Source organism: Nyctereutes procyonoides, unplaced genomic scaffold (assembly GCF_905146905.1).
Source record: "Nyctereutes procyonoides isolate TBG_1078 unplaced genomic scaffold, NYPRO_anot_genome, whole genome shotgun sequence".
NCBI classification, from domain to species: Eukaryota; Metazoa; Chordata; class Mammalia; order Carnivora; family Canidae; genus Nyctereutes; species Nyctereutes procyonoides.
The window spans coordinates 7853495-8414889 of record NW_026575142.1 but is presented as its reverse complement, the minus strand read 5'-3'; the positions used below and the strand labels follow the sequence as shown (position 1 = coordinate 8414889).

General features: G+C 38.8%; 1 protein-coding gene and 1 long non-coding RNA gene across 9 annotated transcripts; one reads left to right on the top strand and one right to left on the bottom strand.

The window, feature by feature from the left end:
* Window positions 1-122648: 122648 nt before the first annotated feature.
* On the bottom strand, window positions 122649-491204 carry ZNF385B (zinc finger protein 385B). 7 transcript variants are annotated; one of them, XM_055308553.1, is made up of 12 exons: window positions 491101-491193; window positions 485880-485955; window positions 411575-411726; window positions 410573-410890; window positions 202866-203008; window positions 182125-182163; window positions 178301-178411; window positions 150602-150764; window positions 127078-127323; window positions 126025-126203; window positions 125336-125437; window positions 122649-124086 (listed from the first exon to the last, which is right to left on the bottom strand). In XM_055308553.1, the coding sequence occupies exons 4-12, from the start codon at window positions 410886-410888 to the stop codon at window positions 123871-123873; spliced, it is 1515 nt and encodes a 504-aa protein (XP_055164528.1). In that variant the 5' UTR covers window positions 410889-410890; window positions 411575-411726; window positions 485880-485955; window positions 491101-491193; the 3' UTR covers window positions 122649-123870. The 7 variants fall into 7 exon arrangements, with proteins under 7 accessions (XP_055164528.1, XP_055164530.1, XP_055164529.1 ...); XM_055308555.1 differs by having other exon boundaries at window positions 127078-127320; XM_055308554.1 differs by lacking the exon at window positions 485880-485955 and having other exon boundaries at window positions 491101-491204.
* Window positions 423038-429781, top strand: LOC129498942 (uncharacterized). Of its 2 annotated transcripts, none has more exons than XR_008662241.1 (3): window positions 423038-423138; window positions 428098-428303; window positions 429589-429781. It is a non-coding gene; the product is annotated as an uncharacterized LOC129498942 (long non-coding RNA). The 2 variants fall into 2 exon arrangements; XR_008662240.1 differs by having other exon boundaries at window positions 429222-429781.
* Window positions 491205-561395: the final 70191 nt, after the last annotated feature.

Sequence of the window (561395 nt, the reverse complement as noted above, 5' to 3'; positions counted from 1 at the left end):
AGAGTATTAGTGAAGTTACAGAGAAGGTTCTTTAGTTTCTGTTACTTGGTATTTCAATATGGGGCTAGGTCCTAGTTATTAGTAAGACAGAAAAGAATGTTAAAAACAAGCTCGGTCCAAGTCATAAGGTTTACTTTGTTTTTCTAATGTGTTCCAGTCATCAGCCTGAATACAAAGGTCAAGAACATTTACCTCAGCCGATCAAGCAATGTGTTCAGCTCTAGACTCTAAAATCTGAGGCCAGAGACAAAGTCGTCCCTCCTAGCTTCAATTCTCTTGTGGTCAGAAACGGCTCTCTTGTTTATCTACATGTTTTTTTTAATCCTATGTTCTTGAACAAAACAGGGACAAACCACATTGAAAAATAATCTCCACCCATTGTCACGCTCCTTCCACCGGGTCACTGTGTCCAGCTACTCTGGAGAGGGGTGTGAAACTTGTCTGTGACTCCAGCGCCTGAATGGAAGCTCAGTAGAAGTCCCATTGCATCCAGTCCAAGGCGGCCCTAACCACACAAAAGCAAAGAATTGATCTGGTCGTGGGATAGAGTGGAAAATGGAAAGAATTGCCTTTTGTATCAGTCCAACTTTTCCTCTCCTTCTGAATAAAACATGATTATGTAACAAAGAGCCTTTAAACAATTTCTTTCTTTTTTTAAATTGGCAATTGGACAAATACAGATTGTGTCATCCTGGGTTAGAGCCACTTCTTAGGGTGTGGAGTTACTTGATTCCGGCACTGTGGATCAGTGTCCTCAAAACATGTGACACAGCTAGCTAGGTCCATGGCCCGCTGATAGTATCTGAAATTTATGGGGGAAAAAGGAAGGCTTGTTTCTCTTTGGAAACTTGAAGAAAGGAAATCACAGAGGCGGCCCTAGTTGATCCTTTTATTTCCAAAAGCTTAACTTCTGTGTAAAACTTATGCAAATAAACCAACAAATATATTCTATCGTCATTCTTAAAGGTGGAAAAAATTATAGTCTAGACTTCTCCATTTAAATGATGGCAGATTTGGGGCAAGAGCTGTTGCTGCTGCTCAATTCACCCTCCTGAAAGACTGTCTTACATGTCACATCGATGCAGGTATTGTGCCTACAATCCTCCTGAGGGAGTGTCCTGCTCTGGAACAGTATTTGGAGACTGTGTTCCTGGTTATATCCAGCTGTGTCATTTTAATATCATATGGCCAACTTTTAAGCATTTTACTTGGAAAAAAGGTGAGAGTGAAAAGAAAAGTGGGAAAAGATGTTCAATGATTAATTTGTTCATAAAGCAAGAAAGTAGTGCCAACACTACTTTGGGGGCCTCAACAATGATGAGGACACTGTGAGTTTGCTCTTGGTCTGATTGGTGCATACTCTAGTAGGTACCAAAGCAACATGGTAGTTACTGGAGTTGTCATTAAATTCTCTGCAAAAATGCTACCAAGACCCAGAGGAGTCATTGTCAAGGTTTCTAGTGAAGGCTTTGTGGGGGCCTTGATGATTAAATTGAGTCTAGTAGAATCAGCACTGTCTAGGCTGGGAGGAGGGAGAGACAGAAGAGTGTATATAGTGGCTGCGAGGCTCTGCCATGCTAATTGGCAGAGAATTTCAAATATTCTTGCTGTGGCTGCATGAGCAGAGAGAGGATGGTTTAAGGCATGGAAATGTGGGCTGTGGGTGGAAAATTCAATAGCCTGCAAGGCCTGGCAGGTAATGTAAATGTGAAGAAGGCTAGTGGGTCTAGCTGCAAATGCATTTGCTATGAGTGCCTGGACGGCTCACTAGAGGACACAAAACTTCTAAAAAATATTGCATGGAATTATACTTACCTCCCCAAATGTTAGAGGTTGTCTCTTCCCATAGCCTTGTCAAGATGGGGATTTAGAGATGTTTTTCATTCATTAAACGAATATTTACTAAGTGCCTTCTAGTGTGAGCTATTTGTCTTCAGATTGAGGATACAGAAGTGAATAAAACAATAATTCCTTTCCTCATGGAACTTACATTCTAGTGAGGGGAACACGGACAAAACAGATAAAGAAGTAAAAGATGTAGCTGTCAGACAAATGCAATGGAGAAAAATAAAAGAGAGGCAATCTGTAGAAAATGGGAGATAGTTGGAATTTTAGATACAAAAATCAGGAAAACCTCACCAAGAAGGTAGCCATTCGACCAAGACTAGAGGATGTGAAAGAGGGAGCTATGCAGACATCTATAGCAAGAGCATTTCAAGCAAAAGGAACCAACTAATCAAAGGCCCTGAAGTGAGATCACACCTGCCTGGGAAGTGTGGTTAAGGGGAATGTGGAGAAGGGAAAGAGATTATGTAGGATCTTTTAGAGAATTGTAAATGCTAAGGCTTTTGTTCTGAGCAAATTGAAAAAGCTTTTAGTGGTTTTGAGCAGAGGAGTGATAGGTAGGCTTTGTATTTTTAAAGACTGGCTGCTGTGTGCAAAGCTGAATGCCTTGGGGGAAGGGTAGAAGCAGAGACCAGGTGCGAGGTGGAGGTGAGAGCTGCTGCTGGGGACAGAGAGGGGCTAGGCCCAGGGGGAGGACAGCAAGAGTGGGAGGAGTGGTTGGATTCTGGTTATATGGTAAAGGTAGGGCACCAGGACTTTCTGACAGATTGGATGCGGGGTGTCAGAAAAAGAGGCATCCATGGATAATTGGGGTTTTTGGTCTAAGCGATTAGAACAATAATATTCCACATACTTTGGGGGAAACTGTGAGGGTAAGCAGTTTGGCTGAGGGGATGGGAAGAAAGGCTTAATGATTTAGTTTTGGAAATGCTAGTTTTAGATACTTCTCAGATGATAAACATAGGTTTAGAATAAGCAGCTGGATATGAGTCTGGAGCTAAAGAAGAGGTCTGAATTAGAAATATACATTTGGAGGACAGCCCGGGTGGCTCAGCGTTTTAGCGCCGCCTTCAGCCCAGGGCGTGATCCTGGAGACCCGGGATCGAGTCCCACGTCAGGCTCCCTGCATGGAGCCTGCTTCTCCCTCTGCCTGTGTCTCTGCCTCTCTCTCTCTCTCTGTCTCTCTCTCTCTGTGTGTGTGTGTGTGTCTGTCATGAATAAATAAATAAAATCCTTAAAAAAAAAAGAAATATACATTTGGAATTTGTTGGTGTAACCTCTCCCCCCAATGAGGTTGGAGAAAAAACAAATAAAAGTATTTTTAAAAGGAGGGAGTGATAGGGCACTTGGGTGGTGTAGTCAGTTAAGTGTCCAACTTTTGGTTTTGGGGCAGATCCTGATCTCAGGGTCATGAGATAGGGCCCGGCATCAGGCTCTGTGCTGAGTGCAGAATCTGCTTGAGTTTCTCTCTCCCTCTCCCTTTGCCCTCTCCTCTCTCTCTCTCTCTCTTTCTCTCTCTCAAATGAATACATCTTAAAAAAAAAAAAAGAGGGAGTGATGATTTTGTCAAATGCTACTAATAGGGCAAGTTTATTAGTTAGGATTCTCTGATAAATAGAACCAGTGGGATGGGTGGATATATAGATAGATATTATATTACATACAATGTTGGAGAAAATGTCAGTCCTTTGTTCTATTCAGGCCTTTAACTAAATGGATGAGACCCATGCACATTATGGAGGGCAATATGCTTTATTCAAAGTCTATCTATCTATCTATCTATCTATCTATCTATCTATCTATCTATGTAGGCTCCATGCCCAATGTGGGAGTCAAGTTCATAACCCTGAGATCAAGCATCGCATGCTCTATGACTGAACCAGCCAGGCACCCCCAAAGTCCACCAGCTTAAATGTAAATTTCATCCAAAAACACTTTCACCAAACATTCAGAAAAATGTTTGACCAAATAGCTGGGCACTGTAGCCCAGCAAAGTTGACACATAAAATTAACTATCACACAAGTGAGATAAATCTGAAAAGTGGCTGTTGTATTGAGCAACATGGAGGTTATGTGCAACCTTAGGAAGCAGTTTTGATGGAATGGTGGAGGAGAAATCTGGATTGAAAGGAGTTCACAAGAAAATGAGAGGAGGTCCTCTTCTGGTATAAACCAAAAATGCCATGTACTTCTGGACCATAGCATCTGGGGGAAAGAAAATATAAGCCCCCACACCCTTCCCCGCAGACTTGACTTGATTCTGGTCACCAACACCCAGATAAAGAGCTAGGTGCAAGATGGACAACTGATGGAAAGCAGCTTTCTTATGAAGCCAGAGATCTAAAAGGGATAACAGTGGTCTCAGGTCACTAGTGGGATATTTGGCTCCACACGGAAGAGAAATTTGGGAAAAACACATCCTCAATTTATTAATATCAACTAAATGAGAGTTATTAATCACTGGATATAAAAAACATAAGCAAATTTTGAGCATATCAGAGAAAACACACATCAGATCTACCCACAGGGGTTTCAGATATTGGACTTACCAAAGAATATGAAAATAATACCCATTATGAAATGTTTAATGAAATAAAAGATGAGCAAGTAATAAGAAGCTCTCCTATAAGACCAGGCATATTTGAAAACAAACCAATAAGGCTTTTAGAAATAAAAAATAGAACTGTTAAAAAAAAATTTCGACTGGTTAAAACATGTATTAGGCCCAGCCGAATAATAGTGTTGATAAACTAGATGCCAGATCTAAGAAATGATATAGAACGCAATACAGGAGATAAGCAGATGGCAAATATGAAAGATTAACAGCTACGGAAATAGTCATATGAGGTTACTAGGGAAGGAGAAAGAGGAAGCCCATTTACTCCCCATGCCTAGCACCAAGCAGGCAAGCAGAAGATAAAACCCATGTAGTTCATATACACCAGCACTGATCCACCAAATTTTAGATTGATCTGATTTCTATTTCCATTTTGGAGGGAAGTTGGGAGAGAATTGAGAAAAAGGCAGGGCCAACAGAAGTATCTCATGTGAGTTACCAGTGATGAATGTAATGTGTAAACAGTGGAACCACTGACAATTCACAGGTTTTAAGAAAGGACAAGAGGGATGCCTGAATGGCTCAGTGGTTGGATCAGGTGGTGATCCCAGAGTCCTGGAATTGAGTTCCACATCTGGCTCCCCATGGAAGCCTACTTCTTCCTCCGCCTGTGTCTCTGCCTCTCTCTCTCTCTCTGTGTTTCTCGTGAATAAATAAATAAAATCTTAAAAAAAGGGGGGGGGGGGCTAGAGTTTTCCTGTACATCTAATCTTGCCATGTGACATCAGGATTGTCTTCTGGGTAGTTTTTTCTTCTGTGCCTACAAATATACTTAAGTTTCTATCTATTTATAAAACCCAAATTCAAAGAATCCTTTCAAGCTATTAACTTCTCTTTCCCCTTCCAGTCAGTGGCAACTTTCTTGGGGAAAAAGAATCAACTAGACTTGAAATGATTATTTGTTCGCTATCCATTCATCACTTTCTGCCTCCCCACTTACCCAACTGAAACAGTTCTTTCAAAGTTAACAATGACTACTTATCATATGCAATGAATTTTCTTCCTCTCTTTCCTTTTTATGGGACTTGATACCCTTACACACTCATTTCCTTCTTCTTCGTTTTTGCATTTCCTTCTTTCAGTCAACAAACATTTACTCAGTTTTTACTAATCTCTAACCTAGGCCCTGGAGACAAACAGATCAGATGGTCCTCCGATGTCAAGTGATTTACTGCCTGTTTATCAAAGAAGACAAGGGCACAATGAAGTGAAATAAAACACTAAAAGAAAAAGCACAATCACAAATAAGGAGTATTCACTTCCCAAGGGGGGAGGAGGGTAGTCAGGATAGGCTTTACAGCTGAGTCTTCTTGAAAGAATGTGTGTTGTTAGGTGGATGGGCAAAGATTATGGCATCATTTGAGGCAGAGGTAGCACATGAGCAAAGATAGAGAGGAGTGGAGCATATCTGTATCAAAGATACAGACCAAAGATACTGACCAAAGAATCAAAATTGCCATTAAAGCTAAAATGACAGGAGATGAAAAATCATGGAAGGTGGGGCACTTGGGTGGCTCAGTGGTTGAGCCTCTCCCTTCAGCTGGGGTTATGATCCCGGGATCCTGGAATCGAGTCTCATATCCAGCTCCCCATGGGGAGACTGCTTCTCTCTCTGCGTCTCATGAATAAATAAAATCTGAGAAAAAAAAAAAGATAATGGAATGCTTTGAACCCATTCACAGGAGCATGGACTCTTATCTTAGGGGCACTTAGCAGGGTGCAAAAGGGATTCTGTTTTTTCCTTCCTCTTACTGTATGTGCAGTTTAGAAATAACCCTCTTACAGGAGGCGGGCTTGAAAGGTTATAAAGGAAGGAGGCTACTTAGGAAAACTTTCAGCTCTGAGTGAGAGAGGGTGAGAGTCTGAACTAGAGGTGGGTCAGGCAGGTGTGAGAGATGGTGAACTGAGTGAATGACAAGTCGCATCAGGAGAGAGAGGAGCAGGTTTTAAGATGTTCTCAGAGATGAGGAGTGTTGGCTGGTTGGGCATCACAAAAGGTGTCTACTTCAATTGATGACTATGTATCACTTTTTGGCCCTCTTGTTTTTGTTATTTTTATAATACTGATTATTTTCCTCATTATACAATACACAACTTCCACTGCAGTTAAGAAAAGCCACCAGAGCTGATATAATATCGACATCTGATGATCTGGATATTATAAAACATTTTTTAAAATATTATAAAACATTTTCATATATGAGCTATGCATATATGCACATCCCTCAAAAACTGTTTAAAATCTATATAGAATTTACATCCTGATTTTAAAATGTGATTATATACTAAGAGTGCTGCTCTGCATGAGATGATCTTTGAATATATCACTTTAATGCCTGCACAGCATTTAATCCTATTAATGAACTATATTTACCTATTGATGAACATTAAGAATGACTTCTGTTTTGCTATCAGATATAGATGAACATCCTTGCATATCACATTAGATTACTCTGATTTATTTTCTTGGTAGAAATTCCTGGAATTTTGTCACATATTGACAAACTATTTTTTGAATACACTGTCCCAGGTGATGTTCCCATCAGCATTGAGAATTGCACTAAAGGTTTCTTTTCTTTTTTCTAGGCATATAGGCATAGGTTGCTTCTTTTAATTTGCATTTCCAGAATCACAAGTTAATAATACATTCATTGGAAATTTGTATTTTCTTGTTTTGTACATTTTTCCTTCATGTTCTTTGATTATTTTTCTTTTAGAATTTTTTTCTTGGGTTGTATTCGTTCTTTTTTTTTAAGATTTTATTTACTTATTTATTTGAGAGAGAGAGAGAGAGAGCGAGTGGAGGGAGGTGTGAGGAGCAGAGAGTGAAGCAGACTCCTTGCTGAGCACAGAGCCTGACATGGGGCTCAATCCCACAACCCTGAGATTGTGACTTGAGACAAAATCAAGAGTTGGACACTTAACCTCCCAAGCCAATCAGGTGCTCCTAGTTCTTTATATATTAAGTATATTGATCTTTTTTGTCTGACATGCTTTTTTGCAAATATTGATATATATAGCTTTGGAATTATTTTATAGCTAAATGTATTTATTTTTTCCTTTGGAACCTTTGCTTTCCTCTCAAACCCTTCTCTTTCGGTGTCTGTGATATTGTTTTACCCTGCTTCCTACTCGTTGGTCCATTTCTCTATGGTGTCTAGCTGGCCCTTCTTCCTTCTTCAAATAGAGGCATCTGTCATGGTCTTTGGCCTTTCTCACTCACTGTCCTTACACTCAGAAAGCTCATCTATTCCAAATGTTTCAGTCTTTATAAATATCAACTCTTTTTTTTTTAAGATTTTATTTATTTACTCATGAGAGACACAGAGAGAAAGAGAGGCAGAGACACAGGCAGAGGGAAAAGCAGGCCCCATGCAGGGAGCCCGATGTGGGACTCAATCCCAGGTCTTCAGGATCATGCCTTGGACCAAAGGCAGGTGCTGAACCGCTGAGCCACACGGGCTGCCCAATATCGACTCTCTTAATCTAAACAGTTTTTCTGAATAATATATGTACATCGTATCAACTTCTAAAGTATAAAATCGTATACAGTGAAAAATAAGTCTCTTTTTCTCCCTGATCGTTAGCCTCTTTATTTCTCTCCTAGGAGGCAGCCAATACGACAGCCTCTTGTGGAGCTACCTAAGAATATTCTATGCATTTACAAATATTCATGCAAATATTAGCAAGCTATATACATTCTACATATTACTATTTTCACTTCACAGTAGATTTTGGAAATCTTTTCCTGCCAGTACACATGAGACAGCATTGTATTTCATTATGTGACTATTGCAAAACATTTTAAACCAGTCTTCTAATGCTAAATAAACATTTAGTCTGCTTCATATCTATTACGATCTATTATAAACATTATTTTGTGCTTATAGGATAAGTACTTAGGACTAGAATTGCCAGATAAAAAAACATGTTCATTTGTTATTTTAATTAATTGTTGTAAAATTTCCTTTTATTAAGGTTGTACCAATTTATAGCCCCTCTATCAATGCTTGGTAATTGTGTTATAAAATTTGGAGAGTTTTGCCAATCTGACAGGTGAAAGCCTCTCATTGCAGTGTTTAATTAGGTAAGGATTGTTGTCTTTTCATACATCTAAGAGAGATCTGTATTTTCTTTTTAGTAAACTATTTTTTATATTCTTTTCCCTTTTCATTTCCTATTTTGCATTGAATAGTTGGTATTTTTTCTTACTAATTTATAGGAACTGGCTTCTGATATATGTTGCATAATTATGCCTCAATTTTTACATAGGATGATTTTGTGTCTTATTTTCTGCAGAATTTCTGTAGTTATTGTGTAAATAAATATACCATTTCTTATGGCTTCTGAGTTTGTGTTATATCTGGAAAGGTCTTCCCATGCTGTTATTATTTAAGACAAAAATTTCCAGTGTTTTATTCTTATATGGAGTTATTTTTATATCTCGGTCTTTGATCTCCTGGAATTTATTTGCATGCGAAGTGAAAAGTAAGAATAAAAAAAAAACCAAACTTTTTTTTTTACTAAGTGCTATCCACTCTCTGCAATACCTTTTGTCAAATAATTTTACTTTCCTTCCCAATTTGAAGTGCTATTTTTATCACCTTCTTAAGTTTTGCAGTCCATTTCTGGATATTTTATTATGTTATACTGATGAATATGCTCCAATCTATTTTAATTTCCATAGTTTTATATTATATTGTAGGGAGTCCCTTTTCATTTCTCTGTTCTGAATTTTTCCTGGCTATCATTGTTTATATATTTTTACATACAAACTTTAGAATCATCTTGGCTAGTCCTAACATTTAGGAATTCTTACTGTTATGTTGATTGCAGTCAGCTTAAATTTACAGATTAATTTGGGAAGAATCAACATCTGAGCAATGTACAGGTCTTCTTTGTATCCCCCAGTAGTGCTTTTCTTGTATAAATGATGAACATTTATTTTAAAGTTTATTTTCATATTTCATCTTTTTATTCTAACATCTAGTATATCTGTGCAAATCGCTTTCAAATTGATATCTCTACTTAAAGCTTTTAGAAGCACCACGTGTATGTGTCCAGCTATATTTTAGATATTTCCACTTAAACGTTCTACTGTTATTTTATTTTATTAGTTTTTGAAGTAGACTCCATGCCTAGCATGGAGCCCAGTGCGGGGCTTGAACTCATGACCCTGAGATCAAGACATGAGTTGAAATGAAGAATTGAATGCTTAACCAACTGAGCCACCCAGGAACCCCTGCTGTTATTTTAAACTCAACAAGTTCCAAATTTGAAGCATCATTCTCCACAGCCAAAGTGCAATCTGTCTACTTCTGTTTTGTTACCAGTGCCTGGTACGTAGTAGGTTTTTATATGTCTTCTGAGTTGAAACACTTGGATGTGTGCCTCCTCTCTTTGCCTCTACTTCTCTCTCTCTGCTACACACACACACACACACACACACACACACACACACACACTGAGGATCAGATACATCACTTGTGGAGCCTAGTGCAAAAAGAAGTTGGAGGAGGAGGAGGTGGAGGGGAAGGGTCCCTGGTTGAAAAAGCAGGAAAAAGTGTTATTAAAGGTACTAAAAATAAAGCTTCTTCCTTATGGGTTGTACTTTGACACCTGGTGAATATCCTCTTCCTTGACAACTTCATATCTGATGATTTTAGTTTTTTTTTTTTAATTTTTATTTATTTACGATAGTCACAGAGAGAGAGAGGCAGAGACACAGGCAGAGGGAGAAGCAGGCTCCATGCACCGGGAGCCCGATGTGGGATTCGATCCCGGGTCTCCAGGATCGCGCCCTGGGCCAAAGGCAGGCGCCAAACCACTGCGCCACCCAGGGATCCCTGATTTTAGTTTTTTAACGATCATTTCCTGAATCATTATTACATTTGAGGTAACAAAATGGTATTTTTTCACCTTTAGACAACAAAATTTTTTTAAAAAATGAATCTTTTAGGAGCTCCAATAACAAGAACATATTTTTTCTGAAGAGAATGAGAATATGGCACTCAGGGCTTTAAACCCAGGACTGAGATTTCAGCAGAAAAGCAAAGAAAAGGCTATAAAGTAAGAAAAACACCAAGAAGGTGTCTCTTTCTTCTAAGAGCTGTCTTGCATCCCAGCATGAATAGTAGCCATTTCTTGCTAAATCAAAGCTGTACTCTTGAAGAATTGGAAGTCCTTGGGTGAATAAAAAACAGTAAGGATTTAGGACAAGCGTCAGCAAACTATGACCTATGGGCCAAGTGTGGCCCACATCCTGCTTTTATAAATAAAGTTTTATTGAAATAAAGTCATGATCAATTTTTTACATTGTTTATGCTGCTTTCTCACTACAACACCACATTTGAGTAGTTACAACAGAGACTGAATATCCCACAAAGCCTAAAATATTTATTATCTGCTCCTTTACAGGAAAAGTTTGCAGACCTCTGGTAAAGACTATTTGCAAGTGTGTGTTTGGTATGATGTAATACTTTTCCAGGCTTGTAGGGAGAGGTCCCAAGCAAATAAAGATTGACACAATTGAGAAGATGAAGCCCTGTCAGTGAGATGCAGTAAAATCTATTGCTTAGCACTGGCTTTGGAGCCAGTCTGCCTGGGTTCAAATCATGAGTTTATCACTTATTAGCTGTGTGACCTTAGGCAATATTCTGTGCCTTTGCTTATTGTATAATGAGGATAACAATCATACCTACCTGATAGGATTGTTGTGAAGATTAAGTTAGCACTTATAGACCTCCTGGACTACCATCTGGTACATAGTAAAGTTCATTAACAGTTATTATTATGATAAGCAATGATGACAAATTTTGTATTTCTTAAAGCATTTAAGAGAATAAAATGGAGAAATGTTTATTGAATTAGTGCTCTGATAATCAAGATAAAATGGAATATGTCTGATGATGGCCCAGGTGTAAGGAGAAATTGTGATGTATTTGGAAGACCATAGGCAGAGATCTGAATGGTTCTGGATAGGTAAAAGGACAACAAACATAAAATGTGACTTAACCTCTGAAGTAGAAGGAAAACTACTAATCCCATAATTGAGTACTTGTTTGTATTGCTAAGGCAATGTGCCACGGTAATACTTTTGATCTTTTTTAAAGAATTATCATTTGCTTATTTAAACAGTATCTGATATTTGGTTGAAATCACTGGAGGAGCCCAGGTTTCTCTTTATAAAGCTAACTTTGTGAAATTTAAATCGAATTATAATAATTAAAATCCACTCATTGTTTGTGGATATTACTGGCTTTAAAACTGGAAAAATATCTCCCATGGTTTAACATGATGGGTGTGCTGATTCTCTGTTGCTTTTCAGCCTTACTCATTAACTTAAAATGTGCTACACTCTGCACATTACAGGATTCTGTTAATTGATTTATTTATGTGTGTGAGTGTGTAATTGCATTTGACCTTTTATGAATATAAAATGTTTTTTAGAGAGCTGAAAGCACTTTACATACATATAGCATCCGTTAATTTGAAAACTACGTTCTAATGTGGGGAGAGAATTCGTGACTTTTATTTCCATTTAAAAATTTTAAAAGTGAAAAATAACACCTTGTTCTTCTTTCTAGCTTTCAAATCATGCTTGAAGCTATTAATGCATGTAAATTAATGCATGTAATTAGTTCTGAGATAGAATAGGTACCAATCCTATCTAACTGATAAGGAAGCCAAGGCTCTGAAGGATTTAAGGGGTTTACTGGAGGTTGTGAAACTGGGTCCAGAGCTGGGTCCCAGTGCCCACTGTCCACTGTCTACTTTTTAAGTCAAATTTGTGTAGAATTCTCTTTTTGAATCTCATCATCTTATACAATCTTTCCTTCCAAGGTCTGTCCCTCCGGTCCACATGTGAATTGGTTTTAGAGTCAGGAATAAGATCTGCTTACTTTCAAACGACTGTACATGCATGGCCTTATAAATATGTTATCAAGCAAAAAGATGTTTTTTTTTTCCATTTTCAAATCTGAACAGCTAAGACTGTACACACAAACCAAATGCACAATTAACTATATTATTCCCTAGGAGTTTTTAATCCTGGAGAAAACTCGTGGATACTCAGAAAAAACTCATATGTCAAGGAGATGTTTATACTGAAAAAGTTTGTTAAAAACAAAATTTTGAACTGGGAGACAAAGGGCCTCTTCATGAGTATAATAAAGAATGGAATTGCCACCTACTTAGTATTTTCCTGTTCATCGTTTTCCTAAGTAATATGAATCTGGAGTCCACTGTTTACCTAGAAACTCTTCAGTGAAGCCCAAAAGTTGAAAATGCTGGACATTTTAAATGCAGTTGAAACATGTCCATGGTAGCTGGATATTAAGGTTGGTGTGTGTGACTACAAAGGAGGTAGTTGTTTTCCCATGGACATTGCTGCATCCTGCTTACCACTCCTACAAATGCTGGTTTCACAGAAAATTAAGGTCCTGAGGTCTGCTGTGGTAAGCCACTCATTATTGCACATTTTTAATAAAATATCTCATGAAAGAGTACAATAAAATCCTCCAGGGCAAGGACTTCCTTTGTGTTGGTTGCACTTTGATATATCTACTTTATTTATTTACCTGTCTTATGTAAAACAATGAGATCCCCAAAACAATAGAATTCAATATGGGATGCAATCCCATCCAGGAACATACAAACTCCTCTGCCTCAGCTGAAGAGTTGGTCTACTCACCAACCACATTGGAAGACACCAGGAAAATTCCAGCTATTCTGCAGACATACCAGCTAGGTTATAACCCAGTTCTCCCATCCTCTGCAATCATTGCAGTGAAGTTCAGAAGAATAATCTGAACTAAACAACTTAGCAAGTTCTGTATTTTTCTATGCCTCAGAAGAGAGAGAGAGAGAGAAACTATTTTAGGGTTCAGTTTCTTTCAAAATGCTTTGAAGGCTTCACATCCCTCTCAAAATCTCCTTCAAGGCCTCTCTTACTTTGGGCTCCCTAGATACAGATACTAAGGTGAAGAGTTGCATCTGGAAAGTTTATTGGGGAGTTATCTCAGGAAATATACCTGTAAAAAAGAAAGGCAGAGGAAAAAGCTGAACTGCAGTTGGTTACAGATGAGGTCTCAGCCCATTTGAAGGGGAGGTCTGAGCCGGGTGGACCACATTGACAGAAGGGGCCTTGGCCTAGCCAGTCATTAGTCATGTATTCCCACATTAGCCAGTCATTAGTCACGGGCTGGTCCCTCAAAGGGATGCAATTTTGAGGGAGATGGTTCTCTGTAGCCTAGGGCAAGGAGCATGAAAAACCACAGGATGAGCTCACTGGTGGCAGCTAGGGATGGTGCATGAACTCTGAAAGGAAGGGTTGGGTAGAGGGCCATTGTGCTCACTCTGAGGCCTACATGACATGACCTCTTCATATTACTGACTGCATGCCATCTCAAGCTGCACTGGCCTCCTGAAACTCCCAGGCATGCTCCCCTCTCAGGGTCTTTGTTCCCCTTCTTCCTGTTCCCTGTGTCTGGAACACATTTAAGGTGATCAGTTGTTTTGGTTTGCCTGGGCTGGGACCACCCTGGTTTTAGCACGGAAAGGCCTGCAACCTGAGAATCCTCTTAGTCTCAGACACGCTAGGACGGTGGGTCACCTAATCAATCCTCTTTCGGATATCTACATGTTTTACTCCTTCATCTCCTTCAACTCTTTGCTTGGATTGCATCTTACCCAACCATTCTATGTAAAATTGTACCCTCTTACCCTCACTCACATAACCTTCAGTTCCCTTTCCTTGCATGCATTTTTCCCTGGGGCATTTAGTATCTTCTAATATGCTATATCACTTATTGGTTTTATTTAGTTTAGGAATACAAAGTCCACAATGATGCTTTCTGGCATATAACAGGCACTTGATGGAATAAGTAAATATTTCTAATATTTTATGGAAAGCATATAGCTCCTGGTTTGTCTGCAACGCATGCTGCCCTTTAATGATTCGTTAAAAATATTTCAGATTGTAATCATTTATCCTTGTTAATTATTTGGCAATTATGCTGGTAAAAGGTCAAATTGATCATGGAATCATTTCTTTGGTAAACGAATGGAGAAAGGATTTTAAATTAAATCATTTTACTTGGTGGTTGATGGTAATGACATGCTATTTTTAAATTTTGTGAAAAGACTTAACAGATTACTTATTTAGAATTTGCAACTTGAAAAAAATAGGTCAGAAAAAAAATGGGGCAATGTGACTGACAGGATTGCCCACTGTGAAAAGCAAGCCTGGTAGGAGCCATTTCCTACACACATCTGTATAAGCAAAAGTTTACACGGGACACAGGACAGCTTGAGACTAGAATTCCAGCAGCTACAAAGCCAAAGCATTAGCTTTTGCTTTCTCCTCAGTGATTCTTATTTTCTTCAACAAGAAGGGCAGAAGAAGAAATATGGGCATCATTTTACTTGCAACTGAAAGAAAGATTTTTACAAAATACAATACTCAAACATTTCCAAAAGTGACTCCTATTTTTGAGAACTTTGCCCAACTATATACAGTGCCCTCTGCTCCACAAAGAATGAAATATGATAAGAAACATGAAGTGGCCTCTCATAATATTTTAAATGAACTTTATTGCTTTCTTGTTTTAGATTTTTTTTAAGAATTTATTTATTCATGACAGAGACACAGGCAGAGGGAGAAGCACTCGATCCTAGGACCCCGGAATCATGCCCTGAGCCAAAGGCAGACACTCAACCACTAGCCACCCACGCATCCCTTGCTTTTGGTTTTAGTAGAGAATTAACATCCCTCCAAACTCCTCTAGAAGCCAACTTTGAATATGGGCAAATAACTATTATTCTCAAGCTCATGGAGAATTTCTAAAACCAAAACGTAGGAAGTTATCCTTTAATTTTATTTTTGAAATATTTTACCCTAAGAAAACACAATAAATGAAACCCAACTGAACATGCTGCCTTATGATAGGAGTTATGCATTTAGCTTTCCATTATTTATATAAGGAGTCATATACACTATCGTTGAGTTAAAATAGACCCTGCATCTTCATTGAGTTAAAATAGATCCTGCATCTTTGTTCTGTTTACAAAACAATAGGAGTTAGTTAACCTAGGTTCTTTACCTGAAAAAGTCTGTGCATGTTCATATAGCCAGAAAGCTCATTTTGCTAACCAAAATTTTGTGTCCTCATATTGAAAAGGCAGTAAATTCAAATCAGGTGTATTGCATCTTTATTGCCATTCTAATAAATCGCAATTCTTTGCTGCAGATCTACTAAAGATGTTCCATTAATAAGTCTACATTCTCTAAAGCTCTAAGGTAAACTCCACCTTGGACTCAAGGAACATGTGAAGATTTTTTTTTTTAATGTAATGAAATTGGTTAAGTACTGTTACGCACTCCATTGTGTCTCTGCCCACCCCCAGGCCCCAAATTCTTATTTTGAAGCCCTAACTTCCAGAATGTGACTGTCTTTGGAGATGAGGCCTTTAGAGAGGTGATTACATTCAAATGAGGCCTTTAGAATAAGCCCTAATCCAACCTGACCGGTGTCCTTATAGGAAAAGGAGATATGGACAAGCAGAGGGACACCAGGGATGTACGAGACCAGAAGAAACACTATGTGAGGACTCACTGAAGGTGACCATTTGCAAGCCAACATCCCCGTCTTGGAGTTCCAGCCTCCAGGACAGTGAGAAAATAAATTGCTGATGTTTAAGTCAGCAGTCCATGGTATTTTGTTATGGCAGCCCTAGCTGACTGATACAGTATATTTTCAAGCTTAGTAGCTGTTAACTGGAACAGGTAGGCCACTTTCCATTCATTCATTCATTCATTTACTTATTTATTTTGGAGTCCAGCATATGGCTTGAATTCACCCACGATCTTGAGACCAAGACCTGAGCTAAGATCAAGAGTCAGACAGTTAACTGTTTAACAGACTGAGCCACCCCGGGGCCCCTACTATCCTTTTAGCTGTTGGTTAAATACAATTTAAAGTTGTTTGTTTGTTTTGTGGGCACTGGTGTGGGGGCTGGAAACCTTTTGTTTGCCTCTCACCCTCATCAAACACCCTTTGTTCCTTCCTTTCCTCTAAGGTTCCCTCCTTTAAGTCTCACTCTTTGTTCCCCTTCAGCTTTTCCCCTCCCAGGGCTTTCAACCCACATGCTGCATCCAGATGTCTTTAAATATATGGAAAGGGAAAAAAACGTCAAGTTTAATTTTAAAATGGGATAAATGGAGAAACTGAATGTTAAGGGGCAATGGATGGTACCAGAGCTCTTGAAAATAATTGGGATGGCATCCTTCCTTGTCAAATTTTATATTTCAATAGACTTCTAGTTAAATTATTGCTTTTTCCTAACCAGGTGATTTTACATTTCACCACCTTTGTAAAACTTTCTCTCATTTTCCTCTCTCTGAAGAAAACATTTCTCCCAGTTTCTCTTTTTTTCTATAACCTTCCTTTTCTTAGGTTGAATCTTTCCATTCACATTCTTGACTGGTTTTTCTCCATTAGGAATCATGACTTGACAAGTAGCAGGTACATAAGAAGTGCTTCCTTGATGAATATATAAATATCAGAATGCAACCTGCTGTTCTCCCCTCTCACCATCCCACCAGCTGTGGCCCTGCTGTGAGCCTCTTCATCTTCTCCTGGGTCCTGGCAGAGACTCTGTTGGTCTCTCTGAAGGTCTAGTCCCCACAAAGCAGCCAGTGACTTTCATTTTACTTACGTATTTTTTTTCAAGTGGGCTCTATGCTGGGCTTGAACTCACCACCCTGAGATCAAGACCTGAGCTGAGATCAAGAGCCAGTCACTCAACCGAGTGAGCCACCCAGGTGCCCCAGTGGCTTTTAAAATAGAAGGTAAATATGTCACTGGCCCACTGAAAGCATGCTCATGATTCACCATTTTACTCAGAATAATACATTGAAATCTTATGATGATCTACAAGGCCCTATGTGATCTGCCCTTGCCTTGCAATCTCATCCATCCCTTCCATGCTGGCACCTATTGTTCCTCAAATAGCCGTAGAAAATTCTTGTTTTAGGACCTCTCCCTGTTTTCCACCAACTCGAGTTGCACCTTTTCCCCTTATATTTCCTCAATCTCCATTTTCCTCTCCTGTTCATTACTTGCCTCCTGAGGTACCAGTTAATAAATCCCACAGACATGTCGGCTCTCACCTTCCTTTACTTGTACGTCTTGGACCATTCTTGGGTCTTCTTGGTTGGCTCCTCTCCTTTTCCTGACCTCAATATTCTAGGTCTTGAGCCTTCTCTTTTCTTCTGTGCATGTTCTCCAGAGAGAGAATCTCATCCATTTCATGACTGTAAATACAACATCTGTGTTATGCACTGAAGATTCCCAGATTAACATCTCCTCTGCACTCAACACTTGGATATCCACTTGTGAACCTGTCATTCTCTGAATATCCCCCTTACAATGTACAAAACATGTTTTATCCCCATCCTGCTGGTTTCCTAGCTCTGCAGCTCAGAACAGGGCACCATCATCTACCTAGATGTTCATGCCAAGGACTTGGAAATCCTTCTTTAATCCATCCTCTCCCTGTCTGTATCCATCCCATCTAGTCTAATAGTAGGCCCTGTAATATTACCTCCTTAATAAATCCTAAACCAAACCACTCTCCACTCTTGCTTTCTTCTCTTGCTTCTAGGCCACATCTGTCTCTCTCTGGATGAGAGGTCCTGGTTTCTATTCTTCCTCATGTCATGTTCCAGACCTCATCACTTTCCCTTGGACTACTGCCATGGCCTCCTGCCTTCTGGCACAATCTAATCCCTTCCCCACATTGCCGCCAGTTGGGTCTTTTTAACATGTGAGATCCAGGATCTCTAGTACTGCATACAAGGCCTTTTGTAATCTGGTGTTTCTCTGTGTCTCCACATTTATGTCTGTGTCACCTGTCATATACACTACACCCTCCCCTGCTTCTAGGCTTTTGCTGTATATGATAACCCCCATTATTCATCTGCCTTACCCCTACATGCCCTTCAGACACTCTGTTCAGATTTTGTCCCTTCTAGAAAACCTCCCTTGGTTTCTCACAATTCAAGCAGTGTGGCCCTTGGTTTCCTTATCTCTCTCCTGCTGTGGCACTTATCACAGATTATTCTCTCTCTCCCACAAGACTGAGAGGTCTGATGGCCGGGACTCAAACTATGTACACCCAGAGTCAGGACTCACTTAACATTTGTTGAATAAATTAACAGACACAGTTTTGAATCAAGTTAGAGAAGTATAGCTATCTGGGCACAAAATAAAAAGGCAGCAAAACTATTAACTCTGGAGAGAATTGTGAGATGGAAGGTTAACTAAGGAAGAATTTTAGTTTTCCTCTTTATGTATTTAATTAAAAAATATAATAAAATAACTGATCTGTTGTATAGGAGTTAGGAGACCAAGAGAGTCTGACATGAGAGTTGTTGAAACAGGAGCCTTGCCTTTCTCTCAACTCCCAACAAAGTGAATAACCCTGGGCAAAAACCTCTTAACTGATCTGGGCCTCCCTGTCTCCACGTGAAATCAGGATTGACTAAACTAGCTGTTCTTTCGAAATCTTTCCCAAAACTAAAATTCTACAATTGTACAAATGGAACAAATTAACAAGTTCATAACAGAAGTTTGAGCCCCTTCTTCGGTTTTAAGACAATTTTTATATGCTCTTTGGAGGTTAAAAAGCTATTCCACAATTCCCTAGGGCCCATTTAATATCTCAGGGTGGCACCACAGCAGATTCCCTGAGTTTTCTGTCTGCAGGATATCAAAGAAAGTGTTCATTTGCTCCCTTGGCATGTCTGATTTTCTGAGGGAGAAAGAGCTCTGAACAACAACATGTTTCCTCTGAGCTGTATTCTCCAAACCAGTATTCCAGGAGATGGAAATAGGTCACCTCAGTGGAGGTCAAGTAAATTCGGGAACTCGCTGCATTCGAAAGCCCTTTTTGGAAACATGCAACCTATTTTGGTCTATCCAAGGCTCAGAGAAGTCTAGTGGTGTAGGGACGTGCTTCATCCAGCATTTCCCTAACCAAGGTGAGTGTGGAGCACTTTTAGCATGGTGCACGTATTCCTATTCTGTGGCACTTTGTTAACATGTCATCAACTCGGAAAACACTGATGGAGAGCAACCTTTCTACTCTTCCCTTTAGTTTTCATTCATTCATAAAGTTCCTTGTATAAAGCAGCTTGACCTAAGCTAGGACTATTTCATGGCTTGATAAGTGCCCTAGACGATTCCTTTCCAGTCGGGTCATTATCTCCACTTAATCCATTTTTCTGTTTTAGACTGCCCCAATGTAAGAATTACATTTCTATGGCATTTCTTAAAACTATCTACACATCACCCTGTAAGACTGCCGTTTTACTTTCTTGCTACTGATTACAGTGGCTAAACATTTTCTTTATAACATTTTAAGACATGTTTGTATAGATACATAATTATAGAAATTCTCCAGCTGATCTGGTTGGCACTTAAGCCTTTCTCAAAAATATATTGCCTTAGAAATTGCTTGAGTGTCTTGTCCTATCACACCTGAACCATACATTTTTGGTAGTTAGACCACTTAAAGTGCGGAAGAGGATATTCTTTCCATAACCTTTTGCACATAATAGATGCTATTCCGAGAGGTCAGTTGATCCCTGAGCGTGGTATGTCATCCTGTTGTGAACAGTACAAACTGAAAATCTGTAAAATGTCTCTCTCATGTTTTATTATTCAGGCAGCAGCTTCTCACCCATCTTCTAAGCAGATCTACTAATGCTTCATCAACTTAAGATCAGAGTTGAGGCCTCAAGCCAAAAAATTACAAAGCTTCAATTACTTGTCCTACTTTATAGGGGTTTATTTTTAAAGCAGGTGGAGAACAGTGTGTGGATGGTCTGTGCTGCTGGACCTCACATCCTCAGTATGACTGCAGACTGCGGCAACCAAAGTTGGCAAGAGGCTAACAGGCCCTGACCTGACTTCAGAATGCCATCAATAACCTGCAGCAAATGCTGGGGGCTGGCGTCGAAAGAGTTGACAGCTGTCTCCTTAGAAGCATTTCAGAACAATCCAGTGAGCCTGATTGTAACCCCCTTTTTAAAAATCTCCTGGTTTCAAAATTTGGAGACCCAGTAGTTAAATGATGCTAATCTGAATAATGTCATAATAGCTCCATTTAGAACTCAAACAAAACAATACATTTAAAGGAACTGTGAAATGAATACATGTTTAGAAAGAAAACAAAGTATCATTATTATTGGCATTGTTTTTAAATAACAGACCCAGGTCTAAAAAGGAAATTGTGGTTATAAGGCATATGGTTATAAGTCCATAAAATGGACTGACCCAAGGGGGGAAAAAGTTGTAATTATTTTAACATATAATTTATAGTTAGGTCATTTTATAGGTATGATAATTTAAAAAAAATAGATTATTGGCCTAAGTATAGATCTAGTAATGGAAGAGAATAAGTAAACCAGAAGTTAATGGTATAAGAATTTAATATCAGATAATAGTAGTAGTAAAAATCGAAAGAGGATGAGAACATTACTGGATAGTGTCATGGTAACTGGATAGCCACAAAAATAATTATCCCCATCTTGTGCTGTATACTAGAGTTTCCAGGAGGGATCTGTATTTTTAAAAGAGTGCTTTTAGTGCTAAATAAATATATAAATAAATGCCAACTTAAACAGTCAATAATAGGGAAATGCTTATGCAAATTATGGCACATTTATGAGATGAAATTGTAAACAGCTATTAAAAATTATGATTACTGCTTTAATCTGTTCAGGCTACAATGGGAGAATATGATACATTGAGTGGGTTATAAACGACTGGGATTTATTTCTCACAAATCTGGATGCTGCCAAGATTAAGGCGCTGTTAGTGCCTGTGTGTCTAGTGAGGGTTCACTTCCTGGTTCATAAAAGCCTGTTTTCTCACGGTGTTCTCACGTAGGGAAGGGCTGTGGGAGCCCTCTGGAGTCTCTTATAAAGGTACTAGTTCTATTCATGAGGCTCCTTAATCACCTCCCAAAGGCCCTCTCTCTTAATACCATCACATTAGGGGGTTAGGATTGCAACAGATGAGTCCTGGGGAACACAAGCAGCCTATAGCAGTTATAAAGAGTATCTGGCAGTAAAAAATATATATGACATAGTGTTAAGTGAAAAGGGTGGACTACAGCAAAATTCCTGCACCTGTTTCACTTCAGAAACTCATTGAAGAAAATCCTAACAGTGGCCTAAAGTAGATAGAAGCTTATTTATCAGTTAAGTTAACTCCCTTTGGCTGTCAAGCGCTCATATGGCAATAGCACAGTAATAATCTTGTGGTTCCACCTTGTGTGGACTCGACCTCAAAGCTGAATATGAAAACATCTGTTTCAGGCAGCAGCAGGAAAGGAGATGAAGGAAGAAAGGCAAAGGGTATTTATGTCGTTTTTAAAAGATGATTCCCAGACATTGCTACATGATCATTCCACCTTGCGCTCTCTGACCTGCACTTAGTCAAATGTCCACTCCTAGTTGGAAGGGAAGCTGGGAAACGTAGTCTTCAATCTGGAGGGCCATCTGCGAAGCTGACAGTCAGGGGCTCTGATATCACCGAAGGGAGAAGAGATTTTGGAGGACAACCAAAAGTCTCTGTTTTAACACCATTTTACAACCACGTGAAAAAGAAAAGAGGGAAGACAGTGAAGGAAATAAACCTGTGGAAGAGACTAGGTCACTGGAAGGAAAGATACCCAATTCCTGTTTTTGCTTTTTTGTTTGTTGATTTTAACAACAAACCCTTCCTGTGTCGTATCGCCAAGAAGAATTCCTTTTTTCCTGGTCTTTCCTCCTCACGTTGTCCTCACTTTCCCTAGCTCCCTGTTTCCTGGGTTTCCCTCTGCAAAGACCTTTATCCCATATGTCTTCTCCTCTCTTTATTATGCAGAGCAGTTCAGCTCTGCCTCAGTTTATACAGGTGCTGAAACAACAAAAAAGTCTTTAAAGGGTAAGGAGATGTACTCTTCACAAGGCAATGATATTTTGTTATTTTGGCTCACAGGCCGTAAGAGGAAGCTGTGGCAAGTCACAGAGATAGTAGGACACCAGTTAATCACCTACAGCTTGCCTACAAACTGAGGCAAAGCGGCTCTACTCCTAACCTGGAGCTGAGGCAGCAGCCCTCAGGTCTTTGGCCCCATGTTGTCCAAACCATTGCTGATTGGACTGGAGATAAGCATCTGATTCAAGAATAGTGTGGAGAAAGTAGCACAGTCTAAAGATGGAATAGTGGAGGTGAGCTGGGCCACTTGGAGAATATGTTCTGAAGGTAAGGAGAGTGCTGTGAGGTGTTAGGAGGCCCAATAAGTCCTAAGCAAAATGAATCCTTAAATGGCAATTTTCACTCAGTCTATGAAATGTTATCAACCTCGCTAGGAGAACTGAATGTTAAATTATTTGAATTATTGGCTAACAATGTTTACTGGTGTTTCAGTGTTTAAATATTCAGTATAAGCTACAGATCTTTGTAAACACTGTAACAGGAAAACACAGAGAGAAAAAGATGTGTGTGTCATGGAACACTATCATATGAGATCAGAAAAAAGATCCAAGATCTGAGTTATCCAAAGCAATATTGATTTCAACAGCAAAACCACTATCAGATCAAGCAGGCAAATTATTTTCCCAAAGATCAACTTTTAGACCTACTTTCAGCAATGTGACCAATATCGATACAAAATGCAAGAATATTTTCTATGTCAAACTGGCAATTAATTATAGGTAACTTTTGAAGTTTTACTTTAAGAATGATAATTTTAAGGGATGCCTTGGTGGCTCAGTGGTTGAGCATCTGCCTTTGGCTCAGGTTGTGATCTAGGGATCCTGGGATCCAGTCTTGTGTCAGGCTCCCCACGGGGAACCCACTTCTCCCCCTGCCTATGTCTCTCCTCTCTTTCTGTGTCTTTCATAAATTAAAAAAAAAAATAAATAAATGATAATTTTAAATATTAAATATTTGTGGCATTCTATTTTTATTTTTAGAGTTTTTTTGACATTTATTTTATGTTGTTCTTGCCTTTGAGTGTTTTTTTATGATCAACTAGAGATTATTTTTACATTTTATATATTTATGTGTTAATACATACTTTTTAGATATTATACATATTTACATGTTAATATATTAAGGCCATAATAATAACCTTAGGGGCATCTGGCTGGCTCAGTCTATAGAGCATTAGACTGTTAATCTCAGGGTCATGAGTTCAAACCACACACTGGGTGTGTAGCCTACTTAAAAAAAAGAAAAGAAAAGAAATAATAACCTTAATTTACTATTATATCATTTTTATACAAAAACCTCTGAAAATTTTTGTATGGCACAGAAAAATGATTCCTTGCGTATTATTAGTTAATATAATAAATAAAGCATTATGGTCACTATAGACAACTGATGATTTCAGAATTCCTGGGACTCTCAAGGAATTTTGATTTCTTGTTTCTGAATCCTAAAGTTGAATAATTGTTGGGGATTCAGCAGATCATGGCAAGAGCCATAGAAACGATGACGAAAGGCAACAAGCCACCATGGAGGTGGGAGGTGGTGTAGTTCCTGCCGCCCATATAGCAAATCTTGCTTCTTACCTAGAGTTGTGGGTCAGTCGTGTAGCTCTCCTGTGTCCTTGAGGCCCACACCGCATGTAATGAACTTCCTGTTGCTTCCCTAAGAATCCTCATATCTTTATTGCGACAGGTCACCTTACTTTAAATTACTGGAGGTAATCTGAGGGTGTCTAAAGGCCCTAATGCACACAGAAATTTAGAATTAAAAGATCATTCGGGGTGTGATTGAAGAGCATTAGCACTGATTTTCAAGTAGGTATAATCGATGAACAAGAAATGATCTTGTTTCCCCCTCCTGAATGAACATCTTTATTTACATTAAAGTATGGTGTGATCCTGGGCTCTGTTAGTCACAACAGGACATATCTTAGAAGCCCGGTTCTGGCCTCTGCATTGCTCAACAGGCTGCGGGACTGACTGCACTGATTTTCCAGGTAGCACGGTAAAATGACAACCACTTGTATACCACCAAGTGCAATACAAAATTGTGTCTCTGGTGTGTAGTCATTGCCGTACAGAATGCCAACACTTGCAAATCAGAGCTAAATATTTAAAAAGCTTGCAGTGTCTGGAACTCACAAAGGGTTTGACAACGTCACCAAGTGTGTTTCTTCTATTACAATTCACATGTTGCATTATTATTTGTGTTATTGTGCATCTCCCCATAATCTGAATGAATTCTTTTTTTTTTTAAGATTTTATTTATTTATTCATGAGAGACACTGAGAGAGAAAGAGAAAGAGAGGCAGAGACACAGGCAGAGGGAGAAGCAGGCTCCATGCAGGGAGCCCGACATGGGACTCGATCTTGGGCCCAGGATCAGGCCCTGGGCTGAAGGCAGGTGCTAAACCGCTGAGCTACCCGGGCTGCCCTAAATTATTTCTTTACTCATTTTTTCAGTCCCTGCTCTTTTGAGATATGGCCAAAAGAAATTTTGTATCATAGATTGAAAACGATGTATTCATTTCCACACCTATTTATAATTATTTTTTTTCTTTTATTGAAAGGGCAATGAGCTTCATTTTAAAAATCACCTCTGAGCAAAAAATAAATAAATAAATAAAATAAAAAATAAAAATCACCTCTGTCTCAACATGACTATTTTCTCTTTGGAATATGAGACCCTACATGTCCACAAAATTTGTATGTATGTTAATCTCAGACAACTGGATTATCTTTTAGCATTTCGTTTTAATTAAATATGAATACTATTCTTCATTTTAAGGCTATTTACTGTTGGGATATAAAATTACCTCATACATTAAAAGTAAGGTTTCACCAAACTTTTTCTGTAGAGGGTCACCTGGTAAATATTTTAGGTTTGACAGGTCATATGGTTTCTGTCCGAATTAATCCGCTCTGCCTTTGTAGTATGAAAACAGCCACAGATAATATTTAAATGAAAGAGTGTGGCTATATTCTAATAAAACTTTGCTCGTGGACACTGAAATTTAAACTTCATGTCATTTTTATGTGCCACAAAATATTTTTCTGTTGAATTTTTTCAAGTATTTAAAAATGTGAAAACTACATATGTGGGCCACATAAAAATAAATCGCGGTCTGGATTTGACCCACAGGTCATAGTTTGACACCCTAGGTACTGTGGCAGATTCATAAATACTATAAATACTTTCAACATGATGGTTTCTATCCACTTTTACTGGTAAAGAACAATTATTACAGTGTTAGTAGTAACAGAAATCCAGTTTCATAGATAAATCTCTGGCATTTTTGAACTCACTTATTTATATATTCAACTACTGTGTATGAAGATGATAGGGTGATAATAACTAGCTTTCATTTGAGTCAAAGTGGCTTACTTAATCAGATACAGAAATAAAATTGGATTAATAATGCTTTTCTCTCATTCTCAAAGGAGAATTGAAAGAAGTAATTAGTGATTTTACATCATATGAGAAGTAAAATTGCTATATAAATATGGAATTTAATAAGGCATGTGGACCTGGCTTTAATCAAACCCAATTATGAATGTCTAGATTCACACAAAGGAGACTGCAGGGTGATTGCTTACTTTACCGAAAGGACATGCATGTATCCCTTTATTCAACAGGCTCAATGAGTACATTTAAAATATAATTTGGCTTGCACACAGCTTTCCTATAATTTATCACATAAAATGAAGAACTTTAAAATGATACAAAAATATCTATAAAATTTTCACCCACCCACTCTCTACCATGCACATGCAAAAGCACAAATTAAAGTCTAAAAAAAAAAAATCTATCATCTGGTTCCTACTTCAAAATGATCAGTGAAGCCCTGGAAGGCCTCTAGCTGTCACCCTACAAAGATGTTTTTCCATGCATCAAAGGAGCCATGTGGTACACATGATGCAGAGTTTATTTGCATACTGAATTCTTACATTTAGAAAATCTATGAAAATGCCAGAAAACAATGCTGTTAGCCTCATGACTTCCCAAGTCTGCCTCCTGGACCAGCCTTCCTCTCTTTTGTTCTCCACTTCAGCCATTGTTGAACTCAAAAACCTTTCCAGCATGGTGTGAACCACAAACCAGGACTGAAATTCAGCCATGGATGATTTGCTCCCTTGGCCTTTGGAGACATTAGGTTTGCAGCAGCCTCTAGACACCATATGTCGGTGCTTGCTGTGAACTGGATGCTTTCATGGTAGCAGCAAAACCTTTGCCTCTCCTTTATGTTTTTAACATGAACTGTAAAGTGGAAACTCCGACACGTATCAAGTGAGCATAAAGTGACTAGTCTAAATTTGGGCTGGGCTCCACTTGCTCCTTGGTGGTAGTGGAGCCGTTAGGTATGACTTGGGGGTTTTGGAGTCAAACCCTGCCACATATCTTGAGGGTTTAATTCTGGTAGAAAAATCTCAATCTTCATAAATCTCTTTCCATGCTTCCAATTAGATATTTCGTATTTGCTCTGTTGAGTCTAACCCTTTCAATTCTCTTCATTTCTGGCTTAGCTAGAACTGGATCGTGCCAACACAAAACTGACCCCGTCTCAAGTGGGATATTAATTTACTTTCTAGAGGAAAACTAAACTTTAAAATTCCAGATTTCCATACTTTTCCACAGAGCACTTTATCTGACATTAAAGCTTACCCTTATGAAAGTCTTTACTGGCAAATAATTTTACAGATGTGGAAAGTAGCGCAGAGAAGTAATTTTGGAAAAATTGTCAGAGAATCCTGGATTCCTTGAATTTGAGTATCTTGCTTATCCCTTTGAGTTGCTTCTCATCTTAGATTTTTTAAAAAATCACCTTAAATTGTAAAGTTAAATAGATTTTCCTTAAGGCTGACAAATCTCTTTGGACATTACAGAACATTCCAAAAAAACACTTCTTGAAATAGTACAGCCTTTTTTTCTTCCTCTTGAAATTTCTATACTGAGTTTTCATTTTTTACCTTAAAACATAAAATAGTCTCTTTTGTATAATTTCTCTACCTGGAATTTGACTTTTTTTCTTATCTTCTATTTAAAGTGATTATTTTGGATTCTTTCACAAAAGTTCTCTTTTATATCAACTATTTAACAGGACTCACTTTTCATTTTCCAAATGAAGCCACTTCTACAGAGTGAGCCTCAGAAGCAGATCTTATCTTCAAGGCTTCAGCCATTGAACCACACAATCTCTGAAAAGTGTATAGGAAATGATGTACACAATAATATTTCCTTTAGGTAAATACTTCTGTTTCTATCAATGCCCACAGAAAATTTTAATATATAATATTAACACTATATATATATATCTCCAGATTCATAAAATGATTAAATGTTAAGATTCTTACTAGACAGAACAGAGAGGGTAATAAACAGATACCTAGCTTTACAAATTCTTAGGGAAGAAAGGAAACTGTTATAAATAGAGCTGAACAGAAACGTGGAGATGAAAGATATAACCTAGAATATTAAGTGATAATTGTTCATCAGAAGTCTAAACTATCACTGAACTCTACCTCTGAAACTAATAATAGAGTATATGTTAATTAATTGAATTTAAATAAAAATTAAGAAATAAATAAAAAAAAGAAGACTAAACTAGAGAAAGGCAGGCAAGAACCAGAATTGTGAGTCCTAATTACAGTGACATTTTCTAAGAAGTAGACTGAGCAGCCACTATCCTGTTCATGCTTTCCATCAATAAATAAGAAATTCTTAGACATCTACTATGATCAAGGCATCATATCATGCACTGGAAATTCACTCAGATCTCTGCCTTCTCTGAAGTCAAGATCTAATGAGAGCTCCTAATCCGTAAGAACAAGGTATCTCCTACCATTTGTAATAAAGTACTTCTCATTGCCCAGTTCAAAATTTCAAAGGATGTCTTCAATATATTAGTAAAGGTATATCAACTGTTCATAGAAATTGCACTGGATATGGGATGAAATGGTTTAACCTTCACGTCTCAGTGGTTAAGGGTAAGGTGCTTTATTGCATTCAGATGCACAGGTTGCTACATCTGGGATTAGAAAGTGTTCAGACATATTGAGGTAAATTCGAGAGCAGAAATGTGTCTTGTCAGATGCATAAACCAATAAAAATATCGGGTATATTTCTGGATCCATAACTGACACATTGTGTTTTCTTGTGCTTCAGTTTTCTCATCTATAAAGTAAGATACTCAAATTAAATCTCTAAAATCCCTTCTAGAATTTAATTCAGTGTATTTTGAGGATTTAAAGATAGGAAGAGTTGGTTTATTCATCAGGTGTCAGGGCCAGTATGAATTGAACAACTGCAGGTTCTACAGTTAAAATGACCAAGAAACTATGGCAAGTATAAGGAAAGGAAGCATAGAAAGAAAGAGTGTTTGTTTCCAAGCATTAGGAGCCAGGCAGTAAACATTAATAGCAATCTGGAACAACTTGGCTAGAGTGTGCTTGGCCTGAGTTTGTAGGACAGGCCTCTTAACAGAACTTTTTTGACAACCTATCCCCTTCCTGCCTCAAGCCCATTTCCTTGCTTCTCATTCACAGCAAATAAACTGAAAAGAGAGGTCTTTATTTGCTAGCTTCATAATCTTATTGCCATTTCTGCTCATGGTGATCATTCCAATAGGTCTACTTCTAAGCATCCACAGAACTCACGTCAACCCAGCCCCAATATGGAGAGCATCTTCCTTTCCTTACAGCCATTAATTAATTTTTTTAAAGATTTTATTTATTTACTCATGAGAGACACACAGAGGAGGCAGAGACACAGGCAGAGGGAGAAGCAGGCTCCCCCTGGGGAGCCCGATGTGGGACTTGATCCCAGGACTCTGGAATCATGCCCTGAGCCAAAGGCAGACACTCAACAAATGAGCCACCCAGTCATCCCAAAAACTTATTTTGAAATAATTTTTGATTTGCAGATGAGTTGCAGAGGGAGTACAGAGTTCCCACATACCTTCTGTTTCCCCTAAGGCTGGCATCTGACACATAACCCTAGTGCATCATCAAAACTAAGAAATTAACATTGGTGTGGGTACTGACTCTGCTGCGTGCTTTACTTGGATCTCACCAGTTTTCCCCCTAATGTCTTTTTTTTTTTTCTGTTCCAGGATCACACTCAGAATATCACCTTGCACTTAGTCCCTTGTCTCTTTAGTCTCCTCAAATCTATCTTATCTTCTCAGTTTTGCCTTATTTTTGATGACTCTGGCTGGCACTTTTGAAGAGTACTTTCAATGTTTGGAATAATGTCCTATGTCCCTCCGTTTGGGTTTGTTTCATGTTTTCTCATGATGCGACTGGAATTACAGTTTTGGGGGAAAACGCCATAGAGATGAAGTACTATTGTCATTGCAGCCTACATTATCCTTTTATTTTTTATTCTATTTTTATAAGATTTTATTTATTTGAGAGAGAGAATGAGCATTGGAGGAAGGCAGACGGACAGAGAGAGAGAGAGAGAGAGAGAAAGAGAGAGAGAAGCAGGCTTCCCACTGATCAGGAAGCCCGATGTGGGACTCGATCCCAGTTCCCTGGGGTCATGACCTGAGCCAAGGCAGACACTTAACCGACTGAGCCACCCACGTGCCCCTCAGTTATCCTTTTAAACATATAAATAACGCAGGCTTCTTGCTTTCAGCCTTACCTCGGCTTCCCATCACACTGAAAACCCAGGCTCCTTATCGCAGCCTGTGGGGCTCTGCTCTCAGGATGTGGCTCCTGCCTGCTTCATGAGCTCCTCTTGCACGATTCTCCTCCAGTCACTCTGGCCCAGCCGCAGTGACCTTCTTGTTCTGCAAACACACCAAGCTCAGTCCTACCTCAGGGCTTTCGAACCAGCTGTCTCTTCAGCCTGCTATGCTTGTTCCTTAAATCTTTGCATGGCTGACTCTTGCTTGTCATTCACATAACAGCTCAAGTGCCATCCCCTAAGAGACTTCTTTCCTCGACTCACTGTTTAAGACTACCTCCTTTTTTGTCCCTCCCTATCACATTATTATTTTTTTCTTTATCTCACTTGTGACTACTTGAAAAAAATATGTTTTAAGGATTTTATTTATTTATTCATAAGAGACACAGAGAAAGGCAGAGACAAAGGGAGAGGGAGAGGCAGGCTCCATGCAAGGAGCCCGATGTGGGACTCGATCCCTGGACCCCAGGCTCACGCCCTGAGCCAAAGGCAGATGCTCAACTGCTGAGCCACCCAGGCATCCCCAAAAAATATATATTTGTGTTTAAGTTGTTTATTGTTGGTTCTCCCTCTAGAATGCAGAAGAGAAACTCACCTTAGTTCTCTGTTACTCTAACTCTAGTGTTTTAAGCAGTGCTTGGGGCATATTGATAATTAAATACTTGTTAAATAAATACATGAATATCACAAAGCAAGAATCTTAGGCCTCAGATTTGAGAGCTCTAAGTTTTTAAGATAAACCATTTCTACTTTCTCATTTTAGAGATGGATTGAGTTCTAGACAGGTAAAGGACAGGGAAGCTCATTATTTAATTTTTAAAATTTTATTTAAATTCAACTTACCAACATACAGTATAACACCCAGTGCTCATCTCATCATGTGCCCTCCTTAATGTAAGCTGGTCATATAAACTAGTTAGTGGCAGAGCCAGTGACTAGAACCCACGTCATTTGACTCCTACTTCGAGCTTTAAAATATATTCCACACTTCTTTGACACTTTTGAATAGGATTTCAGGTATGACTTTGGCTATCATTAGTTTCTGATAAATCTTTTAAAGCCATTGTGTTGTAAGTAATGAAGAATTCATCCTAATGTTTCCCTGCTGCTACGCGCACCTGGGCTGCTAGAGGAACTTGTATAGTGACATAAATTGGTGCCATTACAATTTGTACTTTCCAGCCTCACCTGGGTTCTCAAAGCCCTCTGAAATAATCCTGCTTATTCCTACTTGCTTCTCTTCTCCATCTGCACAGCAGCTGCCTCAAACTTTCATAATTCACCTCATTTATATTTATTAAGGGACTTTACCTTCAATGTCTCATGAAAAGAGAAGTGACTTAGTAAACAATTTCCTCACCTTCCCACAATTCTAACTATAAACTCCCCTTTCCTTTCCGTGATACATCTTTTCTTTGTAGTCTCGATTTGAACCTGCTATAAATTAAATTTTCTATCTAAAAATTGCTTCGATAGGGTGGACCCCCTTCTTCCTTCTTGAAAATCTGTTTCCCCTTGAGTTCCATCCATTCCATATCTTTGCATAACACCCATAGATATGATCTATATTTCCAGTAGGGATGTGAAGGTGCCCCAGGTGTATTTTCAACTCTCATATTTTATCTGAACTTCATATTTATATTTCCAACCAGACATAGTTATGGGAGGGATTTGCTCACCACATAGGGATGGGGCGCCCCAAGCACTATTTTCATACATCTTACTGAGATTTTACCTGGAGATAATAATTTTCAATTACTGCCATCAAACTAATCAGCTGATGCTTATTAAGAATCAACCATAGTCAAGGCATTGTGGCAGGCCCTTTGTTTTCTGCTTTGAACAATTCCAGCAAGGTCTGTTTGACTTTGCCCAAACTAATAAAATTAGTCAGAATTCTGGTGAAGTTGATCCAGAGGAAAAAATCAGATAGATCTTTTAATTAAATGTTAGAAATATTTGTCTTTTTTCCATCAGGATTTATTATGCTTGAAAATTGACATGCTCTGCATTGTTGCTAAACAAACTCCAGAAAGGTTTCTGTGTTGAGGCAAGCAAGCGCCATAGAAAAAATACCACCAGGACAATACTATTGTAGGAATCCAAAATCCGTATTTTGCCTGCAGAAACTGATCACTGCTGACTGGTTGAGTCTATTTTAGGCAATATGGGAGAGAGTGTGTATATTCTGGACATTAATGATCAATATTGCAGTACTGATTTGATTGATTTAAAAATGTTCTAAGAGGAACGCCTGGATGCTCAGTAGATTAAGCATTCAACTCTTGATTTCGACTCTGGTCATGATCTCAGGTTCATAAGATCAAGTCCCACACCCAGTGCGGAGCCTGCTTGGGATAATTTCTCTCCCTCTCCCTCTGCCCCTCCCGCTGGCATGCTCTCTCTCTTTCTCTCAATCTCTAAAAAAAAAAAAAAATAGTTTCTAGGAAAGCAAGAAAGGTACAGAGATAAAAAAAATTATGTATTTACCTTGTGATTCCAATTCCTAGGGTACTTGGCTAGCTCAGTTGGTGGAGCAGGCAACTTTTGATCTCAGGGTTGTGAATTCAAGTCCCATATTGGGCCTAGAGCTTATTTAAAATAAAATAAAAAGATTAGAATTCTTGTTGGGAGGATTTCTTCCTCCATGAAGGATCCCTCCTTGTCCTAGTGAATGCATATCATGTTGTAATTCAAAAGAAGAATATATTAAGGATATATGTAGATTATGCCTAGTGTGGATTGGCAAAAAAGTTTTATGCTGAGATAGCTTTAGCAGCAGAGGTCTGGGGTGTGGCGTTGCATCCCAAGTTTAAGTAAAGGTTAAACAGGGAAGATCAATGAGTATGATATTTGCCTTGGGTATGGTGTTGGGACATGATGGCACTCCACAGTGTATTTGCCTACCTGAGCCTAATGATATTTCCATTATGCCAAAAAAGTGTCTGGAGTCTAAGATGAAAACATGATTCCTAAAAACAAAATGAAAACCTGAACTTTTTTTTACAGATTTTATTTATTTATTCATGAGAGACACACATAGAAAGAGAGGCAGAGACACAGGCAGAGGGAGAAGCAGGCTCCATGCAGGGGGCCTGATGCGGGACTCGATCCCAGGACCCCGGGATTATGACCTGAGCCAAAGAGGGAAGCTCAACCACTGAGCCACCCATGTGCCCCAGAAAACCTGATCTTATAGCCCCCATAAAGTATATAAAACATTGGTTAGACAAAAGATGAGGTCTCTTTTAGAAAGAGATAATAGCTCTTTTTTTTTAAATAATAGATTTATTTTTATTGGTGTTCAATTTGCCAACATACAGAATAACACCCAGTGCTCATCCCGTCAAGTGCCCCCTCAGTGCTCGTCACCCAGTCACCCCCACCCCCCGCCCTCCTCCCCTTCCACCACCCCTAGTTCATTTCCCAGAGTTAGGAGTCTTCATGTTCTGTCTCCCTTTCTGATATTTCCTACCCATTTCTTCTCCCTTCCCTTCTATTCCCTTTCACTATTATTTATATTCCCCAAATGAATGAGACCATATAATGTTTGTCCTTCTCCGATTGACTTACTTCACTCAGCATAATACCCCCCAGTTCCATCCACGTTGAAGCAAATGGTGGGTATTTGTCATTTCTAATGGCTGAGTAATATCCCATTGTATACATAGACCACATCTTCTTTATCCATTCATCTTTTGATGGACACCGAGGCTCCTTCCACAGTTTGGCTATTGTGGACATTGCTGCTAGAAACATCGGGGTGCAGGTGTCCCGGCGTTTCATTGCATCTGCATCTTTGGGGTAAATCCCCAGCAGTGCAATTGCTGGGTCATAGGGCAGGTCTATTTTTAACTCTTTGAGGAACCTCCACACGGTTTTCCAGAGTGGCTCTACCAGTTCACATTCCCACCAACAGTGTAAGAGGGTTCCCTTTTCTCCGCATCCTCTCCAACATTTGTTGTTTCCTGCCTTGTTAATTTTCCCCATTCTCACTGGTGTGAGGTGGTATCTCATTGTGGTTTTGATTTGTATTTCCCTGATGGCCAGTGATGTGGAGCATTTTCTCATGTGATTGTTGGCCATGTCTGTGTCTTCCTCTGTGAGATTTCTCTTCATGTCTTTTGCCCATTTCATGATTGGGTTGTTTCTTTACTGTTGAGTTTAATAAGTTCTTTATAGATCTTGGAAAGTAGCCCTTTATCTGATATGTCATTTACAAATGTCTTCTCCCATTCTGTAGGTTGTCTTTTAGTTTTGTTGACTGTATCCTTTGCTGTGCAAAAGCTTCTTATCTTGATGAAGTCCCAATAGTTCATTTTTGCTTTTGTTTATTTTGCCTTCGTGGATGTATCTTGCAAGAAGTTACTGTGGCCAAGTTCAAAAAGGGTGTTGCCTGTGTTATTCTCTAGGATTTTGATGGAATCTTGTCTCACATTTAGATCTTTCATCCATTTTGAGTTGATCTTTGTGTATGGTGCAAGAGAGTGGTCTAGTTTCATTCTTCTGCATGTGGATGTCCAATTTTCCCAGCACCATTTATTGAAGAGACTGTCTTTCTTCCAGTGGATAGTCTTTCCTCCTTTATCGAATATTAGTCGACCATAAAGTTCAGGGTCCACTTCTGGGTTCTCTATTCTGTTCCATTGATCTATGTGTCTGTTTTTGTGCCAGGACCACACTGTCTTGATGACCACAGCTTTGTAGTACAACCTGAAATCTGGCATTGTGATGCCCCCAGATATGGTTTTCTTTTTTAAAATTCCCCTGGCTATTCGGAGTCTTTTCTGATTCCACACAAATCTTAAAATAATTTGTTCCAACCCTCTGAAGAGAGTCCATGGTATTTTGATAGGGATTGCATTAAACGTGTAAATTGCCCTGGGTAACATTGACATTTTCACAATATTAATTCTGCCAATCCATGAGCATGGAATATTTTTCCATCTCTTTGTGTCTTCCTCAATTTCTTTCAGAAGTGTTCTGTAGTTTTTAGGGTATAGATCCTTTACCTCTTTGGTTAGGTTTATTCCTAGGTATCTTATGGTTTTGGGTGCAACTGTAAATGGGATTGACTCCTTAATTTCTCTTTCTTCAGTCTCATTGTTAGTGTATAGAAATGCCACTGACTTCCGGGCATTGATTTTGTATCCTGCCATGCTACCAAATTGCTGTATGAGTTCTAGCAATCTTGGGGTGGAGTCTTTTGGGTTTTCTATGTAGAGTATCATGTCATCGGCGAAGAGGGAGAGTTTGACTTCTTCTTTGCCAATTTGAATGCCTTTAATGTCTTTTTGTCGTCTGATTGCTTAGGCTAGGACTTCCAGTACTATGTTGAATAGCAGTGGTGAGAGTGGACATCCCTATCTTGTTCCTGATGAGATAATAGCTCTTGAAGGAAATTCTACACTCTAGTAATATTTAAAATTTGTCAACTTTGAGGTAGTTGAAATAGCATGATACAAGAGGCTAATCATCAAATAGGTAATGAGATACGCATAAATCAAAACAGGGAAAGTGTACATTCCTATTTCCCAGGTATGTGTAAACCAAATACCTCTGATTAGTTCTGCTAAATCCAAGGTTCAAAATCTTGAACGCCAACACCGTATAAGCCTAAAGTTTGAACAAATACCTGATGTTCAGGCTCTTTCCCCAATTTGTCTTTTGTTTTCATGCTGATTCCAAATTGAGCTTTTTCTATAACTTACCAGTCAGGAAATCTCTCTACCTCTCTCTATCAGCTTAATTTTTTTCTTTTATAAAACAATTCTGAGATGAGATGCAGTAGGAAACAAAGAGATGGTAAATGAAATTAAACGACTAATCCCCTAACTAAATTAGACCCTATCTCCCTGACTGGGTGAATCTATTTTAGGCAACATTCCCTTCTAGTTGGCTAATACCTGTGCATTTATGAGGAGTTCAGTGTGTTTTGCAAAAACAATAGTGCCACAATTAAACTTAGTCTCATTGCTTCACATCTAGCTAAGTAAAAACATTTAGGAAAATAGAGGTCCTCTACCCTATTTTATGCCTTACTTTACGTGCTTAAACTGGCTATTTTCTTAAGAGTGAGAGATTATAAATGTGTATGCATATAACGCAATGTATGATGAATAACATTTCAAACCATCTCTAGGACTTAGACAAACTTTGTTCTATTTGTTTTGTGAAATTTTTTTAAAAAGTAGACTTACTAAAGATGACAAGATACCCAAGCCTAGTACTTCTGGGCTCAATCTTCTCTCTGCATCATTCATTTCTTTTTTTTTTTAATTTTTTTTTTTAATTTATGATAGTCACAGAGAGAGGGCGGGGGCAGAGACACAGGCAGAGGGAGAAGCAGGCTCCATGCACCGGGAGCCCAACGTGGGATTCGATCCCGGGTCTCCAGGATCGCGCCCTGGGTCAAAGGCAGGCGCCAAACCGCTGCGCCACCCAGGGATCCCTGCATCATTCATTTCTTGAAGGGAGAAGGCACACATCCAACTTTTGTGAAGCTATGGTTTTGTTGTGGAAAGTATGGTATTTCAGCCTCCTGAGGCAAAGAAAGCCTCAAGGAACAAGTGAAAGCACAACTCTGAGAGGTTGTTTCTTAGGGAAGAGATGGAAATGAGTCCTCCTCAAATTACTTGATTACTTCTCATAACACTGTAGCTAATTTGGGGAAAAATGTATTAATGAGTTTGATTAAATAAATATTTATTGAATATCTGCCTCAACATGTTCAAGGTACCAGGCTAAGTACAGTAGAGGAATATTGGGATAAACAAAAGGCAGACTTTGCCATCCAAGAAGTCACAGGCTGGTGGGGGACTTAGACATTACCTGTCGTAGACAGGGGCTTAGACATAAACCTGTCTCTCTGCCAAAAATGTGACTAGGGTAAACAAAATATAACTAGAGAAGGAGGATCAGAGAATCATCGTACTCAAGATAAAGTCATCTAGCAAGAGGGGGAGGTGGACTTTGACTCCAAGTTTTCAATTTCAGGGGTACATTTTTCACAAATCAGAAAATACTCTTCAGGCATGTATTAGTTCTGATACGAGCCCCATTAAATCAGAGTGGGGAGATGATTGGTAAGCTGTGGAGGAGGGAAACCCTGGAATGGGAAGACATTATTCCAGTTCCACCCTTTACTGGGAACTATAATTAGAGAAGAATTCCAATGCAGTTTTTACATATTGGGAAGCCTGGGTGGCTCAGTCAGTTGTCTGACTTTGACTCAGGTCGTGCTCCTGGGGTCCTGGGATGGAGCCCTGTGTCAGACTCCACCCTCAGTGAGGAGTCTGTTTATCCCTCTCCCTCTGTCCGTCCCCTGCTCATGCTCTCTCTCAAATAAATCTTTTTTTGAGTTTATTTTTAAGTAATCTCTACCCTCAACATGGGGCTCCAGCTCATGACTCCCAGATCAAGAGTCACATGCTCTTCAGGTGGAGCCAACCAGGCATCCAGGAAATAATTCCAATTTATAAGCAATTTATAGTAGGCTATGTACCTATAGTATTTTGTTGGTCCTAAGGTATATATTTTTGCACAGTTTAATACTTCTGAATTCAAGATGTGTCTTACAATTAACATTTATATTTAATGTAAAGTTATTATTAAATTGATGTTATCTAATTGATATTAAATTGTTATTAAATTGATGTTGCTTCTTAGAATCAATGACATCTTCTTTTAAAGATTTATTTATTCATCTTAGAAAGAGAGAGAGAGAGCATGTGTGAGCAAACTCAGGGAGGAGCAAAGGAAGAGGGAGCACCCCAAAGCAGACTCCACGCTGAGGGGGGCGGGTTCGATGTGGGGCCTCTGCTCATGACCTGAGCCAAAACCAAGAGCTGGCTGTCCATCCGACTTGCACCACTTAAGTGCCCTATACTCACTGACATCTTCAGTGAAGAAACCTTCATAACATGGGAGATTTGAGCCTTGCCTCAACTTCATCAACCATAAAATGAGAGTGAGACTACCGCAGAGTTTATGGAGATGAAATGAGATGATGGAAATCACTTAGCAGTACCTGGCGTATGCAAGACCCACGACTAACTGTAATCACAATTTTTGTCATTTTTATTGCTGTTGACGTTTACCTGTTCACAGGCTGAGCATCTTTCATGGCAAAGCACCTGCAACTTTACCCTCTGTCAGAATTTCATCATCATACACAAACCACAACCGTATTTTAGTCACAAGCCTACTTCTTGAGAGAAAGGGATTTTGAAGGGGGTTGGAAAGATGAGGCAAATTAGAGGGGAGGGTTTCCAAATGTTGAAAACCGTCCTTGGGACTGTAACCTCTGGGAGAGGAGCTACTCTGAAAGCACACAGATGCATCATGAAAACACATCAATTTTCTCTTCTGTGGAAGGGGGAGCAAATTGTGGCTTCTCGTCACTGAATTCAATAATGACAATAATATGATGACAGTTCTCTGATGACAATGGCAGCCATGAATGGGGAGAAAGTCTTCAGAAGAAAAACAATTATAATTAGACCACAAGAAGGAGGGCTGAAGAATGCAGAAAGTAGAGGGCTGCATACGGTATTGTTGAGGTTACCTAGCAACAGGGTAACATTTTTTTTTTGGTTGTTTTGTTAGAAAATGGCAAAATGGAATATCAAGCATAGGCTACAACACTGAGCTCAGGAGGGCTAAAATGCAGGACTGTTATCCGTGAGCTTATAATTACATTCATAGCAACATCAATATAAAATGATGACTTGTGGCACATGCTTCAGGGGATTGTTGCATAAATAGGTGTGTGTGTGTGTGTGTGTGTGTGTGTGTGACAATTTTATACATGTCTATGGCAAGGAGGAAGAACCCAAATATAAAGAATTCAGATGGCATGGGGGAAAATTTCAGGTACCACCCCCGAGTGGAATGTGCAAGACAAAAACTTTAACTCAAGGGGACATTCTATCAAAACCAGATGTGAGTTGGCTAAATATAAGGCTTTTCCCAGTAATATTTACATTTTAGGAGGCGACTTCTGAAATGAATCCTGCAAAGCTGTAAGGTGGAGGCGTAGGGGGTTCAGCACCTGCAGGACACCTATTTTTGAAGTGGGGTCTCTGCAGCAGCCCAGCCGAGTTTACAGCGTGCAGACCACCCGGTGGCCCGGCCAAGGGCAGTGACACAGAGGAAAACCCGGCCACCTTCAGGGAGGCTGCAGCAGCATGAGCAGGGCCGGGACAGCCCCGCTCTCGGTCACCCCGAGCCCGCCCCCACACCCCCCCAATTATTCACATCCATCACTTGAAGGCAAACTTACACGATGCATTTGCCACCTGGCTCTGGTCTGCTGTTTCCCCTGGCCGGGCTGTAATCCAGGGAGTTCGCACCCTTTAAAGTGCAAGTAAGTATTCAGTTCCTGATCTTTGAAGACCTTGCTGCGTCCCGGAGGAGAGCGTGCAGGTGTCAACGGCAGGTTCTACCAGGGGCAGGTCACGAAAGCTTTCAGAAGGGAAACGGGTGGGTTTCAGGGTAAGTCACAGGGAGGCCCCGGGCCCAGGAGGCCCGGCCTCCAGGCGCACCCAGATCCCCGAAGGGGCCAAAGCTCCCGTGTTAGGGCACAGTGCACCTAAGCAAATGGCCCGAGGACTCGGGAGCAAGTGGCCTGTGTGCCCGCAGTTCCAGCCTGTGCTGAGTTCCGGGTCCCCTGAGTCTCCAGACCTTCGCCTTCATCAGTCTTTGGTCCTTTCTCCTCTGTGTTAAAGCCACACTGTGTCGCCTAAGGCTGGTCTGGAGGCAGGTAGCCACACGCCCCCCGGGCCGCTCCCCTTGCCCGCACCTGCAGGGGGTGTCCGCATCTGGAGGGGGTGTCCACACCTGGAGGGTCGTGTCTGCCTCTGGAGGGCCGTGTAAGCTTCTGCAGGGCCGTGTCCGCATCTGGAGGGCCGTGTCCATACCTGGAGGGGGGCTGTTTGCATCTGGAGGGCCATGCCCACAACTGGAGGGTGGTGTCTGCATCTGGAGGGAGGTGTCCACCTCTGGAGGGCCGTGTCCGAATCCGGAGGGCCGTACCCACCTCTGGAGGGCCGTGTCTACCTCTGGAGGGGGGGTATCTGCATCTGGAGGGCCATGTCCTCATCTGGAGGGCTATGTCCACATCTGGAGGACCGTGTCCGCATCTGGAGGATGGTGCCCTCCTCTGGAGGGGGGTTTCCGCCTCTGGAGGGCCGTGTCCACCTCTGGAGGGCCGTGTCTACATCTGGAGGGCTGTGTCCAGGCCCGCAGCTGCCTCCAGCTGTGCGCCGCTGGTGGGACTCCTGCCGTGGCCTTTCCTGGGCGAGCCGGCAGGAGGCAGGTGCAGCAATGGCCCGGGAGTCCTTTGGGGCCCCGCCACTGGCCTCCTCTGTGGGTCTTATCCCCCTGTTGTCGGGGTGGAGAAGCCAGCTCCCCTGCGCTACCTTCCCAGCTCCCTCCGTTCCTTTTAATACTGAGCCTCTGCCTTCATGAGAAGAATCCTTGAGTTGACTCATTCCTAAAAGCCTTCAGATTGCTATCAGTTCATTAATGCCCAGTCCCAAGGACGGTGGGTTTCACACACACACACACACACTTATGGATTAAATGGGTATTGCCTAGCTCTGAGAAAGTAGCATTGTTAAATTTAAAATAATTTTGTTTGTAGGAGCCATGGGACGAAAATTAAAATTGGATGTTTTTTTGAATATTTACCTGGAACTTTAGTGGACCTTGAACTCATTCCTTAAACTCTTCCTGATGTCAAAGTTCAGAAGGATCAGTTAGGGGATCCCTGGGTTGCTCGGCAGTTTAGCACCTGCCTTCGGCCCAGGGCGTCATCCTGGAGTCTCAGGATCGAGTCCTACCTCGGGATCCCTGCATGGAGCCTGTTTCTCCCTCTGCCTGTGTCTCTGCCTCTCTCTCTCTCTCTCTGTGTGTGTCTCTCATGAATAAATAAATAAAGTCTTTCAAAAAGAAGGATCAGTTAGATTCGGGAAGGGACAGCAAAGCGTCTTCCAAACACCCTCCTTGACTCCCTTATGCTATTGTGCTGCGTGCTCTTGTGTTTCCAGGCCCAGGGCTCAGCCGTGACCGAGCTAAGCCAGTCAGGGTGGACTCACAGCCTTCACACCTGTAGTAGTTCAGGTGACTCAGGCCTAAGTCATCAGCACACGGAGGCTTCCTTGTTTAAAGGTCTTTTTTTTTTTTAAATTTATGATAGTCACACAGAGAGAGAGAGAGAGAGAGAGAGAGAGAGAGAGGCAGAGACATAGGCAGAGGGAGAAGCAGGCTCCATGCACCGGGAGCCCGACGTGGGATTTGATCCCGGGTCTCCAGGATCACGCCCTGGGCCAAAGGCAGGCGCAAAACCGCTGCGCCACCCAGGGATCCCCGGAGGCTTCCTTGTTAAGGGGTTGAGGGAAGTGTGTCTCTTCTCTAGTTCTAGACGTGAACGTGGAGCAGGTGGCTCTGTTGATGTTGGCAGCAACATGGGAAGCTGACCTGGGGGCAAAGCTGACAGCTGAGGCAAGGTAGACTCAGGCTCCCTTCTCACAGAGCACGTATCCTGACTGTCACCTCAACGCCCACACCATGGCTGAACTTTTTGAGTCAAAAATCTCCACTTCTTGCTTAACTCAGTTTGGGTTGAAGTTTTTGATCCTTGCATCCAAAAGAATTCCAGCTGACATAGATTAAGCTGAGAGTATCCACAGATTTCTTTGGCCTTCTGGGGTAATTCTTTTTAGTACCACCATTTAGGCTCCCATCCTGGAGACGGACGGCGTAGAAGTAGCACGCACTTTCCAACTGCTCTGAGGATGGCCGGGGTGTGATTCTTTCCGTGGTTCTCTTGTCACCTTTCCTTTTGTGGCGGGGGCCACTCCCATAATCTGAGTTTTCTTTCTCTTTTCCTCTTTAGTTTCAGGATGATGACTCTGCTGTCTCTTACAACTACAATCCCAACTAGGAAGTTCCCAAATTAGTTATTATAATAACCTCTACATTTGGGAAAGACAGACTTTTATTTAATTATGGAGAGAATTGTTTTCTCTCCATAACACCTCATTACCTGAATATCCTCTCAGTCCACCCAGACATTATTCTAGCACCAAGTTTTGGGCCTTAGCTTGCCCAAGCAGAAGTTCATTAATATATTTTTCCAATGAAATGGACAATTTTCCCCAAAGAAGTTGTAGTCCCCCCCTCCACTAATATAGAACACACTTCAGTTTTCTATGTTTTCATATATAGATACTAGACAAGAAATAATGATTATGGCTGAAATTTTTCTAATGCCTAAAACTGCTTTCTTCATTTTAAATAATCATGAATAAAATTTGGGAAAACTAGTAGAAGGTATGGACTATGTCTTGTTGCCTAATTTATACCACAGTGCAATGAATACTTGGAGATTTAATAAATAGTATTTACTGGTTAGCTATAAAGACAGTAAAACAAATTTCTTATTTTATTGGGATCCTCTTTTGGATATAATTTAGCAGACAATTTTTTCTATACTTTCTATTACATTATTTTTTTCATTAAGAAAGGCTTTAGTTAAATCTCCCTACTCATCAAAAGTGCCTTCATTTGATTTATTTTGCATTTCATCAGTGAAGGTCTAGGCAAGTAAACATCATTGGGGAAGTATTTGAGTGTGGAAGATGTGATTAATAATATGCTTTAATTAAGTTACATTGACATTCATAATAGATCTCTATCTGGCTAATAAGAACTAATATTTTCTTGGATAAAGAGCAATATAAACTATAGACAGACAGTGATCAACTACTAGTGCTTGGATTTTGCACTTCAGATAAAATGGATCATATTCTATGGGGAAATTATAGAACTAATTGTGAAGAGTAATGATGCTCTGGGAAAAAAAAGATTCTCAACAGGCAGTAATTATAACAGTTATTGATAGATCTATAATTTTTAAAATCTAAAACTTTCCATGAGTGGGTTGCATTTTTACGTTGTGATTTTCTCCTCAAGAGCCACCATGATTAAGCAGCTTCCAAAAATAATTCAATGTATAACATACCACATAAAGTGAGAGGATCAGACACCATTTCTGCTCATGGTGATCATTCCAATAGGTCTACTTCTAAGCATCCACAGACCTCAAGTCAACCCAGCCCCAATATGCAGAGCATCTTCCTTTCCTTACAGCCATTAATTATTTTTTTAAAAAGATTTTATTTATTTATTCATGACAGACACACAGAGAGAGGCAGAGACACAGGCAGAGGGAGAAGCAGGCTCCATGCAAGGAGCCCGACGTGGGACTCAATCCTGGGTCTCCAGGATCACACCCTGGGCTGAAAGCAGGCTCTAAACCACTGAGGCACCCAGGCGTCCCAGCCATTAATTAATTATAGGCGGGACAAACAAGTGGAATTGCAGTAGAGTGTGGAGTCTTCAGGCCCATTACAGTGTGCTCTCACGTCATGTCTACCTTTTCCATACCCCCCATCACACACAACTATATCCATTCATTGAATCTTTGCTAACGTATTTTGACACACTCTCTACCTTGATCAATTACAGACCCAAGGCTTTTTTCGTTCCTCAAACATACCAAACTTGATCTAGCTTCAGGGCCTTTTTGTAGCTGTCCACCACTGGGAAGTCTTCCTGCAAGACTTGCAAGGCCAACTCCTATTCGGGTCTTGGAGCAAAGATTACATTGTAAGAGAGCCTTCTCCTGATAATTCATTCTAAGGTTACTCATTTTCCCCACTGACAATAACGTTATCCTCTTTTTTCTTTTTCTATAATTAACCAAAATCGTCTTTGCCTGTTGAGTTGTAGATGGTCTCCTCTCTTTACATTCTAGAAGGCAGTTTCCCCAAAGCAGAGGCTTATTTGTTCTTTTTCCTTCTATATACCTACCCTCTAGAAGGTACTGAAAAATATTTGGTGAATGAATAAAAAAATGAATGAACGAATGAAGGTATAAAGGAGAGAAAAATCACAAAAGTACATCTTCAGAAAGGAGGAAAGGGCATCCCAGCACTTAGTGCTTGGTGATAGTGAAAACTTTATCAATTGATTTTATGTCAGGGATTATAAGAACCTCCTGCTCCCTCAATGCTGCTTTCTTTTTCCCTCCTTCCTACACTACTGCTTCCCCACCCCCCATCCCCCAGACCCCCCCACTTACTGGCCTGATACCTTGTTGTGAGGATGGAGCCTGGGAGATTCACCTCAGCCCAGGAAAACCCCCATCAATTAGATTTCTTTTTCCCTCAATATATTCTGGCATCAGAACAAATGGAGAACTACTCAACCATAGATCCATTTGTAGTGGGCAAATGATCGGAAAACACACAAAGCTTACAGAGCAGTAGGCTCACTTTTAAGACTTTTGGAGCATTCCACTGCTTTTTCAATCTCCTGTACTTGTACTTTTAAACAAAGAATATATCAGAGTATTAATTTTGGCCGTTAACTCCAGTCCTTGAAGTATGTAAGTCATTTTTAATATTTGTCTAAAATACCTACTGATTTTTAGGCAAGGAAACATAAGTGCGTTTTGCTCTTTTAGCTTGATTTCCTTAAATCCTAGATGTAAAACCAAAGAAATGATCAGATGTGAATACTTGCTTGCACAGATTTCTTCTCTCTACCTGTACATGCTTTGCACACTCAGGGTTTATATAGTAGGAACAGGCACCAGAATAGGGGGGAAGCCCCAGGAAAGCTCACCTGAATATGGCAGGAATATTTGAACATGTATGTATATAAGTAGGAATATTTATTTTCTGACCTATTACAAAAAGATTTAAAGCAGTTGATACTAAAAGGCAAGAACAAACTCTCATTTTCTATGATACCACCAAAATAAAGGATGGCGGGAACATAGAATGTTGTCAGGAAATGTTATTTCTCTTGTTGAATGATTCATTCATTTATCCATCCATTTATTGAGCATCTGTTTATCAAAGCAAAGTTCAAAGTTCTAAGCATTGGAAATGCAGTTTCTTGCCCACACCATACTTTTGGAGGAGGAACTGGGAATGAAAAAAAAAAAAAAACCTAATCAGTGTGACTATAGCATCCACTAACAAAGATACTTCTTTAAAACTGTCAGCCCAGTTCACAAAGAGGACCTCAAAAGTAGCCAGAGAGAACCACAGGGCTCTGAGTCTACATTGGTGCTTCTCAAACTTTAATGCACCTAGGAATTCCTGAGGGAAAATTTCTAGACCTTGGATTCTGATTCAGTACTTAGGATGGGGTCTGAGATGCTGCCTTTTTAAAAAAAAAATAAAATTATTTATTTATTTATCTGACAGAGAGAGAGTGAGAGAGCACAAGCAGGGGGAGCAGCAGGCAGAGGGAGAGAGAGAAGCAGGCTCCTGATCTAGCAGAAAGCCCAATGTGGGGTTTGATCCCAGAACCCTGGGATCATGACCTGACCAGAAGGCAGACTCTTAGCTGACTGAGCCACCCAAGGGCCCCCAGACACTGCCTTTCTAACATGCTCCCAGTGATGCTGACACTGCTTCTCTGTGCACACTTTGAGGAACAAGGGCTTCTGTAAAGAAGACCTGCTTTGACCAAATTCACTTTGTAGTCCCTGATAAGCTGTCCTCTTGTGGCTCCTGAAGTAATCGTCCCCCTGTACTTGCATTTTTTTTAAATTAAATTAAAACTTTTTTTTTTTACATTTCATTTATTTATTCATGAAAGACACAGAGAGAGAAGCGGAGACATAGGCAGAGGGAAGAAGCAGGCTCCCTTCAGGGAGCCCGATGTGGCACTTGATCCCAGGACCCCGAGATCAGGACCTGAGCCAAAGGCAGACGCTCAACCACTGAGCCACCCAGAAGCCCATAAATAGATTTGTTTTCAAAGGGAACTTTACATCATCACCTCATATGGAAAGACCAGTATTGCTTACCACAAATGCATGGTAGAAATAACTGAAAGGAAAACAAATCAAAACAAAACAATGTTTACAAGTCCAGATAGATGTCCTTCAAAGCTCCAAGCCTAAGTCTTTGTTAAAGGGAGACTATAAGAAGCATTAGAGAGTGTCAAAGACTCAAGGCACTAAACTGGCATTTGCTTTGATAGTACCACAGGGATTGAAAAGGACCTGAATAGAGATTAAGTCCTATGTAATTCAATGTGGATTCACACCACCTAAATAATTTCTTAGGGAACTTGCTGTAGATAATGTGTGAGAGTCTTGTTTTTTTTCCTGCACATTCATGTCATTTGTACTTGGGAAGTGCGTTTATAGATTTGTGTTAACCGGTGTCACAACAGGATTGGTCTAAGGCAAAGTAAAGTATGCATGTGTGAGCTACTTTTACCAACCTTTTCTGCACAACCAAAGGGGTGAAGGCATTGTGGGCTCTGACGTCAGAAAGACAAGGTTTATTTCTGTGCCAATTCACTGTCAATTTTCTGGATGTTACTAGAATTTCCACCTGTAGTCATAAATAAGCTTGTTCCATTTCAGAAGTAGTAATTGAGGTCTCCAGTATAAAGCTTTGAAGCAGACGAACTATTCCCCTTCAGATGATTAATCAAATTAACTCTGAAAATGTTTCCCTTGACCAGGAAAGGGTTCAGGGTGGGCAATGAGATGCAAGGAGAGGCTAGCTGATAGTAAAGGAAAAGCTTTTTGTCCTTAATAGAACAATAGGAGGAAGCTTTCCTCTCCTTTCAGACATAAATGAAGTGTGATTGTGATGGTAGTGTGACCATAGTGTGAGGAGAAACAGATCCTGTAGATGGTAGAGCAGAGAGAAAGAATCTGGGTCCTTAAGGATACTGTTGACTGCTGAACCAACCGCTCTTCAAGCCTATTGTGAGAGAATTGATTTCCTTGCGGTTTAACCCAGTATAAATCTGATTTTCAGAATAGGTAATCAATAGCATTCAAATTGACACAGGAGGATACCGTAAAAGTATGAGCCATAGGCTTTTAAATCTAGCTAGGCAACTGTACCCATAAAAAAAGAGTAAAGACCAGTCATTTCTGTATAGGTAAATGACGGTATAATCATGTTCTGATACTTATTAAACACGTAGTATGAGCCAGGCATTGTGCTCATATTTTATAGACATTATTTTATTTAATGGTTTTAACACATTAGGAGTTGGACGCTGCTATACCAATTTTAGAGCCGAGACAATTAAGGCTAGGACAACTGCGTACGGTGACCAGTGACACATGAGGGAATAGAGAATGCGATTCTAAATTTTATGCCTTTTGCATAATGTAGCTGAGAGAAGGAACCTAGGCAGAAGTTGATTTATCAACTTGGTTGGCCAAACAATGGAAATGGAGTGGCTGTGAGATCAGATAGGCCAGGCATCTACTTCTCACGTGGTATAATCTTGGGTGAATCACCTAATTGTCGAGCCTCAGTTTTCTTATTTGAAATATGGGATAATTCTTTGTACCTCCCATGGTTCTTGCTAATATATTTTTTAGATAATATATTTATAATGAGACCTTTTGAATAGTAGCTGGCATATGATTGAGATATGGGAAGGGTTTAAAGAAGAGGCTATCCAAAGACCACACTTACATATATGTTATTTCATGGGAGCCTGTTTATGTTTATGTGGGACTGATACCCATTTAAAATTGTTTTTATTTCGAATATTGTTGATTCGTAAGACATTGGCGCCAAAACCCATTTTTTTTTTAGAACAGGGGAGGGACAGAGACACAGGGAGAGAATATTAAGCAGACTCCATGCCTAGCACAGCACCTGACTTGGAGCTCAATCCCACAACCCTGAGATCATGAACTGAGTGAAATCAAGAGCTGGACGCTTACCTGACTGAGCCACCCAGGTGCCCCCTGACAACACCCATTTTTAAGGTGTATAATGTCAAGCTTTACCTTTATATCCTGCTACATGTCATTCTTCTGCTCAAAAACTTTACTTTTAATTGAATGACCTTTGTAAAATAGAAATGGAAAATGGAAAGTTCAAATGTCCCTAGACTTTGATTTTGAAACAGTAGATCAAGGTGGCCAAACCTCAGAACTCTCATACATTTATGCTCTCAGTACTCTCCTAATTTTAAATATTTATTTATTTATTATTATTATTTATTATTATTATTTTAAATATTTTATTATTAATATATATACGTTTAGTAATCTGTATACTCATTGTGGAGCTCTAACTCATGACCCCGAGGTCAAGGGTCACATGCTCTTCTGACTGAGCCAGCCCCATGCCCCTTTGTCCTCCTCGACTACGGGCAGAGCAGAGGTCTTCTCCTTGAACTGGTCAGAAAGCTCAAGGCTGAGGCCAGGAGGACAGGATGCGGACTCAATAGAACTCTCTGCCGTCCCAGCCCAGAGCAGATGCACTACCTCCCCGCTGCTCAATAAAGAAATTTTCCACTCCTACCATTTTCATCTATGAAATAGAATCTTCCACAAACTGTATAAAGCGGACTTTGTCCCTTTTTCCCTTCATGAACTTCTCACCCACTCTCCCGATACTCCTGAATTTGCCCGCTCTCGGGAAATGGTGGTTTTCTCAGTTGGTGACTGTGGCCCACGGAAGGTCTGTGGCTCCTTCAGTGACTCAGCACCTTAGGGAGAAAAACTTCTGGAGGGAGTGTCAAGACAGGCCACGCTGCTGTTTGCAGGAAAAAAAGAGATCAGACACCGACTACAGGGAAGCTTAAGGCACTGAACTTAACAGGAAAAACAACAGATGATGGAAATCCTGTGAGGTCAAGGTGAAGGAGAAGGAATTCCCTCAGGGATGCACGAGGCAGGCTGTGCGACCTGCTTGTAAACCTCCTGGTACCAAGAGCCCTGATCGAGGGATCACACTGCTCTGGGGCAACGAGCAGAGCCTATACTCTTTGTTCTGATTTTTGGCTATGTTGTCACTTTTCCGAAGTTGAGGGTTTGTGAGTGGTCTGTGTAAAGACTGGATGCAGTGTGGAATCTGAACTTGGAAAATTGCAGAGAAATAAAGAAAAAAATGTCATTCTTCCCAGCCTCTCTGATTTATCCACTTGAAACCAAAGCCGCTGGCCTGTTCCCTGAGAAAATAGTCCATTTTAGGGTGTTTGTAGTGTCACAGCGGATCTTGTCAGAGCTGTATGTGTACCTGGGACTTGGCCTCTGTCATTCATCTTGAAAACAAGTTGGGGGGGGGGATCTTCCATTTGTCGTATTTTCATCATGTCAAGCAACTCTTGAATCACTGTAGATTGTTCTAGAAAAACAGATGAAGCAATAAAACTCTCCTCCTTATTGTCTTAATTTGAAATCATAGCCATAAGTTCCCAACACAAAATTGCTTTAATTTATTTGTCCATTCATTCATTCATTCATTCCTCCTTTCCCCTCCCCAGCACACCAAACACACATCTGGACGTTTGCAGATTTGGCCTGGAGCTTTACAGCAGCCTAAGACAGAGGGGTGTGTGCGACCTGTAATTTTTAAGTTGGTAATATGAATTACAGCGTCCGTACAATTAAAACAGACCTGTTGCTTAGAAAGATCATGGTGATTTTTGACTTGGGAGAAATTTCCTCCTAAAGCCTACTAATGTGGTAACTGTTCCAACAACACTTCTACATTGACCGCGATGATGGGTTTCATAGCCTTGTTGCTGATAAGGTTTCTCAAATGCAAGCTGATGCTTTTGTAGCCAAATTTAGCTCGGTAAGGGCAAGTCTGCAAAGAGCTCAACACTACGGTTGAAGGATCTGGTACTTACCAGCTGTAAGATGTGCTGGTAAAACGTCAAGCCCCAGAGAACCAGATAAACTCCACGGTCATCCGGGATTTTTACCTGAGCATTTTGTCTTTTTACAGTCAAGCTTTTTAACCGTTTTGGACAGCAGAGTTCAAGGTTATGCTCTCTGGAGAGATGCTCGAGTATAGATAATCCATGATGACGGTGAAGGATACATCTATCAGAGTCAGTTGAGCCGGCGGTAGGATCGACATTTTCTTATGAAAACTAAGGAGTCTCATCCAGAAAAGGACCGGATAGGTGGAGGTGGCAGTGATCGTCTCAGACAAAAACAAAAACAAACTCCCTCCTTTTCAGTGCTAGAAATGAGGAGACATTTATTTCAATAGGAGTTTTAATGTTTTACTATGCCTTAATTTTCGGAATTTAAAGGCTAGTTACAGCTGCTTCAAAAAATTTAGGAAATACAGAGAAGCATAAAGGAGAGAATCAAAATCACTTTTCATCCAATCTCTAGAGACAGTTAGCACTGACATTCTATTTTTTTTAAAGTACAGAAGTCTAATTTTTCTGTGTAGCACTTTTTCATTTGATATTATAAGCATTACCTCATGCCATTAAATTTTATAAAATCATTATTATATTTTAATATTGCTCGATATTTCATTGCATGGATAAAACATAACTTATTTAGTCATTCCACTATTTGAGGCTTTTTTTTTTTTTTGGTAGACATTCTGGTTGGTCAGGGGACCACACCCCACTTGACTTCTGCAAAGATGCAGTCTCTGCATTCAGACTACTTGGGTTCAAATCTCAGTTCAATCACCTTGTGACCTTGAGAAAGTTACATAACCTCTCTGATTCTTAGTTTCTTCATCCATATAGTGGGGATAATATTAGGACCTATCTCATAGAGCTTTTTTGACAGATAATATCTGTCACATATCACATAGAATATGGGCTGGTCAAGGTATTAATAGGTATTACTATGATTACCAATACCAATAATAGGTATTATTATGATTATCTTTCAGAGGAGTCCTTCCAGAGTTGTGACATCAAAAATCTAAGTCCAGGTCTTGGGTACTAGACCCCATGCATCACAGCCAATCCTAAGAGAGTTAGCATCTTACGCTGAAACTTTGTTAAGAAAGACAAAAACCTCTAATTTTTCCCACTCATTCCCCTCCTTTCCCTTATAATCCCTTTCACTATTTCTTATATTCCACATATATGAGTAAAGCCATATGATGACTGTTCTTTTCTGATTGACTTACTTCACTCAGCATAATACACTCCAGTTCCATCCACGTTGAGGCAAGACTCCTAACTCTGGGAAACAAAGGGTTGTGGAAGGGGAGGTGGGTGGGGGGTTGGGGTAAGTGGGTGATGGGCACTGAGGGGGGCACCTGATGGGATGAGCATACTATATGTTGGCAAATTGAATTTAAATTAAAAAATTAAAAATGTGAAAAAACATAAAGAAAGACAAGAACCACACCTGTTCTAACTTTTAAACTAGCCCACACAGCATCAAAGGCGTGTGTGCACAATGTGAACTTTCTATGAGAGCCAGGGTAACTGGCGAAGGAGCGGGTGTGGAAGAAAAGACCTAGATAAGATAATAGAGAGGTCTGCAGGGCTACTTTCTCAAATTTTATGGTTTAGATAGTCTGTCTTTTCATTAAGCAGTTCTTTGATGGGTCCTTGGATGTTCGTTATATTCTGAAGTTAGCTACATGAACATTTTACAAGACATGCAAAATCCCGTAGGCTGAAGCCTGATACAGTTTCAGGTCTAAAGGGACCTCACTGCCTTGATAACAATCAGAGAATAAAACTGAACTAATGTGACCCAGCAATGGCTGAAAGAGGAGAAAAATGAGAAAACAGTGGCAAATATATTTTATAAAATCATTATGTTTTATTAGTGCTTGATATTCCATTGCATGGATAAAACATAACTTATTTAGTCATTCCACTATTTGGGACTTTTTTTTTTTTTTTTTTGCATACATTCTGGTTGGTCAAGGGACCACACCCCACTTGACTTCTGCAAAGATTCATAGTCTCTGCATCCAGACTACTTGGGTTCAAATCTTAGTTCAATCACCGTGTGACTATATTTTCTTTCTTATATTTTAAAACTGAAACAATAAGCTACTATGTAACTGTAAATTTAATTGAATTGGCTTAAGGAAGTAAGCATTCTAAAATAGGTCATATAAAGGACTCGAGGATTTTAGGAATATATAGAACTGGGGATTTGGGGTAATGGAAGCCCAATGGATCAACAAAAACTGAGAACAGATATCCTTGGGAGGGGAAATGGAGAGTCAACATTACTGAGCATATCCTATCCCTTGGCCGTGCCCCTCTGCTACCGAGTAATAGAATGATGACTCAAGTGGAGTCATTCAAGGATTTACGGAACTGCAGCACTTGAAGAGGCGTTAAACGTGAAAGTAGCAAGCAAAGAAGTACTGACAAAATTATAACTCAGTTGAGTTCTCATGTCTTTGAAGATGGTTCTAAAGTTTGAAACGGATACAAGGCAATGAATCAAGTCCTGGTGTTCTTGCTTTAATGCCAATCTAAGGGCTCAGAGCCGAGCCTGTGGAGGCCAGGAGCAAGGCAGATCTAAGGACTCCTCCTGAAGAGTAGATTTCCAAGTTGGCCTGGAGCAAGTTTTCAGAGGATGGTGTCTCAGGTCTGCCCAGATGTGTAGGCGGTCCCTGTGAAGCAACCATTACCTGGAGAACCATTTTCCCTGGAACTCTGGCCAGCATTCCTTAGAGGCAGAGGTGAGGACTGAAGAATGTCCAGAAAGGAGAGGTGACTGAAAGTGAAACAGTGCTCGGGAGCCCATCTGTCCTGATGGCTTTTGATCTGTAGTCAGATGTTGTAGAAATTTCCAGTTGGAGGAGATTTAATGTTTCCGGCCTTTCTAGCAGTATTTTGGTTTCCTCCTTTCCCAAGCATCAAAGCACGATGTCATGGGCTTCTAGGCCTTTTAAAGAGCAAAGCAAAGAAGTTGATTTTTGGTGATGTTTTCACCCTGAGTGAGATTGAATTGGACAGCAGCAAATCATAGCTCTTCTTAAAAAATGTTTGCTTTTGGGTTTTGTGTCCAAATTGACATCTATTCTGATGCGTGCAAGCACCGAGGCTGTTCGGGAATCTTGTTGCCTCCAAGGCAACCTTCTTTTCAGTTTAGTAATAAGCCAAATGCATAGACATAATTTCCTGGCCTTTGAAATGATGATATTTATAAATACCTCGTGATTTATTTCGGATGCACTCAATTTAGTTGATGGGTAATTTTAATCTCCTCACCAGAAGATGCAAATACAGAAGTATCTACCCCAATTTTAGTTTTACAGTTGTGATAGAAACACACACAGAAGGGTCTATAAATAAAGAGCCATGAGTGACTCCCTGTCATAAATATTTTAGTCTCAAGTTTGTATTTCTCCCTGTCACATGGACCTGTGATATGTGGCTGAAATGTGCATCTGTAACAAACCTTTCCAATAGATACCTGAGATGAGTAGTGAAAATGGTTTAGTGACTCGGTTTTGTTTTGTTTTGTTTTGTAAGGTAACAAGGACTTTGATACTTGAAAAATTAGTTCACTGCCTTCTTAATATATTTAAGAATAAGAACGAGGTAACTATTGCCTCCTGCTTGACAATCAAAATTAGAATGTCTTTCCCCCAGTAATTTGTACCATGCTATAAATAGCATTTGCTAATAATAACAAGGAACTGACCTAGTTCCTCTTTTTAGCCAAGAGATAAAAGGTAACTGACTTTCCAATTACTGGGCACTGCTCTTGCTATCAACTTGTCTTATTTCATAAATATATTGAAATAATTTAAATTTTCAAACCTAGGGAAAAAATTGGTAGAATTAGAATTCCCTGGCTTCCTTATCAGGACAAACAGGGAAGTATGCTAATACTGTATCTGGCTCCTTGGCATCATAGCTCCAGAGGAAATATTTGGATGTTTTCAATTAAAACCCAACAAAAGATAAATTGCAATGTGAATGACAGAGAAAAATCAAATGCCGATTTTATTAGAAAGAATCCATTAAGGAGAGCCTTTAAAACCAGGAACTGATGGCCTCTTATGGCTCTGGGAGACAGAAAGCGGATCTACTGTCGCTCAGGAAATGTTTCTCAGCAATAGAAAATAAATTCAAGTACAGATAATGCAATTACACATCTTAGTTCTTCAGATGGCTGGGGGCAAGCCGTGCTGATCGGCTGGATCACACCACAGTCCTGACACCCCGACTTTATTCACTGTGCATTCCCCAAGGGCTGGGGGTGCATCTCCATCACTGTGAAGTCCCAGAGATGCTTAGTGTAACAATTCAAAAGTCATTGAAAAAAGAAAAAAAACTACTGGAGAAAATGAAAGTAAGCTATCATCTATTCCCTTAGAGATTATTTATCTATTTATTAAATTTTATTTTTATTTTTTTTAATTTTTTTTTATTTATTTACGATAGTCATACAGATAGAGAGGCAGAGACACAGGCAGAGGGAGAAGCAGGCTCCATGCACCGGGAGCCCGACGTGGGACTCGATTCCGGGTCTCCAGGATCGCGCCCTGGGCCAAAGGCAGGCGCCAGACCGCTGCGCCACCCAGGGATCCCTATTTATTAATTTTTAAATGTTTATTTAAGTGATCTCTACACCCAACGTGGAGCTCAAACTCAAGATCCTGAGGTCAAGAGCCGTGTGCTCTACCTACTACTGAGCCAGCCAGGTGCCCCAGAGATCATTTATTTTTGACAGTTCAGTCAATTGTCTCCTAGTCTTTTAAGGGGTTCTCCATACCTACTATGTATCTATACTAGACAGTAAGGGGAAAAGATTTTTGTTCCCTTAACTGCTGACCTAAATATTCATCATTGATTGAAGCTGGAAAAACACACCTTAATAAGTGTTTGAGTTAAAACGTGTTGACCACACTCTAGGTTGATGCCCAAACTTGAGAGAACAGGACAGGAGGGGAGTTCTTATTTTTCTTCCCGAAAGGGTCAGAATGCAGAGCTAAGAAGAAATAATCAGGGGGAAAGAAATGAGGACAGGGAGAGGAGCCCAAGAGAAAGACTGAGGTAGTGCATGGAGGAGGAGTGAGGAGAATTCATGGCACTGGCAATGCCGGAGGCATTTGGGGACCAGCATTCTCTCTTGCAGGTTCCACGCCATTTGCTTTGTGGTAGTTGCACCATCTCTCCCCTGGCCCCCAGTGGTTAAGTAAACACTGTCCTATCTAGAAAATGCTTGGTGTGTGTCAGCTTTTCTTGTGGGAGTATGTATACTCAAGTGGCTGAGGGTCAAAACCATACTGAGGCTATAGGAAGGGAGACCACCCTCGAGGCTGTGGGCCATGGGTCCCTTCCTCCTTAGCTGCCTGTTCCCTCTGGATTCACAGAACACTTAGGGGAAGTTTTGGAATCCACTTGATGATGAATTTCTTCCTAGGATGATTGACAGTGGAGAATATCCATCTCATAGGGACACCCAACACCTGTGTACAGAGGTCAGACTCAACTCTGCGTCCTCGGAAGGAAAACCACGAGGAGGATGTTGTTTCCATCATCTGAGTTAGATGGCTTTACCTTTGCTTAACTTTTTTTTTTTAAGATTTTATTTATTTATTTATTCATGAGAGACACAGAGAAAGAGAAAGAGACAGAGACACAGGCAGAGGGAGAAGCAGACTCCATGCCAGGAGCCTGACGTGGGACTCGATCCTGGCACTCGATCCCGGGTCTCCAGGATCAGGCCCTGGGCCAAAGGTGGCACTAAACTGCTGAGCCACCAGGGCTACCCTCCTTTGCTTAACTTGAAGTAATATTAACTCCCCATTCTCCCTTTCTCCCAGCCCCCAGCAACCACCATTCTACTTCCTGTCTCTATATATTGACTATTCTTCGAACCTTATGTAAGTGGATTCATATAATATTTGTCCTTTTTGTTCCTGGCTTAGTTCTCTTAGCATAATGTTTTCAAGATTCATCTATGTTGTAGTATGTATCAGAATTTCATTGTTCAAAGCTGAATAACATTCCATTGTGTATATATAGATACACACACACACACACACACACACACACATATACTGTTGATCCATTCATCTGCTGATGGACACTAGGGTTTCTTCCACCTTTGGTTATTGTGAATAATGCTTCTGCGAACATGAGTGTCCAGGTATCTGCTCATGTTCCTGCTTTCACTTCCTTGGGGAATATGCTCAGAAGTGGAATTGCTGGATCATATGGAATTACCTACCATGTATGATTACATCATTGTGTTTAATTTTTTTGAAGAATGCCATACTGTTTTCTGCAATGGCATTTGGACCATTGTTAATAATAGAATAGAGGCTCCTGGGAGGCTCAGTTGATTAAGCGTCTGCCTTTGGCTCAGGTCTGGATCTCAGGGTCCTGGGATGGAGCCCTCATTGGCTCCCTGCTAAGGGGGGAGCCTGCTTCTCCTTCTCCCTTTGCCTGCTGCTCTGCCTGCTTGTGGCTTGCTCTCTGACTCTCTCTGTCAAGTGAATAAAATCTTAAAAAGAAAAAAAATAGAACAGCTTTATACATATGTGTCTGCACATTCATGCAAAGAATTTCTGTGTGATAAAATTCTGAAGTGTAGAAAGGGAATTTCTGAGTAAAAACATTTTAATAAACATTGCCAAATTTACCTTCCAGAAGACTGTATTAATTTACATTCCTATCAATAGTACTGACATTCTCTGCTTCATCACACTCTTACAAATTTTGGATTATCACATCTTTTAATCTTTGCCAAGATGATCAGTGAAATTTGTAAGCTTGCTTAGATTTGTGTTTTTGTAATTATTAGTGAGGATAAGCATCTTTTTGTTTTCTGCCCATTTATATTTGTTCATCTGTGGTTTGCCTATTTATGTCCTTTGTCAATTTTTCTTTTAGGTTGTCTTTTTTTTTTTTTTAAGTGGTTAAGAGAGCTCTTTTAAATTAGAAAATTAGCACTTTGTCTTCACAAATATTATAAATATTTTTCGAGTTTTTACCTTCTGACTGCAATTATGGAAGGATTTATAAATACTTTTAAAGTTCGAATATGTGTCGTGTTATATTTGTAGATATTTTTATGACCTTTGGGTTTCATTTCACATTTATAAATGTTTTCCTCACTCTAAGATTTATTGAAATACTAAATCTTTTTTTATTTTCAGTATTTTATTGTCTTTTCAAATTGAATTCATGAATCTAACTGGAATACATTTTGGTGTGAGGAGACAAGTAGGACTTTGTATTTCTCTCCAAATTAGTTGTTCGAGTCCCTTATTCCTCACTAATTCAAAATCCCAATATTGGCACTTTGAAAATACCACATACTGTTTGTTTGTTCTATTAATAGACCTCTCTTAGACTGTGCTGACAACATACTGTTTATTTACTATGGCTTCATATCTCCAAAAACACATATTATATCTAATCTATCCCCGTATTACTCATATTTTAATTTTAATGTTGTTGTTCTTGGCATTTTCACTTGCATGTTCTTTCAGATAAACTTTAGAAGCATTTGGTCAATTTTATTAAAATTCTATTGGGATGTTATTGAATTTAAGGATTAGCTTAGGGAATTTGATCTTAAAAAATACTGAGTCTTTTTATCCAGAAACAAGACATTTTCATTTATTTATTAAAGTCATTTTAATTTATGGTTATCTCTTGATTACTCTCAGTTGAAAACAAGTCCTAATTTCAAGGTTTTGTTGAGAACCACCTGTTCTGCTTGATTATCTCCTTTGTTTTTCTTAACTGCTTTTATGTTCCTCATCTATATACAAAATGTAACTCATTAGGAGTTTGGAACTAAGAACTTTAAAATATATATATCAAATTAAATTTCAACCTGGGAAGAATGGAGACAAAGAGGTAGCAATGCTTTAAGCAGAGGCTCTTCCAAAGTGTATGCTTCCTTCCGGTTTATAGATGAGCCTTGGCCCATTTTAAGGTAGGAAGAATATGAAGTGTGGGGAAGGGAAAAAAAAAAAAGAGAGAAAGGAATACGGGATAAATTTCGGGTTCCTGTAGAGACAGAAGTTCTATGTGTGGCTTCTTTATATTATATCAAATGTTGTGAACTTTTAGAAAATGAGAGGTACTCATGACCAAACATGAGTAAAAAGTACCTCTAAACTCAAATATAAATGATATCTTGTGGTATGTAGAGTGCTATATATACTTCCTGCCTCCGACAATATTCCAAAATGTAAGAAAGAGGAAATAGAACATTTTTTTTAAAAGTGGAATAAAATTTGGGTTAATAAACGTGAAGAAAATAAGTGACTCTCCTGTGAAACTTTTAATGCATTTATCAACACGATCATTTTCATTATTTGTAGCTCTTTAGAAATAAAATGTTCTTATACTGTATAATTTATAGCACGAGTCCAAAGAATTAAATAAATTTTTTTTATAGTGAACCTACAGTGAGTTTACAGCAAAAAGGTCAAAAAATTAAGTATATTTTTAAAAAGAATGTCACAATCACCACTAGAGGGTACAATAAGCAATCTTTTTTTCTAGGTGTTGAGCAGAAGAATATCACAGAGAAATAAAAGGCAATTTAGCATCGCAGTACTTGAAACAACACCCCCACAGGTCATCTGGAAGAGGAATGGCTTTTAGAAATATTCATCAGATTTGACATGTAACCAAGGACAGATGCTATCAAGTGGTTTTCAAGGGCACTGTTTGTCTTGGGTAAAAGTGAGTTTATCAAGAAACACAGAAATGTTTCTGAAGTAATTAAACAGGAAAACAAATAAGCCTTTCAGACTTCCATGAAACTGTGCATGCATCTCACTCAGCAAGCCTGTTGATTAAAGCTTCTCCTGGAGTGACTTTACTCTGGAAAGATAAACTCCACGAGGGCATAGAAAACAAAATGATGACACTGGCTTTAGAACCTCAGCAAGAAGCGGGAAATGAAAGAGGCAGGAAAACAGAGACAACATTCTCAAACCAGCTAGTGACGATGGTGTGACCCAGATGCGGAGCTTAGACTCCCTCACTTGGGATGTTTCTCCAGAGGAATGGAGCCCCTGTTGTGAAAAGTTAACATATTTCTCATTAGGATTCGAAGAGCAGGCTTTTGTTTGTTAAAGTTGGATCATCTCACCCAATGTACCACTTAATCTCCTGTAATGGTTCTTCGGGGGAAAAAAAAATCTTTTCTTTAATACAGGATGTCCTCTATTTCCCATTATAAACATGCTTTCGGCCTTTCACTTTTGAATACTGTTCTCTGTTCCAGAATATCTGTGCTTCTTAAAAGAAACACATCAAGGGGCACCGGCGTGGCTCAGCGGTTGAGCAGCTGCCTTTGGCTCAGGGCGTGATCCCTGGGGTCCTGGGATCGAGTCTTGTGTCCGCTCCCTGCATGGAGCCTGCTTCTCCCTCTGCCTGTGTCTCTGTCTCTCTCTTTCTGTGTCTCTCATGAATAAATAAATAAAATCTCAAAAAAAAAAAAAAAGAAAAAGAAAAACACATCAAGCTTTGCAACATAAGAGAAAATAAGGCAAGGCAAGCATACCTCATTATAATGGCAATTTAAACCTTCTCTTACTATTTTTTTAAGCATAATATTGCTTAACAGGTGCACTTTACAATGTATAATGTACCTTTACATCTTTTGATCTAGCCAGGGAGATATTTTTATTCACGATTTCTGAGTGACAAAACAGAGCTTAGGGCCTGGGATAGGCCTTACCGACGTCTCTCAGAAGAGGACGGTGCTGGGAGAATGGAGCATTGGACCCCTTCTTCATCCAGTCCTATGGGTGTCATCCTCTGGTCCCCACTTGTCAGCAATGACTCAAGGTCAGAAATCTCTTTTGTGGCACATTTACATTATATTTCTCTGAAGAACTTTAGACTTAATATGAGAAGGGTTTTCTATTTGTGAATGTGCTTGTGTTTGTGTCCAGAGTGTCAGTCATGAGTAGTTCCGATTTCACAGCCATTTGCGTTCCCCAGGCCCGTTTCACCCCCTGGGTAGGGCACCCCAAGCCTTATATCACTGAAGGATCATTACATTTCTCCAGGGCTTGAAGTCACTTGGCCTACGTTCCAACATTATCCAGTCTTGTCTCACTGGGTATCTGGAAAAACATTCTCAGGGTATATAAAGTTGTTGAACATATGCTCAAATCTCTTCAGCATTTGTTAAAGCATTGGAATAGTTGACCATGTTTACTTCTGTTATTACTCAGCAACTTTAACGCACGTGTATTAGATATAGAAAAACGTTTATCATTTTTTATATTTTACTATATTGAACAGCAATGACACTAGATGTGGATTATAGAGAAACAAAAATGCAATTATGACTTCTACACACTATCAACCCGTTCTTTCCAAAAAATATTTGATTCACATCCAAATCTTGAACTTAATATGGCCACTGGACCACTGCTGAACAGATTTTCAAGATGTTGTTTATATTGTCACATGAACTTGGTGTGGTAAGGGTTTCAAACTTCAATAATTTCAAGATTTTTGCCATATCTATATGCCACCTGTACTATTACTTACTATATATGCATATATATATTCAGAAATAAAATTTGATACAAGTTATTTTTCTAAAATGTGTTAAAATCGTGTAACTTTAAACTTTTAAAATAAAAAAAATAATCTATTTAAAGTAATCTTGGATACCAAGATTGATATGTATACCATATTTTGTGAGGCAGTGGTTTAGCAGAAAGAGTTCTGAACTAGTAGTACGAACTTGGATTATGGCATAAACATTACCATTTTCTAACTTTGATCATTGAGCAAATCAATTTCCCTGAGCCTGAACCTTAAAAAAGTCCTGAGGATTAAAGAGCTAAATGACCTAAAGATCTTTACATACACAATATACTCAAATGCTAGTTTTTGTCTCTTAAAGGAATTTAGCTGATTGAAAACCGCATCTACCTCAGTCAAGATGGTATGACTTGAGCCCAATACCTTTCTCTGTGTAATTTTTATCCACACGATGTGCAACAAAGCACTGCGGAAAAAGTGCTGCTTTCAGAGAGGTCAGGCTACTGATGAAACCAAGTGAGGAGGTGGGTCCCCATTGTGTATTTGTATGGAAGTTCACACAATTATTTATCATGTTCTCTTTGGAACCCCATTGGTTTTTTCCCCCCAAGGTTGCAAGAATAGAGGCCCACTAAAGAGCCCACATCAAAGGGGAATAGGGCTATTGTAGCACTCAGAGATCTCATCCAACGTGATGACAGCTAATGGCATTCAGTGAGGTGGTGCCAACTAGAACTGGAAAACCAACCTCAGTCTTTCAGAGGCTTGGTGTCTCTTTTCCTATGTCTATGTCTTATTTCTGCTTCCTTGAGCTTTTTCTCTGCTCACAGTTTCTTCTGCTCACTCATCTTTCTCATGACTCCAAAATGGCAGTGAGAGGCATCCTGTCCAGCTTATACATTTCCATGAAACCAAAGGTCTTAGTTAACCAGTGGATTGGCTTCTCTGGGAATCCACTTCAGGGACAATCAGGGAGGGAAGATCTACTTAATCTATTCAGTCATGAATATATAAATCCTTCCACTGTCCAAGCCTTCCTCCCAAGGTATTAATAACATTTTGCTAGGAGTCATGGGGCATACTGAAGACCTATAGCTATGCCATGATTTGAAGACTGATGTGTGTTTTGTTTTTTTAAGATTTTATCTATTTCTCTCACAGAGAGAGAGGCAGAGAGACAGGCAGAGGGAGAAGCAGGCTCCTCACAGGGAGCCTGTTGTGAGACTCAATCCCAGGACCCTGGGATCACAAGCTGAGCCAATGGCAGATACTCAACCACTGAGCCGCTCAGGTGCCCCTGATGTTTTTATATGATACATCATATGTTTGAAAAATATCCTGTAAATGCAACATACTTTACTCTTTTTAACACCACTGTTACCCAGGTTGTCTTGACTCTCAAGTTAAATCAATAATCCTTTCCTGGATCAGGCCATATTCATTCTTTAAATTTTAAGAAACTATATTTTTTAGAGAAATTGGATTTGTGAATCAGACTCCTCTATCTGGAGAAACACAGCCCCATCAAACGCTTCTGATACTGAGGAACAGTGGTAACACTTAAAATGACTCACAGCCTTTGACAAGTGTGATGAAATATGTTATTTCTCAAGCAAAGAATCAGTAGTTATTCCCCTTCTACCCCCAAATGTTGATATCCCGTTATGTAGACCTGGGCTAATAACACTCAATATCATTAATTAAGGAAGTGAAAATTTATATTTTCAGTGCTATTTTACATACTGAGGAGTTCAACACAAAATAGGTAACTTTCCCATGCAGAATTTTGCTGGACCCTTGACATAGAGACATAGTCTTAAACTCTAGCGCGCTTAAGAATCAAATTAAAGAGTCCCAGCCACAAGGTCTGAGCGACCATCAAGAAAACTGCCTTTGTAATAAGCACCCCAGATTTTATTGATGTGAGTGGTCCGAGAACCACATTTTAAGACACGTTTTAGAGAAAGCTGCTATGCATGGATGAGAACCATCTCAACAAACTCCTCTGGGGCTGATCTGGTTTCTGCTTTTTTGCAAAGGGATCATCACATCATGTGCTTTATATTTGGGACACTTAAGTGCTAGTTATACTAGCATAAGTCCCACTTACCTACTTTGAAAGCGTTATATAACAACTTTTTAGAAAACAGGCTTTCTCGGTGCCCTAGGAGAGAGCCTGGGCCCTACCTAGTTAGGTATAATCAGGGCAATCCCACAGCGGGATTCTGGTGTTGGTTTCCTGTGAGTCTATAACCCTTTAGCAAACGTCGCTTCCGTGATGTTTCATACTTTGGGAGTATGCTGTGAAGCAAGCAGCTTTGTTCCACTCTGAGATAGGTGTTAGCCAAAGGAAATGTGTCTTTCGAGGTCAGGTACATTTTTCTTGGTTGTTAGAATACATCATTGTAGCAAATGATTATAGAAATACTATGGTAATCTTTGGGGTTATTTTAAAATGTGATACCATATGATTTTTTAATCTAAAAACTTACAAGTGATACCAGTTCAAATTGAATATTGTATGGCTAACGTACTTAACGTATTCTGAAGCCCACAGGGATTATTTTCACATCTCTAAAGGGAAAATGTGGGAAAATTGAAGGCATGAGATAGCATAAGAGACTTTAGGCTGTTTATCATAAAGATCCTCTGGGTTTTAAACTGGGTTTTAAATGGAATTTCAAAAAACAATTGTTCCAACCTGTAAAAGAGTTTAGAAAACAACAAAGGCAAACTTATTTCCAAAGTTTGACTTGTGTTTTCACGTGTAATGCTTCCTGTATGCTTGTTATAATGCCCCTTTATTATTTACCCCTATGTTTAATGCTGGCCATGGGTCCTTAAGAAGCTTTTTTTTTCTGCTTTAATTCTTCTCTTCTTGGAAGCTGTGGCAAAACCTGTTTTTGTGGTTCTTTAAAAAAAATTTAATAGTTTAAATCTCTGGACCATGAAGAAAGTTAGATTCTGGAAACTTGTTTATTTTTCTTGATTTTCCCTTGGAGATTCACATTATCGGCCATTATGCTTTTTTCAATCAAGTTTTTAGAAGCCACTAATGATTTTAGATCTGATTTAACTCCTAATTGCTCCACATACTACTAATGGAAAGCATCATTTATTTTCCATAACTAATTAGACTTGTAAGCCAGGTATAGTTTTTCAGAGTGTCCCTGCTATAAAGTTTGTTTTTTTTCCACCCATCTGTCTAAAATATGTCTACTTATCCATATAGTTTCAGCCCAGAGATCATTCCTATTGAAGCCTTTCCTGAGAACCTCCTGCCTACTTAGGTGTTCTTTGTCTTATTTTTCAAACTCTAGCCCTACAACTATCCTGTGTAATGTGATTGCTGACCTATCGCCACATCAGATAGTACTGCATAGCAGGTATGGATTTATTTTGAAATCCATAGTGTCTAGTGCATTGTCTACTGCAAATAAAATGCCAAATAAATATGTGAAGAAATATATCTTTGTATATTAGACTCAAACTTACATGTTTTGATCCATATAAACATTAAAATTTTTACTTTGGACAAGCAAATTTTAACAAAGAAAGCTTCTCTTCAAATGTAAGAGGTTATACATTTGCTTTCTGAAATGGATTACCAAAGGCTTTATTCAAATATAGTGGCTTCTGGTGTCCTAGAACACTTTGGCACTGTTGACAATTTGGGCCACATAATGCTGTGTTGTGCGGGGGACTGTCCACTGCATCCTAAGCTATTTAGCAACATCCTTGGCTTCTACCCACTAGAAACGACTAGTCCCTAACCCCAAATGGGACAACCAAATGTGTCTTTAGACATAGCCAAATGCACTCCGAAAATAAAATCGCCCTTGGTTGAGATCTACTATCCTAGAATGAAAACTTTACCAACTTTAGGTCAATTGACCAGTTTTCCTGAAAGGGTTTTCAAGCATCATTAGAAATTTAATGCTATTGGAACACCTGGGTGGCTCAGCGGTTGAACGCCTGCCTTCCACCCAGGGTGTGATCCTGGAGTCTAGGGATCGAGTTCCGCATCGGGCTCCCGGCATGGAGTCTGCTTCTCTTTCTGCCTATGTCTCTGCCTCTCTCTCTCTCTGCATCTCTCATGAATAAATGAATAAAAAAATCTTTTTTTAAAAAAGAAATTTAATGCTATTAACTCTGTAAAACATTTCAGTTTTAAATTTTTTTAAAGATTTATTTATTTATTTATTATAGACAGAGAGAGAGAGAGATAGAGAGAGGCAGAGACACAGGAGGAAGGAGAAGCAGGCTCCATGCTGGGAGCCTGATGTGGGACTTGATCCCAGGACTCCAGGATCACACCCTGAGCCAAAGGCAGGCACTAAACCACTGAGCCACCCAGGGATCCCTCAGTTTTAAATTTTAATTGCCCTTTTATACTTCCAATTAGCTTACAATGCAACCTTACAATTAAATATTTACCTTAAATCTTTTTAAACTAGTCTTTCAACATATATTTCTATTATACCTATTGTTGTAGTGGTCTATTGCTTCTTAAACTATCTCAAAGCTTTTTGGCATAAAACAAAAATGGTTTTGTTATATACATGATTTTGTGAGTCAGGGATATGAATGGGGCATAGTACTAGTGGCTAAAGATGCCTAGGATAACTCAACTGGGCCATATGTGTGGTTTTGCCCATTGGTTGAGTTTCTCCATTTTTCTCTATATTGCTTCTCCTGGACTAGAATCCCCAAGATGCTTTCTTAGCTTATGTGACTGGTGTATATGGGCCAGAGTGGCTGGAAAAATGGGGCTGGATGGACATCTCTCTCTCCATGAAACCAGCTGTGCCTCCTCACAGCATGGCAGGCTTAGGATACTCAGACTTTTTACACTGTCCCAAGAGCAGGTATTTCAAGAGACCTGGACAGATGTCAGGGATCTAGCATAGCAGGGACACCTGATCATAATGCTTCTTATGATCTAGTCTTAAAAGACAGGGAAGGCCACGTTTATTTTATTGTTTGAGGAATTCATTAAGTCCATCCCAGATTTAAGGGGAGAGGGAGTGGAGAGAGGGGACAAATAGACATTACTTTTCTTGAAAGGAATAAAATATTTAGAGAGGAAGGGAAGAAATTGATGGTGGCCATCTTGCAAAGAAGCTGGAAATGGGAACAGAAGACAAATAATCCTTCACTTTGGACAGTAGCTTTCTTTCCTCTCAGTCTTTGGTTGACAATTAGAATTTGGGGTCCTATTGCAAAGACCCCCCATTTTGGAGGAGGCATGTTAAGCCACTTGTTTATAAAGTTTTGCTTTAGTTCTTCTGGGTATCTTTCAAGAAATAACATTTGTCATCCTGGGGGGCATAGGGGTCTCCAGAGTGGTTTGGAAGTAGATAGGCCCAGATGTAAACACCAACTGCATCACTATAGGGCGTATAATGAGTTCCTTAATGTTTCTTACCCTCATTGCCTTCTCTGAAAAGTGAGTGAAATATGACTATCTTGAAGGTTTTTATTAGGTATTATTGGGACACAATTATCCACAGGTCCTTGTTTTTGCACATTTTTGAGGCTCTGACTGGCTTTCCTCTAGACTATTATTATTTTTTTTTAAGATTTAAAAAATTTATTCATGAGAGAGGCAGAGACATAGGCAGGGGGAAAGCAGGCTCTCTCTGGGGACCTGAGGTGGGACTTGATCCCAGGACACTGGGATCATGACCTGAGCCAAAAGCAGATGCTCAACCACTGAGCCACCCAGGATTCCTCTCTAGACCATCTTTTAAGGATTGATTGTAAGGCAAACAAACTGGAAGGATAGTGACTCTCTCTGGGACAGAAGGCAGGTTAGTTTCCTGACCAGGATAATAAGCCTATGTCTACCTCCTGGGTAGAAGTCAGATAAATTCATTGTTCATCATAAAAGATTTAGATTTAGGGACACCTGGTTGGTGCAGTGATTGAGTGACAGACTCTTGGTTTCAGCTTGGATTGTGATTTCAGGGTTGCAAGATTGAGTCTCAAGGCAGGCTCCATGACCAGTGCAGAGTCTGCTTGAGTTTCTTTCTCCATTTCCCTCTGCTCCTCCCCACTGCACTCTCTCTCTCAAATAAATAAATAAATCTTAAAAAAAAAAAGAAAGAAAGATTTATATTTCATCTACATGGTTTAGTCAGTTAAATGACTTGATTTGGGCTCAGGTCATGATCTCAGGGTTGTGAGATGGAGCTCTGAGCTGGGTGTGGAGCTGCTTAAGATTCCCTCTCCCTATACCCTTCTCCCCTCCCTCTCTCTTAGAAAAAAAAATGACTCAGATTTCCTAAGTTTGAAGTTTCTTAGTTACTCAACTCCACATGCAGGAGTGAGCTGGCCTTGGTGTGGACATTCAGGCTTAAGGAATTTATGCAATGATTTGTTTCTGACTGTGCTTTGAGGTTGAATCCTAGACAGGGAGTGGATCAGCAGAGCCTTGATATTTCTCCCACTCACTCTGCTCTCTCACTCTTGCCTCCTGCAATTTCTAATCAACCTGACCTAGAATGGGGTCAGTTTTCTTGGACTTCCACTTCTTCTGTTGATGGGATCTCCCTTATATAAGACATCATGATGAGGATTACTAATCTGGTCTCTCTAGAGGAGATCAAGGAATTTAAACAATCCTTTGGTTAAGTTTGGTGGTACCCTCTTTGCTCAGAATGTTTCTTGGTGGTAGTTGGCTATTTTAAATCCTACATTTCTATTTCTTTAAAGAATTTAGTGTTCAGTAAAGGAACTGAACCATAGAAACTTACTGAGCATTCACCAACACATTCCTGTATGTATTCCTACATACACGGCTCCCTCCAGCCATATCTGAGAGCCGGAAGATAAATCTTACTCAGATTCTCAATGCCACAGTCAGTTCCTCTAAGCACAGCTTAGACTGGTTGAAAAGCAACTGAAAGAGAGAGCACTCTGTCTGGCAATGTGAAATAGTACATTTTATTTCTATTTTGAGAAGTGTGTCACTTCAGATATTTACCAGGATGAAGTTGGATTAATTCTCCCCATTTATGTGTGGTATTCAAATTAGGATTCACATTATGTGGAGGTGAAACTTTCTTTATGGACTCCAAACTACATTCTTTCTCTGGGCCTACAGCAAATCAATTCATTTTTTTCACAGGGTGGAGATGGGGGTAGGTCAGGCAGTCCATCCACCAATAACACTGAATCACCTCCCTTCTCTTCTCTGGTACCTACAGAAAGTCATTTGAGTACTTATTATTGTTCTCAATTTATCTCAGTTCAAAGTATTGATCATTTACCAAGCAATTGGCATGGGCTGAACATTGTGTGGAATATTAAATAAATACCTGAAGCCTATAACCTTGTTGGGTCAATTTGACACTTTAATGGAAACCACATAAGGCAAAATAAAAATTGTGCCCAAATATGCAGTAAGCCAAAAGAAATGAAAATGTGTATCTATACAAATACTTGTATCCAAAGTTCATAGCTCCTTTACTCGCAATACCCCCAAACCTAGAACAACCTATATTAGTTACCGATTGCCCTGTAACACATTTCTCCAAAGTGTAGTGACTTAGACAACAAACATTAGTTATCTCATAGTTTCTGAGGATCAGGAGTTTGGGAGCCACTTAGCGGGATGGTTCTGGCTCTGTGTCTCCTATGAGGTTGTAGTGAAGCTATAAAGGGGCTGCGGTCATCTGAAGTCATGGACTGAACTTGGAAGATTTTCTTCCAACATGGTTCCCTCGCATGGCTATTGACAGGAAACTAGTTTCCCATCACATGGGCTTTTCCATAGTGCTGTTTGAGTTTCCTCACAGCCTGACAGCTGGCTTTCCCCAGAGAAGATGATCCACTAGAGAGTGTAAGGAGGAAGTCCAAACTCCTTACATGACTAGTTTCAAAAGTTGCATACCATCACTTCTGCTTTATTCTATTAATGAGAATTGAGTTGCTAAGTCCAGTCCATATTAGAAAGGAGAGGGAAATTAGACTCCACTTCCTGAAAAAAGTAGTAGCAAAGAATTTATGGACTTGTTTTAAAGATACCACACAACCTTCATGTCCTTCATGTCCATCAACAGGAGAATCCCTAAAGAATTTGTTTGCCTATCACCCAATGGAACACTACAATAAAAAGGAATGAAGTTTTGAAACATGTAACAACATGGATGAATGTCAAAATAATTGTGCTAAGTGATAGAATGTAGACACAAAAGAAGACATACTGTAGGATTTCATTTATATAAGCTTCTAAAAACTGCACACACTAAGCTATCTGGAGGTAATAGATCGGTGGTTGCCTAGGGATGGAGTTTGGTGGGGATAGAGTGATGGAAAGAGAAGGGGTTTCAAAAGAACACAAAAATACTTTTGCAGATGATGGATATACTCATTGAGTATGGTGAGAATTTTAGAGATACGTCAATATGTCAAAGGTATCAAATTGTAGGCTTTAATATGTGCAATTTATTGATGTCAATTATACTTTAATAAAGCTGCAAAAAATTATGGTAAAGAGAGAAAAATTTTTAAGTTCACATCCCAATTATATTTTCCAGAACTTAATTTTTTTTAGCTCTGTCTCTTTAGTCACCAACTATAATTAATAAGTCTGGGACTTTCCTCCATTGCAAGATATTTTTTTGGCATGGAAGGAACTTTTTAACCTCTCTCACATCTGTGTATTCTTGTAACAGCATTTATCAAGGCATAGTAAAACTGAATATTGAGGAAGGAAAAAAAAAACAGCCTTAGATTCCAGCTAGACCACGTTATTTTCTTGCAGAACGTAACATTTTCACCCAAATCACAAGAGATGACCCTGTGGCTAATCCACTTAATGGATTAAAACAAAAACAGTGACCCTCCATCATCACATTTGAACACAGACAAAATCAAGAACACCGTGCTAACCATAAACATGCCCACGCATCCCCCTTTCCTGCTGATGTGAATGACTGCTGCTTCTTTACCAACGATCAATTTCATGCCTCCTTCCTCCTAGGTAAAAATTAGTAAAATATCCAATCATAGAATTGCTCCCAACTTTCTGATGGCACTGAATCCAGAACAAATCCCTATCCTTCCCTTAAATTATCTAACATGGACTCAAATCTTACATGTCCTCCAAATACCCTTTGAGATTTCCTTTTGTTCTCCATAGTATAAAGTTTTTTCCTGGCTGCAGCAAATAAGAAACCCAGGTTGGTTTGAATGCAGGTATATTCCTGGTGGTGTTTCACTGTTGGGCATCAAAGCATTTATATATTTGATGTTTCTCCTAGACACTGAAGATTTAGAGATCTGGGACTTTTATCTATCTATCTATCTATCTATCTATCTATCTATCTATCATCTATCTTTCTACCTACCTATTTGGGCATATGCAAGACCAAGCATAGTACCTGACTATGTGCCAAGTACATGTTTGTAGGACAAATGAATGAATGTGTATTTTATGATTGAAACGAAGCCCTTTAACAAATAGAAGAAGCTGCTTTACTAAAACATGTTATTTTTCACCAGAGTGCTGTGTCAGTCTGCTACTGACCGAGTTTGCTTTTACATGTGAAGGTGCCCTGTGGTTTTCATGTTATTGCCTTTGGCCAGTTCCCACCATCGGCAGAGCTTATGTCTTGTTTTTGAAGTGACAGTGGCTTGTATTGTGCCTCCACAGTTCCTCATGATCCTTACCATTCCCAGCGTGCACAGCTACACAGCCCACCAGGTGTGAAGATGCTGTTATCCCAACTATACGTTACCAGAAATAAGTCACAGTGGGAAAGCAGATTAGGACAGTTTAAAGTGTAGGAAAGAGAAGCTACAAAAAACTGGAAAGAAAATTGATTTCTAACTACAGTTGGACCTCATACTTGTTTTGATTTCATGGATGACTCAAAGTATAGTGTAGTTGTCTTTTCTCTCCAGGATTTATTGCTATCTGTAGATTTCCAGAGCCCTCTCAAATGTAATCTTATGGATCTTCCTGTTTTGTGCTTTAGTAACATACTATTCAAAGTGGAATAAAGAGTGATAGTTCTATTCAAGGCACTTATCTCGATTTTGTCCAGTATAGCAGAGTGGTTAGGAACTCAGGTTTTTGCATCAGAAACACATGGATTGAAATCCTGAATCATCAACTTCCTGAATATACAGCTTTCATATCATTTCACCTTCTTCAACCTTAGTTTTCTCACCTGTGAAATAGGGATATTAATAGCAAATACGCTGTAGAGTTGTGACAATGACATGAGATAGTATATAAAAATCTACCCTGGCATGTAAGTTATAAAATTATAGCTATTCTTAATGCAATTAGCTCATTATTTTTCATTAGCATAAACTGCATTTATAAACCTAGGGTGAAAATTGGATACTATATACTGTGTAATTTTATGTTATATAATATACTATTATTTTATATATTGTAGCATATAAAGCATACTAACTAAAATATAATGGTTTCTATTACAGGATTCTCGTTATTTTAGTAATAAAAACATTGCAAAACTAATTTGTGTATATTGTATCTTGCCTGAAATAACTTCTAAATCTAGAAAAATAAACTCTTTGTAATGCCTATCACTGGGGAAGTTTTAGTGATTAAACTGGAAGACTTTCAAAGTTGTCTGTTGTCAGAAAGAATAGAGTGAACTTGATAAGCTGGAGCCAAACAACCCAGCCAAGCTGCTCTCAAATTCCTGATCCACAGAAACTACAAGACATTTAAACCTAAACAAAAAAAAAACAAGAAGGAATTCTGCTTCCAGTTGGATTTATCCTCTGCCTGAGGCAACCAAAAAGGAAAGAAAGAAGAAAAGAAGGAAAGAAAAGAAGAAATTAGAGAAAAATAGGCAAACAGAATGTATTAAAAAACAAAACAGTTTTTAAGATGCTGGACATCAGGCTCTGAAAGTCAGGGGCTGCTGAGAGGCAAGAAAGAAAAGTGCACGGGTTTAGTGCCCGGAAGTTTCCAGGCTGTGGCAGCGACAGGTAAATCTGGCAGACAGACTCCCTAAGTGGAGAAGGTGCATCGGAGCCAGGAGACCAAGGCAGCTAGGGTTTCCAGGCCAAGAGTCCTCGAGAGGGGAGCACCGAACAGAAAGAAAACTTCTGAGTGGCTCAGTTGGTCCAGGGGTGATTCTTGATTTCAGCTCAGGTCATGATCTCAGGGATCATGGGATCCAGCCCAGCCTGGGGCTTGTGCTCTGCGCTGAGTCTGCTTAGGATCCTCTCTCTCTCCCTGCTCCTCCTGCTACCCCCATCCCTCTCTTCCTCTGTGTCTCTGAAACAAACAAATAAATAAATAAAATCTTTAAGAAAAAAAAAAGAGAGAACCTCAGAGATCTACTGCATGTTCACCACCCATATCCTGCGAGTACTGATTGAGGCACACACCTAATAATGGCTGAAAAATAATGAAATAAAACGTAATAGAACTGTGAGAAGAAATGGACAAATCCAGAATTTTAGTCAGAGATTTCAACGCTTTTTCAATAAGTGATAGAACACATAAGCATACAGTCAATAAGGATATGGAATTTTGAATAATACTACCAAATTGACCTGAAAATTGTAGAAGGCATCACCCAACAACAATGTGATACACGTTATTTTAAACTTCACATACTCATTTGCCAAGATAGAACATATTCTGGGCCTAAACCGAGTCTTAGTAAGTTTAAAATTATTAGACTCATACAAAGTCTGCTCTTTGACCACAATTAAATTGGAGATAAAAGACCTAAAGAGCAGGATCCCTGGGTGGCGCAGTGGTTTAGCACCTGCCTTTGGCCCAGGGCGCGATCCTGGAGACCTGGGATCGAATCCCACGTCGGGCTCCCTGCGTGGAGCCTGCTTCTCCCTCTGCCTGTGTCTCTGCCTCTCTCTCTCTCTCTCTCTGTGACTATCATAAATAAATAAAAAAAAATTAAAAAAAGACCTAAAGAGCTCTAGAAAAATACTCAAATGACTGATAACTAAATAAAACTTTTAAATGACATATGGATAAAGTTTTTATTTTGTTTTAAGTAGGCTCTATGCCCAATGCGGGGCCTGAACTCACCGCCCTGAGATCAACAGTCGGATGCTCTACTGACTGAGCCAGCCAGGCGCTCCCAGATAAAGTTTTAAAAATGAAGAAAAAATATAAAGCATTTGAATTGAATGAGGATGTTAATATCAGAATTTGGTAAAGCAGGTTATGCATGCAAACAAATCAACGACCTCTGCTTCCTTCTTAAGAAACTAGAGAAAGAAGCACAAATCAAATCTGAAGTAAGAGAAGAAAGGAAATAAATGATATAGAAAGATCAAAATGAAAACAATAGAGAACATCAATGAAATAAAAAACTAGTTCTTTGACAAGATCAATAAACTTGATAAAACTCCTGCCAGACTGATCAGGAAAACAGAGAGAAGACACAGGTGATCGATCTCCAGGAAGGAGAAAAGTGACATCACCATAGATTTTACAGATAATAAAAGGATAATAAAGGAATATTATGAACAGCATTATACCTATAAATTCTACTACTCAGATGAAATAGACAAATTCCTTGAAAGGTACAAACCACCAAAACTTATTCAAGAAGAAACAAACAAATAGCTTTTAATTTACTGAAGAAATTGAATTTGCAGTTAAAATCTCACCTAAGAAAGAAAAAAAAAAAAAAAAAACCCCAAACAACAAAACTTCAGGCCAAGATGGTTTTGTTGTGAATTTTTCCAAACATTCAGAGAAAATACAATGCCAACTCTACCCAAACTCTTCCAGAACATTGAAGAAGAGGCAATACTTTCCAATTCGTTCAGTAAAATTGCCCTGAGATCAAAAGTAGACAAAGATATTACATGAAAACAATTATAGACCATTATCCCTCATCAGCATAGCTATAAAAATTCTAAAGAAATATTTAGAAATGAAATGTACCAATTTATAGAAAGGGTAATACATCAGTACCATGTGGGGTTTAGTCCCTGGAATGAAAATTTGGTTTAACATTAAAAAAATCAATGTAAATTATCCCATTAATAAACTTAAAAAAAAAGAAAAAAAAAAACTGTGGGATCATCTGACTATAGCAAAAACACTTGGCATGTTAGTTACTGCTCATACACACAATGATATAAATTGTGAGATGTTGTCAAGATAATATACACTTGGCAGGATTGTGTGTGTGTGTGTGTGCATGCACACGTGTGCACATACTTCATTTGTGTGTGTGTGTGTGTAAGATGCCTATATCGTGTCCTTTGCCTTCAAATACTTCAGACTGAATTTCCGAAGAATGCAGGTGTCCTTTTACATAACCATGGTGCTGTTATCAACTTCAGTAAATTTAACATTGGTATAATACTTTTACCTAATATAGCATCCATATTCCAATTTTGTCACTTGACTCAATAATGTCCTTTATAGCATTTTTTTCCTCCTCCAGAACAAAATCCCATATATCAGCAATTGCATTTAGTTATACTGTGTCTCTTTAGCCTTCTGTTACCTGGAGCATTTCCACATCCTTTCATTGTCTTTTATGATATGAACATAAAAAAAATATATAGTCACCCCCATCTACCTTTTCTAAATGGAACATCCTCATTGGGGGTTGACTGGTATTTCCTCAGTTTCTGATTCAGGCTATTCTTTACTCCTAGATGGTGTTGCATCCTTCTCTGTGTATCACAAATGCAGGCACACGATGTCCATCTGTCTCTCAGAGTTGAGGTTAATTTTGATCACTGTCTCAAGGTTCTGGATTTCTCTGATAGGTAATTGCTGCTTTTTACTCTTTATAATTAATAAGCAGTCTGTGGGAATACATTTTAAGACCAACCATGTAAATGTCTTCTTTTTTCTTTTGTTTTTTTTCAAATTTCCCTAGATTTAATATTCATTGATGATTCTTGCCTGATGCAATCTTTATTCTAATATAATGATTTCAACTCCAGGATCCTGCATCTACCAGCTGGCATTCTGCTTTCTACTATATGCAACAGCTTTCCTTTCTCCTGTTCATTTATATTGGTAAGAACTAATAAATTTCTATTTCTTCATTGGTTTATAATTCATTACTTAATTGTTTGATAGCTATTCCCCACCCACCCCCAACCCCCAGATTGACCCCTCAATTTGGCACCTGTGTCTGTGTGATGCACCACATCATTTTTACTTTCTAGCAATATATTCCAGGCTCATCTTGAACCTGTCCTGCCCCAGCCCTGGAATCAGTCATTTCTTCAAAAAACATTTCTTTTAATGGAGAATGGCACTAGGGACCAAAATTTGGGTTCTAGATGACAGTCACTATATTTTGATACCTTCTCTATTAAGTAAAAACATTATTTTAGCACTATTAGAGCTAGGTTATCTGGATCTAAGGTTACTATTTGCTACTTCCCCTCTATTCTTTAATATTTAAAAAAATCAGTTGTATTTACAACATAATACACATTCATTGTAAAAAGGAAGTGAAACAACTGAAACAGATATGAGGAAGCAACACAACTAAAATAAAACCCCAAAACACTTTAATTCTTACCAATCAGCACTTAATTCCTGTTATCATTTTGGCTCATCTGCATCATAACTGGGTGCTGTGCTAAAGATTTAGTGGGAGTAATCTACTGACTAGGTAAAGAATTGTCTTTTTTATTCTAACAAGAAAGTTCCTTCATCTGATCTTCGGGTTGGGGAATGGGTACATGGAATGGTGGGAATGATTTACCAGTAAGAAACTGATGGCAGTTAATGCCCCCAACCCTAACCCTAGTTAAGTAGGGGTTTGTGTTTCTAAGCTATGGACCTATCCTGATACACAATTATTGGAGAAAGGGACTAAATAAGTATTTTGTATTCCAAAGAATGACAGGACGGATGACATAACTCTCAGGGCTCTAAGGGGTGAAAGGAAGGTGGTATGCTTTAACTCTATTAGACAGTGATTAATAGACTGTCAAGTTCCTCAGAGATGTACAGTCTTGGTCTCATGTTGAGGAGTCGTAAGTGATCCAAGAAGACACTGGGGCACAACAAGGTATGAACGGGGAGATGGCCGGTGCCCCTGTGCCGCGCTGACCATTGATCCCTCTGTACTGATTTTCTGCTTACCATGTACTAAGGATTCTTCTTGGTTTTGAGCCTCAGAGAGAGCACCACCAGGTCATCTGGTCACTCTCATGAGGGGGCCTCTAGCGGCTTTTATACAACTTATAGAAGTCTCTCTCTCTCTATGGCATTTGATAATTTCTATCATTAAAAGAAAATAAAAAACAGTTGAACTCATACAACCATAAGTTTTCACCACTTACTAAGTACCAGTCACTGTGCACTATACTAAGGATTCAAATACGGAAAAAGTCTACCTTAGCATGCTTTATTAGTATCATTGGCCTCACAGGGTTGGCACAAAGTGCCTTTGGAATAGAGGAAAAGATTCATCTAAGTCAAGGATGACAGGAGACACAAATTGGGGTGAATGAACCCTTCCTAGTTCTCATAGTGACTGAGCTTGATCTACCTGCCATCCTAATTAGTTGTATAATTTCTGACTGGAATTTGAAATGAGAACATGGATAGAAAACTACTGGTCATAAGTCATCGTGAGGCAATAGAGAGAGGATCCAAAAGCTCCTGTTGAGAGGTCCTTGGAACTATCCTGCTTTCTGTTCTCCCCAAGGAAAATCTTCAGGTCCTTCCCAAGGAGAATCTTCAGGTCCTCCTGAGATTTCTGGAAGGCATCCAGTATCCTTCCAATATGTCTTCTGTTTCCATATCTCAGCCACAATCCATTTCTGTCCCTGCAACCCATGAAATTTGCCAGGCACTGGAGGTTTCAGAATAAAGGAAGCATTTGAATTGAGACTTGAAGGATAAACATACATTATTATACATTATTATATATTAAAAATACCTCTTTTCTTCAGCAATCCACCTACTTCAAGTTCTTGAGCAGATGAAAGTAGAGATGTATGTTCATGGCATTGCCAGTTTAATACTATTTCTTTCTTGACAAGAGAAGTTTATATACACAAATTATATAATTTTTTAAACGATTTTATTTATTTATTCATGAAAGAGAGAGAGAGAGAGAGAGAGGCAGAGACACAGGCAGAGAGAGAAACAGGCCCCATGCAGGTAGCCCGATGTGGGATTCGATCCCAGGTCTCCAGGATCAAGCCCTGGGCTGAAGTCAGCGCTAAACCACTGAGCCACCAGGCTGCCCAAATTATATAATTTTTAAAAACTATACTCTACATATCTAAAACCGGGAAAATTTAAATAATTTAACTGGAATACTCAAAACTGATCCTTTATTTGCAAAACATAACATAGAAACTCAATAGAATAATAGTCTATTAAATACAATTATTGTAGAATGCTTAAGGCTAAAATTTTGACTCTAGCAAAGCTTATAAAAAATGATTATGTTAAGGTCTTACTTGTTTATTACAGAGATCAGGTAAGTGCGGAACCAAATCAATCAGTTGATTTATTTACCTTAATCAAATAAAAAGTCAATTAAGTTGAAGGGAAAAAAAGTCAATCACTTTAGATAAAAATAAATAAAATCAGTGTTGAATTGAAGGTTCCTTTTTGAGAGTAACTAGGTTGGCATAGCCAGAAAGAGCTGCGGAGTTGAAGATAAGATGGAAAGTTTTGATCTTAGAAAGTTTTTAGTGAAATCCTTTCAGTCTGGTCATTCTACTCAGAAGGCAATGAATATTTCTGCAGAGAATTCCAGGGATTGAGAAGTAGAAGAGATCAGGATAGTGGAAAGGAATCTGCAATTTTATGTTTTCTCGGGGATATAATGGAGCATGTGTGAACTTGCTCTCCTTAGGAATATAACATCATGGTAGGAATTTGCCAAGCTAATCTAATTTTGCCATGTAATTCACAGATTTAAACCCGTCATCTCTCTTCAGACTCTCCGAAGGAATCTAAGGATTTACAGCTTTTCCTATATGAAGGATTGGAGGATTTTCTGACCTAAATTCTTGGTCTATTGGAGATTACTTTGGCAATTTCTTAAATTTGGGATTCGTGTGTCTAAAAACCCACAAGGCTTCAAGGTGCTGACAAATTCTCAGGAGCCTCTTAACTGTGGGGTGACCAAGTGCTTTGCTAACCGAGCAAGCAACTGTATAAGTCTCTCACATCCGAATCCCATCCTGGAAATACAGCAGAGGACGAGACGAAATTGGGACATCAGCTATTCATACACCAAGTAGGTTACATTGATGGAATCAAGAAAAGCATTTGTCTTTAAATATTTAGAATTTTTGTCTGTATAGACACAAACCAAAGGAGTCTATCAACATGGCTTGTCTTCAAAGCTCTCATAAATAAATAAAACCCAGGTTAGTGAGGTAGATATCTAAAGATTTGGATATCACTTTGTTTTCAAATTTTGTTGCTTTTAAAATTTACTTAGGAAGTCAAAAATTGACAATATATGCAGATGGTTGAAAATCCAGAAGTACCAATAAGCTTAACTTTAAAAATAAGTCTCTGGCCAATCTTTATTTCTTGCTGCTCAAATACAATCTCTTGACTTGTTAAACTGTTTCTATTCTTTTTTTTTTAAGTTTATTTAGTTAAATAATCTCTGCACCCAATGTGGGGCTTGAACTCACAACCCTGAGATCAAAAGTCTCATGCTCTTCCGACCGAGCTAGCCAGATGCCCCCGTTTCTTCTATTCTTAAGTCTGTATTTCTAAATGATAAACTGTACTATTTCTTCATGTTATTAATTTTAGGCATCCTGTTATGACAGATGCTGGCTACCTTGCCCGTCCTCTTACCCATCTCCTATTCCATGCTACTGCTTTAATTAAATCAACATAGTGTGAGATCATTATAACCTTGTAAATACTGTTTACTGTAAATATGCCATGACTCATTTCTCTTTTCTGCAGCAATTTTTTTGTTATTGTTTCTCACTTGTAACACTTGCTATTCATATGTCCTCAACCAAGGTACTCCATTATATAAACTGAACTACTGAATAGCTTTTTCTGGAAAACATGATTGAAGTCTCTTATTCTCTCCAACAGAGGCTGCATGGCCCATTTCCTGGGAATCCTCTTTGACACTTTATTAGATTGACTCCATTTCCTCTCACATTTCATATTTTCTTCTTTTTCATTTTACTCCCTGATTTTGCTGGAGCCCATTCTTCAGTGGCTCCTTTCGAAAGATTGCACAGGAAGTGAAGTATCTAACCCTCTTTGTATCCGAATATGTCTTTATTCTGTGCTCCTCTTTGAATGATGAGTTGAGACTGAAAATTATTTTGCTTCATCATTTTGAAGTTGTTCCACTGTCTTTGGACTTACAACATCATTTCTTGAGAAGTCAATACCATTCTCAGCCCCAATCTGTTTTATGTGACCTAAGGTTTTTACATTGGAAATTTTTAGTATCTTTCCTAGTCTTGATGCATTATTGTGAGTCTTTTTCCATTTAATATGTCATGCATTTGGTGGATTCTTTCAGTCTGGAGACTTGTACTTTCATTTTGGGAAATACACAAATATTGTTTCTTTGACTATTTCTCTTCCATATTTTTTAAAGATTTTTAATTTATTTATTCATGAGAGAGAGAGAGAGAGGCAGAGACACAAGGCAGAGGGAGGAGCAGGCTCCATGCAGGGAGCCCGACGTGGGACTTGATCTCAGGTCTCCAGAATCATGCGCTGGGCTGAAGGCAGGCAGTAAACCGCTGAGCAAACTGGGCTGTCCTGTCTTCCATAATTTCCTCTAATCTCTCTTTCTAGAATTCATCTTGATTAGATATTGGGCTTCCCAGCTTGAATCTCTAGACTTGATTTATTTTAATGTTTTCCACCTTTTTATTTTCTTGTTTAACTGAGAGTTTTCAATAACTGTCTTCTGCTGCTTTGAATTTTGACATTTGAATTTGACTATTTTTAAAAAGATTTTATTTATTTATTTATTTGAGAGAGAGTGCATGTACACAAGAGGAGGACGGACAGAAAGATAGGGAAAAGCAGATTCCCCACTGAGCAGGGGGCCAGACAGGGGCTAAGGATGGAGCTCCATCCCAGGACTTTGAGATCATGATGATCTGAGCTGAAGGCAGTCCCTTAACTGACTGAGCCACCCAGGAGTCCCGAATTTGAGTATTTTTAATTTCCAATATTCTTTGGCTTTCTTTTTTATAGAATTCTTTCCTTGCTTATGCATATATTGTTTCTTATCTTTTTGAGGATTCTAATTATCAGTTTTGTTTTCTTTTTCAAAGTTCTCTTTTTTTACCTGCACACTGTTTTCCTTATATTATTTTTTTAAATGTTTGTTTTTAAATATATATGTATTTTACATTTTGGAGACGTCTTAATTTGTAATGTTCTAGTGTCCCTTTATATTAAGCATGAGGCACTTACAAAATCTGATTAAAACATTCTAAAAATGTTTATTTTACTGGGTTTGGGTAGAGATCCACCCCTCTTAACCTTCAAGTGCCTGTTCTCTGGGTCTATGTATATAGTCTCTCATAGAAACCCCTAATCTCCCTCTTGGGACCAGGTATTTAAATTGCCAGTGTTCTGTATAAACACGTAATGGGAAGGGGAGTTGAGAAATCCTTATACAACCTGTCAACGAATTCCATACTATCAGCTTCATATCCTATCCCTGCCTCTACCACTCTGACTGTCATGAGTCAAGTGTTTTTCATCTACATTCTATAGAGAAAGAACCTTTAGGCTCCAGATTGAGTATTTTTAGGGTTGACTATGTGGGGGTGAAAGATTTCTGGAATTCTGCTTGTGAGCAATGGGGTGATTGACCACTCTGTATATTGACTTCAACTCTTATCTTCTTTCATAGTTTTTCACCCCCACCCTTATTCATACCAGCTAATTTCGAGTCCTTCCAGATATTATCACTTCCTGCTCACTCTTTAGACTTTGACTTTCCCCAACCAGATCATCAGTGTCCACTTCTTCATTTGTTTTTGCCTTCCAAAATTGCATTGAGCTCTTTGATCCACTAATATTATTTTCCCCATTCTTGTGATTTTGATCAGTTTATTTTTGTATCTTAGTGGGGTCTTGGGTGGGAGAAGAGATAAACATGGGTGGTAAACCCTGGGTCTTTAAATAAAACCTTACTTCTTTTGTTTTCCATTTGGAAACTGCTTCCCACTCTTTCCATCTGCCCCAATTTCATGTGGTTTTATTGGGTTCACCAATTGTAAGAGGCTTCCTCCTGACCATGGAAAGCAGGTAACTTGAGTGTGGTGAATTACAGATCTTATGCATTTGCCATGTGATTTTTTTTTTCAGGCATAGAAATGACACAAGAAGGGATAATTAGATAAGTTGGAGTTGGAGGAAAGATAGTCTTCCTTCTAAAGACTACAGAAACTTGATCTGGATGCAGTTATGGAACTGCCAGTAGTCACATTATCTCCACATTAAGAAAAACTATCTGAGGCAAGAGAAAATGATGTCAAACTGAAACAAAGGATTGACGAGGAACAAGAGTGGTAAAAACAGTGTTTGAGTTCTGGGACCCAGTCATCCGTAAGTTTGCTTCACCTCTGAAACTTTACTGAGAAAGTCCCCTCTCACATAGACAAGATTGAAATTGGTTTCTATTCCTTATAATCTAATGTGTCCCAGTGAATGCATTGTTGTTCTATGGGGTATTTGTAGGATTTGGGCAGCAATAACTTGCCTTTTTCCAAATGGAAATAAAATATTTTGAAACAAAATAAGGTATTGGAACTTTTGTTTTCATACAAAAGAAACATGATTCAAATTGGTCAAACAAATCATTACTTTCATAGAAATAAAAAAGTTAAGGGATTAATCATGTGCAACTAAACCTAAGTGTTTAAAAAAAAATCTTTAGCATCTGTCTCACTGTTTGCCCTCTTCTCTGTGACTACGTTGTCCTTAGGCAATCTCCTTCTATGTGATGTTAAGATTCCATCAGCCCTAATCTTAAATCCTATCAGTTTAAAAAGTCCTGAAAGAAGAGAACTCTTTGGGGGGTTGACTCAGCGTGGATCTTATATCCATCCCTAAACTAAATGCTGGGACCCAGATGAGGGGTAGTGATGGAGCCAGCCCTGCCCCCACCACAGGGACACAGTCAGAGTATGATTTTGAATGAAGTTGGAAAAAAGTACAAGTCGATTTGGCATAAGAGGATTAGACATGGAAAAAAATCTTAATAAGGGTAAACTAGTAAATGAACTTATAGAAAGGACATAAAGAAAGTAATGACAAAGTAGTAGAATGAACAAAGTAATGGCAAAAAAAAATAGGGAAAGGCAAAAATGCTGAGCTGAGCACGTCCTATGTTGAAGTTGTAAAGAAAACAAAATGAATTTTGTGTTGTAAAGATTGGCTATCCTTTCTTGGACATGTGTTGAGGCCATATGTTGACTGTAGACAGTGTTTTGATTGAGGTTAATTTCTCCTAGAAGATGTTTCTCTCATCTACCCAGAAATGGACAGTGAAGGAAATTTACACATTTACTGATCTATTCAAGAGGCATGCCTATGAATAATGGCCGACTGCAGAAATTGTGAACTAAATCACAATTTATTTGTAATAGTGGGAAAATATATTCATTGAAAGAAAGGGGTGAATATTTTCAGTGCTCTGGAAATAAAGTTCTGATTAATTTATAGATTTAAAAGGCCACTCTGACTCAGCCTCATAATTTGAGTAATAAAACTCTTCTAATGGCTTTACAACAGATTTATAAAATAAATGAGCAAACTTAATCAAACCATAGTGCTTGGCCAATACAAACGTTTCTGTTGTCAGCAATTTATTCCACCAATTGAGAGATTTAGCCGTGAATTTGGGTGGCTACATGCCTCATATTCCATGAATATATTAGCTTGACCTTCATAAATGCATTCTCTGTAGTAAATTAGGAAGGGCATATCCTTAACAATCAGCTGAAGAAAAAAATTCTTCTCTCTTCTTTTTTATAATAATGAACAACAATTTTTTGAAGTTCCATAAAGATATATATTAAATAAAATTTTAAAGAATCTCTGGGATATTATATTTAAAATAGTTAATGTTTTGCCATTTACTATCTATCATTTCAGTTGACTGGAACAAATATACGGAAGTGTCCATTAGATGTTTTATGTATCTGTGGTGTTAACTTGGAAACTCTTACAGAGGCAGATGAGGTTACTGATTTATAATTTATCTTTAAAAAATTATAGACCAGAAAGATAATTTAATCATAGTCCATAGCCTATAGTGATTTTCTAGAAGAAACAGGCCCAGACTGTGCAAAGGAGCTGACTATGATAAGGAAGAGGTGCCCTTTCTGCTCATCAGGTTCCAGTAGGGCTGACCTCAATTATATTCACCTTAAATTCATTCCATAAGTAAAAAGTTGCTCATATACTCCTAGTGTATATAATTTATTATTTTTTATTGAAGTATAAGTGATACACATTATCTTTCAGGTGTACGTCATAGTGATTAGATATTTTTATACATTACAAATATCCCTCTAAGTCTAGTTACTGCCACTGTAAAGTTATTATAATATTATTGACCATATTCCCTATGTTGTACATGCAAATCTGTGACTTATTTATTTTATAAATGGAAATTTGTCCCTCGTAATCCCTTTATCTATTCTGTGCCCTCTTGTCCTTAGTCCTTCTTTTCTGGTAACCATTAGTTTGTTACCTGTACCTATGAGTCTGTTTCTGTTTCGTTTGTTCACTTGTTCTGCTTTTTAGATTCCACATATAACTGAAATCATATGGTATTTATCTTTCTCTATCTCATTTTACTTAGCATAGTACCCTCTCTTTTAAAAAATTAAGAATAGAAATATCATGCAATCCAGTAATTTCACTATCTGAAGAAAGTGAAACAACAATCCAAAAAGATATGTGCACCCTTATGTTCATTGCAGCATTATTTACAATAGCCAAGATATGGAAACAACCTAAGTGTCCATCTCTAGATGAATGGATAAAGAATATGTGATATATATTTTATTTGATATATATCAATGAATATTATATATATTTCATTCTTTTTTATGGCTGAAACATTATATATATTATCATTTCAGGAAAATTCTCACTATTTAATGTGTTGTGCTTTTTAAATTCTATTCTCCATTTCTCTTACTTTCCATTTAGTGTTTTTCTTGTGATGCATGATATTTCTATTCTTTTTAAGAGATTTTATTTATTTACTCAGCATGGAGCCTGACACAGGGCTTGAACCCATGACTACAAAATCATGACCTGAACCAAAACCAAGAGTCAGACGCTTACCCAACTGAGTCACCCAGGTGCTCCTCTATTTTTAATTTTTGGAGGAAACTCCATACTGTTTTGCAGAGTGGCTGTGCCAACTTACATTCCCATCAACAACATATGAGGATTTCCTTATCTCCGCATACTCAACAAGACTTGTTATGTTTTGACTTTTTGGTAATAGCCAACTGTGAAGTAATACCTTATTGTGGTTCTGATTTGCACTTCCCTGATGATTAGTGATATTGAGCATCTTTTCAAGTACCTGTTTGCCATCTGTATGTCTTCTTTGAAAAAATAGGAATTCTTAGCCCATTTTTGAATCCAGTTATTTCTTTTTTTGACATTAGGTTGCATAAGTCCTTTAGGTACTTCAGATATTGGCCACTTTTTGGATGTATGATTTGCAAATACCTTCTCTGATTCAGTAAGTTGCCTTTTCATTTTGTTGAATGTTTCTTTCATTGTACAAAAGCTTTTTAGTTTGATGTAGTCCTGTTTGTTTATTTTAGCTTTTTTTTTTTTTTTTTTGCCTTTGCCTGAGGTGTTTGCTAAATACTTTTTTCTTAAGATGAATAGTGGGCACATATGTTTTTGCTTAATTAGTCTTTTTAATGCATTAATTATTTTATAAGAAGAATTAAATATAAACTAGCAGTACCCATTAGACTGAATAATTAAAATGTAAAAAAAAAAAAGAATTTATTGATGAAACTTCTACCAATATTGTGGACTAAGTTTGCATAGACTTAATAATATAACACATAAAAATGTTGGATAAAAAATGCACTTAAGAAATTGTGAATATCTAATGAAGTTCAAAATAAGAAAGGAAATCTTCAGGTGCCAGACATGAAGAGAAAAATCAAAGCGAAAGCAATGAGCAAAGACTGAAGTCAAACTGGGGCTGCCAGCTGAGATCTAATGCTCTGCTAGAATTGGAAAAGTCACCTAAATCTTGAGAAGATATAGAAAATGAACTGAAATCACCAAAGGCTGGACCTTATATGAACTGCCCCCTTTGTTAATCCTGCTTATTGACTGAGGAGAGATAGCAAAGGTGTGTTTATTTGTCCTGTGCCTTATGTTGGAAAGAAAAGACATACATTAGGAATTATAATTCTAACCTAGCACTACACTCAGACATGAGATATAAATTTGTATACTTCATGATTCAGGACTCACCAGCTGAGACACTTTCACCATAAAAGAAACTCAATAGTAATAATAATAATAATAATAATAATAATAATAATAAATATTTTTTCTAGATATGGGCTCACAATAAAAAATATACATCACACACACACACACTCAACAAAATCAGTTGAGTAAACATGAACAAATGGAACAAACAAAATAATTACTACCTTGAGAATTGCAGACAATAAAACATGAAAAAAATTAGAACAGGATTGTTCAAATTGTTTAAAAGACTTTTTAGGGCTGCCTGGGTGGCTCAGGCAGTTAACCAACTGACTGTTGACTTCAGCTCAGGTTATGTTCTCAGGGTTGAGAGACTGAGTCTCACGTTGGGCTCCCCACTGGGCGTAGAGAGTCTGCTTGGGATTCCCTTTCCTCCCTCTCCCTTTGCCCTTCCCCTTTGCTCTCTCTCTCTTTAAAAAAAGAAAAAGCTTTTTTTAAAAAAAGGGAATTGGAATTATTATGAAAATGTATATCATAACAAAGAGAAGAGATTGATTTTTTTAAAGAACCATGAAGGGGGTACCTGGGTGGCCCAATCTGTTGAGTGTCTGCCCTCAGCTCAGGTTATGATCTAGGTGTTCTGGGATCGAGCCCCATGTCCGGCTCCTGGCTCAGTAGGGGAATCTGCTTCTCCTTCTGCCCCTCTCCCATGTTTTCTCTCTTTCTCTCTCAAAAATAAATAATCTTTTTTTTAAAAAAAGTACCAAGAAGGATGCCTAGAAATTAAAAATATACTCACACAAATGAAAAAATTCAAAATATAAACAGCAGATTAGACACAAGTGAAGAGATAATAGTTATCTGGAGATGAAAAACAAGGAAAGTATTCAAATGCAGCACAATGGAAGAAAAACACTAAATGGAAAGTAAGAGAAATGGAGAATAGAATTTAAAAGGCACAACACATTGAATAGTGAGAATTTTCCTGACATGATAAAAACACATGAACTCACAGTTGAAGAAACCCAAGCTGTGACCAGAGTAAACAGAACAAATTAATCTAGACATGTGGTGAAACTATAGAATATGAAGAGAAAATTGACCTCAGAGAAAATCCAGATTACATGTAAAGGGATAAAAATTTGACAGATGTCTTCTCATCAAAAGATGCTATAAGAAATTGGAACAATATTTTCAGTTTTTAGTAAAATTTTCAGCCAACCTAGAACTCTGTACTCAGCTAAACTATCAATCAAGATAAATAAACACATGCTCATGGATTGGCAGAATTAATATTGTGAAAATGTCAATGTTACCCAGGGCAATTTACACGTTTAATGCAATCCCTATCAAAATACCATGGACTTTTTTCAGAGACTTAGAACAAATTATTTTAAGATTTGTGTGGAATCAGAAAAGACCCCAAACAGCCAGGGGAATTTTAAAAAAAGAAAACCATATCTGGGGGCATCACAATGCCAGATTTCAGGTTGTACTACAAAGCTGTGTTCATCAAGACAGTGTGGTACTGGCACAAAAACAGACATATAGATCAATGGAACAGAACAGAGAACCCAGAAGTGGACCCTGAACTTTATGCTCAACTAATATACGATAAAGGAGGAAAGACGATCCACTGGAAGAAAGACAGTCTCTTCAATAAATGGTGCTGGGAAAATTGGACATCCACATGCAGAAGAATGAAACTGGACCACTCTCTTGCACCATACACAAAGATAAACTCAAAATAGATGAAAGATCTAAATGTGAGACAAGATTCCATCAAAATCCCAGAGGAGAACTCAGGCAACACCCTTTTTGAACTTGGCCACAGTAACCGGAGAAGGACAAACAGTGTATGTTCTCATTCATTTGGGGAATATGAATAATAGTGAAAGGGAATATAAGGGAAGGGAGAAGAAATGTGTGAGAAATATCAGAAAGGGAGACAGAACATAAAGACTTCTAACTCTGGGAAATGAACTAGGGGTGGTGGAAGGGGAGGAGGGCGGGGGGTGGGGGTGAATGGGTGACGGGCACGGAGGGGGACACTTGACGGGATGAGCACTGGGTGTTATTCTGTATGTTGGTAAATTGAACACCAATAAAAATTAATTTATAAAAAAAAAATGAACTAGGGGTGGTGGAGGGGGAGGAGGGCGGGGGGTGGGGGTGAATGGGTGACGGGCACTGAGGGGTACACTTAACGGGATGAGCACTGGGTGTTATTCTGTATGTTGGTAAATTGAACACCAATAAAAATTAATTTATTAAAAAAATAAAATAAAAAAAAAGATAAATAAACACATAGAAAGTGTATTTCAGGAAGAAAGAAATGAAACCCAAAAGGAAGGGATGGAGTGAAGAAGCAATAGTTAGCAATTGCAGCAGTAAGTCTAAAGGATCTTCAACTAAAAAAAAATAATAATAAAAATGAATCACTTGGGCTAAAATCCTAGATAACAATAAGGAAAAGGGAAGTTGTCAGTGTCACAGTTATCCAAGGTCCTTGTACCATATGGAAGGAAGACAGAGGCCTTGAACATGTTAACCAAAAAAGCAAAATAAAATGAAACAAAAACAAAAGGCATAGACATAAAATGTATTCCTTCTCAGCCAGTGAAGTAAAAAATAGAAATAAAATGTCATCAATTCAATAGAAAGATGCAAAGAAAACACATGATTAACAGAAAACATAAGATGGCAGAAATAAGTTCATCTATTAAGGCAACAAATGTAAAACATGCCTTCAAAAAATAGAGCTCCTTACTTGGTTTTAACTTTTAGCAATTTGCTTCTCTAAGACAAAGTATTTCTAAGACAAAGTAAAACATGGAAGCTGAAAGTAAACCGGGAAGAGACATCCAATTTCAATGACCGGAGTAAGGTTAATATCACACTAAGTAGACTTTAAGAACAAAGGCTTGGGGGGGGGGGCGCAAAAAGGGTTATTTGTTTTCTAAAAAGCAATTTTATTTATGTACTTATTTGGTTGCATAACATAATTTTCTTTAGGGTGTGCACTGCGAGGACTTAATATACATGTACATCGTGAACCGATCACCACAGTCAGGGTAATTAACACAAGTATCGCTAGAGTAGGCAGTTAGTTAGGTTCTAACAGGTCCCCTGGAGGCCAGCCAGGAGGGAGTCTGAGGCGGGTCCCCAAGAAACTAAACCACAAGAAACTGGACGGAACCGGATAGGCCGAAGAGGGCCCACAGGGTAGGCTGGAGTTCACACTATTCTTTCATTATACCACATTAACACTTTCAAATCTTCTCCCTGAGGGTGCCCAGATAGGAAAACCCGGACCCAATAAGGAAGAAAAGGCAGGTTAACCTACATCCCTGGAAGAGACTACCAGCTTCCAAGAACTCCTGCCTCAAGTAATGAACGTTCCACTCCTTTGTTAATGATTGTTAAGAAAGTTAATAAAAGACAGAGGCGCAGCTCTCCTTTGAGCTCACCTGCTCTCCATCTCAGGAGGGTACTTTTTTTTTTTTTTTTTAAAGGGTTTTTTATTTTTTTATTTACGATAGTCACAGAGAGAGAGAGAGGCAGAGACACAGGCAGAGGGAGAAGCAGGCTCCATGCACCGGGAGCCCGACGTGGGATTCGATCCCGGGTCCCCAGGATCGCGCCCTGGGCCAAAGGCAGGCGCCAAACCGCTGCGCCACCCAGGGATCCCCAGGAGGGTACTTTTTAATAAACTTTCCGGCTGCTACTGTTCATCCACTGTGTTGTGTCTATCCTTGAATTCTTTCTCCTGGTGAGACCAAGCGCCTCCAGTGACATCGTTTGGACAGGATGGGGTGAGGCCTCAGGGTCTGAGATCCCAGCAACGTCATTACCTCACATGGTTACCATTTTTGTGTGTGTGGTGAGAACAATCTACTAACGAGGGTTACTCTTTAACGATAAAGGAAACATTTTGATTAGAAGTTGTAAGATGTCTGAGACTGTATGCCCCCAGGACTACCTCTCTAACTTGGGATAATTCTTACAGGCTTAATGAAAAATTCCTAAACTTGATTTCTATTTACTTGCTGACTAGTTATTTGGACAAGACATTGCACCATGGCTGCTTTTCATTGGTCTTCTTGATTTATTTGTACTACAGTTTACAAGGTCTTATCTGAGATTTTGGACCGAGAGCTGCTCTTTGGATTAAAATCATCATCTAGCCCCAAACCAAGAATAATATTTCCTCCATGTCTAGTTTAATTACCTTTCACATTCATGCCTTTAATTCATTTTAATAGGTTTTTGTGTGCACTGTGAGATAGAAAATTTCTTTTATTTTAAAATGAATCTCATCATCCCAGTACCATTTACTGAATGGTTTATTCTTTTCCCAACCATCTGCAACACTAAGTCTGTCACTTCAGTTCCAAATATATTATAGGTCTGTTTCTGAGCTCTCTTCTCTGTTCCATTGCCAATTTGCCGATCATCCTCTGGCTGTGTAATAAATCTTAATAAAACAAGTCTTCTCCTCCTTCCTCCTTCCTCCTTCCTCCCTCCTCCCCCTCCCTTGGAACATCATGTCAATCCTTAGCTTTAGTTTTTCCATGGGAATTTTAATATTTGTAAAATTCCTAGAAAAATTCTTAGGGAAATTTCAGTGTAATGCATGCGATCTATACATTAATTTAGAAGGAGTTGGGATTTCTAAGATTTGAGTTTTCTTACCTACTAGGATATCCTTTCTATTTATTTAGATATTTTTTAGTGGCTTGCCATAAAGTTTTACAATTTTCTCCATAAACGTTTTAAACATGTTTTATTAGATTAATTCCCAGGTACTTAATGTTTTTTTGTTGCTATGGGAATTGGACTCATCTTAAAAAGTATGCTTTCTAACTTTTTGATTTTTGCTGGTGTACAGAAATACAACTGAATTATGAATATTGATTTTATATCATCACTTTTCTGTATTCTCTTATTAATTTGAATAATTAAAAAACTTTGTATCTTAATATCTATGAATAAATAGAATTGGGTATCCTCCTTTCCAATCCTTATATCTTTTAAAATTTATTTTCTTTGTTTAATGTACCGGCTAGACAGGTAAATATAGATGGGTTAGAATGGGGTATTCCAGTGTGCAAGGAAAAAAGTACCACGTTGTATACACGTAGTTTTTTTCTCAGTACTGATTTTTAAATGAAAAATTTCTAAAATCCCTACATTAAAAACAAGAGTGCAGTAGTTTTTGCTAGATACCTCTTATCAGAGAAGGGAATACATTTTTTTAAACATGAATTTTCTAGTATCTAGTTGAATTCTATCTGGGGAAGAGGTATTGTAGGGGAAAGATTTTAGCCATAATGCTCGAACATTTTTTACTTTTTTTTTTTTTTTATCCTAACACCACACCTGCCTATTTCTTAGAAATAGATGTCATCCCATGAAGGCAATAGGAGGTCAGTGACTGAATTGCTCTTATAATTTGAAGTTTCTGACCAGCTCCCCTACTAGGGACTGAATCTCCTAGATGCTAAATGGCTGAATAATTGCTACCCAGGACATTTTTTTTTTTTTTTTTTTTGCAAGAAGCAGCATGCCAGGGATAGAGAAATGGACTTTCAGCAGGCAATAGAAATGTCAATAAATGACACAGTGGTGGAAAAGGCTGGTGATTGAGAAATACTGTCAACTAAATGAGAATCACCACTGCCCAGAGCCTACAGCGAAATGCTTCCCTGCTCTAGAGAAGACATATATTGGGTGGTGAGTTACTAGGATTCATATATTGAATTAATAAACAACTTGGGAGAAATACTCCACCTAGGTGTGGAGCATGAAAAACCTACTACATTGCGTCATCCACCAGGGGGCAATCATGCGATGCCTGGAGGATCCAGTTTCTGAACGCTCCTGGCTGAGAAGTTGAATTGGGATCCAAGTACCAGGGCCATCTTGGAGCTCAAGGGAGGCCAGTTTTCTTCCTCTCCGCTTGACCTGGGGCTTCCAGGTGAGAGGATCAGTCCTGATCCGGGGCAGGGTGTGTTACAGTGGGACCGTGAATTTTATCACCAATCTTTACTGGTCATCTTTCAAACCCTTGTCTGGGTGGAACAGACTCATTCATCACTCAGGCTGCCCAGAGACAATCCCAAGTTTGTCTCAGGTGTGAAGGGAAGCATGCCCTGCACCTGTAAGAGTACAGCTAGAGCACTTTCTAGACAGGACTCGTAGGACATGGCATTAGGTCCTTGTGATTGTTTCCTGGGGAGTTAGTCCCTTTCTTCCAGCTGCAAAAGTTTGTGGGTAGGGTGAGCGTCCCTGAGAAGAATCCTGCTCCCTCAGAGGGGAGAAAAGGACAGGAGAACAAACAGAGAGAGTGAACTTTCTTCTCTGAAAAGGACCAGGAAGGTTTAACTGGGACACAGAGCACTTAATGGACTAGATGTTAGAGTTTTAGGCTGGGAGTGAAGGTTGGCTCTCGTAATCCCTACAAAATGCATGCAGCAGGACAGGGAGGGAGAGAGAGACGGTGAGGTGGAGTGTCCCAATGTGCAGAAACAGAAGCATCGTGAGGATTTTGTTCCCTTTTCTAGAACGTGGTGGGTAAGAGATCAAAGGGTCCGTTCACATCGTGGTTAGAATAATCCTAAAATGTAAAGGCATTTAACCTACTTAGGCTTTAAAACAAGTCGATTACTTTAGCATTTCAGCATTAGTTTGTGTTCTAATGCTTACCTATCTCCCTTGGCTGTTTCTACTCTTTTCAGTTCCTCAGTAACAGGTTGAAACTAATTGTGGGAGGATTTTTTTTAAAAAGCTTTAGGTTGGTAAATGAATAGGGAACAAGCTTTTGTTGCAATTGGATAGATAAGGAACTGCATGATTTGTGAGGCTTAGAACAACATGAAAATGCAGGCTTCTCATTAAAAAAAAAAAAGCCAGAAAAATATTGGTGTTAAAAGTACGTATTAGTATAAAGCTTTTCCTTTTAAAACTACTTCATATCTTAAAAGACACAATAGAGATAATCATCATTTTCAGTAAAATTAAAAATTTGAATTTCACCATTCATCTTTATATTGTGCAGTGCCAATTTTAATAAGTATCTAATTCATATGTGGAATCCCCAGTATTTCACAGATCATACGTACATGTGCATTTCATTCTTGCCTGAATAATTGAAATCACAAAACTGTTTGATTCACTTCTTGTCACCCACACATCCTACCGACACTCTACCTTTGGCTTTCTGATAAGTGAGGAAGAACTAAAAGGAAAGGAGTCCAGGGCTTGTCCTCTCTTTCCCTTTTCTTTTATGTCATCAATTTATCATATTTTTAGCCAAGTGGTATGAATAAGAAAGAATATAATAGAGTTCTTTGGATATTTGTGTTTCTTAGAATACTATTGCTTGCTTTCTTCATTGGAAGCAAGTTCTGGTACAATTTTAGTATATGTGCTACTGAAGTGAGCCCACAAGCTCTGGTTCAAATGAAAAGCATGACTTCTTGGAGCTGTCAGGGTCCCCACTTACTTAGTCTGAAATAAATTGCTATAGAATGAGCACAGGGGCACCTGGGTGGCTCAGTGGTTGAGCGTCTGCCTTTGGCTCAGTTTATGATCCTGGGGTCCTGGGATCGAGTCCCACATCTGGCTCCCCGCAGGGAGCCTGCCTCTCTCTCTGTGTCTCTCCTGAATAAATAAATAAAATCTTTAAAAAAAAAATGAGCACAGATTCATGATGTGTGAGAGTTCAGCGAGACCCAAAGCTAGCACAAGTTAAATTTGCTTTGGAAACTACACAGCAACTACTGGTCCTACGTGTAAATGACTGGCAAGGTAGTGTGGACACGTGCACATGCATCTCCTCTACTCCACTAGCTCATTGAACTTCACTTACAAAACACAACTTCAAAGATGAAATTTTAAGAACCAGAGGTGGCAACCGCGGAGCTTTTGACCTACTGCAGCACTTCTGAGTAGTGGGTTTTGTGCAACTGCACCTATGGCTCTTGAGGCTGGCCCTGGTGCTTCCAGATTCCAGCCCGGCTACTACTTGCTCTCTGGACTAGCTACAAATTGAGCTGCTTTCAGAGCTGCCCCTTGGCCTGGATCTGCCTGGGGACAGCACAGAAATCGAGGCAGCCGCGCAGCAGGTTCTGTGTGGGATTGGGAGGATGCTTCTCTTAGGGATGTCATGTCCTCTCTCAGACCAGGAAAAGGTCTGAGGCACAGAAGAGGTCACGTAAATGACCTGGAATATGACACTTGACACCTCTGCACTGCTGATGTCCCTCACAGAATCAGGAACTGCTCTTGTCAACGAGAAAATGCTCAACCCTGCTGGAATATTGTACACATCTTGCCAAAGGTCTGGAACATCCATGGCCTCACTCTCACTTTTATGATGACCCCTGATTCTGCAGCTCTAGCACAGGAACCTTTCCTGTGAACTTTTAATTCCAGCCACCCACCCACACCACTTGCCCCTGGAACACTTCCCTGGCACCTCCAATTCAAAAGAGCCAACTCTGACCTCGTCGCATTCTTAGCCATGTCTTCAATCTGGGCGCCTCTCTCCATCCCTCCTGCCCCTGCGTACTTCACTTCTTCGTTAGCTCTCTCCTGTACTTGTCCCCTGTCTCCAGACTCCTCCTTTCCCAAATATCCCCCAGACTGCCAGGAGACTGACTTTTTTTTTTTTATCTTGAAAATACAAGACTTATAAAACATTTTAAGCATTGATGAAGTCTAAACCTCTAGTTGATAGTAAAATTTCTACGCCTACCACCAAGCTTTGCTAAATTTTAATTTGCCGAATTTGCTTCATTATTATTTTTTTAGATTATTTATTCATGAGAGACACAGAGAGAGGCAGAGACACAGGCAGAGGGAGAAGCAGGATCCCTGTGGGGAGCCCGATGTGGGACCCGATCCCGGGTCTCCAGGATCACGCCCTGAGCCGAAGGCAGACACTCCACCACCAAACCATCCAGGTGCCCTGCTTCGTTACTTTTTAAAGAAATAAAACATTATTAATATAGCGAGAGCCCCCTGTACACACCCTTCTGTCTCATAGCCCCCCTTTCCCCCAGAGATAACTATATTCAGTGTCTATCCTTCCTGTTTTGGTTATCATACATTTACTATACATGAATTTTTATATGTAACACATGTATTATTATGAATTTTAAAATTTTCACATAAGTGGTATCACAGTGTGCTTATTCATCTGCAACTTTCTCATTTTACTGAACATCGTATTTTTAGAGTTTAATCATGACAAGACTTGCCATTTCAGTAATTTCTTTTTTTATTTTTTAAGATTTTATTTATATTCATGAGAGACACACAGAGAAAGGCAGAGACACAGGCAGAGGGAGAAGCAGGCTCCATGCAGGGAGCCTGATGCAGGACTCGATCCCAGGACCCCAGGATCATGCCCTGGGCTGAAGGCAGGCACTCAACCACTGAGCCACCCAGGCGCCCCTCAGTAATTTATTTCAATATTTTGATTTTAGTTTCAGTCGTTTAGTATTTCATCTTTTGAATGTGCCTAATTTGGTTGTCTAGACTTTGTGATCATATCGGTTTTCACCTTTCACTACTACAAATGATATGACAATATTTTGACCCATATTTCCTTGTACGAATTTAAGAGCTTTTCTAGAGTATAGCCCTGAAAATGGGATTGGTGGGGCACGTCTCACTTAATCGCACATTGCCACATTGCTATGTAAAGTGGTTGCACTGATACACATTTTCTCTAGCAGTTTTCACTTTCTTGTTCAACAGCTCTGTTTATGCTCAGAACTGTCAGTATTTACATTTCTTTTTGCACAGTGTTGGGCCTGTAATAGTATATGCTTGTCACTTTAATTATTTCCCCTGATTATTAGGGAATATATATTACCTTTCCATATGCTATTGGCCAGCCAAGCGTTATTTTCTCTGAATTGCCTGTTCATATCATTTACTCACTTTTTCGGTTGTTGTTACATTGTTTGTTTTTTACTTATTGGTTATAGAAATTTGTAAAAAAAAATTTGTAACTTTGATAGATTTAGGTATTATTTCCTAATTACATATGCATTAATGCTTGCAATATTCTGACTCCTAGTTATGCTGTAGGCACGGGTTATGTGTGCTTCTATTTCCTTTTCTTGTTGAGTTTTAGAGAGTATGGGGAGAGATTTGGATTTAGATGTCTCTTATAATTCAATATTCTGTAGAATTAGTTTGTCTAATCCAACCACCACCCCTCCAAAAAGAAAAACTACTCCTTTTTGTGTGTGTGTGTGTGTGTGTGTGTTTTAGGATTTTACTTATTTGTTTGAGAGAGAGAAAAAGAGAGAGAGAGAGAGAGTATGAGCAGGGGGAGGGGCAGATGAAAAGAGAGAAGCAGACTTCCCACTGAGCAGGGAGCCTGATGCACACTTTATCCTAAGACCCGGGGATCATGACCTGAGCCAAAGGCAGATGCTTAACCAACTGAGCCATCCAGGCGCCCCTTATCTTATTCTTTCCTTTTGGATTCTTTGTCTGCTTTATTCAAGGCTCCTGGGTCAGTTGGGGTCGGCAAGGTTATGGTGAAGTAATTCCCATATGGACTTAATATAACAAAGCTTTATTTCTTGGCCACCGCCATATTCCACAGGAGTTGGTGGGGGCTCTGCTCCTTGTAGTCACTCAGAGACAAAGGCTCCATCTCACATGCTCTTCCATGATCACGGGGGCAAGAGAGTTATACACAAGCTCCTAAAAGTTCTAGGAAATGAAACAACTTTTATTCATAATTTATTGGTTGAAGCCATCCATGACTAATCTCAAAAGTGAACAAGGATATTTGAAAACAGTCCTAGTGACAATGACTACCTGTATTTCAGTGTGTATAGCATTAACTAGAGTTTGATATTTGTTTGTAGTTTTAAAGTACAATGTATACACAGTGAAATAAAAAAAAGTCATCCTCTGATGAGTTTTGACAAATGTGTAAACCTTGTAACCCAAACTCTTATCAAAATATAAAACATAACCATTGCCCCAGAAAGTTTTGTTGTGTCCCTTCCTAACCCATTCTGACACTAACGTACATAGATAACCCCATCCTGACATTTTTATCAGTACAGATTGGTTTTGCTGATTCTGGAAAGTTATAAAAATAGAATCATATCATATTTACTCTTTTGTATCTAGTGCCTTTCACAACGATAATGTTTTTTATATTCATCTCTGTTGTTGAGAATATGAGTAGTTTGCTTCTTTTTATTTTTTTTTATTTTTTAGTTTATTTATGATAGAGAGAGAGAGAGAGAGAGAGGCAGAGACACAGGCAGAGGGAGAAGCAGGCTCCATGTACCGGGAGCCCGACGTGGGATTCGATCCCGGGTCTCCAGGATCGCGCCCTGGGCCAAAGGCAGGCGCTAAACCACTGCGCCACCCAGAGATCCCAGTTTGCTTCTTTTTAATACTGAGTACAATTCTGTTGTATGGATAAACCATAATTTGCTTATCTCTTGTCCTATTGATGAACCTAGGCTTCTCTAGTTTGACTCTTATAAAATTTCTGCAAACATTCCTGTAAAGATATCTTGTGGACAAGTGCTTTTATTTCTCTTCATTAAGTATTCTGGGATGAGATTGCTGGGTCATAGGGTAGACATGTTTAAAGTCAATGGCATTTCCAGACTTTTCCCAAAGATATCACACCATTTTACACCCTATCAACAATGTATGAGACTTTGAGTTGTTCCATATCATTGCCAATGTTTGATATTATCTTTTAAATATCATGATAAATGATATTCTAAATATCATGATAAAATAAATCCTTTAAATTTGAACCATTCTGGGAGTTTTGACAAAGTGGGATTTTATATTTATTTCATTCTATCTAGAACTTGCTGTACTTTTTCAATCTGAAAACAAGCTTTTCATCAATTCCACAAATTCTATCATTAGCGCTCAAAATGGTGTGCTTCTCTCCCATTTTCCATAGCTTTCCTTTAGAACTCCTATTAGATGTACGTTACAAATTTTCATTCTATTCCACATATGTTCTTTCACATTTTCCAACTTCTTATATCTTTTTATTGAATTCCAGGAAATGTCCTGAGATTTCTTCCTTTTTACTAATTTTTTAAAATTCAATTGTGTCTAATTTGTTATTTAGCACATCTATTGAGACTTCTCGTTTTGACTCCTTTTCCTCTGACTTTTTCTACTTCATAATTTATCTTTTAAAAATGTATTTGTTATTAAGTCTATTTGTCCTCCCATTTGTTTTTTTTTTTTTTTGATGAATCTTACTCAGAGTCTATTGCTTTTGTGTTTATAAACTTGGATCTTGATTTCAACATTAGCAAAACCTTATCTGTAGGAATTCTATATAGCTTTTTATTTTTGCTTTCATAGAGGTTTTATAATTTTTATGCTAGATTCCCCAGGATGTCACTGGTAGGGACCTTTTTTGTTTGTTTGTTTGTTTGTGTTTTGGCTCCCTGACTTCGGGTCTCTGGACATTGAAGACAATATGTATTTGACTCCATATTCACATTAGGGCTGCCCTAAAGTTAAAATTTCTTAGGAGAGATTTTATTCCTTGCAGAGCCTATAAACCAGCTTTGTCATCTTCTTGGATTGGCACTTCCTGGTCTGTCCCTTTGAGGTTGCAGTTCTTTCAGAACCACGGCGGTATGTGGCATCTCAGTTGCAACCCCCTACCTTGTTGGAACACCCTCCTCTATGTCCCTGTCATCATTAGATCCAAGTTCCATGTTGCTAGGATTTATTATTCCCTGTCCCCTATGGCATAATCATCGTGTGAGATTTCAATTCCTTCCTCATTTTTGGCCTCTGGGGGTTTTAATACTTTGTTGAGAGTACAGATCTTCATTTAAATAGATATTTATTATGTCTTACTCTGTATTTCTAGGCATTTATGGTAATTAGAAAGGCTTAGAAAAAGGTTATTATGGTATATAACCTCCAAATATAGCAATGATTTTTCCCATTTTTATATGCTTACACTGTTCCTTCCATCAGTAAGCTGAATATGTTTTGCCTCCTTCTGCATTTTAGCCAATAGGATGTGGTAGGAATAATATTCTGGGATTTCTGAGCCAGGATCCTAAGAGTTCCATCAACTTCTGCTTTCTTTCCCTTGGATCCTGGCTACCATGCCAAAAGAAAATGCAGGCTAGACTAATGACTGATTAGTGCCCACAGGGAGAGAAGTGCTGGGGGACAAGAGGGCGTCTTTGGACATACCGACTCCACCCAGCCCAACTCTCAGCTAAATGAAGGTACGTTATAACCCTGAGTGATTCATGTGAAGTGTAATGAACCAGCTGAGCCATGCTAAATTCTTGACTGACAAGATCATGAGAAATAAATTGTTGCTTTAAGCCTTTACATTTTTAAGGTGATTTGTTTCACAACAGATAATGAGTACCTGCCAGAAAACGTGAAGGATCTTTCTAACATGCAAATCTAATATATTATCTTTGATGCCTCTCATACCCATGGTGTAGTGGAAAAAACAGACATGAACACATATAATTTAAATATGATTTAATAAATACTCTAATAAAAGGATACACACAATGCTAGGAGGGTCACCCAAGCCAGCCCTGTGGAAGGGGCAAAAGGGGCCAGTCACATAGAGTTAGTTATTCATAATTCTGTGTTTGACTAACTCTCCTGTTCCTTTTAGACAAGTGACTATGTCTCATCATTTTTGAATGTCTATGGCCTAGAATGGTTTTGGGTACATAGTTGGCATAGGATTAGTGAATGAACTTAATGTGGCCTATTTTGGAAAAACATGTCAATCACATTGTTCCTAATCTCAACATACTAAAGGTATACAATTGATACAGCATTAAAATAGATTTTCCATGACTCAGGGTTTTGGCACCCATAACTGAATAGTGACATGGTGTGATTTCAAGTGCCTTATGAAATAAAACCTCTAGCATTCTTTCTCATCTTCTGGCTGGAGTCTCAGATTTCAATGTAAGTATGCTATTCCTTTAGCTAAGGGCTTTGAGGCTGGCCCAAATATCTCTCTCCATTCCCAGGGGAAAAGTATCTCTTTAAGCTGTGATGAGTTACTTCACTGGTGTATAGACAGGTTTCATATCTTTCTTGTTTAAGTGGAAAAAAAGAGGAATAGGAAAACTTAGATTGTGACGGGAGCTGCTAAAGACGGTCATTCCCTAACTACAGTTTAGCTGAGGGACTGGTCCTGGTCGTCATGTTAAACATGAAAAAGAGAAAAGTAAATAGAAAGACAGTATATATTGTTACACTCCACATGTGCCCATGCACTTACCCAACAAGGGACAGAGTATTCATTTCTCTGAGAGTTTAAAATCTGTTATTTTATTAAAAGGGACTTGGTATACTTGTTCCATAAGGACATATAGTTGTTCTTGGTATGTTGGTTTTCTTTAGAACATTATTTAAGATAACTGATTTTTAGAAATCGTAGTAAAATATGTAAAATTTACTATTGTAATCATTTTTAAGTGTACAGTGCAGTGGCACTAAGTACATTGACATTATTGTGCAACCATCAACACCTTCCATCTCCAGAACTTTTTTCATTTTGCAAAACTGAAATTCTGTACCCATTATACAATTCCCCATGTGCCCTCTACCCAGCCCCTCTAAACCGCTATTCTACTTTCTGTATCTCTGAATTTGACCAGTCTAAGTACCTCAAACAAATGGAATGATATAGTATTTTTCCTTTTGTGACTGGCTAATGTCTTCAGGTCCATCCGTGTAACATATCAGAATTTCCTTCATTTTTAAGGCTCTATAATATTCCATCGTGTGTCATACCACATTTCATTTATCCACCCATTTATTGATGGGTGCTTGAGTTGTTTCCACCTTTGACTGTTGTGAATAATGCTGCTGTGAACCTGGGTGTACAAATATCTTTTCAACTCCTTGCTTTCAACTCTTTGGATACATACCCAGAATTGTAGTCGCTGGGTCATATGGTAATTCTATTTTTAATTTTTGGAGGAACAGCTAAACTATTTTCCATAGCGTTGACACCATTTCACATTCCTACCAGCAATGCGCAAGAGTTCCAGTTTTACCACATCCTTGCTAACACTTGTTATTTTCTCTTATTTTGGTAGTAGCCATCCTAACAATGTGGAGTGGTAGCTCATTGTGGTTTTGATTTGCATTTCCCTGGTATTTTGGTTTTTATGACTTTCTTTCCAATGTTTGTTATTACTTCTTCTAAAGGAGCCAGACATCCCAAGACATAGAAAGGTAATGACATTGGAAAAAAAGATAATCCCTCCATAGTAGAAAATCAAAATGGATTTTGGTGTCTGATGGTGAAAACTTGATATATATCATATATATATATACACATGTGATATATGATATATATAAAATTATATATATAATTTTAATACATGTAAATATTAAATATATATACATATATATGATATATAAAATTATATAATTTTAATACATGTAAATATTAAATATATATACAAATATTAAATATATACATATATGATATATTATATATATAATTATATATGATATATTATATATATATATAATTTTCATACATGTAAAAGAGAGGCTCCGAATTTCCTTTCATGGTCCTTTAAAGACTGAAGTCCTGGGGCTTCTGGGTGGCTCAGTGGTTGAGCGTCTGCCTTCGACTCAGGCCATGATCCTGAGGTCCTGGGATCAAGTCCTGCTCAGGCTCCTTTCAAGGAGCCTGCTTTTCCCTCTGCCTACATCTCTGCCTCTCTCTCTTTCTCTCTCTCTCTCTCTCTCTGTCTCTCGTGAATGAATAAATAAATAAAATCTTAAAAAAAAAAAAAGAGACGAGTCCCTTGCATGGTGCTGGTGGCCTCTAGGCTGTCCCAGAAGGCTGTGTATTCACTTGCCTTAGTCCCTGGCCTATAGCATTTTGAGAAGGTTTAAGAATAACTGGTTACCTGGGTTCTGTTTTCAGTCCCATGGAGTCTCATGACTACATAGAATTCCTAGCTGGAGAATTTGAGCAATAAAACAGTTTCAGGGGTTCCTGTTGATTCTACTAGGAGGCCCGGGAAGCAGCAGCACAAATCACAAGTCTCTCATATCCTGTGAATTCAGTTTAACCGTCAAGAGAATGCCCTTGAAAAACTGAGGGCTCTAGGATTTCATTGAACTTTAGACACTTTTATTACAGGCCCAGAAAAAAGGAAATATTTATTATGTGTTAAGTCTTTAGGTTAGATATGTTTCTCATAGAAGCTTATAAGTTATGTATTACTTTGTCTTATTAAAAAAAAAAAGGTTAGTAATTTTTCAAGGTCACATAACTAATTAGTGCTAGAAACAGAACTAACATCCAGGTTCGATTCTAAACCATGGTACCTCTGGAAATGTCTATTACGCACTGGGCATAATTATGCTATTTTTATTATACTCCCTTTAATGACTGAAAAGAGATCATCTTTGCAATTCATAGATTACTTCGGTATCCTTGGAAGTATTATGGAATTTTGAAAGCTCTAAAAAGAACCCAGTTGAGCAAGGGTGCTGATTCTGGCTTGCTGCGTATTAAAAAATGAATAGCTGGATGTTCTATGATTTACTTACAAATGCTTGGTCTTCTCCAAATCACAGAAGTAGAGTTGGCATGACCTTGTGTATCAGAATCAGAGTCCAGAAAATGTAAACCCCAGAAAAATTAGGATTTTTATCTTTCAAGCTCTTTGTGCAGTGCGTTGACTATACCAAGACAGTGCAAGCCAAGAGGTAATTACACCGCTGTGTATGAGTTTCTGTCCTAATACCATTTTGTTTACTTCATGCACACGTTGACCAAAGAAACATTTAGAATATATGAAAAATATAAAACCTGCCCTATAATAACACTCAATTGCCTGTCATATGATGACAGTGCTCAGGGGCACCTTTTATCTAAGGATTTCACAGTGCTTTATATGCTCGTTAACTCACAACCCATCTGTTTTGTTCCATTTTATAGCAGAGAAACGGAGGTACCACGGAAATCACACAATATGTTGGTGCAGTAGCTGAATAGAGGACTTTTCAGATTCTGAGCATTCAGCGTGTTCATTCCTGACTTAATATGAATTCACCAGGCGTGGTGAGCAAGGAACATGGTGGCTGTACTAAATGCTCCTTAAGTGTTAACTCATTTATACCTTTAGGAATTCTTTGAGACGGAAGCTTTTATTATCAGCTGCAACAACTGAAGACCAGAGAAGGTAAGGGATTTGCTGTTAATTTACAGTAAGTGTGGAGCTAGGATTCAAACCAGGCGGAGCCCATGTTATTACTCATTGCCTCACACTGCCTCTCAAGATAGTGGAAGGCCTTATACTTTTAAACATATTGGAACAGTGATTCTAGAGAAAGCAGTCACTTTGCTCTGACATGTGTAAAACTCTGTATCAGTGAATTAATCAGCGTTCTCCAGAGAAACAGTAGAGGACATGTATGAATACAAATACATAAATAGATTGAGAGAGAGAGATTGATGGGTTTTAATGAACTACCTTATATGATTGTGGTAGAAATCGTAGTAAAATACGTAAAATTTACTATTGTAATCATTTTTAAGTGTACAGTGCAGTGGCACTAAGTACATTGACATTATTGTGCAACCATCAACACCTTCCATCTCCAGAACTTCCATCTCCAGAAACTGAAAGCTTCAGTTTCTGGTAAGTTCAAAACTTCAGGGTAGGTGGGGAGGCTGGAGACCCAGGGGAGAGCTACAGTCTGATCCCAAGGCAGTCTTTTGGCAGAATTTCTTCTTGCTTGGAGGAGGTTAAGTCTTTGTCTTGGTAAGACCTTCAATGGATTGGGTAGGACCCACCTGTATGAGGAAGAGTAATCTGCTTTACTAAAAGTCTATCGATTTAAATTGTCTCATATAAAAAGCACAGTCATGGACACATCCAGAATGACATTTGACTACATAGTTGAATGCTATGACTCAGCCAGATTGACCCATAAAATTAACCACCATAATCAGACAATATCAGGGGGCAGTTTTCCTGATGATCACTACACCCTCATCTGACCCTCCAGTCAGAATGGGGCCAAAGCTTCAGTTTCTGGGTGTGAATTAGCCCTTAGAGCCTTGCCTTTATAATCTCATGGGCTGTGTGAGGTAGAGGGCTATCCCCAGGACTGTCTATTGTTGGCTTTACTTATCTTGAGCATACTGTTGGGGATCTGACCCTGCAGTCAGGGTCCATCTTTCCTCCACTAGTCATTTGTCCCAGCTCTGGGTTATGAACGACCTTCACTGTGGATTTTCTCCGTGGTCTGATCCTGCATTGATGCTCTCCTCCATTTGACCTTCCCTCGGACACACACCTGATTTTGCTTTCCTGCCCTGTGTGGCTGGTTCTCTCTGCTTCTCAGGGTGACTAATCCAAGAAATCTAGAAATTCTAAACATAATTCCTAACTTCCATGGGCACAAAGGAAGCAAAGCTAAATTATCAACTCTTTTAAATTTAGGTCTCCTAGTTTAAGCCTCCCAGGGGATCATGCTGGGCACTTATTAGTTGTTCAATAAACTGATGAATCTATTTATAACTTTGGCTGACTCCTTTGGCTTTTCTGTTTTCTCATCTATAAAATTGTGATAATATTACTCGACTTTTCAGGTGTGTTAGTAGGTACACATGAGAACATTCACATTAAAATGCCTTTAAAAGTAAACTTATCATGTGTCTGTAACATCTGTACTTTCTAGAAGTACTTCTTTCTCTATGGTTCCAGAGCAGTGACTAATACCTTGGTCCCCAGAACAGTGACAGGGATACTTCAGGCCACATAGAAGAAGGAAATTATGAAACTAGTAGGAAGATGAGGGGGTCAGAGGGAGCTATTTACAGTGGGGGTGTGGGATGGGGGCAGCTCTTGGCGCCCCTTAGATGGTGCCCACATTTTGCCTCCACAGAAGATGCTCTGTTCCATGTATATGTGGATGTACTGCCTGGATTCTATTTAGGAATGAAATAAGCTAGTTAAGAAATTATGGACATTTGACTGGTACAAATGGGACAAAAGAACACTTAAAAATGATGCTGCAAGAGTATCAACTTCAAAAATATTTCTCAGCCCACAGCGAAAGGATGTGTTTAAGTTGGTCACGACAAACTCGAATTTATTAACCATATTAAATGGTTCCATAAAAGATAAAATAGAGCCCAAAAGTATATAGCAAAATAGCATGGGAGAAAAATCAAATGAAAAAATTAAAGGCAGGTGCTGACCCAGATATGAATTAAATTAAAAAATAAATACAATTAATATTTGTATTTATTGAGCAATCAGTGCTATACCAAATATGGTTCTAAGCTCACTTTATGTGACAATTCATTCAATTGTCATAGCAATCATATGTGGAAGATGAGGAAACTGAGGCACAGAGAAAGATGAAGCCTTTGCCCTATGTCACATGGTTAGCATGAGGTAAAGCTGGATCTTGAACCCAGTCAGGCAGTTGGACTCCAGAGCCTATGCTCTTAACCAGTAGGCTAGATTGAGGAATGTGCTCTTTGAATATGAATATCGATCCATACAAAATCAAGGTATTATGGTCATGATTATGACTGGAAGGTACAGTAGAGATAATCTATCTGAACTCTTCATCTTCCAAGGCACCGGGGGGCTCAGTGGTTGAGCATCTGCCTTCAGCCCAGGGTGTGATCCTGGGGTCCTGGGATCAAGTCCCGCATCGGGCTCCCTGCATGGAGCCTGCTTCTCCCTCTGCTTGTGTCTCTGCCTCTCTCTCTCTCTCTCTCTGTATCTCATGAATAAATAAATAAAATCTTAAAAAAAAGAACTCTCCATCTTCTACCTAAGGGAATGGGACAGGTTAACTGACCTGCTCAAGCTCACAGGTGAGCTTATTTGCTGTATTTGAGGCATGACGATTGTCAGCCCCCCTGCATCACCTTCACCTCTTATATTGAGAGCACAGATCCTAATAACCATCGTGTTGCAGTTCTGTTTCTTGCCATCGTAAAAGTGTTCAGTGCGTTGAAAGAAAGAGAATGATAGTAAACCAGAGAAAGGAGCTAGAGAAATAAATAGTGACAAAAGGACAACAATCCCTCCATTAGTGAGCCTGTTTCTTGGAGTAGCTTTAGCCCTAGGACGGCCTGGTGGGTGTAGCTTCCCGACAGTGCGGGCTTGGATGAACACCTGTACATGGAGAGTCTGCCTCCCTCCCCCACCTCACTCACCTCCTTTCCAAGAGGTGTCCTTCAAGGACTGCTCTTGGTATTTATTTTAACCACCATGATAATGTTAAATGGAGAGATGCTGAAAACATTAGTTTTTTTGAAAGCCTCCGTTCTTTACTCCAGAAATGCCTCCATATCTTAGACTAACTCCAGTTCCAAATCACAAATAGTAATTTAAAGGTACAATGGTTGGGTGTAACTTGGATGTCCCTGGCTCTCCCCAGCTGTGGGAATAAATGAGATCACTGAAGCGTTTGCATCCACTTTTTACTGACTTTTGACCAAGCTGGTGGCCTTGCTTGCTTGGTCAGTTCTCCAGCTCCTGAGGCCTTGGTGGGCCTCCGCCAAGTGTTCTACACGTGTGGCACCTCTGTGACATCTGTGTTCTGCTGGGCACAGCTGTCCAGGGCTGATGGCTGTCCTGCAAGTATCTGGGCGAAGATGAGACTATCTTTTTCTCACAATGAACTCCAGACACAGGAGATCGCGAAGCAGTGTCATTTGGTGGCCACAGAGTTACAGGGTTGGGTACAGCAGCCTCCTCTAAGAAATGGAGGGTTGTGGGTGCCTATGCACGTTTTTCGTGGAGAGGGTCCAGTACTTCCAGCAGATTCTCAGGGCCTCCCCGCCTCCAAGCGGTGCCTCTGCAGCTGCTGATCCCTGGTGGCTCCAGTGCCACCCCCTCCTCCAGGTTAGGGCAGCGGGAGGAGGCTGTTGGCGCAGCTCTGCAGAGAGGTTTTTCTTGGAGTCCTCTTCCCCCAGCTGCAAGCTGGTTAGATACGCCTGACCCAGAAGAAGACGGTGTCTCCATCGGCCATCGTTGCTACAGGAGTTTAATTAAATTTAGAAAAGGTAAGTTTGCACATTTTATTGCCAGTCCTCCTGCATTTGTAGCAGAGGTTGTATTACCATTTTAAAACAGCCTTGGGGGAAAAAATCCTCTTTCTGAGAGCGAGCGACAACTTATTCTGGGGAAATAGGAGTGGTAATGGAGAGTGTTGATTTAATTAATTTTACTGCCTATCTACATCGCCTGGGAACAGGTAAAATAACCAAATGAAACGGTAACATTTCATCTTCATGATCCCCACAATCAAGTCAGGAGGAATTTACTAAATTGTGGAGGTCACCGCATAAGGCATCGTTCAAGAATACTAATGAGATTTCGAGGTCCCAGGCTTCGGGGCTCGCCTGCCATGGGCTCCCCGAATCCCAGCTCCAGTGGGCCCGCGGGCATTGGTAAGGCCACAGGCGGAGCATGGTCCTCAACTTGAGGACACACCCCCTAATTGGGGGGAGGGGGTACAGGGACTTGGAAAGAGGCATTAATTAACTCTGTAGGAGCCTCAATACTTCTTTAATTCCCATTGGTTCATGCTGAATTCCATCCTTTTCCTATTTTTTTTCCCCTCCGAAGTGGTTCCCCTCATCAACATGTGGCCTGTTTATCCTTTCCCAGGACACCCCATTTCCTTTAAAGAGTCTTTGGGGAACGCAGGAAATGGCCTCCCACCTAGTTGTAGGGCAGCAAGCCCACAGGCCATCCTCCTCCTTGGGCAGCCAGGGTTGCAATGGTTCCCGTCTGCCCACCCCCCCACACACACACCCCAGAAGGATGTGAAAAGGGCACTGCATTCAACAGGCACTCCATGCAGGTTTCCTGCACCTGTTGTGAAGACAACCAGGGACATTGCAGTCTCTCCAGGCCCTTCGTTCACCTGCAGGAAAGCAGTGTCCCCACCTGTCCACAGTGGCTTCTGACCTCCTTACCTGCCGGGTCCCCCACCCCCTCAACCCCATCCCTGCGACAGCCAGCCCTTGACGTCCCAGCCGTGACTGCTGGGTGCAAACCCTGCTCGGCCCTCCTGTGCCCTCGCTCGCAGGTGACGGGGCTTGGCTTTCAGGTGTAAGGGGATGGAAGCATACGTGGGAGGCGTGTCTCCCGTGGCCCAGGCCGTGCACAGCTGCGTGGCAGGAGGGCCAAGACCTGGCCAAGCCCTGGCCGCCAAGGCTCTGGGCCTGGAACACAGGTTTCTCAGCCTTGCTGTAGTACGTGTTGTCACGGATGCAGAACCTGGAGGCCCCCTACTTTTCTCAGAGATGCTGGTGGTTGGGGCACAGGGTGATCAGTCATCAGGGCACCCCTAAATGAGAAAGCCCTATGCCAGAGGATTTGTGCCAGGCAAGCAAAACGGGGCAAAATTCAAAAGCTGCAAGGAGAAAGTAGGGCGAGCACCCCCTCCTTCTCAATATCCCTAAATATGACCTCTCAGTTTCGCTGACTCCGCCTGGGCCCTGCGCTGGGCCCAGCGCCAGCGGGTGTGCAGGGCTGGTGAGGAGCCCGGGGCTCACTTCACAGCACCTGCTCACAGGGGCGTGGGGCCCAGTGCAGAAATCGGGTAACACCAACACACCGGGGCTGGTAACTTGCACACTCAGGGCAGATCATTCACCACCGACTTGAGACTGTGCAACATATGCCATGGTTCGGAAGCTTCCATGACTTCTTAGAAGTAGGATCTCCGGTCATTATTATTTATTAAGTATGTGGGTTCACATTTCCCCGCCGTCGTTATCACCAGGATACGGCAGTAAGTGGCTCAGTGCACCCAGATACTGCTTTTTGCTCTGAAACCCTCCTGACCCGAATACATTGACCATTTCCTATGGCGATTTTGGGGGTCACAATCTACACAGGAATTTGTGTAGATTGTGGGCATTTGCATAATTAAGATCACTCTGCTCCAGCGTCAATGCTCTAACAGATTACTCTGTGCTGCTTCGGGAATTTCATATTTAGATAAGGCGTTTTAGGATCGTGGCCTCCAGAGTTCACACTTTTCTTTTTTTTTTTTATATATAAATTAATTTTTATTGGTGTTCAATTTACCAACATACAGAATAACACCCAGTGCTCATCCCGTCAAGTGTCCCCCTCAGTGCCCGTCACCCATTCACCCCCACCCCCCGCCCTCCTCCCCCTCCACCACCCCTAGTTCATTTCCCAGAGTTAGAAGTCTTTATGTTTTGTCTCCCTTTCTGATATTTCTCACACATTTCTTCTCCCTTCCCTTATATTCCCTTTCACTATTATTCATATTCCCCAAATGAATGAGAACATACACTGTTTGTCCTTCTCCGGTTACTGTGGCCAAGTTCAAAAAGGGTGTTGCCTGAGTTCTCCTCTGGGATTTTGATGGAATCTTGTCTCACATTTAGATCTTTCATCTATTTTGAGTTTATCTTTGTGTATGGTGCAAGAGAGTGGTCCAGTTTCATTCTTCTGCATGTGGATGTCCAATTTTCCCAGCACCATTTATTGAAGAGACTGTCTTTCTTCCAGTGGATCGTCTTTCCTCCTTTATCGTATATTAGTTGACCATAAAGTTCAGGGTCCACTTCTGGGTTCTCTGTTCTGTTCCATTGATCTATGTGTCTGTTTTTGTGCCAGTACCACACTGTCTTGATGAACACAGCTTTGTAGTACAACCTGAAATCTGGCATTGTGATGCCCCCAGATATGGTTTTCTTTTTTAAAATTCCCCTGGCTGTTCGGGGTCTTTTCTGATTCCACACAAATCTTAAAATAACTTGTTCTAAGTCTCTGAAGAAAGTCCATGGTATTTTGATAGGGATTGCATTATACGTGTAAATTGCCCTGGGTAAAATTGACATTTTCACAATATTAATGCTGCCAATCCATGAGCATGGAATATTTTTCCATCTCTTTGTGTCTTCCTCAATTTCTTTCAGAAGTGTTCTATAGTTTTTAGGATATATTTTGAGAACCATTTGAATGGTAAATGGTTCTCCAACCTTTTATTTTCAGGTTGTAGGTGTCTTTCTGTCTAAAATGAGTCTCTTGTAGACAGCAAATAGATGGGTCCTGCTTTTTTATCCAGTCTGAAACCCTGCGCCTTTTGATGGGGTCATTAAGCCCATTCACGTTCAGAGTTACTATTGACAGATATGAGTTTAGTGTCATCATGATATCTATTTAGTCCTTGTTTTTGTGGATTGTTCCACTGAACTTCTTCTTAAAGGGGGATTTTAAGAGTCCCCCTTAAAATTTCTTGCAGAGTTGGTTTGGAGGTCACATATTCTTTCAGTTCCTGCCTGTCTTGGAAGCTCTTTATCTCTCCTTCCATTTTGAATGAGAGCCTTGCTGGATAAAGTATTCTTGGTTGCATGTTCTTCTCATTTAGGACCCTGAATATATCCTGCCAGCCCTTTCTGGCCTGCCAGGTCTCTGTGGAGAGGTCTGCTGTTACCCTAATATTCCTCCCCATGAAAGTCAGGGACTTCTTGTCTCTTGCTGCTTTAAGGATCTTCTCTTTATCTTTGGAATTTGCAAGCTTCACTATTAAATGTCGAGGTGTTGAACGGTTTTTATTGATTTTAGGGGGGGATCTCTCTATTTCCTGGATCTGAATGCCTGTTTCCCTTCCCAGATTGGGAAAGTTTTCAGCTAGGATTTGTTCAAATACATATTCTGGCCCTCTGTCCCTTTCGGCGCCCTTGGGAACCCCAATTAAACGTAGGTTTTTCTTCCTTAGAGTGTCATTTATTTCCCTTAATCTGTCTTCATGGTTCTTTAATTGTTTATCTCTTTTTTCCTCAGTTTCCCTCTTTGCCATTAACTTGTCTTCTATGTCACTCACTCGTTCTTCCACCTCGTTAACCCTCGTCGTTAGGACTTCTAGTTTGGATTGCATCTCATTCAATTGATTTTTAATTTCTGCCTGATTGGATCTAAATTCTGCAGTCATGAAGTCTCGTGAGGCCTTAATGCTTTTTTCTAGAGCCACCAGTAGCTGTAGAATAGTGCTTCTGAATTGGCTTTCTGACATTGAAGTGTAATCCAGATTTTGTAACTCTGTGGGAGCGAGGGCTGTTTCTGATTCTTTCTTTTGAGGTGAGGTTTTCCTTCTAGTCATTTTGCTCAGTGCTGAGTGGCCAAAAACAAGTTGTATTGGAACACGGGGAGTATCACTGGTCCGTCCAGCTGGTCTTCTGGGGGAGGGGCCTGCTGCGCTGATTTTCAGGTGTCAGCACTTGGGGGAGCTGCTCTGCCCCTGCCTGCTGCAGGGCTCAGCGGGGGTTGTTTACCCCGTGGGACCCAGGAGGAACAGTCGCAGTTGCTATGGCAACTCTGGAAGCCTGGATTCAGCCTCCGCAGGAACTACGGGGCTCGGGGCTCTCGGTTCTCCGTCTGCAGGGCCTGGAGGCTCCGGGTCGGGCCGCTGATCTGCTCAGCTCGGGGCAGGAGCGTCCTCGCTGTCCTGGGCCCTCCCGGCCTCTGCCTGTCCCGGGGGAGGCCGGATCCTGGGCTGTGTCCCGGCGCCCTGTGCTCCGGGGCCTGCGCTGTGGGATTCGCGCTCCCGCCCCGCAGCCCCCTCCGCGGAGCCGCCGCCCGAGCCCCTCCGAGCTGCTCCGGCCCCGCCGTGCGCGCTGCAGCCCTTAGGGAGCTCGGCGCACTCTCCCGGGGTGCAGGTGTCTGTTAGTGTCCCCGGGAGCCCGAGGGCATCCCCGCTCTCCTGGGTCCTGCTCCAACTCCCTGCGAGCCCCTTTCCCCCGGGAAGGTTGGTGCAGCTCCTGCTCCTCCGGGACGGGGCTCTCCTGTCCTGGGGACACTCGCCCCGGCCTCAGCCCGGCTCCTCGCGGGCCCCTCCCCCTCGGAGGCCTTTTGTTCCTTTATTTCTTTTTCCCCGTCTTCCTACCTGGACAGAAGCGCGGACTCTTCTCACTGTAGCGTTCCAGCTGGTCTCTCTTTACATCTCAGGCCGAATTTGTAGATTTTCAGGATGGTTTGAAGGTCATCTAGGTAATTTGGTGGGGACAGGTGACTTGGGGACCCTTCTCTTCCGGCATCTTGCCCCTCCTCCCCGAGTTCACACTTTTCGACCCGAAGTTTAGCAATAGATTGGTAACATTGTCTCCTCAGATTTCAGGTGCCGAGGACACTTCCAAAGGTCTGGACATCATTGAACTAAAACCCCTCTCCTCCCCCACCACTCACATGCCTCGAGGCTGGTCGTTCACTCTGTCCTCGGGCTTGGAAGATGTATTTTGGTCACGAGGAACAATGATGGGAGGCGCCGGGCTCTCCTGCCTTCATGGATGTGCTCCCCCTTCAGCCCCAGATCATCAGTTATCTTCAACCTGGCTCCTACTGAGGTCACCTGGAGGGTTTGTTTGCTTTCCCATCAATGCCCCGGGCTCCCCACCGGAGATCCTGGTTCAGCAGGTGCTGAGACCATGGCTCCAATGGTGTTTCAAAATTAATTAGTTAATTAATTTAAAAAGATTTTATTTATTTGAGAGGGAGAGTGCAGGAGTAGGGAGAGGGGCAGAAGGCGCCCCGCTGAGCAGGGACACGGGATGGGGGGGGCAATCCCAGGACCCCAAGATCCTGACCTGAGGGGCGGAAGGCAGACACCGAGGTCAGGAAGCCTGACCGAGCCCCCAGGTGCCCTAACTCCGGTACCGGTGATGCTGAGTCAGGATGATATTCTGTGGATTAAACTCATCCGAGGGATCCCTGGGTGGCATAGCGGTTTAGCACCTGCCTTTGGCCCAGGGCGCGATCCTGGAGACCCGGGATCGAGTCCCACGTCGGGCTCCCGGTGCATGGAGCCTGCTTCTCCCTCTGCCTGTGTCTCTGCCCACCCCCCTCTCTCTGTGACTATCATAAAAAAAAAATCATCTGGGCAGTATCAGAAATAAAATCAATTCCCGTTTATGCAGACACGTGTAAAAACAAACCGAGTACCTGAGCCTTGGCTCTCTCTCTCTTTTTTTTTTTTAAAGATTTTATTCATTCATACATGAGAGACATAGAGAGAGAGAGAGGGAGGCAGAGACACAGGCAGAGGGAGAAGCAGGCTCCATGCAGGGAGCCAGGCGTGGGACCCGATCCAGGGACCCCAGGATCACGCCCTGGGCTGAAGGGAGATGCTCAACCGCTGAGCCACCCAGGGATCCCCTCTCTTTGAAGATCCTAGTGGGCGGCCTCGGTGCCAGGTGGGAATCTCACTGACTTTAGTGATTTTCCACAGAGTCTGGCACCTCATGGTTTGTAGAATGAATTAAGAAGAGGATTGTTTGTTTATTGTAAGCATTTTATTTTATTAAAGATTTATTTATTTATTTATTTATTTATTTGAGAGCGTGGGGGGGGGCAGTGTTCAGCAGGTCCCGTGTGCAGCACAGAGCCTGATGCAGGGGTCAATGTCGCGGAGCTGAGGTCACAACCCGAGCTGAACCCGGGTCCCAAACTCCCCCGAGTGCACCAGGCGCCCCAAGAACAAGATGATTTTTTAGAAAGCTGGTGTGCTCGCGGGGTCCGGCCGTGGGGCCGCCGCTGCGCAACCCCGACGGGCAGACAGGCCCGAGCCACCCGCCGCCCGCCGCCGCCGCCGCCCTGGGCTCCGAGCTCTCCTGCCGCCCGCTCTCCCCTCGCCGCTGGGGGGGCCCTGGGGGGCTGCTGTGCGCCGTGACCCCACAGGAGGGACGCAGCGGGAAAATAAGCAGGGGAACGCCGGGAATTCCGTGGCCTGCGACCGTTTAGGATGGGGGCACAGCCCGCTCCGGGCGGGCCTGGGGGGGCGCTGCCGGCGCGGGGGGGGGGGGGTCGGCGGGCGCGGAGGGCGCCTCGGCCTGGGCTCAGCCCCGCGGGGCTGCTCCTGAGCGCGCAGGGCACGGGCACGCGCACGGACACGCCCAGGGGCACACGCAGGGGCAGGACACGAGCAGGGGCACGGGCACGCCCAGGGGCATGGAGACACGCACGCTCACGGACAGGACACGTGCATATGGCACGTGCATGCGCAGGGCACGGGCACGCACAGGACACACGCAGATGGCACGGACACGGACGAGCAGGGCACGGGCAGATGGCACGGACAGGACAGGACACGCGCAGGGCACGGGCATGGACATGTGCAGGGGCACCGACACCCGCAGGGGAGGACACGCGCAGTCGGCACGGGCATGGGCCCGGGCATGCGCAGATGGCACGGACGCGGCCAGGGGCACGCGCAAGCGCAGGACACGGGGCTGCCGCTGCCGCCGCCTCCCGTTCTGGTTTCCGCCGCTCGCGGGGCGGGCTCGGGGCGGGCTCCGGGGGCCTGGTCGGTCGCGCCTGGGCCCCATCACTGTCTCGGGCCGCAGAGCCCACCCCAGTCCGCCGTCTTCTTTTCCACCACAGGATCTGCCCGCGCGCAAACCTGATCATGTGGCCCCAAGTAGAAATCCTGGAAGGAGGGCGCAGGCCCCAGGACTGGGGCCCAGGTCTCCCCGGGGCTCCTCCCGCCCGCGCCGGCCCCTCCCTGGCCGCTGGCACGTCCTGGGAGCCGCTCACAGTTTCCTGCACACCCCGTATTTCACACGCCTGCGCTTTGGCACCGGCTGTTCCCTCTTTTCGCGCTGCCCTTCCTGCCCTTTGAGCGATCCTGGCCTCCTGGACGGCCTGCTGGCACTTGCTGATGCGCGCGCCCTGCGCCCTGAGGCCTAGGTGTCCGCGCCCTGCGCCCCCAGGCCTAGGTGTGTCTGCATCCCTGCGCCCCAAGGCCTAGGTGTGTCTGCATCCCTGCGCCCCAAGGCCTAGGTGTGTCTGCATCCCTGCGCCCCAAGGCCTAGGTGTGTCTGCATCCCTGCGCCCCAAGGCCTAGGTGTGTCTGCATCCCTGCGCCCCAGGCCTAGGTGTGTCTGCATCCTGCGCCCCAAGGCCTAGGTGTGTCTGCATCCCTGCGCCCAAGGCCTAGGTGTGTCTGCATCCCTGCGCCCCGAGGCCTGGGTGTCTCTGCATCCTGTGTCCCGAGGCCTGATTGTCTCTGCATCCCTGCGCCCCGAGGCCTAGGTGTCCGCGTCCCTGCGCCCCGAGGCCTAGGTGTCACTGCATCCCTGCGCCCCGAGGCCTGGGTGTCTCTCCATCCCTGTGCCCCGAGGCCTAGGTGTCCGCGTCCCTGCGCCCCAAGGCCTAGGTGTCCGCGTCCCTGCGCCCAGAGGCCTAGGTGTCACTGCATCCCTGCGCCCCGAGGCCTGGGTGTCTCTGCATCCCTGTGCCCCGAGGCCTGATTGTCTCTGCATCCCTGCGCCCCGAGGCCTAGGTGTCCGCGTCCCTGCGCCCCGAGGCCTAGGTGTCCGCGTCCCTGCGCCCCGAGGCCTAGGTGTCACTGCATCCCTGCGCCCCGAGGCCTGGGTGTCTCTCCATCCCTGTGCCCCGAGGCCTAGGTGTCCGCGTCCCTGCGCCCCAAGGCCTAGGTGTCCGCGTCCCTGCGCCCAGAGGCCTAGGTGTCACTGCATCCCTGCGCCCCGAGGCCTGGGTGTCTCTGCATCCCTGCACCCCGAGGCCTAGGTGTCCGCGTCCCTGCACCCCGAGGCCTAGGTGTCACTGCATCCCTGCGCGCCAAGGCCTGGGTGTCTCTGCATCCCTGCGCCCCGAGGCCTAGGTGTCCGCGTCCCTGCACCCCAAGGCCTAGGTGTCACTGCATCCCTGTGCCCCGAGGCCTGGGTGTCTTTCCTTTGCTCGTATCTCATATCTGTACATGTGTCTGTGTCCCACGACATACGGGAGTACTGCTTACCTGCTGTCTCCGCGGCCCTTCCCGGAGGGCCCTTCCCGGTGGCCCTGGGGTCCTTCCCGGCTGCCGGCGACGGGTGGGCAGCACGGAGAGCGGGGTCGGGGGGCTTGCTGTCCCCCCGCAGCAGGAAGCCCGGCGCGCCCTTGGCAAGGCGGGGGCCTAGGACCCGTCCCCAGGGCAGCGGGCCCGGAGCTGGCGGGGGGCGGCCTGGGTCACTCTGCGGGGTGGCGGGGAAGGGCCTCGCCCTCCGGGTCGCGGCCGCCTGGGCCCGGTGCCCCCGATCCCTGGTGCGCGCGGCACGGGGAGGTCACCCGGGTCGATGAGGGAAGGACACTGTGCCTCAGATTTGCTTCGGGGCCTGTGCCTGGGCGGAGTCCGGGGACAGTGTCCTGCGAATTCTTATTTTTAGCCCCTTGTTCTTCGCACAGCTAGGTGACATCGTCTGCACACGTGTCACAAATGAGGGCGCTAACCATTTAGTGGACTTGAATCATTAAGAAAGGGTTGTGGCCAGTATATGAGGCTCAAGAAGGTGGGGCGCTTGGTAATAACGTCTAGAAAGGGTTCTATCCAAAGATTTAAATAAAACTGAGAGGGACGCCTGGGGGCTCAGCGGTTGAGCCTCTGCCTTAGGCTTAGGTCGTGACCCCGGGGTCCTGGGATCGAGTCCTGAGTCAGGCTCCCTGCAGGGAGCATGCTTCTCCCTCTGACTGTGGCTCTGCCTCTCTCTGTGTGTCTCTCATGAATAAATAAAATAAAATAAAATAAACTCACCTATATCTTTCATAAGCACCCAGAACCTTTTTTTCTTTTATTTCTCTTCTTGAATTTGAGGTATTCTGATTCCTCTATTTGTCTTGAATCACTAGAAGCACCTGCTACAAATGATTTTTGGTTTGGTTTTGCTTTTGAGTGAGGCTTATATGCAGGATTTTGCTTATAACAGAAAAAAAAAAACAAGCAGATTCATTTCTAGGGCATTTGAAAATCTTTACTGTTTGCCTACAAGAATTTGGTTGTTTGGAGATGGGGTTCCTCGGAGTTTTAGCCTAAAGTTTGCTTCACTCAGTGTAGACTTTGGAAGTGTTCACTGCTTTTAATGTGGACTCGATGCGCGGCACTGCGTGGACCAGGAGTCTTGGCATCCTGAGGCCAACAGGCTTCCTTTGATTTCATGAGCCAGACTACTCTGTGTCTTCTCTGTTTTACCCTGGATGGGGGTGTTGGGGGAGGGCTGGGCCTGGTAGGATGCAGATTTCAGGGCATCACTCCGGCCTTCTTCAGTAATCCTCTCGGGGGATGGGGCCCAGGAATGGACCTTTAACAAACCCTCCAGGTGGTTCTTCTCCACACACCCTTTCAGAATCTGTAGTCCAGGTTGTACTTTGTACCTCAATGAAGACTCAGCAGTTGTTCAAGGATCTTTTTGCCTGTAGACAAAGCAAAGGAACCACCCTAATAAAAAGCCTTGCTTTCTGGTCTGAGATCAGAGGCACTTTTCCACCCTGCGTGGTGTCCATCGAGATGAAAACCTTTCGCACAGCAAAGGAAACAGCCCGACCAAAGCTCCCAAGCTCATTGCGGGGCTTAACTGCTCAGTAAATGGGTTGAAAAATGGGCTCGGCCACGTGAGGCAGTGTAAGCGAGAGAGTTAATGCGCGCCTGTTGTAGCAAAGGTATGAGCCTTGACTTGCAGCTGGCTGGAGGGACCAGGAGCTGCCTCCTGACCTTTGTCCTGGAGAGCCAGAGGTCAAAGTGCAGATGTCTAGTCCCTGGAGCCTTGTCCTAGTCATCGGGTAAGCTTCCAGGTTCACATGGTCTCACGCGCCACCTGTTTACATTTCCTGGAAAGTGGAACGGTTATTGGCATCCAAAGAGTGAATTCTCTTAGGGAGAGCATCTGGCTAGCAGCATTCTGACCTCTTGTCAGGGAAGGGAGGCTGTGTTTTGCATTGTCCTTTTATCATTTGAAACTTTGGGGCTTTGTATAGGTTAAATGCTGTCAGGAGGTCTTCAAGGGAATTTTCCTAACTATTCACACTCATATAGTCTTTCTTCCTTTAACAAGCAATTCTTCCCCACGGCCTGCACTGCAGAGAACAAAACAGCAGATAAATAGGCCTGGGCTGCTGGTCCTCTGATGGAGGGAGAAAGGAGGCCTGCCTTTCCTATGGACCAAACTCTATGCCATAGTAAGAATGCATTTCCGATCAGCAGGCAGAGAGTGTATTTTGATCTTAGAATAATGTCGTTACTGGAATAACCAGGCATGATCTGTCATAATCAAAAACCAAATGGGGCTATGTGAATCTATACACTGGTTATGGGATTCCCAAAGGATTGGTTAAGTAACAGAAGAGCCCAGAACGTGGGAGAGAGGTGGCAAGAATCTGTGTGAGAGGCATGGAGAATCATTAAACCTTAAGATGCTATTTACAGTAGCGTGTGGGTGGCTCAGTCGGTTAGGTGTCCAACTCCTGGTTTCAGGTCAAGTCATGATCTTAAGGTCATGAGACCAGCCCACCTTGGAGGCTCATGTTGGGCTTCATGCAGAGTCTGCTTGACCCTCTCCCTCCCCCTCTGCCCCGCCACCTGCTATCTCTCAAATGAATGAATGAATAAATGAATGAATAAAATCAATTTTTTTAAAAAGGAGCTGTTTATATTATTTAAGTAACTGGGTGTTTCCTTTCTCAAAGTAACCTAATTGCAGTTTTCAACATGCCAGGAAAACAGTTTTTCTCAAGGCAGGAAAAAAAAAATAAATCTGAGATAACATTAAAGCTCTTTTCTGGCTTTTTATTTTTATGATGAACTATTCTTATTTGATATTTATTATTTATTTTTCAGTTATAATTTCTTGGATTCTTCTGAAATTGTGTGTCATTGTGTAGTGGAGGCCATTTGCTTTGGTCATAATGGGACAACCAATTATATTTACATGATTCTGAAATAGCAACATGTGTTCTTTATAGAAATTCAAGTTATACCAAAAATTAAAAATAAGATGTGGAGCCATATGGAAATCTACAACTCAGGAGTAACTTCTATCAGTCTAGATAACCACTTTTATCAGACATAGTTTTAAAATTTAATACAAGTGTGATCATACTCAACATGTTCCATAACCTTTTATTTCTCCCACCTGGACACATATCATAGGCAACTTTTCATGTCGGTAATTACAGAATTGTGTCATCATTTTTGTTTCTTTGAGTAGGCTCCATGCCCATGGTGGAGCCCAACACGGGGCCTGAACTCATGACCCTGAGATCAAGACCCATGCTGAGATCAAGAGTTGGATGGATGCTTAACTGACTGAGCCACCCAGGTGCCCCATGTCATCATCTTAAATGGTTCTGCCATTTCCTGCTTCATATGGATTCCATCATTTATTTACTCATTCTCAGTGGATGAATATTTTTTCACTATTTTGAAGCATAAATCTTTCAAATTTATAGGACTATTATCAGGATAAAGTCTTGAACACAGGATTCCTGGGCCAAATGTTGTGGATAATTGACATGATGCTACATATTGACCGACCATCCTTCCAGAAAAGCTGAAGCAATTGTATTACCAACAGTGCATGAATGTGTCCATTTCCCTGTTCTTGTTGATATAGGTTTAGAAAATTTATATCTTTTTTGTCGATATGCCAGATTTAAAAAAATGTTGATTTCATTTGTATTAAGTGATAACAAACATCTTTTCCATTTATTAAGCATTTGTATGTATTTTGTTTTTTTCTGAATTGCCTTTTTTGCCTGTTTTTCCATTGGATTGTCTTTCTTTTCTGGAAGAGTTCCCCCATCCCATTTTATGGGTTCTCTGAATAATAAAGATATGAAGCTATATATTTCATATGGGTTGTAAATATTTTTCTTAGTTTTTCTTCTATATTTAATTCCCTTTATATAGTGATTTTTAGTTTTTTACATCAGAAAGAAATTTTTTATAACAGTAGTAATTTTTTTATAACATAAAGAAATTTTTGACTTTTTACAACTTGGGATTCTTTTTTTTGTTATATAGAATACAAGACTTATAAAATTCCAACATAGTTGTGATATGTGAACATTTTGCATTTACTCTGGTTCTGTTATCTTAGCGTTACTTTTATTTGAATTACACCCTCGTGAATAGGAACCTAAACTTACGACTAATGAATTTACTATTTCTCTTCCATCACAGATGTATTTTTCTCCAAGTCCAGATTAATGCTAAAGACTCAAAATTGGCTAATTTGAGAGAATTTACTTAAAATTTAAAATTAAAAATAAGGAAAACTGATTTCATTTATCCACATATGAAAATTTGTATAGCAAGCTATGACTGGCATTTTACATGCTTAGTTTTATTTGCTTCTCAGAACCACGCAGTGAGTTGGGGACCATTATATATGTTTTACATGTGTGAGAAACTGGGACTCTGGGAAAATAACATAAAATCATTTTCTGACATCAAATCACAGAACTAAGAAACAGATGATGTGATAGGATTTGAATTCCTGAGGCACCTGTGTGGCTCAGTGGTTGAGCATCTGTCTTTGGCTCGGGACGGGTTCCCGGGATCGAGTCCCACATCGGGTTCCCCACGGGGAGCCTGCTTCTCCCTCTGCCTGTGTCTCTGCCTCTTTGTGTCTCTCATGAATAAATAAATAAAATCTTAAAAGATTTGAATTCACGTCTTTTGAGTGCAAGTTGTATATTGTTCTTATTTCTCTTCCATCTTAATTTTACTTTTTTACTCTAATAAAAATGAAAGGAGGTGCTTAAGGACTAGCTTGTCCAATCATCTGTAGATAAGTGGCTTCTCAAAATGAATATGACATGAAGATATTGTCCCTGTGTCCACAGAAGGGAGCTGACAACCAGAGGCTGATGCAGTTTGAGCACTTAGTGAGTAGAAGAATACATTGTGTTGTCACTCTGGCTTTAGAAATTTCAGCCAAAGAAATCAGAGCAATTCCCTAGAGTCACTCTCCATTGCTGCTGAGGGCCTGCACCAGGTCCCTGATGAATTCCCTCAAGGAGCTAATTACTTGGAGAAAGGAAGGAGGCAAAGATGAGCATCCCCTGCGGAATTTGCTCTTGTGCTACACAGTTCCTCCGCAACCCCCCAAAGTATCAAAAGTGGTATTTTCCTACAGGTCAACTCTGATGTTGAGGACCATCGTATTAACCAAACCAGAATCCAACAGGACCACTGAAGAGAGGCCAGGATCCACACAGAAGGCCTACTGAGTGAAGAGAAATCCTCTGTTACCAGAAGATGCTCGTGCTTGTCAAGGGTGTATGTCCTGATGCTGACTATCCATCAACGAGTTCCTGGTCATCTCTCCCGTCAAACAGAACCATTTCTGCTCTAGGATACAAGAATTCTCTTAGGGCCGAGAAGGAGCAAAGCAGGGTCAGTTTGTGTGATGCATAATACAAATGAAAATTTTGCTTTTTGCTCTTATAATAGTTTAGTTTTGTTAAGAAGCTGTCAGTGTGGCTTTCACGAAGGGGCATCTGCTTCTGCATCTGCACATTTTCCGTGCCCTGGTGCGATCCCGTGCCAATATATCACTGACTTTTATTTACTGCAACTTCCTTCCCCTAATTTGTGAGTGCATCTCACAGTGTGCCTTTAAAATCTTGTTATTGAGTTGTGAATACCCAAGAGGTCACTTCTTTCCTGGAGAATCATGGTACTTGAGATGAATCTCAGGAATGCTCCTGAGACAAGGGTTGCCAGATTTAGCAAGTAAAAATACAGGCTTAAGTTTGAATATCAGATAAACAACAAATATTTCTTAGTATAAGTACAGATATTACACACTTATTTCTGGGACGTACTCAGACTATGTCCAATATCTTACTATAATTATTAAAGTATTCTATTAAAAATTATTCATTGTTGACCTGAAATCAAATTTGTGTTTTATATTTCATCTGGCAAGCCTCTTGAGATCAATTTCCATATTCTACAGAGACCTGTGCTGAACTATGTCAGAGTAAATAGCACATTTTTAAACTTTCCCAATAAGTGGAGGGGTAGAGTAAAATAAAATAAAAAAAATGTCATGGGAATAAAATAAAATGATAAAAATTTTGGGAAATGTCATGGGAAGAGATATTAGTTTGAAAATACACATCAGCTTAGGATTGACCCACTCTGCTACTTCAGAATCAGGGTGGATAAGTTATATCTGTTTGATAGTGTTGTACATATCATGACTTGAAGCTACCCACAGCTACTCTTGGAGGCATGCATTTTAATTAACTGCTATTCTTTTATGCTCCTTCCCTCAGGTGATGCTTCAAAATCCTAAACCATAAATCGAATCAGCAGATTCCTGGGTCGATTTAAATACTGACATTTAAAAATTTTTGAGGATGGCAGTGAACATTAATGAGATGCAGGATATATAAGAGAAATGAAATAAAATTGTTCCTGGAGATGATAATAATAATAATAATAATAATAATAATAATCTCCAAAGTGTTAAAACAGAAAACACATTTCCTTCGGAGCATGATTGATGTTCCTAAGCCATGTCTGAAGGTCCAACCAAAGTTTAGTGTAACTAGTACAGAGTTGAAATGAGTCATATTAAAACAAATTCTGAATGTCAAACTGGAATTTTAGTGGACTCTAAAGCTAATAAGCCTAGAATATCAAGGACAACAATTTTCAAACAGTTGGATAAACTCTTTGATAAAGGAAGCCCATTGCCATTTATCACAGCTGCACTGCCATCCACTGGCCTTAATATTTTAGAAATGGGGATTTAGATGCCACCCCACCCCAATTCTTCTCATTTTAAAGAATTGGCATGGTTTGGGCTTGAAGTGGGGGGAAAAGGAGCTCTCTCATAGCTTTGTTAGAACTCCCCTCAAAGTTCTGGAACGGAGTGGTAGATTAAAGGTGGCCACAATTCTTTGCTCTTTTTCACATTGAAAAGTGAATACTTTCCTTTGCCTCAAATCTGGATTGGCCTTAGTAACTTGCTTGATCAACTGAATGCAGCCTAAGTGACATGCTGGGAATTTTGAGACAATTTTATAAGAAGCTTTTTGGCTTCCACCAGGGCCTCTTGAAGTGTGCTCTCTCTCTGGGAGCCCCAAGTTACCAATGTCATTGCCCAAGACCACGGAGCTGGAGAGGGCATGTGTAGGTTTCTGGTAACTGTTCCAATAGAGTTCCACCTTCCAGCCATCTCCACCCAGGCACACACATGAGTGAGGCCATCTTGAGCCTCCAGACACCCCCCTCCCTCCCCACCCAAGTATTACAAAGGACTTCATACGATGCCTCTCAGAATAGAAGAACAGCCCAGCCCAGCCTGGTTGGAATTCTTGACTCCTGAAATCATGATATAATAAGATGAGTCGTTATTTTAAGCCACTACGTTTTGAAGTGGTTCGTTAAGCAGATAACCAGAACAAATAGTGATGTATTGATCTTTACACTTAAAAAGAGAATGAGGTGGAAGAAAAAAGGGTGGGCTGGTTAGAGAAGGTAAAAGGGGGGAGGCATGAGATAGAAGGAGGTCATAAATGCCTTGGACACAAATGAAAGATGGGCTAGGGATTTAGAAGACCTAGAGCAAATTAAGAAAATCATAGTCACAAAGTTTTATCAGGCTCCTACTGTGATTTAGGGCTACACTCACAACTTGGCCCTACTTCTTAGGGAATCAGAGGGAAAAGAGCAGTAAAGTCTTACCTCATGCAGATGCTGTGAAGAGTAATGAATAAACATGACAAATAAAAATGCTTCAAGAGCTGAAAATGCTACATACATAAGGAGCAATCTCTGCACCTACTGAAAATCGTTCATCAGATGATTTCAAATTGGAGGTGTCTCAGGAGAAAATAACTTTGAAAACACAAACAGATTTTTACTTTTTGTATTTTTATTGAAAAGGTACATTTAAAAAAATACACAGACATTTTACCATTTACAGATTGCAGATATAGATGCTCTAAAAGAGTTCACTCTATTTTGTTGTTTTATGATACCTCTTGCCCCTGATACCACAAACATTCCAGTCTTGTTGATATCAGTTTAGAAAGGGGGGCATGGGAGCGTGACCTGCAACATATCCAGTGAACAGAAAGACAAATTGTTCAATTATAAATTTTTTTTAATCTTCTGTACATTATTGCATTAGGGAGCCACAAAATTATGTAGCATCATTACAAATGAAAACAGGTTAAAAATGAAGATTATTACGTAGAAATACATGGATTCATTGTCTCCTTGCAGAATGCACAAGAGGTGCAAAAGTGTGCAACAACTTAGGAAGCGCTTTTTCTGGTTGTCTACATTTGCTTAGCAACTCAAACTAGTGAGGAAGCTACAAAATAAGTTAAACAAAAATAGCAAACAGGTAGTAATTATAGCTATGTTATATGGCTTTCTAGTTCTTTTAAATATCACCAAATAAAACGTGAAAGAAAGAAAATACATTGCTTTATCTTTTTTGTTCTCTTAGAGAGAAAATTCAAAGCTACTTTGCTTCCTAACATTTACACAGCAACTAAAAAAAGTTGAGTTCAGACAAGAGATACAGAACTAGTACTACACAGGGTACAACAGTACTAGGCCTAAAACAGTACACGATCCCCGTGGACAAGGGTACACCGTAAAAGAAAACATTGTGATCCGTTGGGTTAAGATGGTGTCCACAAGCGAGCACTTGTGTTCATCTGTTTTTGTTCCACACTAGAATGTGCCCAGTTGGATTCCAGAGCTATTTACAGACGTGTGAGGAAGACCCCCTAGTTTTCAAGTCTGTCAGGAAACAGCTATTCCTTATCGTTTCTCAGCCAGGTCACACCCATGGAAACTGAGTCAGAGGGTGGTAGAGAGATGCGTTTTGTGTTGTTTTGTTTTCTGACCGATACATGTGCAAGAAACCAGTGATCTGGGATACATGAACGGGGGTGGGGGGTGGGGAGGGCAGAGGGTGTGCTGCTGGGTCCCTAGGGCGGGCGCGCTCCCTAGAGGCCCTCCTGGAGCCTAGTGACTCCTCGGTGTGGAGGCGGGCGGGGGGCTGCAGGCTGACGGCGCGGCCCCCCCACCCGGCCCCGGCCCCGGCCCTCCGGCTCGGTCCGGCGCGGTCAGTAGGGCGCGAAGAGGATGGAGGCGGGCGTGGCGCGGATGGGCCCGTGGCCGGGCCGCAGCAGGGCGGGCGGGAGGGCCGCGGCCTGGAAGAGCGACGCGGACGGCCGGGGGGGCAGCGACAGGGCCGACGACACGGCCGCCGCCGCCAGCGGCGAGGACAGGAAGGCCGGGGCCAGAGGCTTCATCAGGTCCTTCTGGAAGGCGAGCTTGGCCTGGCGAGGCAGAGAGCGGCGGCGGGGCGGGCTCGGTCAGCACCGCGGACAGCTCCCCGCCCTCCGCGCCCCCCCCCCCCCCCCCGGGCCCGGCCCGGGTCCTTCCGCGCACCCCCCCCCGCCCCCGCACCCACTCGTGCATCTGGCCGCCCCGCACCCAGGGCGCTGCTGGGCGCCGCTGCTTCGCCCAGGCACGAGCCGCACACGCACGGCCAGGAGGTCTCCCGCCGGGCACCCCGGAAACCACAGGGCAGCCTTGAGACCGATGGGGGCCGGGGGCGTGCCTGACCCTTCCCTCTCTTTGGAGAAGAGCCCACTGGGTGAGCGGCTGGGTTCCAGACTCAGGGGCCTGCTGAGCGTCAGGAAGACCCGGCGCACCCCTCTCCCTGCCACGCACACAGTCGTAGGCCCTGAAAAACTGCCACGAACTCGAAGTTCGGTCGTGTAAGCCAACTAGAAACGCTCTCTTTTTAAAGGAATCCCAACGTGCAATCTTCCCCAGAAGTAAATCAGTCCTTAATTTCTCTCTTTTGCAATCAGGAGAAGCTCTGAGCGCTGGGTGTGGGGGAGGCACGGAACACCTGCTGGCAGCGTGGCATGGAGGCTCTGCAGAGGCCGGGAGCACCAGCTGGCCAGTCCCCCCTCGACCTCCAACGGAAGGCCCACTGGGCTAAGTCCCAGGGAGAGCCTGGAATGCAGCCATCTGGGGATTTCTAGGGCATCTAGTGCAGGCGCCCCTGGGTATTTTTGCAAAGGAACTGAAAACAGCACCTACTGACAGCAGGTAGGACAGGCTGACACCAACGTGGCTGCTGGACAAGGAAGGAGACAGTAATTCCGCCCCCCCCTGGACTTTCTGGAGAGAGGGAACGGAGGGGGAGCCCCCCGGGAACGGGGGAGGGCATCAAATGGATGCGTTTTGTTTTAGGAAAGCAAGCCCGCTTCCCAGATTCAACGCAGTCCAGGGCTCCTCAGGATTACTTGTCTGTGTTCCTGGGCCTTAATTTTTCTTTATATGCTAAAGAAAGTTGGCTTTTGAAAAGATTCTGGTAAACAGTAAGGTGTTAGCTCTTAAAGCGGGGCCTGCAGGTGTCCTACAGCAGGGACTAAGGGGTTCCGTCTACACTTCCATCTAAGGGGGCTACTGCAATTCAAAACTCCCCAGGACCGCTTGGTCCCGAGGCTCTCCTGAGGGCCTGAGCCAGCAAGGTGGACCCACAAAACAGGTGAGCAGGTGAGGTGAACTTACCGCTAAAATGCTCGGGCTCCGCTGGAGTTTGTTGTAAGGGCTGTATTTAGGCTTCAGTGGTTTCCCGGCAACCCGATCCTTATGCCTTCGGCTAGAAATGTGCTGAAAAAAAGTTTGACGCATTAGCTGAATCTAAATGTGAGCTTAATTCCATGTAAAATCTATTTCCTAGATAGAGGTAGCGGGTCACGCCATCCTCAGCTCCGGGCCCGCCGGCCCACGGTGGTGGCGGTGAGATCACCAGGCTCTCAAAACGAAGACTTGCTCCTCACTCAGTTGCAATGTCTCTCTTTCCTTCTCTTTCTCTGGCATACTTACCCTGCTTTGCCTGTTGTGACCATCGTTACCCATGAGTCTGTCTCCCAAACCAGATTTTGGTCTTTGAAAGATGGGCTGAACATCTTGCCTTCCAGAAGTTCCTGCTCGACTGACCACGAGCTCCAGGGTGAACGCTTTTATTCGTCTGTCTGTCCCTGAGGCCTAGCCTGGATCTGACGTATAATAGAAGTAGGTGCACAAGTATTCAGTACTAACTTTTTCTTCCACTAGCACTTGCATGTTGTATACCGTATGCATCGTGAAAAGGTTAGTAAATGTATCTGTGAGCACAGTGGGAACCATTATGCAGGTTAGATACACAAGCAAGTGGCGACCCAAACAACAGAGAATACTAATTCAGGACACATTACCTGCTTGAGTTGAATTTCTGAATTAACATGAACGTCACAGATTTCACAATGAAATGTCTTGTTCTGTAGTCCGGAGCCCTTACTGCCATTCTGCATCTTTAATCTTGATCCAGGTCTAGGATAGGACTTAATTGGACCAGCCCCATTACGAGCTTCAACCATGGTCTTGTGTTTAGATCCTAAGACAGAAGGAGACATAGTGTAAAATAGCTACTTAAGACCCAAATAGATACACGAATAGCTCTTTGTTTTCTTATCCTTGAGAAGTTTATCTTCGGGCTGAATTTCTCATTGCTTTTTTGTTTTTGATGATCATTTTAATGCTTATTATAGACACTTTTTATTTATGATAAACAGTAACGCTGATCATTCAATACGTTTTGTAAAAAAATGGGAAAACAGGAGTATATTACAAAGAAAATATGGAAAATATAGAGAAGCATAAGAAAATAAAGATTACCCTGTATTTTCACCTCTCAGAGATAACCACTGTGATGATTTTAGTTTTTTTTTCCTTCAGGTTTTGTTTTGTTTATATACCAAAAGAAAATATCTATTTTCAAAATTGGGACCATGCTAGTTAAATATCCTGACAATTTCGCATGGCAAATCGTGTATTTTTTTAAAAATAATTACATTTTAATGCCTTAGTAATATATTCTTTCATGTTGGGTTACTATAATGTATTTGACATTTCCCTACTGAGGGACTTTTAAATTGTTTCTCCTTTTTTCTAAGTGTGTTGCAGTGAACATTGTGCATAGATATTTGTCTTTATCTCTGTCACTTCATCGTAATGAGTTTGGGGAAATATTAGATGCCTTTGAGAAAATAAAGAACAGAATAAGTTTTATCTCCAATTTGCTTTAAACTTTTGCCTTGCTGTTTCCAAAGTTATTATATCATATTTTCTTAAAATCACTCCTTTGAATCAAAAAAACAGAGAAGACACTGAACAAATCTAACGTTTGAACAACAAAAGATATGGTATTCTGATGGGAGAAGTTGGGTTTTGTTATAAACGCTATTTAAATTCAAATGATAGCTGCTAACCTGTGTTGTGTGCCTCTAGCTGTGACAGGGAGTTCACAGCCACTTTGCATAGTGAACAATACAGTAATTTTTTGGCTTTTTCTTCTTCTGATTCAGAAACAGTACCCGGAGCTCCATTTGTGCTCTTCGAGGGAGAAGTGGCTGCTCCAGGTGGCAAGGGTGTTGTGCCAGATTTGAGGAGAAACGAGCCCCCTTCAGAGCTTGATGGCTGAATGCAACTGTTGGCTTTTAACTTTCCTTTATCTTCTATGAGAGACACAGAGAAATCATATTAAAGCTTCATATAGCATTATCAACACAGGCAAATTGACATAAAGGAATTAAAGATGGAAATTTGATTTCTATATGTAGCTTTAATCTCCAGCACAGATTTTAGTTCATTGAACTTCACTGAAAAAGAACTCCATGCCATTGATATCCAATGTCAGCTCACTCCAAGATGATGACTTATGGAAAATGACCTTTTTCTCCCACTGGTAGCAGGTAAGTTTCTGATACCCTTGAGTTGTAAACTGTGCTCCAGGGAAGTCTTTAATGGATAGGAAAACCCACTACTTGCCAATATGAGTACATGATATGATGATAACATGAAATAAGTCATTAGCTAGCTTCATTTGACTATTCGTGCTTTAATTATGACATGAATAAACAGTTAGCATTCAATTTTTATGCCAAGTTAGCATTTTAACTTTGGGATGTTGTGGTAGTGGTGAAGGAAGAAACATGGTTGATTTTGGTTATATTTAGTTAAGTTTTGCTGCTCTTTGAATGGCAGAGAAATTTACCTAAAATCCAAGATGCAAAGATTTCATTCATGATATTTATTACTGCCAGTCTATATTATAAGCTTTTTTTTTTTTAAAGTAAACTCTATCCCCAGCATTGGGCTCAAACTCACAACCCTGAGATCAAGAGTGGCATGTTCTACTGGTTGAGCCAGCCAGGCACCCCCCAAATGTTAAGTTTTGAGTAATGACATTAACCATAAGCAAAATATGAGGATTAGCCAAATAATTTATAGACATCTTGGCATTTTGATCATGTAGCTCTGAAATGCTTCCAATTGTCAAGGCCCATGGTGCAAGCTCTAAGAAGGGTCAGAGTGACTTTAACACAATTGAACTCTTTGGGGCTCATGTGCTATTCAAGACAGGTTCTGTTCAGCGGCATCTTTGGGAAAGAAATGGGAAATGCTCAGGCAACAGCCCAACCCATCACACATTTAAGCTGGGTAGAGCTGGTGCTCTTGGAAAATGTCTACTGATGTGCTGATAAACTCTTATTAAGAGAGGAAAGAAATTAAAACTGAAACTTATTTGTTAATTTTCCTAGCTAATTTGGAGCTGTATGCCATGGGCCTGGATCACCAACAGGGAAGGAGTGACTAGGGGAATAGCAACATGATAGTGTGTCCGTTCTGCATCTGGGGTAACACCAAAGCTTTCATATGCCTCAAAAATAATGGGAGATCATATTTCTACTTGTTTGATTTCGGGATCAACACTTGATTTCCATCCTTTTTTCCTGCATTAGGTCCATCCAGGTCAAGACCAGCAGGGATTCTACAGATGAATTCTTGGACTTCACAATTTATATTCTTTTTTTCAGCAAGTTTATTAAAACTTCAGGATGCCATAAAGTATGATGGACAAGATCTTAGACTTTTACTAAACTGACCTCCATAGTATGAGAGAAGGAAATAAAATCAATCTTCCTAAGTAGTATTAGTAAGTACATTAGATTGAAGATTATTTCAGGCTTGGAACTCTCTCATCCATAAGGATCCCTCAGAGTGATTTTAGGATTTCATAGAACTCACAAAACAGTGAATTAATCCGGTAATCTTAACATTTGCTCCTACGGAATTACTCAGTTTCTTGTCGAAGGAAACTCAAGATATTGCATAGCAAAATCTTTGCTTCAAGCATATCACATTTCATATAAATTTCACCTCAAGAAACTGACCTGTTTTAGTTATTTACTCATTCTCTCTTATGCACATTTATTTTATTGTACTTTATACTGATCTCTCTCATTTACTCTTACATTTATACAGAATGTTACAATTTACAAAGTGTCATCACTTACATTGTCTTATTATCTCTCACAACAAACTTGTGAAATAGGTAAGGCTGAAAATAATTATTTCTAGCTTAAAGATGAGAAAACTAAGGACCATCAAAATTGAATAATATCCCACAGATTAGCAGGTGGCATAAATGAGCATGATACTTTCTCTAACTATTCACTGGGTAGTGTATTATTTCTCTTGCACAAAAGGTGGACTTCGTATGCCATTAACAACATAAATGGCATACGGTAGTCACTGGAGATGTGATAAAACCGTGGTTTTGTTTAGTTTGAAAGCATATTTGCCTTAAATGAAAATATCTATCCTGTTCAACAAGCATCTGATTCAGGTTGCATTGAGAAGATGGACAAAATTATCTTTTTCTCTCTATTCCTATTTCTTTAAGAAAAACTAAACAGATTTCCTTTCATCTCTCCTTTTCAAAAGAGGTCTTTTATTCATTAGCAAATAAATCTTAACAAAATGCTAATTGCTGACAATGTGCTAGACACTGAAGAGAATAATAAATAAAGTAGGTATAGGCTTTAAGAAAATAAAAGTTTAGCAGGGGAAATGAGATATTCAGAGATCTCTGATTTATGATAGAAACTAGTAAGAGGCATGACAGCATGGAGCAGGAAATGATTTCTTCTGGTTGGGAAGAAAGAGACATTCTTCATAAAGGAAGTGATATTTTGGCCAGGATTTGAAGGTCAGATTTAGAGAAGCATAAGGTGAGGTGAGAAGTAGGAAGTGACGAGTTAGAGGCAAAAACATGAGGAAATGCTTAGGTGTTAGAATGCTTGGGGTTTGCTTGCCGAGAGCTGCTAGCTCAGCATAGATGATGGCAACAAGTGGGAAGAATTATTATTATAAAGGAAAATTTAACCAGAAGATAGAGAATATCTTAAAACTAGTAAAATGGATACTAAGGGAGGCCATTTACCTTTAAAAATATTAAGAGATATGGTATATTTACCACTTACATAAAATAGGTCTTACGTTTTATCCTCTGGATAGGCCAGAGCCTTAATGTTTGTGAATGCAGGGATAAATCTTGACTCTGAAAACGTGTAAATGGTTCCATCAGATTCAGGACATTCTGTCTACGTTCATACTAGCTGCTCGATAAAGCAGATCCTAAAATCACCAACGCAATAATATATTTAGATTTGGGCATTTTCTTTCCTGGATGTACACATTTATAAGCTTCAAAGCCTAACTTTATTATTTCTCATTTTAATGGCTTTGTATTTTTATGAAAATCCATTATGTTATTTTTCTTTTCTTGTAGGCATTTTTTAAAGCTTCTTTACTTTGTGTATTTGAAAGTTTAATGAATGTACTGTTTATTTCTGCTTCTTTTAATAAAGATGCATGTCATCTGGAACTTCTGGTTAATGTGAATTCCGTTTTCAAGTATTCCCTCACCTAGTGTTAATTAGTGGGTCTTCTGACTGTCTTCATTATTTTCTGAATACTCAACTGCCTTTTTTAAGGTTTTACCCTATAAGTCTTTGAAGCAAAATTTGCTTAGCTACATCAGAATTGCCCTCTGTAACAAATATCTGTAATTTATGCATCCAAGCGAATTTAATTCTTCAAAGTAGCTGTCTTGGAAGGTTCCACATTGATTTACTTATTTTCCAAAGTTCTAAGCATTTTGGAAACCTCTCATTTTGGAACTGTTTTCATATCTAGTCAATAAACCACGTGAAGGAAATCAGTCTTCAATATTTATTTGTCACGGTTATTTTTGACTCCACAATGTTACTCCGGTTAACCCACCTGTTCATCAAACTTTGTGTTATATTATTCAAACAGCTTCAGAGGACTAATAAGCTAACACAGATGAAAAGAACAGGCCAGAAGTTCTGGAAGCAGTTTTCAGAAACTAATCCTGTGGGCAACTGGAAGACTCATGTCCATATATAAGTCTTAATTTAAAATACAATCAAAATAATATTCTAACTACATTGTAGATCTTATATTCTGAAGTAGAATTTTGGGAGCTATAACCCAATTTTTATGATTCCACTTACAAGTTTTACGCTTCAGTTTAATGTTACTCACATAAATTTCTTCTAACTGGGTTTCAATGGTTTAATAACATACATATTTTATATAATAAATTTGTGTTCAATGTAGAAAGTAAAGTCAGACAAAAATTTTTAAAAATTACCCATGATTCTATCACCTAAAATAAAAATCAGGAAACTTTTTCTGTAAAGCACCAGATGGTAAAATATATTAAGCTTTGTAGGCCATACTGTTTCGGTTGTAGCTACTAAGCTTTGCTATTCTAGTAGGAAAGCAGCCACCAGCGTGGCTGTGATCTAATCAAACTTTATTTACAAAATAGGCAGCAGGCTAGATTTAGCCCACAGGTAGTAGTTTGCCAACACTTGACCTAGATTATTAGAATTATAAGTGTTATTTCACACTGTTTACACAGTAATATATGTGAAAAGACAAACCACCATTGCTAACATTTTTCAATTAGCAATAAATCAAGAATATCTTTCCATATCAGTAAATGTAGAATTGGATCATGATTTATAACAAATTATATTCACTTATATGCATGTACTATAATTTATTCAACCAACCTTAGATATTTGGGTTATTTGTGGTTTGCACTTTTACGGTGTTAAGAAGATATTGAAATAGGAGTTTGGTGGCCTCAGAACAAAGGAAACCTGCCCAAACCGCAAGCAATTGGCATCAAGTATCTCAGCATCTTAGAGTAAGTCCCCAAGGAACCCCCAGACACAAACATGTGGCATTTATAAGAGGACACAGAATGTAGCCTGCTACCAACATCCTACCATGCACATTCCTGGAGCATCTAAGGACTGGAGGGCTCAGAGGTATCATTCTGCCTGGGTTGGATGCTTCTGAATCCAGCCCAAGTTGTACAACTAGACGGGCATGTAAGAAAGGACACTGGCATTTCATTTTTCAGTCTGCTAGCTCCTGATCTTGGTGACCTGCCCCTCATGCCAGGTAGGGGAGAGGAAGGTTGGGGACAGATGATCTGGACCAAGAAAGGTCAGAAGTCGAAGGACCTGTAACCTCAGTCTGGCATGTCAAGGTTGAATGAACTGGACATCCTGAAAGGTGGTCAGGCTTGAGCCCTGTTGTTGGTAACTGGCAGGAAGGCTGATCACCAGGACCCTGGAAGCAGGAGGCTGAGGAGCAGACTTCTCTGGTGGCAGGAGCTGAGGAAGGACTGGAAGAACCACATGAAGCCCTTACCCATGGTCCTCGAGAGACAGACAGCATCTGGACACCTGCCATGCAGCGGGCATCAGTGACTGTCATTAAGTACAAAAACATTTGGCGTGATTTCTTCTCTCATTCCTCCTCCTAACCCTAACAGTTGGGAAGGGCAAGAACTAGAAATTCTAGGCTGGGGCAGCAGGGAGGAGCAGACTATGCCCTTTCCCATGGTCCAACCTGAGCCGGGAAGAAGGAAGTGTTCAGTTGCGTAAGAGCCTGAAGTTTGAATAAGGCCAGACCTTCTGATCTCTGATAATGTCTTGGAGGAGTGAGAAAGGGCTATTCCCAGAGTAACAGGCCATCATGCTCATGCTCCACTGAAGTCACATAGTCAATAAACCAGTTTGATAAACAGCATTGTGTGTAGACATCTCTGTATACCTGCCTAATGATTTCCTCAGGACCTAACCTTTGAAGAGGAGCTGCTGGCACAAAACACACAAAGAGGAGCATGTGCGTTTTTGGACGTGTGCTGCGCATTGCCAGACTGCGCCCCAGAGGGGTTCACAGATTAATACTTCCGAGCTCTGTAGGAGAGTGCCAGCTTCCCTGTACCTTCACCAGCCTACCTACCCATTGCCTGGGCCAATCTGACAGATGAAACAGAGTGCCTCATTGTTAATTTGATTTGCATTTTTTTTATATCAAAGGGGCTGAATATCTTCTTGTAGGATTAATGATTTGTGTTTCAAAGTAATTTTTAAAAAATCCTGAATTCTGAAGGGGAGCAAACTCTTGAACTAAATGCACTTTCGAGAGTTAAAAACACTTTACCCGTAGTAAGAAGTAAACTTTACAATAATCACAGGCTTTTTCTCGCTCTCTCTTTTCAGAAGATTTTATTTATTTATTTATTTGTCTGACAGAGAGCAAGCATGGGGGGGCAGCTGCAGAGGGAGAGGGAAAAGCAGAGGGAGGCTGCTTCTCCCTCTGCCTTCCCCCCGCTTGTGTGTGTGTGTGCACGCTCTATGTTTCTTGCTTTATCTCAAATAAATAAATAAAATCTTTAAAAATATAAAGACAGTTTTCCACAATGGTGGTTGTGATTTGTTTTCCTCCCAGCAATGCATGAGAATTCCAATTGTGGTACAGCCTCCCTAACACATGGTATCAATACTGTCACTCCTTTCGGTTTTAGCCACTCGGGTGGAGGTGTGGTGGCGTCTCACTGAGATTTTCATTTCTATGTCCCTACTGACTAATGGTATCGAACACCTTTGCCTATTTTTGTTGGCCAATTATATAACCTTCTTTTGTGAAATTCTTGGTCAAATCTTGTGCTCCCCCCCCTTTTTTACCTCGAGAAAAGTGCTCAGCAAACCAAGGCCACAACTTTAACAGAATTGTTCTTTATACTTTCTGAGGTCACTGAAATATACTGCTTGTCACTTCTTGGTACAATTAAGTTTTCCTTTTTATACTTAATAAACTTAATATTTCACTAAAGAGAACTAGTAGCAGAGGCATGCAGTGAAAGGGCTGCTGCTCGTATTCTTTCCTGCATTCACAAGCACCTTGTCCAACACCTCATTATTATTCCAAAAAAACAAAGCAATGCCCCCATTACCGCTTAACACTCATTAAACCAAGTTAGTTCACTTTGATAAGGAATTCTGAAATCATTCTCCTCTGTCTTATCTTCCCACTTTTGAATAATGAGAAATTAATGGGTGTCAGTCACAGTACATACTCCCTTGCCAGTTGTGCAGTCTTGTGAGAAATGAAACTAAAAAGCCCACAGGGCTCTGTATCAGGCCAGAACCCCCCCTCCCCCACAAAACCCCCCAAAACACTGCAAACGTGTATGTTTGTTGATTGGTGTGCTGTAGAAGATTTCCTAACCCTTTGCTTCATTTATCCCCTCCTTATCTACACATTTGACACAGTAAAAGTGATGGAAACCACCAACTGACGACAGATAATTTAAAGTTTAAAGTGGAATTGCATTAAGACAGTTAATGGATTTGGCGGGTGGGGGGAAGGGGCAGCAGCACATAAGCTGCCAGATGAATAAGCCAATTTAGTACCTTGGCGTTCTTTGCAAAACAAAATGTAATAAGCGATGTACAGATGCTAGAGCATCACTATATTGGTGGGTGCAAAGGAAAGGGGCTTCATTAGTAGCATAACAGGTGTGCACCTGCCTAAAGGAGCAGCAAGAAAAGACCAACATCACATATAATGATCAGATACAACAGTCAGTTACCTCCTTTTATTTATTGGCTGTTTTCCTGAAAGGTATGTGCAAAAAAAACCTTGAAAAATTTGGCAATAATTTGAATGCACTATTTAAAAGTGTTGGTTTTTTTTTTTCAAATTTAAAAATTTTTTAATTAACCTACAGTGTGATATTGGTTTCTGGAATAAAATTTAGCGATCCATCACTTAAAACAACACCCAGTGCTCATCACACCAAGTGCCCTCTTTAATCCCCATGACCCATCTGGCCCATCCCCCACCCACCTCCTTCCATCAACCCTCAGTCTGTTCTCTATCATTAACAGTCTCTTTTGGTTGCTTCTCTCTTTTTAAGAGTTTTCTTTTCTTTTCTTTCTTTCTTTCTTTCTTTCTTTCTTTCTTTCTTTCTTTCTTTCTTTTTTTTGAAAGCATAGCTGTCTTGGCAAGGCAATAACTACACATCCTTATTTTAAAATTTTATAATCTTACAGATTAGATTTGCTTAAATTAGAAACATAATAATGAAAACTTCCATACCTGAAGAACAGGTCAATAAATCAGACCAACAAATGGGAAAAAAGTGATCTTATAATGGGAATAAACACAGTCAGCTTCCCCATGGAAACCACATCTTTCTTTTTAAGTTCCCTACCAATATCACGAACTTCTCATTAGCAAACATCTGGTTTCCTGTTTCTCACAGAAACGAGGAAGTTGGATGAGTTTGCCCCTGATATTACATTTTCTTCCATTTGCCCCTATTTTCTTTATACCTCTGATGAAAAGCTTTATGGTATCTTTTATGTTTCTTCTCTCCTTCCTACAGTTCTGGCTACTTTCTTTCTATTGGGTTCTTTCTGTTTACAAAATGCTGAGACTTCCATGTTCCAAAAGCCATTCCCTGACTTGGTTGACTCCTGGAATCTTCCACCTATCTTCCCTTTGGTGCAGAACATAAAGTGGTCATGTGAAGTGGCTCATCTACGTCCTTTCTTCCCGTCTATCTTTACCCTCCTGCAAAACCAATCAATGGTCTCTCTTTGGTCTTCTCTCGTATTGGGCCCAAGTTCCTTCTTGAAATGCTTCTCCCCCTTGATCTTGACAAACATGGGCCTTGCCTGCTTCTCCCTCAAACTCCACAACAGCTCACTCTAGGTCCCCTTCGCCAGCTCCTATTCTTCCGCCTGCCCCTATGTTGGCATTCCTCAAGACCATACTCTTGTCCTCTTTTGGAGATTATATGATCTAATTCACTCTAATAACTTCTTCTACCACATTAAATCCATAGGTGAAATCTCTACCTTTCTCATAAGTTCAAGATCCTTTTCCGCTGATAGTCTTTGGAACTTCTATTTCTAGATGGTTCATGGATGTTTCAAACTCAACATGCCTGGTACTGAATGAATGAGCCCCACATAGGGGCCCTTCCAAGTAGTCCCCCTATCAATCAATGACCTTGCTCCCTGTCCAGCAGAACTGTCGGCAAGAACTCCTGAATTCTTCCTTCTTTTATCTTCTCTGTTTAATGAATGACCTATGTTTATTGATATTATCTTCTAAATATTTCTTCTATTGGCCTTACTCACTTTTTATCCAGCAGACATTTCCTCAGCATTTACTATGTGCCACTGCCTCATTTCAGGCCCTCATTATTCTCCCTGGATCAGCCATAAAACTTCTTTCTAGATCTTGCTGCCTCTAGTTCCTGAGCTCATCTCCTCCCTCCTTTCCTTGCCTATGCTCTCATAATCATATAATTGTATTTTGGTTTTGCATAATTTTTTCACAATTAAAATCGTTACCAAGGTGGAGAGATCCTCGAGTCCTGCAACAATATCCTAATTCACCTGTGTGCCCAGGGTACGGAAAGCCATAGGTGGGCAACCAATATGTTGAAATAAGGAATGCTCATTTCAACGCAGTGCATTTTAGCCTCACAAGTATTAATACTAGGAATTCACTGTTAATGGCTAAATAATAAAGTGAAATAAATATAGATAGAACAGACATTTCTGCTATTATGTAAAATACTTGTATCATTGTTGTTAAAGATATATATTATATATACAATCAATATTTAATGTCATTTGAGGTTGGAACAATTCGTTTAAGAATGGGTCACCTTGACATGTACTAGGACAGAGTCATAACAAGTACATTGTGCCAGGTCCAATATTCTGATTTAATTAAATGAACAAATCCATAGATTTTATTATCTTCTTTATTTGGAATCCTACATAAACTTATATATAAACAGTAAGCATGTACCTATGCCAGAAAAGCACATGTGAAAACAAAATATCAAAGCATAGCCCATCCTCTTTGTGACTAAATGGATATCCTGTTGTCATGGCAAGGTTTCAGTCATAGCAACACTGTGGGTCTTATGTTTGGAGACTCATCAGAGATTTGTAGCTCGACAGCCCATTTTGGCAATGTTGTAAGCAGTCATAAACGAATAACATCACAGTATATTCATCTGCGCTATCAATCATTACGTGATGGAGATATATTCACGCAATAATGTTCTTTAAGAAATTCCAAGTACTAGGACCTATGCCATTATTTAATTTTCTCTACTCTTTTAGGTAATAGATACCCGTTCCTGAAAGTGTCATTTTGCAGACTTTGTATCTTAGTGATGATACCACTTATGGCCTGCCCAGATCCCCAAGGCACATAATCTTTATGCCACGTGGCCCGAGATGGACCTGGTAGACTTGGAGTCTTCTCTAACTAGATTCCTCATTTAGATTTGATCTAATTCCAGATGTCCTCAAGCATTACCCAGCATAGTATAGGCTGGTTAATCTTACAACACCTAGCAGGTTAGTCTGTTTGCTTTATTAGTCACAGGACTTCTTGTTGGACAATGTCTGATCTCAATGCCTCACTTGAGGGTGAACGGTTAAACAACCTTTGGAAACAGAGAGTTTTCTATATGGCTTATGCCATTTTGCAGATGTGGAAAACACAACAGGGTACTCATATGACAAGCCCAGAGACACAAGAAGCCAAGGACAGACATGAAAATTAAAGCTAGTCTTTAAAATTCTCAGAGCACTCAAATATTATACATTGGGTCAACTGATGCTGGTGAGGCCCTTCACACGGCTCCAGCTAAATCCCAGAAATCCTGCCTCTTCAAGCACGGTTGATCACTGTTAAGCTTGTTAATTCCTTTTTTTTTTTTTTAAAGCTTGTTAATTCCTAATCAACTATGTTTATGTCTTATTTTCACACCTTGGCCTTTAGACTAATCCTGGAAGGAGGGAAAATGATCTATAAACTAAAGTGACTCTTCACTGAATCAGAAGCTATATATTCTTATTTAAAACAACAACAACAACAAAAAAAAAACAACAAAAAATAAGCTTACTTATTTGAAGTAACTTAGGGCTTGTGAAAGTTTGGTGACCAATTTTGTAAGTTCAGAACAGGTGCTGTACTTCCATTTTCTGCCAGACTTGCAATCCTGAGTTAGGATATCCTGCTCTTTCCATTTGAAAGCCCAGGTCAGTTGGGTTCTGGCCACTGGGCTACACCCTGCAGGATGCTGTGGTCCATCTGCAGGAGATGATGGTCCCTGCCTACCTCTGCACGACAACTGCCCTGTTGTCCTTCAGGCCACTTTGTTGGGGAGCAGAAGCTGCCAGTCCCTCACTCAGATAAAACAGTGACATCTCCAAGTATGTCCATGCCAACAGCTGGCAGCCCAGCTCCGTATCAATGAGCCAGCGCCAGTACTAGTGAACATGTCACCTTCCTAAGGGAGCACAAAAGAGGGCTTGTGTGCTAGAGTTTGAATCTAATGAACAGCTTTCTCCTATTTTGTGTGGTTTTCCAGCTATTTGACTTGTACAATAGAGAAATCATATTTCAACCTCTTCAGGTTGAAAAAGTTGCCCCTTTTCCGATTTGCCACCCTGAGATGTGAAACAGTTATTTCTGAGGCAGCTTTATTATGGAAAATAGAATAAGTAACTCACATCACTCAAATCAAGTCCCTCAGGGAACAGGTCCAGAAACGATTCAAAAGCCAGGACTAAGATTAAAAACTGATTTTCTAGGTGGAATGAGGAGCAGGTTCTTTTCTCCTAAATGAATGGCTTTTGCAGGGGTAACATCGATTCACAAGGTATAAGGGAAAACATCTGAATTCTGCTCCTCCCACATCTATCCTTTCTCGATGCAGAATTTAGGGGTTAGCTTTGAAACTCCAGGTAATGTGACAAGGGAAAGGTTAGCCTGAGAGGTACTGAGGAAACTGTCTTTCTTCATCTAAGAAATGTACTTTTATTTATTAGGGAAAATTCAAAAAAAAAATTTACTTTCAGCAAACAATCCCATTGCCTCCGGCTGTTCCAGGGAGCTAGGTGTGGGCTGTCTCTCTTTATGGACCTAACTGGGGCAGGCCCAGTTGTGCAAGTGCAAGAGATTGCACTTTCAGTGGCTGGGCGGTCCAACTGTGGGAAAGCTAGTAATCCTTTTAAAAATATGTTGCTAAAGGCCAATCATACTTTTACATCTTGAGTCTAGCATTTCTGCCTGAATTCAATCTGATGCTTTCTTATGAAACTGTCAAAGCTGGCTTTATATTTAGGGCTATGGGTTGCAGAAGAAAATCAGTTGATCATAGAAAGTCTCCTTTAAAAAGTGATGTTAATTCAAGAGGCCTGGACAGCTAAAGGGGTCTGTGTAGAGTTTCTCATTACCTAGATTCTTTAGGAATACTGTGACAGGGGGCCCTAAGGCTATAAGTTTCTTTCCCATCCTCCCTGTGCCCTGAGATATATTAACTCATCAAGACATTGGCAGTTATCATGCAAAGAACACAGTATATAGAAATAGAGAAAAAAACCCTATAAACCTCCCACACGAAACAGGAGTTGTTGTTGTTTTAAAGATTTTACTTATTTGAGTATTAGAGAGAGAGAGAGAGAGAGAGAGAGGGCACAAGCAGGAGAGAGTTTAGAGAAGAGGCTCTCTGCTGAGTGGGCAGCCCAACATGTGGCTTGATCCTAGATCCCAAAATATCACGACCTGAGTCGAAGGCAGACATCCAACCAACTGAGCTGCCCTGGTGCCCCTAAACAGGAGTTTTTAACCCGCGGGGGTGGGGGGGTGGGGAAGGGTGATCTACAGACTCCCAAGGGGCCCATGAGTTCACAGAATCCATGAACTTGGGGGCAAAACCCCCCATATCTTCACTTATATCTTCACTTTCATTTATCTCTGATTGAAATTTAGCATTTTCTTCAACGATAAATGAAGGCAAAAATAGCCATCTTGATGGCACCTGCAACTTTGTCCGCAAAGACAAAAATAAGATATTTTCCTCATATACTACAGTTGTCATAAAAATCTTGAAATGTTTATGCCTCACATTACTTCAAAATTATCGTAGCTATTGGACCCATCGCTAGATCTTATTTAAAGCATCATTGCTATGTCACTATATCATAATAAAAATTTGGCCACTGTATTCAGTGTAATTGGTTTTCTTTGTAAAAGTATGTTTCCTTTTACGGCTTTAAAAACATCATTCTGACGGGCGTCTGGCTAGCTCAGTCAGTGGAGCATGTGACTCTTGATCTTGGGGTGGTGAGTTTGTGCCCCACGCTGGTTGCAGAGATTACTTAAAAATAACAATGAAAACAAATAAAAACGTCACTCTGAGACTAGGCCACAGGAATCCCTAGCACCAAAAGAGGTTCAGGACCTCTGTGTTTATGCCCATCACTTCATGCTGCCTTCTTTCCATTCCATCATTTTCAACCACTTTTTTTACCAACATCCTGAAATCCCTTCCTTATCCCCAAGTGTCCTCTCAGTGCTTCAATTCTATACACCACGCAGTCTTTCACATCTCGAGTCCTGTGGAGTACTGGTTCCCCTGGGGGGAATCCTCTTCCCTTCCACCTTCCGAACCGGGGCCCCCATTTCCATGGCCAACTTCTTTCCCACCAGGCAGAGAGAGCTTAAATCCTCTGCCTGGGACTTCCTTTCCTTCTCAGACAAGGTCAGCCTCCCTCTCTTTTCATTTAGCTTGTCATCACTTGTTCAGCATTTATCCTGGATGCTCTCACGAGGGCAAAGCCCAAGTCTGCTGATTCACCATCACACAGCCCGGGCCTAGCAGGATGCAGAGTATTCAGTAAGCACTTAATAAATACCTGCAAACACATGCATGGACAAACCATTTTGTAGCTTTCTATTTAGTGTATTACATGCATTTTTCATGTTGCTTCTATGTACTGTAAGGCTGCCTAATAGATTATTGGGTATAAGTAATTTACTGTAATAACTACCCTAGTCCTCATCATCTTGTTTCCACTTTTCTTTAATACAAATACTGCCATAGTAGGCATTTTCGTACATTTTATTTTATTTTTTTTGCTTTGTATTTAGGATTATTACTTTAGTATAAATTATAAGAAGAGGAATTAACTGGTCAACGGAATGAACTTTTATATGGTTTTTTTATTTATTCTAGGACGTTGCTTTCCAAAAGAGTTCTCTCAATTTAAGATGCCATAAATAACTTAAACAGAACATCTACTAGTGGTTCTTCAAAATACTTAAAAAAACTTTTACTGGATATTAATCATTATGTCTTATGGATTAATCAAATGATTGGATAAAATTGTTGTTGAAAAGAATAAAATAAAAAACATTTTCCTTCACTCAAAATGATGGTACCCTAATTAATTTCCACTGAGTAAAAATAACAGAACTAAGAACAAAGATATTGTTCTAGGAAAGACAAATTGCTTTGACTTAAATATGGCTATTTTGCTAGTTAAATGAGTACAAATCATCATGAAACTGTGACAGAAGTTCAAATATTTGCAAGCAAGGAATAAAATAATCTCTGTTATGACAAGAAATTCTAGTATTTATGTCATTTCCTATTTGAAAGAAAACAAAACACACATTTTCTAGAGGCTAACTAGTTAATAGCATACAAAAATTATTAAAAAATTGCAAACTAAGAAAATTCTTTTACAAGAAGCCAGAAATAAAATGTATGGGCTGACAAGTTTCTCATTTACTGACACAAATGCCAGCAGGCACTTGTCAGGCAGGAGCGTGTTTCCTATTCTGATTACACCCTCTGCTCGCCTCCTCAGTAACCCACTCTGGCTCCAGGCAGGGCTGCTTCTCCACAGAGAGCACCTGGCTTTCCCCCTCAATGAATGGAGATGTGTTGGGATATCGTTGCTTTTAGTACTGTAACTGTGTATAGAACAGACTGCTGACCTATGAGGTGGGGTATCCACCTTACAGGAGACAAAGGTGGAGTTTACCAGGGTCCTCTTGCCCTGTCCATAAACTAAAGAAGGTGCCACGGCTTCCCCATGAAATTCTTCTTACTGTCACTAATGTAACATGGGCAGGACCTGAAGCTGCAGAGGCCATAACATCTGAGATACATTAACCGGTGGGAGAAGGAGTAGAAAGACATTCCCTCCACTTACAGCAATGTGAAGAAGACCAAGAAGGTCCTTCCACATCTTTTTTTTTTAATTTCTTTTTTTAAAAAATTTCTTTTTATTGGAGTTCAATTTGCCAACATATAGCATAACACCCAGTGCTCATCCCATCAAGTGCCCCCCTCAGTGCCCATCACCACATGTTCCACGGGGAGAGTCAGGCTAATCAAACCTTAACGTCTGGAAGGGAAACGCAAATGTAAATAGTTAGTATGAGATAATAAAAGAAGCACAGAAAGAGGAAGGTAAGTACGGGTCCTGTTGCATGGCAGCATGGCATGAAATGATCATAGAGTCAAAAGGACAGGGTTGGGAAATTTCTTTGAACAACGGTTGCTTTATATGGCTAGCATCTGTTGACTTTCTGTTAGGTGATAGGAACTGAGGCTGGCGCTGGCATCGTTGGTTCATCGATCCTGCCAACTCCGGGAGGTAGGTATTAGCCCTCCCATCTAACAGATGGACAAACAGGTCAGTGAACATGATTTGATTAAGGTTATCTGGTCAGTGAGAAGTGGAGCGAATCTCTCTGATTTCAAGCTCGTGCTCTTTTTACTACATTTGTATGCAAGGTAGGTAAATGACGCTCAAAAAAATCATGTTCTTATGTTCAAAGACACTCAAAACTTGATTTTTCAAAAATAAAACTAGTTGTAGAACAGGGTGGGAATAGAAATAACACATCTTTCTGAAGTGACAGACATCTTGAAGTGTCACTTAGTGAAAGAAGTCTCAAATAACTTTCAGAAAGCATGTGTCGTTAAAGTTCATGCACCCTCATCCAAAGTGGCATATTGTGGTAGTGAATTTGGGCGAGAATCTGGGCTTGAAGCTACTTTCTCTCTGACGCAAAGCCGTCATTTCCCCTCACCAGATCTCACTCTCTAGTATCCATCAGAGGACATTAAATAAGATAGTATATATAAGACATTTAGCATATTAGCATTGGGCACACGGTAAGCATTCAGTGACACATTAATTATTAGTAGCACAGCTCTTACAATTACTTTTTGCATCCAAGTCTAATAAGCTTGGATCTGGTTTTCTAGAATAAACTATAATAGGTGCAACATAATGGAAGATGATGATAGCTGGCCAACACAAGGGGCATCCATCACCTTTCACGGACGGTAGCAAGAAGAGACAGCTCCATAAAAGAAAAGAAACCCAAAACTGTAAGAATATCAATAATGGGCCTTTTTGTTATGTTTTACATTTTGCCAAGCACTCACAAAATCATTTCACTTGATTCATAAAACACCATCATGATGCAGGGAGGGCATTATTCCCAATTTACAGATAAGAAAATAGAGACTGAGGGAATTTAATGCCTTCTCTGGAGTCTTGGCTAGTTAAAAGAGCAAAGAGTACCACAGTCTACAGATGCGCTGTCCAAGTCACTAGCCATGTTAGTACTTAAAATTAAATAAAATTAAATACTCAGTTCCTCAGTAGTATAGGCCACATTTCAAGTGCTGAATAGCTAGTTAGTTGGACAACACAGGTTACAGACAGTTTTTTTTTTTATCACCCCAGGGTATTTTACTGAATAGAGCTGGCCTATAAAAAAGAGAGCACTAAACTATAAGTGTGTGATACCATGCCCGGTATCCACTATAGCGAACCTGATTCTCAGAGCAAGAAATCAGGGAAGTGGAAAATATTTTATAGATGTTTCTATGAAAAACACTTTAAGTTTTATACTGTAAAGCTAAATTTGTGTGGTACCATCAGAATTGGGCCTAGAATCCCCCAGAGTGCCTAGTACCAGTGCTTTGAACACAGAATCTACGAATATTTATTGACTGATTCTATTTGATCGCCCACCCATCTCAAAAAATATATTTCATTGTAAGAGAGTTCTTCCTGAAGCAAATAAGTGGAATGTCATCAAATGTATGTAATAACCTTGGTTAAAGTTTCAGGGGGGAATTTTTGGTTGTGCATTTATAAAATTATTTCATATACATACAAAGTCCTCTTATATTCCAATTTCTTTTCAATGCAGAATGGTTGTAAATAAGTATAATAAAAAGAGACAAATAAAGTTTGTCTGTGATTGTGATAGTGATATAAGCCTAAATGAGGGGATAGCCAAGGTTTTGTTTTGGGGAATGGTTTATAACATATCCCTAGTCAATTATAAGTTAGTAGGTCCTTAGTACATCATAAGTGAGTCTCAACTTTTGGTTCACTTTCTTAGGGTGGTGCTAGGAAATAGCTCTCAGAAGTGGAGACTAACAATAAGTGCTCAGTCTTATTTCGAAGCAATATAAAGTGCTCAGGAGTTTTGGAAGTTAGTTTCCAGAGTGTGACAAACAACTACTTAGGAACCTTCGGCCTTGCCTGCCAGGATGTTGTTGTCAGATTCAAGGTGGACGGACAAGGATGGAGGCGGTTTCATTTTTTAAATTGACTTTGAAAGTCTTAATGATATATGTACATTTCATGAAAATATGAGCCTTAGTATAATGGTCTGTTCTCTTTAGACAGATGGGACTCAATTTATGTTCTACACGATTGTACCCCAGAATTTCAGACTTAGGATGTTTGTCATAAATATAGCTAATCTATTATTTTATGAGGGACACTAAATCTTGGCCTCCCGGATTTGGATAGATGTATGCCAAATTTACGATGGCACTTGTCTATAAATGACAGATACTGCCAAAGCAGAAAACTATCATTTTCTTGAACTCAACAGCACAAGGTTCTGTTGCTAGAGACAGAAAGAGGGGCAGAGGCAGTTACGAAGACCTTGCTGGCTAATCGATGGAGTCCTGTGGCAGTCAGCGGAAATGAGAAGTTGTCATTTGGAAAACTTGGCCCCATTTGTAACAACACATAAAAACTATGAAACACACAAGGGAACCCATAAAAATGACGAGGCGAGGGTCTCTCCATTTGTATCATTGGCAGAAAGATTCTTCGACAAAATTGAAAATACACTTTTGTAAAGCAATAGGGTAACCATAAAAAGCTGAACTATAGCCTCTCCAGGTAAATCATACTGATCTACTGGCTGATAACTACTTTGGGTTCATACCCGAGGAATTGCCACAATGCAAAAACATAGCATGCTGAAAAGTCAAATGAGCTGTTTGAGGTACTCTATCCTGTCTCCTTCTTTTGTCTTTTCTGACACCGTCATCTCACAGTTCCCCTGGTATGATCATGAGGATGGGCTAAACAAAACCATCCACTTAACCCCAGTAGGAATATTTTCAATGGAATGATTCAAAATGCTCTTGCACCTCACATGAGCTATTTCACGTTTCCCAGACTCAGGTTCCTCAGCATTACTATATTTTGGGGAGCAGCCTGAAGGTGGTAACTATATATTATTTTTCTTTTGTAGCCTTAATATCCCACACATTAAATAAACCACAATAGGTTGGAAGCTCTTTGAGGGCAAAAGACATCTTTGTGTTTATTGTTGCACCTCTAGTATCTGGCAAAATATACATATATACTACACCATTTAGTATAGATAATAAATATTTCTTGAGTAAATAAATAGATACAAAGTTTATTGCATGAATGAATGAAAGATGGCTACAAATCTCCCCTAGCAGTCACAGGGAAAAGGAGAGGGTCATACAAAAATGTACAGGTGACTAGATTTTATAAATTGAACAAATTTTATGTGTTCCTATTGTTATATTTCAAGCAGAACATGCTCGCTTCATTATCTTTGCTCTTAAACTGCATTTACAAATATATCTATAGCATTTTGAATCATTCCATCTGCTTTCATCTGTTTAGACAGCAACTGATTAAAGACTGTTTAGTTCTAAATAGCTTTATATATTTTAAACTAGAAATGGATTTTCCCCATTTGATCTCTAATTAATTAATTAAAAAAAATCCAGTGCCAAAGACTAGACATATGGACCATTAGGTTGACTACCACAACATTTTATCATTAGGTTGATTATAAAAACATTTCATTATTTTCAGGAAATAAGGCTTTTTGAAGGCTCTAGGTTTTTTCAGACCTGTTATGAGGGGTTAAATGCTGTCACAAAGAGCATTCAACTTGATGTATAGGGCATATTATCACAGGGAAGTGTACTGTCATATGGCATTATGACACTTGAACTCCAGGGAGAAATTTGGGTCGAGTGTTTGGCTAATATGTTCTAGCCATCTTCCTGAAGCTGCTTAATGCTTGCTGTGTTTTGACCCTAATTCTCCTAAAGCACATTTCTCCTCCCTCCTACCATGTTTTGAACTCCCATTGATGCATTCGTTAAAAGTTGGGATAGATCCTGGGAGACTATGAAATCATTTCTTTGGATTTTACATCTAATTCTACCCCAACTTCTAAAGACTGAATGGAACAACTATTTCTAACTGACTTTAATGAAACATATTTAGTTTTTTTCAATAATGTGGTCAGAACTTCTTACAATAAATGAAATACAAGCTATTATACTTTAAACTCATTTTGTTTACTGACCTGAGAGAAAGAAAAGAAGGTTTGCCATGATACCCTGAAGTGTTTATATCTGAGAGCACCATTATAACAAATCTCTTTGGATTGCATAGATCCGGCCACAAGGTGAGCCGCATTATATCTCCAAATGTATCATAAAATTTAAAAGAATGGTTATCCCAAGTGCCAAAATGGCAGGTAATAAAGCTTTTCTAACTCTCATAAGATTGTTAGGTCACTTCTTAGAATGAATAATCTGTGCTCTTGAGGAACAGATAGAGGGCATCTGTGAGTCCCATGCTCCTTGTTAGATACTCTGAAAGAACACTTTTGCTTGGCTGATATTTGGTGAATTCCAAGATGCTGTTCTCCCAGAGGCTCCCTCCCTTAACATCTGGCTATTTCCCCTCCCTCAAGATTTGCCCTTATTGGACAAGATTTGCCCTCTCCTGCTAAGTTACTGATGCTAAAAGAGGAGAATGGAAATTGAATTAGTCAATCATATGGATGTTGGGAACCTGGATTTTGAAATTTGATAGCTGAGACATCAAGTAACTAACGCCTTTACTTTTGATTTAAATATCTAAGAATTATGTAGAACCTGCTTAAGTCCATTTGATAGGAACTCTTCATTCGTAAGAGAAAGACCAATGTTAGGCAACTTCAGTCTCATAAGAATTGGCCGTCATCTATAATTTTTCACTGTCATTGTTACTCTAATTTTTGGCTGACTCCTTAGAGATAGTGTTGTCTGAAATAAAATATTTGGCCAGTTAAGTGCCACAGTCACTATTCCTCTTCCCTTCCCCTTACTCTTCCTCCCTACATTCTACTTGCTTTTTTGTGTCTTCTATTCTTCTAAGACAGGATTTTTGTTGTTGTTTTTGTTTGTTTTAAGTGGGCCCCCCATGCTGGGCTTGAACTCATGACCTTGAGATCAGACTGAGATCAAGAGTCAGATGCTTAACCAACTGAGCCACCTAGGAGCCCTCTAACATGGATTTAAAATGGAATAAAAAACCAGTTGACAAAAAAAATTGATAACTCTGACAAAGATGTGGGAGCTTTCTAAGGATTTAGAAATGGGTAGTTAGTAACAGGTTACATATCACATTGTTTAGACCAGATTTCCCATCTGGACAAAATTTCTAATTTTCCAACTTGAAAACTCAACTACATATATGTGGGAATTCTTGCTTAGAAGCTGATACTCATTTGAAGGTGACAAAATAATATATATCTATTTAGCAAATACAACCCACTTTATTTTTAAATAATGCCATCCTTAACAATTTTGGTATTGCCTTTGTTATGGATCTGATAGAACAAATAAAGTATTTCATCAGTATGAATATTTATAGAAAACATGAGGAAATGAATATTTATTTTTAAGATTTTATTTATTTGTTTGAAAGAGAAAGGGAGAGAGCATGAGCTGAGGAAGGGGTAGCAGGAAAGGGAGAAGCAGACTCTCGGCTGAGCAGGGAGCCTGATGTGGGGCTCAATCCCAGGAACCTAAGATCATGATCTGAGCCGAAGGCAGCCATTTAACCAACTCAGTCCTAATGAAGAAATAATTTGAATGAATCAACTAAATGAATTACCAAATCATTTATACAGATTTTGAATAAGGAAGCATGGAAACTGAAGTAATCCCAAAATACAGGTGGTTACCATTATTTCTAGTCCAAGTCTGGACAGTGACACAGTGAGTAAAACCAATAGTATTAGACCAAGTACTTTGGGGTGGATAAGCAGAGGATGCAGGATTAGAGACCACCACATGGCCACTGAAGAAGAGATTCTGTGCTTGAGATTGGTTTTCCTCTCTCCCTACTCTCATCCCCTAGGGTGATTCTAGATCTCAGTTCTCTTTCTTTGTTTATACCACTGTTATACTTGACCTTGGTGTGCTCCTACGGCTTACTAGGCAAACACAAGTGCTCAGGCAGTCTCTTACATTGAGACCTCACTAGTATTTGATGGTAGGAATAAATGCCTTGAATTACAACTCTAACATATGCTCATTGGGTACCTTGTAGGTATAAGAAATGCTGTGATTGTGACCCAGGCCCCTGGTTTTCTATTTTCTATATTGTTCTTTCCCTGAGTCTATCCCTTAGTCTTTGACTTTTTTTTTTTTGTTTTCTTTGTACTCCCTTTCCCCTTCTTCCATATTTTTCCTTCTCTTTGTCTTCTATACTTTTATTGATCCTTCTTTCATTGATCCTTCCCAATTTCCATTTTTAACTTTTTTTTCTGCTTAATACTTTTACTACTATCCGTAGACAAACCCAATTCCCAAATAATAGTATAACTAAGGGGAGCACTGAGCACACACAGCAGCAATGCTGAAACATTTGCAATACCTACCAACTGTGCTATTAGCTCAAGACACAAAATAAGCTGAGAGGATGGAGTGACACTAACCTCTATTGTTTCATCATTTTGTGTATGAGTTCTGCTATGCTTAAAGAGCGTAATTCAGGTAATAAGAACTTTGCCAGGATATTGTTTCAGAGATACAACAATATCCTGTAGAAAATGAAACCAGTCAGGCAGTCAGGAGATGATAGATCCAGTTCTTCCAAACACTGGGTAACCTCCAGTCAATGACTGCTAAACTATGGACCCTAGCTCGGTCTGCTTTTTTGTAAACTCTAATATCTGATAGGACTGCATCAAGGATTAATTAGATAATATATACAAAAAGACTTTGTTCTTTAGGAGAAGTGTGATGTAATAATCTAGTATCAATCATCTGTTCATCAGATAACACGATTTAGTGATTCTATCACACAAAGAACAAAAGTTTTTATTATCAGATTTGGGTTAAACTCACTCCTAGGCTCCAGAGCTTTTGGAACCAGCATTCCTGGGACCTAACCAATAATTGTCCCTTCCTAAATAGGCTTTTTGTCTTACCAAGCTTTCTGAAACTTCCCCTGATAGTAGATTTGCTCTTCTCCAAAGCCCTAAGCAGCCACAAGAAGGCATTCTTAGGCTCTCCTAAAATTCTACAATGATTTGACAAGCAGAAGAGAATAGAAGTGTGTGTGTGTGTGTGTGTGTGTGTGTGTGTGTGTGATTGCATGTGCTTCCAACAACAGAGAGGTTCCTGAAGAGAGAGCCAAACATTGAAAAAGGGATACATTCTCTTAGTCTCCTTTCATAGACACTGTTCTTCAGTTAGTCACTGGAACAGGATTACTTATCCATGTTGGGCCTCGAGGGGGCACTTGTGAGTGTGTGAAAACCTTTCAAACATCCAATTTCATGGTATACATGCTAGAAAAATGAATTTTTTCTCTTCTTTCTGAATCATTCAGTTTGAACCTACTCAGAAAAACTGCGGATTCACTGGACTATGAAATACAGACTCTTCTTAAGAGGCATTTCCTCTGGTAGGCCATTTCCAATTACGTAAAGTTGTTCTGCTAGTCAATTCATAACTGTTTAAATAGCTTCCCTAAAATCCTCAAGTTCATTTGTAACTCTGAGGGGAACTCTACGTAGATCTTCAAAAATCAAAATCTTTTATTACTGAACACATTTCCAGATTCATTTAATAATGCCACTCTCAGTAAACTTCACCTTTTTGCCCTTCCCCTCCTGTTTACTGTGATAAAAGGATATAAAAATGTCTATTAATAAACAACTTTAATCATTCCTTCACTGAAAAAGTCTATAGCAAAAACCAAACATAAAATGAATAAAAAGGTAATAAACTCAGTGTTTTAGGTCCATTTCTTGATTTTTTGTCTAAACACATTGCCACCAAGTAGCCTCTACTTACTTTCATGCATGTATACATATAATATATATATTTACACACACACACACATATATATACTTAAATGTATATATTTAACATGGAATGGTAACATCAAATGCTTAGGTTCCGTGCAAACACATAACCTTTCCTGTGAAGGAAACATATTAATATTTAAGAACAAACCATGGAGAGTAACATGCAGCAGCTGAGGGGAGGGAGGATGGGGTTGGGGCAGGGGACCCAGAGAAACACAAAGAATGTAAAGAACAAAAAGTGTCATTGACCTGATTTGTCAGAGCTGTTGCCTGTGATTGGAGTGATGGAGCAGCTGGGATTAGCCTTTGCGCTGTCCTTGGAAGAAACCATTTTGGGTTTATTTTTCGTTGCCTCTAGTGCTTTGACCTTCTTGGCATGTTTACTTCCTTTGTAGTGGGCCTCGGCCTGGCTCTACAAAGGAGAACAAATCAGGCTCATTTTTTTGCTACTTACAAACACCACAATGGATGATCATGCAGGAAAATATACATTCAATCCTAGGCACCACGGACAGTTACAACTCACTATGCTTTTGGCATTTTTGCACTCAACTATGCTTTTGGCATTTAATGAAGTGGTAGACCAGGTGCTAAGGAGGGTTTGCGTATTGAAACCTTCTCTACAGCACAGAGGACCTGTGTCTTTAAAAACCAGACATCATTGTGAGTGGACAATAGGGCCAGGGCACAATCGCGAGGAAGGTGAGTTTTGTCATCAGCCACTGCCCGTTGGGGTTACTTTTCAAACATCAGCTGGCAGCAAGATGCTTTGAGTGTCCTTCCACAAACATTCCATTTTGGTTCCTTTCAGCTAAAAACCTGTTTGCTCTGCATCTACTTTCTTCTGGGCTCTGCCTTGAGAGCTACTGATAGGACAAAGCAACCTACTGGTGAGTGGAAATGGAGCTACATTTTACAGTCGTCTACATGTGCTTGATGCATCATTTTGAAGATTCGAGTTCCGAGAACAGATAATTTAAGCCACAAAGGAGAGACAGTCCTTGTTTCTAATCTCAGATGTGATTCTGAAGTCAAAGCAGTTAGTGTTGCGTTCACTTATACACAAAGCATAGGTGGAACTGTGACTTCAATACTCGATCAAGACGAGTGACTACTAAAAATCTTTAAAAGACAAAAACAAATTACAGCAAAACAAGGAAACATTTAATCAATTCATTAGCATTTGGAAAATTTTTCTCTGCCTATACAATAAAGATTGTATATTTTGGGCACCTACACTAATACACAGATTAACAAAAGCATCTAAATATATTCACTTCAATTTCATTTTGAATAGACCCTGAAAGTAAAAACATGCAGTTGGTGAAAACAAAACAACAACAACAAAAAAAAAACCCAAATTAAAACATTTGTTATATGGTATATTAACTTAGTTATAAAGGTGAAATGGATAATAAACTTGTGAGTTTTCATTACAGAATTTCTAAAATAATAACGTTAATGTCAGTTTTCCTTATATAACTGTATATATTTGAAGATGAGTATATTAATGTTTTCATTCATTTTCCCGAGCAAGCAGAATGCAGGTGGGGTGTGTGTGTGTGTGCGCACATGTGTAAGTAGGTGGGTGGAAGTGACGATGGACAGAACGAGCCAGGTTTCAATTCTATATTTCAACTCAAGATACATTAGTGATTTTCTTAGCATCGAACACTGATCGCCTGAGGTCGGTAGCCTTATGTGGACTGTATACAGTACCTAACTTCCTGAGTATCTTCTCATGAATATCATTTTAGATCATCACCGGTTTATAATTGCTCTTAGGTGCTTTGCTCAAGGACTTCTCATCTTGTTCTCTGTCCATTTGGAAAAAAATAACGATCCCAAGGGAGGAGAAAAGTGGAACATAAGTTCTTTATTTATTACGAACCGGGAATGCTTAAATCCAGCTAATATAGATGCAGAGGCCGTTTTGCCGAGCTTGAGGGCCCGCACAGGGCCTCGCGCTGGGCTACAGCACAATTTTTATTTATTTATGATAGTCACACAGAGAGAGAGAGAGAGAGAGAGAGAGAAAGGCAGAGACACAGGCAGAGGGAGAAGCAGGCTCCATGCACCGGGAGCCCGACGTAGGATTCGATCCCGGGACTCCAGGATCGCGCCCTGGGCCAAAGGCAGGCGCCAAACCACTGCGCCACCCAGGGATCCCTACAGCACAATTTTAATCAAAGGAGAGAGTCACATGCAGAGAAAGCTCCTGCTTCTAATGACCTGGTGACAGTCATGTCTTCACGGAGGTTCCCGTGAGGAGTGCGACCCTCCTTCACTCGGGGAGAGCATGCGGGGAGTACGACGGTGGGCCCGTCCTCCCCGAGGAGCTAGGGCAGTCTGCCTGGGAGGCGGAGAACAATCCCGAAGCGGCATCAGGCGGCCCAAGAACTCAGCCTCCCAAGTTTACTGAAGGGCCAGTGTCGCCTGCTGCCCTCCGGCCAAAGCAGCACGGGGTTCTCTGCTAGAGCCTCCCTGCCCAAGGCAAGCAGTGCCGTTTCCTCGTTGCAGGTTCCTGGCATCAGGGCACAAAGTTAACAGCCTCAGTTAGCACTGAGGTCCAGCTCCAGCAGCGACACCTGGCTGGGTGCCAAGCTAGAGACCCCGCCGTCGCCGCGATCGGGGGTCCTGGGGCTTCCGGGGCTGTCACCCGGGAGGGCCGGTGGCAGCCCCGCTCGTGTGGCATTCTCGGCGGCAGCGCTTTGCTAGCCTCACGACTGCATCTGGGGCCGTGTCAACAGCTTCTAAATCCCGGGCAAGTCTTCAAGTGAAACTGAGACACTGTTAATAGCGCCACGATTAACCTGACTTCATCATCTAGGGCTCTTCTGGGTCGGGAGTGAAAGCAGCAGGGACAAGAGCCAGCACACCCGTGAACGAGGACGCAATCAAGCCCAACCAGCAGTGGCTCTTGTGCCCCTTGAGGGACCCGCCTGCCCGACTGACTTGCTTTCCCCTCAGCGACTAAGGGGCAGACCCTGTCTGGCTGGCTCCACGGCCCCCTCGCTGCCCGCCGGCCGGGCCGCTGTGCCCCTGACCGCAGCGATCAAAGACGCCCCTGGCCGAGAACTGGCGGAAGCAGAGCTGCTCAACCGCCACACCGACCTGCAGCACAAGAATTCCTCGGTGTCCAGGTTCTCCTCTCACGGGTCACCCCAGCAGCAACCAGACTACCTAGTGGCAGAGGAGGAGCTGCGACAGGACACGGCATCCTGGAACCTCCTCTTCTGTTCACCTCCAGTTTTGTCACTAAAGCCTTTTGCTTTCCCAGATCCTCTCCATCTCTCAGGACCCCACCGGTCCAAACAAAAAGATAAACAATCAGATGATGGATTGCTTTAAAAATAAAAACTGCTCTGAAATTCACCTGTGCTCGCATTTCTGGTTTTTCTTTTTTAAAAGACTTTATTTACTTATTCATGAGAGACACACAGAGAGAGGCAGAGACACAGGCCGAGGGAGAAGCAGGCTCCCTGCGGGGAGCTGGATGTGGGACTCGATCCCAGGACCCCGGGGTCACCACCTGAGCTGAAGGCAGACGCTCAACCCCTGAGCCACCCAGGTGCCCCCTATTTCTGGTTTTCACCTTACTTCTAATTTGTTTTTTAATATTTTATTTATTTATTTGACAGAGAGAGAGATAGAGCCAGAGAGCAGGGAGAGTGGCAGGCAGAGGGAGAGGGAGTAACAGGCTCCCCACTGTGCAGGGAGCCCGATGTGGGCTCCTCCCCAGGACCCCAGGATCATGACCTGAGCCAAAAGCAGGTACTTAACTGACTGAGCCACCCAGGTGCCCCACCTTATTTCTAACTTGGACTTCAAAGACCTGCCTGGGATCCTGAAACATGATGGTAAACTGTGTTCACCTTTTACAGGAAAAAAAAAAAAACCACACTCCAAACAGAAACTTACAAAGTGCCTGGGGAAAAGCTATGTTACTAGAGAAATTCCTTAATGATTTATTTACCTGTAGAACTTACCTTGTTGCATTTTCAAAAGTAATTAGAACTCTTCCCTTCATTAAAGAAAGTGCATCATTAAAACTATCGGTGCCTATTTTTCTGAGACCTGAGATTTCAGGATGTTAAGCAATGTTACATGGGAAATAGCAGAGGTCAGTTAATTTGCAAAAAAACTCTATATACTAAATTAAAAAGATGCCAAATGAACTTCCATAAAAAGAGGTTACTCCAACAAGGAAAAACATTATTATTATTGCATAAAAAATTATTTAGTGCTTGCCATGTGCTAGACATGGAGAAAGATTAATAACAAAGGACCCTACTCACAATAGTGGTTGAAGGAAAAGACATACACACAAATAACTGCAACTCAAAGCCCAGAGTGGAATTGTAAAAAGCAACAAAGAAGTACAGAAGTTAGGAGAGGCAAATCTCTTTAGATTGGAGGCATCATGGAAGCTTCATGAAAAAGAAGCATCGCAGCAGGTGGGGCCTGCTGTGGGGGGGGGGGGGCGTGTTCTAAAGTGGCAGGAGGGAGGAAGGGGAGGTATTTCAGACTAAGGGAACAGCATGTGGAGGGTTGTGAAGTCCTGTCAACTATGCAGTGTTCCCTGGGCACGTCCACTTTTCAGCACCACTAGAACACAGACATGTGAAAGGAACAACAGGGAAAGGCTGCTGCATTGTGCTGCCCTGAAAATTATTATCCCCTGTAAAACGGGAAATGTATAATAATGGTGTTCTGCGATTAAAAAAACAAATATTCTTTTTGTAGGCATCTTATAGAGAAAATGGGTATAAAGTAAGATGTGGCTTTTGCATCACAGATTTTATCCTCTGCCCCAAACTATAATCCTACATTAAAACAACAACTAAATTATTTATATTAAAGCTTTTAGTAATAGTTTGAGATAAAGAGAATGACACTTTAAATACCATAGTTAAACATATTAGGAAACAAACTAAAGATTACTGAGTATTAGCTAAATAATTATTTGAATTTTTGCTTTAACATAGACTGTTATTAACTATCAAAAGGCTTCTTGCATGTACTTGCTGCGTTGACAAAGTCACACACTCTCAGAGACAAAGCTACTACATATGAAACATAAGATGCACCCAAGAACAAGGCTTACTCAATCCAGAGATGGCTGGTAAGTCTTTCCACTGATATTTGTGATTTTAAGGCCTACAGTAATGACATGCTACTGGCTTTGATGCGCATTTCATTCAATCCTCAATCCATTAGGATCCTTTGAAAACAAAGTCTACCCAAAATTATGACCAATATGGGATTTTTAGCTTGGAAGGACATAATGCTTTTGCTGATTTCTAGTCTATAGCTAAGTGAAACACTGCAGGTTGCTAAAAAGCCTGTTGAGAGTCGTCACATTGCATAACTCCAGGAGGGAGCGAGTGGTGTCTCCTGGATGCCTGCAAGACCAGGATTCTGGCCACAGCATTTCACATTTAATGGCTTTACGGTACCTATGTAGGAAAACCCATCAAGTCCAAATATTTCTATATTACTGACTCTCTAGAAATGTGGCTCTCTAGAAAGAAATGGTGTGCATTCTAGACTGCTAACTCTTTGGGGCCTAATTTAGATTCTATCAAATATCATTAGACAAAAGTGAAGTTCTTGGGCTGCTGCTGCTTTAAAATGCCCTATATGAATACATGAGCATCACATATATACTTGTTCACATTATCAAAATCTCCCCATGTAGGCAGATTAACTCATTTCTTAAAATGCTAAGATCTTTAAAGTGGGCTTCAAGTTTTCAAGTTAATTTTTCAAATGCAGCCAGCTACAAGTCTTGATGCTAGTGTTTCTGGTGCATGATTCACTGGTGGAATTACTTTACACATTAAAACATGGAGAAGCTATAAATGGACCTAACAACTATGACAGAATTTATATAATGAATTAAGAAAACACTACAGTTTGAGTTTAAAATCATATAGAATACAGCAAAAAGTGACTTTTTTTTAAAGAAAAAGTGTTTTAAAAAATTTGTTTCTTGTAGAGTTCCAAGTGAACAAAATTTTGCGTCATTTTCCCAGTGAGTTTTATATTTCAATTAGGTGAAGATGGATTATTAATTTTAGATGATTCGCAGCAATCTAAGATTCTTTCCTTCAATATCCAATTATACCCTGTGCTTCCCGTTTAGGATTAAGTACAACAGGCCATTAAAGAGATAGTTATATGAGCTTCACTATGTCAACTGTGATCTGAGCCTCAAACTTCTTTCAGATAAAACCGAATCATTTCATTTCATTGAATTTTGTTCTCTCCATCTGTCCTCTCTCTTTTTTCAAATTAGGCCATAGTTTAAAAACAACTCAACCAAAAATATGTGTCAAGGTAAAGTTTGTCCCAGAATATTAATTTCCAAATTCTATTCATGTATTGCAAATTATAGAGATTATATTTTGAAAAATATTTTTCCCCCATCAACTTCAGGGAAGGGGGTTTATGAGAATTTTTTCAACATAAATAATGGATAAGAAAATGAGGCTTATTTAATGCCACAATTTCTTTAATATCATCAGAATTTAGTTAGGAATTCCACAAAAAGTATCTGAAATGCTTACCCTAAGAAAATAAGACTGCTTACTTCTCCATTTCATATTACATTACAATTTTGAAAGGTATATTTACTTGGTCTTCTGAGCTGGGAGTCAATATCTGAGTCAATTTAATGATAAATGTATGTGTAAACTCCTAGTATTTGCTCTGGAGTTCAGCTGAAGCAAGATGAAGTGTAAATAAACCCTGGTAAAATATGCCCTTAACTTCTCTCTCAAACCATGAGGGGAGCAAATCATGAACTCCACACAGAATGCATTTAGAAACCAGATTCTCTAAGTTACTATGCTGAAAAAGGGAAAATTAGTGTTCTGTACACTAACATAATCTTGAATATGAAATAATGAGAACATTTATAATTTATAAGAATACCTAATTTTCTCAAAGAATTATGCATATGGGGACCTAATGTGTTAAGAACTTTTAAATCTTAGAATTTTTATGAAACACATGGATACCATCTTTTATTTTTTTTAACCCATCTTTTATTTTTATATAATATACTACTAAACATTAAGGATTTAGTAATAATTACTTAATATTCTTAAGTCATTTATTTTATGATTTTCCCCAAAGTATTCCAAGTGGAAATTGTCTGCCTCTCCCTAATTATTTTCACGTTTTATACTAAACTGGGAAATTCCAGTTAATAATTCTCAGCTACCTTGAAATATAAAGAAGGGTATCTCAGAGTTTATAGTGATTTCCCAGTTACACCCTAAGTATCTAACATGTGTGAGTGCTATCTTTCAGTGGGGAAATGGATTGCCATTATGTGCTTTATAAGAGAGATTTTTGATACTCAATGATAAGTAATGCAATATAATTCAAACCTACGCATTAAAGCTGTGACTCTCCAGCTAACTAATTCAAGTCTTCTGATGGTCTTTTAAATTAGGCTCCCAGGCTTCCACACATTAATTTTTAATCAGTCTAGAAGGTATTACATTTACTTCCATTTCCATATTAAAGAAATTTACATAAATGATGGAAAAATCTAAAATTAGAATTTGCTTTATGTCTCCTTATATTTGATATATAATATCCCTAAAGTGGACAAAAGTGGCAAAGTAACTTTACAAGTGCAATGACTAGAAAATTGGCTGAAGAATGGCTTTAGTAGTATTTCATATATGTTTAATATGTTATTTATTTATCATTACTCTTTAGAAAGTCTCTTTTACAGAATGGTTTGTTGTAAAACTCATACAACAGAGCCCTAAACCAATTTTTAAAACCAAGCAGATAGTTTATAATTCAAAATTAAGTGAATATGCAAATGTAAGGATTAATACCATATCCTTTCAAAACATACAGATAAAACTAAGAATAATGAAACTGTACATATTTAGTGGTCACTTAGCCAATCTGAGTCATATTAAGGTTGTCTCTACTCTAAAAATACCAGCTTAAACTAGAAATTTTCATTCCATATTAATCTGGTCAAACTTCTCACATATGTGATACTGGTCTCCTGGAGGCAAAACTAAAATAAAACCGCCTTTAGCTTTGATTTACCCATAAATACAAAATATTTCACTATAATCAGCCAAGTGGACCTCTCATTTCTGATTCTGTGTGATATTCTCTAGAAGTTCTATTCACCAATAGATAAATAAACTCTGACTTACTCATCTTGGATTCTTCTAAAGTGCCTATTATATGGTACAGACTCAATAAAAAGTTTTTGAATTGAATATAATATATATTAAGTAATTATTACTAAATCTTTAATGTTTAGTAGTATATTATATAAAAACTTATATAAACTTACATATATGTATATATATTTAGGTGATTAAATTAAGTAATAAATGATACATTTATGAGTATGTTAGGTCATGCTATAAAAAGTAAAGAAAGGTAAGAAGGATAGACTCTGATGGGATGGGGTATCATTTTAGGTGTCAAGATAAGTCTTTGTATTGAGGGGACATTTTCAGAGAGACCTAAATGAAGTGAGGGAGTTAACCACGTAGATGGATGGTGGAAAAGCATCTCAGGTCCAGGAAACAGCAAATGGCCATTGTAAGGATTTTGACTTTAATCTGAGGAGCTGGGGAATCTCTGCAGTGGTTTGGGCAAATAAGTAACCTTGTCTGACTTCTGTTTATAAAATGGTAACTCTGGTTATTGTGTGGAGTACAAGCTGTGTGTATATGGTGAGGGGGCGGAGGTTGAGGCAAAGTTTAAAAGGAGGGTGTTACAATCATTCAGGCAAGAGATAAATAGGGTTCAAAATTAAATCCCACTGAAGGATCAGAAATGCTTCAAAAAAATGACTTTCTTAACTAATAGTTTTATTATTGGGCAGATTTGTAATCTTTGAACTTGAATCAACCGTGATTTCTATAGAAGTTTGTGACCGATCAGCTAACCATTACTTTTGTCACTTTAAAATTTAAATTGTGTTTATTTTTTGTGTAGGTGATAGGACCAACATACTTCAAAAGTGTATTAAAAGCATATGCAGTGAAAAGACTACCTCTTAGACTCAGCAACTAGTTGTCACTTTCTGTGTGTCCTGCCCCAGATGATTTACATGCCTGTCAAGCAAATATATACGTATGTTTATATTTTTAATTCTTCCATTTGCTGTTTTGTATTTTGTTTTTTCTTCTTAGCAATCAATGTTAGAGATTTTTTAATGATTAACAAGTTTCCTAACTTTTTGAGTGGTGGGGATATTTATTCCAATATATGAATGAACCGTAATTTATTTCAACAGCATCTTCTTGATGGTTATTTAGGTTGTTTCCAAAGTCGTGCTATCACCTATGATGCTAAAATAGGCATTAGATGCTTCAAATGAATCTTCTCCTTCTTTTACAACTAGACATGATTCTGTATTTTTTAAAGTACTTTAATTGAATTAGAGATACAGGATTTTCTTAATTAGTTTCCATACCCTAATTTGTGATTATGGATATACTATAGTTGTATATTTTCCTAAATATGTTACTGGTAATCAGGTAACAAAATTAGCAGTCCTACCTCAAGATTAATAAAACAGTATGAAAATTACAGAAAAGAAAGGGCCTTGAGATGGGCCTTCAATAATGGAAAGGGATTTGAAGGCAACAGATCACGCTCCCAATAACACCATGACAAGAAAATATATCTGGAAAAAACAATTTATGTCTCTGGGAAATGTGAATAATCAGTTTGAAATGTGGGCTTGGGTAGAGTAGGAGTGGAAGAGCAGGTTAGGAAGGGAAGTGCCCTATTATTTAGGCCTGATGAAGTACTGGGAAGGTAGTTAACAAATAGCATACTTAATAAGGGGTAATGAGAAGCCACTGAAGGCTTATGTTCAGCAGTCTGATAGCAACAAAGACCTATTATAAGGAAAGGAAAGACAGGAGAGTAAGACCTAGGAAGTTCTTACAGCAGCAAGACAGGGAGTAATGGTGTTCAATACATAGATTTCAAATTTCAGGGGCAGTATAAACCAAAAGCCAGAGCTTTTTATAGAAATAGGAGCTATTCCTCCTATTAAGGCAAGTCTCTCAACTCAGAGACGGTGTTCCTTTTTTCCCTTCCCTAAGCCTATCATGTGTGTTTTTTTTGTTTTGTTTTGTTTTTTTTACATTTATATTCAATCCTTCTCTCCCAAATAAATCCTTATGATCTGTCTAATCTCCCCAAGCTCTAATCTCCCCAACCCAAAATGAATCATCTTTCAACTCACATTCACTGCTAACTTTTCACCCTATCACGCTGCTCCCTTTCACAGAGTAATTTAAATTGTATGCACATCTTCATTTTCTCTACTTGAATCTGGTTCATCTTAATTCCCTGAAACTGATATTACCGAGACACTGATGCCCTACAGGCTAAAACCAAGAACATTTTTCATTCCTCATCTTGCTTGAGCAATAGGGCGCACCTGACCCTGCTGACCTCTTGCCTCTTCTTTGGAAGGCATTCCATAAATACAAAATATTGGCTAAGTGACCACTAAATATGTACAGTTTCATTATTTTTTCTCTTTCTTAGGTCGTTGCACAGTTTCATTATTTTTTCTCTTTCTTAGGTCGCTGTTCCCCTACCTTCCTTTCACAAGCATTTGCAGGCTTGTCCTGCAACCCCTTGAACACCACCCCCCAGCCCCTGTCCAGTCACTGAGTCCAAAATTCAGTTGTTGGCCTTCTTGTCTTCTTACACAAAACCTTCCAATCAAGAGATCAGTCTTATTCCCTATCTGCCTCTACACTAATAATTTCCTGGTTTCTATCTCTCCAGTCTACATCTCTTCTGAGCTCCAGACCTAGCCTATCCTTTTGGATAACTCAAAGCACTTCAAACATTAAGTTCAAAACCAAACTCCTGTGATACCAGACAAGCGATTCACTCAAAGGCCCCTCTTGCTCCCTTGCAGTCTGTTCTCCACATGGCAGGCAGCCAGAGTGATATTTTCAAAATGCAAATCTGATCATGTCATTCCTCTGCTTAAGATCCTCAACACCTTTTCACTATTCGTGGTTTAAAGTCTAAAATAATCATATGCAAGACCTGCATGGCCTACTTGTACCTCTACCTCTAGTTTCATTTGGTAGTAGCTCTCTATTATTCCCTGAGGAACTGAAATATAATTATAGTACCATCCTTTTGTACATGCCTCAAACACTATCCCTTTTCTCTCTTCCTAATTAATTCCTATTCATCCTACAGAACCCAGCCCAAATATTTCTTCCTTAGGAAGCCTTCCATGATCCCTCAGACCGGGCCACATCTTAACTCTTTAAATTCCTTTCTTCATAGCATATCTCACAACTAAAAGTAAATTATGAATTTTTATAATTTGATTAAAGAATGTCTCCCCCCATCAGACAATAACCTTCATTAGGCTTGTACTTCTAAGACTTTTGCTTTTCATTGTATCTCTTGTACTTAACACGCTGCCTGAGACATTCTGGGCGTTTCATAGATACTGATTTCATGGACAGATGAATGAATGAATGAATGAATGGAGAAAGAATCTTTATTACTTGGCAAAGTATTATAGTAAGGATTGAAGAAAAGTAATTTCACTCTAAAATTTTCAGGCCCAAATGACTGGGAAAATGGTGAAATGATTAACAAAAAAAAAAAAATGCAGTGGTAGTGCATATAGTGCATGAGGAACTGTGTGGAGGAAAATGAAAACTCAGTTGGGGGATCTTCTATTTAGGCTGCTAATGGGTGCAGGGCCGAGGTCCAACAAAGAAATGCAAATGCAAATGCAAATGCTCAACCCCCTGAGCAGAGGGGCTGGGGCTAGAGACACACATCTGAGAACCACTTGGTAAGATGATGATGCAACTCTCTGGGAATGGATGAGATTCCTGAGGAATTAAGTACAGAGGTGAGAAAAACCTACCTGAGGAGAGAATTTTGTAAAACAGTTCTATTTAATAGATAAGATGAGGGAGAGAAGTCTGTACCAGGTACAGAAAAGCCACCAGAAAAGCTGGATATACAAGAAAGTAGTAAAACACAGAAGTCAAGGGAAGTAAAAAGTAAAGATAAAGAAAGGAACAAAGAAAAAAAAATACATACATACACACAACTATCAAAGACAAACTATAGTCTTACTGAAGTACAGTAACATCTTAAATGTTAAAATATTTTTCTATGATTTCAAAATAATCTCATAAAATAACTGGAAAATATGGCATATGAGGTCTTTATGTCCTAGACGAATATTTGATATAATGTGCACAGAAAAGTAGTAGCCATGTTAGTGTGAAATAAAGGATCTATTTATAGCTACTGCCCCAAGGAAATCATAGTGCCTCACCCATCACTTCAAAGAAGTGAGGAATGCAGAGCCATAGACGGAACACAGCAGCCTGAACACCCGAACACAATGTCAGGTTACAAAAGTCACTCTGAATTCAATAATAAAAATAGTGACAAATAGTTTTTTCTTTAAAATTTTTATTTATTTATTTGAGAGGGAGAGAGAGAACATGAGCGGGGGAGGAGCAGAGGGAGAAGCAAGCTCCTGCTGAGCAGGGAGCCCAACATGGCATGGGACCCTGAGACCATGACCTGAGCCCAAGCAGATACTTAGCTGACTGAGCCACCCAGGCGCCCCAGGATAGTGACAAATAGTTAACATTTATTGTTTGCTGTGTACCAGACACTGTGCTAAGTACTTTATGGACAGGATCTCATTTAATCCTCATAAAACCATGTGAAGCAAGTATTGTTAGCCCAAGAGACTCTGAAAAGTCAGTAACTGTCCAGTATTACACTGCCAGGAATGACAGACCCTGGATTCAAACCCAGGATTAAAAGATTAGAGTCTTAATCAGTACATCATTGAAGCAAGCCCCAAACCCAGAATCAAAAGGGCCTTCACAGGAGAAGATCCAAAACAAAACAGAATAGACTCTCCCTTAGTCACTCTGGGAAAGATGACCTTCATTTCCTTAGGATAATCTAGAGGTGAAAATAGGTCTGGGGATGTGCCCTTAAAGGTCATTGAAGGTAAAGTTTTCATTGTAGAGAATGGATTCAATAATTCTCAACCAACCCTAGGGTGTCATAAATTATAGATTTAAAAAAATCCCCTTTAGTACCACTTATTAATTCAAGAAATATCTATACACACTTCCTGCCAGGCACCAAGGAGACAGCAATACACAAAGCACGCTCCCTGTCCTTTAGATCCAACCAGAGTGTGTGTGTATGTGCTAGAAACAGATATTTAAACAAATGGTCACATAAATAAAGATCTCTTTACCAATTGTGATACATTTCATAAAGAAAAAATAGTGGGTGTTATAAAATTATTACTGGGAATGAGTCTAGCTTAGATCAGGGATCTGAGAAAAACTTCTGTGAGGAGGAGACATTTAGGTGACACCTGAAAGAGGAGAATGGACTAGACCAAAGTGGGAGGGGCTTCTAGCCGTTGTGGCTGCAGCCTTAGGAGCAAAGGGGCAAGTGGTCTAGAGTAGACTAGAAATGTGTGTAACTGGTTAGAAGCCTGAATGTTAAGAATTCTAGGTGACTAACAGAGTGAAGATTTTGGTGTCAAGAGGGGCCATAATAATCTGAGTACTTTGTGCTTCCTCCAGATTGCTGACCGACTTCCGCCTACGATTCAAAGCAGTGGATTGAGGAAGGGGTCACCAGCTGGTATGATTCTGGGGGTCTGACTGCTTGATCAGTCTCAATGTGGAATGAGCAAACTCCTAACAGCCCAATCACTAGGTTATTGGTAAAATGATTCTTAAATACGGTGGTTTTCTCATTTGTCTATCAAGATAACAAGATAACCCCAGGTCAGAACACAGAATCAGTGATTTATTGATAATTCAGTGAATCTGGTCAGTGCAGATAACTAAATTGGATAAACATCCCTCAAAGCAATGTGTCTATGGCCTGAAACATAAAATGGAGATAATATCTAAGTTAAGACACTCAACTCAGAAGATTTTCAGAGAGAGGTGCCTGAGTGGTTCAGTGGCTTAGGTGTGTCTGACTCTTGATTTCAGCTCAGGTCATGATCTCAGGGTGGCGAGACTGAGCCCTGCCTTGGGCTTGTGCTCAGCCCAGAGTCTGCTTGAGATTGTCTCCCTCTGCCCCTCCACATCCTCCTCCCCAACCACAAGCTCACTCTTTTTCTAAAAAAAAAAAAAAAAAAAAAAAAAAAAAAATACTTTCAGAGAAATGTTAATCAAGTCACAAATACATTCATTTACTTTAAAAAAGAGAATAGTATTAGATATTATGAAGTGGTTTAATTTCAGAAAAACCTCAATAATGTAGACTAATTTGGGTGAAGGGTATAATGAAATGGTAAAAAGAAAAAGTTAAAAAGGTAGAACATTTTTAACATTTTTGAAGAAATACTGTTAGTTGATAACTATTAGGTACCAGAGACTCTTAGGTGACTTGTTAAAATATATAAGAATTATTTTAGATGATATCATTCCTTATATTTTAATGAGTGCCCATAAAATGTTTAAGCCTGAAAAAAAATCGGTTCCATCTGTATTCTAAACCTCTATGCTTCAATCTTCTTTGCAACACTCATTTGCATTATCTTTGAAGAAAGAATTTGGACCAAACAAAAGTACAATTCAGCCTATACCTGAATGATCACAAATTCTTAATTAATGTAGTCCAAATTAATAAGAATTTATTGCACCTATAAAAATGGAAATTTATGCAAAAGACAATTACCTAATATTTAGATCTTTAGAAAACTAGCTTGAAGAGATTGTCTTTCAGATATTCAAATTTTGCATTTTTTTATCTACATCTGCAAACTCAGTAATTCTATTCTGGCATTTTACAAATATAGATACTCATCATTTTCTCAGCATTTACAGATGTTAATGAATACCCCCTTCTATGACCATCTGTGTAAAGTGTATAAATTAAATCATAAAAAGATTGTTGGTAGTTTAGTTTAAAAATGCATAAAGGGCATTTTGTTGCCTTAAACAATTTAAATCACAAAACTATAACAGGCAGCCCAATTAGTGAATCTATCCTTTTCTATTCCTCGTGAATGATATAAGAAAGGTCAATAAAAAATCATGATATAAACAAATAAATCATCACATAAAAGGATTCCATAGGTGTCTCTCAAATAATATAGAGTGGTTATTTTCTTTCCAGAGCAAAAACCAGATAATCACCTCAAGCTCCCGGGTCGGGGATAATGAAAGCTACATTTCAGAGAATACTCAGTGGGCAGTATCAAAGATAAAAAGAAAACTGCTGATTGTAAGTCAGTACTACATATTTTGCATGTTGAGTGTAGCATGCATTTAAAGCAGAACTAGAATTCCTAAAAATTGAATAACAAATGTCAGTGGTATGCTGAGAGTGAGGCTATCTACCTCAGATCCAGGAAATAAGGGGTTGTACTGTCTATAAATAATTTAAAGGTAATAATAAAACTTTCAGACTAAGTGACTAATACAGTGGAAGCTGTAGGTATCAAGAGCAGCTGTAATCAAATGATTCCAGAAGGCCTCCTCCTTCTGACTACATATCAATACACGCTGGCAATTCTAAATGTAGTTATAAAATAATCTTCCTGAAAATAAAAATTGTTCATCTACATTCTAGACCATTGCTGTGGTTATAGCTGAATTTTAACAATAAATATGCAACTTAAAATCAGCACATTTTTGTCACTTCTCTTTTAATTAACTTCATGGAAGTTGAGATAGAGAACTTGCTGTTATATAATTGAACTTCCAATGCACAATGACTCTGCTAACCTATCATTTTGAAAGTAAGACCCTAACGATTAAAAATCATTTAAGTTCGTTTCAGATGTAGTTCAAGTTTGTAAACTCTGTGCAGCTCACACCCTGGCATTTCAATAGTCAATTGGCACTAAACAAGGCTAGCACAGTGATTGTAAAGACAACGAAATAGAACTTGACATACTTCAGTTCTCTGATTTTACATGACTGCTTAGAATTTTTATTTGTGTTTAAAATTTCAGAGTGAGATAGTACCACCTGTGAGGTGCATTATTCTTGCTTGGTGAATATGAATTTTAGCTTCTACATGACATATTTTACTAATTTTATTGGCTAATATCTTTACAATTGAACAACTGAAACTTCTGCCTTTTTTAAAGTTATGTGCTTTAAAGCTAAGCAATGAAGAACAAACTATCAGCAGTGCGATTTAGCACATATGAAATTGCATCTTTCGTGTAACTCTGATTTTACTATAATTCACTTATTCCTTACTATAATATTATTCATCATTGTGACAGAATAATAGGTAGGTTTGAAATTTTGTCTCTTTAAAAAATACATTAATATAAATAAAAAGGATCAATCCTTTACTTTTTTCCCTTTTTGTACTATAATATTAAGTGGTCTAGTCATATATTAAAACTTTATTACAAGTCTCTGAGCTTTTTATTCTGGCTTTTATTATTATTAATGTAAATTTATATTTTTTTCTGAAAGTGACTATTCTATAGAGGGGATGTTAACATTATCTGCTTCTGGCATCAGCTATGTTTAGGTATACCTCTGATAAAGTGCTACGGTTTTATTTACAAGAGCTAAGTACACTTCTATATGAAGGGAACACAAATTAGTAAGAGTCAAACCATATTCTCTGCCCCCCAAAGTCATAACCTGAACAGAGTGACTTATTCTTGGTAGTTCTTGCTCATCAGAATTGTCCTCTGAGAGGGAATACATTTGCTCTCCCTGTGCACCAGAAGGCAAAACAGGAGAGAGAGAGAGAGAGAGAGAGAGAGAGAGAGAGAGAGAAAGACTAAGGTTTCATTTCATTTCAGTTTTCTTTCCTTTCCTTTCCGTTCCTTTTCCTTCCCCTCTTCTTTCCTTCCTTCCTATTCTTTCTTCTTCTTTTCAAGATTTAGGTAAGACAAAATGGTAGCCACTAAAAATCTTTAAAGCCTGGAACATGTTGCCAAAGGAAGCTGTGAAACATTCATTCTGTGAGAATGGAAATAAATCACTTTAATCATCATCTTAAATAATTGTGGTTTCAAGTATGCAGATAGGTAAAATCTTGCATAATTTTACAGGGTTCATGGACCCCCAGGACCCTATATGAAGACTACATCTTAAAAAGCTCCATCTGTTTTAGCGCTAGTATTTTATAACTCTTCAATTCTCTCTCCTTCATCCTGTTTCTCAAGCTTTTCCTTCTTTCTTTTTTTAAAAAGATTTTATTTATTTATTTATTTATTTATTTATTTATTTATTTATTTATTTATTTGAGAAAGAGAGAGAGGGAGAGAGAAAGAGAGCATAAGCAGGGGGAGGGATGGAGGGAGAAGGAGAAGCAGACTCCCCACTAAGCATGGCTTATCCCAAGACCCTGAGATCATGACTTGAGCCAAAGGCAGATATTTAATGGACGGAGCCACCCAGGTGCCCCTCTCTCAAGCTTTTCATAGTTTCATCTCCTCCATGAACCTCTGTGCAAATACAGAGATAATATACGTGGAGAGTATCTATTATAGAGCCTGGCAGAAAAACAGGCGTCCATCAAATGCTAGTTTTCTGACTGTGGTTATTTCAGCCCACGTGCTGACTCCTTTTCTAAATTTTTAAAAAAGATTTTATTCATTTATTCATGAGAGACAGAGAGAGAGAGAGAGAGAGAGAGACAGGCAGAGGGAGAAGCAGGCTCCCCTTGGGGAGCCTGATGTGGGACCCGATCCAGGGACCCCGGGATTATGACCAGAGCCGAAGGCAGATGCTCAACCATTGAGCCACCCAGGTGCCCCCTCCTTTACTAAATTTACATTACTCTACAGTTAACAGTATACAGTTTAGTGGTGTTTCTAAGTGTATTCGTTTTGTTTCCCTTGCAAGATAATTAGGTCCATGAGGATGGGGAAACTGTCTTCTATTCCTTGACTCCTCCTTCCCAGGCTGGAACTATTTTGACACTCTTCTGTCTCTGGCTAAGTTCACTGCTTCTTTACTGTCCTTGAAGAAGTCACATTAACCAGCAACACTGTTTGTCTAACAAAGATTACTACCTTGAAATTTCAGAAATTGGCTAAAGCAATGCTTCCTCATATGCTATTATCCCCTGCCCTTAACCTGAGTCATGAATCATAAAATTCCAGTCAGGTTTCCCCCCCAAAATTGATCTTTATGATGACCCACCATATCTAAAGTTCCCTGGCCTCTAGAACAAATGATGTCACATTTTATTCAAATTTTCTCCTTGAGAGATGAAAGTAGTTAAAAGTTACCTCTTTCGCAGATGTTCTGAACTGTATTAAATCAGCCATTGCTTGAAAGCAATGGAGTAGACAAAATTACTTTTTTTTTTTTGCATCCAGCTTGTTCTGTTTTTGTCTTACATAAGTAATATTTTTTTTCTTGTTGTAGAGGTTATGAAAGTTATAGCCAGTTGCCCATGCAGGCATACAGAATAGAAGACAAGCTTTAGGGAAGCAAACATGTCCTACATAAAGTCTGAATATAAACTTTAAACCAGCAGCTAATTATTTAGGAAACCTACAGTTGGTCAGCCTCAAAATTCTACCTGATTTCTAATTATATGTTTTTTTTTTCTAATTATATGTTGAATAAATTTTTAACTGAAGAATACCAAACCAGAAAAATTGAGTGAGACACTATCTTACTGCTAAGGATTCCTGAACCAATCTTAACTGAAGAAATCCATACCAAGCAAAGAAGGAAGATACACAAGCCTTCAACAATCTTCCTCAACCTCCAAGTGGCAAGAGAACTCTTAGATGACAAAGATCACTCACAAAGTGACTTGAAAATGCCTCAAGACTAAAAGAGTTAAAGGCAGATGCTTAACCACTGAGCATGCCTACTTTTGCCTATGAGAGTTACTAACACAGGGATTTTACACAGGAAAAAAGAAGTCCCACAGTGTTTTTTAAAGGTGTTCTTAATATTTGCTCAGGAGAGGAGCCTGGGTGGTTCAGTTGGTTGAGTGTCCAACTCTTGGTTTTTGGCTCAGAGTCATGATCTCAGGGTGACGGGATCAAGCTCCTTGTAGGTTCTGTGCTCAGCTCAGAGTCTGCTTGGGTTTCTCTCCCTCTCTCTCTGCTCCTACCCCTGTTCTCTCTCTCCCCCCACCTCAAATAAATAAGTAAAATCTTGAAAATGTATAAACTTCTTTGAAAAAATGTGCTCAGCAAATCTGTATTTATTTATTTATTTATTTTATTTATTTTTAGCAAGCCTGTATTTAGTGGAAATGTACCAAAGCTTGTAGTGCTGGTAGAGAATTGTAGATACCACATGGTTTCCGTTGAGAATATATTCTGATATGTGAGGGCAGTTTTCAGTGCTTTCCTTGTAACATTCTTATTACCTATTATTCTTCACAGCACCATATTGGCCAATCAATCTAACTTCGAATACTATTGAACACATATGAATACCTATAGTAGCATGTCATGTAAGGCATCTATGTATTTTAAGAAAAACCAGAATAATATTGAATTATTTGTGTTGCATAATTTTGTCATTAGTTAAATGTAGGATCTGATGAGTCTTTTTAAAGTCAAAATGCTCACTTTTTTGGAAAAAGAAAAAAAACCCAAGTATTTATTTATTTGTTTATTTGAGAGAGAAAGAGAGTGTGTGAGAGTGCAAGTTGGTGGGGAGGGAGAGGGACAAGCAGACTCTCCCAACTCAGGACTCCATCCCAGGACCCTGAAATCATGACCTGAGCTGAAATTAAGAGTTGGGTACTTAACTGACTGAACCATCCAGGTGCCCCTAATGCTCTTTTTACAAAAAAATTCACTTTTATCCTAGTCTGTATGACATTATCCTAGACTGTATGACATTTTTGTAATATCATTTGACTACTTTGGAGGCAAGTTTTTTTTTAATTTAATAAGTAACTACTATATGCTCCAAAAAGTTGACTACACTTGTTAAGAGCTTTGTTAAACAGAGTTATTGAAGAAAACTTTGAGCTTGGCATGTTCCTTTCCCTAGAACCACGCTATATTTCTGTCAAGTTGGAGCAAAAAATGTTCATCATTTTGTCAGCTCTGTCTGCAAAGCAGAGAATTACCTTCCCAAGCTCCTGAGATTTATGCTTTTAATTACCTCCTATCTGCTTCACTACCCTCCACACCTAAGAATCAATATAAATAGTCTTATTTATGGGAAAAATGTAAAATATTTGACGAAAGCAGGCTATCATTTTCTAGATTTCCATTTGATACTATTGATTCCTTCTATCTTCAGTGACTTTTTCTTGACAGAATCAGTTGGTTTTTCAAACTTACAAAATTATTCATTTATCTAATAATTTGTACTGCTTTATAGCAGATAGTTGTAAACTTTGCAACTAGCTTTTAGGTTCCCAACCCAGCAACGAGATTATTATCACTTTGGCATCTCTTTACTCATCAGCCGCAAAATTCAGTTTAAGTATGGTTTTCTCCAAACTCCTTCACCATAAATTTACTTCTCAGTGAAGATTAACTTCCATGGCCTGTTTCATTTCTGAATGGGAGGCCACTATTAACCCAGATGAAACCTAGCCACCAAGGCATCAGTGCTTTTTAAACTCTGCCCTCGCGTTTTATCAGCATTAATTCTTTAAAACAGAACCCCAACAAATTACAGATATATATCATTATACATAATTGTATTTACACTATTTATATATGACTATATAAATATAAACATAGAATAGGTGAATAGACTGAGCCACTCAGGCATTCCCAAACTACTTTTTTTTTTTTTTTTTTTTTTTTTTACATAGCATGCTGGTTAGAGTTTCAAATAATATGCTCAATGTGTTTGTTTTGTTTTATTTTGTTTTTACTACCTGGAGAATTTTTCAAGTGAAGTACCTCTGAATTTAAAGCAATGAATCCAGTAATAAACCTCAAGCTTCATGAAGGCACCACAGATGTCCAAGAACGGGAGGAAAAACTGTATTTAGGGTACTTTTGTGCCCCAGGAAGAGAAAGAAGAGGAGGAAGGGAAGAGGTTGAAGGGTGGTGGGGAAAAAGGAGACAGAGAACGAAGGAAGGAGGAATGCAGTTGTTTAGTGGAAGAGAACATGTTTTGACAGGCAAAGAGACACACTGATAACCAACTCATGGACAGAATTTCTGGAGTTAAAAGCAAGTGCTAGGCAGTCAACGGCAGAATGTGGAATCCCCTGGAAGAACGTCACATGGCAACTCATAAAAAGCTTGGTCCTCCGGAAACAGAAAGTGGCTGCCCTTGCCGCCGAGCGCCTCTTTGGCCTTTGCTGCAAGGACCATCTTCGATCGCAGGGTGGAAAGTCCCTGTTTGCAGGCCGCTCGCACCTCCCAGGGAAGGCCGGGCAGCTGCTGCGGGGACTCACCAACCCACGGCAGCTGGCAGAGAGGTGGAGTCGGGCCTGGTGGCCAACGGGGAGGGAGGGTCAGCCAAGAGCGCGTGCAAAGGGCGTTTATATGGGACCCGGGGCCCGGCTTTCTCCCTAATCTCCTGCCTGCTGAAATCTCTGCTGGATGACAGAGGACGCCAGGGCTTCTAGCAGAACTGGCACTAAAGCCTCTTAAGTGGCAGGTGGTGGATGGGGGCAGTTTGTTCATGCAGGACAGTGAATGTGTATCATCTCTGTGGACTGCTGAAGAGATTGGGAAGTGGGCATGAGAGAGAGAGAGAGAGAGGTAGAAGGTAGAGAGAAGTAGAAAGGTAGAGAGAGGTAGAAAGAGCCAGGAGGGCCTATTTAAATAATCTTATCCAAATGAAAATTGCTAAGACAAGGATGCAGAATGCAGAGGGGAGGTCCTGCCTGTGAACCTGGCGCACAGTGAGTGCCCTCGTGGAGGAACTGACGGGATGGCTGAAGGATGGCACTTCCTGAAATTTCAGAGAGATTTATAGTCCAGAATAGGAGAGTCAGGTCACTCAACCCATTCACACAAATGGTTGGTCAACTTGACATTTTACCTTCAGAAGCAAACCCTTCATTTCCTGTCCATTTGTACTTAGTCCAACTTAAATCAATGAGATGACATGAGGTCATTTGTTTAGGCCTTCAGATATGGGGAAATGTAACACACAGCAACAGGAAGAGTGGGCTAAAATGAGAGAGAGAGCTATTTGAATAACCAAAGTCCAAAAGCCAAAAACAAAGAAAAAGGCAACAAAATTAAAAACCTAGAGAGACCACAAAGTAAGATGAAATAAAGAAATGCCAACTAAAAGTGATTCCAAGTTTGTAGTGCTCTTCAAAGGTAGTACTGTAAATTTGAAACACCAAGTGCGTTAACACCAAATGCGTAATGAAAGCCTGTGGGGTCAGCAATTAGGGACACTGCATCTCATGCTTAATCAATTGTGGTATTAATGCTGAGTATCAAAATTTCAGGGTCAATTCCTAAATTAGAGTACATAAAACTTGATTAAAAAGATCATTATGCTCTCGTTTCGATTTGCCTATGAAGCATAACGGACCCAGTGGTATGTTATTAAGGGTATTTATGATTAACCGTGTTCTAAGATAATGATAATAGAAGGAGATCATCTCTATTTTTAAGTCAAGTTGCCCTGATTTTGTATAAGATCTGTTTAAGAGTCAGTTCCCTTTATCCTTCCGCTCCTACCATCCAAAGAATTGAAATTAATATGCAAATCAGATAATATTTGGGATCTGCCAACTTCCAACCTAGCCAAAAGGAGAATCATTAGCCTCAAAAATATTTTAAAAGTCTATGTTAGCTCTTGTTTCTGGTCTTTCCGTGTGAAAACCAAAAACCCAATAATTTTGAGAGTCTTTTTTAAAACTAAGTACAGGACAGGATATACGCCTATTTCCCTGGCAAGGCTTAACTCTAGAAATGCATTTCCCAGCCAAAGGGTAAAGATTCAGATTTAGGCTTATCAGTTTATGCCCCGTTATAGCTGCGGTGCACTCATTTGTTGGAGAAGAAAGGGGCATTCAGGCTTAGGAAAACCTCACTCAGGGCTGAGGTTAAACCATGTTAGGAAAAAGAAGGTGGCCAAGAAGAAACTAGGGATTTGGGTGCTGCACACAAATTTGTGCAAGTGTCTGGGACTCCGCTGGAAAGACATATTATTCCTGGACTGCAGCGCCTGCCCCTGGCAAAGTTAATGGTGTTAATTTGTAAAGGTTCATTTGGGAAATGTTTGTGATTAATGCTTGCTCATTTACATAACAGTATATCGTGTAAATAAAGCTGTAGCCTTTTGCTGTCCGACAGTGGAGTTCTACTGAGACGATAAAAGCCGGACAAAGGGGGCTACGGGACACTGAAACTAGGTCACATTGCATTTTAATGCACGAAGCCTGCCCTGGTACATTTTACGTGGGTAATGGAGAACTGCGGAACGCAGTCTGTTTACTGTGCAAATCTGCCTTCCAGATTTTTCAATAAACATATTTTCTACACTGAGGAGTGAAGCCAATTCAGTCTCAGGCTGATTTAGAAATGTTATTAAAGAAAATAAGGATGAGCATCTTCTTAATTCTTACATTAAAATGTAAATGGGGTAATTATAAAATAATAAACTCTCCCCCAAGTAAAAAATGCTCAGTTTCAGAGCTCAGTTATGCAGATTATAGCACCATTACTAAACACTGAGAACATGTATATGTCACATTTGTGAATTTGCCATCCAGACTTTGTGGCTTTACTGCCCAGAGTCTAAGTATGACTCAGAATTTAATTTCTTTCTCCATTATCAACAGAACATTTGGGCGGTGACAGGGAAGCTGGTGGTCACGTGCTCACCTGTGTACATTTGTCCATGTCCCTTTCAGTAAATATAAAAGAAAATGACTGACATCAAATGAAAACTCAAGTCAAAGGTGAACCTACTCCCAGAGCAATTCCGGGGCACATACAGAAGGCCGGCACACCTCCCCGAAACCCCCCCATGACTTGAATGAAAAACAAACCTCTTCGTCACTTTCTGGGTCTTAGTTGTTCTCTCCGAAAGGAGGAGATGTTTACATCCTGTCCTTCTGACAGAAATGCCATGGGAATGATTTTTAATCACAGAGCTGGAATGGTCCTCAAAGATCATGTAGTCCATTTTAGGTAATAACAGAAGAGGAAACTGAGGCCTGTGGTGGTGAAGTGACTTATCAAGTTCAGAATTAGGATTTAAATCACCTTCAAAGACTCTTAATCCAGGATTCTATACTGCATGGCCTCTCAATGTATGGACTCATGAAAATTTAGAGCAGAAGACTAATGTTCTAAGAGGATCTAATAAAGTTTATCCTTAGATACTTTCATTCATACTATTTGCTATAAAAGTTGCTCCTGGTCCCTGGAGCCTAGTATGGTGGTTGCCATAAGATAGGAGAGCAATAAACGCTAAGAAAATGAGTCAGGTTGTCAGGTGGGACAGTATAATGCAATAGGAAGAGCTATGGCTTTCAAGGCAAGAGACCAGAATTCATGTTCTATCTGTCATTTATTGGCTATGAAAATCTACGGAATTCCAAAGGATCAGAAACAACCTAAGTGTCCACTAATAGGGACTATTTAAATCAACTCTAGAACATCCACACACAGACTACTCTATTAGCTCTCTATTGCTATTACAGTAAATTACCACGAACTTAGTGGCTTAAAACAATATGTTTATTATCTTCCAGTCCTGGAGGTCAGAAGTTAAATATGGGCTTTGTGGAGCCAAAACCAAGGTGTAAGACTGTGTTCTTTTATAGAGGCTATGGGGTAAAATCAATTTTCTTGATTGTCGAGCTTCTAGAGGCTGCCCACATCCCTTGGCTTGTGGCCCCTTCTTTCACCTTCAAAGCCAACAGTTGCCTGTCGAGTTGTTCTCATACCACAGCATGCTAACCTTCTCTCTCTTTTATTTTTAAGATTTTATTTATTTATTCATAGAGATGCAGAGAGAGAGAGAGAGGGAGAGAGAGAGGCAGAGACAAAGGCAGAGGGAGAAGCAGGTTCCACGCAGAGAGCCCGACGTGGGACTCGATCCAGGGTCCTCAGGATCATGCCCTGGGCTGCAGGCGGTGCTAAACTGCTGCGCCACCGGGGCTGCCCTAACCTTCTCTTTTGTCTCCCACTTCTACTTTATAAGGACCTTTGGGCCATTTAATTATCCAGAATAATCTATTTTCAGGTCAGCTGATTGGCACCCTTAATTCCATTAACTATCTTACTTTCCCTTTGCCATATAAGGTAATATAGTAAAAGGTTTCAGAGATTAGGATGTGGACATCTTTGCCTACCACATCTGAGGGAGCTGTCTATGTTCTGATAGGGACAATACTCTAGGATATATTGTTTTTTTAAATATTTATTTATTTTTAGAAAGAGAGCATATGAGCAGTGAGCAGAGGGAGGGGCAGAGGAAGATGGAGGGAGAGAATGAATCCCAAGCAGACTGCCTACTGAGCGCAGAGCAGAACATGAGGCTCCATCTCAGGACCCTGAGATCACGACCTGAGCCGAAGTCAAGAGTAGGATGCTTAACTGACTGAGCCCCCCACGTGCTCCACTCTAGGATATACTGTTATGTAAAAAATGCATGGCAAAGAAAAGTGTAAACAGCACATTGCCTTTTATGTAGAAAGGGGATGAAACAGGAATAAATATTTATATTCCTGGTTGTATTTGCATAAACGAACTTGGGAAAGGTTTGCAAGAAATATTAAAGTGGTTATAGATAGGGAATGGCATGGAAGGTGGGAGGATGGGGAATGGGACAGAACAAGATTTTTAATGTATCGTTTAAAATTAATTTGCTTTTTGAACCATGTAAATATGTTTTTTTAAAAATTCAAGGGATTCATAAGTGCTCCAAAGTCTCTATTATTCACTTGATAGTCAAAACCCTTTTTTTTTGAAGAGCCTGTCAATCATCGAACATTGTTACTTTTTTCTTCTCAATTTTTCTAATAGGCAGATCTTCCTTTGTCAGTGACTTTATATCAACAGTTCTCTATGTCCCTCAGTCCATCTTAACTACTGATCTGATTTCTGTTACCACAGTTTTGTCTTTTGCAAAAAGTTATATAGGTGCAATCACATAATATAGTCTTTGTGTCCAATTTCTTACATTTAGCATACTGCCTCTGAAATTCTCCCATGTTGTGGGGTGTTATCTATCAGTACATCATTTCTTTTATTATTTTTAAAAAAATTTTTTTACATCATTTCTTTTATTGCTAAGTAGTATTCCATCGTTTGACCATACTTTTGTTTGTTAATCCATTCATCAGTTGATAGACATTTGGGTCAATTCCAGTTTGGGGCAATTATGCATAAAGCTACTACAAGTGACACACATATGTTTGAACATTAAGTTTTCACTTCTCTTAGATAAATACCTAAAAGTTGGATTGCTGGATTGTATGGAAAATATATCTATAACTTCTTTAAAATTTCTTATAAATAACTATTAAACTATTTTCCAAAGTCTCTGCACCGTTTTGTATAGCTACCAACAATGAAAGTGAGAGGTTGGGTTGCTAATCATCCACCTTGTTTAATTTTCATCATTTTAATAGGTGGAGGACTATCTGATTGTGGTTTGCACTTTCTTAATGGCTAATGATATTGAACATTGTTTTCCATACTTAATTGTCATTCATTTTTCTTCTTTGGTAAAGTGTTCAAATCTTTTGCCCATTTATGATTAATTATTGAGTTGTAGGTTATTTAATATTTTGTATACAAGCCATATGTTTTTACATTATTTTCTCCCAGTCTATAGCTTTTCTTTCCATTTCCTTTTTTTTTTTTTAAAGATTTTATTTATTTGAGAGAGAAGAGTGAGAGAGAGAGCATGAGCTGCATGAGGAACAAAGGGAGAAGCAGCCTCCCCACTGAGCAAGGAGCCTGGTGTAGGGCTCAAATCCAGGACTCCAGGATCATGACCTGAGTTGAAGGCAGACTTTTACCTTGACTAAGCCACCCAAGCATCCCTTTTCTTAACAGTATAACAATGTCACTTGAAGGGTAGAAGTTTTTACTTTTGATAATCTAATACAACAATATTTTCATAGTTCATACTTTTCCAATGACTATAAATTTTTATTATGTTTCCTATGTAGAATTATCAAAACATCATTTATATACATATGCCAACAAGAGTATTTGTTGTTTTAGTATTTGCAAAAAAACATGACTCCTACAATATGTTCTTTGGAAAATAGCTTCTGGGGTGGTGTAACTCAGGAAGTAACTCAGATAATACACAGTTCCAGATTCAGATTTGCATTGGTCACTGGCTTTACTTGGTAATTGAGCAGTATAAACATTCTAATATTATTTATTTTAATTTCATGTTATCTTACACCTACATTTTAAGATCTGCTTTAATAAATGACAATACCTTTTTCTTGTTACTTTTTTTTTTTTTTTTAGCATGATAGCTATGTTGGCCAGATAAAATACTTTACAAATATTTCCCTGCATTTCCATGTTCTGGGAAAATATAAATTGTGTAATAAATTATTCTCTCAGATATTTAATATGGGCATGCACAGATGAAATGTGACACTTTTTATTAAGAGTAATAGCAATAGTTTTCTTCAGTATCCATTGCATTTTAAACTTTAAAAAAATATCATCTGCTATTTGGGAATTTTTCAAAAGCAAATATAATTGGTAAGATTAAGCATAAAATGATTTGGGTAAGACTGATTACGTGGAGGAATTCTTGAATTTTTATATATTGGCCACTCTATTGCTCATGTTTCTTTCTTTCTTTTTTTTTTTTTTTTTTTGCTCACGTTTCTAATGTTGAATCCGAATCCCTGGGAAATCTGGCACACTGAAGTAAGTGGGCCACCAATGGGAGTAGCTTCTAGAGGCTATATAAATACGAAGAGATGTACATATTCAGAACAATCAGCCTTTCAGCTTGACAGACTTACAGAGAGCAATGAAAAGGTGATACTCACATCTGAATTAAAGCGAAGCTGACAGACATTACAAGAAATAACTTGTTTCTTCTTTGGGGGAATGGACACTCCAAAAGTGTGGTTAATGACTGCTTTTTGCACAGGATCCATCTGAAGAGCAAATGATAAAATAGTCAATGTATATCTTCAAAGATAGACAATAATATGAACAAGTAAAAGTAGCTGTATTATGCCTTAAAGTTTTAACTTTTAGCTCCCAGACAGGGATAATAAAGAATCTCATTCAATAGTAATGTACTTGTTTCCAGGAATTAAAAACAAGAACAAAAAGTCTTCTTTGAAATAAGAATCCCCCCAAATCACAGGAAAATCACAATATTTCAAGAAATCTTAAATCCTATATAAGGGACCTTGAAAAACCTTAAAAAAATCATAAAACGAGAAAACTTAAGATCTAAAGGTCAGAATCAAATTCACTTGTTAATGTTTTCCCAGTATGAGGTGATGATAGGTAACATGGTCTGAAATGACCTCAGTGACGATTACTACACATATTTCAGTTTCTCAAGTTTTGAGAAAAAAGTTATAAATGACAGACTCATATCACAAGAGAGAAACTACTGATCTTTTTTTTTAAACTACTGATCTTTATTTAAAAATAATTTATTACACCTCATGTACTATAGATTGAAATCCATCTTACTTGAAATGCTTGTCACATTTGTACACTCAAATACTCATAGCCGATTGATTACCATCCAACCTTTGTCTAGATATTGATCAAGTAAAGTTTTGACTTATAACCCATGACTTTCCTTTCTTTGGTTTGAATGTTCCATACATATTCAGAGAAATAAATGGTGACGAAAGTATTCAAGCACAGAAAAACTACGGCATAACACCATGAAAATACTTGGAGAAATAAAGAACACTATCTGCAGAGCCTATAAAAAGAGAAACACAGCAGCAATTGTCTCATGTACTCCAGATAATCTCCAGCATTAGTATCAGACAACTGGCAGTTCACAAAACAATGCGGATGATGAACAAAGCATTACTTATAAACACATGTAACATGAACAAGGACAGATCCACTGACACCATCATGTAGGAAATCTCCTGAGGTTAGAGTTTGGGATTGGATTAGTTGATGATATTTGGTAGAGAGAACAAATGAATACAATGCTTGATCAGGAATATAAATCAACAAAATATAAAATTCACAATTAGAAGAATTTAGGTACATTGGAAAAAAGGGTGGATTACAGAATTATTGAACAGTAGTGTAGCCTATTTTTTTTTGCTACTAGTTTAAGAGAGATGACAGGACAATGTATTCCCACTATACAGGACAAAAAATTTGGAGAGGTGAATGTTCTGGACTGACAGGACTACTCTATATCCTGATGTTAGTGGCGGTTATACAAATTTACACGTTAGAATTTTTAGAACTATATGTACTCCCCCAAAGTCAATTTTATATGTGATAATTTAAAACATAAAGAAGAAAAGGCTGTTAAGAGTATTATGTTTAACTACCACATGTAAAAATATCATTACTGGAAAATTTGGGGATTTCTTTTGTACAAAGTCATAATTGATGTAGTAAGTGCGGTTAATGAGAATTTTAAAAACACTCCATGGGCAAAGAAAATGTCAAAAGTTCAGAAAACAAAATTTTAGTTCACTTTTTTAGTTTATTCACAAATGCATACACTTAAATCTCATTCATCCCTTTGCAAAACACAAAACTATACTTTCTCATTGTCACTAGCGATGGCAAAGCAGTTTGAACAGGCTTAAAAACAGGATAGCCTAACTATATTGGCAGGATGAAAAAAGTATGTTGTTCTGCAAAGTTAAAAAATGAGAGCATTTTATTGAGACATTTTCTGTTCTTGGGCTCTGAAAAATACTTATTGGTAATATGTGAACTACATGGGATAAAACTATATGAATATTTCTCAAACAACAGTTTTCTGCATACTACTTTCATTATTTTTGCTATATCCATATATTATGGTATCATTATTTACTTATTTTTTCTTTAATTCAAACTCAAATTGACTTTGTAAAACGTAGCAATAATATTCAGGAAATTATTGGTTTAATGTATTCTTTCCTGTTACTAATTTTTAAAAAAGATTGAAAATTAACATTAAAAATTAAAACTTTAATTATCTACAATAAATGCATATATTCTTCTTGTTCCCATACCACAATATAGAAACATAGGCAAAAGGCACAACTAAAATAATCTAGTTTCAGGTTTTTAGTAAGCCAGAACATCTGCTGACAGCTCCAACATGACCTGGAAAATAAACATTCTTCTCACATCTTTAAAATTGTTAGCTGCCTATATAATTTTTAAAATAACTCCTAATATACAACTTTATTCTACCTAAATCTCGCATTTGCACCACATCAGCCTGAAAATATCTTCTAGTGCTCCCAAGGCTGGGGACAATCTGTCCTAAAAGGTAAATTGTGGATGAGCACCCCTGATAGAAAGACAGGCGAGGTCCCAGCCATCTGCTCCCTGAAAAGTAAACTAAAGAGGTTCCTTCAAGAAACTTTTACCAGAGTTGGCTTCTCTACTTTATATACATAATCCTACTCATCCTTATAAAATCAACTAAATAAACACAACCATTTTACCCCATTCCTTGTCACCTGTCATTAACACCTGCTGCCTTTTATCCTTTGAACGACTTACTACTAATCATGGAAAAATTTTATCCTCTACATTTCTCACTTTGTGCATGGATTTTATTTATTTTCCTTCTGATTCTTTTTCTTTCTTTCTTTCTTTCTTTCTTTCTTTCTTTCTTTCTTTCTTTCTTTCTTTCTTTCTTTCTTTTTTCTTTTTTACAGCTATTTCAAGAGAAGATCCACTCCACTCTCCACCCCCTGCCCCCTTCCACGCAGTCTAAATCTCTTTTGTCTTTCACTGTTGTTTATCACAGAATTCTGTAATTACATTTCTTATTCAAATATCATTTTGGGGAACAAGGTTTAGTTGAAAGGGAACTTTAAGTTGTCTAAAAAAGATTGTTCCACTTGCCAATGCAGCTGTTACCTTGAAACAGATACCATCTAGCTGATATTTTGACTGTTTGTGATCTGACACAGTAACTACCAGTACCTGAGTCATTTCAGGGGGAACCACACTGAAGAATATAGAGAAGGTTTTCAGATCTCTCCCTTTCCTTTTCTAAAGTATTAAGTGATAAAATCCTGAATATTTTCCTTAGCAGTCCTACAATACAAGTTAGATGAAAATAATGACTATGATGTTAATTTATACTAACTTATATTGTTTTCTTCCACTAATGAATGTCAGTCGTCTGTAATCATAATGAGGTATGTAGAACTAAACCAATGGTAATTCTTTTATTCAATTGCCAGTTTTTAGGATGAATAAAATACTCAGGGTGAATGAAAACATTCTCAAAAATCCTAAAATGTGATATATACAAGTGATTCAATTTCATATAGTCAAAATTATATATACATGATCTCATATGCTGACTGCTTAGAAAATTACTGGAGATATTACAATTAGCGACAGTTAAGAGTTTTCTTTTAAAGAGTCAACTGGTTTTCTCATAGACATTTATTTGGTTATTAAAAATAAACAAATGTTTTCAAACATCTCTATTAAAATGTTTACATCACTTTTAAAGGAACAAATGCCTTGTTAAATACTAATATTAAATTAGTTCCTGTTCATTCAGAGTGCACAAGAATGCAATGTATGGACTGAGAAAATTGTGATTCATTGTAAATAAAGCCAGAGAAGTGCTTGTTTGTTTAAGGGAAAAAAAAAAACCCACATAGTTCTAGCTACCAATATTCCTTACCTGATAGAATTTATTGGTCCCAAATAAGCCTCTTCTTTTCTAAAAAAGTAAAAGTTAGAAGTAGTCATCTGGAATTTTGAGGCTAGCAAGCACATTTACATGAAAATTTTTAAAATTCCTTTTCCTTCTTCACCTCTGATTAAAAAGCCTGCAAAGCTTACTACCTAAGAAGCAGCGAGAGTTAACACTTGCCACTTTTTCTAATGAAAATCATGTAGAAATGAAAAGCAAAACTATTAGTGCAATTAACTGGTAGGTAATAAAAATGAAAGATGGGGTTGTGGCTATTAGCAGGAATTGAGAAAATTGGAGGGTATGTATGGACAAATTAACTATTATATTATAGTACTTATAAATGAATTAATGAAGCTGGCCTTATCACACCATCTACTGTATTTTCAACATCAAAATAAGAACAACCAGGTATCTTTGGTGTAGGCACCAAGATTATGGAACCACAAATCTGTGTCAATTTTTAACAAGTGTTTTTTTCATTGAGCATGCCCAAAACTAATTTACATCTTCGCCGTGTAAATAATCACATAAAAATATGCAGCCGCAAATAAAACTTAGCCACAGGGAAATGCAGCACCTCACTAAAGGCAGGGGTGATGCTACGTGTGGGGAGAGGATGGAAGGTAGGAGCTACAGGACCAAATGGCTTCATCCTAGATGATATTTAGATTCGAGGCAAAGAACTTGGAAATACGAACTTCCTACTGTCTCAGTAATTTTCAAGAGGCCTGAAATGTGATTTGTATTCTTGTAAGAGTCTTCAAATGATTTCACTAGGCATCCCGTGTGGCTGGGTATTGGAGCGAACCGAGCACCACCCAATTAAAAACCAAGGGAGACTGCTCAAGAATGATAATACGAGCTCTTCTTCTGTGTGGTGAAATGGCTAGGAACCTGCACTCTTCTTAAAGACAGGGATGTCCTCTTCGACTTAGCCATCTATTTTAACCAATGTTCCGAAAGGCATTTGGTAAGCACGTGCTATACAACAACGGGCAACTCTAGCTTTCCTATTAAACAGAAGTAGAGGGGCGCTTGGGTGGCTCAATTGGTTAAGCATCTGCCTTCAGCTCAGGTCACGATCTCAGGACCCTGGGATCGGGCCCTGCGTCCGGCTCCCTGCTCAGTGGGGAGCCTGCTTCTCCCTCTCCGGAGGCTGCTCCCCCTGCTTATGCGCGCTCTCTCGCTTGCTGTCAAATAAATAAATAAAATCTTTAAAAACAAAACAGAAGTAATAATACCAAGTATTTGACTTTATAAGTTTAAAAGTCAGCCAACCAACAAACATTTCTGGAGGCCTAATATATCAGATATTGTTTCAGACTAAATGAGGCAGGATGAGTCCAACATAAGGACATACTTACTTATAATTGCAAAAGTTAAAAACTGAAAAAGCAGTTTAAACTTTATTTAACTTGGGGCTGGGAAAAGCAGTGACCTTTAAGCAAAGTAAAGAGGCCTGAGAAAGCACAGAAAGGTCTGTCTCCTTTGCCCCACCTCTACTTTGGCCTTTCTCTCCCTTTTCTGATTTTCTCACATTTTAAGCACCCAGGATCCTCCCTTTACCAGTGACGTCAATGCGTCATCCTCCCAGGATTATTTGCCATTCAATTCCTTTTTTAGCTGTGGACTAACAATAATAAACATCATAATAAGAGCAGCTTAGATTTACAGAGCTCTTACCATGTGCCAGGAATTATACCAAGGGATTATTTTGTGTGGTCTCCACCATCACCCAAGGAGGCAGCTATGATCATTATCCTCTTTTACCAGTGAGGACTCCAAGGCTTTGAGAGGTTTAATAACTTGTCACCTCTGATTCCAAAGGTCTGAAGCCAGGGTTCAAACTCAGGTGGGAATCTCTCTGCACACTGGTCCCTGCAGGGAACACCGAGCAGAGATGGCAGGTGGAGCATGTGGCACTACTCACGGGGGTGAGATTTGAAGAAAGGATGGTTCTAGCACCTCTTTTGCCTGGAGGGCAGCTGCCTTGTTCAACTACACCTAAGGCCTGCTTGATGCTTCAGTAAGTTTCCTGGGGAGGTGAGTCTGGGTTTTTCTCTTTCGGATCCATCTTGGTCATTCTGAGAATAAGCCCATTTCTTCTTGAATAACTTCAGGAGAGCCAGAAATAATAACTAGGTCCCCTTTCCTCATTGTTACTTTTGGGCTTGCATCCAGAACAAAACAGTTAGAGAGGGAATACTTAGAGATTACACAGCCAGGGATGGTCATCATTTACACCTGCCCTTCCTTCATTTACTACCAAGAGGATCTCAGCTACTAAACCCTTGTGACTTCGGTCTATCTGGAAGTTTGGCAAAGCATTGCTTTTTAAAGTGCAATATGACCGAATTACAGTAGTCCGAAACAAATGGCTATTTTTCATCCCTTCCTTCTTCAATATTGGATTTATGAAAGAGAATGTGACAATAGGGTCTCATTAAAACTTCAAATATTCGTGAAGTGACACATTTAAAAGTGATAGCTACATCATTGAGGAGTAATATCTGCCTGAGTTACTTCAAAAAAGGTTTTGCCTTTTATATTTAAGTGCTCTGACCATATGCCTTAATATTATTGTTTACTTTTTTCAAATCCTCTAAAACTTAAAATAGAAACAAAACAGACACAGCTATCACAAAGACCCAATTCTCAAAGATCAAGAATTAGAAACAATTGCACATTATTGGCAACATCACCTCAACCACACAGCTTTGTACTGTTTTGGATTTCAAATCAGAAGGCTCAATAAAAGTAAACCACATGGAACATTACACTGGAATTGCACGCTACCATGAGACCTGCATTTTTGCATCTGGAATGTGTAAAAAAGCACAGACTTGCCATACTGACACTGCTTCTCCTACCCACAGCACCCTGACAGGGGTCCACATGGATGCCATCATTATCACTGAAAGGAAGACAAATGGCATGCCACACTCTCCACAGACTGTTGATTCAGCCAGGAGCCATATGTCTGAAAAGGTGCTTCCCTCACGTATCTCCAGCTCCTTGCTAGAACCACAGATTGGCTGTGCCTTACAAATCAAATCAGTTGTGTCCCTATAGCCATGGGATACCATTCCTCCCCATAAGTGGTATAGAGGCTAAAATAATACAACACACACTTAAGAAAATAATAGGCAATAGGCTACATTATATCTTTGTCTCAGATCCAATAAAGCTCCCCCCCTCCTCCTCTTCTTCCTCCTCCTACTGCTATTTTGTCAAAATACATTAAGCATTTTGGGACTGGTTAACAATTAGCAGTGTGTGATTGCTGCAGAAATGAAATGGGATCCCAGGATCTCTTTCCAGAGTCTCCCTAGGGGTGGTCCATATAGTCTCTATAGAAAATATGAGTGGGGGCAGCCCAGAGAATTGAAGCAGCCAGCCAGAGGAGAGCACAGATTAGAATTTCATCCACCCTCCCCCCCTTTTTTTTGTTTAAATAAATTTAGAAGGCTCAATATCTTTCACTCAGATTCCATATTGTCAGAACCTCTTTGAAAAGTCTTGAGACTCATCAAACAAGATTGTATACTCCATTGACAAAAAAGGATGACTAAGTAAGGAAAAACACACGTTGGTCTATTTTGAAGATCTCTTTGGAAAGAAAAACTAAACCGCATTTTCCAGTAGTTTTTGGAGAAATTTCATCTTGGTTTTATTTTTGGAAGAATAAAAAGAAACACAGAATTGCTGAGAGCTGCGCGTTTCTGCCATAGAATATTGTCCCCTTCCTAGATCACTCTGATGGTAAAAGATGCAACATTTTTAGAGGTTAAGTGTTTCATCTTAATGTAGTTCAGTATTCGGAAATTTGTGCTCCTTTTCCAACACATCACACTTTTTTAAATACGTGATTTTCAGTTTGCACAAACACTATGTTTTCTTGAAAATTCATGATTTAACAAAAGTTTATTAAGCGGCTATCATTCACTGTTTTAGAAACTGGACATAATGAAGAAGAAGCCTTCAAAAACAGAGCATGGTAGCTTTAGAGACCTAGATATTTATTTATTTTTTATTTTTTTTGAGACCTAGATATTTAAAGTAATATGGTATTTCTGGAGTGTTTAAGTACTTTAAAAAAAAGCAGATAGGAGAATAGGGAAAAAACACAGCATTTTACCACAGAAAACTCCTAAAGACATTTTGGTTGTCTTGATACAACTGGGATTCAGATACTTTTACATGTCAAACCATACCAAATATGTAAAAATAATGACACCATTCCATGATTTAGGAAAGTTGATACAGAATTCTGAATCAGACAACTGGTAAAAGTAAGGGGCATGTTCTTCAACTTTCAAAGCGGTCTGTGAGATTTCGACAGAGGATGCTCTTCAACTACCAAGTACCAAGATAACAAGTGGATGTCAGAACTACTACCATCAGCACAACCTCAAGGAGAAAGTGGTCCGCATTTTGGAATTTTTCTAAAGATGAGTCCTAAATGCTAGATGCCTCTCACATGGAAACCTGCCTAGTGGGTTTCTGCGCAGTGTGGTTGGCCTGGAGCCTAGTGAATAGCAAAAAGGGCGTGAGTTACTTCTTCTGTTTTTTAAATAAGTAGACATTTGGCCCATGATCTAACAGTTATGAAGATACTACAAGAAAGTAATATTTTTCATTTTTTAACACTTTTAGGATTTTAAAGTTACCAAATGGTAAAAGCAAAAAAGTTAAATAAGTAAATAAAAGCAAATGAATGGGTGGTTTCACCATTTCCCTCTCTTCAGTGGAAAACCAGTTTACAGTTAAGAAAGATGATTTTAAAACTACACTGAGTAAAAGGAAGACATTTTCAGTTCTTTTTTAGACAGTAGTTATTTTGTTAATGGGAGATGCCACAAGATTAGAACTGTGTACCTTACTGAAGCTGCACGTCTAATTCTGACAGTGGATCCTTGTATGTAACAAATACGGTCAGTACAAATGTAAAATGTTCCATTTTCCTGGCTCTCCCCATGCCTGGTGATTTTCCATGCTGCCAGGGATTAAGAGTGATGCAGCAAAGCTGTAGTTATGCCGCTGGGTAATTTAAGAAGCCACATCAAAGAGCATTTCAGAAAGTTCAGTTTAACAAATAAGACTTTCAATTTATGTCCGCAACGGGTATGAGACTTAATTGAAGGTTCCCTCAAGACCCCACTGCACGGACAGACACACACATGCAACGTTTTGGGTGCTGATGTTCCTATTCAAATAATAGATGCATAAGGTAAAAAAATTCAGTTGCATATTATCCATATTCAGGTTAAACAATGCATTTCGAAATGTCTAATTGGTTAATGTGATGTATTAAGGAAGACCACACCACTCTTAACTCCAATTCCAACTGCTCTTTTCAACATGGGGGAAGAGCAGTAAGGTAATGAGCTGAATTATATCTCCTAAGAAAACACAGTGCTTTTCTTCGTTTGTTTCCATTCTTAAACAAGCAAAGTTTAGATGGGACTAGAAACCATTGAGAGAGAGAGGTGTTTTTCCATCAGGATGTGAAGAGAGTTCTTGAGAACTCTTTGTCTTATCTTTAAGATTTGATGTTCCTATAACTATAATATTTTTTTTTGGTCAATGGATGCCTACAGATATGAAAGATCTGTAACACCTCTGTCAAAGATAAGGTAAAAAATTCTTATGAAATTGTTAAATGTCCTTATAAGAGAACACAAAAAAAAATTTAGAAAAATTTTTAAAAAACTGAAAACTATGTGGAATCTTTTAGGAAATTAATAAGACTTTAGTTCTCCGGGATCCCTGGGTGGCTCAGTGGTTTAGCGTTGCCTTCAGTCCAGGGCGTGGTCCTGGAGACCTGGGATCGAGTCCCACGTTGGGCTTCCTGCATGGAGCCTGCTTCTCCCTCTGCCTGTGTCTCTGACCCTCTCTCTCTCTCTGTGTGTGTGTCTATCATGAATATATAAATTTAAAAAAATCTTTAAAAAAAGAATTTAGTTCTGTGAATTTTAATAACAAAGAAGAAATAAAATATTATTTTTTTGTCTGTGGAAAAATTACTACCTCCAAAATGTTTATATATCTCAATAAGGTATATTCGTATTTCAAAAACAAACAGCCTAAGATATGCATAGCTGACAATGAACTATGTCACCCCCCAAAAAAACTCCCATTAACAAAGCTAGAGTACATGTTTCAAGTGACGGGAACAGGAACTGCACTCACCAAGAGAATCTAAACTAAATAGGTCAGTTGTTTCCTGTGTTATTTAGTAGTGTGCCTTCTCAGGGTGAAATAAAAGAAGAAATAAAGTATTTCAGGAATATGGACTAAAGAATAGTTTTTCTTTTCTTTTTATAAATATTTTATTTATTTGACACAGAGAGAGTGTGTGTGCACAGCAGGCAGAGAGAGAAAGAAGTAAAAGCAGATTACCAGCTGAGCAGGGAGCCTGATGTGGGGCCCTATCCCAGGACCCTGGGATCATGATCGAGCCAAAGGCAGATGCTTAATGAACAGAGCCACCCAGGCACCCCTAAAGAATAATTTTTCAATAAATGTACAAAATACTCAAGAAAATATTCATTTGAGGAGAGATCATGAGAAGCAATTATTCTAGAATATATTGGTAGGAGACATCCATCCTGCATTCTGGATGGACTGGCTAATATCTGAGATAGAAGATTGGTACTCGGTTCTTGACCTTCCCTTGTTTTTAAAACATTGACTTAAAAACAGACCCCAAAACTTTGTCTCCAAGATTAAATTTCCAGAACATAAAATTCAGTGCCAAAAGTAAGTCTGAGAAATAACTTAAAAAAAAAAAAAAGAATTCTTTATACTTTAGGAGAAAAAAAAGTGCCATACTAAGTCACCAAAGACCACTTACAGATGTAGCTTTAAAAGTTATTGGTGCTAAGTCTCCAAATAGAAGTAAGTAAGAATGTGTCTGCCTGTGTTCTCTGGTAAACAGGCCAAAAAGAAAAAAAAAAAAGAAAAAGAAAAGAAAAGAAAAAAAAGTTACGAAGGCTAAGTGATTAGGGAAGCAATGAGCTTTCTTGATTTAAAAATCAATATGCCTCCCAAACAGCCAAATGCATTAACTGACATCCTCTCAAAACCATTCTGTCAAAGCTAAGTTTGAAAGGCTGTTCGGTAAGTAATCAGATATGTCCTGATGGTGAAGCAGAACAGGTCCGTGACACAAATTAAAAAGGTATAAGATGAGAAGAAAACCCCACAAGGCAGGAGGAGGTGCAAACGAGGAAACCCACACCCTGTTTGGATGTATTCTTTATTCTGCAAAGCAACATGGAAATGAAATGTTTTTTTCCCCAAATGCAGGACAACACATTTCTTGCCCTCGCACTTCGAAGAATCCTGACAGCTGAGGACTGACAAGGCTCAAGGCAAGGGAACAAATGTGCAGTGCTCCAATCCTGAGCATCTGGGGCTCTTACTCTCCATGCCATACTCTCATCACCAAGGGGTAAAATGGCAGAGATCATCTACGTTTTCAAACCAGTTTTTAAATTTGTTTTAGTTGGAGGTCCAGAACCCCACCACCCCCCAAATGGAATCCTAACTGGAAATTCTGTACAATAAACACTACAAACAGTGCTGGTGACAACGGGTAGGCCAGGTCCCATTTCCACCAGCCTGATTCTAGTCCAACTCCCTTGCTTGAAAATGAGAAAAGATTTGGAGAATTTTAGTGACTTGCTCTAATCTCTTTAGCTAAGACCAGGACCCAGATCACTTGTTATAGTTGTCAGCTTTGCAAATAAAAGTACAAGATGCCCAGTTTAAGTTGAATTTCAGATAAACAACAGACCATTTAAGTAGAAATATGTGCCAAAAATTGTATAGGATATTCTCCTACTAAAAATAATTTGCTGTTTATCTGAAATTTAACTGGGCATCCTATATTTTATTTGTCCCTATTTCCTTGTTATTGTTGTTGTTTTAAAATTAATTGATTTAAGTAATCCCTTACCCAATATGGGGCTCAAAATCATAAGCCTGGATCAGGAGTTGCATACTCTTCCAACTAAGCCAGCCAGGCACCCTTCTGTCCCTGTTTCGTGATTCCCGCCCAAGGATGTCGTAACTACATCAATGTTGATTTTACTAGTCCTTCTTTTTGCAAACTTACTTTGTCACACATAACATTTTAGGGTTCTTTATTAGGAAAGTGGTCCCTGAATGGTTTTGTGGACAAGTGACGTCAAAAATATTTTACATCATATAATTATCTTATTGCCTTTCTGTATGGATGTATATGTGTATTCATATTAACTCTTTTCACCAAAAAAAAAAGGTTTTTGGTTTGACCTTGCATTTATATTATACAAAATATACCATACTTGTGAAGTGAAATAAAGAGCTTCAGGATTGTGCCTTAACTCTGTTCCCTGCAGTGATAATTGCTGTATTGAATAAGGCTCTGTTCATGGTACAGCTGGACATTTAGCATTTAGCTATTTGATTTATAATTATTTTTAGGTGATTGCAAGGAGGCTACAGTTCAAACTTAGAGTAGTCCAAATTGAACTCTTTCTTTTCTTCTGGATTTGTAAGGACATGTAGTCACTGATAGGTAAAACTATTTATCTACCAAATTTGTTTCAAATATACACAAAGCCCTTTCTGTCTCTATATATTCTAAAAAAAGCAACTTATAGAAGAGAAAAATGAATACAGCCAATGAAATCACATTAAAATGTGTCTAGCTTGCTTATATTTTGGCCATGGATATCACATCAAGACTCCCTAGTCAAGCAATGGAGAAAGACCTACATACATGTACCACCGAGTGCAGCATCAGGAAATACAGAATCACTCAGGAACATTCATGAAAAGTTTTAATGTTATGAAGCAAAAACCATTTGCATTTATCTAACTACTCCTTATGAAGATTTTCAGAAATTTCCCTAAGTTTTTCGTTTCCCATTCTGATCTTCAACCTATCAACATGCTTGGCACCTTCAAAGTCTTCCTAACACCCATCTGAAATTTTTATTCACCCTTTCTGTCTCCCCTAACCTTTAACGCTTTTACTAAAATTGGGCAAATACCTATATCTAACAACACAAGAAATTTAGATGTCATTTTATTGAAAAGATTTTGTATAATTAGTCAGGAATCACCAAATGTCTGCCTCACAACAGACAATATCACAGTAACACTTGCTGGCAGTCACCCAGCCACTGCCGTGCAACTGGCCTCCTGAAGCTGGGGTTAAAAGCTGGCCTCTGGAAATCAATCATGCTCTCGGCACAGAAGAATATTTCAGTGATATGAAAGCTGAAATGGAGACTATAATCTTTTGTGATTACCCTTGAGGCCGAAGCAAATGCAGAAAGGAAAGTCCATGAATTGCTGATAATTTCCGGTGATGACCAATTCCCAGGAAATTCTGATATAACTCTTGCTCTGTAACAAAATGATGCTTCCCCAGAACTGTAACTTCAAAGAACTCCACCTCTGGATGTCACAATGCTTCTTCAGAAGCTACTCACCCATTAACGGGGCCAGGCCGGTGAGGCAGCAGCTCTCCCTCTGAAGACAATGGAATGTCTGATTGCACAGGAGTGATGAGCTATGTGCTACAGGCTGTTTTTCTAGAGTCCTTTTTTAAAGGAATCGGTTGAAAATATATTTGTTTTAGACCTTTCTTTCTCCTCATATAAGTTTAAATTTGATGTGTTTCTCTGCTGTCCCTAATAATTATGTAGCTGTGATTATCTTGGTTTATATCATTTTTAAAGTTTTATTTGGTCGGCTATTTGCTTTCTGAGAAAAAGTAGTTTACAGACATGTGCATACTGTTAATGTCTATTTAATATTTTGGGACAGAATATAAAACTACTCATCTCTTTTGGGTGAGTATTAAACTTACAGTTAGATGTCACTGCTCAGAACACAGGTTAAGTGGGTCCTTCTTATATGATTGGCAATAGAAATTCAGGAGAAAAGGAGGAGACAGGGTAAATGGAGGTCTCTAACAGTCAAAAGTCCAAAGAATTTTTAGAATAAATCTCCATTATCAATACACGAAGGATAATTTAATATGTTGGCTTCTATGACTGGGTTTAAAATCTTTTTAAAATTGGTATGTTAACCACAGCTAGTTTAATAAATAATGTGAGAATAAAGGTTCTATGTTTGGAAGTCAACTGTATGTTATTTTATTTTTTAAAGATTTTATTTTTTTGAGAGGGAGAGAGTACACGAGCACAAGCAAGGGGAGAGAGAAAGGGAGAAACAGACTCGCCACTGAGCATAGACTGGGGCTCTATCTCAGGCTCCTGGGATCATGACCTGAGCTGAAGACAGATAACTGATTGAGCCACCAAGGCGCCTCAAAGTCAACTGTAGTTTAAAAGTATAACAGAAAACGTTAGGAGTCAACGACAATATATCACAAGTGCACAGCTCTCAGGTTCAAAATACCTTTATCCATAGCCTTTTAAAATCTAATTATTATTGAAGGTAAACAGGCAAAATGGAATACAACCAAACTGGTGTGGTTATTCCCCACCTCTGCTCTATACCCTCTCCCCAGGCCTGCTCCAAATTCAGTTGTAGCCTCTCTTCATTGCTTTTAGAAAGTCAGGTGATTCTGTTCTTTAAGTAGGCTCCAGTACTATCTCATTCAGCTAACTTAAAGTGAGTACCTACTTAGTAGCAGGCAGAGCTACTTTAAATTGAGTATAAATGTCTTAAACTCAAGAACCAGCTCTTAGTCATGTATCTGCCTTAATTAGGATTGCTCTAATGCAAAAAAGCAGCCCCCATGATAAATATAACTTGGTTTATTTAAGGTAATTGGTTAGGAAAGATGAGATGAAGGGAATAGACATATTAATAAGAATATTAATATTATTTGTAAGAATAGAGCTTTGCTATTTTAAGAGTCCTTTCATAAACAACATCTCATTTGATATTCATGGAAATTTTACATTGTTCAAAATAACAATACGGTGATACCCTGGTGTGCCTGGTTGGCTCAGCCCATAGGGTTTGAGACTCTTAATCTAGGGGTTGTGAGTCCTAGCCCCAGGTTGAGTGCAGACTTCAAAATAAAATCTTTAAAGAAATAATTCGGCTATATGTTATATAGTTATGATTTTTTCACACTCTCACTAAATTTCAGAAGTTTTCTAAATATTCAGTGATATCCTCAATCCTCCATAAAACATATGAAGCTCAAATTTTCATGATATAATGATAAATATTAAGAACATATTATCACCTCTAGTTGTAAAATGAGGAAAAGTAGAACTAAGGGACTTTCTTTAGATCAAAGAAAATGAATCCCAGACACAGGTGCTCTGGCTCTGAGGCCAATGAAGTAGATCACTCTCCCCTCTTCCCTCCTCCACTTTGACTCCTGCTTCTCCAGGTGGCATGAAGCAGCGTCGAAGCTGGGTAGGATTGTTAGAAGCTTACTTTGGAACAAGGCACGCAGAATTATTTCTCTGAGATCAGAGAGAATGTTCCAACTGGCTTTGGGGAGGAGGTGGGATAGGACAGACGAATGAATGACTAGGTCAATGGCACCACCTCTTTAGAAGGTAAATACTTCAAAAGTTGAAAATTAAGTATATATCAGATGATAGTGGCTTGTTGCTAATCACTTCAGCATCTAATAGCTTCAGCTCATTTTTGGGAAATCAAAGTTTTGTGGGTTTGATAATATTATTGTGACACTGAATCAAGTTACATATTATGGATGTTTGGTGTCTACATAAAAAAAATAAGACCAGAAATAAGACCCAGACATATATTTTTAAATATTGGAGAATTTATGTACACCTCTGATTATTGTAAATCGTAAACCTGTGAAAGAGATCAGCTATATTTCCTACTCCAACACTCAGATCTTTATTTGGTTGCAGAGACTTGACAATAAGAAAAAAAGTATGACACTGACAAGACAAATCTATCTTCTAAATAGAATACACCGCAGGGGTGCCAGCTGGCTCAGTTAGTGGAATGTGTGGCTCGTGATCTTGGGGTTGTGGGTTGGAACCCCACATTGTGGAGAGATTACTTAAAAATAAAATGGTAAAAAAAATAATTAAAAAATAAATAGAATACACTGCAAAAGAGTTCTTCAATCTGACTTTAGGAGCCACAAGGATTTATTGGGCATTTAAAAAAAATACATAAAAAAATAAAAATAAAAAAAATTTAAAAATGCATCCTACTTGAATAACCTGTTAGATATACACACATTTAAATTCAAGATATGTTAGGGTGGAGACCAGCTCTTGTTTGTCAGATATTTAGCTTTTTTCCCTTTCAGTGGCAGAGCTGTCTACTGGAGGAAATGTGAAGACTGCTTTATATTCTTCAATCTTCCATTTTTGCAAAAAAGGGTGCAACAATGACACATATAGCCTATTTTCATATGTGGGTGTGTTAAAAGAATTAATTGTAGAATGTCTTTAAAATATGCTAAATCCCTCTGATACTAGAATTCCATGAAAATAAGGTGTTGTACATGTGATTTAAGTTTTTCCCATCTTATTTCAGGCATCAGAACATAAAAAGGAAGGTAAAAAAAAAACTAAATTGACAGCTAGATCTGTGAAAAAAGTATTTTTCCAAGATTCCTACATGGTTCCGCAAAGATGTTGAAACTTCACAGATTGCTCAATAGCACTCCAATTCTTCTTTAGCACCCTCAATGACAACAATTCTAAAAGTAAAGGAATTGGAATATTCCAAAACATGTTTTTCCTTCCCCAAAAGAGATTTGAGACCTAATTCTGAATACAAGAATCTAGAGGGAGGGGGGGAAAACAGTCTGTGCTATTGGATGGATTCCCAAATTTTTGATAAAAGTTTCTCAGAAAACACCACCATCAATTAATGTTTATAGAGCAACCAATTTAGAACTAACTTTTTGGGCTGGAGGGAATGTTTTGCACAATAATATTTTGCTACTTTTTATATCTATTAAGCTCCCTTACTTGACCACTGGCATATGAAGACTTGGTCATGGAAAGAAGTTAACAACAGGTTGTTGTTGGTTTCTTCTTTTAATTAACTAGAGATTTGTTAAGAATCAGATAAATTATTTTAAGAAGATGGCCTGACATAGGCACTTTTTCCAAGTTGACTCTACTCTTGAAAAATGCTGACCTGGGACAGCGCCAAGACTGAAGACCTGTCTTGCCAGAAAATCTGATGTGTCCTCCAAGTACACATAATCCTTGAAACTCTAGCACTGAAGGTGAGGCTCCAGAGCCATGTGAGGTTGAGACTAGGATAATGAAAGAGACATACAAGAGGACATAGTGTGTGGGACTACAGATGTCTCTTTTCACAGGCTTCTGAACTTGTGTTTCCTTACTGCATAAGGGCCCATCAAGTCTTAGTTTGATGTTTCTTGGCAGCTTCATCAACCGAATTGACTATTGACTATAAACAGTATCCTCTATTATGTTATGGTGAATTATACAAGAGGAGGAAGTAATGTCAGACAGTAAGCAGTTTCTGTCTTATTCACTATAACCCTTTCTTAGCACAATGATTGGCATGTGCAGACATTCAGTAAGTGATTATGAATGAATGCCTTTTCCTAGATGCCCTGCACAAATAATTTATTTAGGGAGAGGGAAGGCATATGATCACACATTATATAAATATGCATGCATGCATACATACATACATACCATATAAATAATATCTACATATTCGAAAGGTATTCCAACAGTTTGTAGAGAAAAGAGATTTGAGCATAAAGTCTGTAATAGGTGAATCTTGAGACTTTTGAGTAAGGCAAAGGACATGACTTACATTTTAAAAAGATATGTTTGTAGTTTGAAGAGAAGAGGGAGACAATAGGACAGATGGTCACTATGTAGGGTTCTTTTTCCTTCCAGGTCGTGTTTACATAATTTCTCTCTGTCATACTGAGTAGGGATATAAAAAATTTCAGGCAGGAATCTATGCTTAAATATTTGTACAAAATCTTCATTAGTTTTATACTACATTTCAAAGGCTTCCCATACATACTTTTTTTTTCTAATGATCTAGGGGGTTGCTATTGACTTTTTAAAGTCCAATAACAGGCCATCATCTTCCCTCTCTCCAAGTGAATTTCAGTAACCATGGAAAATTTCAACTTGGCCTATCTTATTATGCATTTATTTAAGATACACAGAAGACTAGGATCCTTCATTATATTTTAAGCATATCATGAAAATAAAAATTCAACCCTATTCTCTTATTTATTTATTTAAAGATTTTATTTATTTATTCATGAGAGGCACAGAGAGAGACAGAGGCAGAGACACAGACAGAGGGAGAAGCAGGCTCCATGCAGGTAGCCTGACGTGGGACTGGATCCCAGGTCTCCAGGATCAGGCCCTGGGCTGAAGGTGGCACTAGACCGCTGAGCCACCTGGGCTGCCCTTTTTTATTTATTTTATTCTCTTTTATTTATATCTATTTTATCTCTATTTTGCTTTTTCAAATTTGGATAAATATATCATTAGTATGTTCAAGTAGCTGAACATACTAATATCCTAAGAAATAGGGAATACATAGCTTTTTAATGACAACAAAGCATTATAAGAGCAAAAAAGAAGCCTCAAATGGCAAAAAAATCACAATTGGTTGCATTAGCAGAGGTAAAGTATTTAATTTAAATTAAATTAAAGAAAAAATCAAATAGAAGAGGAATATGTATCCAAATGCTTAAAGACTTCGTTAGGTAATGAAGGTATTAAAAATAGATTAAAAAGTTAAATGTTTTGGCTCACGTCAGGTTTCCTTATAGTACCCCCTCATGAGAAACATGGCATGAATTAATAGCAAAGTAAATATGATTTTGATCCCCAATTTCTTTATTTCGTACCTCCTTGATAAATATATCACTTCTAGTTCAAGAAAGAAAAATTTTAAATATTCATTGATAGTGCCAAACAATAAATAACCCAGAATCTCAAATTGTTTAGAATGATAAATAGTAGTCATACAGATCATTTCACAGATTGTCATGGATGATTCAAAGAGTCATGCAGTGATTTGGGATTTTATACTAGAAATAATTTTTATTCTGTTCCACATATTTGTTCATGAGTCAGGAAAATTAATTTCAAGGTATATAGTAAAAATCAGATTATTTTTCACAAAAATAAGATTGCTGAGCCTCTTGCAATAAAACAGCAGTGATCTCTACTGGACTTGTGCCTTCCTGGAGCAACTGCAAAAACAAGGTAGAACTCAAAAAGACATCTGAAAGAGTAGGCATGGGAAGTACCTCCCATTGGCAGAGAGACTGACAGGTGACTGTGGTCTCAAGGTGGCTCTGGATCATATCTACAGCTCTGGAGAGTCACACAAATAATGTGTGTACCCCACATGTGGCTATTAAAAAGAAATACTTGATCTATTTGTCATCATATACAATATATAGCTTGGATATGTATGTCTTAGTCTGTTTGGGCTGCCATAACTAAATACCACAGACTGGGTGGGTTATACAGTAGAAATAGATTTTATCACAATTGTGGAAGCTAAGATCAGGGTCCCAGTATCATCAGGTTCTGGTGAGAGCTCTCTTCCTGGCTGGCGGATGGCTGCTTTCTCACTGCGTCCTCACATGATGGAGAGGAACAGCTTTCTGTGGTCTCTTCTTATAAGTACACTAATGCCATTAGGAGGGCCTCACACTCATGACCTCATCTAACCCTAAATACCTCTCAAAGACCCCATCTCTATGTACCATCTGCAGATGTTAGGGCTTCAAACATGAATTTGGGGGAAGAGGACATGAACATTCACTCCATAAGAGTATGTGTGTGGGTATAACTTCTAAATGGACTTATTTTATCATATTAAGTTAATACTATCCATCCTGCTAAGTATGCAATTTATTTCAGTTCTGAAGCCGTCTCTTCTTACAGTTAATTAAGCACCAGACATTACCCTGGTTGTTAAACACCAAATATTAAACACCAAGTATTATCTGGATTGAATGATGATAAAAATTGGATCCATAGTAAAGGAAATGAGAAATTCTAACTCTAATAGGAGAAATGATTGCCTGTATCTCGGGAGCTACCAAAACATTATATACAGTAATTAAAGGATGACCATGAGGCACTTGGAAGATTTAAATAAAGTGAAAAATAAAATAGTTAAAATAGCTGTGCTGGGATACAAAACAACATTCTTTCTGGCTTTTAACACTATAAAGTTCAGTAACTATTGTCACTTTGCCTATATTTCATGGCTTTTGTTATCTTGCCTTTTCCAGTCTTTTTATTCAATTTCTTAATAAGTTTCTTGGGCACTACGGTATTTTTGTTTTGTTTATTTTTTCTTCTTCCTCAAACCCAGTATTCTTCAGTGCATATGTTTTCAATAAAATCCAGTAATGAATAACTCTCCCTTTAGACTGACCGCACTTAAGAATAGGACCTAGGACAAGAAATGAAGTAGGCACTTGCAAAACTTCCACACCATCCACACAGAGAAAGCCAGAACTATAGCCACAGATAAGTCTGTAACTAAGTATTACCCTCAAATTAAAAAAAGATGCCAGTTCTCAGGAAAATAAAAATAAAAGTAAACACCTAGACTTATCTCCTCATGCTTAGGAAGGGCTCAGAGACGTGTATTTCCTTTGCTGGGTGGAGAAACATATACATTGAAAAGCAAAGAACTGGGGCCGTTTCCTCCCTCCTTTTCTCCTTCCCTTCGGAAAAGTTTTATTGAGCTCCTGTGCCCGATGCCAGGCAGATGAAGATGAACAAGCTACAGGCCCTGTTCTCAAGGACCTGGCATTCTAGTGAGTATAAATAATCAGATAACCAGATTATGGTGTGAGGACTGCTATAATGGAGGTAATGCGGGGGGTGGGGGTTACTTTGGAAAATACAGAGGATGGGCACTTAATTCAGACTCAAAGATCACAGAACACTTCCGGTGTGGGAGGTGATACCGAAGTTGGGCCATGAACGACAAATAGTGGAAGGTGGGGTGAAGCCTTAGTGGATAGCCAGGCAAAGAAGCCTACTAGGCTTTTTTTTTTTTTTTTTTTTGGCCTATTCGGCTTTAGATACAAAGGTTGAGACCTTTAAAATTTTGTGTTTTGGTTTGCAGAGTCTTTTACCTGCAAGTGGCTCGAAACAGCCCCTCTGTAAAGTACAACTGCTGAAGGGCAGAGTTAACATCACCATTCTCCAGACATGCATCCTTGACATATAGCCCATCATAAATTATCAGTGATCCAAACTCCATCTTCCCTAGCATGTCTCTTCATAATTCTGCTTGGACAGTGTCTTGAATGATTTGTTTATTCTTCACATATAAACACTGTGAGAGATTTTTGTCAGTTGTGGAGTAGAAGGCAAGACAGCCAGTAAATGAATGCTGTGAGGCGCATCTCTTCACTGTACACAATTTTGTATAGAACAGGCACGTATTCTATTTTGGAATAGACCAGAATCTCATTTCATTCTTGCTATAATTCTCATGTAACCTTATCATACTCCACTATAAAAACAGGAGGAAACCACTACTTCATATGTATTTTTTAAATCCACTTAAAACAGCAAACTTCCAAACTCCAAAACTTTCAGCTATGGCATCAGAATGTTTCTATTCTTCTGATAATAATTATGAGTTAAAAGATATTTCTTATATTTATGAATACTATTCTTGGTTAAAAATAAAGCAATTATAATGGCATTCATCTACCTTGCTTTTCAAAGAACGAGTAGATTGTTGAATATACTTTTAAAATTTGCTAACAAGAAATTTTAACTTTTTAAAGTATGTCCTGCTTCGAAGATATGTTTGTAGAGGTCCAATTTTACACATTCAAAAAATTATTTCCTCTCCCTACTTAATACTTCTGCTGAAAATTGCCTACTATGCTTCCAGAAAAGAGCACAAAAGATTTCTCATTGAGCTTTGTTAATTAACACTGAATGATGTGGGAGGTAATATGGACCAAAAGAGCCAATGACATGGATGCGCCAGAACAGGAGTTTGTAAGTCAGTAGATTTTTTTAAAAGATTTTGTTCTTAAGTAATCTCTCCCAATGGGGGGGGTGGGCGGGAAGCTCACACTTATAAGCCTGAGATCAAGAGTAGTAATGCTCAATGAACTGAGTCAGCTGGGTGCCCCTGAAGTTAAGGAGGTTCTAATTCAAGTCTCAGTTCTTCCTTTACTAACACTTTCTCTTCCTCTAGACAATAGGAATTTTAATCAAAGTCTACTAAAATGTTCTAAGGTTTGAGTTCTTTGAGGGATACAAAACATCATAAGTATATAATGATCTAGTATAATTAGTGATACAAAAATGTTTTCCTAGAAAAATGTGGACAATGACTTTTATGAAATTGTCCTAGGAAATCTACTAGATAAGTTGGACACTAGGATGGAAAAGTCTGCAGGAAAAGGATTAGGGCAACTGAAACTGTAACTCAGTAAAAAAATCAAAGGTAACGCAATGATCCTAAAAATTCACTTATTTACTAGATGACAGAGGGTCCCACTTGCAATGACTTAATTTTTAATATACTACCAGAAATGCTCTCTGTCCACCAAATGACTTGGATATAAAATGTATGTAACGTAATGTGATATGATGTGATGTAATATGAGAGTAAAATGATTATTTCATGTAGTTCTTTGCTATATTCTTAACCTTAGCTAGAAGTATTTTCATTTGAAAATTACAAGTTTATGTAAAAATTACAAGTTTATGTAAGAAAATGAACTTCTATTAGAATTATTCTTTGGGTTTTCTCAAGTATTTCATAAAGTTAGTTGCTATATGGAACAAACAAACGAAAAGGCAAGTTAGTGTGTCTGTCAGTCTACACAACATTAGTAAACCATTATGAAGCTGTATTTTTACCTAACAAAACCTTATGAAGGCACTCTGCATTTTTTATAGCTCTTAAAAACAGAGAGGTATATGTAGGACATTTTGATAGTTGAAAAAAGTAACTTAGCAAAAAAAAAAAAAAGAAAAAGGTAACTTAGAGATCAGTGCTGACCATCTGAGCAGTTGTAGAAAGGTAACTGGGATCAGCTTCCTGTTAGGTATGTTCATAGCAATACTTCTAGACAAGAATGCATACGGGGGTACTTTCCTCTAACGAAGGGAATACACATGGACACAGGGGCAGGGAATGGTGACTCACATTTTGCTTTGAATGTTCATGTTTCATCTGAATCTTTGAAATAAGTATCCACGTATTATTTGTGTTAAAAAGATATGAACTACAGTAAGGAGCCTTTCATGTCTACCCACCTCATCAGGCTGCTTCCTGACAGTGGCTGGACTTCTGCAGTGGCCACAAATGCTGTCTTCTAAATACACATTAATCAAAATACAAATAGCTAGTATGCGTTTTAAGAAGTATAGCTTAATTCAACTATGTCTGGAATGCATCACCCAAGTTTTGGTAGAGGATACAAGAGGCAAGCCCGAGTTCAAGTTCTCTGAAATGGCATGTCATGTTTTGGGTGGTTACTCCTGATAGATTAATGTGATCAGGGCAGGCATGGTTTCCCTCTCTGAGCTGCTCCACTGCACTAGAAGCAATGCTCACCTGTTTATGACTTTCTGGTTTTTTTTCTTTTTTTTTTAATATACTTTTTGACTTGTCTTTGAAAAGCCCAGAAAAGACAAGAACATTCAACTGTTTATTCGTTAAGTCAAAGCCAGTGCTCCTTAAAAAGTTGGCTGATCCCCTGCCCCCTAATTACCTTATAACACTAAGCCATGACAGAAAGCCTGTCAGCAGATTTTATTTACAACCCTTGAGGAAAAACCCTCTGTTTCACTTCATGCAGAAGATAAGTTTGCAAAAGGAAACACTTGGCAGTACTTCAGATGTTCTCTGTCTGGTGGTGTTGATAATGCAATTCTTTTTCTTGATTGTGGCAGCTTCTATAATGCTCTATCATTCATGTAGACCATCATGCCCCAACTGACTGCATTTATAGACTAAACAAATAATTCATACAATCACCTGAACTGTTTAACCTTTTCTCTTCTTCCTACAAGCTTAGCATTTTTCTATGGGCAGATTTTATGCTAAATTCTATTGTTGAAAGGTGTCATGCTCCACTTGGCATGCCTACAAAATGTCTTTCATTTGGATAAACAGTCACCTGACCTGAATGAAGAACATTGGTAATTATAGGTGATTCACCAATATTTTTCGTATGTTTTAAAGGGAATGCTAAAGTATCACACAGACAATTAATATGTAGATTTAAAATGTTTTTTTTTTTTTAAATAAGAGAGTCACATTCACACAGTCCACAACTTCCCAATCAAAATTCTTTTGGTATAAGACCTAAAATATGTCCTAAATAAAAATGTATCCAGGTAGTCAAAGAATATGCTTTCTTTCTCTCCAGTAGTAGGGGAAAAATCACAATTCGGAGCTTGGTAGTTCCGAATTGTGTTCTTGAGCATGTGAACAGCACTGCAGAAATAATATGGGTTCTCAAGCCATCAAAGTCTATCAAAATTGCTCGAAGCTACAGGTGAAAAGTCACTTGGGGAAATATTTGTAAAATAAATATGCCAGCTATTGTTTGGACTAATTCCCATGGGAGGAGGATTACCTTCCATAATACAGCTGATCAGTGTAACCAGAAGAAGGTCTAAAATTACACACTTTGGAAACAGACTACATCTGTTGCCTATTCATAACTGTAACGAAAGAGACTGAGGAGGACACAAAATAAAAGTACATTTACTCACTGTGTTAAAATTTGGAAAGAGCCCAACAGCAGAACTACTGTCCACTGGAAAAGACATAAATGGTTTGATATCCAGTGACGGCTGCATCATCAGGGTAGGTGTGCGCACAAGAGCAGGAAGTGTAGTAGTGTGGCATGTACTGCCTGCCAAGAACAAAACAAAAACGAATTCAATCTCTTGCTCACATCCATCTCCCTCCCCAACCTACCGTGCTAAAACAGGACTGCTGAGCTGCAACCTGAGAGCAAGAGAGTTATGCTGAAAGTAAGCAAATGGAACAGGAGGAGAAAATACAGTTAAAAGGGGTCTTCTTGCTCATCCTGTCCGACAGTGATGCAGAACACTTGCGTTATGGCAAGGGGCAAGGGCTGCTCAGACCCGGCAGAGATACACAGTGCACAGATCCTGCTGGCCGGTGGGCAGAATGAGATCATCCTGTTGTTCAACCATTGTCTCTGACTAGCCAAAAATGTAGGAGAGAGGAGGGGAGGAGCCTCTTGCAGCCAGATGCTCTTTACTATTCAGAGTTATTGAATGGCTGGTAGGCATGTTTTATGCAAATCAGGGATAATTATAGGGTTTTTACAAGGGGGAAAAAACCTTGGACTCCTAGTCACTGCCTGCTCCCGAGAAAATTATGACTCAAACAATTTTATCTCTAAAAAAACCAAACTGAAAGTTGCCCTTACTTTGAGGGAAACAAGTAGTCTAGACATTGGATAGTTAGAGAACTTAAAAGGAGTGATTATTGCCAAAAGGGGTGATTACTGTCCAGGGGGGGGCAGGGTATTGGGGGACGGGGAGAAGTTAGGACAGAAACTCAAATACTTGTCTCCAACTTTAATTCTAACGAGTCCTGTATTATTGTTGCAACTACCCCTTTTTAACAATTATATTAGCTGTCATCTTTTTAGGAATCTGGGCTAAACCATGTGTGGAGGATCTAAAGCACTCTTTGCCAGCAACAAGCATTCTTCTGTGGCCCTCTGGGAGACAGGCTCTAGGGTGCCTTTTTAAAAAAATTTTTTTTTAAATAAAATAACTTTATGGAAATATAATTCACATACCAGACAACTCTCCCACTTAAAGTGCACAATTCAACAGTTTTTAGCATATTCACAGAGTTGTGTGCATCACCACAATCGATTTAGAACATTTCCACAATCCCTAAAAGAAATCCCATACCCATTAGCAGTCTTTCCCCATTTCCTCTCAACACCCCTAGCTCCTGGCAATCACTAATCCATTTTGTTTCTAGGTTTGTCTATTATGGATATTTCTTTTTTTTCCCCTCGTTTTTAAAGATTTCATCTATTTACTTGAGAGACAGAGTACATGCTCCTGCACGAGTACGGGAGGGGCTGAGGGGGAAGCAGAGGGAGAGAGAATCTGAAGCACACTCCGGGGAGCCCGATACAGGGCTTATCTCACTACTGCAAGAATATGACCGAAGCTGAAACCAAGAGTCAAGGGACTGAGTCAACCAGAAGCCCCTAATATGGATATTTCATTTAAATGAAGGAAAACAATACGAGTTCTTTTGTGATAGGCTTCTTTCACTTGGCATAAAGTTTTTAAGGTTCATCCATGTGGAAGTATGTATGAGAATTTCATTTCTTTTTAAGGCTGAATAATATTCCATTGTAGATGTAACACTTTTTTCTTTATTCATTCATCAGTTGATGGGCATTTGGGTTGTTTCCATGCTTGTGCTATTATGAATAACGCTGCTATGAACATTTGTCATAAATTTTTGTGTGGAGATATATTTTCAGTTATCTTAGGTACATACCCAAGAGTAGAATTGGGGATTGTTGGGTTATATGGTTAATCATAAATCATATAGTTTAACCTTTTGAGAATTTTCAGGCTGTTTTCCAAAATGGCCTGACCATTTTATAGTACCACAAGCAGTGTATGAGGGTTCCAACTTCTCCCAGTGTGTCTGTATAGGACCACAAATAATCATAAGCCAAAAATCTCCTACTGACTTCAAGGAGGAATAAACAGTACAGGAAAATACTCCAGCTATTAAAATTTCCTCTAATATTCTCACACAGCGTTCCAGAATAATTAAAATTTCTATTTCAATGATATATTTTTGATAATGGATTTCCTTAATAAACTCTGCATTATATTTTAAGTCATTCCAGAACATTATTAGTAATAGAGTTTAATGGACTATCATGCCTCATTTACATTGATCCTCAAAACAGAAAAAAAGAAAAAGGCATCTGAAACATTTATCTGTAATGGCAAGTCTTTAGGTCAGCCCCATCCATTAGCGAATATAGAGTAGGACTCAGCAAAAATAGAATCAACCAAAAGTATAGATCAAACAGTAATGGTTATTTCTGATGCCAAAGTAAATACTCTGATCTCAGTCGGGCATTCACATAACTACTCTGTATTTAATTACACATTTTTCTTGTAATTAGGTAATGTTACACTCATGGCTAACTTCAGAGCTTGTAGATCCAAGATGATATATTATGTCAGTATTTCAATGTTGCAGAAGCACTTATTAAAATCTTTATTTTAAAAGCTTTGCTTTAAAATCTTAGCTAAATTGAAAAAAAAGATATTTCTTATTTTAGACCAATGGCCTTTTACAATTCACAATCATTATAATTGTCAGAAGTCAAAAGTCTAAAACATATACAGAATTATTCTACTTAAAGTTGCCTGATGAACAAATTATTTTGCCATCATGGGTCCCCCTCCTCTGCCCCCCGCCATAAGCAAAATTCTTTCTCTAAGTCCATGTAGTACAAGATATCGGAGGGACTGGCAAGAGTCATTTTGTACTAACAAACTCAAATCAAACATAATGCAACATGGAACTTGACAAACAGATTGCTCCATCAACAAAGGTCAGAATGCACAATGATCCCCTTTACCCAATCAAATATCTATGCTAATAAAGACAAGGCTTGAGAACTACTTAGCTGCCACCGTTCATTAGCATGAAAACTTAGCAGCTGTTTACCATTCATTAGCATTTTAATGACAGACAATTTGCCATGTTAAACACAGATTGTTTTAAAGTACTGGTAGATCTCCTGAATAAATATAAACTGCTTTCATCAATTCCCCTCACCTCAACCTTGCTGTTTTCACTTTTAAAACCTGCTTTTTCATATTGCTTTACCTAAACCATTGTTTCAAAGGAAGTTTTTGCAAGTGGGAAATCAATGGGGATAAAGTGCTCCCCCTCACCCCCCACAAGTTAGGTTAGGCTTTAATCCTGCTGTCACCTTATTCTAGATTTTGCTGCTGCTCCTGCTGCTGGAAAGCATTTCTCCTCACCTTGGGATGCCCAACAGTTGGTGGGAGATAAAGCAGAAATTTCGCCAGAATACATTGTACCCTGAAAAAAAATGCTTAGTTATCTCTAAAATTTGCTGAGAAAAAAGAAAGGGTTGAAAATATAATGAGCATAAAACATGGTATAATGTATCTTTTACATTGCTATGCTCATGAGACAGGACTTACCTTTGTCTTTTGTATGAACTATTTGGCAATATTATTTAAGACATCTCCTATATGTAGTTCTATTTCAAAGCATAGGATGTAATCTTGTATATATCATAATGAATCAAGTCATGATACGGCTTCACCTTATTTGGCAATAGAGATTTTTATTCTATTTTTTGAAAGTTTTATTTACTCAGGGAGAAAGCAGGGGTGGGGGTGGGTAGAGGGAGAGAGAGAATCTCAAGCATATTCTCCCAAGTGTGGAGCCAAACTGGGGCTTGATCCCAGGACCGTGAGATCATGACCTGAGCCGAAATCACAAGTCAGATGCTCAACCAACTGAGCCACCTATGTGTCCCAATAAAGATTTTTAAATCACTGAATTTTACTGTGTATATACATCAGACTCTGACCTAAAATGAAATATGCACAAGCATGCATGCATACCTAAAAGATCTAATAGTCACTGCTCTCACATGGAAATTCCACATGTTCATACACTTTCCCATAAGAATGCAATTACCCCACTTCCCCAAATTTCATTTTCATTGCAAAATCCAAGTTGTATTCATCTACAACCATGAGACCCATAATACGCAAAAGACAACTCACCACCATGATCATAAAACTATTATTCAGCCAACTGCTTCTCTAACATAATAGGTGCTTTATTATGTCAATAGATTATGTCATAATCCATCACAATAAAACCTCATTTGAGGGTTAGGTGACATGTGAAATTACTGCCTTAGTCTTTGACTTTTAGAAATATAACCTTGAAGATTTAGGTGAGAGCTCTGAGGCTTCCTAGTGGTTCTCTATGTACCATAACACGAGCAAACAAAACACCTCAGTGTTAGAAGGAGGTAATGCCAAAGTCACAGAAAAACTGTAAGGAGAAACATTTACAGAATGAAACCAAATCTTTCCTATATTCCATTGAAGTAGTTTTTTTTTTATGCCATTATTATGTATGTCTGCCAGAGTGAGTACTGAAATAAAAAGCTTAACATAGTATAAAAGGCTATCGGGTGGAGGCAATGCCAATTGCAGAACTCCCAAAGATATCTTTAAAGAAATTAAAATGAGTGGCATTTCAGAGGCTCTACCAAACCCAGGTTTCTCTCTTTTGACTGCTTTCTCAGCTTTGTTGCTTCTTACCCTGAGTAACTTTCCAACTTTCCCTCTTACAGCAACAATCACCAACCAGCATCTCCTCTCCACTCCCCTCATCATTTCCACTCTTTCATCAGTCTGCCATGTGAGGAAAACAAATTTATCAAGAGATCAAGTGTGTCACAAGAAGATGACTATGTGAATAGGAGATGTGACTGATAAAGGGTTTTGTTTCTGAAAAGGCCACCTAATAATAATAACAGAGATAACATTTTTATAGTGCATACTATATGCCTGGCACTACCCGAAGCACATTACATATGTGTGTACATAAGTATATGTATACCCATATATACTCGCTTATATATAGTAAATCATATATTTCTATCATTTATGCCATTATACATGATAGTGTATTATATATTCATGTATGCATATATTAAAAGAGTATATGCATAAATATGTATAATATATACATAAATGTTCACCATAACCAAATAAGATACTATCACTAGTCCCATTTTACAAGTGGGTAACTGAGTCACAAAGAAGATAAGCTCAATGACATACATCTTGTACATGGAAAAGACAATAGTGAAACCAGGAAATTTGACTACTGAATTCTGTTCTTTAGTGCTATGCTATGGTCACCAAATTACACACCTGAAAACACTTCATTTATATAGACACATTCTCCAGAGGCAGATAGTATTTTACCATCGAATTAAGATATTTAAAATGTTGGATCTTCTTCAAAGCTGGGAATTAGTTGAAACTTTTAATTGACCCTAATGTAATATATGTTACTGAAATAACTAAAATACATAAGATTTAAAAAAAAATACCGTATAAGAGAGCTTCTAGAATATATTTATCTAGAAATAACATTCCCAAATAATAGTATTATTTAATTCCATAAATACTTATGGAGGAGCAGTTGTAAAGGCATAGTGCTGACAGATATAGGGGTTATAAATGGAGTCAGAATTTTACTTTTTAAAAGAGGATAAAATAACAATTACTATCATTTAATGAGATTTTACTCTATGTGAGGTATTGCTAAATGACTTGTGTCTCTTATTTTATTAAATTATAATATAATTCTATGAAGTTTGTATTATTACCTATATAATATATGTGAGAAAGATAAGGTTTAAAGAGATTGAGATTACCTAGTATGTGGTAGGGCGTGGGTCTAAACTCTTGCTTGTCTGGCTCTAAAGCCCGGCCATCACTCCATAAAGTAGGTTATATGTAAAGTTCTTAGGTGAAAAAGATTCTGTCCTCAAATACATTTAGAAAATGCTGGCCTTAACAAAGTTTAAAGTGGTTCTTTTTTGCAAGACATCCTGGAGCTTATAATATACTAATGGGCACTGTGAATGTCTAGGCAGATATAATTTCTGCTTTCCATTTCTTGAGCATGAAACAATCCTCTTTCTCTTTCTTTCATTCCTTTTTTCTTTCATTCTTTTCTTTCTTTCTTTCTTTCTTTTTCTTTCTCTCTTTCTCTTTTCTTTCTTTCTTCTTTCTTTCTCTCTTTCTCTTTCTTTCTTTCTTCTTTCTTTCTTTCTTTCTTTCTCTTTCTTCTACAGAGCTTCTGGAATGATTATAATGCTTGGCATGTCCTTTAGGCAATGCTCTTCTACAGAAGTGAAATGTACCAATTCAGAAGAAAGTTGATGACTTTCAGGTCTACCACGTTCTTGTGCAAACTTGTGATGAAAGATAGTTGGAAGAAAGGGACAAGGGGCCCCTGCCCTAAGAGGAAACCACCCTTAAAGGATTTTACATGACCCTAGAAGAAGCCCTCCACCCCTTCCCATGTGATAGATAGAGGACTACAACCTGATTGGATGACAGGTGCATGCATGGTTAATCAGATTAAAACAGCCTACCAACAAGCCCATAAAAAACCCTAGACTGGGATCCCTGGGTGGCGCAGCGGTTTGGCGCCTGCCTTTGGCTCAGGGCGCGATCCTGGAGACCCGGGATCGAATCCCATATCGGGCTCCCGGTGCATGGAGCCTGCTTCTCCCTCTGCCTGTGTCTCTGCCTTTCTCTCTCTCTGTATGACTATCGTAAAAAAAAAAAAATAAAATAAAATAAAAAACCCTAGACTTAAAAACTCCTGGGGCCCTCTTGAGTCCCTTCCCTCTTGGGGAGCTTTGTACTTATCACTTTGCTATCACTCAGTAAACTTGGCTTTACTGCCCATCCCTCTGTCTGGTCTACCTCTTCATTCTTGGAAGAGGCATGACCAAGAACAGTGGGCACTGAAGGAGAAAGAAATCCTGTGACACGTGGACAAGTAGTTCTATTTCTTTATTCCACTATATTCTTTTTTATACACTGGGGAAAATAAGAGTAGCTACAGCATAGGACTCATAGGAGTACTAATTCAGATTTTTCCATGCAAAATGCTTAATCCTATGCTGACACACAGCAAGTATTCAATAAGCTTTGGTTACTGTGTTATGAACCGTTCCTACTCTTCTCACACTATGCCATATCCCAGAAAAGCATAAATACTTAAATTCATTAATAGTAAAAGGTAGGATATGTAAGAGATCATAAATTATCAACAAAATGTTAAAGAGTTTCATGAAAGAAATTACATCTGGTTAGGAGTTAGGTTCATAAATGTTTTCATAGATGAGTTATCTCTTAAGATAAGCCTTGAGGAATGATTGGTATTTTGAGAGGTGGATATGGGATAATAGTGGGGGAAAGGCATAAGCAAAAAACATGGAGAAAATTGAATGTATTAAAATGAAAATTCTTAAGGATTCAAGGTATTCTTAGCATATCAGGTTAAGAACGTAAAACAAGAAAGAAAAAAGCAGAACCTTGGAGTAAGCAGAGATTAATGACCTTGGAGTAGGCAAAGATTTCTTTTTTCTAAAGATTTATTTATTCATTCTAGAGAGAGAAAGAGCACTTGTGTGTGCACTAGCAGGAGGTGGGGTGGGGCAGGGCAGCATGGGGACAGCAGGAGAGAATCCCTAGTGGGCTCCCCACTGAGTGTGGAGCCCCAAGTGGGGCTCAATCCCATGACCCATGAAATCATGCTCTAAGCCAAAATCAACAGCTGCTCAGCCTCCTGAACCACCTAGGCACCCAGCAAGGATTTCTTAAATAGGAAACAAAAGATATTAATCATAGGGGCACCTGCGTGGCCTAGTCAGTTAAGCATCTCATTCTTGATTTTGGCTCAGGTCATGATCTCAAGGTAGTGAAATGGAGCCAGGCGATGGGCTATGTGCTCAGCAGGGAGTCTGCTGGAGATTCTCTCTCTTCCTCTGCCACCCCCTCAAATAAATAAATAAATCTTGAAAAAAATATGTCAATCATAAGAGAAAAAAATTGACAATATACTCTATGAAGAATAAAGCTGTGGGACTGATATATTAAGGAAATGAAAAGGCAATCCAGAGTGGGAGATAATAATAAAACATGCATTTGGACAAGGTCTTTAATCTAGAATACTGAACTAAAGATCAATGAGAAAATGAAAACACGATAGAAAAAAATGAGTAGATTAATCACTTCATGAAAATATATACAAAAATGGCCAGTAAACATGAAAAAATACTTAACTTCATTAGTCATTAGGGAAATGCAAATTAAAACTGCAATGAGCTATCACTATATACCCATAAGAATGGCTACAATGAAGAAAGATAGAGATTATCTAGTGTTGATAAGGATATGGAGCAACTAAAAAAAAAAGGATATGGAGCAACTATAACTTTTTTTTTCACTTTTTATTTAAATTCCAGTTAGTGAGCATACAGCATAAGACTAGTTTCAGGTGTATGATATAGTGATTCATCACTTCCATACATCACCTAGTATTCACCACAAGTGTACTCCTTAATCCCCATCACCTATTCAAACCATCCCCCCACCAACCTCCCATCTGGTGTCAATTGTTACAACTACTTTGTATGGGTTTTAAAAAATGTTTTTTTTATTTAAATTCAATTTAATTAAACATATTGTATTATGAGTCTCAGAGGCAGAGGTCAGTGATTCATTAGTTGCATGCAACATCCAGTGCTCATTTCATCATGTGCCCTCCTTAACGCCCATCACCCAGTGGTAACCCCCATCCCCCTCCACCCACCTCTCCTCCAGCAACCCTCAGCTTGTTCTCTAGAGCTAAGAGTCTCTTAGGATTGCCTCCCTCTGTTTTCCTTTTATTTTATTTTCCTTCCTTTCCCCTATGTTCATCTATTTCATTTCTCAAATTCCAACATATGGTATTTGTCTTTCTCTGACTTATTTCGCTTAGCATAATACCCTCTAGTTCCATCCACATCATTGCAAATGACAAGATTTTATTCTTTTTGATAGCTGAGTAATTTTCCATTGTATATAGATACCTCATCTTCTTTATCCATTTCATGTGTTGATGGGCATCTGGACTCTTCCCGTATTTTGGCAGTTGTGGACATTGCTGCTATAAACGTTGGGTTGCAGGTGCCCCTTCATATTACTATCAGTGTTAGAACTACTTTGAAAAACTAAATAGCAATATCTACTAAAACTTAATATATACATATCCTATGACTCAGCAATTCTACCTCTAGGTATTTCCTCAATAGGAAGGATATGTACTAGATCGCTCACTGCAATACTATTTATAATAGCCCCAAACTGGAAATTAGCTGATTAACTCATCAAGAGTAGAAATAAATAATTTTGGTTCTTCATGCAGTAAAACATTCACATAATGAAATATAGAAATGAGAATAAATGATTTATAATTATATGCAACAACAAACAGAACTTTTAAGTATAATGTTGAGAAAAAAACTAAAATGAAGGAGTATATCAACATGCTGTATGACACCAATTTACACAAAGTACAAAATCATGCAAAACTAATGTATAGTATTAGGATAGGGCTATCCTTTAGGAAGGGTGGGGGGAGCGACAGAGGGGCTTGCAGGGTGCTGTAAATTCTCTTTTGTCTTTGTGCCAGTTATGCAGGTATGTTTAGTTCAACTGTACACTTTGCACATTTCTGCATGTTTTCTGTAACAGAAACTTTTTAAAAGTAATGTGTTCCACGATAATAATTTTAGTAAACTAGGCAAATACAGGCAAAATTCTCCAATAAGAAGAACATCTTCAAACACTGTCAAGTTTGTATACTTTTAGGATGAATATGATGTTTTTTTTTCCACTGCCAGCTTGATTCTGCTCAAAATGATTTGTGAGAAAATAAAAGTTCCCTTTCATGCTAATGCTTCCTTGCTGAATTTCATAAGTGGATGGAAGAGAATGACACAGAATCCACTGATGCCAAAGAGAAAAACATGTATCTAGAACTGAGTCTATAAAATCCTAACAATTGGCGGTTCTGCTCCGGAGTCTCCCTTGGGGGCACCTCAGGGTTCCCTCCAAAGAGCTCCGACAGCAGCAGCCAGGAAGAATGTTGCATTTAAAATAAATCCTTCTGAGTACCACACTGAAGTTTATAGGCAATAATGAAGTGCTGCATCAAAAAACAGCAGTGAAGCCACATCATGATAGATTTTAAGCCACAACGTCCTTTGGGTTTAGTAGTAATATGCCAACTTTTACACAAAACGATGAATCCTTTCCTAAGATGCAAAGGATGACTTTTAGAATGTGTGGCAATAGAATACTTAGAGCCAGGTGGTGATTCATTTATACCTGAATATTTTGTCCATGTACTGACTTTCTTATATTGCAAAAAGGGTAAGATTTTCTTCTTCTTCTTTTTTTTTACTCTATAATACAAAATACAGTTTGATTAAACATGTGGCATACTGCATTCATTGTCATCCTTTTGGAAGCAGAATTGAAAAATCTGAGAATTTCAGAATTTAAATAAAAAAGATAACTGGTTTTCAAAAAAGGTCTTGAGGACCAATTGTCTTCTTTGGAGCTGAGTTTACAACATTTTTGCTTTGTTACCATTTTTCCACCTGCAAGCTGATATGATTAAGCATGACCATGCGAGAAACTCAAAGAAGGAAAAACAGGGTTCTGGCAAGTGCTTTGTCATTTTTTTTTTTTTGCTTTGTCATTTTTTGAAATAGTTTTTAATACACCTGACTTATCAAAAGGGAATGTCATGTGCTTAGTTCCTAAATTACTAAGTCTTTAGAGAAGCCAAAATTATCTCCAGACAGGGCTTTACTAAAATTGTCTGAGGTCAAGAGTGGATTGGGAGGTCATGGTAGCCTGACGAAACTTTCTGGCAAAAAGACGAGGGAGATGGTCCTGAGCTACATTTGCCCAGTGACTCCTTTCTATGGCATCAAGATGCTTTCATAAAGTCGAGCCTCTTTCTGTTACAGAGGAACCTTTTTGTTCTCCCTTCATGGCATGTGAAGGACCTAATGGCTACATAGAACCACGGCTTATTTTAGAAACCTTCTAACTAATACAGTCTCTCATAGGAAAAGCAACAACTATGTTTTCAAACTGTTGAATACTTCTAGAGGAATTCTATTTCGTAAAATTTGGGGGGTAAACATAATTTAAGAATCTACCCTTTGTTTTACATGAGATAAATGATTAAGAGAATTTAATGCAGCATGATACCTGACTGATGGTATAATCACATTTAGAGTTCCCATTGCCCAGAGACACTGCTTTGAATATTTAAGTCTATATAAAGATGTACAAGAATCATATGTTGAAGTCTTGATCTTCTTTAAAAATTTAAAGAGATTTGTATTTGATCTGTTTTCTTTTCATGTTTTGACTGAAACTTAGAGGTATTCATTTTTCACTGAGATTTTAATTTTAATGTTTTATTAATATGAATAAAGAAATTAAATCAAAGAGAAAAGCACTGCAGCCAAGTGCCAACATCTCCATCTATTTTAATGAACAGCAGATTGATCACAACACCTCATTTTAAATAATTCTCTCAATATTTCCAATGGAATAAAAAAGAGAACAACAAACCCCATTAAAACTCTGCTTTCAACTATACTGTTTAGGTCAACATAACTAATTCAAATAGCTTCATAGCAGGAGGCATGCATACATTTGATGGTGATTTTTACACTGAAGTTTTCATCAGTAACTGCAATAAACACACTATCTAAAAAGACACATTTTTTTCCAAGCTATGGCAAACTGACCTTCCACTGGAGCAGATCAAAGCAGCAAGACCATTGAGGCCTCTGGGTCTGTCCTTAGGCCTCTCTTCTGCAGCTCACAAAAGGGCCAGGCTGAGCGGGATGCATGCAGCAAATCAGGAGGTCAACATATAAATTCTAGCTCCAGGATACAAAATGTTTTGCCCCCCTAGTTTCAGAGAATTTCAGTTCTTGGATTCAGTGACTTGGCTATTTGCATTTAAGAACCAAATGGGTGGGAAAAGGAAGAGTGGTTTACTTAATGGTCCTTTAAAAAGATACGTTTTTTCCTCCAGAAGCTTGCTCAATTTAAAGAAACAGAGTTAATATTTACTCTGCCAGTTTTCTCTACTCCCACCTTGGTAGAGAAGAGAGATTTCCTTAGCTTAAATATTAACCAAACCTTTTAAAGCTATTCAAAATTTGTTGCTCAAGTTAAAAAAAAAAAAGTAATAGGCTCCCAGAAAGCACAATTTGGGAAGAAACAGGGCAGCAACAAGTGTGCTATACAAACCATTTCCCTTTGCCTACATAGTCCACAATTTCCATATTATAATGCACTCACTATAGAGAATTCAAGACAAATTCTATTGGATTATAATCCTGGTGACTGTCATAGATGAGGCTATATTTCGTCCTCCATCAGTCAAGAAGCCATTTCCATCCAGAAAATGCAGAGATGGCTCCCCCTTGGCAGTCAGGATGCATGAAAACTACCATTTCATCCCCGTGGAAACCTGGTATGGGGTGACTAATCTGGCCATGCCAGGAACAGAGTGAGCAAATATTGTAAGTAATGGGGAGATAGTGAGGTTCACTTCGGGCAGAAGTTGAGAGTGATTTGAGAAGGGAAGGAAGAGTGGTTAAGTTTGGCTTACTTTTACAGAGAAGACTAGAATTAGCACTAAATTTGGAAGTTCCTAACATCTCACTCCGAAAATGAGTTTCTTCCCTTTTATCTTTAATCATGTTGTAGAATGAAGTAGAGCAGAGCAAAAACTATGTAAGCAGGAACAACTTAGTTAAGCAAGACATCTAATTTCCTCAAACCAAGGAGCTGGGCAACTGGGAGACAAGGTGACATCGCCCTTATCCTGAGAAACACGGAGTCCGGTGACCTATGAGATGCTCACACACCAAAGGGTCTTTAGTGGGTATTACGTGGAATGAACAACCCTTGACCTGGCTTCTTGGAAATCTGCCATTGTCCTGACATCTTAGAAATTGAGGTGACTTGCTTTAAGTCATTCAGGCAGTGATATGCAAAACAGCGTCAGATAAGGCCCTCCAGTGAATGCCCAAGGACTGTCTGCGTTGGAAGTGATTCATCATAAATGATCACCCCGTCCGTGCGTGTCATGTTTATTCTTATACCATTATACTGACTTTGTACCAGTTTTTCTTCTATGGAATTTCTTTTTGGCTTCTCGAATGACTTGGTCCCACTTCCCCAGTGAACACCAAAAGTCAAAGACATGGTGATTTTTTTAATAAGGTGTCTCATGGAAAGTAGAGAATTTAATCATAGCACACATCATTTTCCTTGTCAATGATTTGCTTTATAAGACAAGAAAGGGATGGAAATACTTTTTTTTTAGAAGAACATTTGTTTTGACTCTTGGTCTCTTCTGAACTTCAAACAGCCTTTTAAGCTCCCTGTGCTATAAAGGACACAAATGGAAAAGTAACAGACCTAGGGCTCAATGTATTTAATTTGACAAAGCGTGTTTCCAGTTAAAGAAAATGCAAAAAAGAACCCAAAGTTCCAAAATTGCACAATCTCTATTTCCAACCTTTGATTGACTTATATGTCTTTTTTTTCCCTCTAACACCTTCTTTCTCTGTGTCTCTCTCAGCCCCCGCAGTCTCCCTAGACTCCCTCCCTCTCACCTGTTTATCTGTTCTGCTTCTCTTCTCTCTCTTATGTCTCTGTTTCCATCTGTTCCTACCTCTGCATGTGTATGGACCTGTCTGTCTCTCTTGACTCTTTGTCTCTGTTGCTCTCTCTCACCATAATACTGCCAGGGAACTGGAAAGCACTCAAACTTTATTTGCCTTTTTTCACAGCATTCATTTTGTTTTCAATATTTGCTTCTATAAATCAAAAGATGAATAGCAAGATTTTACTAGTATCAGGACAAGTTTGTCCCTGTGACAAGATAAAACAATGAGATGAAGGTCACATCTCTGCTTATGTCTCAAGTAGTCATGTCAGTTGCAATCACTGAGGATTGTTTTTATATACACTCACATGATTGTATCTGCCATACTCAAGACAGAGTAGAGCAAGTTAAGAACTTAAATTCACCACAGAATTGAAGGGTACATTTAGAAATTTGTCATCAGTGTCTTGGGTCATACAAATACTATAGCTTTTTGTTGAGGAACACAAGGTGCTTAAACACATACTAAGTCAACTTCTAACCTGTTACATGGCTCATGTTCGATCCTCCCAACATTTTTCTAATGAAGAAAATGGTGTTCGGGGAGAAATGATTCCATGACAAAGCAAATATCAGAATGAAGCCAACAATAGGCCCGGGGCTAGAAAACTATTTTCTTCCAAAATCAGGTACGAGTCTAATTGTGATAACTACACCGAGCAACAACATCTACTAAGAAGTCCCACATCACAGAGTGTGTAGGACCTCGGAAAAATTAAGGCTCCTGGGCTTTAATTTATTATTTTTTGCAAGAGTCTACTGAATCCTCAGTGTTTACAGCTCTTATTCACCAATGAGGTAGAATAAAAGAAGTTGATATTCTTTCCATATTTTCCAAACCACCTAAAATCCTACTGGGGACCATGAGATAAAAACATCTACCTAGTGCCAAGACTTCTTAAGTTTTTTCCTAACAATAACTTTTATTCATGTTTAAAAAATGGCAAAATTGAAAAAAAAAAGGAATTTCAGGTGGGGAAACCCAAAGTGATAACATTAAAACAGAAATGAGAATTTCACAAGCATCTATTGTATACATACAAACTACATCTATCCTCATAACAAACAATACTCCCACTTGAGGAGCTAAACTTACCTGGTTTCCAGAGAGATTTCTATGCCCAAGGGTCTAAATAAACAATGAAACTCTTGAATTTTGACTTGAACTAGACGAAACATTAAAAAGACTCGAAACGTGCTTATCATAAAAATCAGGTGACAAGAGTGCAAACCACCCACGTCACCTAATTTGGGGACAGGCTACCAGCCACTATCCTGTCCGTTTGGATGCGAATTCCTGAATAGGTACAATCATCAGCTTAAATATACTTTCGCAAGAGAAAAGTGAGAGAGGGTTCTAAACACTTGGATTAAACCTGATTTTCATTTTTACCTCCTAGTTATTCTGAGACACACTTCAAAAAGAAAAAAGATAAAGGAACTGTGGACAAGCAGTCACATCTTCATTCTATTTAGCAAAGTGAACCAGTATTACAATCTAAATAAAAACAAGTTAGGAAAACCGGGACGTTATTGGGCAGGGGAGTTGTGAAATTAGCAAATTCTATTTGCTCCAATTCTGCTACTTTTCTCTTCTTCTGAAATTGATTTTAACTGTTTTACATTTTTGTCACATCCTTCACGAAAAAGTTCCCTGAGGTGTAAATGCTGATCACCCAGCAATGCTTACCTTCGTAGTTAAGATTACAGTCCACGTTCACTTCTGCATTCGAGCACTGTACGAAGCATTACATTGAGAGAGAAATAATTCCATCATTTCAACCTGGTGCTTCTGTGAAATGTGGTGCTAGGAAACAGCCGCTGGCCAGTGCGTCTGAACAAATCATACGTCCTGTAATTGCCGCTTAGCTCTAATTACTATTGAGGATAGTGTTTGCAACTTGATTCCAGGGAGAGGGCAGACTGCCTTCTGACGACACTGAACCAAATATATCCTAAAAGGCTGACAATTACTTTCTTTCATGTAATTTTTCTCAGAGCTCTCAGCTACTCAGAAACTACTACTTGGCCAAGGTAAAAATGAAATCGAATTGTCTGACACCCACCTCTCCTGCCTAGCAAAGCAATGCAACTCTCTCAAAATACTTATTTATCATAACAATTTGGAGTTTAAAAACTTTTTTTAAAATAGATTTTATTTCTGTATTTGAGAGAGAGAGACAGAGCAAGAGCAGGAGCAAAGGGTAAGGGGCAGAGGGAGAAGCAGACTCCCTGCTGAGCAAGGGGCGCAGTGTGGACTTGATCCCAGGACCCTAAGATCATGACCTGAGCTGAAGGCAGATGCTTAACCAACTAAGTCATCCAGGCACCCAACAGTTTGGAGTTTTTGGTATTACTTAGACTTAAAGGGATTTTTTTCTTTTTTTCTTTTTTTTAGGTAGGCAACTAAATCTTTATTTTGAAATTGCTTTTTATTTCAAAAAGGAATGTGTTCTCAAAATATGAACTGTGTGTATATTCTGTTAGTCCAGAATAGTTTATTTGCATACCATTAGGCCTGAAGAATTTCTTTCTTTCCTTTCTTACGCATTTTTTGGTTTTAAATAAAGATTCACAGCAGGTGACAATTTGAGGTTGATAACATTAACAGGGATGTTTATGCTTTTCAATACCAAAAACCTAATTTTTCAGTCATTTGGGAGGATTATCATGGTGAAATGAGCTTGGACCCAAAATGATACATCATGTACTCATACATCTAATCTCACTTTGCATCTAGTGGCATCTGATCATGTGATCATAATAAGGCTTCTGATATATCCATGTTGCACAGTGTGGCTATGACTGATTGGCTGTTTCCCTTATGCTAGGCTGATGGTCACTGATGAGTTAGCTTAGTGAGCATTTGACTGAATGAAAGAAACTTGAAATGGCTGATGTTTTAAATGTCAGAAAGGATTTTGGACCTTTGGTTGTGCAACTTAGCACATTTGCCAACCACAGCCAACACTTTAGTGACGTACAGAGCATATTGCGCTCACCCAAATTCAGAGATTTGATATATCTGCTTATGTCAGATTTGCATGGTAACTATCAGGGACAGGTAAACCTAAGGGAATAATTAGATGCAGCAATCAAAATGGTAATTACCATACCAGCTCTTAGAACTGTGCATATGTCAGGCCCCATGATCTCGGTTGTTACGAATAATAACAAAATAGCGCTCAAAATGGAACTGTGGCATGCTAGCTCTATACTTATTTTCCCCCAAATAGCAATTGTGCACTTCTGGCTCACATAATATTTAATTCATGATTAGAATAAACTCGTATTGGGCACCTGGGTGGCTCAGTTGGTTAAGCATCAGATTCTTGATTCCTGCTCAGGTCATGGTATCAGGGTCTTGAGATCAAGCCCCACATAGGGCTCCACACAGGGAGTGGAGCCTGCTTAAGATTCTCTCTCCCTCTGCCCTTACCACCGCCACCCCCAATTAAAATAAACTTATAGTCATTGCTGTGGTTTTCACTTTTAATTTTTATTTCATTTTTTAAAATCTATACCTAAATTTAAAAATCTAGACCTCAGAAAACTTTGTGTTCAGTAGGGATTATGCTATTACTTTCTTTGAAGTATTTTTCTTTCAAAGGAGCTAGGCAAATTACTCCATTCTTTTTTTGCATGCCTGATTCCTGGAGTATTTTCCAGACCATATCCAGGCCTGGCATACTAGGCTATCCTCAAACTCCCAAACCTTTTATTTGTACCTCCCACAGGTCCTTCATTTAGTTCGGTGGTATACAAAGTGTGGTACCCAGAAGCATCTGCATCATCTACTAACTTGTTAGTGAAGCAAATTCCCAAGCTCCATCCCGGACCGCAGAATTATAAACTCTGGGAGTGGGACCGAGAAGTCTGTGTTTTAACCAACCCTCCAAGTGATTGGAAACACACTGATGGTTGAGGACTACTGGCCCATGGTGCATGTATGTACCAAGAGTGGTAGAAGAATGTGATAAAGAACGTTTAAGCTTCTATGAGGGAAACCATGGGAGAGCATAAGTCCTAGCAGAGAGGTTGCATTTAAGTGGTCATTAAAGGGGTGGCAAGAGACTGAATGAATCTGAAGGAGGCATCAGCCATCCCTCACCTGGCTAACCCGGCACGTGTGCCCTTGAGTTAATGCAGCCCCACCAATTCCAAGACCTTACTCTATAAGTTACCATCTTTCTTCAGTCAGTTCATTCTTAAAGAAAACAAAGAAAACTTCCCTGATTTTGTTAGTTTCTTAGTCTATAAACTACTCTGTATTTTCCTTTAATTCCTTTTAGCATAGCCTACACTTCCTTGCTCAGCTTTTTTACTATCACTTCATAAATCTGGCTTCTGATTTCTCCATCTTAATAAAACTACAGTTTTGAAGTCCTTTATCAGTCCTTGGCCTCTGTATCATTGGAAGAATTTGAATTTATTCCATGTCTAAATACCTTTTCTCCAAGCTCAGCTTTTGTATTTCTGAACAACTGCTGGACTCCTCTCACCTGTATAATCCCTTTGGCATCTCAACTTCAACTTGTACAAAATGCAACTGGTCATCCCAGCCCACCTCCCAACCCTAGAAGGGACATTCCTCTTCTTGTGGTCTTTATTTTGCTGCCTGGTACCACTAGTTTTCTGGTTATATAGACTCTAAAATTTGAATCTGCATTTGACCTTTCCCCCTTCCTTGCCCCTGAACCAAGTTAGTCACCTTTATGACATTTTTCATCTCCTTAACCTTTTCATACCCACTACTGTTACCTTCACTTAGGTCCTCATTAGCTGTTCACTAGCATAATTCTTTATTCACTATATTCCCCCCTGTGGTTAAATGAATCTTGAGGATAGCTTGAATCAATCACTTTCCTGTTCAAATATCTTCCATTTGCTCACCTTAGTGAGATACAGGCTCTGAAATCCCATACCATACACCTGTCCAATCCCATACTGTACATCTGTTCAATCTCATATCGTACACCTGTTCAAATCTCTACTCTGCTACTTACCAGCTGGGCAGCATTCAATGATTTAATTGACTTGTTAAGCCCATTTTCTCAGCTGACAAGTAGGAATAAACACACTTATGAGGAGACCAGAAGGAACTAATGCATGTAAATTCTTACTAAAGTGCACAGAATGCTGAAGGATTTAGTATATGATAAGCAATAGTATCTCCATCACCAAAACCATCGCCATAGAATACAATCCCAAAATCTCGGTTCAGCATCCATCACAGTTCTTAAACTTAACTGAAAATCCTTTAAGATGTGCTAAACTGAACTATTTCCCAGGGATGAGGACAAAATGCTTTTCTTTCTGACTCTGGCTTCTTAGGCAGTGCCTTACACCTAGTGGTCACTCTAGAAATTTTACTACACAAAGCACTGGTTGGTTCTTATACATACACACTTTATATTATTTTATTTATTTATTTTTTTAGTTCTATCACCTTGCTTACACTTCCTAGGATGCCCTTGCCTTTCTGTCTCCTTTCAAATTCTATCTTCAAGTGGCATTTTAAATGCCATCTCTTCCAGGCAGCCTTTCCATTTCCATCAGAAGAAAGTATCTTGCTCTCTTTTGAACCTGCGATACGTTTCACTAGTAAGTCTTTTACAGTATTTAAGACATTCTATTGTGTATCTGTCTTTTCCCCCCAAGAAGCTATAAGCTCTTCTGAGTTAGAGAACACACTGACTTGCTGCTTTTGCCTAGTGACTTGCCCAGAGAAAGCACTGAACAAATGTATTGAATGAATGAATGAGTGAATGAAGGAAAGAGAATAGCATCTACACTCTCACATGAACTGTGCTATGGCATACTACCTGATGAAAGGCTTTCTTTTCCATTGATAATTATGATGGTCTTCAAAGAGGAAACATGATGAGAAATATAGAAACAAGTTTTAAGGGCCCCTTATAAAGGGGATGTTTTCTTTAAACCTTGGGTTTAAAGTTATTCTAGAACTCGGAAGCATGTTCCACATAAATAAAGTCATAAACATTCATTGAATTCCTTGGATTGTGCTCAAAAGCTTAATTAACCCATAGGACAGGTGTTGTGGCGGAACACTACACTAGTAAGAGCACCTCAATGCCAACATGACTACAAGGGGGCATGAAAAGGGTCGATATTCTAGGAGTGTTTATGAAGTGTTCAATCTTCCTTATAAAACATCAAACCATGAATTTTGTTTTCTTCTTCATATTTTAAGATATACTCTAAAAGCCGTAACCAGAAGCCAATTTTCTTGTATATTAGAATGATTACTTTTCATTGCCAGGATGAATGTGCTCTGGTTAAAGAACGAATTTAATTGTCGCTTATATTGTTAAGTTTAGAAAATGAAAATCTTCTATCAAGTTGTTCGTATGTTTAAATTTTCAGAAATCAGAAATTATTTTCTTTTTTAGTTACAATTCTAATTTTCAACTCCTTTGTCTTCATTTTGGATTAATTTTAAATTTACTGGGTGGCCCCTGATACTCTAGCTTCATCTCCTCTACCCACATCCCCTGACAAATACATAATAGCCTGTTAACAAACTTTTAATTACATTCGTTAGGGGAGTCTGTTATTTTAAAGTAACTCTTCAGTGAGTAAATAATCCCTTTTTAATGGAAAAATGATTGCCTTTCCAATTATCTGAATTGCAATTTTGGATTTTCACAAATTTACTTAAGGCAGGCAAGCCTATAAACAAGAAATTATCAATGAAAAAGATATATTTTCACTGTTACTTTTGTTCCCACAGTACTGAGCTAGACATCATGACAAACTGAAAGCAGGGGTCTTTGGTCCTTGAGAAGGTGACTATTTGGAGAACAAAAAGAATATATCTGAAACACTTAGAGACTAGAATACAAAGACACGCACAATTTAGTGTGAATTACAGGCCCAGAGAGAGAAGTAGTACAGGAGAGAACATAACCTCAGAAGGGCAGGGATCTTTCTTTTGTTCACTAGCGTATCCTAAATACTTCGAACTGTGCCTTAGGATATGAGCTCAAAAAACAATTGCTCCACCTAAAGGAAAGAGAAGTGAGTTAGAACGGCTGGAGAAGTTTCACTGTGAAGGCAGGACTTAAGACCTTAAAATATGGGATTCCTTGGTTTTTCCTTTTGCTTACCACCTACATCCAGACTATGACCAAATCCTGTCTGTACTCCAGCATAAATTGCAAGTCTTTCTGCTTCTCTCCACGTCACTGCCACTTTCTAGTCCAAGCCATCAACGTCCATCTGGGCTACAGTTAATGGCTCTGAATGGATCTCCCTGGGAGTGTTTATGTTCCCCTATACTTGGTCTCCACATAGCAGCCAAACTGTTTAAAAATACAAATCTTACGTGTTACTCCTAGGCATAATGGCTTCCCACCACGCTCTGAATAAAATCCATCTTCTTACCATGGCCTACAGTTGCCACATGATTAAGTCTCTGCTTACTTCCAAAACCTCACCTTGCATCACCTCCACTTGCTGACCCCTCCCTCTTCCAAGACCTAAGTTTCTTTTCTTTTTCTTGAACATATCAAATTCATTCTTATCTCAAAGGTTTTGTCTTTGCTATTCCCTCAGTGTGGAACTCTCAACCCTAAATTCAGTTGAGTCTCAGCTGAGATCTTTAACAAGGCTTTTCCTCTATTATGTGGTTCTATTTTATTTACTCCATTCACTTATTTGTCTCTAAAATTATCTTGTTTTATTTACTTGTTCCCTGTCTCCTTTGACTACAATGTAGTCTCCATGACAGCAACAGCTGTATTCTAGGTGCTTTATTCCCAGCTTCTAGAACAATGCTAGGCCTCTGACAGGCACGCAATACAGATTTTGAATGAATGAACGGCTTTATTTCCCCAGCCTTTTCAGGTATGAAGACACTTTTCACACATGGAATGATTTGAAGGGCTCATTACATATTATTATTCTTTTCTTTCCCATGAGTATTCACTGATTATACACGACGCTCTTATGAAGTCAGGGACATTTAAAATAAAGATATCATTATCACAATAGGGCTGACATACATTTGGCACGGGTATGATATGTGAAATATGGTATTTATTCAATCTACCAAATATGTGGTGCACATTTCCATTTACGGGGACATGAGGATCCTTTGGCCACAGATGTTATGGGATCACTGACTCATAGGCAGACAATATAAGAGAACAGAGGGATGGAAGCCATCCTAGTTAGTGCTTTCTCAATACAGAAGTAAAAACAAACTCAGGTGAAGCCTTATCCTAAACTAAGGATAAACAGTCTTGTTTTTTGAACCCCCTCACCTCGACTGTAGAGCTTACTGGTCATTTTCGCAGGTTTGTATACCAACGGCTAACACATTACATTTGTTTATACCAACACTGTTCTTTTTTTTTTTAATAATTTTTTTTATTTGCTTATTATAGTCACAGAGAGAGAGAGAGAGAGAGAGGCACAGAGACACAGGCAGAGGGAGAAGCAGGCTCCATGCACCGGGAGCCCGATGTGGGATTCGATCCCGGGTCTCCAGGATCGCACCCTGGGCCAAAGGCAGGCGCCAAACCGCTGCGCCACCCAGGGATCCCTACCAACACTGTTCTAAGCACTTTATGCCTATATTAATTTACTCAATCTTGCAAATTAACACAGTCAGGGAGGAACTTACTATTACCTGCATGTTGTAGATATGAAAACAGGGCACATGAAAATTAAGTATTTTGCTCAAGATCACAAAGCCGGTAAGTGGCAGAGCTGGCAGGCAAAGCCACACTGTCCAGCTCTAGGGTCCATACTTTAACCACTCTGCTGGGCTGCCTTCCTGATATAAAAAGAAGGCACTGCCCTCGCGTTAGGTGGAGAATGTCTTGCATCATACATAGCACATAAGAAAAATTACGTATCAAATGTCGGCTACTTCTAAATATGCATGGTTCCCCCCTAAAGACTTCCAAGCAGTGGTGTTCTCTTTATGCCATATAAAGGTCTGAAATGCCTAGCAGCAAGTGACTTCATGAAGCAAGTTCTGTATCATGTGGGAAATCATGAGGATAATCTAAATCAAATACCAAATCTCACTGTGCCTTTAGTATCACGGTGAAAACAGCACGCTCTCCAGGACACACTGTGAAGTCTGAGGTGATAAGATAGCATATCTTAAAATGACTTGAAACCAAAAATGGATTTGTGGTTGTTATTCCCAACTCACCAAGAATGTTCTATTTTGACAGGTCAGAACATGGGGATACAGACCTCACCTTAATATATAAGGTCTTAAAGTATACAAACCTCAGTGATTTCTGCACAGTATCTGGCCAGGCTATTTATGAAGCAAGTTCAATGTTAGCTTACAGAACCAAGACGGAACTCCAGCAAGACTCTGGCTGTACTGCCATTCACACAAGGCCCTCATTTATTCCCCTCCATAATATCCCCCCCTTTTAAAAGAGATTAATTAGCTACCTTGCAAAATATGAATGAATCAAGGAGGAGTCGAGTCTACTGGGCAGAGCACATGTTATGCAACATGACCCTTATGTAATAAATCTTTTGGAAAGCAGGTCTTCTTTCCCAGTGGGACCTGTCTTCACTTTTCTCATGTGAGACTTGGCAAATGGGACATTAGGAGTTTGACAGGCCACTTCTCTGCTCCTCAGCTGACAACTATTTTACACAGATGTCAGCTGAAACCCTTACTGGGGCACGTAGGGGATCAGAACTTCTGACTCCCATCCAGTGCAGAGAATCCCTCCTCCCTCGGATCTCTGCCTGCCCCCACCCCATCGCACCGGCAGCCCAGCGCTCCTGCAAGGCCGCCCAGCGCCAGGGAGAGGCACTGGCAAGGGGAAGGGATTGGCCGTCAACGTGAAGCTGGCTTCAGGTGTTCCTTTGTAAGAAGTTCACTCAGGAAGACAAATCTCCGGATTTCTGTGATTATTCTTTTATAAAGATTTGGGAGCTTGAGAAAAGATGTGAAGGAATTTAGGGCTTTTTCTGATGGTGTGATAGTTTTAGAGTCAGACTCCAGAATCAGGTTTTGCTTGTACTATTTGTTAACTAGCGATGTCACTTTGGGGAATTTCTATCTGACCCTCAGTTTTCTCATCAGAAATACCTGCCTTTTTTTAGGTTTGCAAGGGAAAGAACATCATAACACATAAAAATGCTTACTTAGTGCAGTGGCTGGCGCCGAGTATGCCTTCAATAAATGTTACTTCTCTCTTTGTTTCTCTAAAACTGAAAAGGCCCAGGTGCTTGGAAGTCGGCTTTTAGAAATGCCTCCAATATCCTCAGCACATCCCACTTTCATTGGCTTTGTTTTTGTTTTGGCTTTACATTTTTGTTTTGGGTTCTTAAAATCCATGGACTCCCTCCTCCAAGAATTCTATGCAATATTTGCAACCATGCTCATTTTGGGGAAAGAGGAGTCAGATTTAATCAATTCTCAAAGGATTCTATGACTCACAGAAAAGTTGTAGGCAAAGTGAATACCTTTTTGTAAATCAAACTTGACTTTTAATGTATTAGAAGAACCAGTAAGCAAAGGAACCCTACGATGAGTCTTTCTGTAAAGCAAATATATATATATACTTGTTTCCTAAACTGCATGTTCAATCCAGAGTTTTTTAGTTTTTACAAAAGATTTAAGATTTTCAATATCAGGTTTGCTTAAACTAGAACTTCAGTGACATTATATGCATAGTAGTAACTTCCATTAATGATTTACAATGTAGACTGGGGTCAAGTTCAGGTTTAGTGTAAACTGAAAAAGAAGAATTCCAAAAGTCCCTACTCTTAACTGGACTTATCCTCTGCTCCAAAGACCTCATTTTATGGATGAAGAAACTGAGGTTCTTAGGGGTTACATGACTTGCCCAAGGTCATTGCAATAGTCACAGACAATAAGACATAACAGCTCTAAAAATAATGACAGTGATTATGATGATGATGACAGCACTATGATCTGTTAAGCATTTACTTGAGCTAAGCCTTTTAAAGGCTTTAACCTCATGTACTTTAGCTACAACCCTAGAGGAAGATTTTATTACCTCCACTCATCAGATGAAACACTCTGCCCAGGGCTCCACAGCCAGTAAATGGACAACTCAGAACTTAAACTGACTCACAATTCAGAACCTGTTTTGGCTTGAAAGACTCTGATTTTAGGCTGCTTCCTGGAATACAAGAGAACAGAGAGTCACATGGTCTCGAAGGAGAAATGAGAGGTTAGTCAGGAAAAATGTATCTACAACCTTCGGATTTTTAAAAAATACGGTATTAGATAGTCCTTGACAATGCTATACCCTCACAGATAGACACCTGTAGTATACCAGGAGTATAAGCTCCCAATATACTCAGATCAACTGCTTGCAATATCACCCTTAGGCACAACTGTCTATGACCAGGCCTCTCCCCAGGCTGCAGGCCAAGGGGATTGGTCCCCATGGAGTCTATGCTCTCCTCCCCCACATTCTAAGCCACATTTTGGGTATCTGGGATTTCATATGTTCATTCCCAAATGGCTCTAGAACTACTGCCAGGTCCTACATAGGTCTCTTTTCTAGATCTCTGACCCTTGAGGCAGATAATACCCATGTGGGACCAGCATGGCTATTTTTAGGGAATGTAGATGGAGCTTGGCAGCCAGGATTGGGTGTCCATACTCCTGCAGTATGGGACTGGACCAGGGGAAAAAAAAAAAAAAAAGAGGCTGGGACAGGGGCCGCTCTGTGCTTCCATGATCTGGCACAAACTTTGATGTGTCTGGGAATTCTAAAATAATACATGGCCTTCTCAGGTTTTTATGAACATATATTTGTAAAGTATGTATTTGTCAAAGTATAGGAAATATACTTTACCTAGCATGTTAGTGGCTTGATTTTAAACCAGAATAGTTTGTAATAGATATATATGGGCATCAATTTTTTTCCTTGTCTCAGGCCTCACATATTGTGGGACAGGACAAGACAGGCCTGCTGCTTTTCCGTTTCCCAGCACTGTTCTTTCTCAGCTTTCTTGGTCTCTAGAGCCCTTGGTATGGCTCCATATCTGCTTTGATTTCTACTTTCCTCCCTCTACTTCTACTGATGACTTGGTATGAACTCCATCTTTGTAAACATCATCTGACATTTAATGTGGGCTGATTATAAGCCACTAGGTATTATATATATAACCATGGACAAGAAACCCTCAGTCCCTGCCCTCATGGAGCTAACTGCCTGTGAAAGCTCCTTTTGAAAATAAAGGCATTTAAAATACAGCATGACAAGTGTGATGACAGAGTAGTATTGGCTATGCTAAGGGGATGTAACTCTTTCACAGGTGTCCAGTAAGGTTTCCTTGAAAAAGTAAGGTCCAAACAGGAAACCTAGAATAGGATTTACCTAGGCAAAAGGTAGGAATGGGGTAGGAGAAGAGGAGGAGCTGGTTCCTTGTTTGTTTTAAGTAAAGGGGATTACACATAAGGCCAGGCCTACAGCCAGAGCAAGCGTCATACCCTGACCTGAAAGAATTTCACCACTGACTGAAGTATTTCTCTAGGGTGAGAAATGTTCCTAGAGAGGTAAACTGGAACAACACCAATATAGGTCTTATAAGTCATGTTAATGTGTTCAGACTCGACCCAAAGGTGATGGGGAGTCAAAGGCAGATTTTAAAAAGAGCATGACACGATGAGACTTCTATGTTAGGAGCATCAGTGGTTGAAATGCAGATTATGTGTATGTGCCAGAGGAGCTGCTAGGGAAGAGGTCGGTGGGAACAAGCAGGGCTGAAGGTGCTAAGAAGTTCAAGTAGGAGACATTATACCAACCCAGGTGGGAGACAATTTTACCATAAATCGCAAGTTAGGCTATAGTGAGAAGACTGAGGAAAGAGGCAGAATCAATAGGGCATGATCCCTGATTAGATGTGAGGCTAACATCCAGTGGACTAAAGTGAAGCTCCCAGCCTGGGTAGATGGAGGGATCAATCACAGAGAAGAATGCAGAGGGAGGTGAAAGCTTGAAGGGAAATTTGGTTTCTGAGTGTTGACCTCAGCACCACTCCAAGTCACAGTTCTTGATTTTTACCTTTTAATACCACACACTGAGACTGAGTCCAGGGCCTAAGTTTTAGACTTTGGAGGTCGCCTCCTCCCACTGTGTCTCACTTGTTTTCTCCGATTAAGAAGGGGGGGGGGGGGACAAGCAACAGCCAGGAGAACGGAAATTCTTAGATGACACTCTCACTTATGATTCCCCTGTTAAAGATCATCATTTGTTTTAAATACTTTGCTTTCATAAAAATTACCAGGATTATTCATTCAATAAATGAAAATGTTTCTGAATTTTCAGTTATGTTTGATATTACAGCAAGGATTCAGATTTAGTCAATATGTCAAGATTTTGCTCTCAAATTTTTTTTAAAGATTTATTTATTTATTTATGATAGACATAGAGTGGGGTTGGGGGGGAGGCAGAGACACAGGCAGAAGGAGAAGCAGGCTCCATGCCGGGAGCCCGACGTGGGACTCGATCCCAGGACTCCAGGATCGCGCCTTGGGCCAAAGGCAGGCGCTAAACCGCTGGGCCACCCAGGGATCCCCCTTGCTCTCAAATATTTAAAGTTAACCTAATAAATGCTGATCCTTTAAAGATGAAGAAAGTTACTTAGAGAATGGCTAAGACCTATCCCTCCCTAACAAATCTTTGCAGACTTTACACATGCATTTCATAGTACATCTATTACAGAAATTAATATTTATCCACATGAGTTACAGTCTTTTCTCAATCTCCTAGAATTTCATATGGGCTATTAATGCCAGAAGAAAAATTTTAAGGAATAGCACTTAATTTTGGATAAAAGGAATAATGCAATTTTATTTTTTTATTTTGCCAGACTAAACATAAACTAATATTCTAACAATCCTTTATGAAGTTAGTAGCTCTCAGGAAAAGGGAAAAACAAAAACAAAAAACAAGCAAAAAAACCCCTAAAGGATGGGTTCAGTTTTTTGAAAACAAACTTTTCAAAGCTAAATGTATCTTCTTCTGCTCAATATTGATGAACATCATCTGCATTATTTATTAGCCATATCATATGCAGTACACTTAGATCTTTTTTAAAAAAAGTCTAAAATTTAGGTGAAAAGCCAAATTTAAGAAAGTTACTTTGGAACTTCTTAACAATTGTGCTATGTGAATTTTTAAAGTTAAAGAAATAGAAATCAATACTATAAGGAGAAAAAGAAAAATGGATGAGAAAGCTTTCAAGGGCCCTATCAATATTTTAAGCAACTGTAGAGGAAAAAGTCAAGTTGTTGCAGCAGCACTACTGACGTTATTCACATCTAATGCCTATGTGGCTTCCGATAAATATCTTTACTTCTTTATATCTTAATTTTTCATAAATAGAAGAGAGAATCAAAACAAACTCACCAAAAGGCCATGGAAAATAAAGTATATGATGAGTTTTGACATGCACTTGATAAAAAAAATAGCATTATTAGACCCATCTTATTTTATCTTTACACAGACCTGTATTCCTGTGAACCAAAAGGAACGATTTTTAAAATCATTTCTTCATTGTAATGATCTTTAAGATTGATAACAAAATCTTTCCCCAGGAGAAATGGGAAAATGTAAATTAACACAATGAGAATGCTTCGATAAGTACCACTCGTGTCTACATTAAGAGGTTTGAATCCTGTACATAAACTTCATTTTACAGTGGGTAAACCTATCTACACTCCCATCTATTCAGGGAACAACAGAACCGCATCATCTGTGGATAAAATACAGATCTGAACTGATATGAATCAGACAGGTAGCATCATCCTTATTCAAAGCGCTGTACAATAAAATAGACTTTTCTGTTTATTCTTCTCAAAACTGTTAGGAGTTCACTTAATACAACAAAGTAGAAAGTCCATGGAAGAAGAATCTAAATTATTTCTGTTTGGCTCTGAGCAAGGTATTTTATCTATTACATCCTGAACAAGGAGGGTGAACTAAAAAATATCCCTGAGTGAACAATGGTAAAATTGGCTGAGTAACCCTGAAAATAATGACTATTGAAACACTCGCATTATAGTCAAATTACTTGTAGCTCTTTGCAGGAGAAGACTATTAAAAGCCACGAAGCCCATAAACAAACTGGATGGAAGTGATGCTAAAAGAAGCTAATCTAATGGGATACTTGCACACGGAGGAAATGACACTCTTCACATGGCATAAACCATTAACCTAAGAACAGAAACAATGGTGGGCTACCATCTTCCTGTGGTTCAGGAGAGTTGGGTGAGAGGAGGACTGTGACTGTAGGGCTGGCAGGTTAAAGAGGCCAGGCTAATGAGAGAGAAGTGGGCTTGCTTGCCGTTTCCTTTGTTCTCAGCGCCCTTCCTTCTGGAACTCTCTTTAGCCCTGCCTCCTGGGATATGTCTCTCCAGGCCCCCCTCTGGCCTCTCCTATCAGGTTGCTCTGTCCCTGCAAAGCCTGTTCTTCCTCTTAGGTGTATGTCATTGTTCAGGTTTTAGCAGTGGCTTTCTGCTGGTGGTCCTCTCCACCTTCTCCCCAGATGACCCCTGTCTCTCAGGGCGCTGTCTCTGCTAAAGTCTGCCACTCGGAGCCCCAGCCTCTGCCCCAAGCCTCAGGTATGCATATCCAGTTGCCAACTGGATCCCCCGTAAGCGTGTCTAGAACCAAACTTATTTGGCCTGAAAGATTTTACTCTGAAATGTGGGAGAATGAAGTTACTCATTCTAAAGGAATATTCTGAGATAATAAAAGATATATTTAGAAGAGGAAGAGAGCCAGTGCCAAGGAGTGAGAAAGAACATTAACCATATTTCTTATAAATCTTCAGTGTACAAGAATTACATATTTTAACAATATTTTTAACCATCTGAGTACAAATTAAATTTAATATTATTTGAACACCAGGTTCGAATGAAGGGTGGCCCTTTGTTCTGTTGGATTTGTTTTCACCCCTCACCAAATGTTAAAAGCAGATTGAGAGACAGAAGTAGAAATGCTGTTTATTTAGAATTCTCCTTGGCCTCTACGCATTGCTCCTTTCCCGTGCAAAGCGGAGAAGCTTTCAAAGGCCACTCAGAGTGAGGCTCCACGTGGGAGCTGATGCCGCCCCCTCTTCACTGCAAAATGCTCGACTTAGAGGAAGAATACTGGAAAAAGAAAGAAAAAAAAGGGAAAGCAAAAGGGAAGAACAAACTGTTAACACATTTCTCTTTCTTCCCAAATTTGTGTGTGAAGAATAAGTGGTAATTAATTATGCCAAAATGTTTTGGTGTTATCAAAATTTTTTAAAGAGTGGGGTGCTCATGTTTTTAGATTATGTTCCCACCTAATGCTAATAACAATACCCATAGGATATTTGAAAAATTTGAAGTTCTAGAGGATTAGAATTTCTCCACGGGTTCATTTTTAAAGCAAAAATTGAAAGAAATTTAAATTCTAAAATGACTTCAGAAACACTTGAACTTGATCCTCCCCCTAGACAACTCTTCTCCTCATATTCTTTAAATTAAATGATGGCAACCACCATAACACATGCCTCCTCCCTCTCCTTTTCTTCTCACAACCACAACAGCCACACAAACACCAGGTCCTACAGGTTTAAGTGTCCAATATGTCTCAGATTCTCACTCTGACTGACCACTGCCCTACTTCAGATCCTCATCTTTTCCCATCATTATTGGTTTCCTTTATTCCACTTCTATTCTCCTTGGATCCAACTCTCAGACTGCTGTTAGGACAATTTATCAAAAATTCAAATTAACTCTGCTTAAATCCCTTTTTTCGTTCTATTTCATTCCATCTACGCATAAAATATCTACTGAGGACCAGGACCCGTGTGTCAGATCAATGTACGATGTTGGGAATGTGGCATGAAAGAGACCGACAGGGTCTCCATGCCCACAGAGCTTTGCCTTCACTATCAAATTTACATTAATATGGTTTACATGGCCCTCCAAGATGTTAGACCCCTAACTACCATCCGAGTTTCATTTCTCACCATCCCTGTCTCAAATACTACATCAGCAACACACATCTGTTTATAGTTCCCTGTATACTTCATACTCTTCCTATTTTTCTCCTACTGACCCTTTTCTCTCCACTCTCGCTTTATCTGCCTCTTACCATGCATTCTCTAAAAGAGAAAGTCTCTCTCTGACCAACTCAGACTGGGTGAAGTATTCCTCTGCTGTGGTCCTATATAATACCTACATTCCATATCACCATACCTATTACATTGTAAATACCTGTATACACATATGAACACAACTCATTTTAGGTACAGCTAGTTCTAGACAAACATTTATTCAACAACTACCAAACTCAAACATAATGGCTCATATATTCTATAATAAATTTAGAAAAAAAAATTAGAGGCAAAGAGGTGGATATTAATAGAGTTATAATTCAGGGAAGAGGGCAGGAGGCAGGAGGTGTTTGGATCCCAGTTCTAATTCCACATCCATGATGGGTTTTAAAAACTCAGGCAGTTCAATAAATATAGAGCAAATTCAACTGACTGTCTTGTTCTAGTAATCTCTGCTGCACTAGTGTGTTTGCCTTCCTGATTGAGGTATTAATAATTAAGTGTGTTGTGATAAAGTCAGTCCTTTTGCTAGAGGAGAGGGTTTGAGGAAAAACTTAACAGATGGCTTCAAGCATTCTTCATATGAGAATAAAGAACCCAGGAGAAAATCGTGGAAGTAGAGAGTAGTCATTACCTGCAAATACCCCAATTATGACATGGAAAAGTCCTATACCATTGGGCTACTACTGTAAAAACTAAGACTTTCTTTGAGCCCTTCAGAACACTCCATGAGACAAAAAGCAGGGTACCCAGGCCCAGTTGGACTGAAGGGATCTTGTTTTTTGAGGACAATATTAGTGGGGAAGTAAGCCAAAGCTGCCTCCTCAGATGAGATCTTGGAATAATTTATTTTTTCCACTTTAAGCTGCTTCTAGTTCTAATTAGAGCAGATAATATGAAGTTGATTATATATCAGACACAAAATCTCATAGTGAAACATAAAGTTTCTCTAATAACCAGTGCCCAAAGTGTCCATAAATATAGACCTTTTACATCTGTAAGACCATTTACTATAATTCTCTAATTATACAGAGCTGGTATCTACTTTAAATAGAAACTTTGCCTGTGTATGTCAGTATATTTCTAGTAGAAATTGTGGCAACTAGACCTGTGCTGTTTTATAATTACTGATCTTGAGGGAAAAAAAAATCAGGTTAATGTAAGGGTTTATACAAACCTTGTAAGTTGTATAACTTCTCATTAGAAAAAAAACTATAATTGATTTTTAACAAAATTTTAGATAACTATTTTTCAGTGACCTTAGTAAATGAGTAAGATGAATGCTAGTTATGTCCACAGTAAGGAAAATAATGAATAAAATAATTGCTTTGTGGTCTGTACTGTCTTTGTTAGAAACAAAAAACATAAAACAAAAAGAAGAACCCTAAACAACAAAAACAAACACACACACCAAACTACTCGTGGCTATGAATATTAGTGTGCTTGGATTTCTGTAAGTTTCCTCAGACTGGTATATTTAATTCTCGTAATGTTTGTAAACTGACAGATGTCCATTTTTCATATTAATAAATTATTAATTTTTTTCTGCTTTGGCAATTACTCATTATTTAATTACATACTTATGTGGTGTTACCATTGGCTAGACACCGTAGACATTACTTTCCTTACTAGTGACTCTACCCTGAATATGGGATGTGTGTGTGTATGTGTGTGTGCATATGTGTGTCTGTGCATGTATCCATATATGCCAAGAGATTCTTCATACATGTTTATGTGTTGCACATTTCAGTACTATAGATTCACTCATTAGCTTAAATCCATTTATGCATTCATTCAAGTTATTTCTCTTTTTTTTTTTCATTCAAGTTATTTCTTAATCATCTACCATGAGCCAGGCCCTGTGTTTATCATGAGGGAGACGTGGTCCCTGCTCTCCAGAATCGAACAGAGAAAACAAAATGAACATATGGGACAAAGGCAAGAATGAGTTATACATACAGAATAATGTGTAACTCTTCTTTCTGAGTACATACTACAACTTAAACCAAATCTTAAGACTATAATAAGTATACACAAAGTAAGCTGTTATAGTAAGTATAGTCATCTTGCCTTCTCAAATCAAAATCATCAGAGGGTATGTGTGGGTATCTTGCCCATATGAGTAGTCACACTGACACCATCTATGAAGCATAGAAAGAAAATGATTTTATGTTATTTTACACCTTATTTATCTATATATTCATAATTGCTCTGCCCAGATGCTGAGAACTATTTAGGATCAACTCAAGTCATTAGTATTATTAATTCCCAATCAAGACAGGCCAGAATTTACTAACTCATGCACCTAATGGGAAGCATTCCTTTTACCCTTCAGTCACTAGACTGTGTTCCTGAAGCCTGAAAGTCATATTGGGCCTTCACTGTTTGTTCAGCTGATCACAAATCAGAGGAAATGGCATTTACATTGGTAGTAGACTTTGCTCCAAAGTATTTTTAACTCCAGGTTTGGTGTAGTTTCTTCTATCTGAGAAAAGTTCATTTGATCTCCTGCATGAAACTAATCAGAACTAATTATCTGAATAGGAATATTCCCATACTCATATACCCGCAAAAATGTACACCTATTAAATCTAGAAATGTATGAAATTCTCTAATTAGTTACTTCATATGAGAATGAGGACTAGTGTGCACAACAAATTAAGGTATGTTTTATTAATTTATCCTGACATACACATTAGATGACCCGACAAATCTGGGTTCATTAGGAGAGAACCTCCTAGTCATTCATTACGGTTGACAGCCTATGTAACAATGACCTCTTATGTTAGGCTTTTAGAATCAGACTAATAGAAAAATATTTATTTTGGTAGAGATTAAGTCCTGCATAATGTGGAGAACAACTGCAAATAATTGGACTTTTCTGTAGAGCAAATTTCAAGCAGTTAAATCTTTGCTTTTTTTTCATGTTCCTTTGATCACAATTATGAGCATATTATTGGCTTACTGGTGTGAAATGGAAAACAAGAATTCCAAACTCAGTTAACTTTATTAATGAGCACTAAATGACCTCATGCCAAAGCCAGATAAAAAAATTGTATTGGCTTACTTAAAGTATAACTGGTAGAGTTTAAAATATCTGCTACTTGACCAGGCAAGAATAAATATACACACACAGAGACAGATATTCAGGTGACAATTAAGGTGCTCATGTCTCATATGATGAATTTTATAATACTTAAAAACATGTAAAGTGTCCTGAGATCAGTCAGTAGTGTACATAATTTTGAATATTTTATCAAGTCCAATAAAATGTATAAATTTGGTTTCACAGTTAAACTCAATGCAATAGGATTTGATATGTCCTTAGAAATAATAACCAACAATTTTTAACAATTTTCTGTGCAGTAAGTGTTATGCTGATTTCTATGCACTACATAATTTAATTTTCATTAGAATCCTATGAGGTGGACTCTATTATTTCCATGTCACAGAGAAGATTGAGAAATTTTAGTGAGTTAAGTAACTTGCCCACTTGCTGTTAATAAGTGACAGAACTTGGATTGAAACCAAACTTTAGTGACTCCAGAGCCAAATTCCAGCTCATATATGGTGCTCTGTGAATTAGAAATTGGAAGGCCTGGAATAGAGTCTCAGTGTCAATCAATTATTAGCCCTGAGCCCTTAGGGAAATTACTAAACTTCTCCAAACTTCAATTTTCTAATGTATAAAGTAGAGCCAATAACATATCCCAACCATTCCTTCAGAGCTGCCATGAGGATTCAAGACATAATGTAAGCAAGGAAACTGTAGAGCACTCTACAAATATCACTTCATTATATTGTAATATCTTAACATTTTGCAACTCCCAAGGCATTATGTAGGGCTAAATAATGACATTAGACCAAATACCTCCTTAGAGTAAGAAACTTTAGGAAGCTATCAGAGCAATCTCCCACCATAGGAAATTTTATGGAGGTTGCCCAGGGTGGCACAGGATAATCAGAAAAAAAGTCACCCTTTGTGGATGCCATGATAAATGAAAGGGAGGTCAGTGCTAAGGACTGAATGTTTTTATTCTCCCAAAATTCATATGTCGGCACCCTAACCCCAATGTAAAAATAGATTGGAGATTGGGTCTGATACTTAGAGTGCTAGTTAAATGAGGTCAAAAGGGTGGGGCCCTAATCCAAGACGGCTAATACCCTATAAGAAGGGGAAGAGAGTGGCCCCTGCCCGGGTGGCTCAGTCAACTGGGCATCTGCCTTTGGCTCAGGTCATGATCTCAGGGTCCTAGGATCAAGCTCCAAGTCGGGCTCTCTGCTCAGTGGGGAGTCTGCTTCTGTCTCTCCCTTTGCCCTTCTCCCCACTGATGCTCTTTCTTTTTTTCTCTCTCTCTCAAATAAATAAATAAATAAAATCTTAAAAAAAAAAAGAAGAAGAAGAAGAAGGGGAAGAGATACCAGAATACTCCCTCTGCCATGTAAGGACACAGAAAGAAGGCAACTACTTGCAAACCAGGAAGCCAGTTCCCACCGAAAACTTGATATTGGACTTCATGGTCTCCAGAACTGTGAGAAATAAATATTTACTCTTTCAGTGACCTGGTCTATGGTATTTTCCTATGGCCGCTCAAGCCAGCTAATACAACCAATATTGTGCTCACCCCTCATGCTACCAACACTACCAGAAGGCAGAACCACCTGAACCCCGGCCAGCTGTCAGCTGGAGGACAGCGTGGTCTGCTAGATTACATGAGAGGCTGACCCTCTGCAGTTAGGACCCATGGAATGTAAGAATGTTCTAGGCAAGCTTAGCGTGAATGGAGCTCAGAATAAACTGCTTTGCCTAGAACAAAACTGTTCAAGTTTAGCAGATCACAGTAAATATCCTCAGGAAAACAACCAAACCGATGGAAAAAAATGAAAAAAAAAAAAAAAAAAAAAAGCTCTGAAGATGCAGCCCCATGTCTGTAAACATAAATTATTGCCAAAAGCTGAAAACTGAATCCGTGAAAAGAGTGGAAAAGTCCTGATTAAGAAAATTACAGCCAAGCAAACAAAAGAATTTCTACGTTAAAAATAAGCGGTATAGTGCACTCCGGATCTTTCCTTTTTCACAAGAAGAGCACAGCTACTTCTTCATTAATCTACCGGAGTTTCCTCAGCTAGGAGGGTGGTGGGCTGAAGTCATTACATACAGAAACAAGTACAAATGGAAATATTACTCCTGCAGCTTCTTTTTCCTTGGGATGATAGAAACCTTATGTCTTGGGAGTTGTGTTTTAATTTGCAAGAAGATAGGCAAGTTTTCAAGTCAAAACTGAGCTTCTGGGCAGCCCTAGGTGGCTCAGGGGTTGAGCATCTGCCTTCGGCCCAGGGCATGACCCTGGAGACCCTGGGGTCAAGTTCCACGTCGGGCTCCCCGCAGGGAGCCTGTTTCTCCCTCTGCCTGTGTCCCTGCCTCTCTCTGTGTGTCTCATGAATAAATAAATTAAATCTTAAAAAACAAAAACTGAGCATCCCAGGAAGACCTGTCCTAAAATCTGAGTAATGCAAAGCAGAGTTGATACCATGTTTCTACTCACCCTCTCCTTTTACACTAATCACCTTCCAGATGATTTGGTTCTAGAGGAACATTTATTCCATGGGAGGCACTATTCCCGGGGCTTATGGCAGCCTCTGCTAGTTTTCCTGCCAATCTCCAGGATACCAGGAGTTATCAGTGTAGCAGAAGCTTAAATGCTCAGATAGGGAGGGCATTTCCCGACTTCCCTTGCAGCTATAGGCGGGACCACGTGACTAAGTTCTGGCCAATGAGGTGTGAGTGGAAGTGAGAACTTCCGGGTCATTCGGTTAGAAGGAAAGGTGTGCTTCCGGTAGCTTTCCTTCCCTCTGGTGGCCTGGAGTGTGGAAGTGGTGGTGAGTTGGGCGTGCAAAACCAAAAAAACAAAAACAAACAAACAAACAAAAAAACGAAAACACACGCAGACCAGAGGTGGCTAAGCAGCAAGACAGAGGAGCCCCGCCTGCCCAGGAGCTGTTAAACCGTTTCTGGATTGTTAGGTGAGACCGTAGCAAGCTTTTGTGTCTTGGGAAAGCCACTGCATTCTTTTTTTTTTTTTTTTTTTTTTTTAAAGCCACTGCATTCTTGAGCCCTTGTTTCAGTAAATCTATTCTGCACGGTCACTGAGGCATTACTGTCCCAGTCTTACTGGGGAATCGAGGTTTAGGAGGTTAAAGAACTTTCTTACAGTCACAGGCAGGTGCTTACAGGTAGGGCTGGGATTTTAATCAAGTGTCTCCCCCATTAGGTCTCTTTTATAGGAATAGAAAATCACTAATTTATAGAAAATCAGTATCATGCGGCTTTCTGATCCCTCACGAGTTAATCTGATAGGATTGATTATAAAGAGGCTCCAGTTTCCTTGAATTAGAAGCAGTGCTACAAGCCCCTATATTTCTTCTTCTTTCTTCTTCTTCTTCTTCTTCTTCTTCTTCTTCTTCTTCTTCTTCTTCTTCTTCTTCTTCTTCTTTTCAGGATTTTTTTTTTATTGATTCATGAGAGACACAGAGAGGAGAGAGAGACGCAGAGACACAGGCAGAGGGAGAAGCAGGCTCCATGCAGGGAGCCTGACATGGGACTCGACCCCGGGTCTCCAGGGTCATGCCCTGGGCTGAAGGCAGGCGCTCAACCGCTGAGCCACCCGGGCGTCCCAAGCCCCTATTTTTCTAATAAAGTGCTTGATTATTACCTACTCCTCCAGGACCTACCCCTCAAAAAAATGATCCACTAGAAAAAATTATAAAGGGGCGCCTGGGTGGCTGAGCGTCTGCCTTCGTCTCAGGTCATGATCCCAGATTCCTAGGATCAAGTCCCGCATTGGGCTCCCCGCAGGGAGCCTGCTTCTCCCTCTGCCTGTGTCTCTGCCTCTCTCTGTCTCTCATGAATGAATAAATGAATGAATGAATAAATTAATTAATTAATAAAATCTTTAAAAAAATAAAAATTATAAAGAACAAGTATGTTGATTCTCCTGGAATATGAAGTGGAGGGCTAGTCAGAGTGCTGTGATTATTTATAAAATAACATACTGAAAACTCACAATAACTCAGAAACAGAGTGGAGGTCTTTCTGGTATACATTTTCTTCCCTAACGTCATCCCTATGTTAACACATGAATTTGTTCTCGGAAAGAACCGTAATAAGTACATTCACTCACCATTCAACAGACATTTACTGAGTGCCTGGTCTATGTCAGGTACTCCTTTAGGTTCTGAGGAAACAACAGGAAACAACCTGGACAAAGTCCCCGCACGCCTGGAGATCACACTCAAATGCACCTACTGTAGGTAATGAATATCCTACACAAACGAACACAACAGGCTTTCAGCGTGCATCAGTGATTCATGTTTTTAAAATAAACTTTGGCAATAATTTTAAGTTTATAGAAAAATTACAAAGATGATACAGAGAGTTCCCATATACCCCTCACTCAGTTTCCTCTAGTGTTAACATCTTATATTATTACTGTGGTACATTTATGAAAAGGAAGAAGCCAGTATCGGTACATTTCTATTAACTAGGTCCAGAATATATTCAGATTTAACGAGTTTGTTTATTTTTTTTTAAACTAAGGTCCTTTCTCTGTCCAGGCAGGATCTAGTCCTAGCCTACCACATTACAGTTACACCTCAAGTTTCCTTAGTTGTCCCTGGTCTGTGTCAGATTCTCAGTTATTCCTCTTGTCGTGGCCTGGACAAGTTTGAGGAGGTGTTTTGTGAATGTCCCTCAATTTGGGGTTGTCTAATCTTTTTTTTTTTCATAATTGAATTGGAAGTTTGGTTTTTTCTTTTTCTTCTTTTTGAAGAATATCACGGAGGTAGAGTGCCCTTTTCATCACTTCTTACCAAGGGATAACAATATGACATTACTGGTGATGTTAATACTGATTTCTACGGATTCCTGGTTCTGTCTGTTGGAAAATACTGGGTGTGCTTCTTGCTACTGAGATAAGTTCCATTTCTGTAAGCCTGTATTAAAATATAGTAAATTTATTTGGGGATACATTCATACACATAGGCACATGACATTAAGGCAGTAAAATAATGTTAAGTATAGAGTGGTAAAATGAATTCTTAAGTGCTACATTTCTATTCTTTATATTCAAGATGTTAGGTCTTAAAGAATTTACATATAAGCACACTCACTATATCAGAATGCATTTTGGAAGGCTCCTTAAAAGAGAGGAATCATCACCATCTTCATTCTGTCCCCAAATCTGCTGCTTGGCACACACAAGTGGTGATTGGTGCTCTAGTGGCATTTTGAATATCAGGGCCATATTTCAGCATTGATACAGTATGGAGCCCAAAAGAACCTGGATTCCTTAATGACTCTGTGGAGGCATCAGGATTGCAGACCTCCAGCCTTATTTTGTGTAGGAAAAAATAAACTGTTTAAGCCATTATTATCAGGGCTCTTTTTCTGAGTCAAATGCAATTCCTAATATAGGTAGTTTGGAGAAGAGGCAGAGAAGTAAAGATTTACTGAGAACACTGGGTACCAAGTACTTTATATGCTTTAGTTCATGTCATCATCAAAACAAAACAAAATGAAAGATCAAAGACACTAAAACTCATGTATAGGTTTATAGGATTACAAAGCTCAATATTAAAACTAAACCAGAATTTAAACTGGGGCACCTGAGTGGCTCAGTGGTTGAGCATCTGCCTTTAGCTCAGGTGATCCTGGGGTCCTGGAATCAAGTCCCGCATAGGACTCCCTGCAGGGAGCCTGCTTCTCCCTCTGCCTGTGTCTCTGCCTCTCTCTCTCTGTGTCTCTCATTAATAAATAAATAAAATCTTAAAAAAAAACATAAGCCAAACTATGTTTTCCCATCATAGCATGCTAAAATGTCTTGTTTATTGTAAGTATCGGGACCTATGTTGATTACCAGCAATGGGTATAAACGCATATATTATTTTACTTCACTCAACAATAGAAGACAATATTTAAATAAATAAAATGGCATATATTTAAATACGCAACAAAACAGAAACATGCATCCATAGTTTGAGTCTTCCCATTTCCCTCCATGGGAAATGCTAATCAGTACCTCAAACAGTACAAGAGGCATCAGGGCGACTTCAGGAGTGAAACCTCAAACTTCTTGTCCTCAGCCCATAGGTAACTATAGATTTTCTCTCTGGGCTAGGAAGGGAAACCAATCAAACCACTGCATCAATCTATCCACCTACTTATGCATTCATACGTAGTGAGCACCTACTACATGTTGAACAACCTGTTACTTCCTGCATACACAATGTTGAGTAAGACACACAGTCCCTGTTCTCCAAAAGCTTATAGTTCAGTGGAAGAAACAGAAAAATAAATATACAATTAGATCAGAACAGGGTTTTTCAAGTTCAGCACTAATGACATTTTGTACTAGGTGATCTTTGTGTGGAAATCTGTGCATCGTAGGATATTTAGCAGTACCCTGGCCTCTACTTACTGGATGTCGGTAACACCTCAACCCTTTGTTATAACTGAAAGTGTCTCTAGACACTTTCAAATGTCAAATATCACTTGTCAAATGTTCCCTGGGGGTAGAAATCACCCTTCTAACCCTCTCCCATACTTTAGAGATAACTACTGCAATAAAATACATGCTACCATAAAATCACAAAAGATGGGCATCTAACCATAGAGGCCTGGGTCAGAAAAGTTTTCTGGAGAAAGTAAATCCTTAATAGTGGCTTGAAAGTTCTGTAAAGTGCTGCCAGATGAAGCAAATGATTATATGTGTTTTTATATGTGTATCAAGAAGGCCTGCTAAGCATGTGCAAAGACTCAGAGTTTATAAGGAGCATAGCACATCTGGGGGAATAAAGGTAGTTTAGCACACTTAGAATGGGAGGTATGTATAAAAGGGAGTTATGAGAAGTTGCTTATACCTACAGAGGAATATAGGGGTCTAATCATGAGAAGGTAAGAGACTGTAATCACAACAGGCAAATATTTGAGGAGAGAAGGAATTCAGTTTTAGATGTATTGAATTTGAGTTACTTGAGGGACAACCAGGTGAAGATGTCCAACAGGAAGTTAAATTTTCATTTCTGGAACATATGCCATGACTCAGGCCAGAGAATGAACACCATCTACATATAGAAGCCATATGTGTGGATGAAATGACCTAGAAAGAGTACAGAGTGGAAGGAAGAGACCACATGCCTGACAGTGGCCAAGTGGACAGGAGTGAGGGAAAAACAAGAGTGATCATGATGTCACAGGGAGAGTTTCATAAACACGGCATAAAGGTCAAATCAGATGAGGGGTGAGAAATGTCCAGTGGAGCTGGCAATTAGGAAGACATGATGGCCTTTGGAAGAGCCACCGTATTGGTATGTTCCGGGCTGGAGTGGATAGGATGGGACCAAAGAGAGACACTTTTAAGAAATTTGTAGAAAGTACTGGAATGATATAAAGAAGGATATGCATAGTAGAATAAGTGACACGTACACCCAGCGTCAAAAGGTGCGTGGGGATGGATAAGAAGAATTTTAAGCAAGAGTTCTGACGCCAGGTTAGCTGTGGATATTGCTTATAGGCTCTGTTCTTATTTTTGGCTCTCGGAGTCTCCTGGGTATTTATATTAAGCTACCTCATAGAATTTCTGAATGTAAGCACAACTGGATTGTTTTTGCTTCTTCACAGCATGTCACATGATTCAGGGTGACTTTACAGTATCTATTTATTTGTCTGTGGTATGTCCTCCGAACAAAGAATCAATAACACCCGACTAACTGTGCACTAACTATATAGAGTTCCCTTTAAAAATACAATATTCCAATAGTCTAAAAGCAAGAACTCAGAACAATAAACCATTTTAGAGCTTTTTTAAAGCTCTAAAAATATTTTTTTTCATTAAGGTTTTGATCTAGCTGTCTTGGAATAACTGACTCATGGAAGACAAAAGGTGAAATGGGGTTTAGAGAGCTCCCACCTCCTTCCTTACCCCTCACCCATTCAGTGATTTTAGAGGAATCACTTTCCTCATGTCTTACAGTTCTTGCCCTTCCACCCCATAGCTACTGCTGTCACCTTTGTCATCTCTCCTGTGTGCCCCTATATGGCTTCCTGACTGCCTTCCTCATCTCTAATCTGTGCCCTCTTCAAACCTTTGTCATACCTTTCTAGAGTGATCTTTCAAGAGCACATATTTGGATGGTTCCTAAGTTCTACCTGGAACTACTTGCGTCATGGGTTCTCACAAAATTCAGAACCTTTACATCATATAAAGCCTTTTCCATTTGTCCCAGCCATTCTTTGCATATTTCATCTCATCATGCTTATATCCCATCCATACAGGACATCTGTTAGATCCTGAGGCTTTATACTGACTTCCTCCCACAGGCCTGTGTTCTTATACTTCCATCCACTGTTCATCTAGAGAACAATATTCAGACATCTTCTTTCTAAAGTCTTTGTCAATCTTCTTTCCCTCACCTAAACCCAAACAAGGTTGACCACTCCTCTTTTGGTGCTCCCCTAAATATATAAGGTATCACTGTATACCTTATACAAATTTGTGTAATAGTATCAAACTGCTTTACTGCCTGCATTAGTTTTTATAAGTCTATCTTCTATTGAGCTCTCAGCTCCTTAAAGATAAAGGCTGCTTTTTATTATTATTTTTTTTATGTCTCACTGAAACATGGTATTTACCAGGAGCTAAGTAATTATCTGTTGAATGAATCTACTCCAAGCCTCTATTAATACCAATAAGGGAACATGGCCCAGAGAAAAGTTAAATGACTTACCCAAGGCTACCCATCGAATGAGTGTCAGGGTGGGGAACAGAAGCCATAGATATGGCCTGACTTTATTTTTTTTTAAGATTTATTTATTTATTTGTGAGAGAGAGAGAGAGAGAGAGAGAGAGAGAGAGGGAGAAGCAGGCTCCATGCCAGGAGCCCGACGTGGGACTTGATCCCGGGACTCCAGGATCGCGCCCTGAGCCAAAGGCAGGCGCTAAACCACTGAGCCACCCAGGGATCTCTTGGCCTGACTTTAAACTAGGGCTCTTCTCTGGGAAACAAATAAAGGGTAGTAGAAGGGGAGGTGGGCTGGGGGATGGGGTGACTGGGTGATGGGCACGAGGAGGCACTTGACGGGATGAGCACCGGGTGTTATATGATATGTTGGTAAATTGAACTCCAATAAAATATATACAAGAACCCCCCCCCAAAAAAAACAATAAACTAGGGCTCTTAAATATTTTCCCAGATGCTACTTCATCTGTTTGAAAAGAGAGAGCCCAGGGCCTAAATTTGTGGCTTGCTAACTTGATTGAACAAAGTTTTGACATAGAATATTTAAGTGACTATTTGATGGGAACATTTTTTTTTCTGATTGAGAGAAAACAGGTAGATAATTTTAAAATGATGTGTTATTTGATTTTATTCTCACCTTCTTCCCTACTATTTGCTCCTTCTACCTGATTGACTTCACCAATTAACATCTAGTTAATTTCAAAATCATACACTCAAAAATTTCAAAATCCGTAAGTAGATACTAGCTAAAGACAAACTAAGTGCTACCACATTCTTCTTGTTGACAGAAGGAAAAAAAAAAACCTGTCTTGGATGAAGAATTTACTGTATGTATTTGATACAACAATAATCACTAGTAGATTGAAATTGGTTTTGTTTGTTTTTGCTGTTTAAAGATATGAATAAAAAAAAAGAGAGTAATAAATTCTAGCCTCCCTTGGAATTAGGTTGCCAGACATGAGGAGAGTAAATTTGCATTAGGTTACTTTTCTTTTTTCCCTAAATGACCATGAAGATAACTAGCTCATCCTTTTCATTCATTCATTCACAAATAAAACAGAACATTTAACTGGTAAATATGTTTTATTTGGAATGCTTTAATAGTTCTTAGTATATAACATTAATATGTAAAGGCCCTAAAGAGTCCATTAAAACTCTGCACAACAAGCTGTATTTTAATAATGCAGAGACTATGCGAGATGGAGGCCAATTTCTGCCGTTTAGATAACATAAGCAAAAACAATTTGCCTGAAAGAGCTGAAGCTTATAAGTAAAGAGGTTTAAAATGCACAGGTCCTACAGATGGCAGAACTTAACATCAGCCTCAAGAGTACAGAAAAAGAAAAGATAAAACAAATCCCCTCCAAACCCAGGCTTCTTTCAAGTCTTCTACTCAAAAGAGGATCTAGGATGCTAATGAATATTCAACTTTCAGTTTCTTCTAATAATAAATTCCATTTCTAAATCTATGAAGTAAAACAAACTTGCACTATGTTTAGTTTTTCTCAAAAATATAAAGTGGTCTTTCAGATTCCTTTAGGAGTTGATGGTACTTGACTATAAAAAGACTTGACACACCAAGTTGAGGTGAAACACTGCGTGCCATTTTGTCAATGGCAGTTCCTAACCTCCACTGGAAAGGTGAGCATTTTGCAGGCTCTTTTCTCTGGATCAGCAAAACTCACAATATAAAGAAATCCTCTTCTTCTGGGGCAGAGTTTCATTTCAAAGAGGAGGAATGAATGAGAAAGATGAGTTTTTCTCATCTTTATATTGAACATCCCACAAGTCAAGACCGAGTCCTGCCATCATTCCTCATGCAAGCAGAGAGGTAGGGGGTGGTTCGTTGAGTTCCATCAGACTTACCTACCATAGTTGCTAAAATCATCTTCCAACTTAGTCTCTCTCTCTCTCTCTCTCTCTCTCTCTCTGTGTCAGGAAGTTGCCTGAGGCCATGAAAGCCACTCATTCATCACCTGCCACACCACAATGATTCTCTGAGCAGACATCTTGGGCTGGCATAATTTGCTTGGCAGCCCTGAGGTCAGCCTGCCTAGTGACTGAAAATCTTTTCCATCTTGAAATGTTACAAGGCATTGTCCTTTGTATACATGGATGATGTTCCTGACTCACCATCCATGGTGGTGAATCTGAGGGGCAAAATGTGACGATACAGTAGGGCTGAGCATGAAGGCTGTACATGGAAGGAAAATTTCACAAAATGACAGGAATTCTTGAAAAACCCTGCACTGTAGGAAGAGCTCTGCATTAGTCTGTACCTTAGGCTTTTAGAAGCCTGTTCCCATCCAACCCAATACCTCCAGCCTCTCTGATATTTTTCATATATTGGTCTTAGTTTCTAGGCAGATTTCTGTTATCTGGAACAATTCCATACGTTGACTCGTACCTCATATATTTACAGGGATAAAGGAGCATTAAATAATAATCATACTCAAGCATCTTGGGAAAAATTAAGAAAGGTATGCCAATTTTAATTTTGAATTTTCTTTTTACTTGTCAGTTCGCCTCTCAGACTTCATGCCAGCAGGGAATAAAATCATCATTACCCTCTAGTTGCTCAATGGCATACATAAAACAAAGAGGGGGCTTAACTCTGATCTAAGTGGCCTGATTTCTGCTCTGAAGGATCCAGCTTCCTGTCCATTCTCCTATCAAATTCAAACCAGATAGAGCTGCCCAGACACATACATTCCGTAGGGAAAGGAGAGCAGCGAAGAAGAAAACAAAAGGAGGTCAGGGAAAGGGAGACCATCTATTTATTTCTGAAGTGGGCAAACTGGTAAGTTGTATTGGCATTTCTTTAATTCACAGCAATTACCTGCCCCCCAACCCCCCGAGAGGGGGAAGAAAACAGTCTCTCCCACTCCAGTCAAAGCCCAGACTATATAACTATTTCCTATTTATATATATCTATCGACATTGGACCTGATACATGAAGAGTGTTTTACTCTGGGGTCTGAGAATTTAGAGATGATTAACCAAGCTTTACTTTACCATACTAGCTCCATGAATAAAAAAGGAAGAATGTTATGAAGACACCATTTGTTTCTAGAATACAAGCAGGTTTAAATCTGTGAAACTGGCCCACTTTGGTAACAAGAACTGATGCTGATGGAAAGCTATGCAACTGGCCAATTTGAAAAAAAAAAAAAAAGGATGTTACTGTGATGTGAATACTTATTGGTAGCATGAGACTTAGTGTTGATCTGCTGATTTTCCTTTTGTTAGGTAGATCTAATTATAATTAGATATTTAATTCAACATTCATTAAACTGTCACCGCAAGGACAAAAGTTACAAAGGGAGAAAACTTAGCATAGTATAGAAGAAAGTATATATTTAGATAGGGCAGGGTTAACATCCTTGCTGTTGTGTAGAATCTGTGTCTAACCCTACAGTGGTCCCCTAACCTCCCCCTGACACTATTATCTCCATCAGCAGATGATGTCCATCGGACAGGGTGGTCAGAATTGAGTGAGAGAGGGAGCAGATCCTGTAGTCAGCCTCCTGGGGTGCAAACGCATTTTCTACAACCTCAGTAGACCTTGCGTAAGTGAGTGAACCTGTCTTTGTCTCAGATTTCTCATTTTAAGATAGGGATTATGTTAAAACTTATTTCACAGGATTGTGTGAGACAATGTATGCTTGAGGTCTCAGCCCAAAGCCTGGCATCTGAGACTTTACCTGTACCCGTTTTACCTGTGACTGCTTATTATTATTATTATTATTATTTTCCTTATTATACCATCCAGAATGTGGTAGTGTATAATAAATAGTAGCTTTATTCCTCTCTTTTAAATCCCCTGTTTGTCTCTCTTCTAAGAATTTTACATGTTTAATAGGATGTGCTTTGGGGATATGACTCCCAAGCAGACTCAGAACCCAGTGGGAGGCAGGCTTTGCCTATATACCTTCTTAAAAGACTTGACATAATAATCATCCCTGAAAAGGGCTAATTGCAGAAGCATCTCAAGACTGTTCTACTTAGATGGTGCCTCAGCACCCGGTGGGGCTTTAGGGTGAAAAGTAAAGCAACTGGCCCTTTTCTTTTTTTCTTTGGCTTATACTTTGCTCTGCCTACTTACACTCCAAGGATGGGTTCTCCTTGGAAGTTCACAAGAGAAATATTGTCTACTACCTCTCTCGTGTCCTCATAAATTGGTTTATCACGGAATATGTGTGTTGTTGTCATTAATAGGTAGATTGAGGCAGAGGCAGAGCCTTTGAGTGATTTACCAAGTGTTAGAGCTCTAGGCTGAATCTCCGGTCTCTCTCCAGGGTCCACTCTATAAGGTCATGTGGGCCCTTAGGTCCCTTCTGCTCCAGGGACTCTGAATATCAGCTTATTTTCTTTTTCCTTAGTGGAAAATAGGACCCAAAGCCTGCCCAACAGTCCATAATGAGAAAATGTAGTGGTGTTAGCAGCAGTGTGATTAGGTGCCTTGCGATTACATAGTGGGCAGGAACAATATCATTCCCAAAATTAAACCACTGAAACTTATATATATGCCATTTATATTATGCCTCTATTCACACAGGCAAATGTAATGTCTATTTGGGGGGAGAGGGACCTGATTCTTTAAATAACTGCCATTTTTATTAACTCATAGGTGTAGCATTGACCACTGTAATTTGATCGTCTCAGTAAGCTGGATGGCTAAAACACAAATTCAGTTGTTAAAATCATAACATGGACTCTACTCTTTTCATAGAATGCTCTCCTTCGGCAGTAAGTTCACCTCATTAAAAAACTGAGAATGAAAGCATGACATTGTGATTAACCCCATGTTATCTTTACAGTAGCAGAACCAAGCCCACAGTAAATTTCACCCCATAAAAGTGCTAATATTTAGTAACTGGGGAAAAAAGTACAGAACAAAAGTACACCATAAGGTCTTTGGACAATGTTTTTTACAGAAAAAAAAAAGTGTACCATAAAAAGTCTTTTGGAATTACAATCTATTATTTCATGGTCCAGATGGAGTTGTTGCATTATGTTAATTATTAACAAAGTAACAAAATATTAAACTGAAAATGCGTTAGCTCTAATTGCAAGTTGTATGTCTAAAGTGCTTATGGAAGGTTTCTGGCAACCCAAATCATTAGATATTTTACTCCTCAGTGTCTTTTTTAATTGATAGCAGGCTCTAATGGCTTCCCAAAAATCCCTACAACCTTATATTAAGCATATTATAAGTGAACACTGAGAATTTTCACATGGGAAAACCGTCTATTCCAGTCTAGTTGGGGATTCTAAAACCTAGGTCTTTGCAGTGAGCTTTATTTATTCAACACACCATAAAAAGTTACTGTTAGAAGGGAAGACAAAGGAAATAACTTGTCTGGGATTCAATTAAACTTCTCTAAAATATTAGTATTGCTTTCAATTATGATAAAAATGAATTACTTGCTATCAGTGGGAATGAAAACCTGGTTTGAGGCAAGAAACATTTTCTTTAAACTATAATAAACACTGAAATATAACAAAATCGCCTTCGGAAATTATATATGAAAGAGAATGTTAACGTACCTGAAAAAGACACCATTCTATTAATTTTATTCTGTTTGCTGAACATTTCAAATATTTTTTATTTAAATATTTTTTCTTTACCCAAAGCTACCAGCAACAATAGTATCCTTGAAATTTCTTTTTTACAAATCCATCATGAATACATTTTATTAAATATCCACATATATTTCTGAACTATAATTCCATAAGAATTTTTATCAGGAATCCTTTTTTTTTTAAGATTATCAAATGGAAAGTATCCTGTTAACATTGATGATGATTCTACATGAATCTGGGTGGTTCAGTTTTCATGCATATAAACAAGAACAATCGCTAAAAATATTTGAAAACACTCCCAAAGGTAACATAGTCTGGAGAGTGCACAGACACCCCAGTGTCAGAAAAGGCAATTCTGTTCTTGCTATTTTTAACAAGACATTAAGTTTAACTGGTTCTCTCCAAATTTCAACTACCATGAATATATTTTTCAAGAGTTCCTACATTTTTCTATAGCATCTGTTAGCCCATCTTAGGTATTACTAGGGTGACCACGTAATTTGGTATCTAAAAACGAGGACAGTTTTGAGAATGAAAGGGGAGGCTATTAATAGGCATAGCTTGGGACCGTCCCAAGCAAACGGGATAAATGGTCACCTTAGTTACACCTATCTTCCTTTGTAACCTTCCTGCTTCCATGAAGTTAAAAATGTGCATGCCTAGCAGTTCCCTTCTCCAAACTACAATGTCTACTTCCAGGACCATAAGTAATGATGGCAAAGAGAAGAGTGGGAGCAAAACAACCAGACAGATTTCTTCCAACTTTGAAAAGGAAAAGCAGGCAAAAAGAAAAGACCAAAAGAAAATAAGATCAGTTACCAGAATAGAGCATAAATGAAAAACATTCCACCCTGCTGTTCCAGTAACTTGCTTTTTCTTGCTTTCCTTTGAGCCCTTAGCCTACTAATACAGGTTAGTAGTTTGTTGGAATTAATTTGTTATTGTTATTAGGCAGCTCTAATTTCAGCTTAATTTGGCAGTCACACAAATAAACTAAATAAATATTAGAATAAGCAGTGGTTAATTCCATCAGGTTTCATTTGTGAGCAGTACTCAAAGCTGTTGTAAAGGGTCCAGTGCTCTCAAATGGCAGCTATGCTCATTAAGTCATCGTTAACTCACCCACATACACTATAGAGTACCTACTTTTTTTGCGTATGTTACAGCAGGGAAGAGATTATTCACCACTGCTGGTTTCTAGTCTTCTTTGTGTCTGCCTATATCTAATGTTCTAAGCATAAGTCACAGAAAATAATATGCTGACATATGACTCGGGCCAGCTATGGCACTTGGCCTAAGGTTGACTCAGTTACTAAAACCACCATCACTGCTGTAAGCCCATTGTGAGCTGGTGTTATTTTTGACAATAGTATTTTTGAAGCTAGTTCAGATAATGGGGAGGCATAATGCCAAAAGAAAAAAAAAAAAAAAGCTTGTGTTAAGTAGGATTCTCATTTCAGGACAGCAGTATCTTATACAAACCATGAAACGAAGCCACTCTCTCAGGTGACATAGGTGAACTCTTGTTATAAGTAAGACATGACTAGCAGACTTTGTAGATCTCAATGTGATAAAGTATATTTCATTAAGCATAAAATAAATGTCAGTGAGAAATAATAACACAATTTTTTTCTTCATTTAATATTAATCATTGAGACCTCACACTGTCAAAAATGAAAACTATGATTTAAAACATGTTACTAAAACCGAAAAAATATATATATTTCACTAAAACTTGAGTGTAGGAGGATTCAGAGGAAAAATGATCCTTTAAGTATCTTATCTTTTTATCACTGCCTCCAAAATAGAGAATTTGGCTTCCTATGTGAAATGGCTTTTCTAGGCCTTCTTAATTTAAATCTTAGGGCCTCAAGGGGGATTCTGTGGTTGTTCAACAGCAATAGCAACCTTCCCCTCTTATTTCTTCCCCCCAAAATCTTAATAACTACATTTCCTGTATGCTCTTGTTGCTAGGGTTCTAGATATGATTGTGGTTCCACCAATTATGAATGTTAAATTAGGTCACATGCAAAGAGACCCAGGGCTTAAGGCATCTGGTTGTGATGCTACACGTGATCACAGAGGGGCAAGTTGGTAATGCTTCTCAATTGTGGCTGTAACAGCAGCTCCTTGTCAAAGCCACATTCTGTGGTAGGGCTTAGAGTCATATTCGGAAAGTCAAGCTGAAGGTAATTTGATTTCTCAGCTATCCCAAATATTCTGGAAGTCTTTCAATGCTCTAATAGACCCCTTTCTTATTGAATTAGCTAATATGAATTTATTCCCTGCAGTTGACCCCTGAGCAAGGCATCATCCCTTAAAGTGAGAACTCAAAATTAAAAAAAAATTATGGAACATAAATTTTTCCTAAGAAATAGAATTTTCGTCTTCCCACCATGGCCTTTTTATTTTTCTCCAGTAGTATAGCAAATTCTTAGCATACCAGGCAACTCCCTCTCCTACCTCTCTATACCTTCTATTGCTGCTATATGGAAAACAAAAGGATTCAAGTTGGTATGTTCTGGAAGGGTGATCTGGCCATTCTTCCAACATAGGCCATACAATTTACCTTCATTTGGAGACTTGGTTATGGTCTTGTGTGATGAAAACAAAAATTTCCCACCTGGATTTTTACTTTGAAGTGATACTTAAGGTTCAGGTTGATATGTGAAGTTTCTATACAGAGTAAACAATTCAAGGAATGATGTCAATGTGTACGCAAGAAAGGTAAGAGATTCCATAGTGTACAACTAAGGCTGTGAAGGAGAGCGTTAAAATCTACTTCTCTAAGGGCACATTGATGAGTTTGAAGTAGAAAATAACCAGTGAGTTCCTAGGATCAGAAATACATGCATTTGTGACTTAATAGAAACTATACAGAACATAAAACATTTGAACAACTGTTTTTAGAGCAAAGATTTATGAGTTTAGAAGTGAATTTATTATAAAGACCTCATGGAACCACTTTATTTGCTTTTAATTTGCATAAACCAAATTCTTTAAATCTCTTAGTGATTCAAGTTATTAATATCTGTATTAAATTTCTATTGCTGCATAACAAATTACCAAATAAACTTACTGGCTTAGAACGGCATCCATTTAATATTACATCATTCTGTAGGTCAGAAGTCTGAGTGGGCTTTACTAGGCTCTCTGCTTAGGGTCTGATAAGGCTGAAATTAGGGTGTTGAACAGGCTGGACTTTGATCCAGGGGATCTCAGTTCTGCTCTCTGGACCTCTGGTTCTACTCCCTGAGTCATCCTTCCTTTTATACAATAGTAACATATGTTTGCAGCCATCCAGTTTTATTAGCCTGCTTCCTATAAATAGAATTTTGGGGTCCATGAGCCTCCTTTCACCTTGTACACTTTTTGCTCCTTTCAGTCCTAACTGGTAGTGTTTCTGTTGATATAATTTTCTTAAAAATTTTGTCCTTTTTCTTTTTTAAGATTTTATTTACTTATTTGAGAGAAAGAGGGTGAGCATGAACAGGAGGAGGGGCAGAGGGAGAGAAAGAGTCAGAGGGAGAGAAGCAGACTCCGCACTGAGTTCAGAGTCAAAGCAGAGCTGTGTATAGGCCATGCGGGTCCTGACACGGGGCTCGATCTCAGGACCCTGAGATCATAACCTGAGCCAAAGTCAGATGCTTAACCAACTGAGCCACGCAGGCATCCCCAAATTTTTGTGTCTTTTATGGATAATACAACAGTGGCTCTGCATTAGACAGAGCCATATCCACAAATCTTCTTGAGATAATTCCTTTTTTGTCTTTGGCTCCTGTTGAGATGGGTGAGGGCAACACAAATTCCTGGAAGCTCTCTAATTTAATTGTGAAGAGCTATGAGGCACAATTTTACATTTTTATGACGGAGCACTGATCATTTGATCTTTTAAAGGTTTCATCAAAAAGTTATACAGCCACCCTTGGCTTTTTTCTTCTCTCCCTTTTCTTTCTAGTTCTTTTCTTTCAGAGGTCTCTTAGTTTTTTTGTCATCTGAATAGATTGAGAATTTCCCAAATTTTCATTTCTGTTTCCTTTTTGTTTAACAGTTCTTCCTTCAATTTATATCTCTCCTCTTGCCCTTGACTCTAAGTAGCAAGAAACAGGTCATATGTTTAACACTTGACTTGAAAACCCCCTTAGCTAGATATCCCAGCTCATCTTTCCCAAGTTCAGTATTCCACATAACTAAAAGATAAATTCCACTGAGTTTTGCCACTGTGTCACAAAGCTTCCCATTCTTCTGTTTCTTAGGAAAATGCTTCTTACTTTCTACTAAGCCCCAACCAGCAGCATCTTTAATGTTCATATTTCTGAGAGTTTGTTCAAGGCGATCTAAGATTTTTCTATTATACTCCTCAATTTTCTTCCAGCCTCTATCCACTCCCTTCTCTACAGCTGTTCTTATTTAATTACTTGTTGTGACAGCACCCCACATCCAGGCACCTAATCTATCTCTTTAGAAAGACCCAATTTCCCTTGGTTCTTGTTCTTTTCTTGCTTCTTATGTTTTTAACACCACAAGTCTTATATTTTTATTGTGGATTTATAGTGCACCATCTTAAAAGGCATCGTAACACTTTACCACAATTCAGTAGTGGCCAATATCTACTATATAGATGTAGGTATTGCTTTGAGTGTATTTTACAAATAAGATGCACTCACTGCCTTAGCACCTATGATTGAATATGCATATAGCTTAATATGATGTCAATGACTGCAAATGCAAAGTTATCTGTACCCTTCACAGTTATCTCCCAAAAGTCAGTAAATTCACTCTTGAAATTAAGCGTCTATTAGTCTTTTGGGTTCTTCCCATCCATCTCTCCTCAGTCACTCCATCTGAGCTTCTCATACAACTGATGCATAGATATCTTTGTGCCAGTCATTCATAAGCCCTATGGATAGAAGCTACACCCCAATATCATTTTATTTTACATTTTAATGTAGTTTGGGAACATTGGAATATTTCATAAGATAGATATGAAGCATATGTGATGTTCATGTCTTACAGTTAAGGAAAAAAATAGTATTTTTGCCTCAGAGGCCCTTTTCTTTCTTGGTTTGAACTTCAAGATCTAAGTTGAAGTGTTCTGATACAAAAAATTCAATATACACAAAAGTCTTTGAAAAGATTAATTCAACTTTTCACAATATGAAAAAGTAAAAATAATCTTCACTAGAGTTCAAGCATTGAAAATGTCAGTCCAAAGAAAGAATCTTGACAAACTTCCAACTTAGTGAAAAGAAAGATTTATAACATAGTTGCCATGGTAACTGCAGTGTACCCTATTGCATGCTAGTTTATGGTTAGTAAAGTGGTTCTGTCTTAGGTTCTTTAGGATGAAAGACATTCTCTAAATACAAAGTTTTGAGAACTCAAAAATAATATTAGTAAATCTTGAGATGCTTTCAGGAAGATATATTAAAAACATAGCCAAAACTAAAATCCATATAAATGAGTTTGTTTTCTTGATATGCCTGAAATTACTCAACTGCCTCTTCAGCCATGGGTCTTTCTGGAGCTTTAGATCATGTCTGTATAGTCTGCATCCTTCTTCACCATGGTGAGAGATACCGGCTTAGGCAGGATATGGATTGGGTTTTCCTATGAATGAGGCTAGTAGATCTTAGGTTATGGAGCTCATCATGGAATTTTTCTTATTCCCATCATGGAATAGTTCAAATGTACTTTGGTTTTAAGTGTCCCAAACATGGTAAGGCCTGTGCTTGATATATGTATCAGTACATGTGTTTGAATATGTCAAAAATTAAGTCCATTTACAAGATACATAATCCACAATATTCTAGTATGTGTTTATTAAAAGATAAAATCTATATGTCTGAGGGTGTGTGGGACTGTGCACATGATGAATCAAAAGCATGAATCATATACATTATTACGGTTTTAAATTTGGATTCTGAAAAAAAACATAAAGTTATAATAACTACCATAAGTTCCTTGTAATTAAGGCTTTGTCTACATAACAACAAATTCTTTTTTTTTTTCATAACAACAAATTCTGACATCTTCTAAGACCTATTTGGCACTTTGAAACATTAAAATGCATTAAAATAAATGCACATCCTTTTCAGAAGAATTTACTAAAATTCCTGTGGTTTAGAAAATTTATTTATTTATTTATAACTTAAATTCAATTTAGTTAACATATATTGTATTATAAAAAACTGCATTAGTTTCAGGGATAGAATTTAGTGATTCATCAGTTGCATATAACACCTGGAAAATTTATTTTTTAAAAAAGCATTTTGTACTCATTCTTTTTAATTAATTAGGGGGACAGCTTGCTATAAGTAATAGATTTTTATATTAAGTGCTTTAGATATATGCAGTGTAAAGAAGAAAATGAGTCCTGAGGACACTTATTGTAAAGAGTTCGAAAATACGTGAGGAATCATTGCTCAGTCCCTATACAGGGAAAGCATCCTATTTGACAAAAGGTAGAAAAATAAATGAGTAAATGAACATTTTAATAATTGTATTGATAAACGTGTGTGTGTGTGTGTGTGTGTGTGTCTGCTATCTGTAGCAGAACACTTCTGCAGGAATGAATAAGTATTTAGACCTTTTTGAGTAACAGATGGTATTTGACTTTTTCAACAGACGGCCTTGTTGTTATACCTCTATCTTCTACAGAATCTCTTGAGTGATCTAATTATTGGTACACTTTTTGGTTCAAATTTTTGGTTCAAAACATACCCACTGTATGGGTTTAGAAACGGAAGTTCCAGGAAGGCTAAGGGACTTGCTCAAAACTAGGCTGTTTGAGTTTCAAAGCTGAGATTCACCCAGATTTTCTGATTCAAAAACCTGAGATATTCACTCCCTTATAAAATTTAGTGCCAAACTCATGTAGATGGAAAGTATTTGACCATGAGAATTAACAGAAACAAAGTAAGAATACCTCATAAACCTGTATCACATATTGTCATATCAAAGAAAGAACAGCCAAATGTTTCATTTCAACTAATTGCCAAAGTTTCTCAGTCACAGCTAAATTAATGGACAAAACTTAGAGAAACTCTCTTCAAATTTCCTTACTTAATATTTTTCCCAAATAATTTAAACACAAATACTCTTTATAGTTTTATATGGAACTATTTTTCTCCCTGAGTTTTATGTCTGTCAAAATACCTCTATTAAAGGAGACTCTACATTATATAATGCTAAAAATGTTAAATGCAAACCTAAGTCAAAACAACTCTAAATGGGAGCTGAGTCTTCATCTGTGTCAGTCTTCTAGCTCAGACTAGATTTAGGGGTCTGCCTTGCTGTATGGCCCAACCATCATCGCTAGTGAATGTTTACAAATAAAAGAGTTGTAGAATAACAAACCCAATTTGAATTCTAATAAAAGAAACTAACTCCAGTATATTGGGAACTAAAGATACCATTCAAAAACTATACAACAGTTTTTTAAAATATCATTTTAATATGCAATTAAATAAGAGGGGGGTTAGCATTTCAACTGAAAAACTCTGAAGTGTAAATTGGACACTGACAAGTTTGACAGTATTAAATTGTTTCTGCAAGCAAGTCAACCAGAGGAAATCTAATAATATTCTCATCAAAAGAGAGTATTGCTTACTTTCCTAAGGTGGCTACTCCAAATGAGAAAATGTTTATCTAAATATGTAAGTCCAGGGAGCTTATCATGTATCCATTTCTATATTTTTTGGATCAAATATTTTATCTCTCAAATCTTTGAGGAGGTATGTACCTTTATATTGAAAGAATAATGTAATCCCTTCTGGTGGATCTACAGAAGAGCATAGCCATTTAAACTGCTTAACAAAATTAAAGTAATTGTTTTGCATTTCTTGTTCTGTATAATGCCACTTGTTTCCACTGCAGTCTTGCCTACTACATTGTGAGATCCTTAAAGTCAAGAACCAATCCTATATTATTTATTTTTCTTCCTCCATCACAGAAACCAGCACATGGTGAGTGCCTACCCAAAGTTCCCAGAATTATATTACTCTCACAGAAAGACCCACATTCCTTTTAGGAAAAAATCTTTCCACCTCCCACCTTCCCTACACAACAGCAACATTAAACTCCCACTGGAGAAGGACATGGTGAAGTCCAGCCAAGTTTCCCAAAAGTTTTGTTAATATATGTGGATAGAAGAAAAAAAAAAAAAGACAAGATTTAAGTGGCATTATAAATACATAGGCCATTTCACTCTTGGATGCATGAAGGTGCATAACACACTTGGTATCCCAGTCAGCACCATCTTGTTTGAATATACAAGACAAAACTGCACATTCTTACAATCCTTTGAAAGCATTACAGACTCTGGGCATATTTCTTCAGCAACATCTAGAAACTGCTTTTAGGTTTGGGGCTATTGCCAGCTCATTTGATAGCTTTATGCTAAGAGGAGGAGGAGTAAGTGTTTAGGGCTGGGTGAAGCAAGAATAAGAGATTTTGAAGTTCATGGAGCATATTCGGAAAATATCCCAAAGCAATAATAAAATATTCATTTTGTGTGTAGAATTCTTGGTTATAATCTAGGAATATCATTTTTATGCTTTATGAAAACTAGATAACAGGTGTGGAATAAACAACTTTTCTTACTTTTAACATAATAATAATGAACATATGAAGTTTCCAAATCTAAGCATGATAATAATTTTGCAGTTTTGTGTTGTGGATTTTATTTTTCTTTTATAGCTCTTGTATATATATAAAAAAATAGAACTTGATATAAAAAACCTAATTTTAGCTTGTGCCCAAGTTATTTGAAGAACCTTTTACTTTCAAACTCACATTTACCACTTGAATTAGGACACAGCTATGATACATGTATGTACGTGTTTCTGAGTTACTTGAAATTCTGTATTAATTACAACATACCTATTACAAATATCCTTGCAGTCAACAGCTACAAGAGCCCTTAAAATCAACAGAGCCAGTTACACTAAAACATTATACTAAAATTTCATTGTCAAAAGGAAAGATTTAAGTTTTTAAACATCTTTCCCCCCAAATACGCCATTAGGATAATTTGCTTTTTTATTATCTATTTCTCCATTTACAACTATGATCTGCTGAACCTTTTATTACAACAATATCCAAAGAGTCAACCAGAAAGTGATTTCAAGGGCAGGGTCAAAATGACTGCATTTTTACTACTTAGTGACTAACCTACAATTCTCATCACAATGGTGGGAGATGTATGAAAGATCTGTGGCATCAAGTGAAATTGAATGTCTTTCTATAGTAGATTCTACCAAAAAAAAGGAATATAACAAGTGTGATGTATTAGGATTTTCAGGATTATTGAGCACTGGCATACTGCTAGATGTGGTTATTTTATTCTATAAAATGTCTGAGACTTCATCAGAAGATACCCTGAGAAGATCTTTACACAGTACTTAAAACTGCCCACTAATAAAATGTGTAATTGGGATCAGACTATTTTTGTGAGCTTACTTTTAAGACACTAAACAAAGGTTCAGAGTTTTATTATCCAAAATACGACATGCAGGCTTTCCTTTTTTAAAACACTGTTACAATAATCATAAACGCTGTATTCAGCAAATCACATAAGACTGCCAAATTGGGATATACTTTGAACATTATGTCAGAGTTTGTTTCTACTAGCCCATCTAGCTATAAATCACTTTTTTTTTGCCTTCTATAATGATCACTACTCTGCAATTTTTCAAAGGAAATATCATACATATTGCCAACAAATGAGAGTCTGAAAAGCCAGAATGATTCTGCCACTAGACTATCATTTTTTTAATGGAAGTTATTATAAATCGAATGTTACATTAGAGAACAAAATCCTGACATTATAACATAAATTACCTATTTGGAAAATTCACCCATTGCTGACAAACATGTTGTAAGCAACATGTAAGAAACGTATCTTGATATTTAGTTTTCATTGATTAGTATTTTAAAAACTCTTCATGTACAAAGATGCTAAAATTTTTCTTAGCTACCTCAAAAGATCAATGTGATTCCCCAGGCATCTTCAAACCAATTTGAGATTAAACAATCTGATTTTTACCTCCTATTTAACTTTCTTCCTCATGGATTTGGATCACTACAAAACTGATTGGGCTTTAGCTCATAGTATTGCCAGGGCAGAGCAGAAGAAACATGCATTGGTGCTGGAGGAGACGAATGTGGAGTCAAGTCTAGCTCTGCCCCTTTTGATCTGTAAGGTCTTTGACACATTACCCTATCCAAGCCACAGTTTTCTCACCTACAAAGTACCTGCCTTTATAGGAAAGTATTGAGGATTAAAAGGGACAGCACACCTAGCACTTAGCAAAGTACACACACTCAATATATGTCAGCTGGTGTTACCACTCTTCCAAGACAGCCTCAAATAATAATTGGTTATACTGGGATCTAGCTCAGAGTACAAGCATTGGTGAAGCATGGATCTTTTAAAACAGGGTTTCTAGGATCTCAGTTTTTCAAAGGCAATTTATTTTCGATGACAACAACAATGCAATGGCCAAGGACCTTCGAACAACATTATGACATACAGGGTATTATGGCAAGGGCAACGCTTTCAGGTGTGCGTTTTTACTGTAAGTCATAGAACTCAAGAGTGCTATCTCATACCTGTGACTAGTAGCAATTCTAAGAAGCGAGCCAAGTCCATGGTACCCCCAGCTGACCCTTGATAAAGGCAGCTTGACAGCATTTGGTTGCTTGGAAAAGCTCTCAGGGTTAGTCACCAAAGTAGCTGTGATGAAAATTTAGTTCTTTTCACTCTGGTACTTCCTCCACATTCCCTTTCCACACAAAATACGGTACTTCTCTTTTTGTGGGAAAGAGGAGAAAAAGGCTATGGTAGACACTGATATTTATCAGAAGTTGAATGCAAGTCTCCCTTCAGAAAATGCCTCTGTGGTAATTTGCGATTAGTTTTAAAGCTGAGTCCATTTAGAACACTTTTATGGAAAGCCTCCTCTAAGGGTTGGCGCTGTGGGAAACATCAGAGTGAGCCCACGGAGACTCTGCCCTCAATAAGTTGAAAAGCCAACTGGAAAAGCTATCAAAAGATTAAAAAAATAGTAAAAAGCCCCAAACCCTAAAAGTATAGGACTATAAAAAGTAATGTAAATGTATCTTAAAAAGTGGATTCCTAAGACAGGGCTAATGAGGATTAGAAAAAAGGAGTGATCACAAGAAGAGACGGAACTGAAGAGAAATAATGATAAAAATAATTCTAGCCCATTAAAAGAATGGTCATATTTTCTAGAACTTCTGAGTTAACTGGCCAGAGAAGACTGCAGTTGGAACTTGGAACTTCCATCAACCCTTCCTACAATTTAAAAATGTTTATGTTGGTAATCTTTATTAAACTCTGCTCATCATATAAATTCAAATGCAAATGATATTATCAGTAGGCCTTAATACCTGGAGAAGCTTTTCCAAAGTCAATATTTTTGTACGTTGTAAGTATTCATAACTATATCATAGAGCTTACTCCATACAGATTTTAATTTGTTGCAAAGGAAAACAGCAAGTTTGTTTTGGAGGAAATTTCCTCGCCTGCTTATAAATGCTATCTTTGTCAACGTGGTTTCTGGAGGGAATTTCTCAAACTGTATTTCCAAAAAGTACTATATAACCTTTAAAATTGTAAAATGTCACTATGCCTAAACACACCTTTTAACTGAATCCAAAAACACTTTATATTCAGTAGCACAAGGGAATAGTATTTTCTTTTCATACAAAGTACGTAATTGTGAAGTGATTTCGTTTTCCACATTGCGCATTTTAAGAAGTGCTCGTCTGATGTTATTTTGTTTCTGGCTTCATATTTGTTGAAACAGTGTATCTTCTATCTTTAATGTAAGGAAGTCCTTTTCCACATGTCAAGGATTTTGAGTACCTAATAGACGCATGTTTAAAATACACACACTGATTTTTTAAAATGCATGTAGCAATATATCTTGACATGCTAATGTTAGGTAATCATTTTTTTAGAATATATAAGTCTTAATTCCAGTACATGCTACTTATCATTCTACCTGACTGGAAACATTTTCTGATTAAATATAGGACATCAAGACATACCGCTTCCTGTGCTATTTCATCCGGGTCATATTCTCCAGTTTATAAACCAACCCAAGTCATCTACCACTTGAAGAATTGTTTTCTAAGCATGAAACAAATGAAAATTAATTTCACTAGAATAATCAGTTGTAAGTAGATTTATTTATTTATGTATTTATTTTTATTTTTTTTAAGAAAGAGACAAACACATGGTCTTGGATTTAGAGTGTACTTATGGGTCGTGAAGGTGGGACCCAATAGCAGTCATTCATGCTGGATCCCCAAAGTAAGTATCACATACCGCTGTTTAACAAGTAGGGTGACAATAGACCCTAACTCGTAAAATGTGCGTCCTGGCAGGAACTATATGAATACTTATTGAGTGATTTGGTTCAATGTGAAAAGTGAACAGTCAGGAATCCTTACACCTTAAGATGCATTTATTTTCATACATTATCAAATGAGCTTAATAATTACAGGGAGCCCAAATGGCCATTATTAATTCACTTCCTTATATATAGCGTTCCCAGGTGAATTAACCGGTTCTACCCGGCAAATGCCAGTGGTATTAGAGGCTTGAGGCCTCCACCATCCCAGTAAATCTGGACAGCAAATAACAAGAAAGTCACCTTTTCTTTTTCTACACAGGGATTTAGCCTGAAACCTATGAACTCTTCTGAAGAAAACATGACTATCTGGGCGAGGAGGGTTTCTCAGCACCAGTGAGTTCTTTTTTAAAAAGATTTTATTTATTTATTCATGAGAGACACAGAGAGGCAGAGACACAGGCAGAGGGAGAAACAGGCTCCATGCAGGGACCCCAATGTGGGACTCGATCCTGGGACTCCATGATCATGCCTTGGGCCAAAGGAAGGCACTAAACCACTGAGCCACCCAGGGATCCCAACATTAGTGAGTTCTGAACTGATCATAAACCACCTTTGGAAAATAAGAACCCATTATTTTATAAATCTGAATAGAGATTATTATTATTATTTTTTGTAATAATTTGAGTACATGTAGTAGTTGGCCATCAACAAATGTGTAGAAATATACTAACCATATCTGTTGTTGTTGTTGCTGTTAATATTTATGAGAGACATAGGCAGACGGAGAAGCAGGCTCCATGCAGGGAGCCCAATGGGGGACTCGATCCCAGAACTCCGGGATCATGACCTGAGCCCAAGACAGATGCTCAACCACTGAGCCACCCAGGTGCCCCACTAACATGTCTGTGAAAATTTATAGAAGATTACCTCTAATGTGCAGATCAGAGTTGATCAAACGATTACTGGTGGGAAACATGATTCTGCTACTTGTGTAGTAGTAAATTGAGATTAGAATTTGAAGTAGAGTTTGAAAAGGGCTCTCCTTGATCATAGAAAAATTTAAAAGGTTAAGAGTATGTGACACTGAGCGACTCCTGGACAGGTGTCTAGAGTTTAGGCCTGACACATGCTGTCATTTTTAGCTCTCATTACTCTAGGGCTGGGCGGTAGAGGATCTGCGTTTCACCAGCACATGGGAGTCACAGACATTCTTGAAATGCCTTATTAGACATTGGGCAGTACAGCGTTGCCTTCAGAAAGCACCATTTCTGCTTTCTGAGTCTGAATCTTTTTCTTCTCTTTTGCTCTGACAAAAAAGATTATCTCCTTTATGTTTTGGGAGCTGTGGAAATCTAGAGTTTTCTAAATTCTAGACTGGAGTTTAGGCAGATTTACTGAGTATCTATAAAATATGCAAATAAGTTAAAATTTAATGACTGACATGTCATTCCAGTTTTTCTGTATTCTGTGTTTAAAAGAGTTTCCTTGACAAAACATACCACTCTAAAAATAATAATTGATGAGTTTCTCATTATAAAAGCAGTAAAGCTGTATCACAGAAATTTTGAAAAGCATAAGACATGATAAAAATGAAAATGAAAATCTCTATTTCCATCACTTGGGGATAACTACTTTTGACACTTAGATATTGGTCACATTTTCCTAATTTCCATAGATTCCAGACAGAGTGAAATCTGGATGACCTGAATAAGAATTTCTCAGTCGGGGAACACACTGGGAGGGCACACTTCTGGGAGAGAATGAGCAACAGTGTTTGCAGGGTCTTGGATCTGCTTCACTCTGGGATCTGTGGTTTCTCCTTTGATACCTCTTACTATTTGCTTATCTGGATTTAGTAACCCAGACTGTTTGGTTCTATCTGGACTTGGTTTTTGGCTGGTCTAAGGCTGAAGATACGGGCATGATGACATTAAAGCAGATGTGTGTATGACGTGCACAGGTATATACTGGGTGAGTAGAGATGGGCCTGAATATTTGAGACTCACACATACTGGTCAATGCACCACAGGGTATTCATAAGCGTGGAGAAGAGAGGCTAGGAATCTAGGGGTGGGAGGAGCCAACAGAATGGCAGTTACGCGGAAATCCCGCGAGCTGTCAAGAGTAGGTCATAAGTCAGGGAGTGACAGAGTGACTAGCGAACGTTAAAAAGACTTTAATAACTCCTAGTCACGATGACAAAATTTAACATTCAAAATTCTAGGGTGAATTCCCTTGTCCGGCAGAGGGGTTTGTGTTTCTGGGGGCTGACAAATCAGTGCCATTTCTATTCACTTCTGCTGACTTACTGGATGGAATTTTCCATATACGTTGTTTTGACACAGGAGCTTTGTGTGTCTTCACAGAAGCCCTTAGCTGCTCCCTGCTTTTTCTCTTTCCTGGTCTGCACCCACCCCTCCACTTCGGATTTGGACGCTGTCACTCAGAAGTGCAGGGGTGGCACCTCCCACTGGTGTGAACCTCAGGCAGCAGAAAGCAGGAGTCAGGAGGGGGCCAGGTGTGAACCTTCCTTGCAAACTGTCTGGAGAAGCAGTTCCCCATGCCCAGTAAATGCACCTGCTGCCTGAGCTGCTGTGCCCTTTCCAGATTCATTGTGACATAGGAGCCAGCACAGTATCCCATTGCGCTGCAGCTTCCCTTGCCTGACTAACTCCTTTTCCTTTATTTGTACTGTCCTGGGCTTGCACTCTCAAATAAAATCAGAACTTTAATCTTTGCCTCAGGCTCTGTTTTTTGTTTTTTGTTTTTTTGGTTTTTTTTGAGCAGTGATTCTCAAAATGTAACGTGGATACGAATCAGGTAGGGATTTTGTAAAATAAAATACAGATTCTGTGTCAGGAGATCTGGGATGAAGCCTGAGATGCTGCATTTCTAACAGCTTCCCAAGTGACATCCACACTGTTGGCCCTTTACATAGTAAGGTTCTAGAAGACATAAAAGAAGACAAAACTCAACACCGCTATAGTGTAAGCTCCTTGAAGGGTCAAGACTGTATGGGTTTCTTTCTATATAGAGAATTCTATATAGAACTCTCACTGTTAAAGCCTTTGACCCTACAACAATGCCTGGAATGGGGGAAAGTACATAATTGATATATGTTGACTGAATAATAAATGAATAAATTCCCCTAGATGACTTCAGTAATCTCTACTCATGGTAAAAAAAGATTTTTAATTTTAGCATTCAAAATTCTAGGATAAACTGCACTGGCTGGCAGTGGGTTTTTCTGTATTTCTGGTGACTGACAAATAAATGTTTGCAATGGACTGAATGTTTATGTCCTCCCCTCTTCAGAATGCATATGTTGATACCCTACCCCCCAAAATAATGCTATTAGGATGTGAGGCTTTTGGGACCTAATTAGGTTATGAGGGTGGAGCTCTCACGAATAGGATTAGTGCCCTTATAAAAGGACCTCAGAAACATCCCCTGCTCATTCTGTGAGATCATACAAAAAGACAGCTGTCAAGGAAGCAAGGCCCTCAACCAAATCTGTGGGTGCCTTAATCTTGGCCTTTCCAGCCTCCAGAACTGTGAGAAATAAATTTCTGTTATAACCCACCCAGTCTGTGGTATTCTGTTATAGCAGCCCAAACAGACCAGGACGATGTTGAATAAGAAATGTAGCTACACAGTCATATTACCCCAGCATCAAGGGGTTAAGGCCAAAAGCTAATTAAATGTAAGAGTTAACATTTTAGAAATTGGTTTCTGGTTCAGAAGCACAGACAAACAGTACTGAGGTATCAAGTACAGGAAGATTTCCACAGGCCAACTTTCCTTTCAAAAGCCTGGTTATCTTTTGTCAGGGGCTAGAGAACAAAGAGAAGCATGCTTAAGATCCATTACATTGGTAGCATCTTATGTTTACTCACCCAGCACTTCACTTTTCATATAATACCTTTTACAAGGGAGGGTAAATGGCAGTTTTCCACTGAATTTTAAAATAGTGCATCATGTATAATTCATAAAAACTGCCAGTAGCATCAACATCCTCTTCTGGTATTTGTCCTACTTAAGAAATGTCACACATTAGACTTCTGTGATAGGTCTTATCCCTATTATTGGATGTAACCGACCTTGTCCCACTATCCCTTCTGTTGCTACCAACAACCATTTGGACATTAAAGATTTTTTTTTTTTTTTTTTGCTGACAACATCAGCAGCTATTCTTTTCTTGTTACACTTTTACTGTTGTCATAGAGACACAGAAACAGCTGAATAGAGATTTTACATATGGAATTCCTGATGGAGGGGTGATATTAACCATGCTACTATCTGTCACTGAATTTGTTTCTAAATGATTGCAACAAGGACAGATTCGTGCCCTTGAATTTTAAGGAATTTTCAAAGACAAGAATAGTTTCTACCAGGAAATTTCATCTGGAAGACCATTACAGTAGTTCTCAAAGTGTGGTCCCTATACCAGTTGCATTGGCATCTCCCATCAACTTATTAGAAATGCAAATTCTTGTGCCCTGTGATGGTTTACCGGTCTATTTAGATGGTAAAAGACTAATTCTGGGTGTGTCTGTGAGGGTGTTTCTGGAAGAGATTAGCATTTGAATCAGTAGACTGTGTAAAGAAGATCTGCCCTCACCAGTGTGGGGGGCATCATCCAATCCGTTGAGGACCCACATAGGACAAAAGATGGAAGAAGAATGAATTCTCTCTTCTGGAGCCGGGTTGTCCATCTTTTGCCCTTGGACATCGGAGCTTCTGGTTCTCAGGCCTTCAGACTTGGACTGAATTGTATCACCAGCTTTCCTAGTTCTCCAGCTTGCAGGCAGTGGATCATGGTACTTCTCAGCCTTCATGACCATGTGGGCCAATTCCTATCATAAACCTCTTCATAGCTATCTGTCTTTCTATATACTATTGGTTCCGTTTCTCTGGAAGAAGATCCTAATAGAGGCCCCATTCCGGGCCCATGGAACCAGAAACTCTGTAGTCTATATTTTAACATTTAAGCATTCCAGATGATGACAAGGCATGCGAAAGTATGAGAAGCAACTTCTTCTCTCTTCAACATCTTCCTGTCTGATGGTATTGATGAGAAATAGGAAGATACTCAAGAATCCAGAGATAAACTGAATATGAGATGTTCTACATACAAGTATTTGAAAATCTAAGGTATATAGAACAGCATTTTTAGAACTGGGCTTGAACACAGGAGAGGTACTTATTAAAAATACATAAGCCTCGGCCCCACCCAGACCTAGTGAATTAGAGTGTCGGAGTCCGGGCTGATTGCCTCCTTCCAGATAGTTCTGAGGCACCAAGTATTGCAGCCATAGAATAAAGTATAGCTTATGGGTAACATCAGTTATCTCTGGGCAATGGGACCGAGAATGATCTTTACTTCCTATACATTTTTTTTGCATTTTTTTGAGTTGGATGGCAATAATCCTACATTACTTTTATAATCAGAAAATAACAACAAGGCAATTGTGAGAATAAAAGTGGCATCAGAATAGCATCAAATCATCCTGGAGCCCTAGGAACTCGAGGGGCTGGCCTATTTTGTTGACATCATTCATACCAGAGGGGTGCCAAGCTTAGATTCTGGCATAGGACTGGCGGGTCCCAATCCTAGAGGCACTGAGGAGCTATGTAAATCTCGCCCAAGCCTCAATTTCCTCATCTCTCAAACAGAGACAGTAATACTAGAATCTGTTTCACAGTGTTGCTGTGGGAATCATGAGTACTTAGTACAGTGCTTAGCACATAATGAGAATTCCAAATGTCAGCTCTTAGCAGTACAAGGATAACTATGTTTTCTGATTATCTATGGCCCTAGGTTTTACACCTATTCTTAGCTCTATTTTCTACGAGTCATGTATTGATCAATCTCTCCATTTTTTTATAATGCTTAAAAAAATTGGCCATGTCTCTAAGTGGAAGATGTCCCTCTTCGTGGATAATAACTCTTGTGCATCACCCTGGACTTCCACCATTTCATCTGATTCTGGTCCCCTGCCATGATTCTCACTCTCCTTCCTCTTGACAAAAAGCCTCATTCTAGCTCTTTCTCCATCCAGTGCCCAGCATCTTCATGCTTCCACTTTTCCCCTTTCAGTTTGGTGTCTGTTACCTTTGCCATATTTATGTGACTCCCCAAAGGCTGAAACTGCAGGTTATCACTGTGCATTTAATACATTTTTTTTCTTTGCTAAATTCTCTTAGGATTAAAGTTCAGCATCACCAACTATTCTTTTTCCATCTTGGACATAATTCATGATTTGAGTTTCTGAAGCTCCATCAAGCAGAATATTCCTGAGTCTCAGATTAAGAACTGATTAAAAAAAATCCTTCCCAGGTTTGTGTATCAAGGGCAGGGACAGATGCTGTGCCCCATGCAGTCTTGCTTGCAGGTGCTTCCTGTCAGGTCCAGAACCGAGCTACACTTCCCTTTTTCAAAGAGAGATTTCATATGTGCCAAAGGCTTAGCACCTGATTGGGACCTTTTTTTTTCTACCAGATTTAATCAGGCACTTGTAAAAACACGGAGGAAAGGGGTTTAGGAGAGAAACTGATCAACTTTCTACTTTCTAAAGCACTTTTATATGGAAAACAACTACTTTAAGGCAATGGTTTTCAGATTTTAGCTGGCATGAGAATCACCTAGGGGGTTACTGTAGATCGAATGTTCTGTCCTCCACAAATTCCTATTTTGAAATCCTAGCACCTCAGGGGATGTCATTGGGAGGTGGGGCTTTGGGGGGGGGTGAACAGGTCCTGAGGGTGGAGCCCTCATGAATGGGATTAGTGCCCCTATAGAAGAGAACTCACAGAGCTCCCTTGGCCCTTCTGTCTTGGGAGGTGAGTCTATGAGGAAGTGGGTCCTCACCAGACACCAAATCTACCAGTGATTTGGGACTTCCCATCCTCTAAAACCGAGAGAAATAAATTTCTGTTACTTATAAGCCACCCAGGTTATGATACTTCTCATAGTTAAAGCAGCCCAGATGGACTAAGACAAGGGCTTATTAAAACCCACGTTACTGGTCCCACCTCAGTTGCTGATTTAGTAGACCTACAATGAGGTCTGAGAATTACCATATCTAACAAGTTCCTGTGGGGGTGCTGACACCCTAGCTCAGGAAATTCACTCTGAGAACTACTCTTTAAAAGAGTCTATCCTAAGAATCTTGAGAACTTGGTCCACCCTAAAAGGGGAGGAGAGTTAGTACTAACTGTGCTAGGAAACTTCTAGTCATACCCTGTTTCTCTCTTTTCTTCCTCCTACTCATTGACTAGGACTCAGATTTGCCAATTTCAGCCCAAGAAAGTGACCCTTCCCATGCTCACTAAATTCAGAGAAACTTTTCTACAAGAACCAAAGAAATCTCTAACCCTTGCCTTAGAAAAATTCATCACCACTTTACCGATGATTATAATTTTAACAGCAAAATGTAAAATGTAGCTCTACAGGTGTGAGCCTCGGTAACTCTGCTGACGGACTTGTCACTCAGCAGACCTTCTCATGGCCCCTAAGGCAAGTCTGTACTCTCAGCTGGTGCACTTTCAGTTTCCCTGCCCTGAATGTCACTCCATCCTGTCTATCTACATCCATCACCACTTTGAAAATAGTTTCCTAAGATTTAGTGCCTCCGTAATACCTGTCTTTAGAAATGGACTCGCAGATAATTCACTTGTTTTGCTTTCCAGTGGGTAAACACAGTTCATAGTTCCTATATCTCATTTTCTATTATTTTCTAGTATCTTCTGGCTGATTTATCTTCCTTTTTTTTTTTTAAGATTTTATTTATTTGAGAGAGAAACTGAGAGACAGAGCACGAGCAGGGGGAGGGGCAGGGGCAGAGGGAGAGGAAGAAGCAGACTCCCTGCTGAGCATGGAGCCCAATGTGCTGGATCCCAGGACTTTGATCATCATGACCTGGGCCGAAGGCAAGATGCTTAACCGACTGAGTCACCCAGGCACTGTTGATTTGTCTTCCTGCTTTTAATTTTGCTATCTTCTGACCACAGCACTCTTCCCCTAACACTGGGAGATACAGGGAATAAAAACTAATGATAGTATCTCCTTTCACCGCCTGAGCTTCTCTGTAAATGATGCATGGGGCAGGACACAGCCAGGTTATCTCTGAATGAGAGGCCAAGGAGAAGCAGGAAAGCACTGAACTTGGCTTTCCTGCCTCTAAAAAATCCACACTGTCCGGGCCAACGATGACAAAGCTCCCATGCATATCTTGGCTTCAGTGGCCCCCAGAGGCTAATTGTAATCTGCTTATTTTTCTCTCTCATTTAGAGCAGATACAATTACCATGCTTAGGAAGGTAGCCCAGCCAGAAGGTTAGAGGGTTTTGTTTTGTGCTAAATTTTTGCTTCCATGCTCAGAGAATGTGTTACACAACTACTGTGAAATAGCACCTGCTCTGTTTACTAACACAATATTATAAAAGTAAAACATAATTAAAAAGAAAAAAAAAAGAACTGGATGACCGGGGTCCCAGAACAAAACTCAACCACAAATTGTCACCTCATACCTATAATTACCACAATAATTTGAGTGTGGAACAGATGCCAAATGATTCAGACCAGCCAGGTTAGATTCCCCTGCTGTGTGGCTGAACTTTTTCAGGTGCATCTTAACATTGCATTGCTGTGAATATCAAAAGCACAGCAAGGGTCCCCCAAAGCTGGCAAAGCCAATAAATTCAGGGACTCACAGGCTTCCAGGAGCAAAACATATTCAGCATTTGTTCTACAGAAATGATTTATTCTATTAGATCAATGGTTTTCACTCTTGCCTTCCTTCTTTAGGTGACCCTTTTTCTACTTTGATGTTCAACATGTATATCCAAAAGTTCTGGCAGAAGCTGAGTAACCAGCTTCCCGTGACCCAGCCAAGAAACACTGTAAGGATCTCAAAGCATCTCCTGCAGACCTCTACAGCCCCACGGAACACAGGTGAAATAGCAACAGTGATATTGTACCGATTCCCAGAAAGAACAATAACTATAAAGACACTAGGATATAATTCCAAATTTTTCTCTATTCGTTCAAATGAAAGTTAGATTTATTTATATGGAAGGAGGCAAACTCTTGTTATAAACCAGCCTGCCGGGGCACCTGGGGTGGCTCAGTTGGTTAGGCATCTGCCTTCGGCTCAGGTCATGATCTCAGGGTCCTGGACTGAGCCCCACATCGGGGTGGAGGGTGTCTCTGTTCAGTGGGGGAGTCTGCTTTTCCTTCTCCCTCTCCTTGCCCTCACCTCATCTCATGCCCACTTGTGCCCTCTCTCTTAAGTAAGTAAGTAAGTAAATAAATAAATAAATAAAATCTTAAAAAATAAAAACAAACCAGCCTGCAAACAGATTTCTGCCAATTCTAAATATTATACATGGTTCTCTGAAGGCAATCTCTCCAAACGAGGTAGTGTGTATGAAAATATACACACAGAAAATAAATGAAAGTTTAATTAACCTTAAAAATTATTATTAAGCATTCCATTCAGTATAATGTGACATACTATGACATAACGAAAAGATACTAAAGCCAGAAGATATGGGGTAAAATTCCAATTCTGTTATTTCCTAGCTATGTGGCCTTGGCAAGTCTCTCAACCTCTCTGAATGTTAGGTTCTGATTTTTTAAAAAGAGCTTAAAAAACAATGCGGATAGTAAAATTTGGTAATTGTAAGGTTTACCTACTGACTAGTCAGCTTCTTTTTATTAGCAAAGTCTCATGAGTGATTAGCAAAGATTAGAACTGTTTTCCCCTTGAAACTAGCTAGACACAGAGATAAACATCTCTTGTTCAACCTAACCAACCGAGATTTTCCCTGGTTGCAAAATCCCAACTGTAAATCCTCCCACTTGTAACTTGTCTACTCCTTATAAAAGACTAAAGCAAAACCACTCTGTAAAGACACACTCTGATCTTTGGGTCTAGGCTGTTCTCCCTATTGTAATAGCCTGAATAAAACTGATTTCCTTATTTTTTAGTTTTTGTCTTTGATGATATCATACATGTAAACGTGCCTGAATCGTACTTGGTTCTCATTAATTGGAAGCTTTTATTAAGGATCTTCTATAAATAGTGCTCTGAGTATAAACTATGAGGTGTACAAAGATGAGCAGAACGCATCTTCTGCACTGGCATCTGCTGAATCTAGCAGCAATTCCATATATTTATGATGCTAAAATCTTACTTTTCTTAAGTTTTCCCGACTTCCATGATGATGAGCTAATTTTGGCACATCAGTAAACAATGTGAATTAACTCAAACTACTTTAATGGGAACTTTATAGTCATCTATTCATAAAAACTATAAATAGAGTTGAACTTTAATATGCATACCAATTCTGCAGGACTTAGCTGAGATGGCTCCATTTTCATGAAGCCTTCTCTAATTTCTGCAGTCAGAAATAACCTCCAGTCTCTGTGGTCCAGCTTGCATCTTTACTTTTTTTTAATACTACCTTTCACATTATGTTCTATATTATTCTTAGTCATGTACATGTCTGATTTTCTCTCTAGATTTTATATTGATTGAGACTAGGTACAGTGCCTTATTTTCTCTGGCATGATGTCTTATGCAAAGGATATATTCAATTACTGTTTGCTGAATTGAGTCTATAATACTCTTTGATGCCTTAGATCATACTAATCAGGCAGTGTATATATGAATATCTCTTCATAAAATGTCACAGTCTACACTGAGAAGACTAAGGAATCAAGAAAGGATCACAGAGAACAGGATAGAAAAAGAAGAGGGGAGTGTGAAAAGAAAACTAACAATACATTGAGAAATCTAAGAAGGCAAAATTACACAGGAAAAAATGCATCATAAGTAACTTAAATACAGAGCATATTATTCCAACTCTATATATCTTTGGGTAAAGGCAGATTACAGTCAAGGTCTTTAGAAATTTTACCTATACTAACAAGTCATAATCAGAAAGTGGTAAGGGTAACGTTGTGATATACAATGTCCCTTTCAACAGAGGTCATCAGTGGAATGCTAGTAAATCTTAGCAACCTACTGTCCAGGGTGGGAAAAGGGAGCCCTGATTTGTAGCAACACCAATTTCTACAGTGTAAATATTTCCAACATGGCTGATTTTAAGGTATCAATAAATTACTTAATACAAGTTTGGAAAGAGGTGCACACGGTTGGCTCACTCAACTCAGTGAAGCTAGTTCCATCACACTACTGCCAATTCCCTTTCCCCTACCTTCCTTCTTTTACTTTCTTCCAAGGAAGAGGAATGGAGTAGAGTAGATCTAGGGAAAGGGCAGTAAAAGAATAGGGCTTCACATAAAGTTTTCCTTCTCAGTTTCCCGTTTGGTATTATGTTTTGGAGACAATGGATCACCTCCAATTCATACTTTCCACCTCACTTTTCAGAGCAACTTGAAAATCCAAGAATCACTTTGGAAATAAAATGAAATGAAACCTACTATCTTCTTTTAGGCTACTGATGAAAATGTTAGGAAGACTTGAATCATGATAAATATTACTCTCAATCTGACAAAATGATGAGAGTTTAGCTCCTCTGAATCTTAAACTATAAACTTATATATGAGAAAGGCTGAAACTACTGAATTATTGGCATTTTTAGCTTCTCCACTGTTACATACTAAGAGGTAACTTTCTAGCTACAGGGTGCACTTCATCAGTTGAGCCAATATTTACTTATCAAAAATCTATGTGCTTATTTTCTCTTAATACAAAATATACTGAAATAAGTTGAAAAAATTTTTGCATGGTTCTGAGTATTTATGCAAATTAGTAAGGGCTCAAAGACCCATAAGTAGCATGAATCAGACCTCAAGATATGTGACTATTAACAAAAATGTAATACAATAGCCCATCTTCTGAACTTGTTCAGGATCATCACTACCAGATGCCTCATCACTCTAACATCTTCCAGCCACCCTTGGGCTGGTGTAAACAATAAGTTCATGGAGTTTCCTGGATTTATCTTCAAGGATACGCAGAAGAAATCTAGCTTTTTGAAAACGTATACTTTGTGGCATCTAATGACATTGGAAAATCCCTAAGAAAATCTTCCTGGAATAACTCAGAAAGGTACCAAATTAAAAATAAACCTTATTTTCTAAGTGTGGGCTAGAATGACGTGGGAGGGCATCTTCCCAGGAATAGTTATAAAAGTTATTTTGGCTCCAACTCTGTATTTTAGAACCTTAGAGAAGTTATTTATATTCTTGTTCTGCATTTTCAGAACTTGTATCATTTTAAGCTACAAATATAAGAATTTTTAATCACAACTAGTTGGATATCTATTTTCCCACTTGTATAACTGCCACACTGGTGTGTGGTCTGGTGTGATTCTCTATAACTGGCATTGTCAACTAACAAGAGACAGAAAGAAGACTGGCCTACACTCTGGAAGAACACAGCTGTAGCAAGGATTTGGTGGCTGGCACATAGCCAGCACCTGCAAGAGCACTACCATCATTATTGGGGGCTTCTCTGAGAGCCTTCATGGTAAAATCCCAAACATTTAGATTTATTTTAAATTACTCTGGTTAAAATATAAGCACCAAAACCAGAATAAATTTGATGTCAAAACTTAAAATGTTTAGGGCACCTGCATGGCTCAGTCGATTGACTCTTGATTTCTGCTCAGGTCCTGATCTTAGGGTCATGGGATTGAGCCCTGTGTCAAGGCTCTGTACTCAGCATGGAGTCTACTTGGGATTCTCTCTCTCCCCCTCTCTCTCTGCTTCTTCCCTCTATATCTTTCTCTCACTCTCTCTCTAAAATAAATAAATAAAAATATTTAAATATAAATAAGTAAATAAATAGGAACTCAAGATTAAGACTCATTAGATAGCCTTTTCTAGGGTGTCCTGAAAAGTTATCTTTAAAAACTATCCAAGAACTCAAGAACATTTGAAGGTTTGAAAGAAAATTTAGTGGGCAGTTGCCTGTTTGGGGGGACAAGGAATGCCCAGAATCTGGACCTTATGTCTCTCTGAGGAATTCATATCTTTTTAGTTTTGGTGGGAGGCAAGCCCACACCTCACTATGAGAGCCTATTATGGACTGAATATTTATGTTCCTCCAAAACCTTATCCCACCTGAGCTGAAACTGAGAGTCAGATGCTTAACCAACTGTGCCACCCAGGTGCCCCAACTTCTATTTCTTTCTAAATGGGTTTTCATATGCAATCATATTTTAAAATAGAATGGCAGTTGTTTTTGTTTTTGTTTTTCTTTTCTGAAAGTGGAATCTCTTTAGGTTCACTAGAACAAGCCCAAGGATCTTCTATTTCATCCTCTCTTCCTTGCTCTCCCATCTCTCATTTGTCAGAGTAAATTGGAGGTAAAAGTTATCTGATCATTCCTCATTCCTGTATATCTCCCTTTATCTCTCTCTCTCCTAGGTACTTGCCATTCTTCTGCTGACACCCCCTAATCTGAGGCCCCAGTGTACCTACCCCTGCTATCCTATCACCTGGGTTTCATCACGGGCTTCTTACAGTGATTCTTATCACAGCTGTCCAGATGCTCCCTTGTTATTCTCAATTCTGGGGCCCATTTCTGCCTTGGATTAATGCTTACTGTGAAGTTTCAAATTGTGGAAGTGCTTCTTCCACTGCAACATGTAGTAGATAGCTCATAAATGCCTGAACATTCCAGCGATTTGGTGCCCCAAATACGAGGTGCTCTATCTTTCCAGTTCACTTGCAAATAGCTTGTCAATTTTTGTTTGAACACTAATATGACCCCCTGACATACATGAAGGCTAACAAAATGAAAACAGTACTACCAGAGGGAACAAAAGCCAGTGGTTGGCAGTGTGGTACAGAGAAAAAACAAAGTTCAGCAAAAATTATTCCCACACATTTTGAAACTGCTCTGGAATGATACTATGGGTTCCAGCCTTTGAAACATCTGTCTTGGAATGGCCCATCTTGGTGAGGAGGTGGAGTGATTCATCAGATGGGAACCTTGGTGAAGTTGCCAATTTCCACCAAAGAATATTGACCTTATCTCCTAATCATAACTTTTTCTAAAGTAGATGGATTTATTTCCCACCAACAATCCTGAGTGCCTATCCATCTAGGCCCTAGCCAAGGGATGTAATCTTAGACTGTCATCCAGTTTAGTTAAAAATCTGGTCGAGATAGGCGATATTTGGGGGATGATTGATTAAACAATTTCTTCTGCATGTTCTCAGTGATAGTTTAGAACAGGCCAAAGATTACCTAACTGGATCATAATTTTCTGTCTCCTTACAGATGTACTTTCACCAGGTTTTGTCAGAAAGCCTTCAGCCTTCATGGAAGAGAAGTAGTAACAGAAATAACAGAAATAAAATCCATTACAGTTTCTTCAGGAGTGATGGTACAGATATTTTCGAGTTTCAGACACTGTCTCCCACATGAAACTCCATGTGAGAAATGCCTTTTAGTCATATTTCTCACGTATACAAGGAAGCCTCTGCCTTTCCTGAGGGTGTCTCTCTTCTTCAATAGTAAGAATTATGTAACTGATAATATATTCCCCTTTACTTGTCTAATGGGGAGTTCAGATGCAAGAATGAGCCTCAAAGAAAGAACCAAGATGGAACCTAATGCTTGATTATTCATATTTTTCCTCTGACCTTACTTATCTTTGTGATATATAAGGGTGTGTGTGCATATATGTGTGTGTATAAAAGTCTCTTTAAATGTGTGTATTTGTGTGTGTGTGTGTGTATATATATATATATACATACATAAAATGGTTCTTTGTTATGTGTAATTCAGCCATTATTTTCTTACATATTCACGTTAGCAGCAGCAATAAATCCTTTGTGGCAGATAGTATATGAATAAATATATAAACATATGAACAAATGTGGCCAAATAGCATATTAGGGTAAACTTTAGCTGTGCTCATTACTAACAGGAATGACTAATAACAGTGGTATCATTACTCCTACCAGGAATGGTAAGCACATACTACTGTATGTGGGAGGCATGTGACGGGTGAGAACTTAAGAAAGCATACATGAGCAGGTAAGAGAGCATAAGGCAAAACTTCTGCCCTCAAGTCCTGAAAGCTAACTGAGATGTTTGTGTTTATGCAGGCAAGCCAAGTAGCAGTATCCATCCTACATAAGAAAGGAAGAAATTCCAACAGACAGAAGGAACATCGTTATAACCATGTCCCTTCAAGAGTATAAGTCCCCTCCCTCTGCTGTCCCCAGGGAGGCCTAGGTGGACTCACCATCCTCTCAAAATCCAGAATGCTTTTGTCTACAACAGCTTTGAAGGAGACTTCTTAATCTAAAAATACTGATTTGATACGTACCACAGGAGGGAGAGTTGCTTTATTTTCAGGGACTTTTTTATTGTATATTTTAAAACACTTGAAAATTTTCCATTTTTTTATTGTGACTCAGCAAGAAATAAATTTTACTTCATAGCTTAGGATGTATACATATACATAACTAAAACATAAGTTTTACAAGACGCTATTGATCCTTTCTCTTTGTGACACTATTTTTAAACTTATTTCATTCCTTAAAGCATTCTTATTATGACCCGTTGAATTAAGTTTAGTATAAATAGCATTGCTTTAAGAAAATAGGAAATTCAAATTTCTAAGGGGCAAGTGTTTGAATTTACTGAAGGAAAACTATTCTTTTTAAAGATCAAAGGAGATTGGAACAACTTTAGATGGATGATGCAGGATACTGCTTCTTAGCTCATTAAGTATTTGCTCAGAAATCCAAAATATGTAGAGTTGAGTCATGCAACTCTTCCTGAGAGGAGAAAATACATCCCCAAGTTGTATTCCCAATAGGAACATATCAACCCACACACGTAAATCAAATTTCAAGTGCCTCTAGTATTAGTGTCTCCAGATTCTAAATATGGGCTTGACTTCTAATTTCCTTTCTCTCTAGCTTTGACTTTAATGAACTTAAAAGATATTTTTATAAATGCAAATATTTCAGTAATTCTGAAAACTGCATCACTATCGACTAATCAATGATGACCTTAATCTTAGATTTCTATACAGAAAAAGTAAATTGTTCAGGAAACAAAAGGGGAAAATAAAACCCCTTCTTTCATTAACTGATACCATGGTTAATCACCAAACTTTGAATTTGAAAAGTACAATGCTACTATTATTAATAACTCCTCAATCAATCAAAACTGGGAATGGAAACATTTCAAATTTGCCAACATAACCTTTAGGCTTATTCATGCCAGAAACATCTTAGCTGAGTCCTAGCATTCCCCGGGAAAATACTAAGTAAGTTATAGGGTTGTGTTTTTTGTTTTTGTTTTTGTTTTACCATGTCAACTCTAAGATAACACTTAATTCTTACTGGGTGTTTTTAGTGCCAGATCACATTGGACAGAAACCATACCTTTAACAGATGGTTCTATTCTAGCCACAATCATATCACATTAACTTCCCAGCCTACCTATTAATATCCAACCAAATTAGAGCTTGGTGAACTTCTGGCAGGTTTGTGACAGTCCCTAAAACCTGCAATTTTAAGTAATTACAGAAATTCTGGGCAGGAAGCCCTCTAAGAAGATGATCAGCTTCATTACTTTCCTTTAAAAGTTTAAGACCATCCCAAAGCAAGAGTTCTTTCTTCTCTTTTAACTTGGAGGGAAGAAAGGATATTAGCATGAAGGATCACTCACTACGTCAGTGGAACCATGCTAGGTCTACTACACATTTGATCTCATTTAGGCCTCGTATCTTAATGTACTAGGAATTACTATCTGTAGTTTACAGAAGGGGAAGTCAGGCTCAGAGAAACTAAGTAAGTTGATCAAGGACAAAGAGTGCATGTGAGTTGGGGTCTGACCAGCAATCTGCAATAACTAACGCTCCTCTGTCAGCTTTCCCAGTAGTGGGCTAGGGCTGGCCACGCAGACGCATGAGAGCCAGTGGTGCGCAGCTCTTTCCAACTCCACATTTGGTGAGGTCATACCAGTAGCTTGAAATTGGCTGTGGTGGGAGTATTTAGACCATGCAAACTGGTAAACACTATAAATCAGGGCTTTCTTCTTCAGATAGTCATTTACCAGCACACCACTACCTATAGCATTCATATATATTTTTAAATGATTTATTTATTTTCGAGAGAGAGAGAGAGAGAGATTGTGTATGCGTGAGTAGGGGAGGGGGAAGAGGGAAGGAATCTTTGAGCAGACTGCCTGCTGAGCATGGTGCCCAATCCAGGGCTTTATCTCATCACCCATGAGATCATGACCTGAGCCGAAATCAAAAGTCAGACGCTTAACTGATGAATCACCCAGGCACCCCTAACACACGTATTTAATATTTCACAAATGTCATGATTGGATGTTTCTATTCATAATTTCTTTTTCATTTTCAAAAACAAATAACAATGAGAATACAGGCATACTATCTCTCAGTATGTACTTCTCAAATTTACTTTCTATGTATTTTTGCCTACTGTGAAGAAAAACTTCAGTTATCTAAGTAGCTGCAATAATATAATAAATCTCCATATCTGGGGTACTTGGGTGGCTCAGTGGTTGAGTGTCTGCCTTTGGCTCAGGGCGTGATCCTGGATCCTGGCATCGAGTCCCTTATCAGGCTCCCTGCATGGAGCCTGCTTCTCCCTCTGCCTGGGTCTCTGCCTCTCTCTCATTCTCTGTCTGCCATGAATAAATAAATAAAAATCTAATAATAAATAATAAATAAATCTCCATGTCTTCATTATCCAGACTTAGTGATTATCAAAATATAGCCAACCTTAGTTTATTTATACTCCCTAACACCTTTTTCTCCCCAGCCAGATTATTTTTAAACACATTTCAGATATTTTATCATTTTATTTGTAAATAATCAGTTTGTATTCCTAATAGATCAGCTATTTTAAAACATTATAATAACATCATACTTCTACTTTAAAATTACCAGTAATTCCTTAACATCATCTCATACCCCATCCCCTCTATTTTCAGTTTTCCTTGATAGCATCAATGCTGTTTTTACAAAGTTTGCGTTGCTCAAATCAAAAGCCAAAGTTCACACATAATGCTTGAACAAAATGTCTCTTAAATATTAATTTATCTTACTCATTTATTTAATTTTTAAATTGTTTTACCAACTCCTCTCTTCCCTTTTTTTTTCTCATTTATTTGTAGAAGAAACTCAGTCATCTATCCTATAGAATATCTTAACTTTTGGGTTTTGTTGACTGGATTCCATGGTATCATATAACATGTTCCTTTTTCTTCTATATTTTTGAAAATTAATAGCTAAACCTAGGGGTTTGAACACATTTATGTTCTATTTTTTGGCAAGTATATTTCATGAATAGGATTATGCACCTGCTACTTGTATAATACTTGTTGTTTCTCTCTCTATATATATAATTAATGAGTTTTGGTGTTCCCACCCTAACTCATTTCTTCTAAAGATTCCTCATCAACTTTCACCCAATGATTTGGGCAGCGATTGATGATCATTTCTCAAATTATTTCAAAAGGAGTTGCAAAATAATGATGGCTTAGTTTTTGTATTCCTTCTGCAATTATTGCCTAGAATTCTTTTACAAAGCAGACATTTTTTTCTTACCAACTCTTTGGTTAACCTGATTTACAGTTTGTCAGAAAAGGTAAGATAAATATTTTTTCTTTCACTTTATCAACCAATTTTTAGAATAAATTTATGCCCTCATTTCCTTGGATCAAGGAGGTTTTTGGTTTTTACTTTTCAGTATCATTATACACTCGTAAGTTTTTAACATATTTGATGTATTTCAATACATTTCAGTCAGCTTTTTAGAAATTCTTTCAATTTGGTTCCTATGTCTTTCTGACACGACTCCAGTAATTTTTGATAGCTTCTTTGCTTTCTAGTACATTTCAAGCTCTTGACATTTCCTGCCCCAGTCCCAGAAACAGGTATTTTTTTCTGAGGAGCTTGATTTCTTGCAGTGGGAAATTGTTCTGTGCACTATTTGAACTGATTCTGTCTCAACTCAGGAGAGATTCTCAACTGGAACACTCTGAGCACTCACAGACTACAGATGAAGGACAAAGTACTGGCAGCCAGTGTCTGAACTTCTATTTCTTAGAGCAAAAATTGCCATCTTATTACAGGATCTGTCAGGTTCAATGTATACAATATAATCTTTACCATATCCTAACTCATTACTGATTGCCTCAAGCATATGAATGAGTGATTGTTCACAAGATGACACACCCTTTATATATTAGTAGAGGATGGGGAAGATCCAGGTTTTGTGGAAACTGAAGCCTAAATAGTTGGAAGGGGCCTCTCCTTTAGAAAATGAATATAAAATTACAAATACAAAATTAAACAAGAAAGTGGGTGTTTAGTTGACCAAAAATACCAATGCAAATTACAAGTGTAAAAAGGCTAAAAAAATCACAAAATATAAAAAATAACATGTTTTTATTAAGTTATTCCTACATTTTTTTGTTGTGTATGCTTTGAACACCTTTCCACATGATAATGATTTTGTGATATCATTCTATAGAGGGATAAGAAAGATAGTTCAGTCTTTTCTCTTGTGTAGTTGACCAGATTTTCTTTTAATTTTTGATAGAATGTATAAAAGCTTGTGACTTAAACAAATAGACTCTTATCTGTAGCACTACTATGCTTTGTGCCTTACTCAGAAATTTTGATAAATCCTATCTTAACCAATTCCCATCAAAAGAGGGAAAAATATATGACATATTTATAATTATACACACCAGTATGTTTTCTAGTATAGTACATTTTGATAGGAAAGAACTTGCATTGTGACCAAGTATCAATTAGACCTCAATCATCCAGTTACATCTTCACATGCCTCGTGATTGAAGGAAATTTTACACAGATTAGCTTTGGGTTCTGTACGTTTCAATCATTATTTCTCCTGCACTGCCTATATACTTCCGTGGCTGTACTGCAGGATACATTAGCAATACAACACAGCCTCTGGCCCTGCTGGGTGAGTTGGCCAAATACGTGATAGGACCCAGAAGCCATTCCTTTGCTGGGATGGCCGGCAATAACTTAATTACACACAGAAGCAATTGCAGATCCTATACAGAGCCAACTATACTCTAAGTAAATATATCTCCCTCCCTTTGTCTTCCATGCACACAGCTACCTCTAATTCCACTCAGTACGAAGAAAAGTGAGATGGAGGGGAAGTTCTAGTGGAAGGAAACAGTGGTTTTAACCAATTGTGGTTAAAATACTTTACTTCAGCAAATATTACAAAGGCATACAACCACATGAACATACAGTTCAGGTTCCTCCCAGGGCCTTGGGAGGGCCCGTACAAGTGAGGGACCCTGAAATGTAAACTTTGCGGTATTTCCCTGTCTTGAGAGAATCTCACCTCACCACTCACTCAGTCTTTTCTTTCCCAGTGGTTAATCACAACACTTTAATCTTTCTGTCTGGAATCTTTTCCCAGTTCCTTGAACATTTATGGAGCATCCTCTGACTCTTTGGCACTACCCTCAGGTGACCCTAGGGCACACAAACAGAAGTCTGTGCTTTTCACGTTCATCACACATTCTTCACAAACCCTCCATGTGGATGCAAACATCATAATTTTGCATCTTGAAAGCAATCCCTGTGTGTATTGAGAGAGTAATAGTGTCAGATATAATTTTTTTCTTATCTGAACCCTTCACTGGTGGCATCAATAGTTTATATGAATCTATAGCTTATAAGACACTGTTTGTGGATTAAAAATACAGGACATCTATATAAATATATCTCGCTATACTTGGCAGTAACCCAAGAGTACTACAAGTGAAAACATAAAGAAGTCATAGCAAATGATTTCTAGCTATTATTTTGGTTTGTGTGTTTGTGTTGTAGCACACTCACTAGTAAGAGTAGCAACAACATGCTAGCTTTAGTTATAGAATGCTGTGCCTGTCGAGCCTGGGGGTTGCCAGCAAGCATTTCAGGAAAATTTCCAAAGCTATTATTAGGTATAATGCAGACTTTCCTACCTAGTTTTCAGCCCTGAGATCTCTAGCAGATGCTTTGGTGATTACAGCAGCTGTAATGCTCGGCATCCCGGTAGACAGCCTGCCCCAGGACCAGCAGCAGCAACTGACTGGTGTTTCACAGGAGGAATTTTTATTTTTATTTTTCAGATGCTTCAAAACAAGGACAAGGTCATTCTCAATATCAGAACTTTTAGCTAAGCCATAACTTTCCCTTGTGCATCAAAAGTTGTGAGGGAAAGAAAAAAATACAAAATAATAAAACCCACAAAAAATCCAGTTGCCAAGAAAATAAACCATTAAATTTAGTGTTAGTAACTCTGCATATCTGGAATACACCATTTCAAATTTGACACTAGCATCACTGTCAGCACCGCCAAAGTCACAGGTAATACTTATTTTGTACTTACTACTCATTGGGCACTGAACTAATTAAACTTTGCAGTATCCTCATTTTACATGGGAGGAGGACAAGATAGCTGATTGACCTGGTTGTAATCAGCAAATGTGGTGTGGGGATAAGGACAAGGGTTTGCCCTCAGGCAATCTAATTCCAGAGACAATTTGTTAACTTCTGCTCTATACTGCCTTGCAATTTTGCTATGTTGCAAAAACTTCTCTTGATCCTGAACTTGGAATAGTAATAATAATAATATAAATTATTAGTACAAGAAAGAAAAACATTTATGCTTTCCCTCTCCTAGTTTCTAAACAGGTCTTGCATATGATGATGACCATGGCACCAGATTTTGCATACAGTTTGTTAATGTTTAGGTTTCTTAGCATTTAAAAAACAGCAGTTTTTACATATTCAAAAGTGGATTAAATCAACAATACTGGAAAATAAACTCTTAAATATTACAAGCCAAGTAAATGTAAACCTACATTAAGCTGTTGAGAAAAAAAGAGAATTAATCCACAGATTAACTGTTTTAAAAATATTCTGACTATATCTAGAGAGACATATTCCGAGGACAAAAAAGAATCGTAGGAGAAACTAATGTAACTAATGTAACATTGTGTGTCAACTATACTTAAAAAAAAAAAAGAATAAAGGAATTAATCAGAAATCTTGAACCTGACAGAGTAAGTTTATTGTTGGTCACAATATTGGTGTAGCAGATATGAAACTATTGCAGGACTGAGGAAATAAGTAAATATATTGTACTGTAGGTACAAGGATTGGGAGAAGAGAAGTATGGAATGGGGAAAGGGGAGGAACGACCCCGTGATGCCAGAATAAAATTGATGGTAGTAGCATAGCAGTAGAATATTATAAAGCTACAATAGTACAATATATATATTGTATAGGTATGTGTACATGCGTGCATGTGAGCTTCTAGTAGCCTTTTGCAAGGACCTGGAAGTAATTACGTTCAAACTATAATGAGCAAATCTCTTGTCCAGATCTAAGTTTTAGACGTAGGCCTAATTCTAAAAGGAATGAGCCCTCTCTGGACAGGAAAGTACAAGTTAAGCCTAAAGTACCCAGATGTGCCATGGAGAATGTGCTCAAACTGATGAGGGCACATCAAAAAGGAACAGAAGCCAACTCTGAAGGGCCCCCCCACACTGGTAAAATTTGGTACAATGTAAACAGTAATGGATAATAAAAAGAATAGATTACGATAATATTGAACAGAAAAAGTATAGTCATCGGTACATAGTGATACTAAAAATACCTTTTTTAAGGAGAAAGAACAAAGAATACCAACTAATAAATTTAAAAGTAAGGAGAGAAATAGAGGGATGCCTGGGTGGCTCAGATGGTTAAGTGTCTGCCTTTAGCTCAGGTCCTGATCTCCTGGTCCTGGGATTGAGCCCCACATCAGGCTCCCAGCTCAGAGGGGAGTCCACCTCTCCTCCCTTTTCCTCTCCCCCTGCTCATGCCTTCTCTCTCTCTCTCTCTCTCTGTATCCCTCTGTCTCAAATAAATAAATAAATAAATGAATAAATAAATAAATAAAATCTTTTAAAAATGATGGAAATAGAAAAACAGAACTTGACAAGCACATAGCAGTAAGCAAATCAGTATAAATGGATACCAAAACCACTATGTTTAAAAAAAAAAAAGTGTGGAGAACTGGAAATTCATATAATCTCAAAGTTATCACTGTACATATTATACTTGAGTTAAAAAGGGGAAAAAAGTTTCTTTTAAATTAAAAATCATGTAGATACTACTTTTACCTTAACATCACCACAAATGGACACACACTGACATTCTACGTTTCCTGAGAAGGACACGGCGTTACCTATGTAGATATCCTGTCAAAAATGCTTAATAAGGAAACAATAAAAAATATCCAAAATGAAGAACATTCTGTAAAACTAGACCAGTCTTTTCAGTAATATCAATATTATATAGAACAGCAATACCATCAAAAAAGGCTGGAGACCTGTTTGATTTAAAGGAAACTAAAAGAATATGATGACTAACACAGCATCCTTGACTGGATCCTCTAATGAAAAAAGAAGGAAATGACCAAAACAGTATTATTGGGATAACTGGGGGAAATGAGCAGACTGTTATATAATAGTACTCTTATCAAGATTGCTCTATCAGTACTCCCAGGTATTTTGCAGAGAATGTTCTGGTTCTTAGAATATCCATGCTAAAGCATTTAGAGGTGAAGAGTCTTGATGTCCGCAATAATTTTCAAATGGTTCAGCATGAGAATATATATATCCATATGTATGCATATTAATGATATAAATGTAAGAACATAAATACATGAAACATAAATCCATATTCTAGAAAGTAAGAGAGCTCATGTGTGTGTGGAAAAGTGAATATTTAGCAAAGTTAGGTGAGAGAGTATATGGATGTTCCTTGTACTATTTTTGCAGTTTGCTATGGTTTTGAGATTGGTCAGAGTTAAAAGTTGGAGGTTTTACAATGAAAGATCTTTAGGTTCAATTTGAAAATAAAGATCAGCAAATTGCTAAGAGGGAGAATATGGCGATGATGGAAGAGTAGACAATCCCCTCTGTGAAACTGCTTCAGGTGAGCAGTAGAATAGACCAAGTGAACTCAGGAGGTTCTATTTAGCGTTATAATTTGTAAACTATGAAAAAATAGAAATAGAAAAAACAAAATAATGTTAGTTTGATTTAACTTTTTAACTTTTTTATTTTTGAACACAGTGGTATGATCGCTACCACCTTAGGTCAAACTCATTTGGTTGATTATTTGGTTCAAAATTCTCTAATTTCTAGTTTATAAGTTATGTATGCATTTTATCCATCAAAAGATATAAGTTGAGGGAAATATTATATTTTTATTATAGCTCTATTAACTATGAGTTTTCCTAAATCCTCTTTGAATCTTTTTTTTTTTTTAGAGATCTATACCTCCTACTGCATCAGTGATTTCCATAATGTGACTACTGCATGTGAAAGTGATTCTTTTTATTTATTATATTTTATTTGCCTCCTTAGAACTCCAAAGATTTCCTTTTGTGGTATTTTTCAGGGATTTGATGAACAAGTATGTTTGGTCCTATCCATATGCTACAACATTTCATAGTTTTCAATCATATTCCTTTGGGTTTCCAGCTTGAAGAAATGACATTCTAATCCTTTTGATGGGTCTTGATATTGCCATTTCAATATCACCTCAGTCACTTTTTTTAAAAAAGATTTATTTATTTGAGAGAGAGCAAAGGGAGGAACAGATGAAGGGGGTGGGGAAAGAATGCCAAGCAGATTCCCCATTGAGTGGGGAGCCCAATGTGGGGTTCAATCCCATAACCCTGAGATCAAGACCTGAGCCAAAATAGGAATCACTCTACCAACTGAACTATCCAGGCGCCCCTCACCTCACTCACTTTTAATTGCCCTTCTTTGATCTTCCCCATGAGTTAGTTATATTCTCTAGCAGGAAAACAACTAGAAGAGAAAATAATTCTCCAAATATTTAGTTTAATTCCTGAGGCCTTGATTTCCAGTAGTTATTTATTTTTTTTAATGAAAGATAAACTTTGTTTGTAACTGTAACTTAGTTTAAAACTTCAAGGGACAAATTATCTTTTCTTGAAGTAGAAACAGACTCTTGGAAATTACCTTTGTACAGATACAGTTTAGATTTCATCCCCTTTCGGGGATATGTTACACATGCATACAGCAATATTGAACTTCTGTAGTCTCTAAGCATTCAAAATTTATTTCTGATACTTTTAGTTCTATAATACAATCTTCAGATACAAAGGTTGAGAGGAGTCAAGAAATCGATTTATAGTCTGCTTATCTTTATAGAGAACTATTGCCAACCAGAGCAAATCTTGTCCAACCCTAGCAGTTGGTGAGCCAAATGAAGGTCAAGCTCCTTCATTTCAGGACCCACAGTGTAGAACAAACAGTGATCAGAGGCTCTCATGGCCCGAGATGCTTTCAATGTAGGTGGGAAGAAGGCCTAAAGTGTCAAAGATTATCTGTCCCCATTAATCCTTGGCATGTGTGTGAGCAACACATAGCTCCCTTAGCAGCACTGACAGTTTCAAAGAATTTGATTCACTTCTAACCTGCAGGTTATTGAGAACAGCACCTTTGAGAGGCTCTAAGAAACTATATAAAACTAAAGACTGATTTAGAATGAAATCTTGTTTTCAAAGATATTGAAAATCAGTCTGAAGAAAATATTTGACACAAAGACAACTCTACTTAGAGATATCATAAGCCACAAATGTGCTCCTTTGGGAGCACAAAATCATAGTATTAGAATGTGGAGTAACGTCAACAGATTTTTTTTTAATATTTTATTTATTCACGAGAGAGAGACACACACACACACACACACACACAGAGAGAGGGGCAGAGATACAGGCACAGGGAGAAGCAGGGTCCATGCAGGGAGACTGATGTGGGACTTTATCCTGGGTCTCCAGGATCATGCCCTGGGCTGAAGGCAGTGCTAAACCACTGAGCCACCTGGGCTGCCCCTCAACAGATTATTTGTTTTGGTTTTCTACCTTCAACCATTTGTAACAGGAAATGTTTTAAGACAGTAAATAGGATTCTGTTTTGAAGATCTCTAAGGGTTAAGACTCATCTTCCTCACTTCTAATGGTCAATAATTTTCTTCTCCTTCACCTATGTCTTCTCATGCCTTAACTTCCTTATCCTTTTATTCTCCTTCTCATAGGGCCTCTATTCCATAATGATCTTATTCTTCTTTGAATCAATATCCAGCATAATCTATCAGGCAGTTGTCAAGTGTAGTTTTTAGACCACTAAGGGTCAGGGGTCTGTGAGGTCAAAACTATTTTCAAAATCCTAAAACACTTGCATCTGTGCCTTTTTTACCTTGTTGACATTTGCACTGATGGTGCAAAAACAATAGTGTATGGATTTGTTGATGCCTTAGAGGAGTAAAGGCAGTGGCACCATGCTACACTAGCAGTTCTTGTCTTTATTGCTATTATTCACAGTTCAAAAAAAATTTTAATCATAAGAATGTCTTTTAAAAAACAATAAAAATGTTTAATTTCATGAATTCAACCCTTCCATAAACATCTGTTGAATATTCTATGCAACAAAACTGAAAGTACACATAAAGCACATTTTCTGTAAACAGCAGTATCATGACCGTCTCAAAACAAAAACCAACCTCTGTGTGATTGAACTGTGAATTGAAATAGCCACTTTTTTTTTTCTGAAACACCATCTTTATTTAAGAGAGTGACTGGCAGGCAAACTATAGTTTCAGACTTGGCAATTTGGCAGACTTAGGGAAAAAAAGAACCAGAAGAAATGAATCTTCAAGGGAAATTGACATTTTGGGGGCCAATAATAAAATCCAAGATTTCAGGTAAAAAAATTAATCTTTTGGAAAACTAATATTAACCACTGGAAGCTTGACAGCTTTGCAAGACTTTTCTGATGAGATTGATTGATATTAACATCAATGAATGTGCATTTGGGGTATTTTATAAGGAAATGTATCAATATCTGAAAGATTTGCTTATCTCAGGAAACCAGTATTTTTCAAATGACTAATGTGGGATGTTACAGCCTCATGAAGAGTTATAAGATCCATTCAAAGTATAGGCAGATCAATGCATTTCTTATAACATAGTATGAAAAGTTCACTGATACGGTTTCAGACTCCATCATTCCACAAAGGATTTGTTTTTTTTTTTTTTTTTTTATAAATTAATTTTTATTGGTGTTCAATTTAAACCAACATACAAATAACACCCATCTCATCCCGTCAAGTTCCCCCTCAGTGCCCGTCACCGCCCATTCACCCCCCCCCACCCCCTCCTTCCCCCTCCACCAACCCTATTCATCATTCCCAGATAGAAGATCTTTTATGGTTCCTGTCTCCCTTTCAGATATTTCTCACACATTCTTCTCCTTCCCGTATAGGCCCCTTCAACTATTATTCATATTCCTCCTAATTAAATAGAACACACACTTCCTTCTCCGGTCTGTGGCCAATGCAAAAAGGTGTAGCCTGAGTTCTCCTCTGGATTTTGATGGAATCCTTGTCGCTCACATTTAGATCTTTCAATGCTATTTTGAGTTTTTCTTTGTGTATGGTGCAAGAAGTGGATCCATTTCATTCTTCTGCAAGTGTGATTCCAATTTTCCCACACCATTTATTGAAGAGACTGTCTTTCTTCCATTGATCGTCTTTTCCTCCTTTTCGAATATTAGTTGACCAATAAGTTTCAGGTCCCACTTCTGTGTCTCTATTCTGTATCCATTTGGAGCTTATTGTTCTTTTTTGTGCCATAACCACACTTCCTTGATGAAACACACTTTGTATTACACCTAAACTGGCATTGTATCCCCCAATACGTTTTCTTTTTAAATCCACTCTGGTTGGTTTTTTCTGATTCCACACAATCTTTAAAATAATTGTTCTAAATCTCTAATACTCCATGGTATTTTGATAGGGATTGCATTATAAGTGTAAATTGCCCTGGGTAACATTGACATTTTCACAATATTACTTCTGCAATTCCATGAGCAAGAGAATATTTTTTCTTCTCTTTGTGTCTTCCTCAAATTTCATTCAGAAGTGGTCTAATATTTATTAGGTATTTTTTTGAGAACCATTTGAATGGTAAATGGTTCTCTAACCTTTTATTTTCAGGTTGTATGTCCTTACTGTCAAAATGAGTCTCTTGTAAGACACAAATAATGGGATTCCTGCCTTTTTATCCCAGTCTGAAACCCTGCGCCTTTTGAGGGGGTCTTAAGCCCATTCACTTCAAGTTACTATTGTCAGATATAGTTTAGTGTCTCATGATATCTATTTATCCTTGTTTGTGGATTGTTCCACTGAACTTCTTCTTAAAGGATTAAAAGTCCCCCTTAAAATTTCTTGCAAAGCTGTTGAGGTCACATATTCTTCAGGTTTCCTGCCTGTCTTGAACTCTTAATCTGCTCCTTCCCATTTGAATGAGAGCCTTGCAGATTAAAAGTATTCTGGTTGCAGGTTCTTCTCATTTAGACCCCTGAATATATCCTTCCATCCCTTTCTGCCTGCCAGTCCTGAGGAGAGGTCCTGCTGTTACCCTAATTATTCCTCCCCATAAAGTCAGACTTCTTGTCTCTGGCTGCTTTAAGGATCTGCTCTTACTTTGGAATTTGCAAGCTTCACTATTAGATGAGTCGAGGTGTGAACGGTTTTATTGATTTTAAGGGGGATCTCTCTAATTCTATCTGAATCCTTTTTCCGCGTCCCAGGTTTGGAAAGTTATTCCAGCTAGATTTGTTCAAATACATGATTCCTGGCCCTCTGGTGCCCTTCGGGGCGCCCTCGAACCGCCCATTAAACGTAGGTTTTTCCTCTTAAGTGTCATTATTTGCCTTAATCTGGCTTCATGTTCGTTATTATGTTTATCGCTTGTTTCCTCTCATTTCCCCGTCTTCCATCAACTGGTCTTCTATGTCCCTCACTCCCGTTCTTCTTACCACCTCGTTAACCCTCTCGGTTTACTTCTAGTTGATTGCATCTCAGTCAATTATTGTTTAATTTCCGGCCGATTGGATCTAAATTCTGCAGTCATGAATCTCGGAGCCTTAATCTTTCCTAGAGCCACCCAGTACTGTAGAATAGTGCTTCTGAATTGGCTTTCTGACATTGAAGTGTAATCCAATCGTAACTCTGTGGGATAAGGGCTGTTTCTGATTCTTTCTCTTCTTTTGAGGTGAGGTTTTCCTTCGAGTCAATTTGCCCTCCCAGTGGCAGAGATGGCCAAAAACAATTGAAATGGAACACGGAGAGTATCACTGTCCGCTAGCTGGTCCTTCTGGTGAGGGACTGCTGTGCTGATTCTCAGGTGTTAGCACTTGTGGACTGCTCTCCCCTACCTGCAGCAGCGTCTCAGCGTGGGGTGTTCAGCCCCGCCATCCCCAGGAGGAACAGCAGCAGTTTGCTGATGGCAGCTCTGGAAGCCTGGAATTCTACCTCCACGCAGTACTACGAGGGCTCGGGCTCACGCTCTCCGTCGCGCACAGGCCTGGAGACTCCGGGCGGGCCGCTGAGTCTGCTCACTCGGCAGGAGCGCCTCGCTGTCCTGCCTCTCCCCTCTGCTGTCCCGGGAATCCGATCCTGGGCTGTTGTCCGCGTGCGCCCTGTGCTCCGGGGCCTGCGCTGTTGGATTCCGCTCTCCGCCCCCAACCCCCTCAGCAACCGCCGCCCGATCCCCTCCAGCTGCACCGTCGTCTCCCGCCGTCGCGCGCTGCCAGCCCTTAGGGAGTCTCGCGCACTCTCCCAAACCTCTCCAAGCGCTCGCAGTGTACTGTTATGTCCCCGAGCCCGAGGCATCCCCCCCTCCTGGGTTCCTGCTCCACCTCCCTGCGAGGCCCCTTTCCCGCCCGGGAAGTATGTGGCAGCTCCTGCTCCTCCGGACGGGGCGCTCCTCTCCTGGGACACATCCGCTACCCGGCCTCAGCCGCCGGCTCCTCGCGGCCCTCCCCCGTCGTGGCCTTTTGATCCTTATTTCTTTTTCCGCCCGTCTCCTACCTTGATAGAAGCGCGGACATCCTTTTCACTGTAGCGTTCCAGCTGGTCTCTCTTAAATCTCATGCCGAATTCCGAGATTTTCAGAGGAGGAGTGAAGGTTACTAGGGAATTTTGGGTGGGAACAGTGATTGGGACCCTGCCTTCCTCCATCTTGCCCATCCCTCCCCCCCACGAATATTTTTGAAACACAACACCTTACCAAATTTCGAAATGATATCAAAGGTAAACTGCACAGCAATAAAGAGGAACAAATTATTGATGCATGCAACAACAAGAATAAATCTCAAAGACTTTATGCCTTGAGAGAGTGAAAGAGGCCAGTTTTAAAAGGCTATGTATTATATTTATGGTTCTACTTATGTAAAAGTCTGGAGAAGGCAAACTACAGTGATGGAGAAGAGCTCACTGGTCACCAAGGGTTAGGGACACCCAGAGGGTGTGACTACAAGGGTTTAGCACAAAAGAAACTTTTAGGGTGATGCAACTGAATTGTGATTGTACTTATGTAAATCTACATGTATATTAACATATCTAGAACAAAAAGGTCCATTTTACTCTATGTTAAAAATAAACGAAAAAAATCTCATAGCACCATGTTAGCTCACAGAAGATACTCAATAAATATCAGCTATATATATGTAGAAAATTCAAAATTCTGAGCACCATTTTCAAGGCACTTACTTAAGATTCTTTGATTAGATTACACACTTAGAGATAAAACAAATTCCCAAATATTTCCTCTGATGACATTTGGGAATCGTTTGTGAGTCGTGTGAAAATAATGTGAAAGCTCAAATCCTGAGGTTTGCTTCTAGACCTGCTTCTAACTGGAGGAAAGCAGATATAACCCATTCTCTCATGGCCATCCTAGATACCATGAAGTTCTGTTTGTTAGTACTGCCAGAGTTTGATGAAGGTACTGAGAGCTGTGAACTTTTACTGAGTGAGTGCTATCTCCAGGCCTTGTGCCAAGACCTATCTATGCCCAGTTCTCTCATTTAAATCTCAGAACAATCCTACCAGTGAGATCATGTGATTCCAAGATCACACAGCTCAGTCAGACCAAAAGATGCATGCATGCGGCCACTGTGTGAAACAAGCTCTCCATCTCTGTTACCAAGGCCCAATATTTACCAAAAATAGATGCGACAGGAAAACTGACTTTTATCCTATATCCTGTAAGTCACAAATCTTTTTAAACTCACTTTCAGAGAATTTTCTATTCCAAACAATTTCTGGTCAAAGATTTACTCTCGTTGTGAAAATTTAAGTCAAGATGTCAAATTCTCCAAAGATAATTTTGGCAACTTTGTATTCTTATCATTTCTTGGATTGTGGGTGATAGGATTGGGACATTAGACTTAAATAAAACCTGAAGGAAGTCTAAGCCCATCAGATGATGGGCTTATGATTCACGAATTCTATAATACCCCAGCTCTCCTCCTATTTTCCCCAAAATCATCCCTTTTGGCATCTTCCCTCTCCTAATGTGTTTGAAATGGTAACAGGATCTCACTATATCTAAACTTCCTGACTTAAAAGTCCCATTTTTGTATACTCTGTTACATTTTACAGACCACATAAATTTGCTTAAAGTTTGTTATGAACTTTTTTAAAGGTGTAAAAAAATGTACTATAGGTTCTCATTATTATTTACTGACAAGGGGATGGCTTCATTTGAGGCAGGGTCACCCTTGTGTGTAATTCCTGTCAGAGAATGAGATGTCAGAATTTTAATGGTAGAAAAATTGGTGAAAAACATTAAAATACTATGGTTGCACTCCACATTAGCACTTCATTAGATTTACAGAGCAAATGAGAGAACCATCTGATATCACTGTGGCTCAGCATAGCAGCTGGGACAACTTCTAGGAGACGTGTATTGTGACACCCAATCTTACAAAGGAGAAACTCTGACAACACGGTTGGGAAATGCTAAATTTTTTCAGGGCTTGTTCTTACCTGGTTTTCCTAATTCTTGGGCTAAATTTTTTCAGGGCTTGTTCTTACCTGGTTTTCCTAATTCTTGGGCTGCTGATACAGGAAAGCCATCACTGTCAAATAACCCTCTATCAATATGGGGAAACACGAGCACGAATCATCGTCTTTAGACTATTTTGATGTATCTAATAATAACAAGAACTGAGGTTTGTGTATCAGGCAAAATGCACCATCACACGAGAGGAGGACTTTTACGATAGTCCCTGAGTAGCAGTTACTCTTAAAACTCAAGCTTTATGGCTCCTCAAACAATCCACGAAGATCCACAAAGTGCCAAAAGCCTGGAAGACTTGCTTAGGCCACCTGAAACGGCTTCCCCACCCGGACCTGTTGAAACCCCCTCTTCCTGTAAGTCCTACCTCAAGTCACACCTCTTCTATAGATCTTCCTTATCAGCCCAGCTTGACTGGTGCTCTCTCGCCTTGAAGTCCAGCAGCTCAGGACTCCTGGACATGTGTCCCTGGAGACCTGTAGGGCCAGGCCTGGGGCCCACCTTCCTAAAGGGGACCTTGTGAAACTGTACTTGTATACATGCTCACCTGCATGCATTTTCTCTCTGTAGAGGAGACCATAGGTTTTCATTTGATTATCAAAGGGAATCACAACCCTTGGAGTTTAAGAACCACTTTGGGTCCAATCTATTCCATCTGGTCTGTCCCACTGCCTTCACCTCACATCAGGATCTTGCTCCTCAACACTGCATTTTTTCCAGCCTGCTCTCCTACGTTTGCCGCCTCTCCTGTATTCCATCCTCCACAGGCTACTAGAGTGGTCCTTTAAACACATAAACCCGATGTTATAGTCCACTCTGTGTCCTGTTACACACTACACAGTGTGTTGAGCACAAGAAGTGCTCCATAAATATCCACTGAAGAAATGGATGGATAAGTGAACAGCTGCTTATAGTCTGAGTCCTCAACCCAGGACCCAATAATAAATCTCCCTGACTTGCTCCCTGTGACACCCCAAGACACTTGAACCTGGGGGCTTGGCACTGGAGCAAGTGTAATGAAATCTACACTACTGTGCCAGAAGAAAATCACAATCTGCAATTTGTGACATGAATGCATGCAAAATATGCTCCTCGTTCAAATGTCACACATAAACAGATTATAATAAGGTTGGTTAGTAGGTAAAACGTGTTGAGTTCACTTGTTATCATTCTAACATTTTATTAGGATAGCCAGGAATGTCTTCCTTTGGGGAGAAGATTTCAAAGAGGAGTGCCAAAAATGTATATACTATTTTAACATATAACCATAGATATAAGCAGAGCTATAATCTAGAAGCAGAAAACTTTTAGGGATTAAAATTTCATACAAACATTTTTTTTTTTCAGTTGCCAGTGTCAGATGTCATAGCTTTGACTTTTAGACAGAGACAGACTGCCTGCCCTCCAGGTCAGGCTGACACGAACTCATCCTAGCATCCAGAAATTCAAATTTCCCTTATTACATTTTATCTATATGTGAATAGAACACTAAACAGCTGTGAATTTCTACTATAGTTGGAATCCCCAGAGAAAACTGACTAGGTTTCCCAATTATCACACAAAAGCCCAGGACACTGTAATATGGCTGAAGTTGTCAATGTAAATAGCCTAGAATCCTCAAATTCCCTGGGCCCCAAAGTGCTTTTCTTTCTTTCCCTGTGTGTGTGTGTGTGTGTGTGTGTATGAAAACACCTTTTTGTTTTCTCGATTCTTAGAATCTGTATTTATTGGTTTCTCCCCAGATGACTTTATGTATATTTTTCTCAACAGAATGCATTTATTTTAAAGAACCCTCAAGTATATTTCCATCATAGATGCTGTTACCTTATCTTCTCCCCAGTTTTGTTGAGAGATAGCTGACATACATCACTGTATAAGTTTAAGCTGTATAGCATGATGGCTTGATTTACATATTGTGAAATGATTGCCACAGTAGTTCAGCTCACATCAATCTTATACAAATACAATGAAAAGAAAAGAAAAAAGGAAAAAAGTTTTCTCCTTGTGATGAGAACTCAGAGGATTTACTCTCTTAACAACTTTCCTGTAGATCATACAGCAATGTTAGCCCTAGTCGTCATGCTGTACATTATCTCTCTAGTCTCATGTATCTTATAGCTGGAAGTTTGTACCTTTTTTAAAAAAGATTTTATTTATTTATCCATGAGAGACACAGAGAGAAGCAGAGACACAGGCAGAGGGAGAAGCAGGCTCCATGCAAGGAGCCCGATGTGGGACTCAATCCCGGGACTCCAGGATCACGCCCTGGGCTGAAGGCAGGCACCAAACCACTGAGCCATCCAGGGATCCCCAAATTTGTACCTTTTGACGTCTTGTTTCTGTGTTTGGTCTACCCTAAATGATGTTGCTATAAATGTGGGGATGGGGTGCAGATACCTTTTTGAGTATGTTTTGTTTGGATATATTCCCAAAAGTGAAATTACTGGATATGGTAATTCTATTTTTAATTTTTTGAGGGTCCTCCATACTGTTTTCCATAGTGGCTGCACCAATATACAATCCCATCAAAATGCACAAGGGTTCACTTTTCTCCTCATCCATGCTAGTACTTATCTCTTGTCTTTTTGATGATGGCCATTCTAACAGGTGTGGAGGGACAGCTCATTGAGGCTTTAATATATATTTCCTTAATGAGTAGTGATGTTGAGCATCTTTTCATGTACCTGTTGGCTTTGTATATCTTCTTTGAAGAAATGTCTGTGCAGGACCCTAAAGCTCCTTTAATCTTAAAGCCAAGTCAAACCATGTCCAACCTGAAGCTCCCAGCCTGGAGATACCCAGAGCTGTGTAGAGCCCTCTGGCTCCGGGCCTTCATACCATATAGTTAAGTCTTAAGACTTAGAGATCACGGAGGTCCAAATTAGCAAAAGGTGATCAGAGAGCCACAATCTCCTGTTTTAGTGGCTGTAGTATTGAAGTAAGGCTTCCTTCCATTAGCAGCTCTCCCAGACACAAGAAAGAGTAGGTATATAACTGAGGAGATCCCAGAGATAGAGGAAACCAGATGAGGATGTTTAGGTATATAGAGTGTTCATATAAACCTCATAACTTAGAAACTATCTACATTAAAGAGCCAAAATGATTGCTAACAGCAGCATTGATCACAGCTGGGATGTGTGTGGGGGTGGGAAGGGTGAAGGCAGAGACTCGAAAAGAGAAGTGGTCTAAGCTATGCTATTAATTAAAACAATTAGTGATCATATTTTTATTTCTGCTCTATAGTCATTCAAGTTAAAATACTGGCAGATAATAATTTTGTAAAATTCACTCTTCACCTTGAATAATTTTTTTCTAAAGTTATTAGATTGGGTAAAACAAGGTGTAGTCTGCATGAGTGAGAAGCAGGAAACTTGGTGATTCAGAACAGGGTGTCAGAAGAGAATAGGTTAGCAAGGTGTCCTTGGCAGAGGATTGTCCAGTATGGGGAGTCAGAGCCCCAGTAGGGTAATGAAAGTGATCCCATATGGGAGCAGCCCAGAACCTAGTTTCGCAGCCTGGGTGGGGCAAACAGTGCCACTACAATGGGGAATGGGGCTCAGTCTGCAAACGGGCTCTTGGGGAATGGGTGGGGTGAGGAGGACTTTCACGTGGTGGAGCAGACTGGGGGCAAGGCTGCTTGCAGCCCCGTGGTGTATCAGAGCCTAGGTGGGGTGAGGGAAGCATTTGTATAGGGAAAAGGTGGTTAGTAGCAATGGGAGGTTGGTCACAACAGAATTGATCAAATATGTAGATATATTAAGAAATAATTGGATCACCTGGGTGGCACAGTTGGTTAAATGCCTTACTCAGTTCCAGCTCCAGTTGTGGTCTCAGGGTGGTGAGACAGAGCCCAAATGGGGCTCTGAGCTCAGCAGGGAGTCAGCTTGAGACTCTCTTTCCCTCTTCCCTCCCCTCCCCATTCTCTCTTTCTCTCTCTCTGTGTGTGTCTCTCTCTCTCAAATAAACAAATAAATCCTAAAAAAATTAATAATAATAATAATAATAACAGCCAGTTTCTTACTGTGGAGAAGTGAGTTACAAACAGTGAAAGGGAGATATAAAAATAAATGTAAACATGTATGTGTTTGTATGCATGTGCATGTACAGCCATATATATGCTCTGTCCACTGAGAGGGCTTGATAGCAACAACATCCCCAGACACAGTGAGCATATCTGCCACGCAGGTCTTGATTTCTAAATACCATCCACCTAAAGAACCGGGACTCGGGGAGAAAAAGCTGAAATCAGGGCTGATGTAAGGCAAGGACAAGATAAACCTGAAATATCTTACGGTGCCACAGAGCAAGGAGGTATTCACAAAGTAGGGAGTCTCCTGGGTCATAAGGACACATGAGTCAGCTTGAGAGTCCTTGTGGCCTAGACTGGGACAATTTACACATCAAAATAAATGATGACTACTATAGGGACTATAAGTCAATACACAAAATAGGAACTGTGATCTATACAGATAGAAGTAAACCAATGGGGAATCTTATGAAGAATAGGATAGTTTAATGGTTTCAAAGTGCCACCCTACAAAATCCTTCCTAGCTGTAAAGGGGAAAGAAAAGAGTCACTCCATGGTAGGAAAGCTGGGAAAACACTAACTTTATAAAGAGATCGAAGTGAACATCATCACTAATAAGGGAAATTAAAACCACCTGATACCTGGAGGCACTCAATCAGAGGAACATAGCATTGATTCCCTATTACTCCTGTCTGAGATTCATGACCTAAAGTTAATCAAGAGGGAGCATTAAAAAAATCCAAATTGGCCTGTAATTTTCAAGAGTCAAGATTATGAAAATTAAACCAAAACCAAAACCGAAACCACCAACAAGCCTTTCCAAGTACTACATAGACATAACTAAATGAAATGAAAGATTTTGAAGTGAATAGCTTTACTAAAAATAGATCCCTTAACTATTGAGACAACTGCTAAAACCCCAATGGTGTCTGAAAAGGAGAGGTAGAAATGCATCTATGTTAATTCCCAATTCTGATCATTGTATTCTAAGGATACTGCTTGTTCGTAAAAAATAAATAGCAAGATATTCCTAGCCAATAGGATAACTCACTCAGAAAAATAAATGTTCTTGATATTATATCACACATTTTCTATACCTTTGATTCTGTTTACATTTTTTAAAAATGTCTCTTAAAAAAGAAGAATATAAATATGTAAGTCCTTCTATGGAAAAGTCCCAAGATACACCCAATAAAGTACTGAGTGAAAATATTAAGGTACAGAATATATCATACATACAATACTACTTGTGTGCCTGCAAATACATATACATATGTGTATTTGGTTTTAGTTTTTGTTTTGTTCTGCTCTACTCAGAAACAAAGCACAAGATCTAACTAGCAAAGGTTTTCAGCTTTTTGTTTTGTTTTGTTTTGAGGAATGAGGGGTAAGGGTTTGGGAGAGAGGAAAGAAAAATTTTGCTTTCCATTACATATCTTTCTAGATTTTTAAGTTCTCCCATGGTATGTTTTAGTTTGAAAAGTTTAAGGCTCAGCTTAATAAAATAAAATCAGTACTATGTAAAAATGTGCAACTTAATTCTGATCATAATATCTATTTGCATTTCCCAGTACTAGTATCCTTCCTCTCCACCCTGCTAAGGTAGAAGAAAAGAAATACCACCCCTGGAGACCCAGGGCTTGGCACGGAGCCTGGTACATAGGAGGCAACAATTACATATGGTTGAATAAATGCATGAGCCAGTAACTCATACACACAAACCATTTCACAACTGTATCATTTCATCCTTTTTTTCTTTTTGAGAAATAGAAGACCTGTGTATATTGTCATGTCTGTCATATACAGACTATACTCAAAGAAACAAGGTTTCTCTGAAGATTCTAGAAGACTAAAAAAGTAGAGTGAGAAATTTCACTTGGAAAGACTGTGTGTACGTAATATGTTTTTGAGGAAGAGAGTGTGTTTGAAGTATGAGAGAAAGAAATAAATTGTGATTCCCATTTAGCTCCATTATACCAATGCCCCATGTTTAGGACACTGGTCTAAGAGAATTTTTGCTTGATACATAGGGTTTCTATATTCAGGGACAAACACCAAAAATGAGCAGATGTGAGAGAAGGTAACAGATGTTATTCAAGATAAGGGGTGCCTGAAGATAAATAAATGCCCAAGGAATAGATAGTATTGAATGCTGAAAGGATAACATGATATCTTTCATGCTTGGACTTGGTACACAGGCTGTGGGGTTTATTGTTGAAAAAGGAATCCTGTAACAAGCCGTCATTTCGACAGTGGCACCGTGCCTTTTTCAGTCATTTGGCTATATCAGTAACTCACGGCGATTCCAAACACAGTGGATAATTCATTGCCTTTATCAGAAGTAGAAGAAAAGCCAATCAATAAGGTGGGAAGGTGAGAAACCAAGACACAAAAGTCTTTTGTGGTTATCTACACAACATTATGAATTTTCTTTGGATCAATGTGTCACAGCACAAGACTTGGCTGACTGATAGCTAACCCTTTCCCTGACTTATTAGACAGCTAAGGGGCATTAAATCTACTAGACAATTGATACAGTCATACCCTGATACAAGGTAAGAATTGATTAAGGCAAAAAAGCAGCATAATAGTTATCATCAGTATCAAAATGGCAAACATTTGGAAACAATGCCCATTGATTCCCCTTTGTCATTAACATTACTCAAGGATGAAAACACAAAGACATGCGTTAATTTACTTGAAAATATAGAATAAAGACATTGACTTGTTTAAATAATTCTGACTTTAATATCTTCAGAGGGATCCCTGGGTGGCGCAGTGGTTTGGCGCCTGCCTTTGGCCCAGGGCGCGATCCTGGAGACCCGGGATCGAATCCCACGTCGGGCTCCCGGTGCATGGAGCCTGCTTCTCCCTCTGCCTGTGTCTCTGCCTCTCTCTCTCTCTCTCTTTCTCTCTCTCTCTCTGTGACTATCATAAATAAAAAAAAAAATATCTTCAGAGTGCGTGTTTTCTCCCAAGATTTTTTTTTACTATTTGAAGACAATCTGGCAAAAGGGTCAAATGATACAAGTTGTCTGAAAATTTAGATAACTAACATAGGATAAGCTATTTTTACTGATATATAATTGACATACAATATATTATATCAGTTTCAGGTATACAATATAACGATTTGGCATTTGTAGGGATAAACAGTTCCTTAATGAGTTTTCAGATAAAGAATCTCTAAATGTAAAGCAATTCATTTAATGGTTAGTCTGGAAAAAAAAAAGTTACTGAATAAATATAATAACAGTGTCCAAAAAAGTCTTGAAAAAAAAGAGAAAGTAAGATATTTGTTTTTTTTTTCGATTAATAATTGGACATATTGCTTTGCATTTTGAAGTACTTTACCTAGAATGTGTCTGGAGGCTGAATAAAAAGTATACCAAACAGAATATTATAAAATATAGCTAACAAACAGTATAAAAATAAGTTTATACTTTTTCCAGCCTCATAGACACACTCTATTATACAGCACATAAACGCCTCAACCTCTTTTACCACAATAAATAATAAATAAATAACTCAAATTCTAATAAGACAGTCTCTTAAGACTGTTTTTTTTTTTTAAATGAGAACTGCAAATATGACCTGTAAGTTGGCATGAGAGGATGCAAATATTGCTCTGTAGAGGCCTCCTAGGTCCCTGAGTGCTAACCTTACAGCATGAAACCACACATATGGGCTGGGGGTAAAACAGGGGCTGTGAACCCTATCACTGGGAATATTGTGGAGAAACCTAAAGATTATCTGCCTCATGGAAAGTAGCGAATATTAGTTTCCCTTTTCTTTATCAGGGACACCTCTTCTCGGAAAAAAAAAAATAGGGAAAAGAGAGCCAGGAAGAAATAAAAAATACATTCCATAGGAGTGTTTCTTTTCATTGTTTAGAAAAATAAAGCCTCATTGGGCATGCCAAAACTGTAATGCCAGAGAAAAGTCTCAATCTTAGATTAAAACTAAGGTTATTGAGCTTCCCTTTCAACATGTCAGGGATCAGCCAACTCTGGCCTACACAAAGCATTTGAAGGCATAGATTTGGAAATAGGACAAGGGCTGTGACTTTCTAAGTAGTTACAGAGTCCATAGTTATAGCTGTTCAAATATATAAATAATGCCAATCACAATTAGGACAACTTTTTCATGATTATGTGGTTTCAATTTTCATCGTTCTGGTATTTTTCCAGAGTCCAGGTCTACAGTATTGGTATAAAGTACCTGTTCAATGATCTCTAAAACCATAGTTCCTACTGAATCCCCTAATTGAGAATCATGTCGTTCATCCTCAGGGCTAACACTGAGCCTGGAACTGTTTCATGTGTGTTTGAAAGAGTTGAAGAGTCTGTGCCAGTGGATTCTGGGAAACGCTACTTTTACGAGTCAGTGCTTATGGGATACCTTTTAAATAAAAACAACACATTACATTAGTAACAGTGAGGCTTTAAGCGGCTCGCCTGAGCAGCCAGGAAATTCGGTGTTATGGTTATTACTGTAACTCTTATAGTCACCCTCACCCAGAACAACGGAATCATTTGCTAGATCTATAGCCCTTGACACTCAGCCATTGTTATTATTTGCATATCTGCGTCTGAACTAAGTATGCAGTACCCTAAACACTAAGATATTTTATTAATTTCTCAATTGCTTCATGTACAAGTATACCGTAAATACTCAGGAATAATTTTTTGAATGACTGACAACAATGATGCTACGTAGAATACCATAAATACCTCACATATTAATTTGGTAACCTTGACAGTTCAGAATTCAGCTAAGCACCAGAAAATGTACCTCTTCCCACCCTCACCCCTACCCCTCAAAAAAGCATCAGAAGAGTAAAGATTCATTTTTTTTTTAAAGATTTATTTACCTTCTTGAGAGTATGTGGAGGAGTAGGGACGGAGGGAGAGGGAGAGAGAGTCCCAAGTAGACTCTGTGCTGGATGCGGAGTCTGACTCGGGGTTCGATCGATGACCTCAAGATCATCATCTGAGCCAAGACCAAGAGTCAGGTGCTCAACCATGTGCAATACCCAGGTGCCCCTAAATATTCTTAAGAGAATCCCTGAGGTCTCAAAGAGTTAGAAAAAACGTGAGACATAGAGCAGGAGGCTTTCCTGCTTTGCTCACCTCAATATCCTTAGGGCCTTTACTGAGCAGAATAGATGCTCAATACAAAATGTGTCGCACAAATGACTACGGTGATGTAGTTTTGTCTTTTCTAAATGAACAGAAAAATGAAAATAGTTGAATCCAAGACTAGAAGCCAGAGTTGCTATAGACATGGAGGGCTGTGTCATCTGCCAGCCGAGACAGAATAGCAGAAGACCATAAAAAAGCATGGTCAAAAATGCAGAAGCATGACAAGTTGGAATCATTTCTTTTAGGAGCAAACAGATCCCAATCCTTCACTAGACTGTGTGCATTACCACTACACAGTTCAACAATTCACATTTGCATAAAAGATTCCAAGTTAATATAAAATTTTAAAAGCCAATCAATATCCAGTTAATATAAAATTTTAAAAGCCAATCAATATCCAGAACAGTATCTAGAACATTAGAACAACATCTAGAACCTACCAAGGGATATGATGCACTAAAGGAACACTTCCCATCCGTTATTGTTCAAATTAAATACCTCATTTGAAATGAGGTCAGGAGACCCTGTATGCTGGTTCTTCTCTGTTTGCTTCTAGATCCTTGCTCTACTTTTTGCCCCTTCTGTATGGGAAGAACAGAGAAATTGGAATATTTCTTTCAGTCTCCCTCATTGCCTGCATCTGTCAATGACATCTTTTTAGGGTAACAACTTCTGTTGAGTAGTCTCCCTTTCAGCCTCCAATTTCAGCTCTCACCAAACTTAGACACCTCTATTAACTGCCACCCTCTTCTCCCTCAGGAACGGGAGAGTTTATGGTTGGTCAATAAGAACCTTGACATCTATTGCTGACTCCCTTTAACCTTACTACATCTCTGCAAACAGGTCCCTTATTTAATTCTTTGGAAAACCCAGCTGATTATGCTTTCAATCAAACTGTTTGATCCACCATAGAACAGTCAGGTCCTTCTTACTTTGTATGAGACTTAAAAACAATATGTCAGGCACAAGTTAATTATCAAACCAATCCATTTCTATTTCTTCCTACTACATGAAAGTGCCCAACAAGGCTCAAGAGAGTGCGTGGTAAAAAAGTGCTAACAAAGATAATATGGGACCAGCACCATCAAGTGTTTTCTTGTTTCAATAATACCCAGGGTGGTGAACAAATACAGACTGGCTAGTGACTTCCCCACATGAGTCAAGGCCACTTTAATCTTTCTAAACAGATGAAAATTAATTGGTGATGCTTCTCTAAATTATGTTGAAACATTTCTGTAAAATGAAACAGAGAAATGCACATGAGTGATAGGAAGCAAAAAAAGTTTTAACAGAAAAAGATCATGGGTCTAACTCCACCGATTTTCAAGTAGACTACATAGGAAGATCTTATACTTCATGACCTCGAGATGCAAACAAAATTAAGGGATGGAGTAAGGGGCATTACATGACTTCCTAGCACAGGTCTATAGCAGCCAAGCTCCTGCGCCAGACCTCTTGCTCACCCTATCTGGAACAGAGGGAAGCATAGTGAACGAACAGAAAGAAATAATGGATTGGGTTCTAATTCCAACTTTTCTAGATGAGACATTTTGTGTAAGTCACTTTGGCTGTCCTGAGTGAAATAGAGAGGATGAAAAAATACCATATTAATTCCGTCTCATGCTGTGGTTAGAAGTTATGTGAAGATTATTCTAACCTTTTAGGGATGATACTTTTAGACTTCTAGGTTTGGGGAAATTGTTTCACTGGTCAGTCCTCAAAGGGGCTGTCTTACAAATCCTGCCATTTTTGCTGAAACATTTGCCTCCTACTGTCTTGAAAGCCCTCAGATTCTTCCGCTGGAATGGCAGCAAGTAGATGTGAGACGATTCCGTATGGGTTAGAGAATACCTCGTGTGCACCAGAACTTCTAGGGTGTCATTTAGTACGTATGTATTCTTAATCCAACTTTGCAGTCTAATGACTTTTTAAAGTCAAAACTTCTTCCAAAACCCTCTTGGAGTATGATGTTTGAAGCATATGGAGACAGAATCTGAGCCAATATATTTTATTCCAAATGAGGTTCTTTGATTTCTCATATGTTTTTGAAATGTGATATCTGTCTACCTTGTGAAATTGTGTTCTCTCAGCTCCCTGGAGAGCTAGGACAAGTCATAAATAACTGCCATCTTTGGTGCTTTCTGAATTCTACTATTTGGGGACAATTTATGCTGGATAAACATGTTGCCTTCTATAGCATTCTCTTAATCCTGCTCCTCAAACTCTTATTTTCTGCTGTCAAAGCCAACAATTATAAAGCCAGACTCTGGTGTGGAGAACACTACTACATGTTATTTGTTATTAAAGGACTTCTAGCACATAAAAATGGAAACATTGCTGACAAGACAAATTAAGAAGAAGATAAGCTGAAAAGGCAAGGAGGGATACCATGCATTTCAGAGTTCGTCATTCTGCTTTGCACATTCCAATCCTTACAATGAAAGCACTCTTCCTTCTCCATTGGATTTTCATCTGTAGAATATTAATCTCACAAAGTGAAAGAAATAAAAATAACCAGGGAATAGGTTAGTAGGTTAGAGTTTTAATAGTTATCACAAAAGCAGAATAATCACTTGTGGAGAAGTAAGGAGAGAGAGAGAATTGTAGATACTTCTTCCAAGAAAACAAGGATAATCTTCCACAAAGTCATCTCAATACTGAAACTCACTCCATTTTACATGAATTCTCAAGAGCTGTATCAATACTGAATTTCACTCAACTTCACCTGAATTCTCAAATTTGAAATACTGGCTGACTCTCACTACTTCCTTTCAATTAATTTCTCTAGCCTACAATTCCATACATGTTGGTGAATATCTAAAAGCAAATAGTATCTGTACAGACAGGAAAATGATGGCATTTCAGGCAAAAGTGATATCACAAACAGACCTCAACTCCAAAGGATACAGAGTTTGCACGGTACTAGGGAAAGTAAAACAATGACTTATGGCTGAATAGTATGTAAAGAAACACATTTCAACAAAACTTCCAGGAAAATTAATAATTCTACATTTAACAGACTACATTAGCAACTATAGATGTTAAGTGTTTAATTTAGCAGAGGATTGCCTCTGACCAAAAAAAAAAAAAGTTTAATTTAGATTTTATCTTTTTGTAAAATTTAAGTTTTTTAAAATTTTTTTCTTTAGCAACCTCTACACTCAACATGGGGCTCCCAAGATGAAGACTCACATGCTCTTTCAACTGAGCTAGCCAGGCACCCCATAGATTTTATCTGCTTGTGATTTATGTCAATAGGTATCATCACTGGCTTAAAGGAAAACTAGAAATTTATCTTTCTTTTTATGGATAACATTAATATTTTTCTCAGAGGGACTTCTGTATTTTATGAATAATAATATTCACCTCCCAAATTTAAATCTTTTTTCTATAATAATTTTAAGACAGTAAGTGACACAAAAAGGAACAACACAGAGAATTATAGCTAGTAATTGGCTTGCATTTACTATGTACTAGGCAATGTACAGAAGGTTTTATGTACATTATTTTGATTAATACCTATGATACCGGAATTCCACAATGTAGACATTATGACCCCTCTCCAAGTAAACTAAAGACAAAAGGACTGAAGCTTAAAGAGGGTAAGTGATCTACCAAGGGTCACAAAACAAATAAGAGAGGAAGTGGAATTCAGGTTCAAGTATCTCTTGTTCTCAAGTCTTTCTTCTTTATTTATTCTTATAACTAAAAAGAGTAAAAGGTACAAGTGAACATATTTGACTTCTTAGAACATAAATACTGATTTTCAATGTAAATACTAAGTTGGACAAAAGTTACTTCATACTGAAAACATTCAGCAACAGTTCAGTAGAATTTGGACTCTACAGGCTTAAGAGAGTCCTTTAAAATTCTCATCTAGAGCAGCATTTCTCAACACATTTTTTTTCTTTATCTCCCACCGCCCCACCCCACGGGGTCTTCTTGACATTTTTTTTACCCCTCCCACAAAATTCTAATAACACAGATATACTATCTATGTACATAGATATCTATGTACATAGCTATCTATGTACTATCTGTACCTCTGTGCTTTACATATAAGAAGAGTTAAGATTTTTTTTTGCCTTTTAGAAGGCAAAATGAATTTTTGCCCCTTGGAGGACAATGAGAATGTAGAATCTAGAGGATGTATCTCTCTGTTTTTCTTTGTTACTTCAACACCTTCCAACCCACTGGCTATGACTTAAAATTATATGAGGTTAGGACTTTAGATTTTTAGCTTGAAGTTTTTCATTACGTTAAAATGTAAATACATAGAAAATGTTGGTGAAACACTATAAACCATTTACATTTTAGTGTGGCTAGAAGATAGGAAAACCAGTTTGAAGGAAAAAAAGAAGAATGTGCAGGCACTCCCTACTAGAGCAGGGGAGGGAGAACAGAGAGCCTCTGGTGCCGGGATGCCTGTGGCACAACCCTGCTTCAGTCTAGTCCCGTTGAACGCATTAACATGAAGTACTTCAAAATGCCAGCTCCCATTCATGATGAACAAGAAATCTTAGTCATAAGCCATCGTAGTGACCATCACCCTATTGATTAATGTGTAAATATTGGGTTTCCTGCCTGTGAAGAATTTGCTGTTTGGTTCCTTTGAGGCCTGTTTGTACATTCCCAACTGCTACGTGGCCAAGAACAAGTAAGTTTATGTAATGTTCCAAAGAAATGGCTCAACACCGTGGCTCATTTTAACCCAGGTATGAATAGAAGACAGAGATGAATTCACAAATACTTCTTTCACATGCAGTGTAAAATATAACTTTTCACTCCCAGAGGCCAAAATGGTCTTAACCATTGGAGTAATTATAGCTCACAACTATAATTTAGAGTTCGCTCTGGTTGACTCTAAATCCACACAGGAAAATAATTCACTCATCTCATTGGAACACTGAGTGAATAATTTCATAAAACCTATATGGTTTCAGCAATCCTAGAAAGTAGGGTGAATTCTAATAGAAATCAACAGTTGATAATTCAATAAGACAATCATAGTAATTGTCTACCATTTATTGGTCACCAATTTAAAGACTCAAGTACCACAGTTTACATTTATAAATATCACCTGTACAGTCCTTAGAGCAATCCTATGAGATGTACATGTGTATTCATATTTATGGAGGAAATGAGTTTATAAAGGATGGGCAATTTTCCTGAAACCACTGGAAGTGAAGGAAGAAGTAGAACAATTCAAACTGTCATCTGAAGCTCATGCTCTCCAACCTCAGCCACATTGAAATGATCTCAGTGAAATGATAGAAAGGATCAAGTCTAACATTTTAGTTTCCAATCAGATGGAAACGTCTTGGGTAAATGGAGAGGTAATGGATATGGTATGCAACATATTTTTTTCTGTTTTTGTTTTTTTGCAATTTTGCATGTGAGAAGCTACTGTTTAGATGTTTCAAGTGAAGGACCATTTTTTTTTTGTAAATGTTTTCAAGATGGGTATTAGTAAGGATTTTCTCACTTTGAAGGTTGTAAAAAACATACATATATATCAGGACCTTGATAGATGATAAATAAAATGGTGGCTACTTCACCAAAGCACAGGTGTGCTTTCCAGAGGCCAGGGCCACTATAGTAAATTGTTTCCATCACTCATTCTCCATCAATGGCATTGAACCTTATAATATGAAGGGAGGCCCCATATAAAAGAATGGCCCTTCTAAAATAAAAAATACAAGAAACAACAAGTGTTGGTGAGGGTGAGGACAAAAAGGAACCGTCTTGCTCTATTGGTGGGAATGCAAACTGCTGCAGCCACTGTGGAACACAGGATGGAGGTTCCTCAAAAAGTTAAAAATAGAACTACTCTACAATCTAGTAATTGCACTACTGGTTTTTACTCAAAGAACACTAAAATACTAATTTAAAGGGATGCATCCACCCCTATGTTTACTGTAGCATTAAATACAATGGTTAAATTATGGAAGCAGCCCAAGTGTCCATTGATAGATGAATGGATAAGGATAATGTGGTATGAATTTATAATGGAATATTACTCAGCCATCAAAAAGAATGAAATCTTGCCATTTTCAGGGACATGGATAGAGCTAGAGTGTATTATGCTAACTGAAATAAGTCAGTCAGAGAAAGAGAAATACCATATGATTTCACTCCTATGTGGAATTTAAGAAACAAATGAGCAAAGGAAAAAAAAACAGAGAGAGAGAGAGAGAGAGAGACAAACCAAGAAACACTGCAAACTATAGACAACAAACTGATGGTTACCAGAAGGGAGTTGGGGGGGGATGGGTTAAATGGGTGATGGGGACTAAGGAGTGTCATGGTAAGTACTGGGTGATACAAAGAATTGTTGAATCACTATGTTGTATACTTGAAACTAATATAACCCTGTATGCTAATTAGCTGGAATTAAAATAAAATAAATAAAAAGCCCTGATTTAAAATTTCCTGTTTGTTTTATACATGTATATACCACCACCAAAATGACAGGACAATAAAACTAAGAGGGCAGAAATGGAATAGCAAAAATAAAGTAAAAGTCTAAGAAATAATTTTATGGATTTACACAGAGGAGCTAACCCAATATTTAGGGGCTGTGTTGAGGACTCAGGACCCAAACTTGGTCACCTAATTCCTGGGCCAGTTTCTTCATAACAGTATACTGTTACCAAGTAAAACAATAAATAGGCTTGAAATTACAGCAAAAATTGACCTCCGAAATACATCATCAATTTTAGGCTTTCTCTGTGGAGACTGACCTAATATTTAAATTATTTAAACATGCTGACAATGAAATACAAATATAATTTATCTTTTAAACTACCAACACAGTTATGTTTACTATCTCCCAAATGGGATATCAAACATCCCTAAATAGTGACATAACAAGTAACTCCAAATAAAGGCTAAAATTGTTCTCACATGTGAAATCATGTGTACAATTGGTCAAAGTATAACCATTGCAATAAAAGATGTTTTCGCTTAATTTCCTAGAAATTTCAGATGTTTGTTTAGCCCTTATTAACTGGAAAATTCTTTAATGCATTGTGCACTTACTGACATATTCTAGTAGGAAAATGTTTGTTTTCCAAATAAATAATCCAAGGCATAAAATTCAGCCAGTGTTTCACAATATTAACTTGACAATAAATGAAGCGTTTTATCTATGAGGCATTTTTAAAGTGTTTATGTAGCTCCCAGTGAAATTCTAATTTAATTATGTTCTTCTATAAAGTGAGAAAGCTTCCCATATAGGATCTTCTTTGAAAGGTTTTGTCAGATTTCTATTAAGACGAATGCATGCAAATGCTATCTTTAAAAATACTTTGTAACATATGAGTTATAATTGTGATTATTACTAAAATATGCTTAACACTTCACTTTTTCCATGTTCTACTTGAAACTAATTTTAAAACTGACAATCTAGGCATTTCCATGTATTTTAAATATTAATAAAATAATCATGCAGAAATGGTTCTCTTTTAGAGGACACATCATAGCACTTTAACAACATATGGAAGTACAATATATTTTTAAACCCCAGAGTCATGTTAACATTTAGACTGCACAGACTCTGTTGTCTATAACAACTACTGATTAACCCCCCAAATGTTATGCTCATCTTAACGGAAGGAGAAAAAGTATAGCAATGCTGGTCATGCTGCCCTTTTAATTTACATTTACATGTCCAAGATCATGCTAAGTTGTCACACCTCATCAACTAAAATCCTAGTAGGACACATACTACTGATCATGGTATTGCCCAACACCGTACAAAATCTGCAGAAACCTTGGAAAATTACAGCCTAAGCCAAGTACATATCCATATATATATATATATATATGTTTTTTTCCTGCCACTTTAGAACAAATCTACCATTTGTAAGTTATGTTACTTACCGAGAAGCATGTTTCTTAGCAATCGTCAATTGAGCCAGTCTGTAATTTCTGTCCGATAAAGGTATGAAGAGCTGAGAAGTATGTTAACCTGCTGCACGTTTTGTGACAGATAGTGTGAGCCCTCACCAACTCCTCCTGTGTCCCCCGCCTGCTGGAGTACTGGACGGACTCCACTCACTCACCCACTGTGCACCTCGGTGGAAACTAACCAACAATACAGGGACTGTCAGTTGCTGCCTCCTCAGCCGACAGAGCCAAAAAAAATGATGGAAAACTAGGTTACTTCACTGGGGTTGCAGATGTAAATTCTGAATCGATTATGCTGTTTCTTTAAAATTCCAGTAATATTTTCTACTGAATTCACAAGGAAACAAAATTTAAACTTATGCAAATAAGCTTGTGAAATCCTGTTTAGAAAATGTAAGTGTCCTCTTTTCTCCCCCTTTTTTTTTCCTCTCAAGAATTTAAAATACGTCTTGCTTCGAACTAACAAGAAATTCTTCTAGAAAATAAACTCTGTATAATATGCACGTTTTTAGGGAAGACTGATGATTAAAGTTATATCACCCATCAAGGATCACAGAATGCAAATATATTTATTATTTGATGTTATGAGCTTGAGCCTCCAAAATGATTTCTGTTTCACAATGGATTATTTGTTTGACTCCAATACAAAGATAATTATTTCGGAAATCAGTTTCTCCTGAGGGAATAAATCTCGCAGTTTTAAACCAATAAGGATATTGCAATGAACACTTAACAAAGGAATATCTCGTTTCTTTTTATTTTTCTGCTAGATGTGTATTAACAATTTAAAAAGAGAAAAATCTATATCTGAGCCCCAAAGAAGGATACACAGCATGTCAGATAACACTAGAGTCAATAAGTTGAATATGATTTTTGAGACGTTTTCTAAAATAGAAAGTAAAATGACATGTCCAAATATTACATATTCTAGCAACTGTTTTTCAGTTATCCTACAACACATATTACCATTTACATATTATAACAACAGAGGACAGCAGTTAAACTGTACCTTCCTTGAATCCAAATACTTGAAGTGACGTTTTACAGATGTTTTTGTTCAAACATATTTCTCTATCCCTTATTTTGGGGATTCAACTGTTACAGGATTAGCTATTATTATTGTTAAGGGTGAAAGTTAAAAACAGGAAAAGGAGAGGAAGAAGAGTTTGAGGAAAGTGTAAAAGGGAAAATTTTGAACTATCTTGGTATTGCAGATTTTTCCGAATCTATGTGATACAGGGAAGGTGGGAAAAGACTAGAGCTAGGATAGTTTGGAGCTAAGAGGAAAAAAGGGAGGGCGATAGCTAAGGATAATAATAATAATAAAATATACCAAGGACTGTTGTTGTTGTTTTTCTTGGCCATTATAAAACGAAGGCCTTTTGTGTATCAAATATATCTATTTGAATGTAGTCATCTGAAGGATTGCACATATAAATTCTTACATTGAGTAAACCAAGTTTCAAGAAGAGGTGTGTGTGTTTAAATTAATAAATATTTCTCTATAAATGTGAAGGGAGGCCTCCCTCCCTGCCTTTGACTTCCATTCATTCTTATCTAGTAGTTCTCACACTTAAGCATGCTTCAGAGATCCCTGGAGGTCTTGTTAGAACAGGCTGCTGGGCCCAATTCCCAGAGTTTCTGATTCAGACTCTCTAGGGTGGAACCTGAGAATTTACAACAAATTCCCAGGTGATGCTCTGCTGATGCCGCTAGTCCCAGGACTACACTTTGAGAACTGCTGCTCTAGCTCATTATGTTACCCTAGCATCTAGTATGAGCATAGTCTCCGTTGCAAATTGTTGTATTACCATATTACATGGATTCTGAGATCTCTCCCACCCCTACCACCACATCTTCACAGCTCTGAGTCGAGATCCGTGTCTAATTAATCACATCTTATGATAAGTATACACAAGGCAGCACTCACAACTTGTAGTTGTCAATGTCAGAGTGTGCATGGACTTGGTCATAGCTGTTAATAAGGTCTCTTCAGCAGAGTGACATAATTTTTGACTGATATCATGTATTGAGTTTAACTGCCATTTAAATGTTCTTTTTAAACCTATATTTTTTAAGAGCCACAGTATGATTTGACATAGAAGTTGTTGCATACAAAGATGGCATATAAACAGGTGTCAAGTATGTATTTGTTATTAGTGAAGCAGATGTTCATTATTGCAGGAATGACAGCAACTGCAGATTTTTTCTTGGAAAGTAACATTCTATTGCATTACAGGATGTAAGAAAGGTCACCTCAAGTGGAAGATGTAGTATATGTAAAAGTTTTGCCTATCACAGGCCTAGTAATGCAACTGAAGGTGAAAGAAATTGCCAGATCCCTCTGAACAGAAATTTCAATGTGATGAGTTGCTGGTGTGAATAATTCACGGAAGTCCAGAGTAACTCTCTTTAAGGCTTTGTGTCAAAGTTTATTGACACTTTTTTTCTTTCTTAGTGACACATGGAATAATGATGTGAGTTACATAAAAACCCTTAGGTTTGATAAAATATGATGTTATTGGGAAATGAAGCAATCATTCCTAATAGTAGCTCTATAAAAACTGATGATTAATGTGTTAACTTAAAGTGGGTTTTTTTTTTGGTGTTTTCAAAGTGTGGTGTTAAAATTACCTAAAGAATCACCAAGATTCCCTGCTAAAAATGTGGGTGTCTGGGACTCCTTGAGAGCTATTGAATCAAAAGCTTTGGTTGGAGAATGACCATTTCACCTTCAAGTAAATAGCAATTTAATAAGAATGGCTCCACTGGAGGACTCCTCAATGTTAGTGGTAATAATATATTCCTTAAGAAAACTATCTTTGATTCCAAACCAATTACAATAAATCTTTGGTATTGCCTAATGATTGAAACTATACAAGGACAACTCCGTTTATCCCCACGGGAATTTTTATAAACCCAAACACCAAACTGCATAAATATTCCAAAGGACCTATGTGAAGGCAGAGAAGTCACCAGAGGCAATGGTTGGATGCGCTCATCTGACTAGGCCCAAAGCAAGTCATGCTTAATATGAAGGTATGATAGTAGGAAGAACAAGTACATAGGAGGAATACCACATCACCAAGTCAAAGACTCCAACACCAGCCCTGGACTGGAGATTCCGTGTAGCCCTCCAGGGGTGTGAAAAATTTGGAAAAGGTCATACCAGAAAACCAGATATAATTGACTGACTGGAAAGTCACCCAATATCTCTCAGCCTGTTTAGTCTGTAATAGAATAAAGGTATTGTTAGATTAGATTTCTATAGCCCATTCCAGCTCCAAAATTATGTAATTTGTTTAAAAATGTTCATAAAAATGTTCATACAAAAATGTATGGCCTCTTTCAAAGTTTTTTAAGGAAAACTTCATGAAAGCAAATCACCAAGTAATCAAAGACAAAGGGCATATGGGATGGTTTGAATTATGTACCCCCACGACTTCAAATGTTGAGGACATGAAACCCCCCAATATCTCAGAATATGACTTTATTTGGTGGTAGGGCCTTTAAAAGAGGTGATCGAGCTACATTGAAGACATCAGAGTGGGCCCTAATCCAATATGACTGGTGTCTTTATAAAAATGAGAAATCTGGATATAGATAGGTACAGAGGGAACAGGATGTGGAACGACACAGGGAGAAGACAGCCATCTACAGACCAAAGAGAGGCAAGGAACAGATCCTTCCCTCACAGTCCTCAGAAGGAACCTACCCTGCCAACACCTTGAATTCAGAATTCTAGTTTCACAAACCGTGAGACAATACGTTTTTGTCGTTTGCACCACTCAGTCTGTGGTGCTTGTTACAGTGGCCTTAGCAGAGCATCTTTACCAGGTGTGTGATATTTAAATACCTGCTAACTTCATACAAAGACTGGAGAGCAGATCACCACTCTCTCTTTCTTGTTTTTTTTTTTTTTAATTTTTATTTATTTATGATAGTCACACAGAGAGAGAGAGAGGCAGAGACACAGGCAGAGGGAGAAACAGGCTCCATGCACCGGGAGCCCGACGTGGGATTCGATCCTGGGTCTCCAGGATCGTGCCGTGGGCCAAAGGCAGGCGCCAAACCGCTGCGCCACCCAGGGATCCCTAAACTCAGATTTTTATATTTGTCCTTCGATTAATTTGTCCTTAATCAGGTTGGTCATGCATGTGTCTATTCAAGTAGATTTTCCCCTCAAAAATGATACTAGCTGTTGATTTTTTTTCATACTTGCTTTTGTCTTTATTAATGTCTGCTTCCTAACTTTCTTTGATTAATTTTGATTCATTTTTCCTAGTTTCTAAGATACATACATGGCTCATTTATTTTTAATTTTTATTTTTTTAACACTAAAAACCATTTAAGAACAGTTTTGATAAGTTTTCCCTTCCATTAACTTTTATATAATCTATCATCTTAGTTTTGGTTTTCCTTTTCTCTTTTTACTTAATGGATAATAGAACTGAAAGTAGAAATAACATTATCTTTTATTCTGTCTTTAGTATTGATTTAGTTTGGCCTTGGGCCAATCACTTACCTTCCATGAACCTCTAGGATGTTGTTTGTGTGAGGATCAAACCAACTCAATGACAATATTTGAAACCATAAATTGTTACATAAATTTAAGTCATTATTTTAATTATTTTTGAGCAATTAATTATATGTAAAGAAACAGGGTAAACCTGGGGACATCAGAATGGCTTAATTTTGGAGTTTTAACATCTCATATCTGTTTGATATATTATTGTTTCTCAAATTGTTTGTAGGTTTATAATTTTATAGCAAAATGGCAATCATTCACCTACTAGTACAGCTTTAGTTGATGACTTTCATTCAAGGAAAGAGATTATTTTAAAAATCCACATCTTGAAACATTCTACATTATCATTTAAAAACAGGAGAGAAAAACAGGAGCGAAATGAGCTAGCGTTTCCTGAGAGTCAGCTATGTGTCAGGCACTCTTTTAGGTAATTTACATTAAATTCTCATAACAGCTATTGCACAGATGTAGACACTGAGATTAAGAGTATAAGTAAATTGCCCAAGGTCACAAATCTTCCAATCCAGTGCTCCTCCCTAGCTCCCTCCTTATAGAAACCAGTGAATTGAGACAGCAAGGTTAAACTCAATTTTTTCTAGTGATTGCCAGAGCATATAAAATATTTTATATTTTGGGGGGAATTTAAAATATAAATCTTTTTTTAAAATAGGCTCCATACCCAGTGTGGAGCCCACAGCAAGCCTTCAATCCATGATCCTGAGATCAAACCTGATCCGAGATCAAGAGACACCTAACCAACTGAAGCCCCCAGGTGCCCCTGAAAATTATAAATCATTTTTAAATAAACGTGTTTCAAAAGAACACAAAAAACAAGTGGTCCTTTTGTGGGTTTTTAAATTTTTTCTTTAGAAGAAAATTTAGTTTTTCCTTTTTTTGTTTTCCTTCAGGGGAAAATGAAAATATCTGTGAGTAATTATTTTGCTTTGAATTATACTATTATTTTTCTCTCATGATTAATTTTAAGTTCTAGCACATCTTATGTATTAATTTAAGAGTTCTTACAGTGTCTAAAATGTATGTAAAATTTTTTAGTGACATCCATTTTTAATACTTAGTGCTGAGTTTTTGTTGAAGACCACCTGAAGGCATTAATTACTATTATTTCTGGTGAGATTATGCGAAGAAAAAATTGTAGCCTAATCAGCTTTTCAATTATCTACAAGTACAGCTCTCTGTAGATGAAAGATCATTACTATTAACTAGGCTGCCACATATTTGAATAAAGCAAACATTTAGGGAGTTATATGAGTTCTGAGTTTGAGAATCCAGAATGGACCCAGAAAAGACAAATTGTAAGAATTAAAATTGTATTAGTGAAGATGCTCATTACATTATGTGAAATCACACACATATAGAAACATCCTAAATGCTCAATAGCAGAGGAATGTGTGCATCAATATTATGAAATATTATAAAATATATTAAGTGACAGGAAAATGTTTACTATCTAACAAGTAGGGGAAACCCTGTAGAATTGATCATATATGTAAGAAAAGCGTGTTCTATATCTATACAAATGTTTGTCTATGTGCATATCTACAGAAATATGTTTAGAAGAAAATACTCCAAAATAAGTTAATATTGCAGGTTTACAGAAAATTTTATTTTGGTTTATTTTTTTTTCTGTATCCTTACATTTTTTGGTACTAAACTGAAAAAAAAAATCCATCTCAAAAATGGCAGTGAGAGGGATTTGGCTCTTTAAAAGAACATGTATATAGTTTATAAAAATCTGGATGTAGGATTAGCTAATGTAGATAATCCCACTTAAAAACCTTATCGTAGGTAAATATTGAGAACATGCTAAATCCTTAAGTTTTCTTAGAGTCTCAGTGATCCTCTGATACAACTGGTAAGGTTACAGACATGAGCAAGTGTACAGACTAAACACACACGGGAGGCTCGCATTGATCATGGTCACAGTGCAAGTGTATATAAGTGGTGTGAAATAAACAAGATAAAAAGGAATGAGGATAATGGTAATACAATATTTATAGGGAACTTCAGCCATCAATTCCCACAACTCCTCAGTGAGTAAATCTCCTCACCTGTACTATCTGCATCCATAGAGATGAGCCCAGACAACCTGCAGGGAGGAGATGGGAGAAAATCCAGCCCACAAATAGGCTTATATACCTAGTGACTTCTTTCAAGGTGTTAAATCTTTTTAACCACTGTCATTTTTATGCAACTGTTTAAATTATATAAAGGAAATGATTTACAGGCTGGAAAGATATGGCTCCCAGAAACCTTTTATAACATGGCCCAAATAAAACTATTCCTTATTAATGTCATCAGAATAAATTTCCACAACAACATCATGACACATAACTAACATGGTTCAGACACATTAGATCCCTGAACAACTGGACACATCAAGGAATTGTTATGTCATCAATGAGTCTAGCAGACCACCTGCTCCCCTCCTACACTGGAGAGCAGATGTTCCAATAATACCATGTAGGTTTTCTTAAGATAGATTCTCAGATGTGTTAAGATTTTCAGTAGGGTTAAACTGGAAATGCTATCATTTTTGTTCTTTTCATTAAAAAAAAAAATCTCTATCTACCTAAATGGCACCCACTCTACCTTGCTTATTTTAATGTAAAGCCAGCTTGTCCTCTGAGGCTGAGTTTGCTTAGGGCAACACAATGCTCTGCAACTGTTAATCCCCTGAGAGTGATCGTCAGCTGGGAGAAATGTGCTCTGTTTAGTTTGCCTGTGGCATATATTTGGAGAGAGATGGACGAGACCCTATAACTTGGGACCAGTTAGACAATTTTGAAGTGTGATGATACTCTGCAAAAAAAAATGTTTAGGTACATCTATCTCTGGGAGATGAAACCCAAAGAGATTTTAAGGTTTCCTCTCCATTAGCACAGAATCTAAAAACAACAACAACAAAACCAGCAAACAAAAAACCATTTAAAAAAATCTCCAATAGGCTTTGTTTCCCTTCAAGAGCTGATTACACACAGTAGGTGTTGAAAACAAGACCGAAAATCATCTAAAATACTCTGTAAAAGGTAAATTCACTGGAGTCAAAAGTGTTGAAATAGGGTTTTAGAAGCACATGGGTACCTTCTCTGCAACTGATCTGTATAGTTAAATTAGCTATAAAAAATGTTTATCAATAATATACTTTTCTAAGACAACACATATATATAAACGCTAAACCATATGAATAAGGAAAAGATGACTCCTTTGTTTTGGGGAATGAGTTTACTTGCTTAAAATGAAGTTTTAAGGAAACATTTAACAAATAGGGTTTTTTAAATTTTGAATATATGTCATATAATTATAGAACCTAAATTAAGTCATCATATTTTACTAACAAAGAAACAGAACCAGAGGGACAAGTTACCTTGCTTATTGTCATCCAGTTGGTGGAGGGAAAAATCATAGGAATATTTATCAGTTGTTTATGGAGTTCTGTTCTATGTCAGGCACTATTCTGAGTGCTGAAACCATAGGAGACCCTGCTCTCCTGGAACTTACATTAATGTTTTCTGAATCTCATCAGTAAGCTCCTTGCTTACATACTTCTCTCACCAAAAGGGCTAATCCATACAATTGATGAGGGCACTCCAACATTTGATAAAAATGCCTATTGTTTTTTGTTGTGTTTTTCTGCCTAGGTTCATCTAAAATGGTTTCCTTGGAGGTGATCACATTTATCCATATTAATCAGAAAACCCCCAGATCTATACGTTATGTATACTTTAACGAGCAACTTGCATAAGACCTGTGTTATATTTTTTGCTATATCAAGGTAACTTATTTGGGATATAATGGCATAATACAATTGGAAAAGATCTCTCTCTCCCTCTTTTGTTTTAATTTCTATACCCCTCAGAAGGGGAAAAAAAAAAATCTGAGATTCAGAGAGAATGATTTGCTATTTCCTTCCCAGTTTAATCATAGCATTCAGCAGCCATTACATTATGATTTGAGTGAATGATTTAGAAACATACCTATATAATATCCAGCGATGTTGTAACAGTCTAGAACTGCAGCAGTTAATCAGGAAAAATTTTAGCTTGTGGTCTTAACATTCACTAGTAACCTTGTGCTGAGCATGTACTACAACTTTTAGCCTTAGGCAATTCCATTTTGTAATTAAAACAGAATACAATGCATGTTTGCAGGGCTTGTTTTTGACTTAGTGGCGCTTAATACGTTAATTTTTACAACCTTCTAAATATAAAATTATAGGAGGGTTACTAAAGACCATAGTACTGTATTAATCTTTTCCAATTTTCAAGTTTCAAACAGTTATTGGTGTTGCTCATAATATCTGCTTTTTTCATCTCTTTGCTGTTCTCTATCATAGGTGTTAGAAAACAGGAACTCAGAGAAACTTATAAGTAGCAGTCTTCTGGTTTGCCATGACCCCGACATTCTCCTTTATCAAAGTGCTTTCTGGCTATTTTTCCCAATAAATTTTGTACCTAAAGTACAAAAGGACTTTCTCCTTTATTCTTCGTCTAATTAGTCATCAATCCTCCTCAAACTGAATGGATGAGAAAATATTTTCTCCTTTGTTTTGCTTTTAAAGATTTGATTGAAGTATTTTTGCTACTTGTTTATCACACAGTTCCTGTAGCAAACAGATTTTTCTTCTGCTTCTGTGTTTGTTTTGCTCCTACCGGGAACAGAGTCTACAAAAATTTTATTGCTGCCACCTCATATACCACAAAGAAGGCTTTATTCTTTATAATGTAAAGAAAATATCAATCTCAGTCAATATAAAGGCTTTAATTAGAAAGATCTATTACAATGACAATGCAGATATCATTCAGCTATGGCTTTGAGCCATCTGAAGCACTTAACGCTGGGGTTTTCCAACCTAAGGGAACGTAAAAAAAAATGGGGGACGGTTGAAAGGAGAAACATCCATATGATTAAAGGCTAGAAAACAGTAGGAAAGACAAAAAGTATAGCAAAAAGGACATTAAGATGTGGCCTTCAAGTACATAAATGGCTCTAAGTTACCAAATATGGAGATGACATGTTTAACTACCAAGAGAGTGTCCTTAGTGGTAATAATACTAGGAACAAACGCTTCAGTGCTAGATCCTTCTCTAAATGTTTGCCTGCATTCACTAATGTAGTATTGTTATTCTAAAATTATACATCAGGAAACTGACCCATGGAGACAGTATGTAACTTAGAGGCTATACACCCAGGAAGTTGAAGAATGAGGATTTGAAAGCAGTTCTGGTCCTGCAACTGGAGCCCTTAACCAGAGGCTGACCACCCCTCTACGTAAATATTCTGACCAGTAGTTTTCAAATCAGTTGAATGTTAGAATCATCTCAAGAATATTTCAAAGGATACTCCCACCTGGGTTCCACCTCCACGGATTTAATGGATTTGGGTGGGACCGGTCATTAGTAAATCTAAAGACATGCAAAGGTGATATTAAAGCTCAGAGAGACAAGAGCACCAAGCCTAAGTCACCTGGCTGTTTAGTAGTTCAAACAGGAGCAAAATCTAGGGATCTTGACTTTTTCCTGTAGGATCTAGTAGCTCCTACTTTCAGCAAATTGAAGGAGAAGATAAAACACATTGTTACTCTGGAGTGATGAATTTGAATTTCTTAAACCAAAAAGTGTCAGTTCACTGAGGATCATGAAAGATAGGATTTCTTTTGGTGGTTATTAAAATGAAGATGGATTATCAATTTTCTGAAATAATTAGGTATATTAATGAGAAACTGATGAACATTTCCAAATTCCCTTTCTTAAATGTTGTAGCACTAATATAATTTAGACACCAGAGGTCTCTGCTAAACAATTTGAACTCTCTGTGTGATAAAGAGCCCTCCTGAGAATCAGCTTAAGGCAAAATTTTATAAAGAATAAAGGGGGTACTGTGGTAAATGTTGAACAGCCAGCTCCCTGGGGGAAAGCCCTGATTTGTAGTGTTTACCAAATCATAGTATAAATATGAGTCTAACTTCAAGATACCAAACTGATGGCCACTACTGAATGCCGAGCTTAGTGGCACACCATTACATAGTATTTCCACACAAACATGTATATATAAAATTGGCATAGAAAACCTCAAAAGCATAGATAATAATAAATTATAAATAATTAGGAAGTAATGGGTTTTGAGTACTTATCACCTTTGTTTTAAATATAATTCCTTTAACATACATTTATACAATTTAATTTTCAACAACACTATGTTTAATAACTGGCTTGCAAAATTCCTGAAAATTTAATAATCAGCTCTTGCAAAACCTGTCCAACATACCACTGAAAAGGTGTCCCTTCTATCATGCATTTTTTTCTTGGAGAAGAACAATATTTATTCAAATAAAGTAAATAACAATAAGTCAATTTTTATGGTGACTACAGTCTATAGGGGAGAAAATAATCTTTCTCCATTTATTGAGCTTTCTCAAGAATGAGAACTTCTGATTAAATCCTTCAAGATAACTCAGCCTTCATTGTGAGCTACAGAACATAAAGGTTAAGAGTATGGGTTCTGGGGTCAGAACACCCAGATCTGAGTCCTGCCTTGCCCACTTATAACCCTATAACTCTAGGAAAGTTATTTTAAAAATTTGACCATTTGTAAAATGAGATAATAATAGGACCCACCTCAAACAATTGTTGCCAGAACAAAATATTATTATACGTAAAGCATGTACAACCAAGCATGTGGTGTCTGATGCACCACAAATATTCAGCAAATGTTACCTACCGCTACCATAGGAAAGTGCTTTCAAATACATAAACCACATATATTTGAGATAGTTACTTAAAGTTCTCTGAACACACCAAGAAGTTTCAAGTATCCTTGCCTTTTCTCATGCTCTTCCTTTCACCTAGTATAATAAACTTTTGCTGTGTCTTTTTAAGTTCAGCTAGAAAATACTATTTCTCTTAGGCATTCTCTGATTGGCTTGCACCATGGATGATGATTCAAAAGCCTTGTATAAGAATATTTTTAATTTATTCTTAAAACGTAGTTAACAGGTTCCCGAAAACATATTTTAAGGTCAAGCATTTGAAGGCTGAACAGAGGTACGTACATCGTGAGGTAGGGTAAATGTGTCTGTTTGCTGGCATCCTCATTCCTCAGGGGCTAATCACTCTTTATCAGAACTTGCACACACATGAACAGCTTCCTCAGGTAACAGCTCAAATCCTCCTTGACTATCCATATTAAAAAAACAAAACAAAACAAAAACAAAAACAAAACCTATTCTGTGCCTGAAAGTCTGATTCCTAAAGTTTTGGGGCATCTAAGCATTGCACAAGTGAAGTTTGTATTAAATGGAAATTATTAATTTTTTTTAATTTTTTTATTTATTTATGATAGAGAGAGAGAGAGAGAGAGAGAGAGAGAGGCAGAGACACAGGCAGAGGGAGAAGCAGGCTCCATGCACCGGGAGCCCGATGTGGGATTCGATCCTGGGTCTCCAGGATCACGCCTTGGGCCAAAGGCAGGTGCTAAACCGCTGCGCCACCCAGGGATCCCGGAAATTATTAAATTTAAGGGCCACCCATAACTCCATGATATCTATGCCTTCCTTCTGTTTTCCTTCTGGTAGAGTCTTAAAGGCACTGTATTTCAATCTATTTGTATCTACATAGCACAGTTTCAAGTCTATGCTAGGTAATCAATAAATGATGGCTGTATTTAATGTCATTTAATCTGTTGCTATAATCATTTAAAAACCCCAAAGTTCAGGAAAAAAAAATAGCTTTGCTCTCTCCTGTTAATTGAATATCATTTGTATACTAAAGGAAGCTATATAACTATAAATTTCCTTTTCCTTCCTAGAGTAGCTCTACAATTTTATTTAAATGATCAATTATCTTGTATAGATAGATGTAAGGGAACGAAGAAGGAAGAAAGGAAAGGACCAAGGGATAAAAAAAAGGAAGGAAGGGAAAGAGGGAAGGCCAATTGGCCTTTTTTTTCCTTAAAAGAAGTAGCTCTTTAAATATAGAATCATTTTGCATTCTATTTCCATCAATATAATGAATTGAACAAATATTCTAAAAAAAAAATCCCTTCCATTGCAAAATGGATAAAATTATGTTAAGAATCCTTTTAGATACATAGGAGATTTAGAAAGAAATCAAGGAAAGTTTTCAAAGGCCAATAATGGAAAGCCAGTTTTGTAAGATGATACTATTGCCATGACTGCCCTGAGGGCATTTGCCAGCATGTTATCCTAGTATCCTGGGTTCTCTAACTACTGAATGGGAGCTGAAATCAAGGCTTTGCTTCTTCACCAGGTAGGAAGTTGAAAATGAAACTCAAAGCCAAGTCCTTTGAAGAGCAAACCTGCAAAAAGCCTGCTCACTAGTAAAGGGGGAAGCAAGGAAAATTGCCTGTTGGCCAAAAATTGAGGACAGAGGGTAGCTTTCTTGGAGTTTATAACCATAGTCCTATCCTTGCATGGTTCAGAATTTAGATATTCACTATGTGTCTGGTCCAGGAAACCCCAAAACAAGAAAACTAACAGATATGGTATAGGGTTGGTTCTATCCCAGAGCACCTAGAAGAAGCTAAAAGAATTTTTTCTAGATGAGTGCACCTTCAATCCAAGTGTTACAGAATTCCCTGAGAGAAATCCCAGTAAAACATGAGCTAACAATCTGAAATTACAAAATACACAAAGAAATAAACCACCATGAACAAGAGAAAGACACAAACAGCATACTTTAAACTTTTTCACAGATCTCTTTTAATTATTAAATACAAAAATATAAAACACACCTGAAATATTTGAAAGACTGTGGGTTGTGGATCATATAATGGTCATTAAATGATTCAAATAAGTGGCATTTACATTCTATATGGAGGTGAAATGTAGAGGGAACTTGGGAACATGTGTTTGGAATAATAAAAATTTTGAAATAAGACCCCGAATAGAATTGAAAAGGCAATTTTTCCTTCAAGTCCCCCTGCTACATCCTTCTCTTACCTTCCCTTTTCTTTATCCCCCTTTTGAGGGCCTAGAATATTCACTCTGAGTAACCATAGATTAAAGCCAACTCTAACCATATTAACATCACTGCCAATGATTACCTGGAATCTTTACTATCCAGAGTTAATATTCGTGTTCTAGTTTTATTTGAAGATATTGTTTTATAACATTGATTTTAAAACACTCTCATGCCATATTACTTAAATTTGATAAAGAGCCATGCTATTTCATTTGAATATGGTAGTAAATAAAATTTACACATTTTCTTTTTATGCAACTTAAAACCACACAGACTTCTATCTGAAAAATGAGATCTTGTTTAGTGTACTACCAAAAGACTGAGCAAAATATCTTGATCTTAGAAAAAGCACAGTGTTTCAATAAATGCTTCAGCTAAGTCTGTTATATCTTTTTAACATTTTTACAGACTTAGGTTGGGAATTATTAACAGCTTTCGTAAGGCTAGGAACTATTGGCAATGCCACTATTACATGCTAGGAGGCTAATACTGCATTTTTAAAAGTAACATATCTATTTATTCAACAACATTTGAATGGGTATCTGCTCTGCAACTGATACCATGATATGCTCTGTGAATAATCACTGAGCAAAACTGGGCACAGTTCCTGCTCTCATGGAGTCTACAACTGAGTGAGGTGCACAGATAATTATTGGAGTAATCATCAAACAAATGTAGAACTGCAACCGGGCAACTATGACATATTCTTCTTGACTGTAGTCAACAAATACATTGATCCTAAAGGCCTTTTTAAAAAAGATATTTATTTATTTATTTATTTAATTTATGGGAGAGAGAGAACAGTGTGAGAGTGTTGGGGGTGGGGGAAGAAGGGGGAGGCAGAGGGATGAGCAGACTTCATACCGGAGCTTGTAGCTAACACAAGACGCGTGATTCCACAACCTGGAGATGGTGACCTGAGCTGAAATCGAGTCTGATGCTCAACTGGCTGAGCCACCGAGGTGTCCCTTAAAACCCTTTTAAAGAATATTTAGTTTGTCAAAAGTTAAGAGGCAACAAGTTACTCTGGTCTTATTGTAGATACATTCATCTTATAAATATAACCCAAATTTCCTATTGGAGATATCTGCTTGATGCTGAAACTTATTTAACCTTTTTAAAGTCATTACCAATTTTGTCAATTTTTAGGAATTTTAGAAACTGTTCATTATAATCCCAAATAAGAAACAGTGAATTTATTAATTTCAACATTTCACCAAATTTTGTTTCTTTACTTACAAACTTTGAAGCAATACAGATCGTATGGGATACTTTCCTAGATTTGGAAGATTTCCACTTTTAATGTGTTGTCGTGACTGCAGTTTAAGAAATGTTTAATTCAATTCTGACTCCAACTGCCTACTTGAGGAAAGATGGAGACACAGGCCAGCACACTGGTGGGCTGGTCTGCTAGTCCCAGGGAGGAAAATCTTAACTGAAAGGGCTCATAGGGACAGAGAGAGAGTCTGAAGACCCCAGAATCCACAAATACTGATTCTTTACAGCCCTCACAGCTCTCTAAACCCAACCCATGTGAAACTAATAGTAGAAAACTATAAATCATAAAAACGAAAAACAACGGTTTCTTAAATCTGTATTTTAGTGACTAAGTTTAGTAATTTGGCTCCTTGGTAAACTGGCTTTTGGGTGATTGACATTAGTCCAATTGGCCTAGAATTAACTATAGCAGGTCAATCTGACTTGGTCCTTAGTCATCAGATAAGAATACCCTGGCAGCATGAAGCTAGACTGGAGCCAGACCTGAAGAGTGAGTGCAAGCTGGTCAGGTGGACCGAGAGGCGTAGAGCAAGGCAACAGCAGGAGGAGGAAGGGCACACAGAAAAGCCTGAACTGGCAAGAGAAATTGGGTTGAGATGAAGCCAAGGCATACTCCAGGTCCAACTAGGATGAATGCTAGAGGCTATTTTTAAGAGTTCTATCTTTGTCCTAGGTCACTGGGAGCAACATGACGAGGTCTCGGTTTTGGAAAGCACTCTGGCTACAACGTGGATAATGAACTGGAGAGCAGCTGGGGCGTATGCAGGGCGATGCAGCAGAAAACTCTTGCAGTGGTTTGCTGCGAGATGACAGCAGCCCGGACTAGGGCTGGAGTGAAGGAGTGAGTGGTGGACAGATCAGAGTAGTTGTCTTCAACTGAGGGTGATTTTGCTCAACAGGTGGCATTCAAATAAGACATTTTTGATTGTTACAACTGGGATAGAGGGAAGGGCTATAGGCATCTAATGCATAGAGGCCGGGGGCGCTGCTACGCTCCTACAACGCACATCAGGATAGCCCCTCATAACAAAGAACTGTCTGACCCCAAATGCCATAGTACCAGGCTGAGAAACCGTGGTCTGGAGAAATACTCAGGGAGTAACACAGACTTCCTATCAGAAATTACTAGCATAAGTATAATGTCAGGTTTATGAAGATAATGTAACGATCCGTAAGAAAAACAACACAGTGTCAGTAACTGCTTTAGGGACAACAAAATTTAAATAAACAGGTGCAATTCAGAGCAATTATTAAGTACGCACATAGAGTTACTAAATGCTTAGAAGGGATGAGAGCTGTAAACTGCACTCCCAGTTTGACAGAAATACATAGCGACTAAATCTAGCATTGTCTGCAAAAGAGGCACGCACTTCTCTCTGGTAACAGTCAGCAGGATCTAATTTTAGTTTATACTCAGTGCATTAAAATAGCATCAAGAAGCTCAGGAAGTCTAAAACCATCACACTCCAAGTTTCTGTCTATACTGTTAATAGCTACTTGCCAAGATCCCTGTTGCCCATGTGATGATTATAGCCTATTAAAAACATGTCCTCTGCAAAGTGCTCTTGAAAAAAAAAAAACAGGAAATGGAGTTAAGGGAACGATTCTAGATAAAATAATTGGCAACACAAATATCACAATGCAGACATTCATAAGGAATAGATCTTAACTCCTGAAGTTTTGTGAGAGCTTTATGAGGATTTTTTTACTGTTTACTATAAAAGTTAAAATGCTTTCAATCAGAGTTCCAGTGTCACAATGGTAAATTAGAAAAGCAAATAAACATTTTTATTTGAATAGAAAATCTACTAATTGCCTACATGTGACTTGGATAAAAGTTGAATGGGGGAAGAGCTGAGCAGGCCTATTACTGCAAATGGGGAGCAATCCACAGTGTGCTTGGTACCTTAATTTATCTATTAAGCCTCTCTTCTAGTCAAACAAAATCCAGATGGACTGACCCAATGAGATTCATTTTTTTCCACTTCAGTTCATAGGACCTTCTAAATGCAGTTTGAGATTTTAAAAAAATTGCTTTATTTTCTGAAATTTTAGTTCAAGACGTATTCCTCCCAGTAAAGTATGCTCAATTGTTGCATTCTGCAATCATCTAACCAGATACATATCACTGGAACGAACCTAGAAAGAGTTCAAAATTAATATCCTACAGTATGGACAGTTTGTTTGCTTTTTTTTTTCTATCAAGAAGTCATAAGCAAAAAAGGAAACAACAATCAGCAGTTTCATAGTTGAAGTCAAATTAAGTCTTATTAGTGTTTTCTTTTAACAGCAATAAATATATACATTCCTCCACTCGTGGGCAGATTCTTTTCCAGTGTTAGATACCTGAGATACAAAAAGCATCTATTTTAGTCCCTCCTTCTCCTCATGCTTATGCTGCACTCCTCATGCCTATATTCCTGTGCCTAGGACTATAAATACACAGCTACCTGGAATAAAGTCTACATTTTCCAGTTTCTCTTGCAGCTACGAGTAGCCATGAGATAAAATTAAGGCCAAGTGAAACTTCTGGGTATTTCCTTAAAGGGAGAGGAAGCCACCTGACTTCTATCTTCCTGATGCCTGGGAAGTAGATGTAATGACATGCCCAAGAAGCCGCACAGGACGTGGAGGTGCAAGCCACATGATACGGATGTCAGAGCAAAAGAGAGTGGAAGCCTGGTTCCCTGACACCATGGAATACCACACCAAGCATGGATTGTCAACAAAATATGTTTACATGAGCAAGAAAAGCATTTCTATTTTTCTTAAGCCACTGTTTTGTTTTGTTTTCCTGTCATTGTAGGTGACATTAATCCCAACTGATACATGTCTTTGCAAACTACTTTATTTTTTAAAGATTTTATTTATTGAGAAAGAGAGAGAGTGAGTGAGCAAGTACGCACAGACACAAGCAGTGGGGAGATGGAACGGGGGAGGGATAAGGGGCAGAGGGAGAGGGAAAAGCAGGCCCCCCCGCTGAGCAGGGAGCCTAATATGGGGATCAATCCCAGGACCCACAGATCATGACCTGAGCCAAAGGCAGATGCTGAACCAAGGGAATCACCCAGGTGCCCCTAGGATTCTCATTTATATACAGTCTTCATGTAGTTCAGGTTATGGGTGGCATTTTTTGTTTGTTTGTTTGTTTGTTTAGGAACTCTCAACTTCCACAGAGATTTTTCCTTATATTGAACTAGGACTTATTGTCTATACATTTCCACCTAATTTTGAACTTTGACAGCATTGTATATAAATATTTATTAATTTGAATTTACCCTATGCCCCCACAACTAGATGATAAATTCCTTATGGCTTGGAAATATGCTTTCCACTTCCTCGTATTCCCAATACTTTGCTACAGTTAACAGGTGCTCACATATCTGCTAAGGGGAAGTAAAAGAAAAAAAGGAAGGAGAGAGTGAAGAAGGGAGAGACAGAAGAGGAGAAAGGAAGAGAGGGACAATCCAATAAATGATTAAAAGCAACAGAGCAATGTGTTTTGCCCCCAAAGATGCTTACTAATAACTTCTGCATGTTTACACCTGTGGGCATTAATGGGCCATTATAGGATCAATTTAAGCACCTATTGGTTAAACATTCCTGTATTCAATAGCACTTTTGAATGCATAACTGAGTGGAAATCTTTGCAGGTGGGAGATGACTCAACTTGAAACAATAACTCTCCAAGAGTCTAGAGAATAAGAATCTCCCGTAAGCCATTCTGCGGTTCTTCTTTGCTGAAACAATAATAATAACAACAACAGCAACTGCTAACAAGAAATGAAATTGAAGAAGGCTTAAAAGTTTGCTAGAAGCTCAGAATGATTATCTGAAACCGTGCCCTGTGCCTGAAGAAAAGCCAGAAACCAATCCAAGGATGTCTGTGAGCCAGGGTCAAGTTAGGACAGGGTTTCTCACTGTTGCTGACAGAAAATAAGGAACTCAGTCTTCTTACTGAGTTTGCCAGATTAGAAGTATCTTCTTGTACTTGTTGAAACAAAATTTGTTCTTATATTTCCTTATGTATCCAGCATTAATCATGGCTTACCAATTGATTTTGTTTTTTTTTTTTTTTAATTTATTTATTTACGATAGTCATACAGAGAGAGAGAGAGGCAGAGACACAGGCAGAGGGAGAAGCAGGCTCCATGCACCGGGAGCCCGACGTGGGATTCGATCCCGGGTCTCCAGGATCGCGCCCTGGGCCAAAGGCAGGCGCCAAACCGCTGCGCCACCCAGGGATCCCCTGATTTTGAACTTCTGTCTTGACAGTGTATATTTCTTATTACTGCTTTTGGCTATCCTATAAATCTAAGCCTGATTCCTGATTTCTCTTTATTTTGCCTTAATTTTGTTTACAGTGAATTTTGATTATAATTAATCCTGGCTGATAAGAAATGGCTCTACCTCATTTCTCATTTCTTTTTTTTTAAAAATCTTTTAACTTTGGAATAATTTTAAATTTATTCCATTTACTTTTGATAAAAAAGTTGCGCTTATTATTCTAGGAATGCAAAGTTGGTTAAGGATTCTAAAATCAATCTAATTCTTACCACTTTAACAGGAGAAAAATCATGCAACCATCTCAACAAGTGTAGAAGAAGTATTTAAAAAAATAAAATTCTATTATTGATCAAAAGATCTTAGTAAACTATCAATAAAATGAAATTTCCTTAATTTGAAAAAATTAAGGAAATTAGTTATCTTTAATTAAAATAGTATGGTACCTGCACAAAAAAAACAGATAAATAGACCAATGAAACAGAACAAAGAGCCCAGAAATAAACTCAAACATATAGAGTCAAATAATCTATGACAAAGGTGTCAAGAATACATAACAAGAAAAGAGCAATCTCTCCAATAAATGTATTGGGAAAACTGGATGCTCACATGCAAAAGAATGAAACTGTATCATTATCTTACATCATATACAAAAATTAACTCAAAATCGATTAAAGACTTAAATGTAAGACCTAAAACTGTAAAACTCCTAAAAGAAAACACAGGGAAAGAACTCCTTGATGTTGTTCTTGGAAGCGATTTTTTGGGTGACATCAAAAGCAAAAATAAACAAGTGGTACTATACCAAACCAAAAATCTCCTACGCAGCAAAGGAAATGATCAACAAGATGAAAAGGCAATCTATGAAATGGGAGAAAATATTTGCAAACCAAATATCTGATATGGGGTTGCTATCCAAAAAGTATAAGAAATTCATAGTACTCAATAGCAAAAAACCCACCTGATTTAAAAATGAGTAAAGGAGCTGAATAGACATTTTTCCAAAGCAAACATACAAACGGCCAACAGGTAGATGCAAAGGAACTCAACATTACTAATCATTAGAGAAATGCCTATCAAAACCACAATGAGAAATCAAAAAGACAAAAGATAACAAGTGTTGGCAATAGTGTGAGAAAAGGGAAACTATGTAGACTGTTGGTGGGGATGTAAATTGGTACAACCATTATGGAAAACAGTATAGGAAGGTTTCATAGAAAATTAAAAATAAAACTCACTATATGATTCAGCGATCCCACTGCTGGGGATATATCCAAAGGAAATGAAATCAATATCTCAAAGAGATATTTGCACTCTCACGTTCATTGCCACATTATTCACAATAGCCGAGTTATAGAAACAACCTTATGTGCCTGCCAAAGGATGAATGGATAAAGAAAATGTGATATATATCTCCACATATCCATGGATAAAGAAAAAAAATATATATGGAATATCATTCATCTCTACAAAGAAGGAAATTTCTGTGACAACATGGATATTCCCAGGGAACATTAATGTTAAGTGAAATAAGGCAGAGAAAGACAAACACTATATAACCTAATTTATAGGTGGTATCTAAAAAAGTTGAACTCATAGAACCAGAGGACAGAGTGGTGATTAAGAGAGGGTGGTGTGGGGAAAATAGGGAGATATTGGTCAAAGGCTACAAACTTTCAGTTTTAAGTTTTCAGTTATAAGATTTTGGGGGGATTAAATGTGAGTCTAGTTAGTAATACTGTATTGTATCCTTGAAATTTGTTGTGTTCTCACCTGCACCACTATAACAAAAAAGCTAACTATGAGAGATGATGGATGTGTTAATAAAATAATTGTGGTCATCATTTCATAATGTGTATGCATATCAAACCATTACATCATATACCTTAAATATATACAATTTTTAAAAAGATCTTATTTATTCATGAGAGACACATAGAGAGGGAGGTGGAGACACAGGCAGAGGGAGAAGCAGGCTCCATGCAGGGAGCCCAATGTGGGACTTGATCTTGGGACCCCAGGATCACTCCCTGAGCCAAAGGCAGATGCTCAACCACTGAGCCACCCAGGCATCCCAAATATATACAATTTTTATTTGCCAAATACCTCTATACCTCAATAAATGTGGGAAGGGGTAGGAAAAAGGTTATCTACAAAATTCCTAAGGTAGATCTCATAATTAGTGGTTAAAAATGGAAAAAATTCTCTTTGAGATTGGCAGTGAGACAAAAATGTACTTTATACCTCTAATTAATACCATATCGAAAATTCTACCTAAAGCAATGAGACAAGGAAAAGAAAAAAAATGTTCTAAGACTGGGAACAAAAATATGAAGCTGTAATTATTAGCTGATGATGTGATCAGTGTATGTATAAAAATCTCAAGGATTTCAGACAAATATATAAAGCCAGTTTAGCAAGGATGCTAAATAAAAAGTCAATAATATCAACTCAACTGTCTATAAAAACAGTTGGAAAATGAAATTAAAAGAATTAAACTATGCACAACAGCTTAAACAACAAATACCTAGGAATAAATTTCAAGAATGATATGCAAGACCTCTGTACAGAAAACTATAAAACATTATTAAAATGAACCCCCCTCCAAAAAAAATGAAAACCCAAATAACCTGGGGATACCACACTAATAGACTGGAGAAACTCAATATTGTAAAGATGTCATATCTCTCAAATTGACCTATAAATTTTATGCAATCTATAATAATTTCAGAAATTTTCTTTTTTCAGCAGATGATTTTATTCTAAAATTTATATGGAAATACAATGGACAAAGAATAGATTAGACAAACTTAGATTAAAAAAGGTGGGAGGAAGAGCACAAGTACATCACAACACTTACTATAAAGTCATTGTAATTAAGTCAGTATGGTATTGGTATCGGGTTAAACAAATATAACAATGAAACAAATAGTTATGGTAATCCAATACATATATAGACACTGAATTTTTGGTAGCAGAACAGTGGGGGAAAGCCCTGCCTTTTAAATAAATGGTTCTGAATCCACTGTATTGCACATGAGGGAAAACAAACAAACAACAAACAAACCAACGCTGAGTCCCAAACCCCACTTCACACCATACATAAAACTTAATCCTAGATGACCTGTAGCTCTAGATATGAAAGGCCAAACAAAATTTCTTAACACTCTAAAGAAGAATATATTCACGTCCTTGTGGTAGGCAAGGTATTTATAATTTAAATATAAATAAAAAGTCTTAACCACAAAAGAAGAGATTAACAAACTGGATTGTGTGAAACTAGGGTCTTCCACTTACTACAGTAACACCATTAAGAACTTAAAAAGCCAACCCACAGACTGTGAGATATTTGCAATTCATAAATCTGACAAAGGACTCACATTCAGAATAAACAACTTCTACACAACATTAAAAAAATATAGACAAACCAATAGAAAATAGGCAAGAGACTTAAATAGGTACTTCATAAAAGGAGGTATTCAAATTTTTATGAAATTATTAAAAGGCTCTCAATCTCAATAGTAATCAGGGAAACACAAATTAAAACCAAAATAAGATGCCATGATATTCCCATGAAAGTGACTAAAATTAAAAAAAAAAAAAATTAACAGTACCAAGTGTTGGCGAGGATACGGGAAAACTAGGACTCTCATAGTTTTCATAAGAAAACTATGAATTTTTCAATCTGGAAAAACTTTTGAAGAAATCTCATTGCAGAACATATGTATACCTTTGGATCAAGTAATTCTACACCTAGGATATGTGTGTGTGTGTGTGTGTGTGTGTGTACATACTTGTGGATATATATATATATATATATGAAGTATATATTATATTGGATACATGTATTTATTTGTAATAATTTCAAACTAGAAACAACTCACATTTCTCAATAGATAATTATGGTATATCTGGAATATGGAATACTATTTAGTAATAAGGGTAACAAATACAGCTCTATGCAACATCTCAAAAGAAACTCAATACAAAAATACATATTGTAAAACTCCATTTATAATATTAAAAAACAAGCAAAACTGAAGTATGACATTTGATTTAGGATGTTGGTTATCTTCGGGAAGGAGGGCAGTAGTCTTTAGCTTAAGATGCGTCACAAGGAGGCCTTCTGGGTTGCTGGTAATGTTCTGTTCTTAACCTCAGTAGTAGCTACTTAGGTGTAATAACTTCATTATAATTCATTAAGGCAAATACTTATGATTTATGAACTTTTCTGAGCTGTGTTCTATTTCAAAACATTTTATTTGGAATATCCATCTTTTATCGATTTTCTTCTTTTATCCATCCCTATCCTATTTTTCACATTTGCATGTTAAATATTTAAATCTAAGATCTCAAGGTCTTGAGGAAAAATATATGGTTATAGTTATTAAAAGTAGCAAACAGCATTACAAGTATATAGCAGTTTGCAGATTTTCACATCCATTTATCTCAATTATTTGTAACAACCGTTTGAGAGACAACAGGCAATAAGAGGGGTTTTTTTTTAAATAGATGTATAAACCGAGACTCAGATTTTGTTCCCTAAGTTCACACATCTAGAAAGTGGCAGAGTTCAATTTAAGACTTTTATTCCTGATCTCTAGATTGTTGCTGTTTATACTATCCATGTAGCCATTTAAAATAATATGTAGCTAAAATAAATGATCCTGATTCAAATAGCTGAGTTTTTTATTTGATTCTGACCAAACCCACTCTGAGTCTTGAAAACTGCCATTGCCATTTTCTCCTAAACCTCTTTTAAAAATAAATGCATTTATAGAGGTCAATTACAGAAGGACAACACTTTCCACTTTTTTATATAGATTTCTCCACACCAAGTAATGTGTGTGAACTGTGCTTCATACCTTCTTAACTACAGTAATCTATTTCAAATGTGGATTCTGTTTTGGGCGCTCTTTTAAAATTAGACTATAGTAATAGGACTGAGTTGTCCAGGGACCGTATATTCTGAAGTTCTCCAGTTGATTTTTCTAGTTTTAGAGGAAGGAAGAATTAGTTTCCTTTCGAGTGGTTATCCAAATTAGGAGATGAAAGGAATATTTTAGACTGCAGTTACAGAAATAGGTTAGAACACTGTGCTAGTAAAATAATGAATATGATCACTCTGGATAGCTTAAGTATTCTTTGATCACTATAGAATGCAGCTCTAACTTCTACTAGGTATTTTAAAATTACATACCTTTGATCATAGCGGGTACCAGGAAAAAGAGCTCATACGACCTAATTGACATTATCTGCACTATTAGAGAAACATAATTCAGAGGTTTATAAAACTGATGATGTGCGAGGAGTCTCACCCTCAAATGGGGGAACTGGTTGGTGTTTCGTTGGTGGTGGTGGTGGTATACACTGGTACAAATTCTACGGAAGAAAGTTTGGCAAGCAGTCTTAGCCTAAAAAGGGCAATTTCTAAGGCTCTGTACTCACTTTATAGCAATCTTTCAAAGGAAACAACTAATGACAAAGATCTGCCTACAAGACTATTTGCTGTAGTATAATTTATAATAGTAAAAACTTACAGTAGCATAAATGTCAAATAGTAAAAAAAAAATATTAAATTACCCGTGGCATATTCATATTCACTTTGGAGCCATTATAAGCAGCAGTGTAAATGATCTGGTAAGATGATATTTGGCCAGACAAAACAAATAATATTCAAATTCTGTCCTCAACCAGCCACCTTTCATCTGTGAGGCTGTGGAAGGATACCTAGGCATGTGACAGGGTCAAACAAAAGAAGACATTATGCTGAGGCTCCTTTGACTTTTTAATACTTCAGTGACAGCAGGAACAGTTCTTTTTTGACACATTTTTCCTGCATCAGCAGGACCTGACTTTGCCTATTATAGTATCCACTTCCCCATCTTCTTCCCCCTTTTGTGACCCTACTCCCTTTAAGCAGGTTCAGAACATAATTTCTGAATTTCTGCCCTGTTTTATTTGATGCTCTCCCTGCTTCCCATTTCCAAGTGCAGGGCTACCGTGATTTGTTGGATCTGTGTGACTTTCTCTGGGTTTCTTTCTATTTCCTACTGTTCTTGTTGTAACTACAAAGTAACCACCTTTTATTTTAAGAAAGGATCTCTTTGATATCTTACTTCTGATGCCTTATGTTCTCATCCCAAATCTCAGAATAGTTTCCATGTTCATTTACCACATTCCAAAGGCTTTTTTGCCTTCTCACGGTGGTTGAACTCTGTCTCTGAACAAACCTATTTACTAGACTTTAGACTGATTATGGCACTGATGTATAATCTTCTCAGCCCTCGGGTGTGTGATAATTTCACGGACTTTTTATTCCCCCTCGGCCTAAGAGGAAAACACTAGCCCTCCCCCACTTGGGTAGAGGTCCCCAATCTTGTTATTTATTTGTATTATTCACTCCACTGCCCCAGTGAGGGGGAATCAGTACTTTGGGTCCCTGAAGTTCATAGCTGAGACCAGAGTGCATATACTGTCGGCTAAGAGACCCTAATCAGGAAGGAACATCATCCCTAAGGGAGTGAAGAGCATCTTCTTGGTGGAGAAGCAGCCCATATACAGAATCTCTCTCTTTTTGAATGTCTTTTAATGACTTATAAGACAGACCAATAATGCCAAATGATTAAGTGGGACTAAAGTACCTCTCAAATAGTAGGTATAAAAGCATCTCATTCGTGCTTTTTTTTTTTTTTTTTAATGTCCTCCACAGCCACACATAGAATCAAGATGGGAAGCACCAGCGGTTAAGCTATCTGTGAATGGTAGGAAAGCATGGTGGGGCAGCTGCTGGGGTTTAGTTTCTCTTCTTTTTTCATGTCTTTATGTTTGAAGCAGTTTACCATGGAACCACATTTATTAATTTATCATTTAGACACTAATGTTCATCTCTTTTTAAAATGTGGCTACTTTATCTTGAACATCCTGAACAAACCATGTTAAGGCCCAGGGTTGTTGTTGTTTTTTTTTTTAATCTGCTTTCAATTCCCCCTGATTCCCTAACTTCATCATCCTTGAGTGCCATTCTCATAGGACACTGCCTTATTTTTATTAAAATAAGAACTGTTAGCGATTTAAGAAAGAATAATTTTTCAAGTTTCTAAAAGATGGGCCTTAAAACCTTCAAGTAATAATAATGAGCACATATAATCTGTTTCTCAAGCCCTAGGTTTCTGAAACCTCCCATCTACATTCACTGTCCATGAGCAGTGGTCTCCACTAACAGAAAAAAAAAAAAATCATGCAGAATGCCAGTGACTATTTCATTGTAAATGTAGGTTCTGTATCATCTCTGTGCTCAGATTAGAAATAATCCCTGGACAGATACATAACTCAGAGTTCAGCTTGTGGGTGGACCATGGTTGTAGAGCAGCTTCCATTTACCCTGGTGAGGTAAACAGTCACATCTTCACTCTCTGATTGGCAGCACGTAACAAGAAACACCACATTATAAATAAAACTGAAGAGACTAAGGTCACTTCAATTCACCTTCTAAGCTTCCTCCACTTTTAAATGGTAAAATAAAATATTCATGTGCTACCATTATGTGGTTGAAAACGACCGGAGACATTTCCTCTTACTTCTATTAATCCATGATTGCCCATAGCCTCCCCCCAAGTCCATGATCTATATCCACATCTACCTCATATATGAATGAGGGAAGTAGGAAAAAGTGATGGTCATACATAATAGAATCAACAAGTGAGACAACAAATCAATCTTCCTAACAGCGTGACAAATGTACCAAATCACATTTCAAATATTCACTGGCACTTTGAACAAAAAAACACTGCCTAGTTCATCCACAGAATAACCTATTTCCCCAAGAGATGTCTGAGGCTGCCCAAGGCAACATACCATCTCTGAAAATTTAGGGAACACAAATGAAAACTGAATGCCAGTTTATTTTCTGAATTGAAATCTTAAGCACTTTAAGTGAGATAGCAATACCGAAAGTAATTTAACATCTTTTAAGATAATTCAAAGTGCTCAACTCATTTAATATAATTATCTCTTAACATTGTTATACACTCCCTATTTTCCTAGTGCTCTTTAGAAAGGACAAAATACCCTTCCTTTTACCATAATTTTTCCCTTGTCTATATCTAATTGAAGAGCTTTCTATCAGGAAACTTGAAAAATGGATAATTACTGCTCTGGGGCCTCTCGTCAACTATGAACTTGGGAATTGGAGTTTCTGGCCTTGCTTAATGAAAAGTGTCTGAATTAAATTTTCTTCATCTCACAAGTATCATTTTTTTTTTTTTTTGGTAAAAAGTTTCCCAGAGAATCTCTTTTAATAGCCACTGGCAAAGCCCGTAATTCTACTACTGAAACAATGAGATCTATTTTCCAGATCATCAATCTTCATTCTCCAGACAGATACAATTGTTTGAAGAGTTGCAATTACATTATCCCTTGGTGCTTCTTCAGCCTCCACATTTGACTGATTCCACAGTTAAACAATTAAAAGGCCAACGGAATTGAGGATTAATTTTTATCTCTAATAATAAAAAGTTCATTGCATTGAATTTCTTGGTATCAGCATCATCACCCTCCTAATTAAAAGTGCAACAGTTATATAATCTTGCAAAAGGAGAAATGGAAGTCAATATGCATTCATGGACTATATAATTTGAGTGTAGTAACTGCTGTCATCTTGACTGCATGGACAACACCATTTTATACTACCTAGAAATGAATCAATTTAAAGTGCTAGGCTTCGCCTGTAGAGCTAACACCTCATTTAATCCTCTGATGTTAAACACTACATGTTTTCGGAACAGCAAACAACCAACTGTTCAGGCTATAGTTAGCCAGAAATAGGTCCAGTAGATTCCAAACCAAATGCAGATAACCAGGGTGAACCACACACACCAACAGCATGTAGGTAATTTCTACATCAGTTGGCATCAAGGCCAGCAGAAGGCTGTGTCTGCTGCCTTCTAAGAGCTCGAAAGGAGTCAAGGCCAGCTCTTCTTCACATTCCCTACATGACTGCTCCCTTTATCTCATCATGTTACCATCAGTTCTGTTCATGTGGGGGTTCCTCTCAATGGCTCTAGGAAGACAGGCCTCCCCTTCCCTGCCCAGGTGCCAAGGTTTGGATTCCACAGGCCTCCCCTGGAACCTAGGAGTCTGAATTTTTCACAAGCAGCCACAGTGTCAGTGAGGTGTAGTCTTGGAGCCACTTTTACTTTTTTAAAGTTTTTATTTAAATGCCAGTTAGTTAACATACAGTGAAATATTAGTTTCGGGTGTACAACACTTCCATACGACATCCAGTCCTTATCACCCCTTAATCCCCACCACCAATTTCACTCATCCCCCCACCCACTTCTCCTCTGGTGACCATCATTTTGTTTTCTACAGTTAAGAGTCTGTATCATGGATTGCCTCTTTTTTCCCCCTTTGCTTACATGTTCTGTTTCTTAAATTCAACATGAGTGATAGCACATGGTATTTGTCTTTTTCTGACTTATTTCACTTAGTGGAATACTCTTTAGTTCCATCCACATCATTGCAAATGGCAAGATTTCTCTCTTTTGATGGTTAATATTCCATTATATACATATATAATATATAAATATATATATATATATTGTACACACACACACACACCACATCTTCTATATCCATTCATCAGTCGATGGACACTTGGGCTGCTTCCATAATTTGTAGATAATGCTGCTATAAACATCAGGGTGCATGTATCCCTTTGAATTAGTATCTTTGTATCCTTAGGTAAATACCTAATAGTGAAATGGCTGGACTGTAGGGTAGTTCTATTTTTTTTTTTTTTTTTTTACTTTTTAAGGAACCTCCATGTTGTTTTCCACAGTGACTGCACCAGTTTGCACTGGGAGCCATTTTTTTCAAGGAAAAAAAACTTCCTGTGAGCTTTTGGAGTACTCTGGTTTGTGTATTCTAAGTGCTTGGCACAGTGCCTCAGATGAGATAGAAATTAAGAAAAATGACACCAAAACCCTAGAAAAGGCAGGATTCAAATTAGAAACCGGCTTGGGGAAAGGAAGGCTCAGAATTTGGTCCTACTGAGCGCTCTTTTATACACTTGTGTCTCTGAGTTTCAACTTCTTCAGGGTAAAAGTTCAGCAGTAGAAGCAGAAGGTAAAGAATGTGAATGTTAGGAGGGTAGAGAGGACAATATTTTAAGTGTATGATTTAGGAAAACTTTCCCTGATCCCACAAGGACAGTCCTCTCAACTTGTCTTCCCCCAAAATTGGAAAGAAAAACAGTCCATGAAGTCATGGTAGAAATCACCCAACAAATATAATATTTAAACATTAAAATTATCTTAACCTGCTAAAAGTGAGCAGTTTTCATCTAACAAAATTGAAATTTTGTTTAAAAAATATGCATCTTAGGAAATTACCTGAAGTCCATGCAACAGTTCATCTGTGGGCTTCTGAGAATTATTTCACTTATTGTTTTTGTCAATTCTCTCATGAGGTAACAGACTAGTCAAGCCAAAATTTGTACTGTTTTATCAAAACATAACCATATTTTATTCATTTCATAAGGTATAGGCTAATTTCAGTGTCAGGACTTGCCTTCCATAAAACTATAACATGAAAACACTAATTCAAAAAGGTATTTCCACCACTATGTTCATTGCAGCATTATCTGCAAGAGCCAAGTTATGAAAGCAGCCAAAATGCCCATCAGTAGATAAGTAAATAAAGAAAATGTGGTGTGTGGTGTATATATTATATATATATATATATATATATATATATATATAGAGAGAGAGAGAGAGAGAGAGAGAGAGAGAACGCAATCATCACGATGAGCACTGAATAATGCATAGAATTGTTGAATCATTATAATGTACAGCTGAAACTGAAAGTATACTTCTCTCACTTCCCACTCCAATATTATTGGCATGTTGAGAACTATCAAGAATTCCCATGAGTGCTTGAATTAAATCCTACACTAAATGGGAGCCAATTATGAAGGGAATGACCCAAACTATAGAGAGATTCCTCTGAGGAATTATAACTATTAATGGATTATGCTTTTTTTTTTAAGTAGGCTCCATGCCCAGCATGGGGGCCCAATGCTGAGCTTGAACTCACAACCCTGAGATCAAGACCTGAGCTGAAAACAGGAGTCTGGCACTTAACCGACTGAGCCACCCAGGCACCCCTTACTGGATTACTCTTAAAGGAATGGGCTAACAAGTAAACATCAACTTGAGGGACCTGCCTATTATAATCTGTTCCTTGGTTTCTGTTTCACAGGGTCAGTTGCTGTTTGCTATTCTCTTGACTCATCTCATGAACCCCAAATTACTCTATTTCAGAATGATTGCCATGGACTATGTTGCTCCACCCCAGCATCCGCCAACTGACCTGCACTGCTTCAAGCCATACGTCAGCAGGTCCTGTCATGTTGATTCTTTCTCAACCCTTAGAAATACCCACCTCTGCTCATATAGAGTTACTAGAAATTGCAAAATAAAGCTACTATATTAATAATACCACTATGTTCCTAGTATGTAATATCATAAAACAAGCATCAAGGGAGAATAGGTCAGTGATTAAGAGAACACATCTGGAGTCCAGTAGGCCTGGTTCACGCTGTGATTCTGATGAGTACTAGCTGTATGACCAACATAGTGCCTACATCTCTCTGACTCCCATCCATTCAACACTCCCATCCTAACAACACTACTATCTCCCTGGGTCTATGTAGAGATTAAAAATGCTGCCTGCACGACAGTGGGCAAGAGGACTGGTAAAAGTATTTGTTCAACTGCTGGGAGCTACTATACTAACACTACTACTGTTAATGAAAAGGGTACATGCTTTAGAGTCATAATTAGTTCAGATCATGGCTCTGCATTTCCATTTCTTCATTTGTAAAGTAAGGTTGGCACCAACCAGGTTACAGATTTTGGTTTGAAGTTTAGAGATGAATATATTTAAGTCCTTGGTAAAATGCCTGGCACAGGGCAGGCACGCAGTGCAAGGCAGCCACTGTAATAACTACAGATAGAAATGACTTTGGTCATGAGGCTGTAATCCACAACTGTCAAGTTCTTTTAAGTTTAAAAGTCTTTTGATACCTTTTGGTGCTGTGGTTCTTATCCTCGTGCTGGCGAGGAAACCCTATTCAAGCAGAAATGCACCCAGCCCTTCTCATCCTCTATCTACTAAGGGTCTCATCTCTACCAACTCAGTTTCTTTCCCTTCTCTGCCTCAGAGAAAGGTTCTGCCGCCAGGCATGTTGTCTGGGACTTCCATGGTCTAGAAAGGAAAGAAAGGGGCAAGAGGAGGAAGAAGGGAGACAGGTGGGTTAGAGGAGGGGGAGGGGAGGGCTTGAGAGAAAAGTTGCTGGAGGAGCTGAGGGAGGATGAGGAAACTCATGGAGGCAAGGGAAAGGGTATTTCCTGAATACTGTTTTATATACCCTCTCCCGAATATTCAAGGAAAGTAAGTAAAAACAAAACAAAACAAAAAGAAAGAGAAGAAAAAAAAACCCTTTCTTGTTGCTGGACTGTGTTCTCTGAGTGCCAGTGCTCTGAGGCTGTACCAAATGAGTCGTGGTTTCTCCTGGGTAACAAATACTACGCACTTGGCTGCTCCTGGAGGCAGAATACCACAGGATATCAGACACTGTGAAGACAGGGCTACTTGATTTCCTAGAAAGGTAGCCATCGGAGGGAAATCCCTGTAGAACTGTTAACTCTGGAGCATCTGGAGGAAGACTGCCAATGGCAGGACAAGGAAGAGAGGCTTCCCAAGTGAAATCAGAGAAACAAGGATTCAGGTGACCAGGGAGATCTACCCTGGAGAATGTGTCCCTCATAGACCTGGAGATGGATTTGGAAAGCACCAGGAGCTCCATAAAAATGGGACCCAGCACTGACAACATCACTTAAATGCAAGAAGTAGGGCTAACTAGCAGCCCTCCATGCAGAGCAGAGAGGGACATCTGCCAGAGAGGGAACTTGGGAGACAAAAGGAAAGGGACATGGAAAACAAGGGTGTAAGAGAAGGGAAAGTAGCCTTGTTGGGCTACGCAACCATGGCAGGAAGGCACTACACAATGGGTATTTTCCATCTGTCCTTCCAGAGTCAATATTCCCCATTCTCCACCCTGCTCTGTGTCCTGGGAGACTGACCTTTGTGGACTAGATCAGTGGCTCCCTTGTCCTCTGGCTTCTGGTTGAGTTCAGTTAATGTTGGCCACCAGCAAGAGACTAGACTGCAAGAAGAGAGGGAAGGCAGGCATTTGTTTACTTCTTCGTTTTTACCCTAGACTTTGATTATTTTACATCTTCCTGGTGGCAACACACTGGCCATACCTTTCCCAGGAAATAGCAGCTCCTTGCCTGCTGGTCGTCCCTCTCCTGTACCTGCCCCTGTCTCTGGCTCCTGGCAACAGCTACCTTTCCTTGCTGCTTCAGGGTCAAGGGACAGTAATTGATTCCAGCTGTTGCTAGTTCCTGGTCCTTCTCTCTGTCTCCCATTTGTTCTTTTAACCCTGCCCACACCTTTGAAAATATTCCCTTCATTAAACCCTCAATTGCCTACTTGAATGTACCATCTGCTGCCTGCCCAGACACCAACAGACAGACCCAAGTACAATGATGACTGCATAAGGAGAAAATGCAGAGGTAATGTATCACCCTCCTGACGGAGGCAGAGGATGAGAGAAACTATGAGACTAGAACTGAATCACCAGACTAATGACTTTGGTTAGAGGATGTTTATGGACTTCACGTAAGTCCAAAGCTTGATTCATGGTAATATGATCTACTTGTAATTATTTTCAATGATGATTCTATCGGTAAAATAAGGCAATATATTCTGTAAGTTTCTGCTATTCTTGAGATAAGATAATTTGCAATGATGCACAATGGAAAAGAGATCTAGTTTCAGTTCCTATTTTTGGCACTTATTGTGTCAAGTTACTCCATCTTTGTATGCCTCAATTTTTTCATCTGAAAAATGGGGGTCATAATACCTTCTTCACAGGATTCTCATGAGATTAAATGGATTCCCGCCAGGTGCATGCTTGCTCACAGTAAATCCTTAACAAATGACAGTTGTACTTGTTATTCTTGTGCTTCATCATATCATTTTCTACCCCAAGTATCAGTTTAAGAAATCCAACAAGATTGTGGCGGTGTCAAGGGTGCTTAAATAGGAGTGAACCCAATCAGTTCCCTCAGCGCTGATTTAGATCAAGATGAAGATAACTGATAAACTTCACCCGCACCCACCTTGCTGGCAGGGAAGCTATGGCCAGGTTCCAGCAATCAGCTCCCCTGTCATATTTCCCTTTGGTGAAAAATGAGCTCTGAAGTGTTTATTTTTTCAGAAATATATTCCAAACCACATCAATGTGTGCTACATGCCACATTTAAATCCTCAAGTTATTAATCAGTTAAAATCCTCAGAATTGCTCTTGGAAATTCTAGTAAACTAGTAATACAGAACTTTCAAACCCTAGTGACTCAAAAATTCATTTTCAAAGTCTTTTAGCCTTCCTTTGTGCCTTATTTTCCCTAGTGAACTTTCTTGAGAAGTTTGCTCAAGATCTGTTCTGCTGAAAAAATAAAATATCAGACACAGAGAATATCTTTTTGAACAAATATCTAACTCTTAGTTCCGTTCTCTTGTATGTTAAACATTATACATGTCACAATATTTTTAACCTTCACTTACCTTTCTTCACACATACCATAAATATATCCTGAGCTCTATTCCCAGACCTAGATTCTGGGGAATCTCCAGATAATAAAAAATGCAAAAATGTACACCTTGATGGATGTTACATTCTATATACAAGGTTAATGTATTTTCCTCATCTGTCCTATATCTCTATGTACCAAAAAGTACCGAATTTTCAACCAGTCTAGTTGGACCAGATAGAATATAGGCTGTCCAGTTAAATTTGAATTTCAGATCAACAATAAATATTTCTTTTTAGTATGTCTTTAGTGCCTCCCCCTCCATGCTCACTGGAGTTGCCTCTCTGCCCCTTCTGTTCACAGGAGTAAGTACCTGCCTCCTCCTAAGAGAGATCTTTTCTTTCACCTTCTGATTCCTGTACCCTGCGGGGCCCACTGCAAGCCTGAACCACACAGTCCTCGCTACTCACTGTGGTTCCTGCACCAGCAGCAATCCATTCCCTGTGAGCTTGTTAGAAAATACAGTGTTCTGTAGTGTTGGACTCTGAGAATACTGAACCAGAACTTGGCTTTTTAAGTTTGAGATTCACTGATGTAGGACACCTCTAGTCAGGCACAATTTTTCCATATTTTCCAGGAGAGCTGCACTATTTGGTCTATATTAATTAGACTATCCTAAAAGCAATAGTTTCTAATCTTGTTTCTGCCAAGGTACACCCACAGGATGACACATGCTGCCATAAGGAAGAGGGGCTCACCTCTGTAGTGATTCTCATCCCACCTACCCTGCATATTCCTTTTGTAAATCACTGCTTAGCATCAGCTAGGATGCTGAATGACTGTATTAAGAAGGAGGAAAGTACCCCCTCCATTTCTTGCTTTCAATAACACTGTTCCCTAAGTATATGAGCAATAGGGAAATATGAATTATGACTTCCCATCCGTACTGGTTGTCTGATAGACCAAATAAATTGACTCATTTTGAAAATGGAATGAAAATACAATGATGAATTATTTCTGATACAGAGATGCTTATTGAATAATTTAAAAGCACTTTACAATTTCAAAGTTTTCAGAGCTTGATAACTAATAAAAACAATCCAGAGTTCCACTAGCTAAGTTTTTTTATGTTTGTGTTCTGCTTCACAGAGCTGTTCTTGAAATTGACAGGCATGTAACAACATTCAAAATACTTTTTATGAAATAATCACAGGTACAAAAAAGATTGACAGAAGCAACAAAACAATAAGTGCCTGTCTTGGTAAATAGATATTTGGTTGTTACACCTCTTTCAGCCCCAAGGGACAAAGCCAAACAAATATGAAGAAACCAGTTTTTGTCTGACTATAATATTAATCCTTGGATAATAAGATACCAAAAGGCAGAAGAAGAATTCTACATACTGAATTCTCAAATAACCCAAGTTTGTGGAGTCAAAAACGAAAACATATTCTTTTTACTTATTAAGATCAATGTCCAAAAAAGCATCTAATGGCCCAAATATATATGAAGAGTAAAAATATCAACACAATGATAGGTGGACTCATTATATTCATATATAGAAGCTAACATATCTTACTATACTATATTCGAGTATTAAAACTCAAAGAAACGTCCAATTGTTAAGAGAGATAAATGAGAAAATATTTCTTAAAGATCTAAATTCAGTATTATTATTAAATTCTACATAGGAGTTTACAACACAGCATTATCAACTCATAACTAAGCTGAGTGGATAACCAACTCATACCAATGCAGATTTTTTTATCAGTTCTAAAGTTTACTGCTGTACTTTATTTAAAAGGAATTATACAATTAGAATAATTAAATTTGTATCCTTAGAATGAGTTAAAGAGATAACAAGTCTGTTGCCAGACTAGAGAGAATTTGAAATAGCCCTCAGTTTAGCTGCATTAATGTTTTTTTTAAACCCTAGATTTACATCACTGACATTACTATGCAAATGTCAGTGATTAATTTCAGCAAGTTTTAAAATTCACTTGTGAAATATGTATTTAAATTCTTAAGAGAAAATACAAAATTGTCCATGAATTGATATTTCAAAGTTAATAGAGCATGTTGGCATAGAGCCACACTGTTTTAAAAGCAGGAATTGAATAAAATATTCTAAGAATGGAAAAGGAATTGGACTTCAGGGCTTTAGAGTCCAGCAGTTGTAGACTTTTGAAAGAAGACATCTGTGAGCTTTGGCCTATCTTCTTAATCTTTGACTCATTCTTTTTTTTTTTTTTAATTGTTTTCTTTAAATCTCCTTTGGGTTATATGACTCTTGTTTTTTATACGGAGTTAATTATCATGGGTCAGAGAGATTTAATCCATTTCATTTACTTCATCTCTAACTAGAGTGACCATCTTCTGTATCATCTAACATTTTTGAGAATGGTAAGATTAATAATACCAGGTTACATCATATGAAAAGCTAACATAAACTGTATCAAAGACCTAAATGTAAGAGCTAACACTAAATAACTATTAAAAGAAAACATAGGGATAAATTCTCATGATCTAGGATTTGACAAAGGATTCTTAGATATGACCAAAAGCATCAGCAATAAAAGAAAAAAATAAATTGGACTTCATCAGTTTTCTTTTATTGTGCTTCAAAAGATAGCACTACGGAAGTGAAAAGATAACCTATAGAATGAGAGAAAATATTTAAAAAGCACATATCTGGGCAGCCCAGGTGGCTCAGCGGTTTAGCGCTGCCTTCAGCCCAGGGCCTGTTCCGGGATCGAGTCCCACGTCGGGCTCCCTGCACGGAGCCTGCTTCTCCCTCTGCCTGTGTCTGTCTCTCTCTCCCTGTGTCTCTCATGAATAAATAAATAAAATCTTTAAAAAAAATAAAAAAATAAAAAGCACATATCTGATAAGGGACCTGTGCCTAGAATATATAAAGAACTCTTACAACTCAATAATAAAGAAGACAAAAATGTCAATTTAAAAATGGGCAAAAGATTTGAATAGATATTTCTCCAAGGAAAATATACAAATAGTCACTAAACACATGAAAAAAAATGTTGACATCATTACTCATCAGAGAAATGCAAAACCAAACCACAAGATACAACTGCACACCCACTAGAAGGACCAGAATAAAAAAAACAAATAACATTAACTCTTGGTAAGGATATGGAGAAAACAGGGAAAACTTTGATGCATTGCCATCTCTCATTTCTTCTGGGTATCTGACCAACTCACTTTCCAGAGAAGGACTGTTGAGAAAGTTTAATCAATTAATTCTATACTTATACTGACCCTGTTTGAAAACACAAGTCAAAAAATATGTCCTAATGGAGTGGTTAGGAAAAAATTCAGACGGGAAGAAAAAATGTTGACTCACTGGGAGATATTCTCATATACAGGGCCCTCTTCACTACTTTTCAATAAGCTTTGAACCATCTAACAGGTAGAATGAGCATGTCCTCAGGGTGCCCACTAAGCCAGGGCCCTCTTTCCAAATAAGTTCAGCTACAATGAACTTTTTAAGAAGTTTACATTTAAAAAACTATACAGAGAGGCTGTTTTCTTCTTCATATACATCTTGTACATATACCTGAAATCCAATGGAACTCATATACTTTTTTAAAAAGTTAAGTATAAATTTTATTTTGAATTGGAATATTATCAGTGCTGGGACCATCTAGAGGTCCTATTCTAACCCTGTGAAGAAGGAAATGTAGACAGAAATAGTCAAAGAACCATGTTCAAGCTTAACATAGGCACAGACAGGAGGGTCACAGCAGAGACCATGAGAACCAAGGATGAAAGCAGCGTTCCCGTCCCCCACTGTTCCAGTTGGTGTAAGAACCTGGTACTTGCAAATGACCCTCACGGTGGGGTGTCCCCAATTAACTGAAATTAAAGGTCCCATCACCTTGGGGTCAGATTTAATTTTGTTTATGAAAATAAACATACAAGCTGTGTTTTTTGCACAACTGATTTTGTGGGGGTAAAATTCATGCACACCATACTACCTGTGTTCATTTAGCCATGACTGTGAGCTAAACTTTTTGGCTTTTTACAGTCCAATTGGAGATTAGAATGTAAAATCTCTACCAGTGCTATGGTTTTAAGATGATTCTAATCATAAGAATTTATGTGCTCTTTTCCTTTTTCAGTAAATTGAAACAATATTTGTAAATGTTTGAATTGTACGGCTGAACTCTGTAAGAAATGAAATCATTAAGAACATGCTAACCAGATAACCATTTATATATATGAAGACAGTTTTCAGTATTTTAAGAAGGAAACATAGCTTGCTATTAGGTTAGACAGCTTTCAATAAATCATGGCTAGGGCAATAGGTATGGTAAAAAAATAAAGTATTTATGTCACAAAGGTTTTTAGCTGGTTCTAAAATAACCATCATATATACTGAAGATTCTTGAAGACAATTATTATTTATCCAACTTTGACATCTCACAAAAGCATTCCAGTATCTGAGAGGACAGGATAACTTAGAGTATCACATAAATTCCAGAATCATTTATTCAAATCAAATATCCATTTTTACATCAAGGGCAACTACTTCTTCATAAAAGAACAGTGTAATATATTACCTAGAAATGAATGTTACATATTTATAACTGTGGCTGGTAAATCCCAGTCATACTATTATTATGCCATTAAACTGGAAATATATAGAGTTGAAAGAGGAGTGATCATAATAAAAGCACTTTATTCTGCACGTAATACCTGAAATTCAATCTAATACAACTTCCAAATACCAGAAGTTTAATGTTTATGGTCTTTATTGAATAATCTTCTCTTTCTTTGACTAAAGTCAATAAAAAGTCATCTCTAAACTTTTCAGCAAAGCTAGAAACCATTATATTTAACTACAAGGTCATCAAGATAGGAATAAAATAAAGAGATCATCCTTCTGATCCTTGCTAGTTGATGCTTTAGTGCTTTTCTTCTCAATCCCAACACTAGGTTATTAAATATTTTAGTGAATTAAGTTTGACCAATGTTTTTTGTTAATGCACTTTTTATTTGTATATTCATATTTGATTTAGAGTTATTTCAAGGAAAACAATATCAAGTAATGTTATAAGTATACCAGAAAGCCCTTCAGGTCTAGAGGAGGCAATCTAAAATAAAATTTTTATTGTGATAAAATGCATAGATATACCATTTTAACCATTTTAAAACATACAATTCAGTGGTATTAAATACAGTCACATTGTTGTGCAGCTGTCATTACCATTCATCTCCAGAACTTTCTCATCTTCCCAAACTGAAGTTCAGTACTTATATCAAGCTCTTCCCCTCTGCCTCAATCGAGGAAACAATTTTAAATAATATGTTTATCAAAAACATATATTTTTAAGTTGGAATGATATACTCTTAAGCAGAAACCCTCAGTTTATAAAAAAAAAAGGAAACCCTCAGTTTGCACTTTAGAAACAATGACTGTGCATTAATGATACATGCCATTGTAGACCTACTTGTTGATATTACAGAACGGTCATATATTTTGGAATTAGGCTATACAATTATTTTAAAACATCAATAGCAATACTGTAAATATTACAGAATAATAAGTTCAAACATGATTTAATAATTCCTGCTTTTAATAAATGATTCAGAGTACACACGGGGGACATGGATATCAAATAGTATGTTGCTGCATTTGTAGAGTCATATGACAACCCTGATTTATTTAAACAGAGAAGTATTTTGTGTCATTTTCCTAAGGATGGCTATGGACTTTGAAGGATTCATCTATATTTTGATATATCATATCCTCTGTGGGCAGGAGATGCCATATATTTGTAAGTAGATGAATATATATATAATATGGCATGTAAACAGGGAAACTATAATTAGCATTAATATTAATTTAAAAAATAAATGAAGAAGAAAGAGTTGCTTTTATATGTCACTAAGAAAATAAACCAGATCTTGCAAAAAACAGAGTTAACCATTTTTAGGCAAACAGACTTGCAAAAAATACCTGATTCAGATGACCTGCCCTGGTTGGAAGGAAACCTACGTATGTCTGTCATAAACGATTCTTCCGTTTGCACTCACTCCTCATGTCCTGCAGCCCAGCACTCCAAAAATGTAGTCTTGTAGGATGGACAAATCTCTGCTGACTGCATCCTCCCAGGCCACATTTGTTGTACCCCATCCACGTTCCATTGCTGGCACGCCAGGGAACCCTTTCCACCAAAACTTCCCGATGCCTGAGTTTACCATGTTCATTCACCCTCGCCTTTTCATCCTTACTCTCAAATTCAAACCACCACACTGATAGGCCATGAACTCTTGGGCTCCCTGCCCTCAACAAATTTTGTTCTTTTCCAATGGGAGCTCTTGATTCCTAGATAAGATACCTATGCCTACAAAATCTGGACAACCTCAGTGATGATGGTAGATACCAGATGATGATAGCAAAGGAAGCCCGTCAGTTTTCGTGGGATGCCAAATGCAGTTTGAAGACTGTGGGACTGGGCAAGCAGAAACAACATGGCGTAACTTTCATGGTGACCATGAATGTGCTTCTTGGTATCATCTGACACCACACATCATGTTCTCACCTCATTTTTCAGAACAAACTAAAAATGATGGTAATTCTGGCTATCTTCTTAACTAATATGGTTATTAATATTAATAGATCTTATGGCTCATACACTATGAAAATCTTTCATGCAGTTCAGAAATCTTCCCCACCTGGCTTCCGGCAGGAATATTACTCACCCACTGACATAAATAAAACAGTACACCAAGAATAGCCAAAGTAAGGATTCCTTTGGAATTATTTTCTTTCTTCACCTTCATGCAGTCTCTTTTTAATATGCAATATATATGTAGACTCAAGAGTTCTATTGTATACTGACCTAGCAATTGTTGAGAGTATATAACACGCTAGGAACTGTCCTAAGAGTTTTATACTAAACTGTTCATTTAAACCTCCCAGCAGTCCTATCAGATGTCAGCAATTATCCCCGTTTAATACAGTGTGCAGAGAAAGTGAAAGAGAGGTTAAGAAACTTAGCCAAGGTCACCTAGACTTTACCCAGTTCACTAGAGGCAGCCAGATCATACTCTTAATCACTAGTTTTAAATGTCACTGTTGTTTTTCCACATGTAACTCATTTTCATTTTCCAGTTTTACCTGTTTATAAACAGATTTTAAGGACATAAATAGTGTATATGGTCTGGCTGAAAATCCTGGTATCTGGGCAGCTTGGGTAGCTCAGGGGTTTAGCATCTGCCTTCAGCCTGGGGCAGATCCTGGAGACCCGGGATCGACTCCCACGTAGGGCTCCCTGCATGGAGTCTGCTTCTCCCTCAGCCTGTGTCTCTCCCTTTCATGAATAAATAAATAAAATCTTTCTTTAAAAAAAAATCCTGGTATCTGAAGGTCATGCCTGAGATTCCTGCCATCTCAGGGCATTGGCCTTTGCTGGCTTCCTTGGATATTTCAATTCAGCAACTGATATCTCAACAAGTTTTTCTGCATACATTTTGATAAGCAGTTCACTGCGGAACTTCATAAAGGGGTCACTTACACAGTAGTCAGAGTGCTGCCTGAATGGGAATTCCCTGAGAAAAACAAGGTAAGCATGCTACCACATCTAGAAAATGCTTACGTCTTTTGCTCTTCCACATGTCATTATAATTGTATCCCATGGAAAGGAGCAGATACTGCTCCAAATAAAAACTGAACCTTTCGGGGCACCTGGGAGGCTCAACTGGTTAAGCCAAGCATTCAACTCTTGATTTTGGCTCAGGTCACAACCTCAGGTTTGTGAGATCCAGCCCTGTGTCAGCCTCCAAGCTCAGCGGGGACTCTGCTTGAGATTGTCTCTCCATTTCCCTCTGCCCCTCCCACCACCCCCACCCCCAAATAAGTCTTAAAAAAAAAATCACCAAATATATCATTGTCAGCCTTCCAGAGACGAATTCTTAATTCATAAATGGGAGGAAAAGGGAGCAAATTACAGTTGTGTCTAATAGTGCTCAAAGAGGACAATCTGCTGCTCCAAGAGACTTTTTACATTTTCATTAAAATAAATTTCCTATATTAAAATAATTCTTATTAATTTCAAAATATATCATATTCAAAATATTTTAAAATTCATGCTAGTGCAACTCTATTAATATTGTTCGATACTTTAAGATATAACTCTACATAACTATTTTGAATAATTTAATCAAATAGAAAATAATTAAGTTATTATAAGTACTTTATTGTTCATTTATAGCTATTACTGTGTTCACTAGAAAACCGGTGAGCCAAAGGCAGGCTTGCGTTATTTATTAATTCATTTAGAGTCATCTGGACTTATTTACTGAAGAGTGATCCAGGTGTTAAGCAAATGCACTTGGAAAACACAGGGAAATTTTATTACTCCAGCACTATGGTCCAAGAAATTTTACGACAGATATTAAAACTGGGTTTGGGTATTGTACGTGATGTGCTTATTAAATGAGACTGATTCCTGTAAGACACACACCCACGGATGAGTCTCCGTAATGTATAGTAACACCATGTAAACAAACCCAAAAATGTTCAAATACAGAGAATTCTCCCTAGGACAATTCCAGTTAAATATAGCTAGGATGGGTTAAGTGTGAGTCTGAAATTAGGCCAATAGGGCAAAACTAAGTAATTGCTGGGTAAATAGAATTTTTATTGTTTCTGTGTTTTGAGAGAGTAGGACCCTCGGTGTTACCCGTCATTCTGCTTTTTCTCTCACATCCCATATCTAGTCCACGAGGAAATCGCCTTCAAAAGAAAGCCACAATTCGTCTACTGCTACTCCCACTGCTACCATTTCAGTCCAAAGAATAGCTCCTTGTCTGAATTATTGCAGCAGCCACCCAACTGTTGACCTGGAGCCTCTTTTCAACATAGTAGCCAGGAAGATTCTGTTGAAACCCTTTCTCCCAGTGGCTTTCCTTTGCAGTTAGGGCAAATACCAAAATTCTGATGATGCCACAGGCCTCTGGTTTGCTATCCCCATGCTGGCCTTACCTGTTTTCCCTCTAGTGCTCCCTGGCACAGGAACACTGGGTTCCTTGCTCTTTCTCAAACACGTTCAGCATGTTCCAGCCTTGGGGGCTTGCACTGGCTTTTTCCTCAGCCTAGAATTGCTCCTCCCCAGATACTGTGTGACTAACAACCCCCTTTCTTAAAGACACAGCCTCTCCCTCTCATCCTGATTAAAATATCAACCCCAGCAACATACAGACCCTTCAGAACCCCCTTCTCCACTTCATTTTTTTCCTCTTCTTAGCACTTACAACTCCCTAATATAGTATACATGTCCTTATTTACCTTATTTATTCTGTGTCTCCTCACTAGAATGTAAGATCTAAGAGGTCTCATTCACTATTTCCCAGCATCTATGACAGCAGCCGGCACGTAGTAGGTATTCGATTAGCTTTTGTGAAATGAAATGAATAGATGAATGAATGTATTCAAGATCAACAGAAAACATGAATGGACACAGAAAAGAGAAAAATCATTAAAACACTTACAGGGAGTGAGAACTAAGTAAGAAAATACACAAGCATGTGTGCAGCCATTCAGTCTTTTGCACACACAAATATTAAGTGCCTACGTGTAACTCTTCACAGTCCCTCAAAGGGTTTCTAGTACCACTGGGAAAATGAACAGGTCAACACACATGGATGATGCTATGATGGAGGCATTTGGGGGTTTCCAGGTGAGGCTCCTGACCGGAGTGGCAGGGCCAGGGCTATACTGAGAAATCAGAAATGGAGAGGAAACAGGCCTAAACCAGACTGCAGATGACCTCTTTTGTCAAGCTAAGCAGCTAGATTTAATCCTGAAGGCTATAAACTAGAGGGCCACTGAAGAACTTTAATCACAAAATTATGACATGATCAGATTTTTGTTTTATGAAAGTCATTCATACAAAGGATGTTCATTATATTGTTATATATAGTAGCAAATAAATATGAACTCTATCCAACAATATAGCGATTGGACAATAAATCAGAGTAAATCCATATAACAGAATGCTAAGGATTAAAAAATGATTTCGAGGGGCACCTGGGTGGCTCAGTGGTTGAGCATCTGCCTTTGGCTCAGGTCTTGATCCTGGGTTCAAATAAATATGAACTCTATCCAACAATACAGCGATTGGACAATAAATCAGAGTAAATCCATATAACAGAATGCTAAGGATTAAAAAATGATTTCGAGGGGCACCTGGGTGGCTCAGTGGTTGAGCATCTGCCTTTGGCTCAGGTCTTGATCCTGGGGTCCTGGGATTGAGTCCTGAATCAGATTCCCCACAGGGAGCCTGCTTCTCCCTCTGCCCATGTCTCTGACTGTCTCTGTGTCTCTCATTAATCAATAACTAAATCTTTAAAAATAAATTAAAACTAAAAAAATAAAAGTAAATTAAAAATGATTTAGATAAGAATTCATTGATAGAAAAAGTTCCATGACATAGTATTAGAAAATACTTCAAGAGAGCACATAAAATATGGTCCCACAAAATTTTCAGTATCTCTGTGTAGAGAAAGTCCATGAAGACATATAGAAAAATGTTAACAGTAGGAATCTCTAGGCTGTTGGATTTGAAATAATTTTACATTCCTCATTATGCCTTCTGTATCATTTGAATTAATGTTACAGAGAGCATATATGGCTCGTATAATAAGAAAAAAATTGTCTTGTTTTTTTGTTTTATTTTTTTCATTTTGAAAGGTATAAAAGGAAACAACTCTGTGGGCCTAGACCGGAGGGCAGGGCCCACTAGACTGGACGTCCGGCAGCAAATCCAGGGGGGATATGAAAAAGGAATGGGGGGAAATACAGGAGGTAAAATGGGAATGACAGAGGTTTCTGGCTTAAGCAGCCATGTGGGAGAGTCACTCAGTAATGCAGAGTCACTGACTCGTGAGTGAGCAGATGCCAGGGCCCAAGGGCACTCGGAGGAAGCCTGAAATTTCTTATCCACCAGGGCCTGTAGTCAATTTGTAACATTTGGAATACTTGGCATTGGCTAATACCGTGGCCTGACTGCTCACCTGACTGGAATTTCCACGTGGTGCCATCATTCCTGGCATTGTCAAATGGAGTTTCAGAGGAGCATCTTGTTGCTCTCTGTCCACCAGGTGATCATCAGGGACAGTCATTTTTTTTAAAAAGACTTGTGGCCACAGAACCCTTGCTCAACCTTCCAAAGGTAAGCACCTCTTGTCATCGATTCCTCCCTTTACTCCTGTTCCTGTACTACTCTATTTCCTTTCTCTGACCTAGATCCACAGATTTTACCTCATTCGAAAATCATTCTATTGTTCTATTTTTCACTACAGAATTCTCATTCCATTGTGGGGGGAAAAAAGAAAAAAAAAAGAGAAAGAATGCAACTCCTACTATCCTCCATCTCTGACCTAAAAGATTCCTCTACCTCTTGTCCCGAATGTTTCCTTTAAAGACATCACTTCCTGGGAACCCTCTCAATGATCACTGCTCATTTTCTTGGGGTTAAGAGTAGGTTGCTGTCTTTGCTTCTAAATTCCAATTTCAGGCCATTACTTCCCATTTTTTTTGAAAATTCATATGAACAGGCCATACATCCTTTTATCCTTGTTTCTGACCCTCAAAGCCTTACCAAATATTTGTTTGTTTCCAGGACTTTGGTGTTAGCTCACCATCTTTTGCTCACTCCCAAACCTGTCATCATCCGATGTGATTTCAATATCCATTTGGGGAACCCATTTGATACTCTCAAGTCCTTTGGTTGAAAGCACCTGATCCTGAGGACCCAGGATCGAGTCCCACGTCAGGCTCCCTGCTTCTCCCTCTGCCTGCGTCTCTGCCTCTCTCCCTCTGTGTCTCTCATGAATAAATAAATAAAATCTTAAAAAAAATGAACCCAGAAGTCTGCTTTATTTTCAACCATGCAATAATATCTTTTTAACAAAGGAGGTAGGTTAGGTAGAGATTTAGGGCAAGTATTGCAGTATATAAGGAAAAGCTGTGGGGGTCAAAATCCATGGCTCTAAAAGGAATAAGGAAATAGCCAGTAGTATCACCCCTATAAAGACTGATGTATAGAACAACATCTCTGGTCCCCGCAAACCTTAAACTTCTTGTTCTTAGAAAAGAGAGCTCTGTGAATGTAGAAATGGTTTAATGATGACAGTTTTCTTCATATCCAACATCTGTCACAACTTTCCTGCTTATACCTACTGTCCCAAGCCATGCACACCCACGTCCTCACTTGTCATTGCTGACATAATTAACACATGCACACATTCAAACCATGAAGACAAATTACTTTATGCCAAATCCCCACACTTCTTCTACACTAAGTGACTCCCTCCACGGGACTGGCCATGTCCCCCACCATAGTCAGTAACTTCCAAATTCATATCTCACTTCTAACCACTGATAATTCTGGAGACCCTACTCCACCTCTGACTTCCAGGTGTTTAGTCTTCTTTAGTCTAATTTTTTCAATCTAAAATGTCATACACAGAGTAAACAACTACAAACCTATAGATTTCTTCACAATCATAAGACTTGGAAGAGTGTTTGCATGAGGACTGTAGGTGGCTGTAGGTAGAGGGATTTACTGAGAAAGCACTGGGATTTTTTGAGTTAAGAATAAACACTAAGGTATTCCCTGAGCCTAAAACTTTCTAAAATGACTCAGTTCAGAGTCTATTACAGTTACATACAAAAGCTAGAACACATGAACAAAAGTATCTTCCCACGGTGTGCTAAAATACGAAACTGAAGATGATTTATATAAAATCCTCTTTTAGTTTATGATGGGTAAATAATGAGCTAATTGCTATTAACTTTTGCTTTTATTCTTGTTTTCACTAAAAATGTTGAAGTGGGAGGCACCTGGCTGGCTCAGTGATAAGAGCATGTGACTCTTCATTTCAGGGTGGTAAGTTCAAGCCCCATGGTGGTTGTAGAGACTACTAAAAAAATAAATAAACTTGATAAAAAAAAGGACTTTAAAAAGTTGGAGTTGCATGCACATTTAAATAATTTATGTCTGTATTTTGTCTGCTTTTCAAAATGATTGAACTCTATGGCCCATAATAACTATATGACACAATGCAAGGCATGATAAAAAAACACCTCAAAATTTTTGCCTAACACCCCATCAATCCTAATATACATATTAGGATATGTATCCTAGTAGGATATCCAAAATATCCTAGGATATTTTGCTAAATTCAGTGGGTGTGTTTATGAATTTGTTTGCCCTCTGTTTTTTCATTTGAAGATCTCAGTCACTATTTTCTTTCACCTTTACTGAGTTAACCTAAAAAATTCTACCAATGTCCTAGTAACAGCACACCAAGAATGAAATTTGAGGTGAGAGAATACACTTTCTGAAACCATAATTTTGGCTTGAAAAATGGTTTTAATTATTGAGTAGGTCATACATTTCCATTCTTGAAATCTCAGTTATGAAAAAATTTGTCTTCAATAAACCACATATGCTTGTAAAACTATGTATAATCCTTGATCTTTTTTTCCATTTTATCAAAGTTCTATTACAGGGTAATCTAGAGAGTCTCCATATTTCCTTAAGAAAACACATCAAGAGGAGCATTAAAAAAAGCTCTTGGGTTAGTTTGTTCACTACATCAAATATTGACTACACATTATGTATATAATTTACTTAAAAATTGTATTCCAAATTGTATATTCCAAAGATGTCTTTTACCTCCTCTTCCACATGTGTTTCTAGAAGTTTACATTCCCTCATTGAAAGGTAGAGTTTATTTCCTACCTTTTGCTTCTGGGAGAGTTTGTGACTTGCTCTTAACCAACAAAATGTGGTGGAAGTAACAGTGAATATCGTTCCAGGGTTAGGTCATGTAGTGGAGACAGAAGCTGAAATGCTTTTACGTGGCCTCTGAGCGACCTGTAAACAGTGAGATTCCCCTAAGGCCGCCATGCAGTCAGGTGTCCAAACTAGCCCTCGTGGAGAGACCACATAGAGAACCCTTGAGGCTACAATGACAGACACAGAGTGATGCCCAGCCAGTCTCCAGTCGTTCGGCCTCCAGCTACTGCCTAACTGCAACCACACAAGAGCCCATGAGTCCAAACTCCCTAAGCTTTTCCTGAATTGCTGACTCATAGAAACGCTGAGATACAATTACATGACTACTGCACATTAAACACCTAAGTTTGAGGGTGATTTGCTAGGCGGCAACAGTAATGGGACAAACTATGTAAGTTTTAGGGTCTCAAAATTAATATTAAAAAAGACTAAAAGTAGAAACATTCATAGAAAATGAGAAAAAAACTATTTCCAAGTGGCCTATTTCCTCAAAGCAAGAAAGTTTCCATTTACAGCTTCTATGAAGTGAATGGAGTTAAAGGAATCATTTCAAGGTTTAAACTTCAGATGATATAATCATCAATTTTCTTTAGATTTTCCTTAAATATGATCCTTTGCCTAAGGACATGATTTCTATATGGTTCTGCTGAGACAGATACATAGATATATGGGGGGGGGGGGGAGAGCAAGACAGAGAGACAGAATGGATAAAGAATTGGCATAACTGACAGAGATTTGAAAGAAATTGTATCTACTGTGATATGAAAAGGTCGTCCGCTTCAACTTTTGCCAAACTATTTCTTACCTCTCATTATGCTTACAAAAATAATTATGAGGGTGAGGAAAGGGGAGAGCATGGGACATTGGATATCTGTAGTGTATTTTAAGTCTTTATCATTTCCAATCACACCCACTGTGGTGAAGTGTTGCGGCTATGGTTGGGAGCAGATCCAAGTTTTGTGGAGACAGAAGCTTATACAAAGTTGGAGATTCTCTTAAAGAAAAGGAATCTAAAATTGCAAATGTAAAATTAATTGTGAAAATAAATATTTACTTAGACCAGAAAAGAAATAACAGCAACAACAAAAAACACCAAATTTTAAAAATCTGACAAATACTAACAATACCACAATATCCAGGACAAATATATTTGCTTTGATTAACTGCCTGACACATAGCTTCATACTTTATAACTACATTTTTTGGTTGTATTTTATAGATTACTTCTTCATATGACAACAATTATATTTTCTACAGATTAAAAAAGATGCCTTCCTCTAGCATAATTGGTTGGAACTAGTTTTTTGTTTTGTTTTGTTTTTTGTTTTTTGGTTTTTTTTTTACTACTAATGGTTTGTAAGGGTTGTATATGCTTAAAGTCATATATGCTGCATTACTGAATATATACATATACACACGTGTATATAATATATACACATTTATAGTAAGAACCAAATCCTTCACTTAAAATTTTTCAATTCAGATGACTAAAACACTTTTCTACTAACCAGCTTCTGGCTTTGTACATATAAAAATTTCTCTCTCTTCTACTTTGCATACAGTTTGTTGCTATAAGATATCATCATATTGTAATATTGATCCACAGAGTGACTTGGCCTGGTGGACAATATATTTCTAGAAGTCACTGCTACACCAGGATAGCTAATGATGATTTAGTAATACAAGGGAGTGATTAAAAACCATGTAAAGAAATAACCCTAAACTGAAACTAAAGAATCCCCACCTCAACTTCTCCTTACAGAGATTTTAAACATGCCATGGCAACTCTACTGTCACGTGTCACACAGAAAAATATGGTGGAGGGGAAGCTGGAGCTGAAGAAGACCATGTTCTTGACTGAACATGATTAAAATATCCACAAAAAAAAAATATATCCACAAAATCTATGATCCTGTGAACACACTGAAAGGCTGCCCCAGATTTCTGGAAAGGGCCCACGCACATAAAAGCTCGGAAGCCAAGGTTTCACTGGGCTCCTAGTAAATCTACCTTACTCATGACTATACATTTTACCAACGCCATTGGACAGTTTTCAGGTCTCTCAGGAGAGTTCCCCATTCTAGGTCAAGTCCTTGGGTCTGTCATCAATGCCTATCTATCACCACAGAGAGAGCAATCTTGTCCAGATTGGCTACTCAGATTAACCCATTCTCAGTCTGTATCAGTTTATATAATCCAGAAAAGGCTAATGAGAATTTCCTAGGGTTGACATAAGGCTGTTTAAGGAGGGAAATCGTCTTTTTATGGGGGATACTAAACAGAGAAAGAACTGGGTCTGCTGATGACTGACTTTTTCCTATATGGAAAGACTTTGTTTGAGAATAAAGCCAGCATTTAAAAGCACTGCTGTAACATGGAAGCTGACATTATTTGAATCTCTAGAGCCAGTTGTGCACCCTCTCTAACTCCTCCCTGTTGTTACGATAATAATTTCCCTTCTTTCTTCAACTAAGTCAAATTCCTAGAGTTTACAACCCAAATAGCCTTGAGTAATAATACTACACCCTTTCCTTTGCTACATTAGAGTATTTTGCTCCAATAATTATGTAGCAATTACAGAAAATGTAAATTTTAATAATAAATAAATACATAAATAAATAAATAAATAAATAAATAAATAAATACCTCCATTGTTTAGAGAATTTCTCAGATCTGGCAACACAACCAACATGAAATATTGTGCACATCGGAGACTGAGAAAAGTTCAACATACAAAAACCTGTAATTCTGTTAAACTTTGCGTTAATAAGTTTTAACTAAGACAAAACAAAGGATAACATATACTAAAGTATATCTGGCAGACTTAACATACAAATCTTTTTAACTCCAAGGCATTTTTATAGGGTATTTGTATTAACTAATCCCCCCAAAATGATATGAAAATGTAATACTTTTTAAAAATATTTTATTTATTTATTCATGAGAGACACACACACAGAGAGAGAGAGAGAGAGAGAGGGAGGGCAGACACAGGCAGAGGGAGAAGCAGGCTCCATGCAGGGAGCCCAATGTGGGACTCGATCCCGGTCTCCAGGATCACGCCCTGGGCCAAAGGCAGGCGCTAAACCGCTGAGCCACCAGGGATCCCGAAAATGTAATATTTTTAAAATGTGTGATAGCAGACAAAAGATCAAAGAGAAATAATTGGAAGCCCCCAAATATAATCAATCCTATGAGATGGTATTTAAGATTGACCAAAAAGCCAAAGGTTACTTGAACAATGGTGTTTTACGTAAGAAAAAAAAGAGAAACCACACTCATACCCAAAGTGAAACTAAATTCCATATGAGTTAAGGCCTCAAATGTAAAAAATAATAAGGCTAGAACACTATATAGGTGAAAATTTACATGGCCACGGAGAGGTGAAATGTAATAACAGAGAATTCAATACATCGAAAAAGATTTATATGTCTTTAGGAAATTAAAAATATCAAAATATAAATTTTAAATAAAAATGCAAAGATAAAATATAAAATAAGGATACAAACAAGGTGGAAAATCATATTTTAAATGACAGAATAAAGGTAATACATAAAGGACTCTTGTAAATCAATAAGGATAAAAAAAAGTAAGCCCTCTAGTAGAACTGTAGAGAAAGGGGAAGCATTCCCCAACACTCCAGTACTAAAAAAGACAGCTGATATATTTTAAGATGTTGATAGTGGCCACAGTAGGACAGTAGAATTACAGCTGATTTTTCTTCACCATTTTGTGTTTTTTTTTTTAAATATTGAATTTGTGTTCTTTTTTTGTAATTAGAAAAAAGCAAACAATCTTCATGTAACCTAACACCTTATGATAAATCTTAGAGGAAAAATAATCTAAGGAAAATGTATTCTAAAGGGGGAAACCCAATTTGTCACTTTCTATGAAACCTTAGGCATTACCTACTTGTTTCTATCTCACATTATGCTTTAGAAACTAATCTAGTCACACGTGGAAATCTTTACAGCCTAAGTATTTTATTAAGCCAAACGCACTGATAAGTCCTTTATCAGTGTGGTTGTGGACTCTGGCATGGACTATTCTCCTAGCTCCCCACATTAGGTTGGTACTAACTATATGTGTCTCCCACCTCCACCCCCATTGTCAGTGACTCAAGGACGCCTGTTTCATCTCTGCAGGCCCCGGGTCCAGCTCGGTGCCGGGTCAAGGGAGTGTTTGATAATTCTCAGTCCAACTGAACTGAACTCGGCCTCTACGATTAGCAAACCTCACCCAGAAAGACATGGTAAAACAGAATCAATTAGTTACTATGTTGTCTTTTATATGGTCAAGTATTTTCACATAAACTCATTTACCAATTTACTTCAAGTCACTGACATTTTCAATTAATTTTCAAATGGTTCACATACCCAAAAAAGGAATGAGCTAACTGTGAGATTTGAGTCATTTAATGTATAAAACATATGATGTTTAAGGGGGAAAAACACACACACACACACACACACACACACACAAGATTTCCCCAGATATTTATAAAACCATGATGAAGACTGATTCAAAACTAAGAGAATATCCAAGTGAAACCAGTACAACCAAATCTTTATGTTAAATAATAAACTTAACTTTCACAAATATTCCAAAGTTCTAGTTAACATATTGCTTCCAAAAGGAGGTTTACTGGATATTTTTTTAATGTCTAGTTTGTCATTTGTTATTTGCATCAATGTATCAAAATCCTTGATAGCAACTTTTCATCCCACAGATTAATATTGTCATTGGAAAACTTATTTTTGCTATTAAATTACTTGGCAAATAGGGTTCTTGATAGGTAGCCTGATGTTTATGCTATGCTGAGCCAATGACATTCATAATGTCTTAATTAATAAAGGCTAAATTAATGAGATTTCATTACTAGCAATAGTGTAAGCAGAGTACGGTATGAAACGTAGGCATTTCTAAAGACGGTCTTTACTAAGACAAAGGTTCCTGTTATTTAATGCAGAATACATTTATCTATCAACAAATTTTATTTATCCACAGCATGTTAACTCTAAAATAATGAGACTTTTGGCTTCACTTGTTTTGAACAGTAGGTCTTAAAAGTGTTTTCCTCAATTATGATCAAAAGATAAATATATATTTCTTCCATTATAGAATAATTCTAACATCTGTAGTTTGAGTTATACTTAAAGGTACTTTTACATTTCATTACACACTAAATCATCAAAATAAACATTGAGCATCATGAATGCCTGGCTTTTAAATGAATGTTTCTGTATATTATTTCTTCACAAATCGCTGTTTTCATTTTAAAGGTAATCAATCATGGAGTCACACAATAACAGAACTGGGAAATGATGTGGAGAGGTTACAAATTTACTCACACTTTGCAACTCAATGTGTTAAAAAAAAAAAAGTACCTTTTTTTCCCCTTTTTTAATTGATCTGATCTTCACTAACCAGCTTATCATGAGTTTCCAGGGACTTCTGCATGTGTCTTACTCTTACGCACATCATGCCACCACTTCCACTTTCTGGGGCTTCTATATGTTCCCTATGGATAGCCTAATCCAAGGGATTTCCACTATCTGCCACCATGCATAATCTGACCCCAAGTTTCAAAGGGGATCAAGTATAAAGGCCCCTTGTTTTGGTTTCCCATTAACACATTTAACACTATGGCTACCTTTCCATGAGTCAGCTAAGATGGCGAGGGGGCAACAATTATATTCATGAACCTCTCAACGCCTCTAACTTTTCCTGTCTCTTCTAGCCTTCACTGTACTCAAATGAGAAAGGCAGCCTTGCCATCATAAACACATCACACTCTCTCCTTGTAGGTGCCATGTTGTATTGTGTTTTCCCTAGAGGCCATAATGGCACATGAAATACAAGGAAATCCTAGCTTACTGACATCTGAGCTTCCAGAAGGATAAACTAAGCTATTGGTAAACTGTGGGCTGGGAGGCTCACTTTATATAATCAGCAGGGGTTTGGGTTCAGACTAACTTCCAGACTTAGAGGATACAAAAGGTTTTAACTGCTTCCAGGCTTACTTAGAACAATGCAACAGGGGAACATAGCAGTCTGCATAATAACATCAAATGCATCCTCAATGGCAGCCCTTATGGCAATCCAGGCATTGCTTCCCAAACCCCATCAATATTATGCTCAACTCAGTTATAAGAAATGAGATCCCACAAGTGAATGCAGGCTACTCAGACATAAGGAAGCCTTAGACAAGAAGGAACTCACATCTTGTAATCGCCTCTGAGTATATTTTCCAGGTCTCTTACAAGATAAACACTCAGTTATGACGGAACAACCTGGGGAAGCTGAGGCTATGTTTCCTCTGACAGATTTCCATATACAGGTGATCACATGGGCCTTTGGGTTCACATGTCAACTAACAGTCTTCTTAATCTCAATAAGGAGTTTCTCCACAATAAACAATACCGAATATAGCTGACATTCCATATTTCTCTTAACTAAGTATGTTTTCAAGGAAACAATGTTGCAGAGAGTAAATCCAAGGCCATCATCCCACACAAGATAGGTTAAGACTTGATAATTCCTCTAGAGGGTAAACCTAAAAATACATGGACAATTTAAAACAACAACAACAACAACAACAACAATAATAATAATATCATCTAATTTTTGTGAAGAAAATCACCTGAAATGAAATTACTGGTAAATAACAGAATACAAATTTCAGAGCAACTATATATTTCAGGATGATGATAAAGATACTGATTAATTTTAGACTTTAAGTATCATGCTAAAAAATATCTGGAGTAATTACTAAAAGAGCAAATGTAGAATACAAACCTCCAAACATGTAAAAAACTGAAATGGGATTTTAAGGAAAAGCAAAGCTCATGCCATCTAACGGCATGAAAAAAAAATTAAGAGAAAGCAAAAGAAGGAAATAGAAGTCACAGTATAAGATGGTAGAAAGGAAACCCAAGCATACCGGTTATTGCCATAAAGTTAAATGGACTAAACTCTCCAGATTAGTTTCAAAATAAAGATTAAAGATTAAACATAAAAATGTAAAGTTAAGGGATCCCTGGGTGGCGTAGCGGTTTAGCGCCTGCCATTGGCCCAGGGCGCGATCCTGGAGACCCGGGATCGAATCCCACGTCGGGCTCCCAGTGCATGGAGCCTGCTTCTCCCTCTGCCTGTGTCTCTGCCCCTCTCTCTCTCTCTCTGTGTGTGTGACTATCATAAATAAATAAAAATTTAAAAAAATTATTAAAAAAATGTAAAGTTAAGCTATGAGCCAACGTAACAGAACAGAGGGTTCCAGAAACAAACTTGGACATACACAGACACTTAATTTTTAACGGAATGGGTACTGAAAACCAGGGTGAAGAAGAAAGTATGTCACTAAATGACCCTGGAATAGTTGGTTATCTACATAGAAGAAAGAAAACAGCATAAAATTGACTGTATAAAAACAATTCCAGGTAAATGAAAGATTTAAATCCAAACTATAGCACTTGTAGAAGATTAATATATTTAGGATCTATATGACTTTGGAGTAGGGAAAGACTTCTTGAACAGAATACAAAAAGTACAAACCATAAAAGCAATAGAAACATTTGATTATATTAAAGTTAACTTTAACAAGAAATGCTAAAAACCAGTAAACACTGAAGCTATAAACTGAGAATATCTCTGCAACATAGGAAACTGAAGAGGATTAGTACAGTATCTATACTATATAAATAACTGCTTACAAATAAACTTTTAAAAAATTAATGACTCTAAAGTGGTAATTGAATAGGAATAGAAATTTCACAGAAGAAGAAACACAAATGGCCAATAAACATGAAAAGATTCTTCACCTCATTAGTTATCAGGGATATGCAAATTAAATACCCAGTGAGACAGCATTTCACAACCACCAGATTGTCAACAATTTTTAAAAATTAGACAGTCTCAAGTGTCGCCAAGGAAGTAACACAATAGAATGTTCATCTGCTGTCAGTCAGAATATGAAGTGCTACCTCAACTTGGAAAAATAATTTGGCATTTTGTTCGTTCATTCAATGTATATTAATTGACTATTTACAATGTATCTGGCACTATTCTGGGACTACAGTATGGGCAAAACAGATAAAATTACCATTTCAAGTTGAAATGTGTACCTTTATGACCTAAATTCTGCTTCCTGGAAAGGATATGCCATATATATATATATATATATATCCTAGAGAAATCTACATATGTGAATGTGAATGTTCAAAACAATACTGCTTTTAAGTCAAATTACGACAGGAAGGTGATAGGATGTGTGAATGGCTCAGTTGGTTAAGTGTCTACCTTTGGCTCAGTTGGTTAAATGTCTGCCTTTGGCTCATGTCAAGATCCAGGGGTCTTGGGATCAAGTCCCATGTTGGACCCTCTGCTCATCAGAAAATCTGCTTTTCCCTCTGCCCCTCTCCCTACTGTTTGTGCTCTCCCTTGCTCTCTCTCTCTTTGAAATAAATACAATCTGAAAGAAAGAAAGAAGAAAGAAAGAAAGAAAGAAAGAAAGAAAGAAAGAAAGAAAGAAAACCAAAATATGTATTATCAATGGAATGGATAAATTGGAGTATGAGATACAAAAGAATATAAAACAACACAATTTGAATAAACTATAGCTACATATAAAAAAGTGAATCTCAAAAATTATGTTACAACAGGTAAAAACTAAACATATTTTCTTTTCTTTTTAATTTACTTTTAAGTAGTCTCCATGCCCAATGTGGGGCTTGAAGTCATAACCCTGAGATCAAGAGTCACATGTTCCATTGACTGAGCCAGCTCTCAAACTACATATATTTTAAAGACATATTCATAGCTAGTGGTAAACTATAAAGAACAGCAAAAAAATAATTAACACAATTCTAGAGAAGAATCACTTCTAGGCAGTAGATAGACGTAGGAGGCACCTAAGGTAGGGTTTTATTTTTGAATTAGGTATATGGGAGTTTCATCTTTTAAAAAAATTACGTCTAAGTTTTATATACATTTTGGAACTATTTTATATTTTACATTAAAAAATAATACCCGCTCTTAACATATTAATCATGCTAAGTTTCTCTGATTATCAATTTGTGCCAAAACAATAAAATGGTAAAATCAAGAATTCACAAATGTTACTGCTCATAAATCACATAAAAAGTAGTATATCCTATAACAGTATAATCTTGTCTCAGTGAAAATTTAAAAAGCAATTTAAAATCATCAGGAAACCAAATAAAGGATAGATGATAACACCATTATCAAGAGCAAAATCTACAAAATTACAAAAAATGGTCTGAAGGTTCAACTGAATCGGTACTCAAAAAATATTTACATATGTAGATTATTCCAGAGACATGACTCCCATGGTAGACTCATTCTCTAATCTGTGCCATTAAGAAATAAACCTTGAACACAGTTAACAAACATGTTAGGAATTGATTCGTAAGAGTTGATATAATACAGAGCCATTCATATAAATTGATTCAGTCTAGTGTTTATAATATTAGAAATCATATTTAGTGAACACTATTCAAATATAATTTCAGTTCAAGACCAGCAGATGAGGCTAAGGTAATGCTTTTCAGAATAGAAATATTGAAATGGAGGCTCTTTATAAAAGGTTAATAATTACTTTGACCCTTTAAACCAAATTCTAATAAATAACTTCTCTTTAGACTGTAGCAGGAAAGTTAGGGAGGAAGGAAATATTTCTATCGGCCTTGATGCACAGAATACTGCTTGCACATACAAATAATTTTTACAGAAGATTCCTAACATGAGATTTTTGTCATTTAAAATATTAATAATTTTGCTATAAAATAAGCTTATTTAAGGATCAATATGTATTTTTTAAATGAAATCTAAATCTACGCCACTATCAGTAAGGGTATACACATACACGATTTCACGGAATTTTCACAATGCATGTAAACAAATGGAGCATTACCATGAATTAATATTACTACTGTATATCTATGGGAAACTATGCAACACTAATTATATTCAGAATATCCAGTTTCATCCATTATATCAAGAACTACACAAACATACTTTTCAAAACTTCAGTATAATAAGAAAAAAAGGGCTTCTGTGATTAAAGTGTACAACTACTCAATCAAATAATCAAATTTCTAAACACCTAAGTATTTAGAAATGTCAAGTGAAAGTAGTCTAGGGGAGTTGTTAATTTTCGGTGAAAATGTTAGTCATAAATGGAATATTACTTTTTTGAGCATACTTTAAATAGTCAATAACAAAAACAAGGTTCAATTACCTTAAAATTACCCATCAGACATATGAATGTCTCCATGTGCGTAAATCTGTGCATGTGTATATGTACACATATAGAAGTATGCATGCTTTCCCTTTACTTTTGAGCTATATGTACATAAGGTCATTTTAGACATTTTCTCTAGATGCTATAAATTAAGGTGTTGTGTTTTTACACAATGTATTTTTGGTATGTAGTCAAAATGTTATCTGTTTCTCTAGCCCTGTCAGTTTCACACTGTTCGAGGATGAGAAACTGCCAAGACATGGTGCAAAACCAGCAACTGGAAGCACAGAGCTTAAACAAGAATTTACTATGCACATTGCTTGAAACAGGCTAGAAAAATAAATATTTGACAGAGAAGACTATGCCCCAATTTGATGAGATGTTTCACACAAAGAATCCCAGATTCTTCCAGATGTATGAGTCCTTATATATATGTAGAAACGTTTAAAAAATGAAAGTAGGATAACCTAGACAAATAGCACACTACCTAACAACCTTACAGAAAAAGATATGTAAGAATGAAATCTACGGTCATAGCATTTGCTTATTTCCCTAGAGTTAAGTTATAGTTCTAATGTTTTTTTCTTCTTAAAGATCTTATGTGTTTATTTGACAGAGAGAGAGAGAGAGAAGGAGAGAGAGAAAACACAAGCAGGGGTAGTGGCTGGCAGAGGGAGAGGAAGAAGCAGGCTCCCAGTAGAGCAGGGAGCCCAATGCAGGACTCGATTCCAGGACCCTGAAATTTATATATTTATATATAAATTAAATGAGCCAAAGGCGGTGCTTTGACTCAGCCACCCAGGCGCCCTAGAGTTCCCACTTCTACATTCTTGTGAATAATGGTCATTTCAAACCCTCCATCCACAGCAACCTTTTAAAATCTCCTTACAGAAAACATGAAATAACAATATAAAAAAGGAAGAGTGTGAAAGGTCACCTTTGTTATTCTGCGTATTTCCCATCATTAAAATATGTCTACTCATTACCCTAATAAATTAGTTACTATTATTTGGCACTCCAGAAATCTTTTAAACACTAAATGTGATTTTATATATGAAAGATTTAGCATAATGGTTGGCACAAGTAAGACCTCGATAAACTGTGGTGGTGGTGGTATATTATGTCACTCTTTACTGCTCCTATTCTAGACTTTCTATGTTACTTCATGAGGTGAAGTCAGATATTAGCAATGAAAAAAGTAGCCAGAAAAATAGAGGCTACTTCTGTTTCCTTAATAAGTGATTTGTAATGAGGAAGAGGAGGGGGAGGAGGAAATAGTATTAGTAATGATACTGCCTTTGTGCTTTGTAGACATCTTTCATAGATGTCATTGCGTGGAATAGACCTTGCATCTCTGTAAGTTTTGTAGAGCAGATATTATTTCCCTTCTTTTAAGAATGAGGAAATTAAACCACAGAGAGGTTGAATAAGCAGCCCAACTGAATTATTACTGCACATTGGGCCATTTAATGCAAAATGGAGACCAGAAGCCACATCACGTCAACCCAAGTCCTCCACTATGATTTAAGTCAGCATGGCACTCCACCTTGAAATATAAATCCTTTGGAGCGAGTTTCATGTGGGTGTTTCATGGGACACCTGGACTAAAGTGATTAGTTCAAATGAGTGGACAAGTAGTCAACATTAAAAATAAATCACAGATGCCTTGGTCTGAGCACAGCAAAAGAAAGATAATTCATCAGATGACATTTCAATTTCTGCCACTTTATTATTTTTATAAATTCAAAATATACTAAAATAGATTCTAACTTAAATTATCCTACTTAAAATATCCATCAGTTTTTATTTTTCCAAAAAATAACACTGCAAACAATGTAAAGTAGAAACGGATTTATTTTCTGGTCTGGAGAACTTTCAAGGGGAGTTGTGTTAGCCAAGTAATATTAGGACCTGACAGCATAAATTTTCTTATAATGAAGCACTTGGGAAAAGTCCTATATAATTGGGAAAATAATATCTGAAGAATCTATGATTGCTATAGTTATAAATGACTACTTTTGGCCTTTTAAGGATTAACCATGAGAAACAGGAATAATGTTCAACACCCAAAATGTTTATAATCTACTTAAGTAGACCATAATAATATAGTCTTTCCGCTAAGATACAATTTTTATTTTTATAAACTTAGAATTATATGAGCTGGGAATTATATGATTAAAAATGTAACCAATGAACATGTCCAAATAAAAACTGTTTTGAATAACCACCATGGAAAAACAACATGTCACACCTAAATTCTACATATTTAAGCCATATGGAGTACATCAAAGCTACCATAAAGGGACTGAAAAGATTTATTTTGAACTTTGAGGAAATCTTCCTTGTGAGCAGATGCCTAGACTAGCTTAGAGGCAGCAGGTTTTCATTGGGTGACTAATCACATCACTGGGGCATTTTTGTGAAGCCCATAAAAAGGATATTTAGTAGGAAAATGCATACATATTGAAGATAACAAACAAGATAGGCACTTCAAGATATTTCTGAAGAGCATCACAATCACAGTAAGTGCCCTGAATCTTAAAACAAAAGCAGTTCATCCCCATTCTCAGAGAGCAACTGCCCTTTTGTCAGGTTTGGCTCAGACAAAAATCAATGAGAAGTTTGCCTGAATAAAATGCACTAAACTCCTGCAGCATAGTTATCTCAGTAATAATCTCTCATTTCTTCAAGTTCTTAGAGCAGCTAATTCTGGAGAAACTCAAAACACACTCCAAATTCTCTTCTGTTTTTTCAGACTACAAATGCAGTCCATCTTCAAAAACCTCACAAATGCTTAAAAAATCCATTATGGGATGAAGTCATGAAAAATAACCCTAGAATTGTTCAGCTTGAGTGGTTCATAAAGAATATTAAAAATGTAGTCCAAACTTCCCACTTCGGAGAAAAGGAACTTGAAACCCAGAGACTTAATATGACTTACTCAGGTTCTCAACGTCAGGTAGCACAGCCTCAGGATAAGAATCCAGAAAAACCCATATCATGTCGTGTTCTTTCTACCACACCATGACCTCTTTAATATGGAAGGGAGCATGCAGTATGAAAGAGCCACATTTATGAGGTTTGGGTCTTAAAATTCTTTCTTTCTCATAATTAAGCCCTTTTTTGGCCCCTAGGAAAGCAGCATTATTATATGTGTAAATATTTCTAAAAATAATTCTAGTTTAAATCTACTATTATCTGGCCTCAATATGTTGCACTTTCTTTCCAAAGGACTGATGTCATCAGAAATCCTTCATATTGGTTAGCAAACAATGATCTTTAATTGCTAGAATCAACATCTGTAACCTCTCAGTTGGGAGGACTTTGGGTCAGAAAAAAATATCAGTGTTAGTTTAATGCATGAATGATAGAAATCAGGGTGAAAATATTCTTCAAATAGCCATGTTATTTTATGCATTTATAGATTTAAAACCCATTTATTAATTCTTGATAAAAGATTAAATCAGGAGACAAAAATTACTAAAACAAGGGTAGTGCAAATAGTTTTTAAGTTTTTCTTAAATCTTAACCCCAAAGTAATGTCTTCTTACAAAGATTCAAGTAGTTTAGAGTATTAGGCAGAGAAAAGGTTAAATTCTAATAACATAGTGGAGCTAAAACATGACTTGAAAGAAAATTTAGCTCATATTAAATATTTACCACCGGAGTAAAAACTGGATTAAAGAAAACTAATGAAAATATTTTTATACTCAAAAAAAAAGGGAAATTAAATTACTTTTTTAAGTTTCCCGAAAATCCCAAAAGGAAACACTTAATTTTCTAGGACACATTGAAAGACATAGGTAAGAAGGCAACCCAGCCAGAGCTGAATTAATCAAGGAAACATCACTGAGAATCAACAGAACTTTCCTGGTGATTAAACTCAGTTTGAGACCACTAGAAGTGAACCCAATCTTGTCTGAGATTCCATGAGAACAGAATCTTGAGGGTGTGAAATGGACTTAGAATATGTAAACCACTGTAAACCTCTCAGCATTTTCAAGAATACAGGGGTAAAATCTGAGAAAAAATGAAGAAGGTATTCCTTGCATTTTCAAACCAGAGACTAAGATAGCTTCTTACCTATTTCATTTTTATTTTCCAGGTTGCGTCATATTTACATGAAAATACCTGCCTTCTCCAATTTCCTAAATTTTCCAAGGGTCATAGAACTATTAGCAATCAGGAACTCAAAAGATTGAGTATCATAGCGTTCCAAGGCCAGAATTGCTTTAATTGTTAATTCCTAATTGTTAAATCTAACTATATCTGGATTCCTGTTTTATCTATTTAACACTTGACCTGGGAAAATTCTAAGATTGTCTACATCCCTAATTAGAGTGGACCACACATCCCAGTAAAAAAAGCAACCTGAGTTTATGCCTGGGTCCTGCCTTAATCATAACTCTTAAAAGGGTCCCGTTTTGCTGATGAATTATATAACCATGACCCAAAAAGAACTTTAAATGGCCTCTTCCCTTACTGTCCTAGTCCCTAAGAAGACTTTCTTCCATGTAAGTTAATGCTAGAAAAGACATTAATGCTAATTTCACCATGATAGAAACATTTCAATATACAATCTTGACTTTTTAGGTTCTACCTCCTGTCCCTTTACTACTTTGTGTCAACGGTATGGATTTTGCTTCTTTCTGTGGAAATCGTGCATCACTGTCCTGACATTCCCTACCTCGAGTACCCTAATTCCCTAGTGCTTATTGGCTTGTAAACACAGACTTAGTTTAAAATATTCAATCTAGGTGGATCCCTGGGTGGCTCAGCGGTTTGGCGCCTGCCTTTGGCCCAGGGCGGTATCCTGGAGTCCCGGGATCGAGTCCCGCATCGGGCTCCTGGCACAGAGCCTGCTTCTCCCTCTGCCTGTGTCTCTGCCTCTCTCTCTCTCTATCATGAATAAATAAATAGAATCTTTAAAAAAATAAATAAATAAAATAAAATATTCAATCTATAATAAAATGCTTCAAAATCACTAACTTAAAAATCGATTACTGCAACACAGTTCATTAGTAAATTATACTGATAAAAGAATAATTTAGGACAAAATTTACGCTTAATAAATACTATTGAATAAACATCGGAATGAATAAATGATTAGGAATGGACTTTATAGACAGGAGGTTTAATGTGAATGAAGTAAGAGAAAAATTCGTATGCCATGAAGAGAAAGAGACAGGATGGTGACGAGATAAAGGAGAAGAAGCATAAAATCAAAAGTGTAATTAAGTTTGAAAGGATCTCTGCTACCCATTGGTTCTTCACAATGACTAGCAGGTTCTCAGGCACCAAAAGTTATAAACTTGGTCCACTGGGACTATTTTTCTTTTTACTGTAAAAATGTAAATCATGGAAATCACTTGTTAAGATGGATTAAGTTTTTAGAAATAAACATTGAAGGGACTGAAATGCATTATTTCTGCAAGTGAAATATGCATACATTGGCTTTGCATGCAATGTTCAAATCTGGCTAATATTGTTCCCATTTTGCACAAAAGGCGTATCCAAGGGTATAAATGTGGAAAAGTGTACCTCTGCTTCAACTTTTCACAATTGTTATGTTTCTAAGTATCTTGCTGGGTACTGTAGTGTATGTAACTTTTTTCATCATCACTCCTACCCAATGAGGTAGAGTTTACAGATGCAAGAACTGAGTTTAGAGAAGTTAGAGAACTTTCCCACACAGCCAATAAAAGTCGGGGTCAGGGTTAGAACCCGTGGCTGCCTGATGCCCCATCCCAAGCCCTTTGCCACTCTGCTCTATAATCTCACTCTGAACAGATGCTTCACAATCAACTCATTCATGGTGCTTCTTTCAAAGACTCTCCACTACCTGCCCAGTAGAGCACAAACCCCTTGAGAACCAGTGATTCTCAAAGGTGGTTTTAGAACAAACTGAAGAGCTTTTAAAAACACACATCCTGGCAATTTGGTTTTAATTGATCAGGGTGGAGCCTGGGTATCAGTATTATTCAAAAGTTCCCCAAGTGATTCTAACGTGCAGCTGGGACTTGGAAGGCTCCCAGAGACTTGCATACAGGGGCCCTCTGCAACTGGCTTGTCTTTGCCAAAATTCTGTTTCGTGACAGTTCTTCATGGCCACCCTACCCTCCAGACATACCACAAACAGACCACCATTCGGCACGAATCTTTGCACACAGAAATAATGTCTATAGGAGGAAAGAAACTTATTCAGATTACAATCTCCTATCTGTGCAAATGTTCAGTCTCTGCAGTTTGGGGATCATAATTCCTGTGCTGACTCTTGGACACTTCTTTGAAATTAAAACTGTGTCGCATGGAAAGTTTGTAAGACATCTTTCCTTGATCTATTCCTGCTGCCATTTTTATGAGGCAGGGAAAGATGGAAATTCATAGAATATTAGTATTAGGTCAACAGTGATTGTATCTAGTTACCTCAGCCAATTAGAACACAGGGCTAATGAGACTAATATTGTAACTTTCATGTCTAGCTGGCCCTGTATGCATTCACAAACCCAAACCACCTTTAATCTGGGGTAGGCAATGCATGAATGCCAGCAATTATGTGGTTGATCACAACAGAAAGGGTGTGTATATATATATCTACGTGGCTCTGTGAAAATCCAATAGTATCATCTTCAAATGCAAGCAAGAGCATATTTCAAAAAGCAGCAGTGCAGCCAATTTAGACCAATTAGAAGACAGAAGGAAAATGTCCAGTTAATCAATAGTTAGCTGATCATAATATTAACCAAGTCCTTCATGCCACATTTCTGCAAGCTAACATTTAATATAATATGAAATCACTCCCACTTCAGCTCAGCTGGGATTTTGAGCTTATTAAACAAAAAGAATGAGTTAAATTAACATTCAAACTCAGCATTAAACCCCTAGAAGCAAAGGAATCCATGATAAGACGTCCATTGTCAAATCATGACTTTGTATTACAGTCCCAAAGGTAAGATCACCCAGTGTTATGTATTTCTCAGAGAACTAAATGTATGAGATTAAAAAAACAAACCCTCTGCACAAAAGAGTGAGCTCAACGCAGTACTGAACACTGTCATGTTTGTGGATTCAAGGCATACCTTACTATTATTTTAACGTAATTTTGGTCTTTATTCCTTTCCTTTAAAATGGTAGCATGACTTGCATTGAGGCACTTTGGAAGTTTTCATTTCACAAAGCTGACGTCCTTCAAGTCTCTGATGTTTTTACATGGACACTGAAGACTAAGACACGTGAACATATTTTATGGAAGAGATGCTCAAGTGATTGCATTTAAGCACGAATACTTGAGGAGTGTATCTCCAGCAAGTTCTGAGAGGAAAAATGCACAACAACAGGCAGGGTACGGCTGGACACCAGGAATGGTCATAGAGGGTCAGTACAGCACCTGCTCAGGAGTTGACCAAACATCAGCTTTTCACCCTAAACTGACAGGTAACGGACACTTGGGAGGACAAAGGGCAGTAGTACGGATCATCATCCAGTGACCTGGTAAAATGGCTTCTGCTGTCCTCATCCATCAACTGTGGCTAGAAACCATGAAGTCATCATCTGGCAACCCTACAAGCTTTTATTGTGATAACTTTTAATCACATCACATTCCTACTATTTTCCCTCTTCCTCTTTCATCTTACTTTTTTTTTTAAAGATTTTATTTATTTATTCATGCAAGACACACAGAGAGGCAGAGACACAGGCAGAGGGAGAGAAGCAGGCTCCCTGTGGGGAGCCCAATGTGGGACTCGATCCCAGGACACCAGGATCATGCCCTGAGCCACACTGGCTCAAATGCTCAACCGCTGAGCCACCTAGGTGCCCCTCATCTTTCTTTTTTTTTATATATGAATATATCTGTTATTCTTAAAAGTAAACTTCTCAAAAGTAAAAGTGTGTTAAAATTCAAGAGTATAAAAGAGCATAACAGTTTAATAAAAGTCTACTTCAAACAGTACAAAAGGGAATAAAGTCAAAAGTAATTCTACTTGGAACTCCATCCTCAGACCCCCATGAAACAGACTTATTCCTTCTTTCCTCTCCTCTTCTGTCCATCCTTCTCCTCCTTCCCTCCCTCTTTTCTCTTTCTGCATATATACATGTATATATACATATAAGCACACAAACATATCTTTTTACGGAAACAACATATGTGTTGTTTTGCCTATTTCTTCTTTTACTTCTATCTTATACATTATCCCATATCAGTTGTTACTGATATTAAAACTCAGATGTTAAAATCCTAATGCCCAGTGTGATGGCTTGAGGAGGTGGGGCCTTTGGGAGGTGCTTAGGTCACAAGGGTAGAGTCTTAATTAATGGGATTTATGTTCTTATATAAAAGAGATCCCACAGAGATCCTGTGCTCCTCCTGTCATGTGAAGATACAACAAAAAGTCTGCAACCTGGAAAAGAGCCCTTACCTGACCATGCTGGCGCCCTGATCTTGGACTTCCCAATCTCAAGAGTATGAGAAAGGAATTTCTATTGTGTACGAGCTGCCCATCTGTAGTATTTTGTCACAGCAGCCCAGACAGGCTAAGACAGTATCACACTGCATGGGTGAACCGTGATGATTACCATCACCCATTGCTGGGTATTTTTTCTATATTTTCCTGCAACAAAGAGTGTTACAGTAAAATTTTGGATGTGCTGGCATAGAGACAAATGCAAGAAAATGTATTGCTCTCTGTACCTTTGTATACATATGAAAGCATGTACGCCGACTAAATCTGGGGTAGTGGGATTGTTGGGCCAAGAGATATACATGTTCTTTTTTTTTGTTGCTATATATTTTTTAATTGAAGTTCGATTTGCCAACACATAGTATCACCCATCAAGTATCACCCATCATAGTATCATCCCATCAAGTGCCCTCCTCAGTACCTGTTACCCAGTCACCCCATCCTGCCGCCTACCTCCCCTTCTGTAACCCTTTGTTTCCCAGAGTTAGGAGTCTCTCATGGTTTGTCTCCCTCTCTTAATTTTTCCCACTCAATTTCCCTCCTTTCCCCTATAATCCCTTTCACTATTTCTTATATTCCAAGTTTTGATAGTTATCGCCACATTGCCTTGACAAATACATGAATGAATTTACATTCTGTCCAACAATGAACAAGAGTGCTCCCATGATCGTATATTTGCTAACTCATTGTATTATCATAAGATTTGATCTTGCCCATCTGATAAGAAAGGCTCACTGTGTTTTTAATTAAATAATAAATGTGACTATGAGTGGCAATATCAAATGATTTATTGAGTTCTGGACAAGTAGTCACATATTCTGTATTTAAATATTGTATCTGTTAGTCAATGTTTTAAATATATCATGTACTATGTGTCAAGTGTTGTATTGACATTTACATATTTAAAAGAATTAGGACCTAATTCCTATCCTCCAGCAGTTTAGTAGGAGATAAAGATATTAAAAACATATATATACACATAGTGATAAGTATAAGAATATGAATTGGATATAAAATGGTTAACTGGGTAAAAAGCTTGTTCCTTAAATATACCTTACTAATCTGCTTTTACACTTGATGAACATATTCAAATGAGACGAGGAAAATAAATATGTTGGTCCACAAGAAACACGATGACAATCACCGCTAAAAATTAAAGATTCTTATCCAATGAAAAATTATTGTAAGGTGACCAATCTATATTTATAATCGATATTTATTGAAATAAGAATATGCAGAGTAGTTTATAAAACTATCTTATTTGATACATATTCTGGGGACTTACAGCTTTGAAAAAATAAATCACAGCCTGTCTTCTGTCAATTGTTTTGCAGATGTTGTTAAATTTTTCTTTGATTAACAGAATCCAGGCACAAACTTTTGTCTTCTTGCCCTCCCCCCAACTCACTGAACCATTAAACTTTTAATATATGGTGATTCTTATTAACCGCTGGATTTGTTATACCATACTAAAGAAGCTTGCCCTTTAGTATGTGGTACGTTAAGGATAGTTAATTATATTACATCGAAAGCCTTTTAAGTATTCAGATCCCATAAAATGTGTTAATAATGTTAACATCATTGACTGGTAAGGTTACTACTTGAGCTTTTAATTATCATTCCAACCTTCTTTACAAGCTATCTTCCAATCAACAGGAAAGCTTTAAAATTTTTATTCCTGGACTAAACTTGAATCACCGATCATACTCTCTTTTCCACATTTTTCCTTAATTTCCAAACTTCATTACATTATTTATGGTCAACTGGTAAGTCCTCTTTAAAAGTAAATATTTGAGCTAGGCTGCCCCTAGGAGGAGGCTGAAGAAGGTGGTGCGTTGTGTGGAAGCTGCTGAATGGGGGCTCAAGAAGACTAGGTTTGACTTCCAGTTCTACTATTTGGCAAGTCACTCCCCAGTTGCTGATGTATTATTACTAGTGTAATGAGAAAATACTACTTTATCTGCTTCCCAGGGTTATGGTAAAGATCAAATGAAATAATGGCTGGAAATGGGTGACAAGTATAAGCAGTTAGGTTCCTCAATTCCCTTTCAAAAACCCCCTTCTGTACCTATACCCAGCAATCTATGTGGCCTACACTTAACCAAAGCCTTCCATCCTGTGCCACGTTATTTGAGTCTCCCATGCTCCAGCCCTGTATCTACCACCAATATTTACCTGCTTTAGGTTTTATCTCTCAGACTCTGATTTTTACTGGAAGATAGCTATAATAGAAGAAAGAATTGTAAGTAATAATGGGCTGTATTGAGTACTTAACCTCATGCCAAACCATAAAGTCATTGTTGACAGCCTTACAGCTTTTACTATAACTTCTGATTATACCATATTCCTCCCACTTTCCCTCAGTTTGCCACGCCAAGAACTTTATATTCATTATTCTTACTTAATCTTTATAGCAAGTCCATGCAATGGAATCTATTCTTCTTCTTTTATGGCTGAGGAAACTGAGACTTGGAAAGTGAAGTAATTTGCCCAGTCATACAGCCAAGGTGTGGTGGAACTGGGCTTTGAACCTTTGAAGGCTTGAAATCTCCCCCATAATCACTGTGCTGTGCTGCGTCTCCTAGATGCAGAACTAACGTAATGAACAAATGTTCACTGATATATTACCTTATAAATTTAACATGCTCCTGCAGTTGTAGAGTCTGAAAGCTGTTAGATCATCTACTAAAGAAAAAAAAAAACAAAAAACAAAAGATTTCTTCATTTTAGAGAGAGAGAAAGAACATGTATACAAGTGGAGGGAGGGGCAGAGGGAAATAGAGAAACCTGAAGCAGATTCGGCGCTGAGCATGGAGCCCAATGCAGGCTCCATCCCAGGACCCTGAGATCATGACCTGAGCCAAAACCAAGAGTCAGCCACTCAACTGACTGCACCACCTCGGCGTCCTTGGAAGATCTACTTTAACCATCCATCCAATCCTTATTCTCCTCCATCACATACCTAAGTCATATTCTGCCTTTTGCTTCAATATCACCAATCAGGGATGTGCACTATGTCCAAAAAATGAATCTCTATTAGGGAGTAACTCTATTAGGGAGTTCTTTATATCACATAAAAATCTTTCTTTCTGAAGCCCATCCACTGATCTTAATTTTACCTAAAAACTTTATTGAAAAACTATATTAAACTATAGTTAGGTGGGGGTAGAGGGTGTCATAGATAAAGGAGATTAAAAGTACACTTATTGTGATGAGCATTGAGTCATGTGTAGAATTACTGAATCATTACATTGTACACTCGAAACTAATATAACACTGTATGTTAATTTTACTTCAATTAAAAAAAAGAAAAATTCAAATAAAAAGGAGGGGGGGGAAGAAAAGAAACACTATTAACTCAAATGTTATAATAAATCCTCTAATGATCTCTTCTCCTTGGCAAAGTACTCAGTGCATCTTGGCCATGATAGTCACCCTCAAGAGAAAGGACCTAAAGCTTTCTGCATCTCTCCAAAACTTCAGGCATGCTCTGACCAATTGAAGAAACTTCACTGTTACAGATATTCTATTTTTTCTAACCTCATCTAAGAAATGATTAAGATTCTAGAGGGTAATCATGTTATGCTTCTGATTCATGTATGAGTTTAGGGTTCAATACTCCTACAACTTTTCTCTCTCCCTCTTTCATTTACTGTAGTTGAAGTTGACCATTTGGAGTTGTCCATCTTTTTGAAACAGTGGCTCTAACTGGGGCTGCACATTGGAATAACCTTGGAAGTTTTAAAAATATTGATTCCTGTGTAGCACTCTTAGAGATTCTGATTTATTTGTATGAGATGTGGCCTAGGAATTGAGATTTATATTTGTTGCATTTCCCTATGTATTTATTATCTCAGCTTCCTATCATCTACAAATTTAATACCCAAGTCATCAATGTTCTCACCAAGTCATTGCAGAGTCCTAGAGCCTCAATTTAAGTTAATATTGACCAGGTACACTTGGGTGTAGGCATTCAACCAATTACAGATCCACTAAATTACATTATCATTTAGCCCATAGCTTCCTATTGTATTCACAAAATAGTATCAATAAAGATTTTGTTAAATGACTTACTTTTAGAAAGCTAGTCTAAGGCAGTGTTTCAAAGCATGGATTCTGGGGCCTGACTGCCTGGATTCAAATCCCAGCTGAGTTACCTGGATGACTTTGGGCAGCTTTCCTTATCTCTCTGTATTTCAGTTTCCCTACTTGTAAAGTAGATATAATAGTACTTACTGATAAGTGTGTTATAAAGACTAAATGAGTTTATGCCTGTAAAGGCTTTGGCATACAGTTGTTTGAAAGTGTTAATTATCACTGCTGTTATGATGAAGCCCTTTTATGCACTATTTACTACAATCACTTGATTAAAGAAGGACAATGATAAAATTTGCTGATAGAGTCCAATGCTGGTTAAATCACTTATAGCTGAAGCAAGAAACTAGAGATCATTTCCAAGCCACCCCATTTTCTCCCTACCCTAATTAAGCATGATTCACAACCCATTAAAGGATTTCTAACTATTGTGTATACAGAGTGACATCCGCTGCTTGCTCCCCCAATTTGCATAAAAATTGTTGTATATCTAAATTACACAATATTTGAAAGCTTCAGTTAAGCAAGAGTTAACTAACATCATAAATATTGTATTACCCATTGTACGATAATAAAAATACATAAAATGTAGAAAAGTGCCAGAAAAAAGTGCCTGTGGATTAATTTCTGAATCAGCTTACTCCTGAATATTTTGAAATTTCTTCAAAATCCACACTCTCCTTTCCAGTTCTCCAAGAAAAAACTTGAGTAAAGAAATACCACCTTAACTTGCTGGAAGACACAGAGGGTTTCTAGATTTAAAGTCATTATATCCATCATTTTCTAAAAAACCAACATTACTAAAGAGTGAATCAGATGAGGAAAAAATAGAAGTAGAATTATGATAGATCTCCAAGTGAAATTCACACACCAATTTGAAATGTCAGCAAAAAGATGTTGGGCTAAATAGCCTTGTGGTATTGCAGACTCCCTGGATGGAATCAGAAGACAGAAGATTCCTCTCTCTGACAGAAGATGATTCCCTGTGGGAGGCACTTGTTTATTATTCAATTACCATTTGTCAAGAAAATATAGCTATTGAACAATCTCATCTTTTAGGAAATTAAAAGAAGTAGAATCCCTCTAACTAGTAGCAACTTTAACTTACCTGTGCGTTTTCTAAGAGTTTGGGGACAAGTTGGAAAAAAAATGTTTTTTGAAGATATTTAGTTATTAAAATTTAGATTATGGATTCACATTGGTATATTGCTATAATAAGCAGACCACATGGCCAAATAGGAATGACATAAGTAGGGGGACATTGGAGCTGACATGGAGACTAAAGCAGTGATCTTTAAGGTAAAGAAGAATCAGAAACTTTTCCCAAAGACCACAGTTTAAGTACCAGAAAAAGCCACTAATACAATCTAGAACAACTAGAAGAAGTAATGTATAATACAGTAACATTTATGACTAGGTAAAAGCAGAAAATAGATTGATAAGAGAAGGCAAATGGTATCTTCTGAGATCCAAAATAATCAGACTGATATGGTGGCGTATTGTTAAAAGAGAGGGAAAATTGGAAGTAATTTAGAATTTGTCCTGTAGAACAAAAGACCTTGAGAAACAAACTAGATCACTGTTTGTTTTTTGGGGGGGTGGGTATCATTTAATTGGAAGAAGATACGGTTTACTGAACAATTCTTTATTGGGCTGTTAATCCATTTCCAAAACTTGAGTTAATTGCTCTCATAGTCAACTGATCAATTTGGACTCAAAATTGGTTTTCTGGTTTGACATGTCACATGACTGGCGGAAAGAGAAGTGAGGTGGCATTTTAGAGTGGGTACAAAAAGGTCAGCTTAAAGAAATTACCCCACATGTCTCCTCTGCATTATTTACTAATCAACTGCAAGGTAGCCTAACTCAAGATTCTGTTATCAGGAGTTTACTTCTACATATTTTTTTCTCATCTTGAGAATCAAATTATGTACTGATGTCTAGTCACTCTCCTTGAGGATATTTATAAAACAGAGTGAGGGCAGGGAGATACTTCCTGGGAAGTGAAAAGAGAGAAGAAAGGTAATGCAAAGTCTGAGTGACCAAAGAAAATTTTAAAATATAGCTTCAGGTGAGATAAAAGAAAATGAACCTTTATTCCTCCATTTCCCTGTGGGGAGATTGCCCAGATGTTTAAAAGTAACATTCGGAGCCAGGATGGAATGTTCTGTTCTTCTCTGGTGAGGTTAAAATTGGAGTAACTCTGGGCTGGGAACAGGGTGTTTTTTTTTTTTTTTTTTTTTGGATAAATAGCTTAACATGTGTACAGTGGATATTACATTACTATATTAAAAAGTAGTTTTCAATAAAAACCTGTCTATAAATATTTTGGTACTGTATGAGGCACATAGTAGGTACATAAGAAATCTTATCTCTATTCTCTTTTACTCAGCTATGGCACATTGAATAATGTGAGGGACGTCTCATGATGCATCTTAACTACAACAAAATAAAGTTAATTTATAAGAATCTCAAACTTGTTAAAGGAGGACAATTCTGAAAATGTTCTAGTTGGTAAAGGATAACACTTGAACATTAATTATGTAATTCTCATCATTCTTTATCTAAAATGCTACTGACAACTGTTATTTAATATGCTGCCTTTATTGTTTTATCTCAGTAATTATAGGAGGCTTTCATATCCTTGCTCATGATTTCTTTTTTTTTTATATCATTTTAAGTTTCTCAAGTGGAAACTTTCTTTTCTTAGGAGTTTCTAGGCATAAATTCCAAGAGTAGAAACTGCTTTTATAGGAATGTGAAGCCTCCATTTTGACTTAGGCAGACCCAATATTCTAAAAGATTCACCTTCTTATTTAGAAACTAGAGGCTTCCCATGTTAAATATAGGACACACTGTCAAATTTGAATTTCAGCTAAACAATGAATAATTTTTAGTGTAAGTATGTCCCAAAGATTGCCTGGGATATACTTATACTAAAAAGTATTCATCATCACAGCAACAAACCTCAAAACCAACCACCAACTATATAATTAGTCCAAACTAACTATTGTATATATACAACAGGAAAGCTCACCAAACCTGAAAAGCACTTGATTTACTACTTACTTTACCATCTGCTATGTTTCATTACCATCATTTTTTAAATCTGCTGAAGGAAACTCAGGATCGCTAGTCCTTGATATAAGAGTAAAAATATCCAGGTAAATTTCACATGAGAATCTCACATGCTCATGATAAGTTTCTAAGTCCTACTTCTTGAGAAAGAGAAATCGCTGATAAGATTTTAGGCAGATATGCTAAATTATTGTTCCCTTCATCTAGTGAATTTCTATGATCTGTGTAATATGACACACGTTTTACTATTCTAGGGGAATTCTGACATTCTAAAATTTCTTTTAAGGTTTCATTTACTAAACACGTTAAATCATCAGCAATTCAAAGAGAAAATCTCAATGCCCTTCTAATCTTCTAATTCTCAACCCACAAACCCAATTTGTTTCATAGGCTTTGGGAAGTAAGAAATATGAGATACTTATTTGTAAGTCAAAGCCTAAAACAAAATCCCCCTGACAATCCGATGATGACTTGTGACACGACATCCCCAAAAGAGCAGAAGAAAAGTAAGTTGTTTAAAATTATCCTTCATTGAAAATCAGAAAATCTTCTAATGATAATGGCACATATTATATGCCTGCATTTTAATAAATATCATTTTATCTTGGATCCTTTATCATGTGCAGTCACTTAACCTAGGCAAAAATCCATGGATTAACAAGAAAAAAAAATCATGAAACTCAAGATTTCAGAAGTGTTTTCAGTTCCATTGTCAAGGCCATTTGGAAAAAAAAAAAGCATAATAGCACCATTCTAATGTGTACCCTAATCCACCTGCAAATACCCATTACCATCATACAAAGAAAAAAACACAAGAATAAATACTTCATCAAATGTCCTGGTAGTTAATTTCGACCACCTCTATTTCAAAATGCATTATGACTAGCAAAACTTGGCAGCAAGGGTCATTTTCTGATGGAAAGAAAAAGCTAAGGAAATCATTCTTACAACATTTACAAGTGGATTTCATCTCTTATCACTCTGTGGAAACAAATAAAAACTGTTTTTAATATTTATATAATTTTAGCATTTGGGAGCTTTTATCCTTCAAGATGAGGCAGTTTATATGAAAGAAGACATATTCAACATTTTTAATATATCTTTGGAGTGTTTAGTTTTATTCCCTAACTAATCCTTCTCATAGCACACACATGCATAATAAAGTATGGGTACTTTAGATCAACTACAAAATATATAAAAGCCTTGTCCCCTCTCTAGCATTGCTCTAGGATATATTACCAAACAAGTAGATAAGTCTGATGATGAAATGCACAATATGGTCACCACTAATAGAGTGGTTTTCTACAAATGCATTATAAAAAGATGAACAAATACTTTACATTTCAGAACATAGCTATTTTGATGTCACATGTCAAGGAAAGTCCAAAGTGATAAACGTCAATAACTTTAAATCTGTAGGTTTTGGATTAGAAACATAAAGGAACTTTGGAAAAATGACAATGCATTCAGAAAATAAACCAGGTTGAAGGTAAGAGTCCCTTCTTGAGGGTCTAACTAGGTGCCCCCTCTCCCTCTCCTTTTAAAAAATTTATCTCAGAGAGACACCTTAGCAGAAGCTATCGGCTTTGACAGAACACTGAAATCCTGGCAGTGAACCATAAATTGACCATTACCATAAAAAGAGCTGCTAAATGAGAAACCATGTGCTCAGTATAAAACTAATTTCATGCTTTCAAAAGCACACAGTGGCTTCTAGCAAGATAGTGGCCCTGGGACTTGCTGAGACAGATTGGCGAACACAAATGGTTTGCTCCTGATGCGTCTGCTTAGCCAAGCTTTACATGTACTGGCAGTAAACGGGGTTCTCGAATCTTCTGTCAAACGAATACACACTTATCTATAACTTCAGAGTTGAAAGCTATAAAACAGCTGCCTCAAATAAATTTAGCAGGAAAAACACATACACATCTATCTATATCTATATATATATACATATATAAGTACATACCCCATGTGCCATGTTAGCTTCCTATCAAATAAAAATAGATTTCTCTGCAGACCTAACTACTAAAACGACACTTAATAAGCATACTGCTTTGTGAATACAACATAACTCTCAGTCTTTTCGGCTTTAGAAATAGCTTCTCATCGTGTAGGAGGAATTGGAGTTAGAAGAGCCTAAGCAGGAGGACTCCATCTACTCGGAGGCTAACTTTGAGCTTGCCCTTATCTAGTTGGCTTGCAAATACTCTACACTTACAACACCACATCTGAGCTTTCTGGGCATGGTGATCCACTAATTTAACTTTCTAGGTGAGAGTCAGTACTTTATTTGTATATAAGTGATAAAAATCTGCTACATTTAAAACGCCACATCTAATTAAAATGCTTTATAAGGAAATGCTACTAATTTTCTCATTTCATTCAGTATACTGCCTCTAAAATTCAATTACTGTAGGTTGTGCAATGCATGACAGGTCATAACTTCTAATTATTAATGTCAAGCTTAACAAGGTGTCAAGTCCAGTATGCAAGCCATTTCACTTACTTTCTTAGTTATCTCGTAAACATCACTTGTTTCCTCCTATTTTTTCACATCAGAGATTCTACAGAGTACATTTAGTTCATAGTCTCTCTCTATATACATATATACCTGAAGCACATCGTAGCACTGCTAATTACCTACTTTCAGTAATGACAGCAAATTGCATAATATCACTGACTTGTTCCGAATGTTTAAAATGCAAAGGAAGTCACCTACTGTTAAGATGTCCTCGGCAAACAGCTAGCACAGAAAGAAAAGAATGCTATCACACCATGCATTTAGGGAGTTACTTCCCAATAAAATTAAAGGATCATATATTTTGCTCCTCAGTCCTGCCCCTTCCAATCTGTCAGCGCGACATGATAAACACAATTGATAACTCCACAGGATTCAACACAGCATAAAAATCTGTTACTGACACACCAGATCCCGCATCCAAGTTTTAGAATAAAAATGCTCACCTCTGCTAGGAAGTCCACTCCACATCCTGGCTAGGCTTTCACCAGATTTGAGAGCAACCAAGTTGGATAAACAAAACTTCCAGTATGTGACCAGTGTGATGCACAGTGCTACCGAGACTTGGCTCCAGCCCTGATTATCTGTGTGACAGTACCACGCTATATCAGTGCAGCTCCAAACCTTCCCAGATGCTGGCTTATTGCACTGCTCATTGAAAATCCTTTACACGCTGGCAACATTTTAGGGAAGGACAAGCACACTCTGAGTCATTTGTAAAGAAAGCAGAGCAATTTCAATTCTATATCTCCATGCGTGCTGAAACCAGAAGCACTGTCAACCTACAAGTCTGAGGTGGATTTATGCCGAGAAACAGGCAACCTAAGCCTTCATTATCAATGCATGAAATCAGCCACTGTGATCAAATTCAAGCAAACCACAAAAAGGATATGATTATGAAAGACTCCACAGATTTAGCACCAAACCTTGTGGAATGAAGAATCATCTACTGAAATTGTGTAAATGTTAAAAATAGCCCTGGCTTTTCAACAATGAGCAGGATGCAGAGAAGAAATCAGTAGTATATATTATAAGGACTTATCATAAAAGCTGCAAAAACCAAAATAGCTGTAGGTTCCTGGGACTTTTCTATAGACAAATAAAATCATTAGGGACTATCACAATTATAACAACAAAAAAATTCCGTATATTTGATGTAGATGTCCATTAAAGAACAAATGAAATATACTTTAACCCCTAATTGCTTGTCTCTAAATTAAAAAAAAATAATGACAGTAAATGTGTGCAGGAATATGCTAATGCCAGGGCAAAATACTATCCAATTTACTCTAAGACAAATTCTTAAACAATAAAGATTTAAATGTACTCTGTGTAACAAGAAAATAAACATACAAAGTAAAGAATATTTTTAAACCCATAGTTCTTGACTGCTTATTATTTTTAAGGACTCTATAGCTCATTAAAATCCCTCCTCCTGATACCCTCAAATTTTTACCTTTACCTTTCACCATCTTTTCTCTCTCAGTATTAAAATATGAGATGCAAGAGCCAGTTGACATACTTTTAAAAAGGTACAAGGTAGACTATCCCAGAAAATAGAAGCAATGATTTGAGATCACAAAATATAGAGCTCTGACACATGCAAAGTGCAAAGCAAAAAGGGCATAAAAACATTCATCAAAAATCACAAAAGTAACTAGAAGAAATTCCTGGTAAGCAGCATTGACAAAGAACACGTTTAAGGTTCTACTCAGATTTTTAGAGATGGGTTTTAGGTTCTCTCTGAGACTGTAAAGCCAGAGCAAAGCAGGATCCAATGAAGGCAACTCTGACTTGAGGATCCTCTATAAACGACTGTGTTCAATTCTAGTGGTCCCGTCAGCTGTTAGGTGCCCACATTTCGTAGTATCTACTAAATCCAAAACACCTGTGTAAAAATAAGCCCTGTGCCTGACATACATTTACATAACATGACACTTGGGAACAACTTTAACATGGCACCCCATAGGTATCCGCATTACATCTTTATGTGTACATTTGACTCCTTATAGGCCACCGGCTAAAACCCTTCCTTGCAGACGATTACAGACATACATGGAGTGGACACGCATACAAGTATGTTTGCCCAAGTCACAGGAAAATGCACTTATCCTGCTGTAGTTACTTCTGCTACCTGAATTCCATTCATTTTGTGCCTCATGATTCACTGATTCAGCAACTGTTCAGTGTTTTCCCGCTGTCTCTATCTCCATGTGTGTGTGCTTTTCTCATCTTAGAAAAATAGTTCATGAGGTTGTGTGCCTAAAACTCTTTTTATTATTACCATACATGCAGCTCCCTAATAAGATAAAAGTTTAAAGTGAAACCATAATATTTGATTATAGGTCCTCAATCCCTAATCTAAAACCTGAGTGCCAGATGCATTTCAGAATTCAAATGCTTTTGCATTTTTGAAAGATAATACTATGCATAGACAATGAATTATAGAATGTCTTCAGTGGGGTTTGGGGCAACACTCTATGGTCAGACACATTAACATTTCTGCAGCAAAACATGGGGCATATTCATATAAATGGGATAAATAAAGGCTACAATTAACCTCATATCAGTTCAGGTCAGGTTTTGCCATCAATATGAATTATAAAACCTCTGACTTTCAGGGCTTCTTGGATTGCAAGAATTGCAGGTTAGGACACAGGTGGACCTGTAGAAATGTTTACCTAAACTGTTATAAGGATTAAATTGGATTGGAAAATGGTAACTAAACAACTGTTCTCTTGCTTGAGCAAGAGATCTGGATATTAGCATCGCTTTCATGGGACAATCAAAAAAAACATGACAGAAGATGCTGTTAAGACTGAGACACAAAGGAGAGCAGAGATGGAGATGTATTGAAAGATGATGAAACTAGAGCATGGGAACAGAAAGTAAGAAGCCATTCAGAATCACTATGTCGAGGAAAAAAAAACAAAACATAATGATAATAATATCAAACTTTCTTTGATGAACTACTTTATATCCAGTCATGTGAAAGGCATTTGACAAAAATATTTCTTTTAACAATGTACTCTATAATCTTCAAAGGAAAATTTTAAAAGGAAAAATTTAATGGAATACTACTGAGCCATCCAGAAAAATGAAATCTTGCCATTTGCAATGACCTGGATGGAACTAGAGGGTATTATCCTAAGCGAAAGAACTCAATCAGAGAAAGACAATTATCATATGATCTCACTCGCACATGGAATTTAAGAAACAAAACAGAGGATCACAGTGGAAGGAAGGGGAAAAAAGCAAAACAAGACAAAATTAGAGAGGGAGGCAAACCATAAGAGACTCTTAATCATAGGAAACCAATTGAGGGTTGTTGGAGGGGAGGGGGTTGGGGCGATGGGGTAACTGGGTGATGGGCATTAAGGAGGGCTCTTGATGTAATGAGTACTGGGTGTTATAGAAGACTGATGAATCACTGACCTCTACCTCTGAAACCCATAATACATTAAATGTCAGTTAACTGAATTTAAATTTTAAAAAAAGTGAAGCATGAAACATTGGGTTATCTCACTCTTTTTCCATTGTACCCCCAAACAAAACATCCACAATGTGAAACATCATTGTGAGAATGTCACAAACAAAAATAAACCCTATGAAGTAAAGGTCCCTATTTTACTATTATACACTATGTACTATTTGGTATAAAAGTTCTTCAAAATCACTTTTTAAAAAAAGTAGTAATATCCTTTACTATCAATACTCAAACTGTTTAACTTTAAAATCCATTTTTAAAAAGAATATTTGTTCCCCCAAAACACAAATATTATGTTGTGTTCACTGGGAGTTGTCCTCTGAGTATACTTCCTGAATACTTTTTTATTTTTTTTAAATTTTTTTTTATTTATTTATGATAGTCACACACACACAGAGAGAGAGAGGAGAGAGAGAGAGACACAGGCAGAGGGAGAAGCAGGCTCCATGCACTGGGAGCCTGACATGGGATTCGATCCCGGGTCTCCAGGATCGCGCCCTGGGCCAAAGGCAGGCGCTAAAGTGCTGCGCCACCCAGGGATCCCCTGAATACTTTTTTAAAGTAGGTACATTAAAGAATTTTAAGATAGCACTGACCCTGGACATAAGACTTTGGGCCTAGAAAACATTCGTCATCCTCAAAGACACGGTAGTCAAAGGGTACCAAGTTGCAGTTACATAGGATGAGTAAGTCTAGATAGAGAGCTAAGGTACAGCATAATGACTATCAAAACTATATTGAATACTGGAATTTTGCTAAGAGAGTAGATTTAAATTGTTCTCACCACACACAAGAATGATTATATGAGGAGATGGATATATTAATTAGCTTGACTATAGCAATCATTTCACTATGTATATGTATATTGAGTCATGTTGTACACATTAAACATATACAATTCTTATTAATAAAAACATAAGACGATACATATTCCACCTAAAAAGAAGAGCATTTCTTAAGGACTTTTGGGGCCCAGACTTGCAGTGGAGAAAAGTCCCAGAGGCATTTATGAGAATACTGGTCTTCCTATTCACTGTACAAAGTATAACAGAATTTGTGGCTCTAATCTTAGTATCTAGAATATGGTCACAAAGTCATTTTCCATGGGAAGAAGGAAAGTGCACTTATTCATTTTTGACAGTGCAACATAATTTAGTGAATTCCTTCTTTAGTAACTGAAATAGTGCCCTGGGGGTTTGCTGGAGTTATTGCAGCTTCTAAAAGCAACTGACTATACAGAGTGGGTAACTCCCCAGGATCAAAATCAATATCTCTTTATACCTTTTACATCATGTCCACATAAGAACAAATAAACTTCCAGCATCTACAGGCCAAGAGTTTCTGGATTGCAAGGCTGGCTCGCTAGAGGGCAGGCTCTAGAAATGGGTCAACATGATGTGAATGCCATCACACTGGGGCCATAAAAACAAACACACACAATAATCAGTCTACCCAGATCCTCCAAACTCTTCATGTAATCAGGAAAAAAGCAAACCGTGTTTCATAGTTGGCCAAAGAGCCAGCTACAAAAAAAAACCCCATAAGCACAAGTATGAACACCAATCCCACTGTCAGTTGTAACAGTTCACAGGGATGTCTAATTTGGAACAATGTCCAACAACCTCCTTGGCTATGATGCTATAAAGGGTATGGCAGTGGAATACCTGTGTGAAAAGAGTTGGTCCGTCAGGATGAGGGTGAGGACAACACATGTAACTCACCAAGAGAATCTGAACTTACTAATTTTAAATTCCTACTGAGCCAGTGACCAAAACCCTTTCTCCACAGATTAATTTAAAATAGGTAACATACATATATACACAAAACCAGGTAACAGATTTTAAGTTGGTTGTTGATAATTCACATCACTCAGCTACCCAAACACTTTTGGTTGTTGTCTAAGATTCAGTTCCACACTGAAAAGTGTCGGTGTTTGGTTTTCAAATTATCAAAGCCGAGACTTGTATAAAATAACATTTACCTGTTAATAACTATATGTAAAAGTCCACAGCCCAAAGCATTCTTAAAGCAAGACCATCTGTCCTCACTGAAAAAGGGCCAGACACACCTTTTAAGTTTTTATTTTAAAAAGTGCCTTTAAAATTCCTTTATATATAAATTCCTTAGAGTTCTGTACTTAGATAACGAACACCCTTGTTTATAGTTTTTAAGACATGTACAGATTATGGAGTTGTTTTATGATGACTTTTCAGGCAGGTCTACCTTAAAATGTTCTAGAATTCTGACACCATCCCAAATGGCTAGGGTTCTGTCTCAAAGCATTTAGGGGTATTGGAGTTATAACTTCAGGTTCCATTCTCTTTCTGTTATCATTATAAATATAAATATTTATATAATATATAAATATATATAGAAATATAATATATAATGTATATAATATAATATATATAATATATATAAATATAAATATCAATTGAACTCACCTGTGGAGTACCTATGTGTGTACGAACTCTAGCTTCATTTAGAAGAATAGAGTTAGGATTTTGTAAAATATTCAGAAACTTATAACGATCAATTTTGGTCAAGACAAAGAGCCAGAAGAATAAATCGGTATTTTTTTCTACTATATCATCACAAGGTCTAAATTATTCTAAGTAAGTGAATTCTTGGGCCCTATCAATAGGAATTTATATGAAGGAAAGTAAATGTCATCTTCTTTAGAACCCAAGTTAGTATATATTAAACCAAGATCCTTTTCCCTTCTAAGTCTGGTTTTCTTTTTTTTTAATTTTTTAAAAAAGATTGTATTTATTTATTCATGACAGACACACAGAGAGAGAGAGAGGCAGAGACACAGGCAGAGGGAGAAGCAGGGTCCACGCAGGGAGCCTGATGTGGGACTCGATCCCAGGTCTCCAGGATGATGTCCCAGGCTGAAGGCGGAGCCAAACCGCTGGACCATTGGGGCTGCCCTAAGTCTGGTATTCTTATGGAAAATTATAGGAAGCTATATGGACTCTATCTACTAAGTGGGCTGTATAATAATTATTCCATGAAAAGATTTCTATGGACTTATACTTAAGAGGCCTAGGAAAACAGTGCGTTGTAAATAATTTAATCCATCTACTCCCATGGTGAAAGGCTTTTCTTACCTAGTGGACTTACTGATATTTTGTCAATGATTGGTTACACTGTCATCATCATACCTATATTTTGCAAAAGAGTTCTTCATCAGAAATGAAGGAAAAGCAAGTATTTTCAACCATGTTCCTATTACAAAAGCAAAATATGTGTATACTGATGAATTCTAGCCCTGCACCTATCACACAAACCTAAGTTTGCATTATTAAACACTAATGTTCATATCTAATATCTCTCAAAAGGAACCACAACTTCATTTTGTTTATGAAGGGAGCAATATTACAATATTTAAGCAGTAATTCTTATTCCTGAAGAAAAATCTCCACTGATGCTTTCTCTCTCGCACCCTTCATCAGGAAACAACACACACTTGCCACCACCCTCGTATGTATAGCTATCGCCTAACTTCCCAGGTGAGTTCAATTGATATTTCGCCTAATGTGTAGAAGATATTCAAAAAGAATCTGTGAAACAAGCATGCTCCTACCCAGACATGCACGTCTACACACATGCTCACCCTTTTGTGAGTATTTCTTTGCTAACCATACTCAGTATGTTCCAGCAAAATGTGGGGCTTGGAATGAGGAAAATATCTTACTTTCAATATACTTGTGGCACCATCTTGTGGTGACTCCATAGTGCTACTGTTTCATGTTTGATTTTTCAAGTTCAAAATTGAGAGAACACTTTTGAGGATATAACAATTTCATTTTAAATATAGAGGAGAGGCAGTGTGAAACATTCGACCTTTGAATTAAAAAAATATATATACAGATTTTAAGAGTTATAATACGTATCACAGCATCCTGACCTTAGTAGCTGATTCTTGAAGATAGAATAGGAATGAAAATAAGAGATCATTAGAACAGAAGGGAACAAAACAGCTGACGATCCTGGAGGTATCAAAGGGAAGCTCAGAATATGGCAGCAAAGTCCAGGATACATCATACAACGCTCCAACCCACAGCCCACTTTCTGATCTTGCTCTCCGTTTTTTACTTCCAAGTAATCACTGCTACTTCCTGCTACAAAATCACCTGTTTATATCGTCCTCACCTTCCCTCTCTCTGCTCCCAAAGTGTCCTCAATTTAAAATCTACTCAAACTCAGTACAAAATTCCTAAGGGCAAATAAAGATGCCACTTCTCAAACCAAGAGGCGGAGTCTATTTCTTCCACCACTTGAGCTTGAACTGGTCTTGTGACTAGCTCGGACCAAAAGACCTGAGTGGTTACAGCTTCTGCTCTTGCCATCTCAGAGTGACACTCAAGGACTGGGGAATGAAGCCTCGTCTGAGCCACTGGAAGAGGAGTCTCCTAGGGAGAATGATCCAGCCTACAGCCAGCACCAACTACCAGATGCATGTATGAGAAGCAATCATAGACCATCCAACCCTGTTGACATGCTTGCTGCCTGCAGATGCATGAGCGACCTCCTCTGGGTCCAGGACAAGAACCACCAAGGTGAAAACAGCTCCAATCTTCTCCAACCCACGATTAAAATAAAGCATTGTAGGGATCCCTGGGTGGCGCAGCGGTTTGGCGCCTGCCTTTGGCCCAGGGCGCGATCCTGGAGACCCGGGATCGAATCCCACGTCGGGCTCCCGGTGCATGGAGCCTGCTTCTCCCTCTACCTGTGTCTCTGCCTCTCTCTCTCTCTGTGTGTGCCTATCATAAATAAATAAAAAAAATTAAAAAAAATTAAAAAAAAATAAAGCATTGTTTTTTAAAAATGTCTAAAGTTACTACCACAAATTTTCTTGTCTCTCCTTCTGATGTTCTCACTCGGTTTCAACCACATCTCAATTTAAAAATATTTTTTATTTATTTGAGAGGAAGAGAAAGACCAAGAGCACAGGAGCAGGGAAAGGGAGAAGTAGACCCCGCACTGAGCAGGGAGCCCTATGCAGGGGCTGGATCCCAGGACGCTGGGATCATGACCTGAGCCAAAGGCAGACGCTTAACCCACTGAGCCCCCCCAGGTGCTCCTTCATCTCAGCGTTTTGGGTATGACAAACTGCTTTTCAGTTTTAAGATTTTAAACATTCTCTTTTACTCCCTTTGAATCAATATTTCTCCACTCTCTCTGCTTGACTAACTCCTGTTTAGTCTTAAAAGCTGTAAACTTCAATGAGATTAGAAATTCTTTGGAATTAATTGAAAGTGAGAAAGAAAATGGGCAGTTCAGTTAGGAGCAACTGGGAAAACCAAACATGAGATAACAAGGAAGCAGTCATGAATTCTTTTCATTTTTACTTTGTGAAGAATTTGTTGCAAAAAGTTATGAGAGGTATGAGAAAGATCTTAGACTTTGAATCTTTGTGTGGCCTCTGGAAGGGCCTCCAAATCTGTCTACATTTCTTATCTACAATGTGAGGAGAGTCATACTTACCATGTTGGGGTGTGAAAACTAACGTCATTATTTCAGTCTTTCCACGATAACCCCTATCTCCGGTGCACCTCAAATCAGGTACGAATGTGTCTCTCTTACAACAGTTCAGCACAGCCTTCCTAACCTGGGCCTGACCTTTCATTTTTAAACATTATTTGTGCCAAACGAGTGCCAAGGGAAGGATCAGAGTTCACGCCCTAAGAAAGAATCCTTTCCCATTTTGAGGCAATCTGGATTCTGAAAACCCCAGAATATAATCAATCCTCCCCACCATAATCCTCGGGGGCAACTTGATTCTCCGCGGCAGGCACAGATGTCCCTTGACAACACAAGGAGAACACAATGTAAAGTTAACACGTATTACTCGATCTGGTGATTTACCTGCTTCTGCTTGCACAGGGTGGGTGTGAGGATATTACGTACCCCCGGCTGACATGAGGGGAAAGCCTCTGAGCAACAATGCTGACAGATCCAGAGACAGAACGTAAAGCCTCTCTTTCCTGATACGACTTCTACATCAAGTACACTGTCTGGGCAGCAACCTGTAAGCACAAACTAGGCAATTTCTGCCCAACACAACTTACATCTGTAGATGCGAAGGCAATATCATGGTGAAGAGTCGGGTCACAGAATCAGGCCAACTTGTTCCAAATCCCAGCCTGGCCTCTTTTGGCTGCTACCTAACCTCTTCATTCCTCATTGAATTGTATGTAATAATAGTACCTTCCTCATAAATCTGCTGTGAAAATTTAAGTAAGGTAACCTCCTTAGCTCAGGGTAAGGCCTCATTCATCCACTTAATCGCAGCTATTGGGTTTACCTTCACTGTGTTTATTATACTGTAGAAAGTACAGAGTTGCTTATAAAGCTCCCAACTAGAGGTACCTTGGTTGATGGGGGTGGGAGTGTACACCAGTTTCCATGACATCATCCCTCTATTACTGTGGGTCCACGGATGCTCCAGGAGAACACAAGGAACACAAGAAGGCCATCTTTTCCATTCCTGACCAATTCCTAATTATAGATTTATCTGAGATAAGAAGCTCCTTTGCTGGGTATCAATCCTCCTCAGTGGCTTTCATTGGTGTTCCCAAAGTGTGATTTCAAGCCAGGAGCTTCCACGGAGAACTTGTTAGAAACGCAAGTTCTCAGGCCTACGACAGGCCTACTGAATCAGAAACTGTGGAGGTGGGGCCCAGCAGTCTGCATTCTAACACACCCTCCAGGTGATTCTGATGCACACTAAAATGTGAGAACCACTGAGTTAAATTATCAGTTATTCACACATCAGTTGCCTTATTTTTTTTAGTTCAAATACCCCTCACAGAATTAGAAAGGTGACTAGGAGAGGAATGGTGGGGAAATACCACAGCAATAGGCACTGAGGATAATAGATCCCAGCCTTTGATGGCAGAGGGCAAGAGGAGTGTCACTAGCCACCCTACATAGAGAATAAGGTCAAATTTATCTGGACTTGGGGGATTGTATGTGGGTCGTGGAAAATAAGATCTACATCATCAGGTGGTATCCTCGAGAAACACCAAGTTGAGGTGTCTGGACCTGATGGGGAGGCTCCTGGTTGACATAAATCAGAGTGGCACAGAACTTAGGAGAACTCTGAATTCCAGCAGCTGCCCTGATTTTTTTAAATATATATTTAGGAAGCAGTGTTTTTCCTATGCGTCCACAGAAGAAAGACGACTCTCTTGTTCCAGCTACTTCCTATTTTGCCTGAAGGATCTTCCCTCCTTTTCACCCAATCATACTTCACTCCAATAATAATAGTTTGTTCCAACATGCATTTACATTGCATCATCACTTATATCTGGAATGTTGTTTTTCCTCGAGTAACCTGAAACTCATCATTGAATATTTACCACAAATGTCACCTCCTCTGGGAAACCTTCCCTGACCTCTATAAAGTTAACCATTCCTTTCTCTATGCCATCCACTTTATATATAAATCTGATATTCACTTATGGAAATATCCATCTGGACACTTAAGAAAAGAAGTTGTGTTTTATTAATCTTGCAGACTTGAATATTTGCAACAATTCACCCTCCCCCCCAAATTTGTGTTCATTATCATCTCTGATAATGCTACTAGAAGACTCGGTATTTTCGATGGTCACCTTTATTAAGATTTTTTAACTGAAATTTTTATTGAAATGATTAGAGATTCACAGGCAGTTGTATGAAATAATATAAGAAGTTCTCTTGAGCTCGTTCCAGCTTCCACTGATTACACATTTTGTAAAACTATATAATATTGCAGTCTGGATGTTGACACAGATACCATCTACCAATTTTATTCAGATTTCCCCAGTTTTACTTGTCCTCATTTGTGTGTGTGTCACCCTTGTAGGTTCATGTAACCACCACCCCAGGATCTCTCAGGTTGACTTTTCATAATCACACCCACTTCCATCCTGACACCTTCCCCCATCCCTAACCCCTGAGAACTACTGATTTGTTCCTCATTCCTAAAATTTTGTAATTTCAAAAATGTCGCACAATGGAATCATACAGTACGTAACCTTATGGGAATGACTTTTTCATGCTGCATAATTCCCTAGAGATTCATCCAGGTTGTTGTACATATCACAATCGTTCAACAATTGAGACCCCAAAACTTTAAGAAAAATAAATTTCTATTGTTTTAGACCACCAAGTTTGTGGTAATTTGTTACAGAAGCCTCAGGAAACTACTACAGAATTGTTTATAGTTTTTGGCTATTACAAATAATGCTACTCGAAGCATTTATATACAGGTTGTTGTGGGAACATACATTTTCATTTCTCCGGAATAAGTCTCCAAGAGTACAATTGCTGGGTTGAATGGTCAGTGTAGGTCTAGTTTTATGGGAAACTTCCCAACTATTTTCTCGAGTGGGTATACCGTTTTGTATTTCCATTAGCAATGTGTAAGTGACCCGTTTACTCTCCACCCTTGCCAACATTTGGTATTGTCACTATTTCTTACGTTAGCCATTCTGACAGATATATAGCAAAATCTCATTGTGATTTTATATTTAATTTCCCTGATGATTAATGATGCTGAAAATCTTTTCATGCATTTGTGGTCATCTGTGTACCACTTCAGTGAAATTTGTCTTCCAATCTTTTACCTATTTCATAATTGGATTGTTTGATCTTTTTTCTACTGTTGAGTTTTGAGAGCTCTTTATGTGTTCTAGATACTACTTCCTATGTTAAATATGTGGTTTACAAATATTCTCTACCATCTGTAAATGGAATTCTTTCATAGATTCTTTGGGATTGATAGATAGAATATCATGTCATCTGTGAAGTGAGATAGTCTTCTTTCCAGTTTGTATGCCTTTCATTTACTTATTCCTGCCTTATCATGGTGACGAGAATTTCCAGTACGATGTTGAGTAAGAGAGATGAGAATGGGCACCCTTATATTGCTCTTTTTAAATTATATTTTTTTATATTAGGAAAATCTTACTAAATAATTGTAACTAAGGTTTACACATCTGGGAAATTCAAATGTTAACTGATTTTTTTCTTTATTATTTATATCGCTTGCATTTAAATTTTTAAAGGAATACTGGTTAGACAATTTTGTAAAAGGAATAAAAAATATATTGGATTAAAGAATTTAATAATAAAAAATTTAAATTTTAAGTTTAGTATAGTTAGCACACAGTGTTATATTCGTTTCAGGTGTACAATATACTGATTCAACAGTTCTATCCATTGTTCAGTGCTCATCGAGACAAATATACTCTTTAATCCCCATCAGCCTATTTCACCCATCACTTTACCCAACTCACTTCTGGTAACCATCAGTTTGTTCTCTATAGTAAAGAGTCTGTTTATTGGTTTGTGTGTCTTTTTTCCTTTGTTCCTCTGTCTCTTAAATTTCACCTATGAATGAAATCTTATGGTACTTGCCTTTTTCTGACTTATTTTACTTTAGCATTATTCTCTCTAGCTCCATCCACGTTGTTGCAAATGGCAATATGTCATTCTTTTTATGGCTGAATAATACTCCATTGTGTGTCGGTGTATATATACATATGTATATATCACATCTTCTTTAGTCATTCATCTATCAATGGACACTTGGGCTGTTTCCCTAATTAGGCTATTGTAAATAATTCTACAATAAACATAGGGGCGCATATATCCTTTCAAATTAGTGTTTTTGTATTATTTGGGTAAATACATTGTTGTGAGATTACTGGATCATAGGGGAGTTCTACTTTTAACTTTTTTGAGGCACAGTATGGAGATACTGTTTTCCACTGTGGCTGTACCAGTTTGCATTCCCACCAATAGTTCAAGAGGGTTCTTTTCTCATCCATATCTTCACAAACATTTGTGGTTTCCTGTGGTTTTGATTTTAGCCATTGTGACAGGTACAGGGCGAAATCTCATTGTAGTTTTGATTTGCATTTCCCTGATGATGAGTGATGTTGAGCATCTTTACATGTGCCTGTCGGCCATCTGGACGTCTTCTTTGGAGAAATGTATGTTCATGTCTTCCACCCACTTTTTAATTGGGTTGTTTTTTGGGTGTTGAGTTGTATAAGTTCTTTATATATTTTGGATACTAACCCTATATTGGAGATGTCATTTGCAAATATCTTCTCCCATTCAGTATGTTGTTTTTTAGTTTTGTTGATTGTCTCCTCACTGTGCAGAGCTTTTTATATTTTGATGTACTCCCAATAGTTTATTTTTGCTTTTATTTCCCTTGCCTTAGGAGACATATCTAGAAAACTGTTGCTATAGCTGCTGTCAGGTACATTATGGCCTTTGCTCTTTTCTAGGATTTTAATGGTTTCAGGCCTCAATTTACATCATTAATCCATCTTGAGTTTATTTTTGTGTATGGTGTAAGAGAGTGGTCCAATTTCAGTCTTTAGCATGTTGCTGTCCAGTTTTCCCAACACCATTTGCTAAAGGTACTATCTTTTTCCCATTGCATATTCTTGCCTCTTTTGTAGAAGACTAATTGACCATATAATCATGAGTTTGTTTCTGGGCTTTCTATCCTGTTCCATTGATCTATGTGTTTGTTTTTATGCCAGTACAATACTGTTGTGATTACTATATCTTTGAGTGTAATCTGAACTCTGAGACTGTGATATCTTCAGCTTTTTTTTTCTTTTTTCAAGATTGTGTTGGCTACCTGGGATCTTTTGCAGTTCCATACAAATTTTAGGATTATTTGTTCTAGTTCTGTGAAAAATGTTGGTATTTTCATACATTTTCAATGCATTTAATTTGTAGACTGCTTTGGACAGTATGGAGATTTTATTTATCTATTGATTGATTTTATTTATTCATGAGAGACACAGAGAGAGACAGAGACATAGGCAGCGGGACAAGCAGGCTCCCTGTGGGGAGCCTGATATGGGAATCAAACCCAGGACCCCAGGATCATGACCTGAGCCAAAGGCAGAGGCTCAACCACTGAGCCACCCAGGCACCCCCCGGCAAGGACATTTTAACAATATTTGCTCTTCCTATCTATAAGCATGTAATATCTTTTTTTGGGGGGGGGATCTTAATTTATTATGATAACACTTAGGATTCCTGAATCCACCAATGTGCCTACCATTGTTACCAAGGTATACAGGCTTTGCAGTTTTCTGCAAGATGTGTTAGCAATATGTGTTTTTTTATTTTTTTAATAATAAATTTATTTTTTATTGGTGTTTAATTAAGCATGTAATATCTTTCCATTTGTTTGCTTTTCTTGAATTTTTTCTTCAGTGTTTTATAGTTTTCAGAGTATAGGCCTTTCACCTCCTTGGTTAAGTTTATTCCTGGGTATTTTATTATTCTTTGTGCAATTGTAAATGGAACAGCTTTCCTAATTTTTTCTGTTGCTTCATTATTAGTGTACAAAAATGTAAGGTATTTCTCTACATTGATTTTGTATTCAGTGACCTTCCTGAATTGATCTATTAGTTCTAGCAGTTTTTTGGTGGAGTCTTCAGGGTTTTCTTTTTTTTTTAAGATTTTATTTATTTATTCATGAGAGACAGAGAGAGAGAGAGGCAGAGATACAGGCAGAGGGAGAAGCAGGCTCCATGGAGGGAGTCCTATGTGGGACTCGATCCAGGTATTCTGAGATCACACCCTGAGCCGAAGGCAGATGCTCAAACACTGAGCCATCCAGGCGTCCCTCTTCAGGGTTTTCTACATAGAGCATCATCATCTACCAACAGTGAAAAGTTATGCTTTTTCCTCACTAATTTGGATAGCTTTATTTCTTTTGCTTTTCTGATTGCTGTGGCTAGGACTTCCAGTACTACATGGAATAAAAGGGGTAAGGGGGATATCCTTGTCTTCTCCCTGAGTTTTAGGACAAAAGTTCTTGGTTTTTCCCAATTGAATATGATAGAGCTGAGCATTTTTCATATAATGGCTTTTATTTTTTTAAAAAGATTTTATTTATTTATTTGAGAGAAAGAGAATGAGCAGAGGGGAGGGGCAGAGGGAGAGGGTGAAGCAGACTCCCTGCTGAATAGGGAGCCCAAAGTGGGGCTTGCTCCCAGGACCCTGAGATTGTGACCTGAACCTAAGGCAGATGCTTAACAGACTGAGCCACCTAGGCACCCTCATATATGGCCTTTATTATGTTAAGGTATGTTCCCTCTAAACTGACTTTGTTGAAGGTTTTTATTATGAATGGATCCTGCACATTGCAAAATGCTTTTTCTCCATCCATTGAAATGATCATATAAGGTTTTTTATCCCTTCTTTTATTGATGTGATGTATCATATTGATTGATTTGTGACTATTGAATCACTCTTGCAACCCAGGAATAAATCTCACTTGATCATGGTGAGTGATTTTTTTTGTTGTTGTTGGATTTCGTTTGTTAAAATTTTGTTGAGGATTTTTGCATCTATGTTCATTGAGATATTAGCCTGTAACTTTCTTTGTGGTGTCTTTATTTGGTTTTGATATTAGGGCAGTGCATATCTCATAGAATGAATTTAGAACTTTTCCTTCCTCCTCTACTTTTCTGAATAGTTTGAGAAAAATAGGTATTAACTCTTCTTTCAATGTTTGGTGGAACTCACCTGTGAAACCATCTGGTCCTGGACCTTTGTTTGTTGGGTGGTTTTGATTACTGATTCAATTTCATTGATGGTAATTGGTCTGTTCAAATTTTATTTCTTTCCGATTCAATTTTAGGAAGTTATATATTTCTAGGAATTCATCCATTTCTTCCAAGCTATCCAATTTGTTGGCAAGCTCTTGATCTTAGGGTTAAGCATTCAGTCTTTCACCATTTAGAATAATGTTAACTGCAGGCTTTTTGTAGTGCTTTTATTAAATTGAGGTAATTTCCCTCTATTCCCAGCTCGTTGAGAGTTTTATCATAAATGAGTGTTGAGTTTTCTCAAATTCTTTTACTTCATCAATTGATATGATCACATAATTTTTCTTCTTTAGCTGTTGATGTTTTATATTATTGATTTTTAATGTTGAACCAATTTGGTCATGGTATAAAACTCTTTTTATACATTACTGGATTCAATTTGTCTATATTTTACTGAAATTTTTAAAGTCTAAGTTCATGTGAGATTAATTTGTAGCTTTTTTATAAATTGTCTTGTGATTTTGGTAGCAGGATAATAATAACCTCATAAAGTAAGTTGAGTATTTCTTCCTCTTCTATTTTCTAGAAGAAATGTATAAAATTGTTGTTCTTTGAATGCTTGGTACAATTCTCTAGTAAAATCCTGTGGATCTAGAAATTTCTTTTGGGGGAGCTTTATTATGCATTCTTCTAAGGTATCAAATTTCTGAATATAAGTTTACAGTATTTGCTTATTATATTTTTAATTGTGGCAATTCTATAGTAATATCAATTCTATATCATTTGTGTCATCTTTCTTTTTAATCTTTGTCAGTTTTGTTACAGGCTTCTAAATTTCATTGATTTTTTTTCCTCAAAGAACCAGTTTTTTGTTTCATTGTTTTTTTTTTTTCTATTGTTTTCCTATTTTCAACTTCAGATATTTCTGTACTTGAACTTTTTAATTTTCTTCCTTCTGCTTGGTTTGGGCTTATTTTTTCTCTTTTCAGTTTCTTAGTGCATAGACTTATTTATTGGAGACCTTTTCTCATTTCACATATAGACATCTAGTGATATAAATTTTCTTCTCAGTACTGTTTTAGTTACATTCCACATGTTTTAATATATTGTTTCCGATTTTCATCTAGTTTTATGTATGTTTTCTTTCCTTTGAGCTTTATTCTTTGATTCATGAGTTATTTAAGAGATATGTTATTTTCCTGTAGGTTTTCTCTTATTGATTTCTAGTTTAACCTCACTACGGTCAGAGACATACTGTAACCATATTGTGTATGATTATAATTCCTTTAAATGTGTTATGGTTTGTCTTGTGGCCTGGAATATGGCCTTTCAGTGTTCCATGGGCACTTGAAAAATATATATGTTCTACTGTTGTTGGGTGGAGTTCTAAATAAAGTAGTCAAAACCTGTTGGCTTACTATATTGTTTAGATCTTCTATATCTTTGATGAGTTTTTGGTCTAGTAATTCTATCAGTTACTGAGACAGAAATGCTGAAGTCTTCAATTGTAATTGATACATGAACACTTAGAATCATTATGTATTCCTGGTGGATTGGACTTTTTGTCATAACATGATGTTTTTGTCTTTGGTAATATTCTTTGTTCTGAAGTCTATTTTACCATATTAATACAGAAACTCATGCCATTTAAATTTTTTATTACTATTTTTAAAAGATTTTATTTATTTATTTGACAGAAAGAGAGAGAGAGAGAGAGAGAGAGAGAGAGAGAGAAAGAGAGCGAGCACAGGTAGCCAGAGCAGTAGACAGAGGGAGAGGGAGAAGCAGGCTCCCTGTTAAGGAGGGAGCCTGATGTGAGGCTTGATTCTAGGACCCTGGGATCATGACCTGAGCAGAAGGTAGATGTTTGATCAACTGAGCCACCCAGGTGCCCTGTGAGTTTGTTTGGATGAATTTTAGAACAAAAGGGTCCTCCTGTTCTACCAGAAGCTGAGATTTAAAGGTTTTGAATTCTAAACTTAGTGAAAGAACTGCCAGTGGTTCTTAAGTCTCAACCACCACCCTGTGGAATCTACTCCCATCCTTGCCAATCCTTACACTATAAGAAGGCTGACAGAGAAGAAGGAAAGTTACCTCTGAAACTGACAGTTCTTGGGAAGGTTACCTTTACTACCACAACTCTTCTCCTTTACGGGGAAGATGGGATACCATTTTCCTCTGTGTATCAGTCAGCACTGCTGTAACAAAAGCACCATAACTAGGTAAAGATGTATCAGTCACAGTTCTGGAGGTTGGCAGTCCAAGATCAAGGTGTGGCAGCATTGGTTCCTTCTGGGGACTCTGAGAGAAGGATTGGTTCCAAACCTCTCTCCTTGGTTTGGAGATGGCTGTCTTCTTCCTGTGTGTCTTTACATCATCTTTTCTTTTCTTTTCTGTCTGTATGACTAAATTTTCCCTTTTTATAAGTCATATTGAATTGGAGTCTACCTAACCCTAATGACTCATTTTAACTTAATTTACCTGCAAAGACTCTATCTACAAATAGAGTTACATTCTGAAGTACTGAGGATTAGGATTCCAATATATCTTCTTCACAGGGGGTGGTGGTACAATTCAGCCCATAACACTCCATAAAGCCAAGCAATGGGCACAAAGGGAATACTAGCATTTTGTTCCTTGATGAAGTGCCTACTTTGTCAATGGACTTCCCAGTCTCCCTTGTGCTACCTCGGCAGGCAAGAGAAATGTGGAGGAGCCTCTCACACCCCCGTCTGCTTCTGCCTACCTGTGCCTTAGCAGCTCCATGTAAGAGAAATGCCAGTTGTCAGATTTATTCTGTACATTCCCTCAAGCCTTAAGAGTTGATAAATACATAGACAAGAATAGAGCACACAATCTTGTCAGGACTGCCATAATGTGGGAGATAACGGCACAAACAGTTGGGGAATGAAGTCTTTTGCCACAAAGTGGGGGTCAATTGGAAGATGCAGCTAAATCTCAGGGATTCCCAATGCCTATGGAACATTTTGGGGAGAGCTCCACAGGCTCTGTCCGGAGCACTTGTGACCCAAAGACAACCAGAATAGCAATCTCGTACCAAGAATAGCATTGCAACCTTGCCAAGGCTGTAAGGTAAGGCCATTCTACCCCCCATCCATCCATGGGCAGAAGGGCAGGCTGGAGCGGTGGAAGCTGAGAGCGAACTGTATCCCCTCCTCCACTCCAGGGTCTATCTAGCCAAATCTTAATTTGGCTCTGACATGGATGTTTTTATAAATAGAGCTGAGTCATTTAAATCAAAGTCCCTCTGAATAGACAAAAGTGAAAAGTTATGGGCTGAGAAAGTGCTAAGGGAACTGCTACCCAGCAGGAAACAGACATTTGATAGATCAAAACTGAAGAAAGTGGCTGGAAAAAATAAAACCATGTCAGTCTTGCTCCTCAGTGAGTTGAGACTAAACAGTAGATAAATGCACATTGTACACATAGCACTGAGGTATGTTCCACTTTACTTTCTGCTGCTTCACTTAGCATGATATTATGGACAGATTCCCCTGCCATTAGGGATTCTTCATAAATATAATTTTTAATGATTATAGTTTCTATCATTCATCTTATAAATGTACTTTAAATGTATTTAACCTTTCTCTTATTGGACATTTGGGATCTACTTAATATTTTGGAATTATAAATCATGTCATAATCATCTTTCTACATACATCTATGTCTAATCTCTATTTCAAAGAGAAAAAGACACTGTTATATCTACTTTCTTTTCAGATGGGGAAATTAATGCTAACCACTTTCAGAGATTAAGTGACTTCCTCTCATCATATGTTTTTTTTAAGATTTTATTTATTCATGAGAGAGAGAGAGAGAGGCAGAGACACAGAGGGAGGGAGAAGCAGGCTCCATGCAGGGAGCCTGATGTGGGATTTGATCCCGGGACCCCAGGATCAGGCCCTGGGCAAGGCAGGCGCTAAACCACTGAGCCACCCAGAGATCCCCCCTCTCATTATATTTTAAATCCATATTCTGACAATGGGTAATTGACCAAATTATCAGTGCATAAAAGTCGTCCTTTATACCTAATGTACAACTTGAAAAGCTGACTCATTTTGTACCCATTTTCCCCTATACTAATATTGCCTTAGACCAAGTGATGAACTATATTTTACTTATAGAATATATCTATAATATTCTGTGTATGCCTTAGCTAGATTTATGTAAACTAATTTCATTAGCATGGAGAAACTCATGACTTGGAGCTTTACATGTCTATTTGCAAAACCCACTGAAGTTAAATAGTTCACCATGATAGCAACAATTTGTGACCACAAGTATATTAGAGCACACAGGTCTGAATTCAACCGGAGTATTACTGCACAGCAGAAAATAGTAGCAAAGCAGTGACAAAGAATAATGGCTTCACTATTAATTAATTAAATATAGTTGGTATTCTAGATCTGCCATTTCCATGCCATATAACCTCGAAAAATTATGTTTCTGTGCTCCATTTCTCGTCTGTAAATGAGGGATAATCATAGTACCTACCTCAGGGTTGATGAAAGGACTAAAAGAGAAAATTCCCAGAAAGGACCAGAAAATGGCCCATAAAATACGGTCAGTTAATGTTAGCTACTAATCTCACTAATTAGAAGTCACAGGTTAACCTCAATCTAGGCATACATATTTGGATTCTAACAGACATAATTCACACCTTTAGTCAGGACTATTTGCTCTCTGATATAAGACAATAAATCAGTTTTTAACCCAACACCAACTCTATTTTACTATGTAAATACAGATACATTAATGCATCAGTGAATATTTATATTATCATCATAATAAAGACAAAATGGATAGGTAATTATTCACTATTATAATAAAATGTGTATCTTATATCCTTGATGTTCCTTTAAATTCTTCCATAGCATGCTAAGTATTGATTGGGGAAAATCACTTAATGGAATTAAATCACACACTGAGTAAAAAGCAGTTAGATTTAGCTTGAAATATAAAAATTATCTCTTTACAGGACACACAGTGTTCACTGGAGCTTAATATAGGGACCATGGCATAACTTCACAAAATCATAAACTCTGTAACAGCACCGAGTGAAATTCCAGGGAATAGTTGCTTTGCACCATCACACTCCACAGCGAAGCCTTCTCACCAGAGTCGGCTAGAGTGGAATTTGGAACTCTTCCACCACAGTTAGAAGGAGGCTTATCTTGATCTCCCTAAACCTGGGTAGGAGGCCCACTTCTTGTAGAACTCTTCACCACCTATCATGGTAAGTCCCACATTTTCTTTAGTTGCGTCCTAGTGAAGATACCCAACAGCCAGCAATGTGGAGTAGGAAGGGCTGCCTAAGGATAAGGATAAGGAATCTGAAAGACTGTTTCTCAGATTCAGGGCAGATGCGGGAAATGTGAGAACTCCTAAGCTTCTGCCTCTACCCACCCACAGGTCAGGGTGAGAAGTGAGAGGGGGAGGCAGGAAGGTGCTTGCGATAGGGCCAGAGCGCAGAGGTAAGCCTTGTTGGTTTTGGCACTGCCTGCCCCTATTGTTAGAACACCACTGGCATGCTGCTGCCAACTCCCCAAAAGAATATAACACGTCTAACACTCAAGACTAATGCTCCTTTCCTGCATCATGGGATGTTATAAATAAAGCTGTAGCTTTTTATATACCATCAAGGAGTACACCACCCTATAGAAGGCAGATGAAGGAAACTCAGGAAAGCCTAATTTTGCAGAGAGGCGGAACAAAACACTGATGTCACTGATCTATTTTAAACACATTTCAAAACACACTAGGAAATGTTTCCACACTATGGGAATACAGGACCAAGTCTATGATCCGATACACAAATTTTGTGCGTGTGATGTTTGCATCTAATATAATCCACATGAATTTTTTATACATGCACACACACCAACACACAGACGTAACAAACAGCTCTTGGGATGAACTGTAGGGAGAAGAATACAGGTTATGTGGTGGTAGCTTCATGGTGAAAGAGATCTTATTCTAAATCCTTCATTTCCTAGAACAGTGGCATTTCTCCCAGCAGCTCATGGAGCCCCGGGCCCTTGCACCTACCTGTGCTGGTGGTGGTGCCGGGGCTGGCGAGCAGCTGCCCTGAGCCCTGAGCCGGAGGTGGCGGCTGCCCATCACTCAGCTGCTTGACTCGTTTGCGATGGGATTTGCCATTGTAATGGACTTGAGCCTGGGCGGCGGAGTTCAGCTGAATGTTGCACACCTCACAGAAGGAGAACAGAATTTTCTTTTTCTCTTTACTCAGCTGGTCCTCAGGCCTGTCATTCTTTATCCCCTTTTCTTCAAAGCCCCGTAGAAAAGTTGCCATATTCATAATACCATCTTCGGGGTAGTTATTAGGGCGTAATGAGTACTTCATACCTGAAAAAATAAAAAGTGCAAGCGCTTGTGAAATATATGCTCTCTGATTTTCTAGTATGATTACAATTAATTTTCGAGATTTGGGACAGGCTAAAGGTCTTCCAGCTACTCAGTGGATGCTCTTTGAAAAAGTCATCAAAACTATCTTATCGAGCAAATATGGTCTTTGAACAGATGTCCTCTGTCTGGAGTACTTCCTCCTCTATCCTCCCCCACCCTCCCTCCACCTCCGGATCCCTTTGCCCTTTCTAACTCCTGCTGACCCTAAATCTCACCAGAGTACTACCCTCTCCAGGCAGCCCGGCCGACCCGGGGATAAGGTGATCTCTGGCTGCATGCTCCCACAGTGCAATATGACCTCCCTCAGAGCATCTATCACCCTCTGCATTTCATACGTATTTGTGCAATTTGGTTTCTGTGTTTCTTTGACAGAGTATGAGCCCTGTGAGGGTGGTAACCTCATTTCTGGATGTCCCTTAGGTCTAGAACTGTACTTTCTACATAATAGGTATTTAAATACCTATTGAAGGGAAGAATAAATGTTATGAACCCAGCATCGTGGAAAAGGCTAGGTATAGACACAAAGGTATAAATAACACACGTGCACCTGCCAGCAGACAAATGCCCTAAACCTGGGGAGGAGGTGAACAACAGAGATTAAAACACAGTATGTCTGCAACTTACATTAAGTTGTGTTCCAAAAGCCCCTTTATAAGTCAGCCAATGGGAATTTGAACATATTTTCTTATAGTTGTAGTGAAACAAATTATATTCAGGTTTCCAGATTAGCCCATAAATATCAATTTAATTTTTGATGAGGTTGAAATCCAGAACATCTGAAATAAAAAGTAAAAGAAATACAGTAAATGGTAAACTAGTAATTGAAAAATAGAAAAAGAGTAGAGCAGACTAAGATTTTTGTTTGTAATTTTATTTTTAAATGCTGACTTTTTTTCATTTAGTTCATAAGGGTATAGTGGTAGATTATAACTTAACTGAGGATTTTAAAGGAGACTTTTCAGTACATCAGGGACCTTCACTTGATGAAGATGGCCTTGGCTTTTTATTTTGCTCGGTTCCACTATAACATATGTAATTGTTTTCATTTTATTTAATACTACTATTACCAGGATTTTTATACTTTATTAGAAAAACTCAGATTTTTCCTTCCTATGTAGAGAAAACTCCAGTTCTTCCCTATTGTGTTCCCTTTTAGAAAGGGATTTCTAAAGAAAGTCACTTTATTAGTCACAGAGAACACTTCACTTCTGCTACTTCGGTCACCAAATGTATGGAGGTTTTGTCCCCCAAGAGAAGCAATTCTGGGTGTCCTTCAACATAACTCAATTCTGACTCTATGTACCCAGAGATAGAATTAGATCCCACTGGTTAAGGGCTCAGTCCCACAAGACTGTCTCCCCACCACACACACACACACACACACACACCCTTCAGACATCTTGCAAGCCCAAACTGTCACCTGTGCTTCTGACCAACCCCCTAAATAGTGAAGGTCCCAACAATCCCCTTCTTGGGTTTGATTAATTTGCTAGGGTAGCTATAGGATGCAGGTAAACAGTTTACTTATTATTTACCAGCTTATTGTAAAAAGATATATAAAGAATACAGATGGACATCCAAATGTAAGAGATGCACAGGGCTTCTCTTGATATAAGGGGCGTGGAGCTTCCATGCCTTCTCCGGGTACACCATCTCCCAGCACCTCACATGTTTGAGAGCCTAGAAGCTCTCTGAACCCTGTTCTCTTGGGATTTTATGGAAGTTTCATCAAGTAGGCGTGATTGATTATATATTCTATTTTCGGCCTCTCTTCAAGAGTCAGGGGTAGGGCCAAAAAGCCCAAGCTCCTAAACACAGCTTGGTGGCCAGCCCTTATGCAAGAACAACTCAGGAGCCCACCCAGAGTTGCCTCATTAGGAAAAAAGATATTCCTATCACTCAGGAAATTACAAGGCTTTCAGGAGCCCCATGTCAGGAAGCAGGGGTCAAAGACCAAATATCAGAACAAAAGATGTTCCTAATGTCCCTATCACTGGGAAATTTTAAGAGTTTTAGAAAAAGCTCTGTACCAGAAACTGGGGGCAGAGACCAAATATATTTTCTATTATCTCACACATTCTTATCAGTGTGATTATGGCAATGCATTTGGTTCTCAACTAAAAAGACACTCTCATAAGAGAAAGAAGAGAATAATATACATGGAATAATTGGGTAAAAACTAAGAGAAAAGGAGTAAGCATGAGAAAGAATTGGCTGAGTGTGCATGAGGGATGAAGTGGCCATGAGGGATGTGCCATGAGGGATGAAGAATTAAGATAATGAAAGGATTATGGCTTGTGAGGGATTCCTGCCTATGGGAAAAACTCAAGAGATGGAAGGACATTGGTTTGAGCAGTTCTGTTGGTCCAAGTTGGCTGAGAGCTGTATGAAAAGGAAAGGGCAACCACAGGCTAGTCCATATTTGGAGCGTTCACCTGTTGAATGTTTAAAAAAAATCAGAAAATGAGTTATAGCACAGGGTATGACTAAAAGTTACAGCATAGGGTATGACTAAAAAGACAGAAGTTGATTCTACGCATGCAGTGTGCCAGGAAGCACTCCCTATTTACACCCATACACCCAGTTGCAAAGATCCATTATGCATTATACTGTAGGCTAAATCCTAACCTTCATTGAGTTGTTGGGAAATTGCTAATTTTGATATGGAAAACCTATTTGTCCCATAAATATTTTATCCTGATATCACCATTTCAAGGAACTCTATTTCACAAAATTTTAAAGTTTATTCAAATTATACATAAATCAGGTTTAAGGAATTCCCATAACTGAGTTGCAGAAAATAATTCAGCTATAATTAAAATGTGATTTAACTGCATATACATCAATATTTTTGCTTTTATTCCCTAAACCCAAAACATTATGATATCACAAAGTCATTTTCCTGGAAATGGAAACTTTGGAAATACCAACACTATATAAAAGTTATGTTTAAACATACTATAGTTTGTGTCCTCTCAAAATATTAAAATCTATTCTAAGAATCAACTGAACTGATAGAAATAATTTTAAAATGAGCTCTTCATTAATATATTATGCCCTACCTAGAAAACTAATCCTTTGTAAAACATAAGGAAAAAGGAAAATCAATCATTTCTAACCTTGCAAGGCTAGGTCAGATACCAACTCAATGAATCATTGAAATCTAAGTGTTATATTTCAAGTCAAGTAACCAAAATCCTTGACTCAGCTGAGGACTGATGACACTTTCATCTGAAAATTTAACCCAACTTGGAGGTGGCTGGCCTTGCCCATGCTGTCAATTAACACCTGATGTTTCATGGAAATAAGACATACAACATACTGTTCCATTTTAAATTTGAAATATTAAAAAATGACTTATTTGTATTCTCTTACAATGTATAAAGCCAGCTTACCTGTGATTTTCTGATTGCCATTTGTCTTAGAACTATTTTATGCTTTAGATTCACTTAAATATAGATATTTTAACTTCTAAGAAAGAAACCTTTAAAATGAAATGAGTAGCCATTTTAGAATTCTCCTGTAAACCTCTTCAGAATACCAGCATACTTCATAATCTTTATCCCTATTTTCCTTTCACCCAGAGTTACTCTCATGTACAGATGATCCCCCAAGCCTCCAGCACCCCATTTATGGGCCACTTTAGGGAGGATGCATTGCCTGGCAGGCAGGGTGCAGTCTGTCAACCAAGTCCCAATTTATTAGTCCTAGCTCCAACTTCACATTTTTCCCCTCTTGGGAAAAATGCCTATAGCACCTGTTAAGAGCTACTCTCAACCAGAATGTATTTAATTCCAGAAGTCTTGAGAAAAAGACCTAGAGGTGGTAGCCAGGCAATATATCAGGGTCTCAACATTCACTTTTGGCCTAGGCTTATAATATGTGTGGCAGTGGTATTTAAAATGTCAGTTTTCCAGCTAAGGGGAAAGTAACAGTGAGTTTAAGTAGAGGAAGAAAGAAAAATCTCGCTTTCCATTTTAAAGTTGTTTTTTTTTTTTATCAGACTATCTTAAATTACATGTTTCTGCATAGGGCAGAAGAACCTTCAGGGGTATCTAATTTTAAACTGAGCAGTGGGCAGCATTCTGCTTTGGAATGCCATGCAAACTTCTCTGAGCATAAGAGAAGCCAGAACTGGATCAGGTATTCCATGCTTTTTTTTTTTTGTAGGATTTTAAAAGATTAGATTGCCAATAATTCAACATCCATGAAAGAAGATCTTTTGCAACAGATAGAGGAATGAGAAAATTAATTCTTGAGTTGCTGCTTTTGAGGAAAAGAACTGATAGGATAGTCAGTGACTACCTAAAGGAGTGACTTTTAAATGACCAAGGATGTGATGCATCAGGAAACTTTTATACCTAACTTTCTCTGAAGCCTGGCTCTGATCCGTGTAGTTATCCAATTGTTTTTATAATAAAAAGAAGATTTGTTATAATTATTATGGTAAATCATGAAGCTGATTCAGAGGTAAAGAGGGCTCCATTATGCAGGTGGAGAACACATTCTTTGACAAAGTTGCCATAGCAGACAGAGAACATGGGAAGAGATTTTCTCACTTCTATGTAAGTATGAAAGACTCTGCCCACCCTATGGATTTATTATCTCATTTTCCAACTCAAGTCAATCAGTTTTATCCACTTCTCATTCATTCCCTGACCTACAACAACCTGGATCATAATTGTTTTCTAAATTTGTCCTTCTCTTTGAAAAGTCACTTTGAAAAGTGTTTGAAAACACTTCCTAACTGCCAAATCCAAGATGGTCCTCTCCTCCGCTCATTTTTCTTGAAGTCCTCATGATGCTCCTCTTGTCAGGGTCTCTTCTACTTCTGCACTCCCAAAGCATTTTTTTTTGCATGGCAAGCCTGGAACTCAGCTCTTACAGTATCATCTTAATAATTTATATAGTTTTATTATATTCATACAATTTTAGTTATTCACTCAAATTTATTGGCTATATAGGCAGAGGCCTGGATGCTAGGGAAACAATAGTGAACAGGGTGGATGAAGTGACAGCCTGAAGGGACTCTGTAGTCTAATGAGAAATACAGAGAAGAAAACAGAAAATTATAACAGAGTGTGATAAATGCTATGGAAAAGTCTACATTTTCCTTCCTTCCTAGATTTCAGGTTCCTTGAGGATAAGAACTGTGCTTTCTTTGTCTTTGTATTCCCAGCATCTCAGACTGTGTTTAGTGCAAAGCAGGCACTTAATAAATATTTGCTGAATAAATGAATGCATTGTGTATGTGTGTGGTGTTTAGCATGGGTTGTGAACACAGTGACTAAGGTTACTTGACTACACAGCTGTTTGCATCTTGAGATTTCAAAAACAGTAGTAGCCATGTACTTCCAAAAGGAAATAAAAAATACACCCACTCATTGGCAAACTAAAATCCCAATTATTTGGGGCAAACTCCTTCATCTCTTGACTGAAAACAAAATTTAAAGTTCAAATTCTACTGGGGGGTAGATCACATACTAACATGGGCACATTTGTTCCAACATCCATAGGACTTCTGCTCGCTCCTCAGTTTTTGCAGAGAATGGAGCACTGGGTATAGAGGAAAAGATTGAGCAAGATAAAAACACATAAATGGGGGAAGATTAAAGACTCTGACACTGATTCTTGACCATTCACTATGTTGCCAATGTCTGCTCTTGATTCCTAACTTCCTATTTTAAAGGACAGCTGAGCTCCTGGTCACCAACCAGACTGCAAACAATACTCTTCCCCCCAAATACAGAGTTTCAGGAAAAATTAATAGGCCAGCAGTACAGTATGTTCATTTTGTGGAATATTTCAGTATTTATTTCATAATAGGATCCAGATATAGGAGGCTATAATTAATTCAATTCAACTAGGCAATTATTTATTAAACATTGGCTATATACAACGCACTATCTTTGGCCCTATGGTAGCCAAAGGAATGAGTAAAATGAAGAGCTTAAAATAAACCAGAAGAAGCAATCATTCTGCTGCTCATTGTTCATGAGAGTGACTGTGGAGAATTCTTTGCATAACAGTTCCCAAAGTACTCAGCATACTTCTACAGCATGTTAGCTTTATTACATTGGAATGAAATTACTGCTTAATATTCTATTTCACTAGACAGTTCATCATTCTCAGATTTTTTTTTCTGATCGTCTACTGGCACTTTGCTGAGTGCTAGTGAAACAGATTGTAACAGGGTGCTCTGGCCTAATGTGAATCCCAAGAGATTTTGACACTAATTACTAAATAAGAAAAACTGACATTTTAATACTTCTCACAGTTTGTTTCCCTTGAGAAAATGATTTGAATTCAGTTTTGGGGACACAGTACTCCTTTGTTTTGAAGAAAATATCTTAGAAGATCTTTTGATCTTTTGATTATGTGAAGATGTGTAGGTAAAGCATGGATTCTATTCTATAATGGAGACTCTGGAGATAATATGGCTCCAAAGAGCTTAATCAGCTTTTCATAATCATATAAAGGGTTGTCTTCACTGTGGCACAGCTGCATCTCTGCAAATTATCTTTTCTTTCACAAATATTTCTTTCCTGTAAGTAGATTTAAATTTTATTGCCCCTGAAAGTTTTTGTTAGATACTAGAAGATGAACGGGTTTTCTTGTTCAAGCAAAAAACCACCAGAGATCAGTGGAGACTGGAAGCCACAAGAAGGATGTGAATGCATCTTACCTTAGAAAGCAGAATGGACTGGGACTGCTGAGGCTCAAACTGGACTATCCTGTATAAGCCCCATATTTGGGGTCATTCCAGATTAATAAACTCAACTTTGGGAAAAGTACTGATATTGTTCTGAATTATCTTTGGAGCTAAAGAAAGACCACATCTCTCTGGATGGGTATAGGATTACCCACAAAGGAAAAGATTTTTCCACTATTAGTCTTACCAAAAGATTGACAGGGGCAGGATATAGATACAGAGAGGGATTAGCCTATGATGGTTTCTGGGCCTGAGGAACAAGGGATCTGTGATCCAGGTATGAAAGACTTGCTCCAGGAATTCCCTCTGTTAGGAGATAAACTTATCCCTGAAACCGATAAATAGGCCTGAGATTGGGCAGAAAAGACTGCATAATAGAGAATGCCTGTGGAGGGCTTTGGTCTATGAATTCAGAGAATCTCCTGTATCTAATAACAAATGTGATTTTCCACTTGAATCACTTTTTTTTAAAATTTTTATTTATTTATGATAGTCACACATAGAGAGAGAGAGAGAGAGCGAGAGAGGCAGAGACACAGGCAGAGGGAGAAGCAGGCTCCATGCACCGGGAGCCCGACGTGGGATTCGATCCCCGGTCTCCAGGATCACACCCTGGGCCAAAGGCAGGCGCCAAACCGCTGCGCCACCCAGGGATCCCTGAATCACTTTTTTTTTTTAAACCCAAAGGTATTAGTGAAATCATACAAATATCACAGCTGACTTTTCTACTAATGTGGGGAATTGTGCAAAAGTCAGGAATGGCACCTGGAGTAAAACCACACATGGTAGACTACAGCACTGTGCTAAAGGATACTAGTGAGTGCCAAAAACAAAAAACAAAAGAAAACAAAACAAACAAAAAAATCAAGCAAAGCAGTGGCCCAGAACCAGGCAGCTAGTTAAAATGTTGAATAACTACTGGCCTAGGATATCTTAGGGATTTAAAAAAAAGTATATAAGAAGGGCAAGTTGGTAAAATATTGAAATTCTTACATCAAGTAGGGTAGAGATTTGAACTATTTTGAATTAGGTAATGTGATGGGTAAATAGGGTAGGACATTTGAGTTACCTAAATGTAAATAAAACAAGGTTATTTTGTTCTAATTCATTATCAGAGATTATAAACCTTGGCCTTAAGAAGGCTAAATAGTTGAATGTCTATGTAGATCAATGTATTTTCCAGTACCTTCGATCTTCTGAGTCATCCAAATTATCATCATATACAAAGAGTATAACTATGTCAGTAATAACCAGAAATATATTTTATTCATACTGTCAGAGTATCAATTTCAAATAAATGTACATTTCAGATAAAACCAGAGTTGAAAATATCCTTATATGCTTAATAAATTGAGATTCTATCAGAAGGAAAGTGTATGTTTCTTATTGTGAGAATAAAATGTTGCCATAATCAACATTAGTTATGAAAGCTGTTAATTTTAGATAAAATAACAATTACTAAAAATATTCAATCAGTAAATAGAGAAATTGATTGACAACTAAACCTAGGACTAGCTATAGAGATGTAGAGGAAACATATGCTTATTTTGAAGTAGAAATATTTGTAAACAGTTTAATAATATTGAGATACAAATCAGATTAGAATTCTAATCTCTGTAGAATTCTGTGGTGTACTAGCTTTCATGATATTACACAAATAACCTTGAAGCACTATAGTTTTTATTTCTTTAATTCCATTAGGACACAAACCTTTTTTACAAAAAACAAAACAAAACCCTATTTAGGAATTCACATCTTCTGAGAATGAAGTAAAAGCAAAAGGCTAGCTTTGCTACTTCAAAATTATTACCTCAAAAGGAAATAATTAAATAATACTTAAACTCATAATATGATATAATTTTGTTTCCATATCTCAAAAGTTATTTTTTACTGATGGTATTAGGTTTTAGCCCCAGGATATTACTGACTTTAATACTTGGCTTCTGGAGTTGCACCAAAAGGTACATGAGGTACACCTCTAACCATAAGAGAGAGCAATGCTTACTGACTGGACTATGCAGTCTTCTTTATAGTGAGGAAATCTGAATTCCATTTGCTCTCTGCCCTGCCTAAGACTGTACCTGAACATAGTGGGGAAAACTTCAAATCATGAAGACCTAGGCAAGGGCAGATGTTGCAGCCCTGTTTTTCCTACAGCATTGCCTAGGCAGTGGTGCAACCCTGAAGGCTATCCTGAGCAAGCCTTGGAGCCACTCCAACAATCAACGGTTGAGTCTTTGTGTGAAGCAAGAACAAGCTCTCCTGGCTCCTTGAGATGCCTGCCATTGCACCTTCCTTGGCATGGAAGAAAATGTGGGGAGTTTAGTAGATGGCTCCACACAAGCAAGATCCATCCATCAAGAACAGATCTTAGTTCATTGAATTCTCAGATAATTTTAAAAAGTTTACAAACAAGAACAGTATTTTCTGGCTTTTGCTACTTGGAAAATTTTAGTTAAAGAGACTACATTACACAATCTAGTTTTGTTTCAAGTCATAGTCTCTTTATATGCCATCTAGACACATTTTTACATTTATTGGATTTTTTTACTTATTATAAAAATAACGTATCATTCTAGAAATTTTGGTAAATACAAAGAACAGAGAAACATTGGAAGAAAGTACTCTATGTTCTCAGCATTCGAAGTTACCCACATTTTGTCTATTTCTTTTTTTTTAAGATTTTATTTATTTATGTGAGAGAGAGAGAGCGCGCACAAATGGGGGGAGGGGCAGAAGAAGAGGGAGAAACAGTCTCCCTGCTAAGTAGGGAACCCAATCCCAGGACTCTGGGATCATGACCTGAGCCAAAGGCAGGTGCTTAACTGACTGAGCCACCAGGTACCCCTCACATTTTGTTTATTTCTAGTCTTTTAAAATGTACATATTGTTCTTAAAGAATTCCGATTAGAAAACACATACTTGATAAAAACTCAAATACATAAAAATATCATTACTGAGTTCTTAACTGCAATTTGATGAACAAGAAGTAAAATTATTACTCTCCAGTATGAATCAAATATAACTGTAACAAGAGTTCTAAAGAAGAGAAACTATACTGTGAACACCTTTAATAGAGAGCTAAACCTTCAACAACTGAGAGCAATTAAAAATAAAATAGGTTGTTTGGACAATCAAAAAAATTAGAGACAACAAAAAGCTAGGATGGGGTTGAATAATAAGTTCATCTTCTTCACAAGGCTTCTACTTCAAGACTGTAAGAAGTGGTTATTTTATCTAATGCATAGAAAACAATACAGAGACAAGCAAAATGAAGAAACAGAGGAATACATTCCAAACAAAAGAAAAACCTCAGAAAAAAAATTTAGTGAAGTGGAGACAGGTACTTCACCTGATAAAGAGTTCTAAGTAATGGCCATAAAGATGCTCACTAAATTCAGGAGAATAGATGAACACAGTGAGAACTTTGACAAAGGGACAGAAAATATAAGAAAGTTCCAAGCATAAAAAATGGAATTAGAGAATACAATAACTAAACTGAAAAATACATGAGAGGGTTTTGACAGGAGACTAGATGAAGCAGAAGAAAGGATCAATGAACTCAAAGACAGAGCAGAGGAACTTACCCATCAGACCAGCAAAAAGAAAAAAAAATTAAAATAAGTAAAAATAGCATAAAGGACTTGTTGGACAACATCAAGCTGACTAACATTTGTATTATAACAGTCCCAGAAGAAGAAAGGGACAAAGAGGCAAAAATATATTTGAAGAAATAATGGCTTGAAACTTCCCTAACCTGGGAAAAGAAACAGATATCCAGGAAGCCCAGATTCAGGAAGCCCACAAAGTTTCAAATAAGATGAACCCAAAGAGATCCAGACCAAAACATACCATAATTAAAATAACAAAAGTTAAAGACAAGAAGAGAATCTTAAAAGTAGCAAGGAAAAAAAAAAAAACAGCTTGTTACATACAAGGGAATCACTTTAAGACTCCAAGCAGATTTTTCCGCATAAACTTTGCAGGTCAGAAGAGAGTGACATGATATATTCAAAGTGCTGAATGAAAAAATCCAATCAAGGATACTCCATCCAGCAAAGTTATTCAAAACTGAGAGAAAAAGAGTTTTCTAGATAAGTAAAAACTAAAGGAGTTTATCACCACTAAACTGGCCTTAGGAGAAATGTTAAAAGGACTTCTTTAAGCTGAAAAGAAGGGGCCTGAATTAGTAACAAGAAAACATATGGAAGTTACACACCTCATTGGTAAAGGTAAAAATATATTAAAGGTAGTAGGTTAATCATGTATAATGCTATTATGAAGTTCAAAGGCAAGAGTCTAAAAGACCACAGTGATGAACCATTCTCCTTCTCAACTTAGTGAAAGGAACTGGGCTATATCTCAGAGACCATTCCAGTGTACACTTATCAGACGGAGGAGGACAGGTCCACCCAGTTTTCCTTTCCGTGCTCTAACTCTAGAGGAGCAGAACACACATACAGTAAATAATCTCAGTTCAGCCTCTCAAGTTAACTTCTCTTTACTTCACCCACAAAATGTAGATCCTAGAGATTTATCTATGTCACCGTTCTGAAACGTGAAAGTCAAATTGATGTGAAATGCTGAGCAACTATTAAAGGAATGGCACTATAATCAATTCCCTGGAACCAAGCTTATGTATTGTTCATTTATTATTTGTTCTTTCAAAAGTCAGAGAAGTTATATTAGTTGTGCAGTACATACAAAGCTTTAACATCTGTAGGTATTCAGTAACAGAATATCAACTTTCCTATAAGGATTCCAGCCCTGATGATTACTTTTTCATATTCGAAAGTGTAGCTTTTGACAATAAGGTAATATTCATTCTTTTATTCTCTTACAAATTTTACAACTCAGTCTGGAATAATCGAAAATTCAACGCTCTAATGCACACACACACACACACACACAACAATGCACGTAGGTAATAGCTAAGATGGAGACATCAATGGTTTTGAAGTCAGTACCTTCTATGGATAATTTTAACTGGTTCTTAGGCAGGTTCTTATCTCTCCCCCTTGTAAGTACCCTATTACAAGGTACTGTCACTAACAGAGAACACAGATAGAGTTAGACAAGGGATTATATTCTATTGGGTCAAAGCATACAGCAAGTGTACTGTACTTAAGAGTAATGTGAGAAGAAAATAGCAATTCCCAAGGCTCCCTTAAGAATTTAGAACACAGGTCAAGATTCAAAGCTGACAGCTTCAGTGGGTGTGATATGGCTGCCAGGCAATGATCCTGCAAGCCCTGTTGGACTTAAATTAATACCAAAGGTACCATAGGCAGAAGATGACCCAATTACTGAGAAAAAGGTCAGGTATATAAAAGACAATGATGAGAACAGGCCAGGAGACTCAAATACCAGAACAATTGAGATTGTCAGATTTTGATTATAAGTCAAAATCAGAAACTTCTCAGAGAGAAAAGAATAAAATGCCTCATTGAAAATCAGCGTCCTGATGCTCCTAGAGGTAAGAACAACCCTCCAGGTTTCAAACGAAAGAGGAACCTCCACGTTAATTATGTCATCACCCCACTGTTAGTTGGAATAAATAAGAAATAGAGAAGACAGACAAAGATGGCCCAGGAAAGGGAGGTGCAGACTAAGAGTCTGATGACAAGTATGTTGATTTTGTTGAATTTTTTATTTATTGCCTCTTCTGACTACCTATTCTTTCCATATCAATTTTCTTTTAAATGGTCTTTGCCCTTTTAAAATTGATCTTAAAAACTATCCTTTGCCAAATATCTGCACTGCTTCTGGTTCTCCATTTAATGACATTTAAAGTATTTATTTTCTTAATCCCCCCCCAAAAAAAAAGAAATGACTGATTCTGACTTAATTCTATCATAGAAGAAAACTGGAGAAATAAGGAAACCCAAATTTATTTGTTGTCGCTAAGCAAAATTGCTGAATTTATTCTATAAAATGTTGAAGTATATTACTTTATTTTTAGATAGTTTCTTAATTTCAAAATTATAAAGTTGTTAAAATCACTCTGATTTATGCTCAGAAAAGGCATGAAGAAAGAGTAGCCTATATGCAATTTGTTTAGTCACACAAATCTTTATCTACTAGTGACCATAGCAGGCTTTAGACCAATTTCATGTTTTCAAATGCATAAGTGGGTAGAAGGTATTTTTGCTTTATAATTAGCTGGCAATCAACCAACCTATGTACATAGGGATTGTGATGAAAGTGACAGGCAAGATGGGGCAATGTGTGGTAGGTTCCAACTACTTGGGCTAGGCTAGATTTTTTAGGGTAAATTCTTGGAACACTACATTTACATGAACAAATAAAATTAATATAGTATTAAACCACCAAGAAAAATTAAGGGAGAACCTTAAGCATTTCAAAAGGGAGTGGTTTTCAATCACAAATGCCTGTCTGTTCAAAAATGCATTGAAACATCTATCAAGTTCTTTCTTTTTTCTCTCTCCTCTCACCTCAACGACCCCGATGAGGAACGCAAAGTATACTAAAGCACTAAACACATTTGTAGTATACTGGAGTAATTTTTAAAGGACTCATGCCAAACACATGAGCATGCTTGCCTATTTGGGAATGGGAGGGGAAGAAATGGTAATAAAGGAAAATACATACATACGTACATACATGCATACAAAGAAAGGAGCCTCTCACAAACCAGCAATGAGTGTTAACATGCCATGACTTGAAGAGAGTAATTAACTCAACTCTCTATATCCAAAATTAGAAAAAAGATCAAAAAACAATTTTTGTTTTGAAACTACTCTATGATGATGAATAATAAGGTATTATGTCCCATGACAACAGGCTCATAAAAGATTCTGGAGTAGCTCCAAGAGGGGCATTCAAGAGCTTAATCTGGTTAGAACAGAAGGAAGGAAATTCCCTGTAAGGCTGTTAAGTATGGATCTAAGCTCCTCCCATCCTCACACTGACTGGACAAAATTGAAAAGAGACAATATTTGCTTAGCAAGCATTTCCCTCTTTTGCCTTCTCATAAATTGCTTTTCTAGGTCTCCTATGCTTCTTCCTGAACCTATCTCTAGATTATTTCACGTGAAGTTGTTATTGGCATAGACCTCTTTGTCAGAAAGAAACGAATCTCCAACGCAGCTGTGTTTAATTGAGACACACACCAAAAACACTGAAGGAGCTTTTAACCAAAATCTATGTCCCAGCTCTACCTCTATAGACTCTGATTCAGTAAATTTGCATTTATGTAGTGGTAGAATGGAAAAGAAAGAAGTAAAGTGTGTCTTAGAATGATAAGAAACTTGTGTTCAGCTGGTCCTGAGCATGTATCCAAGTATATCTCTCCATTTCCTAGGCCCATCACATCAGCTATAAAGACTTCTAAGCCATTTGCCTACAGGGAACAGGAGACCAGGACTACTCCCCTTCGCACCACTCACCTGCTTCTCAACCTAATACCCCAGCAGCACGTGGAAGAAAGTGGCAGCTCTGTCAGTCACTTGATGGTTGAGTGACCTTAAGAAACCATTTTTCTACCTGGGCATCATATTTTTCTTCTGTAAAGGGAGGAGGACAAACTGGATGACCTCTAAAATTTCTTCCTATTCTAAAATTCCAGAAGTTTATATGGCTTCATTTCTCTCTGTTGTTTATTTGCTTTTCCTATAGGGGGAAATTATAATGTCTAACTTAATTTTTTGGCAAAATTTTATAGCCATGGGAAAATGATCCACTCTGATCCTTCTGATCTATAGCTCATCTGTCACGAAGAACCCAACAAGTGCTGCTGTCAGTTTCAGGTTTGCATAGAGAATATTCCCTCTCATCTCACTTAGTGATTGAGTGGGAGGCAGCAGGCAATATTTCAAAATGCAAACTGACATTTAATTATACAAAAATCTTCCACGATCACTTTTCTTGCCAGGCTGATTCTGATCTACTTGAACATTTCTTTTTTTGTTGACTCCTCGTTTCCCAGTTCTTATTGAGAATAATCGGAAATGGGCCTCCAACACTAGGTTTATAGAATGGCTACTTCTTCCTCAATGTAATAGAATTTTAAGGTGACACTGTATTTGCAAAATGATGCCTCTTTCTGATACTCATCTGAACCTCTGATATACACACTAATATTCTTAAAATGTGGGTATTTCTCAGAAATATTTTTAAAATAGAGTACCTGTACAAATGTCACTTAAAAGCTTAAGTGAAGATTCTGGCAAAAAAAAAAAAAAAAAAAAGGATGGAAACAGACCATTCTGTCTTAGCTAATTAAACACTGAAATGATTCAGCATGGAGATAAGTCAGCCAGGACTACAGTGAGGCAAGTGAGGGCACTTCCCTCAAGGATGGAATTTAAGGGGGCACCAAAATTTTCAATATTAAGATAAACAATATATTAACACAATATTTTAGATCAGTAACAGTGTCATGGGAAACCATAGTGGAATCTGATCTAAAAGGAAAAACATTTTAAATATTGATATTATCTTTATTTAAATTTTTAATATTTTGCTTATAGTAGATTTAATTTGACATTTTTGAAATATTAAAATAAAATATTATTTATATTGATTACTAAATTAAGGGCATCTCTTTAAATTAAGCTTTAAAGTTTGCACCCAAGGCAAGTTCTTTCTTCATTTCACATGGGTCCCAGCTCCAGAATGACTTACCCTCTGTTATAAGCCACACAAGAATGTTAATGTACCTTGTTCTTCATAAGCAGCAACCCCTACAATAACTCTAATGATTTCTATTACAGCTACCGTTTGTGTGCGCACCTTTTCTAAGTGATTGATACCATTTTAATAATTTATTCTAAGCAGTGACTAGAGAAGTAGGCAATTTTCTTTTTACATCAAAGAAAAATGAAACTCTGAAAGGTGAAAATAACCCGACAAGGGGCATACCTCATGTACAATGTGCTGTTAAATGAGATCAAGGGGGAAAGAGAGAGAGAAGGAGAGGCAAAAAAAAAAAAAGGAAGACAAGAGGAAGATGAATACATATCCCAGGGATTTCCATGCTGAAAGCACATAGACTCATCTGGGAAACTTGTTTAAAATGTAGATTCTCAGGCTGACTCAGATACATTTGAATTAAATAAGGCCTAGGGTAACTCTCAGAATCTGCATTTTAAGCGATTTCAATGCAGGTGTTTTAGGGACCACACGCTGAGAAACATTGATGAGAAACACCCATTCTGGCAGAAACTATATATCTGAAACACATTTTCTCATAATCTCCCCTTCAAATAACCTTCAAGGTAAGAATAATGTCCCCCCTTTCTTTACATATGAGGAGAAAATTCAAAGTGATAGGAAAATTGCAAAGTCACACATTGAGCAGAAAAATCAAAATTCAACCCAGATCTAACTCCAAATATGGGCACTTCCTTTGTACTCTGGGACTTCCATGAGGAAGGCAAGAAATGCATCCATTAGGTGAGTGCTCTCATGCACCAGGGCCACCAGACTGCATCAAGGAATCTAAATGCGCTCAAGTGTGGTGGTCAACAGCTGCGATGGCAGGCAGCTGGGACAGATGTCAGCGGGGTGCACAGGAGAAAAGAAAGGGTAACAGGAATGTTAGAGTAGAAGTGAGGGGCACCAATTCAGGAGGGAGAAAGAAAGTAATGTTTTGCACATACGATGGTTTTACTTTGCAGTTTAAAATTCAAAATGAGAAATACAACCATTATGTCCATGTTAGCTATTATATGAGCAAATGACATAATATATTTATAGATAAGACAATAATATAGTTTGATGAGGGGAGAACAAAATCTTGGATTGAGCCTGTTTTCTAGTTTAAGACTACATCGCTGGATTTATCCCCATTCTGCCTTTCTGTGCCTTCTGTCTCTAATCCTGAACTCAAGCTGTTCTTACTGGGCCAGTCTAACATTTTTATATTTTTAAGCCAGAACCTACTTGAAATCCATCTTCCCTGGGAAAATCTTTCTGGTTTACTCTATATAGTTCCCTATTTGACACCTTACCATTATGTCCACCCAATCTTCACTTGTGTTTAGACTTCTGTGTATATACCCTGTGTTGTTTGGCTCTAATGATGCATCTTGATCGTGACTAGATTTGTAAACAGATTTTCAGTTTCTGAAGGTGTCTGAGTAATCCAAAATGTAATTACTGAAACTCTGTCACCTAAAAAAATGCTATATGCCATGAGAAAGGTCGATGAGTTTTTCCTGAAGAGAATAAAAATGAAACAGTTACAATTTTGTAAGGCGATAGTTCTAAAATGTTATCACTCACTTGTCATTGAAGTGAGTTTTCTCCCCCAAGAGAATCATTTATAGACTTCTAATATTTAATAACCATCAGACTCTTGCTATTTTTCTACATCTGGCTGGGAGTAGGGGTGGAAGAGAGAAGTGCAAGATGTGGTCTTGAGAAACTTAAATCTTATTGAGGAAATGAAAACCAATGTCCATAATTTTAGGCCGAGTTGCACTGAACCCACAATCCGAATACAAGAAAGAAGGATCAATAGGACCTCAAGAGTGATCTTGGATGAGATGGGAACACTTGTGGGCAGAATCTGATTGGATGTCGAGGGGAAGAAATTGGGCCTAAAACAGAGAGAAAAGTGAGACCTGGAGGTACCTGCACGAGCTTCATCAGCCCAAACAAGACTTGGTCATAAAGGTATGTACATGGGGAGACTATGTGTGGAGGGAAGTTTAGGAAGAAAATAAATGAGAGAATAAGGAATAAGAGAATATTTATATATCTCACCCCAAAGGAGTCTGGCTAATAATGGAATAGGCTAGTGAGGACAAGTGAAAAATGTTTTCTAGAGAGATGAGACTTTGAAGATACAACACAAAGAGGCAGCAATGCAGGAAGAGATGGGTTACAAGGGCAGTGAGTCCCCAGAAGAAGGATTTAGGGATAGGGTGTAGAATATAGTGGCCAGGAAAGTTTTCAAAGGGAAGAAAATGCCTCAGAAGGGAGATAGAGATCAGAAAACTGCTGGGGAAAGTGGGAGGCAAAGAGGGAGCCCACCCCAGTTGGTTTCCATCATTTTCACCAGGTGGGAGGTGAGATCAGCTCCTGAAGGCAAAAGGGAAGTGGGGGTAGATGAGAATGTCTGGTTAACTGCGGTGGTGAGTGTTAGAGGATGTCAGTGCCACCTTCGTCATCTATGGTGACACCATGCTGTATGTTAAACCCTACATAAATTATTCTTATAGAGTGAGATCATACATTTTATATAAAGAGATAGCTACAGTTTCTCCTTCAAGCTCATAACGTGTAAATAATATAAAATCTAGTTATATTTCAAGGTCTAGAAAGAGATCCTAGCTTTCATTCTTTTACAATTTTTATATTGTCAGCCAATTTTTTAAAAATATTGTTAATTGGGGTTGTTATTACACAATGTTTTGAAATGAAAAAATGGTGGTGTTAGTGACTTGGGTTGGCAGAGCTTACTAAGTGACACACATACTTTATAAATCATTAATATCAGAGAGAGCTAACATTAATTTACTGATAAAAGTAATGGTATTTTAAAGGATGAAGTAATCCCTAATTTAATTGAGAATTTCTATGATCTTCCAGATATCAGGAAGCTGTTCAACAACTACACAGAAAGAAGCATCTCTGGGCACATTAAATTTTAGATTTACACCAAAAAACCAGACTGTGATAGAGCACTCTAATTTATTTCTCTCTTTTCTCCATGAGACAGGAACTATGAAGAGTTTACCCTAGTTATTCTTGCTGGGGACACAGGGAAATCCACCCATGGGAAAGGGGAGAAACAACTAACTTGAAGTTTGAAGGACATGTACTCATGCCAATCTTGAGGAAATTTGTAGCCAATAACTAATAATCATCGGCTAACTGGGAATTGTTACTTCTAGTATTTTTTTTTCCTTCCTTAAAGGACTGCTTTCTTACGTTTTATACGTATTATAAATTTCAGGAACAGTGTTCATATTGCCTCCATTTCAAGGACGTGGGAGATAAAAGATGCCTGGGTCAATCAAGGCTTCCCAAATCCCCACAGTTTTGTGTTTGGAGTCAGTCACTCAACTGCCGGAAGCACAAAAACGTATTGTAGTCAACTTCCTGGGCTGCTACTTTACCAATAAAGCTACAGTTCTTATAAATTATAATTGCTTCAAGAAATGCAGAGGGTCATTTTACAAACGATTTTACTGACTTGAGGTTCTTAATTTACTTGTCTAGACGTTACTTATGCAAAATGGTCTCAAAGTTCACAGATGACTAGGACTTGAACACTCACCTTTTTAAAAAGATTTTTACAAGCTCCCCTGGATCCTAGATGAGGGAGTGATCCTCCTGGGGGAAACATCTGAGTTTGATCCAAGGGTTGTGTTCGTTCCTTAGTACTGAAAGCACCATTTCTATGTTTGCCTGGATGCCCCCCTCCTTTGTGTACGTGCATGACAAAGAACACGCTCCACTTTAGGCCGCAGCATCCTCCCCCTGCCTGCCAGCAGCACACCACGAGAATACACTCCACCCAGGAAAAGCGCCTTGCAACAACTGATTAAGAAGAATATTAAAATAAAACTGTGCTTTTCGTCCCCATCTTGTGGGGAAGGGGAGCAGCTTGCCTCATTAAAGATTCAGAGTGGCTAGTATTGCCTTGGAGCAGGCTGACTGGTTTCGGAGTCTCTATTTAGCCACAGGCAAATTGTAATCTCCCTCAAAAGGCTTGAATTTGGGCAAAGAATACTGATCAAGAAAATGGAAAAATATATACATCCATATATATATGTACACACATACATATACACCAGAAGACACTGTCACTCAGAATCTCGGCTCCTGGTAACTGCTCAGACCGAACACAGCACGGGGGAGCATGCCAGCAATAAAAGCCAAATGGGCTGCATTGCAAGCCTGCCTCCATCCTCTGCTAGCTGTGTCTTGGTTTGAGATATTTAATATCTCAGCACGATCTGAAAAGTGAAGATGGTAGAATTTCTTTATAGGATCCCGGTAAATTTGAAGAGAACACCCATAAAGTGACTAGATCAACTGTCTGGCACATAACCTAATATTTAACAAATGTTAACCGCATCCCATTAGGAACATGCTTTCGGGAGTGGGGTGGAAAAAAACCCCTAACCTGAAGCCCTTCTTAGCACAGTAATTATTTCACATAAATGACTACTTTTCTCCACAATATGCTGAGATTGATCTTAAGCGACAGGATTTTTTTTCTTATCATAAAAAATTCAAAGCATAAACAGAAGTAGAGAGAATAGTGTAGTTCGTTCTCCAGTTCTGCTAAGTATGATCTTGTGTTTCACCTGTACACTCTGCTACTTTTCCTTCCCCCTGCTCCAGATTATTTAAGCAGATTCCAGAAATCATATTATTTCATCCCTAAGTATTTCAGTGTGTCTCTCAGAGATGAGGATTTTAAAAACTCTACATAACCACAATAATGTAATAATTCTTTAATATCATCAAATATCTAGTCAGTGTTCAAATTTCCTCAGCTGTTGTAGGCATGCTTTCTCTCCCTCACCATTTGTTGAATAAGGATCTAAGATCCATACACTGCCATTGGTTGATATGTCTTTCAACCCATAATTCCCCTCCCTCTCCGTTTTTTTTTTCAATGTATTTGTTGAGAAAACCAGGTTATTCATGCTTTAGAGGAGTCCTAATGTTACACTTCCTCTCACTGCATCCCTGTGATATCTTTTAGTGCATTCTTCTGTTTTTCTTTTCTTTCTGAAACTGATAATCAGATCCAGAGGGCTGATCAAATTGAGGTCTAATCTTTGTCACAGGTAATTTCACAGGTGATACTGTGGATTTCCAGTAGTCCTGTCTCTCTCTTTGTGACATCAGCAGCTGCTCAGTGGGCATTATCCGAATCTGTTGTTGCAAAATAGAAATATTCTATCATTCATTCTACATTTATTAGCTAGCATTGTCTTACAAAAAGAAAGCCCTCTCATCAAGTCTTGATCATCAATTGTTGCTTTCCTGAAAAGGCAGGAAAATTGCTTCATTTCTTCTATTTTTTTCAAAATATTGAGTTTGTTTGCTAGTATCCTACTGAGGGACCTTTTTAAGTATCATTCTAAATGTGTCTATTTAACATACCTTGTGTGTTTCAATCTATTATTGACATTATTCTAATTGATGATTAAATTACTCTGTCTTTGCTTAATAAGCGCCTGTTCAAGATGACTCCTAATTCTTTTTGATACAAACCTAGTATTATTAATAGCATACCCACTTTCCACTTCATCTTTTATTTCCTGTCCAAGCCCTAGGTTGGAGAGTCAACTATTTCTCCAAAGACCTTAGTTCCTTTCAGGAAGACATGGCACTTAGAAACCGAGTCTGGTAGGTTGGGATACTCATTGTTATGCAATTAGTCATCCATCGTTATAAGCCTTTTCAGTGGACAGAGGTAGTAAATACTTTTTAGAAAAAAAATAAAACACAACACAGGTTCTTACAACGCAATTCAAATCCTGTTTATGTTGACCCCACTCATCTTCTTCTTCCTCCAACGTCCAGATTCCCGTTCTCGAGGACTCCAACATAACTCGTCTGTTTTACCTCACCTTACTAGTTTCAGGATCATAATCTGACTACACTCCCAAGGATACACTTAGAGTAAACCATTTAAATTCTGTTTGCATTTCTTTTGTTCTTGGGGTCACTATCCCTAGGTTTGCATAGTCAAATTACAGTGGTTTAAAGTTTTAAGAAGTTTTTCTCTGTGGGGTTATGCCACCATTTTTTTTCACAGGTTACTTGTTTCACTTTGCTTTTGACTTTTAAGGACTGTTTTCACATTTAAGTTCGTTTTATATGTATTTAAAATATTTACATTGCTCCAAAATCATATCTATGATAAAGAGTTATATTCAGGAAATCCTAGGTTATCCACCTGTCCCAACCATCCCCTATAAGACTCATATCTTGGGTTCTTGGGTGACTCCATCAGTTAAGGGTCTGCCTTGGGCTCAGGTCATGATCTCAGGTCCTGGGATCAAGCCCCAGGTCAGGCTTCCTGCTCAGTGGGGAGCCTGCTTCTCCTTCTCCCTCTGCCTGCTGCTCCCCCTGTTTGTGCTCAATCTCTCTCTGTGTCAAATGAATGAATTTTTAAAAAACTTTTAAAAACTCATATCTTGGGGATCCCTGGGTGGTGCAGTGGTTTGGCGCCTGCCTTTGGCCCAGGGCGCGATCCTGGAGACCCGGGATCGAATCCCACGTCGGGCTCCCGGTGCATGGAGCCTGCTTCTCCCTCTGCCTGTGTCTCTGCCTCTCTCTCTCTCTCTCTCTCTCTCTCTCTCTCTCTGTATGACTATCGTAAATAAAAAAAAATTAAAAAAAAAATAAAAACTCATATCTTATTTTTAATAGTTTATCCATTCAATTTTTAATGCAAGTAAATACATCTCCTTCTCATAAGAATAATAGTAATATCCTAGACATACATGTATCCAGTTTCTTTGCCATTTCTTGTTGGTAGAAGTTTTATAATGGAAAAATTTGGAGTCAGAAGGACTGATTAGAAATCTTACTTTAACCTGCAAACTAGTTGCATGATAGGTAAATCACTTCACCTCTTAGAACTTCAATTTCCTCATCAGTCAAGTGCAGATAATATTACCAATTCCAGACTGTTGCTATGAGAAAGACATAATTATTTGAATATGGCATATAAACCCTACAGCACCATGCAAATATAAAGCATAATGAACAAGGAATAGAATGGCTGGTTAGATCAAATCCAATCCTAAAGCTTTAATTTGTTTGTTTAAAATGATGGCAGCATCCGACTACGAATGAGAGCTTTACAATCACCCAAGCTGCTGTCTGGAAACTGACTTTTTGCCCGAACAGAACTCAGTTATAAATATCTGTCTTTCGATTTGACACTCAATTCTGAGATGAATCGAACATGCTTCAGAATTTTAATCTGACATCGAAGAGCTAAAACTCTGAAAGTAGATAAAACATTTTGGGGGAAAAAGCAGCAACCTGTTAATCTCAAGTGACTTTTAATTCCGACTCTGATTATTCGATATAGTAACATATCTTCAGATGGAAACTCATTTCTGAAAATTCATCTCCAAAGCTTTTATATAATCTAAGTTGGAGAGGAAACACACCTATATTTTATGTTGAGGGAAAATAAAACGCTAAAATTAATCACTTGTTCTTCTAAAATTTTTTAGACAAACCTCATTAAGGAAAGAATATTGTACGGTGTAACTTTTTTTAATGTGATTCAACAAATGATAAAGCAACAGGAATAAGTAAGAGACTTATGACACTGCATTAAATATCAACTATGTTCATATTAGCCTTTCTTGGCTGTTACAAAACATTCCTCACCGAAATTATTCATTCTCGCCAATGAACGCTGCTTTTACACCAAAATCTGCTTTGGAGAGTACACATCGAAGAGTCATATCTAAATTCACATGTAACAACAACAACAAAAATTCTGTATATACATTTTTTAGCTCTCAACTTTGCAGTTGCACATTATTTTCCTCTTTCCATTTAAATATTACATGCTGGCAACAGTCCTATGTCTAAGCCAACAATCCAGCCATGAACAGCTCACTGGGGGAAGAAGGGCAGAGGAGATTAGATATGAAAAGTTTCAAACACATGCAAAATCAGTGAGAACAGATCAATGATCCTCCATATAGCCATCATCCAGATTTAACAATATCAAGAACTTGCCGTATTTATATCACCTTCCTTTATTGCTTTGTGGAAGCCTTTTATGCAAACCTCAGACTTCAGGCACACCCCAGCATACATCTCTAGCATGCTCATACATGGGCATTTTCTTCATAACTATAATGTAATTTCCACTGGAATAAAATTGCCGATTATTTCTTTATTTCATCAGTTACCCAGTCCATAATCAAAATCTCCCAACTGCTTCAAAATAATCATCTTAGGGCAGCCCTGGTGGCGCAGCGGTTTAGCGATGCCTGCAGCCCAGGGTGTGATCCTGGAGACCCTGGATCGAGTCCCATGTCAGGCTCTCTGTATGATGCCTGCTTCTCCCTCTGCCTGTGTCTCTGCCTCTCTCTCTCCCTCTGTCTCGATGAATAAATAAATAAAATCTTTAAAAAAAATCATCTTAGAGTTGGTACATTCAAATTAGGACCCACATGAAGTCTACACATTACATTTGGTTATTATATTTCCAAAGCCTCTTAAATCCAGACATGTGCCTCCTCTATATTCCCCCCATGCCACTGACATGAGAAACCCTCCCTTTCTTTTAAATATGCACTTATTAACTGCCTATTTCTTGCTAGATACTTTTGCATGTATTCCCTAATTTGATCTCAAAATAACCTCCGGGGTGATGTGGCAGTCACAGTTACTTGCTACCAAAATTTGGGCTTTCTCTCCCATGGTATGGAGCTTTGCTGAGAAGCAGCTGCCATCAGAGGTCTTACCAAGTGACCATCTGAGCCAGGTGGATCAAGGCTGGGTGAAAGTATTTCCCAGTGACAGGTGCCCCCAGTAACTTCCCCTCACCTAGGAATGTGCTTCTTGCAAGGTAAATTGTGGGCATATTTGTTGATAGGCATATCCTCCCAAGACAACATTCTTAACTCCCTTCTCTGTGCTATGATGTTGTGCCACATTTCTATTATATCACTTCTTACTTTTTAACTGTAGTCATAACTATCTTCAGCCACTACATAGTAAATTCCAATAGAAAATTATGCCTTACTCAACTCTGAATCTCCAGGGCGTACCACACGCCTAACATATAACAATTTGTGGCATAAAAGAAAACCCTAGTGAATCAATTATACATCCCATCCTTAGAATATGGTTACGTGGCAGGTTATCATTTATTTGAGAGGAATTCCTCTAATGCATCCATGACAAAATCACAGCACTATAGAGGAATTAAGGCATGAAAAGTAGTGATACATAAAATTATAGAATGTGGAGGGAATAAAGGCAAAAGGTGTTAGAGGGAAAGAGCCTAAGAGAAAATTTTATACTTTCAAGGAAGGAATTTTTCTGAAATACTAAAACACAAAGCAAACAAAATTGTGGTTAATAAGAGGTCACAGATCCATAACTGTCTGCACAGGGACATCTCTGGCTGATTAGCGGTTAAGCCATTTTTCAGTATTACCAAGGTTGTGATGACACAATTTAGATCAATGTTTAACAATCTTAATTGTTTAGAAAGGCGAACCCAAATCCCTTACACTTCAGTTTAAGCACATTTCTTCTTTCCCATCATAAGAAGGTGAGCAGCTGGCCGCCATGCTAAGCAGATCTCTTTATATACTCAGAGACCCTCCAAATATGCACTGCTTATTCCAGTCTTTAAATAATACAGCTCTCTTCACACTCTTCCTTATGCATTCTGTTGGGAATGATTCTTTATGTAATTCATCATATTAAATTATCTTTTTTTTTTTGCTACATTCCTTAACTTTACCTCTCCCCAAGCCCCTTCTGCTAATGTCTCTAGTTCAATTTACTACATTAAATTCTTCCCCTCTCAAACTGGCATTCTGCTTTCTACCTCTTAACAGATAGATAATAATTTACCTTACATTTCATTCCTCGTTCTGAAGTGCCTAATGATAAAATTAAAACAGTTCCAATCAGAATCATGAAACCAACCTTAAAAGAGTTTCCATATGTCTTGGGAAGATTTGCCTTCCTGGAAATGTGTTGATGAATTTTTAGCACAAATTAAACCTCAACGAAATCATTCCTCAACTATTTCTATAAGCATTCTGCATCATGTCACCCTCTGATACTTTAGAGCGGGAGAGCCAGTTTGAAGATGAATGATACTGATTCCAACAACCCTGCTTACAACTTACAAATCTGAGAAATGTTTCTGGGAGGTGAGGTAAGTGGTCCCAGGGAAAGAGGCCAGCGAGAGTGTTCACAGTACTCCGCTGCTTATTAGAAGGTTTGTTATCCTGCTTTCATTTCCTGCTGTCCAAAGGGTTTGGCAAATAAACCTAATAATAAAATAGAGCTAAAATTAAAATGCTGTTTTAAACCTTAGAAACCAATAGTGAATAACAACAACACAATAGCTAACCCTTACACTGTACTGACTATTGATACCGGTACAGTTGTAAATACTTTACGTGTATTAACTCATTCAATTTTTAAGCTACTCCTATAAAGGAGACATTTTTATCATATTTAATGTTACAGATGAAGAAACTGAGGCTCAGAGACTTTAAGTAACTTGTCTAAGTCATGCATGCTTTGACTTGAATTTAGACTCAGGGTATCTGGTCCCAAAGTCTATATTACTACTCAAGACTTATATGGTAAATGGTTCAGAAGATTTGTTTTTGTGACATAGGAAATATATCTGCTAAGGTAATACATATTTAGTGAATATGAACAGTTCCAAAATCATGTTTTCATCTTAACAAAAGATAAAATGACACAAAATAATAAAACTAATAATAATAACAAAATTTTAAAAATAACAAAAATAATAATAATCAACACAGTATCAACATATGGATTTTCTGAGTGATCCCCTCTCTGATTCAGAGTCTAGTTGGGGACCTCCAGCAATTCCTCTGACACTGTATGCCCATGCAAGTCCTCACACCCAGGGTGGACAATTCAACAATGTCCTCCCATTGAAGCTGGGATGGCCTTGGGACTGGCTTGGACCACAGACAGAAAGTGGTAGACGTACATTCTGGAACTCTCAAATCCAGTCCTTCACTTCTGCTCTTGGAACCCAGCCGTCATGTACGAGAAACCCATGCCACATGGAGATGTTACATAAGGGGGAACCAGACATACTGGTTGACAGTCCTAACTTAGTTCCCAAATGATGCCAGTGCCAACCCCCAGCTCTGTGAATGAGCCATCTTGAGTGGTGCAGTTCAATCAAGTCCTAGATAACTGCAGCCTTAGGCATCACCACGTACCCAGCTGAGCTTAGTTAGCCCAGAGAAACATAAGAGATAATAAAATAATATGATAGTGACTTGAAATGATAATTAATGATTTTAAGCCACTATATTTTGGCTGTTTTATTACAGCAATACAGGTTATTTATCACAGCTATATCAAGGCATCATTCATGAAACTTCTGGACAGAGTAGGTATTATTGGGGCTAAGCTCTCATAATTCTATTCTGTAATTTAACAAATTGTATTATAAATATTTATTTTTTTATCTGTCTCCTCTACTGAAAGTCTCAAGACTATAACTGTGAATTTAAGGGAAAAATTTTTTCCAGGGTAAATTACAATAAAAGTAACAAAATTTATAAAGAACATAGGTTTAACAAACTAGAAAAATTCAGAAGTCACCCCAGCCTATCATTTTGGCAATATCTAATGCTTTGTAGATTTGAAGTTACAGAAAGGGTGAGACTTGTCACCCTAAAACAGATGGTTTAACATTATCACTATTTATATACCACCTATTTATATACCACCTTTTTATTATAACTGAGAGAGAAAATAAAAAGAAATGAAACAGAGATAGTGGCCAAAGTTAGTCAAGATTATTTTGCTTGTTTAATTTTTAAGAATAATAATAGAGAGAGGGAACTGTTTGGTGAGGTAGAAAGATATTTTTGGAGGCTGGGTAGTAGAGGAATTATAAATGTGAACTCTAGAGCCAGGCTGAGTGGGTTTTAAATTCAGTCTCATAGTCTGAGTTTTGAATCGTCCCTACACAGTTGTGTGGCAAGTCACTTAACCTGTCTGTGCCTCAGTGTCCTTATTTGGTAAAATGGAGATAATGAGAGTACGTACTGCAGAGGGTGATGTTCAAGATTAAATGAGTCAATATACGTGAAGCACATAGAATGGTGCCTGACATCCAGTAACACTAGCTAGCTCTCCTGCTGCTCCTCTTCTTGTTCCCCTTCTCCTCATACTACCCTAGAAGCACAGTAATGAAGATACTATCCTTTTAGATCATAGAGACATGAAGCAGCCACTGGAACTAGACAGTAAATAGAACCTGACAACTAGCTCTATAACTTATGCTAGAAACAAAAATAAATTCCGAAGAAAATTTTGCTTATAAAACACAAAAACTTTGGAACATTTAGAAGAAAAAAAAAAAAAACAGGAGAGTGTCTTTCACAACCTGGTTTGGTGAGGGGTGGGCAGGAATCTTAAGCTAGATATAAAAAAAGACAAATGACTAGGGAAATGGTTGTTAAACTTGACTGCACTAAATATTAAAGATTCTTTGCAAACAAACAACCATAAACTAATATAAAGGATAAGCCAGAGACAGGGAAACAGAATTCTGTCAGGATTAGTGTCAAAAATAAATAAAGAACACCTACTAATGAATAATAAATAGCAAAGAACTCAATACAAAATGGGCAAGACAATAAACAAGTCCGTGTAAGCAAAATGAAAATGGTTACCTGCAGAACTCAATAAAACTCCAAGATAACAAGCCCTCTAACTTAAAAAAAAATAGGATAGTACATACTTGGTAATTGGCTCCTCATCCTCTGCGTGGGCCCTGAGCTAGTGTTATCTTCTGAATAGGAAGAGAAGAATGTGGGTGAATCAGGGAGATGGGGATGAGAAGGCTAGGTCTTCTAATTTCCAGAATTTTTCCATCCCAATCTTTCCAGATCAGGCTGTTTAGAGCCATAATGTAACCTGACATTTTATGTAGTTGAATTTTTTGAATCTCACTTATCATGGTTTGGTGGTGTGCTGCTGACAACAATAACAACATCATCTTGTAAAAGGCTAGACACAGCTCTATGAGATTTCCACATATTAACCCAGAACAATCCCACAAGGTGTGTCTGATTATTCCCATTTTGCCAATGAGCCACTAAATGGTGACAGGCCCAAGTTCACACCAAAGACTCAGGATTCAAACCCAAGTCATATGGCTCCAACAATCATACATTATTATTATTATATCTGGCTCTGAACCATATTGTTATTATTGCCTCTAAACATATGACATAGGAAAAGATGTTCGATGTTGCTAGTAATCAGGGAAATACAAATTTGCAACATACCATCTTGTAGTCTATGGAGAGTGGCAAACATTCAAAGTCTGACAATGATGAGCTCTATGAAGATATGGAGCCATAGAAACCTATGAGTTTTAGAGGGCTTATAAATTGGTGCAAACCCTTTCAGAGGCATTTGCTACTATTTGCTTAAATGGAAGATGTGTGTTCTCTATGCTGCAGCAGTTTAACTTCTACAAATACATGGTAGAGAAAATGTTTGCCAAAGAGATAAGGAGAGAAATGTTCATTTCAACCATGTTTGTAACTGTAAAAACTATATATATTTAGTGATATATGCAAATGTCCATAAATGAAAACTATATAAATTTGGCATAGACATAAAATGGAATACTATTCAGCAGTTGACATGGATAAATTGGGACTGCTAGCTACAAAAAAAAATAAATCCGAAACAATTGTATCATATTAAAAAATAAGTTTAAAAATGATGTAGTTGGCTACCACTTATAAAAAGCTAAACAACAAAAAATAGCATATATATTTTTCAGTGATACATGAATGCATAGTAAGGCATACAATGACAAATGCAGATAATAAACACTAAATTCCAAGGCACAGTTCCCTCAGAGAGAAAGGGATAAGGCAAGGCACACAGGGCTGTATCTGTTGTATTTTGCTGGCTTTAAAAAAAGGCAGCACTACATTAGAGGCAAATATGTTGACATTTAATAAAACTGGGTGGCAGGTGCATGGTGGTAAGCTAGTTTGTATACTTGTCTCTACATTTAAAGTATCTCATAATAAAAATATAAAAACAAATAAAATATGGCATAACAGAATATTTCAAAAATAAATAACAAAAGAGGTGATTTACATATATTTCATCAAAGTCCTTTTTTGAGAAATGCATTGCTTTACAGGAGCATCTGTTGCTCTGAGTCTAGGTCCTTAACATTGATGGGTCCTGCCTCTTTTTAGAAATTTAGCAAAATAAATGGTTTCTACTACAGCAATAGCACTGCAGTTTTATACAGAACGACAAAGTAAGGAGAATCTCAAGACACATAGTGTGATTAACAAGATAATAAAATTAGTGACAAAATGTTTATGAAAAATCAGCAACATATTTGTCCTCACCTGGCAAAATATGCCACAGGACAGATAACAGCAGGTGAAGTAGGAAAAATATGTTTTCACTACCTTTTTATAGAGCTTTAGTAGTTTCTCTTTCATACAGAAGAGAAAAAAGACATCCGGGGTTAGTGATTTTGAATCAGGTTGGTAACCGTCAAGTTACGATTAATGCCTCTCAAATATCAAAAGGTAAAAGCTTAGGGAGAAAAAAAAAAGTCACGTTGTGTCTATGTGTTCACTTGGCCCATTAACCTGCATTCCTATCCCATCACCTGAATTCCAGGATGAGGAGTGATCCAGTTACAAATTCTGAGACTCCAGTATAGAGAAGCCCAGATGAAGAAGACATGTAAGAAACTTGTCTCATGAACTCAAGATTTCAGAAAAACTCTTTTATCTTTGCATTTCTTGCCTTTGAGGTAGCCTCATTCCCTTTGTAGCTTATTCAAATTGTCTTTTTGTTCATGTGCAAACAGCACACTTAACCAGAGTCAAAGTGTCAGTCTACATTATATGAAACGTAGCCAAGACAAGAATATACAGAAGAGGCCCAAGAACTACCAATATACAAAGCACGGAGTTCAATCATTTAGTCTGATACAAATGGAAGTTTATTTAAAAGGCATAGATATATCATTTGGAGGTATCAGAAAAGGAAGATACTGGGAAAAATAACAATTTGTCACAGAAATTTTTATAAAACCTAAATCTAAAGTCACTTGTAATGCCAGCAAAGATCCATCATATTTGAAGAACTCACAAGTATGCTACACTATTTATAGTTCATTCATAGTCATGGCCATGGATTTTCAAGAAAAAAATTTTGATGTTTATTCAGTATCTATTGATTAAGAGGCATGAGGAAGTGAATTTTAAGCTTCTGATTCTAAAATTCATCTGGAAAAACAAATATGTAAGAATGTTCTAAAAAAAAGTAATGAGAGAATCTGTCCTTTTAGTAAGAAACATAGTGTAGTGAAATAATAATTAAAAGAGTGAGATAATGTTACAACAACAGGCAGGTGAACTAATGGAATAGAATTCTCTCTACACAGATAGTAGGAAATAGAAGTTAATGATCTTTGATGAGAAGAGCATTAGCAATCAAGAAGTAATTATCTAATAAACTGGACTACAACACTTGTTCAACTACTTGGAATACTGGCTATGTAAGAGGATTTACATTCTTACTTCAAACCAAATATTAAATAAATTCCCAGCAGGAAGAATTAAAAAAAAAACGTTTAAAAAGGTACCTATTTATTTAATGAAGTAAAGACTTTAAGTATAGAGAAAAATGACCAAAAAAAGATTTTTTTTCAAAATGTAAATACTTTTACTTTTATAATTACAAAAGTAATATGTGGGACATTCATAAATCTTAAAATGCATGAAAAAGTAAATAAGAAAGATTGTTGATTTTCCTCACCATCCAGGGGAAGTGTTGTTTCATTTTACAGTAATTTCTTTATTTTCTAGTATGTATATATATGAGTTTTCTTTTTTATTATCATATAAATGGGATCACAGTTGCTTTGAAATTTAAAGTTTTCAATTTCTATATCAAACAAATCTTCATATATCAATAGATATTGATGTACACTGTCATCATCATTACTGTCAATGGTTACAGTATGTCTTACTTCATTAAAAGGAACATTTTGGAATTAAAAACAAACACAAACACAAACTATTTCTCTCTCAACTACATGGCTTCAAAAGCTGATCTTGGAAGTCTTAATTTTCTTTCTTCTAGTTTTAAAAGTGTAAAAATTCCTTAGGTTAATAGATGACTTTGACTCAGTAGGGTGGGTCACTCATATACTGAAAAGTGTTGGATAGTCAAGCACATTTTTATAATTCCAAATATTACACCTAAACATTTGTTTTACCTTCTTTGAAAACTAGTCATGTTAGATTTTCTAAATGATTATTCATCATTGGTATTTCTTCTTTTCTAACTTATCCCTTCATGCTCCTTGATCAAGTTCCTTCTTAGAAATTTTTTTTTCATTTCTAAGAGATCTTTTCTATAAAATTTAAAAAATTAATATTTCCATATGTTATAAATTATTTTCCCTGCTTGTCATTTGTATTTTATCTTTGTTAATTTTTTGCTGAGTGGAAGGTTTCAAATTAATACCATTTGTCAATATTTACCCTAATGGTTTCTACCTTTACTGACATGCTTAGAAAGACCATCTATCCACTTAAACATTTTCCCATGCTGTTATGTTTTGTTAGATTTTTTAAAAAATACTTGAATCCTTACTCTGCTTGAAATTTATTTTGATATGAGTTATGAGAAAGAAATTCTACCAATGTTTGCCTCAAAATCTGGACATTTGCCCCCAGTGAATTAAATACTTTGAACATATGCCAAATTCTTATATCTACTTGGGTCTATTTGGAGACTTACCATTACACCACCAATTAATTTTAAAGTTGTCACTTGACTATCTTAAACTTTAAATCAATAAAAACATAAAAGTAAAAGCAACAAATTAGAAAAATTATTGCAGCAAATATGAAAGACAAATGGCTGATAACATCATACAAGTCAACAAAAGAACTGGTGAAGATCCAATGGAGGGTGTGGAAGATGGGCAAAGGACATGAGGGAAAAGTCATAAGAAAAGAAAAACATTAAACAGCAAAAAAAAAAAAAAAAAAAAAAAAAGCAAACATTAAAAAGTGATTCCCACCTCTCTAGTAATCACACATTAGTTTAAGAAATGAGATAACACTAAACTGTTCAATTAGCAAAGATTGTTTTATAAAATCATTTTTCAAAAGCCCTCAGAAGCATCTGGAGGAGAGAGGCACACTTACACTTCCCAGTAGGTATATAAATCGACAGAAACGTTTTTAAAAAAACAATTTGGCAATAACTAACAAGAGTCATAAAACAGTGCATATCCTTTGATTCAGCATTTTCCTTTAGACTCTCACCGAGGAAATAATCTGGAATGTAGTAAAAGATTTATGTACAAAGATATTCACCTTAGTTTTATTTTACATCAAAAACAGAAACTAGGTAAAGGTCTAATAAAATCACAAATATATAAATCATAGCATAATAATAGTATTAAATACTCTAGCTATTAAATATAGTTCTTAAATGTTTAATGGTATGTGAGAAGTCTTACAATATAAGTCAAATAAAAAGAAAGATTTTAATAGTCTATATGTGGTTGGATTCCTAGTCAGTAAAAATGCATGTAGAAAAATAATGGAATGTAAACACATGTAAACGATCATCTCTGCGAAATGAGATTACGGGTGTCTGTCATTTTCCTCATTTCCTTATTTCCAAAATACTTTACAACATGTCTCTATTGTTTTTATCTAGCTAGATGGGAATATAAATTTAGAAATGGCTGGTATTTTTAAGATGGGAAAACTATGAGCAAACATATTTATGAGAGCAATAAAGGGACAAGATAAAGGCTTAACAGAAGGGAATGGATACTACAAGGGTCCTGAAGGGAAGAAGCAACAACAGAACAGGTGGAGAGACTCGTTTGGGAGGAGTATCTTTCCTTTGGTACTTAGAAGTAAGAAGTACCCAATAAGGGCAGACACAGGTAGATTTACAAGCAGGCAATGGGGAAAGAACATTCATGGAGCTCGCAGACGTTCCCTTTTACTACCTAAATCAGGCAGGAGGCAAGCTCATAAACTGACACTGAAACAGGCTGAGGGTGGTCGGGGAATTCGAGAAGAATGATAAAGATTATGAATAGGGAATGGAGAGGAAGCCAATTAAAAATAGTGAAAAGATCTGTCCTGGTATTTCTGCTTTCCTAAGAACACACTGCAATCATGAAATTGCTTAATTCTGGGGGAACAGGGCTGTTACTGTCTTGTTCATCTACAAACAGCTCTATTAACATATCCATGCCACATCCTGATTGATCACTTGACTAATTCAGATTTTTTTTTTTTATTCATGTGACACCCTTCAAGCCCTTGGCCAGGTCACTAGAGCCCTCCACATTTGCAAATGCAGCAGTCAATTCACAGTCTTCAGGTTATTTTCCACTTTCCTATGATATGACACATTTAGGAATTCCTCCTTCTTTAAAATTATAATTCATGTGCTTCTAGGACACTAGAAGCTCTCCTTTGGAACTTCTCCTACTACGCCAGTCACCTTTCACTGACTCCTTGGCGAGTGCCCCCTCATTTATGTGGTTATAAATGGTAAAGTGTTCCAAGGCTCAGTCTTTCTCTGCCTCTTCTCTACACTCATTCATTCACAAGATGATTTCATCCAGGCTCTTGGCTTTAAATACCTTTTATACACTGACAGCTTACATGTATATTCTATTACACACACACACTGTGGTCTGGCCATCTTAAGCTTCCACCTGGACTCCAAACTCATATAGAACTGCCCGCTTTACTTAAATGTCTATCAAATTGTCCACAACCAAATCTCAGACTACTCCTCATCCCCAAACTACTTAGCCATTCAACCACATGAGAATTTTATTCAGCTGGTTGTTCAGGCTAAAAACCTAGGAGTCATCCCTAACAGGCCCTCATTTCTTCTTGTCCTCTTCTAGTAGAGTTACAAATCCTATCTACTCTATTTTCAAAATGTACCAGGATCTGATCACTTCTCCTCACTTTCATTCTAGTTCAAGCCACAGTATCTCTCACCTGGGATGTCTTAGTACCTCAGGTAGCTTTATCCCTCATCTCTTATCCCCCATAGTCTAGTCTCCCCACAGCAACCAGAAGGATTCTATAAAAAAATACCTAAGTCCAATCGCAACACTCCTCTGCTTATAGCTCTACAATGACTTCCCATCGCACTCAGAGTAAAATCCAAGTTCTTTATGAAGGCCCCAGAGCCCAAATGGTCTGCTGCCCTGCAATGTCTGACCTCGAGTCTTCCATGTTTCTCCCCTTCACTCAACATGCCAAGCATCTTTCTGCTTTTCTGGCTTCAGGGCATTTGTCCTTGCTCTTCCTTCTATTTAGAGCACTCTTTCTCCAGATTTACCCAGGACTCATTGTACGTTAGCCTCAAAAGGAAGCCCTTCTAAGAGAGGCTTTCCCTGATTACCCTATATAAAAAACAACTCATTCCTTTATCATGCTTTATCTATTTCAATGTATTTTTCCATAGCATATATCCCCATCTCATTTATTATATGTATGTATATTTGTCTATTTTCCCACCCAATTACAAGCCTCACAGACAAATGCTTTTTTGTTTTGTTTACTTTGATAGACGTAGGATCTGGGCATCTGCCTGTTATATAGTAGGTGCCTGTAAATATCTGTTGAACGAGGGAGTCAATAAAATATTTTTCAGTACCAACTATGTATGAGACCACTGTATACTGGGTGCTAGAATAGGAAATTAAGTAGCTTGCTCATTTCTGTGTAGCTCAGGGTTCTTAATCATAAATTAGGAAAAACCAATCTGGACTTTTAAAAAAAGTAATTACTGCATGGTCAATGGGGACTTTTCTGGTCTGACCGGCGAAGGAGGGAGGCAGGGAACAAGAAGATCTTCCTTCTGTGTACGGGAGACCACCAATTTCTCTAGTGACTATACCAAATAGGGGCTTCCCAATTAAAAGTTCAATGTTTGTCCCAGGCATATTTTCCAAAATTTTCTTATCCAATTAGCAAGACCAGGAAAGTGTCCAAATAAAATATTTATCTAAATAAAACCACACAATTTTTAAATAAGCAATTTCAGAAATATTAATGGTATCCTTCTGAATATAACATAGTATAGTCTAATTAGCATTGTTTCATTTAATTTCAGTTTTTACAAGAAAGGCACTAACAGACCAAGGTGTAATATACGAAAGCTTTTTCCCCTTTCTCTTCTCCATCAGCAACAAAATCCCAAAGTATGATTTCCAGATTCTCTTGAAGAAACATGAACATACGATGTGTCCCAGATGGTGCCTTCCAATCTCTTACACACAGAAATGAAGCTTTTACTGTGAAGAACAGTGGGCATTTCTAACTCTGTTGAAAGCAGAACAATGACATATATCTATCCTTATATATTCACAAACAGAAAGCTCTCGATTTCAAAAAGGCAAGTCGATTGCCCACCTTTTTATTCAGTCTGCTATCAAAATACTAAATTTTATTACTATTCTGTTGCACATTATTTCTGAATTAGTAAATTATCACATTCAAGGAAAGCAAGTAATAAAGCCTAGCACAGAGTGACACAGAAAGAACATTTATCTGCAATATGGCAAAATAAAGAGCTGTTTCCTGAGTTTCAAGATATGTTCCTTGCCACCTTCTCATCTGACCCTGTTGACTCAACAAATATGTGTGAAAGGCAATTTTCTCATCTACTTATATAATCGTCTCCTCAACACTCGCTTTGGCATTTGAAAGCAGAATAAGTTCATGACGTTCTTTCTCTTAAATGACATGCAAATAATAAAAATGAGCCAGTATCAAAATCACCAATCTCATCCCAAAGATAATCACATGAAATAATTGGTCTGAGTCACCCACTTCCAAGTCAAAGATCAAAAGAAATGTATAAACCAAGGACAGAAAAGTCAGAAGTCAGCTGGAAAACAGTGAGGAGAAAAAGAGAACAAAAGCTTAACCCTGTAAGTCTAGGTATTACTGTGTATGTGTGTGTGAATTTGAATAGGCCCATGTGTGAGGGTGTTGACTTGAATGGGTTCATATGCATGTGTATGCCCATATGGGTACATCAGCCTGGGCAAGTGTGTGTGTGTGTGTGTGTGTGTGTGTGTGTGTGTGTGTGTTGACCTGAGCAAAGAAGAGTGTGTGTCTAAGTATGACTACTGAAGCAAAGCGTGTGTATTTGTGCTTGAGCAAACAGATGTTTATGGGAATGAGGGAGAGGGTTGTGTAGGACAGGATGAATGAGTGTGATTGTGAATGTGTGTGTGTGTGTGTGTGTGTGTGCATGTAACAGAAAGAACTAGAGACTTTTCATTTTCCTGCATACTGTATATGGGGCTGTTTTCTTAAAAATTATGAAAGCAAAGACAGGTTCACCAAAATTTGCCACTCCTATATAGGGCAGGTACTTCCAACTCAATAGGAATTAGGTGTGAAAAATATCCTAAAGTGATTTAGCAGCAGGGCACGTAGATTTCAGTTGATTCAAACATTGCCACTTTGTAAGGTAACAGAATGCTATTTTTCCTTTCAGTTTAAAATAACCTGATATAATGAACGTTCCCTTCAATAAAAGACTCTTTAAATCAGTATTACAATTGATTAATGTCCCTTGATTAAACACCATTTTATTTTAAATTAGGGCTTAACAAATAATTTCTGAATGGTCACGATTAAATCCTTTGCTGGTGTGTTAGTGTCATACATAAAACATAAAATGCACCCCTGCCAGAGATCTTTCAATTTTTAAAACTAAGTACCACGCAGCACTGCTGCCGTGTGCTAGATCATAGCTGTATTTTGATGCCCGTAACACACCTCAAGTCGGTTCACTCTGCTCTGCTCTCCAGGGCCCACGGGGCGGGGACGGACCACATGCAGGCCAATGGAAAAGAGAAAAATGCTCTCATCTTCAGAGCTGCCTTTAGCACTCATCAGGTTTTAAAACCCCAAGATAAACCTGGAAGGACATCAGACTCGTCCAGGGGACCTGCGCTTCCCCAAAGTTCCGGTCCCAAAGCCTCTTCATCAGATGGAGAGTAGCAAAGGCAGGCTTTCTTTTCAGAACTCAGCTAATAGTTCGGGGCTTTTTCCGCCAGCATCTCAGGGATATGTGTGCATAAATATATGCACACTTGTAAACACACGCACAAATAAAAATTTGCTCTTCCATCTAACGTCATCTTTATTTTTAAAAAAAATCAAATAAAAGCTGCCAACCAACAGTATTTACCACTCACACTGCTTCCCACCTTGGTCTTACAAGAAGAGCACCAAGAAGTTCAGCAAACTTGAGGATGGGCTGTGGCTTTCAGTCCCCTGTGGTCACCACCGAGAAGCTGGGGCCTAAAACCCAAGGACAGGTGAAAGGGGGGCCCCATTTCTCCCTCCACATCAGTGACAGACCCTGAAATATTTATGTGCCTAGAACACAGCGGTCTCGCTTGCCTGTGGCTCCACCTCCTCCGCAGCCACTTCATCCATGCACCACCCAAGGCCCATATCACCTCCCCCACCTCCCTTGGGAGTGGGGCTGGGCCCCGCCATGCTACTCTGTGTTTCATAACCTACAGCTCTACGTGGGACCTTTCTCTGCCTCTTTCAAGTCTTGAAACCACATTTCCTTTTGGGCAACCCAAGTTACTGTTCCCCCAGAGAATAAAACCCCAAAGTTCTTTGGTTTTCCCCTGGAAGAGGAGTGAAATGTGGAATGCTCAGATTTTTAAAAAATCATCTTGGCCTCTTCTTCTTGGGAGGAAGAGTTAACAGCAGCCACAATAGTTGAGGTTCTATTAATACACCATTTTGCTTTAGTTTAACAGACTTTCTGGACACTCCGTAGTATACAGATAGTACTTTTTTTCAGATTAATAATTAGACTGCTCCAGGTACTTAACCCAAAAAGGTATCTAGAAATTAAAGAAAAATGTACTGGGAATATTTTTTGATAATGTAACTAGCATACTGTTGACATGAGTTTATGTTTCCAGACTTTCCAAATGCACTGGGAGTGTGCACATATGTACATAGATGTGAATGTGTGTGAGGGTATCTCCGTGTGTGTGTAGATATGCCTATGGCAATCAAGATGCCCCACTGTGTTTTCCTGAGGTATAAAAAGCTTTATTTTTTTTTGTTTGGTAAATAAAAGCTTGATACTTTTCTGTTACTGAAAAAAATCTCTTCCAGTTTACTTTATGGCTTTGGTTTTGCTAATGAGAATTAACACTCAGATTTCATCAGGATTTTCAAGTATATCTGCATTGAGTTACACAGGGTATTGGCATAATTTTTCATCTCTTCTGACTGTGGCCAGAGTCTCTTTCTCATTCTTAAATGTGTTTCTTTGTGCTTTTGTCTCACTTTTTAAGTTCCGTTTACCAAATGTTTATTTCATTATTTCATTTTAAACTAGCCTTAGATACATCATTCATCAACTCTATTGTTTGTCCATTTTCTAACATTAAATCCTGTGTTTTGTTCCTATTATTAATTTATTCTTGGGGCGCCCGGGTGGCTCAGTCATTGAGCATCTGCCTTCGGGTCAGGGCGTGATCCTAGGTCCTGGGATCAAGTCTCACGTCGGGCTCCCCGCAGAGAGACAGCTTCTCCCTCTGCCTGTGTCTCTGCCTCTCTTTGTGTTTCTCATGAAGAAATAAATAAAATCTTTAAAAAAATTATTCTTACTGCTTAAGTTCAGTTTATTGTTGTTATTCTGTTTCAGGATTCTTTTTCCTCCCAAATATCTAGAGTTGAGTGTTTCACTCATGTATTTTCAAATTTTATTTTTAAGCAACAAGATATCTCAGGGCTACAAATTTATCTATGAATATGTTTTTGACTGAAAAGTATAACTTTGATATGCAATATTCTTCTTCAATTACTTTCTTAGAAGTCTACAGTTCTATTTTTATTTTATCTTTGACCCGGGGGCAATGTGTCCTTTTTCCTGTAAATATTCTAAGCCTAAAAAAAGAGATTCGTGAATGGATGGGGGGGTGGTCCATCTGAGATATTAAAATCCTAATAATATTATTAGCTATCGATAAATCTCATCTTACTATACTCTGGGCCTCTTTTCTCTATTTCAACCAAGAAACAACTGTCAGATTTCCATTTGTGCTCTGTAGTCTGACCTATCAAAACTAATAAAAGATTTCAAGTGGAGCTTTTTGCAAAAGCTTTCTTTTCTTTTTTTTTTTTATAAATTTATTTTGTATTGGTGTTCAATTTGCCAACATATAGAATAACACCCAGTGCTCATCCCGTCAAGTGCCCACCTCAGTGCCCGTCACCCAGTCACCCCCACCCCCGCCCACCTCCCCTTCCACCACCCCTAGTTCATTTCCCAGAGTTAGGAGTCTATCATGTTCTGTCTCCCTTTCTGATATTTCCCACTCATTTTTTCTCCTTTCCCCTTTTTGTTTTCTCATTTATATTCAAAGTACTTCTTGAAAGAAAGGCCGTTAATCTTTCCCGTTGCATGACTCTGTGGTAAGAAGATGCAAACTCCCTACCATCAGAGCACAGCTTAGTCTCCTTCCCTCTGGTACTCCACACTTCTCTTTCCACTGAGTCCCATCACTTTTTAAGTGGTAATCACAAATGGAGGCATCTGGGGGCAATTAAGAAGAGCCTCGTGATTTAAATCCTTTAAAATCATTTAATCTCAGAAATGCTCATGTTGATTGATCATTTAAAATATCCCGTGAGATGTTTGGGTTTCCTCCCTCTAAGGAAGTATAGGAAGGTCAAAGGAGGTTGGCAACGGGACAGAAGCTGCGGAGAAAATAAGTAAAGCCTCCAACACCAAGTTCAGTCATGTTTACGTGTTATACCTCTCAGTTTAAAAACCATGCATGGAACTAAAAGCAAACTCTTGTTAAATGACTTCTACTTTTTTTCTGAGAAGACTTCACAGTTTCACATGCAGTTCTTCAGACCTCTGACAGAGATCAAAATAAGAGGCAATTTTAAGATGTCCTTCCTTATCTAGCCATGTTCTTCAGACACGCTTTCCCCAAGATAGACTAAATGACAACCTATTCCCCCGTCTTGGTCTGTACCAGATAAACTACCATTACCAATCTGCCTTGACTATAGTTCTTGCAGAATATGATTAATGACATAGTCCAAGCAGAAGTCCCCAAGGAAAACATCCTCTCTTAATTCTATATCTAATGAAATGGTGTAATTCATAATTCATTAATCTGACTGGGGTGACAAAACAGGCTGCAAGGAAACAAAGTGCCTCTATCACATCCTAAGAGACAAAACTGAGATAATGCATTAGTGATAAAACATACTTGAAATTCACCATGTTCTGCTGAATAACACAAGGTTTCCTATTTAAAAAAAATAAATAACACCAACACACTCATTGTGGTCACCTCCAAAGAAGCCTACAGAATTCTCATTAAGTCATTAAATTTGATTTTTCATGAAAGAAAATCTACTACGCAATGGATTTCCAAACTACATAGTATACTGAGAGGATGAGTTAAGTAAAAGTCTACTCAACAGTGATTTATGAAGGACAGTGGGAACAAGTGAGTTAACAGGATTTTGTCTTTCTACTCTAGGTTCCTTATGCCTCTTCTTCAAAGAGGATTGCCTGTCACTCCTATGAAGCATACACTTTCCAAGTGTGAGGTCATTCCACAGTTTATACTTATTAAGCTAATGGAGCTTAGTACATCACTTTATTCAAAACTAGCTTTGAACTAAATGCAATAGACTAACATGCAAAACCAATTTCTTTTAGTACTTTAAAGTTTAAAAACAGCATAAAGGCAATAATAATGGAAAATTTAATATTCGGTCTGACTCAGCATAATCCTAATTATCAGAAGCAGCAGCAACAACATACACCTTAGTTGTCAAGGTTTGGTTGAATCCTGCACTCATGGAAGGTGCCCTTCCTAAGCCATAAAGGATATTTTGAGTTCTGAATGTCATCTCCACATATTGAATCTAACTTCCTGGATTTTTAAACTTTCATCTGTACCCAAGGCTAGCAAGTAAACACTATTTGCTTATCAATATAGGACAGAGTGAACCCAGACATCTCCCCCAGGACTGAAAGATCCTAAATCATCAAGCCTAAAAAGTTAAGTCACTGTAATATTTTTCCATTCTAAAAACTATGAAGATATCATTTTGTTAGTGATTATATAACTTGGAGGTTGTGAGGGCGGGGAAGCAGATTTCGGCCTATGTAAGGAAAATCTCCTCTACACATGGGTTCTCTCCATCTGAGAAGGAAATTTTAAAAAACAATACAAATATCTAGTATTGAAGAGCTCAGAATTCATAATGAATCAAAAGATAACTTTACACTGGTCATGAAGTCTTTGCCAAAGGAATATGCAAATTTACTAACCTTGATTCTATCAGAGAGATAAAGTAGTTGAGGTAACGATAGTGAGATCTACTCTTCTGCTTGGATCTTGTCCACAGACACCAAATTCTTCAGTTACCATGAAATACTGAGTACAAGTGCTGTGTTTAGTGTGAGTCTCACAAACAACTGAATTTTAACTATGGATAAAAAGATGAAGATGTGTGCTATGACTAGGCAAGTTTATTTTTTTTAAAAGATTTACTTATTTGAGAGAGTGGATGAACAGGAAAAGGGACAGAGAGAGAGACAGAATCCTCAAGCAGACTCTCCACTGAGTGCAGGGCCCCACTCAGGGCTCAATCCCAGGACTCTGAGATCATGCATGACCTAAGCCAATGTCGAATGCTTAACTGATGACTGAGCCACCCAGGCGCCCCTGTCAAGTTTCTTGTATATCCAGCTCTCCCTTGCAGGACAAGCAAGGCCACAAAGCTATGTTCATTTTTAACAACTTCTTCACTTTCCATCAAGATTTGGTTCACTATCAAGTGAGTCTGAAACATTTTCCTTAGCACTCCTTTCTCTTTGTTCCCATTGTTTTTCTTTGTACAGAAGTATTCTGACCTGGATAGTTTTCCTTGCATTTTTACTGTTCATCCTATCTCTACCTTCCTAATCCAACATCCAGACTTGAAGACTTTCCTGTACCAATTATAAGAGCATGCCATTCTTCTTCTCAAATCATGGTTCTCAAATATTTGCAAATCAAAATGATTTGCAATTATTTTTAAATCATGTATTAGGAAGTCTTTGATTATAAGTATCTGACACTGCAACTCAAAGCCTTGAGCAATAAAACTTATTAATGGAACTTACTGCAATAACTTATTTTTTTTTAACTGAGAAAAGTTATTGGTTCATGTAACCAAAAACTGCAGTGACAGGATTTGACTTAGTTGAGCAGCTGAACAATGCCACCAACACTATCTTCATACCAACCTTCTGACCTTAGGTGTCATATTCATCCTAAGACTTGTTTTGATCTTCAGATGATCTGTAGTACCTCCTAAAACTACAGCTTCAATTACTTTCAGTAGGAAAGTCATAGTCTATTTTCCCAGTAACTCAATTAAAATGTCAGTCCAGTCTAGCTGTACACATCTGTTCCACATGACCATCACTAAAAAAAAAAAAATCATTGTGGCTAAGAGGATAGGAAACATGGGTTGCTTACACCAATCAGGGCCCTTTTGGAACTGAAGGAGAGGTCTGTGTTACCCAGGTTTCATAGTCAGGACGCTTGGGACACTGTATTTGGAAGAGAGAAGGGATGTTTGAGAGTCAACCAGCAAATACTGACAATAAAACTAAATTTTTGACATTTATCAGATTGTGATTCTTCTGTCCTTCCTATTCCTTGCAATATTCCACACAAACTAGCGTAACATTGTCTATATACCAGGTGCAATATGAATAATGATATTAGCAGAACACAAACATATAGAGAATAAATGCTGAATACGTTTGCTATACAAACTCAATACATTTGAAAATCACAAGATGCAAAGAAAATAAAATTTGGAAATCACATTTAAACACACTTGTCATTTAAAAAACTCATTGTGACCAGAGACCCATGTTTTGCTTTTTCATTGTTCTTTTCACTCCTAAAACACCATACGTTTTAAATCACACTTGGAAAGGACATTTGATTTTCTAACATTTTAATTGTGATTTTATAATTTTATTGGTGGGTAAAAAGTTAAAATATGGCTTTTAAAAAGCATGACCATTCATGCTGGTTTATCCAGAAGATTCCTGGTTTATGCCTTTTGTCCCCAGCAAATTATTAATACTTTCAAGAGAATCTTGCTTTGTACAATAAATTACATGGTCAGTCTAATTTTAAATAAATGTCAAACACCTATGTTGTATTCTAAATAAAACTGAGATAAGAAAACTACCTAATCAAGTAAAAATAATGCTAAATAGGTATGTACTCTTTGCAGGAGTAAAAAAAAAAAGTTATTCAATTTACCATTTGTAAGAAATAAAGCATCACTTCTAAAGTCCAAAAGAAAACTCATTTAAAACCACAGCTGTTGTGCTATAAGGATGTGGATTAAAACTCATCATTATCTTTCTGTTAATACTCTTCCCTGGACCAATCAGTGGTCATATGGTGTTTACAGACCCTGGACACTGAGCTGACTTGAATGGCCTTTGTACTGCAATACAATCAGATTATGTCTAATCTAAATGCGGGGTGTCCTTTATAGAACAGACAAATCCTAATCCCTCATTTACAAAAGCAAAGCCAGTCCAGTCTCTGATGGCTATCTATTCATTTCCATTTAAAAAAAAATTTTAAGGGACAGAAATTGAAATAAAATTGAAATTCACTCAGTCTAAATTTCATCTTAAAGGTAAGAATTCAAAGATTTTGAGCTGCAGCTAAAGCACTGTTGTGATAGCCTCAAATATGTTATTGCATAAACACAGTGCTTTAGTTCTTTTCTTCCTACAGAATAGATTAACAAAATAAACTACCCCCACCATTCTAAAAGAATAAAGCCGAGCTTAAAAAGCATCTAATTTCCCGTTCTTTAAATTACTTGGGAGTTTATCATAAAACTCAGATTAGTTAGCTGCACCTATACTTTATCAGTTAAGCTGTAATAATGTTTTAAAGCCAAGGTCCCCATTAGAGGATTCACCAAACTTTTCTAGAATGGACCTTTCTGCTTTTTGCCATCTCTCTACATTATTGTCAAGTCCTGCTTCCCCATGAAACCTTGGGATTCACTGGTATTTTCAAGGGCATGCGGGGGTAAAGTACGGATGTGCCAATATCTCCTCCCCCCCCCAATCATGGCTTTCACCATCTGTCACCCCCGACCTTCTCTTTCACTGCCATCCTCTTCCTCCCAGGACCCTAGAATTCACTGTCAGTACATATCCTGATGCCATCTCCTTCCTCAGCTCTGCAGGCTGCTACTAATTTGGGGAAATCCTCCTTTTTATATTTTACATTGTCTCTGTGAGCCATTTTCTCATGACCCGAAAATGAGAGTCTAAAATTAGAAGAGAAAGACAAAGAAGTAATTGAAGTATGGAAAACAGTTATCCGGAATGTACCTACCACCCTCCCACTCATCGGAGTTTGGGGTTTGAAACTGTCAAACAGGAAAGGAGTTCTGTGTTGTTTAAAAAGAATAAGGGAGACATTTTGTTAGGGCATCAGGAAGGGAAAGAGTTATTTCCACAAAGACTGGTAGTGCTCGGGTCTTAACACAACTCTATAAAGCCACCAATAAAACAACAACAAAAGTAGCAGGGGCTTTGGTGCACTCGTGGGTTTTCTTCAGAGATGGAGGTGAAAGGCAGGCTCGTTCACAAGAACGGAAAGACATTTCAACTCTAACTTGATGACTGATTTCACTCCTGTTAAAATACTCAGACACCACTTTCCCCAGCCCCATCCATCTCCATGAAGCAAAGAGCTCTATTGATAGCTCTGCTGAAAAGCAAAAATATTCCTCAGTGGTGCCTTTAGAGTATTTAGCACAGTCCCTTAGAGTAGGAGGTCAGTAGCAAAATATTTCTCCACAATGCACACAGTGATCCATACCTAAAATGAATTGGTTGGGTTCTTTTTCATCTGACTTATATATTGTCCAAGATAAAAGTCTTACCTAGATTCCTCTCAGTGCCTAGCACCTACCACAAAATATATGCTAAAAATAAAGAGCAAATGCTCCTGCATCAATAAATAATACAATAAGGTAAGTTTGAAGCTAAAATTTCACAAGGCATAGAGACAAATTTAGTTGACTTTTCATTTATGTATTAATTCAAAACAGTCAAACCCTTCATCCAATCAACACTTCTTAAGTTCCTACTGTGTTCTAAGGACTACAGTGGACAGAAGACAAATTAGAAACTCCTCCCACTTTTAATGATGTTAAAGAGACAGATATAATTATCTAAGGATATAAGATGATTTAATACACTCTAAAAGAATGATAAACTCTTCAACCTGCCCTCCGTTTACTATAGCCCCCCATGCGCCACATACCGTGTTAAGTACCAGGGATAGAGTAGTCAAAAATGCATAAATATGATGGCACCACTGGGGAGAAGAAAGGCACAAAGAAAAAGCCAGAGAAAAGACTTGTAAGTTTAGGGAAAAAAAAGAGTGCTCAGAGAACTGCAAACAGCTAGGTATCTTGAGGAGAGCAAGATGGGAGTTATATTAGGAGGAAGGAGTGAGTAGAGACTCAGGAAGAATCCAGACCACAGTGGTCCTTATGTGCTTCCCCCCCAAATTAAAATTCTATCCTGTAGGAAATGGTAAGTCATTAAAGACTTTAAAGAAAGTACCTCTTTTCCACAATTTCAAAATTTTATTTTTTTTAAGATTTTATTTATTTATTCATGAGAGATATATATAGAGAGAAGCAGAGACACAAGCAGAGGGAGAAGCAGGCTCCATGCAGGGAGCCCGATGTGGGACTCGATCCCGGGACTCCAGGATCACACCCTGGGCTGAAGGCAGGCACTAAACCGCTGAGCCACCCAGGGATCCCCCAATTTCAAAATTTTAATAGCTGATTTCCTAACTGCATATATATCATTTTAAGGAAATGATGACTCAGTGGGAAATTGGTGTTTTACATTTATATCCTTATAAATATAAATAATTTATTTGAAAAACAGGATTTTGACATGCAAAAGATAATTCATAGTACTATTTAAATAATATTGCATGTTCTTTAAAAAAATAACCCTAAATACATATCCTTTAACGAAAACTTCCCACATTTCCTGGCCCCATGGTTAACTATTAAATGCTGCCTTCACTGAGAATACAGTTTAGTGCAAATTGATATTTGAATATTTTCCAGTTGGGGCTATTACAAATGATGCTTCTATGAACGCTGTGCTTTGGGGACATAGGTATACGTCCTTGTGGAACTGCTGGGTTCGCCTTATTCACTCATTGCTTGTAACACTGATACTTTCTGACAGGAGCAAATATAATATAGAGAAATGTATGAAGCCACAAAAAGAACATAAAAGGTAGAAACACATTCTCCAAAGAACCTCTAGACCAAAATCTTAAACATTATTTATTAAACTATATATTTCTTTCACTGTGAACCCACCATATCATACATCATTTAGGGATAATGACCTTTTATTTGGGCAACTCTTTAAAGTACAACAGAGATCCATTTCTGCTTTGTTGTTTGTTTAAGTAAAATTTTTAAAAGAATATATCCTTTATTCAATTTTGTCTTTCGGGTAATTTGCTTCGACATTAAGCAAACCATCATACCATGAGTGGCTACAGTACCGCTAAAAAGAATGTACCAAGAAAATCTAACAGGAAACATTTCTATAAGAAATGGCTCTTGGTTTTTATGAAGTTTGAGAGTTGGAAAAATACAAATCATTTCAAGAAGAACTTTAAAAGCTTTCTTTCAAACAGGTCTATGTAACCAAATCACTGGCAACTGTATTTCTGAAAATACTTCACAAGACTTCAATGATCTGAAATATATGGGTTTAATGGATTGCCTGGGCTCTAAGCCTGGAAATTTTCCCAGAGATCATCTCACGTTTTTATTCCTAGGATCAATAATGTCAGCAGATGTTAAGGCTTGCTAGCCAAGTACAGTGAGGGAGAGGGAGAGAGAAAGAAAGAGTGTCAAGCATTTCAACAGTCCCCAAACAGTAGCTCAAAGAATGAAAGAGATCAAAAACAAGTTACAAGAGTTAGGAGTGTTTGAACAATAACTATACAAAACATTTTATTGAGTAACTAGGTTTTAGTTAAGAAACACAACCAGCTATAAATCATACACACCATTCCACAGTCCTCCCTAATCATCCTAAAATATAATGAAAGACCAAATGTCAAAATGCTTCACTGATAAACAATTCTGTGTTCCTGATAATATTTCTCCACATAGTTGAAGACACTTTGTTCATTGAAAGAGGATTAATTATTCTCCGAGGCTTTCAGTGATTAAAATATCTTCTTATAAAAGAAAAATCTTATTATAAGTATCTTCAAAAATAATGTCAATTCACTTACTAGAGAAAAATCGAATGGGTTACTGGATGTTCACATGTAAAAAATGAATCTAGACACTTACCTTACACCTTTAACAAAAATTAACTCAAGATCATAAACCTAAATGTAAAACACAGAACTAAAACTTCTAGAAGATAACATAGGAGAAAGTCTTTGGTGACGTTGGATTGGGCGATGAGTTTTTAGATGCCATACCAAAAGCATAATCTATAAAAGAAAATGTGATAGGTGGAACTTTACTGAAATTAAAAACTCCTAATCTGTAAAGACACTATTAAGAGAATGAAAAGACGAGCCACAAGCTTGGAGAAAACATTTGCAAAACATGTATCTGATAAAGAACATGTGTTCCCAAAATACAAGGAAATCTCAGAACCTAACAGTAAGAAAAGAAACAACCCAATTTTTAAAAGGGCAAAAGATCTCAACAGACACCTCATCAAAGAAGATAGGCAGATGGCAAATAAGCATATGAAAGGATGTTCAACATCATATGTCATTAAGAAAATGCAAATTAAAACCACAAAGAGATACTAGTACATACCTTTGAGAACGGTTGGGATTCTATTATAATCGCTGAAATACTGACAACACCAAATGCTACAGAGGATGTGAAGCAACAGGAACACTTATTTATTACCAGTAGCCATGTAAAATGGTACCGCTACTTTGGAAGACACACAATTTCTTACAGAGCTGAACACAGTCTTACCATATGATCCAGCAATCATGCTCCTAGGTATTTACCCAAATGAGTTGAGAACTTTTGTCCAGACCTGCACACAAACGATTGTAACAACTTTATTCTTAATTGCCCAACTTAGAAGCAACCAAGATATCCTTCAAATAGATGAACAGTTAAAGAAATGGTGTTACATCCAGACAGATGAATATTATTCAGCAATAAAAATGAGCTATCAAGCCATAAAAAGACAATGTTGGGGGTGGGGGGTATCCTTAAACACATACTGCTAAGGAAAGAAGCTAAGGGCAGCCCAGGTGGCTCAATGGTTTATTTTAGCGCTGCCTTCAGCCCAGGGCGTGATTCTGGAGGCCCAGGATCAAGTCCCACGTCAGGCTCCCTGCACGGAGCCTGCTTCTCCCTCTGCCTGTGTCTCTCTCTCTCTCTCTCTCTCTCTCTCTCTCTCTCTCTCTCTCTCTCTCTCTTCTCTCTGTGTATTTAAATAAATAATAAAAAACTTTAAAAAAAAAAAAAAGAAAGAAGCTAAGCTGAAAAGGCCATGTACTATATGATTCCAACTACATGACATTGTGGAAAAGGCAAAACTATGGAAGTAATAAAAAAAGATCAGTAGTTTTCAGTGGTTGGGGAGGGAAGGGAAAGAGAGATAAGTAAGTGGAGCACAGGAAATTTTTAGGGCAGTAATGCCATTCCACAGGATACTGTAATGATACATAACAATAAGCATTTGGCAAAACTCAAAGAACAGTACAACACAAAAGGGCAAACCCTAATGCAAACCATGGAATTTAGTTAATGGTAATGCATCAATATTGGTTCATCAGCGGTAACCAATGTAGCACACCAATACAAGATGTTAACAATAGGGGAAACTGAGGTAGGGAGTATAGGGAACTATATACTTTCTCCTCTGATTTTTCTGTAAACCTAAAACTGCTCTAAAAAAAATAAAGCCTATTAAATAAAAAATTAACTAAACTGATTTTGATTTTCAAGCAGTTAACATTTTTGAAAATGTACTATAATACTCATAAAATGGAAAACAAGAGAAATTGCACTTGAATCCCTGATCTATACAGATTTCCTTTCCTAGGTACTATTAGTAATAATAAGGATGATGAAGGATAACAGTTCCTATGCATTTACAAAGTGCCAGGCACTATGCTAAAGATTTTATCCGTTTGCTAATTTAATCCTCACATGACCTTATGAGATAAGCATTGATATCCTTGTTTTTCAAATAAGGAAGCAGGATCTTTCCCTATTCATTTCAGCTGGTAAAAGGTAAGCAGGCTGAGGGACCTCACAATGCATCTTAGACTACTAGACCACGTGCTACATTGCATTTACCACAATGTAAAGATCCAATAAAATTACATTAATATCTCCCAAGGACTCCAACTTTACCAGATTAGGTCACTTGAAAAAAAATAGGTAAAAATAGGCTTATAATTTAAATTATATATATATATATATATTTTTTTTTTTTTTTAAAAAAAACTTATCCATGGAGATGCTCAACCCGTCTGCTTTCAGCCCAGGGCGTGATCCCAGGTCCAGGGATAGAGTCCTCCATGGGGCTCCCTGCATGGAGCCTGCTTCTCCTTCTGCCTGTGTCTCTGCCTCTCTCTCTCTCTCTCTCTCTCTCTCTCTCTCTCTCTCTCTCTCTCTCTCGGTGTCTCTCATGAATAAATAAAATCTTAAAAAAAAAAAAAACCTATCTGTGACCTACAAATACTTGTATGTATGACCTGAAAGCATAATCTCTAATTTTCTAGAAGTGGACTTCCTTTCAGACAGATGCCAATGCTTTCATGGCCCAGAAGTCTGTTCAAATGCTCCTTCCAAGAGAAAAAAGAGAAGTCCCCTGGGTTACGGCAAGTAATAGGCACAAAGGCCGTGGGCCCAAGCCCTGGGCCAGGAGTTTGAAGACCAGGGCTGTGGTCTCAGCTCTGCTGGTCCTGATGCAACCACATCTGTTTCTTGCCACCTCCACTAAAAGAGACTGACAGAGAAAATCTGAGTGTCTTCAGTTCTCTGATTCGTGGATTTGGTGTCTTACAGATTATTTATTTTGTGACTTAGAAAAATAACTCGATCACAAGGTAGGCACAAATTATGGTGGGGTGTAGAGTTTCATTTTAACTTAGGCAAGACTGAGTTAGTATGACGTCACTGGTGGGTCTGAGGTTCTATGGCAGAGCCTCTTTCCATAGTCAAGTCTTGGACTAGCTGAACAGTCAGATTAAACTGGGTTAGTATCTAGAAGATGAGTTCCATTTGGGATCTTGGATGATTTTGGATAATCAAAGCCCTATGCAAAACAGAAAAAATGAGGAAAGTTTGGCCTTAGGCTATGTTTACAAAGGAATCTCTCTTCCTACCAAGGCCTCCCCAGCTGCCTACTTCCTTGCTTCCCCACTTCACTGGGCATCCATCCCAGGACGTTCCTTGAAGTTTCCTACTGCTACAAAGCATTCACCTCTTCTTTTAAAAATGCACTGTCACTACAGCTCTTCTAGGATTTAGAAGGAAAGCAAGCAAATTAAGATGACTTGGGAGTGCCTGGGTGGCTCAGCTGGTTATTGACTGACTCCTGATTTCAGCTCAGGTCATAATCTCAGGGTCCTGATATGAAGCCCTACATTGGGGTTCCACACACTCAGTGGGGAGTCTGCTTGGGATTCTCTCTCTTTCTCCCTCTGCCCCTCTCCCTGTTTGAGTTCTCGCTCTCTAAAATACATACATACATATATAAATTGGATCAGACCACAGAATAAATAGCTGAAAAGAGTTTAATCTTTCCTGGGCTGTTATATGCATTTTTAAAATGTTAATACACATAAATCTTCCAAAGGAGGAATTTGGATAAGAGGAAGTTTTGTGGATTTTAAAGTTTTTTTATTTGTTTTTATTTTTATATTTATTTTTTTATTCGTTTTTAGTAAAGGAAAGCACTATTCCAGGACATCTTGCCTTTATTGCTCACCCTACGTTAGCCGACCAAATCAGAAAACAAAACCAGACACCAAGCAACCCACCCCACTTCTGCAAGATTACTAATCCAAATCCAAGTCATCCTGCAAGATGCTAGGGTATGTGTGTTCTTTAGGCTAACAATTTAAATTATCAGCCTAGATTGTTACGTATACATTTTATAACAATTATCACATCCCATACTGATAATCAAAGTGTCCAAGAATTAAAGTAAGATATTCTTAGAGAAAATATTCAAGATATAACTGCAATTAATTTTTATTGTATGAATAAATGCACCATGCAAACAGCAGAAGTGTGCTGACATTATCTCCATTAAGAAATATTTTATTCATTTGAATATTCTCTGGTTTGGGTCCAAAATGACAATATTACATAAAAAGTCTTTCAAAATTATTTTCTAGCTTCTCTAAAGTCTGTACAACCAATTATTTTACATTTCTCTAGGTATATCACCCTGGATACACTGAAGAGTGTCTATGTGTATTTTTCAAAGAATCAGATGCTTTGTGCAATTTTTATTTGTATAGACACAATTAAATATTCGACTGCATTTTTTCAGTCTTTTGTTTCCCCAAATGTGCCTTTATTTTGACTATTTCAGGAGAATACAAAGGAAAATCACGTAAATAAAATGACCTTTTTATTTTTCTCTGAAACTATTTCTAGACCTCACAATAAGATATAGTACCCATAAGAAACACTGCTCTATAGGAGATGCACACCTAAAAGAAACCAATGAAAACACACAATGGATACACACACACACAATGGATACACACACACACACACACACACACGAGTATCTGGTTTTAAAGAACAAGATAAAGTTCTCAGATATAAAGTTAAAAGATTAAAAATTAAGAGGGGGAAGTATTAATGCCAGAATCAAAACAAGAAGAAATATTACTATTTGTATGATGCTTTAAAGTTTTACAAGTGTATTGATACCCATTATGCCATTTTGATAAAGCTGCCCTATTTACTAATGGCCAGTACACACACTGCTGTCCTACTAAAGCTTAAAGTTAAAAATGGTAATGGTGTTTTTAAAACTCAGACATAATAAATACCGCTTTTATATAGCTTTGGCTTTTAAACCATGTTAATGTTTTATATATTAATAAGTCAAAGATTTAAGTAAGAAAGGATAGGGGAAACGAAAATTGATTTGAAATAGAAACAAACCTAATTGTATATCAAATAGATATCCCCTTACAGAAGAAAATACAAAAAAAAAAAAACCACACAGAAACAGGTTATTTTTGAACATAGCATATGACTTTTATATCCTCAAGGAGATACATTCTAAGGACAAAAAGAAGGGCAAAAATATCCTGAACTTCATTTGTCTGATGCTGGTATTGGTATAACAGTTCTAAAATTTTGGGAAGGGGTTGTTAGCTATAAATAAGTAAATATCAATTTATTAATGTCATTGGGACCTAGGCTTTCTTCTGTGGGAGAAGGGAGATTCAAATACAAAAGCGGGGGAAGGAGAAAAAAGAACACCATGGTATTGGATTAGAATTACAGGCATCAGTAAGAGCTTGTGGGCTGTGGTTGTGCGTCTGTGTGTGTGTGTGTGTGTGTGTTTACTAGCTCTGTCCACTGAATGATTCTAGAATCAGTGATACCTTCATTCTGAAATCAATATATTGGTACAATAAACACATCGAGTTCCAAGATGTTGGTTTCTGAAATTTTGGAGAAATCATTGATTCTATGTCTGAAGAAGGGAAAACAACAAAGTAAGCCTGGACCTTCTTTCTATGTCAGAGAAAAAGAGAAGAATTCAAAAACTGATTGAAAAGGTCAGCCTGAAAGGGTTCTCAGTAGTCCAATTTGAGACAATTACAGCATCAAAATGTATAATGATAGGAGCTGAATTAAAACATTATGAATTTTTTTTAAATCCTTGAGTTCATACTGATTTTTTAAAGGGGGTGAAGGGAAGGAAAATTTTTCTTTAGAAAAGTAAACCAACTAACGAATATGGAAAAAAAACCAAGAGAGATAGAAAAATCATCAGCTTCACAACCACCATAGCAATAACTGATTCGGGGAAGGTGCTTCTATGGATACTAATACCATTAGGTGAAAGGCTATTAGGAAACAAGATATTCATGGTCTCAAAGTATCTCCCCATAGATTATTTATTGATTGTCAAGGGGGAAAGATACCTTTACAATGCAGAAATCTAGCAGATACACCTTATCAAATGATGAAGTTTAATGTCATCAACACTAGGACAAAGTAACATCCAATATAACACCTGATATTATGCACTGTGAAGGACACAACACCACCAAGGGAGGATTTTTGCCAAATAGATTTAACCTAAATATAATCATGAGGGAACATCGGTCAAATCCAAATCATAGGAGATCCTCCAGAATAACCAGCTTGTGCTCTTCAAAATTATCAGTACCATTAAAACAAAACAAAACTAAAGAAGTCTGTGGTGACTGTTCTGAATTAGAGGAGAAAAAGAAATATGACCATCAAAAATCACCTATAAAGTACATGACTGGGACAGTTTGGGAAATTTCAACATAGGCTATAGAGTAGATACAAGTACTACATTGCTGATTTTTCTGGACATGATCAGAGAGATGGTGAAGAATTTAAGGATGAAATGTCATGACGTCTGCAACTAACTTTGAAATGCTTTAGCAAAACAAAACAAATCAAATGCTTGTATAGAGAGAAAAGACATAAAGCAAAGGTGGCAAATGATCACCAATTGGTGACTCCACATGAAGAGGTTTTGCAACTTTTCAGTGTATTTGCAATTTTTCAAAATAAAAAAAAAATTGTTGGGGGTACCTCAATTGTCCCTTGAGGTAAAGGGACACGTTCACACGAGTTTTGACCCCAGCACTGTAGAGTCCACATTATCCGGGTGGGAACTGAGCCTAACGGCGTGTGGGTAAACAGGTGCACCGCAGAGCCTGTCGGGTGCTGGTGCGGGAGGGAGCTCCAAGAGCCTCAGCAAAGGTCTTGGGAACAAGGCAATTGCTGGCACACTGTCCCTTCTTTACTGTGGCCCTCAAAGCCCTGCGTGGTCTGTCCACCTCAGTTGTCCATAGCTGCCTCTCTGGCCCTTATGTGTCCCTCCTCATTCCTACTCTCCTTTTGCTATTTTTCAAAACCATCAAGCTCCTCTCACCTTGGACTTGTGCAATCCGTGTCCTCTGCTTGGGAAGTTCTGTCTCCAGATCCTTGTGCACTGACCTTCATGTCTTGTGGGTCATGGCTAGGCGTCCCAGCCTGGCCAGGGTGTCCTTCCCTGACACCTGCAGCCCTTCAGAACAGCCCTTCATTTCTACCCGCTCTCTCAGAGCATCTTGGTTAGGGCTATCCTTCATGCACTTACCCCAAGGCACAAGTCAGACATCTATTTATGCATTTATTTATCAGTTTGTTACCTGTTCTCCCCCGAGAGGGCCTTGTCTCTCTTGGCCACTGCTGTAACCCAGGGTTTTGATCAGGGCCTAATGTACTCTGCAAACACTTAGGGACTTAATGGACCGAGGTGCTAAAACACTGCGCAACCCTATGGATTAAATCCTGCACTGCTTCCCCTGTGATTTTTGCATTTAGAGCAATAAAATAAAATGCAAAACAAGAGACTTTTAGTCGATATTGTCTCTCATATTTCTTTGGGAAAACAATTTCGAGATAACCTGAATCAATGTTCCCAGGTTTTCTAATGAAATAGAAGTATATTTGCAAATAATCACAAATCGTAGCAAACTGGGCCCTCCTCCCCCTTAAGGAGAAATGAGTGAAGGGATGTAACTGCTGCTTTGTTTGCCCCCAGCGCTCCACTTAGCAGCCGGGGGAAAGTATCAAACAATGGGAGGTGGGAATCTATTCTGCTTTTCCACTTCATTAAATCATACATCATTTTTACATGTGAGCCACCAGGCCATAAATCATGTAAGACAGAATGAGAGCTAATTAAAGGGTCAGCTGATCATATAATTTTGAATTCCTAGGCACCCAAAAACTGAGATTGACAATGAGTGTGATAAAACCCAGAATCATTTGTTAACTCATAAAGCAAGAATTTTCAAGCTGCCAACTTGTGAAGTCATATTTTCATATATAAAAAATCTATATCGAATATAACTCTTATATGGTAATGAACTTTCAGTCATTTATCCCAGAGTACTTCATTAAAATATACTTAATTATTATTATTATTATTTTTTTTTGGTTAACGATTGCAAGGTCAAAAAAATACAAGTGAATTGTGTTCTCATTTCAGACTGAAGTTCACTCCTGAAATAGGAAACATTGTTAATTGGTATTTCATAGCATATTTCTTCCAAAGTGTGTTCAGGGAAAGCAGGTTAGTAGAAAGAAATTCCATTTGTCAAGGGGGAAAATGAAAATGGAGTTAGACCAAGATGGCCAAGGTCACTAAACAAGTCAGTAACTGTTCTGAGAGCAGAACCTGAAGAGACAGCTGACTCACCGTGGTTTTCCCTCCTCCAAATACACTGCTTCATCTAAAAGGTATTTTGAGGATATTCAAGTTTATGCATTTTATATTTGCATTCCTCATGATGAGGATCTTTCACATTAGAAAAAAAAACCATCTTAGACTATAATAAATATCAAGACTATTTTCTTTCTCTTAAGAATCCTTACAGTCATAAAACAGAGCTTGAGATCTAACATGTTGAGACACCTTTACTGATCAGACATAAACACTAGGCTACAGTTTCGAAAGAAAGGTACTAACTTCCTATCATTACTATAATTTAATAACCTAAAAACTAAAGTGCAATCTCAGAGTTCTTGAATTATTAGAATTTTATCAAATTTAACATTTTCGAATCACAGCTAAAGGAAATGAAAATTTTACGTGTTAAATATATCCACGGTCTATTTGGCAATTCCTTAAAAATCTAAATCTCCAATATTTTCTGTTCAAGTCCCAGGGTAGAAAAAAATGTTTCCCTCTTTGAATTCAGAGGTGAAAAAGGTGGGCATTTAGTGAGTTACCTAGATCGAGTTTCCAAAGCTGTGCCTGTTCCTAAATCCTCTTTTCAAACAACATGATACACACATCCCTCTGTAACCAAGTATAGGAAATGAAAAAAATAACAACAGAAACAAACCACAGCTCGAGGACAACATATTCAAAAGACTGCTTGGATCTTTCCTAATCTCATGGCCCACGCGTGAACTTCTGATCACAACAACACGGGCACTTCAGTAACGTACAAAACAAGAAAACTGGCACAACAAGCCTTGCTTGCACAAGATTTGTCTTTTTACCCCTCATACCAAAATCTTCACGCATATGGCATGCCACACTTCTGATCACACGGGAAGTGCCTTATTAGCCTTGGCTACATATTACCCCAGTATCACTGGGGTAAGACATAGGCTTCCATCCCCTCTACATTTCCAAAGGAAATGCTTACTGCATTGCTATTTCCAAAAGAAGATTTCCTCAGGAAAAGGAAAGCACATGCTTCTATGGGATGCAAAGCTATATATAGATATATATAAATATATATCTGGATCTGTGAGCAAAAAAATAACAAAGAATACTGGAAGCTCCATGGTGTCTCTAGTCTGTCATATTTGAGCACTATACACTCTTCCTAAGAAAAGAATCAGTAATTTGACATTTGTTTCCATGGCCAGAATCATGGAAGGGGAAATTAATTTATATAAAACTACATTTAAAATATTCTTTTGCTTAAAAGAAAAAATAATATGAATAATAGGCTGAGTTAAAGATGAGTTATCACTATAAACAAAACAGAACAAAACAAAAAAAGGTTTTTTGCTGCTCCTAGCAAAGATCCTTTCAGTTTCAATGCTATAATAATCTATCCTAATTCAAAAAACACAGGCTACTATAAACCATTTGGAGGAGGAAAACCATCTAGGATTGACATTTCTCCCAGGGTTCTTTCTGGAGAATTCTTCTCCTGAAGAAGATTAATGCCTAACTCTAGAAGAAAACTGCTTAGTTGTGGTCAACAGCCTCTTACTCATACTTGACAATTCTTTTGGGACTTATTAAAGACCAGCTGCAAAAGCTGTAGCCACTGAGCCATCCAATGAACCCTGGGTCTGTTGCTCCCATTAACTACCCAACACACCTGTCCCCATGGACCTTACCAGAGAGAACTGTGCACAGATGGGGTCTTTCCCACCACCCAAACCAACTCAGTGCTCTCTCCCATGAATTTTCATTAGTCAATGAAGTAGAAAATTTTCCAATGAATCGCAAACGAAATGGCCTTTCTTGACCAGAAATGAATACTATCCTTATCCTTTTTTAAAAAAATTTTTTTAATTTTTATTTATTTATGATAGTCAGAGAGAGGAGAGAGAGAGAGAGAGAGAGGCAGAGACACAGGCAGAGGGAGAAGCAGGCTCCATGCACTGGGAGCCCGATGTGGGATTCGATCCCGGGTCTCCAGGATCGTGCCCCAGGCCAAAGGCAGGCACCAAACCGCTGCGCCACCCAGGGATCCCCCAATACTATCCTTATCCTAAAGTGACTTTTAAATGTAATGTTCGAGTCTATGATTTTATGGTACCATTTGAAATAATAGAAAGTAAAACACAAAAATGGACATTTTGTAATTAGTGTCTCTGTGTAATTCAATTCTTTATCATTGAAATTTTTCACAAATGTTAAAAAAAATCTAAGGATTTCAGGTTGCCGTTAGGATCCCACTGGGAAAGAAATACAATATTCAAATTGGGAAAATCTGAAAAGAGTTTATTTTTAAAGGACTGTTCACAAGTATAGAGTCAGAAGCGGAGGAATCACAAGGATACACAGGAACCAGGGGTCTGAGAGAGGATGGTGTTACAACCCCCAGGGGAGAAGTCAGTTACCTACATCTGGAGAGCAGAAAAGACCATGAGGGAGGCCACGTTGAGAGAGGCAGTGACCAGCACAGGACACAGTCAACCTGTGGTAACCTTGCAGCGTAGGGTCCAGGAAATAAACACTCCGATCTCACTCTCCTCCCTCTCTCCCATCTCTGGCCAGCATTTTCCATTAATCAAACCCAACTATAAGACAGTGGACAAGGGATTCCATAGATTTGGTCCATATGGGTCAGCCTCTTAAAGCAGAGACATGAGTAGACAAGGGCTAGAGTGGATCCAGAGGGACAAATGGAAAATATCCACAGACAGAGACAGACCACACAATACTTCCTTTCCAATATTAGATTAAAACTACAGATATTTTTTCAAAACATTACAGAATCAGGGTATTCACATGGGACAGGACCAGATGCAAGGTCCCCAGCACAGCTGGCCTCGTCCCCCAGGGTCCCTAAAATAAGCACACAAGCACTAGCAGTGCAAGGCACGATCTTGCTGAGGAAGAAAGAGTTGCTCATTTCTTGCCATACCCGGTTAAATCCACATTCGGGAAAATTTTGACAAGGTCCTCCAAACATGATGCAAAGAAGTTTGGGTTGTCCACGTGCAAAATCAAATCACAGAAGTTCTTTGATTGGAGCAATGCCATGATTGCATCTTTGTTTAGAAATATTTCTTTGATGCTATTATGGCATCAAGATCAGAAGAGAACACGAATGAAAGCTAGGAGACCACTCAGAAAGCCATTACGATAATCCAAGAGAAACAAATTCAGTATTATCATTTTGTGGTTTGTACTTTTAAAAATCCTTGGTGCCTAATATTTTGTGATATAAGGAATTTGTTCCTTCGATTTTGAAGTTTCTATATCCTCTTATCGATTTCTCTTGCTTCTTGACATCCCAGGACCAATCATTCACCAACTCCTTTTGAGTTTAGCTTTTTAGCACCTCTAGGACCTACCTCTTATCTCTGCCAGTGCTCTGATAAAGACCACGTTTATCAGGTAGGCTAGCATTTCTCAAATTACCTACAAACTGTTCTTGAGGATTCCACAGAAAAGAATGTTTTCTTGTCAAATACTTTGGGGAAGATCTGAGATAAACAAAAGTAAATAGTTTGCTTGTATGACTTGTGAGTTCCTAGAGAGGGGGGCTACATTCAGCAGTTCTCTCCTTTCATAGAAAACTTAAGAACATCTCCAGGGACAGTGGTGTACCTCAGCCTATAGATGGCAAAACGCTGACATGGACAAACTAAGGTTTTTCTTGTATTTCAGTAAAAGTTCCTTCAGTGTGCTGACTTTTCTGTATTTACTGTCTTTATTTTTTTGTGTTTATTTTGTAATTTTTGTATTATTTTTTGTATTTATTCTGTATTTCTGTATTTATTGTCTCCAGGAAAAAGATTACATAGCATAGAGCAGAAGAAAGAAGGAAATGAGGGTACTCCTTTCTTGCAGTTTGAGTTTCAAACATTAGGGCAAATCGTGGGCAACAGATTTGAAAGAATATGATGAGTAAGAGCAAAGCTTCCTACTTTCAGACTAAATAAAAGGGAGAGAAAGGGAGATAGTTAAAGGGTGCTGCAGAGACTTTTGACCTAAGTGAGTATCTGGGAAGGGAGCCCAGGTCTCAGCCCACTCACCAGCCTTGCACTGAGCCCTGATGGAAGGAAAGATAATGGAAACCCCAGTAGGTTTGGTAGATCTAAGAAGCCTGAGAATCTGTACCTTCCTGGGAACATGGAGCCCCGAGAATAAATGATAAATGGCTGAAATGTACTATATTCACATCCGGATGGAAGTTTCTCAATCCCAGCAACATTAACATTTTGGTTCCAAGAAACCTTTGTTGTAGGGACTGTCCTGTGCTCTAGAGGATGTTTAACAGCATTGCTGGCCTGTATCCACAAGATGCCAGGAACATAATCTCCTTCCCCAGTTGGGGCAACTAAAATGTTTCCAGACATCCCCAAATGTCCAGGGGTGGGAGGGTGGGCGGGAATCCCAGTTAAGAACACTAGCCTAGGTAGTTAGAGTCCTAGACAGCTTCGGCAGTTTCCTCCTGGCACAGTATAGGTGGCAAAGAGCTGAACGAAACATTCTGGAGGATCTAGAGCAAACTGAATGGCTGATGTGCTAGAACCAGATGGGATAGGAAAAAAACGAATCAATGCCTATGGATGCCAGAGAAGACTAATCACTCCCAAGGACAAAATGGTACGCTCCCCATGATATCTCTGCATTGTAGCTGCACTGGTTAAGAATGAGGATACTGGAGTATAGCAGGTGTTGGGCTGCCCGTGTTCGAATCCCAGGTCTAGTCATTAAGAGCTGTTTGACTTTGGTAAATCACTCGACTTTCTGGGCCTGTTTCCTTATTTATAAGATGGAGATAGTAATAGCATGTACCCAATATAGGGTTACTAGAGTAATTAAATTATTTCGAATTCATAAAGTACCTGCTTTTTATATAACTAAGGGTTTTTTTTTAAGATTTTATTTATTTATTCATGAGAGACAGAGAGACAGAGGCAGAGACACAGGCAGAGGGATAAGCCAGCTTGCTGCAGGGAGCCCAATGCGTCATTCAATCCCGGGACCCCAGGATCATGACCTGAGCTGAAGGCAGATGCTCAACCGCTGAGCCACCCAGGCGTCCCCATAGCCAGGTTTTGAATAAGTAGTGGTTTTTACATGTAAATAAACATGGGCTTAGATCTCAGTCAGAGAAGGGGAGTACAACCCTGAATTATATAGCTAAGTTTCTACCGTCAAATCAAAGGAAGCTCACAACAGAAACTGAAATTCCTAGGAAAAGAATGAAGTTATCTTTATATTACCAATTGTGTCAAGAAACTTCTCACAATGTCGGTCTCTTTGCATCCAGTCTGACCTTCTCTGTCCCTACCCCTATCTCTATCTTCATACCACCACTGTGACCATCATTCACATCTCAAATCTGATCAGATAATGGGCATCTGATCAGTCATGGTCACACAGAGATGCCCCAACAGTTAAAGGCGATGTGGCGAAGGGCATGGCATGAAAGTTCATTGAGTTTCTGTGTAAAATTTTATTTGAAAAAGTGATCTATAAAAAAAAAAAAAGAAAGAAAGAAAGGAAAAGTGATCTATGCTCCTAAAAAGTATTTAAAAATCATTGGCCCACAGAGGTTCCACCAGATGGCAGTCAAACCCACCCATGAGCAGCCCTTGCCCATCTTTCCAGCTGTTTGTAAACAACCCCAGGGTCCAAATGAAGAAAATCACTGACAGAGAGCACATGTGCTCATTAACTTCATAGTTCTGCACGTGCTGGTTCATCTGCTCGGAATACCTTTCTCTGTCTCCTACCGATGTGATGTCAATGAAGGGATCTTTTGCTGAGAAATATGCTCAGATTTGCATTTAATAAAGAAAACTCAGGGACTGAAGGCCTCTCCTTTGGTGCTGGGGCACTGCTTTGTGTGCTGTGGGATTTTTTTGCCCAGGCTGGAGATACCTATGATAAAATACATCGCTTCCCCAAATGTATCACACCCCCGCACAACGTCCTGCCACGGCACTGGAGTGCTCCAGAGAAGCAGACTAACCTTGGATCCACTAACTTTAGGAAACCAACCTCTCCCTTTCTTTTCTATTTCCTTGCTTACCCTACCCAAAGCTCCTTGTTGCTCTTTCCTCCTAGAATAGAGTCCCTTCAAGGGGCCTCTAGAACACTAGTCTCTCATCTAATGTAGGCAACTTGCTTTCTTCCCTGCAAATCAACTCTCCCCTGAGGTCGGGCCAGGCTACCCGTTTGAAAAGGGAAAGGAAGTACACACGTAGAGTGAAACAAACTGTCTCACAGGTAATCACGATTCTACCTCTATGGGTATCTCTGTGAATCGCCACTTCTTTCTTCATGTTTTTCATGAATTAGTTTTGTGGTCAGAAGCATATACTACTTAAAAAGAAAAAAAGGTCCAATCGGGACACACATTTATGTTGGAGCACCATTATGCAAGCTACACTGCAACACAGGTACATGACAGAAAGCAGTAGCTTGGGTCTCCAGATCTTCAACACAATTGATGCCGTGATGAAAAACGCGATTTCCTCCAGAGGGTCACCATTCATTGTCTTCACTCATGCATCTGTGTTCATACCCTTTCAGTTCAATGCCACAACCCATCAGATCACCTTCTCCTCTGTCCCATTTGGCAGCCAGTCTCAGGACTGCCGCTGGTTTTCCATCTGTCAAACTCAATATATCTTCAAAAGAGAGGCAGGGCCTGGAGAGTAGACGGAGCAAAGAACAACGAAGGCAGAGACTGATTTCACCCTGGATTTGGTCTTCCTTGAGGGGAAGAGAAGTCCTAATAATATGGAAATTCCCTCACAGGAACTTGCTTCCTGGCTCAGTGAGAGTCTGGCTAGAATGGAGCTTCCAGCCTGGGAGACAACAACCCTATACAGTGAACAGCTTTTGCAGCTGGTCCTTCCCCAGCTGTGAGGATCCCTCTTGACCTGCGGCATTTTGAACTCTGTACAGTGTAGCCACGCTCACGGCAGATTGTTCCAGAGAAGACAGTGATCCAAGTTAGCCAGCCAGACAAAATGGAACATGCCTACAGAACTTCCATAAAAATGGAACCAGTTGAAATGGGCTCTTCCATTGGCTAGTTGTATGACCTACGGTAAGGCATTTAACCTCACTGACCTATTCCTCCATCTGTGGAAATAACAGTCTGTACTAGATGATGTTTAAATTTCCCTTCTAGCCTTGCATTATGGTTTTTGTGATGAAGGTGAGTTTCTCAACTTCTTAAGCATCAGTTTCATCATGTGTAAAATGGGGATGCTTAAAACACTACCGCACACAGCTTGTGGCCTCTGGTTGATATTGCTATTTTCCTGTTATTTCTATATGGAACATAATTTGAAATTAGAGAAAAGGAAGGTAGGGAGAGATGGATGGAAGGAAGTCAAGGTGAAAACATAATTGTTTGGTCAAAGGAAGGTTTTGAATAAGAAGATCCAACCACTTGGCTTATTATTAGTGCAAAGAGGTTGGGGAAGGGTAGACCAAGAATTGGTATGACTCTCCGGCATGCAAAAATGTACAGGGTGTTTAATTGGGACCTTAAAAAAAGAAGAAGAAGGTAATGCTATTTATCCCAAGCTCTATCACTCTAAGAACCTAAGTGAAAATCTAGTAACAAAGGGTATTTCAAATACAAGTAGCACTGGGTTAAGTCGTAACTCTCCAATGAATGATAAACTATTCAAGTTGGAGAACCATGTTGAAGACTTATTTTTTCCTTTGCCTTTCTTTGTGTCCTTGTCCTGCCGACATGGACTATATCCGTATACCAGGCCCATTCCTTCCTTCAGACATCAAGAGCTCACTACTCCAACACCACACAAAATTGGTTATCTCCGATGCAAATGATTTTCTCAACCCAGAAACTACTCTAACACCCTGAAAGGTGGTAATGGTTTAAGACTCAGAAGAATAACCTAGGATGTCCATTATAGGGTATTCTTCTCTGTATGGATGCTGTGCTCTGGTAGCAATTTAGGATTTACTCATATATGTAGCCTGATCCCGGTTCGATTCTTTGGGGAGTCAATGATCCGATTGGGTACGATGCAATGAATTGAATGACAGAAGGTAAGACAGGTAAGAGATGAAAACAAATAAATAAAAGGACCCGTGCTGCATAATGTGGGAGCATATGATGCCACCCTCAAGAGATGTAAAATCTCGGCAATAAATGGATGCAGGTAGTGACGGCAGTCGACCCAGGGTACTTCAGCCAGAAGAAAAAAAAATGCCATTCTGCCTATACGGGTGAAAACAAGTGCCGCCGAAATTGATGGGGACAGGGATCAAAGATAAACTCATCACACGACGGGCATGTCACACCTGCCTCTCATATAGAAGAACTGTATGGATCGCATGCATGTTTTCCACATTGTATTTGTGAGGATTTGCAGCTCTTGTTCTATTTTCTGGGCTTGTATGTGCAAAGCAACATGTGCACAATTGACCCCGTCAGATGGTCACACCAGGAAACTGGCAAGAGCTTCCCCATTCGGGGGATCCTAGGTACCTCCTAAGGAATGCGAGAATGAACTCGTCCGTGGTTCCATATTCACAACTTGATACCAGGTGCCCTAGAATTCAAAGTGTGTTTGTGGCGGTCTTGGATGCCTTAGAACAAAACCAATCACTACCGTCTGCCCCAGGCGGCTACCACGGCGCTGTCGGAAGCTGGCATGGCGTGGGGCTGGCAAGACCTTTACAAAGCCAACTGGTCCTCTTGCAAGCTGATGAAAGACAAAGGGAACCTCTCAGAGAGTCTCCCCTTGGACAATATTCTCTCCACTGACATACCTGCACCTGGAAGGGACTTTCTGTCGTCGTGGAAAGTCACCTTAGAGGGGTTAATGCCTTGTTGACTATGAAAACAGTCATTTGTGCACGGTTATGTCCCAAATTTGGTGTTATTCTGTTGCTTTTCTGTTTACATTTTAAAACTATATTCTTGTAAAATGTCTAGCATGCCTATTTTCAAAATCTGCAGCTCAGAGGATCCCGCAGCCTTAGGTTTCTAAAATCATCTCAGAAACAGAAGTACAGCTCTAATTTAAATCATCCTAATCACTCAGATGTCTAATCAGAGATGTTGCCCACATGTCCTGTTACATTTACATATTTTTAAGTGGGAATTTGCTGATACACGGTGATATCGGGAAGGAGCTTGCTGATAGGCTCCTACAGAGCCTGTGATCACGCCAGACGGCCATGCCATCGCGGCTCACCTCCTCAAAGGACCCACATCGCGGCTCCACAGAACCCCTCAAAAGGCTTGGGAAGAAAAAACTCGTCCTGCTTGATTTCACGTATAAAATCCAGGCTGCTGCTGCCCCAAGGCACGCGGGCAGGTCTGCCCCCCCGAGAGCGGCCTGTCGTGAGCCCCGAGGCCGGGCCTGGGCCGGGCCCCAAGTGCAGGCGAGGCCGCCGTGGAAGCAGAGGCCTCGCCCTTACCGGCCTCGGTCCACAGTCCACGGTCCACGCGGCGAGCTTCAAAGCGCACATGGGGATGCCGCAGGCCCGAGATGGAGCCCGGGACGCTGCACGGTTTTTCACAAACTCCCGAGGGACCCCGTGCTGCCCGCCCAGGGCCGACCCTGAGCTGGAGGGTCCGCTCTGCCGGTGCCCCCGGGCACATCGGGCGGCCTCTCGGCGCTTCGGCTCCCCTCTCTAGAAGGCCAGACAGGAGGCCGAGGCTCAGGGACGCCGGGGGGGGGGGGGGGGGTGCTGAGCGGCAGAGCAGCTGCCTTAGGCTCAGGTCATGACCCCGGGGCCTGGGATCGAGTCCCGCCTGGGTCTCCCTCGGCCTGTGTCTCTGCCTCTCTCGCTGTGCCTCTCATGAATGAATGAATGAAAGAAAGAAAGAAAGAAAGAAAGAAAGAAAGAAAGAAAGAAAGAAAGAAAGAAAAGAAGGAAGGGAAGGGAAAGAAAGGAAGGAAGGAAGGAAGGAAGGGAAGGGGGAAGGAAGAGAGACTTCACTTCGTCACTTCAGGGAGCTGAAGAGGACGGGGACGGGGACGCGACTGCAGGCCGGCCATCCTGAGGGGAGTCTGTGGCCCGGGGAGCAGTCAGGTGACTCTGGAGTCCGGGAAGGCCGCGCAGAGAACTCTCCCGAAGCCAACGGACCAGTGCCACCACCTCTGCTCCCGCCTCCCGGCCCTCTGCACGGTCCAGAGAGTTCTCCCCAAGTCCCAGGCGCCACCGAAACCGTCTCAAGACACTAGGTTACCGAACTGAATGGCAGCGCGGAGCAGAGGGTAGTTTTCTGTGCCCGCGGCATTTGTCCCGTAATTCTGGCCCCCGAAATGTGCCTACTGCTGCCTGCCCGCGGCACATGGGTGGGGGGGACACTGAGGTCCCTGCCCAGCAGCACAGCAGCTAAGGGCGGAGGCGGCGCTGGCAACACACTGGTCCCGGGTCAGCCTGCGGCCTCTGCTCGGCATTCGAGGACATTCTCCTACTAAACTGCCTTCGCCCCGGCTTCCCTGGGAGGCACCTGCCGCCACCCCTGGTTCTGTGGCAGCAGCCGGCCATGGTGCCATCGTACCCAAGGACATCGAACCAGAGGAGGAGAAGGCTCACAGGAGCGAGGACCGAGCGTGCGACACAAATGAAGCAGAAGGGCCTCGAATAAGGGACCACACTGCTTCGGCAGGCAGGCGGCTCCCCATCTGTCCCCTCGGGGAGACTCGGGGGACAAGAGCGGAGACACCTCCTGGCTTTACAGATGCTCAGGGATGCTCTTACCTAGTCTAACCCGCTTTCAACGGAATCTCCTTTGGGAGGCGCCGCACCTAACAGGCCACCCTGTACCTAGAGGGGCGCCGGGGGGGCTTGCGGGGTGCAGGGCAGCAGGCCAGCTCTAGAAAGACCCAGGGAAGTGAGGGAGCACCCCAGGAGGCCAGCCGGGGCGCAGGCTGCGAGCTGCGGGGGCTGGTCACCGGCACCAGGCACAGAAGGGCTTACGGAGCCGGTGCAGAGACGGGCTCAGGGCAGCCCCTCGTGCTCCCCGCGCTCTGCCAGCAGGCTGCACAGTCTCAGGGCCACACATTTCCTCGGGATTGAAATTTTACATCCAGGGACGCTATTTCAAATAATCTAATTTGGTGAGATGAGAAAATCATATCTCGTAAAACTATCATCCCTTTCCAGGAGGCCCTATAAGGGTTTGCAGGCTGTGGCGGTATCTAGCCACAGCACGAGCCTCCCTTCCTGGCGATACCGAGACGACAGACTTAAAGATGAAATTATTTTAATAAGCAATGTTACTACTCGGTATGTGCAGTTTGTTCTTTACAACCTGAACTTCATAAATTTTTATAAGGTGTCTATTTACTGTCAGGCTCAGGAGCTGCTGTGTCACTGCTGCTCAAAGCTTTTTCAAATAAAAGAATCTTGGCTGGATGCGATACATTATGTGGTATTAAGAGAGATGACCCCACGCCCACTCCCAGTGTCTCCTCAGTAACACTCCTGTCTTCTATGCAAATGGTAAAATAAATATATTCCCAGTCACTGTGAAGCAGGTCGCTCTTGTGGCCATCGCACATGCAAGAGCGGAATGCCTCAGCAGGAAGGCACCTTGACTACCCTCTACTAATTCTCAATGGAGGGCAAACCATGTGCAAGAGCGCAATATAATCGTGCCAAGAAAACTTCTTCGGGACTTGTGTGTGGGTGTCTTTCAGGGGTTGGAGAGAAGAGGAAAAAAAGAGACGAAGGACTATTTTCAAAGAACCATGATCATTTCCCAAGCGCTCATTATGTTTCTGGGGCAGGATTCGCACTTTGTGTATGTTATCTCACTGAGTCCTTGCAGCTCTTGAGGAATGGAATATTCTGGCCATTTTATGGGAGAGGTATCGTTGGCCTTGAGAAGTTTATAATATTCCCAAGGCCATAGAACAGGAACTTGATGATCCAGGTGGGTCAGGTCACAGGGAACAGTGTTGTACCCCAATGTCACCTCCTGGCGTTGCTTCTCCTCATAGTTCTGGATCCTTGGTTACCCAGGAGGATACTAGGCAGAGGCAAAGGACCTCAAGAAAACTTAGAAGGGAAAAGAGATTAGGAAATACAGTACTTCGGTATGAGCCCCTGTAAATTGTCTGGACAAACTCCTCATTTTATTGAGAAGAACAGAAACAATAAGGTGGTCACAGAAATAGTTCTAGGTGACAAAGCCAGCCGACAGCAGGAGCAGGATTTCTTCCTCATCCGACCAGGAATGCTGCCAAAGGCAACATAACTAGTTGGGTTGACGAAGGGGTTGCACAAGAGGTGGTTTTCCTTTTTCTAATTTGGGGGATTTTTTTCCCCACCTCATTCTCTTCACTAGCTTTCCCCTGAAATAGAATGAATGGGATAGGTAATTAGGATGTGATCAGGAATGGAAAGGCAGGGTTGGGAGGAGAAAGAATATTCTGGTAGATTTCCTTACCTTGAGGATAACAGTCATCCTAGATATTTCTTTTGGGGAAGGGGTATGATAGGAGGAGAAATCAAATATTCAGTTAACAGACATCTGCTTTCACTACTTGCCAGATAGATACTTTAGAATAGACACTAACTAGGTGAATCGGTCAAAGGGGTCTGCTCTCAAAGAGCTTGCAGTCGAGTGTGAAAAATGAATACAACCAACACAAACCTGATTGTTACAACCTAAGAGGACAGGTACCACAGAGGAAAGGGAAGATGTGATATGAAAAGATGATCAAGGAGATATTAGCGCAGGTAGGGTGAGTATGCAGGGCAGCTTTTGTGACATCATCAAAAATGCAAGAAAGCAACTGGAGGACCCTGGCTAAGAGAAGACTCGCTGGAATTTTTGCCTTTTGGCTGTTAAATGAGATGATGTTTTGGCACAGAATAGGTGCTCATTAAGTGCAATGTGCTTAAAACGGTTGGGTGGGGGGAGATGAGGTAATTATTCTTTCATCTTTTAAGGAGTCTAGGAAACACCTACCTCTTCACCTACCCTTTTTTCTTATACGCCCCCTCCCCTGCCTATGGTCACTCCTCAAACTATTTTATCAATAACGCCAAACAGGGGATAGATTACAGTGGTCAGCCTAGTTGAACCTCAATCTTGTCTATCTTGTTTCCAGTGGCCAATCCTCTCACATGTGACATACTTCCCTCTGGAACAAGCACGAAACTTCTAGGCCAGTACTGAACAGTATGAATCATTAGAAAGTTCTCTCTCATATTGAATTGAAATCTGCCTCCCTACAATCCCACCCACTGAATCTAATTGTGCCTGCTGGAACCTCAGAAAAATGAATCTACTTCTTTGTCCACATGTCATCCCTTTGAGTGTTTGTAGGCAGCTTCCATGTCAGTTCAAAGCCATCTTATCTTGCACCAGATGGTAAGGCATGTGTCTTGTCCTGCTGCTAAAGAAGGTTAAGAAATGGCAGCATGGGGGTGGGGAGACTCGTAAAAATTCTGCTTTGTGTCTTTCTTCATGCTAGGCCGCTTAGAGTGGCTTTAACCAGTGCCGAAATCATGTTCTTACTGCACTGTGCCTTATGGTCATAACAAGGCTTGGCAGAAACAAAGGCGTGGGCTACTCCAAGAGGCCTTTGGAGTAGTACAAGCTTCTCAACTAAGCACAGGTCCCAGAGACTACTGAAAACCCATCCCATGGAGGGCCTCTCCAACGAGCATCGTCGTTAACGCTATGGAATAGTTCAGAGCTGTCTTTCAAATGCTTTTCCTAACGTTAGAGAAAGAAACTTGCCATGTCGCCAGTAATTATCCCTTGAGAAGATCCATAACGTCTAGCATCGCTATCTCCTGTATGCACAACTCCCTCTCACATTTAATTTGATTGGTGGTATCGTTTTCCAGGTAGACGTCTACCTGGAAAATGGTATACGTAGATACCTAGATACCTACCTGGAAAATGATATATTTTGCCAGTCACCCAACTTCACCAACCCTGTTGGTTACCAGTGAGCCTTCCTTATTGTTGAAGGAAGAGGCTGACATCCAGGAGGACTGAGTCAGGCTAAACACAGGGTTCCACCAAAACACGAACTTGCAACGAGGAGATCTCAAACTATTGACTTTGACGCCACCTTGCCCTCAATCAATCTCCGAAGTTTTATAAAGGGTTATTTAACGAGCTAGAGCACTATTGCTCAGATTTTAAAGTAATCAACGACAAAGTTGTTCATAATATAATAATCATTTTCAATATCCCTTTCGCTCATTATTTTATATAGCAACACTAAAACATTCTCTAATTTACATTTTTAAATGGGTCTATTGGAGTACGCGCCCTGAAGACAGAACTGTTACACACACCACACACACACAGTAATTTTTCTTGCTATAATTCTTGATATTTCAAAAAAGGCAATTTCAAGAATTCAACTATTTCTAAAGATCAGGATGCCTTTCCCCCCGTGCCAGCCAAGAGTACATTATACTGCTGCTTTTTCCAAAGCACTTTAAGAGGAAGACAACAGATCTGAGAACCTGTGAAATTCTCGACAAATTTAAACCCTGCTTATGTAAGCTATACACAGGGAGGCAAGGAAGACTTCAAGGATTTAAAAAGGCTTAAAGGGGTCTCTCTGCCAGGACAGCAGCAGTTTGAATGTGTGCCATCACATCTGTACATTTGGCACAGTCATTTGGGACTCCACTCGGCAGCTGTGGAAAAGAGAAGACAGGAAGAGACCAGAGAGAAAGGAGCCTGTGTCTCCCATCATAAAACCACAAGGACAGGAGAAATGGCTGTTTGCAGGATGCAGAGAACGGAGAAGCCTGGAGATGTGGGAAGAAGAGACACTGCTGACATTCAGGAGTCATGGTGGTCCCCGTACTGGCCTTCCGGTCACTGCAGTTGGTGTGGTCACCACAAGCGCTGGGGTTGTCTGAGGCTGTGAACCACGTGGGCAAAGGCTAGCTCCGTAGAGCACTGGGTAGAGAGCTTGATCAAGGCATAATCATCATCTGGAGAGCCAAGGAAAAGCCGGGCTCTAAGACCTCACATCCCATCACATTTTTTTTTTTTTGTAGAGTTAGGTTTGGGCCCTGGAATCTGAATATCACAAGTGAGCTCACAGGGATACTGAGGCAGGTAGCCAACGGTCCACACTGCTACGAAGAACCATGCTGTACTAAAACCTGCAGCTGACGGCCACTGGGTAGTCAAGGAGAGAACACAGCCTTGTTCTCTAGCATTTGCACACGACAGGCTCCACATGGGTGATGTGGAGCAGCTTAAGCAAGGAGTGGCCTGTGGTTAACGCATCACAGAGGAACTGAGCTTGGCCCTCTTCCACTGTGCTTTCACTAAGAACCGCAGTAACTCTGATACGCATCGAGAACTAAGAATAAGCGTTAATCTAGGGAACTAGACTAAGTTTGGTCTGTCAATCTACTGGGATACTTGTAAAATTTTTTGATAAAATACTTAGATTACCAGGTCCTATCTCAAGACCTGGTGAGCAGAAAACTTCAAGGGTGAATTCCAGCGATCTGCATTCTTTGCAAGCCCTCCAGGGATTCTTTTACATGCTAAAGTCCAAGAATCACTGTACTAGAGACATTTTTAGGATCAACCTAGGACCACAAGCATGAGACACAAAGAGAAGGTTATCAAAAGAACAAAACTAAGATTTTACCATCCACATTCTGAGTCATGATGATTTTATTCCTATGGAAATGAGACTGACCATTAGGAACCATACACGTAGTAATAAGATACATACATAGACTTAAACTCTTTGTAATCCTGCATATAGTTTACCAACTATGGTTTCTTTGGTTTTTGTATTTTGTGGGTTGTTTTTTTTTTCTAATTATTTTCTTGTCTAAATTCCAACTTAGAAAATCTAGTGCAGGTGTTAAAATAAATGCCTGTGAACCCAGGAGGATTCTACAATTCAGGTGCCCGAGAAGAGACTGTCCTTGAATGAGTCCACCTTGATAACAGACCCTGGTTACAAGAGCTGGCTCCTATACCTAGATCACTCTCTGATTTGGGTCACCTCCCAACATTCCAGGTTCATACATGAGTACCAAGTTCGAGAAGCACATTCACACAGAAGCTACATCTTAAACCACTCGGTCTTTTCAAAAATCCTACACCCTGACTTATATATTTTGTTATTACAAAAATCCATCTGTGCTTCACATGGTTACAAACTGTCTAGAGTCCCTGTAGTGCTTACAATCCCACACCTCTATTCTCTCTTTCATGTCATTGCTCTCCTAAAGTAAACAAAGAAAGATAGAGGAGAAAATAATATATCTTTGAAAAATACCAAAGTGGGCAGCCTGAGTGGCTCAGCGGTTTAGCATGGCCTTCAGCCCAGGGCGTGATCCTGGAGTCCCAGGATGGAGTCCCACGTCAGGCTCCCTGCATGGAGCCTGCTTCTCCCTCTGCCTGTGTCTCTGCGCCTCTCTCTCTCTCTCTCTGTCTCTCATGCATAAATAAATAAAATCTTTAAAAAAAAAAAAAGAAAAATACCTAAGTAAGTTTCGAACTCAAGGTGTAACACTTAGAGTTGCACAAGTTCTCTTCGCAAAGAAATCAATGTATCTGTGAGGCACTTGATATTAATTATTTAACCATGTAATGTGTAACAATGGCTACCTTTATGAATACTGGACTTTGCTAAGTCCTAAGAACATTGCTAAGTATGTTATGCGTACTCGTTGTTTTGGACAATGATCCTATGAAAATTTCTCATTGCGTCATAGACTTGGGAAATTAAGGCACAGCGAGGTTGAGTAACTTGCTCAAACTCACACAGCTAATAAGTGGAAGAGCTGAAATTTGCATTCACAAAGTCTGACTCCAGAGCCTGAACTCAACCATTAGGCTCTACTTCTTTCCATCTTCGGCAGTGTAACAAATGCAGGTAATTAGATATATTTAATCGTCAGCATTTCTAGATATTGTGTAAGCCTGTGTGCAAAGACCAACTCATTAAAATAAAAATACTCATAGATATAAATTTAAAACGCCTGTATTTATACACAAGTGTGTTTTTTATACATACAAGGGCATTTTGTGCTTTGTCTTCTTACTTTCAGCATTATATTTTAGGTAAAATATAAGGTAATACCTCTCCCTTTCTAAGTCTGTGAGGTACAGTCTTCCCACCTCTAATGTATCAGCTCTAAGGACATCACAGGGTCTATACAATTTCTATGTGAAGTTTAAATTTTAGTGTTTGCATCAGCAAAACTTTTTCTATCCTTATTTGTAATGTCTAATTTCCTTAGGCTCAAATTTTAAATACTCTAGATTTCTTTGGTCTCATTTCTCTAATTTATCAATGAGGATTTTGTGCAAAGATCCCTGTCCATCCCAAAGACTGAACAGTAGTCATTTTTCTATGCTTAACTCCCACTTCACAGAAACAGCAATCCAGGAAGCCGGAGATTAATTAGAATCTGAATCCTGATTTGCAACCAGTATAAGCTGACCAAGCGTCCAGGCCTCTAGCCTCTGAAAACCTTACATAATGGACTAACCATCAGACTGACCACTTTAACCAATACACATTAAAAATCACAGCTCTCTGTAGAATCTGACACAATTTTAACACAAGTACACTAAAGCGAAGATTGAAAATAGAATCAGCTAAATGTCTCTCGCTTTCCTTAGTGGAGCTCAACAGTTCTTTTTAAAATGTCATAATATCTTGGTCTTAATTGTGTTATTTAAAAAGTACACATCACAATATGGAAAATAAACTTTAGAAAAGTTTAATCAGTTTAATTGAAAAATACTTTTTCTGATCAAAAAGTAAATAATGCAGAAATGAAACCTTTTATTCTGAGAGAGAAAGGTGAGAGGCAGTACCCTCTAGCCCTTCTTTTCCACGCGGAGGCCATCAGCGTAACACCCCCCGAGTGTTGACCAGCACGCATCTAGGCCAGGCCCACTGCAATTACTGAGCATCTTTTTACTTGTTTTCAGATGTAAACAGAAAAAAAAAAAAAAGGAGGGGATGTGGGGCTTCAGTTAACATTGGTTATATTCATTTATCCAATCTTTGCTTTGCCGCTCTGATGATAGCATTATAGCATAAGGCTCTTCTAGAATCTCAGCCAAACAGAGAAGAAAAAATTGATTAGCTTTAGCCTGCTTAGGACAGGATCTCTCTCTCTCTCTCTCTCTCTCTCTCTCTCTCTCTCTCTCTGCGCTTGTTAATTTTTAAGTCCCATTTCCCATTATAAACTCTGAAATGTAAATGCCTAGGACATTCCTATTTATTCCCAAAATAAAATGCACTCTTGGATCCATGAATTTCCACCCTGTCTATCTGTTGATGATAGAACTATCTTTATTAAAGAGCAAAGTCATTTTTCATGACGTAGGTATGAAAGCCCGGTCATCCTTTTGTATCCGTTTATATGTGTTTTAATCTATCTCCGCTATTTATGAGATCATAGAGTTGATGTGGCACCAAATGGATCAAAAGTAAAGGGGTGATTGGTTTTTATTAATATATACGCCCTCTTCTATATTTTCTCACTGACTTCGGAAAAATATGCTCATAAATTCCTTCTCTAGGCCGCATTTCTTGAAACTGAACCACAGGGGGGCGAGGAGAGCATCAGCTCCAAGGTGAAGTGACCCTTAAGTGACTCTGGATTTAAATCTTCAATGGCAAGACCATCAGGATTAGCCACACTACTGTTTCTTCAACGACCCCAACATGCACAGAATTCCACGAAGGGCTCCCGTCTCTCCTCACAAGAACCAAGTCAACCCATTGTCACAGGTGAAGACACTAAGGCCCCAAGAAGTAACCTGCGGAAGCCCCCACAGCTGGTGAGCAGCCAGGTCAGGGTGATGGGCCGAGGCTGGGTTCTTACCCTCACTCTGCGCTGCCTTCCCAGCCCAGATACCGGAGTTCTCGCCTGTGCTGCAAGTCACACTCGCCTGGGGAGACTTAAAAAAAAAAAAAAATACTGATAAATTAAATCACTCCCTTGAAATGAGCTAAACGCATCACTATTTTTTTGTAAGCTCCTGAGTTGATTTTAGTATGAATCCAGGGTTGAAAAAAAACAGATTTGCAAATGCCAAGGTATAGGGTTTTGTTTTGTTCTGTTTCTGAAGAAACATGAGTCTTTCTCCGGGTAGCGTAAGAACAAAAGTGCAAGTTGTTTATCTAGAACAGAAACATTAGATGCGGCCACAGCAGCGCCCCGACCCGGGCAGGATCCTTGGGGCCGCCCCCAGCCGCCTCCTCCTGCCCCAGGCCAGGAGCTCACGGGTGTCCCAGCGCCGGCAGCCGCACGCAGGCCGCCCAGACATCTCAGGCTCCAGTGAAGGCGGATAAGTGGAGTCGCTGCGCCCTGTCTCAGGGCTCGTTTCACAGGAAAATTTTGGAAGCAAGAGGAGAACAGTTGGGGCCGGGAGTCGGCCAAGGCCTCCGAGGAGAATTTTAAGAACCAGAGAGCGCTCGGGAAAGAGAAAGAATCATAGCAGGGAGGGGACCCACCGCCTGAACCTAAGGGGGAAACGGGAACTAATAACACGACAAAGAAATAATCAGAACTAATAACACGACAAAGAAATAACGGCCGGAGAAAAATGCAAGGGGGAGAAGCAGCCGTGGCAACGCTTTACCAGCAAAATAAGGAAAAAACTCAAGGGCATCACCGCATCTTCCATTCATTCGGGCTTGGGAAGCACGTCGAGGCCTAAAACACTTTCAGACGAGAAAGTTCTAGGGAGGCAAACACTACCTGGAGGAAACTGAAACCCAGCAGGGAGGCCGGGCTGCCACCAACCCCGGGGGCGGGAGGGACCCTCCGCTGTTTCAACGCCAGCTGGGCGCTGCCCAGACCCTCTGGCCCAGCCCCGACCTGCTCCAGCAGCACCTGCCCTCCGAGCGGGGCCTCCAGGATTCGGGGCATATTCAGACTTGAGGAGCACTGGCTCCCCCGCTCCGCGACAGCCAGACGGAGTTGGGACAGGCGGCCACTGCGGGCAGAGGTTGGGCCTGGAGAACTAGTTAGAGCTCGGGCTCCTTAAAGAACTTCTGCAGGATGTCCCCACGCGCAGGGCCTCGGGGTCTTTCAGGAGTGGCAGGCCTGAGGCTAGGCACGCGTGCGTGGGGCCCTTACGGGAGAGGCAGGAAGCACGCGGGGGGAGACAGAGGGAAGACAATGGCTGTGCTCCAGGAAGAGGCCGAGCAAAGTGTCCCAGGGTTTGCAGGAGCGGAAGCTGGGGTTCAGAGACAGGGAGCAGCTGCCCAGACTCCCCGGCAGGTGGAACTGGTTCTGGGGATGTGGGGGCTCTCTCCTAGGCAGAGGGAACAGCAGAAGCAAAGACGCAGAACCCAGAAGCCTGCTGTGGGTTGAGGGGACGCCGCCTTCGGCCCAGAGCAGGTTCCCGACTGTTTCAAGGAGACTCGGGACTCTGAGATGGTGACGCCTCCAAGGCTACTAAGGGTGGGCTGGGAGGTCAGTGGGGTTGCTGGGGCCCGTAAGATCATATTTTAACGGTGGATTCCACCACTGGAAAATAAAATGTGCAGCACAGCACTGAGCTAATACACAAGGCACTTCTAAAAGTATGGTCTACACTGTGCCTGGCACGCAGCAGGCACTCAAATATTCACAAAAGAAATGAGTGAATGAGTGAATCTAGGAGATCAAAGTAAAAAAGTGGAGCCGCTTTTGGCCTGGACTGCAAAGGGTCTGAACATGTCAGAGATGAGGTTTGTGTTGTTTGGTAGGGCACTGGCACTGAGCGGGGCTCTGCTCTAAGAAGCTTATTCTGGGGCAGCCCGGGTGGCTCAGGGTTGAGTGCCTGCCTTCAGTCCAGGGTGTGGTCCTGGAGACCCAGGATCGAGTCCCGCATCAGGCTCCCTGCATGGGGCCTGCTTCTCCCTCTGCCTGTGTGTGTGTGTGTGTGTGTGTGTGTGATGAATAAATAAATAAAATCTTTTTTTTTTTTAAAGCAGCTTATTCTACAAACCAAGCGTAAAATGGATTGGAAATGAGAGACTGGATCTGGGCAACTAGTCAGGAAGGCATCAGAGTAGTTTCTAGAAAGAGTTAAGAGTCCAAAGAAATACAACCCCCTTGGGCATAAAAAGTTGGAGGAGCAGGTATCATGAGACATCATGTGGAGATGGAGCCCATGGGATTTTCTGTGCATTGTATTTGGAGAGCAAAGATACTGGTAAGGTCCTGGGTGACCGAGAGAAATACAGAAATTGACAGAGTCACCCCTTTTCAAGTAAGAAGAAAGATGTCAATTAGAGTTCAGGCCCGCTGAAGGCACTTGAGAGGAATACAGAAGCAGCTCGCAGATGATTCAGGTCGTCAATATGAAACTTAGGAGGGAAAGTAGAGACAGGAATAGCACTTTGGGAAAATAATCCAGCACTAAGAAAAGGACATCACTGAACAAAAAGTAACATGCAAAAAGGAGATCACCTATTACAAAGCAAAAGAGGATCAAGAGAAAACTGCAGAAAACAAAAAAATGAAAAAGCAGAGGTAGGATGAAAAGACGACATCGAGACACACGGGAACAGAGACGGGACCAGGGGAGACGACAAAATAGAGATGGTGAACCGGTGGGGGAGGCGGTCACAATAAAAACGCAGGAGTAAAAAGCAGTGGGAAATTGGGACGAACGTGCTCATTGTTCTTTAGCTCCTGGAAGACATGGGATTTTATAGGGACAGCAGAAAGCCAATTTTGCTCTTTATTTCTGTGAGCGAAGATTTTCATAAATGAAGCAATTACTCCTGTGAGAAGTAAACTAATTGCTCATATTTTTTAATACACATTGTGGCTATTTAAAATCATGCAATGATATCTTCAAGCTCAGCTGGAAGAAAAAAAAAATCTAAAGTAGTGGGGAGGCAGCTGAGGGATTTAAGATTCTGATCTCTTCCAGGGTGGGAGCTCCACACAGCATTATTCTACGTAGACGTTTTACCTTTTGGAGTTGTGTTTGTTTTGCTGCATTTTTCCCCCCTCGCTGAGCCAGGTCACTAATCTGAGATAAAGGACACTGAGCACACCTGATATAACTTGATAAATCCTCATGGAATAGGTAACACTTGGTAAAGTTCTCCTCTAACTGCTGACAGGTCTCACTAATTGGCCATGTTTGGGTGACAAGTACTAATGACAGTTCCTTCTCTGGTTTGATGGCAGAAGAGACACCTCTGTTGGTGTCCTCTCTGCCTCAGTTCAAGAAGGATACATTCAGGTCACCGTTCGCTTTTTGCCCCTTGAATCCGTGTATTTGGTAAAATGCTATATAAAATGTCGATGTTCTTTTCGTTAACGTAGCTGCTGCTTCGTGGCTCAACTTCTATAAAGACATCCTTACTTACGTAATGTAAAATAATATAGTGCAAATGAAGCACACGCGGAATTATGCTGCAAAACACTTCTATCACTCGGCTGATTCCAGGGAGGGCAGTAATTTTTCCTTTGTAAGAAGGGCTCACCTTCTCAAAAGCATTTTACTACAAATGCATCCAAGAGAGGTCAAGGAGATCTACAAGAATAGCTATTTGATTTGTGGTTTTCATTCCAAGCTTCCTCAAATCACTTTTGGAAATGAGTAGCAGTGTCAATGATAAATCCACAAATACATGACTTATGGGGATACGGAATCTGAACCACGACCAACACTTTTGAGTAAAGACACATTTTTTTTTCCTCCACCTTAAAAGCCTCCTGTGACAACAGAACTTCCAAGGCAGTATTTGCATTCTAGGGGCATTTATGTATCCCAGGGAAGGGACAGCACACACTCAGGGCACAGATGGCATCAAGATAAGATGAAAGGACTAGGAAAACCAGGGAAACGGTGTCCTGAAATATTTAAGGGAGCTCTCTCAAGCCAAAACCTTTATCTAAGATGCAGCTTATTGACTTTATGAAAAGCCTTCTTTTTAGTTTGATAAATGCATTTTCTACGGCTCCGGGCATCCCGCTGAACCCGCGCGTTTGGGGCTGGAGGCTGGACCCTCCCGCCGCGGGCGCAGGCCTCCCGCTGAGCATCCTTCGCTACATCTCTACAAAGTTTGCGTTCCCCTGGGCGGATGCTCCGGGGCAGAGCAAAACCAAAGGGGGGGGGGGCGGGGGATCCGAACCACCTCTGCTGTGTGAAAATACGGGAGGGGACGTTTCGCACCCCAAGAGCCTCGGGGAGCATCCAGAGCTGTGCTCCTGTCGAGGGGGCCGAGGGCTGGGGGCAGCCCGTGTTCCCCGCGGGGCCGCAGCGCTCCCCGCCCAGGTCCGCCCCGGGAGCTGCCCGTCCCGGTCCCCGAGCCTGGGACACACCTGGGCGCCGTCCCAGCAGCTCCCCCTTCGTGCCCACCGCCCCGCACGCGCAGCGCGCAGATGCCCCCCGCGCCCCGGCCCTTCCGCGGCCCCGCGCGGCTCCCTCGGGCGCCCCAAGCCCCGCAAGTGCAAACTTCGGGGACCTTCCCTCAGCTGCGGGACTCTCGGAACCCCGAGCCTCGGCTCCCACCCTCCGCAGACACGTCCCCCCAGCGCCGCAGCTCCCCGAAAGGGCGAGAGAGACGCCCGGCGCCACACCTGCCCGGCAGGTGCCCGGGGCCCCGCGGCTGCCCTTCCGCGCCCCCCTCCGCTCGGTCCACGCGGGGCCCCCTGCGGGCCTGCGGTCGCTCCGGGAGCCCCCGCCAAGCCCCGCCGGGCGCCGGCGAGCCACGCGCCTCCACAAGTGGGACCCAGTGCAAAGTCCGGGGTGGGGTGGGGGGGCTCCCGGCCCTTCCCGGGGGCGCGGGCGGGAGGGCGGGAGGGCGCAAGGACCCCGGGGGCTCCCGCTGCACGCGGGTCCGGGGGCGGGAGGGCGCGCGGGTCCCGGGGGCGCGGGCGGGAGGGCGGGAGGGCGCACGGACCCCGGGGCCTCCGGCTGCACGCGGGTCCGGGGGCGGGAGGGCGCGCGGGTCCCGGGGGCGCGGGCGGGAGGGCGGGAGGGCGCACGGACCCCGGGGCCTCCGGCTGCACGCGGGTCCGGGGGCGGGAGGGCGCGCGGGTGCCCGGGGCGCGGGTCCGGGGGCGCGGGGCGGACGCGGGCGCGACTCACCTCTGCGCGGCGGCGGCGGCTCGGGCCGGGACGCTGGCGGCCGCGGCGCTGTCCCCGGGCCCCGCGCAGACGCTCTCCCGTGTGCGCTGCGGCCGGGGCGGCGGCGGGCGGCGGGCGGCGGGCGGCGGCTCGGCCCCGCGCGGGCCCGGAACTGTGCGCCGCCCGCGGGCGCGGGGCTGAGGCTCGGGGCGCGGCCCCCGCGCTGAGCGCCTGCGCGCCCCGCCTCGCCCAGGTGAGGGGCGTGCGCCCCCCGGCCCCGCCGCGCCCCCGCGCGCCCCGAGCTGCAGGCGGCCTCCGGGCGGGCAGCGGCGAGGCGGGCGGGCGCCCTAGGGGCGGGCGAGGCGGCGGCGCTCGGGGCCGCGGGGGCTCTGCGGGGCCTCCCGCCGCATCGCCGCCCCCCAACCCCGCCTCGGCCGGCGCGCGCCGCGGGCCCCGGGAGGCTCCGTCCCGCCCGCCCGCCCGCCCTTCCCTGCCTGCCGGGCGCGGGGGCGGGTCTGCCCGGCACGAGTCGGGCCGGAGCGCAACTCCCCTCCCGAGGTCCGCGCGCCAACTACCCGCTCGTCCCCGCAGCGGCCCCGGCCCCCGGCCCCCAGGAGCGCGCCCGGCCGCCCGCGGGGTGGCGGAGCCGGGAAGGCCCGCAGCGCCCACAGCGTCGCAGCCCGGCCGGGGGCGCGGGTCCCGGGGACGGGGTCCCCTCCTCTGGGTCTCTTTGCGTGGTTAAGTTCGCACAACTGAGACAGGTCACGGGTCTCCCCCATGTGGGGCATCCGCTGAAAAGTAGTGCCAACAGCCAAGGTGCTGGGTTCTGAAAGGGAGAGCGCTTGGGGGGGGGGAGAGAGAAAAAAAAGAAAAAGAAAGAGAAAAAAGAAAGAAAAAGAAAGAGAAAAGAAAGAAAAAAGGAAAAGAAAGAGAAAAGAAAAAGAGAGAGAAAAGAGAGAAAAAAGAGAAAGAGAAAAAAGAAAAAGAATGAAAGAGAAAAGAAAGAGAAAAAAGAAAGAAAAAGAGAAAAGAAAGAAAAGAGAAAGAAAAAGAAATAAAGAAAAAAGAAAAAGAGAAAAGAAAGAAAAACAAAGAAAAAAGAAAGAGGAAGGAAGAAAAAAGGAAGGAAGGAAGAAAGGGAGACAGAAAGAAGAAAGGAAGGAAGGAAGAAAAAAAGGAAGGATGGAAGAAAGTGGGAGAGAGAGAAAGGAAAGAAAGAAAGGAAGAAGGGAAGGAAGGAAGGAAACATTTAAGGGGAAAGGAAAAATATTTTTTTAGATGACAATTACTTTTTTTTTACATATTTTTTAATTGGAGTTCAATTTGCCAACATATAGCATAACACCCAGTGCTCATCCCATCAAGTGCCCCCCTCAGTGCCCGTCACCCAGTCACCCCCACCCCCCGCCCTCCTCCCCTTCCACCACCTCGTGTTCGTTTCCCAGAGTTAGGAGTCTCTCCTGTTCTGTCTCCCTCCCTGATATTTCCCACCCATTTGGAAAAATAATTTTAGAAGGGCAGTTTTCTAAGATTACTTCTTTGGCTGGAGAAGATCAAGAGTAATAAATGACAAGAGATTTTTTTTGATAAAATGATTTTAAGATATCATTCTCTGGACCAAATGATTTTAAAATATTATTCTTTGGTTTTCTTCTCAGATGATTGACACTGACTCCATCAATAATTAAGGCCGCAGCTGTTGGTGTCCTGGCATCATCGTCCGGAGTGAAGATCTCCGCGTGCCGCCAAAGCCAGGGCTGCTCTCCAGGGTGGGTTTGAGCTTTGGCCACCGCAGGCGCACCACCCTCGAGCTCCCTAGGGGAGCAGGTTGTGCTCGTGACCCGAGTCGGAACTTAGGGTTATCGCAGGCACCGACACACCTGAGCTACCGGCCTGAGAGGGAGCATCAATCTGACAGTGTTTAAGTATTTAGAATTCTAAATATCTGCATATCCAGGTATGCATTCTCACTCGCTGGAGAAGGACACACACTTCTTGGTAGGCCTGTTCCTAAAACGGTTCCCTATTTGAAATTGCTTCATGCAGGCAGCAAGCACCAGGATGAAACCACTGTAACCCACCCAGCAGGAGCTATGGTAACCGCGCCGAAGTGGTCTACAAGATCGTGGCCTTAAGGTCTCCTCCCATCAGTGAAAGTTATACTGAAAACAAGTCTTCCCTGAGTCCCTGCCGGTCAGTAGGAAGGTGGGGTTCTGGCCGACTGGGACGGGCAGGAAATTCCAGAGGCAAAAGCCTTGCTGGAGAAAAACACCCAGCTTCCAGTGCCCTGCCCTCCAGAATTGGGAACGGGCGTGCTTGCTGCTGAGCTCAGATAAGTATTGGTATCTCCAGCTACCTAAGGTACGGGGAGAGGGATGGGGGCCCTCACAGCCCCAAGTCAACACCTTGGATTGCTCTTGGAGGCAAATGAGTAACCTCTGCCGAGTGGAGCACCTGTGAGAAGTGTTCTCTGTGGCTTTCACAATTTAGCAGCATGTGCATTTTTTTCTGTCCTGCAAACTGCAACTATATCCTTCTCTCCTCCCTGTCTATTTTTAATTACCTATAGCAGAGACTTCTGGTGGACAATAATTTGAGGGCTACATGTCCTAACAACAGCTGAAGGAAGCATAAAATACATGCAGACAACTCCCACTTTTTTTTTTTTTTTTTTTTTTTTTACCTGTGACATAGCTAAGAGCTGTGTGCCTTCACATCCTTAGCCAAGATAGGATTAAAGTCTCCAGAGGCCCAGGCACTGGAACAATTGCAGAGCCGGCCATCTAAATATACTTCAACATGGAAACGACATTACACTAAAACCCACAAAATTTAAATATATAGAGACGACAGCTTCTCTCTAGAGTTTCTGATGGCAAATGTGAGCTTATGGGATAACTTGGCATTGGCATCGGCCTGTGCCTTTCCAGTGGTATGTGATATATGGGGTCCTCCTGTCCTCAGACTCTTGCACCATCATTTTCCTGGAACCATCATTACTCATTCCTGGCACTGATGGTGTAAACCAACTCGGACAACTATTAGCTGTAGGCGAGGAGCGCTGGCAGGACTGGCAGGATAGCAGCAACGCAGGGGGGTGTGCAGCAAGAAGAGGTCCCTAAACAGTGAAGACGGATGTAGCAGAAAGATTAATTTAAGCCTTTTTCCTTCCTACTATGTGTGTTTACAAGGCGTGTGGTGCTTTGGTTCCTAAATATCGATGAACTGAGGCAGACAAACTCCTTTTAACCCCTCCTTTTAACCCTCCTTATATAGGACACCTGGCTGGCTCACTCGGTAGAAAATGTGACTCTTGATCTTGGGGTCGTGAGTTCAAACAAACCCCATAGTGGGTATAGAGATGACTTAAAAAAAAAAAAAAGTCCCCAAAAACTGAAAACAAAACTAACCTATGTCCACAGAATCAACCTATCCACTGGGTAAAGAACTTGGTGATAAGAACAACATCAACCAATTTGAAGATTTCATAAATCACTCAGTTTTCCTCTTACCTTTCCAAGAAATAGGTAAGAGTTTCCACAACAGGATCTTATAAAACTAGGCCCTGTGGCTATTTTCCATAGCTTAGAGCCATCAGCAACACTCCCAGCTCAGGGCCACATATCTCCATGTTGGGCAATAAGGTCTAAAGTCTCTTAGAAACACACACAAAAAAGAAAAATTCTATCAGGGACTTTCAGAGCAACTTAGAGCTGGATAAAAGATGGTAAATTTTGTTTTCATAGGCTACTATGTTATATTTGTTTACAAGCATACGTGAACATTACAAATACCAGAAAATCTTTGATTTCAACTTCCACAAACTATGAGAAATTAATGGAATAGTTTTTTGGTTGACATTAGTTCTTTCTTTTAAAACTCATTATATCTCATTGTGTCATGGTGCCCTACTTTGGGAAAGACACCCTATTCTTTGTTTTCTTTTCTTTTTTGTGTAATTGAAGTATAGTTGCCAAACAACATGACATCGGTTTCAGGTATCCTACATAGTGATTTGACAACTAGATACGTTATGTCACGCGCATCACAAGTGTGGCTACCATTTGTCACCATACGATGCTAGTACAACACCATCGACTATGTTCACTGTTCCTTACTTTTTATCCCTGTGACTTATTCAGTCCATAACTTTAACCCTGTATCTCCCACTCCCCTTCACCCATTTTGCCCATCCCCCACTCCCCTGCCTTCAGCAACCATCAGTTTATTCTCTGTATTTATGGATCTATTTCTCTTTTTTGTCTGTTTGTTCTTTTTGTTTGTTTTTTAGATTCCACGTATAAGTGAGATCATATGGTATTCATCTTTCTCTGACTTATTTCACTTAGCATAATGCCCTCTGGGTCCATTCATGTGGTACTGACACTTGTTCTTAAAAGCCCCAACTCGGGTTCAGCGAAACATGTCTATTTCTTCAAATCCATGAAAATCATTATTTTAAGAATGTCTGCTTACTTAAGATGGATAACAACTGAAACATAAATGTTGAGGGCTTTTTGATCAGGTAATTTTCATATCCTTTTCTCACATTTGATAAAAAAAATAATGGAATAGATAGACATTTAAACCCAATGAGTTGGCTTTATGTAGAAACTCCCAATTGGACCTAGACATTTATATATATAATCAATATTTTAAAAAGTGTACGAAGTTTGTTTTAAATGGAAATTGTAAGGTTATTTCTGACCTATCAATTTGTGATTTACATTTGTCTCCTTTTAAAAGCTAATGGTATCTTTTAAATCTAACCGGGGAAAAAAAATAAAAAATAAATAAATAAATAAATCTAACTGGAATATCTGTATTTGGAAGGAGAAGAAATATAAAACCCATTGCTAAGTCTCAGGCTTACTTGAGGAGCTGTGGTAGTCTTTTTTTTTTTTTTTCCTCTGTCTTAGGGGATTGTCTTTATGTGTATCACTATTATTCTGTGAAAAAGAATTGGCCTCTTGGCCTGCAATTATTTTTTAACTGGAGATTGAGTTGTTTCCTTTTATCTTCCGATTTTATTTGAATACTCTCTGCAGAGAAGGGTCATGCATTTAAATTTCTTGCTAATATGTCTTCCCTTTTTGTGTTGAACACATTGTGATTTCTTTATCTTGATATTTTACAATTAATAATTTAAGTGTTTTTCTCAAGTGTGGCCAAGATCTGCCTGCTTTCACCCTTTCCTCATAAAAATTTATGTTTTCGAGATGTAGTGGAATCAGTGCCCCCCTTGAAAGGCAATAATATCTTTTGTGTCCAGAGGTGATCAATATTGTAAAAGTATTCCTTCTAGGCCTTAACCAGGCTTTGCAGTAATAACTATGCCTCTCTTTATGTCTCTTTTCCTTTGAAACTTAACCCAGCACCTCTGTGGGCCCCCAAATGAAGGCTATGCCAACTTCATGATATCCCCAAATCCTTTCCTGATTAGATTGCAATGTGATTACCCTGGTTGGCACATATTCCCCTGTCTGGCTCTTTGCACTGAGGTAGACATAAAAATTAATCTTCTTTGAACTGCATTTGCAATTTTGATTTCCTTTCACTTTTTCTGAATCTGAGGACGTGGTAATACACCTCTCATAAACCTTGATTTCTTCCTTAGGCTCAGTTCTTCAGTTCTCTCCCTTTTGTGCTTCCAACTGCTTGGCAACTAGGGAAGCTCCCAAGTGACTAGAACCTTTTGATTTAAAATTATAGTTTTAAAAAGGTTTTTCATTTTCACCTATGTCATAATTTCAGAGACATTACTGATGTTGAACTTTGTGTATTGAATAATTCTTAAAAAGGTTCAGTGTCTGAAGAGCTAACGCTGTAGTCCTGACGGGAGAACACCGCGTCCCACGTACTGTACATGCCTTGTCTCGTTTATTGTCCTAGAATCCTAGGAGGGAGAAATAGTTAATCCGATTTTACAGAGGGGGGAAGTGAGAATCAGTAACTTTGTGATATGCCCAAGGGCACAGATTGGCAGGGCCAATCCAACTGGAGTTTATCTTATCTTTAAAAAGTTCCTTATATGCTACTTCTTGAGGTTAATCAAAAGGATTGACTAGACTGTAAGTTCCACCGAGAGTAGAAATCACATCCTACTTGTTCTTTAGTCCCTTAGAATACCTGATATGTAATACCTTGCAAAGAGCAGCTTAGTGCCTGTTTGCAGAGTACGTGGTTTCTAGGTTTCTTTTTTTCACTTGCTGCAAGTCCTATCACCATAGCTTGTGAAGCTCTTCTCCACTTCGTCACCTCAAGGCAGGGTTGCGGAAAAGGAGTTGAGAAGGCCGAGGAGGAAGACCTCTATTTCTCAGCAAATTCCGAATATGTTGTAGTCTTTGACTTCGCACTATCCATCCTATTTTGGATGACCATCTGGAGCTCTCTAAACAACTCCTTACATCTGGTCCTTACCTCACAACCCATCTTTCCAATAAGACCGTCTGGTTCTTTTTTTTTTTAATTTTTATTTATTTATGATAGTCACACAGAGAGAGAGGCAGAGACAGAGACATAGGCAGAGGGAGAAGCAGGCCCCACGCACCGGGAGCCCGACGTGGGATTCGATCCCGGGTCTCCAGGATCACGCCCTGGGCCAAAGGCAGGCGCTAAACCGCTGCGCCACCCAGGGATCCCAGACCGTCTGGTTCTTAAAGCCAAAGACTGGTTCTTGGTTTTTGTTAGCATTCATCCACCACCGGAAGCACCTAAGACTCATTTACATCAATCGTTGGCATTCAATGCAGGCTTGGATGCTGCCGGTGTAAAGGCCACAGAGGAAGTGATTTTCAGAAAGTTCATACGATTATCCAATCATTTCTTCACCAGATACTATGTGTTTGATATACAAATCTGTGTTAGGCCCCAGGGGTACAATGGAGAACAACATGCCGTCCCAACTCTTCCCCTAATTTTCTAATCCATCAATATTTTTTCCTATCTCTCATTCTCATTATAGATAACTTACTAATAAGCTACTCAATTTGAGAATAGTTTCGGCCCACATTTTCTACTTCCTTGCTATTGGTCAAAACTCATCTCCTTTATGTAAGGATCCAGCACTGCTTGGCCAGTTTAAGGGGCCATCATAATCCTAACAGAAGAATCCAAGATGCTGTTGAAGCTGCCCAATTTGTGTTGTTTTGTGAGTACCCTTCATGGTCAGAGCCCTTGACCCAACTACCTTCCAAGGGCTTTCAAGTAATTGGGATCAACCCTAAAGTACAAGTGACAATCATTTAAACATCGAACATTATTAGCTGAAGAATTCCATGCTAACCAAGGAGGCATATACTAGTGGAGAGGTTGAAATCACTGTAGCTCAGGCAGGTTTTCTGAAAAAGTTTCCTTAAAGGAGATGGACCCACCTGCATTATAATGGAGAGCAGAATGGCCTGAGCCATAGTGTGGGATTATGGAAAGACCTGAAGTCTGGAGGCATGGAGACTTGAATTCTAGCCCGAGCTACTCGGAAAGTGAACTTGGGCAGTTGACTTAAATTCCCTGAGCTTCTGTTTCCTTATCTGTTCAGTGTTGGCGCTACCATGAAACTTTACAGACCGACCTCAATGAGCCTCTGTTAGCTTTTTAAGAATCTTTAAAAAGCTTCACTTTTTAGCCTGTTTCCACTTGCAGTTATTTCTCACTTAATGAATGAATGTTTCTTACTTTGGATACAAACATCTGAACTTTCAAGAGAGCCTGACTAACTAAATAATTTACTATATTACTGAAAATGTCTTTGCTAGGGGCGCCTGGGTGGCTCAGTTGGTTAAGCATCTGACTCTTGGTTTTGGCTCAGGTCATGATCTCAAGCACTGGGGAGGAGGGCTCTATGCTCAGTCAAGTCTGCTGGAGAGTCTCTCTCCTTCTGCCCTTCCCCCAACCTCTCAAACAAATAAATAAATCTTTAAAAAACAAAAAAGGAAAGAAAATTTATTGGCTAAAAATTAGATCATTCAGAAAGTCTGATTTTGTCCCCAGTCAGATAATTAGCAATGTCTAGAGACATTTTTGGTTGATACAAGTTAGGAATGCTGCAGGCATCTAGTACATAGGGGACAGGGATGCTGCTAACAAATCTACAGTACACGGACAAAGAATTATCCAACAATAGCCAAGGTGGAGAGATTAGCGTAGAGGACAATCTTGTATAGACAAAGGACAGGTATATGCAGGGTTCATGCTCACTAAAAATTAAAAACATTTATTTAAAACAGCATGCAATAACATTACATTAGCAGACTTTTATGAAGTTATATAAAATATTGTGGCAAAGGTATGGTGAAATGGTTATCTTATTCCTTGGTGCAACTTTTCCTACAAGTAGTATTTGCCATATTTACCAAACTCTTAAAATGACTATTCTTTCAATATAGGCCAACTTCAATATAACTTCAATATAGGCTATATCTTATGGAGATAATGCTAAATGTAGAGGGGAAAAAGTGAGTCAAAGAAAGTGTCGTTGCTTTACTACTGAGAAGAAAAACTAGGCAATCTAAGAAAAGTCAAACACATCCTGTTAAGGGAATATTACGTAGTTATTTTCAATAATGTTTCTTAGGACGTTGTAGTGAGTAACATGGGAAATAATCGATTGCAACATAAAGATGAAAAGAGAAAATAATTGATATACCACGATCACAACTGAACAAAATAAATCGATGCATGAAAAGATTTAAGGAAATGTAAAATCCATCCATATCAATTAATTTACAAAAGTTTTGATTGATACATTCCGAGCAACTACACAAGTCACATAAAATATACGTGGATATAACTTTACTTGTGTATTTTGTGGTATATACCATCTATTTTTTTCACATATGTTAAGCTTTCCTGATATAGAAGCTTAAGAAGACAACGACTTTGTTTTTTATTTTCTTCATCATACCACGGACATAGTTATATGTTATATGAGACTATTAAACAATCGGGCATGCTCTCATGCACTATTGATGAGACTGTAAATTGATATAACCTTTCAGGAAGGTACCTTATTCGTGTGCATATCCTTCAACACAGCAATCCCAGGTTATCTCAGAGACGCACCAACACATCTAAGCAAAGCAGTATATACACAGGTAGTCATCACATTATAGTTTGAATAAGAAAAAATGTTGGTAGCAAACTAAGTGCCCAGCAACAGAAAAAAAATGGTAAAATAAATTATTCTAGTAAACATGAACTAAACATTTTATAAGCATAATGTATTCACATGTTTAACTGCTGTTATAAAAGTAATAAGTGCTTTTCAAAAAGCAGTAGGCAGGGGATGAAGTAATATACCCTCGGGTTTAGCAGTGTGGTTGTGCTCAAGCTACTTCAAAAATCTGCTGAAGTATCACAGTTTTTGAAACCTAAAGCTTATCTGTTCCAATCTATGTGTTTATTTTGCGTAATAAAAAATAAATAAATAGCACAATTTGGAGAAGGAAGGAAGAGGCATAGCCCATCTAGGTTAGCATGGGGATGCCACTCAACCTTATCCCAAGAATCAGGAAATTAAACTTCATTTGTTTTAATCCCAACCACTCATCGGATGTCCTGGCCTATGGGTACTTTCCTACTGCTGAGGGTTTTACCCTTCTCAAGACAACCCTGTCATCTCTAGACAGGTTCAATTATTCAATGTTCCTTCCTTATATTAATTCCAAATTTATATGTTTATTTCTTCATTTCTATTTCAAAAGCTTGTTTCTTCTAAGCAATTTGTAAGTGGCCTATCAGGCATCCATTAAAAGAAAAAAATATACCATCCAGTAGGCCCATTCGAGGTATAAGTTTGACAAGACAGCAGCACACCTTTCCTGCCCCACATGTACTCCAATAATAACTAAATATCTAGCCACTAAGCCTTCCCTTTCCACGATCCCTAAGCCATAATTCACACTCAGTCTTCCTTTTCATCACTCCTGATATCCTGGTGTCTCTATACCAAGGCCTATTCAATGATCCATTTCTTGTCTCCTTAACTTCTTGTGGAACATTCAACCGTCTCAAGTCCCCGAACCCATCACCTTATCCAACAGGAAAAACTAATCTCTTGCATTCTTGGAGGGTAAAAGCCACCTGACTCATTGAGCATCACCATCCTCCTTCTTCACCACAAGGAACACCTTAGCATTTCTCTACCTTTACCTCTCCAAGGTGAGGCCGCCTCCACGCACACCTGATGCCAGTTTCTCTTGCTTCTTTCAGTACAGCCATCCCCTTTATTCTTGATCTCATTTTCTCCTGCTTGCTCCACCATTTGAAATATTCCTGTACCTCTGAAATATCTTTGATCTTCCCTATTTTTCCCAGCATGCTCTCTTACAATTAATATATTCAGGGGGTCTCTTGTGTTCAAAATAAAATTTTTAAAAATCCAGATGGGAAAACTTCCTTTGATTCTGCTTCACCTAAAGCTGTTGTCTTCTTTCATTCTTTCCTTTGTCATCAACACTTATTTAACTAAAATCTTAAGCAACTAGTCATACAGGATAACCTGGTATGTACCGCTGTTGCGGAGCTTGAGATATTTTTCAAAAACTAAAATACGGTCTCAGTTTTAAAAGCCTAATGTATTTGGGGAGGCAAATACACAAGAAACTTCTTGGAACAAAACTGCCCCCAGTTGCTGCTTGCACTTTCCCATCCTCTCCTCAATCAAGTTTCTGCTTTCAATAAAATCAATGATCTATCAAGCCCCAAATGCCACAGCTTCTCAGTTCTCATCCTCTTTGGCTTTTCTCATTTTAGGGGATGTTAGTGATTACAGGAGTTATTCACAGGTATGCTCAAAAGTCATTCTCACAATAACCCAGTAAAGGAGATATCCGCCACAACTCCAAAGGCTCACCCCCATTTACCAGGTAAGGCTCAGGAGGAATGAGTACCCAAGGTCACCTGGCAAGTCCATGACAGAGGCTGGACTTGGTCTCACAGTTTCAGATTCCAGAGCCTTCGTGTCTCTTCACCCCCGATGCCTTCCCGGGCTGCCTGAAGGAATGACTGGAGCATCTACATGAATCAACTGCATGCATACAGAATGCAGAATGTCAGGAGACATTTGTCCTTCTCTGACTAATCTGACAGCACTTCATGCAGCACTAGGCCTGGGATTACTGCCCATTAACCGTTGCTGTCCAGCTTTCAAGATGAAATGCTTGCTGACCGTGGGTACCTGGGTGGGGAGGATGGTGCTTCGTTGCACTGAAATGCTGTCCTCAGGATTCCAGAAGAACCTTAGACAACGAATGAGCTTTATAATTAGGATTTCTTTAAAAGACTTTATTTATTTATTTATTTATTTATTTATTTATTTATTTGAGAGAAAGAGAGAGCATGAGCAGAAAGGCAGAGGAAGAAGGAGAAGCAGGTTCCTGCTGAGCATGGAACTGGACGTGGGGCTTGATCCCAGGACCCTGGGACCATGACCTGAGCCGAAGACAGATGCTTAACCAACTGAGCCACCCAGGTGCCTCGTAATTAGGATTTTTTGGTGCCTGAGTATCCCAGCAGCCCTAGGCTGAAGAGCAGGTGGCCTCCGCTTTTATCATATTTCACTACTAGAAGATAATATTTTAGTGATGTTCCTATTTACAAATAACCACCTTCATTCAAGAATCTTTGAGTAATTGATGAAATGGAAGCATCTTACATGCCCAAACTAAATTCACTGTGGAAATCTCAAACTATGTAATCTTTAATCAATGGATTAATTCCTACCTGGTTATATTCTAATCCTTCTGAAATCTTATGATCCTGGTATCACCTAAAAATGTCTAAATCAATGCTTCATCGCTTTTTTTCTTTCTTATAAAAAATAGTGCATCTAGAATTTTTGCCTCGTCTAATTTGTTTGCAGGTAACTTTTTTAAAACTGCCTGCATCTGTTGTCCCAGGAAAATTGTTGTCTGATAAAGGTAGCTCTCTGCCTGCTTTTTCTAAAGTAAGAGCTATAAACACATCTGGGGTTTTTATCTTCTAAACGATCTCTTGCTTATAGTCCTAATTAGTTCAGTCATTTACTTTTATTTGTTGCCATACCATTTGAACTTTTTACTGCCATTTGAAATGTTTTCTGAAACTTGCTGCTTATTGTCTTTCTCCAGTATGTAATTTATCCTTAATTTGGCTTGTTTACATTGCTTTCTTCCTCCTTCACAATTTCTTCGTAAATGGATATTTTAAAATCTCTTCCATATGTCTCTATAACTGGCCTAAGATCTCTGTTAGGCATTTATTTGTGTGAACTGCTGTTTTTTTTTTTTTTCCTTTCATTTCTTTGGAAGAATCCACCTTAATTTTGTTCTACTTTTTTGGAGTGCTCATGATGAAATTGAATAAAATCTTAAATGTTTACACTCAGCCACTTGCGGGGTACCCATGGCAGGCACAACACTGCTGAGCTGTGGGATGGAAAAGCCAGGCAGAAGGAAGAACCACGAAAGTAGAATGGAATACAAGAATTCTTAAATTTAGGAAAAGTTAAAGTATAACGGCGTAGATAGGATATCTAAAAAAAAAAAAATCGGAATTCAAAAAAGGAGTATGTAAATATAGTAAGCAAGGATGAGTGGACTCCATGCATTCTGCAGGGAGAAAGAGTGACAGGTTGGAGTCATCAAAGAAAGTTCTTGAGAGTGATGGACTTAACTCGGGGCAGTGTCTCGGATGTCAGTAGTCCAGTGGGTGGTGGGCGGCCTAATTCCAGCTGGAGGAAGTCGCATAGAGATGGAAATGAACAACTAGCTCAGACAATATCTAATTTGTTGCTGGATGAATAAGAGAATCAGAGTCTGTGGACATTGAAAAAGTAGAGGTAAGTTTGTGAGTATAGAAGGAAAGAGGAGGTGAGTATCATTTTTAGTTTGCGGGAATTTTTGATGTAATTTTGATTCTGATCCTTGTCAGTTATGTGTGCTGCACCCTCCCCCCAGTCTTTAGGTTGTCTTCTATCTTTTTTTAAAGACAACTTGATGAGCACAAGTTCTTAATTTTAGAGTAGTCAAGTTTATCAATCTTCTTTATGCTTTAGCACTTCTGTATCTTGTTTAAGAAATCTTTCTCTACTTTGGGGTTAGAAAGACTTTCACCTATATTTCTTTCTAAAAGTTTTCAAGTTTAGCTTTTGATATTTAAGTTCATAATTTATCTGTAGTCAATGTTGGTGATCCATATTTTTTTTTCTAGCTCATTCGATTCAATGATCTTCCCTCGGTGATCTACATATCCCCTCAGACATATACTACAGGTTGCACAAGTCTGTTTCAGGTTCTCCGTTTTGTTCCTCTGGCCAATGAAAAGGCAATAACCATGACCAATGGCACTGTTAAATGCTGCCTTACATTGTTCTAGCTCTATGACAGGTCTCCCATGGACCAGGTCTTGATCATATGCCCACCCGGTGGGCAGGGGCCAAAGTAATCTGGCTGAGAGGCTCCAAAGAACTCATGAATTTGAGGAGAAGCATTTTCCAAATGGAGGAGATGGGGAACAACCATCAGTGGAAGGGAAAAGGTGATTTAGGGCAGGCAAAAAACTGGTCACATGTTTTTTCTTATTTGCAGTAGAAACTTGGCTGAGGTGTTCTTTCTCCCCATCCCATAGAGAGACTATTAGTTTTGCCATATGGGTTACCAGTCTCACATATGTGTTGAAGACACTAACTCCTTTATTGTCATACCTGCATTCAAAATATTTCCCTCAATTTGTTGTGTTCTTTTAAATTTTACCTATCACATTCTGCAACATGAAAGTAATGACTTTTGTGACTCCAACTTCATGGAGCTTTTAAATTGTGACTTTATAGTTTTATTCTTTATTGTGACTACTTTTATTCTTAGTTCCTTTCCATCCTAATACCTAAGAATACCCATAAACATGTATTTCTCAAATATTTTATCCACCTGAAAATTATTTTTAGTGGAAATAATAGGAGAGGATCTAAATTTCTCAAATTTGCTTGTTAATTTTCTTGGCACTATTTAGTGAAGAAGAATCATTTCCCTTCTGATCTGTAATGTAGAGATCAGAAGGGAAATCCAGACTCATATATAATGTATCTTCTGGCATCTTTCATATGTCCTTTGACTGCATAAATCCAAAATGGTACTTACTGATCACTGAAAAAAAAATAAATGCTGCCTTAACTATAATAGCTTTATAATGTGTTGTTATATTTGGCACCATATTAAATCCATAGATCAGTTTGCATATGGTAGGTAAGTAGATAGGTAAATAGATAGATGGATGTGCCTCAAGTGGACCAACATGAGTTTTCACAAACCCAGGATTATGATTAAGCTTACCCTATGCACTAGAGATCCAAAGTTTGCTGTGAATAGGAAGTAAATGGGATGCTACTGAGTATATTTTTGGTAGGGTAAGTTTTGTTGTTTTTTAAAAATCAGGTACTATTTTCGATTATATCATTAATGACCTTGAGGAAAATAAAGTAAACACAAGAAATCCGGGACGCTGGGGTGGCTCAGTGGTTGAGCGCCTCCCTTCAGCCCAGGGCATGACCCAGGAGTCCCAGGATCGAGTCCACATGGGCTCCCTGCATGGAGCCTCCTTCTCCCTCTGCCTGTGTCTCTGCCTCTCTCTCTCTCTCTCTCTGTATCTCTCTGTCTCTCATCAATGAATAAATAAAGTCTTTTAAACACACACACACAAGAAATCTGCAGAGTAACAAATGTAAATTGACTCTGTGCAAATCAAAATTAGGCAATTCAACTATTTGTAATAAACCACAATTTTGAAAAATGCCTGTTACCTCTCTTAAAACTAACATTTATTGAGGGCATGAGCTGTGTACACCCAGCACCTAAAAGAATGTCTGACAAATAGTAGCCACTCAATGCATATTTGAGGAATGAATAAATAAACAAGTGAAGAATGGAATGATAGAGAACATCATGGACAAAGTACACACTTTTATTCACTTTTCATTCTTTAGCTCGACCAGTTTTACCGACTAAAATTCTTCCTTTAGGAGAAAACGTCTGCATATACAATTCCATGCAGATAATCAAATTATATGGTTTCCGTGGTGTCACATAATTGTGTGAGCAGTCCCAGTACCCATCAGCTGTCCAGCGGAAGGACGCACTGCGCTAGATTCTGGGAGGAACCGTGAAAAGAGATAAGTGAGCCAGGCAGTCATGGCCCTGTTGTTCTAGTTTTCATTCAAGCTGAGAATACAAAATGAGCTGAAGGGAAAATGTCAGAACACTTAGAGTAACAAACGTAAGTTACCTCTGTGCAAACCGTGTGCACCCGTGTTGAGAAAACACAGGCGAAGCAGCAGACACCCCTTTGGCAGGTGAGAAGCAGTGGAGCTCCCTCCTCGACAGCTTTCTCTATTGGGAGGGTTTACTGTGACTCCTCCTCCTCCCCCTCTCCTCCTCCTCCTCCTCCTCCTCCTCCTTCTTCTTCTTCTTCTTGATTTTGTTTATTTACTTGAGAGAGAGAGACAGAAAGAGCAGTGGGCAGGAACAGAGGGAGAGCGAGAAGCAGACTCCCTGCAGAGCAGGAGACCCAATGAGAGGCTCCATCCCAGGACCTGGAGATCATGACCTGAGCCGAGGGCAGATGCTTCACTGACTGAGCCACCCACGTGCTCCTACTGTAACTTACTGGTTTTCACACTGTGGTCTCAGACCACTGGCAAGTAATGATTAATATTTATGTAGATAGAAATGATACACGTTGCCTACATCCACATAATATAGATCTCCAATTTTAACTATAATTTATAGGTAGTTTTCTTATCGATCAATCTGCCATCTAAATGGAATAGTTCATGAAGTGCAAAAGAGAGTGCATGCATGACACATACTAAAAATAGGAAATAGGTGTCAGTTTATTAAAGTTTTGTTTCAGTTACTTATATGGTTTTATATGTGTAGGCGTGCGCTGGGCTGTAACGTAAAGTGTACTTCTTACGGTAGAGTCATCCCACATGTAAAAGTGAACCGTAATAAACTGAGTCACAAAAGGGGCTGTGCAGCCCCCTGACAAGCCCAGTACAAGAACAACCACCCTTGCTGTCCTGCACACACGCGGTGATAACTCCTCAAGGTCTGGCTCTAGCCCCGCTTCGATAGGCTCATACTTTGTTGCCTTGTCTTTCTCAGATTTGCAGCCAGGCAGCAAATTGTTTAAAAGAACTTTCCCCATTTCTTGTAACTACTTGCAAGGCTGCGAATTCTGGTGGCAGCTTCCCAGATATTTATAGCTCTGCCATCAATTTAGAAGCCATCCTATCTTTCAGATCTCCACTCGGCTTGGAGACACCCTCTGCAGCAATAATGTAGGGATCCTGTTGCCCCTTCCCGGTCTGTCATTCTCAGTCGCAACACCAGAGTGAGCCTGTAGACATGAGTGAGTCTCATACTAGAATCTTCAGAAAGTGTCTGCTTTCTTATAACTGCACGATGTAGAAGGAATTTATATCCACTTAGTGCCGTATACAGGCAATTATGCTTTCCTCTAAGAGTAAATCTGTAATTATTCTGTAACAACCGCCTTGCATCATTTCTTTTCTAGATAAGCTTTTTAAGTTTTGAAATTGAGAAAATAAACATTTGAACTAATAAAGTTGAAATTGTCAGCATTTTCCCTCTAATGCTCATTTGACAAAAGTTCTTGAAACAATGAAAAATAAATCTTTGAAGAAACAAGATAAATGGATTCTATCTATGGGCACAGTTGTGTTTGTCTTTTTGTTTTGATTTGTTTTTTTAGTATCTCCCCCCCCCCCCAGTGAAAGCAAAACAAGACAACCCAAGAACCGAGATAAGGTCAGTTTTACAGGTCAGTCCCGAATACATCAAATGAGCATATAGTTAGCAGGTCTCTGTTGAATGAAGAGCAACCTAGAAAAGAATCAAAGGGTTAGAACACAGAGACAACAAAAAGTGGTGGGCCAAAAGGTGAGAGACTGCGTGCCCAATTTTTACCATTGTCGAGTATCTCCTAGCTTCAATGAGAATTCTGTGTGCCACTGGATTTCATGTGCTCCCACGTGAGCAGAGGAATTGTGCCTATAGGTGACAAGCAGAACGTGAAGCTGCATGATGTCAATGATCGGTCACAGGGGAGAGTGCTAAAAGCGAATAGTACAAGGAAGACGGCTCTTAACTAAGGCTAATATACCCCAATAACCGGAGTGTGCTCTTCAGTTTTGTAATTTATTTTTCATAGAAAGAGATGGAAAAGCAGGAGGCTTTCAAAATGATATTAAATTTATTTTGGTCACATCAAATGCATTCACTGCACTGAGAGAAAAGCAGACATCTTCCCAAGCATACATTCTATCTGTACAAGACCGGTCCTGTCCCTGCCTTTGGTAAATGAAGTTTATGAACATTCATAGCAGAGGCATTTCATAATTCTTTCTTATTGTTTCCCATGTTTATCAGACATTTCAACATTCCATGACTTTCAAAGAGAGTGGCCCGTGGGAGTCCTCCAGATTGCCCTTGGGATGATCTCAACATACCAGTATTTACGATATCCTCACTTTTAATTCTTGAATAATTTAACCTGTTGGTGATCCCTCATGGACATATCCTCAGAAAATTTTATTCTGTTGAAATATACTATAGACCCCTCTGGATTTCAGAAGTGTGGGCTGCCTATTAAAAATTGAATTTAATACTAAATCAAGTAGGTTTGGTAAATTTGTTATTGGTGCTAAATGTGTAAATACTCAAAAAGGGAGAAAAAAAAAAAGACAACCTTCCCTGTGAGTGGTTTGTTGGTTTTGCAAATAGACTTCTCCTACGATGTGGGGATTTAATATGGAGTTAAGAATTAAGCTTATGTAACTTTATAAAATATGCCTAATGTCCCTTATCAATTATACCTTAGGCCTTTTTCTTTGAAGTTTTCAGACTCCAGGATGAGGTTTTAGAGGAAACATAGAATATCCTCATTCTGGGTTTACTATACCAGGTACATAAATAGGTAAAGAAATGTAATACTTGACATAAAAAAAATTTTTTTTGTCCAGTATTGCCATTGATTCTGGAGAGCACCATGACCTCTGCATTCAAAATTTGTAGGCAAAATGAGTAGCGCCCACCAGTGGAGTTCTATAAATAAATTGACAATGAACAGGGAGGATTACATCTTGTTAATTAAGAGCCACTCAAGAACCGGTTCTTGACTTTCTGTAAAGTGTTGTAAACCTTCTCTTTTTAGAGTGCAGGATTTTTATTTTTAAAGAAAACACACATCTGTGTTTATAGCAGATGGTATGTAGACATTTCCTATTATTATTCATTCTTCTGTCCATTGCTACAGATGTTACAAGTATCTTCTACACTTTTCCCCTCTCACAAGGCTAAAAACAGAACCTGGCATTAAATATAACACCAAATGAAGAGGCAGACAAAAGCTGAAATGAAAAAGAGTTGCATTATTAGATTAACTTTGTTCTTCTACTACTTGGTCACTCTAACAAGACAATACAGCCAACGCTGTACAGCTACATTTATCTTTTTTCCATAGATAACTCTGGAGAATAAATGGACCTTCATCTCATAAGTTGAACTCTTTATGATATTGTATGTATACAGAATGCCCTTAGGTTAAAACCCTTAGTTGAAAACCTCTGCTCTGTTTGTCTAGTTCTGACTTAATTCCTTTTGTAACTTAAGAGTCGTACTAACCTCGTAATGAACAAACATTTGACTCATATTTTCTGGAACTACACCTGCCAATGTTTAATTCAATGGCCTTGTTTAGAGTCAAATCAAAGGGTGCAAATGCCTTACCAGAGAATACACTGATAATATGCTACCCAGAAATAAGCTTTAAAAAAAGGATCCAGTATTGATCGAGCTACATAACGGTTCCAGTGAAGGCATGTTGAGGCCTTACGGGGTAGCATTCCCTAGCTCCTTTACCGTTCTCTACTCACTGGGACACTCACCGAGGATGGAGAGGATGCCCCATTATCAATGCCTACTGATTGGCTGAACAATAAATACTTAGGGTTTACTATATATACAGAGTTTCTCCTAAGAACTTTGATAGTATAAGGACTTTATTCTGAGCATCACCTTCTTTCCGTAACTTCAAGAGTTTGGAGAACTTTAAAAAAATACTCTCAGTATTAAAAAAAAAAAAAGAGGACCCCAGATCTGTGAGGAGATCATAGTCCATTCTCCATAAAGTCCTTGATAATAAGAGGATACAAAACTCAAGTTAATCTCTAGTTAGTAGGCCTAGACCCAGAATACCAGCTATATTTTAAAGGGCCCTGGGGAAAATAGAAGCAAAGCATAGATTTGTTAAATGAAACTTTCATCTACTTGGCCAGTGAAAAGATAAAAGTTTACTTTAAAATAGTTTTATGTAACTAACATTTTCTGAGGTTTACTCTGGGAGGAGGAAAGGCAAGCGACACTGCATCAGATCACAGAATGAAGGACTCATGTCATTGGGGTACTGTTCTTGGAAAATTAATAGGTTCCAGAATCAAGCAAGATGATTAATACTGGCTTTCATTTGATCTATAAACCACAATGACAGGCACAGCATGCCCCTGACTTTGCCTGGCATTGTGATTTAATGAAAATAGAAAGCTTAGAAGAAGACTATGAAGGGGGGGGGGAAGAAACCTTCTGTATTGGGCCTGAAACTTCTTGATTGATATACCCACTTTTTGATTTCTAAATTTTGATCAGGGGCTTTTGTATATGGTGGATATTTTAATTCCCAAGATAGCAGGGTAAAAGGTGTGAGATTTTTAAACACAAGTGACAACAGTATAGAAGGGAAATGACAGACAGCTTCCTATTTTCTGGAGGAAATGCCATTTGCAAAGACATAAATAATAATGCTGAAAGAATAGGGGAAAGTGAATGTGCTAATAATCATGGGTGTACTTCTATTAAAACCGGTCTTGGAAGCCCAACTGTAAGGCTGAATTAGAAGATAGTTGAGGCCACAGACTCCTTTGGTGTGAGTGAATCTACCAACTGCACCCTATCAGATCTCAGTGGTTTTGATTGGCAATGAAAGACCACCGTATGGATGAAAAAAGATGGACTCTCCAAACCCCTATGGAAAAGGTTGAAGCCATACAGAGCGCTGGAGCTGTCCTAAGACTGCCTTTAGACACCACGGCTGGTTTTCTGATGACTCTTACTATAGCTCAGAGCTCTGCTCTAAGATGGTCAACACCCAGCTAAACACCTGAACTTTCATCTCCACCTCTCTCTCTCCTATGAAGGTCCCTGCCTCCATTCTGCCTCCTGGGCACTTCAGTCTAAGTCTCATCCAGTGTGGCTAATGTACCCGACCTAATTTTGCTTCCAGAGATTTCTTCAGAGATCAGAGCGTCTTCCTTATCTTGCTAGCGACTCTCCAGAGGACTTGCTAAATCATAACAAGTGGGGACATGCTCCACACGTTCACAAAGAGATTCTCTATGCTGTGGTTGGATTTGTACACCTGCCTCAATGGCTGCTTTTAGTGTTTTAAGGATTTTCTTTCACTCCCCCATTTTTCTTCTCATATATTGAACATGTCTATATGCTCCACACCTCATCTCTGAGTTAAAGTTCATTCCTCTGCAGAATTTAGCCTGCTGAGAAGGACAGCCAATTTATAGATTATGGTAGGGGGGTGACAAGCACATTGAGAGATATTCACACAGAAGCTGTTGGGCCACTTAAATCAGTTTGCATTATTAGTTTGACCGCTTTGATCAGGAAATCACTGGATTGAAAGGTCACACAGTACTTTTTTTTTTCATTAGCAAGCTTTATTTGAGATTTATTTAATCTCAAATATCTTGAGATTATTCATTCAAAGAATATCTAGTGAGTATCTCTAATTACCCAGGCACTGTTCTATGTACTGAATGGAACAGAGAAACACTCCTCATGGAGCTTATGATCTACAGGAGTCAAAACTCCACTAGATAACACATGAATAAGTAAAATGTAGAATAGGGGAAATAGAAGTGTGTGCTAAAGAGAAGAAATAAAGCAGGGAGGGAGGCTATGACATATAGAGGGAAGTCAATATATTAGGGTGACTAGGGAAGGCCCCCTGAGACACTGACTTCTGCATAGTGATCCACAGGACGTGATAGGATGAGTTGTGATGTTATCTGGGGAAAAGCATTCTAGACAAAGCTATTCCAGCAAATGCAAAAGGCCCTGTGGCAGGAAACTGCCTAGTGGGTGTAAAAACAGTAGGGAGACCACTGTGGTGTGCGATCAGGAAAGAGTCAGTGAGAAACTACTCTCCTCTTAAGGAAGAGATGCACTAGGTTCCCACCACTGTTTCAGGACTCCACAAAAGGAAACAGTGCTTGGAGAGGGAAGTAGTGATGTTATCATCAAGGATAGCCGTATGGGAGGATAAAGCTCCATTTCTCAGGCCTGGAGTCATCATTGTGACCTTCAACCCTCACCCTTTGCTCTTGGAATACGGGCTGATGTACACACTTCTTTGACGGAAGATGAATGGGGACAGTAATCTTAACAGACAAGAAGAAGGAACTTAATTACCTCAGGCATATTGAAGAAAAGGTACAAAAGTCATGGTGCATCCTCAATACCTAATGTCCCCTTCTGTTTTTTTTTTCTCCTCAACATCCTTTCTTAGCTTGACAGTATCTTGATAGAAAATCACCACTGAACTTCAATGGCACAGCTTTCCACAAGACCAAAGCCAATTGTAGCTAAGAACTGAATCTCCAGAGAACTTACAACTCCCAACTGGCTCACTGCCTAGGAAAACATCTGTATAGGGAAACACCAATGAAACTATCTGCTCTCAAAAAATTGAAAACCAAACACACACTCACACATATGCACTAAAAAAAAAAAAAGCCAAAATTCTAGACGAAACAAAAAAAGTTACACCCTTTGTAACTGCCTCTGAGATGGTGATTCTTAACCTTTCATCAATTACAGATCCCTTGGAGAATCTGATGAAAAATGTGGAATCTGCCTCAGGAAAATGCATATGCATTCAATATCAAGGGGTTTCTACAAACTCCATGAAGCCCATCCATGGATGGCTCCGCAGAGTTGGGGTTCAGAATATCTGCTTAGAAAAAAAAATCCTTTCTTCTTCTTCAAAAATAAATAAATAAATAAATAAATAAATAAATAAATAAATAAATAATAATAAGTAAAAATTCTTTGTATTTAGGTTCATTAGACATAAATAAGCACCTAAAACTTCACTTACGGCTCTATCTCCATTGACTGTAAACGCACTACAGTTTACAATTCAGGGAAAATCAGAATCTAACCTCCCTGCCGACAGGGGCGCGGACACCAGGCTGAAGCTGGGGACAGGAGCTAGCAGCAGAGTTCAGCATCGGGGAGGGGGAGAGGTTCAGCCGCTCAGACCCCCCACCTCTGGAGATGCCATCATCAAGCAGCAGCACAGCGTGTCCTCTGGGCCCTGGCTCTGGGCCCCTTGGGCAGCATCTCTGTGACCCTGGGAGGAGCCCTGGTCCCAGGAGATGTCCTGAGTCATGCAAACAGATTCGGCTGTGTCAGGAAGAAGCTTCTTCCCCCCTTCCTAGCAGTGGCTGTTCCTCTGTCCTACTAACTTAGTCACTGCACTCACCCGGAATAACCTCTAGAATCTCTTTGCAAACACTGAGCTCCTCTCCATCATTGGGGGGGAGGTAAGGAGGGACGAAGGGAGGATTCTTTCTGCTAATATTTTCCTCATCTGTGTACCTGCCAACCTACCGACAGCCCTGGGAATCTGACCATAAACAAAAAAAAGAAAGAAACACAAAGTCTGTAAGACGATATGTCTTTACTGCTGGGAGATGGTCCAAGAGAAGGAAGTGTTTAAACATGACTATACGCATTGCTTTTCGTTGTTGTTGTTTTTTAATCAAAAAAAAGAGATGCTGATACTCTTATTTTAATAAAGTGCAAAATGCTTCTCCCACTCTCTTCCTGCTCCCACACACCTTCTCCAGCCGCATGGGTTTGTGAACTGGTTGTTCTCGCAGAGGGAGTTAGCTGGGAAGGAGACAGCAACGTGGTGAGGGTGGCTGACATCAACACTTCTTTCACAAGCCGATATCCATAGGCCTTACTCCTCAATGTGTGACACCCTTGCAATTCATGGCATTGAAGATGGGGGTCACTTTGTGTTTTTATAAAGGAGTCATCCACCACCACCACCCTGCACCTTCTGGGGAGGGGGGACTGTGTCACCCTCAGGGAGGTTGGACAGCCCCAAGGACCAGAGACAAGGCTTTTAGACAAAAAGGAGTCTTCCTCTCCTCCGATAGGGACCCAGGGCTCAGCCTGCTTGACAAGTGTTGTCAGTGGAGGTGGGGGGACGGGAGGTCCTCTGAGGAAGGTGCCACAGCTCCAGGTCCTTCCCTCATCTCCAGCTTTCTGAGATTCTTCTTGTCCTTGATGAGGGCATGTTCTCAGCCAGGCATTGTTAGCACGTTGCAGGAAAACACAGCCACCACGGAGGCCAGGAAAGGAACTCGCCAAGTGCCTGACTGGGCGCATCTAGAGGGTCTGGGTTGCTGCCGACCCCTGCGAGCTGGGGCACGAGTACTGTACGTCGGGACTCGGTAAAGTTTGCAGACATTAGGGATCATATAGTCAACCCCTCCCCACAGACGATCATGCGAGCAGTGGTGCTCAAGTGGAGGCAATGTCTGGAGACCGTTTTGATTGTCATTACTGAGAGAATGGGTGCCACTGGCATCTAGTGGGTAAAGAGGCCAGGAATCCTGCTAAACACCCTATGATGCACAAGGCAGCCCTCCTTCTCCCCCACAAAGGCCGATCTGGCCCCACAAGGCAACAATGTCAAGGCTGAGAAGCCCTGTGCTGAAGGGAAGGAGGGCATGGAGATTTGAGGGACAAGAGAAGCAGAGTGCGTGGGAGCCAAATACAGCAGAGAGCCCGAGAGGTCGCAGAGGTCTGACCTTTTCAATCAAACTCAAAGGATTTGGAGACCTCAAAATAAGATGGGGCATCTTCTGACTGAATCTTTTACCTCAGAACTGGACAATCTATCAAACTGCTGGTAAAAATTGGAGTATTCTATGGCTGCTTGTAGTTAATGACTTTCCCCTCTGAGTGAGTCTTTCAACTTCTGTGCATCTGTGTGCGTGTGAAGAGAAAGGCAACCCAAGTGCAAAGACTCAGACCATCTGGAAGGAGGCAGTGCCTACGATGTAAAAGAAGAAAGCCTGGGTCCTTTGTGCCACAGACAACATTGAAAAGAAAGAGGACACATCCCTCTTTGTGTACGACGCACTGTTGACAACTGTGAGCTTGAGATTTGAGATATATGAACTGTCTTTTGCCCCTGGGGACTGCAGCACTCGAACTGAACAGTTTCCCCCAAAGGGGTTCTCATGGGTGACTTTTCAAAGGATAGTTCCAGGTCCATGTACAGAATTCCATCCTCTGTTGACAGACGTCTGGGCTACTGTGGGTAATACTGCAATGAACATGGGAGTGCCAAATAGCACTTCAGGTGAATTTATTTCATTTGCATATATACCCAGAAGTAGAGTTGCTGGATTCTATGATAGCTCTATTTTAAATTTTTGGAGGAACCTCCATATTGGTTTCCATAATGGCCACACCAGTTTCCATTCCCATCACGAGTGTGTGAGGGCTCCCTTTTCTCCACATCCTCACCAACAGTCTTCATACATCTATGCCCACTGTAGGACATATTACACACACAGTAGGATACTATTCACCTTCTAAAAAAGAAGGAAATCATGCTGTTTGTGGCAACATGGATAAACCTGAGGATATTATACTGAGTAAAATGAGCTAGACCCAGACCAAGACTGCACGATCTTCACTTATATGTGAAATCTTAAAAAAAGTTGAATTCATGGAAAGAGGCAGTAGAAGAGTGGTAGTAGGCAGTGGGGAAGATGGGAGATGTTGGTCAAAGAGTACAAACGTTTGGCTATCGGATGAATAAGTTCTGGTGACCTAACGGGTGGCACGGTGAGTGCAGTTAGTAACAGTGTTTATAGGACACTTGATATCTTGTAAGAGAGTACGTCCCAAGTGTCGTCACCACGCGAAGCAAGTAACTGTGAGGTGGTGGATACGGTATTAGCTTGATTGTGATCGTCACCGCACGATGCATACGTACAGCAGAACATCACTTCGTACACCTGACAAATGTACAATTTCTATTTGTCAATCAGACTTTGATAAAGCTGGAAACTTTATTAAATTAAATAATTAAATAAAATTTAATTTTAAAAGAGCTTGCTCCTCCCCTCCAGCCACCTCAGTTTGTTTCCTATGGTAAAGAGTCTCTCACAGTGTTTCTCCCTGCCTGATGACTCCCATTTGAGGTGGGGGTGGGTAACTGGGTGATGCGACCAGCACGGGGTGTTAGAGGCAGCTGATGAATTACTGAGCTCTGCATCTGAAACTAATGATGTACTCTGTTGGTCAATTAAATTTAAATTAAACCATTTTTTTATTTTTTTATTTTTTTATGATACACAGAGAGAGAGAGAGAGAGAGAGAGAGAGAGAGAGAGAGAGAGAGAGGCTGAGACACAGGCAGAGGGAGAAGCAGGCTCCATGCACCGGGAGCCCGACGTGGGATTCGATCCCGGGTCTCCAGGATCGCGCCCTGGGCCAAAGGCAGGCGCCAAACCGCTGCGCCACCCAGGGATCCCTAAATTTAAATTAAAAAGAAAAAAGAGTTCCCTCCTCTCCTGACAAGAGTATAATCCTGGGAGACTGAGGACAGAAGGACAGGTTGCATGAGCATGCACATGAGAGAGAGCTAGAGAGAGAGAGAGAGAGAGAGCAGAAGCGTCCGTCAGAGTATGTGTGTGTTCCTGCCTTAGTTTTTTTTTTTTAAGATTGTTTATTTATTTATGAGAGACAGAGAGACACAGGCAGAGGGAGAAGCAGGCCCCATGCAGGGAGCCTGACATGGGACTCGATCCCAGGTCTCCAGGGTCACGCCCTGGGCCGAAGGCGGCGCTAAACCACTGAGCCACCCGGGCTGCCCCTGCCTTAGTTGTATTTATTTATTTTTTTCCTGCCTTAGCTTTAATGTACCTTCTAGATGGAGCATACTCGGCCAGAATGACTGTGCCACCTCCCCTTTGGACCTTGGCTTCCTCATAAAGAGAGAGTCGGATCCAATCATCTCTAAGGTCTTTTTCCAGCTCTAACGTTTCTGGATTCTATGTAGACAGTTATTTTCGTGCCTGCAGAAGAATGCCAAATGGCTGCATCCTCTGCTGCCTGTCTTCAGTGGCCTTGCACAAACCCCGCTGGCACAGCAGGCTGCTCTGTGGGGGACAAGTACCGGGAGCACCCAAGGCATCCATTCTTTGCCTCTCGTTCTTGCTTTGAAGAAATGCTCTCTATTCCTCCTCAAGATTATGTGAAAAGGACTTTAATGGGCTGATTTTTATGTGAGGATCCAATGATAGAAAAACAGTGCTTTACTCGGAGGATCATTCCACAGAAGCTGAGCTGTTTCTAAAATAGTCCCCAAAGTAGCTTAAAAAATAATGGAGATTCTAAAACCAGATCATTTCCTGATGAAAACTCTAGGCCCGTTCAATTTTTAATCCTTTCAGAAATCAGCATGGTCTTTCTTTTTTTTTTTTCCCATGAAGGTATTTAGAATGAAGTCCTTGAATGTGCCCCTTGGACGCATTGACATGTTGTGGCTAATTTCCTAATTCACTCAATCAAGGCTTTCCTAACTTTAAATCGCAGTTAACTGTCTTCGGGGGAATTAGGGTGCTTATTCCTATTTGTCTGACAAACATACAGCATCAAATATTCATCATTTAAATGCAATTAAAATATAGAATCACAAAAACATCATTGCAATGATTTAAATTGCTCCAGTTTTAATTAAGGGATTAGGGCAACCGGGGATTAGGAATATAATATAATGCACAATCAAGAGGCCATATTTCTATGGGTCTTTAATAATTCAAAACTCTTGTGACTTGAAAGAGGTAATGTGGGTGTATTTGCCAAACAATGAGTAATAATGACACTGGAGAAGAACAGGAAGACATGGGCAAAAAAAAAAAAAAATCTGAAAACTCAGATGTACTGAGAAATCTAAAAATCTATCTGCCCAATGAAATGTTTAACGGTCCTGAATTCCTCCTGGCCAAAAGCAGTAAGTCAGAATAAAACATCACATACGAGTGGGATATGGTATTCAGCAAAGTTGTTAGGAATCATATCTCCATTCTGAAAACAATTCTTACATATCATATTCCTATTTCACTGGGATCGTCTTAATTTCTTTATGGCTCTGGGACTTGTGAGACCACCTTAATATGAATGCTTGGAATTGATCTGAAATGTGGTCTGTGGATGATAAAACCTAAACACGTCGTCAAAAACTAATTGACACTTTCATTATTCAGCTGGCCTCCGAAATGACTTCATATAAATTATATTGCCGTATATAAATCGTTAGAACTTTAGCTGCCACATTTTCCATATAAACCAACAGCAGCTATAAACAGTGTTAAGTGAAGCGAAAAGTGGTTTCTCTTTGGAGGCTGGAAATGTGAAGTCTCCTCTACTTTCATAATCAACATCTCTTGTCACATTTTTAATTAAAGTGGTATCAGTGCTTAATGTACTACCTACGCTTGTTGGCGGCCCGAGGCGCGTGTGCAGTGCTCACGTCCTGAGGCCCACGGGCGCTGATTCTCACCTGGACACACCTGCTGAAGGGTCGACTGTACACTGAGCATCCATGTACTGGTTCCAACGGGCACCTGGACCTTCAGAAAATGTTTTGAACAAAAAACTCGAACAAAATGTTTTGAACCAAAAATCTGGTCTAGCGTTCTGGATCTAACTCTTCCATTTATTCTTCTATAAATGAGCCACCTAAATGAGGGGCGCTCTCAATCAGCACTATCCTGTAAAAATATAATGAAAGCCACCTGTGCAATGTTAAATTTTCTAGTAGCCACATCTTTTAGAAGTCAAAAAAAGACTTGTGAAATTAATTGTAATAACACATTTCATTCAGTCTAAATTATAATTATTTCCATAAGTAATCGATGTAAAAACTATTGAATTGTTTGACTTTTGTCATACCAAGGCTCTGAAATCCAGTATGCATTTTACACACGCAGCACATCTTAACCCCCGTTAGTCACGTTTCAAATGCTCAGTAGTCATGCCTGGCTAGGAGCTCTACGGATAATAGGGCAGCTCTGGGTCCTTCAAGGGGACCAGAATGATTTTCTGACTCTGAAGACATCAAAAGGGTGGGAAAGGGTAGCCTCTTCCCCCAGAGGGCATTGTTTGAGATTCAGACAAAGCCGTTGAAGTTAGATTTGTGCTTCTGGTCATAGGGGCAATGTTACTAGAAGAAGAAATTATAAATAAGTGTAGAAGAAGGTATAGATAAGCTATGGTCTATTCATACAGTGGAATATTATGCAATAAAGACGAATGATATACAATCACTCGCAACAGTGAGGATGACTCTTACAAACAGAATATTAATTGAAAGAAGCCAGATACTAAACGTATGTATAGATCTCCCTTGACTTCTGGATTGGAAATATTGTAAATCAAAAATGCATTTAATACACCTAATCTACTGCACATCATAGCGTAGCCTTGCCTCCCTGAAACATGCTCAGAACACTTCCATTAGCCCACAGTAGGTAAAGGTCTCTAACACAAGGCTTACTTTCTAATAAAGTGTTGACTACCTCACGTAATTTATTGAATACTGTGCTCAGAGTGAAAACCAGCATAGCTGTGTGTCTGTCCTTCACCCTCGTGACCATGTGGCTGATGGGACCCTCGGCTGCCACTGTCCAGCGTCATGAGAGAGTATCATACTGCGTATTGCCAGCCAGGGAAAAGATCAAAACTCACAATTTGAAGTATGGTTTCTACTGAATGTGTGCTGCTTGTGCACCAGTGTAAAGCTGAAAAATCTTGAGTTGAGGGGATCCCTGGGTGGCGCAGCGATTTGGCGCCTGCCTTTGGCCCAGGGCGCGATCCTGGAGACCCGGGATCGAATCCCACGTCGGGCTCCCAGTGCATGGAGCCTGCTTCTCCCTCTGCCTGTGTCTCTGCCTCTCACTCTCTCTGTGTGACTATCATAAATAAAAATTAAAAAAAAAATCTTGAGTTGAATTATCCTAAGTCAGGAATTGTCTGTATTTTCTGTATCCAATTATGTACAATACAAAAAAAAATCCAAAAAAAAAAAAAAAACAGGCAAAACTAACCCAAAGAGTAAAAATGTAAAAATGTCAAGATAATGAGAACCCTTAGTAGTGTCAGTAACTGGAAGGGAGCACAGGGGAAGCTACTGGGTCCTGGCCATATTTCGTTTCTTGAACTGGATGTGCTTCATGTATAAAAACTCATTGAGCTATACTAGGAAAATGTTTACTTGTCATTGTATATATTGTACTTCAATATCAAGGTTTCTTCTTTAAGATTCAAAGTACTAAATTTCTACATGTTTCTGTTTTGAAACATAAACACATATCATGGATCACATAACCTCATAAAAAAGATATGTCAATACTTCTGACCTAATTTTTTAAAATACAGATTACAAAATAAATTATAAAAGTAAACAAAATCAAAGCTCATAGGTACTGATTGCTGACAATGAACCTCAAAGGTGGCCGGGAGCTCGGGCCATAGAAGGAACATGAGCAACCCACCACCGTCTATCCTTTTCTCTGAAGAATGTTTAATCTTCTTGTTCAGAGTTTCCAGAATTGGTCCTTTTCCCCAGATTTAGCAACTGAACTCAAGAACGTAGATCCTCAACAGGATAATTCGTCTATTAGGCCTTGAAAGCATGAGTCTAAGGAGGACAGATGGGAACATCTTGGTCAATTTAGAACATAACTATATCTGATTGCTAGATGGCTAACAGCTCATGATCACTACCAGTTTTTGGGACTATACCCCTTTGGAAATATTATGTTTGGGAAACATGTCCTAAGTTCATCATTAACACACTTTGTATTTTAATGCTTATTCTCGGAAATTTTCTACCCTTAAGAAAATTGCTGACAATTCTCAATAGAAAAAAAGAAAGAAAATAGAAGACAAATCCATCCTGTGAACTCAGGGTGCTGTGATTCATAGCCAAAGCAAACCCACTTCAAGAGAGTCTTGTTTAAGTGGCAGCCCTGGGCCAACAGAGCCTATCATGACCGGGACCTCTGCTTGTCATTCCTGCACTTTTTTTTTAAGATTTTATTTATTTATTCATGAGAGACACAGAGAGAGAGGGAGAGACACAGGCAGAGGGAGAAGGCTCCCTGTGGGACTCCATCCCAAGACCGTGGAATCACAACCAGAGCCAAAGGCAGAGATACTCAACCACTGAGCCACATCGGTACCCCCACAACAGGTGCTCTTGAGTGTACTCCAGCCTGGCCAGACGCCTCACCCATTCCACTTATGTGCCGCTGTTCTTGGGCATTAGAACAAAAACTGTAACTTAAAGAATGTAAAAGTCTTGTTAGAGCATCTCCTGCACAAAAATTCCATTATACCGTTATAGTCCGCTGTCCTTAGCTCCCGCATGCGCATAGTTGACGTGTCTAGATGTTTTAGAGGAATGTGTTAATAGTTGTTTATATGCCTCTCACAATAAACGCTGAAACTATAGTTTAATTATTTCTCTATTATTACAAACATTTTTGTTTAAAGCCCCGAATTCTATAAATCTATCTTTGTTGACTTAAATTCTTGCATTCAAAGAATGTGGATTAGACACAGTAAGACTATGCCATGTCTTAAAACAATCCATTGACACCCAAAGATGAGGTGGCCTATATTCACATGTAAAGCTTAAAAAATTGTGACCCCTGTACTCTCAGCTCAGGGTGGAATTGCGTTCAGTCCAGTCTCAAAAATTAATTTCTGAGCAACCCAGGTTCTATGCTTCCATTGTTTCAATGCCATGAAAAAGCCAGGCTGAGCACAATGATATTTCTTAAAATTCCTTTTCCACCCCAAATAGTTCCATCATTTACCACAGCCTTCCCTGCACCTCTTCTCGCCAGTGCTCTCACCCTTCTCCCCATGACCTTTCTCCTTTTGTCAAAACCCTGCCAAGAAGTATGCTGCTTGGAGGAGGCAGAGGGGCGAGGAATGAAACAGGCAAAGCCTGACTTCTCTTCAGAGGGGAAAGGAAGGCCGGGAACAAGCATGTGCGGATCATTTTTGTCCCACCACATGGTGTTAGTATCACATTAGCACTGTCTCAGGTTGGGTTCCTGGGGAAAGAGATTGAGACAGGGATCTGCCTGCAAGAGGCGCATTGAGGAGAGCTCTCAGGAACAGCACCTGTTGGAGCCTGAGGGGAGCAGGATGGTTGGGCAGAGCGGGAAGGAACAAGAGGCGGATATAATAAAGGCTCCCCACAGTCTCACGGGGGTAGGACTATGTAGCTGGGATGGGATGGCCCTTCCAGGTTTCTTGAATCAAGACAAGGGGGACAGGCCTCTGTGTCCCCTATTCAATAGTCAGTGGATATGGGCTGTCCCAGGAGGGGGCATGACCTTGGGACTTGACTTTTTGGGGGGGGCTGCAAACTGATAACAGCCTACATCCTGAGCAGCTGAGAGAAAACACCCCAGCCTGGAAGGGGGCATCTGGTTGGCACATAACAGCACCCGCCGCAAGCACGTATTGAAAATTGTCTCTTTATCCCAGATAGCAGCAATTATCTGTCCCCGTGTTGCTATGTGGGATCCTCGTTCTTTCCTTGATGGTCTTTGGGACATCTTTGTTCTTAATTATTGTTTCAGAAGGCCTCCTGTGAAGTGAGTTTGCTTCGTCTGTTGTTGCAAACCAGGTAACGGCTACCCGTACGTGGAAATCGTTCTGCCAAATGTCTCTGAGGAGATCTTTATGCTCGAGCCTCCTACAAATGTTTCTCTTTGGCTTTCTGTGCAGCGGCTCAGAACTCTTTTACTGTTTACCCTCTGCACATATTCAGGCCAAGAAAAGTTCATTTTCAGCAGTAAAACTGCAGTATAGTTATGCAAGTTTGATGTTGGTGATGGTAAGTAGCTGGCACAAATGAAATCGCTCTAGAATGTAACGGCTCAGTGCTACGTGCCAAAGTCTCCCAGGCCTTTAGGAAATTTGGTTCTCAGCACATCTCAAATCTGGCTTGAACTTCCCTGGCTATGTTGATGCCAATCCAGTCTCCAAGCCATAGATGTGTTTGATGCTATTTTCGCCTTCCCAATCTATTTAGCATGTAGTTTGACTGGGAAAGCAAAAATGTGTTTATATTTCGGTGAAAATGCTTAGTTTGCTTGTCCATGGTACATACCGTGATGTATACCCTCAGCTTCCTCCAGCCTGATATTCATTTAACTTGATAGTCTATGGCTGTCCTGATATATAAGTTCTGACACACAGGTGTGAACGTAAAGCTGTCCCGAATCAGTTCCCAGCTAATGACTAAAAGAACCAGTAACGATTCTTTTTTTTCCCCCAGTAATGAATTCTAACTCAGATCTTACCACTGAATGTAACTGGAACATTATGTAACTAGAACAACCCATGGCATCTTACCATGTTTCAGAGGGCCTGTTGGAACTTCCTGGTGAATCAACCTAATTAGTAGCTGCTGGAATAACCTGAAAGCCGTTGGGCAGCCTCTGTGTTCAGCCACAATGATAAGCATTGCATGGTACACGGTGCAGGTCCATGGATATTGCATCTTAGAGAGTTCTTTCTTTATTGTGGGGCTATATCCTGGTGGGAAGTATGTCAAAGTGTGAAATACCAGGCATAGTGAGTGCAATGTGTCATGGGGTCAGACTGAGCAGAACTGAGAGAAATAACACAGCTAGGTCCTGGCACAAAAATCAGCAGGATCAGGAGTTCAAAGTCAACTATCAAACTGACCATAAATTTGAGGCTCAGGAGACTGACTGGTCAGGGAACAGGGAACCCCTAAAGGTCAAGACAAGGTGAGGGACCAGGTAAAAGCAACTGGATTTTATTCAGTAGTGACAAAGTCATAGACTCCCTTTAGTGTCTCAAAGTCACTGCATCATTTAGCTTGGCTTTCCACAACGACTCATATTCCAAACCCCTCCAGTAGTTTACCTTTCACACAAGGAGGCATTAAAAAAAAAAAGTCAAGTCATTCTGTACCATCAAGGGTATAAAACTAACTTTTTTCTCTTTGCCATCACAGAGAGCTTTTAAAACCTGACTAATTAACCTTCACTGTATCTGTCAGTTAAGTAATAGATTGAAAGGAAGTACAGCCCCCTACTGAAATAAAGTCCCATTTGGAACATAAGCTTTTTTGAGCTGTAGCTAGACAGCAGTTTAAGACAGAGTGCCGAGGACAACATATGGGACAAATATCCAAATGGATGGAAGTATGAAAATAGGACAGGAAGCTAAAATAGATGTGCACTCGATTTCTCTAGTATAAATAGCATTGTCTGTAATCTCAGGTATATGATTCAGCAATTGCTAATGGAAATCATTTCCAGTATTGCAAATGGGCAAGCAGCAGGTCCATGGATTCTTTTATAAAAGTGAGAAGAGTCTCTGAAAGACTTTGAAACACTTGAAGATTCCAGTTGGGTTACCTTTTTTTCCCATTTGTTTATATAACTAGCAAATAGCAATGACTGTTTACCGATCTACACAGATTTTGATCCTTGGAGAAAATCAATCTCAGTAAGGGTGGGTGCAAAATATGTCAGAGCTGTGGGCCTCATTACCAATTTGTGGCCACCATACTCACCCGGGTGCTTCCAGCCACTCTACCCTTTATTTATTCCTCTCTGCATGAACCCCTATTTCCTTCAGAGTTGAACATTTTTCTCCTTCCTCTTTAGCTTTCAGGTCCTTCGTGCAACCCTCATTCTCAATACATTGTCTCCCTATCTAGCTTGAGTCTGTCCACTTTCCTTCCCACCCCTGTCTAATTTTTATCCATCCTTCTCTCAATCATTTCCGCCTCAAAAAAAGCAGTGTCCTCACTTCTAAGACGAGTTTTTCCATTTGATCCTATCTCCCCTCATCTTCTTTGAGGCCTTATTCCAGCCAACCAGCCTCCCTAATTTCTTTGTTTTTTTCTTTTCTTCCTTCCTTCCTTCCTTCCTTCCTTCCTTCCTTCCTTCCTTCCTTCTTTCTTTCTTTCTTTCTTTCTTTCTTTCTTTCTTTCTTTCTTTCTTCTTTCTCTTTCTTTTAAAAATTTATTTATTTATTTGCAAGCAAGAGAGAGCAGAGAGGAGGGAGAGGCAGAGGGAGAGAGAAAAGCAGACTCCACACTGAGCAGGGAGCCTGAGTCGGGGCTGGATGCCAGGACCCGGAAATCATGACCTGAGCCAAAGGCAAATGCTTAACTGAGTGAACCACCTAGGTGCCCCTGTTTTTTCTTTCTTTAATGACCTGTTCCAGGCACCTATTGCTGCATAACAAGCACTCAAAAAGTTTAGTGGCTTAAAACAACAATCATGTATTCACTCACAAGTCTGCAGTTTGGGCTGAGCAGGGCTCTGCAGTGATCCAAGGAGCATCTTCTGGGGCTGGAAAGCCCAAACTGTCTTTTTCACTGATGTCTGGTGCCATCGCTGTGATGCCTAAGCCATCTGGGAGCTGGCTGGACATCTCTCTCTCACTCCATGTGGCATTTCCACATAGATAGTTTAGGTTTCTCCCATAGCAGGATGGTGCCAGGTTCAGAGATCTTGTATGGTGTCTTACTTCTCCTGAGTACAAAAGCAGAAGGTATAAGGTCTTCTTAATGCCTTGACTTGGAAGCCTTTCCAAGAACATCACATTCTATTGGTTACCAGGCCACCCTATATGCAAGGGGACACAAGGATACAAATACTGGGAGCTCACTGGAGTCATCAGTGTAATGGACTACCATCTCACCTCTTTGTTGTCTCCTTAGAATCAGCTTTCCTTGTCCTAATAAGACTTTCTTTTCAACCTTATTCTCTTCAAAGAATAACAGCCCTCTCTCATTTACACTTCATCACCACTTCTCAAAAATAATTCTCTGCTCTTGTTTTCTCCAAGGTATCACTTTTCACTTACTTCTCAACACACTGCAATCTAGCTTCTGATCTCATCACATTATAAAAACTAACACCAACTTTTGGATGTCTGGGTGGCTTAGTTGGTTGAGCATCCGACTCTTGGTCAGGTCACGATCTCTGGTTTATGAGATCAAGCCCTGCTTTGGGCTCTGCCCTCAATGCAGAGTCTGCTTAAGACACCCCCTCTCTCTCCTGCCACCCCTCCCTCCCCTAAAGTAAATAAATCTAAAAGAAAATTAACAGTAACCTTCTCTTTGTTAAGTCTATGTATTTCTTCTTTGTCCTCATTTTACTATATTTCTCTGAATAATTTGTTTCTGTTGACCTTCTTCTTGAAATCCTCTCATTTGGTTTTTGAGATATTGGATAGGCCTTTTCCTAACTTACACCATCTTCATATTTTTCTTTTTCTCATGCTCTGCATAAGTGTAGGGGGTTTCCTGCATCACCCCCATTCCCATGCTATCTAGTCTGTCACTAGAGTATCACAATCCTACCTTGGTAAACCTAGAAACCACCCCATTTTTCTATTCCCATTGCTCCTACACTAATTCAGAGCCCCATTTGCTCTTCATTAGGCAAATGCAAATTTTCTATTTGATCTCCAACACTGTAGTTTCTATCTCTTCCAATCCTGCAAATTGGTATAAGAGCTACTTTCATCAAGGAGAAAAATCTATGATCAAAAACTTTCCCCAGCTACCTATTGCCAATTAGGAAAACAGTCTTTTTGACTTAGTTTGCCAAAACCTATAATTCTGGTTTTGAACTGTATTTCTGAATACCACAGCAAATTCCCACAGCCTAAGTTTTAGTCCCACAAGACATTTCATAGTTCTCTAAAGATGTCTTATGTTTTCCTGCCTCTGTACTTTTCTTTCAGAAAAGTATCTTCCACCATCTTGGCCTATTGACAACTCCCTTGTCCTTTAAAGCCAGCCTTAAAAGATTCATTTTCCACAAAGACTTTTCAGAACAAATCCATCTACTTGCTTTATACCCATGGAATTTTGTTTAGACATTGCTTTTAGAGCATGTCATATTTTAAGTTAAAATGTGTTATTATTTTAGTGCTCCTCACTAGATCATAAACCCCATGAGACTACAGATTCAGTAATCCCAGCATCCAGCACAGTCGATGGGAGCTCACTATTGTTGACTTGAATTGAATTAGTATTATGAAGTGTTTATGGGCTTTCAACCTTCAGCTGGAGAGTCATGTAAAATGAGAGAGGTTTCCTTCTATAGATGTGGTTCAGTTGCCACCTTAGAACAAAGGCTCTCTGTGGACAGGTTGCTAAAATTCTGCCCCACTCAAATCACTCAGGGCTGTAAATATTAAACTCTAGAGGAATATTCTTAAAAATCTAGAAGAATCAAGCAAAATAACTCTGCAGTTTCCCAGATTACTTAGATAACTGCCTTACTTCACCATCTTGTTTATATTATCACTCTAGGATTTATCACTAACTGATGCTCATTAAATTTTAATAATTCTCTGGGATATATGTGGCAATGACACTGCACTTCCTTTCCCAAGCAGCATGCAGATATATAAACACTTGAGTTTAGTGTGTAATATACTATTCAGATAAATCTATAGAATGGAATAAGGAAATGTTGGTAAGTATTTCATGTTGTAAGAAGAAAATTCTTGCTCACTCCCTGTAACAAACTACAACAAAATTATACTATGTGTCTGGCGAACAGCAATTAAGGCTCTACCTCACTTTCACAAATAGATGTATAGATCAATAAATCAATTCTATCTTCCTATCTCCCTATAATTTATTTAAGATTCATTTTTCATCTATATTTGTCTAACAATTTCCAACTTTTGTACATTAGGCTGCTTAACCCACCCATAGATTATCTATCAAGTAGTTAATGGTCTGGAACCAAACACTAAAGAAGTTCCTGTTGTAAAGGAATCCTAGGGTGAATACTTCTGCAAGCTGAGTGATTAGATTCTAATTTGTACTTTGAAAATTCGACTTTGCATAAATAGCTTATGTATGTATTTGCAATTTATGATTATGCTGGGCTCCAAAGATAGTTTGAAAACTGATTACTAAAAAATTGGAATAAAATTTTTTCCATCCAAATAACTTTAGTCAAGTTCCTCAAAATCATACTTTTTTAACTCTAATGTTGCTGCCCTGTAGCACATTATTTCCGTTAATAAGTAGATCAATTTCAGGATCCAGGGAGCCTTGATGCCATAGGAAGAAAGAAGAGAATGGAGAGTGGTTTCTTTTTTTAAGATCTTGTTGGGTGATTCTAAGCAGTATTTCAAATTGTAACATTTACCATCATTACTCTTCTACTCCCTCCAATTCTCTTTTTCTTACCTATTCACTTCCATTGTCGGGGTCTTGCTCTAAGGTTATGGTTTTGTAGTCTTTTGCTTGAATGACATTAAAAGATGCATTTCAGGTTTTAAGATGACTTAAGCCCATCCTATCTCTTCCAAATTGCCCTCTCATCCTGCTGGGCTCAAGAATCCAAGGAAGAGGGGACTTCAGTGGGGAGAGGAGAGAATGCCAGTCTCATGTAGCACATCTACAAGAGGCCTAAAGATGACAGAAATGAGTTCACTTTTTTTTTTTACAATACTTGGACATTCCTTGAAAGCATTAATAATGTAGTGAGACAAACATGAGAAGGAAATGGGGAGACGAGATGATGTTACAGCCCCTGTAAAGAGAGGATTGGAATGGATCTATCAGCAGTAATGAGGAAGAAGGAAGAGGATGAGGATACCTCTTTAGTCAAGTCAGACAAGATGGGATAGCCATTTGTATGTTAGTGACATTCATTAGTTGGGAACTTTGTGACTTACAGAGAGACCCTCCTATTGTCATGATTCAAGCTAGTAAAAGCAAAGAAACCACAAGATCAATATTTTTCACTTTTTTTCAAATATATCAGGAATAAATGATCAGCTTGGGAATTAAAAGGAAAATCATTTTATTTTTTAAATATTTTATTTATTTATTCATGAGAGAGAGAGAGAGAGAGGCAGAGACACAGGCAGAGGGAGAAGCAGGCTCCATGCAGGGAGCCCAACGTGGGACTTGATCCTGGATCTCCAGGATCAGGCCCTGAGCTGAAAGCAGGCGCTAAACCAATGAGCCACCTGGGCTGCCCCGAAAATCATTTTAAATAAGCAATTTTTAAATCTAGAAAGTGAGGTATTTTTATTTCGATTTTGAAATCTTAAGAATCCATGAAAAAATCTCAAACGTTCAGTATGTTGCTAGTCATCTATTTTGAGATTTTTGGTTTTTTTAAAAAATATTTTATTTATTTGAAAGAGAGAGAGAGAAAGAGACACACACACACACACAGAGAGAGAGAGAGAGAGAGAGAGAGAGAGAGATTGTGGGGCGGGGGAGGAGCAAAGGGAAAGAGGGAGAGAGAATCCCAAGCAGACTCTGAACTGAGTGCAGAACTGGGTGTGGGGCTCAATCCCATGACCCTGAGATCATGACCAGAGCTGAAACCAGGAGTTCGAAGCTCAACTGACTAGACCACCCAGGAGCCCCTGTCTTGAGATTTCTGATTGTGGAAGTTATTTATAAGATAATAAAAAATGTTCAACATATCAGTGATTGAGGAAATAACTAAGTGAGTTTTATACCTGCAAGTGTAGAATTTATAAGTGGGAAATGTGGCAATTTAATACAGAATAATATAGGCAGTTTTATTTTTTAGTCATCCTATGCCTATATTTCTAGAGCATTTTTGCTTTGCCCAGTGCACCACTACAATGAATAACTGTCTCTGCTCCAATCTAAGGCCAACCTTTCTACCTACTCCATCCTCCCTTACCTACTGAGGATTGTGTTCCCGTGATTATCTCCCCTCATCTGGATTATCCCCCTCAGTGTACAAATATGCTCCAATAGCTCACACTTAAAATAAAAATTCCTCTCCTTAAAGAAACAGCTGGTTACCACGTAAGATAGAAATATCGGATAGCAAGGAATCTATTAGCAACTACTAGGGTATGTCAAAAATATTCTGAGGCCAAATCAAAGAAGCTCCCACTGCCCACAATGGGGACAATTTGAATGTTAACAATACTACGATGTATTGAAATACACTGAGTGTATTTAAATCCATGAGTTTATAGTATTTTTTAAAAAATCATTTATCGTTGGAAGATACTAAAGAATTTAGTTATTATTTTTGAAAACTGTTAAAGAGAAAGAATCAAACATTTATTCTGTCTTTCCTAAACAAACTATAACAACAAGTAACCAAAAATTGATAAGGGAAGTATTCCAGCTGATAAATAAAGAAGCAAGGATAGAATTGGAATGTCACCATTTTGCAATCCCTAATGAATTAATGTATCTGGGCAGAGAGCATCAATGGCTGCTAACAACATAAAAAGAGAGACAATCAGACATTATGTTCTTATTGATGGATAAACATATCATTTCTAAATTAATCATGCAAAAAATTTAAACCTGACTCTGATCAAGCTTTTGGATCCAACTCTCAATTTAGGGGAAATACAAAAGAAGAGTGTTAAACAAAATCACAGAAGTTCGTTCAAAAAAAAAAATCACAGAAGTTCAATTAGGAATACTCAGACTGTAGGAAACTCTACAGGACATACCGGTTTCTTTGAAAATAAAATGCAAGCGGGAGGGCAGAGAAAAAGATGGAGAGAGAATATTTAGGCTAAAAGATTTAAAAGATACAGCAAAACAAACAAGACAAAAATAACAAAAAATGACATGGCAATGTCAAATCAAAAGAAGTTGCAATGTGTAGATCCTGTTCGGGGATTAATTCAAACAAATCATTCAAACTTGTGACATTTGTGGGATAATTAGAACTTTGAACACTCTGGATGTTTGGTATTAAGGGATTACTATCAGTTCCTTTTGGGTGCCATGGGGCATTGTGATCATATTTTTTTGCAAGGAGTCCTTGTTTCTTAGAGATATACTCTCAAATATTACAGATTAAATAATATATAGGATTTTCTTCAAAAATAATACAGAACTAGATAAGTGCTCAACAGTACAGATGAACAAGATTGCTCATTCTCAACGCTGTTGACTTTTGTGAAGTCTATTGTTCTACTGGATCTATTTTTTTTATACATTTAAAATTTTCCATCACAAAAATATTTTTAAAAATTGGATCTTGATCCTCCATCTCTTTTTTTTTTTTTTAATATACAGCCTAGGGGATCCCTGGGTGGCCCATTGGTTTAGCGCCTGCCTTTGGCCCAGGACACGATTCTGGAGTCCTGGGATCGAGTCCCACATCAGGCTCCCGGCATGGAGCCTGCTTCTCCCTCCTCCAGTGTATCTGCCTCTCTCTCTCTCTATGTCTATCATAAATAAATAAATCTTTTTTTTAAAGATTTATTTATTTATTTATTTGTTTGTTTATTTATTAATTCATTCAGAGAGAGCGAGAGAGAGGCAGAGACACAGGCAGAGGGAGAAGCAGGCTCCATACAGGGAGCCCGACGTGGGACTCTATCCCGGGCCTCCAGGATCACACCCCGGGCTGCAGGCGGCACTAAACGGCTGTGCCACCGGGGCTGCCCAATAAATAAATCTTTTAAAAAAATGTACAGCCTGGGATCCCTGGGTGGCGCAGCGGTTTAGCGCCTGCCTTTGACCCGGGGCGCGATCCTGGAGACCCGGGATCAAATCCCACGTCGGGCTCCCTGCGTGGAGCCTGCTTCTCTCTCTGCCTCTCTCTCTCTCTCTCTCTCTCTCTCTCTCTCTCTCTCTCTGTGTGTGTGTGACTATCATGAATAAATAAATAAAATATTAAAAAAAAATAAAATAAAAAAATGTACAGCCTAATTCCTCTGCTTCCCACTGGAGGACAATTCCACACGTGACTCGACTTTACTTCTTCACCTCTCATTCTCACTCTTTTCAATCAGGCCTTGGCTTCCCTCTACTCCACCAGACTCCTGTCATCTAGATGCCCTAGGACCTCTGCCTGCCAAACCCAGCCTGCAATCTCCTCCTTGTGGGCCCTCTCTCCAAATACAGTTAAGTTGAAAAAGGTTTAATATATGAGTTTGGGGGACCACACTGACCACAACAATCTCAGGGCTTTTTATTTATTATTATTATTATTATTATTATTATTATTATTATTAGCACTTTTCTTTCTGCTCAGAATATCATTCTCTCCAATTTTTCAGGGCTACCTCCTTTGCAATGTTCAGATCTCAGGGCAAACGGCATTCTCTGTTCACTCTGTCGAAAGCAGCCATGTAAATTCACTTAACCCCAGTCACTCCCATCATTATCCCTGTTTTATTTTCTTCATAACTCTTATCACTACCTAAAATGCCTGTTTACTTACTCATCAGACACTCCCACCAGCTCCACAGGAGCAGCAGCCTTGCCTGACCTGTTCTCCCCAGCACACACAAGGTCAAGAGTAGGAGGCTCTCAGAAGGAAGTGGTGGGGAGAGGAGCCTGTCTCTTCCATAGCACTTAGCAGCCAGACTACTGTGCCAGTTTTGGTCGTCACTGAGTCCCAGCAGAACAGTTCTAAGGACACGAGATGCTGAATTAAAATCTTGCTGAAAAAGTGAATGCATCTTTGAATTGTAATTTATTAGCCCCTCCATCTCAGCCCTAATTTTCTCCAACTTTCTTTGTCATCTGTATAGCTCCCCCTAAAACATTCCCACTTTTTCTCCCTTTCTTAATGACTGTATAACTTCCAGACTCTCAAATCTTCTCAGTGATTCTGAGGATGATTTAAAGAATGAACGACTAAAATCATATTAAAAATATAAGAAAAATATATGATTTTCTAATGATCACTATATCACATTAGCTGTTTGCTTTGAGTTATTTCTATTTTCCTAACACTGAAATTGAGAGATGGGAAATACTGTATTTCTAATAAAAAAAATGGAAAGAGTTATACTTGGCTAATTTTCCACTACTTATTGATGCCTATATGTGCTCACACTTACACATATATAAACACTTATTTTCTAACTAAAAAAACAGAACTGGGGCACCTGGGTGGCTCAGTTGATTAAGTGTCCGACTCTTGATTTTGGCTCAGGTCATGATCTCAGGGTCCATTGGGCTCTGTGCTCAGCAGGGAGTCTGCTTGAGGATTCTCTCTCCCTCTCCCTCTGCTTCCCTCCTACACCACTTTCTCGAGCATGTTCTCTCTCTCTCTCTCTCTCTCACTCACTCTCTTTCTCTCTCTCTCTCTCTCTCTCTCTCTATATATATATATATATATATATATATAATAAATAAATAAACAAACAAACCTTTAAAGAAATCCCAGAATTGTTCTCTCTCTACATATTGGTCCACACCTCCTGAAACAAGATACCCTGATCATCTTTCTGGGCCATACAGATTGACTTTGTTCTGTTTAAATGGTGTATTACGTTCCATTGTACTAACCACAGCTTCTTTGTTCATGCCTCAAGACATGGCATTGAACTCATTTCAAATTATGTGTTTTCACAAAGTCATTTGTATGTATGTGTTTACAGACTTGTGCAATTATTCTCGTAAACTGGATGCCTAATGCTGAGATGGCTTCCTTAAGTGAAATGAACATTTTCATTCCTGAATTCGTGTACCTACTCAATTCTCATCATCAGTGTATAGCATGGCTCCCCTCGGCTTGAAATCATCAAAATGTCATCACACTTTTACATTTGTGCCAAACTGAGAGCTGTTAGCTTGCGGTTTTAGTTTGTATTTACCTAATTATTAATGAGAAAGAACATCTTTACCCATGGTACCCTTTATACACTGCGACTTTTATATATTATGTTGTTTTGCACATGTATAGCAAAAATACCCTACTAAGATTTGAGAAGGCTTATAATAGAACCCACATAGAAGTATTAAAAATGGATAAAACGAAATGTGGGGGGGGGGAGATTAAACGTCTGTGTCATCTATAAGGCACACACCCACTATACCGGCATTTCAGTAAACAGTTATGGGGGGATGCTTACTATGAACCAAGCACTCCTCTAAGCCCTTGGAGCCAAAGATTAATATGATCCTGTCCCTGAACGTGTAGTGTGTCCATATAATTAAGCATACTAACAGGAGAAATTAAAATATAAAAATTATCAGCTTGGCAGTTCCCTATAAAAAGTTGTAAATTCACAGAAACATTAGAATATAGACCCGCAAATTAGATCACCAACGGATATGCTAAAGCAAAATTTTTCAGGCAAAAAAAAAGTATGACAAGTTTTTTTTTTACCATAATAGGTAAATTGATTGAAAGTTAGCGTTAAACACATATTATGTTTATATAATAAAAATGTGTTGAGGTTTCAGTAGGTGAAAACAAAGTTAACTTCCTTGGCAGTCAAGAGAATATGCAAGAAGAGTTGATGAATTGCCTCTCTCACTTCTTAAAACCTCTGTCTGCAGATTCTCTGATGGTTTTACAAATGGCTAAGTCCACCGGGAGACTGCATTTCGTGTTCTCGGATGTATGCATTCCTAACGGAGTCATAGTTTGTAATAAAATCATTCCAAATGTTAAGAGAAAATGAGAGTGTGGACTACATGTGCAATTCTCTGCAAAGCTGAGGGGGAAAAATGTTCTCACTTTAGACAACTTATCAAACATTCCCAAACTGAAAATAATTCAGTTCAGGATTTTATACCCAACATCCCAGATGCTTGCACAGTTGGAAAAGTGGGGCTGGCCTGATTCTGGCACACAGTGGAGTTATTTATGAGACAAAATGCAATTTCCTTTCCCCTAAACTGCCTGCGGATTATACAGGGTCTGGAGAGACTGACCATTAGGGATGGGCCTTTCTCATCCAAACAGGATGGTAAAATTAGCTGAAGAGGGAGATGGCCTGCTCGGAGCCTTCCCATCTCACCACAGGGTAGGCAGACCTGGCCTTTTCCATTTAAAAAAAAAAAAGTTATTTGGTCGTTGCTGTTTCCTTTCCAAAAAGCCTTGAAATCATCAGGAGATTCTGTGGACACCAAAGGCTATATGGGTTAAGTTTGAGCAGGAAGACAGGGAGAGAGGACACCATGGAAGCATGGTCAGCTTGGAGCTCAACCAGAGACGCATTAAATGCTCTCAGCACAGTTTCTTCCAATGATTGGCACCTTTTGCCCAGATACTTCCATCAGAGGGCAGCCTCAATATCCGTACTCTGGCCATCCTTTTAAGATGGGAGAGCAAGCAAGGTGTGTGCTCTAGTCTAGGTATTTCTGTGGCATCTTGAGTTAGGGTCTTGGCACTACCTTGCTGGATCCAAGGCAGTCTCAAAACTATGTTAGGGATTAGTCTTTGTTCTAGAGCCCCTTAGAGATGGACTAAAAAGTCAGGCAGCCTCTTTGACACGAGGCAAAGATTTATGCAGCTATTTGGTCTTCTGATGCCAGTGCAAGTAGCTGCAGCCTTGATTCTAACCAATTGAGCTTTGTTAAATGAACTCCTGATTCGTAATGGAACTGATTACAACTGGGAAGACCAACAGAAAACTCCCTGTATGGTTTTGTGTGTCACCTGCCATATCTGTCCGAGTCCTAACCCTAGGTACCTGTGAATGCAATTTTATCTGGGGCAGGGGGAGGGGGCAAGGTCTTTGCAAATATGATGAATTTAAGGATCTCAAGAGGACATCATCTTAGATTCAGGGTAGGCCCTAAACTGAATGACCAGTGTCCTTATAAGAGACCGAAGGACAGAAAACTCAGAGGCAGAGGGAAAAGGCATGTGAAGATGGAGGCAGAGACTGGAGTGTTGCATCTATAAGCCAAGGAACACCAAAGGTTGCCATCTGCCACCAGAAGTGAGGAGAGGCATGGAAGGGAGTCTCAGAGCCTCCAGAAGGAAACAGCACTGCAAATGCCTTGATTTCAGACACCTAGACTCTAGAAATTAAAAGACTAGGTTTCTATTGTTTAGAGCCATCCACTTTATGGATGTTTGCTTAGCAGCCCTAGGAAACTAATACACCCCACACTCCAGATCCCAGGGTTTAGTGTACTCTGTGCTGGCAGACTGCACTGGGAACCCTGTGAAAATAGTCCTTTAGGGCACACTTGGGGTATGGATGACAGGACACAGGTTAGTTACTGCTGTGTGGACTTGGCAAGTCCTCCTAGGCTTTTGTCTCTTTATATGAGACCAGGAAGGCAGCCTAGGAATATGGGATAGAGTCAGCTAGCATCAGCTAAGCATATAGAGAGGTTATCAACACTGGCTGCACATTGACATCATCTAGGAAGTGTTCAAAATATTTTTGACAGCCCCTCACCTTCACATAATTATCAGAGCCTCTGGGACTAAGCCTTGGGCACTGATAATTTTTTAAATTCCCTGGGCACCACTTCATACCCACTGGGATGGCTATTACCAAAAAAACAACAAAAAAAAAACAAAAAAAACAAAAAACCCACAGAAAATAGCAAGTATTGGCAAGGATGTGGAAAAATCGGAACCCTTGTGAATTGCTGGTGCAAAACACTATGTCACTTAAAACAACAACGTAGAATTACCATATGATCTAGCGATGCCACTTCTAAGTATACACCCAAAAGAATCAAAAGCAAGAACTCAAATAGACATCTGTACCCACGTTCATAAGAAGAATTATTCACAATAGCCAAAAGGTGGACACAACCCAAATGTCCATCAGTGGATGACTGGGTAAACATAATATGGTATATATATAAAATGAAACGTTATTCAGCTTTAGAAAGAAAGGAATTTTTGACCCATGCCACAACAGGGATGAATCTTGAAGACATTATACTAAGTGAAATAATACCACGCATAAAAAGGACAAATATTGCCTGATTCCACTTACATGGGTACCTGTAATGATCATATTTTGGAGACAGTAAAACAGTGGTTTCCAAGGACTGGGGAAGAGAAGCAAGGAGGAGTTAGTGCCTAATGGGTATAGAATTTCAGTTTAAGAACATAAAAAAGTTCTAGAGATACATGGTGGTGATGGTTATACGCCAATGTATTTAATGCCCCTGAATTGTACACCTGGGAGTGGTTAAAATGGCAAATTTTACATTATGCATATTTCGCCATAAATAAAAAAATGGATGTTAACTACACCTACTGTGGTAATTATTTCACAACATATATAAATCAAACCATCATGCTGTATACCTTGAACTTCCATAGTGATGTATGTCAATTATTTCTCAAAAGGACTGGGAAACACACACACACACACACACACAGGCACACACACACAGGCACACACACACAGGCACACACACAAACCCTTTTTGGGCAAGGCTGGTATGCAACAGAATCGAGGAAGGGATAAAACAATGCCCAAGGTTGGAGGCTAAGGCATGTCGGGCAAATCATGGAAGAGACCACCTTGGCAGGTGAGAAACCCAGGACAGGGACTCACGCCTGGGGCCGGGATGCTCAGGGTCAGTGGCAGGGGCATTGTCCCTGGCAGGTGGGTCACCAAAATCAAAGAAGGCCCACCGGCGTCCTGGACCTGGTGCTGAACCAGAGTTCCTTCCCAGCACAAAGCTGGTCCCACCTAGGCGGCCAAAGTGGCCTTGTGGGGAGAGGGAGGAGGGGAGGGCCCCAGACGGATGGCTCAGGCAATGGGGACCCCAAAGCCGGTACCAGCCTGGAGTCTGCTTTGTTGCTACCATCTCAACTGCACGGTTGTTCTGCTCTTACAGAGGAACGCTGTGCAAACCTCAGCTCTTGACCTGGCAGGGACCCGCTCACTGCGCCCCCCAGGCCGAGGGAGGGCTTCGGGCCTGCGGGCCTTGCGCAAACCTGCAGCACCTCCAGCGAGCTAGTCCCAGAGCAGAGTGGGCTGCAGGGAAGGGCTGCACAGGGTGCGTGGTGCTGGCTGGGGGTGTGCATGCATCGATGCCAACTGTTTACTCAGGTGCCCCCCTTGTCACCAGGCTTGGGCGTGCACCCTCCCTGCACTGTGCGCCCGCCTGGCGCCGCTCTTGGACCTCCTCCTTTCACAGGGCGAGAACACTACTGTCAAAGGCCAATGTCAGGCCTGCTGCAGGAGAAGAGTTCAAGTTGGTGAGCAATGAAGGCAACGCAGAGCGTTTAGTTCGGGTTCCTGTGCTGGCTGAGTCCGGCCTGGCCCCTGCCTCCTGGCAGACCAGCTACAGCCCTGTGGGCCCGAGCCCTTGCCCCCGCTCGGTTATGCTGCGGCCCCAGGGCACAGCTCCCTAGCACTCGGGGGAAGCCGGAGTAGGAAGTGGGCCTTCACCTGTCCCATGCCATCCCTGTCACTTCCCAACAGCATCTCATGCGTAGAAGGAAAGTATTTCACCTCTCCTGTTTTAGTGGAGTTATCAAGAACTTTCTTCAAATAAATGAAGGTAGGGGGAGGAAGGATGATACAGAGTCTTCTGTGTTTCTGGTGCCTTTGCAGTTCTGTTTGTACATAGATGGGGTCCAGTTTAGTCAGCCCTGTGCTCAGGGGTAGAGTGAGAAACAGACCATCAAGGCTGGTGCGTGTTCGAGGGCTGGGCAAAGCCGGCTCGGCCCGGGTAGGGCTACTTTCTCCTTGTTTCAGTGCGGAGCCGGCCAACAGGCTGTGCAAGCTGAAGGGAAGGGCACGCAATGGTAGATTCGGCTCCCAGGCCGCCTTTGTCTTCAAGATGCGTTCCCCAAATTTGGAGTTCTGCAGCCACGCAGAGTGACCCACCAGGTCGAAGATCCCACAGGTATGCTCACCGCCTAATATTGATACTTATAAAAGGGGATGGGTTGGGTGGGGGCTGCAGGAGCCAGCAGCCTACATCAATCAGGACTAATGTCCAGGTTCTAGATTTAGGATTTCTTTCTTTTTTTTTTTTAATATTTTATTTATTTGTGTGTGTGTGTGAAGGAGAGAGAGAAAGAGAGGGCGAGAGAGTGAACAAGTGGGAGGAGGGAGAAGGAGACTTGACCCCACCACCCGGAGATCATGACCTGAGCCAAAATCAAGAGTTGGATGCTCAACTGACTGAACCTCCCAGGCATCCTAGGATTTCTTGATGCATTGCAGGCATATTAAGATCTGTGTCCCCTTTTGCTTCTTGCTGAGCCACAGGGTTTACTTGGGACTTCCCCTTAACTGGCCTGGCCATGGTCTATCACAGCTGTGAAGAACAAATAATTCAACAAATGAGTGACTCCAAACTATTTGCCATTTCCACCAAAGAAATTTTAAGGTGAAGAGTAACAGTCTATCACAGTACAGTAAACATGTCAGTGCAGTGACCCCTGAGACAACATTTAGAGGCAAGGCTGTTTTGATGGCTAATTTAGAGAAGTGATTCAGAAATCTGTCTTGATAATCTAAACCCCCTGGTTGTCATGAGGACTATTTCACCCAATAGGTCCCCCTGGAGCCCTTAGCACAGACTGTTTTAGGGACTGAAATAATCACGTCTGCCAGATGAAGACTTGGCTAAAGCTGGATAACACCTATAATTTTTTACTATCCACCTTACCTACTTTTCCAGATTCCATGCAGACCCTGGCTCATTTACGTGGCTTCTCACATTCTCCCAAAATCAAGACTTCCCCCTGTGCTTTTGATATTTTTATTTCTTGGATCATATTCATTCGTATGTTTATTGATTCACCCCTTCAAGAAACATTCATGAAGCATCTGTTATTTCCCAAGCGGTGTTCTGGGCTCTGAGAACACAACAGAGATAAGGGACACCATTTTTACTTCAAGGTGTTCACATGCTAGTTGGGAAGGCAGACAAAGAAACCCCTGACAGAGGTCTGCAGATGTTTCCAAAACCGACTATGTCATATATTATTTTTAAATCACCCTCACTTTGGATGGTGTGGGATCCAAGTTCTAAGAGGACCTCCAATGTCCTCACCTCCTGATCTTTATCCTCTTATTCAACTCCTTCCCACATTGAATCAGTGCTAGCCTGCATGACCAAAATATAAGAGAAATGGCTTCTGAGATCATAAAGGGTGCCACAGCTTCTACCTTAGTCTCTTGGATTGCTCACCAGCCAGCTACATACTATGAGGATGCTAGCATGGCCCATGAAAAGTGTCTACTTAAAGAGGAATTGAGACTCCTGGCCACAGCAAGTATGAACTTACCAGTTGTATAGGGTGGCCACCCTGGAAGCTAATGCTCTGGCCTAATCAGATCTTTGGATGGGTGCGGCCCTGGCCAGCATGTGACTACAACCTCATGAAAGATCTCAAGTCAGAATCAGCCAACCAAGCTAATCCCAAATTCCTCACTCATAGATACCATGAGAGATAATAAATTATTATTATAGTTTTAAGGAAGTAAGTTCAGAAACCATTTGTTACATGGCATTAGATAATTAGATAATACAGACAGGCTCTGCTTTGTCTTCTGTTATGCTTTTTCTTCTGCTTGGAATCTCCTTGCATATGTCCTCCATTGCAGCTTCCTCATCTTTTAAGGTACAACACAAACATCACCTATTCTTATAATGCTTTTCTTGTTACAACAATCTCAGATCTGTACCAGTTACCTGGCACATTGCACATATCATAATTCCTTGTCTATTTGTCACAACTATTTCTAGATTATGAGCAATCTAAGAACAGGTTGTGCTGTATTCAGTTTATAACATCACAGTACTAGCCTAGGGTCTTACACATCATTTGTGTGCAATAACGATGTGTTAAATGAATGATATGTGTGATCAGTGATAGACTGTGGTACATAAACAAAATGTGCTTTTACATGTTTATGTGTTATTTCAAGGGCTCTTTTGTCTTTTTATTTTTCTGATGTCAAAATTAGAATGCGGCATGAACTTCATCTATTATATCTTTTCTGCCTGCCTACGGCATTTAATATAGTGCTGGATACTCAATGTGTGCTCAATAAAGGTTGACTGACTAAGCATTTAATCCCTTAAAACAGAAATTCAATAAATGTAGTCCCAGTGACCTGAAAGAGTAATGTTTCTCCTTGTGTGTCTAATGGATTACCAAAGAGTGTCTTAGAGCCAGGATTTTAGAAACAATTGTCAATGCCAAACTCAAGGACACAGCTATCACTGAATAGGGCTTGCCTCAGAGAAAGATAATTCCCAAAGGATAATAATAAGCTGAAGAAATTTAGGTGTACTCAGTCCATAGAAATCTAGACTCTTTAGATGTAAAGGATACCCTCTGACCCCTATGCCTACCTCCAAATGAAAGATTTCCTTTTGGGGGAGTGGGTGTGAATATCCCATCTTAAGTCAAGAGAATAGCCAGAGCCTGAAAGTCAATATTAGTGACAAGGCTACGTAAGAAATACCTGAATTGCCACAGTGGAAGTTAACTCTGCTGCTAATTCCTGTCTAAGCAACACCTGCAATGTTCGGCTACCCGTCCTCTCCGTAGCCAGTGCTGACTCTGCTCACCAAAATATCTCATGCTTCCTGCTTGAGATGCTCCCCCTCTCAACACCATCCTAAAGAGTCACTTTTACTCTTTAGGATACAAAGCTCTTGGCTATAGCACTGTCTGCGACTGGCTTCCCTTAATTTCCCTTTATCTATGCTGTGTCTCCACCTTAACCCATTGGTTTATGTCTCCTGGATGGATTTCCTTTCATCTACTCAAGTATCACTTATGAACCAGTGACTAATTAATTCCTTCTCAGTTTCCACAGTAGGAGCTTTATTACTCCTACTGGGGAGTAATTACTGATATCACCCAAACTTTTAAAAAGAAGAACCAGTTGATTATTTTTTTTTAAAAGAAAGCAGCCCAGGTTCTGATGATAGAAATTACTCTTAAAAATACTTCTTTATGATATTTGGTATAGTCAGCATTACAGAAATGATGGTAATACTTTGTCCAATGAGAGGAAAATATAAAAGTAGAGGGAATATAATAAACATCAAGCCTTACAATATACTAACATTTACCATTCAGATTTTCAATAACATAATAGAGCACCAAAGCAGGTTTTATTATTCAACACATTTGCCTCTGGATTATCCATCAGAAATGTAAATGCCCCTAATTCAATCATGTTTATCTTGTAGGTATATTAGTAACTTCACTGTTGATGGCTTTTGTGTATTGTATTCAAATGTATGTTTGTTATTATGAGAACAATAAATTTTATGAAAGAAAGAGACAAAATTACATAAAGTGAAATTATATATAAAGGGAATGGAATAAAGTAAAAATTATTAATAGAAACAGAGCTTTAGGAAATAAATTGATTTTAAAATTAACATTATGGTATGGAAGGTTTTTAAAAATTTGAATACCCTACAAAGAATTAAAATGATTCATGGATGTGTTTTGGCTCTGAAACTTACTTAAATTTAATAATTTAGCCTGAAAAATCCTTGGTATTTTATTAAAAAGTTCAATAAGGAATAGCAAATAAAGCGTGATCATCACAACCTTCAAGTGCTATTTATTAAGCTCCTGTCTACCTCCCTTAAAATCATATGAAGTACATAAATAACAAAATAGGCGCGCATTAAAAATTGAATCTTTGTGTAGATTCTATGTTCATTCTCATCCCTGTCTTCCTTTACAGTAATTTCTACCACTATCATCACATTTTATAAAGAACCCACTGTGAGTCAAGAAATGTTCTAATCACTCTAATGCATTATCTTATTTAACATTCCAGACAACCTATGTAAGGACTCAACATGGTGCAGATGGGGAAACTGAGGCATAAGGAAGTCAAAAATTTGTCCTAGATCACAGAAGGGCAAGAGACAGAATTCAAAGCATGTCTATTTGATTCTAAATCCTGAGCTCTTACTCATTCTAATTAATTATTAAATCTCCTTCAAAAGACTTTCCCACTTCTCTAGCCCACAAAAACCTCATTCCCTTTTCTAAGTCAAAGCTTTTTCTATGTGTATCTTATTTTCATTACACACTGGTTTACAGAATGTTAGGTACATGTGTAAAGTGTGTAAAATTTGTTCAGCTAGACTGTAAACTTCATGAATGTAGGCTTATGTCTAATATGTGCCATACTACTATCAAAAATAAATAAAAGATAACAAGTGTTGATGAGGATGCGGAAAAGAGAGTCCTTGTACACTGTTGGCAGGAATGTAAATAGATATGGCTATTAAGGAAAACAGTATGGTAGTTCCTTAAAAACTAAAAATAGAACTGCCATATGATCCAGCAATCCCCCTTCCCGCCAAGGGAAATGAAATAAATACCTTAAAGTGATGCCTGTATTACCATGTTCACTGCAGCATAGTCAAGATATAAAATACGTGTCCATTGATGGATGAATAAAGAAATCGTGACATATATACATATGCATATGTCACATACACATATACACGTGTATTCATATATACACAAGTGTCACATATATACACACATCACATATACATGTATGTCATAGCTGTATCTACATCCAAAATATATGATGGAATATGATTCAAGCCTTAAGAAAGGAAGACATCCTGCCATTTGCAATGAATCCGGAAGACATCACACTAAGTGAAACAAACCAGACTCACTAATATGTAGAATCCAAAAAAATTGAATACCTAGAAGCAGAGAGCAATGGTGGTTAGGATGGTGGGGCAGGGAGGTAGGGGAAATGGGGAAATACTGGTCAAAGGGTACAAAGTTGCAGTTTTATTGGATGAACAAGTCTAGAGATCTAATGTACAGCATGATGACTATAATTAATAATGCTATATTAAACAATGGAAATCTGCTGAGAAAAGATTTTGGGTACTCTCATCACATACACACACGCAAAAGATAACTACATGAGATGATATGCTAATTAGCTTTACTATACTAATCATTTCACTGTTATATATATAAAATCATCATGCTGTATACCTTAAATATATACTTTTATTAAAAATACATACATACATGCAAAAAATATGTGCCATATACTCTTCCAATTTACCAAACCACTTCCTCATATATAAGTACTCAATAAATACTAGATGAATTGTGTTGAGTGTGACCATGTAAAATAGGCATTGATGGTTAATAAGATATTTAGCACATTTAATATAATATAGTCCTAATATTATACTAAGTAATTTATATGAATTATTCTCCTTTAACCTTCATTTACTTCCTGTGAGGTAGGCTTCATCATGCCCATTTTATGACAAAGAAATGGAAGAAATATCAAATAATTTGACCAAGGTCACAAAGATAACTAGTGGCAGTCTGGGATTCAAATCCAAACTGTCTTTAAAAAAAAATCTGTATTCTTATCATCTACTACACTGTTATATTAGGACTTGGCTAGGGCAAGCGATATTAACAAAATTGTCTTTGCTTCTGGGTAAAGGGTGAATAAGAACTGAACAAATAGAAAATATGTATCATTGTTACATACTATATATCTGAGTACATGGAACTCAAAGATGTGACTGACTAGTAATTTAATATTTACCATGGAGTAGGGGAAAAGGAGGTATATATAGGTATATCTAGATATATCCCTCACCTGGGGGAGAGAAAACTGAATTCAAAGATATTATCTGTAATCCTTCTAGAAATAACACCTTTTTTTTTTAAAGATTTTATTTATTCATGAGAGACAGAGAGAGGTAGATAGAGAAGCAGGCTCCATGCAGGAGCCTGATGCGGGACTCGATCCCAGGATCCCAGGATCATGCCTGGGGCTGAAGGCAGGCACTTAACCACTGAGCCACCCAGGGATCCCTAATGCCTCATATTTAAATAGCTTCTGACTTCATAGGAGATTGCCAACCATTTCTTTTTTATTAAAGATTTACTTATTTATTTGAGAGAAAGAGAGAGAGTAAGCACAAAGGGGAGGGGCAGAAGGGGAGAGAGAATTCTAAACAGACTCCCTTCTGGACCCACAGCCCAAGGCAACCTCAATCTCATGACCCTAAGGTCATGACCTGAGCCAAAACCAACAGTCAGATGCTTAATTGAGCTACCCAGGTGCCCTGAGATTGCCAGCTATTTCTATTGGAGAAGTGAAGTTACTTTTATTTTATATTTACAATTTGAAATTTTGAGATGAATTGGTTTTAACATAAGAGATATTTCATAGCCCATTATTACTGCATTATTAAAAATAACAATCTCAAATGTTCTTTTTTTGATCACAAATCTCTGGGGAAACATCACCTACTCCTGCTACCTCAAGCTTGTATTATATTAAATATTTTATTCTTTCACAGGGGTCAACCTGGAACCATTCCTTCACCTTCTCTTGAAGGTGTCCTTTCCTGATAGATGATTCACACCAAAAGAGATTCAATCAAAACAATTCATAGGGCAGGAGGAGAGATGGAGAGTGTTCAGTGAGCAAGGACTGACTTCCACTGTAATTTCTTATAAGCTGATGACTCACTTCTGTTGCAAATACCAGTGTTATTGAGTGCTTCTGCTCTGCTATCTCTACAGCTTTGCCAAAGATGGCCTCAATGGACTGGAAATATCCTTATTTGTTGGGAAGCAGTACTTTTGATAATTTACAAGGTAGCCATATCAATAGTTAATAAACTCATCAATATCCAAGCACAAAATTGATTTTAGTGAATACAGAACTGAGGAAAGTACTTAGCAGATTTTCCCTTTGGCCTTTTAAAAAACTGCATTTAACTATACGTCCCTTCATGGTACCATATTTTTTTTTAATGGTTAATATGTTTGGACGACAAAGTAAAAATATAGATCTATAAAGGATTATTAATGATGAAGAACTGAAGATACAGAAGGAAAAAGTGAGTTGCTGCAGAATGAGATACAGCTGAGCAAGGCAGAAATAAAGAGAAAAATGGTCTTAACAGCATGGAGGAGGATTGTTTCAATTCCAAGCTCAAGAAAAAATTCATTGCCCCAGGGAATTGGCTAGAAACATACCTTTTATGTTCATTTCAGCATTATTTGTAATGGTGAAGACTTAAAAACAATATAAATGATCAGTCATTATGGTTCACTCATGTGAGAAAACACTATATAGCCATAAAAATAGGTTGTAGAGGAGTATTTAATGACATGAGAAAAATTCAGTCAATATTATAAAGAAATAAAAACAGATTACAAAATGGTAGATACATGATGAAAATTATATAAAACACAGAGATACTCACATGCACATACATAACATAAAGATGGGAAAAATAAACACCAAAATGTTATTGGTACTTAGCTCTGGGTTATGAGCTTATAGATGAGCTTTAATATTCTTCTCTGTACTTTTCTATATTTCTCAAATTTCCTGTAATCAACATGTAATATCTTGATAATTACAAAATAAAAATACTTTGCATCTTTTTTTTTAATTTTATTTTTTTAAGAACTACTTGTTTATGTTAGAGAGACTGGAGGGGGAGGGACAGAGGGAGAGAATCTCCCCCACTGAGCGCAGAGCTCCACGCGGGGCTTGATCCCATCACCCATGAGATCATGATCTGAGCCGAAACCAAGAGTCAGATGCTTAACCTACTGAGCCACCCAGGTGCCCCAAAACTCTGCATTTTTAAAGGAGAAGAAGAAAACAAAGAGAACTTCTATTTTTGACAATAAGGCTGAGTAGATACCCTCAACAGCTCTTTGGGTAAAAAGAAATTCTGGGCTAAAATATAAAGGAAACAAATGTATGGAACTCTTATTAAAACATATGGCCAGGATGGTAGAGATAAACAGTCTAAAGCAAGATCAAAGAGGAAATTCAAAGAGGTAAGCAATAACTCAACTGTCTTTCCACTCTGAGGGATGTGCCAAACTAGTGGACGGAGCTTCCATTTTCGGAGCCACGTAGAACGTGAGCACTGGGGTGTGGAGCTGCCTACCGCCAGCCCAGAGTGCTGACCATACGAATCTCCTCTTAGCTTGATGTTCAATGTTTCAAACTGGTAGTTTGAAATTGGCCATGTGAATATTTATAACACAAAACCTGCCAAGTAGAACAGATCAGGATTTTTTTTTTCCCAGATTGCCAGTCCTTATGCATTTACAAGTTTAGGAAGCAAATCTGAGGGCCTATGAAAGAGTGAGACTCTAACTGTAGACCGCATAAAGTTGGGGTACCAAAGATCTCCACAGTTAGCAGGAGAGAGAAGTAGAAATTAAGCCTATTCTACAGAAGAAATAATCAAGGAAATAAACTTGATGCTAGGCGAGGGGCAAAATATCTTCCCTGAGAAGTTCAGTGTCACAAAAGTTTTGGGACCTGAAACTCCTACTATTTACATGGCTCACAGAACTTAAAGCCAAAATTCAAAAGTGATCCCGGTTGATAGAACCCCCGGGCTTCTGGATGATTCAAATGCAAATCCTCTCTGTGGAAACACACTAAAACTCAGCCTCAAAAATGAGCACAAGTGAAAAATATTAGCTCACATTAAAAAATTGAAAATAGCGCCCATGAAAATAAGACAATAGGAAACAAAACAGTAAAATCAGACCTCCAGAAGTTTTAAATACTTAAGCAGGGCACAAATTAGAAACAAGTTTAACATAAATAAAGAAATAAAATAACTGTAAACATGAGAACAGAGCGTTATTAAAATAGAAGAAAAAAACAGACTTGAAGGAAAACAAGTAATACTTCTGGAAATAAAAAAAATCAAATAATGGAAATGAAAAAACTCAGTGGATAATTCAAACAGAATATTAAACACAGCTGAAGACAGCATTCATTTGGAAAATCAGAAGACAGATCTAAAGTATCTAGAATGCAGCAAAACGTGTCACAGAAGTGAGAAATATGTAGGAGAGGTTAAGACGTGCCAGAATGATTGGGGGACATCTGTGGAATAAATCCATAAATAAAAGCATCTAGATTGATAAATATTCAATTTAGGACAATAGTTACCTGTGGGATGCAGTGAAGCACTGGGCCATGTGCATATAAGGGCTTTAAAAACACCAGTAATATATACTATGTCTTAAGATTGGCAATGGGGGACAGTGGTATAGGTGCTGGGGGTGGCAGTGGCCTTGCCTTGCCTCGCAGGGTGTAGGCAGCAGCAGCAGAGGCAAACAAAGAAATTAAAAAAAAAAAACAAAAAACAAAAAAACAAAAAACAAAACAACAAAAGGGTAGGGGGTACACAAGTGTTCCTTTTTAGTTTTATTCTTAGAATACATAATACTTTTTTATGTTGTACATAATATTCCTGTTCTTTTCTCTCTTCCTTCCTTCCTCCTTTTCCTTTCTTCCAATTTTATTTATTTATTAGACAGAGAGAGGGAGAGAGCATAAGAAGGTGGAGTGTCAGGCAGAGGGAGAGGGAGAAGCAGGCTCCCCACCTAGCAGAAAGCCCAACGTGGGGCCCGATCCCAGGACCCTGAGATCATGACCTGAGCCAAAGGCAGACAACTGACTGAGCCACTCAGGCACCCCTATATTGTCAATATTTAATGAACATTTATAAAGTAGCCTGAAGGGAAATACTCCATGGTGTTAACTGTAGTTGCATTTGGGTCATGAAACTATGGGTCTTTTTATTTTTCCATCTTCTCTGATACTTTTGAATTCATGAAACTGTATTAAATTTATAATAAAAGTGATAAACACAGTTTAAAAAAGAAGCATATGGTTTCCCAACATGATAAATGTCTTTGCATAAAATAGCAAACTCAGGTGATCCAATTATCTAGGACCTTGTCTTTTATTTACAGATAAATGAAAATTTTAAATGCAGCATATAGAAGTAGGAAGGCTTCTTTGGGTTATTTTTTCTCTGGTGAATAAAAACATAATATCAAGTTTCCAATGAATTAAGGAAGCTTTTAAATTACTCTTTGGTACTTATGCAGATTATTAAACTGAATTACTTCAGTTTCTTAATTATATTTAGTAACAAATTAATTAGAGATCTGGGACTGGTGTAATTATAATAAGACTACTGAGATTTACACTCATTTCAAACAGAGTCAGTGGCAAAGATAATAGTGATTTAATTTTGGACATAACGTGTTTATAGAAGGAAAAGGTTAGAATTAAGTCCCATTGGTGAGAAAAGTACTGACACCGGTAGGTTTTTAGACAAAGAATTGACAAAGAATTTGCCTAGGCTTCAAAGCATTTCTAATAACTAGTTGAATAATCAAATCCTCAAGAGAAAAGAAGAAAAGACATTTTTGAAGGGCTGAAATCAACTTATTATAAAATTACAGTTTGCAAAATCATATAAGGGAAACGATGAGATAAAATTTCTAAAAAAATGTTACTGGAAGTTGCTTCATGTTTTTCTAACATTAAAAAAGTAAGCTATCTTATAAATGCCTAAGGGTGAATGCTGCTTCCTATTTGAAAAGTATAGCTTAGCTTGCAATTTTTATTTTAAGTGCCCTAAATTGTCTTAAATGTTCTTTTGGTTTCCCGCCATATTTATTGAGTATAATCATATGCAGTGTGATGTACATTTACATGCAGTTCTATCCAATTTAAAAACGCATACAACTGTGTAACCCCAACATCATAAAGATGTAGACCACCGCCATGCCCCCAGAACTTTCCCTTGTACCCCTATCCTGATCCATAACCCCATACCACCATCCTGATTTTTATTATCAGTGAATGCATTTGATTTTTCAAGAATCACATAATATTCAGTCTTTAGTGTCTGCTTTCTTTCATGCAGCATGTTTTATTAAATTGTTTAATGCTTTTTATTCTATTGTATACCATGATGTGTTTACTCATTTTTCTGTTGATGGCGACCTGGGCTGATTCCAGTTTTTAGCAATTACAAATAAAACAAATGAATGTTTTTGTACAAGGCATTAGTGAACACTATGTTTTAATTTGCTTTAAATACTCAGGTGTGGATTTGCTGAATTATAAACAAATATGTTTTTTAAAGAAAACTGCCAAAGCTTTCTCCAAAACGATTGTACAATTTTACAGTTCCACTATGAAGGTATGAGAGGTTTGGTTGGTTCACTCCTTGCCAACATTGGTATTGTCAGTCACTTTCATTTTAGCCATTCTAGTCCTTGGGTGGTGGGTTATCATGATCTCTCCTTGAATATGCTTGTCTGGTCTTGGTATCAGGGAAATCTGGCCTTATAATACAAGTATTTCCTCTTCCTGTATATCTGAAACTGTGGGAAGTTTTATGTTTGGATTTATATGAAAGTTTTAGTTCTTTAACAGATAAAAATCTATAAAAGTTTTCTATATACTCTCCTGTTAGTTTTTTTTTCTCCTGTTAGTTTTTGTAATTTTTAATTTCTATTTACCGTGAATTTGCCTATTTCATCTAAGTTGTTTAACTTACTGGCATGAAATTGTTTATAATATCACTTTTTGCCCATTAATAGCTGCAGAATTTGTAAGGATGTCCCCTCTATCATTCCTATTTAATACTGGTTATTTGTGCTTTATCTCTTTTCTTGATCAGTCCTGTTTGATAATTATCAATTTTATTAATCTTTTTAAAAAACCAATTTTGTGACATTGTTCATTTTTCTGTTTTTGCCTATTTTCTCTTTCACTGATTTCTCCTCCTATCTTAAATACATCATTTCTTTTAATGTTGAGTTTAACTTGCTCTAACTTTTCTAGTATCTTAAATTGGAAACATAGGTCATTTCATCGACATCTTTCTAATATATTGAGGCTTATAAAAATAAATATAAAAATATAAACAATATATAAGATTATAACTTTCAACTATAATGACTATATATATGCTATTATAAGCATTTACATTTGAAATATAAATCTACATCTAAGCACAGCTTAACTATATGCCACAAATTTTGAAATGCTGTTATTTCATTCTAAATATTTTTAATTTTTCTTGTGATTTCTTCTTTGGCCCATGAGTAATTTAGAAATGTGTTATTTTCCAAATACTTGGAGATTTTTAGATTAATAATAACTTAATGTTATTAATTTCTAACTTAATACTCTTGTGGTACTCTTGTGGTCAGAAGACATACTCCAAAGATTTCAACTTTTGGAATTTATTGAGATTTGTTTTATAGTCCAACATATGGTCTATCTTGATAAACTTTCTTTTTTTATCTTGATAAATTTCCTATGCGCGATTGGAAAGGATTTGTTTTCTCTTATTTGGGCTATAGTCTTCTACAAATAACAGTTAGATCAAGTTAGCTGCAAGAGCTTTTCAATCTTCTGTATCCTTACTAATTTTTTGTCTATTTGCTCTATAGCTTACTGAGGTGCTAAAATCTCCCACTAGATTTGTCTATTTCATACTAAATACTTCAAACATTTAGGAACTTTGTTATTAGGTGCATACATATTATCTTCTGTTTTATTAGTATTATGAGATATCTCTCTTTTATCTAGAAATACTCTTTGAAGAGTCTGATATATTTTTATTTAATTCTATATTGTTTGTGCTTTCCTATTTGACCCATTCTTTATATCTGTTTCTCCATTCTCATCACCCTTTGGGTAAATCAAATATTTTTTTAATATTATACTTTAATTTCTCTATTGACCTTTTAGTTGTGTTGTGGGTTTTTTAGCGGTTGCTTTAGAGATTACAATATGCATCTTTACCTTCCACAGTATAGCTCCTCCAAAATATCTATTATTTCATCAATAGTGTAAACATCTTACACAGTAGTAGACTTCCCTCCCTTCCCTCCCTTTGTGCTACTCTTCTTATATGTCTAACTTTATGAATGCTATAAATCCTACAATATTTTTTAATTTAAGGAATCAGTAATTTCTAAAATAAAATTTGAATATATATATGTATATATGATTATTTTTATCTGGTAACTTTTCTATCTGGCATATTTTTCCTTCAGTTTCAAGAAACTCTTTTAGCATGCCTTTTATTGCAGATCTGATGAAGATGAATTATTTTTCCAGCTTTTCTTCATGTACAGATGTATTTACCTTCATTTTTTTGTATTTACTTTCATTTTTGAAGATAGTTTTTGCTAGGTATGGAATATTAGATGATAGTTTTTTCTTTCAGCACCTGAAATTGTTCTATACTCGTCTAGCCTCCATTTTTTTTCTAATGAGGAGTTAGTCAACATTCCTATTGCTGCTCACCTGTTTGCCATGCTTTTTATTCTCTGGATGCTTTCCAGACTTTACCACTGAGTCTTTTAGCAGTTTGATTATGATATGCCTTACTGTAATTTACTTTGAATTTATCCTGCTTGGGGTTTGCTGAATCTCTTAGATAGATTATTTTCATCAATTTAGGATTTTTTGGCCCCATTTTCTCTCTGCCCTTTTTCTACAACTCCAATTACATGTATTATTGACCATTTTACATTGTTCCACTATTTTAGATATGCTCTACTTTTTTTCTTTCTCAATTTTTCTCTTTGTGTTTCACTTTAGATAATTTTATTGACTTATCCTTAGGTTCATTAGTTCATTCCTAAGGTACATCCTCTGGGCTTGTAACCCCATTGATGAATTTTTTCATCTTGGCCATCATAATCCCATTTCTAGGACTTCCATTTGGCATATATTTTATGATATTCTCCCGTCTTTTCATATATATATTGCTCACTTTTTCCATGAGTTCTTTTAAAACATCCTATTGTGGCCACATAGTTGTGTTAATCATTCACCAGAGTCTCTCTCATCTATATCTCTGATTGGCATTATATACCAGATGGACATTGGCCAAGAGATAGGGATTTGGCCTATGATGGTACAGCCAACAGAACTAATTGATTACCTAGCATTCTCTTAACACTCAAATTATAAACCACAAGTCTTTTAGAATTAAGATCATTACAAAAATTATTGGCAATCCTACTACATTGCAAAGATACATGCCTATTTTTCCTGAGCTTTCTTCTTTATGTTGCATTTGAGGCATAAGCTGAAATTATTGGATTGATAGGGATCAAAATATTACCTTAAAATATGTCCAAAAAGGAGAGATGTTTTTCTTCCAAAGGCTTAAAGGAAAGTAGATTTCATACCCCTCCATAATAAATTTGTTCGACATTTCTTTGACAGGAATATATTTCTTTTAAAAAATTGTGCAGTGCTGAACAGTTTTGGCTATTATTTTTCTAAACAGATAGTTAATAGTAATCAGCATGGTTTTGTGGGGGAAAATCATAACATATCTGAAGGTCATTCCTGAAGATTTCAAAGAAGCTGGGTTAGTAAAACCAAACAACATACTCAACAGTGATAAAAACAATGCCAACATACATTTAAAATATTTTAATAACTCTGGAGCTAAATCTTGGGGGTTTATGTTGTAAAACTATTTAGGAGAAAAGGCTAAAAGAACAAGAAAACTCCTTCATTATTAAGAACCTTTGTTAAATGTGTAGTAGCTATATATAATAAGTGTTACATCAATTTTTGTGCAAAAAGTTCAGGGATCATTATTGTGTATAACAGTTAGCTTTTATTGTGTAGCCAACTACTCTGAAACCAATGATTTAAAAGAGGAAACATGTATTAATTCTTAAAGCTCTGAAGGTCGCCTAATGGTCTATGCCAGACAGGTCAGGACCCACTCAAGTGTGGTGCTTGGCAGGTTGGTTGGTCGGTGGGGGTGGGGGGGGTGTTGGCGCTCACTTTTACGTGTGGCAGTTGGCTCAATGTCAGCTAATGGGATGGCTACAGCCACTCATCTTCCAGCAAGCTTAGTCTAGAGTCACGCACTTGGTAAAGGAAATATTTGTAGCATCAGGAGAGGACAAGCCCCAGTGCATAAGACCATTCAAGTTTCCCTGTGCATCATGTCTGCTAATACTCCATTGGCCAAAGCAAGTCACTTACTGACATTCAAACCTTTGCAGAGGTATAAAAATAGGCCCTAGTGTAAAAAGACTAAAATTCTAACTAGGATTCAGATTAAAAACTCAGATTCAGTGTGGGTTTCTCATTTGGTCTCAACAGTGCAGTAATAGAGCATACTTCTTAATGTTAAGTGACACGCAGAAAGGGATTAGAGAAATGGTCATGATGCAATCTCCCACATCGTACACTTTGTGTATAGTTAACATGAAGCAATAATTTCAACTATATTTGAGTTGGAAAGAAGATCAAAAGCACAGTCTACTATAGGAGATTTCACACATCTCTTGTCTTTTTCTTTTAACTTGCTTTTGCTACCGCAAAGAAAGTGTAAAAATCCTAGGTATTTACGAGTCAATGCATTGGCACAAAATAATGTATAACTAACACCTATGTTCGGAATTAGAGCAATGCCAGCATCCCCATAGTTCCATTTATCCTTTCTTTCAACATATCCTACTCCTCTTCCCAAAAGTAGCCACTACTCTGACTATTCAGATTCATTTTGCCTGTTTTCCTACTTCAGATTGTTGAAAACATATAGTGTTTTGCATCTGACTTCTTTTGTTCAACATATATGCTCTTTTGATTTATCTATGTTGTTGGAGATAACTATGGTTTTATTTTCATTTCTGTTCAGTTTTGTACTGCATGAATAAACTACTAATTTATCCATTCTACTGTTGTTGGATGTCTGAACTGTTTCCAATTTTTTTGCTATTAAGAATACACTATTTGGAACATTCTTGTATACATCTTTTGGTGCAGAAATATGTGTACATATTTCTGTTGGGAAGAAAAAAGATTGAAAATGTGCACAGTGTTCATACTGTTAATTCTATGTACCCAATATGCAGTGTTCTTCTCCCACTCCCAGCTTTATTGAGGTATAATTGACAGTTGACAAATAAAATTGTAAGCTATTTAAAGTACACAAAATGATTTGATGTATATATACATTGTGAGTTCCTCCCATTGAGTTAATTAACACATCTATCACCCCACTTCTCACATTGTTTTGTGAGTGTGTGTGTGAGAACATTTAAGTTCTACCCTTTTAGCAAATTTCAATTATACAATGCAGTGTCATCAACTATAGTCACCATGTTATACATTAGACCTTCAGACTTTATTCATCTTGTAACTAAAAGTTTGTGCCCTTTTACTAACCTCTCTCCACTTACCATGTCATGTCCTAGTATACTGTTGAACACCTAGGGGTGGAATTGCTGGTGACTAGGGAACATGTATGTTCCCATTTAGCTGATACTGTCAAACCATTTTCTAAAAGGATTCTACTCATTTATACCCCCTCCACTCCTATGCATTTTTCCTTTAATATATTCTTATGCATAAATTTTACCTTAATTTTGGTGTTCCAGGTTCTTAAGCTAATATGTTCTTAACTTTTACTTTCTCATGCTCTACAAAAGAGTTATATTTGGACTCCAACTGGGGTTAATAGTAGTTGATCTGTATTTGAAATTACAAAACCCCAAGAATCTCAAAGTATAGACAATTATTCTGCTTAACAATAAACCAAAATATTCCGTTTCCCCATTCATTCATCAAAGGCTCATCAAGCATCTACAAGAGATTTTTAGATTTGAACATGGGGATACAAAGGGATATAAAATTGAATTTCTGACCTCTTAGAAGTATGGACAGTAGAAGATGACTTTTTGTCAGCAACTACCCGCTCCTCCCCAGTGCCCGTTACCTCTCCTATTACTTCTCCAATACCTACCTCTAGTCTAGATGAGTAATGCAGGATCTTTCAGGAACCACAAATGCAATTTTTCTTCCTCTCTTTTCCCTTCTTGGTTAAATACCCATAAGAGTTTCGTTTTTTCCCTTTTTAGACAAAAAATAAGGTTAAGGACACAAGCAAACTTGTTCTTAAAATTTGAGGAATGGTGGTGATATTTATTTTTCACACTTTTTCCTGTATTTCAAGGAAGAGTCTACAGGTATTTGTATATAATGGGATTTTCAGACTGCTTTTATTTTGTGTAAGAAGATTGCAAATGTTTGCAGTGTTCTTACTGTTCAGTATTTCATATCGTAAAAATGATTAGGAGGATACATTAGTTGTTAAGGTAAAGTATCTCTGTGGCTTAAAGGAGGTATTACAGCTCTCAAAATAGCTTCAGTTAGTCCTTTTCATTGGTAATATGAAACCAGTTTTTGTTTGTGAATTGAATTGTTGCATCTGTGCAATACATTTCAAAGCCCAAGACGAGTGCTTATAGGAAAAGTGAGGTTCTGTTATTTATAAAAATAGATCATGAGACATAAAATTAACCTCATTTAAAATCACTGGTAATAAAATCAACTTAATTTAAATCACTCATTTAGATATTTCTATAAAGTATTAAGAGCCACCCAATCGTACTTCGTTGTATTTTTTTCATAGGTCATCTTTATTGGGTATGTATTTATTTCCTTCTATCCTTCTGCAAGTAAAAGTATGTGAGCAAAAATAGGGTGAGGTGGAATCATAGCTGCTCAAATGATTCCATCCTGTCCATCAACAGGAATCACCCTGAATTAATACAGATGTTTTGAGTACAAATGCAAATCAAAGTTGCTTAAATAGAAAAGGGCTTCATTTAACTCATGTAACTGGGAAATGTAGCATCAGCCACAGTCCAATTTATTTAGGGACTCAAACAGAATTGTTTCCTCCTCCATCATGGGGACTGCTTGCTCCTGAGCTGCACTGATGTACTGCAGAGTGGCCTTTTCCACAGGACTATGGATGCTCGCTTCAGTAAATGCCCTCTTGCTCTGTGTGCCCTTAGATCTGGTCCTGTGTTTTATGCTCCAAATTGAAGATCTACTGGGCAAGGATTCTGACTGGATCAGCTTAGGGTCTCATGCTCATTGCTGGATCAATTACATTGTTCAGGGAACTGGATACTCTGGCCAGTGCTTTTGTTGGCAAGTCCCCCAAAGTATCTGATCAGAGAGAAGGAATAATCCTCAGGAAAGAAAAATAGCAAATGTTCATTATAGCCTTTACAGGGATTTTACATGTACTGGTCGTAGAAATAGTGTTAGGGGAGGGAAGATTTCTGGTTAATGTGCTATATAAAGTATGGGAATCATAAGGACTCTTAATTCATACCAGATACTTGGTCCAGGATTTCTTCCAGGATAGAATCTAACTTAGAGGAGATTAAATCCCATTTGCCCAATCTTTTAGGTCCTATATTCCAAGAAATTACTGGTTTAATGACTAGTTAATTCACTTCAGCAACCATTTGATGGTCAGTGAAGTGTTTGATCAAAAACTGAGGTGTTTGGATATTGGATAATCTAATTCTCTATTATAAGATTAAAAATAATACAATAGTCACAGCTGGTTGTTTTCCATTCCTGAAATGTGTTGGTTATAATACACAGCTCGTGAGAAACCAGAACCTATATGAGACAATTATATTAACTGGCTAATAATCATGCTCCCATTTGCAGAAAACCTGCCTCTCAAAATGTCAACCAGTGTCTTCCCTAGAATGATACCAGGAAATTTTGCTAAACAAAAACAGTTGGAATATTGCTATCCACTACTCTTAAATGAGTATTAAATACTCATTTAAAACAAGTCTTGCCCTTAAGAGAGAAGAGGGCAGTACAATAGACATAGCTTTATATGCACGGGCACAGTGACACTCCCAGAACAAGCACTATCATTGTGATCCACTAAAGAGTATTTCCTAAGTGGTGCCTTGGAGGGCATATTTGGCAATGTCTGGAGACATTTTTGATTGTCAGGATTGGGAAATTAGGGCCATAGGTATTTAGCAGCTAGGGTCAGGGATGCTGCTAAACATTCTACATGTTCAGGGCAGCCCCCTACAATAAACTGACCACAAATGTCAGTACTACTGAGATTAAGAAGCACAGACCTGCACAGTGTGCAGACAGAAAGGCAATATTTAAGACAAAACTCCTGGCTGATTAATGTATAATCTACCTAGGGGGGTCAGATCAAAAAGAAAAATGATCTCACAGCACAATATATAAGTGCTAATCACAAGGCCTTTACTACACGTGCCTTGAACTGAATCAAACAATATAGAAGGAAAGGCCATTGTTGGGTTCTACATCAGCAACACCTTGCAGGTTGTAAAACTGGGGTCTCTCTTACCTTATAGTTGATGTAAAAAATTAGGGACTCTAAGATGCCTGCCACAGAGTAGTGCTGAAAGGATGGCAGCTCCTAGAACAAACATTAAGAAAGACAGGTTGAACTTGAATTTTAAAGAAACTAGGGTAACAAGCTGGGACTTTACCCATCATATAGTCTAGAGGAGTCATTGAACTTCCATGTAGAAGGTAACAGGATGGAAATAAGGCTTTAGATAACTGAATTCAGAGTCCAGATAGATAGTATACAGGTGATCACTGCTCTGTTCTTTTGGCTTTTCTAAATAGCTAACATTTTTCAAAGTCTAAGTTTTATTTTTTAAATTTTAGTTTGTTTTCCCCTGCAGGGATTTAGGTTCAAGTGAAGACAGGGCCTGTTTGTTTGCTCTTTGCTATCTCCTTGGAATAGGGCATGGTGCACAGGAGGATGACGCATAAACTACTGTTGAAGTCCAGGGGCACTGGGTGCATCAGTTGGTTGAGTGTCTGACTCTTGGTTTTGGCTCAGGTCATGATCTCATGGGTCCTGAGATCTGGGCTGCAATGGACTCCACACTCAGTGGGGAGGGAGTCTGCTTGAAGATTCTCTCCCTCTGTCTTTTCCTCCCTCTCTAAAAAACAAACAAAACAAAAAAATTGTGGAAGTTTGGGGATTTGGGGGCAGGGGAACTCAAAACTGATGGGAGATTTGTGGAATCAACTGCACTTGTTAGAAAGGATGTAGATTTGAGGAAAAACAAATTGTATTTTGGATACATAAAATTGTAAGAAAGCCAATGAAGTACAGAACTAAAACCTGGCAAACGTTTTAAAGCAAGAGCGAACTGTTGAGGTTAGTAAAGTAGGAGTTTTCGCAACAAAGATGACAGTTCTTATCCTCCCACTATTATAGAGGAGAAAGTAAAACAGTGATGAGGTTTGTATAAAACAAAGAGTGTCATTTCAAGTAAATAATAAATAGCTTTTGAGGATCTAGAGAGTAGACTCACAAAAGCTAATTCACCTGAAGGGATCATTTTGTTTGGACTTTTTTTTTTTTTTAATAAATTTATTTTTTATTGGTGTTCAATTTGCCAACATACAGAATAACACCCAGTGCTCATCCCGTCAAGTGCTTTGGGCTGTTTTTAAACTTAAAAAAAAAAAATCATTGCCAACATTTAAAAATCAGAGGTTCTAATTCTTTGACTCTCTTGAGAATCGGGCAGATTTGTCAACCTTTGGCCATTTTTATGGGCATAGTTAGAATGGAGCTGAGTAACTACTGCTGCCTTTGAGTCACTCCAGTTGACTCCTAATCTGATTTCTCTCATTTGTCATCCCCCATATGTGAGATTGCAATTCCTGGTCTAGTGGTACTCTCTCAGTGTTTAGTAACAAAAATAATAAAAACAGTTAACACTGAACACTTAGTTGCAGGCCCTGTTCATGACACAGAGACCATTCACTATTGAAGGGAGTTATGGTTCTATCATGGCACACAGGAGAAAATGGACACAAATGGAGACATAAAGGTTAAAGGAATTGCCCCAAAGTCAACAGCCAGCAAGTGGTATAGGCTCAGATAAAAACCTAGTTGGACTTAAATGTTCAGTTAGCCAAATCAATTTTAACCAAGTCCGTACGTCTGAAGTTTTGATGAAATGGAAGGATTCCTAGACTATCACTACTAGAACAGGTGAGTGGGATGGGCAGTGGTCAGCGTGATGCTTGTAGCCGATTTCAGAGGTGGTAAGAATTCTGAAGTCAACATGAAGGGATGACCATGTGTGCAGGTGGTAAATGGTAAATAGGGATAGAGAAACTTTGTGTGCAAGAAGTTGAGGAAATGGGAAACCATGAGTAATGCACATGAAATCTACAGGACTCAGCTAATCCTTAAAAAGTGCAAAACTTAAGAAGTAAAAAGTCAGAATTAGCAGACATAGTCAACATGTTTCTTGTCTGCATTTTAAAAGGATGAAAGTGAAAAACCTGCCTCAATGGCAGGGCGGGGGTGGGGATATGTGCACATATCACATTTGATGCAGTAGAAATGAACTGTGAAGGCACACAGTCCAGTTCTGCCCCCAGGCTCCCATTTTTTCATGCCCTGATAGGACTCAAGTTATATTCAAATACTTTTGCTCAAAGCGAGTTAGGTGTTCTGTTAACTACTTTTGTTAAAAGTAAAATCGTGAGAAAAATAAAAAAAACTCCAACTAGTTGAATAGGAAATGCTAACATACACCTCTAGGTAGTTATTTGTTATAAATTAACATCTATACCTCAGCAGTTCCTTTTGCCTGGGTTCCCCCCACAGCAGTCCACAGGGTTCAAGCCCTTAGTTCCTTCAACAATATGGACAAGCATCACCATATAAACCTTCCCTTGGAAAATTACCAGCCACCCCACCAATATCATGACCACTGTATCTCCCTATCATAGTATCAACCTTGTAAGAGTTGAGACTTTGTTTTCTTCATGGTTTTATTTCTAGTTCCTAGAACAGGTCTAGGCACATAATAGAAGCTCAATAAATAACTTTTTACATTTGAAAACTTATCTACTTTAGTAATTATTATTTAAGATCTCAATGACTCAAAAAAATAATCATTTCCCGTTTCTACATGTACTGTAGAAAGTGAAGAAAATAAGCTAGAATTTCTAGTTGTTTTTTTCTTTTATCACTTCCAAAGATCAGTGTTCACTTACAAAAATAAACTCATTTTCTTTAGAGCTCATAGCCTATGCTTTCCTTAAGTCCAATTTGCTGAGCTTCAAAATTCTGTGAAATGCACTGTGTCCATGATAGTACTTTCTAATGACAGCTCAGCACCTTCTAACCACCACAGTAGGAGAAAATACTAGAAATAATTTTTCTAGGCTGTCATATTCAATTAATACTTTTTTTTTTTTTTGCACAGAGGCAGGAAGATAGGACGAATAATATATTTACATGGACTTTGTTATTATTTATATTCAGGTTTTTCAACAAAAATAGTAAAGATTTTGAATTAGAGAATGCCTGAAAGTCAAACATTAAAATGGTGGTCCCATTATTCTTGAAACCAGACATTAGATAAAATGGATTTTATGTACTTTAGAAGTGAATAAGACAGGTAGTCTATTTGGTAAGTAGGGTTAAATGTCAGCAAATCTAAAATTTCAGAGGCAATATTTTATTTCAAAAGTATATAAATAATATGGTCACATTAATTGGTGAGAGTTACAATGATGGAAACCTTTAAAATTCTTGTAAAAAATGGAATTATTTCACAGTTAGGCTGTTCACATTTCTCATTACTATACGTTTTCCAATGATCTATTAATTTAAATTGAAAGTTAAATACACATTAACTCACCAACAATGATA

Bases quoted from the DNA above. Each gene is read 5' to 3' on its own strand.
- ZNF385B (XM_055308554.1), bottom strand. From the start codon at position 410,888: ATGAAGTACTCATTACGCCCTAATAACTACCCCGAAGATGGTATTATG. The intron at 182,164-202,865 runs GTGAGTAAATGT...TTACTTTTTTAG, and splicing joins TCTTTCCAAATTTTAACACA to AAAAGAAGAGGCTTATTTGG. The intron at 150,765-178,300 runs GTGAGTATCACC...TCTCCTTTGTAG, and splicing joins AGCTTCGCTTTAATTCAGAT to AGCCAGGCCGAGGCCCACTA.